The sequence below is a fragment of the Myxine glutinosa genome, chromosome 11, assembly GCF_964187855.1.
Source record: "Myxine glutinosa chromosome 11, kmMyxGlut1.1, whole genome shotgun sequence".
Classification (NCBI taxonomy): domain Eukaryota; kingdom Metazoa; phylum Chordata; class Myxini; order Myxiniformes; family Myxinidae; genus Myxine; species Myxine glutinosa.
Window position 1 is genome coordinate 60,662,211 of NC_136271.1, and position 576,716 is coordinate 61,238,926.

The 576,716-nt window shown below is 44.3% G+C and overlaps 2 protein-coding genes and 1 long non-coding RNA gene across 11 annotated transcripts in view; 1 reads left to right on the top strand and 2 right to left on the bottom strand.

Moving 5' to 3' along the window:
• Positions 1-146,077, bottom strand: part of RASSF1 (Ras association domain family member 1) — a 285,057-nt gene extending 138,980 nt beyond the window's left edge. Inside the window, exon 1 of the mRNA XM_078786708.1 lies at positions 145,578-146,077. Within this exon, the coding sequence (XP_078642834.1) occupies positions 145,578-145,770 (193 nt within the window). The 5' untranslated portion in view covers positions 145,771-146,077. The remainder of the gene's footprint in view (positions 1-145,577) is intronic.
• A 16,738-nt stretch (positions 146,078-162,815) lies between these two features.
• On the bottom strand, positions 162,816-456,621 carry LOC137436716 (FERM domain-containing protein 4A). Of its 8 annotated transcripts, none has more exons than XM_068130724.2 (25): positions 456,297-456,621; positions 355,295-355,360; positions 321,508-321,602; positions 318,383-318,475; positions 315,257-315,341; positions 286,711-286,767; positions 266,071-266,093; positions 262,822-262,905; positions 258,824-258,889; positions 256,240-256,297; positions 233,287-233,373; positions 228,522-228,598; positions 218,595-218,733; positions 212,474-212,615; positions 206,112-206,245; positions 200,221-200,343; positions 192,988-193,086; positions 192,213-192,342; positions 190,706-190,774; positions 189,667-189,919; positions 181,654-181,815; positions 179,767-180,376; positions 173,631-173,814; positions 171,102-171,198; positions 162,816-164,902 (listed from the first exon to the last, which is right to left on the bottom strand). In XM_068130724.2, exons 1-25 carry the CDS (start codon positions 456,498-456,500, stop codon positions 164,776-164,778), a joined length of 3,264 nt encoding a protein of 1,087 aa, XP_067986825.1. In that variant the 5' UTR covers positions 456,501-456,621; the 3' UTR covers positions 162,816-164,775. The 8 variants fall into 8 exon arrangements, with proteins under 8 accessions (XP_067986825.1, XP_067986824.1, XP_067986833.1 ...); XM_068130723.2 differs by having other exon boundaries at positions 171,102-171,201; positions 456,297-456,562; XM_068130732.2 differs by having other exon boundaries at positions 171,102-171,201; positions 456,395-456,427.
• Positions 456,622-480,012: 23,391 nt separating this feature from the next.
• LOC144888302 (uncharacterized) lies at positions 480,013-481,772 on the top strand. 2 transcript variants are annotated; one of them, XR_013620896.1, is made up of 3 exons: positions 480,013-480,643; positions 480,734-481,288; positions 481,509-481,772. It is a non-coding gene; the product is annotated as an uncharacterized LOC144888302 (long non-coding RNA). The 2 variants fall into 2 exon arrangements; XR_013620895.1 differs by having other exon boundaries at positions 480,036-480,886; positions 481,165-481,288.
• The last annotated feature ends 94,944 nt before the right edge of the window (positions 481,773-576,716 follow it).

The window sequence follows — 576,716 nt, forward strand, 5'->3', positions numbered from 1 at the left end:
GTTGCAAATTTGTGTGTAATTAGCCGTTTTTTTGTTCGCGCCTCGTGCCAGGCTTCTCCCCCCCCGCCCCGCCCCCCCCCCCCATCAGTGTTTTGTGAATATGGGTTCTTTCCTTCATAGTACAGTGGAACCTTGACTTACGAGTTTAATTCGTTCTGTGACCGAGCTCGTAACTCAATTTGCTCGTTTCTCAAATCAAATTTCCCCATTAAAATGCATTGAAATGCTATTAATCCGTTCCAGCCCGCCAAAAACCACACCAATTTTTTTTTAAATATGCAGTATATATAAAAATATCTCGCGCTTTATATTTCACCTGTATGCAGCATACAAGTTGGCAGGATGGCCTGGACTGGAGGTACGCACACTTGACTCTAAAGTCTAAACTGTCCAGCCTGGGTTTGAATCCCGACCCAGCTATAACCTGTCATGTCGGTGTTTCACAGGCAGGGTGATTCATCAATGTGTGTACCGCTAAACTGGGCGCCCCGTTTGCGTCCCATTAGTTGTTGGATGTTAAGGATCTCACCGTGTCTTCCACAAAGAGAAGGCGAGCTATCGCCGGCACTCTGAACAAGTTGTGGCCTGGCATGCTCTTCTCCTCTGCCATTATATACGTCCTCCTCGGCATCTTTTTCCAGAAGAGCCCTGTCTCGTCACAGTTGAAGATTTGCTGGGGGATGTATCGTTCGGCTTCTATCAGTTCGGCAAAAGTTATAATAAAATCTTCAGCTGCCTTCACATCTGCCTCACCAAGTCGACAACACGCACACCTCGCTCATGTTTTTCGACGATTGCGTGTTTTATATCCAAGCACATCATCCTCTTCTTCTTCTCAGTACTGCCCTTGGCACTCAATTACTTAGGACCCATGGTTAAAACTAAGAAATTTTCCAAAATAACCAACATGCGAAAACAAAACAGCAGCGATATACGGCAGATATGCTTGCACGGCAAGATAACCACGTGACCGGAACCCACCTGGTGGCGGCTGGCGTAAGCTCCAAAATAACCAAAATGCGAAAACAAAACAGCAGCGATATACGGCAGATATGCTTGCACGGCAAGATAACCACGTGACCGGAACCCACCTGGTGGCGGCTGGCATAAGCTCCAAAATAACCAAAATGTGAAAACAAAACAGCAGCGATATACGGCAGATATGCTTGCACGGCAAGATAACCACGTGACCGGAACCCACCTGGTGGCGGCTGGCGTAAGCTCCAAAATAACCAACATGCGAAAACAAAACAGCAGCGATATATGGCAGATATGCTTGCACGGCAAGATAACCACGTGACCGGAACCCACCTGGTGGCGGGTGGCGTAAGCTCGTAACTCAGATCTCGGCTCGCATCTCAAAGCAATAAACCGCCCGAGCGACGGCTCGTATCTCGGAAAACTCGTAAGTTGGTGCACTCGTAAGTCAAGGTTCCACTGTATTTGCTTGTTTCTTTGATTTCTTTTCTCCCCCCTACCTCTCACGAACATCTTACCCTTTGTCCAGCGTTTTGAAAACAGAACAACCAAATAAACAAACAAACAAAAAATTATATATCAATTCTTTCTCTCCTCTCGGACACGTGCTTGTTCGCTCTCCTCCTCGTCTCGACTTGTGCCCCGCCCCCTATATCTCGTTTTTCTTCCACCTCTGCTCCTGATTTCTCAAATCCACGTTCTCACTTAGAGACTTTTCCCAGATTGTTTTTCATGGTTTTGTTTAAATATTATTTAAATATGTTTAAACTGCAGCCGTGATGCTGACGCTGCCCTCCCCCCCCCCCCCCCCCCCCCAGAATTTCCATGTTTTAAACGTTTCCCAGGGTTTACCCTGGATTAGAATAGGTACACCGTATCCCTGCGTGTCATAAGAGACGACTAAGAGGGTTGGCGTCAGGAAGGGCATCCGGCCGTAAAAACATTGCCTCAAAAAGAGAACCATGACAATTACAACTACATATGGGCAGGGTACAGCCCGAAGTGGAGATCAGTTTCTGAGGTTTGGGACATGGAATGTAGGGACAATGACAGGGAGATCAGGAGAAGTGGTGGAAGTATTAGTCAGAAGAAGAGTGGACATATGTTGTGTGCAAGAGACGAGATGGAAGGGAAGTGGTGTGAGAATGGTGAAGGGTAGGCAGGGACAGAAATACAAGTTTATGTGGCTTGCCTGGAGGACATGAATGGTGTTGGTGTCCTGTTTTCTGAGGAGTTTGTAGACAGTGTGGTGACTGTGACGAGAGTGAGTGATAGGTTGATGATGGTGAAAATGATGATTGGAAAGCTCTTGGTGAACGTCATCTCGGGATATGCTCCGCAGGTTGGTCGAAGCGATGAAGAGAAGGACAAGTTCTGGTGTGCGATAGAGAAGCTGATGGAAAACGTGAAAGATGAGCAAGTTGTTGTGGTAGGCGGAGACCTAAATGGACATGTGGGAAGGAGTATGGATGGTTTTGACGGAGTTCATGGGGGTTACGGATATGGTGTGAGAAATGGAGAAGGTGAAAGGATTTTGGAGTTTACTGATGGAGCTGATTTGTTGATTTGTAATACGCAGTTCCAGAAAGAGGATAATAAGCTTGTTACATACACGTCAGGTGGGTCGACGACAACCGTTGACTACCTGATGGTGCGTAGGCGAGATAGGGGGCACCTCCGGGACACAAAGGTGATCCCGGGGGAGGAGGCTGTTTCACAGCACCACTTGGTTGTCTGCGACATAGGGGTGAAAGGTGCGAGGAGAGCTCGGCAGGTGAAGTACCAACCGAGAATGAAGGTGTGGAGGTTGAAAGAGGTGACAGTGAGAGAGGCATTAAAAGAGAGGCTGAGTAGGGTCGAGGCTGATGTGGTTGAGCTTGAAAGTGGTTGAATGTCAATGAAAGCTAGTCTGTTGGGAGCCGTTGGTGAGGTATGTGGATGGACAAATGGACCACGGAGGCACTTGGAAACATGGTGGTGGGATGATGAAGTTGGAAAGAGGATTGACGAGAAGAGGAAGAAGTTCAAGGAGTGGCAGAAGGCGAAGGGTACGGGAGCAGAAACAGCAGAGCATGAAAGTTATAAGACAGCCAGGAAGGCTGCAAAGAAAGAGATAGCAAAGGCGCAGGAGGCATGTAGGAAAATGTTCGGAGAACGCTTGGATTCAGAAGAGGGTCAGAAAGCAGTATTCAGGATTGCAAAGCAGATAGCGAAAGAGAGGTTTGCTGTGATGGAGGTGAGTTGCTTGAAGGATGAAGTGGGACAAATCGTTGTCGACCCAGATGGAATTATAGGAAGATGGAAAAGATATATGGAAATGCTGTTGAATACAGAGAATGAATGGGATGGAAACATAGAGAGTAACCCCGTTTTAGGACCGGCAGAGAAGATAACTGAGAAGGAAGTTGAGGAAGCGATAAAAACAATGAAGGGTAGAAAAGCGGGAGGGCCGACGGGAGTTGTGCGAGATATGTTGAAGGCAGCAGGAAGTTGGGGTGTGAAGAGAATGACAGAGATCTGTAATCTGGTGGTGAAAGAAGGCCGCATTCCAGTGGATTGGGAACTGAGTACCCTCGTCACTCTATACAAGGGGACAGGTGACCCTCTGGAGTGTGGCTCGTACCGAGCGATAAAGTTATTGGAGCATGGAATGAAGGTATTGGAAAGGGTGTTGGAGAGGAGGATAAGGAAGAAAGTGAAGATCGACGAAATGCAGTTTGGATTTATGCCAGGAAGCGGAACGACAGATGCGCTTTTCATTGTGAGGCAGTTGCAGGAGAAGTACATGGAGAAGAGGAAGAGGTTGTTTCTTGGGTTTGTTGATCTGGAGAAAGCATTCGATAGGGTTCCACGCAAAGTATTGACATGGGCATTGAGGAAGTTAGGAGTGGAGGAATGGTTGATCAGAGTAGTGATGGCAATGTACAAAAGAGCATGCACAGCTGTAAGGACGAAGGACGTGAACAGTGGTGAGTTTGAGGTGGAGGTGGGAGTGCATCAGGGGTCGGTACTAAGTCCACTACTATTTGTAGCTGTGATGGAGGTACTGGCTCAGAACGTAAAGGAGGGTTTACCGTGGGAGTTGTTGTATGCAGATGAACTGGTGTTGATTGCGGAAAGTATGGATGGACTGAAGGAAAAGATGAACAAGTGGAAGGAATGTATGGAGACAAAAAGTCTGAAGGTGAATATCGGAAAGACGAAGGTGATGGCAAGTGGTAAAGCATGTGGTGAGGTGGAAAGAACTGGGAAGTGGCCCTGTGCTGTGTGTAGGAAGGGTGTCGGAGTGAACTCCATTCAATGTACAATGTGCGCTGAGTGGGTTCATCAAAAATGTCGTGGTCTGAGAGGGTCATTAACCAGTGTGGCAGCTACATTCACATGTAAGGTGTGCACAGAGGGAGCTGCAGATGGAGGAAATGTTGAGTTGGATCTTGGAGACGGCGTGAAGCTGGAAGGTGTGAAAACATTTTGCTACCTCGGAGACATGCTGAATGGAGAAGGTGGATCAGACTCGGCAACGGTTGCTAGAGTGAGATGTGCATGGAAGAAGTTTCGGGAACTGAGTGGCGTGCTGATGATGAGGGGAGTGTCGTTGAAGCTGAAGGGAAAGGTGTATGCTGCATGTGTGAGAAGTGTTATGATTTATGGGAGCGAGACATGGGTAATGAACGTAGAGCAGCAACGAAGGTTGGAAAGGGTGGAAATGCGAATGGTTCGGTGGATGTGCGGAGTATCGTTGAGAGAGGGGAAGACAAATGATGAATTGCGAAAGATGATGGGAATAGAGCTTGTGATTGATGCTGTGAAGAGGACCAGGTTGAGATGGTTTGGTCATGTGTTGAGGAAGGATGGAAGTGACTGGTTGAGAAGAGTGATGGAAATGAATGTAGAAGGAAGTAGAGGACGGGGAAGACCGAGAAAGACTTGACTAAAGATGGTGGAAGAAGAAATGCGGGCAAGGGGGTTAACAAGGAGAGATGCAGAAAATAGGGCAAAATGGAGAAGATTGTCTTGGGGACCGCAAGGCTAACCCCCGCTCTAGTAGGGAAAATGGCCTTTAAAATGCATGTTGTTGTTGTTGTTGTTGTTGTATGTGACCATGATTAGGTCATGGCCCGTCATGGTCACCTGTCCAACTGACAATCCCATGAGATATGCGAAAAATATATGACCATTAGCAAGCAGGTCATGGCCCATCACGTCACCTGTCCAACTCACAATCCCACGAGATATGCGGAAAGGATATATGACAATAAACGACCCGAAACCAATTACCTTCTTCCTGATTCGTCTATACAGTATGCACACACCGTTAAACAAAATGGCGGCCGTAAGATTGAAATCTGTCTTCAAACCCCCTCACAACCCAAACACCTCAACCAGACATAACACCTTCCTCCCCCTTTATTTCCATTCTTCAAAGCAAAAGGGTAAATTGTTATATCGCCATTACATATTTATTCATTACCTCATGCCATTGATGACAGTCACGGAAAGCGCGATCGAACCAGGAAATGGATGCCCGACAGGTCATTGTAATTATTACCGTTGGTCGGTTGTCTGTCTATCCTGTGTAATCTTTACAGCGTAGCCTCTAGCAAAGCCATCTAGAACAGTGTTTGTCCGTCCGTATGTATGTATGTTCCTTCAAACATATACCAATCAGAGCTGAGGATCTGGTCACGACAGGGTGATGTGATTACGTTTGATGTCATTATGGTGGTATGGTGACTGCCTCTCCACACACCTCCATTTTGATTCAAATTTCGTCCAGGCCGAACATATCGTCAAACCTGTCATGTATCACAATCGCCATGCCCTACCTTTACGTTTTTCATTCAGTGTGAAACAAACAAACCAATTGTTAAAATGATCATCAAATATCGAAAGCATCGACGTTACGGCTCTTGCAACAATACAGTACGTATAGGCCTTAGGCTTTATGCCTCACCTTCGGGCCGCTTCGGAGAAATTAAGCCCAGGTTTCTTAATACAGTAGTGTATCGTTTCAGTCGTATCGTTTTTGTAATCGTAATAATAATAATAATTTAATCCCAATGTCGTGAATACAAAGTTAATGGAATGAAGCGGTGTATGGTTCATGATTCAATGATAAGTGGTGTACGGTACTAACAACCGCGGAAGTAAGGAATTAGCCTCGGTTGTTTGATAGTAATATCATTTTCGAAATAATGATAATGTAACATTAATATTATAGTAAATCTAATCGTAACACTAATCCCTTCATAGTGACTGCAAAGTTACTTTAGGTTAAAATATATCATCTTCTATTTATTAAAGTAGCAGCAGTTTTGGGTCCGTCCGTCACGCTACGTCATTGCGTCTATGACGTCATTACGATGGCAGACTCCAACTACCAACATTTTAGTTCACTGCGGCTCACTACAGGAGTGGCAGGAAGGGTCATTCATCTTTGGGGTATTGTTACGTGGTCCTCCCGGTGACTACCTGGTCTCGGTGACCCCCGGACCGTGAGAGGAACTCCGCCAGAAAGATTTATTATGTATGCGCTTTCGTAACGCAATCAATATGAATTCCAACCAAGAAAAAAACCCCACCAAGGATCCGGAATAATCAATGATATATTCCCCGAGCAATCAACCATCACCAATCAGCAATCAATAGTGCAAAGATGTAAACTCATCTACATTAACTCTAAGATGGCCATCTTATACATTCCTCACGTGAGCCCCACTCCCGACTCCCTCCATGGTCAATGTCTCTCACAATGTCTCCGTACTCCTGTAGTTCGATCTCCGCACGTGGGCGGTTGAACGGACCCTTCCTGACGTGCTTTCACCGGGCACGTCCCGTACCGGGAACAACGGCTGCAGCGCGCACCTCCTGGCCAAGCAAAGCGGGTAATGTAAAGCAGGCAAAGCAACACGTGGCTTGCCCAGCGCGCGCGGCCCCAGGTGCGACCCGTACGCGGCCTTGTAGACGGCGAGGCGAACTGTGCCAGCTGCTTGGTTCCGTGCACGAACCCACAGTGACTTGACGTGTCAAAGGGTAGTTACACGTCCCGGTAACTCCTCTCGCCAGACGGGCTTTGAAACGCCGATTCTCTTACATTGCTCAATCGATCCCGCTCGCGTCCGAGCCTGGCGAGGAAGAAGAAGAATCGTCGCGTCTCCAGGACCTCGTGTCTTTTCTTCTTCCGTTTCCGGTCTCCTTTTCTCAGAAGGGCTCCTGACCCTTTAATCACAACAACCTTTAATCGACGACACATTGATAAGCAAAGCCCGGAATAGTCATTCACATACATTCACATAAATATGTAACAGTATATAGATTACAGTCTTTCTATGGTGCGGTCTCAAGAACATTGGTTCATTTACCAAGTTTCTTGTGAAGAGATCGCCAAGTGGTTTCAGCATTCGAGCAAGCACTCCATTCAAAACCGTTAAGGAATGGCTAGCTGCTTGGTAAAGAGCACACCTCAACCCTTGTGGTCTATCTAGATTACAGTAGATCTTCGCTCAGTTATGTAAGTAAAACTTACCTCACGGATTTCGGGATTCCTCCAAATTTCTTTGTTTCATGTTATAAACAGCATTAACGACTGTTAAAAAAGCTAATGATATGTGTTTGTGGTTTATAATACTGTATATTACAAGCGCGGCTCCGCCACTTTTAGACTTCCGGTCTTGTTAATACGTGATTATGAGCAGAATCATTGTGTTAATAAATAATCGTAAATTATTGATATTCTTCGTAAAGCATCTTGAATACCCATCGAAGTTACAATTGTGGATGGTGGCCGAGCAGCTGTCCAATCAGTCAGGTAACTGTCCATGTGCTGATGGGAAGGGTTGTTGCAGACAGACTATTATATAATTATATATTATATGATATAATTATAATATATTACTAGTACTAGTACTCAACTGCAAAGCCGCAATGAGCCGGTGAAGCCAAAGCCTCTTGCCACTATTTTACCCATCGCTATGGCATCAGTAGGTAAGGTAGTTGGTAGTAGGTCGGTGTAGTAGGTACATGGAGAAGAGCGTACCTGGTAAGACTTGGTAAAAGAAAAGAGCAGACAGTCCTCCCCAATAGCAATACCTACATACAACAAGTGAATCCTCTTGGATTGCGCTGAGGTTCGGGCATGGAATTTCTAGGAGGAAGTATAATTTGTATGCAATGAAAGTACATGTAATATGGGATCGAGTAAGATCGAGTAAGCTTCACCAGTGCGCGTGCGCGAATTTACGTCACGTCGGCAGCGAGAAGGCGTTCTCCAACACGAACCAATCAGGAACTGCCACGCCCACTTATATGATCTCAGAATTCCTGTGACAGGAATTAGCGTTACACTGGCTGGAAGTCATTCGCTAGAGGCGCTTCCTCAGCGCCAATCACCAGTGCGCGTGCGCGAATTTACGTCACGTCGGCAGCGAGAAGGCGTTCCCCAACACGAACCAATCAGGAACTGCCACGCCCACTTATATGATCTCAGAATTCCTGTGACAGGAATTAGCGTTACACTGGCTGGAAGTCAATCGCTAAAGGCGCTTCCTCAGCGCCAATAAATGTCACAAGAAGCTTAAGGAAGTAACTGTACGATGTGCTAGCTTAGGGCCTATTTTAAGAACTATTAACTGGGCTTAATATACGTTTTCACAGTATGTGTGTAGTCTTCTAACTTCAGTCGCTGTCAGGACTGGTTCTCTCCGGGCACTGCGGCTTCCCCAACCAGAAGAAGTTAGTTTGCAGTAAGATCAGTGCCGACAGATCAGACGATAGCGCCGTTTCAACGGCAATGTGTGACTGTCGTTAATCAAACCGTGTCGATGGCGCTGATTGGCTGACCTAAGCTGATCGCTGATTGGTCAGCTCACAAAATTTCACAAATTCAGACCTAAAATGACACCATTTGCATTCTGGATGAGATTAAAATTGATAAAATGTACTTCTTGATTCATTCGGTGAATTCCGTCTCATCTTCGGATATTTCTGGCCGTGAAAAACTATCCCCTACGGCCGCGAGATTTCTAAAAAAATAATTCTTCGTCAATTTTAGAATATTTGACGCCGTTTTCACCCTCCGAAACAGGTGAAGCTTTTTTGAAGTATTTTTTCAAATGCTCAAATCTCATTGGTTCTGGTGTTTGGTGACGATTTTCGTTGAAGATAACGAGGTTGGTCTTAAAGTATTTAAATTACAAATTAGAGGTGCATAAGATTGTGAATCAAACAAAGACGGGTGAAACAAACTCCTATGGAACTTTTTCAAATTTGTTATGCATACTTCCGCATCCGCAAGATGGCGGCCTCCATTGAGCGATTTGGTGCGTCAAAGCTTCGAAATTCTCAAGCCAAGGGATCCAGCATAATCTGTTTTTTCAACATAATATGTACGCGTTCATTGACAACACCGGCTTCGCCGGCTATTATATAAAATAAGCGTATTATTATATAAGCCTATTAAATAAGCGTATTATTATATAAGATACATAACATTTCATTGGTTGAAATATCATTTTAAATCCGACTATGGCGGCCATTTCTGCTGGCATAACGAAGGACCTATCTTCATCGCTTGCTCCTCTTGCTGAGCAGCTAGGCAAGCGCAAGTTGATACGGAACGAATGGCTTAGAAAGCGATAGCAAGCTGCTTGTTAACGGAACACATTGACAGACCCCTGACTTCCCTTCATAGACGATGCATCCTTTCCTGACGTCTTTCCACACAAAACTTCTGCAATTCCCTGTAAACGCATCTTTGTACCTCTTCTCCAAACCTTCGGCTTTTCACTAAATTCCTGAGACCTGGCCCTCATTATCTCCTTGTACTGGAAGTTTATTCTGCCCCCTGCTCTTAACTTCCCTTCTTTTCTTCACCAGTAATACCCGCTGGGGCTGTCCTTCCAGGGAGCAAAATATGGTGTTAAGAATCCCCTCCATTCGGCAGGGATCAGTAGTTAAACTAGTTGCACTATTCAACATGTTCAGGTGAAAATTGCACGTCGTCTCCACAGATTGGGCCGGAATTTTTCAATTATATAATGATCAGACATACCCACATCGGTCTCCAGAGGATTCCTTTATATTGAAATAGCTAGAAGCACCCACTTCCGCTTAAATAGGGAACTGTACACTCCTGGGGATGGGAGTTGTGCCCATGGCGCTACCCTGGGTACCCCCCAACACCTTTACAAGATTTGGTGGAGATTGGCGCAGCCATGTTTTTTTTCCCCCATGATTTTCAGACGTATACAGAGAATTGCCTTATTTTATATAGGAGGACTAGGATGTGTACAACAAACACCACATGCTCTTCTGCCACTGCCTTACAGTCCTGGATCCTCCACAACTGCTGCTTCCTCACTACCAACAAATCCAACTCTGTTCCATGCTGTCCACTGCTGTAAGTAATTGTGTGGCCCTTCTGCTTCTGAAAGGACGAACCAGCTTTGACCATCCCATTCCTCTCCAGCACCTCTCACCTCCTCTATTCCTCATTCCCAACCACATTTACTGACACACTCCGCTTCGCTCGGTTCTGCTTCTCGAACATGAAAACTTCAATATGAAAACTGCCGATATGAAAATCCTATTCAAATTTCAAGTCAATCGGATGAAAATTGAGGATTTTAGAAACTTGAAAAAAGTGGTTGACTTTCGGCCTATGTTTACCTTTTGGCCTATGTTGACCTTTTGGCCTATGTTGATGTCAAAAATAGTTGGTGGTTGAATTCATTTAGCTGATATGAAAATCATATTCAAATTTCAAGTCCATTGGATGAAAATTGAGGATTTTAGAAATTTTAAATTGTTGTTGACCTTTGGCCTATGTTGACCTTATGACCTATGTTGATCTCAAAAATAGTCGGTGGTTGAATTTAGTTAGCTGATATGAAAATCATTCAAATTTCAAGTCAATTGAATGACAATTCAGGATTTTAGAAATTTTAAAAAATTGGTTGACCTTTGGCCTATGTTGACCTTTTGACATTTTGACCTCAAAAATATACAGAATTTTGTCAGACCACGAACTCTACCATTTGGTGAAGTTTTGTGAAGATCGGTTTAAAATTGTGACCTGTAGGCAAGTATAAGTGAGTCGACAGACAAACACACAAACACAAACACAAACACACAAACACAAACACAAACACACAAACACAAACACAAACACACAAACCGGAGTGATCAACATACTTGCAAAAAAAAAAAAAATTGGGCCAAGTAACAAGAAACCGGAGTGAAAACTGAGTACTCCCTTTCAGCGTGCGTCATTTCAGGTCCCCTTCAGTGCCTGGAAATGACGTCATGCAGCGCCTGGAGATGGCATCGGAAAGGAGCGGTGTACAATGACGTCACATTTGTACATGTAGCGTTTTAAACTAGCGCTTCTTGCTGCGAAACACCATATTATCTTCCAGTATCCTTGAAAATTTCTTGAAAAGAGGTGTGATGTGATGGGGGTGAGTTGCTTGAAGGATGAAGTGGGACAAATCGTTGTGGACCCAGATGGAATTAAAGGAAGATGGAAAAGATATATGGAAATGCTGTTGAATACAGAGAATGAATGGGATGGCAACAGAGAGAGTAAACCAGTTTTAGGACCGGCAGGGAAGATAACTGAGAAGGAAGTTGAGGGAAGCAATAAAAGCAATGAAGAGTAGAAAAGCGGGAGGGCCGACGGGATTTGTGGGAGATATGTTGAAGGCAGCAGGAAGTTGGGGTGTGAAGAGAATGACAGAGATCTGTAATCTGGTGGTGAAAGAAGGCCGCATTCCAGTGGATTTGGAACTGAGTACCCTCGTCCCTCTATACAAGGGGAAAGGTGACCCTCTGGAGTGTGGCTCGTACCGAACGATAAAGTTATTGGAGCATGGAATGAAGGTATTGGAAAGGGTGTTGGAGAGGAGGATAAGGAACAAGGTGAATATCGACGAAATGCAGTTTGGATTCATGCTAGGAAGAGGAATGACAGACGCGCTTTTCATTGTGAGACAGTTGCAGGGGAAGTACATGGAGAAGAGGAAGAAGTTGTTTCTTGGGTTTGTTGATCTGGAGAAAGCATTCGATAGGGTTCCACGCTAAGTATTGACATGGGCATTGAGGAAGTTTGAAGTGGAGGAATGGTTGATCAGAGTAGTGAGGGCAATGTACAAAAGAGCGCGCACAGCTGTAAGGACGAAGGACGGGAACAGTGGTGAGTTTGAGGTGAAGGTGGGAGTGCATCAGGGGTCGGTACTAAGGCCACTACTATTTGTAACTGTGATGGAGGTGCTGGCTCAGAACGTAAAGGAGGGTTTACCGTGGGAGTTGTTGTATGCAGATGATCTGGTGTTGATTGCGGAAAGTATGGATGGACTGAAGGAAAAGACGAACAAGTGGAAGGAATGTATGGAGAGAAAAGGTCTGAAGGTGAATATCGGAAAGACGAAGGTGATTGCAAGTGGTAAAGCATGTGGTGAGGTGGAAAGAACTGGGAAGTGGCCATGTGCTGTGTGCAGGAAGGGTGTCGGAGTGAACTCCATTCAATGTACAATGTGCGCTGAGTGGGTTCATCAAATATGTAGCGGTCTGAGAGGGTCATTAACCAGTGTGGCAGCTACATTCAAATGTAAGGTGTGCACAGAGGGAGCTGCAGATGGAGGAAATGTTGAGTTGGATCTTGGAGACGGCGTGAAGCTGGAAGGTGTGAAAACATTTTGCTACCTCGGAGACATGCTGAATGGAGACGGTGGATCAGACTCGGCAACGGTTGCTAGAGTGAGATGTGCATGGAAGAAGTTTCGGGAACTGAGTGGCGTGCTGATGAGGGGAGTGTCGTTGAAGCTGAAGGGAAAGGTGTATGCTGCATGTGTGAGAAGTGTTATGATTTATGGGAGCGAGACATGGGTCATGAATGTAGAGCAGCAACGAAGGCTGGAAAGGGTGGAAATGCGAATGGTTCGGTGGATGTGCGGAGTATCGTTGAGAGAGGGGAAGACAAATGATGAATTGCGAAAGATGATGGGAATAGAGCTTGTGATTGATGCTGTGAATAGGAACAGGTTGAGATGGTTTGGTCATGTGTTGAGAAAGGATGAAAGTGACTGGTTGAGAAGAGTGATGGAAATGAATGTAGAGGGAAGTAGAGGACGGGGAAGACCGAGAAAGACTTGGCTAAAGATGGTGGAAGACGAAATGCGGGCAAGGGGGTTAGCAAGGAGAGATGCAGAAAATAGGGCAAAATGGAGAAGATTGTCATGGGGACCGCAAGGCTACCCGCCGCTCTAGCAGGGAAAATGGCCTTAAAATGCATGTTGTTGTGTTGTTGTATCCTTGAAAAATTCAAATAAAATAACTCCTACCCATCATTTTTGTCAGACCTTTATACAAAAAAATATATATATATATAAAGGTTTTTGTCAGACCTTTATAGTCTGGGTAGTTCACTAGTACAATAAAACCCTGACACTCAAGGGGCTCCGTTCTTGAAAATTACCATGAATCTGCGAATGTCAGGGCATTGTTTCAATGGGAAAAATGGAGGTAGGTTCACGGTGGTTCATGATTCATAAGGGAAATTTTTAAAAGTTTAAGAACATGAATGCACATAAGTACAGTTTCATTAAAAGTGCTTCCAAATAAAAACAACAACAATCCAGTGAACTCCTCTCAAGAGGATGTAGATGAGGGTCCTGATAGTCGTGCACTGAAGGGGATGCAGTGATGGTGCTGATCGTCGTTCACTGAAGTGGATGCAGGTGAGGGTGCTGCAGAGTCGTGCACTGAAGGGGACATAGGTGAGGGTGCTGATGGTGCTGAGGTGGAGGGACCGGAGCGAAACAAATTAGTGGTCGACAGCTGTTTTGCTGAGTGCTGCAGGTTTCTGTGCAGCTCTTTGTACCGCAGCAAAACATCACCCAGCCCCCTCTTGAATCGGAGGTATCGCTCCATCTCTGGGTCGGCATCTTGCAACTTGTCAGCGAATGCCCTCATATCCTTCAGCACCTTAGCCAGGAACGTGCAGGTTAGTTTGGACCTCTCCACTGCACCAGTCGGAAACCTTGCTGAAGGCCTACAACTCCTCCTCAGTTAGCTCCTCCCCATGCGAGGCGATAAGCTCCTCCAATTCTTCAGGCTCCATGTTGTCGAAGCCTTCCCCTTCCATCTCCTGTGCCAACCCGGAAATTTTCCGCCTCTCTTCGGTGTTGTCGGTAAAAACCTCTGAAGTCGTTGACTGTCTGTGGCCATAGATTTTGCAAGCAAGCGTTGATGGTGGAGGCTTTTGCTTCGTCCAGAGAATATTTGATGGCACTGATGCAGTGGACTATGTTGAAGTCCTTACAACATTTCCCAATGCTAAGTTCAGGGTCGATCTCCATTGCCTTCAAGTTGTGAGGGAAGGTGTGGTGGGTACAATAAGATTTGAAAGGGGCAATTATCCCTTGGTCTCGTGGATGGATTAGGGAGGTGGTGTTGCGTGGCTGGAAGACGACCTCAACATTGGGATGGGCCACCTTCAGCTCCTAAGGGTGGCCTGGGACATTGTCCACCAGCAGGAAGACCTTGAAGGAGAGGTTATTTTATGGCAGGTACCTCTTCACGAGTTATGGAACCAATCCATGAAGATGGCAGCTGTTACCCAGGCCTTTTTGTCGGCCCTCCAAAATACGGGCAAGTGTGTTTGTTTTTGGTCTCGAGAGGACACGGGTTCGGGGCACGCACAGTACAGCATCATCGGCTTCATCACCAAGGCCCTTCTTGCCCGGTTGCTCAGTTTGGTCAGTCAGTCAGCCAGCTATAGGAAGAGTCTGGGTCGTTCCATATTTTTTCCATTTCCTAATGATGGAGCTCACTGTGCTCTTGGGAACTTTCAACACTCTATATTCTAGATTTCAACATTCTAGATTCCAGAAATTGTTTTATCCCCTTCCCCAGATCTATGCCTCCTCACAATTATATCTCAGAGTTCTATGGACAGTTCCTTGGACTTCATGGTAGAGTTTCTGCTCTGACATGCACTGTCAACTGTGGGACCTTATATAGAAAGGTGTGTTTCTTCCTAAATTATGACCAATCAATTGAACTCCAATCAAGTTGTATAGACATCTTAAGGATGATCAAGGGAAATTGGATGCACCTGAGCTCAATTTGGAGTGTCATAGCGAAGGGGTTGAATACTTATTGATTCAAGACATTTCAGCTTTTCATTTTTAATAATTGCATATAAAATTCGAAAATAAAAAAATCCACTGACATCATGGGGTATTTTGTGTAGATTAGTGACAAAAAAATTCAACTCAACCCATTTTAAAGTCATTAATTCAATTTACATTTTAAATTAAGAGAAGGGGTGGGTAGGGTGACCATTGTTTGTAGGGAATGGTTTATGCCCACAAAAAACCGCGAGTAGCTGGAGTACAGGGCCACAGAAGTAGAAACAGTTCACATTTTATAAACTGTGGATAGTTAGGCAACATGAATTGCGAATCTGTGAATGTCGGGGTTCATGGTGTGTAGCTACTGTTATGTTTGTGGGGGTAAAAATGAAATACCTCATAGGAAAGTTAGAATAGTGTAGATTAGCATGCTCCGGGTGTTGCGAAGAAGAATAACCCATCTCGATGTATGTAAGTAGGCCATCTGTCCGGGTAAGAGCGTTTGCATGTCGCCATGAGGGGCGTGGCATTGTGTTAAGTAATTCTAGGGCTTAAAGGTTAATTTCCCAGTGTGTAATTTGCCCCTGTGATCTTCCCTCTGTCTTTATTACAATTAAAAAGCCTGCCAAATAACAACTATAACAAATGGACTCATTCGCTCACAACACCGCCAGAGCTAAACATCACCCAGCGCATTTACCGATCGGCACGCAAATCCCGCCTCACGGCCGCCGACGTCATCCGAACATTCCTGAACAGAGATTGGACTCTGCCCCCGACAACTCATGGCATGGAGGCCACACCCTGGCCTTCTTGATTGGTGGAGGTGCAATGGGATGGGATGATTGAGTCATGCTCGATGATTGGAGAGTGTGACGTCAACGTGGACCAATTGAGAGCTGAAGGAAAAAAAGACGCCGTCTCGCCATCTTGGTCTTTTTCTTTCGTCCTGGCGCTCGTTGGAGGTGGTCGCATTTTGTCTTTGTTCTGGTGGTGCATCATTGGCTCGTGTGCGCTTGTGGAAAGAGACTGAACAAGAGAGGTTTGGGGCAGTCGGCAGTGCGAGAAGGACCTCACGTTGGGATGTCGAGGAGCGCGACTGCGCTCCATTTTGTACGTTTCCCACGCGGTGGTTCGAAGTGACGACCAGCCAGCCTTACCAGCCATTTGGGGATGCAAAGCTAAGTGCCGGCCAGCTCGAAACGAAACATTATTTATTTTTACTTTATTTTCCCCCTGTTTGTATACGAGTCTGAGTGGAGACGTCTCAATTAGGAATTTTAGTTTTTAACCTCACCTTTCATTGTTACTTGCATTTATTTTCATTAAATCGGTTATTGTTGCATTTGAATGTTTTGTCTTGTTTCGTTTGTGGGTTCGGATAACGCCTGCGTGTGTTCCCGATTAGATAAGGCTCGGGCCTTCCTGCACACGCCAAAGCCAATCCCGCCAAGGTTCGGAGTTCGGAGTTCGGAGTATAAGCTTGTTTTCGGCCATCCATCAGCTCGGTGATCTTAATCCCCGGTGACGCGACAATACATATAATTTCAAAACACCTGACCACATGTGTGCCTCACTGACCAGGGCTTCAGTTGAAGTACTCAGCATCATCGCAATTCAGCCCTTCAACCTCGATATGGGTCAGCTAAGGTGAGCCAGCATGTGCACATACGTTGCCACATGCAGCAACTACACTTGGATGAATACGTAGACCCACCCTCAGTCAACGAGAACACAAACTACAACAACAAAACAACAGCTCCCACTCCCAGAATCCACAGCATGGGGAAAAAAGCATGGTGGAGCTCCCAACCAACCACCCACCCTGGTAACCTTCACCACTCAACAACAAAAACACACAAAACCACCCACATAACCAACCAACCACCCACCTTTACAATATACCACTCAACAGCAAAACACATGCAAAAACACACACTCATTCAAAAGCACACACACTTATGAGTTTGTGCGTGTATATATATATATATATATATACATATATATATACATATATATATATATATATATATATATATATATGTGTGTGTGTGTGTGTGTGTGTGTGTGTGTGTGTGTGTGTGTGTGTGTGTGTGTGTGTGTGTGTGTGTGTGTGTGTGTGTGTGTGTGTGTGTATAGAAATGAAATGAAATGGAAAATATTTTTAAAAGATATAACTGAAGAAGCCAAAGTACAGCAGTGGCTGGTCGATTCGGCCATTGCATACATGTGGACAGAGAGGGAGCGAGGTGGTAAAAACGTTAGCGTACGTAATAAATAGATGACTATTTCAAGAGTAGGGCTGATTATGAACCGTCCTTCCATAAAGAGCCTCAAATATTCATTTGTGAAAGTCGAAGGTATGCACTGCCCTCTACCGGCCGGCACGTGCAAGTTCAGCAATAGTCCATTTTGAAGGAACACAAAAAGTCCCAAATGCTCTGATTTTTCCTTTTTCATGGCAATGGAGTTTATTTGTTTTACCGTCTAATCAAACAGCTCGCTCCACATTGTGGTGACGATTTCGAGCCCACCCGGCCCGCTGACCGCTAAACACAAACCATTTTCACAGCATTCACTCGTTTACAAGATTAACGAATCGTTTCATTTATCGAGTAGCACCTGATCAATTGACCTTGGCTCACTCAGCATCGCGTCCCTGCAAACACGGGCTCGTTGTGCACGCCCGGAATCCATCAGGAACATCACGGGTGACATTGAACTCTGAGTTCAAAAGTGTAATATCATAGTAAAGTGTCACTGAACGGGATTAGCTGATGCGTGGAAGCACGAAACGCTGAATCAGAGGACAAAGCAGTGAAACTCCAACGCGAACAGTAATAGCATTACCTGTGTGTGTGTGTGTGTGTGTGTGTGTGTGTGTGTGTGTGTGAGCATATGTGTGTGTGTGTGTGTGTGTGTGTGTGTGTGTGTGTGTGTGTGTGTGTGTGTGTGTGTGTGTGTGTGTATGTATGTGTGAGCATATGTGTGTATTATGTATGTGTGTGTATGTGTGTATATATGTGTGTATATGTGTGTGTGTGGGTGTGTGCATGTGTGTGGATGTTTGTGTGTGTGGGTGTGTGCATGTATGTATGTGTATATACAGTGCATTCAGAAAGTATTCAGACCCCTTCACTTTTTTCACATTTTGTTATGTTGCAGCCTTCTGCTGAAATCGTTTAAATTCATTTTTTCCCCCATCAATCTACACTCAATACCCCATAATGACAAAGAGAAAACAGGATTTTAGAAAATTTTGCAAATTTATTAAAAAGAAAAAACTGAAATATCACATTGACATAAGTATTCAGACCCTTTGCTATGACACTTGAAATTTAGCTCAGGTGCCTCCCATTTCTCTTGATCATCTTGGAGATGTTTCTACACCTTGATTGGAGTCCACCTGTGGTAAATTCAATTGATTGGACATGATTTTGAAAGGCACACACCTGTCTATATAAGGTCTCACAGCTGACAATGCATATCAGAGCAAAAACCAAGCGATGAGGTCGAAGGAACTGCCTGCAGAGCTCAGACAGGATTGTGTCGGGGCACAGATCTGGGGAGAAGGTCCTTGGTAATAGACGTGACCAAGAACCCAATGGTCACTGAGCTCCAGAGATCCTGTGTGCAGATGGGAGAAACTTCCAGAAGGACAACCATCACTGCAACACTCCACCGATCTGGGCTTTATGGCGGAGTGGCCAGACGGAAGCCTCTCCTCAGTGAAAGACACATGAAAGCCCACAGAATCTTGTTTCTCACAGTCTGAGAGTCCTTCAGGTGCTTTTTTGCAAACTCCAAGAGGTCTTTCATGTGTCTTTCACTGAGGAGAGGCTTCCGTCTGGCCACTCCGCCATAAAGCCCAGATCGGTGGAGTGTTGCAGTGATGGTTGTCCTTCTGGAAGTTTCTCCCATCTCCACACAGGAGATCTGGAGCTCAGCCAGAATGACCATCGGGTTCTTGGTCACCTCTCTTACGAAGGCCCTTGTCCCCCAATTGCTCAGTTTGGCCGGGCGGCCAGCTCTAGGAAGAGTCCTGGTTGTTCCAAACTTCTTCCATTTAAGAATTATGGAGGCCACTGTGCTCTTGGGAACCTTCAATGCAGCAGAATTTATTTTGTAGGCTTCCCCAGATCTGTGCCTCGACACAATCCTGTCTCTGAGCTCTGCAGGCAGTTCCTTCGACCTCATGGCTTGGTTTTTGCTCTGATATGCATTGTCAGCTGTGAGACCTTATATAGACAGGTGTGTGCCTTTCAAAATCATGTCCAATCAATTGAATTTACCACAGGTGGACTCCAATCAAGGTGTAGAAACATCTCCAAGATGATCAAGAGAAATGGGAGGCACCTGAGCTAAATTTCAAGTGTCATAGCAAAGGGTATGAATACTTATGTCAATGTGATATTTCAGTTTTTTCTTTTTAATAAATTTGCAAAACTTTCTAAAATCCTGTTTTCTCTTTGTCATTATGGGGTATTGAGTGTGGATTGAGGAGGGAAAAAATGCATTTAAGCGATTTCAGCACAAGGCTGCAACATAACAAAATGTGAAAAAAGTGAAGGGGTCTGAATACTTTCTGAATTCACTGTACATGTGTGTGTATGTGTGTGTGTATGTGTGTGTGTTACTATGTTATCTGTAGAGCATAAATACACTGCATGCTCTTAAACTCACATCTTACAATCCAATGTGTTGTGTTTGTTACTACTAAGGATCATTTTAAGGAGGCATTTCACAGATAAAACCCAATTATACTGGGAATGTAATTCAACACTCTGGCCTCCATTTGCACTTCATCCCAATTTTAATGCTCAATGTAGCTTGAATGATTTCCCAATGATTGGATTCCAAAGTGCTAGTCTACAACCACAGTGATTACGTTGATCTTGTCTGGAACTATGCGGACAGGTTGGTATGATATACAATCTTCCCACCTGCCAGGCTTCGCTATAGTAACGTGCTTGTGTATTCATTGATTTAATTTCCCGGTTTACCTGACTGGCAGCTCGGTTCTCCAGATATGGTGAAACTACCTTGGAGACGTGTAGTCTGGGTGGATTCCAGACTTTAATGCAAAATCTCATCTCTGCAGGTATTGTGAACCCTCCTGTCATGGTGCTTTGTGGGTAGCGTGGGGAGTTGCATCAATGACTTTGCTATCATTTTGCAGGGGTGCAATTAGCTCGGTATTGCACCTGTTATGTTACGCTAGTAAGCGTTAAAGATCTGCAATACCCTCTAAAAGGAGTAGGTCATTGCACGCTGGTACCCTGGCGAAATCCCAAATTCCTGCCATAACCCCAGCAAGCCGTTGGAGAGAGCGGCTTGTGCAGGGATGGAAACATTCCCAAATTGCCGTAGTGCCCTGACACTATGTAAAGGAATATTGGACTTTGATGAGAATTTACAAAAATCCCATTTTGTCTCTCTGCATTGTCGATATGACGAGGGTACTGGCACAAAGGATTGGTTTTACCTGCCTATATTGCAGGTATGACAGATCACTTGGGGTTCCTTCCAAAGGGCATGCTGGGAATGGACCAGAAGACAATTTGGGGATCCATTTCCACCAGAAATCAATCTTAAAATCAAATGGCTTAAGTGTCGCACCAATACATCGAGTCTATTCACAATTAGAAAACTTCATTTGTGATCTACTTAAGGTAGGTGCACCTACCACCGCCTTTCCTCCAACCTGCCTATTAATTCAACCAGGGGATGTTAACCCCTATCTGTGAGCATCCACTTGTGGATGTTTAACATCTCACTGTGCTCTTCATAAATAAAAACAGGAGGCCATTCTATGCCGCTCCCATGGTGCATTTCTAATTACATGTGTGTTGGATGTTCATGTAGTATGGTCATTGTGATTTTGAGCCTCTGGGGCATAGAATTTACTGCAAGGTAAGTTCACCTGGAAATATGAAAGAAAATGAGCAGAGCTGGAAGAGTGTGTGTGATGCAATGTTATCAATCAATTTATCAATCGATTTCTCATATAAAGCTTTTCATTTGCAAGTAAAATCTCAAGACATTTTAATAAGAATAATAAAAGTATAAGTTGAGAATTTGTTTTAGTCATTCTTGTTCCATTTCTTCCAAAATGCCTTTATTCATTTACAGTACTTTCACTGGGAAAATGTACAGTCACGTGAAAAAGTAAGTACACCCCATGTAAAGTTTTGACTTTTTCAACATATTTCAACATACAGCTATTTGATCTTCATTTCAACAATATTGATAGATAAAGGTGATATAATATAACAAATATCATGAAACATTTACATTTTGTAGTCCATTGTATCTATCTATAATTCCAGTAATCTCTGTACGTCTGTACGTCTGTTTGTCTGTGACCGCTGTTTCTCGACAACCACGGGTCCGATATACTTTTAACTTGCCAGGTATATTGCTGGGGACCCGAGGATGTGCCTTTTCAAGGTTTCATATTAATCGGACAATTACTTACCGAGCTATGTCCAAAAAACGATTCAACCAATCAGAGAGCAGCGAACGATCGCGTGTGCCGAACGTGGAGGACACACTCTGCCTCGGATGGCACATTTGAGAGCGTATTCATTTATTTCACGTTTGCAAACTATGTTGGCGTTAAACTATGTTTTACAACTAATAAAACCGAATTTGCGATTCATTCGCTTTCCTGCGCGTTTGTGCACGCGATGGCGATTTCTTTACCAAACTCCGGAAGCCGTTCGCTTTGGACCAAACCATTGCATGTAAATAGAGGGGGGGGATTGTCACCGTACTCGCAAGCCGTTCGCTTTGGACCAAACCATTTCATGTAAATAGAGGGGGGGGATATAATTTTAGATATAGATATAGTACGGGCAATGCCCTAGTAATTTAAATAAACATAAATGCAAATTTCGCACGTGGAAAAAGTAAGTACCCCCTTGGCTCTAATAGGTGGTATTGCCCCCTTTGGCAGAAACAACCTCAAGTAGGCGTTTCTTATAACTGTCTACCAGTCTCTGACATCGACTGGGAGAAATTTTTGCCCACTCCTCCATGCAGAATTCTTTCAGCTGTGCGATATTTGAGGGGTTTCTTGCATGCACAGCTCGTTTCAAATCCCACCACAACATCTCGATGGGATTTAGATCTGGGCTTTGACTTGGCCATTCCAGAACCCTCCATTTCTTTCTTTTCAGCCATTCCTTGGTGGATTTACTGGTATGTTTAGGGTCATTGTCATGTTGCAAGGTCCACCTTCGGTTGAGCTTCAACTTTCCGACAGATAGCCTCACATTATCCTCAAGCACCCTCTGGTACAATGAAGAATTCATAGTGGATTCTATGATGGTGAGCTGCCCAGGCCCTGATGCAGCAAAGCTGCCCCAAACCATAATATTTCCACCACCATGCTTTACAGTTGGTAACAGGTTCTTGTGGTCAAATGCTGTCTTTGGTTTTCGCCAAACATGTCTTCTGGTACTGTGGCCAAATAACTCTACCTTTGACTCATCTGTCCAGAGCATATTGTTCCAGAAGTGCTGGTCTTTGCTTCGGTGTTCATTGGTGTTACGAATTCCGGGTTTAAGGGGGTTACAATTCAGGTCATTTCTTATTAATGTATATTCTATTAAAGGTTGTTGTGATTAAAGGGTCAGGAGCCCTTCTGGGAAAAACGAGACCGGAAACGGGATCGTGAAGAAGAGGAGGAGGAGAAGAAAGGGCGGCCATCTTAAGCTTCGAGAGCTCCAACGCGAGCGGAGGCGATCGTTACCTACTTTGGAACGGAGTTGGAAAAGCCCGTCTGGCGAGAGGAGTTACCTGCACGGGGTGATTGATTGCCGGTTACGTGTCAAGGTGGCTTGTGGTCCTGGAAGGAACCAAGCGCCCGGCGCTGTTCGCCTCGACGCCTACGAGGGCGTGTACGGGTCGCACCTTGGGCCTGGCGCGCGAAAGAGATCGGAAGGAGACGGTTGAGAGTTGAGACTGCAGCTCGAGACCGAGCCGCCGAACGTGAAGGACAAGGGAACCGTGCCTCTGTGAACCGAAGTCCGCGCGTCAGGAGAGCACCGGATTACTGCGGAACCTGTGAAGTCGGGTATCCTCGCTGAGGTTGTTGAGTATCCTCACTCCCAGCCCCGGATTGGAATCGGACCTCGATTCCCCGATCACTGGATCGACTCGACGTCACCTGGGAGGCGTGCAGGAATCGGGCATTGCTTCCCCGATCGCTGGATCGACTCGACGTCACCTGGGAGGCGTGCAGAGACATTGGGGCAAGGGCCGTGAGTGTTGCCAACACTGTTGTGGGTTAAGGTGGCGCCACCTATACTATAGATAAGGATTGTATGGAAGTGCTGTAAACGCATTGTGATTCCTGTGCGGGATTTGGGAATATATTGGGGTTTGTTCGTAACCCTTGGTGTGGACTCGTTATTGATTGACTTATTTTCACCCAAGGACCATACATCTTTCTGCCGGGGCTCCCCTCGAGGTTGACCCCGTAACAATTGGCAAACTTTAGTCTTGCCCTGATGTTCTTTCTGGACAGCAAAGGTTTCCTCCTGGCACACCTCCCATGTAGATCAAATTTGTGCAGCCTCTTTCTCATGGTAAACTCGTGCACTTTGACATCAACAGTGGCAAGAGCTACCTGTCGGTCCCGTGATGACATTCTGGGGTTCTTAGAGACTTCTTTCAGCATCTTGCGGTCTGCTCTCGGGCTGAACTTGCTGGGGCGGCCTGGCCTGAACAAGTTGGCAGTTGTTTGGAATCTTCTCCACTTGTAGATGGTCTTCCGGACAGTCGAATGATTGATTTCAAATTGTTTGAAGATCTTTTTAAATCCCTTTCCAGACTCGCAGGCATCTATAACCTTCTTTCTGAAGGCCTCAGAGAGCTCTTTTGATCCAGGCATGGTGACGCCGCACACTTCAACAACAAAGAGCAAACCAAACGAAATGTCTGAGGTTTAAATAAGACAGGTTCCTCCAAGATCTTCTCTGACGACGTTCTAATCATTTACACCTGAGCTGGTGCACCTGATTCTAATTTTAGGTATTTGAAGTAGTGATAAATGTCGGGTAGTACTTTCTTTTTCCACTTGCTAAATTTGCATTTATGTTTATTTAAATTATACAATGGACTACAAAATGTAAATGTTTTATGATATTTGTTATATTATATCACCTTTATTTATCAATATTGTTGAAATGAAGATCAAATAGCTGTATGTTGAAATATGTTGAAAAAGTCAAAACTTTACATGGGGTGTACTTACTTTTTCACATGACTGTAGCTGCACCGGGGGTACTGTATCTGCTCAGACTGGCCTGGCAGGATGATTCATACACCTGCTACTGTTTTTGGCTTACTTTCAATTATTATCATGGCCTTATGGCTCACCTCTCAAATTGAAAGTATGCACAACGATGGTATGCTTACACAATCCAGTCATGAACTACTGCGAAAAACATACCATGGATAACAAGAGGTTGAACTGCTTCGCAATACATGTCCCCTACGGACGTGATATTTCCTAAGTCCAAAAATGGCACAACTCTGGAAAAATTGACTAAATGCCCTGAAACTCGAACTTGTTCTGTAACTTATCATAATAAAGTCATGTACCAAGTTTCAGTTGAATATGTTAAAGGGTATGGGGAAAAAAGTCTGGAAAACCACCGGTGGGATGGACAGGGCAGACTGACAGACAGACGGAGCGCAAACCTATAGTCCCCTCTGCTGAAACCGGTGGGGGACTAACGCAACAAAATGATCTCAAGCAAGCACTCCAATGGAACGGAGTGCTCGGCACCTCTTGAAAATATAAAGCAGTCTTCATCATCATCATCCTCATCACTGGATTTGGGGAAGAAGGTGATCATGTTTGTGCTTGTAATACTGAACTTTCATTTTTGCACATGCTTGAGAATATCAGACTTATGGAAGCAGGAAGCGCTTGGTCCACCAGTGCTTGTCTAATTTGGACTTAAAGTTAAATTCATTTGTCGTCTTGGCTTCAACTACTTCCTGTGGAAGGCTATTGCAGTCATCCACCGCTCTACTGCTAAAAAAGCACTTCCTGGTGTCTAGTCTGTTCCTCCCCTTAAATGACTTCCTTGAGTGACCTCTTGTTGATGTCAAGCTGACCTGAAGAAATTACTGGGATCCTGATCATCGCATGAAGAATCTGGTGCACAGTAATCACATTACCTCCACTCCTATCGTATAGTGTGTAGATTCAGGATCCTCAGCCAATCTTGGTAGGGATGCTGTTCCATTTCTGGAACTATTTCAGTGGTTCTCCTTTGCCCTTTCTCAACTTTATCTGTGTCTATCTTAATCGGAGGTGCCAGAGAGGTCGAACCAATTTCCATATTCTCGGAGTAGTCTGACCAATCTTGAGAACAAAAGTGGCAAGGAAGTCCTGTTCAGGTGACCGAATGTCTTCCTTATGAAGCCAAGTTGGGAGCTGCTGCAACACGTTCGTGGAATATCAATTCCCCGTCCACTAGAACTATCTCCTTATTGATTTTTGGACTTTAACTTGATTCATACTGTTCACCTATTTGTGGTCGTCTCTGCCTGTGTAACACCTTTCAGGCCAGTTGCTGTGGTTAAACCACCTTGTTGGGCACCTTGGTTAAAGGACATGTGCAGTTGCCACGTGTACATTGTCCAAGTCCTCAGTTTGGTCTGTGATTCCAGCTGGGTCGTACAGGTTTGTGTCGTATGCAAATATCTGAACAGTTACTTCCACCATGTGAGGGAGATCATTCATAAAGACAGCAAACAATGCAGGAACAAGTACACTGCCTTGCGGTATACCGCTTGTCACTCTCCATGTAAACAATTCAATTAGTGGTACTCGAGCAAATGCTGTCTGGGCCATAGTTTTCAGTTTTACTCGATCCTCTTGTGACATTAACTTCCCAACCTATTTTATTGTGTTAGCAGTGGCTGGCGAGTATTAGGAAGAGGGAAAGAAAGATAAATAAATGGGGAGTCAGAAGGAGGAGCCCCCTGCCAAGCTTATCTATGCACCTCTCTACCACTGTGCATTTTTGGGGAGGGGATTTGCATGTTTGCAGATCTTGAAGAATTCGGATGAAAAGTACAGTAAAGATTAAAGTATGAAATGCACATTTCAATAATATTATGAGTACTAGCAGGGACTGGTGAAAATTCCATAGAATATAAAGCCCTCAACTCATCCCACCCTCCCTCCCCCCTCACAAACACCAAATCTCAACCTCCACCTCCCAAAACCAATCCTCACCTTCCCCCTCTCAACCCAAAGGTGTCATTCCTCTCCCCACTCCAAGCCTTCAAATCCCCTCCCCACCCATCACGGTCGCTTGTCCAACTCAAAATCACACGAGATATGCAGAAAAAATATGTGAACATGAGCATGTCATGGTCACCTGTCCAACTCACAATCCCACGAAATATGCGGAAGCGATGTGACCATGAGTTGGTTGACTTCCGGTCCCTCGAGCGACGAGGCTTGCTTCGATCTCTCCACGGCATCAAAGTTTGAGTGTTTTCCCGTTCGTTTCTTTGTCAAATTTCCGCTGGGTATTTTGTTGTGTATGTGTTATTGTGTGTTTCTATTTGGTTTTGGTTTTGTAGTTGTTGCAAATTGTGTGTAATTGTGTGCAAAAATGTGTGTGTGTGTAAAGGTGTGAAGTTATTGTGTGCAACTTTGGCTGTTTCTTGGTGTTTATCTTTCATAAATTGATCGTCTGTTTGCCGTGTCGCGAGCAAGGCCTTTGCCGCGTCGCGAACGATTTGAAATCGAAGTTAAGTGATTGTTCCCATTTGTATTTTCGTTAAAACTGTACTTATTTATGGTGTTGTACGTATATTGTGTCCCGACGAAGATTTTTCGGTGCAAATCTTTCATACCTGTATTGAAAATCGTGTTAATTCGTGTCGTGTCTTGAGGCCTTGTACAGTGTGCACTGTACAACCTTGAGGCTTTGTTTTTCTCTCAGTGGTCCGTCGTTTGTGATCCAATAACTTTCGTTCTCTGTATTCCCAGGCTTTTCACCCATAGCCTACTTCCTTGGGTAAATCTCAACTCAAAAAAAAAAAAAAAAAAAAAAAAAAAATTCCTTCTCTGTTCTCATTCGTTTATTCATTCTTATTCGTTCGTTCGTTCTTCGACCACGTGTTTCTCCCCCATTTCCCCAGATAGTTTTCACTCATTAACCTTCAATGTTTACACTTTCCCCTCAAGTTATGTATTCCGTCATATTTTATAACACCTTTTTCTTCTTCTTCTTTAAAAGGCTGCTTTCGACTTGCTCACCAAATCAATTCATCCCAAAAAAAATATCCATCTCCTATAGTGCCTTTTTTCTACATTCCCTAAACTCTCCTGCACTCCATCCTCCATCCAGCGTCCTTAAACGTATTTTTAACTCGAAGGTCACAAGAAACTCATTTTGCAATAAATGTTCGTTTCCCATAAATCGTACACTTTCAAAAATCCAATCTCACCCCTCCCCTCCAAATCTTCCCCATAACCCCTCCCCTCCAAATCTTCCCCATCACCCCTCCCCTCCAAATCTTCCCCATCACCCATCCCTTTCAAATCTCCCCCCTTGCCCCCTCCCTCCTAAACTACCCCCTCACCCTTCCCCGCCAAGACGCCCGCTCGCCCCTCCCCTCCTAGACTCCTGCCTCACCCCTCCCCTCCAAATCTCCCCCATATCCCATCCCTTTCAAATCCCTCCCCTTGTCCCTTCCCTCCCAAACTCCCCCCTCACCCCTCCCCTTCAAATCTCCCCACCCTCATTGCTTCTCAATTTCCCCCCTCTCACTCCCCCTCCTCAAAGCGTCCTCCCCGCTTCTTCCCCCTTCAAACTCTCACCTCCATCTCCCCCAACCTTCTGCCTCGCTCTTCCCCCTCCTCAAATAACACCTCATTGTGGCTCACCCAATCACCATCAAACCTTTTGTCCGCCCCATCCTTCCCTTTCTCCGAGCTATTCTGAAATCTCTGACACACCTTCAACAGCTCTCCCTACCTCTTCCACCTCTTCCACATCTTACCCTACCCCTCCTCCCCCCTGTTCTGTATCTGATGCTCCCCCTTCCTCTTCATTAACGGTATGGACCTCAAACATCCGGGGCCTTCGTTCAAACTTAACTGATCTCTCCATACAGGTTGCTTCTGTCAAACCAGACGTGATCTGCTTAACAGAAACCTTCCTCTTTTATGATGTCTCTGTTTCCATAGTATCTCTCCCGGGCTACTCTCTCCTCCGGTATGATAGACCTGAGCCTCGTCCTGGAGGCGGGGTTGCTATCTTTATCAAAAACTCTCTTCCTCACTCGCCCTGCACTGCACTCTCTCCACCCCACCCCCAGGAATACCTCTGGCTACGGCTTCCCCTTCGCTCCCACCTCTTGTTCATATGTGTGTTGTACCGTCCACCAAACAGTGATGACTCCATCTACATCTCGCTGTCTGATGATATGGACCAACTTCTATCTACTCATCCCAACTCTCTCTTCCTCATATGTGGTGATTTCAACTGTCATCATGCCAGTTGGCTGGGTGTGGGTACCTCTCTCACCAGCCATGGCTCCTCAGCAAAGGACTTCTGCGACTCACTGGGACTGACACAATCTGTCAATTTCCCGACCCGGATCTCAGTCAACGGAACATCTTCTCTTCTGGACTTGGTTATGACTAACTTCCCTGAAAATGTCTGCTGCTCTTCTTCTGCTCCGATCGGATCATCTGATCATGTCCTTGTTAAAGTGGACATCTCTCTGACCATCCTCAGGGAGCCTGCTCAGCGTCGACGAGTCTGGCATTTCACTCAGGCCAACTGGCACGGTCTTCAAGCAGCCATCAATCATCTGGACTGGTCTCCCATCTCTACCTCATCTGACATCAACTCATCCTGGGAATTCTTCCAAAGTAAATTGCTCTCTCTCATGCACAAATTTATCCCATCTCGTCTTCAGTTGTCATACCCTTCCTCCCGTCCATGGTACACGGAATCTTGTGGTGAGGCTGTTGCCCAGAAACAACTTGCCTTCGTCTCCTGGAAAGCAAATCCAACGGAAGGAAATCTCATTTCCTTTCACAAAGCCCGAAACAAGTGTGTGTCCACCCTCAGGAGAGCCAGGAAACAATATCTCTCCGTTCTCAAGACCGAACTCTCTTATCTGTCTCCCTCTTCCAAATCCTGGTGGCATCTGGTCAAATCCGTTTCTGGTGTTTGTTCCCCCTCCATCCCCTCCCTTACCTCAAACGGCTACACAGCTGACTCCGCACGTGAAAATGCTGAATGCCTCAACTCTGTGTTTGCCTCTAAATCTTGTGTCCCAAACCCATCCCTCTCTGTACCCACCATACCCAGTCGTACCCTGCTGCTCCTGGACTCCGTGTCCTTTCCTCCTGACAAGGTGGAAAAGTTTCTGTCAACCCTCGACTCTGACTCTGCAACTGGACCCGACGGCATCAGCCCACGGGTCCTAAAATCCTGCTCTGCTGCTCTATCTCACCCTCTCTCTGTTCTCTTCACCCTCTCTTTTGCTCAAGGTCAACTGCCATCTGCTTGGAAATCAGCCAACATCACCGCTTTGCACAAAAAAGGTGCAAAAACAGATCCTAGCAACTACAGACCAATCAGCCTTCTCCCAATTATCAGCAAAGTCATGGAATCCATCATTGCTTCGGATATGAAATCTTTCCTCTTCTCCAATGGCTTGATCTCTGATCATCAATTTGGTTTCAGACTAGGTCACTCTACTCTGGACATGCTGCTTCTGCTGTCTCAACAATGGATGGAGGTCCTCAATGCCAAACAGGAAATTAGAGCTGTCTCCCTCGACATATCACGTGCCTTCGACACGGTCTGGCACCCCGCTCTGCTCACCAAACTCTCCTCCTTTGGTATCCATGGAAATCTCCATGCATGGCTGGCGGACTTCCTCTCTAGTCGTCGTCAACGTGTGGCCCTGAATGGGTTTCTCTCATCTCCTCTTCCTGTTCAGGCTGGAGTTCCCCAAGGCAGTGTTCTGGGCCCCGTGCTTTTTCTGGTCTTCATCAATGATCTCTCTGACTCTCTCGAAAATCCTCTCTATCTCTTTGCTGATGACTCCACTCTCTGCCGCTCCATTCCTCTTCCCTCAGATCGGCAGTCTGCTGCCTCCTCACTCTCTGAAGACCTGGACAAAATCACAGACTGGTCAAACAAGTGGAACATGTCTTTCAATCCTGACAAATCTCACACTCTTACTATGTCTCTCCGAAAAGATCGACTGGACAACCCTCCCATCTACTTTCTCAACAATCCTCTCCAAGAAGTTCTGTCGCTCAAGATTTTGGGTCTCACTATCTGCCATGATCTTTCTTGGGAAAACCACATTTCCAAGCTGGCCTCCAAAGCCAGTCGCCGACTGGGCATCCTCCGTCGTGCGACGTCCTTCCTCGGCACACCTGAGCTCCTCACCACATACAAGGCTTTCATCCGCAGCTCAATGGAATACTGTTCTCCCCTATGGGCCGGTGCTCCTGCCTCACACCTAGCTCGGCTTCACGCTGTTGAAACCAAAGCTTTCAGAATTATTGGAATCTCCCGCGATGAAGCTATCTCTGAGGGCCTTTCACTCACTCACCGCAGGCAGGTAGGTGGTCTTTCTGTCTTCTACCGACTCCTCTCCGACCTTGCACCCCCAGCTCTCTCTGTGCTCTGTCCCCCAAATATTCCTACAGGTCGCACAAGATCTGCCAGCAACCCTCTGATGGTTAAACTGCCGAAATCTCGGCTCTCTGCTCACCTTCACTCTTTCATGCCTCTTTTCTCCCGCCTCTGGAACAAACTCCCTCACTCCCTTCAATCCCAGTCCTCCCTCCAGGTCTTTAAAACAGCTGTTCACCACCATCTCTTATCTTCCCCCATCCAAAACCTTGATCTTTTCTACCCCTGCTAATTCACCCCAGATCCACCTTGTTTGAAATTCCAACTTCTTTCCTGGAAGTCCTGGCAGTGTCCATATGTTTTATACCTCTTCCACCGCCCCCTTCCCATGCCCCCCCCCCCCAAAGCCCTCGCCCTCTCTCAGATCTCTCGATGTCTCCATGTCTCTCGGTCTCTGCTCTCAAATGTTGTGTTTGTGTCCTTCGCCCTCTCTCCCCATCTTGTCTACCGCTCCCGATGTTATATGTTTTATGTGTCGGTTTGTCTTTCTGTGTGATTAATGTTCGCTCTTTCACGAGCCTCGATCTTGTATACAAAAAAAAAAAAAAAAAAAAAAAAAAAATTAGTCGTTTTTTTTGTTCGCGCCTCGTGCCAGGCTCCCCCCATCAGTGTTTTGTGAATATGGGTTCTTTCCTTCATAGTATTTGCTTGTTTCTTTGATTTCTTTTCTTCCCCCCTACCTCTCACGAACATCTTACCCTTTGTGCAGCGTTTTGAAAACAGAACAACCAAATAAACAAACAAACAAAAAATTCTATATTAATTCTTTCTCTCCTCTCGGACACGTGCTTGTTCGCTCTCCTCCTCGTCTCGACTTGTGCCCCGCCCCCTATATCTCGTTTTTCTTCCACCTCTGCTCCTGCTTTCTCAAACCCACGTTCTCACTTAGAGACTTTTCCCAGATTGTTTTTCATGGTTTTGTTTAAATATTATTTAAATATGTTTAAACCGCAGCCGTGATGCTGACGCTCCCCTCGCCCCCCCCCCCCCCCCCCAGAATTTCCATGTTTTAAACGTTTCCCAGGGTTTACCCTGGATTAGAATAGGTACACCGTATCCCTGCGTGTCATAAGAGACGACTAAGAGGGTTGGCGTCAGGAAGGGCATCCGGCCGTAAAAACATTGCCTCAAAAAGAGAACCATGACAATTACAACTACATATGGGCAGGGTACAGCCCGAAGTGGAGATCAGTTTCTGAGGTTTGGGACATGGAATGTAGGGACAATGACAGGGAGATCAGGAGAAGTGGTGGAAGTATTAGTCAGAAGAAGAGTGGACATATGTTGTGTGCAAGAGACGAGATGGAAGGGAAGTGGTGTGAGAATGGTGAAGGGTAGGCAGGGACAGAAATACAAGTTTATGTGGCTTGCCTGGAGGACATGAATGGTGTTGGTGTCCTGTTTTCTGAGGAGTTTGTAGACAGTGTGGTGAGTGTGACGAGAGTGAGTGATAGGTTGATGATGGTGAAAATGATGATTGGAAAGCTCTTGGTGAACGTCATCTCGGGATATGCTCCGCAGGTTGGTCGAAGCGATGAAGAGAAGGACAAGTTCTGGTGTGCGATAGAGAAGCTGATGGAAAACGTGAAAGATGAGGAAGTTGTTGTGGTAGGCGGAGACCTAAATGGACATGTGGGAAGGAGTATGGATGGTTTTGACGGAGTTCATGGGGGTTACGGATATGGTGTGAGAAATGGAGAAGGTGAAAGGATTTTGGAGTTTGCTGATGGAGCTGATTTGTTGATTTGTAATACGCAGTTCCAGAAAGAGGATAATAAGCTTGTTACATACACGTCAGGTGGGTCGACGACAACCGTTGACTACCTGATGGTGCGTAGGCGAGATAGGGGGCACCTCCGGGACACAAAGGTGATCCCGGGGGAGGAGGCTGTTTCACAGCACCACTTGGTTGTCTGCAACATAGGGGTGAAAGGTGCGAGGAGAGCTCGGCGGGTGAAGTACCAACCGAGAATGAAGGTGTGGAGGTTGAAAGAGGTGACAGTGAGGGAGGCATTAAAAGAGAGGTTGAGTAGGGTCGAGGCTGATGTGGTTGAGCTTGAAAGTGGTTGGATGTCAATGAAAGCCAGTCTGTTGGGAGCCGTTGGTGAGGTATGTGGATGGACAAATGGACCACGGAGGCACTTGGAAACATGGTGGTGGGATGATGAAGTTGGAAAGAGGATTGCCGAGAAGAGGAAGAAGTTCAAGGAGTGGCAGAAGGCGAAGGGTACGGGAGCAGAAACAGCAGAGCATGAAAGTTATAAGACAGCCAGGAAGGCTGCAAAGAAAGAGGTAGCAAAGGCGCAGGAGGCATGTAGGAAAATGTTCGGAGAACGCTTGGATTCAGAAGAGGGTCAGAAAGCAGTATTCAGGATTGCAAAGCAGATAGCGAAAGAGAGGTTTGCTGTGATGGAGGTGAGTTGCTTGAAGGATGAAGTGGGACAAATCGTTGTCGACCCAGATGGAATTATAGGAAGATGGAAAAGCTATATGGAAATGCTGTTGAATACAGAGAATGAATGGGATGGAAACATAGAGACTAACCCCGTTTTAGGACCGGCAGAGAAGATAACTGAGAAGGAAGTTGAGGAAGCGATAAAAACAATGAAGGGTAGAAAAGCGGGAGGGCCGACGGGAGTTGTGTGAGATATGTTGAAGGCAGCAGGAAGTTGGGGTGTGAAGAGAATGACAGAGATCTGTAATCTGGTGGTGAAAGAAGGCCGCATTCCAGTGGATTGGGAACTGAGTACCCTCGTCCCTCTATACAAGGGGACAGGTGACCCTCTGGAGTGTGGCTCGTACCGAGCGATAAAGTTATTGGAGCATGGAATGAAGGTATTGGAAAGGGTGTTGGAGAGGAGGATAAGGAAGAAAGTGAAGATCGACGAAATGCAGTTTGGATTTATGCCAGGAAGAGGAACGACAGATGCGCTTTTCATTGTGAGGCAGTTGCAGGAGAAGTACATGGAGAAGAGGAAGAGGTTGTTTCTTGGGTTTGTTGATCTGGAGAAAGCATTCGATAGGGTTCCACGCAAAGTATTGACATGGGCATTGAGGAAGTTAGGAGTGGAGGAATGGTTGATCAGAGTAGTGATGGCAATGTACAAAAGAGCATGCACAGCTGTAAGGACGAAGGACGTGAACAGTGGTGAGTTTGAGGTGGAGGTGGGAGTGCATCAGGGGTCGGTACTAAGTCCACTACTATTTGTAGCTGTGATGGAGGTACTGGCTCAGAACGTAAAGGAGGGTTTACCGTGGGAGTTGTTGTATGCAGATGAACTGGTGTTGATTGCGGAAAGTATGGATGGACTGAAGGAAAAGATGAACAAGTGGAAGGAATGTATGGAGACAAAAAGTCTGAAGGTGAATATCGGAAAGACGAAGGTGATGGCAAGTGGTAAAGCATGTGGTGAGGTGGAAAGAACTGGGAAGTGGCGCTGTGCTGTGTGTAGGAAGGGTGTCGGAGTGAACTCCATTCAATGTACAATGTGCGCTGAGTGGGTTCATCAAAAATGTCGTGGTCTGAGAGGGTCATTAACCAGTGTGGCAGCTACATTCACATGTAAGGTGTGCACAGAGGGAGCTGCAGATGGAGGAAATGTTGAGTTGGATCTTGGAGACGGCGTGAAGCTGGAAGGTGTGAAAACATTTTGCTACCTCGGAGACATGCTGAATGGAGAAGGTGGATCAGACTCGGCAACGGTTGCTAGAGTGAGATGTGCATGGAAGAAGTTTCGGGAACTGAGTGGCGTGCTGATGATGAGGGGAGTGTCGTTGAAGCTGAAGGGAAAGGTGTATGCTGCATGTGTGAGAAGTGTTATGATTTATGGGAGCGAGACATGGGTAATGAACGTAGAGCAGCAACGAAGGTTGGAAAGGGTGGAAATGCGAATGGTTCGGTGGATGTGCAGAGTATCGTTGAGAGAGGGGAAGACAAATGATGAATTGCGAAAGATGATGGGAATAGAGCTTGTGATTGATGCTGTGAAGAGGACCAGGTTGAGATGGTTTGGTCATGTGTTGAGGAAGGATGAAAGTGACTGGTTGAGAAGAGTGATGGAAATGAATGTAGAAGGAAGTAGAGGACGGGGAAGACCGAGAAAGACTTGACTAAAGATGGTGGAAGAAGAAATGCGGGCAAGGGGGTTAACAAGGAGAGATGCAGAAAATAGGGCAAAATGGAGAAGATTGTCTTGGAGACCGCAAGGCTAACCCCCGCTCTAGTAGGGAAAATGGCCTTTAAAATGCATGTTGTTGTTGTTGTTGTTGTTGTTGTTGTATGTGACCATGATTAGGTCATGGCCCGTCATGGTCACCTGTCCAACTGACAATCCCATGAGATATGCGAAAAATATATGACCATTAGCAAGCAGGTCATGGCCCATCACGTCACCTGTCCAACTCACAATCCCACGAGATATGCGGAAAGGATATATGACAATAAACGACCCGAAACCAATTACCTTCTTCCTGATTCGTCTATACAGTATGCACACACCGTTAAACAACATGGCGGCCGTAAGATTGAAATCTGTCTTCAAACCCCCTCACAACCCAAACACCTCAACCAGACATAACACCTTCCTCCCCCTTTATTTCCATTCTTCAAAGCAAAAGGGTAAATTGTTATATCGCCATTACATATTTATTCATTACCTCATGCCATTGATGACAGTCACGGAAAGCGCGATCGAACCAGGAAATGGATGCCTGACAGGTCATTGTAATTATTACCGTTGGTCGGTTGTCTGTCTATCCTGTGTAATCTTTACAGCGTAGCCTCTAGCAAAGCCATCTAGAACAGTGTTTGTCCGTCCATATGTATGTATGTATGTAGGTATGTATGTATGTTCCTTCAAACATATACCAATCAGAGCTGAGGATCTGGTCACGACAGGGTGATGTGATTACGTTTGATGTCATTATGGTGGTATGGTGACTGCCTCTCCACACACCTCAATTTTGATTCAAATTTCGTCCAGGCCGAACATATCGTCGAACCTGTCATGTATCACAATCGCCATGCCCTACCTTTACGTTTTTCATTCAGTGTGAAACAAACAAACCAATTGTTAAAATGATCATCAAATATCGAAAGCATCGACGTTACGGCTCTTGCAACAATACAGTACGTATAGGCCTTAGGCTTTATGCCTCACCTTCAGGCCGCTTCGGAGAAATTAAGCCCAGGTTTCTTAATACAGTAGTGTATCGTTTCAGTCGTATCGTTTTTGTAATCGTAATAATAATAATAATTTAATCCCAATGTCGTGAATACAAAGTTAATGGAATGAAGCGGTGTATGGTTCATGATTCAATGATAAGTGGTGTAAGGTACTAACAATCGCGGAAGTAAGGAATTAGCCTCGGTTGTTTGATAGTAATATCATTTTCGAAATAATGATAATGTAACATTAATATTATAGTAAATCTAATCGTAACACTAATCCCTTCATAGTGACTGCAAAGTTACTTTAGGTTAAAATATATCATCTTCTATTTATTAAAGTAGCAGCAGTTTTGGGTCCGTCCGTCACGCTACGTCATTGCGTCTATGACGTCATTACGATGACAGACTCCAACTACCAACATTTTAGTTCACTGCGGCTCACTACAGGAGAGGCAGGAAGGGTCATTCATCTTTGGGGTATTGTTACGTGGTCCTCCCGGTGACTACCTGGTCTCGGTGACCCCCGGACCGTGAGAGGAACTTCGCCAGAAAGATTTATTATGTATGCGCTTTCGTAACGCAATCAATATGAATTCCAACCAAGAAAAAAACCCCACACCAAGGATCCGGAATAATCAATGATATATTCCCCGAGCAATCAACCATCAACAATCAGCAATCAATAGTGCAAAGATGTAAACTCATCTACATTAACTCTAAGATGGCCATCTTATACATTCCTCACGTGAGCCCCACTCCCGACCCCCTCCGTGGTCAATGTCTCTCACAATGTCTCCGTACTCCTGTAGTTCGATCTCCGCACGTGGGCGGTTGAACGGACCCTTCCTGACGTGCTTTCACCGGGCACGTCCCGTACCGGGAACAACGGCTGCAGCGTGCACCTCCTGGCCAAGCAAAGCGGGTAATGTAAAGCAGGCAAAGCAACACGCGGCTTGCCCAGCGCGCGCGGCCCCAGGTGCGACCCATACGCGGCCTTGTAGACGGCGAGGCGAACTGTGCCAGCTGCTTGGTTCCGTGCACGAACCCACAGTGACTTGACGTGTCAAAGGGTAGTTACACGTCCCGGTAACTCCTCTCGCTATACGGGCTTTGAAACGCCGATTCTCTTACGTTGCTCAATCGATCCCACTCGCGTCCGAGCTTGGCAAGGAAGAAGAAGAATCGTCACGTCTCCAGGACCTCGTGTCTTTTCTTCTTCCGTTTCCGGTCTCCTTTTCTCAGAAGGGCTCCTGACCCTTTAATCACAACAACCTTTAATCGACTACACATTGATAAGCAAAGCCCGGAATTGTCATTCACATACATTCACATAAATATGTAACACTCCCCCCCTTCAAGAAAGAAAGTTTGAACCCAGCGAAAACTTTCTTTGCCGGCCAACTTGGATAAACAAACCAGATAACTCACCCCCCCCCCCCCAACTCATCAGTTCCCCCCGGGCACAGTCATCACTTAAAAATAAAGCAACAAAATTTCACACGATCCCCGAGATTAATTCCCTCTGGACCAAGTGTCAACCACTTCTAGTTTCTCTTGAATGACGGTTAAGAGGTGGTGACCAAAGCCCCCAAATTTAAACCTCTCTATAGCACTTTTTCGGGAGGCCCAGCGGAATATTCCCTACATGGACCCCTTAAGGAATGTGGAGTTCACGGTTAGTCCGGGGAGGAAAGTTCATTACATGGACGCCTTTAAGAACGTGGAGTTCACGGTTAGTCCGTGTAGGAGCCCCGGCTCGGCGGCTCCCCCGTATATAGTGCTTCAACTTCTCCAGACTCCTAACCGTTACGGTGGGACCCCTTGTCCCAGCCGTTACCTGACTGGCGGTCTCTTTCTCGGCCAGTGCTCTGACATTCATTCTTTCGGGAGGTGCCGTAACTCTGGGAGCCTCCATAGTAATATCGGCTGCTGCCAACCCCAAAACTACTGCCAAGTTGTCCTCTTCTGTAGACCTCTCGATGCCTACAAAAGGCCTTCCCTACTGTTATGGTCCGACCCTCCAAATCCTTACCATTCCAATTCTTCTCTGCCTCCCTGGCGTCTCTTGTGCTTGCAAACGTGACAAAGCCGAACCCTCTTGACCGTTGCGTTTCCCTGTCTTTTACCACCCGCACTTCCACCAGCGGCCCATATCTGTTGAAGACAGAGGTCAGAACTTCTTCCTCTGTGTTGAAGTTCAGTCCCCCTACAAATAACTTGGAACTTTTGTCGCCATCCCGAGCTGGTGGGGTGATATTTTCCCTGCTGTGCTCTTTACCAACCCTCGGGTTACCATAAATTTGCCCCCCGGTCAAATCATTCCCGATAATCACAGATACTCCCTCTACAGGAAGCGTGGCTTGTAAACCGACGGTGACCGGTCCTGACACCAAATCGGATTCCAAATGGATGACATGAAGTGGGGCACTAACACAGCCACCGATCCCTTGTAACCGAACACTATCACCAGTTGCGGTACTCTTTGACAATGGCAAAATGCCTTCAAGCATTAAGGATTGATGGGCTCCTGTGTCCCTCAAAACCCTAACCGGTCTTGGGTTAGTCAAGTCTCCCTTGAGTGAGACCAACCCCTCATAAATAAATGGTTGGTAACTCTTCTGTGGGCGATTTCTTACGTTTGCCATCGCATTCGGAGTTGTACTAGTCGGACTCCGCTCTGGGTCTTCCCTTTTCATGAGGTAACAACTGGACATCAAGTGTCCAGGTTTCTTGCAAAAAGCGCAAGTAGGCCCGGAGGAAAAACTCGTGGTCTGCCTCGGGCCCCCCGAAAAATAAGTTTGTCTTGGGCCCGCAGCCCTCTGATTTCGAACAGGTGGGGTATCCGCGTTGTCCCCATAATCCTCTCGAGGCCGCCGCCATTTATTGTCGTTCTCTGCACCTGCTGTTCCCCACCTCCCCTGCGGAGATCTAGGCGAGGAGTTAGGTTCGTGGACCCCTATCCGGTGTGTTAAGGCATAATCATCTGCCAGGGTGGCTGCGTCCCACAACTTCGGTACTTTCTTTTCCTGCAGGTACACTTTGATGTCCTCGTGGACACACTGTTGAAATTCCTCCACCAGGATCAAGTCACGCAATGTTTCGAAGTCTTTCCCGACTCCTTTTGACTCACACCACCGATCAAACATGTTTTCTTTCACTCTGGCAAACTCCACATGGGTCTCACTCTCCCTCTTCCTGGCATTCCTGAATTTCTGCCGGTAAGCTTCCGGAACCAACTCATAGGCTTTGAGGATGTGCTTCTTCAATACCTCATAATCTGCACATTGGTCCATTGGTAGCGCCGAATAAATCTCTTGAGCTTTTCCCACCAGCACACTTTGTACTAGTATGGTCCAGGCCTCCTCCGGCCAGTTTAACTGTCGAGCCACTTTCTCAAAGTGTGGAAAAAATTTAGCGACTTCCTTTTCACTGAAGGGTGGGACCAGCCTCACATGTCTGCCCACATCCCAGGTGTTCTGGCTAGGTGTCGACCCCGTCAGCAAGGGTGGTCCCTCTCCCCGTTCTCTCATTAACTCCAGCTCCTTGAATTTAATTTCATGCTGAAGCTCCATGTCACGTTCCTTTAATTCCCTTTCCGCTTTTCTCTCCTCTGCTTCGAGGTCCCTTGCAGCTCTCCTCTCCTCTGCTTTTCTTCCTTCTAACCTTTCCTGGAGTTCTCGTTCCACTCTCCTTTCCTCTGCTTGTTTCTCTTCTCTCCTCTCTTCTGCTTTCCTTTCTTCTTCTGCTCTTTCCTTTTCTGCTTTCCTTTCTTCTTCTGCTCTTTCCTTTTCTGCTTTCCTTTCTTCTTCTGCTAACCTTTCCTGGAGTTCTCGTTCCACTCTCCTTTCCTCTGCTTGTTTCTCTTCTCTCCTCTCTTCTGCTTTCCTTTCCTCTTCTTTTAACCTTTCCTGGAGTTCTCGTTCCACTCTCCTTTCCTCTGCTTGTTTCTCTTCTCTCCTCTCTTCTGCTTTCCTTTCTTCTTCTTTGATCCGTTCCTGGCTCCGTAATTGCAACTCCAGTTTCCGGAGCTCAACGTCTTCTGGTTCTTCGGGTAGCCACTGCCAGGCTAACTCGTCCCATGTTCCTAATCCCACCATAGACTGTATCACCGTGGTCTGCAACTCTGCCTTCCTCAAATTAGTTCGGACCTCCAAGTTAAAATGTTTGGCCAATTTCAAGAGGTCCGACTTTAGTAACGCTCGGAATTGTGCCTCACTCGGGGTTACCGCAAAGTTCTGTGCCACAAACGCCATGGTGCCTATCGTTAACACCTGTTAACCTTCACCCAAGACTTTACCCCAATTTCCCCAAAAATTTACCAATTAATACTTAATTAATAAATTTTAATTAATAAAAATATTATTTTATACAATTTTAAATCCCGGACGTAGACCCAATTGCGAATCCGCAAATCGTAATTTGGACGAGCCCCCAATTCTGTTACGTGGTCCTCCCGGTGACTACCTGGTCTCGTTGACCCCCGGACCGTGAGAGGAACTCCGCCAGAAAGATTTATTATGTATGCGCTTTCGTAACGCAATCAATATGAATTCCAACCAAGAAAAAAACCCCACACCAAGGATCCGGAATAATCAATGATATATTCCCCGAGCAATCAACCATCAACAATCAGCAATCAATAGTGCAAAGATGTAAACTCATCTACATTAACTCTAAGATGGCCATCTTATACATTCCTCACGTGAGCCCCACTCCCGACTCCCTCCGTGGTCAATGTCTCTCACAATGTCTCCGTACTCCTGTAGTTCGATCTCCGCACGTGGGCGGTTGAACGGACCCTTCCTGACGTGCTTTCACCGGGCACGTCCCGTACCGGGAACAACGGCTGCAGCGCGCACCTCCTGGCCAAGCAAAGTGGGTAATGTAAAGCAGGCAAAGCAACACGCGGCTTGCCCAGCGCACGCGGCCCCAGGTGCGACCCGTACGCGGCCTTGTAGACGGCGAGGCGAACTGTGCCAGCTGCTTGGTTCCGTGCACGAACCCACAGTGACTTGACGTGTCAAAGGGTAGTTACACGTCCCGGTAACTCCTCTCGCCAGACGGGCTTTGAAACGCCGATTCTCTTACGTTGCTCAATCGATCCCGCTCGCGTCCGAGCCTGGCGAGGAAGAAGAAGAATCGTCGCGTCTCCAGGACCTCGTGTCTTTTTTCTTCCGTTTCCGGTCTCCTTTTCTCAGAAGGGCTCCTGACCCTTTAATCACAACAACCTTTAATCGACGACACATTGATAAGCAAAGCCCGGAATAGTCATTCACATACATTCACATAAATATGTAACAGTATATAGATTACAGTCTCTCTATGGTGGGGTCTCAAGAACCATGGTTCATTTACCAAGTTTCTTGTGAAGAGATCGCCAAGTGGTTTCAGCATTCGAGCAAGCACTCCATTCAAAACCGTTAAGGAATGGCTAGCTGCTTGGTAAAGAGCACACCTCAACCCTTGTGGTCTATCTAGATTACAGTAGATCTTCTCTCAGTTATGTAAGTAAAACTTACCTCACGGATTTCGGGATTCCTCCAAATTTCTTTGTTTCATGTTATAAACAGCATTAACGACTGTTAAAAAAGCTAATGATATGTGTTTGTGGTTTATAATACTGTATATTACAAGCGCGGCTCCGCCACTTTTAGACTTCCGGTCTTGTTAATACGTGATTATGAGCAGAATCATTGTGTTAATAAATAATCGTAAATTATTGATATTCTTCGTAAAGCATCTTGAATACCCATCGAAGTTACAATTGTGGATGGTGGCCGAGCAGCTGTCCAATCAGTCAGGTAACTGTCCATGTGCTGATGGGAAGGGTTGTTGCAGACAGACTATTATATAATTATATATTATATGATATAATTATAATATATTACTAGTACTCGACTGCAAAGCCGCAATGAGCCGGTGAAGCCAAAGCCTCTTGCCACTATTTTACCCATCGCTATGGCATCAGTAGGTAAGGTAGTTGGTAGTAGGTCGGTGTAGTAGGTACCGTACCTGGTAAGACTTGGTAAAAGAAAAGAGCAGACAGTCCTCCCCAATACCTACATACAATAAATGTCACAAGAAGCTTAAGGAAGTAACTGTACGATGTGCTAGCTTAGGGCCTATTTTAAGAACTATTAACTGGGCTTAATATACGTTTTCACAGTATGTGTGTAGTCTTCTAACTTCAGTCGCTGTCAGGGCTGGTTCTCTCCGGGCACTGCGGCTTCCTCCACCAGAAGAAGTTAGCTTGCAGTAAGATCAGTGCCGACAGATCAGACGATAGCGCCGTTTCAACGGCAATGTGTGACTGTCGTTAATCAAACCGTGTCGATGGCGGTGATTGGCTGACCTAAGCTGATCGCTGATTGGTCAGCTCACAAAATTTCACAAATTCAGACCTAAAATGACACCATTTGCATTCTGGATGAGATTAAAATTGATAAAATTAACTTCTTGATTCATTCGGTGAATTCCGTCTCATCTTCGGATATTTCCGGCCGTGAAAAACTATCCCCTACGGCTGCGAGATTTCTAAAAAAATAATTCTTCGTCAATTTTAGAATATTTGACGCCGTTTTCAGCCTCCGAAACGGGTGAAGCTTTTTTGAAGTATTTTTTCAAATGCTCAAATCTCATTGGTTCTAGTGTTTGGTGACGATTTTCGTTGAAGATAACGAGGTTTACTCTAGTAGCTCATGGTGGTTGAGTATGCACTTTATTGTACAGACCTAAACTCTTCAGGAATCCACTAATTGAAGGTCCAGGAACAATATTTGGTTGGTAACACATTTGCCACTGACGGCGAAATAGCTGAAATGGCCATACCCCTTTTTGGGCCACGCCCCCTTTTTTGCCGTGACTGTATCTACAGAACCGTTGGACCTAGGAGGTTGCCCGACCACTCAAAATTTGCGCAATGGCCACATTATGGGGGGTCAGTAATACATTTTCATATCCAAAAGTCAATGGTTTTTAAGATAATTGCCAAAAACCGATTTCAACATGTTACGAACTACAATTGTATGATACCACCAAGGCCACAACATTATATGACACTTATACCTTTTGCATCATCCTATTTTGGAATTTACTTATTTGGATTTCTACACTTTTCGCCTTTACTACAGCCACAAAACGTGACACATTTAATGTTCCTGTCTCTGCAAGTGCACGTTTTGGTACTCATACATGCTCTTGGGCATTTGCATGGAGGAGGCAGGTCATCGGGCCTGCACGATACTGGCAGTATCACTGGTGTTATGCCAACGTCCGTTGCTTCATACCCATACTGGAGTGGATCTGGTTTGGTGACGGCAGGAGTTGGGGCTTGCAACCACATCTTACACTGAAGAAATGCTCGCTTTATGTGTTCTCGTAGCGTTGATGAACAGCACACAAGCTGGTTGAAGTCCAGTTCTTTCTTGGAGTTGTGGTACTGCTCCCATCGATATTCATCGAAAGTGGAACAGTCGGTCTTCTTTAATCCAGACACAAGGAACTTTTCAGCAATGCTTGTTATCTGTGGTGACAGTTCTTCTACACCAAACCCTTCCAGTAGGGAGAGATCGATGGATGCTTTCAGGCCAGACAGCTTTGGACCCACCTTGCTGGTACTGTCGCAACCGCTGAGAGCATGAATGGCTGGGAGACACGACACCAAACCGTTGTCCAGTTGATCAACCAACATGTGGACTGGTACAGTTTTCTTTGTTTTCCGGTTACCAAGCTTCACGTACAGCTTTTGTAGTTGCCAGGTTGTGTTGAAGTGGAAGATGAGGTTGACAAAGACATCTGTGTCAGGCGAGTCGACCAAGACTGATTGAACCCCGTGTTTCACAACACCATCATTAATATGGAACATGATTCTGTCGTCGGCTTCTTCTTGGTTGCTTGAGAGCTCTGCGATCTGTGTTTCAGTGCCAGCTAACAGTTTCCTGCATTCACCCCCATATACTCCTCCAAAGAATATTTCCTTGTCCGACTCGACATTCTGCAGCATCCACTTGAAGACATACTCCTGCAACCGAACTTTGTTCAACATTGAGCTCCAGAACATATCAAGATCGACAGGGAGTTTCTGATTGTCAGACCCAATGGTGATTGTGATTTGTTCTGAGGAACTTCGCTGTGCCCGTTCCATTTGCTTGATTGATGATTTTTGATAAACATCAAAAATAATGTCTATTCTTGTGGACACGGAGCCTGTAGCAAGAATCCTGTTGGAAAGACTCTCAGCCAATTCCCCGAATGTGTGAAGGCCCATCTTTTTCATCGGTAGTTTACGCACAAGTGCCATGAAGTCCACTATTGTCATCTGAGCGTCACTCTTTACATTCCTCGTCTCCTGTGGAAGGCGACTGACAAGTTCCCTGGCTAAGGAGGCTTTATCGGGCTTCTTCAATTTGATGCCATCTTTACATTCAGTGGTGAGGAACTGGGATGTGCTGGTCAATTCATACTTCAGGAGTTCTAGCATGCTGTACCCTCTTTCTCTAGCATAGTCAATGTACCTAACCGTTTCCGCTGCATCCTTTTTCGCCATCGATTTCTTCGCTGTGAACGGAGTAGAAGTACGTTTCACGAAAACAGTCTTGCGGTTGGTAGGGATTGTATCATGTAGGTGCTTCTCCTTATCCTGAAATCTGGTCTCAACAAACTCTTCATAACTCTTCTCACCAATTTCCAGGCATTCAAGTAATCCGTCGACAACCTCCTGGGGAATGTCAGCTCCAGTAGAGATGTTCTGAAGTCTGATTCCAGCGTCGAACGGATTGTTGATGGATTTTATGTAATCCAGAAGGGCCTTTGCACGAACATGGCCAATCTTCGTAGAACTTGGATTGAACTCATGGTGTAGGCTCAGCTCACTGTCATCTTTGTCTCCCAAGTTGCACCATTCCAGCAGCTGTGCCACATGAAGATCTTTCTCATGCTTTAGGAGATTCCATAAGGCTACTGCTTCTTTCTGTCTGGTCATCCCAATGATACCTCCAGCAACCTTGGCGGGTTTATTGTAACACTTCTCGAGTGCCATGTCAAATCCTACTGCACTGCCTTGTCGGGTAGTGTGGTACATCACCCATCCACCATCTGTAAAGCATCTGTAGATACCCGGGAACTTCCTTTGTAGGTCCAGGCAATCTTCAAGGAACAGCGTACCCCATCTGCTATAGTTTGTCCGGCCAAACCCGAAGAACAAAGGCATGCACCTCCGCACAGCTGAAACGACAAAACACCCATGACCGGAATTTCTAGCCATGTCTAGACTCTAGTCTAGACTCTAGACTAAATTCTAGTCTAGACTCTAGTCTAGACTCTAGTCTTGACTCTAGTCTAGACTCTAGTCTAGTCTAGACTCTTCAGGAATCAAGTAATTGAACAATAGGAACAGGAACAGGAACAATTACGAATAATATTGTTGCGAATATGGAATTTGGCCTCCATATCCGCTTGTAAATATTCCCCTATTTCCCCAATACTCCCCAACTATCCCCAATCCCCCATTCCCTAGTCCCATTGTCTGTAAACAACAATCAGTAGAGCCGACCTTCCCCTTTTTCCCCCATTAAATGTCGTGCCCAGGTCCACCGCATCACACGTAGACAACTTTCGGACATCTTGCTAGTTATTCTTAGTCTATGTCAGTTAAGGACTCGTTTCCATTAATTATGACTCTTCGTTGCACCAGAATGTGATTATATGGCACCAGTAGTGAGTTTAGGACCTTTCCCATACCTCCTTCCATCTTCTTCCCCAAACAACAACTACAACTACAACTACAACTACAACTACAACAACAATTACAACAACAACGACGCTGCGCGGGGGGAGTGTGCGTCATCACACCGGCTCGGTTAGCCGCCATTGACAATGCGCGCCGGACCATGCGCTCCATGGGGTTACCACGAAGGGGCTCCTTGTCAGTCCCCCGTCGAGGGCGGAGCCGGTAACCCCCCCCCGCACGCACCCAATGAGAGGCGACGTGCCGATTCCATCTGGGGCGGAGCTAACGAGCCGAGGGCGTGTCACTCCCCGCCGGAGATACGAAGCGACTCACCGGATGTGAGGTCAGATGCGCCCCCAGCCTGGAGAGAGAAGTTGCCACGTACGAGCGCTGAATACCTCCCCGCATCTCTGGACCGGACCGAGTCGATTCTGACCTTTGAGCCCAGGTGCACCTGGAGCCATCGATCCTGCCTTTCCTAGCCATCAAACCCCGTGTGAGTCAGCCTTTTGTCCCGTTTATCTGTCGTCTGTTGGGAATAATATAAGAGTGTGTCTAAGTGCTTATCTTACTATGCTGTCCCTCTTGTAGTTGTAATCTAACCTTCCGTAACAATATAACCTCCTCCGGAGGTCTTGAGAACCGTATCCCTGGTGTCGCGTCATTTTAATCCCAGCCGTGTGTCTTTTCCTTCATTGATCTAGCGTAGCGCGATTAGTCAACGTTCGGGTATAATCGGGTAACTTGTGCAGACGTGGTCATACCAAACCGCTCGGTAAATAACATCTAAGCCACGTCTGTAACAATTGGTGTCGAGGAGTGGAATTCGGACCCGGGACTAAATTTATTAGGCCCAAATTTGTAACAATTAGAATCGATTCGGAGCGCGTTTCCCGCGCGAAATTATAACGGCGAAATTTGATTTTGTTATACGAAAATAAAAACCCGAATTTTGAAAGTCGCACTATGGCGGATCAAGACAGCTGGGGTCCGGTAGGGGAGAGTGAGGCAGGGTCGGTCCAGGACCAAATTGAGGGACGCGAGGAGAGCGAAGCAGCGAGGGTAGCAAACGCACAAAATGGCGCCTCACTGGTCACCGCGCCCGCGACCGTGGCAGCGCCCCCGGTGGATTGGAACTTGTTTTTCATACAAATGAAGGCCCTTATGGCCCAGAATAGCGAACGGTTAGAACAAAAGATGGGGTCCAATAGCGAGAAATTGAGGGAGGACATGGGGTCCAATAGCGAGAAATTGAGGGAGGACATGGGGGCCCAGATCGGAGGGTTAGGGAGTAGAATAGAGGGATTAGACAATAGGTTAGGGGAAATACAGGAGGGGTTAACGGGGGTAGAAAACAGAATGGCCGCTCAAGAGAATCAAATGGAAGGGATGCAAAAGGGGTTAGAGGGGTTAGAAAACAGTATGGAAGGCAAATTGAGGGACATGAGGGACCAAGCGGAAAGGGAAGTTAACCAAATGGGGCAGCAGATAGAGGGGGTCAGAATGGGGGTAGAAACCAAACTGGATGCTCACAGGGAGGAAATGGAGCAGATGAGGGTGGCATCTGGGCAGGAGATGCAAGTGATGGGAGAGGAGATCAGAAGAGGAGTGAGTGAGGAGGTCGGAGGAGTGCGCGAGGAGGTGAGGCACTGTAAGGAGCACATGGAGAAGGAGGTGAGAAAGGGGACTGTAAAGTTACAAGGGGGCATAGAGGACCTGACGCAGGAGGTGGAGCAGCTGACGGTGGGACAGACGGAGTTAGTGGAGCAGGTTCAAAGGAACACTGCGGTATTAGGAGGTTTAAAAGTGACACAGAAAGAACTAAAAGATGACTTGGTAGCGACGAAGAGGGAATGTCAGATGGTACGTGAGGGACTGACAACGAGGTTGGACGAGGTGATAGAGGTAATGGAGACGAAGGACCGGCAGGTGAGGACGCACATGGAAACGGTCAAGGTAGCCATGGAGGACGAGCTGGAGGAGACGTACCGGGGAATAAAAGAGGTGAAGCAGAAACTAGAAGAAGTGGAAGAAGGGATGAGCGAAATTAAGAAGCGACGGAGAGGGGATAAGAAAGAAATAAAAGAGGAGATAAAAGAATTGGTCCAAAGTCTGTGTTCGGATCGTGATGATGTGCTCATTAACCGGATGAGGGATTCGCAGGTGATGGAGGAGAAGCGAAGAGAAAGAGGACCCGGTGTAAGTGGTGACCAATATGGTCGTGCGTATGATGCGCCAGGTGATTTGATAAGCTTGGGGGTCGAGATGGACCCGGGTGTTCGTGAGAGGCCATTGGTGAAGTGTGCGACAGGTCTGGTGTGCGAAAGAGGAGGTGTGCGAGAAAGTCCGACTCTGGGGTGTGTGAGGAAAAAGTGTGTGCCAAGGAGTGAGGGTGCTGGCGAGAATGAGTCGGTCGTAGCGCGTGTGCGAGGGGGCACATGGGAGCGCGGTGTGGTGAGTGTTACAGAGGGTGTGACGGGAGAGTGTGCGCAAGAGTGTGCGCGAGAAAGGTGTGTGACGGACAGGTGCATGGGGAGAGAGTGCGCTGTCAAAGGCAAGGAAGAATGCATGCCTGTGGTGAGTGTTACAGAGGGTGTAACGGGAGAGTGTGCGCGAGAAAGGTGTGTGACGGACAGGTGCATGAGGAATCAGTGCGCTGTCAAGAGTAAGGGTGAGTGCGCTGTCAGGAATGGAGGTGAAAGTAGTGAGAGTGACATGGAGCGTGAGTTAGTTGTGACAGGTGAGCGAGGATGTACACCTGGGATGGAAGGATGCACACCTGGAATGGTAGAGCGTGAGTGGGAATGCACGCTGGAGTTGGTGGTGAGGCACGTGGTTGGGTGTGCGAATGAGAGCACACCTGTGATTGTCACAGAGGAGGTGACCGAGGAGGGGGCGCGAAGAGGTGTATTGGTGAGGTGTGCGACCAACGAATGTGTGCCAAGGTGTTCGGTGGTCAGGTGTGTGACCAAGGCTGTGAGTGGAATGAGGGTACCTGGGTGTGTAAGGAAAGGTACGAGGAGCATGGGCACGGCTGGATGTGTGAGCAAGGAACGGGCTGCGGGGTGTAAGCGTCCAGGTGAAGCATCGACGTTAGACGGGGTAGAGTTTAGAACGACTTATAGCCGAATCGGGCCCTCGGTGCGTGCTGGGCCTCGCTTTGAACGGCCGCGTCCGTGCTCCACTAGGCGGAGCGGGCAGGCCGATAGGAAGGGTCGTTATGGCGACCACGTTTTGTTGAGACGTGCCGGCAGGTCGAGATCGGGACATTGGATGGCTCCACGCCGAGGTGATGCGTGGGATCTCGGCCCGGGTAAGCCCCCGTCCCTGCACCGAGTGCCGGACGCATCCAGCCGCTGGCACAGAACAACCCGCATTCATGGCTTGGCTTTACGAAGCCGGGCTTTGGACAGGGATTGGCGCACCGAGAGGTATTAGTGAGTAGACGGGTGATGGTGATAGTGATAGTAGTGATTTGATACAAAATTTAGAAAAGTGAATAGAATTGGCAGTAAATGGAAAATTTTTGATTGTTGGATTTGGACGAACAAAATTGATAGTGAGAGACCCCCGATGTGGTGGGATGGCAAATCCACCACCCTTCCCATGGTGGGGGCAAAGGAGCAATAGCTTATGGGGTGTATGGCAGTGAAAACTAGCCCGGGTGGGTTAGGATATAACGGTAGGGATCTAGAGAAGATGACAGTAGGTAACGTTAAGGTGAGTTAGTGACTGATACCTGTAGTGGGGACGCAGGTAGATTAGTATGGATGATAATGACGTGGGAGCGCAATAGTTTAAAGGGACGACTGGGAAGCGCAAGTTTCAGAAGGGAGTAGTTAGCTGAGATGATGCCGTGTGTGTGAGGATGGAACAGGTGTGATTGCACAGGTGTGCAACTGGACAGGTGTGTGGAGCAGTGTATGAGTAATGAGTGTTGTGGATCAGCGCGAATGCGCTTGGGGAGAGAAGGGTGCAGGTGGCACCAGGTGTGAGAGCACAGGTGTGCAGGTACAGGTGTGTGGAGAGAGTTGGAGTAAGTGGTACGGAGTGGTGTGCATGGTGCGAAGGTGTGGATGGGGGAAGAGTGGACCCCTTTCACGAGTACCCGGGGCGGGTAGTGTAAGTGTTAGGTAGAGGGTATAGGTAAATTGTGGTTGGATATTGGCATTTGTGGTGCGGTTGCAGAATGGTGTTGTGGATGGGTGCATTAGTGTTGTGGAAATGGCTGGGCGTGTAGCCTGTTAGTGTGTGTAGTTGGTTGGGCACTCCGCCACTGTGAGGATGTCGGCCAGGTGAGGCCGCAGGTGGGCTCTGGGAGCCGGTAGAGTTGTGGATGGGGCCCGAGGATCCGGAGGACGGACCCGGGTAGCCCAGTGCCAGAGAGGGCACCGAGTGGGGAGAGTGCCAGAGGGCCTTCCCCAGGTAGTTAGGTTAGGGTAAGGAGCAGGTAAGCTCGGAGGCAACTGCAGTGGTGGGGGTGTGCAGGTGGGTAGACCCACTGGGAGAGGTACACGCCACAGCCCAGAAATTGTGCGAGGGCACCGGGAGATGAATCGGGGGGAGTGAGACCCCAAATTGAAGAGCACCACAGTTTGGCCAATGGGAATTGGTTTTTAGAACCCATAGTGTAAGAGGGCCAATGGTTTGGCCGGAGAAAGACCCCGGGTAGTGTAAAGTTGTTAAAGTCATTTAGGAGATAGTTAGGATTGATGAACCTGTCGCACCATACGCAGCCACTTACCTGTGGTGATGATGATGACTCCACACCTGTGTTTTCTTTGTTTGTTGCAGGAAATGAAATTGCTGTGTGGATTGTGAGACGCATCACGACGTGGATGAGACATTGGGGTGATTCCATCTCTCCCTCCCTAGGAGGGACTGATGATGAATTGGTAATGGCAAATTATGATGTTGAGTTGGAGATGGCAAATTATGATGTTGAGTTGAAAATGGCAAATTTGATTGGTTAGGAGGGAGAGAAGACGAATTTGGTATATGGGAGGAACGGGGAAGACAGTAGGGATGTTTGTTGATTTGTAAAGTAGATGTTTATGGATAGTGTTGTGTTTTGTGGATACAGTAAGGGGTAAGGGAGGGGCCATGTAGGTTACCTGGTGGGGGGGGGGGGGGAGCGTACGGTAGGAACGTACCTGTCTCACCTGGTTCCCATGTGCCCCCAGTGTGCATTACCTTGCATTGCGTGCACTTTTGCGCCCTTACCACCTTACTCACTTGTCTGCTTCTTTTGTCTCCCACCTCCGAGGATCTGGCTTTGGGGTAGAGAGAGAGGAGAGAGAGTTGCTGGCTTCGCAGTTGTGGGCCTGCACTTTCGCTGCTTGCTGCTTGGATAGATACACCATATGGACCGCAATGTTTGTGGCCACCCACAATGGACCGCAGTTCTTTTGCGGCCAAGCACCACCCATGGATGGACCTATGGGTCAACGTGGCACCTATGCCATACAAGGTGAACCACTAACAGTTGGCCCCCTGACGGCCACAATAAAGAAATGGACGCGGTTGGTGCCTTTCTTTATTTTTTTAAGGAAGTAAGAACACCAAGTGCACCACACGAAGGCAAGACCAGCGGCAGAACATCGGCCGGCTGCGACACCACACAATGATTTATAGACACTTTATTGGTGCACCGGATGGTGCTCACTAGGGTGCATCAAACGCCCCATGATTTTCAAAAAGTTGTTGTATTTTAATGTCTATTCCCTCAAATGTTACACTTGTTGGTAGAAGTATGTATGCAAAAAATAGATGAAATCAGAGGTGGTCCTGGGTGGCCACCGGCCACTTTTATATATTTAGGGCCATTTAGGGCCACAGCTAAACTACTTTACAAGATAATGTAAAATTAACTACAAGATAATGTAAAATTAACCATTATACCTATATACAAAAGTAAAGTCCTACTTTTACTAAATGCCTAATATCAAACAGTTAAAACAACCTTACATGTCAATGTAAAATTAACCAAAATCGTTCTTCATATTACAAAGTTGTAGTACAGTGTTGTAGTATTGTACTTTCATTGATTAAAAGTTTGAAAATGTATTAAGCACAACGCCAATGTCACTACTCCAACTTTGCTCGTTTCTGCAAATTTGGCCTCGCTTTGCGGTCACATTCAACCACTTGAAGAAGATTTTGGAAGTGGTCTTCTCTTCTTGCAGTTGAGACAAAATCAGTTGCGAGCTTTACTGCTCTCTCCGCAGGGTCATTCACAACATTAAGCCCATCCACAATGGACTTGGCTGCCTTGAAGTGCTCATTGTTCTGCCAAGTGTCAACATCCTCTGTTAGGAAGGTCATATCTAGGTGAAGAAGGTTTACTGTAAACCACGAGTCCTCGTTCACAAGATCAGCCAGGGTTGTCGCTTCTGTAATTTTTGGAAATGACGGTTTGCCATATCCAGAACCGTAGCGGTGTTTTGGAGTGCTTGGCATTTCATCTGGTTGTATGGCCAGTAACACATCTGCAAGGGCACGACGATCCTTTTGAGGAATTGCATTGCTGAACAGTGCCAAAACAACCAGTTCTGGGGTTAAATACCACAAATGTCTATCAAAGGCTTTCACAGCGCTGACTGAAATGGTTGAGTTGACAGCTTTATAGTTGAGCAGAGTCTTGTAAAAGCACAAATCAAACCATGGGGCATTTGAAGCAGACTGACATATGAGCCACCAATCACAATAAATATAAACAACAAAAACAACAAACTCCTTCAGTTTTTTCTGTTGATGTTGTGTTGTTACAGTTCCTCGAGGTAGTAGAGAAATTTGCTCTTCAAGTAGGCATATTTTGATGGAATAAAGAATCTTTGACATCCACCTTGCTTTATGCATGGCCCCTGGTCTGTGGAGTGTTCCTTGTTTTGTGACATCATCATCGAGGACTACCTGGCAGAGTTGTGCCATTTCCTTGTAGTCTTCACTACAGTATGAAGCGCTTGTGCGGATTGTGCTTAAAACCTTGTTTTTGCAGGATAAAAGCAGCTGTTGTGCATAGTCATTGTACATGGAAATGTCAATTTTGGTTAAACTTTCATTCTTTGCATGCGATATGCGTTCCCAATTCTTCTGGAATTTTTGGAACAAAGATACTTCTGGAGACTTTGATGCCTCAATTTTGAGAACGTCAAACACATGATCCAGGATTACCTCTCCAACATGATGGCGACATGCACACCACAGAAGAGCACGGTCCAGTTTTGATTGAATGGTAACACAGGCAGCTGTAACGTGTCCAGTGTTTGATGCTGTTGTGTCAAAATATAAGTTGACAACTGATTGTTTGCACTTCCATGAATGTAGATACGTGTAAGTGTGCTCGGCAATGATGTCACCTGATGACCTATCACTTCCAGGAGGATATCTAGCCACCCCCAGTAGCTTTACATCAGTGGCATTCCCAACCAACACTGGCAATCTTTCTTCCTTGACATTCTTGTTTGTGAGCGTTGGTATCTGCTTGCCATCCCAGTGAAGTGTTGCAGCTGTTGGGGCGATCCAATTTTCTTGAATATCTTTGGCGATAGCACTTGTTATTGATCGTCGAGCCTTATCAGCAGTTGAGTACGACTTGGCCACACGACGTGGATCACCTCCTGCCTCTTGAATTACAGCTTTGGTGAGCGCAACCTGTTGAACAGGAGTTATGTTTAGTCGAGTAGCAACAGACACAACTGAATGTCTTTTCAGAATATCATGAGGAATAAAGGCAGATGTACCTGCATATGTTGATCTGTGGTGACTACGCTTCCTTTGAAACTCTGGAATCGCCTCTTCTTCAGTTTCTTCCAAGCTATCTGCAGTCACTATCATCAGAGCATACAGAACTAATTGTCATCTCTTGTACACTGGATGATTCATGACGTTCTCGTCTTGAAGCTTCCGCTAAGAGGCGTTTTTCTTTTCTATGATCTTTATCAACTTTCTTCTTGTCAACACCACCAAATGAGGCTACTCTGTCAGATTTCATTGACTCTAAAAATACTCTATCTTCCTCATTCTTAATGTTTGTCATTGCATCTTTTGTCCATACACCAAAGGTCTTATCAAGACGTTCATTCATGGTTTGCAACTTAGCCAAAGTGCTTGGAGATTCTCGGCGAGAAACAGGTATTTGACGCAATTTGTTATTGTCATTAAGAAGGTCAAGTATTAGTTTGCAGCATTGATGGTCTGAAAGCATAGGAATATTTGCTTTAGTGTAGAATTTTTTCAGCTGGATAAGGACGATGCTGGCAGATTTCCATTTCAGTGGCTGAGTTTGTTTGCCTTCACATATTTCTTTCTGGATGTACCACATCACGCATCGAAGAACCTGCCGGCAAGTTGGGAGGCGGACTCCTGTCAATGTACCATCTGCTTCTGTAAAAACATTGCCAAGACCAAAAATGGCACTTGCTAATCTGGTCTTCTTATCTGCCATCTGAAAGAAAATAAAGGATATTATTAGACTACTAGTATGGGACCCACGATTAGACCTCCGATTTCATTCATGTAAAAATACAAACTAATTATCAAACCATCGTTTTTTGCATAAAATTGTTATATTTGTATTCCTCTCATCAAGACCTTCAATTTGATACCAAACATGACTAGGTTTGGGTGTAAAATAACAAAATCAAACATTTTTACATAGTGCGGCCCCGAAAATGGCCCTAAATATATAAAAGTGGCCGGTGGCCACCCAGGACCACCTCTGATTTCATTTATTTTTTGCATACATACTTCTACCAACAAGTGTAACATTTGAGAGAATAGACATTAAAATCCAAGAACCTAAGGGCGTTTGATGCACCCTAGTGCTCACTGTGTGATGGGGTGGTGCTTGATGCTTGGAAGGGGTGCTCTGCACATTATTAAAGGCCGTAGGCCACAGAGCACTCGTGGGTTGGTGTATCGATGCTAGCATGCGTGCTCTCTCTATGCATAACATCTGCATGTGTTCCTCCAAAAACAGGTCCTGGATCGTAGTGTAAATATCAGCGTAGTCTTGTGTAAATAATGCTCCCTACCGGCTGTATGTTTAGTTTGAGGATTCTTTCCGGATTCGGTTATCCTGTGGGTGTGTTTCTGTGAGGAGAAGGGTGCAACGTCGCAGGGGGACATACTTATTCATTTGTGAATATCTGTAAAACTGTCGCACTCAGGGTAGAGTTAATAGTAGAGGGAACTACATTGCGTGCCACACTAAAGTAGGTAAAAATTTATCGGGTCGGGACGCCCCGAGGGTAGAGAAGGGTGCAATGTTGCGAATATGGAATTTGGCCTCCATATCCGCTTGTAAATATTCCCCTATTTCCCCAATACTCCCCAACTATCCCCAATCCCCCATTCCCTAGTCCCATTGTCTGTAAACAACAATCAGTAGAGCCGACCTTCCCCTTTTTCCCCCATTAAATGTCGTGCCCAGGTCCACCGCATCACACGTAGACAACTTTCGGACATCTTGCTAGTTATTCTTAGTCTATGTCAGTTAAGGACTCGTTTCCATTAATTATGACTCTTCGTTGCACCAGAATGTGATTATATGGCACCAGTAGTGAGTTTAGGACCTTTCCCATACCTCCTTCCATCTTCTTCCCCAAACAACAACTACAACTACAACTACAACTACAACTACAACAACAATTACAACAACAACGACGCTGCGCGGGGGGAGTGTGCGTCATCACACCGGCTCGGTTAGCCGCCATTGACAATGCGCGCTGGACCATGCGCTCCATGGGGTTACCACGAAGGGGCTCCTTGTCAGTCCCCCGTCGAGGGCGGAGCCGGTAACCCCCCCCGCACGCACCCAATGAGAGGCGACGTGCCGATTCCATCTGGGGCGGAGCTAACGAGCCGAGGGCGTGTCACTCCCCGCCGGAGATACGAAGCGACTCACCGGATGTGAGGTCAGATGCGCCCCCAGCCTGGAGAGAGAAGTTGCCACGTACGAGCGCTGAATACCTCCCCGCATCTCTGGACCGGACCGAGTCGATTCTGACCTTTGAGCCCAGGTGCACCTGGAGCCATCGATCCTGCCTTTCCTAGCCATCAAACCCCGTGTGAGTCAGCCTTTTGTCCCGTTTATCTGTCGTCTGTTGGGAATAATATAAGAGTGTGTCTAAGTGCTTATCTTACTATGCTGTCCCTCTTGTAGTTGTAATCTAACCTTCCGTAACAATATAACCTCCTCCGGAGGTCTTGAGAACCGTATCCCTGGTGTCGCGTCATTTTAATCCCAGCCGTGTGTCTTTTCCTTCATTGATCTAGCGTAGCGCGATTAGTCAACGTTCGGGTATAATCGGGTAACTTGTGCAGACGTGGTCATACCAAACCGCTCGGTAAATAACATCTAAGCCACGTCTGTAACAATATTGTAGTTCGTAACATGTTGAAATCGGTTTTTGGCAATTATCTTAAAAACCATTGACTTTTGGATATGAAAATGTATTACTGACCCCCCATAATGTGGCCATTGCGCAAATTTTGAGTGGTCGGGCAACCTCCTAGGTCCAACGGTTCTGTAGATACAGTCACGGCAAAAAGGGGGCGTGGCCCAAAAAGGGGTGTGGCCATTTCAGCTATTTCGCCGTCAGTGGCAAATGTGTTACCAACCAAATATTGTTCCTGGACCTTCAATTAGTGGATTCCTGAAGAGTTTAGGTCTGTACAATAAAGTGCATACTCAACCACCATGAGCTACTCTAGTAGTTGGTCTTAAAGTATTTAAATTACAAATTAGAGGTGCATAAGATTGTGAATCAAACAAAGACGGGTGAAACAAACTCCTATGGAACTTTTTCATATTTGTGATGCATACTTCCGCATCCGCAAGATGGCGGCCTCCATTGAGCGATTTGGTGCGTCAAAGCTTCGAAATTCTCAAGCCAAGGGATCCAGCATAATCTGTTTTTTCAACATATGTACGCGTTCATTGATAACACCGGCTTCGCCGGCTATTATATAAAATAAGCGTATTATTATATAAGCCTATTAAATAAGCGTATTATTATATAAGATACATAACATTTCATTGGTTGAAATATCATTTTAAATCCGACTATGGCGGCCATTTTTGCTGGCATAACGAAGGACCTATCATCATCGCTTGCTCCTCTTGCTGAGCAGCTAGGCAAGCGCAAGTTGATACGGAACGAATGGCTTAGAAAGCGATAGCAAGCTGCTTGTTAACGGAACACATTGACACACCCCTGACTTCCCTTCATAGACGATGCATCCTTTCCTGACGTCTTTCCACACAAAACTTCTGCAATTCCCTGTAAACGCATCTTTGTACCTCTTCTCCAAACCTTCGGCTTTTCACTAAATTCCTGAGACCTGGCCCTCATTATCTCCTTGTACTGGAAGTTTATTCTGCCCCCTGCTCTTAACTTCCCTTCTTTTCTTCACCAGTAATACCCGCTGGGGCTGTCCTTCCAGGGAGCAAAATATGGTGTTAAGAATCCCCTCCATTCGGCAGGGATCAGTAGTTAAACTAGTTGCACTATTCAACATGTTCAGGTGAAAATTGCACGTCGTCTCCACAGATTGGGCCGGAATTTTTCAATTATATAATGATCAGACATACACACATCGGTCTCCAGAGGATTCCTTTATATTGAAATAGCTAGAAGCACCCACTTCCGCTTAAATAGGGAACTGTACACTCCTGGGGATGGGAGTTGTGCCCATGGCGCTACCCTGGGTACCCCCCAACACCTTTACAAGATTTGGTGGAGATTGGCGCAGCCATGTTTTTTTTCCCCCATGATTTTCAGACGTATACAGAGAATTGCCTTATTTTATATAGGAGGACTAGGATGTGTACAACAAACACCACATGCTCTTCTGCCACTGCCTTACAGTCCTGGATCCTCCACAACTGCTGCTTCCTCACTACCAACAAATCCAACTCTGTTCCATGCTGTCCACTGCTGTAAGTAATTGTGTGGCCCTTCTGCTTCTGAAAGGACGAACCAGCTTTGACCATCCCATTCCTCTCCAGCACCTCTCACCTCCTCTATTCCTCATTCCCAACCACATTTACTGACACACTCCGCTTCGCTCGGTTCTGCTTCTCGAACATGAAAACTTCTTCTACGAAACCGCTGATGGGATTGCGACCAAATTTGGCACAAATCATATTTGTTGTGTTGTGACTAAAGTTTGTTCACGGCATTTTAAAGATCGGGGTCTAAGGGGGTCTACCGGGGGTCAAAGTGGGTCCAGATTTGACCCCCCAAAATAGGAATTTACTTTTTCCTCTGAAACTACACACACTATTTCGATGAAACTTTACCACAACCTTCACCACCCGTGTTGTACCAAAGTTTGTTCACGGCATTACGATAAATCGGGGCCGAAGGTCTCCCCCCCCCCACCCCCCCCCCCCCCAACGTAGGTATTTGCTCTTTTCTCTGAAACTACACACACAATTTCATTGAAACCTGACCACGACCTTCATCACCTGTGATGCATCAACGTTTCTTTACGGCATAAACAAAATAGGGGTTTAAGGGGATGTGTGGGGGGTTCAACCCCAAAAATAGGTATGTGCTCTTCTCCGAAACTACACACACAATTTTGATGAAGCTTGATCACCACTTTCATCACCCGTAATGTACCAATGTTTGTTCAAGCATTAGAAAATTTTGGGTCTAAGGAGGTATACGGAGGGGGGGGGGGGGGCTTGTCCCCCAAAATATTTTTTTGTTTTGTTTAAAGTCTTGTGATTACGTTAGTATGATTCTACCTGCTGCCCTGTCTTTTAGAAACCAGTGAAATAGGTTAAAAATACAGTGATACTGTTTACACTACCTTTAGTCAGTGTAGTATACTGCTTTATTCTACCAAGTGAACGCCCAGGGTTATTGCCCCTATTTTTGGCAGTTTTTTGACAGCTATGGCAGGAATTTTGCCATGATGCCAGCGATGGCTCGCCTCCTCTTCGTGATCGCTTTGAAGGACACCGTGGGATCTATAATGTCCACCAAACCATTCCAGCAGATGGGATGCCCAGTTTTACATCCATCAGAGGGACGGCACACACATTGATGAATCACTAATGCACACACATTGATGAATCACTCATGCACACACATTGATGAATCACTCATGCACACACATTGATGAATCACTAATGCACACACATTGATGAATCACTCATGCACACACATTGATGAATCACTCTGCCTGTGAACACACTGGTTTGACAGTTTCTATCTGGGTTGGGATTCAAACCTGGGCTAGATAGCCTAGAATGTGTGGACTTTTAGGCCACCCTGCCAGCCCAAGTCATTGCAAGTCCCTCAATAACAATCAGTGGGATAAGTAGGTTACTAAGAATTTCCCGAAATTAATATTTTAAAACGGGATCTACCACCAATAACCGCACGGTGAGATTTGCATCACAAGTAAACTGGTAGTTGATACTTCATTTCAACTACCATGTTTGTTATAGATCTTCTTTCGTTTCTGCAAGATCAGTTTGATGAAATCTAATAAAGAATGAGCAAATACATGTCAGCGGGGAGGAACTGTTTTTATGATGCATATACTTTGTCTCACAAAGAGCAATTACAAAATGTCTGGGTGCTGCTGGCAAGGTCTGGTGATACTGTGCTCACCTTTAAGTTGTCTGATGTCAGTTTAATTACGCAGGCTTTGAAAAATAATTACAAACCGTAACGCTGGTTCTTCGCAAGCGAAAGATTGCATCATAGGGTACACCGACATCCTTTTGGGTCAGACACAAGACATGCTCTCCTCTTGACATTCGCTACATTCATGGGTGCACCGACATCCTTTTGGGTCAGACACAAGACATGCTCTACATTCATGTGGAGGTTCAAACCGCCGATCACTTTGTAATAAAATAGACTTTTGTGCTTGGAGATTAAAGCCTTGTGAAAGCCTCGTCATCGAAGCCTTTTGACAAATTATTCAAGATATTTCAGGAAATTACATGGACAAAACGATAACAGCACTCGGTAGAGCGCATACCTCCACCTGGTTGGCCTTATCACTCAATGGTGAAGAATCACTTAAAAAATTAAATAATTCTCATATCCAAATCCATATTCAGATCTTCACCAAAATCTAATCGGCTTGTTCTTGTCATCGAACCAACTCATCCACCTAGTTTTGTCACAACTAGTCCACAACTTTTTGAGATATCATGCTATATGTCAGATCTTCACCACAATCGAATAAATTCGTCCTTGTCACATACACAACCTTTCACCAAATTTCTTCTGAATCTGTCCATAACATTTAGATATCGTGCTCACAGACAGACAGATGAAAAAACACTCATAGAGCGAGACTTGGCAAAACAGAACAAAGTAGCATGGCACTCAGTGGAGCATCCTTTTAACCTCAAAAATAATTAGTTGTTGAATTCAGTGACCTGATATGCAAATCGTCTTCAAAGTTTAAGTTAATCGGATGAAAATTGAGATTTTTGGAAATTTGGCCTATGTTGACCTTTTGGCCGATGGTGACCTCAAAAAGAGTTGGTGCTTGGTTTTACTAAGCTGATATGCAAATCCTATTCAGATTTCAAGTCAATCAGATGAAAATTGAGGATTTTAGAAATGTGAAAAAGTGGTTGAACTTTGACCTATGTTGACCTTATGACCTATGTTGATCTCAAAAATAGTGGGTGGTCGAATTCAGTTCGCTGATATGACAATCCTTTTCAAATTTCAAGTCAATCGGATAAAAATTGAGGATGTTAGAAATTTGAAATGGTTGTTGACCTTTGGCCTATGTTAACCTATTGGCCTCTGCTGATCTCAAAAATTGTTGGTGGTTGAATTAAGTTAGCTGATATGAAAATCCTATTCAAATTTCATGTCAATTGGATGAAAATTGAGGATTTTATAAATTTGAAGAAAGTGGCTGACCTTTGGCCTATCTTGACCTTTTGGCCTACGCTGATCTCAAAAATTGTTGGTGGTTGAATTCATTTAGCCGATATGTTAATCCTTTCCAAATTTCAAGTCAATCGGATGAAAATTGAGGATTTTAGAAATTTGAAAAAAGTGGTTGACCTTTGGCCTTTGTTGACCTTTTCACCTTTTGACCTCAAAAATATATAGGATTTTGTCAGACCACGAACTCTACCATTTGGTGAAGTTTTGTGAAGATCGGTTTAAAATTGTGACCTGTAGGCAAGTATAAATGAGTGGACAGACAAACAAACGAGCGCACACGCACACGCACACGCACACGCACACACCCGAGTGATCAACATACTTGCAAAAAAAATAAATGTTTTTTTGCCAAGTAACAAACGGACAGTGTTGAAAACATATAGAGATGGAGGTAAATATAGTTTGATTATTTTAAATTGGTGAAGCCACTTCAATATTTGTTTATGAACTTCCTTCCATCTGTCAAAAATGAAGAAAAACAACCTTCTAACCCACCGTGTTAAATTCTAAAGCTTTCTAAAGTGTAATTTTAATGGATTCTAAAGTCAATTCTAGTGGGTTCTAAAGGGTAATTTTAATGGATTCTAAAGTGCAATTATAGGGGGTTCTAAAGAGTAATTCTAAAGAGTTTGAAAGGGTAATTCTAAAGGGTAATTCTAAAGGGTTTGAAAGGTTAATTCTGACGGGTTCTAAAGAGTAATTCTAGAGGGATATAAGGGGTTCTAAAGGGATATAAAGGGAAATTCTAAAGGGTAATTCTAAAGGGTAATTCTCGAGGGCTCTAAAGAGTAATTCTAGAGGGTTCTAAAGGGTCATTCTAGAGGGCTCTAAAGGGTAATTCTAGAGGGCTCTAAAGGGTAATTCTAGAGGGCTCAAAAGGGTAATTCTAGAGGGCTCTAAAGGGTAATTCTAGAGGGTTCTAAAGGGTTTAAAAGTGTAATTCTGATGGGTCATAAAGTGTAATTCTGATGGGTCCTAAAGTGTAATTGTAAAGGGTAAATCTAATTGGTAATTTTGAAGGAATCTAAAGTGCTCTAAAGGGTAATTCTAAAGGGTTTTAAAGTGTAATTCTAAAGGCTCCTAAAGGTTAATTCTAAGGGATCCTAAAGGGTAATTATAATAGGTTCTAAAGGGTGATCCTAAAGGGTTTGAAAGTTGTCAGCATCTGGAAGTCCTGCAACTTGCATGGATTGCACACATTCTGATAAATAGCACCGCTTCCTTCGGACACGGGTGTGATTTTTAAAATTTAACAAATGCTTTTCCAGACATTTTCTGTGCAAAAGCACGAATTATTCAGGAGAAATCGAGCATTTGTGCAATGTCACAGTTGATATTAAGCATGGTGAGCCTATTCATACCCTCTAGTCCAATAGTTGAACAGTGATAGTCATTTACCTGCTTCAACATGTTGAAGGTGCGTTCACGTGGAGCCACTGATGCAGGCAAACTGACAAAAATACTGAGGCCATCGGCTATGGTGATGGCCAAGCTGCCAAGCTACAGTAGCACTCAACCAATCACCTTTACTTAGCTACCATATTAAGATAATAATGACATTCTCAAACTCTGTGTTGATAGAGTTTGTCACATTTTGGTCCAATAGGGAGGCACATAAAAACAACAAGTTGTGAAGTTAAAAAATACCCCAAAAATAAACAATAGTCTACATTTAAGGCCCCATTTGAGCTTGGGGCCCAAGCCAAATGGTTCTCCTCTCCTGGCTCCACCACTGATCGGCCCAGCGACCACGATGAAGGGAAGGGTTGTAGATAGGACGAATAAAGGTAGTGCTGTAAGATCGCAACAACTGGACATGGGTCAGAGGTTTGCATGCTTATCAGAAAAAGATCTTCAATTTAGGAAGAAAAGGAATATGAAGAGGAAGCTGCCAGGGCACGGGTCCTTTGCAAAGGATAGTGAAAGTAATTGAAGCATTTAATATAACTTTTTAATATCATTAATGAATTAATTATTTACATTACTAAGGAAGGAGCAATGAGGAGTAATGTGATGAAGAGCGAGCAAAGGAAGCAACAACAGGGCAGAATGAGTTGGAGGTTTATTTATGGGTTGGTGGTCGAGAATTTATTTTGTCGCTTTTTTTGAAGATTGTAAAACAAAAAGGACAGGTGGAGGTAAATCATGAGAAGAGGAAGTACCTGTGCAAAGATTTACCCTCTTATAAATTCAGAGGAGACGCTAATTTCGTTGCTGAATCGGCAATCAGGACATTTTAAATCTCACTATATTTCACAAGAATAGGCCTTTGGGCCTGTATCCTGGCAAATTCCCCAATTATCTGCATGGGCCAGCTCCTTCCCCGTCGGTACCCTTTTGGACTTTAAAACCATAGCGGCTTCACGGGGCAAAATAAAATGAACAGCATCCAACTGGAGATCAAAGATTTCTTTGGGGTCTCCTGCATGTGTCCAGGTAATGATTTCAATCTCCTGGGCCTTGTTCTTAGAAATGCCTCGGCAGGAAAATGCCCGAGATGAAACCAACCTCATTTGACTGGAATATGCTCAGTCTTTTGAAATTCTCAATTGGAACTCGTAACTCTCTACTTGCACCATTTTAACAAAAGGTCTCGGTGATTGTAAAGTTGGGGGTGCACCGTTTCATTAATTACTGATATGTCTCGTCAATATCAAGTTTCTCACAATATTTATTTTCTTCCAGGAAATAAAATGCAGAGGAATCCTGTCATTGACAAAACTTCTCAGTACCCGAGGGAGGATTGTGATTATAGTCCGGCAGCGAAGCTAAATATAGCATAACAATTGTGCATTTTGTGAGGAAAGCACCAAATTTGGTACACTAGTAGACTATCATATTGTGAAAAGATCTGGATATTGGGCCATCTCAGATTCAGAGATTAGATTTTTGCAAGATTTGCAGATTTTGCAGATTTGCAAGCTGAGATTGCAACGCCAGGGACGGCCGACTCCTTCCTGCGAGCTGCCCACGTCACCCGCACAAGAGCTCATCAAATCACTGCAGCGGCACTGCACATCCTGCAACACCGTGCGTATGAACGCCACTGTATGGCATATGCTGATGATGCAGAAGACCTGCCTGAGTTCGAAGACTGGTGTCACCAGAGAGGAGAAGACATTCCCAACTTTCAGTACTGGGCAACTGTGCTGGAACTAGAGATGTTGGTACTGGTCCACGTGCGTTCTCTGCGGCAGGCTTCATTCACGATGTACCTTGATGCCCTGACGGAACTGGTCCCATGGTTCCATGCCTTAGACCACACACACTATGCCAGGTGGGTCCCTGTTCACCTGAGGGACATGGTTGCACTCCCAATGAAGCACCCAGATGTAGCCAGAGAATTCAGGGCTGGCAACTTCACTGTACAGAAGACGAAGAAGGTGTTCTCTTTGATCCCAATCGAATCGAAATCTTGCAAAAATCAAATCTCTGAATCTGAGATGGCCCAATATCCAGATCTTTTCATAATATGATAGTCTACTACTGTGCCAAATTTGGTGCTTGTATCACAAAATGCACAATTGTTATGCAAAGTTGCCCCACTATTAACCAGTTGTTGCTAATGTGGTGCTACCTTTCTTTGGAAACTTCTTCTTTTTCTTTACTGGCCACTATTATCCCACCTCCTGGGTTCGGCCGGGGGAAGCTTGGCCCAAGTCTTCACGAACCGGCTGGCAAGGCCTGACATTCGCCGAGTTAGGGCAGGAATTTTGAATTTGGCCATGGTGCCGACGATGCTCGCCTATTCTTTGCTTCTTGGGAAACAAGAAGACAAAAGTATTTTATATGCGTCTATATGAATTTTAGTCCAGTGGAATCCTGACTGACCGTGTTTTGCAGTATATACAACGTTTTATTGCAATTTCTGTAACTCGTATGTATACTGATCTCAAAACAAGAGGGTGCCACTTTGGCACCTTTGGGGAATTTTTTTTATTGCCATTTGAAAAAGGGAACGTTTTCGAGCGATTATCGACATTTTGTCGACTCGTCTAAAATATATTTTTATGAATTAGTAGTACCTATGTCCAAATTAGCTAGACTATTTACAGCCTGTTAACATTTATGACATAGAAATTTATGATAAAATCATCCAGGGGCAGAATAATGCACTTTATATATCACCTTTTGTTGTGAATAGCAAATAATATCGGTTTAACCTAGAATATGCGCCAGTAGATAATAAACAACTTGCATATATACAGACTTGGCATTTAATATGGAATAATTTTTTTTTCTTGACTTGGGTTTACTTTCTTAACTCAGTATATCAATCTGGTGAGTTTCTTTTACACTTTGGTGATTTATTTGTTTGCAAGAACCATGTCACTGATTGTCTGTCGCAGCAAGAAGTCAACAACAGGATGAAATCACAGGTGGCGTGGCAAAATGTACGGACAGGTGCATTTGACGATTGGCTTCACAGTCGGGTATACAAGGGTTGTTGCGTTCTGTATTAGTGGAAAACAACTGCTGCACCTCTCCAAAAGTTATTGCTGCTTCCTCTGGAGATGGTCCGTCAACTCGACAATGCTGTTTGTCATGGAGTGGTGGCTTTACGAAATTACAGCATGAAACAGCGTGCTATTGCTCGGCAGTATGGCATGACTGTTACGTGGTCCTCCCGGTGACTACCTGGTCTCGGTGACCCCCGGACCGTGAGAGGAACTCCGCCAGAAAGATATACTATTTATGCGCTTTCGTAACGCAATCAATATGAATTCCAATCAATAAGACACCCCACACCAAGGATCCGGAACAATCAATGATATATTCCCCCAAGGAATCAACAATCAACAACCATCAACAATCCACAATTAACAATCAATCACCAATATGATTAAGATGGCCATCTTATATATGTGTGTCCCCTTTCCCCACTCCCGGCCCCTTGGGTACTCACGACCCCTTTGGTATCTGTCCCTCACAATGTCTCTGGGCCCCTCCTGACCAAGATGATGGTCGGCTTCTTCGCACACGGGCGGTTGAACGAAGCCCTGGCTGACGTGCTCCCATACGTGCACGTCACGTACCGGGAACAACGGTTGCAGCGCGCACCTCCTGACCAAGATGATGGTCGGCTTCTCCGCACACGGGCGGTTGAACGAACCCCTGGCTGACGTGCTCCCAAACGTGCACGTCACATACCGGGAACAACGGTTGCAGCGCGCACCTCCTTGTCAAGCAATGCGGGCAAAGCAATGCGCGGCTTGTCCAGCGCGCGAGGCCCAAGGTGCGACCCGTACGCGTCCTTGTAAACGGTGAGGCAAACTGTGTAGGACGCTGGGTTCCGTGCACGAACCCACGGCAACTTGATGTGTCAAGGGGTAATTCCTTTCGCCAGATGGGTTTCCCAACGCAGCGTCAGACGCTGCTCGATATCGATACCCTCGCCGAGCTCCGAGGCGAGGAAGAAAAAGAAGATCGTCGCTTCTCCAGGACCTCGTGTCTTTTCCCTTCCGTCTCCGGTCTCCTTTTTCCCAGAAGGGTTCCTGACCCTTTAATCACAACAACCTTTAATCGACTACACATTGATAAGCAAAGACCTGAATAGTAATTCACATGAATTCGTAACACTCCCCCCCTTCAAGAAAGAAAGTTTGAACCCAGCGAAAACTTTCTTTGCCGGCCCACTTGGATAAACAAACCAGATAACTCACACCCCCAAATCATCAGTTCCCCCCGGGCACCATTATCCCTTAAAAATAAAGCAACAAAATTTCACCAAAACCCCTAGATTAATTCACTCTGGACCAAGCGTCAACCACTTCTAGTTTATCTTGAATGACGGTTAAGAGGTGGTGACCAAAGCCCCAAAGTTAAACCTCTCGATAGCACTTTTTCGGGAGGCCCAGCTGAGTATTCCCTACATGGACGCCTTAAGGAATGTGGAGTTCACGGTTAGTCCGGGGAGGAAAGTTCATTATATGGACGCCTTTAAGAACGTGGAGTTCACGGTTAGTCCGTGCAGGAAAGTTCACTACCTGGACGCCTTTAAGAACGTGGCGTTCACGGTTAGTCCCTGTAGGAGCCCCGGCTCGGCGGCTCCCCCGTATCTAGTGCTTCAACTTCTCCAGACTCCTAACAGTTACGGTGGGACCCCTTGTCCCAGCCGTTACTTGACTGGCGGTCTCCTTCTCGGCCAGTGCTCTGACATTCATTCTTTCGGGAGGTGCCGTAACTCTGGGAGCCTCCATAGTAATATCGGCTGCTGCCAACCCCAAAACTACCGCCAAGGTGTCCTCTTCTGTAGACCTCTCGACGTCTACGAAATGCCTTCACTACTGTTATGGTCCGACCCTCCAAATCCTTACCATTCCAATTCTTCTCTGCCTCCCTGGCGTCTCTTGTGCTTGCAAACGTGACAAAGCCGAACCCTCTTGACCGTTGTGTTTCCCTGTCTTTTACCACCCGCACTTCCACCAGCGGCCCATATCTGTTGAAGACAGAGGTCAGAACTTCTTCCTCTGTGTTGAAGTTCAGTCCCCCTACAAATAACTTGGAACTTGTGTCGCCATTCCGAGCTGGGGTGGTGTTATTTCCCCTGCGGGGCTCTTTATCCCCCCTCGGGTTACCATAAATTTGCCCCCCGGCCAAATCATTCCCGATAATCACAGATACTCCCTCTACAGGAAGCGTGGCTTGTAAACCGACGGTGACCGGTCCTGACACCAAATCGGATTCCAAATGGATGACATGAAGTGGGGCACTAACACAGCCACCGATCCCTTGTAACCGAACACTATCACCAGTTGCGGTACTCTTTGACAATGGCAAAATGCCTTCAAGCATTAAGGATTGATGGGCTCCTGTGTCCCTCAAAACCCTAACCGGTCTTGGGTTAGTCAAGTCTCCCTCGAGGGAGACAAACCCCTCATAGATAAATGGTTGGTAACTCTTCTGTGGGCGATTTCTTACGCTTGCCATCGCATTCGGAGTGGTAATAGTCAGACTCCGCTCTGGGTTTTCCCTTTTCATGAGGTAACAACTGGACATCAAGTGTCCAGGTTTTTGCAAAAGGCGCAAGTCGGCCCGGAGGAAAAACTTGTGGTCTGCCTCGGGCCCCCCGGGAAATAAGTTTGTCTTGGGCCCGTAGCCCCCTGATTTCGAACAGTTCGGGTATCAGCGTTGTCCCCATATTAATCTCGAGGCCGCCACCATGTATTGTCGTTCTCCGCACCTGCTGTTCCACACCTCCCCTGCGGAGATCTAGGCGAGGAGTTAGGTTCGTGGACCCCTATCCGGTGTGTTAAGGCATAATCATCTGCCATGGTGGCTGCGTCCCACAACTTCGGTACTTTCTTTTCCTGCAGGTACACTTTGATGTCCTCGTGGACACACTGTTGAAATTCCTCCACGAGCATCAGGTCACGCAATGCTTCGAAGTCGTTCCCGACTCCTTTTGACTCACACCACCGATCAAACATGTTTTCTTTCACTCTAGCAAACTCCACATGGGTCTCACTCTCCCTCTTCCTGGCATTTCTGAATTTTTGCCGGTAAGCTTCCGGAACCAACTCATAGGCTTTGAGGATGTGCTTCTTCAATACCTCATAATCTGCACATTGGTCCATTGGTAGCGCCGAATAAATCTCTTGAGCTTTTCCCACCAGCACACTTTGCACTAGTATGGTCCAGGCCTCCTCCGGCCAGTTTAACTGTCGAGCCACTTTCTCAAAGTGTGGAAAAAATTTAGCGACTTCCTTTTCACTGAAGGGTGGAACCAGCCTCACATGTCTGCCCACATCCCAGGTGTTCTGGCTAGGTGTCGACCCCGTCAGCAAGGGTGGTCCCTCTCCCCGTTCTCTCATTAACTCCAGCTCCTTGAATTTAATTTCTTGCTGAAGCTCCATGTCACGTTCCTTTAATTCCCTTTCCGCTTTTCTCTCCTCTGCTTCGAGGTCCCTTGCAGCTCTCCTCTCCTCTGCTTTTCTTCCTTCTAACCTTTCCTGGAGTTCTCGTTCCACTCTCCTTTCCTCTGCTTGTTTCTCTTCTCTCCTCTCTTCTGCTCTCCTTTCTTCTTCTGCTCTTTCCTTTTCTGCTTTCCTTTCTTCTTCTTTTAACCTTTCCTGGAGTTCTCGTTCCACTCTCCTTTCCTCTGCTTGTTTCTCTTCTCTCCTCTCTTCTGCTTTCCTTTCTTCTTCTTTAATCCGTTCCTGGCTCCGTAATTGCAACTCCAGTTTCCGGAGCTCAACGTCTTCTGGTTCTTCGGGTAGCCACTGCCAGGCGAACTCGTCCCATGTTCCTAATCCCACCATAGACTGTATCACCGTGGTCTGCAACTCTGCCTTCCTCAAATTAGTTCGGACCTCCAAGTTAAAATGTTTGGCCAATTTCAAGAGGTCCGCTTTTAGTAACGCTCGGAACTGTGCCTCACTAGGTGTTACCGCAAAGTTCTGTGCAACAAACGCCATGGTGACTATCGTTAACACCTGTTAACCTTCACCCAAGACTTTACCACAATTTCTCAAAAATTTACCTATTAATAATTAATTAATTAATTTTAATTAATAAAAACTATTATTTTATTATGTAATACAATTTTAAATCCCGGACGTAGACCCAATTGCGAATCCGCAAATCGTAATTTGGACGAGCCCCCAATTCTGTTACGTGGTCCTCCCGGTGACTACCTGGTCTCGGTGACCCCCGGACCGTGAGAGGAACTCCGCCAGAAAGATATACTATTTATGCGCTTTCGTAACGCAATCAATATGAATTCCAATCAATAAGACACCCCACACCAAGGATCCGGAACAATCAATGATATATTCCCCCAAGGAATCAACAATCAACAACCATCAACAATCCACAATTAACAATCAATCTGTGGGCGATTGTCTCTCCGAAAAGATCGACTGGACAACCCTCCCATCTACTTTCTCAACAATCCTCTCCAAGAAGTTCTGTCGCTCAAGCTTTTGGGTCTCACCATCTGCCATGATCTTTCTTGGGAAAACCACATTTCCAAGCTGGCCTCCAAAGCCAGTCGCCGACTGGGCATCCTCCGTCGTGCGAAGTCCTTCCTAGGCACACCTGAGCTCCTCACCACATACAAGGCTTTCATCCGCAGCTCAATGGAATACTGTTCTCCCCTATGGGCTGGTGCTCCTGCCTCACACCTGGCTCGGCTTCACGCTGTTGAATCCAAAGCTTTCAGAATCATTGGAATCTCCCGCGATGAAGCTATCTCTGAGGGCCTTTCACTCACTCACCGCAGGCAGGTAGGTGGTCTTTCTGTCTTCTACCGACTCCTCTCCGGCCTTGCTCCCCCAGCTCTCTCTGTGCTCTGTCCCCCAAATATTCCTACAGGTCGCACAAGATCTGCCAGCCACCCTCTGATGGTTAAACTGCCGAAATCTCGGCTCTCTGCTCACCTTCACTCTTTCATTCCTCTTTTCTCCCGCCTCTGGAACAAACTCCCACACTCACTTCAATCACACTCCTCCCTCCAGGTCTTCAAAACAGCTGTTCACCACCATCTCTTATCTTCCCCCATCCAAAACCTTGATCTTTTCTACCCCCACTAATTCACCCCAGATCCACCTTGTTTGAAATTCCAACTTCTTTCCTGGAAGTCTTGGCAGTGTCCATATGTTTTATACCTCTCCCACCCCCCCCCCTTCCCATGCCTCCCCCCCAAAGCCCTCTCCCTCCCACAGTTCTCTCGATGTCTCCATGTCTCTCGGTCCCTGCTCTCAAATGTTGTGTTTGTGTCCTTCCCCCTCTCTCCCCATCTTGTCTACCGCTCCCGATGTTATTTGTTTTGTGTGTCTGTTTGTCTTTCTGTGTGATTAATGTTTGCTCTTTCACGAGCCTCGATCTTGTATACAAAAAAATAAAATAAAAAAAAATAAAAAAATCACCAATATGATTAAGATGGCCATCTTATATATGTGTGTCCCCTTTCCCCACTCCCGACCCCTTGGGTACTCACGACCCCTTTGGTCTCTGTCCCTCACAATGTCTATGGGCCCCTCCTGACCAAGATGATGGTCGGCTTCTTCGCACACGGGCGGTTGAACGAACCCCTGGCTGACGTGCTCCCAAACGTGCACGTCACGTACCGGGAACAACGGTTGCAGCGTGCACCTCCTGACCAAGATGATGGTCGGCTTCTCCGCACACGGGCAGTTGAACGAACCCCTGGCTGACGTGCTCCCAAACGTGCACGTCACGTACCGGGAACAAAGGTTGCAGCGCGCACCTCCTTGTCAAGCAACGCGGGCAAAGCAACGCGCGGCTTGTCCAGCGCGCGAGGCCCAAGGTGCGACCCGTACGCATCCTTGTAGATGGTGAGGCGAACTGTGTAGGACGCTGGGTTCCGTGCACGAACCCACGGCAACTTGATGTGTCAAGGGGTAATTCCTTTCGCCAAATGGGTTTCCCAACGCAGCGTCAGACGCTGCTCGATATCGATACCCTCGCCGAGCTCCGAGGCGAGGAAGAAAAAGATCGTCGCTTCTCCAGGACCTCGTGTCTTTTCCCTTCCGTTTCCAGTCTCCTTTTTCCCAGAAGGGCTCCTGACCCTTTAATCACAACAACCTTTAATCGACTACACATTGATAAGCAAAGACCTGAATAGTAATTCACATGAATTCGTAACAATGACTCAAGGTCAAGTGTTAAAGATCCTGAAACGAAATGCTCAGAGGGGTGTCCCTACTCCAATACCGAGGCCAGGACGTCCCCGCAGAACCACAAGGAGGGATGATCGCCAGCTGCACTGGTTAGTCCGCAATGGCCGTACCAAGTCAGCTAATCGGCTTAGGGCTGAGTGGCAACAACTGACAAATGTGCCTGTATCCAGAAGGCGGGTCAACCAACGACTGGTTCAAGCAAGCTATCGTGCCAGGCATCCCCTGAGAAAGCCACGCCTGACCAGACAACACTGCCAGCGCCGATTGCAGTGGGCCAGAGAGCACCGTCAATGGCAGCCAGGACACTAGAATCATGTGACCTTCAGTGACGAGTCTAGATTTCTGGTCTATCGTCAAGATGGCCGCGTCCGAGTGCACAGACAAGTGCATGAAGCCTACAACAAAGATTGTATAGTGCCAAGAGTCCAAGCTGGAGGTGGTGGGGTGACCGTTTTGGCTGCTTTTCATGCAGGGGGCAAAACTGACCTGGTTGTTCTGAATGGAAACCTGAACCAGTTCAAGTACAGGGCCATTCTGGAAGAAACATTGCTTCCATTTGCTCATGCAGCCTTTCGAGGAAACTTTATCTTCCAAGATGACAATGCACGGCCTCATCGTGCTCGCATGATGCAACCCTTTCTTGCTGACCGTGGTGTAGAGCATATGGAGTGGCCTGCCATGTCCTCGGATATGAATCTGATCGAGAACTTGTGGGCAGAATTAACGCGTCAAATCGACCACTTGGACCAGCAGCCGAACTCTGTGCGTGAATTGCAGCATGGTATTGTAGCTGCATGGCAAGCGATTCCTGTCCAAACCTTGGCAAACTCGTGAACAGCATTCCTCAACGTGTACGTGCTCTCCTGAATGCTCGTGGGGGTTACACGAAGTACTGAACTGTAATTTTACTGTTGGTAATCCCAGTCGTAATTTAACTTTTGTTTTTGTTAAAAAAAATTTTGGCTAATGTGCAAAATAAAGAGATACTTCTGGAAAACGCACAGAAGTTTAACACAGTACTGTCCATGAATTGAGTTCGATATCAGTTTACATCACTTTCAAGTATCAATTTATTTGTTTCGAAACGTCAAATGTGGTTTTTGTTTCTTTTAAAGGTCACATTAACAAAATCTAGAATAATTTCAACATAATTCCAATGAACTTTTGGTTCTAAGACATCTTGAAAAGTAAGTTCACCCCCACAAAAAAAATATTCCATATTAAATGCCAAGTCTGTATTTACTTTCCATATATATTTCAGATGCTTAATTCATGGTACACCCATGATGACAATTGGTGAAAATACATAGATTACAGACACATTGAAATAAACATGAATGTATACTCCTGTAACATAAAATGCAATAGTTTATATGTGATAATTTTGAACCATTTGTTGTTTTGACCATATCATATATTTATTCTTCTGTCTCTTTCTTATTCCAGACTGACTTGAAACATGCATCCAATGAAGCAGAGGGGTGTCTCTTCAACTGTGGAAAATCAAAAGAAAATCATCTCTGCCAAGCCCCAGCGCCTGCGTACTATCATAGACAGTAGCAAAATCCGTGGTGATGGGTTGCATGTAGAACTAGAGCATAGACTAGCTGATGATCCTAACACTGCACTCTTATGTCACAAAAGTTGTGTTTCGACATATACGTCAAAGACCCACATCAAAAGATTTGTGGAGGCAAATAGCAACGAAAGCAGTGGAACACCCCCTCCAAAAAACAACACGTCGATCAGAAATTGCCCAGTTTGATTTCTTGAAACACTGCTTATTTTGTGGTGAGGTGTGTGAACCAGCCCCCGACCCACGTCATCCTCATAGATGGAAACCCCCAATGCCAGTGCAGAACTGCTGAAAGGGGGCCTGGCATGAAGAGCTTCAAAGATTCCATTCTGGAAGTATGTTCCATTCGAGAGGATGAAATTGCCCAGCAGGTGAGGATACGGGTGCAAGGAGCTGTCAGCCACCTTCATGCAGCAGATGCACAGTACCACAAGGAGTGCATGACAAAGTTCATGGGTCCGAGAGGTAGGATGTAGGCACATCGGAAGTCGGAGCATCACACAAATGAATGTGCAGATCCTACCTTTGTAGAGGTCATCCATTAACTCAGCAATGACCCAACATCATCTGGAACTCTGTTGAAGTATACAACCTATATGTATCTCTTCAGGGAATTCAGCTGAAACGACGCACATTGATTGAACATCTTTCAACACATTTTGGGTCAGACCTTGTAGTCCTCTCCGGAGTTGGGGTTGCAAGCATTCTTGTGTTCCAGAGCAAAGCTTCTCATCTCCTCAAGATAATACCCGATGATGATGACCAAGATGATTTGGACATCCGCAAAGTCGTAGCAAGAATAACAAAGGAGACAAAACAACGTGTTCCTGACTTGAACAGTTATGCGACAGAAATAAGTGCTGACATCATTCGTGATGATTGTAGTCCGACCTTGCTTCATTTCCTCTCACAGATTTCACCAAAATTAGGAGACACCTTGCATGCTCCCTTCTCATCGGCAACGTCATCAACAGCACCGTGAATCATCGAGCAACAACCTTGCAGGTATCTCTAGGTCTTTTGATGAAGGACAAGAGCCTGATTGACAAGTGTTATGGTTTCGGAATCACCTGCTCTTATGACGAGGTGATAAGGTTCAAGGCTTCTGCTGCCCAGGCTGCATCCCAGAAAATCAACCTTCGGGGGGTATTCGACAATGAGACCGGTCTCGTGAAGCTGTGGCTGACAACTTCGATGCCACCATATCTTCTCCTAATGGCTTGAGATCAACACATTGTCTTGCCCTTCTCCTCACCCAGGTCCGAACAGATGAGAGTCTTTCATCAGCTGGAAATGAAAAGATTCGGCGTATCAAGAAAGAAGAGATGAAAAATGAAGCATCTCCAGCAATCCCATTCCAGCGCTATACTGGACCAAGGAAACCCCCAATGCCAGTGCAAGAAGCAACACAAACAGTACCATCTCTCAAGATGCTTGCTTCTCAGCAGATATCACTGGCAAGGGCAAGAGCTGTTGATTATGACTTCCTGCAAAAGGTCATCCGGGAGAAAGACTTACCAGAGTACAACGGCTTTAACACCCGGGCCTCACGAGAACAAGGACAGTCCATTCATCCAGCGATCAAAGCCATCTATTTGCCGTTGATTGACATGGTTCCATCAGAACCGGATACCATCGTGACAGCGATGAACGAAGCACAGAAACTGACTCTTAGTACAGGCCAAGCCTTCACGTTATTCACCAACGATCAGCAGCTCTATCGTGTTGCTGTACATGTGCTGTGGGTATACCCAGAGAAGGTCCCGAATTTCATTCCATGCCTGGGTGGCATGCATATGTTAATGAGCTTCGTCGGTGCTGTGGGGACTCTCATGTGCAACAGTGGCTTGGAAGAAATCTTGCAATCTGCCATCGGAGGAGTCCCAAAAATGCTGCCCGGAAAAAAGTTCCCACAAAATGTCCGAGTGTTGCGAATGGTGGTGGAAGAGTTGTTGAGAGAGACATTGTCAAACGATGAGGATCAAGACGACCCAATGGAGCGACTGGACACCCAAGCAGCACTCAGCACAACAACAAAACTTTGGGTCGACAATCTGATCAAGCTACTGCTCATCATGATGATTTTCGTACGGGCAGAATGTGAAGGGGACTGGCCTTTGCACATGTGGGCAGTTCAACAGATGATCCCCTACTTCTTTGCTTCTGGACATACAAACTATGCCAGGTATGGGCTCTACTACCTGCGGTCTATGGAGCGACTTCCTGATGACATCTTGGAGGACTTATTTCGGGGACAACATGTCATGCGTCACTCCTGTGGGCTATGGAATGGAATATGGTCAGACATGTTCATCGAAACTACCTTTATGCGGTATGGTAAAGGCCCGGGTGGACTAATGGGGATCACACTGAAACCAGCCACTGTGACGAGATGGGCACTGAGCCTGCACATCTGCAGCACACTGCTGAAAGGCTTGTCGCTGATGACAGAACAGGGAGGTCAGGATGCTGTGACGAGCCGCAAAGAAGAGAATCCAGGCAGAATAGCCAAAGATGCCGAGGACAGATGTAAAATCCAAACCAAGTTGAGCGCTTCGATTGATCCACTGAAACCTGAAAGCCATCCTGATTGTCTTGTCAATATCGTGACAGGACAGATCGCCTCCGATAAGTGAATGTAGGAGAATCACTCGTCATTGGCAACAAACAGATGCAGGAATTTGAATCTACTTGGCCAGAGGGTTCCACAGTGTTATTCCGAACAAAGTTGTTACGATGGCTGTGAGCAAGAAGCACATAAAAGTGGATGGTTTGCCTGTCTATGAAACTGAGCTCATATACACAAGGGTGATGTGCCTCCAACAGTCCAGGGAAATAGACGTGAAGGATGTACTGTCGTACGAACTGTCACCAGTCCCTTCCTCAATGTTTGAAGATAATGGTGACATGAGGATCACGACAACAAAATCCACACTCAAGAAAAAACTACAAGTTGAACGATCGAGTAGACTAGTATGTACTATGTAGTCCACAGGTAACAATCATTGACTAGCCGAAACCCGTGGAACATCCACGGAAGGGAGGATGTGGTGTATGGATAGAGTGTACCATTATGGATGGCATAGGGGATTTGCTTGTCCGAGTAAGAGTTAGGAAGAAAGATGAGAATGAAGAGTGCGTATATGAACAACGTATTTATTGCAATCTACTTAAATGACAACGCTACGATATACTTTTGAAAAATGAATGGATTCGTAATAGGAATCGGCATAGCACCACTCTGGGATTGTCCACTCAGTGGACGGCTTGCTGTCGCCTTCGCCTGTCCAATCAGCGGACGGCTTGCTTCGCCTTCACCCAGCAGACGCCAATACGATGGCGTCGTAAGATGGCGTCGTATCGGCAGTTAATCGGATGCTTTTGGGCCCCAACGTCGGCTAATTCAGATTTTTCGAGTATGCGTGTACGTGATAAACAAAGAGCGCGGTTCGTAGATCGTAAATCCATTAGTGCCGTGGGCATCGGGTCACTGGGTGCGGCGTAAAAGGGATAACAAAGTCGAGTCCTTACGCTATTATTATATAGATGGTTGTGCACTACTATGGGTTGTACAGTGGCCAGCCAGCGGAACAGTACAAGACTCAAATATTACGATGTTTATGTGTGGAAAAATGTATATTGTGTTCGAAAGAAGGGTATATTGGTTCAAAGTTTAATGAAAATAACACAATATCATATAGTATAGGTCAAATAAACGTGTTGTGTGCACAGTACTTGTGTGTGTTCAATATTGGAGGATTTAATACTGTCCGAAAAGTAGGCATATTTTGATTAACGATTCAGTTTTTAAAATGTGTATAAAAAAATTTCCCCAAGGATGTGACTTTGGCACCCTCTTGATTTATTATCAGTAGATATCAAACACCTATAAACAACAATAAAACATTGTATATACCCAAAAACACACCTCAGCCCAATATCATACTTTTTCCACTGGACTATTTGATTTGGCTTGGCGGTTAGGGTGCCGGCTTGGGATCCTAGGATCCTGGGTTCGAATCCCGGTCGATCGCTGAATTAACGCCAGGGGGGTTGACTCAGCCTGTCATCCTTCCGAGGTCGGCAAATTGAGTACCAGCTTACTGGGATGAATGATCACGGTGTGTACCCCGATTTAGAATAGGCACACTCTATCCCTGCGCATCGTAAGAGCATGACCAAGGGTTGGCGTCAGGAAGGGCATCCGGCCATAAAAACATTGCCTCAAACAGGGAACCATGAATTGTCATGGGGCTCGCAAGGCTAACCCCTGCTCTAGCGGGGAAAAATGGCCTTAAAACGATCATTCATTCATTCATTCTATATGAATTTGATCAGTTTCGAAAATCAAGTCTTTGCTTCCTTTTTTCTGAAGTTATCTTGCGGAAAAGAATATTTCGATTTTTTTTTCTAAACTGATTATATATTGACCACTCATTTTTGCCTCTTCAGATATACATAGGGCTGCCGAAGCAGTTTCTTGGTTATTGGGCACAATCCTGGATGGGTCACCACTCCGCCACAGGACAACTGAACGGCTCATTCATCCCAGTAACCTCGTACTCATTTTGCTGACCTCAGGAAGGATGACAGGCTGAGTCAACCCACCTGGTGTTAGTCAACATATATATATATATATATATATATATATATATATATATATATATATATATATATATATATATATATATATAACTGACATCAAAAACCATTGGCATTTCTCAGACTGTCTGCAGGCCAGATGACCTTGAAGTGTAGACACTCACTGCTGAACTGTCTAGTCTGGGTTTGAATCTCTATCCAGTTCTAAACTGTGATACTGGTGTTTTGCAAGCAAGGCGAGGCCTCAACGCATGTGCCATCCATTAATCCACCCATCCATCCATCTGAACTGCCATCCGATGGAACTTAAACTGGGCATCCCATCTGCCAGCATCAGTTGGGAGATGTTATAGTCCTTCGCGAAGAGTTGGTGAGCTATCGTCCACACCATGAAGTAATTAAAAATTCCTACTTTAACCCACAAGGAGCACTGCACCAGCGGCACAGCTGCACCACCAGCAAATCATGCTATCCACAGTCATGTGCTGCATAAGAACATCAATGATGACCTTTTGTCAAAGTTATGCAAGTGAAACTCATCACCATACTCATTTGAAAAAACGTTTTCGCATCTTCTATGAACAAGTCAGATTTGTTTTAACTATATGCCCTTCCACCATCTGGAATCGCCTCCCTGAGTCTGTCCTTTGTCGTTCTCCTCTAGTCTTTTACAATGGCATCCCACTACCATCTCATGATAGACCCCAACATGAACCACAATCTTGCTATTTCTTCATGAGCAGCTTTCTCTGACAACACTTCTTTGTGTGGCTGTGTATTCTCTGACAGCATTTCCTCCTTTTCACTGTCACTGCGCACACACCCATCAATTCTTCATTACGCAGCCCTTCCATTCGCCACGGCCTTTGAAATAAAAAGCAACCTTATGCAAGTAAAAAACAACGATTTGATGCATATCAGGATGTGAAAACACTTAGTTATTGACCTCTCAACGCTGAAAGGTCCACAGTTGAGAAATTCATTCTTAAATTATAGACCTGGAAGTGCTCAAATCATAATCACCAAAATGGTGGAATTGGTAATTGTGGTGGATCAAAAGATATTTCTCTTCTTTAACTTCCACCTTTGGTTTGGCTCAATCCTGTGAATGCTGCTTCTCCTGTTGTGAAATGCTTGAATACAAATATCGACCCACTTCTCCCCCTCTTTTCCTATGCTTTTTAGATATCATTCCCTTTCTTTACTTCCTTTCAAACGACCCGCCACACGAGCAAAACTTTTGCAAGTTCAGCAATACATGTCGTTGTATTCTGCACACAACCCCTTGACCCTTTTCACATTTTGTTGTGTTACATTCAGAATTTGAAATGTAATAAATTGAGATTTTTTTGGAACCAACACATAATACCACATAATATCAGTTTTTTATTTATTTAATTTTTTACAAAAAATAAATAAATGATAAGCTGAAATGTCTTGAGTCAATAGGGAATTCAACCCCTTTGCTATAACACACAAAAATGAGTTCAGGTACATCCAATTCCCTTTGATTATCCTTGAGATGCCTCTTCAACTTGATTTGAGTTCACCTGTGGCCAATTCAAATGATTGGACATGACTTAGAAAGAAACACACCTTTCTATATAAGGTCCCACAGTTGACAGTGCATGTCAGAGGAGAATCTCTAACATGAGGTCCAAGGAACTGTACGTAGAACTCTGATATGTAATTATGAGGAGGCATAGATGTGGGGAAGAGTATAAAACAATTTATAGAGTGTTTAAAGTTCCCAAGAGCACAGTGAGCACCACCATTAGGAAATTGAAAGAATAAGGAACTACCCAGACTCTTCCTAGAGCTGGCTGAATAACTGACTGACTGACCAAACTGAGCAACCGGGCATGAAGGACCTTGGTCAGGAGGTGACCCAATGACCATTCTGACAGAACAACAGAGTTCCTTGGCTGAGATGGGAGAACCTGCCAGAAGGACAACAGTTTCTGCAGCACTTCACAAATTTAGGCCTTATGGGAGAATGGCCAGGTGGAAGCCACCCCTGAGAAAAAGGCACATGACAGCATGTCTGGAGTTTGCAAAATGGCATGTGAAAGACTGAGAGCACGAGCAAAATATTATATGGTCTGATGAGACGAAAATTGAACTCTTCGGCCTGAATGCAAAGCACTATGTCTGGCGGAAACCGAGCACAGCTCATCACCTATCTAACATAATCCCTACCGTGAATAGTGGTGGCAGCATCATTCCATGGGGATGCTTTCCAGTAGCAGGGATTGGGAGACTTGTAAGGACAGAAGGAACAATTAATGGAGCCAAATACAAGCAAATCCTTGAGGAGAACCTCCTTCAGAGTGCAAAAGACCTTAAACTGTGGCAAAGATTTACATTCCAACAGGATAATGATCCCAGGCATACAAACAAAGCAACACTGGAATGGCTTCAGAACAAGAATGTGAAAGTCCTTGAGTGGCCCAGCCAAAGCCCAGACTTGAATCCCATTGAGAATCTGTGGACAGACTTGAAGATTGCTGTTCACCGACGTTCCCCATCCAACTTGACAGAACTTGAGTAAATCTTCAAGGAAGAATGGGAGAAACTCCTGAAATTAAATATGCAAAAGTGATAGGCATACCCAAGAAAACTCAAATCTGTATTCGCTGCCAAATGATCTTCTACAAAGTATTGACTCAGGGGGTTGAATACTTATGTAAATTAGATATGTCTGCGTTTCATATTTAATTATTTTGTAAAAACTTCTAAAAAAAAATCCACTTTGCCATTATGAGGTATTGTGTGTAGACCAGTGACCAAACAAAAATCTCAAATTAATCCATTTTAAATTCAGGCTGCAACACAACAAAATGTGAAAAAAGTCAAGCGGTGTGAATACTTTCTGGAGGCAATGTACATTTTAAAGCTAAATAATATCCAGAGACTTTATTAATTTGACTTCTGTTATTGATTTCTTAGATATGGAAAAGATGAATGGTCCCCTGATGAATTTGTTTGTCTCTGCGGACTGTGAACTGGTGCCTCCTAGGACAATGTCCCGTAGCTATAATCTTCTAATTTGTGTACACGGATGTCTGCTTGGACAGCCTCTTTACCACCTTACTGACATCATCAATTTCCAAAAACAGTCTTTCCCATGGTATACAAGTTACAAATGCATTGTTTTATGAACAAGCAATAATCAGAAGTTTGCAACCATTTTGAATGAAAAATTTAACACTGCTAATTGGGAGGGGATTCTTTTCTTAACTAATTAAGCAGTCGGGTAAACAGTTATTTATAACCCCCAAACAACAGTTAGTTGTGTACCTATTGTCACACCGGAGGCTCCCCAATGTGATATGCCTGGGCGCCAGGATCTTTGATCCTGCGAACAGCCAAAAGGTGATAAGCTAAACTGCGCTCAAATAACAATTAACTGACACTCGAATTCACCTCCTCTCACCCATATAAGGGTTTATTTTCAATAAATGATGAAGATACAGGACAAAGAGGTGGATGAGACATGAATGGAATAAACCAAGTGACATGACAGACACGTACAGGAATATGCAAACTTGTATACAGCAACAATGATAAATAAATAAACAATCCTAACGGTGCCATACACCACACTGACTAACAGAGGAGAAGCAGACGAGGACTTTAGCAGGCACAAAGCTGGTGGCGGCTGCAGGCCGGCACACAGGCAAAGTGTGGCTTGGGACCAGAAGGGTGATATGCACTGGGGGTGAGGGATTGAGAGGTGACGTCCACGTCTCCAGAGAGCAGTCCTCTCTGTCTTGACGATGAAGGGGAGAGCGAGAGAGCAGAGCGAGAGAGCAGAGCGAGAGAGCAGAGCGGAGAGAGCGAGAGAGACTTTTACTTTTGTGTGCTTTTATTATAAAAGTATCAAAACACACACGGAAAAACACCACAAATTTTTACATTTAAAGAAAGTTGTACAAGCAAAAAGGATGTATATACATATATATGTGGACATTGAGCATAAGTAAAATTTACAAAAACAAACAACACCTCATCTGTAAAAAAAATCGTCGTTCACACTGCCGAAACTTATCCAGGCCGACACTATTCCTTCAAAGCAAAAGACCACATTTTCATCTCTGCCACTCAATTTGATCTTCCTAGTTTTACAAATTGCAAGTTCAACAATTCTGCACAGAAAATTCAAGAAAGGGACCGCTGTCTTGCTCTTGGTGCTCCTTTCAATGCCATACACAAAAATTGTAACAGAAAAAACAAACTTAAATTTATAAAATAACTGTTGGAGGAAACAAAAAGGGGTACCAATCTCCTACATTCCATGAAAGCATACATTTTCAGCCTCTTCACAAAAAGGACAAACATTCTGTACAGAGGGATCAAACTTATTAAGTAAGTATTTGGTGACCAGGGCCTGATGAACTAATCTCCAATTTAAGTCTCCGGTTCGACCTAAAGTTGGAGACCTATACATCTCTTTCCACACTGGAGATAGGAACGAACTAGCCGGAATGATCTCCTCCCACCGATTTTTTAAAGGTTTTGTGAAACCCGGTATAAGCACCTCTTGGCATATCCCATAAATAACTTTTTTTCCCATCACAAGACACAGTTTTTTTTTTTGAAGTGATTTGGAGCTCGGAGAAGTAGAGACGAGAGTCCACCACTTCATCTGCCCCAGTCCACCCGATATTTAATTCCCTGAAAGTTTTAATCACAACTCTCAAAACTTTGTCCACCATTCTAGATGACCGAACTCCCTCTTTTGATGTGAGAGAACCGGTGGATAACCATCCATTTAGGGAAGGCTTCATCAGGTCTCGCACTCTGTTTATTCCATTACTGGTGAAGCAATGCAATGACCTGGAGGTTGAAATTTCAGGGAATAGAGGATTCAGAACCAATGGCTCATGCATATATTTTTTGGCATCGTAGGACACCTCTAATCGTTGTATTCCAAGGACTTGCCAGGCATTCAAAAGGCTCTGATGAAACTCGGGTAGCAGAGTCGTGTTGACATGCTGCAGGTCCATGAGGACGAGCTCTCGGTCATACTTCAACCCATCTGCTTCCTGCAGCCAAGCATTTGTGAGAGGCCACCACAGGACACACTCACCATACAATAAACGCTTTATCGTCAACATGCGGAAAGCCATTATCCAACTCAGGACATGTATCAAGCTTTGGCCACATGCATTTCGGGGTCTGCACACCACGTCTGGTCCAAGCCAATGGTGGCCTCCCCAGAAAAACTGAGTTAGAACCCTCTGAATGCCTGTGACCAAGTATCTAGGAGGTTGGAGGGGGATAACTTTATGCCAAATAAATGGAACCACCAGGTTATTTATTATTGTAACCCTTGCCTTAAGCGATAGAAGGTGGTGCAACCGTTTCCATCTAGCCAGTTTCTGCTGAATTATTTCCAAGAAACCCTCCCAATTTTGTTGTTCATATGCTTGGACTCCTTGAAATAACCCTAAATATTTAAACCCCTCTTTATTCCACTGCATTCCTCCTGGTAACACAGGCAGAGCTGAGGAAGGCAGACTGGGACCCACCCATAAGGCAACACTTTTGTTCCAATTTACTTTTGCCGTGGAAGTGAGCTCAAACTGGGACAGACATCGAGAGACCTCACCCACATCATTTTGGCTGGAAACAGCAACACAAATGTCATCCGCATAAGCTGAAGTAACCATTTTGTAGTTTTTTTGTTAAGGAGACTCCTTCCACCGAGTTGCGGGGCAAAGCTAGTGAAGGTTCGACCGAGAGACTGTAGAGCATACCTGAAAGCGGGCAGCCCTGATGGATGCCTCGCTGAAAGGGAAAAGGGCGACATAAGCTGTTGTTTACCTTCAACAGACAGGATGCATTTTCATACAACAACTTAACATAGGAAACAAAATTTTGTCCAAAACCAGCTCTCCTTAGTACAGCAAACAAAAAAGAATGGTCAACACTGTCAAAAGCTTTTTCTTGATCGAAAAGAACCAAACCAAAACCATGAGATGTTGTACGACCGAGACTAATCAAGGCTCTCACCAAAAAAAATGTTATCGTAAATAGAACGCTCTGGAACACAATAAGACTGATCAATATCAATCAAAAGGGGGATGACTTCCTTTGGACGTATCGCGAGCGCCTTCGACAATATTTTATAGTCCGTATTTAGGAGTGCCACAGGCCGCCATTTTGTGACGTCTTGCAAGTTCCCTTTTTTTGGAAGTAGACACAAAACTGACCTCCAGAAACTTAATGGCAATTCACCTCAGTGTTCAACGCTATCATGAAAGATGTCAAGTAGAGTAGGGCCTAGAATGTCCCAAAAGGCCTTGTAAAAAATTCAACTGGGAGGCCGTTAAGTCCAGGGGCTTTCCCATCTTGGATTCCTTTAAGAGCAGTAGTAAGTTCTCCGAGAGAGATGCCAGGCTCCAGTTGTTGTTGCTGGTCTTTAGACAGATATGGGAGCAGTTCAAACATCCCGTTTCTGTTTTCCTGGTTCACCGTTCTCAAGGCAAACAGCTTTGAATAAGAGTTTCGTAATTCATTCTTGATGTCACTTTGAGACGACAGAAGCGCACCCGCAGAAGAGCGCAAAGCATGAATTTGTTGAGGGATCTTGGCTGTCTTTTCCAAATTGCAAAAGTCTTTGTTTGGTTTGTCAAGTTGGATATTGTCCATTTGCAGTCGGACGAAAGCTCCAGATGCACGCTGTTTCACCATTTCAGCCAGTAGTGTTCTTTTCTCTGACAACTGCTGGACATTTTCGTTGGACATTCCAGATTTCTGCTCATAATAAAGTATATCGTTTTTAAGGCAGATATCACACCGAGTGCGTTACATGTATTATAATGGCAGTATTGCTGGAAAAAAACACTTAATTTGGGATTTTGTGCAATCCCACCATTGCCTTAAATTTAGGAAGGAAAACTTTTGCATTTCACATTCTTTCCATACCATTCTGAATGCTTCTTTGAAATGCTCACTTTGTAAAAGTTTGACATTGAAAGTCCAATATGCACTTCTGCAAACGTGATGAGGTAAGCCACATACAACAACGACCATGTGATGATCAGAAAAACCAGATGGCCTAAATATAAGAATTCTTGACAAGATTTACCTTATCATGGTTAACATAAATTCTATCCAAACGAGCCATTGTCAAAAGATTTCTTGCGGCACAAACCCACGTGTACTGCCGGATGTCCGGGTTCTGTACCCGCCACACATCCACAAGTTGAAATTTTTTAATGAGCTGTGCCAAAGGCCTTGCACTCGGTGGATGAGGCTCAGGAGTGTTTCTGTCAAGTTGTGGGTTGAGGGTACAGTTGTAGTCTCCCCCCAGACAAACCAACATAGACAGGTCAATAGTGCTTAAAAAACCTGCTAACTTGTGAAGAAAAGCACTTCTTGCAGAGTTAGCACGAGGGCAATATACATTAGTCGTGCAAATCTTTTGATTACCACTGACAAACTCCACAGATAGTAAATGGCCCTTGCAAATTTCCCTACATCTGATCTCCAACGGCTGGAGTCTAGGATGTAACATGACTGCCACACCAGCCTTGGCATCAACGAAAGCACTGGAGAAAAAGTGACAACTTTTAAAGATTTTACGCCACTCAACCTCAGAAGACTGATTTGCGTGCGTCTCTTGTAACATCAGCACATCAATTTTTTCATTCTGAAAAATTTGAAACACCTGGAGGCGACGCACACAACTGCAACCACCGTTGATGTTTAAGGATGCTACTTTCATCTCCATTCTGTTAACTATTCATGAAGTTCCTTACCCGCTCGAGTTACACATTTTCTTAGCCTCTGGAATTGAGGTTCTGACATGTTAACCTGATAAGGTTCACGAATCATGTTCTTTGCAGTCAAAATAAAATCATCCAGATTCGGAAAGTAGTCTTTGATTTTTACATTTCTTTTCCTGAACGTTTCATCAAGGAACTTAATAACATTTTCTTGAGAAACCATGGTGATGGTGTTGTCATCACCCGCCTCACTCTCTTGAGCACTTAAAGCACTAAAGAGCGGAGTAGAAGAGGTTTCCTCAGAATCAAGTGATTCATCTTGATCTGCTCCTTTTCCTACTATTTGTTGAACACTTAGTTTTGGAAACAGCAATTCTACAGGGTCCAGGACCTCCGTGCTCTTTGCAGACCCTTCCAAATTTACCATATCCCCTGTGGCTATGAGTATGTCCCCCACCTCATCATCCCTTTCATTTTTATCTGTCAGGGAAGGGTTAACGTTATCCTCACAGTCACAGGGACTTTCCCCTTTATCTATTTTTTCCTCACTAGCAGATCCAGCCGCTAACTCGTCTGAGCGAGTTTGGTTATCAGGACAATGACTTACCACATCCTGAGAGGATCGACTATTTTCCGGGTCATGCTCAATGTCGGTAAGTGGTGCAAGCGCATCCTCCTCACGTACACACACTTCTGGTACCATCTCCGTTACCGCCAAGGAGTTTCTGGTGTAGGCCTCACCCTGGAGGTCCTGCGAACCTGACACGATCTGAATCTTATTTTGTTTTTCTTTGGAATCACAGAATTCATCACTTGAACGCTTCTGACCTTTATTCCTGGTGTCCGCTACCGATACTTCCATGATATCGTGCGCACTGTCATGTACAGTGGACGAAATGGGCGAGGGTTCAACCACTTTCATTCCCACCTTAGGTGGAGGGGCGGGGTTAGTCACCTCACGTTCTAAATCTAACACTTCCCTTCTCCCCCCCCCCCCCCCCCCCCGGTCGGGGTGGTCGGGTCTGGTGCTTCGCTTACCGCAGTCGGTTGGGTCTTGGGTGGGTGGGTTACACACTCGATCCACCTCCTCCCCGTCAGTGTGCGGTGAAGAGGATTCGCTCCTCACCAATCCTCCGCTTTCCTGCAGTGTAACGGCATTGGGACAGGCACTCCTCACATGCCCGTAAGCGCCACACCCGAAACACATCATAGCCTCTGAGGAGGCATACATTTTGTATTCAAGGCCGTTGATTTTCACACTCAACACGACATGAGCGTTTTCACATTTGCAGGCAGTATCATGTACACCACTCTCTTGAAGGACATGACATGTTTGAATCGATCGCAAACATTTCGCATCGGCACCATCGAAATCCTCGATACGACCTCACCAACAACAACACAACATGCATTTTAAGGCCATGTTCCCTGCTAGAGCGGGGGTTAGCCTTGCGGTCCCCATGACAATCTTCTCCATTTTGCCCTATTTTCTGCATCTCTCCTTGTTAACCCCCTTGCCCGCATTTCTTCTTCCACCATCTTTAGCCAAGTCTTTCTCGGTCTTCCCCATCCTCTACTTCCTTCTACATTAACTTCCATCGCTCTTCTCAACCAGTCACTTTCATCCTTCCTCAACACATGACCAAACCATCTCAACCTGTTCCACTTCACAGCATCAATCACGGGCAATATTCCCATCATCTTTCGCAATTCATCATTTGTCTTCCTCTCTCTCAACGATACTCCGCACATCCATCGAACCATTCGCATTTCCACCCTTTCCAGCCTTCGTTGCTGCTCTACGTTCATTACCCATGTCTCGCTCCCATAAATCATAACACTTCTCACACATGCAGCATACACCTTTCCCTTCAGCTTCAGCGACACTCTCCTCCTCATCAGCACGCCACTCAGTTCCCGAAACTTCATCCATGCACATCTCACTCGAGCAACCGTTGGCGAGTCTGATCCACCTTCTCCATTCAGCATGTCTCCGAGGTAGCAAAATGTTTTCACACCTTCCAGCTTCACGCCGTCTCCAAGATCCAACTCAACATTTCCTCCATCTGCAGCTCCCTCTGTGCACACCTTACATTTGAATGTAGCTGCCACACTGGTTAATGACCCTCTCAGACCACTACATTTTTGATGAACCCACTCAGCACACATTGTACATTGAATGGAGTTCACTCCGACACCCTTCTTGCACACAGCACACGGCCACTTCCCAGTTCTTTCCACCTCACCACATGCTTTACCACTTGCCATCACCTTTGTCTTTCCGATATTCACCTTCAGACCTTTTGTCTCCATACATTCCTTCCACTTGTTCATCTTTTCCTTCAGTCCATCCATACTTTCCACAATCAACACCAGATCATCTGCATACAACAACTCCCATGGTAAACCCTCCTTTACGGTCTGAGCCAGCACCTCCATCACAGCTACAAATAGTAGTGGACTTAGTACCGACCCCTGATGCACTCCCACCTTCACCTCAAACTCACCACTGTTCCCGTCCTTCGTCCTTACAGCTGTGCGTGCTCTTTTGTACATTGCCATCACTACTCTGATCAACCATTCCTCCACTCCTAACTTCCTCAATGCCCATGTCAATACTTTGCGTGGAACCCTATCAAATGCTTTCTCCAGATCAACAAACCCAAAAAACAACTTCTTCCTCTTATCCATGTACTTCTCCTGCAACTGCCTCACAATGAAAAGCGCATCTGTCGTTCCTCTTCCTGGCATAAATCCAAACTGCATTTCGTCGATCTTCACTTTCTTCCTTATCCTCCTCTCCAACACCCTTTCCAATACCTTCATTCCTTGCTCCAATAACTTTATCGCTCGGTACGAGCCACACTCCAGAGGGTCACCTTTCTCCTTGTATAGAGGGATGAGGGTACTCGGTTCCCAATCCACTGGAATGCGGCCTTCTTTCACCACCAGATTACAGATCTCTGTCATTCTCTTCACACCCCAACTTCCTGCTGCCTTCAACATATCTCCCACAACTCCCGTCGGCCCTCCCGCTTTTCCACTCTTCATTGCTTTTATCGCTTCCTCAACTTCCTTCTCAGTTATCTTCTCTGCCGGTCCTAAACCTGGGTTACTCTCTATGTTGCCATCCCATTCATTCTCTGTATTCAACAGCATTTCCATATATCTTTTCCATCTTCCTTTAATTCCATCTGGGTCGACAACGATTTTTCCCACTTCATCCTTCAAGCAACTCACCCCCATCACATCACACCTCTCTTTCGCTATCTGCTTTGCAATCCTGAATACTGCTTTCTGACCCTCTTCCGAATCCAAGCGTTCTCCGAACATTTTCCTACATGCCTCCTGCGCCTTTGCTACCTCTTTCTTTGCAGCCTTCCTGGCTGCCTTATAACTTTCATGCTCTGCTGTTTCTGCTCCCGTACCCTTCGCCTTCTGCCACTCTTTGAACTTCTTCCTCTTCTCGTCAATCCTCTTTCCACTGTGTTCAAACCCATGAACATTTCAGCAATCAATACGATGCTGAAATGATGTAATTTAATTAAACGTGGTAGGTGGGCAACACCGCAAAGCATACCTCTTTTAAGGTGTGTTCAAACCCATGAACATTTCAGCAATCAATACGATGCTGAAATGATGTAATTTAATTCAACGTGGTAGGTGGGCAACACCGCAAAGCATACCTCTTTTAAGGTGTGTTCAAACCCATGAACATTTCAGCAATCAATACGATGCTGAAATGATGTAATTTAATTCAACGTGGTCGGTGGGCAACACCGCAAAGCATACCTCTTTTAAGGTGTGTTCAAACCCATGAACATTTCAGCAATCAATACGATGCTGAAATGATGTAATTTAATTCAACGTGGTAGGTGGGCAACACCGCAAAGCATACCTCTTTTAAGGTGTGTTCAAACCCATGAACATTTCAGCAATCAATACGATGCTGAAATGATGTAATTTAATTAAACGTGGTAGGTGGGCAACACCGCAAAGCATACCTCTTTTAAGGTGTGTTCAAACCCATGAACATTTCAGCAATCAATACGATGCTGAAATGATGTAATTTAATGAGTAATTTAATGAGTAATTTAATGAGTAATTTAATGAATAATTTAAGGTGTAATTTAATTGTGTAATATGGTCGACCTTGGGTTTGTTTGGGTTTTGTTGTTTATTTTTGTGGGTGTGTATTTTGGATATATTTTCACGACTAATTCCAGTTAACATCCTGCAAAATTTGCTCGTTTTCTGGCCGAGTCGAAATTGCGTTGAGTTCCTATGGCATGCGCCATTAAAAGCGCTGTGTAATGGTTGAGCTCCCTTTATTTCGTTTTGGTCACGCGGATGAGCCGACAAAATGACGAATGCTGCGGCTGGAGCAGTGGAAGCGATTTTTTAATTGTTCAATGATTATTCGATATTGTTATGACTTATTGTCAATAGGTATACTAAGTGGCCATGAGGTAGCCTGTTGCTATGTACAGTTTTATTCTATTGTTGATTATACCACATAGCTGTGGTGATAAAGGAAATATTCGTTTTAAATAGATGATTATGATAGGACCATGACTATAAAATCATGATGATTATTATGAATGATATCATAGGGTTCAAATGCAGAATGATTGCATGAACTTGGGAAAGAACTTTCAAGCCCTATGGGATAAATTGGGTGTTACAAGCGATGGAGTTTCAAAATTTAGCATGATTGAAGGAATTTTACAGTCTTATTTCAGGAGTTTTACGAAATTTATATTGCCAAGAGATTTTGGGTACTATTAAAAGAAAAATGATGAGATATTTTTCCCAATGAACTTTAATATCTGCCATCCATTTTGGCTGTCTCACGAATGAAGGATGAGTTGCCTTTAGTGGTTGCAAAGAAAATTTGTGGAGACCAGGCATAATGGGGAAATATGTCAGATATGACCCTAGGACAGGACGGTGATTCATCAATTGACATGAGGTATGAACCAGAGGTGACGACCGATGAGATTCGATCTCAGTCAATGGATGGACCTGTCCTGACATCATTGGGGAAAGGGCTTATGCAAGGAGTCATCCAAAATGATTAATTTGATTTATTGATGAATATTGATGAATTAATTGAAATTGAATAATTGATTGAATTGTTGATTGATTGAATCTAATTGATTGAATTTAATTGAATAAATTTAACTGGATAAATTGAATTGAATAAATTAAATTGAATATATTGATCGTTTGATTGATGAAAATGCGGTCTCAAGAAAGAAGCTTTAATATCTTTGTGAGATATTATCAATGTGAAGACAACCTTGGAAAATTGAGCAAGGTGGTGAGTTTATATATAGATATATATGTGCGGTTACCATTGTATGATTTCCCCTTCAACAGAGCGGACACCTGAGGATTCACCCATTTCATACTGACCCTCTGGCTCATCTGCAAATACTGATCTGTGAGATTGGATTGTGCAAAAGCCACAGGTGAGAGAGATTCTCTGGAAATCACCGGTTGAACAGGTGGAGAGATCCTTCCTGGAGGTACGAGAGAAGTTTTGAGGAACAAACTACAACACATCCAACGCTACTTTGATAAAAGGCAAAATGAGAAATGGAGCCTGCAAGAATACACAAGGACAACCAGAGATTCCACAAAAAGGTACTTGTACACATCATATATACGACCGTTATGGTGCCGAAGCTATAAGGCAGGTCGAGAATTGGTATTTGTGGACAAAGGGACATGATGAGGAGTTTCCAAGAGAGGGTACATTTGAGCGAAGTCGATTGGAAAGATTGGAACAAAGATTGAAAGCCAGAGAGAGACAGAATCTAACGGTAGACTGGCTTGCATTCCATCTTTGGGATGGTGAATCCAGACAACGGGAACAGCAAGAACGGATAACGGATCTAGAACTTAAAATAAAAAGGATACAGGATACAGTGGAGGAGACAAATGCACAACTGCCCTCGAAATTAGGAATGAAAGGGACAGTTGTCCCATCTGATTTCCAGTTGTCTCCCCAAAAAGGACGGTACAGAGAATTTTTTCGTGTTTCGGGAGATAACGAGAGATTGCAGTGGCAACTCAGGGATGTAGAGATGCAGCCCAGCAATACAAGTGCACAGGTGCACAGACCAGGCAACGACAGAAACCGGTGTTTCAAGTGTGGACGGATGGGACATTGGAAAAGAGGATGTCCGTATACCAAAAGGAAGACAAGTTCATAGGGTAAACCAAGATCAAGGGTACCAGGGCTGACCGATACCTCAGACAATGATTAGGCCTTCATTGCGACAAATCCCAAATGACGATTGGCCTCAACAAATTAGATTACTGGACAAACATGAATAACTGTCGATGATTCTTGGGTCTGAAAAGTTTTCGGAGCAAGAATTATTCATTTTTTCTTTTGCTTGTAAGCAAATTAGTAATTAATTGATCAAATGCCGAAATTGGATCTTTTATGTTGGGCACAAAATTTTAAATTTACAAAGTTGGAACAATTGCTTTGCAAATTTTTGAAACCAAGTGACAAGAGTCACATGATGATCAGGTGGGAATTTCGGACTAGTGTTCCGCATGATTGATAGGTCAGTGGTCGACTGACATGCAAATGGGTGTGTAGTCAAATTTGGATAAATTATGGTGGGAACTGAAAGGGTAATTTCAATGTGACATCATAGGGGTTTTCTAAAAAATAAACTTTTTGGTCCATTTGCGTATTAGCATTTATAAAATTGAAGGACAAATTTTATGAAAATGAAATAAAACTGACACCCAACCTGATCTGTAAATAATGGTTCCAACGCAAACAAATATGCATAATGCATGCATGTGTGTGTGTTTTGTGTATCAATGTTTGTGTTTGTTGTTTTGTTTTTGTGTATCAATCTTACAAGATTGTTGACACCGACAGTGTGCCTTGTCTGAAAAATAGATAGTTCCATGGGGAAGGGATCGCATATCGAGAGAATTCATAAATAAATAAATAAATAAATATAAAAAAATAGAAATATAATTTGATTATGAAAATTATCACTTTTGTCAAGGGAGATGGAGAATAAAGATTTGATTTGCTGAGTTATGAGCAGCTATTCATTAATAAAAAAAAAATTGGAAGTAATCTTGGGATTCCATTGTGATCGAATTTATATGAGAATCAAAGCTATTTATGGATATGAGCTTCATAAAAATGTGGGTGTACAAAATTAGCCAAATTTTGGAGAGGTCTTACACTGACTTCCCAGAGTACTCTGCTCATGGATTTTTATATATATAAACTTGAATTTTATCAGCATATAAATTGTGCTGTATGTATGGATGTGGTTTAGGCATAGATGATATGGGAAAATAGTAAAGAAAATTTTGCTGGTTTGAACTATTGTGGGTTTTCAGTTCTGTAGTTCAAACAAAGTCACTGGTTAACAGATGAGAAAGGATAGTAAATAAATTATTTGATGCTGGGCAAATTAAGTACGATATTACTAAGACTTATGAGAGCTATTGTTCTTCCTTACAGCAGTGGAAAATTATTGGAAAAAATTAGATCCAACATAATGAATCTATAAAAGAATGTGATAGGGATAATATCCTCAATTTGTACTAATTATTTGATTGTGGGTAAAGGAATTAATTTATCGTAGTGGATTGTTAACAGCAGCCTGAAAATGTCCTGAGAGTGTGCATCCATGTAATCAGAAATCCCAGATTTGTTTTTACAAACAACATTTTGGTAGAGGTCTTGTGTGGACGAGCACTTCCTTGGTAGATAAAGAACGGTACTGCATGCTGGCAGCCACTTTTGCGGCCAGCTAGGCCAAACAAATTGAGAGGAAATTGAAGTTAAATACGTAAGTTACACGTGGCTATTTGTAAAAAGGAAATTTGTTGAGATGGGAAACATTTTTCGAAGGTTTATTAAAGTGTTATAATATGACATGTGGCAAGGCAAACTATTGGATGGGAAAATTAGATCTGGCTATAGAATACATTTATTGACCCCTTGAAGTTAATTCTTCGAATCATTGTTTCACTGGCATTTTTTGTTCAAATTGGAAATAGTTTGGTAGAGCTTTGGTTAAAACCTTTGGTTGCGGTATCTTGGAACGAAATGATAAACCATAGGAGATTGATAAGAATAGAAACAAATATGGACCCAAAATAGAAAGTTGGATTCATGCCTCTCATTGCAAGCAAGCACATGGGGCTAAGGTGGACGATCCCACAGAAAATGAGGCTGCACCTAGCAGCCCAGCAGAACATTCAGTGGCAGATAAATGATAGTCGTGATTTACAGTCATTTGAATTACATTTTAACACCCCTTGCATTGATAAACATTACATTTTCAACATGTGATATTCCTACTTGGGATAGTGACATTTAGTTGCCTACATGACATACAATTACCTGCTGATATTAATACAACATGAGTGAAAAATGTATCACAACTACACTCATGATCAGGGGATTGAGTTCAACCCCGGGAGATAGGGGGATCAGGGTAAGACAAATAATCTGATTTATGTTACATACTAAGGGATTTTCTTTATTTACCTTTTAGGAAGCTTGTTAGTTTGGTATATAATGTTGAATGTCATCGACATATAATTATGTCATAGGTATGAATATATACAAGGAGTAGCAGACTTGTTTGTTGGTTTAGTAGTTATATTGGCAATTGTTTTAGTGGTGGCTTGCTTGAAAGCCTTAGTGACGGTGTGTTTGAATAAGGTAACCAACAACACGATGATAACGCATGAAGTGACAAATGAGGAAAGAAATGTGGAACCAGAAAAGGAAGACTTTTATGGCGACATAAATACTGAGATTAAAAGATTAAATCAAGTCATGTTGCAAATGAATACAGTAGAATTAAGATAATGACATAACGACAATGTTATGAGTTGTGTCAATCACAATATCAGTGAACTAATATCACCACGAGTGACACACTGTTAGAGAAAAAAAAAGGGGAAAAGAAAAAGTGGAGAGGAATTATGGTAATAATACATTATGCTTAATTTGTTGGTTTGGGAAAAAATTTTGTTTGGAATTAGATATTCCTGTTTGTGATTGTAATCATATACAATTTATTTTTCTTAGAGTAGTGCTAAAATACCTGCACAAGATAATTTTTGAACTATATTAACCTGAAAGCAATTGTGGATGCTATTCTTAGTTTAGTAGTAATATACATACCTGATTGAATATTATTTGTGTGACGCATATAAATGAATATAACTTTTTGAATGTTGTACGGGAAAACAACAAATTGTTGAATGTGAAACTGTCGGAAGATATACATGATTATGCTGATTTCATGGTAAGATGTACCCTATCTGATTCAGTGTGTGTGGAAAGCAGATTCAGATGTGACTGAGCATAAGGATAAGACGAGATCACATTTGAAGGGGGTGCTAACGGAATTGGGAAGAAGTTCGAGAAAGAAAATTTGTGGCTAAAAAATGAAGTTAAACGTGGCATACACCCTCTTTCTCAAAGAATGATGAAGACATTCTCCCGTGTAACTTGGAGATGGATGCTTACCTTCACCAAGGAAATTTATGTGACCATTTGCCTGGATCACACTGCAACATATGAAAGAAAGGCGATCACTTACTCTTGTTCGAAGGCTTCGAACATTCATCACATCAGAAGTTGCAGGACAACGACATTTTACCCGCAACCTCTGTGAAATGCGGGGACATATGTTATTACTTCACCAACTTCCGGGGAGCCAGCATGGAGCTGCAAACCAATGGCTGTGCCTTTTTACAACAGCTGTGCGCGATTCTGCGGGCCACTCCTGGTATGGACCATGGATGACCTGAACACCATGGTCCCAACATCATTGTGGATGCATCCGGCATCCCTGTTCCACATCTTGCTGGCCAATCAACGTCACACCAATACTTGCTGCCCACTCACAATGAGGGAGGAGGCAAGTCGACTACAACTGGGTGAAGGCCTTGTTCAGGAATTACTATGGTTTACAGCAAAAAGTGGCAAGAATGCTACAAGGAGAGCAGGGTCAGTCTATGACTCCGCAATGTTACCACAACAGCGAAATCCTACACGAAGTAGTGCAGGAGCTATGAAGACATTAGGAGAAAATGTTTCATACCTGGATTCAAACACAAGTGATCAGCCCTTCCTTTCAAACAAAGTCAACATTTGTGTGGAGGCAAACGTTTTTGCCAGATGGTGCAGATGCTTTACAAAACTTGAAAATGAAGTGAAATTGTTGTATCTTGGTGATGGTGAAGTGTTGTTTTGAAAAGATATTTGTGATGCAAATGCAATAGATTGAACAATATGGAAGGAGCCATGACCAACGAAATGTTTTGTGATTCTTGCAGGATGACGGTGTATGCCTAAGGGAATTTGATTACCAAAGTTATGATTATTTACTTATACTTGTAATGATGTTTACTTGTAGTGATTGATTATTTACTTATACTTGTAATGATGTTTACTTGCAGTGATTGATTATTTACTTATATACACAAAGAATTAAGTTAAGCACCCCCCCCGTTTTTTTACAACCTCGCACATTACAAGTTTGTTGTCGTCAAAACAGTGTAATATACCCATGATATTGCTATATTTTCTGGAGAAGTGATATTATGGTCACATAAAAACATAACAATCATGCCGTTTTCAATATTTTATTCTGAATAATTTAAGGTGAAATTTTTTGGGAATTTTAGGCATATTTTCACCTCAATTTAAGTATGGAGCTATAGGTCCATCACGGACAGTGTGGATGACGTTTATGTTTTCTAACGTACAGTCATTGTTCTGAGAAGACCTCTAGCGATCTTTGCGTCAATAACGTGTGTAGGACCCACGTGATCGGATCACTGACTCAACCAATCACTTTTTTTCACTTTGATCACTCAATTTCATCAATGGATAATTGCTAATGTCATACCAATCATTATTTGATCTCACATACCTTAGAATATATGCCAATGTATACATATACACAAAGAATATATATTAGGGGGTGCTTACCTTAATTCGTTGTGTAGGGGTGCTTAACTTAATTCTTTGTGTATACTTGTAATGATGTTTACTTGTAGTGATTGATTGTTTAATTATATTGATGTTTAGATTAATGGTTAATATAAACAAAAACAAAAAGATGAGGGAATTGTGGAAGTGTAACTCAGTGTAACTTATTGATTGGCACTGGTAACTCATTGATTAAGACTGGTAATGAAGCAGATAGACGATTTCGTAAATGAATGCCAAGAATGTGCATGAACATGGTAATCTCTTGTCCACCTGGTCACAGCCCCAGGCTGGAGCACCCCCCTATCGTTTGGTAAATGGAACTCGCAGCAGGAGGGGAGCGAGCTGGTGCCAGGACTCGGTGCATGCATGACCTCGGGGCATTAGCGGAGAAGGGATTAGCGCGACAAGGCCCATAAAAACCAGAGCAAACTATGAGTCAAGAGACTTGTCACCAGAAGCTCTGACCTACGGAACGGAACGGAACCCTGTGAACAGCGCTGAGAGAGAGCACTCATCCTCAGAAGCCCTGCACGACGGAATGAACGCGTACCACGAGTTCGGCGCTGCAGCCGAACAAGAAGGACTATGCGGATAGAGTTAACCTGGTCCATTGAGTTAAACGATATTATTTGGTAATGGAATGAAGTGAATAACCAGTTAATAATAAAGTCATGACCTTTTGTAAAACCTGTTTCCGACCATTGGCGTCTTGAGTCTCACCCCACCACTTCCACTACACCAACCTCAACATCCCACTACCATGTTTCCGAGTGCCTCGGTGGTCCTTTTGTCCATCCACATACCTCACCAACGGCTCCCAACAGACTAGCTTTCATTGACATCCAACCACTTTCAAGCTCAACCACATCATCCTCGACCCTACTCAGCCTCTCTTTTAATGCCTCCCTTACTGTCACCTCTTTCAACCTCCACACCTTCATTCTCGGTTGGTACTTCACCCGCCGAGCTCTCCTCGCACCTTTCGCCCTTATGTCGCAGACAACCAAGTGGTGCTGTGAAACAGCCTCCTCCCCCGGGATCACCTTTGTGTCCCGGAGGTGCCCCCTATCTCACCGACGCACCATCAGGTAGTCAACGGTTGTTGTCGACCCACCTGACGTGTATGTAACAAGCTTATTGTCCTCTTTCTGGAACTGAGTATTACAAATCAACAAATAAGCTCCATCAGCAAACTCCAAAATCCTTTCACCTTCTCCATTTCTCACACCATATCCGTAACCCCCATGAACTCCCTCAAAACCATCCATACTCCTTCCCACATGTCCATTCAGGTCTCCTCCCACCACAACAACTTCCTCATCTTTCACGTTTTCCATCAGCTTCTCTATCGCACACCAGAACTTGTCCTTCTCTTCATCGCTTCGACCAACCTGCGGAGCATATCCCGAGATGACGTTCACCAAGAGCTTTCCAATCATCATTTTCACCATCATCAACCTATCACTCACTCTAGTCACACTCACCACACTGTCTACAAACTCCTCAGAAAACAGGACACCAACACCATTCACGCCCTCTGGGCACCCTTGCCACACAAACTTGTATTTCTGTCCCTGCCTACCCTTCACCATTCTCGATACGATCTCACCGAACTTGCTTAATTGTTCACGTAAATCCTCATTTCTAATAAATGGTGGGATGTTACTGACGGTCATCTTTACCGTCGGGGCTTGTAAAGCGAACACAGAGAGGAACGTGTTCGGTTCAATGAACAAGCCTTGTTCGACTACACTCGCTACCATGTGCTCCTCGGACAAAAATACGACGAATTTCTTATTCATACGAGAGGCAGCGCGGATACTGTGGGCACCAACTGTAAAGTATCTCGACAAACTGCGATCAATTGTCGTACGCGTTTATTCACTCTGCCGATCAAGGCCCGATTCACAGCAGCGCCATCCGAGGTCTGGCGTAGGGATACAACCCGGTCCCGGTGTAGGGATACAACGGTGAATATTTGCACTGCATACATGACATCCTCCCCTTCAAGTCCAAAATTACCACGAGCAATACACGTGCTAGATTTCCAGAATTGACATTTCAAAAGCAACATTTCCAAAACATGTGAAAATATGTGTGCAAACGGTTATGAGAATAATGAAAATACGTGAAAATAGAACATGCGTCAACGTAAAAAAAAACATCTTCAAAGATTCAACCGGTCGGGTGCTTTTCTCTCACGCATTGAGCGTCGCGGTGTACCAGTGGATACAAAGTCCGAGGTGATTCCTTTGGGTCGCAGTGTACCAGTGGATACAGAGTCCGAGGTGATTCCTTTTGTCTCCACGAAGGGTGTAGCGTTTGCAGAGGTTTTCGGGGCATCCGAGCTGGCTGGAGCAGCCACGACGATCTCCGGCAGTGGCGGGTCGAAGTGTTGTCCTGACTGACGATGCTACAGGCTCCATCGACTCACAGTGATGGTAGGTTATGTGGTCCTGATGTCGACGAATTTCGCGGCCGTCCTGCAGGCGAATCACACAGGACAGTGGACCTGGCTTCTCGATGATGTCCCCCGGTAGCCACGTCGCACCTGCACCAATATTTCGGGCAAACACTGGATCTCCAATGTTGATACATCGACTGTTGGACGTCTTATCGTGCACCAACTTTTGATTAAGCTGGCTCTGATAAACATTTGATGATATGTCTGGTTTGAGATTGTCAAGTGTCGATCTCAAGTGTCATTTCGTCAATAACTCAGACGGAGCTGCACCGGTTGTTGATTGTGGCGTGATACGGTATTTGAACAGGAGACGAGACAGCTTTGTTTCCAGGGTTCCCTCCTGAAGTTTCTGCAATCCGGATTAGATGATTCCTACGGATCGTTCGGCCAAGCCATTTGAAGCCTGGTGATGTGGGCTGACAAACTTATGTTTGATGCCGTTCCGACGTGTGAACTTGGAAAACTCGGTACTGGAAAAACACGAACCGTTATCACTCACGATCATCCTGGGCAGACCATGAGTGGCGAAACAGCGTCTGAGTCTTTCGATGACAATGGCTGACATAGTACCACGCGTCACATAGGCATCAATCCATTTTGTGTGCGCGTCCGTAATTATTAGAATCATGCTGCCGTTAATAGGCCCGGCATAATCGAGATGTAGGCGATGCCACGGTTCGCTGGGCCATTCCCAGGGATGCAGTGGCGCTTTCGCAGGTGTATTCCGGGTGCTCTGGCAGGGGTAACAATGTCGAACATGATGTTCGATATCAGCATCAAGATTCGGCCACCACACATAGTTTCTGGCGAGTGACTTCATCTTCACAATCCCGGGGTGACAGTCATGGATTTCATACATGACCCTGGAACGCAGATTTTTCGGGATCACGACACGACATCCCCAGAGTAGGCAACCATTTTCCACGCTGAGTTCGTTTTTACGTGCTTTAAAAGCCACAAAATCTGGGTCACCCTCAGGTAGCAAATGCCATCCAAGCTGTACAGCCTGGACAGTTCTGGACAGAACGGGGTCTCGTCGAGTATGAGTGCGGATCTGGCCGGAATCGACAGCACAATCTTCCAGATGATCCATCAGTGCGATAATGGATCCTGGTGTAGGCGAATCATCAACGGATTCTGGAAGGGGTAACCGACTCATGGCATCTGCATTTGTGATAGACGAACCGGGCTTATAACATATGGTGTAGTCATAAGCAGCGAGAAACAGGGACCAGCGGATGATCCTGGGCAGTAGTGTGTCAGATGTCGCCTTAGTTGGACCAAACAGACTGCTCAGCGGCTTGTGATCAGTGCGAATCGTGAAATGATGTCCAAGAAGGTACTGGCGAAATTTGCCGATGCCGAAAACGATTCCCAATCCTTCCTTGTCAAGTTGGGAATAGTTTTTCTCTGCCGGGGACAACGTTCTGGATGCAAATGCAACCGGTCTTTCCGTACCGTCAGGCATCACGTGTGATAATACACTCCCCACTCCATACCGACAGGCATCGCATGTCAGCACAAGATCCTTTTCTGGATCAAAATGAACGAGAACATTGGACGATTTGAGCAGATCCTTAGAGGTCTGGAATGCTGATTGTTCAGTAAACCCCCAGCTCCAGGAGACTCCTTTCCTCAAAAGCCGATAAAGGGGGCCCAAAACGTCGGTCACATTCGGGATGTAACGACCATAGAACTGAAGCAAACCGAGGTATGACTTCAATTCGGTCACATCTCGTGGAGCAGGAGCATCCTTGACAGCTCGGACTTTCTCATCTGTCGGGTGTAGACCCTCGGCATCAATCGTATGACCCAGGTACGTGACTGATGGCACCATAAACTTGCACTTGTCTCGACGCAAACCTAGGCCGGAGTCCGAAATCTTCTTCAGAACTCTCTCCAGGTTCTGTAGATGTTCCGCGTCCGTACGACCAGTAACCAGAATATCATCCTGGTAACAAACGACGTTGCGTTCGGCGGCAAACAAACTGTCCATGACACGCTGATAAATTCCAGGTGCAGATTTCACTCCAAAACTAAGTCGGTGGTACCTGTACAACCCACGATGCGTGTTGATGGTAAGATACTGTTTCGAATTCTCGTCCAAGTAAAGCTGTAGATAGGCGGATTTGAGATCGAGTTTCGTAAAAGTCTTGCCTCCCGTGAGACGAGCATAGAGGTCTTCGATCCTCGGGATTGGATATTTATCCAATGATGAACACCTGTTCACGGTCATTTTATAATCTCCACATATGCGGATGGACTGGTCCGATTTTATGACCAGAATGATGGGCGCCGCCCATTCGGCATACTGGATTTGCTTGATGATCCCCAGATTTTCAAGATGATCCAGTTCCTTGTTAATCCGCTCACGCAGGGCGAAAGGGACTGGGCGAGCCCTGCAAAATATAGGATTGGCATCCTGGTCAACCCTGAGTTTAGCCGTATGTCCTTTCAAGGTTCCAAGCTCATCCTTGAAGACATCCGGGTACGTATCCAGCACATTTTTGAGTGTGTATGCTGCGGTAGGAGAAACGTTGGCTGCCCGGAGTTGATGAATGCTTTCCCACTTCAGTCGAATTATGCTCAACCAGTTCCTGCCGAGTACGGAAGGGCCCTTTCCAGGAATGACGATCAGGGGTAGGTGAAACTCACGGTTATCGTAGCCCACCGTGACGTCACATGTACCGCAGGGAACAATCTTCTCACCTGTATAGGTGGAGAGTCCATAGGTAGTAGGTTTCAGATGGGGTCGGTCAGCATCCATTGTGCTTTGCACGCGTGGGTTCGGATCCCATCCTCTTCGCCATGTAAAGTATCTCGACAAACTGCGATCAATTGTCGTACGCGTTTATTCACTCTGCCGATCAAGGCCCGATTCACAGCAGCGCCATCCGAGGTCTGGCGTAGGGATACAACCCGGTCCCGGTGTAGGGATACAACGGTGAATATTTGCACTGCATACATGACACCAACGATGTTTCCAATGGCGGAAAGCACATCGTTAATTTCCACCTCGTTGGGAGGAACACAAACTAGCCCGTGTTTACGAGTTAGCGATTCGTAAGTATCAATGCGGAAACGTTCGCCCGCCATTCTAACTCGACCAAAGACATGTTCGTAACCGAGAACCAAGAAAACCCAGTGTTTGTCGAACACCAACAAACAGATCAGCTATACCTTAAAGCCATTGAACACAGCCACAGAGTGAAGAAAAGTCCTCCCCCCGGCGGCCATACTAGACCGCCGGCTTAGGACCCTCTCAACACCGGACTGTGCGCTCTCTCTCTCTCTCTCTCTCCCTCGAAGACAAAGGTACAGAAAGGATGAAAACAAAACGCCAAAGCACACAGGATGGAAAAGGAGAGGGAGTGGTCGGGCAGGAGAAGAGAAAAACACACAAAGGACTCACCACAACACAGAGCAGTTGCTCACAGCCGCCATGATGCCACACCCAAATCGCAACAGCCGGCAGGGGGCAAGAGAGAGGAGAGAAGAGAAGAGAAGAGAAGAGCCAAAAGTAAACTTGAGAAAGAAGAGAGACGTTTCTCTCTTGAAGTCAAAGGTCTGACTAGCATGTGCAAGTGTTAACCTGCAGCTAGAGGGGGCATTAGAGCCATGCAACTCTTGTACCTGCAAGGGATTTGAGACAACGAGAGGCCCAACATGACCGATCGTGGTCCACAAACTTTCGAGACATGACCCCCAAGGGTAGAGAGGGGGTGGGGTCTCACTTTGCCAGACAAAACATTTCTACTTGTGAGGGGTGATAAACATAGCACAAAGGGAATACTCCATCTCAAGTAAAGAAAGCATTGTCACGTAATTATTGGATTAAAAAACCGTTTTTCCCTGATGTTTAACTGGACAGGACCATTACAGAATTAGGCGGTGTGGTTAGTAGCGAAAGCAGATTAAGTGGAATAATAACTACATTGAATGTATAGAGATGCAACAAAAACTAGAACGGCACTCGGTAGAGCACATACCTCCGCCAGGCTGGACAGTTTATGGTTTCTATCCTACTGATCAGCCGAATCTGGATTCGGACCTGAAACAAAATCGAATAGGCTTGTTGTTGTCACCTAACCAGATTGTCCACCCCGTGTCCACATCTTTCTTAACTATGTTATAAATCGCTGTTATAAATCGCTGTTATACAGGGCGTATCAAAAAAAAGGTAATCCGAATTCAAGGGGTTAATATGCAAAGGTTATTTAGTTTGACAATTTACATGTGGTTTACCAATTATGAGGAGATCCTCAGCTTTCCATTGATGCCTTTCATGCATCATTGCTGTCACACAAGACCGAGTACGTGTTCATTGAAAATGACAAGTTCAAATCGCATTTTTACAAGTTTGGCTAATCGATGCAAGACAGTTTTAAATGGATGCATTACTTGTCGACTGCCAAGTTGATTATGTAAAATTGTTAAGCTGGTCTGGTAATCGTCGGTTGCGTCATCCTTTGTTTAAGATGGGTATTTAAGATGGGTATTTAAGATGGGTATTTAAGATGGGCCTCCAGTGTATGGGTTTAGAGACAGTCTGAGTCATTGAAAAGATGGTTCAACTTACGACTGAACAGCGGACCTTCGTGGTTACAACCTTTCACCAAACTGGAAGTTTGCAGCGAACTTGTGATGCGTTCAGGGAACATTTCCCAGAACGGGAGCCTCCAGCAGCCAAACAATCTGGGCGAATGTTATAAAATACCAAGAGCATGGCACTAGCCTCAACCGCAACAAGGAGAATTCTAGTAGGAGGCGCACTGGGCAATCGGAAATGAACATTGCAGCAGTAAGGCAGAAAGTTTTGGAGCATCCTAGGGATACCAGCACAAGACGAAATGGGACGGGATTGCCTTTGGCAACATTCAACCGAATCACAAGACTGGACCTCCACAAACATCCATATCGGATTCACATCCGGCATCAACTTACACCAGGGGATTTTGCCAGGAGGCTGGTGCTTGCCAGATGGTCGATAGCACGTTGCGAAGCAGATGTCAATTTCCTGCGGTATCTTGTCATCGGCGATGAAGCTGCTTTCGCCATGGATGGCAAGGTCAATACCCATAATGTTCTTGAATATGCACCGACAGGACAACCCCCGGAATTTAATTTTGACACCAACATGTATCGACAAAAGTGGACTATTTGGTTGAGATTTTGTGGAGGTGGTCAGGTGATCGGACCATTTTTCTTTCAAAGGAATGTCAATGGTAACAGGTATCTGATGATCAATGATTACGTTTTACCGCAGCTGGAGGAGAACTTTGAGTGACAGGTTCGTGGTGTCTTCAGATATCTCTGGTGGGCCCAAGATGGCGTCCCAGCACATCGTCTTATCGCTGTCCGAGATCGACTGAGGGAACTCTTTGGAGACCGAGTCATCGCCCTCAACCATGCAGTGGAATGGCCGCCAAGATCACCTGACCTCACACCATGTGATTATTTCCTTTGGGGACATTTAAAGAACAAGGTGTTCGTAACTCCTCCCCGTGATCTTGACGAATTGCAGGGCCGTATTCGACATGAAGTGGATGCTTTGCGCAATGACCCGGCTTTGGTGAGATGAGCAGTTCAGGGCATGCTCCGCCGCTGTGAGCTTTGTGTTGAAAGGGGAGGTGGACATGTTGAAGGTGTGGGTGCATAAAGGCCAATCATTCCTGAGAAAAGTTCACATCTGACGTTCATTTTGCACCAACTATCCTGACTTGCATGGATTAGCCAAACTTGTAAAAATGTGATTTGAACTTGTCATTTTCAATGAACATGTACTCGGTCATGTGTGACAGCAATGATGCACGGAAGGTATCAATGGAAAGCTGAGGATCTCCTCTTAATTAGTAAACGACATGTAAATTGTCAAAATTAATAAACTTTGCATATTAACCCCTTGAATTCGGATTACCTTTTTTTTGATACAGCCTGTATATCTCTCAAAGATGAAGAATCACTTAGAAAATTAAATAATTCTCGTGTCCGAATCCATATTCAGATCGTCAACAAAATCTAATCGATTTGGTCTCGTCACACACCCAACCTGTCCACGAAGTTTCCTCCAAATCCGTCCATATCTGCCCTTTCCAACCACTACCTGGAGCACTACCCAGTACACCTTTACCAAGAGAATTTGCATCGCTCCACCTTCAGAAGCCTTGGGGTGTGTTCCATTACCAAACAGCTTGTAGAGTGCTCACCAAAGTGCCTTAAGCACTCAAGCAGACACTCCAATGAAACAGTTGATAAGGAATGGCTGGCTTGGAAAGCGATAGCAATCTGATTGGTAATGGAACACACCCCTTGTGAAGGGGGCAATGAAGTCACAGCAACCTTTGCCTTATGACCGATAGTCCTCTTTGCAAGTTTAGTTGGTTGAGATTGCAAAACTAATGACTGAATACATCGACTTTAGACAGACAGATGTCAAAATGAGTATTTAGTGTTATGGGAGATTGACAGGGCTCACAGGGGCTCCACTGGGCCACGATTGAGTTTTACATGGGGCCCCCAAATGACTAACGCCGCCTGTGCCTGCGGTGAGTCCCGTGATTTGCCCACTGCTTGTGGGTGGTGCCATCTTCCGGTCTCCCAATAAAAAAGTCTTTCATCCATTTCCAGCGTTCTACAGCCGACCTTGCATGATTGGTCCATTGAAGGTCAAAGCGCTTCTGTGGCTTCTTTTTGTGGTCACAAGTCCTCACCTGGCCCTGCCCACCAACAGGAGGTTTTTCCACATACAATCTTATCCCTAGTTATACTGTCTATAAATTATATATGCTGCCTCCTTAGCGTCACATGGACTATGGACCCCACCCCTGCAGCCTCCTTCCATGTATGTTCCTAATATGTCTGAAAACATTTGTTAAATCTCACAATTTGGCAGAAGCCATTTTCTGATATTTTCATTATTATAATAGTAAAATAAACAACAACCTCAAAATCAGTCTCAAAATCTACTTGAAAAGGTTTACAGCCGTGACGAGGCTTTACATAATGACAACACACAGAGGACTCATAGTCCATTTGAACTGAGGCCCCATGGTCTTTTTTCTCATTAGTATTATAGAAGATTGTAAGCCTTCAATTGTTGAGGGTTTGGGTTTACATTTCCAATCAATTTCCCGTAATTTGATTTCAAAACCTGATACTACTTCTTCACCTTTAAAAGCTGCCAGATCAACTTTGTGAGGCTCTGAAATGAAAGCAATCAAAAGGCTTAATACTCTAAATACAAAATACTCTAATGCAAAATAATAAAATACGCAAATAATAATAGTACGAGATGAAGAAGAGTAGAGCAAAGCAGGACAAAATTCCCCTGTTGGGAAATGTGGTGCAAGAAGACGCCTTCACCACCCCCAAAAAACAGACCGTCATTGGTGCTGGTTATATATTCATCATTGGTGCAGGTTATATATTCATCATTGGTGCTGGTTATATATTCATCATTGGTGCTGGTTATATATTCATCATTGGTGTGGGTTATATATTCATCATTGGTGATGGTTATATATTCATCATTGGTGCTGGCTATATATTCATCATTGGTGCTGGCTATATATTCATTACTAGCCGAAACCCGTGGAACATCCACGGAAGGGAGGATGTGGTGTATGGATAGAGTGTACCATTATGGATGGCATAGGGGATTTGCTTGTCCGAGTAAGAGTTAGGAAGAAAGATGGGAATGAAGAGTGCGTATATGAACAACGTATTTATTGCAATCTACTTAAATGACAACGCTACGATATACTTTTGAAAAATGAATGGATTCGTAATAGGAATCAGCATAGCACCACTCTGGGATTGTCCACTCAGTGGATGGCTTGCTGTCACCTTTGCCTGTCCAATCAGCGGACGGCTTGCTTCACCTTCACCCAGCAGACGCCAATACGATGGCGTCATAAGATGGCGTCGTATCGGCAGTTAATCGGATGCTTTTGGGCCCCAACATCGGCTAATTCAGATTTTTCGAGTTTGCCTGTACGTGATAAACAAAGAGCGCGGTTCGTAGATTGTAAATCCATTAGTGCCGTGGGCATCCGGTCACTGAGTGCGGCGTAAAAGGGATAACAAAGTCGAGTCCTTACGCTATTATTATATAGACTAGCCGAAACCCGTGGAACATCCACGGAAGGGAGGATGTGGTGTATGGATAGAGTGTACCATTATGGATGGCATAGGGGATTTGCTTGTCCGAGTAAGAGTTAGGAAGAAAGATGAGAATGAAGAGTGCATATATGAACAACGATCGCCGACACCGGCACAAATGCATGCTCTGGATTGTCCACTCAGTGGACGGCTTGCTTTCTCCTTCGCCTGTCCAATCAGTGGACGGCTTGCTTTTGCCTTCGCCCAGCAGACGCCAATACGATGGCGTCGTAAGATGGCGTCGTATCGGTAGTTAATCGGATGCTTTTGGGCCCCAACGTCGGCTAATTCAGATTTTTCGAGTATGGCTGTACGTGATAAACAAAGAGCGCGGTTCGTAGATCGTAAATCCATTAGTGCCGTGGGCATCGGGTCACTGGGTGCGGCATAAAAGGGATAACAAAGTCGAGTCCTTATGCTATTATTATATAGATTGGTGCTGGTTATATATTCATCATTGGTGCTGGTTATATATTCATCATTGGTGCTGGTTATATATTCATCATTGGTGCTGGTTATATATTCATCATTGGTGCTGGTTATATATTCATCATTGGTGCTGGTTATATATTCATCATTGGTGCTGGTTATATATTCATCATTGGTGCTTGTTATATATTCATCATTGGTGCTGGTTTTATATCATTGGTGCTGGTTATATATTCATCATTTGTGCTGGTTATATATTCATCATTGGTGCTCTTTATATATTCATCATTGGTGCTGGTTATATATTCATCATTGGTGCTGGTTTTACATCATTGGTGCTGGTTTTATATCATTGGTGCTGGTTATATATTCATCATTTGTGCTGGTTATATATTCATCATTTGTGCTGGTTATATATTTATCATTGGTGCTCTTTATATATTCATCATTGGTGCTGGCTATATATTCATCATTGGTGCTGGTTATATATTCATCATTGGTGCTGGTTATATATTCATCATTTGTGCTGGCTATATATTCATCATTGGTGCTGGTTATATAGTGTTGCGGTTTTGAGTTTTGTACAGTCAGTATAATAAAGGTTAAAATTTCCCCCTCATAGTTAGTCACACAAGCAAGATGTAGCCTCGCGATAGTGTAGTTATTTCTTCGTATTTGTGAGCTTAGTCCTTTTCCTATGTTAGTTCTGCGTTGAGTAGAGTCAGGAGAATATGTCCTACTTCTACAGACTATCCAGCCTCCCGAGCCTAATGCCCTTTGCGCTGACTTTGGTTCATTTTGGGCGAATTAACATGAGGCAGGCCTAGGAGGGCCGGGGCGGAGCCGAATGAGGGGCGGCAGAGGAGCTGACGGTAGGCACGAGCCGCCAATCAGGGCTCAGAGGTTGTGGCGGCAGCACTGCGTCACAGGGCGTGGTTGGAGGGTTCGAGAGGGTTCCAGAAGGTTCAGGGGCAGATCTATATAACCCATTGCGCAAAGCCCCCAAGAGGACTCTCGCTGATGAGCAAAAGGACTTGAGGATCAGAGAGGACTCGCTGATGAGAGGAGGACTCGTGCGCACTGACCAACCAGGAGGAAACGTTGACGAGCAGGAGTTGAGAGCGTCAAAGAACTGTGAGAGATACGCGGGTGAAAAAAGACGCGCATGAACTGGAATACGCGCTGTTATAAGTGACGCTCGGTTGAGCTGGAGGCCGATCCGCATACAGTGCATTAAGTCGCGCGAGTGATAACGGCTGTGTAATCACCAGCCGCGCTGAGAGACGCGCATTCTCCTTATACCTCATCGGCTGCCTTTGTTCGGGAGACACGCTACGAGGTTCCTTCCACCGCCTGCTGCCATCTTCGCGGGACGTGCTGGGACCGTGGGGAGCTGGACCGTGGAGAGCGTTCCTGGACGACCACGTCGACGCGTCTGGCTGGGACATCAATCCATCTGAAATTCCCTGTGTGAGTGTGACGGGCCCGAGTCCGGGGGATAAGATAAGACTGACTAAGTGCTGCTCTGTGTCTCTGCATCTCGATCACTATAAATACGTGTGGGAATAATTAAACCTGTGTTCTTCCTTTTCCATTCAATCGTTCCTGTGGTTTCCTCATTGGCTAAGCATGGTACGAATAGAACTGCTCGAATGGGGTTCCACTACCTAAACTGCACGGACCACATTGTACTCAATCCGCTCGGCGTACCCAAACCACACGTGGCTCGTGTGAGGCTTGCTTCCTTGCTTCCGTGGCGGCGCAGGGATTTAGGTACGAGCGAGACTTGTTCCCGAAACCCTACTTTGCGTTTTCCCGGAAGGGGCGTTTCAGCTCTCGGTTCCGCCAAGCCCAGAAAGAACAAGGGGATTAATCCCCCCTTGGTAAGGGGAAGAAGGGCGGCAGAGAACCATAACAATATATTCATAATTGGTGCTGGTTATATATTCATCATTGGTGCTGGTTATATATTCATCATTGGTGCTGGTTATATATTCATCATTGGTGCTGGCTATATATTCATCATTGGTGCTGGTTATATATTCATCATTGGTGCTGGTTATATATTCATCATTGGTGATGGCTATATATTCATCATTGGTGCTGGTTATATATTCATCATTGGTGCTGGTTATATATTCATCATTGGTGCTCGTTATATATTCATCATTGGTGCTGGCTATATATTCATCATTGGTGCTGGTTATATATATTCATGATTGGTGATGGTTATATATTCATCATTGGTGCTGGTTATATATTCATCATTGGTGCTGGTTATATATTCATCATTGGTGCTGGTTCTATATTCATCATTGGTGCTGGTTATACATTCATCATTTGTGTTGGTTATACATTCATCATTGGTGCTGGTTATATATTCATCATTGGTGCTGGTTATATATTCATCATTTGTGCTGGTTATATATCATTGGTGCTGGTTATATATTCATCATTGGTGCTGGTTATATATTCATCATTGGTGCTGGTTATATATTCATCATTGGTGCTGGTTATACATTCATCATTGGTGCTGGCTATATATTCATCATTGGTGCTGGTTATACATTCATCATTGGTGCTGGTTATACATTCATCATTGGTGCTGGTTATATATTCATCATTGGTGCTGGTTATACATTCATCATTGGTGCTGGTTATACATTCATCATTGGTGCTGGCTATATATTCATCATTGGTGCTGGTTATATATTCATCATTGGTGCTGGTTATACATTCATCATTGGTGCTGGTTATATATTCATCATTGGTGCTGGTTATACATTCATCATTGGTGCTGGTTATATATTCATCATTGGTGCTGGTTATATATTCATCATTGGCGCTGGTTATATATTCATCAATGGTGCTGGTTATATATTCATCATTGGTGCTGGTTATATATTCATCATTGGCGCTGGTTATATATTCATCATTGGTGCTGGTTATATATCATAGGTGCTGGTTATATATCATGGTGCTGGTTATATATTCATCATTGCTGCTGGTTATATATTCATCATTGCTGCTGGTTATATATTCATCATTGGTGCTGGTTATATATTCATCATTGGTGCTGGTTATATATTCATCATTGGTGCTGGTTATATATTCATCATTGGTGCTGGTTATATATTCATCATTGGTGCTGGTTATATATTCATCATTGGTGCTGGTTATATATTCATCATTGGTGCTGGTTATATATTCATCATTGGTGCTGGCTATACATTCATCATTGGTGCTGGCTATACATTCATCATTGGTGCTGGTTATACATTCATCATTGGTGCTGGTTATACATTCATCATTGGTGCTGGTTATATATTCATCATTGGTGCTGGTTATCGATTCATCATTGGTGCTGGTTATATATTCATCATTGGTGCTGGCTATATATTCATCATTGGTGCTGGTTATATATTCATCATTGGTGCTGGCTATATATTCATCATTGGTGCTGGTTATATATTCATCATTGGTGCTGGTTATATATTCATCATTGGTGCTGGTTATATATTCATCATTGGTGCTGGTTATATATTCATCATTGGTGCTGGTTATATATTCATCATTGGTGCTGGTTATATATTAATCATTGGTGCTGGTTATATATTCATCATTGGTGCTGGCTATTGTTACGGAGTCCCCCCCCCCCACCCCCCCCCTTACCTCTGGTCTCGATAGACCTCCGAACCCCGAGAGGGTCCCCGGCAGAAAGATGTGTTATCCTTGGTTGAAATCCAGCAAATAATGAAACCCTCAATGGAACCAGCAAATGAATCAGTCAAATCAATAATGCAACCACACCAGGTTATAAACAAATAATAATATATTATAAATCACACACAAAGAGCCATACAACAATGGGGGCAATCACCCCTATTTTCAAATCTTACGACAATATCCTTATCAAGCCCCTTAACCCCAAACTCACGGCACCTCCCCAATGTCTCTGCACCTCTCCAAGGCGAAGTCCCAATGTCTCTGTGCGCTCCCGCGATCGGGGAGTCAAGGCCCGATGGTCAATTGAGGCGTAGGCGAGCAAGACGATCCCAAGGTCACATTGTTCAGCACCCAGCAACACCGTGGTGGAAAGGAACCTCACAAAGATGCGCTCTGACGTACACGTTGCGGTTCAATCCGCGAGCCTCCGTATAATTCTCACGTGCCCTTTCTGGCAGAGCCGTCCCCGGCAAACCACCGGGGAATAATGCCCAACCGACACGACCAAAACCGGTTCACTTCCGGTTGCTCGTGTGGCGAAGATGGCGGACGGCTTTCCCTCGAACCTGGGCTTTGAGGCCAGGATCCTCCGGAACCTCAATGAGGATACCCGATGACACAGGCTCCACGCACTCCGGCGATAACTCTTATCGCCCAAACTTCCCTTCAAGGACGCAAAGTTCACTCGCACTGTACGTCGAACGCTCGGTCCAGAGCTTCAACAACGTCTGTTCACGATCTCCTACTGCCTCTTTCTTCCTCGCTCCACCTCTTCCGGTCACGATCCGGATTTCCGGCCACATTTTACCAGGAGCGCTTTTAAATCTTTTAACTATAATAACCCTTTCCCTTCAACCACAATCACCAGAATACTTCGAACCAACAACAATAATCATAACCACCATCATTAGGGCCGAATCCGTAACACTATATATTCATCATTGGTGCTGGTTATATATTCATCATTGGTGCTGGTTATATATTCATCATTGGTGCTGGTTATATATTCATCATTGGTGCTGGCTATATATTCAGTATTTTGAACATCTGAATCAGAGGGTTATCTCACTTGCAAAAGAGCAGGTAGCAGGCAACTTCAAATGTTCAATATATTTGACAGGCATGTTTGACCCACCATTTCCAACAGGTGTATGTTGTCCCCACCCTCGTGCATAAGGTTGTTTATTCTGTTTGAAGAAGGTGTATGTGCTACATTTTAAAAGGAATATTCTTACCTTGCATTGAAAAAGTGCTATGTTAATTCATTTTTCTTGGAAGGGTTGTAAGGAGCAGTTTTTGTGACCGAGTGACTGTAGTTTGGAAAAGGGAGTGGAATGTGACAACCGGATGGATTTGTTGCTGAACAACCATTTACCCCATATTTTCCCAGAGCTTGTGCCGTCTCGAGAAATGCGACCACACCCATGAGCCAACCTCGTCTGGCCTCACCCTTTTTTGGAGGATGATAATTATGGAGCCAGTCAGATACTGGGAAAGCAGAGACTGGAAGATTTGTCAGTGCGAGGTCAACAATAAGGTTACACTGTCTTGTATGAAGCATTCCGCCCGGAGGTTGAAGTTTTCACTTGACTTGAAGAAGAATGTTAACAATGAAAAACAACCTTACCTAGCTGCATTCCAGAATCTGGATTTAAAAGATTACCGGTATGAAGAATCTAGATTTTTAATGGAAATGCAAATACCAGAAGTTAAGAAGTTGTATTTTCGCGATTGTTAGGTATCAGATGCATATAAGATTTTACCTTGATGGATATCACATTGTATCTAAATGAGTATTAAATTTTCTCTATGGACTGAAACAAAGGGTTGCTATTGATAACATCATGTTTGGAGATTAAAGAAATGGTACACGAGTGGACAAGTGGCAGAAGAGGAAAGGATATGGGCCTATCACTTTGCAATCGCAGACAGTTCTGTTGTCTCTCTGTCTTCTCCCACCTCTCCTTCCTGGTCTTGCACCCTTTGGTACTTCCGTGTTTTGTCCACCCCCCTGCCCTCCAAGTTTCTGCAAGGCAAACGTGGTCCACCATCAACCCCTTTCTGGTGAAACTCCTTAAGTCCAGGATCACTGGGCCCCTCCACACATTCAATTATTTTTATGGCGTAGCCCAAAGGGCAAAGCAGTCTCGAACATCGTTTTTCCGTCTGCATGTAGGTCCCCTCAAACATACACCAATCAGAGCTGAGGATCTGGTCACATGACAGGGTGATGTGATTACGTCTGATGTCATTACGGAGTGCAACGGCCGATTCCACACTCTGGCATTTTGATTCCAATGTCGTTCAGGCCGAACATATCATCGAACCTGTGATTTTTTTTTTTTCCTGTATACAGGATCGAGGCTCGTTGAAGAGCTAGCGCATCAAACACATACTGTATTAGCACATAAAACACATAAAAACATAAACGGACACGTAAAACAATAAGGGGAGGGGGAGACAAGATGGGGAGAGAGAGGGAAGCACACAAGCACAACAACAGAGAACAGGGACATCGGGAGATCTGTTCGAAGGGAGAGGGCTTGGGGAGGCGGGGGGGGGGGGGGGAGGGAAGGGGTACACAGTATAAAACAAATTGACACTACAAGGAATTTCAAGACTGAAGTCGGGGATTGAAAGATGTGGATTGGGGGTGTATTAACGGGGGTAGAGAAGATTAAGGATTTAGATAGGGGAAGATAAGAGATGGTGGTGAACAGCTGTTTTAAAGACCTGGAGGGAGGAGTGGGATTGAAGAGAGGCAGGAGAAAAGAGCAATCAAAGCATGAAGGTGAGCAGAAGGTCTTGATTTTGGCAGTTACACCAGAAGAGGGTTTCTGTCAGAACTTGTGCATCCTGTAGGAATATTTGGGGTGCAGAGCACAGACAGAGCAGGGGGAGCAAGGCCGGACAGGAGTCGGTAGAAGACAGAAAGACCACCAACCTAACCTGCCTGCTGTTAGGTTGGTGGTTTACGTCGCTGTTAACACTGACTTCCGATCTTGTTTTTGTTCTTCCCTGTGGAACCATCTTACACATTCTCTTCACTCCCATTGTTCCCTCCAGGTCTTCAAGACAGCTGTTCGCCACCATCTCAGATCATCCCCAATCTAAAACCATTATCTTTTATACCCTCATTAACCCACCTCACCAAATCCCTCCTCCTTCCAAATTTCCAGTTTTCCCTCCTGAGAGTTTCCTTCTGTATCCATCTTGTCCAACCTATGCATCCTCTCCTGTCCCCATTGCTCCTCACACCCATTGTGTGTCTAAGTCTGCCTCTATCTTGGCCTTCAACTCTACTGTTGGTGTTTCCCCCTCTCTCTGCTGTTCATTTTGTCCTGTTGCTTCCTCATACGCTCAGTGTACGAGTACTAGCTCGTCTACGAGCCTTGACTATGTATACAAAAAAGAGAGTGAGAGTTAGTCAGTAGCAGGAGTGGGTATGGAAGAAAACACAAAAGGATGGTGGGCAGCACTCCAGAAGGACTGCATGGAGCCATACAACACAACAGATATGGAGTTGGTTCTATCGACAAAAGAAAGATGAAGCAATGAAAACAGTGATTTTTATTTATTTATTTGTATGCAGTCTGGGTTGTTTAGGTGCATCATTTTTTTCTGGGGGTGTGGTTGTGCAACTGATGCAATGCCCCCTTACCAGTTAGCTGGTACTCATTTTGCTGACCTCAGAAGGATGATAGGATGAGTTGACCCACCTAGTGTTAATTCAACAGCATGACAGAGACTTGAACTCAATAGCCCTAGGATCTTAAGTCAGCCACCTCAACCGTTAAGCGAACACCAGGCTTAAGATAGTGAAGAAGAGATAGTGATGAAGAGATAGTGATGAAGAGATAGTGATGAAGAGATAGTGATGAAGCAACAGAGGTGAGCTTTCAGATAAGAATTGTGGAGGGTAACCAGTTGTAGGATTTTGGAGGAATGTTTGTGACATGAGCTGGCTGGGGAAAGATGGGGTGATGAGAGGAGAGGAAGAACTAGGTTGGACGTAAACTACGTAAGGTGTATAAAACACCTTGTGAGGCCACCAACCTGCCTTTGCAGAGTGAGAAGCAGGCCTTGGGACTCCAAATACGACTGGGATATGCCAATGACATGGAAAGCATTGGACTCGATCTACTTCTGGGGAGTAAGAGGAGAAGCAGCTGCGGCAGCCCAGAGCATGGATCCATACTCCATACTCTAAGGATACTGTTGCTTCAGAGGGTCCGTTAAAGTGAGTACTCCGAGCCGGAGGTTGAATACCTCCACGAACCATCAAAACGATGTTGAATTCCCTATACTATTCAGACTGACAATTACCATTTACATTCCACCAAGGATCCCCCAAATGCCAGTCGAAACTGGCAGTGGTCGTGCGGGAAAGCAAAAGGCAGGAGGACATTTCTTACAGTTAAAAGAGTCTATTTACAATGTATAAGGACATATAAGGTTGTAGACATAACTTAACAAACTAGGCAGTTGACAGACACAGATATGGATGGGAGGTGGTTGGGGGGTGGGGAGGAAGCGGCGTGGCACAAGGCGAAGTCTGCCACGACCCAGTGCAAGCTGGTGTAGCACAAGGTGCAGCTCGGGGTGGAAGAATGGCGACGAGGAGGAACAAAGGAGAGTGGGCTATGTTGTCTCCACCGAAACGAAATGATGTTCTGCCAGGCGCATGCACAGACATTACTCCTGGCTCTGGGGGGTTGCTTGTGTACATCTCTCTTCTACGGCCAAACTTTTGATTTTCCTGTTCTATATGTTGAGACCCTTGGGAAAAATCTGGGTAACACTCCCAGATCAAGTACGTTTTTTCTGCACACCCCAATACGTGATTATGACTTGAGGCCAATTCGCCGAAATAGCAAAATTCAGTTTTCATGGAATAATTCAAGAGTAGGCAGCTTTAGATTCAAATGTAACATTTATTTATCATGTTTAGACATAACTAACACATTTTTAGCATGGTTCAATACTATAAACTGTCTTTTTTAGAAAAAAAACCCCGTCATTTAGCTTCTTTTTCTCCAAAAATCACTTTCAGTTTGAAAGGCGCTCAAAATCCGATCACCTCTCATACACCCAATTATGTAGATAAAGCAACCAAAATTTGTCAGAAGCTTCCTTATGAAGCCCTTTAATAGGGATAAACATGGGTTTCTTTGTGGCTTATCAGTCTTTCACATTTTATATTTTCAGCATATGGTCCTACCTTGCCGATTTTTACAGCCGTACAAACGTAACTAATATCCATTTTTTGTTTTTCAGGCGTGGCCGCTGACGATGGAGTCTGTTACTCTCTCAGGACCGCCCGAAGACAGTTCGTTTGATGCGACTAACTGCATCATCTGCCAGAAAAGCGCGGGGGATAAAACTGTGAGCACAACTAATGGTTGCAAAAGGATACGAGAAGCAAGTTACATCCACAATGATCAAGTTTCCAAACGGCTTAAGCTGGTTAAAGGAGATGGGTTTGTTTATCATGTGACCAATGACTGTTACAAAAAATACACCATGACTTCAGTTCTCAATAGGAAAAGGAAGAGTCTCGCTGTATGCCAAGACCTGTCCCGTTCTGAGCAGGAAGAAGATAGAAGTACTCGTTCTAAGGCCGTCCGACATCCACCGAATACAGAGACGTCCACAACAGCCTTACGTCAAGTGAAGTGTATTATCTGTGACAGTAAATCACACAAACAACAGTACACGAAATATCGCATTAGTGAATCAGGCCGTGCTTCAGCCTTTCTGGCTGCGACAAACTTCTTTCAAGATGATGTGTTCACCCGAACGTGCGACCTTCAAGATGCGCATTCTGTGTTTGGAGCAGATCTGTACTACCACAGGGACTGCATGACTAAATACTTGTATAAGTATGACTCTCGTGATAAAGCTTCCATACCAAAAGTGTCTGAGAAACAGCTTGCTTGGAATCAGGTTGTTAAAGAGTTAGAGCAAGGCCTAAAAGAAGGGAGGGGTTATGAACTTAGTGCTATCAGAGACTCTTTGAACAATATTGATGACAAATGTAACTTTCGTAATAGAGATGTAAAAGTTTTCTTGTTGAACACTTTTGGTAATGAGATTGATTTTACATATCCCAGTTCGTTCAAAAAATCAATGATGGTATTCAGTGTTCCAAAGAAAGTGTTAGCTGAGCGCATTCGTTCCCTTGATCCTGTTCAGGTATGCGCTGGTGTGATTAGGAAGGCTCTAGATGAGTATGATTTTGGCCTTGACGATAGCTTTTGTGATGCGCATGATCTAAAGCATTCCTTGAGCGAGATGAATATCCCTGAACCTGTACTACGTTTTTTCAGTCATTTGTACAATTTCAATCCTGACACATATGCAAAAGCAGCCGAAGCTGTCATGACAGAAAGTGATGAACCAGTTGATGAGGATGAAGAAGAAGATGATGACTACGATACCGGTAGCAAGCCATCAGGTAACAGCCTCTCCACACAGCGTTGCAGAAAGATACAATCTGTCTTCCAAGTCATGTACTATATCCATCACTGCGGTAGAAAGAGAACTCCAATGCATATTATGAATGCGGAATCAGTTCATGGTCTTGGGCGTGGTGGCAAAATTGTAACTACAGTTCTAAACCACGGAGGACTAGCAATCAGCTACCCGGAGCTGCGTAGGTACCAACATGACCTTGCCACGTTTACAGCACAGCACAACAACGATCGCGTTTCACTGCCGTCACACTTTGATCCTGGGCAATTCACCTCCGGTGCAATTGACAACTGGGACCATGAGGGGGCAAATGTATCTGAACATGACACTGTGACTGTTCTCTACCAAGACAAACCCCCGTCGTCGACCAGTAAACCAAAGATTTCTGACACGCAGGTCACACATGGTCCACAGTCATTCAGTTTAATATTAAAATGCCAGGTACTGTCCGACTTTCACAAGCCTGCACGCCGTGCTGACATCCCAGCAACTTACAAAGTGGCCGAACTGCCTTACACTTCCTCCGAAGCCGATGCAGCAAAACTGAAGGATATTTCTTGGTCCCTCGCACGCTTGAACGTCATGCATGATGAAGTGTCCATCTACCCCGAGTCACAAACAATGCCATCTTGGAGTGCTAGCAACTCTGTTTGGACGGAGGAGGCCATCCCATTAAAGAATCTTGCATTTGTGCCTGTTCTGCCACATCCAGTTACAGAGTACGCGACAGTTTATACGGCTATGAAGAACTTTATGGACATTGGTTCTCAGCTGACTCAAAATGAGATACCAATGTATTGTGATGAAGGTGTTTATTGCATCGTCCGTGATATACAACTGCTGAGACCAGAGGAATTCAGGACCCTGGTTCCATGCCTGGGAACGTTTCACTTAGTGAAAACTGTTTTGAAATGTATTGGCAAACTCCTGGATGGAAGTGGCGCGGACATCACATGGTTGCAGGCTGGTGTTTTTGGTCCAACTGTCATCGAGAATTCTGTTCTACATGGAGGTCACTACAGCCGCTGTCTTGAGGGTATGCAGCTCCTTGCTGAAGCCTTTGAACGCCTCCAGTACAAAGAATTCTTCTCCGAGAAAGGCATCGACCAATATACACATGAGCTTGCCATCCTGACGAACCTCCAGTCTAGTGTCAAGGAGAAATGCATCACAGATAGTCAGAAGTATATGGTTCAGTTTGCTGATGCATCAAAAACGTTGGTCGAAGATTTGAACAGATTCATCCAAACACGGTCTGATACCAATGAAAACTTCAAGTTCTGGACTCAGTTCTTGCAAATGATGGATATTGTCCGTGATCTGTTGAGAGCTGATCGTGAAGGGATTTGGGAACTGCATCTTGACGCTGTCCAGCGTGCATTGAACCTGTTTGCGGCATTCGATTCGACCAACTACTTGCGATGGTGTTCTCTCTACCTTGAAGACATGCGACGTCTACCTGAGACTGCACCATCAGTTCATGAACAATTTGCCAAAGGCAATTTTTCAATCAGAGAGATACCCGGCCGATTCACCGCTGTTGGAGGAGACCAGAAATTAGAGCTAAGCATTAACCTTTCATCTAAGTGCAGCGATGGAGTCATTGGACATGCAAAGCAAAAACAGTATGTCGCCCAGTGGGACCTAATATACCATGAAATGATGGCAGTGAAGAACCTACATCGGCAATACAGTGATGTGATTGACAGGACACATGAGACTTACAGCCACCACGAATCATCTCAAGCCACAACGAACCGCAAAGAAGGACATATTCAGGAGATGATGAGATTCATTGAAGAGAAGGGGTCCCCTCTGTCTCTAGACGCTTCCAAAACACTACAAAACTTTGTAACAAAAGAGGTTATGTCCGATGATATAAAAACTGACATGCTCAATGCCTTTTCAAAAGGAAAAGAGAAGTACCTGAAATTCAGAAAGGAAAGGTTTGTCACCAAGACTGAACGAATAAGCAGTACCATTCACCGCACAAACTTGAAGACGATGAAAACTCTTCGAAAGAAGCCACAGAAGACTACCAAGACGACAGTGAAGGAGATGAACATCGCTGAGAGAAACATAGAAATAGCTCGGGAGCGTGGCCTCACCACTGATGATCTCTTAAAGTACGATGTTGTTCCCTCCCCAGTGTTGTTTGATGATGCAGGAATGATGACTAAACCAGCAAAGAGCCAGCTACTGAAGGAGTTGGAGACGCACCTAAAACCGGAAGAATTTACATATAGTCATCGGAAAGACGCATCATTTGTAGTTGACATCATGGCCACAATCCGAAAGGTTAATGTTACGAAACTCTCCAAATTCAATGACCTTCTATCAAATTTCATGTCATTTTCGGCCATATATCATCGGTTTGGGCGGACTGACTATGTCTTTGACATGTATTCTGATGACCCATCAGTGAAGGACAGCGAGAGGAAAAGGCGAAGTGACACTCTACCCATCGAATATACTTCAATAGAGCCATCAACACCACTACCTAAGGATATGAACACATTCTGGCCTTCCAACAACAACAAACTTCTCCTTGAAAAACTGATGTACAGCCATGTTCGTTCAAATATTGCAAATACCGGTCAGTACCCAACTGTACTCGGACAGGTGACCAGAGAACGAGGATTGGAAATGTATGAAAATGCACAACGGAGATGAGAGCGCACTGGTACACCTTCAATCCACATTTGAAGAGGCGGATCTTCGCATACTCCTTCATGTTTTGGACGCGCTCAAAGAAGGACACAAAATATGTGTTGTCATCTCCAATGATACTGATGTAGTTGTTGCCTTGCTCCACCACATGCCTGTCTTTCTCCAACATGACCTAGAGGAGCTGTGGGTACGAGCTGGAGTTGGAGATAGCACTCGGTATGTGCCCCTTCATACCTTGTTCGAGCGCATCGGATGTCAACTCTGTGCTGTTCTTCCTGCCGTACACAGTCTTACAGGATGTGATATCACTAGCAAAGTTGGGACCAAGAAAGCCGCCTTGAATGCCGAGCCAGAAAAGTTATTGAAGCACTTTGGAGGGTTGCCGACCCTTTCTCAGCCTTTGATCAAGAATGCAGAATCCTACTTGGTCAAAGTACTGAAACCAAAAAGCGATGCGAAGAAATTTTCGAACTTGCGTGCGGAGATCTTCCATCATGTCAAAGGGAGTTCTCATCACAACCTGCCACCAACCAGCCAAGGTCTCCTGCCACATATGAAGCGTAGCTTTTTCAATGCCTACAATATCATGCATGCTTTGGAGCTTCATCAAGATTCTGAAAATGTGATCGCACTTAAGCCAGAGGATTGTGGTTATACGCATGACAAGGAACAGCTGATACCTGAGACAACGTGGAAAACTCTAGAATCACATTGGACAGTTGTCTGTTCATGCACTAAGTGTGCCAGGTCAACATGCCCCTGTAGGACCGCCATAGTCAAATGTGTAAATTTTTGTCATTGCAAAAAGGCTTCCCCTGATGCCTGCAAGAATCCTGTCGCTTGATAAAGAGTACATGTATTGAAGTTGCACGGGTGGTAAATGGTGGTAATTGACAGCACGCGCTTCCTTGTTATGACAGTTATATTGGGTTTGTGGACATGTTATGATTTTAATTCATGAATCCTTAAGCTATGTAAGTGTAATAGTTTTGCTTAAGCTGAATTTTGAGCGAAATTTAGTCAACATCATTGCCAGGAGGTGTTTGGCGGCCATTTTGAAATTATGCAAATTAGGTATATTCAAAAGGGGTTGATTATGGTTCCAATGAATAGCTTGCTATCAAAAACCCATACATAGACACCAAAATCAGCCGAATATCACACTTACTTCTAAAGTTAGACCAATTTAACCAATTTTGGTTTATACCGCTTTTTGGGGTAGGGGTAACCTTTGTTAACATTTGACCCCACTGTCACTATACAATATAATGAATCATAAATATGATGCATGGAATTATTAAAGGGCTTCATAAGGAAGCTTCTGACAAATTTTGGTTGCTTTATCGACATAATTGGGTGTATGAGAGGTGATCGGATTTTGAGCGCCTTTCAAACTGAAAGTGATTTTTGGAGAAAAAAAAAGCTAAATGACGTGTTTTTTTCCTAAAAAAGACAGTTTATAGTATTGAACCATGCTAAAAATGTGTTAGTTATGTCTAAACATGATAAATAAATGTTACATTTGAATCTAAAGCTGCCTACTCTTGAATTATTCCATGAAAACTGAATTTTGCTATTTCGGCTAATTGGCCTCAAGTCATAATCACGTATTGGGGTGTGCAGAAAAAACGTACTTGATCTGGGAGTGTTACCCAGATTTTTTCCAAGGGTCTCAACATATAGAACAGGAAAATCAAAAGTTTTGCCGTAGAAGAGAGATGTACACAAGCAACCCCCCAGAGCCTATACTACATGGCCTTCATCACCTCCGGGACGGTCTGTCATGCATGGCGGTTCCCGTCACTGGCTGCCCGCTGCTGTGTGAGTACCACCTTACAGACTGCCCCGCAGGGTACTGGCCTGCAGGGCAGCCCCTCACAAAAGTATTTCACTCCTCTCTGGGACCCGACAGCTCACTCAACCGTGGCCCATTGTCTTCTGGCCAAATGGTCCGTGATGATCGTTCATTTACTGCCCAGAATGCTTTTTTTTTTCTTTTTTTTGTATACAAGATCCAGGCTCGTGAAAGAGCTAAGATTAATCACACAAAAAGTCAAACCGACACATAAAACACAAAATAAGGGGAGCGGTAGACAAGATGAGGAGAGAGGAGGAAGGACACAAACACAACATTTGAGAGCAGGGACATCGAGAGATCTGTGTGAGGGAGAGGGCTTGGGGGGAGGTGGGAGAGGTATAAAACATATGGACACTGCAAGGACTTCCAGGAAAGAAGTTGGAATTTTAAAAAAGTGTATCTGGGTGAATTAGCGGGGGTAGAAAAGATCAAGGTTTTGGATGGGGGAAGATAAGAGATGGTGGTGAACAGCTGTTTTAAAGATCTGGAGGGAGGAGTGGATTGAAGGGAGTGGGGGAGTTTGTTCCAGAGGTGGGAGAAAAGGGGAATGAAAGAGTGAAGGTGAGCAGTGAGCCTAGATTTCGGCAGTTTAACCATAAGAGGGTTGCTGGCAGATCTTGTGCGACCTGTAGGAATATTAGGGGGACAGAGCACAGAGAGAGCTGAGGGAGCAAGGCCTGAGAGGAGTCGGTAGAAGAAAGAAAGACCACCAACCTGCCTGTGGTGAGTGAGTGAAAGGCCCTCGGAGTTAGCTTTATCGCAGGAGATTCCAATGATTCTGAAAGCTTTGGTTTCAACAGCATGAAGCCGAGGTAAGTGTGAGGAAGGAGCACCGACCCAGAGGGGGGAACAGTATTCCATTGAGCTGCGGATGAAAGCCTCGTTTGTGGTGAGGAGCTCAGGTGTGCCAAGGAAGGACTTCGCACGACGGAGGATGGCCAGTCGGTGACTAGCATTGGAGGACAGCTTGGAAATGTGTTTTTTCCCAAGAAAGATCATGGCAGATAGTGAGACCCAAAAGCTTGAGCGACAGAACTTATTGGAGAGGATTGTTGAGAAAGTAGATGGGAGGGTTTTCCAGTCGGTCTTTTCGGAGAGACTTAGTAAGAGTGGGTGATTTGTCAGGATTGAAAGACATGTTCCACTTGTTTGACCAGTCTGTGATTTTGTCCAGGTCTGCAGAGAGTGACGAGGCTGCAGACTGCCGATCTGAGGGATGAGGAATGGAGCAGCAGAGAGTGGAGTGAGCAGCAAAGAGATAGAGAGGATTTTCCAGAGAGTTGGAGAGATCATTGATGAAGACCAGAAAAAGCACAGGGCCCAGAACACGACCTTGGGGAACTCCAGCCAGAACAGAGAGGGAGATGAGAGAAATCCATTCAGGGCCACACATTGACTACGACCAGAGAGGAAGTCTGCAAGCCATACGTGGAGATTTCCATGGATACCATAGAAGGAGAGTTTGGTGAGCAGAGCTGGGTGCCAGACCGTATCTAAGGCACGTGATATGTCAAGGGAGACAGCTCTGATTTCCTATTTGGCATTGAAGACCTCCATCCATTGTTGAGACAGCAGAAGCAACATGTCCAGAGTAGAATGACCTGGTCTGAATCCAAATTGATGATCGGAGATCAAGCCATTAGAGAAGAGGAAGGATTTGATATCCGAAGCAATGATGGATTCCATGACTTTGCTGATAATTGGGAGCAGGCTGATTGGTCTGTAGTTGCAAGGATCTGTTTTTGCACCTTTTTTGTGTATAGCGGGAATGTTTGCTGATTTCCAAGATGCTGGCAGATGACCTTGAGCAAAAGAGACGGTGAAAAGAACAGAGAGACGGTGAGATTCCTCAATGCCAAACAGGAAATTAGAGCCGTCTCCCTCGATATATCACGTGCCTTCGATGCGGTCTGGCACCCTGCTCTGCTCACCAACCCTCCTCCTTTGGTATCCATGGAAATCTCCACGCATGGCTGGCGGACTTCCTCTCTAGTCATACTCAACGTGTGGCCCTGAATGGGTTTCTCTCATCTCCTCTTCCTGTTCAGGCTGGAGTTCCCCAAGGCAGTGTTCTGGGCCCTGTACTTTTTCTGGTCTTCACCAATGATCTCTCTGACTCTCTTGAAAATCCTCTCTATCTCTTTGCTGATGACTCCACTCTCTGCCGCTCCATTCCTCATCCCTCAGATCGGCAGTCTGCAGCCTCCTCACTCTCTGCAGACCTGGACAAAATCACAGACTGGGCAAACAAGTGGAACATGTCTTTCAATCCTGACAAATCTCTCACTCTTACGATGTCTCTCCAAAAAGACCGACTGGACACCCCTCCCATCTACTTTCTGAATAATCCTCTCCAAGAAGTTCTGTCACTCAAGCTTTTGGGTCTCACTATCTGCCATGATCTTTCCTGGGAAAACCACATTTCCAAGCTGGCCTCCAAAGCCAGTCGCCGACTGGACATCCTCCATCGTGCGAAGTCCTTCCTTGGCACACCTGAGCTCCTCACCACATCCAAGGCTTTCATCTGCAGCTCAATGGAGTACTGCTCTCCCCTCTGGGCTGGTGCTCCTGCCTCACACCTAGCTTGTCTTCACGCTGTTGAAACCAAAGCGTTCAGAATCATTGGAATCTCCCACGATGACGCTATCTCCGAGGGCCTTTCACTTACTCACCGCAGGCAGGTTGGTGGTCTTTCCGTCTTCTACCGACTCCTCTCCGGGCTTGCCCCCCCCCAGCCCTCTCTGGGCTCTGTCCCCCAAATATTCCTACAGGTCGCACAAGATCTGCCTGCAACCCTCTTATGGTTAAACTGCCAAAATTAAGACTTTCTGCTCACCTTCACTCCTTCATTCCTCTTTTCTCCCACCTCTGGAACAAACTCCCTCACTCTCTTCAATCCCACTCCACCCTCCAGGTCTTTAAAACAGCTGTTCACCACCATCTCTTATCCTCCCCTATCCAAAACCTTGATCTTTTCTACCCCCGCTAATTTCGGTCCCCTTGTGTTTTATACTTCTCCCACCCCCCCCCCCCCCTCCTTTCCACGCCTCCTGCCCCAAAGCCCTCTCCCTCCCACACTTCTCCCTGCTCTCAAATGTTGTGGTTGTGTGCTTCCCCTTCTCTCCCCATCTTGTCTTCCGCTCCCTCTTTTTGTATATTTTGTTTGTCTGGTTGATTTGTTTGTGAAATAAATGTTAGCTCTTTCACGAGCCTCGATTCAGTATACAAAAAAAAACAAAAAAAAAAAAACACACCCAAATCCACTTTTTTGAGGGGCCGACTTCTTTCCTGGAAGTCCTTGGTGTCCTTGCGTTTTATACCTATCCTGCCTCCCCCCAGGCCCTCTCCCTTCCACACATCTCCCGATGTCCCTGCTCTCAAATGTTGTGTTTGTGCGCTTCCTCCCCTTCTCTCCCCCTCTTGTCGACCGCTCCCCTTTTTATATACTTTGTTTGCTTGATTTTTTTTGTTTGATAAATGTTAGCTCTTTCACGAGCCTCGACCCTGTATACAAAAAAAAGAAAAAAAGATAGAGCCGCAGAGCAGGATTTTAGGACTCGTGGGCTGATGCCGTCTGGTCCAGTTGCAGAATCAGAGTCGAGGTTTGACAAAACCTCTCCACCTTGTCAGGAGAGAAGGACACAGAGTCCAGCAGCAGTTGGGTTCGACTGGGTAAGGGTGCCTTCACATACACGGATTATTCTTACGAGTCCTTACGGATCGTCAACTCGTAGTCAATCGCAAGCATCCGTAAATAACGGAAGATGATTTTTGACATGTCAAAAGTTGTTGCGAGTTGTGACGAGTTATCTACGGATACCAGCGAGTTATTTACGGATGCTTGTGATTGACTACGAGTTGGCGATCCGTAAGGACTCGTAAGAATAATCCGTGTATGTGAAGGTTGCATTAGGTGGGAACAGAGAGAGATGGGTTTGGGACACAAGATTTTGAGGCAAACACAGAGTTGAGGCATTCGGCTTTGTCACGTGCGGAGTTAGCTGTGTAGCCATTTGAGGTAAGGGAGGGGATGGAGGGGGAACAAACACCAGAAACGGATTTCTGGGTGCCTTTGTGCCCAGTGCTCTACCTGGCCCTGCTTGAACAGGAGGTTCTGCACAACACAACCATACCCTAGTCTGCTCTATTGCTTCCAATCACTGCCTCCTTGGTGCATTTTTTTTTTACCATAAAACTTACCTTTGACAGATACCTAATACAAGATAAATTCTGGTCCATCAAAGACAGGTTGTTGCAGATTGTACAGCCCAAGCACTGTTGGGAATGCAACTCTTCCAGGCGTTGACTGGAGAAATGCACAGCAGAGTTAAAACCCGATCCCAGTGGATGTACAGAATCATAGTTTGGGATTGTCCTTCATTGAATGTCACGTTCCAGGTTACTGACCAATGACTTATTTTTTCCTCACCTGGAGAGATGGATGCTGCCTATCATAATTGAGGCGCACTGTTCCGCACAGGGTGGAGTCATCCGCAAAATTGTACAGAGAGTTGTGGAGGAAGTTATAATTCTCTTCAATCGAGGCTTTCACGTTATAATCGAGTTATATTTTCAGTTATAATCGTTAATCTCAATTTTCAGTTATAATCGAGGCTTTCACGAGCCTCGATTCAGTATACAAAAAAAAAAAAAAAAAAGTGGAGAGGTCATATAATTAGACTAAGAACCAGTCCTAACATGTTGCCTTGCAGGATGGCAGACTCAAGAGATGAATCTCAGGACAGAATGCCACAATCAAGGGTAAATTAAATACCAGGTAAATTGATGGACAAAGATTAAGCCGCTGTCACACCTTGACGTTTTAGCCAGCGTATGCCGACGTATGAAAAATTTGGCGAATACGCTGGCACACGTCGAATACGTTATGGGTAAGTTTTGTATACGTTAAGAGCACGCTGAAGCACGCTGGCATACGTCGTAGTACGCCGAGCTCGTCGACAAATTTTGTGCATGCACAAAATTTGTCGACGTATGCCAGCGTAACAATTTTGATACGTCGGCATACGCTGGCTAAATCGTCAAGGTGTGACAGGGGCTTTAGCTCTCATACGAGCCTCGACAACGTATACAAAATTTTAAAAAATTAAAAACAAAGTGCTCTTCCACCAGTATCTATGTTGTTCACTTTTTTACATCTGATTCTGGAATACAACCATATGAGGGTGTCATTGTCGACATTCCTTTTTAAGTTAAGTGTAAAATGCAACCTGCAGGTTGAGTGTTGCATACAGACAGTGTAACCTTATTTCTGATTTCACAGCACTGATAAGATGAGTACATAATAATTTTGGGACATGCCCGATGGCACCAAGTACCCACGTTTAGAGTAACAAGATAGTTTGTATAGGGTGTTTCAAAAGTCTTGGTACTATTTGGATTGTGTCTGGTGAACATTATTAATTGTAATTATTATTTATTTCAAGTTATGTTCTAGGAGGTTGGGATATTGTCTCCACCACGTTTAATTTGTCTCGAGTGAATACAGGGTGTTCCAAAAAGACTCGGACAACTTTGGCTGTTAATATATTTAGAACCACAAATGATACAACGATACCCTTTGGTTTATATGACAGGAAGCTCATAAAGTTTTGTGCACACCATCAATACACTTCAATGTGAGCTCAGTTTGTCACACGCAGGACATCAAGGTGGTACACAAGTTCTTGCTATGTTTGGCTCAGCATGTTTGTGTCCACCATTGCGCATGCAGCTGTGATCCGAGAATGAAGATCCTGCAGATTTGCCACCTTGGTGTTGTAGACAACATCTCAGACAAATCCCCACAGAAAAAAAATCAATGGGAGTTATGTCTGCTGATCGGTGGGGGCCAGGAGGTTCGTCTGTCTTGGCCAATCCAGTAACCTATAAATTTTTCATTCAGGATGGCTTGAAAGACTAAGGCCCAATGAGGGGAAGTGCCTTCCTGTTGAAAAATGATATCGTGTTGCAGGTCTCCAATCTGTGGAAAGTTGAATCCTTCTAACATGTTCATGTAAATTGTTGAGGTCACTGTATCCTCCTCCAAAGAAAAGCGGACTCACCAAGCAGTCATGGAGAAGGCCACACCACACATTGACCTTTGGGCTGTCATGTACAAATGTATGTGTTCAATGACCACGTGGGGTTTTCAGAGCACCAGATCCTCACATTGTGCCGGTTGACCATCCCCAATACATGAAATCAAGCTTCGTCTGTAAACTTGACCTTTTTTCAGGTAATCTTTGTCATCCTCTATGCAACCGAGCATTTCCAAGGCAAACACCTTGTGTTTAGGTCCGTCATTTGGTTTGAGTTTCTGCAGAATCTGAACCTTGTAGGTATACAGCTTCAGTCTTTCATGCAAAATCAGAGCATTTCCAAGGCAAACACCTTGTGTTTAGGTCCGTCATTTGGTTTGAGTTTCTGCAGAATCTGAACCTTGAAGGTATACAGCTTCAGTCTTTCATGCAAAATCCTGTGTACAGTGTTGGTTTGTAGTCCCAGTTCTCTGGATGCGCCATCGCATTGATTTTCTGGGAATTTGTTGAAATGATTCACACACCCGTTCAACATCTGCTGCACTTGTGCTTAGTCGATCGGTACTTTTCTGTTTCTGACAACTTCCAGTCTCCTCAAACCCCTTGTCCTACTCTCTGATACTAGTCCATGATGGCTGATTCATTCCATACCTTGTACGGAAAATATGCTGAACTTGCGAGTTAGATCTCGTCTCGATGAACCATTCGATCTGACACGCAACGTACTGAGGTTTCTCCTGTGGAATCGCCATTTTATTTTGCAATAAACCACCAGACCTGAAAACAAATAAAAATGTATGAGTTTCTGTATCATATAAAAGGTATTGTTGTTTCATTTGTGGTACTAAATATATCAACCAAAGTTGTCCAAGTCTTTTTGGAACAAACTGTATGCCATACACAGTTCAACAAAAAAAAAATGGTAGAAAGGTACTTTGAGACAAAATCTGTGATCAACATTTAACAATCAGTGGCTTTATCGAAAATATTTCAAATTGACAGACCCATCTAGCAAAAACCATATCCGATACAAAGTCAAGAAGTTAAACAAAGAAGGCACTGTTCACAATCTTAACTAGAACGGCACTCAGTAGAGAGCATACCTCTGCGAAGCTGAACAGTTTATGTTTTGTATCCCACTGATAGGCCGGATCTGCATCTGACATGAAACAAAATCAAATCGGTTTGTTATTGTCACCTAACCAACCCATCCAACTAGATTTGTCAGAACTAGTCCATAACTTTTTGAAACGTCATGCTTAGTATCGTTTTTGGCTCTATCTCAATGGTGAAGAATCACTTAAAATTCCTACATCCAGATCCTGATCTGGATCTTCACCAAAATCGAATCAATTCGTCCTTGCCACACACCCAACGTTTCCACCAAGTTTCATTTGAATCCGTCCATAACTTTTTGAAATATCCTGCTCACAGACAAACAGACAGGCAGACAAACAGACAAACAGGGGTGAAAACAACCTCCATCCACCTTTTGTGGCGGACGTGATAAATCAGGAGAAAGAAGCCTGGGCGTTTAGAAGAGAACATTGAGGTGGTGAGACAATCTGTCACTCAAAGTCCAAGCGGATCCTCTCGCCGTTGCTCACAAGAGCTTGGTCTTTCACACACTACTGTATTTCGGATCCTGAGGCAGGACATGAAACGTTATCTGTACAAAGTGCAGCTCAATCACTCTCTCACAGACACTGACAAGACAGAGAAGTTTGGTGACCGGGTAATGCCCTTCATGACCCCGTTTCCCTATTCCCCAGACCTAAACTTGCTGGACTTGTTTCTGTGGGGTGACATGAAGGCCAACATTTAGTGACAACAATAGTAACATCCAGCAGCTCAGCAGAGCTTTTTCTCCTCCACTCCTCTGCCAAGGTCTGAGACAGGGACATTAAAATGAGCTCCGTCTGACCGACCATCTCTCCATGTACTTTTTGTGTTTGCAATATTTCCAAAACCGTTGAACATTTAGCTGATATTACAGATTCTCATATTGCTCTCATATTCCTCATACCACCCAAAAGGGATGGGATATGGAGTATCAGCTCCTTGTTAATTTTGTATTCCTTTTCAAAATGAAATATTGAAATAGTATCAAGATTTTTGAAACAACCTGCACCTTAAAATGAATATTTTATACAATTATTGGTCCAATATTAGACTTTCCACAAATTATTTTCTCAACTGACAACAAATATCAGTGCCCACTTATGCCATGAAAACAGTTTAAAAAAAAAAGTGGTTGGGGAAGAGTTGGACCGCAGCCTCATCCACCGGACAAGAATACTCGTGGACAATGGACAACAACTGTCCAATATGGAATTGGAATCCTGGGTTCCGAACATCACGAATCAGGGGGTTCAGATGAGAATGTGAAATCTGTAAACCAACACAAAAATGATATTCTTCGCCCTTCAATCACGATATTAATGTATCATCAATCACATTCCCAAATGACAGCATTTTGTGGGAAACCAAAACACAGAAGACCTTTCTCATTCATCACCTTTTCAAATCCTATTATTTCCAGGACAAGGACGTTACTTGTTCAGATATTGAACATATTTTAGCCCCCATTGGACTTTGTCTAAAATGGGGCCTTATGGATTTGGTCTCGGCCATAGCTCGCTCGGAGTGTATGGACCGATTTTGTTCATACTTAGCAAAAAGACAATACATGAGTATACATATGCAGAAGGTTTGTTTTCTCATCCGAACAAATATGGCCGACTGACGGTCTTTAACTCTATACAGCAAAATTACTAAAACCACAGTGGGGCTTTGACATTTTTTATCCTTTTCTTCTGGTTCTTTCAAAGATTATAAATCTGGTTTGTCTGTTTTTGTTTTCTATTTCATTTTTGTCCATTTATAGATGGGTTGGGATTAGGTGGCTCAAAGCATTGGGTGCATGGTACGGTGTGGGGTTTATGCATTAGTTTATTTATTTTGTGTTTTAATAGTCCGACATGATATGACAGTTGCCTTTGAGTTGTCCGGTCTCTGTTCAATTCGCCACCTGACTATAAATCTGTCCAATTGATGTTTCATAAGCCAGCGAGCCATTTTGACCACCGGAAGTGCACGCGCGGTCGCCCAGCGAGCCATTTTGACCACCGGAAGTGCACGCGCGGTCGCCCAGCGAGCCATTTTGACCACCGGAAGTGCACGCGCGGTCGCCCCGCAACCCATTTTGACCACCGGAAGTGCACGCGCGGTCGCCCCGCAACCCATTTTGACCACCGGAAGTGCACGCGCGGTCGCCCAGCAACCCATTTTGACCACCGGAAGTGCACGCGCGGTCGCCCAGCAACCAAAGTCCAAAAAGTGCACAACTCTGAAAAATAGATTTGAATTTTTTGAAGTTTTTTTGAAATTTTCTTTATGAAATAAATTGACGAAACGCCCTAAAACTTCAACATGTTCTGTAACTTATCATAACAAAGCCATGTACCAAGTTTCAGTTGAATATGTTGAAGGGTCAGGGGGAAAAGTCTGGGGACGGACAGACAGACGGAGAGCAAACCTATAGTCACCTCTGGTGAAAGTGATACGAGACTAACAAAAACATTTGATAGAGATCTGGAAAGGCAAACTCCACATTGTTAATTTGCTAAATCGTGGAACACAAACCACCACAAATGGCACTTCCATATTGCCTATGTTTACAATGATGTAACTTTCACCAAACAGGAAGAAAGAAGCATTCCCAGCAGCCAAATGTGTAAGCAAATAACCGGTTCTACAAAGTTTATTTTAAAAGGTTTACACTAATAATAAAAAAACAGAAGTCGTTAGTATGAGGCAGTCAAAAGGAAAAAGAACACATTACATGATTATTCGTTTTTTGGTGGCCAACCAACATGCGCACCATCTCCGAATGACTGGAGAAGACATGTACTCGAGAGGTTTTTTTTGATCACAGGGTTTCGGCTCATGGAGGACCTAAAGGAAAGCAGGTTCACAATGTGCCACAGGGTTTTTGGAGATGGACAATGGACATACACAATAAGGAAAGGAGGAGTGATGCGTAAACGAGTAACATTGGCCTGGAGAGGAGAATAATGGGGAACAAGCAATGTGTGTAGAAGAGATCATGCATGAGTGCATGAGGAAATGATGGGCGAAGGCTGATGAGACAATGGACAGAGGGAGATGATTCCACAATCAGGATAATGAACGGACAAATGGATCCAGGTGGGAAATGAGTCAGGATTTAGGGAAGGTTTGCAGATGAGGGTTTGCGCAGATGCGAAATGAATGATTTTACAATTTACATGAATGGCATGATGAAGATATACAACAAGTTTTTGCTGTGTCCTGGAGTGGGGTTCAACAAGTTCATGAGAAATTCTGATAGAGGGAAACACTAAAGGAGCCATGTGGCCAAAGAGCAAACTTGCGAGCAGAGCACATGACATCAATGAACAAATAAACCCATTATTGACGTAAAACAAGTTTCCACAAAGCTTTTGGTATCAACACCGAGTATAATTTTCAACAAAAGGTGCTTTCTCATGAGAACCATACTGCGTAACTTAACGCAAGAGCCCGAACACGCATGAAACCCTAAACAAAAATGACATTAAAAACTAGAATGGCACACGGGAGGGAGAATACCTCCTCCAGGCTGAACTTTCCCACTGATTGGCTGGATCTGGACCCGGATCTTAACCAAAATCGAATCGGCTTGTTCTTGTCACCTAACCAACTCATCCACTTATTTTGTCATAACTCGTCCACAACGTTTTGAGACATGATATATATCGATTTTAACCCTATTACTCAATGGTGAAGAATCACTAAAAATTTATCGTATCCGGATCTTCACCAAAATTGAATCGATTCGTCCTTGTCACACACTCAACCTGTCCACCAAGTTTCGTCTGAATCTGTCCACAACTTTTTGAGATATCACAAACAGACAAACAGGGATGAATACATAACCCCCATCCACCTTTGGGGGTGGAGCTAACTAAAGAGTTCATAGCACACCTTACCCTGCACGGTCTTGATAAAAAGGACATGATAAGGGCGTTTTCAACTTTTGTGTCTTCGAGCACGATTTATATTAGCTTTGTTCATGAATTATGAATAACGCACGATGGCAAACATTCCAAGTCAATGGGTCAAACCTAACAGTCCAGAGCCGAATCTGATGCCAACTCTTCTCAGAGAAACTGATAAGTTGGGGACGATCTTTGAGAATAAAGATGTACTTAAACAAACAGATACTTTGGATGACGTCAGCGTTGGTTGCATCGCTGGGCACCACCATTTTGTCTGAATCTCATTGTTACTAAACCCTCCGAGCACGTGACAAATTTGATTGGTAGAGGTGACGTAAAATTTTGCCCAAGTACAAGTAACATGGAGGTTTTTTTTTTTTTAGCTCACCTGGAACGAAGTTCAGGGGACCTTATGCGATGGCCCGTCGTCCGTCCGTCAGTCCGTCAGTCCGTAAACACTTGCAACTTATTCTCCGAAACTGCTGAAGGGATTGTGACCAAACTTGGCACAAATTATATTTGTTATGTTGTGGGTAAAGTTTTTTGTTCACGGCATAAAAAAAAAAAATCAGGGTCTATGGGGTTTACCGGGGTCAACATGGATCCAGGTTTGACCCCCCAAAATAGGAATTTGCTTTTTCCTCAGAAATTACACACACTATTTGGATGAAACATGACCACAACCTTCATCATCCTTGCTGTACCAACGTTTGTTCACGGCACTAAGAAAATCGAAGTGTAAGTAAGTGCGTCCAGGTTTCACCCCCAAAATAGGTATTTGCTTTGTTCTCCGAAACTACACAAACAATTTCTATGAATTTCACCACCCTTGAGGTATCAAAGTTTGTTCACGGCATTTTAAAAAATCTGACCCTTTGGGGATCCATGGGGGGGGAGGGGGATACCCCCCAAAATAGGTATTTGCTTTCTTCTCAGAAACTACACACGCAATTTCGATGAAACTTCACTACAGCCTTCATCGCCCGTGATGTACCAATATTTGTTCAAGTCATTCGAAAAAATGGGGTCTGAGGAGGTATATGGGGTTGGGACGGAGGGAGGAGGGTTGCCCCCAAAATAGGTATTTTTTTGTTTGTTTGTTTAAAATCTTATGATTATGTTAGTACGATTCTACATGCTGCCCTGTCTTCTAGCAACCATTGAAATTGGTTTAAAATACCTTTAGTCATTGCAGTATACTGTTTACTCGATCAGGTGAGCGCCAGGGGTATTGTCCCTATGTTTTTGAAATGTGAACAAGACAGTTTGTGTTCTACAGGGTTCAAATAAATAATTCAATTGATGCAAAATAAAAGTTTTAAATGTTGTAGGAAAAATTTATACATATATATATATCGGAAGTTTACCACCGTTGATGGACCCCCTTTTAGACATTAAATGAGTTATTCATGCCTGTTTGTGGCCTTCATTACATTCCCTCAAACTAAGTTTACTGTTTGCAATGATTTTCAATTTTCTTGAATGCAATTCTGACAGACAGAAGCAATTGCTTTACTGTGAGTGTGCATGCTCAGTCGGAACGAGACTCCGTCCAATTTACCAAATTCAGAGCCAAAATACTGCTCAACTGCAGGTTCACGTTCCAATTCATATTTGAACTCAATTGCTCAACATGTACTGTACATCTCAATTAAAGTTATTCCTCGATCATTGCCTGACATCTATCTGTCAGACAGACAGAGGGAACAAATTGCTTAACCCCGTTATGCACTACGCACGTGGTGTACGTGCGTGTGTGTGTGTGTGTGTGTGTGTGTGTGTGTGTGTGTGTGTGTGTGTGTGTACGGATGGCCCCCTCTATTCATGGGGGATACGTTCCTGGAAAATCCGCGATTAGCAGATTGGGGAGGATAGTGGCGGATCGTGGGGCATTGTTTCAATGGAAAAAGGGGGCAAAGGTTTCCGAGTCGTGAAAATCCACGAATAGAGAGGACCACACCGTGAATGGCGAGGCAAAATTTGCGAATGGTGAGGCAAATCCCAAGAATGTCGACAATAATCCGCGAAGGTCGACAAAAGCCCCAGAAATGGAGAAACAAATCCTGCGAATGTATGCCCCGGCATTGTTTAAATGGGGAAAAGGTGGATAGGTTATAGGTTCCCAGCGGTTCCCGATTCACAGAGGAAAATTTTTAAAGTTTAAAATGTTTCCGACCGCAAATGCACATGATTACAGTTTCACCAAAAAAACAAACAAAAAAAAAACACCAGGTCCCATTTCTAATTTAATAAAGGAATGTGCTTACAGTTTATTAAAAGTGCTTAACCATACCGTACAGTGAAAGTAAAAAAAACACAACACCATCATGTACCGTTTAAAAGTTTTCTTTTACAAACACACGCAACTTTCAAATGATGATGATGATGGTGATGTATTAAAATCCCATGAATTCCTCGAACTTTCAGGGTGACCCAAATTATGGTGCAGCAAAATCGTGCACTAAGGGAGAGCCAGGAGAGCCAGGAGAGGTAGGAGAAGGTGAGGACGCTGGTGAGAATGCTGAGAGGAAGGCAGAAGCGGTTGTTAATGGTCTTGGTGTATTTTTTGTTGTTGTTTTTTTTTGCATACAAGATCGAGGCTCGTATAAGAGCTAATATTAATCACAAAAAAAATAAACGGACACACAAAACATACAATAAAGGGAGGGGGAGACAAGATGGGGAGAGACAGGGAAGCACACAAGTACAACAGCAGAGAACAGGGACAACGGGAGATATGTTGGAGGGAAAGGGCTTGGGGGAGGAGGCATGGGAAGGGGGGGGGGGGGGTATAAAACACATGGACACTGCTAGGACTTCCAGGAAAGAAGTCGGTATTTCAGAAAAGTGGATCTGGGCTTGAATTAACGGGGTTGGAAAAGATCAAGGTTTTGAATGGGGGAAGATAAGACATGGTGGTGAACAGCTGTTTTGACGACCTGGAGGAAGGAGTGGGATTGAAGAGAGTGACGGGGTTTGTTCCAGAGGTGGGAGTAAAGAGGAGTGAAAGAGTGAAGCTGAGTAGAGAGTCTTGATTTTGGCAATTTCACCAGAAGAGGGTTGCTGGCAGATCTTGTGCAACCTGTAGGAGTACTTGGGGGACAGAGCACAGACAGAGCTGGGGGAGCCAGGCCGGATAGGAGTCGGTAGAAGACAGAAAGACCACCTGACTGTGGTGAGTGAGTGAAAGGCCCTCACAAGCAGCTTCATCGCGGGAGATTCCAATGATTATGAAAGCTTTGGTTTCAACAGTGTGAAGCCAAGCTAGGTGTGAAGAAGGAGCACCAGCCCAGAGGAGAGAGCAGTATTCCATTGAGCTGGGGATGAAAGCCTTGTATGTGGTGAGGAGCTCAGGTGTGCCAAGAAAGGACTTCGCACGACGGAGGATGCCCAATCGGCGACTGGCTTTGGAGGCCAGCTTGGAAATGTGGTTTTCCAAGGAAAGATCATGGCAGATAGTGAGACCCAAAAGCTTCTTTTCGGAGAGACATAGCAAGAGTGTGAGATTTGTCAGGATTGAAAGATATGTTCCACTTGTTTGACCAGTCTGTGATTTTGTCCATGTCTGCAGAGAGTGAGGAGGCTGCAGACTGCCGATCTGAGGGATGAGGAATGGAGTGACAGAGAGAGGAGTCATCAGCATAGAGATAGAGAGGATTTTCCAGAGAGTCGGAGAGAACATTGATGAAGACCAGAAAAAGCACAGGGGCCAGAACACTGCTTTGGGGAACTGCAGCCTGAACAGGAAGGGGAGATGAGAGAAATCCATTCCGGGCCACACGTTGACTGTGACCAGAGAGGAAGTCCGCAAGCCATGCGTGGAGATTTCCATGGATACTATAGGAGGAGAGTTTGGTGAGCAGAGCAGGGTGCCAGACCATATCGAAGGCACGTGCTATGTCAAGGGAGACAGCTCGGATTTCCTGTTTGGCATTGAGGACCTCCATCCATCGTTGAGACAGCAGAAGCAGCATGTCCAGAGTAGGGTGACCTGGTCTGAAACCAAATTGATGATCAGAGATCAAGCCATTGGAGAAGAGGAAGGATTTGATATCCGAAGCAATGATGGACTCCATGACTTTGCTGATATTTGGGAGAAGGCTGATTGGTCTGTAGTTGCAAGGATTTGTTTTTGCACCTTTTTTGTAAAGTGGTAATGTTGGCCGATTTCCAAACTGATGGCAGATGATGAGCAAAAGAGAGGGTGAAGAGAATAGAAAGAGGGTGTGAAAGTGCGGCAGATCAGGATTTTAGTACCCGTGGGCTGATGCTGTCTGGTCCAGTTGCAGAATCAGAGTCGAGGTTTAACAGAAACTTCTCCACCTTGTCAGGAGAGAAGGACACAGAGTCCAGGAGTAGCTGGGTTCGACTGGGTAGGGTGGGTACAGCGAGAGATGGGTTTGGGACACAGGATTTTAAGGCAAACACAGAGTTGAGGCATTCGGCTTTGTCACGTGCGGTGTCAACTGTGTAGCCATTTGAGGTAAGGGAGGGGATGGTGGGGGAATAAACACCATTAAAATATTTGACCAGATGCCACCAGGTTTTGGAGGAAGGAGACATATTTGAGAGTTCAGTCTTGAGAGTAGAGAGATAGTGCATCCTGGCTCTCCTGAGGGTAGACCCACACTTGTTCCGAGCTTGGTGGAAGGAACTGAGATTGCCTTCAGTTGGATTAGCCTTTCAAGGGGCAAAGGCAAGTTGTTTCAGGGCAACTCCCTCACCATGGACAGGAGGAAGGGTATGACAACTGAAGACGAGATGGGATAAATCTGTGCATGAGAGAAAGCAGTTTACTTTGGAAAAATTCCAAAGAAGAGTTGATGTCAGAGGCAGTAGAGATGGGAGACCAGTCCAGATGATTGATGGCTGCTTGAAGACCGTGCCAGTCGGCCTGAGTGAAATGCCAGACTCGTTGACGCTGAGGAGGCTCTCTGAGAATGGCCAGAGAGATGTCCACTTTAACAAGCACATGATCAGAAGAACCGATTGGAGCAGAAGAAGAGCAGCAGACATTTGCAGGGAAGTTCGTCATATCCAAGTCTAGAAGAGAAGATGCTCCGTTGACTGAGATCCAGGTCAGGAAATTGACAGATTGTGTCAGTCCCAATGAGTCGCAGAAGTCCTTTGCTGAGATGCCATGGCTGGTGTGAGAGGTACCCACACCCAGCCAGCTGGCATGGTGACAGTTGAAGTCGCCGCATATGAGGAAAAGAGAGTTGGGATGAGTGGATAGAAGTTGATCCATATTGTCAGACAGCGAAATGTAAATGGAGTCATCACTGTTTTGAGGACGGTACAAAACACATATTAACAAAAGCTGGGAGCGGAGAGGAAGCCGTAGCCAGAGGTACTCCTGGGGGTGGGGTGGAGAGAGGACAGTGCAAGGAGAGTGAGGAAGTGAGTTTTTGATAAAGATAGCAACCCCACCTCCAGGATGAGGCTCAGTTAGGTCTATCATACCGGTGGAGGGAGTAACCAAGTATAGATGTCAAGGAATCAGCGACAACTTGAAGGAGGAAAGTTTCTGTTGAGCAGATTACGTCTGGTTTGTCAGAAGCAACCTGTATGGAGAGATCAATCAGGTTTGAGTGAAGGCCCAGGATGTTTGAGGTCCATACCGTTAAGGAAGAGGGAGGAGGAGCATTGGGTGCAGGACAGGACAGGGGAGGGGTCGGGTAAGATGAAGGGTAAGAAGGGGAGGTAGGGAGAGCTGTTGATAGTGTGTCAGAGATTGCAGAAGAGTTAGGAGAAAGGGAAGGATGAGGAGGACAAAAGGTTTGATGGTGATGGGATGAGGTACAGTGGGGGATTGTTTGAGGGAGGGCAGAGCAAAGTATAAGGTTGGAGGAGGTAGATGTATGAGATAGAAGGGAGACAAAGTGGGGAGGAGGCAGCTTTGTGGAGGAGGGGGAAGGGGGGCGAATTGGAGAACGATGGTTGGGGGGGGGGGGAGATTTGAAGGGGAGGGGTTGGGAGGGAGTTTTTAAGGGGAGGGTGGAGGGAGGAGATTTGAAGGGGAGGGACAAGGGGGGATATTTGGAGGGAAGGGGTGAGGGGGGAGTTTAGGAGGGGAGGGGTGAGGGGGGAGTTTAGAAAGTGGATGATTAATGAAAAACGAACATTTATTACAAACTGGGTTTATTTTTAAAAATATCCGACGTCATCTGGGGTGCTTCGCCAATCAGCAAGTCTCTTACCAGTCCTTTCCATCAATCAAAACCCCGACCAATCACTGCCCTTCTGGGCGTGGGCTCGCAGATCTTTCGTCCTTTTTGCTTCCAATGTCGGGGTAAATTAGCACTAGTGATTCATCTGGGTTTCCGGTGGCTTTTTAATTAGTGAGCTTAATGAGGAGTCGATTGTGTGGCCTGGTTATGTGTATGGTGTGGTGCCAAAAAGGACATCGGAATAAAGTACAGAGGGAACGACATACAGGGGATAAATTCCCCATAATCCCTGAGCTAATTAACATACCCAACTCCTCCGATGGGGACGAAGATACACTTAATCCGAACACACGGAGCTACCGGATCCATGCTTATGGTACATAGAGGTGGTTCTTCTTCTTCTAATCTATGCACTCTACCTGGTCTATGGTATCACTACCCCCTACAAACGTAACACAGCCCCCCCACCCACTGGAATCGTAGCTCCCGCAAGGTTCATTGCAGGCGCTACCATCTCAGTCTTAACCCTTACCGACTAACACTTAATTCGCCTATGAAATAAATCAGGAGGGCTGTGGGAAGTGAGCCATAGCTACTTACCTATTCTCCTTATCGTTCTACCCCCTTAAGCAATAATTCACATTTCAAATATTTACAATCGTTAGAATCCTCGTTCCTAACTCCTGGGGAGGAAGAGAAAAACAGAAACACACAAAAACCTATGTTGGGAGCAGGGCTGAAGAAATGGGTAATGGGGAGCTGCCTGACAGATTGCCCAACATTTCGATGCAGCTCTTTTTATGGGGGCAGCACATCATCCAAGCCCCTCTTGAACTTAATGTACCTCTCCACGACTTGGTCAGCGTCTTGCACCCTGTCCGCAAGCGCCCGCATGTCCTGCAGCAACTTGCCCAGGAACTGGACTGTGAGGTTGGACCTCGGCACCTCTTCCTCATTACTGCGCCCTCCTCCTCCTCAGAAACCTTTGGAATGGCCTCCAACTCCACCTTGGTGAGCAGGTTTAGGGAACCGTTCAGCACACCAGCAGAGTTTATGGGGGGGGAGGGAGGGCGGCGTGTTGCAGGGGGTGGGGGGGAATCCTTTCCATATGGACATTCCGGACATGGGTGACCACCCTCGTACTCGATACAGCGCTCGCTGAAACTTTCTCACGAATCGCCTTCTCCTTCTTCCATATGTAGCAAAGGGTGGATTCGTGTTCCTATTTGACATCCCTGCCAACAGAGGCTGCACTCTCTCTTCTCGAAAGCCAGTCAAGCAGCTTCACTTTCTGGCTCAGGTATATCACCTTCTTCTGCCTCTTGGTAGTCGACGCATCTCCGGCACTGGTCTTGCACTTGGGAGCCATGACTGAATGATGAGCAGAGCGAGTCAAAAACACAGGTCAACGCAACGAGATGATAACAATGATCGAGATAGTGGACACAATCTGTTTGTGTAGGATTGCGAGCATTGTGGGTAGCTGCGGGAGGTACTCTGCCCATTGTTTGCGGGGAATTTTATCGGATGATGCCATATTGAGCCTATCTGCTAATTTCAATAATAGATTTAATGAAGCATTTGCATTTCTATAACTCGTGGAGTTTGACATGTTTTTTGTCGCTGATGGAACATCCCCTGAAGCGTTTTCATTGTCTAAGATCTGTGATGATGTTTTACCGTAAATTGTAAACTGTAATCAATTTAATGAAGCGTCGTTAGCATTCTATAATTCGCGGAGTTGACTTGTTTACACATCTGGTGGGATATCCCGCAAAGCTCGCTTATAGTGCGGCTAAAGTTCGCGGCTGCGAAAGCCATGAACACAGCAGAGAATGCACAGTATAGGCATGTCATGATCACGGGTTGTATAAGATGTTTTTTTTGCGTAGTAGATCCACCTGCTTTTTCCATGGCTGGTGAAAGATTGGTTTTATAAATGTGTGAAGCTGGCGGATCGTGAAATTTGTTTTTGCGCCACTGAAAAACCGTGAATTCACGGAACACGGCCGCAAATCAAAAAAAAAAAAAACACGAATATGCGCGACACTTTTCTGCAAATAGAGAAACATGTCGCATTTTATCAACCGCAAATACGCGGATTCCACGAATAGTGGAACCACGAATAGCGGGGTCTGACTGCATATGTATGTGTATACATGTGTGTATACATGCGTGTTTTTTTGTCCCGCATATTCAAAATTTGTCAATTTTTTGTCAAAATAAAGTGTCCCGCATATTCGTATACGTGTGTGTGTGGGTATACATTTGTGTATGTATATGTGTGTACAGGTGTGTATATGTGTGAGTATCAGTGTATATTTGTGTGTGTACATGTGTATGTATGCGTGTGTGTATATCTGTGTGTATACATTTATGGATATGTGTGTGTTTCAGTGTATAATGTGTGTGTATACGTTTGTATATGTGTGTATGCACGTGTGGATACGTCTGTGTATCAGTGTATGCGTGCGTGTATACAGTCGTGGCCAAAAATATTGGCACACTTGCACTTTTTAAAAATAATGCACCATTTATTCCAGAAAATTGTTGAAATTAAAAACTATTTTGGTATCCACAAATGTATTTATTTAGTTTACAGTGGAACAAAACAGAAAAAGCTGAAAAAATACTAAATCTTAGCTCATTCCACCCAGAAATCCTAAAAAGGCCCGGGCAATATTATTGGCACCTTTTAGAAGTTGGAAGAAATAATTAGATTTCAAAAAGGCGATTGTCCTTTACTTTGGAATTGAACTCACCTATAGTGAGTTGCAGGAGCCTGCAATATAAAAATCACTCAATAAACCAGTTTGAATGGAGAAAAGGAGTCATTCTGCTGGTTTGTGTCACTGTGTGTACCACAATAAGCATGGAGAAAAGAAAGAAAACCAGAGATTTGTTTGAGGAGGTCAGACACACGATTGTAGCCAAGCATGGACAATCTCAAGGCGACAAGTCCATCTCCAGAGACCTTGATGTTCCTGTGTCCACCATACACAATGTTATCAGGAAGTTTAAGGCCCATGACACTGTAGCCAACCTCCCTGGACATGGACGCAAGAGAAAACTTGATCGAATATTGCAGCAAAGGATTGTTGGAATGGTGGAGAAAGCACCTCAATCAACTGCCAAACAGATTCAAGCTGTCCTTCAGACACAAGGTACAACAGTTTCAACTTGCACCATCAGTCGCCAACTCAATGAAAGGGGGTTCTATGGTAGGAGACCAAGGAGGACCCCACTGCCGAGAGAGAGACATAAAGCCTGACTGGAGTTTGCCAAAACACACGTGAACAAGCCAAAATCCTTCTGATAGAATGCCCTGTGGACAGATGAGACCAAATTAAAGCTTTTTTGTGAAGCACATTATCTCTATGTTTACAGAAAACAAAATGAAGCCTTCAAAGAAAAGAACACCTTCCCTACAGTCAAACATGGAGGAGGTTCAGTGATTTCTTGGGGTTTCTGTGCTTCCTCTGGCACTGGGTGCCTTGAATGTGTGTATGGAACCATGAAATCCAGGAGATTACCGAGGCATTTTGGAGCGCAATGTTCAACCCAGTGTTAGAAACCCGGGTCTCCGTTGAAGGTCATGGGTCTTGCAACAGGATAATGACCCCAAACACATTTCAAAAAGCACCCAGGAATGGTTCAAGACAAAACGCAGGACTGTTCTGAAGTGGCCAGCAATGAGTCCAGATCTAAATCCCATTGAACACCTGTGGGGAGATCTGAAAACAGGGAGAAGGCACCCTTCAAATCTGGGGGAACTGGAGCAGTTTCCCCTGGAAGAGTGGGCCAAACTGCCCGTTAGAGAGGTGTAGGAATCTGATCCATGGCTATAGGAAGTGCTTGACTACAGTTATTTTGCCCAAAGGCTGCGCTACCAAATATTAAGTCGAGGTCAGAAGATAATTTTGTCAATGCCATTTGTTTTTATTTTCTGATTTAAAAGGATATGTTAAGTTCTGAATCAAAAACAAAGGTTCTGTAATATTAACAGTGAAATAAAGAATTGTGGAGAACAAATACTTTTATCAGTTTCAACTAATTTTTAAAGAAAATTGCGAGTTTCTTGAAAAAAGTGCAAGGGTGCCAATATTTTTGGCCACGACTGTATGTGTATACATATATGTATAACTTGTGTGTATATGTGTATGTATACAAGTTTGTATACGTGTGTGTATCAGTGTACACGTGTGTGTAAACATATGCACCCGGTGGTATCAAAACGTCGTATCCATAAAACCGCAAGCCTCAATATTGTCGTCCTTGCAGTTATGTGACTTTGGAAAAGCAGGAAGAAGTGGCAGCTGCAGTCAATTTGTATGTTGTTCATGAGCACATCGACATGCCCTGCATTCACATTTGTACTCAAGGGAAACTCAGGAGGTTTGTTTACAAGGAAAACAGAGTATGTTCGGCTTGGCGGAAAAAGTTTCCAGTGCTTTTTGAATGGGACAAAAGCATAAAGCCATTAGGGTTCAAAATTTATAGCTCTTGGAGTGTTTCCATCTGGGAGAAATGCTGTAGGCACATCACGTGAAAGTAAAGCTGGCTTCACTGGAAGGAAGAACATCAAAATCCAACAACCCTGGCATGAGTATTCAAATCATTTTCATATTAACGTCATTTTCACCAATTTCACCAATGATAATCGGAGTTTACACATCATAAAGTGTGCCGTCACTCGGATGAATTTAAGCCGTGCGTCCCATATGCAAGCACAAATTGGCGTACGTTAAATATCCCACGGTGTAATTCGTGAAGAGTAGGCGGGTTATCACCGGCACCCAGAAACAAATTACAAATTCCGGCCCTAACCTACAGGGGGCACTGCATCAACGTCCAGTATTAATGATGCAACCAGCCGGATCGGACAGAATTTTTTTTTTTTTTTACATTCTAATGCACAGTTTGTTGAGAGATGTGTTAGTAAATTGGTCATCAAGTCTGTGGTCTACCATTCAAAATCCAGGATGCTTGTTGAGCTGTGAAGTTACAGTTCATTTGTTCTCAGCATCCTTGCATTTCACGGTCTCCTTTAAGCTTTAACCCATAAAGGCAGAGACACACAGGTCGACCGGCCACGACCACATATGGTCATTAAAAATTAATTCAAAAAATTAATGTGCAAATATTGGCCCCTCTATAAATAGTATCAGAATTTCTGGGCTACCAACTATGAAATTCAGCATTTTATGGGTTAAGGGATTATTTTCACCAGTTTTGTTGAAGCAATTTTTGACCAATCGCTGTTGAAATTTAGCTCTGACACGAGCCTCGACTTTGTATTTAAAAAAATGAAATAAATAAATGAATGAATGAATGGAACCGCCTTAAGAGGCCATTTTCCCCACAGGTTGGCCTTTTTCGGGCACCATGGTCCCCTTTTTGAAGCAATGTTTTATGGCCGGATGCCTTTCCTGCCACCAACCCTGTTAGTCGCCGCTTGCGACACACAGGGAATTACCAGTGAACTGGTACTCAATTTGCCGACCTCGGAAGGATGACAGGCTGAATCAACCCCCCTGGTGTTAATTCAGCAGTTGACCGGGATTCGAACCCAGGATCCTAGGTTCCCACGCCGGCACCCTAACCGCTAAGCCAACACCAGGCTTTTCACATTCGGCATCAAGTCTGGTGTTGGCTTAATGGTTAAAGTGGCTGGCTTAATATCTTAGGGTCTTGAGTTTTGAGGCCCTGTCGTGCTGTTGAATTAACACCAGGAGGATTGACTCAGCCTGCCATCCTTCCGAGGTCTGCAAAACGAGTACCAGCTCACTGGTAACAGGGGGCACTGCATCAGCGGCACAGCTGCAGTGCAAATCCATGTGACAATTGCACACCTTCCCCTTTGGATGATGGTTTGCAGTTAATACCCTGTGGAGCAATCTTCCTTTACATTATACAGGTATATGGATATTTTAGCAAACCACTTGTGCCGTGCGTACGTAATAAATTTATTCCCCTTGAAGTTGTTCAAAGAACGATCGTCAGAAATAAAAAGCAAAAAAAAACATTGGGAAAGCCCTCGTTAATACGAAAATCACGTGTTATTCTCCAAAACGATTTCACTGCAACTGAGAGCACAGGTGAGTTCTACCTGCTGAGATCATCAAGGTGACTCATACTTTTGTCTCATGGTAGAACCCCACGTTATTAAAGCTGCACATCTCCGAATCCGACGAGGTAACAACCAAACACAAGTCGCATGTACACGGCGGTGCGAACTGGGAAGAGCAAGTTTGAAAGTGTGCAAGGTGTTTATGAAGAAGAAGAAGAGTACAGGGTGTGTATCGGTTGCAACGCTCGTAATGCCGAAACTCACTCCTGCATCGGAGGCCCGGCTTGAAGATGCCCCAGATGACCTGTCCGCAGAGGTCGCAAAAGTTTTGACTGCTGCAGTCGCGGAAATCGTGTCCCTCGCCACGCTCCGTCCGCAGTCTCGGGTCCGCGTCGCTATGCTCGAAGATGGTCTTCACGTGCCGGTGGGCGATGCCCTTGCGACGCCGCAGCGGCATCAGGGCTGCTCCAAGTCGGGACTGCGGCTGCAGCGCTTGATCCACCACCTGCGGAACCCTCCGCTGGTTCGCAAAGGTGCGGGTTACGCAGGTGGGTGATTATCTCAAGAATCCGGACGAGTCCGGGAAAAGTCCTCAATGATCCGGGAAAAGTCCTCAATGGTCCGGGAAAAGTCCTCAATGGTCCGGGAAAAGTCCTCAATGGTCCGGGAAAAGTCCTCAATGGTCCGGGAACACGCGCGTGTGCGCGACTGTCGAGAGCGGGTCGGGGCGCATCGTCCCTAGAGCACCTGCAACCCGGTACGGTACGTCGTGCACGTGGGCGCGCCTGCAGGTACATGTTGACCACGCCCACTCACTCAGCTCGTTCCACGCTCAGGGGGTGGAGACGCTTTTCACATCCACGGACGAATATATTTGGCGAGCAAAGCAGATATCGCATTCCAACAGCTGCGCGTCTGGGACAAAGAATGCGGTGAGACCTCAATCACCATTAAACTCGAGTTGCTGGCAGGTAAAGGTCTCTGGATCTCCACACCGCTCTCAGCGATTCATCGGATGATCTCCGGCCACAAAGTATCGCTGTGGACCCACTGTTTGGAGAGATTGTGGGATTGAAGGGTCGAAACCTCGATGAAGAAGGATTCCCGGGTGACGAAGGGATTCTTCGGATATTTGTACCTTTTTCTCGAATTGCAGGTTAATTGCTGGGGACGCAAACCCACAACAAGCATCGCACTGGGTGGGTTGCCTTTGCCTTCCCAGTGGTCGTCAGGACAGGAATGTGTAATTTGTTCAGGGTTTCGGCTATTACTCTCCTATTGTTCACGAATGACACCGGGTGGTCTTTAATATCCACCGACTAGTTGTCCTGTAGTGCCAGTAGTCGAACTAGTCAAACTAGTCAAACAACACACGTCATTTTGACACACAAAACATGCGAGCACGAGATGTTACTCTGAAGTACAAACTATCCACATGAAGGCTAAACCTAGTTTTACATCATTTATAACCATGCCTGATATTGTTCTATATAACTATACCAATTGTGCAGTAATGTATTTTTTTTTAAGCCTGGGAGGATCGTGTGAAGATGGATATCAGAAAGGTGGAGGTGTTGTGAACGGAGAACAGCAGCAGCTCAGAACACCAGTCGGCCTCACCATGTATATATATATATATATATGAAATTATCTACCATATAAAACACTGTGTGTGTGTGTGTGTGTGTGTGTGTGTGTGTGTGTGTGTGTGTGTGTGTGTGTGTGTGTGTGTGTGTGTGTGTGTGTGTGTGTGTGTGTGTGTGTGTGTGTGTGTGTCCCTTCATAAGGCTGGGTTTTAAAGGCTTTGAGTAGTGCTTTCGGAGGGATTTGAGTGGGGGGTTTTAAGGGGAAATCTTTGAACACGACTGTGTCAACCGGTTAAAAGACCTAAAAGACTCTGAGGAACCAAAATACCCCAAGGACACTGAAGACCCCGAAAACCCAATGGACCCCAAACACCTAAAATACCCTGTAGACTGTTATAGACACAAAATACCATGAAGACCCCAAGGACCCAGAAGACCCCAAGGACTCTGAAGACCCCAAGGACCCAGAAGACCCCAAGGACTTTGAAGACCCAAAATACCCTGAAGAGCCAATGGGCCGCAAACACCCAAAATACCATGAAGACCCCGAAGACACAACAACAACAACAACAACAGGCATTTTAAGGCCATTTTCCCTGCTAGAGCAGGGGATAGCCTTGCTGTCCCCATGACAATCTTCTCCATTTTGCCCTATTTTCTGCATCTCCCCTTGTTAACCCCCTTGCCCGCATTTCTTCTTCCACCATCTTTAGCCAAGTCTTTCTCGGTCTTCCCCGTCCTCTACTTCCTTCTACATTCATTTCCATCACTCTTCTCAACCAGTCACTTTCATCCCTCCTCAACACATGACCAAACCATCTCAACCTGTTCCTCTTCACAGCATCAATCACAGGCTCTATTCCCATCATCTTTCGCAATTCATCATTTGTCTTCCTCTCTCTCAACGACACTCCACACATCCACCGAACCATTCACATTTCCACCCCAAAGAGACTGAAGACTGTTAAAGACCCAAAATACTCCAAAGACCCAAAATACTCCAAATACCCAAAATACTCCAAAGACCCAAAATACACCAAAGACCCATAAACATCCTGAGGGCCCAAAATACCCCAAAGACCCTGAAGACTGTTAAACACCCAAAAGACCCTGAGACCCAAAATACCCTGAAGACCCAAAATACCCCAAATACCCTTAAATAACCTAAAGACCCCAAGGAGCCAAATGACCAAGAGGACTTAAAAGACCGACAAGTCCCTGAACACACAAAATACCCCAAAGACACCAAGACCCTGAAAGATCCAAAAGACCACAAAATTCCCCAAAGACCAATAAAGACCCTGAATACCCAAAAGACCCATAAAGACCCCAAATACCCTAAAATACCACAAATACCCTGAAGACACAAAAGACTCTGAAGACTGTTAAAGACCCAAACAACCACAAAGACCCAAAATACTACAAAGACCCAAAATACCCCAAAGACCGAAAGGATCGAAAAGACCCAGAAGACCGAAAAGACCCCAAAAGACCCAAAATATCCAAAAGACCCTTAATGACCAAAAGACCCCAAAAACCCCGAAGACCAAAAAGATTTAAAAGACCCAGAAGTTCACCACCATCTCTTATCTTCCCCCATCCAAAACCTAGATTTTTTTCTACCCCTGCTAATTCACCCCAGATCCACTTTTTTGAAATGCCAACTTCTTTCCTGGCAGTCCTTGTAGTGTCCATGTGTTTTATACTTCTCCTACCACCCCCCCCCCCTCCTTCCCACGCCTCCTCCCCCAAGCCCTCTCCCTCCCACAGATCTCCCGATGTCCCTGCTCTCAAATGTTGTGTTTGTGTGCTTACCCCTCTCTCCCCATCTTGTCTGCCGCTCCCCTTATTATATGTTTTATGTGTCTGTTTGATTTTCTGTGTGATTAATGTTAGCTCTTTCACGATCCTCCATCTTGTATACAAAAAAAGGACCGAAAGGACTCCAAAATACCCCATAGACCCTTAAAGACCCCAAAGACCCAAACAATCCAAAAGACCAAAAAGACCCCAGAGCCCCTTAAAGACCCAGTGGACCCCAAATTACCCCGAAGACACAAAATACCCCGAAGACCCTGAAATACCCCAAATATCCAGATCGAGGACCCAAACTACTCGAATAATTCGATAGACCTAGAGGACCCAAAAGACTCAAATTACCCAAAAGACAACGACGATGGACAGACAGACGGAGAGCAAACCTATAGTCACCTTCGTTGAAACTGGTTGGGGACTAAAAAGGGATGTCTGTGAGAGGATAAGCAGGAATGGTAGGTTGTATGGGTATAGATGGGTAATTATATACCCGCATCATAATTGTGATGACTCTCAGAGGGTCTCTTCAAAAGGTGAATGTGCTGTCGGTGTTTGTTCATTCCTCACCTTACAATCGTGGTGCCATCCCCACCCCTCCCACCACCAAGTTGATAAGCTTAGATTGAATTGATACAGGGTATATGTGCAGGCTGCCATGCATCTACTATCTTTGAGTTGGCATCTTTGTGTTCTCTTCTGAGCACCTGGATCACCATGTGCCGATTCGTCCATCACTTACAGTGTCCGTTGTACTTCATGTAAATGTACAATGTTGTCTCTGACATCCTTGCCCTATAGATAGTGTATATATGCAAGTTTCTCCAAGATCCTTAGACACTGGATGAAGATAATAAAATAAAGTCTGTATGGAAATTATACCAAACTTGATTGCTGGAGGTATCCAACACATAAAATGGCACAACGGTCTTCGGGGTAAACTGGAAATGAAAACTAATGACAAGGATCTTCAAGCAGGCAGTGAACCTCCACCTCGTGCAATCCCCTATCTTGTCGCATGATTTTTTTCTACCCCCATAAAACCAACCCTATTAATTGTGAGTTTAAACATTTCCTCCTCTTCTCTCTTTCTCTTTCTTCCTTTCCTGTTCGTTCGTTCATTGCTGGTTGTGCCCCCATCGTTGCCCTGCTTCCCCAATGTCTGTTTAACCTTGCTCCTCTTCTCTCTTTCTCTTTACTTTACTTTACTCTCTTTACTTTACTTTACTTTACTAACTGTTTTACTTCTCTCTTACTCTTGTACACGGTGGGTCATAAGTCCCAGCACACGGTTTTAGCTGCTTATACAAGATTTGTTTATACCATCTACCAGGGTGAGCCATAAGCCCCAGGAGTAATAACACATTGCAGTAATACATAATAACAGGAGTAATAATAACATATTATAGTAATACAATTACAATACCTCCATAGACATTGAGAGCACCCGTATGACGTCCGCCGCCGGTTGTCACGCCGCCGTAATGAGTTGTCAACCTGTTTTCATGATCTGCATCTGACAATTCACAAATGGCGGGTGATTTACACGGTTTAAGGTGTAGATCTTCTTACATTGTGCGACGTAACAATGAATAGAAAGAACCCAACTCTGCAGAACGTTTCTGTAATTACTTTTTTTGCACATCTGAAAACGAATGTTTTAATGTTTTAAATTCCCAAATCAGGAATTTTTGGTCGTCCACTGCACTTCCTATCGAGTACACTTCCAATCTGAAATACCTTTTCCCCCCAAAGATGAAGATTTTATTTTGAAGGTGCTGGCATTCCAAAACTCTCCTCATAGTCTTCTTGCACCTGTTTCATCGTCTTCTTTGTGTTTCTCCTCTCGTGGCACCACACCTCTGCTACCAGCCTCTTGTCCACTGTAAAATTACTGGTGTCTGCCATCTTGGTTTAATGTATTATTTGGATTATCAGAAAAAAAACTAAACAGTATAACTACAGACGTGGCCAAAAACATTGGCACCCTTGCACTTTTTTTCCAATAATGCTCCATTTCTTCCAGAAAATTGTTGAAATTAAAAAATATTTTGGTATCTACAAATTTATTTCTTTGGTTTTCAGTGGAAGAACAGAAAAAAAGCTGAAAAAATTCACTAAATCTCAGCTTATTCCACACAGAAATCCTAAAATGGCCTGGACAATATTATTGGCACCTTTTAGAAGTTGTTAGAAATAATTAGATTTCAAGCAGGTGATTCTCCTTTACCTTGGAATTGAACTCACCAATAGTGAGTTGCAGGTGCCTGCAATATCAATCAGTTTGAATGGAGAAACAGTCATTCTGCTGTTTTGTGTCACTGTCTGTACCACAATGAACATGGAGAAAAGAAAGAAAACCAGAGAATTGTCTGAGGAGGTCAGAGACAAAATTGTAGCCAAACATGGACAATCTCAAGGCTACAAGTCCATCTCCAAAGACCTTGATGTCCCTGTGTCCGCCGTATGCAATGGTATCAGGAAGTTTAAGGCCCATGGCACTGTAGCCAACCTCCCTGGACGTACCTGCAAGAGAAAACTTGATCAAAGATTGCAGCGAAGGATTGTTCGAATGGTGGAGAAAGCACCTCGATCAACTGCCAAACAGATTCAAGCTGACCTTCAAACACAAGGTACGACAGTTTCAGCTCGCACCATCCATCACCAACTTAATGAAAGGGGGTTCTATGGTAGGAGCCCACTGCTGAGAGAGAGACAGAACAAAGCCTGACTGGAGTTTGCCTAAACACACCTGAACAAGCCAAAATCCTTCTGGGAGAATGTCCTGTGGACAGATGAGACCAAATTGGAGGTTTTTTTGGTAAATAACTATCTCTGTTTACAGAAAACAAAATGAAGCCTTCAACGAAAAGAACAACTTTCCTACAGTGAAACATGGAGGTGGTTCAGTGATGTTTTGGGGTTGCTGTGCTGCCTCTGGCACTGAATGCCCTGAATGTGTGCATGGCATCATGAAATCAGGAGATTACCATGGCATTTTGGAGCGCAATGTCCAACTCAGTGTTAGAAAGCTGGGTCTCCGTCGAAGGTCATGAATCTTGCAGCAGGACAACGACCCCAAACACACTTCAAAAAGCACCCAGGAATGGTTCAGGACAAAATGCTAGACTGTTCTGAAGTGTCCAGCAATGAGTCCAGATCTAAATCCCATTGAACACCTGTGGGGAGATCTGAAAACAGAAGTTGGGAGAAGGCACCCTTCAAATCTGGGAGAACTGGAGCAGTTTTCACAATAAGAGTGGGACAAACTGCCAGTAGAGAGGTGGAGGAAGCTCATTCATGGCTATAGGAAGTGCTTGACTGCAGTTATTTTGTCCAAAGTGCTACAAAATATTAAGTCTCGGGTGTCAATAATTTTGTCAATGCCATTTGTTTTTATTTTCTGATTTAAAAGGATATATTAAGTTCTGAATCAAAAACAAAGGTTCTGTAATATTAACAGTGAAATAAAGGATTGTGGAGAACAAATACTTTTGTCAATTTCAACTTATTTTTCGAGAAAATTGTGAGTTATTTTTTAAAATGCAAGGGTGCCAATATTTTTGGCCACAACTGTACATGGTATGAAGAAATCTTGCATAAAGAGCTAAAACGATGCCCTGGGACTGCTGACTCACTCTGTACTATAGGGAGAAAGAGGAAGAGGAAGAGGAGGGTTACGTTTCCACAACATCAATCACAGACTTGCAGGGAATTCTAGGAAACCCATATTGCAAAAATAGTTTCGGTTCCAGTTGAGCAGGTAGGGATGGATCCGTATCCCACCTGTCACAGTGGCGCCCGGGCACGAGGTGGAGTCGACCGCAAAGCGGTGCCGATGATTCTCCAGGAAAGCAGAGAGGTCGTTTATGTAGATTACAGATCACATTTATCCCAGGAAGTCACCTTGGGGAATGCCAGCGTTTCGACGTAAAGCAGAAATTATTATGGCGACCAATTTTATTTCGCTTTATCTCGTCCGCTTCGCTTTACCTTTTTATTATCACTGCCGCTCGGCAATATTTGCCCTCGTTACATTCATCACATACCCCAACCACACCCTTCTCCTCTCTCCAAGCCGAAATCTTTCCTCTTATCCTTAACTGCATCCTCTTTTTTTTCTTTCTTTTTTACAAGACAATGATGATAAATTAAGAGGTTATGGATCTTACTGTTCCTCTGAAAGAGCTGCTCTGCCGTTCATCTTCGTGCGGAGGGCAAAGGAATACCATCGCACATCTTCTGATGAAGAAAACACTGATGCTGGAACGTTAGGCCTAGCTCGGACTGGTCTTCAAGACTATTATATTATTCATCGATTCTGCCTCTACCAGATGACAAATTCCGACGACAACGAAATATGTTCTCCTTTAGGATTTCTGGCTTTGGGGGTCGTTGTAATGGTCTTTCCTCTGACAAATGTGCCCTCTCTGGACGGTCACCCAGTCACATGACCATGTGGTTCATCAAGTCGTTGTATCATCGAGTTTTGTTGTCCTGGAGTAGAATCTGGATGCAGTATTTCTAATCACTTTCATCCAAGCACTCGGTGTACTATTGGTCGCACAGATGAGCACCGCTGATGATGGATAACCCTGAAGACACGAGATTTACATCTTAAGTCATTGAGGTAATAAAGCATGTCAGGTGCTGGAACCAAAACATCTCAAATGGTCCTGATGTGCTGCAGCTTTTATCACTTTCACTTTGAAATGCTGAACTTTCTTGAGGGATACAGATCTCGCGATGTCCCTGTTTCCTGCTGTTGTTGTGCTTCCCTCCCTCTCTCCCCCTCTTCCCTCCCGCTCCCTTATTGTATGCTCTGTGAGCTCCTACACGAGCCTCGACTTAGTATACAAAACAAAATACTTGCAAAGGTACCCGGCGTTGCTGGCAACGCAGAGTCGCTTCGCTAATGGGAAGAGCGAGAGAAAGAGAGGAGACAGAGAGAGAGAGAGAGAGAGAGAGAGAGAGAGAGAGAGAGAGAGAGAGAGAGAGAGAGAGAAAGAAAGGGGTGGGGGGGGGGGGAGATAGAGGAAGGGGGAGAGAGAGAGGAGGGAGGGAGGGAGGGGGAGGGTGGGGGAAGGAAGAGTGAGGAAGACAGGGGGGAGGGGTATGGGTTGGGATGACACAGAGGGGAGTGGGATGGGTAGCAAAGAAAATCTATCTATAATTCCAGTAATCTCTGTGTGTATGTATGTATGTATGTATGTATGTATGTATGTATGTATGTATGTCTGTGACCGCTGTTTCTCGACAACCACGGGTCCGATATACTTTAAACTTGCCAGGTATATTGCTGGGGACCCGAGGATGTGCCTTTTCAAGGTTTCATATTAATCGGACAAGTAGTTACCGAGCTATGTCCAAAAAACGATTCAACCAATCAGAGAGCAGCGAGCTATCATGTGTGCCGAACGTGGCGAACAGACTCTGCCTCGGACGGCACATTTGAGAGCGTATTCATTTATTTCACGTTGGCAAACTATGTTGCCGTTAAACTATGTTTTAAAACTAATTACGTGCACGCTATGGCGATTTCTTTACCAAACTCCGCAAGCCGTTCGCTTTGGACCAAACCATTTCATGTAAATAGAGGGGGGGGGGATTGTCACCGTACTCGCAAGCCGTTCGCTTTGGACCAAACCATTTCATGTAAATAGAGGGGGGGGATTGTCACCGTACTCGCAAGCCGTTCGCTTTGGACCAAACCATTTCATGTAAATAGAGGGGGGGGGGGGGGGGGATATAATTTTAGATATATATATAGTACGGGCATGCCCTAGTGCAGGGGTCAGGAACCTTTTTGACTGGGAGAGCCATAAAAGCCAAATATTTCTAAATATATTTCATTGAGAGCCATATAGTATTTTTAACGTATAATAAATTAAATATGTCTTACTTTTAATGCGACTTCTGGTGCTGCATGGTTTTGCTGATGGCCTTGTAGTCTGGTTCATACGTGGTGAGGTTGAGCTTCATGCAGGCGTTGAGGCTTCCATCAGTTAAACGTGAGCGTAGGTTGGTCTTAATGTTCCTCATATGCGAGAATGACTGCTCACATGCATATGTAGAGCCAAACATGGTCAATACGGCAATACTCACACGCTGCATTGTGTGGTATGTCACAGGAAGCTCGTTCCAAGTTTTAAGAATCAGCTGGTCTTCAGGTTGAAGATTTTTCATTTCTGTCCACTTGTGTTCCCTCGCCAGCTCTGCTCACTGTCGCGCAAGACTTTCCAACTCTCCATTAAGTGACTTGAACTTACTCATCCACATGTCTGATGCCTTCAGGTCAGCAACTTCCAGCTCAAAGTCTCCGATAGAGACCCCGGGGATGCATGTCAGGTCGATTTTGTCCACTGCACACTCATGTGGATGAGTGATGAACTTGAAAAGACCAGTGCGTGCACGAAATTCTCCAAAACGTGCTTTGAATGACTGCAGGAGATTGGACGTAAAGCCAGCTAGCTGCTGGAGATCCAGATGTTGAGTGGAGTCACTTGCTAAGCATGCATCTCTAAATTGTTGCAGTCTTTCAAAGTGCAGAAGACGACCTGTTTCAATGTCCCTGAGAAAGACTTCCAGCTTGCTTTCAAATGCAAACACTGCTTGTTGAAGGGATGAGATTGTATTTCCAATACCTTGCATTTTCACATTGAGCTGGTTCAGATGGCCAGTTATGTCCACGAGATAGTGAAACTGCAGGAGCCAGTCAGTGTTGTCTAGCTCAGGATGCTTGACGCCTTTCATTTCAAGAAAAGTCTGGATTTCACTCAGGCAAGCTGCAAAACGGCTGAGCACCTTCCCCCTTGACAACCAACGCACGTTGCTGTGTAAAAGCAGACCGGGATAATGATTCCCAACTTCTTCTAACAGAGCTTTAAACTGGCGATCATTTAAAGCTCGGGCAACAATAAAGTTGACCACTCGAATGACCAGCGACATCACCTCACCAAGCTCCTGGCCACACGTCTGAGCGCAAAGCGCCTCCTGGTGCAGGATGCAATGAAAACTTAGGATGACTCTCTTTTCATGTTCACGGAGAAGCGCTACAAATCCTTTGGTCTTCCCCAACATACAGGGTGCACCATCAGTACAGACAGAAATAAGTTTATCCATCGGTAGTTTTTTTTCTTTAGCAAACTCCATGAAAGACGTGAATAAATCCTCTCCTCTTGTTGTCCCTTTCATTGGCAAAACAGCCAAGCTTTCCTCACGCAGTGTGTCACCTGCAGCATACCTGGCAATTATACTGCACTGAGATAGATGGCTAACGTCTGTTGACTCATCTAACGCGAGAGAAAAGTATGTCCCGGCGTTTATGTCCTTAATTTGTGTTTCCTCGACTTGATTTGCCATCATGATGCTACGATCGTGCACAGTTCTTGCTGACAGGGGCATGTCTTTTATTCGTTTGATTATCTTGTCTTTATTTGGGAAGTCATCAAACAGTTCATTGGCCACATCAAGCATGAATGTTTTGGCATACTCGCCATCTGTGAATGGCTTTCCATTCCTTACTATTGCCAAAGCACCCGCAAAGCTAGCGGAATTCCCGTCACCTTGCTTGGTCCACACACGTAGTTGCTGCTGACTCGCCTGCACTCTCCGCTGTAGCTCCTCGCATGCCCTTTTCCTGCTGTCCCCCGCTGGATATTTCGATGCAAATGAAGCATGGTGCGTATCGAAGTGCCGCTTTATATTTGACCGTTTCATCGATGCAATTTTATCATTGCATATTAGACATACCGCAGATCCTGCTCTCTCACCAAATGCAAATTCCTCTGTCCACGCAGCCTGGAATGCACGGTAATCATCGTCTTTTTTTCTTTTCGCCATCTTTTCCGTTACAAGGGTTGAAGCGGATAAACTAGTTGGCTATCTGATAAAATTGATTTCTTCACCTTTACAATGACGCGGACATGCTCGCGAGCCATTGGTTCCCGACCCGACCCACGGGTGACCCGTGACCCGTGAAATTTATCTTCAAAACTAATTTCTGTTTACTTTAAAATGACACAGTATTATTAAGAAATATCACAAGTATTTTAAAATCAGTTCCAAACTGATTTTTTTTTTTTTTTTTTTTTCAACTCAAAATTGTCTGGGAGCCATATGCCGTCACCGGAAGAGCCATCCATATATGGCTCGCGAGCCATAGGTTCCCGACCGCTGCCCTAGTGTGTTGAAAAGTTGGCATTGAATTATGAGTTGTCATGGTTGTCACAGTCATAGTTGTCATAGTTGAGGCCCCTCACGTATGGAGAATACAGTCAGAGGGGAAGAGGGAAATTCTGCCATTTTTTTCTTACTACATAATAAATAGATGGTATCGTGTTCTGACTGACAGGTTTTCAAAAACAATTAATAAAAATTAACTTTCTCCCTTTAAAAATCGTGTGAATGAATGCAGCTCCTTTTCTCACCTGTGTTGCAAGTACAGCCACCTGAAAAGGTGGTGTATAATCAGAAATACTGCTTGATAGGGCAATATATTACTGTTATGCCGTATTAATAAAATGGAAATGTTGAAAAAAGTATTAAATCTTATTGATATGAGAAGCGGGACTGAATGAGACTCACCATTATTATAAGTGAAGAAGAAGATGGAGGAAATGTTTTTGTTTTAATGTAAATTTAAAGCAGCCCATCTATCCTCACCTTACTGAACTATATCATACTGCTTGCAGATTGCATCCGATTGATAAAAAAATATGGCGATCAGAATTGATGGCTACGGCGTATAATTCCCCTACAGGGCAATTGTTGATGGAGCGGATGCACGGACGGACGCACATATGCAGGCACGCAGACGAAGCTCCTTTTATATTATAGATAGATGACAACACATTGCAGTGGGACTATCAACAGTTAAATAAGGGGCTGCAAATGTGGTAGACCTCCGTAAGCAAATGTGGTAGGCCTCTGTAAGCAAATGTGGTAGGCCTCTGTAAGCAAATGTGGTAAACCTCTAACCAAATGTGGTAGACCTCCGTAAGCAAATGTGGTAGGCCTCTGTAACCAAATGTGGTAGGCCTCTGTAAGCAAATGTGAACCTCTAAGCAAATGTGGTAGACCTCTAAGCAAATGTGGTAGACCTCTAAGCAAATGTGGTAGACCTCTGTAAGCAAATGTGGTAGACCTCTGTAAGCAAATGTGGTAGACCTCTAAACAAATGTGGTATACCTCTGTAAGCAATGTGGTATACCTCTGTAAGCAAATGTGGTAGACCTCTGTAAGCAAATGTGGTAGACCTATTGAGCCCCACCATTTTTTCCTTAAATGCCACAATTGTTGTGCCATATGCCTTGTTTCCTCTAACATCGATGTTTCAAACCCTTTCCCTCGTAATCAACCACCACAACTTCTCCATAAATCGCCAAGTTGCTCTAGCTGTTGAAGAGAGATGTTTGCAATGGCTACCTTTTACCGCACACATCAAAGCCAGGTATTGGACTAACGGTTAAGGTGGCTGGCTTGAGATCTTAGGGTCTTGAGTTTGAGCCCCTGTCATGCTGTTAGATAACACCAGGCCGGTTGACTCAGCCCGACAGCATTCCGAGGTCGACAAAATGAGTACTAGCTTCCTGGTAACAGGGGGCACTGCATCAGCAGCACAGCTATGCTTCCAGAAGTGATGCAACCAGCAGCCATAGGCTGCATAAGAAACAACAACTCCATACATTGGTGGATTACAATAAGTCTTCTTCTCTCATCTCATACACAGCATGTGGCTGCTGACAGTATCATTGTTTGGGTGCACATCTGTGCCGCTGATGCAGTGCCCCTCTATATGTTATAGGGCAGGAATTTGGGGGAATTCGGCCAGGGTGGTCATTATAAGGGTCATGATAAGTCATCGGGCATATTTATCAGTTACATATCTATCCTGTTCGCAGAAAAGTGAATTCTTACAAACTGTCTCTGTAAGGCTCACTCGGCTACACCTGCATAGGTTTGGGGGTAGAGGAGTATCAGCCAAAACACAAATGATGTCCAGGTTCCTCTTCATGACTCCATCTTTGTTTTTTGCTTATCCAGGTTCCTCCTGATGACTAGATTTTTGTTTTTTGACTCCATATTTGTTTTTTGCTTGTCCAGGTTCCACCTGATGACTCAATCTTTGTTTTTTGACTCCATCTATGTTTTTTGCTAATCCATGTTCCTCCTGATGACTCCATCTTTGTTTTTTGCTCATCCAGGTTCCTCTTCATGACTCCATCTTTGTTTTTTGACTCCATCTTTGTTTTTTGCTTATCCAGGTTCCTCCTGATGACTAGATTTTTGTTTTTTGACTCCATATTTGTTTTTTGCTTGTCCAGGTTCCGCCTGATGACTCAATCTTTGTTTTTTGACTCCATATTTGTTTTTTGCTTGTCCAGGTTCCTCCTGATGACTCCATCTTTGTTTTTTGCTTATCCAGGTTCCTCCTGATGACTCAATCTTTGTTTTTTGATAATCCATGTTCCTCCTGATGACTCCATCTTTGTTTTTTTCTTGTCCAGGTTCCTCCTGATGATTCAATCTTTGTTTTTTGCTTATCCAGGTTCCTCCTGATGACTCCATCTTTGTTTTTTGCTTATCCAGGTTCCTCCTGATGACTCCATATTTGTTTTTTGCTTATCCAGGTTCCTCCTGATGACTCCATCGTTGTTTTTTGACTCCATCTATGTTTTTTGCTAATCCATGTTCCTCCTGATGACTCCATCTTTGTTTTTTGCTCATCCAGGTTACTCCTGATGATTCAATCTTTGTTTTTTGCTTATCCAGGTTCCTCCTGATGACTCCATATTTATTTTTTGCTTGTCCACGTTCCTTCTGATGGCTCCATCTTTGTTTTTTGACTCCATCTATGTTTTTTGCTAATCCATGTTCCTCCTGATGACTCCATCTTTGTTTTTTGCTCATCCAGGTTACTCTTGATGATTCAATCTTTGTTTTTTTGCTTATCCAGGTTCCTCCTGATGACTCCATCTTTATTTTTTGCTTGTCCACGTTCCTTCTGATGACTCCATCTTTGTTTTTTGCTTATCCAGGTTCCTCCTGATGGCTCCATCTTTGTTTTTTGCTTATCCAGGTTCCTCCTGAGGACTCCATCTTTGTTTTTTGCTTATCCAGGTTCCTCCTGATGACCCCATCTTTGTTTTTTGCTTGTCCAGGTTCCTCCTGATGACTCCATCTTTGTTTTTTGCTTGTCCAGGTTCCTCCTGATGACTCCATCTTTGCTCTTTGCTTATCCAGGTTCCTCCTGATGACTCCATCTTTGTTTTTTGCTTATCCAGGTTCCTCCTGATGACTCCATCTTTGTTTTTTGCTTATCCAGGTTTTCTCCTGATGAATCCATCTTTGTTTTTTGCTTATTCAGTTTCCTCCTGATAACTCCAACTTTGCTCTTGGCTTATCCAGGTTTTCTCCTGATGACTCCATCTTTGTTTTTTGCTTATCCAGGTTCCTCCTGATGACTCAATCTTTGTTTTTTGACTCCATCTTTGTTTTTTTACTCCATCTATGTTTTTTGCTAATCCATGTTCCTCCTGATGACTCCATCTTTGTTTTTTGCTTATCCAGGTTCCTCCTGATGACTCCATCTTTGCTCTTTGCTTATCCAGGTTCCTCCTGATGACTCCATCTTTGTTTGTTTGCTTATTCAGGTTCCTCCTGATGACTCCATCTTTGTTTTTTGCTTATTCAGTTTCCTCCTGATGACTCCATCTTTGCTCTTTGCTTATCCAGGTTCCTCCTGATGACTTCATCTTTGTTTATTTGCTTATTCAGGTTCCTCCTGATGACTCCATCTTTGCTCTTTGCTTATCCAGGTTCCTCCTGATGACTTCATCTTTGCTCTTTGCTTATCCTGATGACTCCATCTTTGCTCTTTGCTTATCCAGGTTCCTCCTGATGACTTCATCTTTGTTTATTTGCTTATTCAGGTTCCTCCTGATGACTCCATCTTTGCTCTTTGCTTATTCAGGTTCCTCCTGATGACTCCATCTTTGCTCTTTGCTTATCCAGTTTCCTCCTGATGACTCCATCTTTGCTCTTTGCTTATCCTGATGACTCCATCTTTGCTCTTTGCTCTTTGCTGATCCAGGTTCCTCCTGATGACTTCATCTTTGTTTGTTTGCTTATTCAGGTTCCTCCTGATGACTCCATCTTTGCTCTTTGCTTATCCAGGTTCCTCCTGATGACTCCATCTTTGTTTGTTTGCTTATTCAGGTTCCTCCTGATGACTCCATCTTTGTTTTTTGCTTATTCAGTTTCCTCCTGATGACTCCATCTTTGCTCTTTGCTTATCCAGGTTCCTCCTGATGACTTCATCTTTGTTTATTTGCTTATTCAGGTTCCTCCTGATGACTTCATCTTTGTTTGTTTGCTTATTCAGGTTCCTCCTGATGACTCCATCTTTGCTCTTTGCTTATCCAGGTTCCTCCTGATGACTCCATCTTTGTTTGTTTGCTTATTCAGGTTCCTCCTGATGACTCCATCTTTGTTTTTTGCTTATTCAGTTTCCTCCTGATGACTCCATCTTTGCTCTTTGCTTATTCAGTTTCCTCCTGATGACTCCATCTTTGCTCTTTGCTTATCCAGGTTCCTCCTGATGACTCCATCTTTGCTCTTTGCTCTTTGCTGATCCAGGTTCCTCCTGATGACTTCATCTTTGTTTGTTTGCTTATTCAGGTTCCTCCTGATGACTCCATCTTTGCTCTTTGCTTATCCAGGTTCCTCCTGATGACTCCATCTTTGTTTGTTTGCTTATTCAGGTTCCTCCTGATGACTCCATCTTTGTTTTTTGCTTATTCAGTTTCCTCCTGATGACTCCATCTTTGCTCTTTGCTTATTCAGTTTCCTCCTGATGACTCCATCTTTGCTCTTTGCTTATCCAGGTTCCTCCTGATGACTCCATCTTTGCTCTTTGCTCTTTGCTGATCCAGGTTCCTCCTGATGACTTCATCTTTGTTTTTTGCTTATTCAGTTTCCTCCTGATGACTCCATCTTTGCTCTTTGCTTATTCAGGTTCCTCCTGATGACTCCATCTTTGTTTTTTGCTTATTCAGTTTCCTCCTGATGACTCCATCTTTGCTCTTTGCTTATCCAGGTTCCTCCTGATGACTTCATCTTTGTTTGTTTGCTTATTCAGGTTCCTCCTGATGACTTCATCTTTGTTTGTTTGCTTATTCAGGTTCCTCCTGATGACTCCATCTTTGCTCTTTGCTTATCCAGGTTCCTCCTGATGACTCCATCATTGTTTTTTGCTTATTCAGTTTCCTCCTGATGACTCCATCTTTGCTCTTTGCTTATCCTGATGACTCCATCTTTGCTCTTTGCTCTTTGCTGATCCAGGTTCCTCCTGATGACTTCATCTTTGTTTTTTGCTTATTCAGTTTCCTCCTGATGACTCCATCTTTGCTCTTTGCTTATTCAGGTTCCTCCTGATGACTCCATCTTTGCTCTTTGCTTATTCAGGTTCCTCCTGATGACTCCATCTTTGTTTTTTGCTTATTCAGTTTCCTCCTGATGACTCCATCTTTGCTCTTTGCTTATTCAGGTTCCTCTTGATGACTCCATCTTTGCTCTTTGCTTATTCAGGTTCCTCCTGATGACTTCATCTTTGTTTTTTGCTTATTCAGTTTCCTCCTGATGACTTCATCTTTGTTTTTTGCTTATTCAGTTTCCTCCTGATGACTCCATCTTTGCTCTTTGCTTATTCAGTTTCCTCCTGATGACTCCATCTTTGTTTTTTGCTTATTCAGTTTCCTCCTGATGACTCCATCTTTGCTCTTTGCTTATCCAGGTTCCTCCTGATGACTTCATCTTTGTTTGTTTGCTTATTCAGGTTCCTCCTGACGATTCCAAATGTAGTATTTGGTCCTTCCTTTGATTAATGCAAACGAATGGTTCACCCAGCTTAACGTCCATCAAAAATGAGGGTACGGTGATGCAAAATCCTGTGTGCGAAACACAAGCGGAACAGTTTATAATCAGGCCGGATGTATAATCAAGGCCCATAGAGGTTAAAGGTGAGTGTGCCACCTCCGCACCATTTACTTCGGGACAATAAAATAAACTCGCACGATACACGAAACTTTTTTGCAGGACAATGTCCTTGGTGTGTCTCTCTTTAATGCTCGTCGATTTTACCACCAATCAGCAACACACATGTAGCATCATTTGTATTAAGATATTTACAGTCAACAAAGTGACACATACAGAAATGTAAACTTTGCAAAAGTGTACGCACCTGCTATCTGCAACACAACATTACGGAGTCGTATCTAAAACTTCCAAAATACCGACGCGTTTATAAAAAAACATGGCATTCATATCCCAAAGGTACAATGAGGAGTGTTTGTATTAAGAACCAGCTTAAAATAATTATTTTTTTTTGTCACGAAATTGTTACATATTATAACCTGTAAAGGCATATTGTGATAAAATGTTATATACAAAGTGTACAAAATTAAATTTTTACATTGTAAGTTTGCGTTGTATCTTTTTGAGCCCCCAAACATGGATACCGTAGTAACGTTATATTCGCTATAACACTGCCAGCGCTGTTTTCCGGTGGATGGGACACAAATTTTTTTTTTACACAAAAAGGTAACTTCATTTAGATTTGGAGATCAAAACACTTATTGCCTTAAATACGGTTTTGCGTTTGTTTTTTAAAGAAAACTTTTATTATTGAAAAAATAATAATTGGAAAACGACAAAAAGTACGCAGGTTATGGAAAAAAGGATGTTTTGGGTCAGAGTGTTAATAAATAAGTAAATCCACCGACTCACCTGGCCTTGTGGAGGAGCGCAGTCATTGTAGCGCGTTGCGGCGCATTATTTATTTATTTATTTTCTCTCTCTCTCTCTCTCTCTCTCTCTCTCTCTCTCTCTCTCTCTCTCTACCACCGAGGGACACAATGGCAAACGCACAAAGCACTCTGGACGGAAAAATGGAGCAAAAACAGTCTTCAAAACACCTCCAGCAGTCTCCTTTGGATACAGACGTAATCCACAATCCCGATTAATTACGAAGTTTCAATTCACGACACCGAGGTTTCAAAAAACCGTGGCGAGGACGTTGCGATTTATGGGCGGATGGGAAGACGACATAGCAGAGAGCTCTAGCAAACATGTATCGATCATGCAGACTATTGTTTTACTAAATATGGACTGCTTTTCCACTAAGAACGAGCTCTTCCGGTCTTTTTTTTTTTTAGCAACAACTAATCCCAGAGTGCTGTCCCTGCATCAGCAGTCGAATGGCGGACGAGTCTCATCACCCAGCAACTAATGGGAAGCGTCTTTGGTTCGGTAGATTTCATTGTTTGGTGGTGATAAAAACAATTAAACTTGGTTAGTGTAAAAAGCAGTCGATGATAGACTTGAAGTCAATTGCAATTCTGCTCGGCTTGTCGTTCCGCAAGTATCGTTCCATCCTTGTAATTGACCTCAGGCCTGGTCTATGTTATGCAAGACAATAGCTTGTATGATATATATATATAAGCTAATATTTGTGGTTCACAATATTATAGAGTATGATGCGGAAAGATAACCCAAGATAATACCCCTTCTCCGCATTCTTCCTCCAACACCTCCTTAATTATTGTTGGCTATATGTTCAGTTACCAGAGGCTGTCTCTCACCACACTTTACTCGACGATGGCAACTACCACCACTTCCTCCATATGGTGTGTTAAGTGCTAGATGAAAATATGTTACGTAAAAATTTGATCAATATGTGTTCCCACTGCTTCCCAATAGTCACGAAAATCAATTATAAATCCTGATTTCAATCAACCTTTCATCTTCGACTGGGAAAATGAAACACGTTCTCATGAATGACCTTAGTGGGTAATCAGTCCAGGTATGTTTCAAAATTTCCATTCTCATACTGGGCTCTGCCCAGCTTTTCATCAGTTTCAAAACAAACAAAAGTGAAATATTTCCGCACATAAAAGCACCAGAGTTTTCCGTCCGCCTTCTATCGCTGCATTGGAGTTCTGCCGAGTTCCGTGTCTGAAAGTCTGAAGCATCGGATGGGCCTTGAGCAGGTCTCGGTGTGTCCATCATGTGAGACGTGCGGTGCTGGGCAACTCCTCGCCATGCCAGGCCAGCACAGAAGGACCCAAAGGTTGGCTTGAGTAGTTTGCCTGGTTCTTGTACATGCCTGGGTACAGTAGTCTGGGGTAATACCTACAACGATAAAAGTGAGGGAGTGGTGGAGGTGGTGGTGATGGCGGTGTGGGTGAAAAGGGGGAGATAGAGAAGGGGTTTTACTTTAAGATCCAGACAATATTTGATGAAATATAATTTGTTTCAATCCTTCCTGGTTGTCATCATTCAGGAATAAGGACCAAAATGACGCCGCAGGATCTTGGCAAAGGGTGGGGATTACGGTGGCTGTTTCATTTAAGCTCTGACAAAAGTGAACCTCAACAACTTTAAATATGTTTAGACACAAAGGACTTCAATATTCCCCACATCTCAAGGGCTGCTTCCCCATACAGAGCCGAGAAGTGCTATGCAACAATTTATTATTTATTTTATTATTATTATTATTTGTATGCCAAGTATAATTACAGGTGTAATTTATCAGAAAGAGTTATCGACTGCTGGAAGAGGACACTGCCAGCAGAGGGCAGCAGAAACCACAACGTATAAGCTCCATGGTCGAGCATGGCCTTGGATCAAGATTCTAAAAGGAAGGATGTCATTTATCTTGGCCGTAAAATATCCATTTATCAACTTTTAATGGACAAAGATCATTGTTTTTATTGTCTGATGGTGAAAACTGACACTGACCTTCATATTGCTTCATTCTTATATTCTCTTTTACTACCGGATCGCTAGTCACCAGCACCTGTCCTGATTGCGTCACATAGCATAAGCTTAAAGACATGGGGTGATGTCTCAAGTCATATCTTCTTTAGACAGTGTGGTACCCATTTATTCTTTCGAAGATCTCAGTCTGTGCCATTTTTTTAGGTCATTTCATCTCGATTCTTAAAGAGATGAACATGTAAAATGGGTCGTGATGGCCGGATGTCTGTCCGTCCGTCCGTTAACTTTTTGATATTTTTTCTACTCCTCCCTTATTACCCCGGCTGATTGTTCTGAAACTTGACACATTAATACAAGACGGTGGCCCGCACAATCACACAGGCTTTGAATGTTTGATATCGGATCATTGGGAGTTCCCAGGTGGGGTTACCTCGTGAAACTTCGGATCCCAACTTGTCACCACAATCGATTGCTCTGAAACCCTTCTACTCATGGTCTTCAGGATCGCTTAGTGTTTCAAGTCTTTCAAAACAACTCAGGGGTTTCCCAGGGGGGTTCCTACAAATCAGCAGAGGTCTGAACTACAACCTCAAGCAATGATTGTCAGCCCACTCAGAGCTATTTATTCTTATACAAACTCTTGAAATAGCGGACTTATACAAACTTAAAAATTAAATAAATCTCGTATCCGAATCCATATTCAGATCTTCACCAAAATCGAATCGATTAGTCCTTGTCACACACACAACCTGTGCACCAAGTTACGTCCAAATCCGTCCGTAACTTTTTGAGATATCCTGCTATGTATCGTTTTTGGCCTTAACTCTCAATGGTGAAGAATCACTGAAAAAATTCTAGTAGCTGAATCCGAATCCGGATCTTCACCAAAGTCTCATCATTTCGTCCGTGTCACATATGCGACATCTCTACCAAATTTCGTCCGAATCTATCCATAAATTTTTGAGATATCTTCTTCACAGGCAGACAAACAAACTAGAAATCGGTCAGAGACCGAGGACTTGCTTGAATGTACTTTTTTATTGACCTTGCGTTTGACCTTTCAAGGTCACTCAAGGTCAAACGTCATGGTGCCAAATGAAATGTCCTATGTGACTTCCTATATGTCAGTAACAGTAAGTGTCTGCATATCTATTCTACTTTTAGAGTTATAGTGGTTTGAAATATATATTTTAATGAAAACTCGACCCCCCTGACCTTTGACCTTTACCGATTTTCAAAACGAAGCATTTTTAAGCATTTTTTCAAGACAGATTTTATTTTGCTTTTTATTTTGTTTATTTTGCTTATTATTTTGTTTTGCTTTTGTTAAGGCATTTGTGTTAAAACAAATATGGTGGCCGAAACACGTGACCGATGACGTCATTATTTGTTTTCTAAACTAATTTATTCCTAGATTATGCTCAAGAAATTTCATCTTGATCAGATGAAGTTTTATACTTGTCGAATTATGACGTCATAATGGAGGCACCTATTACATCATCATTAACATATTTTATTCCCCATTTAGAGTTCTTTACAATGAGCTATGTCTCAATTTTTTCTATTCAGCACTTTCGGAGATATAGAGGTGCAAAGTTTTTGGTTTTTCCAAGATGGCGGCGAACCACATGACCAATGACGTCATCATTATTTGTTTTCGAAACTAATTTATTCCTAGATTATGCTCAAGAAATTTCATCTTGATCGGATGAAATTTTGTACTTGTCGAATTATGATGTCATAATGGAGGCACCTATGACATCATCATTAACATATTTTATTCCCCATGGAGAGTTCTTTACAATGAGCCATGCCTCAATTCTTTCTATTCAGCACTTTCGGAGATATAGAGGTGCAAAGTTTTTCGGTTTTTCCAAGATGGTGGCTGAACCACGTGACCGATGACATCATCATTATTTGTTTTCTAAACTAATTTATTCCTAGATTATGCTCAAGAAATTTCATCTTGATTGGATGAAGTTTTGTACTTGTCAAATTATTGAATTATGACGTCATAATGGAGGCCTTGGGCCTAGAGAGTTAAAAATTGGGCACAGTCTATTCCAGGGCAAGACAAATATGTGTGTAAAGTTTGGCGATTCTACGTGCAACGATGTAGACGTAGTACTGCACACAAACAGACAGACAGACAGACCAACCAACCAATATACTTGCCAGATTTTTTTCCGGCAAGTAACAAACAGACAGGTTGGGGGTGAAAACATAACCTCCATCCACCTTTGGTGGTGGAGGTAAAAACTTGCAGTGTAGTTTCATCACAGGCCTATAAGGTGCAGGAATGTTTGGAATCGGCCTTGTGTGGTCCTACAAGCAGGAATCAAAAAAAACTTGCAGAATAGTTTAATCACAGGCCTATGGGTGCAGCAATGTTTGGAATCGGCCTTGTGCGGGCCTACAAGCAGGATCGATCTTTCACTTGCCTCCTCTAGCTATCGTGACCATCATCTGCTGTCGGAGTAGAAGAATCATCCTGAGCAGATGAGGAAAGATTGTCCTGGCTGGCAAGCCATGAGAGCGCAAGCAGAAAAGGAAAGGCAGGAGAAAGCAAGCAGGGTTAGCAGATCAACAACCAACATGAGCATGATTGCTTGGAAGGAAATAGGTTAGTGCTACCCGACATCAATCAAATGGATAAAAGGATTTAAGAACTGTGAACTGAGAAAGTGCATCAGTAAAATTCCAAAGATTGCATCGGCATGCACTTCCGGAGCTGAGAAAGGTGCAAAAAGGCATGAATGGAAAAGAAGGAAAGGTAACTTCCCTTAGCATTGAATATTTACAATGTGTGGGTTTTAAATGGAAAGTTTCATTGTGTAAGAATTGAATCCTACTAATATCCTATTACCATTTCACAAGTTCTTGGTTGCATCCTCGCGATGCTAAAAGTTGAGATGAAGTGGCAAATTCATTGCAATCGTCTCTGGAAGTATTTTTACAGGTACACATGCACCTGCCAAAATTTGTATTAACTGAACTGGCATTCTGGAACCGCGAGGCAGAAACAACTGGAACCGCGAACCGCGAACTGGAACCGCGAACTGGAACCGCGAGGCAGAAACAACAAACACACGCGGTTCCTTTGCTGTCGCTTGACCGTACGTGCAAAGAAAAATTAAAACTTTCATCGTTCCTTCGGTCTTCGCTCTCGTCCTTCAGGGATATGGAATGTTCAGGTTTTGGGTTGGCCTTCTGAGCCTAGAAAACACTTCCTGCTTTTTTACTACTGGTACAAGAATTCTCTCTAAGGAGGTACCTACCGGTACTGTAATGTCCCCATGTCGATTGAATATATAGCATTAAAAATAAAAAGCAAAGTCCATTAAGAGTTTCCCAGGTTGATGATAAAGTAAAGTGTGTAACCCACAGGGCTCAAAGTGTTTCCGTTAAAAGATACTTTCCTGCTAAATAGGTTATTCCAATTTTATGGTAACAATGGGATGAATCTTTGGTCATCCTTTCTTCTTCATCATTGAGTCTTCATCAAAACACCTTCCTATTCGAACACCTCTTAGTTAAGGACATGAGGAAAGGTTATATGTCTCAAGGCCTACCAAAGCAGAGTGAATAGTTGATGACGTGTTTCGTCAAACTCTCACTGATTATCTTACTATAATTCACCAAATGTCTGTCTGTCCGTCCGTTCCCAAGTACCGCAAAAACGGCTGAACCGATCGCAACGAAATTTTGGGTGGGTAATCCTGGAACCCCTGGAGTAAAATAGGCTAGGTTTTTCTAAAAATAGGTTTTTAAAAACCTAAACCTAAAATAGGTTTTTAATAGGTTTCTAGGTTTCTATTAACCTAATAATAGGTTAATAGGTTTAATAAAATAGGTTTCTAAAAAAACCTAAAATAGGTTTTTAATAGGTTTCTAGGTTTCTATTAACCTAATAATAGGTTAATAGGTTTAATAAAATAGGTTTCTAAAAAAACCTAAAATAGGTTTTTCCATTTTTTTTCCAATTTTCCAATTTTCCCAATTTCCAATTTTCCAGTTTTTCCAAACACGATGGAATTATCTGGAATAATATTTACCGATATGAAGAGTGATGTGGCTTTTATTGAAATTCTACAAATACTGTTTAGATTTTGATGATTTGCGTGTGATATTATTTAACGGATGTTCAGATAAATCGTTTGAAATAAAAAAAAGCTTTCAATTTCTGATATTTTGCCTTTTCATTTGGGCCTCACAATTGAAGCCCCGCCCATAGGGCGGGTACCGTTGCTAGTGATAATGATTTAGAAAAAGTGTCAAACTTCAGGAAATGCCTTTTTGTGATTTTCCACTTATTTACTTCAATGGTTTCCGGCATTTTTTTTCTTGGGGCGGGGTAGAGTGAAGGGGAATTAAAGGGGCTTTTAAATTCGCTACAAATCGACTGTTTGTCTCCGATGAAGACAAATACTCCCGAAACAGTGCCATAGCAGGTGTTGCTAAACAACAAGATCCATGTGAACATTGTACACTTCCCTTTTTGAGAGGTGGTCCATGGTAACGACCTTTGGAGACATCAATGTTAACATCAAGACACAATCTATACATTCAAATGTAGACATTTTACAGATAGTGCTTAAAGAAAATTGCAATGAATTTTGACCAATGGTTAAAAATATCAACATCATCATTGAAGAAAAAGAAGAAGAACCAGAACCACGTTTAAAGGCCATTTTTCCCTGCAAAGCAGGGGTTGGTCCTTTTTCGGGCACCATGGTCCCCTTTTTGAAGCAATGTTTTACAGCCGGATGCCCTTCCTGCCACCAACACTGTTAGTCGCCTCTTGCGACACACTGGGAATTACCAGTGAACTGGTGCTCAATTTGCCGACCTCAGGGGGATGACAGGCTGAGTCAACCACCGTAGCGTTAATTCAGCGATCAACCAGGATTCGAACCCAGGATCCTATGATCCCAAGCCAGCACCCTAACCGCTAAGCCAACACCAGGCTTAACATCGTCATTGAAGACAATCTAAAAATGGATTATCGATACTATAAAATAAATGTCTGTCTGTGTGTCTGTCCGTGTTCTGTTTGTGTGTGTTGCCATTTTTCTCCGAGATGGCCAAACAAATCTTCAAACTTTCTGAGATGTATTAGTGAGTGCCTTGGAGTGTTTTAGGCAAAAATAATTATTTGAAAAAAAAGGTTGGATTTCTTAAAAGTTACTCTGTAGTGCCCAAGCCTTTGTGGCTAAGTGAAAGGTAATAGTAAATTATCCCTGACCTCATTCCTTAATGGGTGTAGGGAAGTGTTTTAGGCCAGAAAAAAACAACAAAATTCGATTTCTTCAAAATGCCAACAGCGGGTCATTGCAACAACAATGGGCAACAACAATCTGCTTGATAGTAGTATTACATGTACAGTATAAAAATATGAGTGAGACAAATGCTTCTGGACACTACAATGGGGAGATGTTGATGAACATGGCGGTGATATGTCCATGAATGTGGCAATGCGGATTTGTCTCTCCACATCGCAATGAGTACACGCTTATTGAAATATCAATGAGGGAATGTTAAATAATGCAGTAATGAGGTGATGTATATTAATGTACCAATACGTTAGATGCCATTGCAGGCCAAATTCTACCTAGAATGTTGATGTTGATGGACTAGTAGTCCGGGCTGGCTCATCTCACATGACTCTGCGTAAGCAGACAGCATGTTCTGTCTGTTGCTTCCTCCACCTACTGACACAAAGATGTTGGTAAAGCACATTGCTTGTTACTCCATTGCTCCCCTGCAGTGGGTAAAAGGGTGGTTAAAATGGTGTGCACAACATGTATCAATGATTGAAAAGCTGGGAGGTTTCCCTATTCTATTTCATTGCGAGGTGGGTGTACTTGGCTAGAATGTCCACTCTGAGTCTGGGAGGTCGGCGGTTTAAACCCCGGGCCAAGCCATGCCAGTCAAAGACTTAAATAAAAATACTGCATGCTGCTTCCTTGCTCGCAACTCAGTATTTAGAAAAGATAGAGCATGGTCAAACAACCATAGGTTGGCAACCATTGCAATGGATTGATGGGTCTAATGGCCTCCCCCGACATTGAAGTTCCTTGCAAGGTGCTGCCAAAACAGCCCTCAATAAAGGCAGGAATTGAGAATTTGGCCAGGTTCCAGTCACGATACCTGCTCGTGCAGCAGGATACGGGGGCTTGCAATCACTTATGTGTCTGTCCGGGCTGTAACTTTTTACCATTTGAGCTTTTGTCATAAATTTTTAACAAAGCTTTATTATGAGAACATGGAGAAAACAAATTAATAATTTGGTCAAAAGGTCAAAGGTCAGCGTAACATAAAATCTTCAATTTTCATGCATTTGACCTGAAATTTTAAGAGGTTGAATATTGGGTCACTAAATTAGTTCACCAATCAAAAGCTAAAAACCGATGGTTTTTTAAGGTCAAAGGTCAAGGTTGCATAAAGTCGTCAATTTTCATCCGATTGATCTGGAACTTTAAGAATTTGCATATTTGGTCACTGAATTGGTTAATCAACCAATAGATAGAAGCTGATCATTTTTTTTTTAAAGATAAAAACGTCAAGGTTGCATAAAATAGTCAATTTTCATCTGATTGGCATGAAATTTTAAGAATTTGCATATTCGGTCACAGAAATGGTTCACCAATCAAAAGCTACACGGCCGATAGATTTTATTTTTACATTAATAGGTCAAAAGGTCAAGGTTGTCTGTGTCTCGATCCTAATTATCTCGATCCAGCACCATCGTCAAGTTGTCTTCTACACTCACCGATGATTGTTTTCATTCTAGCTAACATTCCCCTTTGTGCATTTACAACTTCAGCTATCTACAATTATTGTTGTTTATCAATGGTTGTTGTTTATCAATGGTTGTTGTTTATCAATGGTTGTTAGTTTATGCATCAATCATCTACCTACATTCTTCTGCCCAATTGTGCTATCTGTCTCTCAGTGTCCCTATTTATTCCTTTGACGATCTGTCTGTTTGCACTCTACCTGATAGTCTGTCTCTCTATACTTATTCTGGTTCCTTCTGATGACTCCAGTGTAGTTTCTGGTCTTCCGTTTGATTATGTTTGCACCACATCCTGATGCTGTGTGGATTCTGCTTCCCCGCTGATGGACCTCTGGTAGCTTGTAACTGTTGCTGGGTTTTTGCCTGAGGAAGAAATACTGAAATATATATATCTGGGTTCTTTCCAACATCTTTGTTCCTTTCACATTTTTTCCTACTTTTTCCATATTTCTCTTTATTCAATTTAATTATTGCTTTATTTTTATTTAATCACTTTTACTCTTTATTTATCTTTCCTTATCTATCTGTTGAAGGAAAAGTGAATTCTTGCAGAAATTTTTCTGGAAGGCCCACTTGGCTGCGCTTGGGTGGGTTTGAGGGTAGAGGAGTAGCGGCTGAAACCAAAATCCTATCTGCTTCCTCCTGATGACTCTATCTTTGTGCTTTGGGTTCCTCTTGACGACTCCAGTGTAGTTTCTGGTCTTCCGTTTGATTATGATTATACCACATCCTGATGCTGTGTGGATTCTGCTTCCCCGCTGATGGACCTCTGGTAGCTTGTAACTGTTCCTGCGTTTTTGCCCGAGGAAGAACTGCTGAAATCTATCTATCTGGGTTCTTTCCAACATCTTTGTTCCTTTCACATTTTTTCCTACTTTTTCCACATTTCTCTTTATTCATTGTAATTATTGCTTTATTTTTTTAAAATCACTTTTACTCTTTATTCGTATTTCCTTATCTATCTGTTGAAGGAGAAGTGAATTCTTGCAGAAATTTTTCTGGAAGGCTCACTTGGTTGCGCTTGGATGGGATTGAGGGTAGAGGAGTAGCGGCTGAAACCCAAATCCTATCTGGTTCCACCTGATGACTCCATCTTTGTGCTTTGGGTTCCTCTTGATGACTCCAATGCAGCATCTTACCTATCTCTGCTCTCACCCTCTTGCATCAGCACTTATGTTACATATTGTGGAGTTTCCTATCTTCTTTGGGAAGAGTTGTGCTAGATTTTAAGAATCCACTTGATGAGAATTCACAAGTTACCTGATAAAGAGCCAATAACTTTACCAGACATTGATTTAAGAATTTTGGCGAAAAAGCTATATGAAAGCATTGGGTCCCTACCAACGTGAGCAACTGCGACCCAGTCAGAAGCAGGTGACTGCTGAGGACTGTTACCATCGTGCCACTCCGTCTCAGTCCAGCCATGGGAGAGGCGCCGATGGGAATTTCGCTCATACCACGATCGCAGGTGGTCAATGGTTGAAGGCGGTGTTTGTACTAAGTCTTGACAGCAACCACGTACGACCTGTACCCAATGTAGCAAGACACACCATACTGAGCAGCATCCTTACAACAATAATACTTATCAGGGCAAGCATTCGGTGTGAGATTGCACATTTACTCCTGGATCTCACTCCAAGAGTGAGACATCAAATGCGGAAATTCAGTAAACAGAAACAAATAAGTCACACCTTGCTTTTACGAGATACATCAGTTGTTGTTGAAACTTTAAAAAAATGACCACTAAGGTTACAAATTGAAAATAAAGGTGTGATTTGTGGATTGTCTTTATGCTCGGCTTTGCTTGTTGTGTGGGTTTTGCAATGAAGTGAAGAGGATGGGAGTGCTTCATTTTAATACAGGAATCAAGGCTTATGGAAAAGTGGAATCGAGGGCATAAGGGTGAACAGACATAACGTGCGGCTAATCAGAAACAGCATAATAATGTATGGCTGCATCAAAGGTAATGCAGGTAAAAAGGGAACAGGGTATCAGTGCTATAACAAAACCTGGAGGTAGAAACGGAATGAACCACGTGGTGGTTGTGGCCTGCAAACTTGGTTCTGTATGTAGCTCGAGACAGAGCCAACTAATAGCAAGCCCAAAATAGAGCTGGTAAAACTCTGCAAGGCCACCAAGTTCCATGAGATGAGCAAGAACCAGACCTAAAACTCATCTTCCCGTCCGGAAATGCCAGTGACATGGAGGAGCTCACACCTTCGGATCTCTATGCATGCAAGAGGGCAAAAACAGAAGAACAACTTCCCAGGGATATCCACATCCCGTGACACTTTGAATGAATGCCAATGCACACCTTTATAAGCTGAGGATAGTAGAGTAAGAATTTGGTCTTGCAGAGAATTCTGGGACAGCGTCCAGCTTTGGAGGTGGACTTGGAGATAACTGCCAAAGAAAGGTTAGAGCTTATGTCCAGGCTTACTTCTCCCGGGGGGTGTAGACAATAAATTAGGGAATTGCCAGGCGATCCTTATGTCGGGATAAAGCGAGATTCTGGGTATTTCCTGCATTAAAGGACATGTTCCACGATATGAACCTTTGCTTGTTCTATCTAAGTCAGCCTGCCTGGCACACGGGTGAAGTACTATCTTGCATGCAACGGACTCTTCTGCAAAGTAATACATCAGTTTTCCAGTGATGGAGAGGTCATTGATGTGCAATAAACAGAGCAGGTTTGACCCAGAATGCCAACTTATAGAGGCAATTTTTGGGAGAGAATTCCATTTAAAGCAACCCACTGTTTGCAAATGCATAAGGAATTCCTATTTGTTAGCTTTTCCAGTGTGTTCACAATTCCTTCGTTTCCTTCTCCGCTCCATCTGTCAGGACTAATTATACTGCCTGTTTGCTCCTTGCCAAATCCCTATTCCTTGTTTGCCTGTTTCCCTCTGCTCTATTGTTGAGGTGTTAGCCTCTCACCTCTCTGTCATTCAGCTCTTCCATAAGCCCCAATTTCTAAATAAAATAATTATACAAAATCTGATAGCGAGTCAAGGAGGGGACCCAAGATAACATAATATATAATCCAGAGAGCCAGATATAATCAAATGGATCATGAGAGATATCCAGTTTGATATCCATGATCTCTTCTTTGAGATTTGTGGCATCTATCCATTGTTCACATAGAAGAAGCAGCATGACCAGAGTGATATGGCCTGGATGGAAGCTATAACAATCATCAGAGATCAGAAAGTTGGATTCCAGATGAGTCTTATGGTCCGCTGAAATGATCAATGACATTTACGCTTACAAATGGGAAAATACTGACTGGTCTATATAATGGGTTTGTGTCAATCTTCATTGGTGGACAAGCCGAACAACTAATTAAATCAACAGAACGTTGATTGAGGTACAGTATGCAAACTGCCATATGGGAAGCATGGACAAGCTGACGTTCCAGTCGTTAACCCTTCATTGGAGCAAAAGAGCTCAGTTTCTTCCTGCTTCATACACGCAGTTAACGAACTTTGATCAATGTTAATTTACATCACAAGATTATTTCGAAAAGAGCAAAGAAAAAGCAGAAGACATAGCAGATTAACAGGGGTTGAACATTAAAAGCTCCATATTGTCAGTTGAAGTCACCACAGATTAGGAAAGGAGATCTGGTGTAGAATAGGATGGAGTCAAAGTTGGCTGCGAGCACCTTGTACCTAGGCTTAGGCTTAGGCCTGCAGTTGACAGAATGGTTGGACAATGTTTGGGAGAGGTTGTGCTTATTTTTCCTGTGTAGTTGATTTGTGTGTTCGGGTGTGCACCTTGTATGATCTAACGAATGATTGTTTTATTTAGATATTTATTTATTTAACTATCAATGGACGATACACACGCACTACAGGCCTGTATCAATGTGGCCGTATCGAGGTGAATTGCCCAAAACTACCGATGCAATGGGTGCAGAGCCTGATGGGACCCAGGGCCATGAAATCACCAGGAGATATTCTAACAGAAGAATGAAACTGCTGTTTCTCATAGTCATAAATCAACTTAAAAACAGAAAAAAGCAGAAGAGTTTCATTGGGGAAGGAGATCTGCTCAGGTTTAGATTAGTCAAATAAGCAAAGGCCTGACTTTTTGACCACAGAGTGGTCTTCAACTGGGAATATGATATTCGAATGGAACAAAATGGTTGGATGAGCCTTGTTTGCTTTACCAGCAGAGGGCGGGAGCGACCGGGAATGACTTGAACGTTTAATTGCTGAGAAATCGCTGATGCGAAGTACGATCAAATTATATGACCCAACAATGTGCTACACAAAAAGTAATTAGACAGCAAAAGCAAATGTGTCTTCGATATTAATTGTACCAGCAACTCCATTATTATGCAATTTGCCAAACCGTTAGTCGAGCGACTGATTCGAGATTTGATGAATTTCAAATCGACTCTTTTCAAATAAAATTTCAAATCTATTTGTAGCAACAGTAGAAATATGGTTTCTACGATGATTTTATGTTCGTGATTAATTGCATATAAGCTGTAAATGCTGCAATTTGTGTATAATGACTTTATGTCATACCCCCACATGCAAGTGTTAGTTTTAGAAGAATTTAGAATATCAGTAATACTCCCACCCCCCATCCCCCCCTTAAGAGTCTTGCCGTGTGACAGACAGGCAATATATACATATATATATATATATATATATATATATATATATATATATATATATATATATATATATATATATATACACAGTCACGTGAAAAAGTAAGTACACCCCATGTAAAGTTTTGACTTTTTCAACATATTTCAACATACAGCTATTTGATCTTCATTTCAACAATATTGACAGATAAAGGTGATATAATATAACAAATATCATGAAACATTTACATTTTGTAGTCCATTGTATAATTTAAATAAACATAAATGCAAATTTTGCATGTGGAAAAAGTAATTACACCCTTGGCTCCATTAGGTGGTATTGCCCCCTTTGGCAGAAACAACGTCAAGTAGGTGTTTCTTATAACTGTCTACCAGTCTCTGACATCGACTGGGAGAAATTTTTGCCAACTCCTCCATGCAGAATTATTTCAGCTGTACGATGTTTGAGGGGTTTCTTGCATGCACAGCTCGTTTCAAATCCCCCCACAACATCTCGATGGGATTTAGATCCGGGCTTTGTCTTGACCATTCCAGAACCCTCCATTTCTTTCTTTTCAGCCATTCCTTGGTGGATTTACTGGTACTAGGGCATGCCCGTACTATATATATATATCTAAAATTATATCCCCCCCCTCTATTTACATGAAATGGTTTGGTCCATTCGCAAAGCCAAAGCGAACGGCTTGCGAGTACGGTGACAATCCCCCCCCCCCCTCTATTTACATGAAATGGTTTGGTCCATTCGCAAAGCCAAAGCGAACGGCTTGCGAGTACGGTAGAACCCCCCCTCTATTTACATGAAATGGTTTGGTCCATTCGCAAAGCCAAAGCGAACGGCGAACGGCTAAATCGCCATAGCTCGGTAGCTCGCTGCTCTCTGATTGGTCGAATCGTTTTTTGGACATAGCTCGGTAACTACTTGTCCGATTAATATGAAACCTTGAAAAGGCACATCCTCGGGTCCCCAGCAATATACCTGGCAAGTTTCAAGTATATCGGACCGGTAGTTGTCGAGAAACAGCGGTCGCATACACACAGAGATTACTGGAATTATAGATAGATGTTTAGGGTCATTGTCATGTTGCAAGGTCAACCTTCGGTTGAGCTTCAACTTTCTGACAGATGGTCTCACATTATCATCAAGCAACCTTTTTTTTTTTTTTTGTATACTGAATCGAGGCTCGTGAAAGAGCTGAGACCTGTGCTGAGACCTGTTTCCGGGCAGAGGTACACTCTGGTACAATGAAGAATTCATAGTGGATTCTATGATGGTGAGCTGCCCAGGCCCTGATGCAGCAAAGCTGCCCCAAACAATAATATTTCCACCACCATGCTTTACAGTTGGTATCAGGTTCTTGTGGTCAAATGCTGTCTTTGGTTTTCGCCAAACATGTCTTCTGGTACTGTGGCCAAATAGCTCTACCTTTGACATCTGTTCAGAGCACATTGTTCCAGAAGTGTTGGTCTTTGCCTCCGTGTTCATTGGCAAACTTTAGTCTTGCCCTGATGTTCTTTCTGGACAGCAAAGGTTTCCTCCTGGCACACCTCCCATGTAGATCAAATTTGTGCAGCCTCTTTCTAATGGTAGACTCGTGCACTTTGACATCAACAGTGGCAAGAGCTACCTGTAGGTCCCGTGATGACATTCTGGGGTTCTTAGAGACTTCTTTCAGCATCTTGCGGTCTGCTCTCGGGCTGAACTTGCTGGGGCGGCCTGGCCTGAACAAGTTGGCAGTTGTTTGGAATCTTCTCCACTTGTAGATGATCCTCTGGACAGTCGAATGATTGATTTCTAATTGTTTGGAGATCTTTTTAAATCCCATCCCAGACTCGTAGGCATCTAAAACCTTCTTTCTGAAGGCCTCAGAGAGCTCTTTTGATCTGGGCATGGTGACGCCACACACTTCAACAACAATGAGCAAACCAAACTAAATGTCTGAGGTTTAAATAAGACAGGTTCTTCCAAGATCCTCTCCAACGATGTTCTAATCATTTGCTCCTGAGCTGGTGCACCTGATTCTAATTTTAGGTGTTTGAAGTAGTGATAAATGTAGAGGTGTACTTTCTTTTTCCACATGCGAAATTTGCATTGATGTTTATTTAAATTATACAATGGACTACAAAATGTAAATGTTTCATGATATTTGTTATATTATATCACCTTTATCTATCAATATTGTTGAAATGAAGATCAAATAGCTGTATGTTGAAATATGTTGAAAAAGTCAAAGCTTTACATGGGGTGTAATTACTTTTTCACGTGACTGTACCTTCGTTTAGAAACATAGGAGGGCCAATTTTGAAGATGATAATGCTCGTGCATTTTATATAAAACTAGAATGGCACTCTTCTTCATCGCGACGTCGACCGATATGCCTCCGCTCACATTATTACATCATTATACATACTTGTACCAAGTTTGATTTATATCCCTTTGGCTGTTCTCAAGTATCACATTTTTACCTCACATTACCTCTGACCTCTGACCTTTGCCCTTTGATGGCAAAATCTAATCAGTTTGTCTTTTCATCATAATATATAGTTGTACCACATTTGGTCAAAATCCCATCACTGGTTCAAAAGTTAGAACAGTAACGGAATTTTTACCGAACATGACCTCTGACCTTTAACCTCGTGACACCAAAATCGAATCCGTTCATCTTTGCGTCATTATAGATACCTGTACCAAGTTTCACTTAGATTCCTGCAGCCGATTTTAATTTATCATGGACTGAGGGATTCATAGATGGATGAATAATCCGAAATCATAATGCTTCCAGTGACTTCTGAGGTGGAGGCATAAAAATGATAATATGCAAAGTAAAAGTTGTTTTTTTCACTTGGGTAGTGTACCTGTGAGCGAGACTGTGTCATGGAAGGCTTTCCAGAACCCTCAGGTCGCATCCTTTCTCGATAGAGTCCACCAGCCGTATAGGAATGTGAGGCTCGCACTTGGGCCTTCACACAATAATGGCCTTCCTTGTCGCTCTCCAGGCTTCGTACCACACTCTGTGGCATGTCTGCACGATCCGTGTACAATGGGTATTCCTTCACACGGTACTGCGAAGCGAGTGGTGGCTGTCGGTACAGGCCGGCTGCAGCCCGTCGCCCATTGACACCCGGCGCAACCTCTCCAGTCGTGTCTGCTGCAAGACTTTCTGCTGAACGATGCCTCTGAAGGTTTGCAGCCAAGGCGCTTGTAGCTCCAAGTTCTGCAAAGGTCTGGCCTGGTCTGGCTCTCGCACCAAAGCCTCCAGGTTCAGAACCGCTTGACTGGCTGGCACTGGATGAATGGTCATCCATCGGAAAGTCTGAAACGTCGCTGCCCATGCCGTGTGGCAAGCCAGGTCCGAGGCCCACATTGTCGGAAATTAAGGCCTGACTTTGAGACTCCAGGCTGCAACTTCGCTGGCGCAAGTGGAGTGCAGATGGCTGGCAGGGACTTGGGCTCAGATCAAACGACCTATTGAGGGTAACACATAGATTACTCGAGCAATGTATCTGCATCACAGAAATAAAATAAAACCTTTCTGACAAACAAAGAAGAATCCATTGTTAACTAGAACGGCACTCGGTAGAGCACATAGCTACACCAGGCTGAACAGTTTATGTTTTGTATCCACTGATAGGCCGGATCTGGATTCGGACATGAACCAAAATCGAATCGGCTTGTTCTTGTCACCGAAGCAGCTCGTCCACCAAGTTTAGTCATAACTCTTCAATAACTTTTTAAAATATCATGTTGCATATCACTTTTCGCTCGATCTCTCAATGGTGAAGAATTAATTAAAAAATAAATAATTTTCGTATCCGAATCCATATTCAGATCTTCACCAAAATTGAATCGATTAGTCCTTGTCAGACACCCGACCTCTCCACCAAGTTTCGTCCAAATCCATTCATAACCTTTTGAGATATGCTGCTATGTATCATTTTTGGCCCGATCACTCAATGGTGAAGAATCACTTAAAAGATTCTACTAGCCGGATCCGAATGTGGATCTTCACCAAAATTGAAGCAGTTCTTCCTCATCACACACACAACGTCTTCACCAAGTTTCGGCCAAATCCGTCCACAACTTTTTGAGATATCTTGTTCACAAACAGACAGACAGACAGGGGTGAAAACATAACCTCCATCCACCTTTGGTAGCGAAGGTAAATATTCAGGTCGCAAATTATATCGACATTCAATAGATCGACTCAGAAAACAAATGGCTACTGTTGCAGTCAATGTCAAGGCTCATAAGTGCTTTGGCCACCATTGACAATCCAGAAAGATGAATGTGCAATGGAGGGCACACATATGCAACGGTATATACCTTTTTGATGGTGGGAATGGATGGTTTACAAATCTCATTCAAGATCAGCACACTGCATTGGAAATTGTTCAGCTGTTCAAAACAGCAAATTATCAGAGAGATCTTGGTGACAGCGTTGAGGACGAGCTTCTAAAAAGTAAAAATTAGGAAAGTGTTTGCTCTAGATTTAGTCCGTATCGATGATTTTCCCATGGATCATACATGTACGCCACCACTTATAAACAAAAGTCTGTCTTTGGATGAATTTACAGCCAAGTCCTTGCCCGTGAGTAAGTTTTAAACATGAGCCTGATTGGGGCATTTACCAGTCTGTGACAAAACTTGTCAATTTTTGTAATCGCAGCCGTGATAGTAAATTGTAAAATGACATCAATTTTGTTAATTTCTGCCCTGATAATTAATTGTAGAATTCGACATACCCCCTGTGCTGACCACGTGCCACGCTGCGTAGGCGCATGTCTGGTGTTGAAGGCACACTGCACGAGTCCCAGCGTAGTCCTGAATGAACCGGACTGCACTGCAGTGAGGCCGAACCCTGCGACCTGCTGCTCGTGCTCTGACTCGCGGAGTCTCTCGAGGGGCTGAGGCAATCACAGGATGAGGAACAGGATTAATAATAAAATCGGTAAAAACATGACAATTACTTAATGCTTCATTTTCTATTTGAAATTAATAGAGTAAAATAAAATGTGGTAGAATTTTTTAAAACTAATTATACGTTCTAAGACATTGCAATTTAAAGCATGAAAAACTCCCGTATCTTGGACAATCTCGTTTTGAGAAAATTTTTAATGCCTCATATACAGTTTTTACACATAGGAACATGCATATATACACATATATATATATATATATATATATATATATATATATATATATATATATATCAAAGTCAAATTTGTTACCCTCGCCAGAGGAGAGGGTATTGCATTTGGGTCCATTTGTCTGTCTGTCTGTTTGTTTATCCGCACAGAATAAATATGCTTTTCTCTGCAACCGTTGGTCCGATTGACAGGACCTTTTCACCATCGGTACACCTCCTCCTGTCGAATTTTTAAAATCATAATTATGATGTCACAGGTCATGTGGTATGGGCGCCATCTTGGAAAAATCGAAAAACTTTGCACGTCTATATCTCCGAAAGCGCTGCATAGAAAAAATTGAGACATGGCTCATTGTAAAGAACCCTCCATGTGGAATAACATATGTTAATAATGATGTCATAGGTGCCTCCATTATGACGTCATAATTCGACAAGTACAAAACTTCATCCGATCAAGATGAAATTTCTTGAGCGTCATATAGGGATAAATTGGTAGACAAAAAAAAATAAAATAATGACGTCATCGGTCATGTGGTTCACCCACCATATTTTTACCCTCGCCATAGGAGAGGATATTGCATTTGGGTCCGTTTGTTTGTTTGTTTGTTTGTGTGTCCACACAGAATGAGTATGCTTTTCTCTGTATAATTGTTTAATGATAATTATGACGTCATAGGTCACACGGCATGGATGCGATATTTGAAAAATCACGAAACCTTTCACCTCTATAATCTCTGAAACCACTCCATGGGAAAAATGACATATGGCTCATTGTCATGTACTCTTCACAGGGAGCAACATATATGTATTATAATGTCATCAGTGTCTTCATTATAAAGTCATAATTTGACAAGTAGAACGCTTGATCTGATCAGTTTGAAATTTATTGTACATTGTCTACACAAAAATTGTATGGGAGAATGAAATTAATGACATCATCGGTCATGTGGTTTGATAGCCATATTGGATTGAACATAAATCTATGTCATCAATCGACCACACAAACACAGCAGCTAATAAACACCAGACAAACTACAAATACGTCCTGGCGAGGGTCTGTAATCTCAGATTGTTCTTCTTGTTATTGCTATATACTCAAGAAATGTGGATTTTAGATCAAAAGACGAATTAGTCAGGTTCACTATGTCAATAAATTATATTTCGTTCAAAATCATGGTAGATTAGCAAACCTATACATTTTTGGAAAGGTTATAGCATAAGGAAACTAAAAATCAATGTTTATATTTGGAGAGATACCTGTATGGCGGCCATTTTTGATTTTCAAAATGGCCACTGTAAAATACATATTTTGTTCTATTTCTGCCTCTAATTACCCTAAAAACTTTAAAAAATATACTAAACCTATATTTTCAGGGACAAGGAATCCAATGAAAGTATCAAATTAGTGCTATGGGGAATGGTAAGACACGAATCAAAGGTTTTGAATTGCAAAATACTGTCTTTATATTCGAGATAAGTTGCATAATCAAATACATGTTATCATTTTGTACAGGCAGTTAATAACATCAAAATGTGTCACAATAATTCATATCACCAAACATACACAGGCAGTCAGCAAAATCATATATACACATGCAGTCAGTATAACGTCACATCTACACAGGCAGTCAATGACAAAATATACACAGGCAGTCAATGGCATCAAACATACACGATTACAGAATATGCCATTTAGAGTTCGTCATCACTGTGCTGTGTGTCGTATCCGACAATATAGTCCGCATCGTTTTCACAGTCCGTTCCACACAAGCAAAGGTCGGTCAAATTGATTGGCAAATCGAATTGGTCGAATGGTCGATCGAATCAAATTCGATGAATCGAATCGAATCGAATCGATCGAATTGGTCGAATGGTCGAATGGTCGATCGAAACGATTGGTCGAATGGTCGAATTGGTCGAATGGTCGAATTGGTCGAATGGAATTGGTCGATTGGTCGAATTGGTCGAATCGAATTGGTCGGAATTGGCAAATGTAAACATTGATTTTCAGATTTTCCATGTAATAACGTTTCCAAAAATGTATAGGTTTGCTAATCTACCATGATTTTGAACGAAAAAACATAGTGAACCTGATTAAATATGACGCAAGAGCACACACAGTCGGTCAGATTTTATGTATTGGTATTTCTATGTATGTATATTTTACCATTGTAGAACAATAGTACTTTTTTATGTTCAGTCCCCCCACCTCTGTACTTGGCAAATTCTAATTTGGCATTTCTATTTTTGGTGCTGATGAGAGGATTGCATCTTGTGGTGTAGCCTTTGTAATTCTGCTGTTGAAGTCTTCTGCGAATGGTAGATTGTGATACTTTCACCCCTGCACTTTGTAGGTTGTTGGTGATGTCACTGACAATTGCTTCAGGGTTATTCTTCAGAGCTCTGATGATTTTTCTGTCATCAACTGCAGTTGTCTTCCTAGGCTGATCTGGCCATTTTCGATTGATAAGTACACTGGAGTTTTCTTTATTTTTGAAGATAATCCAAATTGTTGCAGTTGCTATGCCCAATTTTTGTGCTATGCTTATAATTGAATTGTTCTGTTCTTTCAGCTTAAAAATTTCTTGCTTTTATTTCATCGAAAAGAAGGCCTTGAAACAGTTGCTATACTGGAGCTGTTTAGCTGGGCTTTAATTTCCGGTGCTGTAAGACGTCTGTTGCGCAGATTGGTGTCTCAGATTACTTGTCCTGCGATTCTGTTGTGATTCTTGGTCGACCAGAATGTTTTCTATCCGCATTTTTCCCAGTTTTGTTATGTCGTTTAATGGCACAAGCAACTGCATTTACTGACACGGGGAATTTTTTTTTTCAATTTGTCTCAAGCATTGGCCTTCATTTCTCAAAGTTACAATTGCCTGTCTTTTTTCTGGTGTTAGCTGAGCTTTAGCACCCATGTTCATGTAATCTGAAACACAAAACACTCATTAGATTGTATGGCTGGCCTTTCTGTAAACATTTTTTGCAACGCCTGGCAATAATAGACATTGCACGTGATGAAGAAACTAAGCACAAACATTCATTCCACACAGAGCTGATTATTTGCAAACAGTTTTTGCTCCTGAGATGAAACGTTAATTAAATTAACTTCACGTTTCAGTTTGGATTTAGTATTGCACTTTTCGACCGATTCCCAAAACTTACTTTAAACCAACATTTCGCACAATAAAGATTTTTTTTTTTTTTTTTTTTTTTTTTTTTGTATACAAGATCGAGGCTCGTGAAAGAGCGAACATTAATCACACAGAAAGACAAACAGACACATAAAACAAATAACATCGGGAGCGGTAGACAAGATGGGGAGAGAGGGGGAAGGACACAAAACAACATTTGAGAGCAGGGACCGAGAGACATGGAGACATCGAGAGATCTGTGGGAGGGAGAGGGCTTTGGGGGGGAGGCATTGAAAAAAAATATGCATTGAAACACAATATATTTATCAGTAGATAAGCAGATATATCTTTGGTCAGAGTTTTGTTCACATCTTGTGTTCATTTTGCACATTAAACAGTAAAATATCAAAAAATGTTGGGTGCACCGAAAGTTTTGACTGGTGCTGTATATACTCGTGTATATAAATAAATATATATATATATATATATATATATATATCTATATATATATATATATATATATATATATATATTTAGTCATGTGAAAAAGTAAGTACACCCCATGTAAAGTCTTGACTTTTTCAACATATTTCAACATACAGCTATTTGATCTTCATTTCAACAATATTGATAGATAAAGGTGATATAATATAACAAATATCATGAAACATTTACATTTTGTAGTCCATTGTATAATTTAAATAAATATAAATGCAAATTTCGCATGTGGAAAAAGTAAGTACACCCCTACATTTATCATTACTTCAAATACCTAAAATTAGAATCAGGTGCACCAGCTCAGGTGCAAATGATAAGAACATCGTTGGAGAGGATCTTGGAGGAACCTGTCTTATTTAAACCTCAGACATTTAGTTTGGTTTGCTCTTTGTTGTTGAAGTGTGCGGCGTCACCATGCCTAGATTAAAAGAGCTCTCTGAGGCCTTCAGAAAGAAGGTTATAGATGCCGACAAGTCTGGGAAGGGATTTAAAAATATCTCCAAACAATTTGAAATCAATCATTCGACTGTCCGGAAGATCATCTACAAGTGGAGAAGATTCCAAACAACTGCCAACTTGTTCAGGCCAGGCCACCCCAGCAAGTTCAGCCTGACAGCAGACCGCAAGATGCTGAAAGAAGTCCCTAAGAACCCCAGAATGTCATCACGGGACCTACAGGTAGCTCTTGCTACTGTTGATGTCAAAGTGCACGAGTCTACCATTAGAAAGAGGCTGCACAAATTTGATCTACATGGGAGGTGTGCCAGGAGGAAACCGTTGCTGTCCAGAAAGAACATCAGGGCAAGACTAAAGTTTGCCAATGAACACCTAGGCAAAGACCAGCACTTCTGGAACAATGTGCTCTGGACAGATGAGTCAAAGGTAGAGCTATTTGGCCACAGTACCAGAAGACATGTTTGGCGAAAACAAAAGACAGCATTTGACCACAAGAACCTGATACAAACTGCAAAGCATGGTGGTGGAAATATTATGGCTTGGGGCGGCTTTGCTGTATCAGGGCCTGGGCAGCTCACCATCATATAATCCACGATGAATTCTTCATTGTACCAGAGGGTGCTTGAGGATAATGTGAGGCCATCTGTCGGAAAGTTGAAGCTCAACCGAAGCGGAAAGTTGAAGCTCAACCGAAGGTGGACCTTGCAACATGACAATGACCCTAAACATACCAGTAAATCCACCAAGGAATGGCTGAAAAGAAAGAAATGGAGGGTTCTGGAATGGCCAAGTCAAAGCCCGGATCTGAATCCCATCTAGATTTTGTGGGGGGATTTGAAACAAGCTGTGCATGCAAGAAACCGCTCAAACATCGCACAGATGAAAGAATTCTGCATGGAGGATGGGCAAAAATTTCTCCCAGTCGATGTCAGAGACTGGTAGACAGTTATAAGAAACGCCCACTTGAGGTTGTTTCTGCCAAAGGGGGCAATACCACCTATTAGAACCAAGGGTGTACTTACTTTTTCCACATGCGAAATTTGCATTTATATTTATTTAAATTATACAATGGACTACAAAATGTAAATGTTTCATGATATTTGTTATATTATATCACCTTTATCTATCAATATTGTTGAAATGAAGATCAAATAGCTGTATGTTGAAATATGTTGAAAAAGTCAAAACTTTACATGGGGTGTACTTACTTTTTCACGTGACTGTATATATATATATATATACATACATACATACATACATACATACATACATACAATCATACATACATATATATATATATATATATATATATATATATATATATATATATATATATGTATGTATGTTTGTGGGGGTAGGCATGAAAGGAAAGTAGGAATGTGCAGGTTTTAGTATGGACTATGTGACGCGAAGAAGGAGAAGCCCATCTTGATGTACATAAGCAGTGTAAATGTTCAGGTTAAGAGTGTTTGCATGTTGCCATAAGGAGGGTGGTTTTGTGCTAATTAATTATAGGGATTATGGTTAATAATCTCCAGTATATATTGCCTCCCTGTGATTTGTCGCCAATGTTTTTATAAAACTCAGCCAGCCAGGCGATGGGCTCCATTAGCCAACCACCCCACCATGGCCGACAGAAACAGCATTTGCTGATCGACAAGAGAACCCCACCCCCGAACATTCCTGAAGGACGGCTCGGCTCTGCCTCGGAGAACCGGAATTGACAGGCAACACACCGAGCTTCGTCATTGGGCATCAAGAATGGCCGTGAGGCCATGCCCCTGAATGACGATTGGTTGGGACGATTGGACAGTGCTGGGTGATTGGTCAAAATAATGACGTCATTGGGATGCTCTGAAAAAAAGTAACAGGAGACGACATTTTCTCTTTGTTTTTTTGGCTGGCGTTCGTTGGAGGCGGTTGCATTCTGTTTTTTGTGATGGCTTTCGAGAGAATGGCTGCGTTTGCCTTTTGCTCTTGTCCTGGTCTTGATCGCGGCGGTTGCTTGGTTGTTTGGGTGGGAGGACGACGGGCGCTCGTCTATGTGCGCCGGAGAGATAAATGGAGCCTTGTTAGCGAAGGAGGGCCGCCTGGTGGATTACCTCACGGTCGGGGTGCTACAAAAAAGCGACTCCGTGTCATTTGTGCGTTTCCCACGCGGTGGTTCGAGGTGACGACCAACAAGCCCTGCGTTGCGACCAGAGCTAAGTGGCTGCACGACCAACATTATTTTTATTTTCTTTTATCATTCCCTTGTCTGTATATGAGTCGGAGAGGAGGATCCTCAACCTAGGAATTTTAGTTTTCCTCACCTTTCATTGTCTTTTACATTACTGTAAATAAATCTATATTTGTTGAATTTTACCTGTGTGTCTTGTTTCGTTTCCTTGTTCTGTGGGTTTGGATGAAACCTGTGTGTTCCCGATCAGATAAGACTTCGGGCCTTTTCCCGAACGTGCCAAAGACAATCATATATATATATATATATATATATATATATATATATATATAATATATCTACACACACACATTATACATTATATGAACTAGCGCTTTGGTTGAATAATAATAATAATAAAGTGATCTGATGCAATGCCCTCTGCTGGTTAGGGGAGGAATTTGGCCATGGTGCCGTCGATAGCTGGCTGACTCTATTTGTCCTCTGCATTTGGGGTGGTATTCGTAATAGATCTGTGCAATGTGAAAGCTAAATATTAAACTGTTTTTGAAATATCGTGGACACAAGGCAAGTTACCGAGATAGTTGCCATGTCAACATAATTCAGCCAATCACAGCCATGACATAATCAGGTTGAGATTATGTCATGAGGAATAGATATGTGTAATATTAACGCTAAATATTGGTTTATGAAATATCGCGTACACAAAAGTACATGGACAGATGATCGGTCAGTCGATCGGATAGAGATCATTCCAATGTCCCTTGTCACCGACCTTGTCGGAGGGGCGGGAGACATAAATGTTCACTATAAAGAACAACATCATCGAGGAGGATATACCAAAAATGAATAATAATCTATGGCCAAGCCAATCAAACTTAGTGTATTCACGCAGAAGGGTTAGGCCGAAGTAAACGCAAAGTTTCTACAGCTGTGGTCTGTGTGAACACAAATGTGTATGTCAAAGCTTCAGAGGAGTGTCCAAGACCATGGATTCGTAGTACTGAGCAAGCAGGTGTAAAAATATGTCATTGGGTAGGATTAGGGGTTTTTTGAGGGGGGGGGGGCGGGATGGGGCACCTGTAATCATGTGATGTACCCTCACGCATTTTAGTATGTCTGCTACCTGCCACACGGCCATATTAAATAAATTCATATGAACACCAAAACGTTACAAATGAATGGTATATTTGTGGGAAATAGTATGGATTCTTTACTATGGATTATGTGTGTGAACACAACTTCATATTAACTTTTATGATTAATAAAGATTTATCCAGAATTGTTTAACCAAACATTTGGCTCATTATTCTCAATCAAAGACCTATGCCTGCTTCCTTCTCACCTGGACAACGCATGCCGCAGCGCAACCTTGTGCGGTTGATCGAAGGCCTCGTCTAGTGCCACCTCAGCCCAGTTGCGGCCTCTCGATGCAGAAGCCCCTGCGACCATAGGTTCGCGCGGATCTCCTCGAAGTGAGCGAAGGCGTCTCAAGCCTTCGAGTGAGCGGGGTGGGCATGGCCGTAGGATCGACGTAGGTGGCATGAGACGTTGTGGGCTGAGAAGCGACGACAAAAGGCTACTGCGTGGAGAATCCTCTGTGGACGGAAAAATGAAGTGGTTTTGCAAAAGTACTTAATTTATTTAATTCTGCCTCCACATCCCATAAGGTCAACCTGTGCCATTGCTACTGGCTTACGTGCCATCAAATACAGAAGCACCACATCCAGGAAAGCTATCTTGGCCTTTAGATGAAACATTTAAAAAACAAAACCCTGATATTTATGAGTATAGTCCAACAAATTATATATTCACTCAGTACGCTTAAAATAGGCTATGGAGTCAATATTTAAACAGGTAAATCGGATTCTTACATCCTGTTCAGTTTAGCTACAATGGGGGTAAGAGCTTTGAATTCTGGTACCAATATAGCTGTTCAGCTCATTTCCTCCAATGAGTGTCCAAAATGCCACTTGATTGTGGTTTAACCCCAATCAAGCTGAGGATCATTTATATATTTTCTTTTCCTGTTATTTTCAAAGTATTTATTTATTTATTTTTAATCCTTATGATTTATGAACTGGACTCAGCTCACTTTTCATGGCAAAGCCAAATGAAGAAAAAAAGTTTGTTTATTATGGCCTATAATAATTATAATGATTCATTTATAATGCTTCAATCATAATAGTGTAATAACAATTATAATATTTAAAATCCACTTATTTGCTGAGTTTTTGGAGCCCCAGTCTCGCGGACAAGCGTCACACGTGACAGTGTTGTGTTAAGCAATTTTTTTGTGCTCATGGAATTATACATTAAATTGCATGATGAAGGTGCAATGATTATTATTTTATGCTTTCAGCCACAATACTGTGAAGCCGTACCATCGTTCAGCATGGTGGCCTCTGCCAGAGAGCTGCCGTCTGACTGCACGTCCGAGTGGAAATTTTCATCTGCAACACATGCAGAGATAACTCACTTTGGATGTGTCTTTACCTCTCACCGAATTTTTTTTTTTTTCAAAACGGTCATCAAAATTTGTTATAACTTCCGGTTTGAAGGAACTAGTTTGTTCTTTCTTTTTTTGTGGTTGCAATTGTTGTTCAAACTCTCTCTGGTGCTTGTTAGATTACACAATGTGTGTATTGTCGTCCTTAAGAATAGTCAGCAAACTTGAGTGATCTGTTGGTGGCCCACATGATGGCAGTGTGGAAGTTGCGGTCAAAATCATTCATCTTCTTTCTTCGGGGGAAATTCTCATTCAGCTTTGGGGCCAATTTTGTAATATATACGTAATGATGGAGAAAGATTTTCCCCGCATTTCCCCCTTTAAGCCCGCAGCCACCTCCGTCCTGTATATCCCTCTCTTGATCTTAATCCAATATATGTACAACTTCCGTTCCCTTATCTGCCCCTTTTCCCCCACTTTCCATCTATTTCTTCCCTCCTTTCTATTTCTCAATTTCCTTATTTTCAATTCACTCATCATCCCCACTCCAAACCCGACTTTTTTTTTTTTTTTTTGTAATTCAGTCGGACCCCACTATTCGCGGTTCCGCTATTCGCAGGTTCCGCGTATTCGCAGTTGATAAAATGCGACCTGTTCCTCTATTCGCGGAAAAGTGTCCCACAAATTTGCGGGTTTTTTTCTATTCACGGCCATGTTCCGTGAATTTGCGGTTTTTGAGGGGCACAAAATTTTTGTTTTTCATGGCCCGCTAGCTTGATACATTTATAAAACCGATCTTTCAGCAGCCATGCACAAAGTAGCTGGACATACACACAAAAACATCTTCTACGAGCCACGAGCAGGACCTGCTTCTACATTCGCTGCCGTGCGCTCCACGTTTTCATCGACCTTCACGGATTATCGTTGACATTCTCAGGAATTGCCTCGACATTTGCGGGTTTGTCTCGCCATTTCCAGCATTTTCATCGATTATCGTCGACATTCTCGGGATTTGCCTCGACATTTGCGGGACTGTCGCTGACATTCGCGGGTTTTGTCTCGCCATTTCTGGCATTTTCATCGACCTTCGCGGATTATCGTCGACATTCTCAGGATTTGCCTCGACATTTGCGGGATTTTCATCGACCTTTGTGGATTATCGTCGACATTCTCGGGATTTCCCTCACCATTTGCGGATTTTGCCTCGCTATTAGTGGTTTGTTCCTTTCTATTCGCAGATTTTCGCGACTCGGGAACCAATCCTCCCTTTTTCCATTGAAACAATGCCCCGCCATTTGCGGTTTCCCAATTCGCGGCATTTCTCAGGAACGTATCCCCCGCTAATAGCGGTGTCCAACGGCACGTATATGTCACATTTCTTCACCCTGAAGCCATTTCTCAGTGAAGGTGAAGCAAAAACCAAACAAGTCTCCAGAACTCACCCTCACACATGTGTGAAGTTCTTTTCGTGGGTTCCTGGCCAGCGCGAAGGCGGTAGGCATTAATGGCAGATTCAATGTCTTGCAGCTTCTTGAGGGCATTGAGGTAGGATGTTTTTCGCTGCTTTCTAACCTGTTGGGTCGTCGTTAAATTGCAAGGCAATTACAATAGTTTAGCCAACAACATTCCACCCCATCCACCACTAGTACACAGAGAAATCTTCAGCCTGACACCATCCTCCAAAAACATGAACGTGTTCCAGGACTTAGAAAGTCTGTTTACTGACTGCAGTTCAAGGGATTCAATCTGCCGGCAAATATTGAACCAATTCAGGAAATTACAGGGGGAAATAAGGGAGGGAACAGAGAAGTGAGTGAGCAACCATCAAGCAATATGGCTGATAGCATGATTTGTATTGTGAGCATGGAAGGCAGTTTGATTGTAAAGGGCAGTGCTGAAGAATAAATCCCAAACAGTTTGATTGCATTAAGTGATGACACAGCAGAAAATATAAGCATGAGCTTAATAATCGTCCGTAAATCACAACACAAAATAGCTCGAGGCATTTACATTTTTAATGCAATAAACATTTTAGATGAATGATTCAGCAGAATTATGGGCTGCATGAAGCCATCACTGTAGTTAAAGAATAATAAATTGATGAAAGACTAATTGTGCGGAAACGGCATGAGGGAAGGAGGCTCGAGACCAATCATTGCAAGATATTGCTGGGCACGCTGAGAGTTGGCAACAAGATGCCAATGGCCGACCCATTACCTTCTTGCCGATGCTGCAGTCACTTGCAAGTCTCTTGGCAGCTTCTGTGATTTGGGATTGTATGGCAAAGTCTCGCTCCAGACGTTCCAGCTCTGCCTCCTGGTGAAAATGAGATGACAAAGCATCAGGAGTTTCATCCTGAAATATATTTTTTTTTTTATAGCAACCTGCGTATATTGCCAGTTGGGAGAGGCCTCGTGGGTGTAAGTCTGGGAGATGCTTGACTGCCAGTTTTGTCCATATGTTACAAGATTGATTTTTTATGGCTCGTGTGACGGTGATATATGTGAGAATAAAGTAACTGCAGTTTCACCAATGACAAATATATCGTCTACATGAAAATCAATCATACAGATACACATCTGACTGCAGTGGCCTGAGCTAAGGCATGTTCGTGGCCTCGGAATACCATTTTTGTGTTCCCTTTCACTCAAACAAAATAAACCCAATCATGTCCGTCCTATGTGAATATATTATGTAACATTACTTTACCATCTACTATAAATGGGTGAGGTGTGTGTGTGTGTGTGTGTGTGTGTGTGTGTGTGTGTGTGTGTGTGTGTGTGTGTGTGTGTTTGAGGCATGCTTTTTGTGTGTATTAATTACGTCCGTCTATAAATTAATTATGTACCATTGAAATGTACCTTCTAACTCTTTAGACTGCTAAGACCCATTCGACCTTTGAAGACCCCAAAGATCCTTAAGACCCCAGAGACCCCCAAAGACTCAGAGGACTAAAAAGTCCCCGAGGACCCAAACGTTCCCGAAGACTCAAAAGTCACCAAGGACCCAAACGACCGAAAAGTTCATGAGGACCCAAAATACCCCAAAGACCCAAAAGCCCCTGATGATCCAAAAGATCCAGATCACCCAAAAGACTCACAGGACCCAAAATATTCTGAAGACCCAAACAAATGCCCCAAAAGACCCCAAAAGACCCTGAAGACCCAAAAGTCCTCAACAAACCAAAAGACCCAAAAGTCGCCGGGAACCCTAAATAATCTTGAGGACCCAAAGACCCCCCCCCCCCCCCCCGCCACCGGAGTCCGGAAGGCAGGTATGCTACCAATACCAACCGGTGAAGACCAATGTAAATTTGGTCCAATAGACCAACGGCCCCCTAGTCTCTGAAACGAAGTTGTTTTGGATTTATGCCTTTATATGTTTTGGATTTTTTGAATTATGATTATTGAAATGGCAAAGTATAATTGTGTGATAAAACGAAATCACTCTTTAACATGCCTAGTGGCTTACCCACCTACAATCAAATGAGTAATGACTTTCCCATTTTGCTACTGGTATTAAGCTTGGCTTTTTGCCTGAAACACTTTGGCTTTTGAATCAACGTTTAATTAATGACTTCCTTAGAGAAAGCAGCTGCTAAAGTTGTCGAAGTTATAACTCGTAATTATAGATTTGCCCCATTTCACATGTTGGCCAGTGAGAGGGCACAATACTTTAGTGAGTGTACAAGCATGCACTCCATTTGATTTTAATAAAAAACATACTCCAAAACAATTTGGGCTGGCAGGATAGTCTAGAGTATGTGTCCTCTCAAGTGAGCTTTCTATAGCCTGGATTTGAATATCGCCACCATGGTGTTTTGCAGGCAGTGGGAGGCATCAATGTGCGTGTACCGTCCGTCCCTCAGATTTTTTTTATTTTTATTTTTATTTTTATTTTTTGTATACAAGATCGAGGCTCGTGAAAGAGCGAAGCGATGGACATTGATATGGACATTGATATGGGCATCCGTCTCCTGGCATTAGTTGCTGGATGTTAAACATCACATTGTCTCATTTATGAAGAGTAAGGAAACTATTACCAGCACCCTGGCCAAATGACAAATTCCTGCTCTAACCACAGAAACGCTCACAGCAGTTGATCCGACCCGCAGCCACGTGCTGCATACAAATGAACAAACAAACAAGAAACATGTCGTGCATTGCACGAAACTTGCAAAATCCATGAAATAAGTTGTTGACCTTTGGCTAATGTTAACTTTTTGGCCTAAGTTGACCTCAAAAATAATTTGTGGCTGAATTCAGTGATCTGATATGCAAATCCTGTTCACATTTCAAGTCAATCGGATGAAATTTGAGGATTTTAGGAACTTCACTGGAGCTGTTGACCTTTGGCCTATATTGACATTTTGGCCTATGATGACCTGAAAAATAATTGATGGTTGAATTGAGTGACCTCATATGCAAATCCTCTTCAAATTTCAAGTCAATCGGATGAACATTGAGGATTTTAGAAATTGGACAAGGTTGTTGAGCTTTGACCTATGTTGACCTTTTGACCTTCTGACCTCAAAATCAATAGGATTCTTCCTTATGACCAACTCTACCATTTGGTGAGGTTGAGCAAATATGGGATTAAAATTGTGGCATGTAGGCGATTGACATACAAACAGACAGACAAACGCACAAGACCAATCAATATACTTGAAAAATCTTCAATTGCAAATTAATGGTTGAAACTAGAACGGCACTTTGTATGGAGCATACCTCCACCTGGTTGGCCCTATCTCCCAATGGTGAATAATCACTTTTAAAATTCTACTAGCCGGATCAGGAACCGGATCTTCACCAAAATCTAATCATTTCGTCCTTGTCACATATGCTACATCTCTGCCAAATTTCGTCCGAATCCGTCCACAACTTTTTGAGATATTTTATTCACAAACGGACAAACAGACAGACAGACAGATTTTATTCACAAATGGACAAACAGACAGACAGACAGGGGTGAAAACATAACCTCCATCCACCTTTGGTGACAGAGGTAATAATCTTTCTCTTTGACACAAATAGGCAGAGACACTTTTTTTTTTTTGTGATTGATGTTAGCTCTTACACGAGCCTCGATCTTGTACACACACACACACACACACACACACACACACACACACAAAATAGGTAGAGGTGTATTCTCACGTTAATCAAAGGAGCTGAATGATATGTCACTGAGAGTGTACTCTTCCTTGAGCTGCCTCATCTAGAATCGATTTTCATCGTGACTACATAGTCATCCTGGTACTTAACCAGCAGGGCGTTGCTACAACGAGTATGCCCGTCTTTTAGGAGGTTGTTAAGATCAAGTGTTCCATCTGCTATCATGTGCTGATGGACGTTTAACATCCCACATCGGATTTTGATATTCAGCCTATTGTGAGCCACCACCAGTGCCGAATCCCAAACTCCTGTCGTAATTTGCAAGAACACTACATTCGCAGCACGGCTCTGGCCCAGTAATGAAGAATATCCGTCCAATACGCATTTCATAGGATATAATCATATTCAAAATATAATGGGGTTTGCATTACATTAAAAAAAAAAAACCTTACAGAAAAGAAAGTGGGAAAAAAATTCCACACATCTGCAAACATAGAAGGTGCATTTTCTAAATCTAAAATCAAGATAAAACACCTCTCAGTGTTGCGGATTGCTACCTTCATGAAAGCCGCAGAAAGAAACAAAGAAAAATCAATCTGAGCTCTGTATCAACCAATTGTGTTTCAATCCCAAGTGGAATAAATAATAATGCCAACAATTCTGAGGATTACTTAGAAAAGCAATATCAGAGGCAAAAAGCTATAATCCGCTTAAAATTGGAAGCCTGCCGTACCTGTCATATAAGGGCAAAAGTAACAAACATTACTGGCAGATAATGCCACAAAGAATGATGTTAGTTTAGCTAATGAAAACACCTGAAGGTGAACATTTCAGTGCCACTGGATTAAAATTATACCATGGCCTGCATGTCGGCATCACGGTAACCTTTGCGGTGATGAATTGGTGGTCCAACAATCCCAGGCGATAAAAGAGAACAGCACGCAAGGTCTTTCGCCGGAGCATAACAAGATAGGCAAGGTTATGATAAGAGTATCCCCACCGCTTTGAGGAGTCAAATAGTTTCTGGTCACTGCAAGAAAATGGAAATAAATTCGTCGTTTGAACTACACGCAAGAATTTCCATCCTTCACGTAGGAAGGCAATAACCTCAAGGGGAAGACTTTCAATTGTGCCATTTGTGGAATCGTGAGCTTCTTGCAAATAACACATGTTGGCTGGTAGTTGTAGCAGTTGTGCAATTTAAAATTCACTTTGCTCTAACTATTGTGGATAGACTTGGCACATCAATCACCATTAATCGTGAGGCCGGGGGTGGCGGCAGATGGAAAACTAGATGGAGAAAGTAAATGAAAGTGTTTTTAAAGGAATTGAGGAAAAAAATTGCTCATAAAGTGTAAAGAGGATTTCATTTGCCATCAGTCAGTGAAGTCACTTGTAAAAGCTATCAATAATTATATAATGAAACCACAAAGTAGTGTTGCCACCACCAGCCTCTCTTTTGTCCTCCAATGTCTTTTAAAAAATCAGTCTGATCAAAGTGGACATAAAGTTTGCAGCCTACAGCTAGGCCCAAAAAAGCCATTGGCAATTGGGATTTTTGAGGTAAGGTTGGACATATATAACCTTGATGCCTTTACCACCTGGTGGACCGAAGATGGACTTAGGAGTGCGGACAGGTCTGGCCTGGGTTTGTTCCGTTATCAAGTGGCTTGCTATCGCTTGCCAAGCCAGCTGTTCCATATGAAGCCACTTGTGAGTGGAGTAAACGATCAGGGAGGTGCTTGGCGAGCAATCCGCTTGCTAACGGAATACGTCCACTTATGTTGGCAAAATGGCCACTGTAGTTTGATGCAAAACTATCGGTGGCTATTTCTTCAATTCTACTGTCACAGTGGATGAAATTGAAAATTTCAGTTTATACTTTTATCACTACTTCTACTTTTCATTCGAATTCTTTCGGATCTAAAAACATTCAAAACCTCTCCACCCTCCTCCCGAAAATCCACAGTGGCATGTCCGTAGGTAAGCTTGAGCGGGGTCTCCTCCATCTGACTCCCTATTTCTTTATCTTTCTTTCCCTCTTCCATGTACTCTACAGCCGCTGCTAACACAATAAATTTGTTTGGAGAAGTTGTTGTCTCAAGAGGATAGAGTAAAACTGAAAATGACCGTTCGGACAGTATTCCTACGTTCGAATACTGTTCGGATGTATTCGTTTAGGTATCGCGATACCTTTTTTCACATGGAGACCTCCATGTTGTTAAACAGTGCCGAACACTTAGTTCTGTTGGACAGAGCGAGATAGAGAAGAGACAGAGACGAGAGGGAAAGGGCAGGTCCATGGGGACCGATCGGCTCTCTGACCGTGACAGTGCTGCCCTGACGAATCCGGGGAGCAGGGAAAAATGGGGAAGATTTGGCTGTGGACTTGCTTTTGGGGGTACAACCACCATGAGGGGGCATCCCCGATAGTTGTAATGGAATAGTTGACACGATACGAGAACCACTTAATTGCACAAAGTGTATGAAAACATGGAGATAATATTCCCGTGTATGTCCTTAACAGTGAATACAACAGACATATGTTCTTTGTGATCAAAGATTTAGAGGTAAGAAAAGTTTTACAAATCTGCTATATTTTAAGGAAGGAAAGTAGAGTGCCATTCTTCTTCTTCTTCTTTCATGTGCAACACAAGACTGCTTTTGCTTTTTTCCTACTGGCACTGCATCATTGGCTAGTCTAGTGGGTGCAGCAGTGCCACAGATGCAATGCCCCCTGTAGGTTAGGGCAGGAATTTGGAATTTTGTTCTAGTGCTGGTGACAGCTTGCCTACTCTTGCATTCTCACTTCTGCGCTGTCCAGCCTGGTTTTGAATCTCGGCCCAGCTACAACCTGTCATTCCGATGTCTGCAGGCAGAGAGATTCATCAATGTGCATGCCATCCCTTGAATGGACATTAAACTGGGTGTCCTGTCTGCCAGCATTAGATGGTGGACGTTAAATATCTCATGGTGTCCTATGCAAAGAATAGGTGAACTATCACCGGCTCCCTGAACAAATTCATAATTCCTGCCCTAATCTACAGCGGGCTCACCCTCAGTGGCACAGCCACACCTCCTTCAGCCAAATATGCTACTTGCAACTGTGTGCTGCATAGGAGAGATGAAGAAGAACAAGTAGAGCTACATTCACAGTACACTGCCACAATGCCAAATAAATAAATAACATACTCTCCAGCGCACGACATTGCCGAGGCACCTTCGGTGCCAGGCGATGCCGCCGTGCAGCACGTGGAGACGGATTTGGGAGGGAGAGGTGTACAATAAATTGCTTGATTCATTAATTAATTGCGTAATTAAAATAAATAAATAATAATGGTAAAATAATTTCTTAATCAGTTGGCTCATAGCATATCTAAACTACCACTGTTTCATCCGAATGTGTAACCTTTTGGAAATCAATGAATTAATCGAAAAATGAAACAATTAATCAATTAATTGATTAATCAATAAATCAAATATAACTTTTTTGCCAAAGCACTTGTTCACTATTGTACCCAAATTTCAGCTTCTTAGCTCAAAGGATGGCTGAGATATCGCCCATACAAACAAACAAACAAACAAACAGAGTGAAAACTGAGTAGTCCCTTTTGGAGCGCGTCATTGCCGGGACCCCTTCGGCAAGAATAGGTGTGGTATCAGTGACACCCTGAATGAATTCATAATTCCTGCCCTAATCTACAGGGGGCTCTGCCTCAGTGGCACAGCCACACCAACTTCAATCAAAGATGCTACTCACAACTGTGTGCTGCACACCAAAGAAGAAGAAGAAGCAGAAGAAGAAGAAGCGTCCAAAGTCAAACCAGTAGAGCATCAACTCCCAGATAATGCACTGATTTATCTTTGTCTCTTGTTGTGTTAACAAATATTGTTGCGTTAGGGCATGGCAGGGAAGTTGAGTCTAGACTCTAGAGGTAGCCACTGAGCTGTCTAACCTGGGTTAAAATCCTGACCTAACTGTAAACTGTCATCCTGGAATTTCGCAGGCGGGGTGAGGGATCAATCTGTATGCCATCCTCGGATGGACGTTAAACGGGGTGTTCCATCTGCCAGCAGTAGTTGGTGGACGTTAAAGATCCCATAATGTCCTTCATGACCAGTCAAGTCGTCACTGCTAACCTTACCAAATGATAAATTCCTGCCCTGGTTGCCGGTAAGGCAATGGAAAAGCATCCAGCATAACTCTTGCTAAGAAACTGTTTCAGCACAGCATCAACACTCTACAAATAGTGTGCTATATCTAACCATATACCAATATACACTCACGGAGTCACACGCACACATGCATGCACACTCATATAAGATCGTTATATACCTCGCCAAGAAGCATCAGCTTTTGTTCATCAAGCTTGAAAGATGTACCAATACGTCGTCGGACCAAAGGAGCTTTCTCACCAGCAGACAAGGGGTATTCTCTTGGTAAGACACCAGTGAGGTCCTGTAAGGTGCACAATGTAAGGTGTAAAAATGTATCTTTTCTTATCAAAAAGTTACAAACTTTATATCAATGAATTGTGTTGATGAAATGCTTGCAAATAAGATTTGCAAAGCTGTTTTATCGAGCTCTTCCCTACGGGACATCAAGTCTGATGCCAATCACCACCAAATTGTCTCTCCCATTTCCACTACTGAGCTTTTATACACCCACTGATACCTTGTTCTCACCTTTGCCCTACAACGCTTGTGCTGTGGTGCATCAATTTATTATTGGCTCACTATTTTTTCCCTTTGCCCAATTTTGTGTGTTGATCCATTGCCCCCTGTCGTTCTGTTCTACCACGAGCCCCATTCTCTGAATAATAAGAAAAGATCAACAAAAAAGAAACTCCTGTGTCAACTTTACCAGAAGCCTCTGAGACTCGAGAATATTCCATTGTTCTTACAAACCTAAACAGTCTGGATGGGAATAAAAATTGACCAAGCAAGAATAGGTTTCAAGAAAAACACTGAAATTTATGAGATCATTAAAGTAATGTTCACAATGTGGGTCAACCAATTACACCTGCTCAAAAAACACCAAAAATCCATAGACCCTGGACGACAATCACGGAATTAAAAATTCATAACCTAGAAAGCATCTGAAAATGCAAATCCCATCCGCGTCCGTTTGTATTCAGATGTCGTCTTCTTTTTTCCACATGCTCCAAATAATGAAAACAGTTAAAAGAAATACAAAACAATTACAGATACATTAAAAGTACACCACCCCCATGCCAAATAAATAAATATCCTCCAGTGCGGTATTTCCATGCAGCACATAGAGACGGTATTGGGAAGGAGAGAGGTGTACAATAATTGATTGATTAATTGCGTAATTAAAATCGATAAATAATAATCGGAAAATAATTTCTTAATCAATTGGCTAATAGTGTTTCATGAACCACCATGTGTTCACACACTTTATGCAAGCTGTAACTTTTTGAAAATTAATTAGTCAAAAATTAAATAATTAATTGATTAATCAATAAATAATAAATAGATTAATTGATTACTCAATAAATCAAAAATATCCTTTATAGCCACATCACTTGGTCACTGTCATGTCCAAATATCAGCTTCTTAGCTCAAAAGGTTCCTGAGATGTTGCCCAGATGAGAAAGGACATAAATCAGTACTTAATTAATCGATAATAAGTAAGTAACTCATCAATTAATTGATTATCAAAAAACAAAAAAATACGATATTTGCCAAAGGACGTGCTCACTATTGTGCCGAAATTTCAGCTTCCTAGCTCAAAGGATGGCTGAGATATCGCCCGGACAAACAAGAAAACAAACAAACGACTGGAGTGAAAACTGAGTACTCCCTTTCAGCACGTGTCATTGCCTGGCCCCCTTCGGTGCCTGGCGATGACGTCATGCAACGTCTGGAGATAGCATAGGAAAGGAGCGGTGTTCAAAAAAAACAAATGAAAATTGATGATTTTATGCAGCCTTGATCTTTGAGCTTTAGATCTAAAAAAAAACTAAAAAAAACGTTTCTAGCTTTTCATTGGTGAACCAATTCAGTGACCCAACATGCAAATCATTTAAATTTCAGGTCAATAGGGTGAAAATTAGCAATTTTACACAACCTTGACCTTTGTTGATCGAGAAAAAACAGTCAGCTTCTATATTTTGATTGGTGAACCAATTCAGTAACCCAATATGCAAATTCTTAAAATTTCAGGTCAATCAGATGAAATTCACGATTTTATGAGATGCTGACCTTTGACCTTTTGACAAAATTATTAATTTGCCTTCTCTGTATTATCACAATAAAGATTTGGTGAAAATTTGATGAAAAAACTCAAATGGTAAAAAGTTACGGCCCACACACGCGCACGCACACACACACACACACACACACACACACACACACACACACACACACACTACACACACACACACTACACACACACACACACACACACACACACACACACACACACACACACACACACACACAAACAAATACACACACACCAAAACACACACACACACACACACACACACACACACACACAGAAGTGATTACAATACCCCAGCAGGTGACAGGCTATTGTTTTGGAATATTTTGCAACGCAGAATCACAGCATTGTAAATGACAAACAACCAGTGACTCCAACATTGATGAGCAATTACAATTCTTGGCACGTCATAATCCCCAAAGTTCATTCACTAAATGCTGCGTACGTGGCTAAGGAGCAAAAACAGTAAAGGGATCAAAGTAAATTCAAACAAAACTACCAACGTGAGTCACTTAGAGGCAAGGATTTGAACCAGCACTACTACCACTACTACTAAAGATGCAGTAGTATTGTGGGTTCAAATGCTGCTGGAGACAGCACTATTAATAATGGGAACTCTTCGCTCATGAAACCACAATTAGTCACTGGGGGATTTGATTGCTACCCTCTGATGCTCACTATTGATCAATATGCCGTTTGATTAGAGACAATGGTCTGCTAATACTTGAGTACCAGTTAACTGGTAATTCCCTGTGTGTCGCAAAAGGAAGGGCATCCGCACATTGCTTCAAAAAGGGGTCCACATTGCCCGAAAAAGGCCAACCCCTGCTCTCCGGGCTAAACGGCCTCTAAAGGTGGTTCTTCTTCTTCTTCCTCAGATGCTCAATAAAACCCAGCAAGTTACTAATGTAGTTTGAGGAAAGGGTAATCCACCTGGTCTGGTAAACACGTAATTCCAGTCCACTCATTCTCAATAAAACCCAGCTAGCTCACTAATGACATTCGAGGAAAAGGTACGGTAATCTGCCGAGGGGAAACGTGATGGGTGCCCACACTTCATGGTTGACTGAAATTAATTAAGTTTTAAGTTGCGGTGGAAGGTAAAGCAGTGTCTGCACAGAAGGAGTACTGCCAACCTGCTCCTACATGTTGTTGTGTTTATAAGGAGGAGACAAGTGTGTACATGCATGTGTATATCCCCAGTAAACATGAGCCAGAGTGAGCTGTTTTTGTCTGGTTCATCTGTGTTCTTTATCAAACCAAATCTTGGTTTTCATAGCCGCAGTGTCTCCAGAGAACAAAGCATGCGTTGAGTGAGTCAGCACGGCTGTCACAGTTTCATATGCTGGCAGAGACAGAGTTTGCTGCAGGACATGATTCAATAAGAGAAATATGTCTGTGGGAAGAACTGATATCAATCATAATGTGTCATATAATTTTGTTGGAATTTTGTCCCCAAGGTGAAGTGTGATATTATTATTTGTAGGGGAAATGGGGAGTAAGTGCAGGGAAGAGAGTGGGGGGCAGGAGGTGGGTGGGGATTGCATCATTGTTGGGACATTTAATTTACCTATTAAATATGAATAAAACGGTTCTACCAAATATGATTTGTGGTTAACAAGATATGTTCCTCTCAAAGTTGCTTGTGGGCAGTGACATCAATGGTAGCCGAGATTGAAAATATACAGGCGTGGCCAAATATATTGGCACCCTTGCACTTTTTTCAAATAATGCACAATTTCTTCCAGAAAACTGTTGAAATTAAAAAAATATTTTGGTATCCACATATATATTTATTTGGTTTGCAGTGGAACAAAACAAGAAAAAGCTGAAAAAAATACTAAATCTTAGCTTATTCCACACAGAAATCCTAAAATGGCCTGCACAATATTATTGGCACCTTTTCGAAGTTGTTAGAAATAATTAGATTTCAAGCAGGTTATTCTCCTTTACCTTGGAATTGAACTCACCTGCGGTGAATTGCAGGTGCCTGCAATATAAAAATCACTCAATAAACCAGTTTGAATCGAGAAAAGGAGTCATTCTGCTGTTTTGTGTCACTGTGTGTACCACAATGAGCATGGAGAAAAGAAAGAAAACCAGAGAATTGTCTGAGGAGGTCAGACACAAGATTGTAGCCAAGCATTGACAATCTCAAGGCTACAGGTCCATCTCCACAGACCTTGATGTTCCTGTGTCCACTGTACGCAATGTTATCAGGAAGTTTAAGGCCCATGGCACTGTAGCCAACCTTCCTGGATGTGGCCGCAAGACAAAACTTGCTCGAAGATTGCAGCGAAGGATTGTTCGAATGGTGGAGAAAGCACCTCGATCTACTGCCAAACAGATTCAAGCTGACCTTCAGACACAGGTTACAACAGTTCCAACTTGCACCATCCGTCACCAACTCAATGAAAGGAGGTTCTATGGTAGGGGACTCAGGAGGACCCCACTGCTGAGAAAGCCCTGCTGAAGTTTTCCAAAACACACCTGAACAAGCCAAAATCCTTCCAGGAGAATGTCCTGTGGACAGATGAGACCAAATTAGAGCTATTTGGTAAAGCACATCATCTCTATGTTTACAGAAAACAAAATGATGCCTTCAAAGAAAAGTACACCTTCCCTACAGTCAAACATGGAAGTGGTTCAGTGATGTTTTGGGGTTGCTGTGCTGCCTCTGGCCCTGGTTGCCTTGAATGTGTGCATGGCATCATTAACTCAGGAGATTACCAAGGCATTTTGGAGCACAATGTCCAACTCATTGTTAGAATGCTGGGACTACGTCGAAGGTCATGAATCTTGCAGCAGGACAACGACCCCAAACACACTTCAAAAAGCACCCAGGAATGGTTCAGGACAAAATGCTAGACTGTTCTGAAGTGTCCAGCAATGAGTCCAGATCTAAATCCCATTGAACACCTGTGGGGAGATCTGAAAACAGAAGTTGGGAGAAGGCACCCTTCAAATCTGGGAGAACTGGAGCAGTTTTCACAAGAAGAGTGGGTCAAACTGCCAGTAGAGAGGTGTAGGAAGCTCATTCATGGCTATAGGAAGCGCTTGACTGCAGTTATTTTGTCCAAAGGCTGTGCTACCAAATATTAAGTCTCACGTATCAATAATTTTGTCAATGCCATTTATTTTTATTTTCTGATTTAAAAGGATATATAAAGTTCTGAATCAAAAACAAAAGTTCTGTAATATTAACAGTGAAATAAAGAATAGTGGAGAACAAATACTTTTGTCAGTTTCAACTAATTTTTAGACAAAATTGTGAGTTATTTGAAAAAAGTGCAAGGGTGCCAATATTTTTAGCCACGACTGTAGATACACGGCCACTGAGAACGTAATAGGTTCACTAACTCTGAAAACGCTGGTTCTCATTATCAACAATGTAGAGATGAAGACACTGGACTGGGAGGATAGTTCAGACTACAAACACTGGGCTGGGAGGATGGTCTAGACAAGAGACACTGGGCTGGGAGGATGGTCTAGACTAGACACTGGGCTGGGAGGATAGTCGAGACTCGAGACAACCAATCTGTTGCGATTCAGAAATGTAAAATTATTAATTCCTAACATCATTCATTCCCTTTCTTCTCTGGTCCTAATTTGTTTCAAAACATTTTATCAATTGCTATCAATTCCTTCATCATTTTTTGTTTTCTTCCATTGATTATTTCATTCACTCTCATTCCCTGGTCTTTCATTAAAGTCATGTGTGTTAAATTTGTAAATGTAAGAAGCGATTGACTAATTCATTATGGTTGCCCACACAGGTCGTTGTTCAACACGATTTCTTATCGTGTGGTATCGTGAAGGCTGAGCAAATTATTTTCAGAGGTTTAATTTCAAACAAACAAAATGGTGGCTTTCTTACAAATGAGCTATACAGGCAGATGTTATGATTCACATCATCAGGTTTGAAGCTGTTCATGCATCATCTTATCGAGAGAAAGTGCGACAGGCAGCAGTCTCACCGCTTCACGCAGGCACAACTGCTTCAACTCTTGCAGCCGCAACCTCAGAGTTTCCTCGAGCGCCTCTTTCCGAATCATTAATGCATTCATGAGGTCCTTCTTCGCCTCCTGACTCAACTCCGACTCCTGCGAACCTGCATCACGGAGTCATTCCCCAAAGCGCAAGTGCAAGTCAAAATCAATCCACATCTTAACAAAGCGATGTGAAACATGCCACGCACAGGTGTGTTTTGGATGGAGAAGCAACCTGCCTGTGATGGGCCAACAGTGATTTTCTACTATCTCATCATAAATGATAGAGTTTTGTGAGTCGGTTACTGGAAGGCAAAGTTGTAGGTAAGAATGGCTTGAATTATAATTTGCGAATGGAAAAAAAAAATGCAATGCTCCTATTGGTGGCATCTGGGATATGCTTTGTAGGGTTTTGCAAGAGTCCTATGAGTGTTTTAAATAAAACTGATGTTTGCAAATCCTTTCTTGCTATAAAAACAAGACCGATAGTCTAACAACGGCATAGTCGGGCTTGTTTGATACTTCAGTTGTTGAATAGGATGGTACGACCTGGGTGAGGCGGGGGGATACCAGTTAGCTTAAAGTACCTGTATTTAATTTTGTCAATAAATTCCACATTCCTGTGCCACCTTCAGTTGAACGCCAGTCATTGGTAGCTGGTTCGTGAAGGACTTGGACAAAAAATGAACCTGGTCTGAATGTTGCTATATCCAGTCAATGGCGAAACTGCAAATGGGGAATCCGCGAATGTCACGGATGGAAACCCTTACGTCATTTCCTCATTCTGCTTTCAATTAAATATCTCTATATTTTCATTCCAAACAGCATCATTCATCATTCCGATCGCAAATTAATACTATACTAGCAACGGTACCCGCCCTACGAGCAGGGCTTCAATTGGGAGGCCCAAATGAAAGGGCAAAATATCAGAAATTGAAGGCTTTTTTATTTTAAACGATTTATATAAACATCCGTTAAATCATATCACACGCAAATCATCAAAATCTAAACAGTATTTGTAGAATTTCAATAAAAGCCACATCACTGTTCATATCGGTAAATATTATTCCATTGTGTATGGAAAAACTGGAAAATTGGAAAATAAATTGAAAAACCAATATAGCCAATTTTACTCCAGGTGGTTTGGAAAAACTGGAAAATTGGAAAATTGGAAAAATTGGAAATATGGAAAAATTGGAAAATTGGGGAAAATATGGAAAATTGGTGAAAAATTGGAAAAACAATACAGCCTATTTCACTCCACGGGGTTTGGAAAAACTGGAAAATTGGATAAATGGAAAAATTGTAAATTGGAAAAATTGGAAAATTCGGGAAAATTTTGGAAAAACAATATAGGCTATTTTACTCCAGGGGGTCCCAGGATTACCCACCCAAAATTTCGTTGCGATCGGTTCAGCCGTTTTTGCGGTACCTGGGAATGGACGGACGGACAGACATTTGGTGAATTATAGTAAGACTAGCGGGGTCACCCGTGGGAATCCCACGGGCATGGATGTGTGTGACATTTCGACATATTGAGTTAGATGCTGCACATTCATTTTTACAAAATGGTTACTGGCAAGTCATCAGATCCAGAAATGGTGTAATGAACACAATTAATTTATTTCACATAATATGTGACCCCTCACTCCTTTCCACCTGACACTCTCCTGTCTCCACCTGACACTCTCCTCTCTCCACCGAGCACTCCTCTCCTCTCCAATCCCTCACATTCCTCTCCTTTCCAATCCCTCACCTCTCCAATCCCTCACACTCCTCTCCTCTCCAATCCCTCACACGCCTCTCCAATCGCGCCTCACACTCCTCTCCAATCGCGCCTCACACTCCTCTCCAATCGCGCCTCACACTCATCTCCAATCGTGCCTCACACTCCCCTCCAATCACTCCTCTCCAATCGCGCCTCACACTCCTCTCCAATCGTGCCTCACACTCCTCTCCAATCGCGCCTCACACTCCTCTCCAATCGCGCCTCACACTCCTCTCCAATCGCGCCTCACACTCCTCTCCAATCGTGCCTCACACTCCTCTCCAATCGCGCCTCACACTCCTCTCCAATCGTGCCTCACACACCTCTCCAATCGCGCCTCACACTCCTCTCCAATCGTGCCTCACACTCCTCTCCAATCGCACCTCACACTCCTCTCCAATCGCACCTCACACTCCTCTCCAATCGCTCCTCACTTGCCTCTCCAATCGCTCCTCACTCGCCTCTCCAATCGCTCCTCACTCGCCTCTCCAATCGCTCCTCACTCGCCTCTCCAATCGCTCCTCACTCGCCTCTCCAATCGCTCCTCACTCGCCTCTCCAATCGCTCCTCACTCGCCTCTCCAATCGCTCCTCACTCGCCTCTCCAATCGCTCCTCACTCGCCTCTCCAATCGCTCCTCACTCGCCTCTCCAATCGCTCCTCACTCGCCTCTCCAATCGGCTTTCCCCGTCTCGTTTCTCTCGTTTTTCTCCCGTCTCGTTCTTTTTCTTGCTCCAAATCGGCCCGTCTCGCCCGTCGGCCCGTCGGAATCAGAAATCGGCCCGTCTTGCTTTCGTGCTTGCGCGTAAATAAATTGTGTTCATTACACCATTTCTGGATCTGATGACTTGCCAGTAACCATTTTGTAAAAATTAATGTGCAGCATCGAACTCAATATGTCGAAATGTCACACACATCCATGCCCGTGGGATTCCCACGGGTGACCCCGCAAGTTTGCATTGACGTTCGTCGATGGACTCGTTCGCCCGTCTCATTCGTTTTCTTGCTACATCCTATTCAAGTCTGCACTCTTCATCGATCGTCTCATTCATTTTGGAAATAGAAGTTTCCACGCAGCGCATGAATTGTCACGATCCTCAAGAGGAATTTGTCTCGTAATCATCAAATGATAAATGGCAAGTAAATTATATTGTGGAAAATTAAAGATTTCAAATGAACCTATTTAAAGTGTATGCGCACATAACTAATAAAAAAAAACGAAGAAATATCTCTCGGTAATTTCCTGAAACATATTTTACTTCCGGATAATAATGTTGAATGAAATAAAAACGAAGAAATATATGTCGGCATCATTGTTGACGTTTTTGTGACGACTGTCATCAAACGAAAAAGTAATATATCTTAACGGAAAAGCAAAAGCGAATTTTTAATATATATCGACACGTTGCCGTCGGTGTCATGTTGGGCGGTGTATGATACAGCATGACGCGATTTTTAAAAATATATCTCTGCATTTTCCCGCGTGTGTGGAATGTTCTCAATTATTGCTGACACCGAGTCTAAAACCATCGATAAAAATGAAATCATATGGTGAGTTAGATTGGAGATAAAGGCGTGAGAGAGACTCAATGGCCTTGAAGTTACAGGCCTTTGAGAATTCATTTCGTTCTATAAACGGCAACTTTCATCGGATTTTCTTCCTGGTTTTTTTCAACCGAGTCTAAAACTATGTTAGCGACTGTGAAAAATGAAATGATATATCGAATTTTTAATATATATCGATACGTTGCCGTCGGTGTCATGTTGGGCGGTGTATGATACACCATGACGCGATTTTTAAAATATATCTCTGCATTTTCCCGCGTGTGTGGAATGTTCTCAATTATTGCTGACACCGAGTCTAAAACCATCGATAAAAATGAAATCATATGGTGAGTTAGATTGGAGATAAAGGCGTGAGAGAGACTCAATGGCCTTGAAGTTACAGGCGTTTGAGAATTCATTTCGTTCTATAAAGGGCAACTTTCATTGGATTTTCTTTCCGTTTTTTTTCAACCGAGTCTAAAACTATGTTAGCGACTGTGAAAAATGAAATGATATATCGAATTTGATTTGAAATCAAACTGGGAGAGAGAGCAAGACACCACGGGCCTACAAAACAGGCCTCAAAGCTTTGCGAGTTAATAAAATGGTGGATATTTTTTGTTTATAATTATATGAAGCCACTCCCAGAATGGGTGGAGCTATGGGTGGAGATACTCTGCAAACCGAGTAAGCCACACCCCGGATAGACGCCCAACAGACAGACAGACAGACAGACAGAATCATCTACGGCTATTATAATATACAGACTTGGCATTTAATATGGAATTTTTTTTTCTTTCTTGACTTGGGTTTCCTTTCTGAACTCAGTATATCAATCTGGTGAGTTTCTTTTACGCTTCGGTGATTTCTTTGTTAAAAGAACCATGTCACTGATTGTCTGTCGCAGCAAGAAGTCAATAACAGGATTATATCACAGGTGGCGTGACAAAATGTACGGACAGGTATATTTGACGATTGGCTTCACAATCAGGTATATAAGGGTTGTTGCGTTCTGTATTAGTGGAAAACAACTGCTGCACGTCTACAAAAGTTATTGCCGCTTCCTCTGGAGATGGTCCGTCAACTCGACAATGCTGTTTGTCATGGAGTGGTGGCTTTACGAAATTCCGGCATGAAACAGCGTGCTATTGCTCGGCAGTATGGCATCACTCAAGGTCAGGTGACAAAGATCCCGAAACGAAATGCTCAGAGGGGTGTCCCTACTCCAATATCGAGGCCAGGACGTCCCCGCAGAACCACAAGGAGGGATGATCGCCAGCTGCACCGGTTAGTCTGCAATGGCCGTACCAAGTCAGCTAATCAGCTTAGGGCTGAGTGGCAGCAACTGACAAATGTGCCTGTATCCAGAAGGCTAGTCAACCAACGACTGGTTCAAGCAGGCTATCATGCCAGGCATCCCCTGAGAAAGCCACGTCTGACAAGACAACACCGCCAGCGCCGATTGCAGTGGGTCAGAGAGCACCGTCAATGACAGCCAGGACACTGGAATCACATGATCTTCAGTGACGAGTCTTGATTTCTGGTCTATCGTCAGGATGGCCATGTCCGAGTGTGCAGACAAGTGCATGAAGCCTACAACGAAGATTGTATAGTGCCAAGAGTCCAAGCTGGAGGTGGTGGGGAAACCGTTTGGGATGCTTTTCATGCAGGGGGCAAAACTGACCTGGTTGTTCTGAATGGAAACCTGAACCAGTTCAAGTACAGGGCCATTCTGGAAGAAACATTGCTTCCATTTGCTCGTGCAGCCTTTCGAGGAAACTTTGTCTTCCAAGATGACAATGCATGGCCTCATCGTGCTCGCATGATCCAACACTTTCTTGCTGACCGTGGTGTAGAGCATATGGAGTGGCCTGCCATGTCCCCGGATATGAATCCGATAGATAACTTGTGGGCAGAATTAACGCATCAAATCGACAACTTGGACCAGCAGCCTACCTCTGTGCGTGAATTGCAGCAGGCTATTGTCACTGCATGGCAAGCGATTCCTGTCCAAACCTTGGCAAATCTTGTGAACAGCATTCCTCAACGTGTACGTGCCCTCCTGAATGCTCGTGGGGGTTGCACGACGTACTGAACTGTAATTTTACTGTCCGTAATCCCAGTCGTAATTTAACCTTTGTTTTTGTTAAAAAAAAATTTGGGTAATGTGCAAAATAAAGAAATACTTCTGGAAAACGTACAGAAGTTTAACACAGTACTGTCCGTGAATTGAGTTCAATATCAGTTTACATCACTTTCAAGGATCAATTTATTTGCTTCGAAATGTCAAATGTGGTTTTTGTTTCTTTTAAAGGTCACATTAACAAAATCGAGGATTATTTCAACATAATTCCAATGAACTTTTGGTTCGAAGTCAACTTGAAAAGTAAGTTCACCCCCATAAAAAAAATATTCCATATTAAATACCAAGTCTGTAGATTATTAATATATCAAAATACAATTTTAAATCACGGTTGTGTTAAGATATTATCAAACCAGTGAAGCGTTATCATCTGCTCACTTCCGGATTCGGGAGCAAGATCTGTGTCGATCGCATTTCAGAATCATAATTGTATTGAGGAATTTCTGAAATCTCCCAACTACCTTACGACACCTGCTGGAACCCCAAAACGCTCCACAGAAGGTTATTATATTTCCTTTTAGTAAAATATGCAACTGTAATGGTTACTAAACGCTGCCCTCCTGTCATGTGACCAGGTACTCAGCTCTGATTGGTGGATGTTTGCGAGGGACATACATACATACACCGGACGGACAGACAATGCTGTTCCTCCAGACGGCATTGCCCTTCGGGCGACGCCTTAAAAAAAAAAAAGAAGGCAACACATGATTTAAATAACTATTACCATTGAAGGCTAAGTTGAACAACCCACATTTTCACAACGCAAGCAAATTCAACGATGTTGTGCAAAGGTAATATTTATGTTCAATTAAAAATTCCGATCCAGCAAGGTTGTTGACATCGAGAATGAAATAATCGGCCGGTGATGAGTAACGGTCAAAAAACACTTGCATACCGGAAGAAAAAAGGCTGCCATCGCTTCCACTGATGAGTTTGCTCTCGCTGCCCATGCTGCCCATTCCAGATGTTCCGAGAGAGCCCAGCTCCGTGAGGTCAATGGCGATCTCGCTCAGACTTCGTGCCACGGGGATCTTCGACTGCACCACAGGTGAAACGGATTTTTTCCCCTCTTTAACTAAAGCGCAAGCCCTGGCACATAAACCTTTATCAAAGGCCTGTGGTCTGCAATACGGAATGCTGTGCAAAGGGTATCAAAAGCATATTTCAAAATCACTAGAAGTGAATAATTTAACGCGCACCTTTCAGGTAAAGGCCGTGTACAACCCATAAGCAAAAGTAAGGTCCACTATAAAAACCAGGCAAGTATTGCTGTGATCAATGGATGAAATTAACACCATTTTGATCTAGCTATGTTGACAGCACTGGGAAGCGAAGGGAAGTTGACGTTCCAGGTGATAACCTTTTGGTGGAGAAAAATAAAAAGTAAATTGCTATATTATTGTGAAGGATTTGATATTCTTGCTTCCAACGGTGGTTAGCACACACCCATCAAAATTCTGTTGATTCCATCCATTGTTCAACTTGCCTGTAGATGCAGCTTGACACTTGTCTTCACAAACAACACCAGTCTTTCATTCTACGTTGCTATGATCAGGGTTACGAAGATTGCATGGACTTTACGTTGTCGATCTTAACCAAATATTGGAATTTCAACATCACCTCAAAATATCATTTCATTTATTATTAGCCCCCGTTGGACTTAGTCCAAAATGGGGGCTTATGGATTTGGTCTCGTTCCTCCATCATGTGTGTGTGTGTGTGTGTGTGTGTGTGTACGTCCCCAACCATATCTCGGAGATGTCTCTCAATTTTGTTCATACTTGGCGCAAAGACAATACATGACGGTATACCATATGCAAATTATTTTGTTTCACGTTGCGATCAAATATGGCCGTCTGGCGGCCATTTTATTTGTAAAAACAAACAAACCGATATTGATCACGTCCTCAACCATTTCTCGGACATGCATTTACTGATCTTGTTCAAATTTGGCACACAGATAATGAATGATGGGTTACATATGCCCGTAATTTTTTTTGATATCAGATCCAAGATGGCCGACTGGTGGCCATTTTGTTACTTAAACTTGTCCCCATCCAGGTTTCGGACATGCATGGACCAATTTTTTTTCAAACTTGGCACAAAGACAATACATGAGTATATATATGCAGAAGATTTTATTTTGTCATCTGACCAAAGATGGCCGACTGACAACCTTTAACTCCGTACAGCAAAATTACTAAAACCACGGTGGGGGATATGACATTTTATGTCTTTTTCTTCTTGTGTTGATTTGAATTTGCTTGTGCAGCACTCAATTTGACCAATGTTCTTCACATGATTGTGTTACCAGACTTGTTACCAGCACAATGGTTAAAGCGTCTGCTCTGAGTCTGGTAGTTCCGTGGTTGGAACCCTGGGCGAGTCATACCAAAAAAATATATTATGTGCTGCTTGCTTAATGCAAAGCATTAAAAAGATAGAGCATGAACAAACAACCATGGGTTGGCAATTGTCGATGGCACAGGCTTTGATGGGCCTAACGGCCTCCTCCCGCATTGAATTTCCTTGGAAGGGAACTCGTGTTATTATTAGGACAGGAGGAAAATTGAAGTAGAGTAGATATTCCCATAAAAGCACAAATTCACATGCAAAAGTCAGCAAATTACCTCAACCACCAATCACATCTCATCAAGCATATTAAAACATAGTTTCTTAAACTCCATCTGCGAGTGTGTTTCGTCAGGTTAGAATTGACATAAAAGAAATAAAAGCACCAAACACATTTCTTAGAATGTTACTTCAGTGCCTACAGAAAGTCTGCACCCCTTTCAAATGCTTCACTTTCTCTTGCCTTATAGGCTGGAAATAAATTGCATTAAATCACACTTTTTCCACCTTTATTTATACATCGTAACCCACAACTTCCAAGTGAAAAACAAATCCTACAAAATTTCAGAAAATTAATAAAAAATACAAAACTAGATTATCTTGGTTGGATAAGTGTCGACCCCCCTGAGTTAATACTTGGTGGAAGCACCTTTGACAGCAATTACAGCTGTGAGTCTGCTGGGATAGGTCTCTACCAACTTTGCGCACCTTGATTGGGCAATATTTGCCCATTCTTCTGTACAAAACTGTTCAAGCTCAGTCAAATTGTGTGGGGAGCATTGATGGACAGCAATCTTCAAGTCATGCCACAGATTTTCGATTGTATTTAGGTCAGGGCTCTAATTGGGCCACCCAAGGACATTTATCTGTTTGTTCCTTAACCACTCCAGTGTAGCTTTGGATTTGTGCTTCGGGCCCTTGTCATGCTGAAAGGTGAACTTCCGTCCAAATTTAAGCTTTCTTGCAGAGGGCAGCAGGTTTACCTTCAGGATTTTTCTGTATTTTGCTTTATCCATTTTCCCTTCTATCCTGACAAGGCCCCAGTCCCTGCTGATGAGAAACATCCCCATAACATGATGCTGCCACCACCATGCTTCACAGTAGGGGATTGTGTTCTTTGCCTGATGTGCTGTGTTGGGTTTGCCCCAAACGTAATGTTTTGCATTTAGGCCAAAAAGTTCCATCTTGGTTTCGTCAGATTACAAAACGTTTTGCCCCATGGCTTCAGAATCTCTGAAGTGTTTTCTACATACCTCAAACCGGACTCAAGGTGGATTTTTTGAGTATTGGTTTCCTTCTTGCCACCCTACCATAGAGGCCATACATGTGGAGTGCTTGGTATATTGTTGTCACATGCATCAGTCTTTGCCATAAAGGCCTGTAGCTGTTTTACTGTTGCCATTGGCCTCTTGGTGGCCTCTCTGATCAGTCGCTTTGCTTTGCCATCCAGTTTGGAGGGACGGCCTGATCTAGGCAAGGTCTTGGTGGTAACATACACCTTCCAGTTCTTAATGATTGACTTGACTGTGCTCCGAGGGATACTCAAGGCCTTTGAAATATTTTTAGACCCATCCTCTGATCTGTGCCTTTCCACATCTTTATCCCGGAGGTCTTTTGAGAAGTTCTCATGGTTCAGTCTTTGCTGTTAAATGCACCACACAGCAGAGAAAACCTACAGGAACAGCTGATTTTATCTTGAAATAATCAGAACCACTACTATTTAATACAGGTGGAGGCCAATTAACTTGTTGTGTAATTTTGAAGGTGATTGGAGACACCTGAGCTAATTTACAATTGTTTTTATAAGCGGGGTGGACACTTCTCAAACTTTTTACTTTGTATTTTTAATTAATATTCTGAAATTTGTAGTATTTGTTTTTCACTTGGAAGTTGTGGGTTACGATGTGTAAATTAAGGTGGAAAAGGTCTGATTTAATGCAATTTAATTTCAGGCTATAAGCAACAAAAGGTGAAAATTTTGAAAGGGGGTGTAGACTTTCTACGGGTACTGTGCATCTCCATCAAAACGCAGTCGATTCCTCGAGATCTGTCCAATATTTCCTGCGATTTTGAATCACTTGGATTTCATGAAACTGATTCGCAAAAATGCACAGCCAGCTCCACACTGGGTGGTCCAAGTGCTGTACCACGAATAATATATCAAGTACAAGCACACCCAAAGGGTGCTACGGTCACGCACTCTATCATTGCAAAAATGTGATTGTGTGACTCTATTCCCCATGTCGTGCAGACATAGATATTGCCTCCGTGGCAATCAAACTGTAGCCATGTTGGTGTAAGCTGTGCAGTAAAAAAATAAAATAAAAAGTAATCAATCTAAGATGTACACCACAAGTCAGGGAAGCTTGCAGTCATTGGATTTTACTTTAACATTGAAAATGCGGATTGCAGCTGGAACCATAGACACGTCTGTTGTAAATGATTCCCACATCAAAAAGGCTTATGCACAACTTTAGGTTTTCAAGTTGGAGGATCCACAACTTGCAAACTTGCATCCAGGGTTGCATATGAATTAATGACATTAAATTACCTATGCAAGCTAATTCAATATTTGAGGCTACTCGTGGGAACACCGTGAGGACATTCAAAGTTGTTTGGATTTAATAAAAATATTAAATGATTATACGAGTAAACTGCATTTATGCAACATCACAAGAGCGCAAGTGGACTGTGGATGATGGATGGGCCTCCTCACACCACCAGGCACATAAGGCTGCCGAAGCAGTTTCATTCGCTCGGGGGTACAATCCTGGACGAGTCCTCACTCCGACAAAGAATATACAACTGGCTCGATTTTCCCAACACGCTGCTGTTCATTTTGCCGACTTTGGAAGGATGACAGGCTGAGTCGACCCTCCTGATGTTATTTTGGCAAGGCTGCGAATACCACTTAGAACCTTAAGACCCCAAGCCAACTGCCATAATTGTTACGCCACCACCAAGCATCACCACCACAGCCACCACCGCCATGTGCACTACACATTAAAAGTTTTTTTTATATATACAGTACCTACCGTACATCTATATACTAATAAAATAGCCGTGTGTCTGTGTGTATGTGTGTTAATCAGTGGCATAGTTCCACGATGACAGCTATACACTTTAAACCTTGTACACACCCTAAAGGACACCAGGGTGTGCACCTGGGTAGGATTTTATAATCTCGGTTTAAAAAAAATTAATTGCTTGCCTTTTCCCCATCACTGATTTATTTTTGCTAACTATGATAACTTGACATACATATTGTCATGTCCCTGGGGTTAAGACCCCTGGGTGATGGATGACCGAAACGAGCTTTAACTCTGAGGGATATGCCCGAACTTGGCGGGATTATTTTTGGCGCGCGCGGGGCAGGGACTGAAGCCTTACCTCATAGGACGGCCGACACTGGGTTAATCCGTACCCACAAACAAAGAAACGAAACAAGACAAGAAAAGTAAAATTCAACAAATAATCATTAAATGAAAATAAATACAAAGACAATAAAAATGTTGAGGTAAAAACTAATAGTAATAGGCTAAGATGAGGGACCCTCCCCGCGGACTCAATTGCAGACGCAGGGAGAAATAAAAGAAAATATATTGTGTTATGTCGGCCGGCACTCAGCTCCGGCCTCAATGAGGGCTTGGTGGGCATCACAGGTCTGATCAGTCAGCAAAATGGCCACGCGTCAACCTGCTCAAGATGGCGCCGAGCCGCGCTTTCGCTGTGCCATGAATGTGAAGCAATTCGGGCCGGTGGTCCGCTCGCACTCTCCACTTTGTCCGAAATGCTGCGAGCTCCACGAACCACCGGCAACGTGCCCTCCTCACGATCAAAGTTTGCCACACCACTCCTTCTCTGCACCAGGTCCACACAGGCTCCGAACTCGCTCCACTAGCGCACACGAACCAAAATGCAATGGCCTTTCATGCAAGTCAGAACAGAGAGAAAATATGACCACCTCCAACGAACACCAGGACCAGAAGAAGAGAGCAAAAGGCAAACGCAGCCGTCCTCATTGAAAGCCAGCACAAAAGAGACCAAGATGGCGAGACTGCATCTCTTTCCTCTCCCAGCTCTCAAATGTTCCACGCTGATGTCACACTCTGTCCAATCACCAAGCTCTGTTCATCACTCCATCACGCCTCCACCAATCATCAAGGCAATGGCGTGGCCTGCTCGTTACGAGTCATCGGGGGCAGACTCTAATCGATGTTTGGGAATCTTCGGATGACGTCGGGATTTACTTGTCGATCGGAAAATGCTGTTTCTGTTGGCCCTGGCGGCGTTGTGAGCGAATGAGTCTATTGCCTGGCCAGCTGAGTTTTATAAGAACATTAGGGAAAAATCATAGGGAGGCAAGCACGTACAGGGGAATTTTAACCCGAAGCCCTGTAATTAATTATCACAATACCACCCTCCTTATGGCGACATGCAAACACTCTTAACCTGAACATTTATCCTGCTTATGTACATCGAGATGGGTTTCTTCTTCTTCGCGACACACGGTCCATACTAAACGATACATTTCTGAATTTCCTAAGGTATTTTTTCACCTACCCCCCACCAACGTAACAATATTTACAGCTATATATACACGACTAATGTGAATAGTGAAGACCAAAACTTCAACACATCAAGCAGACTCCTAAATGCCTCACCTTGCTCTGCTTTCTGTCCAGGTAGAACTGATGCTGCCCAATAGCCATCACCCAGATTGACTTGATGAGGGCAGAAGTCGCATACCAGGTGTGAATTGTGATACCACTCTGTCCAAATGTACGTCTGCTCACTGACAACCTGAGCACAGGGAGGCGGACAAACGGTAAATGAAACTAAATCACATTAATTTGAAGATTACTCCTTATCATCAGCATTATCATCATCATCATCAAGAAACTACAACTATAATATAATAATAAGAGGGAGAACTGCTTTGCAATACATGTCCCCTACCGATGTGATATTTTCTAAGTCCAAAAAGGGCATATGTCTGTGAAAAATTGACGAAATGCCCTGAAACTCGAACTTGTTCTGTACCTTATTGTAATAGAGCCATACACAAAGTTTCAGTTGAATATGGTAAAAGATATGGGAAACTATATATAAGCTTTCAAGCTAATATGGCTGCCAAACCACGTGACATATGACATCAAAAATGTACACTCAGCATACATATGGATAGGGGATCACGTTTGTGAAGTTTCGTGTTGATCAGAAATGGTTCGTTTTTCTATCCAATATGGCTGCAGTAGAAAGGACACATGTGACCTATGTGTCTTAAATTTAATTTTTCCCATTAAAAAAAAAAAAAATTGAAAAAAGTTTTCTATTTTTTCCATTTAGCGGTTCTGAGAAATATTTTTTGATTATTTGCATTTAAACCAACATGGCTGCCATACCACATGACCTATGATGTCACAATTATCATAAAAACATTCTGCATGAATGTCACTCCTACCCTGACAGTTTCGTCGCAATCGGACATGTGGTTGCTAAGGAAAAACGAAGTTTAGCCGGTACGGACGAACAATCCAAAAACATAATGCCTCCGGCCACCTTCGGGGGCAGAGGCATAAAAAGTCTGGAAAAACATAGGTTGTACAGATGGACGGACAGACGGGCAGAGAGCAAAACTATAGTCCTCTCCAGTGAAACCAGTATGTCACTAATGATAATAATCTATATAATAATAGCGTAAGGACTCGACTTTGTTATCCCTTTTACGCCGCACCCAGTGACCCGATACCCACGGCACTAATGGATTTACGATCTACGAACCTCGCTCTTTGTTTATCACGTACAGCCATACTCGAAAAATCGGAATTAGCCGACGGTGGGGCCCAAAAGCATCCGATTAACTACCGATACGACGCCATCTTACGACGCCATCGTATTGGCGTCTGCTGGGCGAAGGTGAAAGCAAGCCGTCCACTGAGTGGACAATCCAGAGCATGCATTTGTGCCGGTGTCGGCGATCGTTGTTCATATACGCACTCTTCATTCTCATCTTTCTTCCTAACTCTTACTCGGACAAGCAAATCCCCTATGCCATCCATAATGGTACACTGTATTCATACACCACATCCTCCCTTCGTGGATGTTCCACAGGTTTCGGCTAGTAATAATTAATAACACTATCATCATCAAATATATTATCGTGCACAGCACCATCACAATGCATCATAGTAACTCTTATCAATATGACCATCATGACCAGTATCAAAAACCCTGTAACACGCAATTAGCACCTTTACCACTGCAACCACAAAATACATCATCAGGATTATTTCTACCTTTCCACAACCCCAATCACCATCAATCAAAAGCACATCAACCCAATCAGTTACCACATCATCAGCAACATTACCTCTGGGTAAATGACATAACGTTCCTTTGTGTGCAAGGCAATTGAAAAACTCTTTAATGATCCTTGTCATTGGTGTGGTGTTTATGCACCCGTTACGGTCACAGTGTGAGTTGTTGTTTAATGTGCTCCTCCTGGGTGAATTCAATCAAATACAATTTGGTCCTAACGGGCATACCGCTGACTCATGGAATCGGAAGCCTCCCATTTATATAATAACTGGAAAATATTCTGAAAGTAAATAAATTTTTTCAAAGAAGGCTGAGGATTAATTTTCTTTTTTTTTATCGCAACTTGGACCTTGAAAATTTAAATAATACAAGGAATGCAAAACACAGCAAAAAAACCCAAAAAGTTTGAGGAGTTAATTTTAAAAGGCCAATTATTTTTTTTGTATACAAGATATGGACAATAAATCAATGAAGAAGTTAAATATATAATTATTATAATATCTCTGTTTTTAACCATTTTACAAAGAAATCGTTTCACCATACAAGGATATAACCAACATTTTATTATTCCAAGTACGATGGGCCTGAAATTAAATCAGGACAGAAAATTTCACATAAACGGTGATTAAACAATGTTCCACTTTTAATCATAAACCACTTCGTGAATATTCACTGCTCTGGTGAGATTTTTTGAACGATGTTTTACAAAGCAACGCATCCTTCATATTCCAATTGTAGGGGAGAGAGGTGGCAATATGGGCCCAATAATAGCTTTCCTTAATCAAACCTTTCTTGGGCCTAATTGCCTTCGTCAGGACATTTCTCATTATTTAACACCGTCATCCTGATGAATAACTGAACCCAAATGAAAGCACCGAGAAATGCAGAGCCCGTCCGCGTCCACTTTGTACAGTACTCGAAATAAAATTGACAAAAACAACAGCTAAATACAAGTGTGTGTATGTATATGTATATATATTTGTACATTGTATTGTATGTTCTCCATATTCTCATAATAAAGGTTTCTTGAATATTTCATGACAAAAGCTCAATTAGTTAAAATAAAGTTATGGCCTGGATAGACACACTCAAGGTCAACAGTGAGTAAATAAACACTGCAACCAGATGAATAAGTGCTTGCCGTGCTATCATTATGTGCCATTATCATTATCAGTTACCTAATCCTAAGAGGTGGACATTATGGATGAGCTCAATTTGATACGAGTCTAAAAGATCCATCTCTATTTCCAAGTGGAGGGAGGGTGAAAAGAGGAGGAGGGGTGAGGTGAGAGTAGATGGGTGAGTTGAGAGTAGATGGGTGGGTTGAGAGTGGAGGGATGAAGTGAGTGGGGAGGGGTGAGATGAGAGAAGAGGGCCAGTGATGTGAGAGGGAAAGGGGAGCAGAGAGAGGAGGGGAGAAGAGTGGACGAGGGGAGGGGTGAGTGGATGGAGGAAGAGTGGGGAGGGCAAGAGGGGAAAGGCGAGAGTGAAATGCGGGAGAGGGGTAAAGTAGAAAGGGGAGAGGGGAGAGTTGAGGAAAGGGGGGAGAGAGGAGTGGTGGGGGGGAGGGAGGGGAAGGGAGTGGAGAGAGAGAAAGGGGGATGGTGGAAGGGCCCATTTCACGCTGAACTCTGTCACCAATTGATGTTACCCTGTGGAAATCTTTGTCAACAGTCACAAAAAGTTCCCTCCCCTCCAGAACACAGACACACCCACTAGACTGCCATTCCTTATGAAGGAACCTCATCATTATTATGTGTGCAGCCTGTGGCTGTGAGGTGAGAGCAGAGGACCAGTGAGGTGAGAGGTGAGGGCCAGTGAGGTGAGAGTGGAGGACCAGTGAGGTGAGGGCTAGTGAGGTGAAAGGTGAGGGCCAGTGAGGTGAGAGTGGAGGACCAATGAGGTGATAGGGGAGGGGAGGGCCAGTGAGGTGAGAGTGGAGGACCAGTGATGTGAGAGGTGAGGGCCAGTGAGGTGAGAGTGGAGGACCAGTGAGGTGAGGGCTAGTGAGGTGAAAGGTGAGGGCCAGTGAGGTGAGAGTGGAGGACCAATGAGGTGATAGGGGAGGGGAGGGCCAGTGAGGTGAGAGTGGAGGACCAGTGAGGTGAAAGGGGAGGGCCATTGAGGTGAGTGTGGAGGACCAGTGAGGCGAAAGGTGAGGGCCAGTGAGGCGAGAGGTGAGGCGAGAGGTGAGGCGAGAGGTGAGGGCCAGTGAGGTGAGAGGTGAGGGCCAGTCAGGCAAGAGGTGAGGCAAGTGAGGCGAGAGCCAGTGAGGAGAGAGTGGAGGGAAGAGGGGAGGGGGAGTGGAGAGAGGAGGGGGAGTGGTAGGGGAGAAGAGTGGAAGAGGGGAGGAGAGAATGGAGGAGTGAGGAGGTATAGTGCACGACGGAGGGGAGAGAGGATGGGAGGAGATTGTGTTCAGTCATGTGTAGTTTGTAATAACAATTTTCTTATTCAAACTTTAAGGTTATCAAAAAAAGTTACAGAAGAAGCCGTGAACACATTTCATCATTTTCCCTGCTGATAAATAAGCAATTTTCGGGGAGGAGGGTGGGGCTCCATGTAATCGGCTTTCCCTCTAGCAACCCCGGAACTCGTCTCCAAGGCATTAAAATGAAGCTTATAGTTACGATGACTTTGCCCTTTCACATTTTGACACAAATTTTAATTATTCTCTCCATATTCTCATAATATCATAAGGGGGGTTGACTCAGCCTGTCATCCTTCTGAGGTCGGCAAATTGAGTACCAGTTCACTGGTAATTCCCTGTGAGTCGCAAGAGGCGAATAATAGGGTTAGCGGCAGGAAGGTGCATCCGGCCATAAAACATTGCTTCAAAAAGGGGACCACGGTGCCCGAAAAAGGCCAACCCCTGTTCTGCAGGGAAAAATGCCTCTAAAGGTGGTTCATATTCTCATAATAATGGTTGTTGAACATTTCACACACACACACACACACACACACACACACACACACACACACACACACACACACACACAAGCATGCGCAGACACACACACACACAAACACACACACAAATACACACACACAAACACACAGGGACACACACACACACAGGGACACACACAAACACACACACACACAGGGACACACACACACACACACACACAAACACACAGGGACACACACACACACACACAAACACACAGGGACACACACACACACACACACACACACACACACACACACACAAGCATGCGCAGACACACACACACACAAACACACACACAAATACACACATACACACACACAAACACACAGGGACACACACACACACAGGAACACACACACAGGGACACACACACACACACACAAACACACAGGGACACACACACACACACACACACACACACATACGCTCACATATACACACACACACACAAACACACACACAGGCACACACGCACACACACACACACACACACACACACACACACACACACACACACGGGTTAATAAAATGAAAAACCCAAAGATTTAAAGTATATTTCTATTATTTATATATTCTTGAAGTATTTTTTTATGTTCCTAATTAAACAAGCATTCTGAGTATTGCGCTGCAATACATGTCCCCTACCGGCAGTCTGTCGTCCGGAAAACTGTTGGGGAAATTACCAAAGGTTACCCACAGGTTCTGAATCGTTCCCAATCACTAATTACCTCAGGACGGGCTCACCTGTGATTCGCACTCGGGACTTCGATTTATACACCTTGCACACAGGTCAGCAGAAGCACGAGAAAATAAGTTGTTGATAAAGAACCTTTCGAGTCGCTAAATATCAGTAATTTGTTATATTTTCCGGTTCACGATCAATGATCGATGTGTATATATATATGTTGCCCGGCTTGGCTCCGCCCCTCCCGAAAGCGCGCGCTGTGTCGCGCTTTTGACGTTCGTGAGACGAGGCTGAGGAGAACTCTAGAATAAAGAAGAGATATCCACTTTTTTAAATATTTTCGTTTAATTAACGATATCTGCCAAACCACGTGCCCTATCGCAAATTCCAAAAGGACATTTTAGTAGATTGACATGCTGAACAGATCTGTGAAGTTTCCCCTCGATTGGATCACAAATGTGGGTGGAGCTAGGTTTTAAAGGTTCATGCTTAAAAACGTCATAACTCTGAAACCATGTGACGCATGACGTCATGCTCTTTGACTTTTTTGTTCGTCATGGGTATGCGATTCTGCCAGCAATGTTTGGCCTCGATATGTTCAGCCATTGCAGAGAAAAAGGGTTTTTCGTGTTTTCATGAAAAACAATATGGCGGCCGAACCACGTGACCTGTGACGTCATAATTACCATTAAAATATTCTACAGATCGAGGCCCCCCCTACGGTGAAAACTTGATCTCAATTGGTCCAATTATTGCAGAGACAAGTACAAAAAGTTTTAATTAAAACAAAAGCCGCGTCGATGTTACACAATGCCTAGATGCAGCTGTGCCTATAACGTCGATGTTATAGGCACAGGACATTCCTATTGATTCGATTACTTGATGTTATTTTTGTGCAAAGTGAAAAGATATCTCGGCAATTTCCCGTGTGTGACGACGAATTTTTAATATATCTCGGCATTTTCCCGTCTGTTATTTCAGGCGGTGTATGACTGACCATGCTGCGATTTAAAAATATATATATCTCGGCAAATTTCCCGTGTGTGGCGACACGTGAACGAAGCTATGCTCCTCTCTCCACATTATTGTGACGACGTATAAATTAAATATTTCATCGTAACGATTGTCATAAAATGGACGAATTTTTAATATATCTCGGCATTTTCCCGTCTGTTATTTCGGGCGGTGTATGACTAACCATGCCGCGATTTAAACAAAATATATATATCTCGGCATTTTCCCGTCTGTTATTTCGGGCGGTGTATGACTGACTATGCCGTGATTTAAAAAATATATATCTCAATGGACTTGAAGTTACAGGCCTTTGAGAATTCATTTCGTTCTATAAAGGGCAACTTTCATTGGATTTTCTTCCCGTTTTTTTTCAACCGAGTCTAAAACTATGTTAGCGACTGTGAAAAATGAAATGATATATCGAATTTGATTTGAAATAAAACTGTGTGAGAGAGGAAGACACCACAGGCCTACAAAACAGGCCTCAAAGCTATGCGAGTTAATAAAATGGTGGATATTTGTTTATATGAAGCCTCTCCCAAAATGGGTGGAGCTATGGTTCCCAGAATGGGTGGAGCTTTGAGGTTTTGTCTTCTCTGCAAGAACAAGAACAAGAAGAAGAACAACAACAACAACAGCAGAAGGCACTCTATTAGCAGCGTCTGCGACGCGGCTAAAAATCATTTTTAAAGGAAATTAAAACTTAGAATGGCACTGAGTTAAGGATCATCAGAATTATCAGAATTCCCAAAGTTCAAAGTGCCATAACTTTGTCAAAAAAGATCGAAACGTCGTGAAGTTCGAACTTGATCTGTAACTTATCATGAGGAAACCATGTGCTAAGTTTTAAATCATTAGCATTAAGCGTTTAGAAAAAAAAGTACGGAAAGCTGTTCTTTGCGTGACAGACTGACGGACGGACAGACTGACAGACTGACGGACTGACAGACGGACAGACAGAGGGACGGCATGCAAACCTATAGTCCCCTCCGGTGTACACCGGTATGGGACTAATAAGATGGAACAAAAGATGTACTGTATATTTCTCTGCTCCACATCATAAATGCCCTACCCCATAATTAGTCATAATCATAATAAATTAATATTAATATTGAATGAATATATGAATGAAAATGGCCTTAAAACGATCATTCATTCATATATTCATTCAATATTAATATTAATTTATTATGATTATGACTAATTATGGGGTAAGGCATTTATGATGTGGAGCAGAGAAATATACAGTACATCTTTTGTTCCATCTTATTAGTCCCCTACCGGTGTACACCGGAGGGGACTATAGGTTTGCATGCCGTCCCTCTGTCTGTCCGTCTGTCAGTCCGTCAGTCCGTCAGTCTGTCAGTCTGTCAGTCTGTCCGTCCATCAGTCCGTCACGCAAAGAACAGCTTTCCAGATTTTTTTTTCTAAACTCTTAATGCTAATGATTTAACACTTGGCACATGGTTTCCTCATGATAAGTTACAGATCAAGTTCGAACTTCACGACGTTTCGATCTTTTTTGACAAAGTTATGGCACTTTGAACTTTGGGAATTCTGATAATTCTTAACTCAGTGCCATTTTAAGTAATAATTCTAATATAATAATTATATAATAATAATAATAATAATAATAATAATTAATAATAATAATAATAATAATTATTATATAATAATAATTCTAAGTAATATTAATATTTATTAATAAATTAATCATAATTAATGCCATAATTAATCAAATATTTTTCTATGTAAGCACTTGTCTTCGAGATGTCAAATATGGATTGTATTCCTGATACGACTATAAACTGACGATTGGTGCTTTGTAGTTGTTTCATCACAAAGTGCACCATCCTTCAGAAGGATGTTAAGCTGAGTGTCTCAACTGCTAGTATTAGTTGGTGGAAGTAAAATATTCTGGGGTGTTTTTCACAAAGAGTAAGTAAGTTATCACCGGGACCCTAAACACTCACTTTCACTCAAACATCAGGCCTGGCTCAGTTCATGAAAAACATGGGCCAAAAACTTTCCTGGGCCGACTATCATGACCTCATAATGAAGGCACCGATGACATCATCATGAATATATGCTGTTTACCATCGGAAGTACTTAACAATGAGCCAGGTTGATGTTGCATTTTTTTCCATGGAGCGGTTTCGGAGATATAGAGGTGCAAAGTTTTTCCGTTTTTCCAAGATGGCACCTGTACCATGTAACCTATGACGTCATAATAATCAATAAAAATTCTACAGGAGGAAGCGCTCCTCGGGTGAAAATTTTGTGTAAATCAGACCAACAGTTGCAGAGAAAAGCATGCTCACGTTCTGTGCGGACAAACATACAGACAAACAAGTGGACGCAAATTCAATACAGTACCCTCTCCTCTGGAGAGGGGAAAAACTTGGTAACTGAATACACTCAAACTGCTGGAGTTTGCTCCATTGCCAATCAGCTTCAACGAAATTCAACAAAGCAAGCGCTCCAACAACATGATTGAAATGGAACGCTAGGTAAGCGATAGCAAGCTCATTACCCTGCGCTCGCGAAGCGAAAAGCGGGGTTAAGCATTCCTATGCATATGTGTGCCGTGTGCCGTCTGCATTTTAAAAATTCATTTTCTCGCCAACCGTTGGTCCGATTGACATGAAATTTTCACCACAGGAGCGCCTCCTCATGTAGAATATTTTAATTATAATCATGATGTCATAGGTCATGTGGTACAGGCGCCATCTTGAAAAAACCGAAAAATGTTGCACCTCTATATCTCCAAAACTGCTCTATGGAAATTTTTTTAACATGGGTTATTGTAAATAACTCCATATGGGGAATAGGTGTTGTTGACGATGACGTCATTGGTGCCATAATTATGACGTCATAATTCGACAGGGACAACGCTTAGTCTGATCAGTTTGAAATTAATTGAGCGTGATCTATGCAACAATTATATTAGAGAATATACATTTATGATGTCATCGCTCACGTGGTCTGGCAGCCATATTGGATCAAAGAAAAAAGAAACGTTCAAAAACAGAAGAGTTGGCCCACACCAAGTTGACTGCGCAGGGTAAGTATTCTATGAATACCATCTAGTTGGTAATGGAACACCTTAACATTTAATTTTGTTTTCCAAGACGGAAAAAGGTAATAAAACATTTTCGTCCGGATTCGCCAGGATTTTTTGCAGTCGAGTCTAAAGCAACATTGGATGAGCGAGTGCGAAAATAGCACGGAGTGAGTGAGTCCTATTAATCACAATACAATTGAGGGTTCTGAAACATCACTCGTGATACCTTATCCCACCACCACCGGGAGCAGCGCTACACGATGCCGAGGCAAACACATGTATGTTGGGAAAAACTGACCAGTTAATGTACCTATAGCTAGTTAGTGCATGATTTATTAGCTAATTGTAATATTTGATGGAATCCATATGTATTAATGCATTTTCATGCCTTCAGATTTTTTTGGGGAGGTTTTACGCCTAAATATTTTTGTGCCCAAGGCCCCCCAAAAAATCTTAATCCACCTCTGGCCGACACCATACGAACATAGGAGTAATTGAGGCTCTTAAAGAAGAAGTAGTAGTAGTGCACACACATAGAGTGAGAATAAACATACTTTCGTGGATCATGCACTTCAATCGAGAACTTCTTCTCACGGAAGTACAAGTTTTCTAGTTGTCTCCACTGGAACACCTGGAGGGAAGGCAGCCATTTAGTGTATACGTGTCACACAGCGAGGTATGTATGAAATATACATTGTGCTTCAAAAACCCCTCACATGTCCACAACCCAAATTTCCAATACATTACATTTTATTTAAAAAAAGAAGGCAGATTGTAAATGTCAATAAAATCCTAGTTTGCAAGACAAACTTAATGGCTGTAAACTGACATGGAAAAACCAAACGACGGATTGAAGCAAGATAAGAATGCGCTAAAATGAATTCCTTCCTGCTCAGAGCTATTTTTTAAATCTCATAACAACAGAAAAAGCGTGACTTAATAAACTAGAAGATCACTTCCGCCAAGCTCAGCAGGTTGTCTTATATCCCAATGATAGGCCGGGATCTGAATTCGGACCTGAACCAAAATCTAATCGGATTGTTCCTGCCACCTCAGCAACTCATCCACCTCGTTTTGTCATAAGCCATCCACAACTTTTTGAAATGTAATGGTATTTACCGTTTGTTTGTTTTTTCTCCAAAATTGAATCGATTCTTCCTTTGTCACAAACACAATCTGTCGAGCAAGTTTCGTCCAAATCTGCCAAAAACTTTTTGAGATATCCTGCTATATGTTGGTTTTAACCCGATCTCACAATGGTGAAGAATCACTTTTTAAAAAATTGTCATATCCGAATCCATATTCAGATCTTCACCAAAATCGTAACAGGGTGTCCTCGTCAGACACCCAACCGGTCCACCAAGTTTCGTCCAAATCCGTCGACAACTTTTTGAGATATCCTGCTATGTATCGTTTTTGGCCCTATCCCCCAATTGTGAAGAATCACTCATAAATTAAATAATTCTCATATCCGAATCCATATTCAGATCTTCACCAAAATCGAATCGATTAGTCCTTGTCACACACACAACATGTCCACCAAATGTCGTCCAAAGTTGTCCATAACTTTTTTGAATGTCATGTTATGTATAGTTTTTGGCCCTATCAATCAATGGGGAGGCGTTACTTGAATTTTAATTTTTTTTGATCCAGCTCCAGATCGTCACCAAAATCTCATCATTTTGTGTCCTTGTCACACACCCAACCTGTCCACCAAATTTCGTCCAAAGTTGTCCATAACCTTTTGAGATATCCTGTTCACAAACAAAAAGACAAAACAAATGACAGGGGTGAAAACATAACCTCCCTCTACCATCGGTGGTGGAGGGAACAATCGTCATTTTGTACAAAACTCATAGTAAACATATCAACGTATAAAGGTAATCATCTATTCAATAAACGGTGCATTTTCAGATTATTGGTTCAAATTACTCTCGAGACATGATGTGTTAAGCACATTAGAGAAGTGTTGAGGTAAGGCCGAGTGGTACAATTTGTCACGGTCTTCACTCACAATCTGTATCACTCAGTGAGAAAGGAAAGTCAGACGGTCATTCATGACTGAAGGTAGGGCCGACATTCCAAACATTCTGCTCAGGTAGAGGAACAGCCGAAGGCTAAATTAACCTTTTATTGTGCTGAAAGGACAAGACATTAGATATGAAGGTCGGTGCCAAATCACACTGTCGATAAAAAGTTGTTACTTGCGAAAATCGAAGATTTTTTTTTCAAATATATTGTTTGATCTTGTGTGTTATTGTTTCAAATTTTTTGTTTTCCATTTTCAAATTTTCAAATTCAAATTTTTTCAAAAAGAAGATTTTTCAAGTCCGTTTGTCTGTTTGTCTTTCTGTTTGTATTTCAATCGCATACAGGTCACAATTAAACCGACCATTACAAAACTTCACCAAATAGTGGATTTGGCTGGCCATAGGGAAGAATCCGATTCATTTTGAGGTCAAAAGGTCAACATAGGCCAAAGGTCCACAACTTTGTCAAATTTCTGAAATCATCAATTTTCATCTGATTGACTTGAAATTTGAAGAGGGTTTGCATATCAGATCACTACATTCAACCACCCATTACTTTTGAAGTCGACACAGGCCAAAGGTCAACAACTTATTTGACGGATTTTGCAAGTATCATGCTACTATGCACGACATATTTATTGTTTATTTATTTATTTGTTCAAATTTTCTCTTGCTTTCTCTCATGTCTAGACACGTTGTGATGACAGCAGGTGATGGCTTAACTTTCCAGTGTTTGAGAAGCTCTGTCTATCCTTCCCGATCCCCTATCCCTCCATCCCCCAACTCCCCCTTCCTTCAAATTAACCCTCCAGCTGCTGCATGGACATCCCCCCTGGTGCTGTGTCTGAGCAACTCATTAACACGCATGGCAGGAATGGGAGCAAAGTCAATGGGACGAACCTTGTCTACATGACTAGGCATCGACAGATGAGGATTAATCAGCATATCCTAACAACATATTATCATGTTTTTGTCTTTGTGCTTAGAAGTGCGTGTAAGCGTTGTTCAGAGACGATGAACCCAGGAACATGCAAATAGCTATAGGCCATTGTGAATTATAAGTGACAAAGACAGAATCAGACGTCAATGAATGCCAAGGTTTGTTAAAGCTCTTGATTACAGAAGAGATTAGAGGATCAGGCCGTTTGCCACTAATAATTTAAACAGATTAGTGAGAAGGTTTGGTTCTGGCAAACACTCTGGGGAAAACATTTGCACCACAAACAACAATTGGAAAGGCTGATAGCCTGAGACAACTGTCTTCTGTTGAAGGGTACCTTCATGCATTGGACGCTTTGTTTGATGGGATAATCAAAAGCTGTTTTTGTAATGCAGAAGACAGGTGGATGACTTAAAATCTCAAAATTATAGTTGAAACCAGAAGGGCACTCAGTAGAGAGCATACCTCCACAAAGCAGAACAGTTTACGTTTTCTATGCACTGATAGGCCGGATCTGGATTCGGATCTGAACCAAAAGGTAATCGACTTGTTCTTGTCACATACCCAACTCTTCCACCAGGTTTTGTCATAATTCGTCCACAACTTTTTGTGATATCCTGTTACATCTTGTTTTTGGCCCTATTACTCAATGGTGAAGAATCACTGAAAAAAATTCTCAGATCCAGATCGAGATCCGGATCTTCACCAAAATAGAATAATTTCATCCTTGTCACACACCAAACCTCTCCACAAAGGTTCGTCCGAATCTGTCCACAACCTTTTGAGATATCCCGTTCACAAACAAACAAACAAACATAAGACGTCATGCGTAGCACGATACTTGCAAAATCCGCCCCCCCCCCCAAAAAAAGTTTTCCATTGATACAGCAAATTGTTCATTTCATGAAGATTAAAATTTACAATCTTGATCAAAGCTCGGGTGAACAGGATGAAAAGTGACGATTTTTCAGATGAAAAATGATGATTTTGGAAGGTTGACCTTGAGTTGACCTTTGACCTTTTGGCCTCAAAAATAGTTGTTTTCCCTATTTAGTGACTCAATGTGCAAATGCTGTTCAATTTTCAAGTCAATCGGATGAAAATTGAGGATATTAAAAATTTGGCCTATATTGACCTTTTGGCCGATGTTGACCTCAAAAATAGATGGTGGTTGAATTCAGTGACCATATATATAAATCCTCTTAGATGTTCAAGTCAATCAAATGAAAATTGGTGATTTTAGAAATTTGGCCTATGTTGACCTTTTGGCCTGTGTTTACCAAAAATATAATACGTGGTTGAATTCAGTGACCAGATATGCAAGTCCTCTTCAAATTTCAAGTCAATCGGATGAAAATTGAGGATTTTAGGAATTTAGCAAAGTTGGTGACCTTTGGCCTATGTTGACCTTTTGACCTATTGACCCAAAAACAATAGGCTTCTTGCTTTTTCCCCTTCTCTACCATTTGGTGAAGTTTCGTGAAGATCGGTTGAAAATTGTGACCTGTAGGCCGGTGACAAACAGACAGACAAACAGACAGACAGAACCACAAACACAACCAACCAATATACTTGAAAAATCTTCGATTTTGCAAGTAATAAACAGACAGACAGGGGTGAAAACATAAGCTCCATCCGCTTTTGGTTGCGGAGGTAAAAAGGCAGAGAAATGGCAATGCTGATGGCAAGGCAAACTAATATATAAAATTATTATTATTTGGTATGCAGCCTGTGGCTGCTGGTTGTATCATTTCTGGTAGTGCAGCTGTGTCACTGATGCAGTGCCCCCTGTTTCCAGTAAGTTGGTACTCATTTTGCGGACCTCGGAATGATGACAGACTGAAACAACCTAATTGATGTTATTTAACAGCACGACAGGGGCTCAAACTCATGACCCTAATATATTAAGCCAGTCGCCTTAACCGTTAAGCCAATGTATCAAATAGCAATTGAAAAGAGAGATTTATCACAAGAAATAGAAATTTAAGAGAATACCTGTAGTTTTAAATTTGCTCCCCAATGGTTTAATAACAGTGGAACACATATAACATACACACAATACTTGAAGGTAGTGAGAGATAAATTAAGAATGATTGCAACAGAAAGAATGATGATGAGCTAAGGAAAAAGAGATATATAACAACAATCATAATAAAAACAAGAATAGCAGAAACTGCAACATAAAGGGTTTAAATATAAGAATAATAAAATTTTATTTTAATTAATCACTTAAATTAAATTAAAATCACCTAAATTAAATTAAAATCAACTAAATTAAATTAAATATTAAATTAAAAATTAAAATAAAAAATGTGGGGGATTAAAGGGAATAAAAGGACAGCTTCATACCTGTCGTGGTTTCAGCTTGTCTTGGAAATCGTATTGCAAGATACCCTTACTGCTGAGACCCAACCACCATGGTAATCCCTTCTTGTCCTGTAGTGCAGACAAAGGGAGTGAATGGGTGAGCTGTGATCCTGTCCATGTACATTCCCCGAGTGTCCGAATGCTGGCCTACTGAGCAGATTATACCTGCCTCATTGCTCCACTAAAAACCACACCTTGTCAATCTGCTTGGCCATGCATATACACCTGCATGAATCATACCCACTTAGACTGATAAAATCAACCCAACTGCTTTCATACTCCACTTAGGATGCATTGCAGACATGAGGCCAATGTTCAAAAACAACAATTTTAAAGTACAATTTGAGATTTGAGCCAATCTTTTCAGAACACAAAAGATACAAACACCCAATTAATTGTTATTGTATATATGTACTAGCAGAAGTACCCGGCATTACCGGGCGGGGGAGAGGAGGGGAGGGGGGAGGGTAGGGGAGGGGAACGGGGGGGAGGGGAGAAGAGGGGGGGAGGGGAGAAGAGGGGGAGGGGGAGGGGGAGAGGAGAGAAGAGGGGGAGGGGGAGAGGGGAGAAGAGGGGGAGGGGGAGGGGGAGAGGGGAGAAGAGGGGGGGATGGGGAGGGGGGTGGGAGGGGGGAGGGGGGAGGGGGGAGGGGGAGGGGCGGGGGGAGGGGGGAGGGGAAGGGGGGAGGGGGAGGGGAAGGGGGAGGGGGAGGGAAGGGGGGGGGGGAGGGGAAGGGGGGAGGGGGAGGGGAAGGGGGAGGGGGGGAGGGGGAGGGTGGAGGTGGGAGAGGAGGGGGTGGGGGAGGGGAGGGGAGAAGGGGAGGGGGGGGAGGGGAGAAGGGGAGGGCGGTAGGATGGATGGGGGGAGGGGAGGGGAGGGGAGGGGGGAGGGGGGGGAGTCAAGTCGGAAGTCATTGTCGTCAATTGAATGTCGCATTTATTTTTTATTCCCTGTCAAATGGCATTGGTCCCGCATTCCGACATCGGAAGTCGGAAGTCATTGTCGTCAAATAAATGTTTCACTCTCTGTCACATGCCGTTGGTCCCATGTCAATCAGATGAAGTTGAAAAATTACGTTACAAAGTTTCTCCTGGACGTACTGATTCCGAATATGAAGTTGAAAAATTAACGTTCCGAAATACGCTGATGACGTCATAATTTTAAAACGCGAAGTTTTTAAATTTTAAGGTGTGCTGTCGGTGCTCTGAGACGTACTGATTCCGAATATGCTTGGTTTTGCTCTTGCGATGAGTAGTTCTCGAGTTATAAGAGGACAAACAAACAAACATACTTTACTGCTATATATATATATATATATATATATATATATATATATATATATATAATATATATATCTATATCTATATATATATAATAATAATATATATATTATATATATATATATATATATTATATACATATATATATGTATGTATGTATGTATATATGTATATATATATATATATATATATATATATATATACTATATATATATATATATATATATATATGCAGACTTGGCATTTAATAATGGAATATTTTTTTGTGAGGGTGAACTAACTTTTCAAGATGACTTAGAACAAAAGTTCATTGGAATTATGTTGAAATTATTCTAGATTTTGTTAATGTGACCTTTAAAAGAATCAAAAACCACATTTGACATTTCGAAGCAAATAAATTGATCCTTGAAAGTGATGTAAACTGATATCGAACTCAATTCACGGACAGTACTGTGTTAAACTTCTGTACGTTTTCCAGAAGTATTTCTTTCTTTTTGCACATTAGCCAATTTGTTTTTTTTTTACAAAAACAAAAGTTAAATTACGACTGGGATTACGGACAGTAAAATTACAGTTCAGTACGTCGTGCAACCCCACGAGCATTCAGGAGAGAACGTACACGTTGAGGCATGGTGTTCACGAGATTTGCCAATGTTTGGACAGGAATCGCCTGCCATGCAGTGACAATAGCCTGCTGCAATTCACGCACAGAGGTTGGCTGCTGGTCCAAGTTGTCGATTTGACACGTTAATTCTGCCCACAAGTTCTCTATCGGATTAATATCCGGGGATATGGCAGGCCACTCCATATGCTCCACACCATGGTCAGCAAGAAAGTGTTGGATCATGCGAGCATGATGAGGCCGTGCATTGTCATCTTGGAAGACAAAGTTTCCTCGAAAGGCTGCACGAGCAAATGGAAGCAATGTTTCTTCCAGAATGGCCCTGTACTTGAACTGGTTCAGGTTTCCATTCAGAACAACCAGGTCAGTTTTTCCCCCTGCATGAAAAGCAGCCCAAACGGTCACCGCACCACCTCCAGCTTGGACTCTTGGCACTATACAATCTTCGTTGTAGGCTTCATGCACTTGTCTGCGCACTCGGATGCGGCCATCTTGACGATAGACCAGAAATCTGGACTCGTCACTGAAGTTCACGTGATTGCAGTGTCCTGGCTGCCATTGACGGTGCTCTCTGGCCCACTGCAATCGGCACTGGCGGTGTTGTCTGGTCAGGCATGGCTTTCTCAGGGGATGCCTGGCATGATAGCCTGCTTGAACCAGTCGTTGGTTGACTAGCCTTCTGGATACAGGCACATTTGTCAGTTGCTGCCACTCAGCCCTAAGCTGATTAGCTGACTTGGTACGGCCATTGCGGACTAACCGGTGCAGCTGGCGATCATCCCTCCTTGTGGTTCTGCGGGGACGTCCTGGCCTCGGTATTGGAGTAAGGACACCCCTCTGAGCATTTCGTTTCAGGATCTTTGACACCTGACCTTGAGTGATGCCATACTCCCGAGCAATAGCACGCTGTTTCAAGCCGGAATTTCGTAAAGCCACCACTCCATGACAAACAGCATTGTCGAGTTGACGGACCATCTCCAGAGGAAGCGGCAATAACGTTTGTAGACATGCAGCAGTTGTTTTCCACTAATACAGAACGCAACAACCCTTATATACCCGATTGTGAAGCCAATCGTCAAATGTACCTGTCCGTACATTTTGTCAAGCCACCTGTGATATAATCCTTTTATTGACTTCTTGCTGTGACAGACAATCAGTGACATGGTTCTTTTGACATAAGAATCACCGAAGCATAAAAGAAACTCACCAGATTGATATACTGAGTTCAGAAAGTAAACCTAAGTCAAGAAAAAAAAAAATTCCATATTAAATGCCAAGTCTGTATATATATTGTTACGGACCGCGGATAAGATGTTGTGTTTGCCGAGCGGATGGCCCCGCGGCCGTACAGTTACCCCGACTAACCCGATTCCCGAACGTTGGCCGGATCGCGCCACAGATATTCAATAGGGAAAAGACTAAGGCGACACGGATGTGAAGAAGAAGCAGACAAAAAGGTTGGAAATACGAATATAATTTATTTGCTATTTACAGGCTCAAAATAACCAAGGAAGAAGGAAAGATAAGAAAATAATTTACAGAAGATATTAGACACAGTGCAACGCTAGCTTATACAAACTTAATTAACCCAAGGACAGAACAAACAAAACAAACTCACGTACACAAGAAGGATGGAGAGGCAGGAGGTGGATGGCTGGAGGGAGAGGAAGGTCCACTGGTACTGCCGCACGATCGGCGCGTTTGACCGCCGCCGTTCCTTCGCGGCCCTGCTCCGGAACTGCCGTCAAGGCCCCACGCTGCTGTCGTTGCTGCTGTGGCTGCGGCTGCTCTGGGGACGTCGCGTGCTTTGCCAGGACTCGTCTGGTCCAACCACACAACTGAACAACGTGCTAGCTTCTTGCCCAACTCTCTTGCTTGGTCCAACTTTGGCGAGCAAGGCGACGAATAGCAGGCTTTGTGCTTCCCTGGACGATCTCTCTCAGTACCTTGCGCGCACGCTTTTTATAGCGCCTCCGGCAATCAAGCCGCCGGCCTTTTTGGACACGCCCCTCGGTGTGCTCACCTCGGTCCTGGTTGGTCGCGCAACCCTCTGGCTCCGCCCTTGATGACAACGGGTGGGCACGCCCATCTTCCCTGACCCGAGCACATGTTCAATGGTGGTTTTGGAGGGGATGTAATTGGCAATCGAGGCTTGGCAATGATGAAAGGGGAAAGTGAAAGGAATCTACTCTATTTCACTTGGTGCAATGGAGTGTCATCTTAATGGGAGACAAGGCCTTACCCTAATACACATAATAAAGATATAACTATTGTTACGTGGTCCCCTCAGTGCATACCAGGTCTCGGTGACCCCCGGACCGTGAGAGGACCTTCGCCAGCAAATAGTATTATATAGGCGCATTCGCCACGCAATCCATAGGAATTTCACCCAGGAGACAACTGATGTGCAAGTATATATTTCCAATGGTAATGATACCAAACACTTTCAAAGACACAACCAGGCACAATCAATATTACAACCATGTGAACTCATCTACACAAACTCTAAGATGGCCATCTTAATCTTATACATTCCTCACGTGAGCCCCACTCCTGACTCCCTCCGTGGTCAATGTCTCTTCTCTCCGCACACGGGCGGTTGGACGAACCCCGGGCGGACGTGCTCCCAACGTGCAGTCTCGTACTGGGGCCGCGGCTGCAGCGCACCTCCTTGCCAAGCCACGGGGCAAACCCAGCGCGGCGTCCAACGTGCGCGAGGCCCCAAGTGCGACCCTTACGCGTCCTTGTAGACGGGCAAAACCCAGCGCGGCTTCCGACGCGAGTGAGGCCCAACGTGCGGACCCGTACGCGTCTTGGTAGACGGGGCAAAACCCAGCGCGGCTTCCGACGCGAGCGAGGCCCAACGTGCGGACCCGTACGCGTCTTTGTAGACGGGGCAAACTGTCCCGGACGCTTGGTTTCGTGCACGAACTCACGGTGACTGGACGTGTCAAAAGGTATTTACCGCCCAGGTAACTCCTCTCGCCAGACGTTTCGAAACGGCGCGTTTTCCACGCAGCGCAAGGTCGCTTCCACCTTTTGTCGGAGCGGGGCGAGGAAGAAGAAACCTCCTTCTTTTCCTCGTGTTTTTTCCTTCCCCGTTTCCGGTCACTTCCGTTTCCGGCCACTTCCGTTTCCTGCCACTCTTTCAGAAGGGCTCCTGACCCTCCAACCACAACAACTACCCAACAACTTAATATACTACACCCGGAAGCAAAGACCTGCATGGTAATTCACATTCATTCACATAAATATGTAACACTCCCCCCCTTCAAGAAAGAAAGTTTGAACCCAGCGAAAACTTTCTTTGCCGGCCAATTTGAAGAAACAAACCCAAATAACTCAACCCCCCCCCCCCCCCCCCAGATTAACTCAATCTGGACAAAGCGTCCGCCACGACATTGTCCCGGCCCCGTACATGTTCAATTTCCAAGTTGAACCCCTGCAAAGCCAAACTCCATCTCATCAACCTCTGATTTTTATTTTTCATTCTTTGAATGAAGGTTAAGGGGTTGTGATCCGTAAAGACCTTTATGGGAAAGGACGTGCTTCCTAAATACACCTCATAATGTTGAAGCCCTAGCAGGAGAGCCAGGGTCTCTTTCTCTACGGTGGCATAATTTGCCTGATGTTTATTGAACTTTTTGGAGTAGTAGCACACGGGGTGGTCCACCCCATCCTCATCTTCCTGTAACAAGACCGCTCCAGCCCCCACATCGCTTGCATCTACGGCCAACTTGAAGGGTGCCTGAAAGTCCGGAGCGGTTAGGACCGGAGAGCTCATTAGTATCGCTTTGACATGGGCAAAGGCCGCCTGACATTTGCCATCCCAAACGAATGGGGTCTCCTTTCTCAACAAACTCGTTAACGGGGCTACCACATCCGAAAAATTCTTACAGAACCGCCGGTACCACCCCGCCATACCTAAGAATCTCATCAGCTCTTTCTTCCCCTTTGGGACTTGGAAGCGATCGATCGCTTCTACCTTGGCGGTCACTGGTTGTACTTGACCCTGCCCTACTACATGGCCGAGGAACACTACCTGTGCTCTTACAAATTCACTCTTGGCTAAGTTGATGGTCAGACCTGCCTCGGACATCGTCTGAAAAAATGCGTGGATTTGCTTAATGTGGTCTTCCATGGTCATGGTGTGGATGATTACATCATCCAGATATGCCTCCACCCCCTCCAAGTCTGCAATGAGCCTATTAATCAGTCGTTGAAATGTAGCCGGCCCGTTCTTCAACCCAAAAGGGAGGACCTTGTACTGATATAACCCATTCGGAGTGACCAAAGCTGAGATTTCTTTGGCTCTATCGGTAAGAGGGATCTGCCAATACCCTTTCAGCAAGTCAAATTTGGTAACAAATTTAGCTGGGCCTATTCGATCAATACAGTCGTCAATCCTCGGGAGCGGATAGGAGTCGGTCTTGGTCACTGCATTCACCCGTTTTAAATCTGTACAACACCGGAAGCTGCCATCGGGTTTCGGCACCAACACACATGGGGAGCTCCATTCACTGTTGCTTGGTTCGATGATGTCATTGTCCAACATATATTGCATCTCCTTCCGAAGGTACTCCATCTTCACCGGGTTCATCCGATAGGGGTGTTGCTTCACTGGAGTGGCCTCCCCCACCTCGATATCATGATATACTAAGTCCGTACGACCAGGTACATCTGTGAACAAATGTTTAAATTCGAACATTAGGCTGGACAGTTGTCCTTGCTGTTCCCTTGTTAAATGACCTAACTTCTCATCCAAATGACTCAACACTTCGGTGTTCGTCAATTTGGGGCAGGCCTGGTCATCCAAGTTATCAAACTTCACACCGGCGTTTCCGTCCATTGTCACCGGTACGACCAGTGAGACAGGAACTACGTCTTCCACCGGGTTCCTCTCATGATATTTCTTCAGTCGGTTGACATGACACAACTGTCGCTTTTTTCGTCGGTCGGGAGTGGTCACCACGTAGTCGGTCTCATTCACCCTCTCCTCCACTGCATAAGGACCGAAATATCTAGCCTGGAGGGGCTGACCTGGAACGGGCAGCAATACTAACACCCGGTCCTGAGGACTGAAATTCCTTATCTGCGAGGTCTTGTCATGTCTCTCCTTCATTTTCCCCTGGGCCCTTCTCAAGTTCCGTCGTGCCACCTCACACGCCTTTGTCAATCGGTTTTTTACTGTGGACACATACTCCACCATCGGTGTCCGGGACTCCTGTAGTAACCACTGTTCTTTCACCAATTTCAACGGTCCCCGCACTGCGTGTCCAAACACCAGTTCAAACGGACTGAATCCCAAGGAATCCTGCACGGACTCCCTCGCCGCAAACAACAATAGGGGTATCCCTTCATCCCAATCCTTGGCACATTCCCAACAATACGTTCGGATCATATTCTTTAAAGTCTGGTGAAACCTTTCCAGGGCCCCTTGGCTCTCGGGATGGTAGGCACTGGATCTTACTTGTTCCACCCCCAACAGGTGTACCACTTGCTGGAACAGTGTGGACATGAAATTGGACCCCTGATCCGATTGGATGATCTTAGGTAGACCAACCCAAGTGAAAAATTTAATCAAGGCCTTTGCAATAACTGCCGCCGTTATTTTCCTCAGAGGCACTGCCTCGGGGAACCTGGTGGACGCACACATGATGGTCAGTAAGTATTGATGTCCAGCTTTGGTTTTGGGTAAAGGGCCCACACAGTCCACAATGACTCGGCTGAATGGCTCTTCAAAAGCTGGAATTGGCTTTAACGGGGCGGGTGGGATTTTTTGATTCGGCTTTCCCACCAGCTGACAAGAATGGCAGGACTTGCAGAACTCCGCCACATCCCGTCGCAGTCCCGGCCAGAAAAAATGTACCAATATCCTGTCACAGGTCTTGTTCACTCCCAGGTGCCCCGCCCAAGGGGTCTCATGTGCCAAACTCAAGATCTCCTTCCGGTACAGCGGTGGCACCACAATCTGATAGTGAACTTTCCACTCATCGTCTGCGGGCACCTCCGGGGGCCTCCATTTCCTCATTAGGGTTTCCCCCTTCATGAAATACCCCACAGGTATCTTCGTAGCCTCTTCTTCCGTAACGGCTTTCTCAATTAACCTCTGGATCTCCGAGTCTTCGTGTTGTTCTTCCACTAGCCTCCTTCGGACCAGCGCGGTTTGCTCCACTTCGTTCTCCTCGGTCCCCGACGGACACTCCACGTCCCTTTGCGTTCCAGACGCTACCATTTCTCGAGATTCCTGGGAATCCCTCCCCTGGTTATTTCCCTTTTCCGAGTTGTTTTCCCGTACCTCTAAGGGTTCCAACTCCCCCTCTCTTTCTTCCTCCTTCTCCTCCGCGTGCTTTCTACCCATAGCCCGAGTCACTGCACAGGATGGAAAGATACCCGGAATCTCCATCTCTAACCGAGTGGTGTTATTTTCCTTACTGGGCTTGTCCACCATTATTGGATTACCCGAAACTCGCCCCCCGGCCAAATCATTCCCAATAATAAAAGAGATTCCCTCCACAGGAAGGGTGGCTTGTAAGCCTACGGTGACCAGCCCGGATACCAACTCAGAACTCAACTGGATGACATGAAGCGGAGCTTTAACATAGCCCCCGACCCCCTGTAAAAGCACACTAACCCCGGTTGCCGTCTTCTCCGACAATGGCAAAATGCCCTCCAGCATCAACGATTGGTGGGCTCCTGTGTCCCTCAATACCCTAATTGGCTTCTGGTTCCTCGGGTCGCCATCCAGCGACACGAACCCCTCTGAAATGAAATGTTTGTAGCCCTCCTGAACAAGGTTCTCCCGGGACGCCGTACCTTTGACAGGGGAATCTTCCCCCAGCTCTGCTCTCCAAGAATGATTTCTCACACTTGCCAGTGCATTCGGAGTCGCACTAGACTGATTCCGTTCCGGGTTCTCCCTTTTCCGGAGGTAACATTGGGACATCAAGTGTCCAGTTTTATGGCAAAAAGCACAAGTAGGCCCGGGGGAGAACCTCGGGGTCGGCCTTGAGCCCCCCGAAAAATAAGTTTGTCTTGGGCCCGTAGCCCTCGGATTTCTAATCGTTGGGGTATCATAGTTGTCCCCATAATCATCTCGAGGCCGCCGCCATGTAAGGTCGTTCTCCGCACCGGGTGTTCCATAACTCCCCTGCTGAAGTCTAGGCGAGGAGTTAGGTTTGTGGACCCCTATTCGGTGGGTTAAGGCATAATCATCTGCCATGGTGGCTGCGTCCCACAACTTTGGTACCTTCTTTTCCTGCAGGTACACTTTGATGTCCTCGTGGACACACTGCTGGAATTCCTCCACCAGGATCAAGTCCCGCAATGTCTCGAAGTCTTTCCCGACTCCTTTTGACTCACACCACCGATCAAACATGTTTTCTTTCACTCTGGCAAACTCCACATGGGTCTCACTCTCCCTCTTCCTGGCATTCCTGAATTTTTGCCTGTAAGCTTCCGGAACCAACTCATAGGCCTTGAGGATGTGCTTCTTCAGTACCTCATAATCTGCACATTGGTCCATTGGTAGCGCCGAATAAATTTCCTGAGCTTTCCCCACCAGCACACTTTGTACGAGTATGGTCCAGGCCTCCTCCGGCCAGTTTAATTGTCGAGCCACTTTCTCAAAGTGTGGGAAGAATTTCGCGACTTCCTTTTCACTGAACGGTGGAACCAGCCTCACATGTCTGCCCACATCCCAGGTTTTCTGGTTAGGTGTCGACCCCGTCAGCAAGGGTGGTGCCTCTCCCCGTTCTCTCATTAACTCCAGCTCCTTGAATTTGATTTCTTGCTGAAGCTCCATGTCACGTCCCTTTAATTCCCTTTCCGCTTTTCTCTCCTCTGCTTCGAGTTCCCTTGTTTTCATCCTTTCTTCTGCTTGTTTCTCTTCTCTCCTCTCCTCTGCTTTCCTTTCTTCTTCTGCTCTTTCCTTTTCTGCTTTCCTTTCTTCTTCTGCTAACCTTTCCTGGAGTTCTCGTTCCACTCTCCTTTCCTCTGCTTGTTTCTCTTCTCTCCTCTCTTCTGCTTTCCTTTCTTCTTCTTTTAACCTTTCCTGGAGTTCTCGTTCCACTCTCCTTTCCTCTGCTTGCTTCTCTTCTCTCCTCGCTTCTGCTTTCCTTTCTTCTTCTTTTAACCTTTCCTGGAGTTCTCGTTCCACTCTCCTTTCCTCTGCTTGCTTCTCTTCTCTTCTCTCTTCTGCTTTCCTTTCTTCTTCTTTGATCCGTTCCTGGCTCCGTAATTGCAACTCCAGTTTCCGGAGCTCCACGTCTTCTGGTTCTTCGGGTAGCCACTCCCAGGCTAACTCGTCCCATGTTCCTAATCCCACCATAGATTGTATCACCGTGGCCTGCAACTCTGCCTTCCTCAAATTAGTTCGGACCTCCAAGTTAAAATGTTTGGCCAATTTCAAGAGATCCGACTTTAGCAACGCTCGGAACTGTGCCTCACTCGGGGTTACCCCAAAGTTCTGTGCCACAAACGCCATGGTGCCTATCGTTAACACCTGTTAACCTTCACCCCAAGACTTTCCCCAATTTCTCAAAAAAAAATATTACCAATTAATAATTAATTAATAAATTTTAATTACCAAAAATATTATTATTTTATTATTTTATACACTTTTAGATCCCGGACGTAGACCCAATTGCGAAACCGCAAATCGTAATTTGGACGAGCCCCCAATTCTGTTACGTGGTCCCCTCAGTGCATACCAGGTCTCGGTGACCCCCGGACCGTGAGAGGACCTTCGCCAGCAAATAGTATTATATAGGCGCATTCGCCACGCAATCCATAGGAATTTCACCCAGGAGACAACTGATGTGCAAGTATATATTTCCAATGGTAATGATACCAAACACTTTCAAAGACACAACCAGGCACAATCAATATTACAACCATGTGAACTCATCTACACAAACTCTAAGATGGCCATCTTAATCTTATACATTCCTCACGTGAGCCCCACTCCTGACTCCCTCCGTGGTCAATGTCTCTTCTCTCCGCACACGGGCGGTTGGACGAACCCCGGGCGGACGTGCTCCCAACGTGCAGTCTCGTACTGGGGCCGCGGCTGCAGCGCACCTCCTTGCCAAGCCACGGGGCAAACCCAGCGCGGCGTCCAACGTGCGCGAGGCCCCAAGTGCGACCCTTACGCGTCCTTGTAGACGGGCAAAACCCAGCGCGGCTTCCGACGCGAGTGAGGCCCAACGTGCGGACCCGTACGCGTCTTGGTAGACGGGGCAAAACCCAGCGCGGCTTCCGACGCGAGCGAGGCCCAACGTGCGGACCCGTACGCGTCTTTGTAGACGGGGCAAACTGTCCCGGACGCTTGGTTTCGTGCACGAACTCACGGTGACTGGACGTGTCAAAAGGTATTTACCGCCCAGGTAACTCCTCTCGCCAGACGTTTCGAAACGGCGCGTTTTCCACGCAGCGCAAGGTCGCTTCCACCTTTTGTCGGAGCGGGGCGAGGAAGAAGAAACCTCCTACTTTTCCTCGTGTTTTTTCCTTCCCCGTTTCCGGTCACTTCCGTTTCCGGCCACTTCCGTTTCCTGCCACTCTTTCAGAAGGGCTCCTGACCCTCCAACCACAACAACTACCCAACAACTTAATATACTACACCCGGAAGCAAAGACCTGCATGGTAATTCACATTCATTCACATAAATATGTAACACTATCAACCAGGGGGAAATCTATGATTGGCTGACGTGTATGCTTTATGGACTAATTATGGGACGCCCTTTGACCTTTACACAACACTGGAGGCAGGAGGGTCCAGAATCAAGCAATATTAATAAAACACACAATAAAAAAAAATACAATCCTCATGTCCATAACACTGCACCCTCCTCCTCTTAGGCACGTTCCGGGCCTATAACTTTAACTTATTGTGACACGTAGGTGTAGTTCCCTCTACATTTAACCTGACCCTGAGTGCGACAGTTTTAAAACATAAATAAATGTCCCGCTGCTCCATTGCACCCTACCTAACAGACTCACGCCCACAGCTAACCGAATTGCGGAATGGTCTTCAAACTATACACTGACGGTGGGTAGCATTATTTACAATGGCTCTGCTTTTATTTACAAAACTAACCCAGGACCTGTGATTGTTCTTTCTGGGGGGGGGAGACAGTCTGCTCTGCATCGACGCACCATGAAAGCACCCAAAACGCACAAAAACACCCTCAAGCACCAATCGGTGCACAGTCATCATTGTTCATCAAAAAAATAAAAACAACAACCCCTCACCCTGCAGGTGGTCTCTTGCTCTTCGGCTCCCCCTGCTGGCTATTTGCTATTTTCCTGATGTTGTCATCTTCATTGCTGGCGGCCTATTTGTATTAAAATAAAATGCACCCAACGTGTCCATTGTCATTTATTTATGGCCCACAGGGCCGACTAGTGTGGTTCACCTGTGGGGCATCAGTGCCCTGTGGCCAAGGTAGGCCAGCAAGATTTCGGGCCTTCATGGCCGGTTCCAGCAGAGGGGCCATGCCCCAACCCATGGGGTCCATAAGTGGTGCTCGGCCACAGACATGTGGTCCATAATGTGGTGCATCGATGCAGACAGCTGGTTCTGGGAGTTCCGGGCGCACAATGGCGGACTCACGCGCGCTCCCCTCGGCGCCCAGTGGCGCACAGGTCCTCATGTGGGAGACAAAGGGGGGACAGACAGATGAGCGAGGGGTAAGGTCACAAGGGTACACATCAAACAAGGCAATGCAAGGCGAAGTGCGTACGGAGAGCGAAGTGAGAAAGCTCGTCCCTACCGTACGTCACCCCCCCTGTCACCTGCTCTACCCTTGCCCTTACCCCATATGTACAAAATCTACACATTACAAATTCGTCGCTACTGTCACGTCTTCCCCATATTTCTTCGATTCCAAATTCGTCACCACAATCCCTCCAACCAAAATTTGCCATCACCCAATTCATCATCAATCCTCATAAGGAGGAAGAGATGGAACATCAAGCACAATGTCACACCCACGTCATGATGCGTCTCACATTCCAAACATTTGCATCAAAAATAATAAAATAACCATGGCATGGTGTGGAGGTACGTCATCCCAGGTGAGTGGATGCAGATGGTGCGAGGAGACTTCAATCCTAACTATTCTCTAAATGACTTTAATACACTTTACACTACCCGGGGTCTTTCCCTGCCAATCCATTGGCCAACTATAGGTTCTAAAAACCAATTCCCATTGACCAAACTGTGGTGCTTCTCAATTTGGGGTCTCACTCCCCCGATTCATCTCCCGGTGCCCTTGCACAATTTCCGGGCTGGGTCGTGTAGCTCTCCCAGCAGGTCTACCCACCTGCACACCTCCACCACTGCAGTTGCCACCCGAGCTTACCTGCTCCTTACCTAACCTATCTAACTGGGGAAGGCCCCTCCTGGCTCTGTCACCCCACTCGGTGCCCTCTGGCACTGGGCTACCCGGGTCCGTCCTCCGGATCCTCGGGCCCCATCCACAACAACTCTACTGGCTCCCAGAGCCCACCTGCGGCCTCACCTGGCCGACATCCTCACAGTGGTGGAGTGCCCAAACCAACTACACACACTAACAGGCTACACGCCCAGCCATTTCCACAACACTAATGCACCCATCCAAACACCATTCTTTCACCCGCACCACAGATGCCAATATCCAACCACAATTTACCTATACCCTCTACCTAACACTTACACTACCCTCCCCGGGTATTCGTGATGGGGGTCCATCCTTCCCCCATTCACACCTTCGCACCATCCACTCCACTCCATAGTTTCCACCATACTCACTCCACGACCATCCATTCCAATACTCCATATATTCCACACTCCATGTATTCCACACTCCATGTATTTCACACAACCATTCTCCATACACCTGTTGTTGCACACCTGTGCAATCTTACCTGGTGCCACCTGCACCCTCCTTCCTCCCTGGACCATTTGGTCAACACAACATGCAATCACCATCACTCCCTCATACACTGCTCCATCCACCTGTTCAGTTGCACACCTGCGCAATCACACCTGTTCACCATACACACGGCATCATCTAATCTACCTGGTGCCCTGCTAACTTAGTGCTCCCCGTCTTCCCTTTAAACTAAGCACATACCACGTCATTATCATCCACACTAATCTACCTGCGTCCCCACTACAGGTATCATTGTCACTAACTAATCTTAACGTTACCTATTGTCATCTTCTCTAGATCCCTACACATTATCCAAACCCTCCCGGGCTAGTTTTCACTGCCATAAACCCCATAAATCTAGTGCTCCTTTGCCCCTGCTGTGAGAGATGGCAGAGTTGCCATCCCATCACATCGGGTATCTTCCACTATCAATTTTGCACACTCAAATTCAACAAATCAAAAATTTGCCAATCATCTGCCAATCCTCACTCTGCCAATCATCAAATTTTGTTTTTCTAATTTCGGGGCCTAAACACTATCCTCATCATCACGTCTACTCACTAGAGCCTCTCGGTGCGCCAATTCACTTCTAAAGCTCGGCTTCGTAAAGCCGAGCAATGAATTCGGGTGGTTTGGTCGCCTGTAGTTGGATCCGTCCGGCATTCACGACTTTGGGGAGGAGGCATGCTCGGGCCGAGGTTCCATGCATCATCGCGGCTCGGTACCTTGCGGTCCCGGGCCCGATGGCTGAGGCTCGCCCGGTCGGAACCCCATCCCCACCAGGGGGCACCGTTCCGCCCCCTCCCACTCGCCCTTGAACCGGACCGGTCGCCTCGCCCGACAAGGCCCGGACTCGACCGTGCGGGGCGGGGCCAAGCCTGAATCGGCAACGACGCTTCGAAGAGAAGCGACGCAGCATCGATCTGCACCGGGCCTGGCATCCAACAAAGCACACCGCGCCCCGAGTGCTCGCATCGGCTATCCGTCGCCCTAAACGCTGCCCCATTCAACGTCGATGCTTTACTCGCATGCCCACACGCACACGCGACCCTTTTGACACTCACAAAACCCGGCGTTCCAACGCCGTCCGTACATTCCACCAACGCACTCCCTGTTACACACTACACCTCTCGCGCACACTCGCCGTTCGCACACTCCCTTAACACACCTCGTGCACCGTCTTGCGCACTCTCCCTCGGTACGTACTCCGTACCACTCACCATGGGCGTGCACCCTTGCATCCACCCACAACCGCGCTCAGATGGGCTCTCCCACACCCGCGCCACGACCAACTCAGGTGTGCTTCCTCGCACACGTTCCACCACCACCTTACTCTCCGTGTCACACTCCGTACACCCCGACGTGCATTCTCGCTCGCACTCGGTATCACACTCGCGCTTCGTAACACGCTCACCCCTTGACGCACACTTTTTTTTCACACGCGTGCTATTTCCACTCACACCGGACCCTTCACCAACGCCCGGGTGCCATATTGACCCCAATCGCGCGACTATTCTCTTCGCGCCAAACTCCCTTTTACAAAATCTCCCGGCACCACATGCAGCCCGTCTCACCTTCGGGGTTCTTCTTCCTCCCTGCACCAACACCTGCAAATCTTTATAAGGATTAAGCACAGCATCGTGATGTGAGCACGCACTTTGAGCATAATCCATTTCTCCCTGCAATTCCCGGGCTACCTCCGTCGTCTCTTCAATTTTAATTATACCCACTACTGCTTTTTCTTTATTCCCCTCGATGACCGCTGGCTTTAATAAAACCCCCTCTTCTACCTCTCCGCTTCCCTTACCTCATATGCGACTCTGTCCCTTGCCATTTCCTCAGTTATTTCTTTAATTTGGTCCCCCAAGCGCTCACTGTTAGCCCTCGCTTCTTCCCTCATTGCCCCCATTTTGTCCATAAGGGCCCCCATTTGCAGCAAAAAAAGGTTCGAATCCACCAGCGGCGCTGCTACGGTCGCGGGCGCGGTCGCCGTAGCCATGTGCGAGGCGCCATTTTGCGCGCCCGTAACCTCGTGCGCGAGAGTGCCACTTTGCGCGCCTGAAACCTCCTCAACCACCTCCTCATTGCCTTCCTCCACATACATTTCCCCTAGGTCCTGGGTCGATTCTACCCCGTCTATCTCTCCCACCGACATCCCGTCGCCTTGACCAGCCATGGCGCGATTTCAAAATTCGGGTTTTTCTTTAAAACAACACAAATTTTGGCAGCTCGTAATTTTGAGCGCGTTAAGCGCGCTTTGGGTCCGACCCCGCTCCCGACACCAATTGTTACGGCCAATAGTACAATTGGTGTTCCAAAATTTGGGCTAAATAAATTTAGTCCCAGGTCCGAATCCGACACTCCTGACACCAATTGTTACGGACCGCGGATAAGATGTTGTGTTTGCCGAGCGGATGGCCCCGCGGCCGTACAGTTACCCCGACTAACCCGATTCCCGAACGTTGGCCGGATCGCGCCACAGATATTCAATAGGGAAAAGACTAAGGCGACACGGATGTGAAGAAGAAGCAGACAAAAAGGTTGGAAATACGAATATAATTTATTTGCTATTTACAGGCTCAAAATAACCAAGGAAGAAGGAAAGATAAGAAAATAATTTACAGAAGATATTAGACACAGTGCAACGCTAGCTTATACAAACTTAATTAACCCAAGGACAGAACAAACAAAACAAACTCACGTACACAAGAAGGATGGAGAGGCAGGAGGTGGATGGCTGGAGGGAGAGGAAGGTCCACTGGTACCGCCGCACGATCGGCGCGTTTGACCGCCGCCGTTCCTTCGCGGCCCTGCTCCGGAACTGCCGTCAAGGCCCCACGCTGCTGTCGTTGCTGCTGTGGCTGCGGCTGCTCTGGGGACGTCGCGTGCTTTGCCAGGACTCGTCTGGTCCAACCACACAACTGAACAACGTGCTAGCTTCTTGCCCAACTCTCTTGCTTGGTCCAACTTTGGCGAGCAAGGCGACGAATAGCAGGCTTTGTGCTTCCCTGGACGATCTCTCTCAGTACCTTGCGCGCACGCTTTTTATAGCGCCTCCGGCGATCAAGCCGCCGGCCTTTTTGGACACGACCCTCGGTGTGCTCACCTCGGCCCTGGTTGGTCGCGCAACCCTCTGGCTCCGCCCTTGATGACAACGGGCGGGCACGCCCATCTTCCCTGACCGGAGCACATGTTCAATGGTGGTTTTGGAGGGGATGTAATTGGCAATCGAGGCTTGGCAATGATGAAAGGGGAAAGTGAAAGGAATCTACTCTATTTCACTTGGTGCAATGGAGTGTCATCTTAATGGGAGACAAGGCCTTACCCTAATACACATAATAAAGATATAACTAACAACCAGGGGGAAATCTATGATTGGCTGACGTGTATGCTTTATGGACTAATTATGGGACGGCCTTTGACCTTTACACAACACTGGAGGCAGGAGGGTCCAGAATCAAGCAATATTAATAAAACACACAATAAAAAAAAATACAATCCTCATATCCATAACAATATATATGTATATATATATATATATATATACTAGCTTGGCTCGGCTCGCTACGCTCGCCTCACCAAGCGTCGGTACTGAGGAACGGGCTTATTTTAGCTGAGGATAATGATTGTACCTGAGTTGCTGTGTTGTCATGATTTTCACCAATCATAATACAAACAATTACTTTGCACAAATGTATTTGTTGTGTTTGTGATATTACATTTTTATAGGCAAATTAGGTTGAAGATTTAGGTTGAATGGTTTTTTTTCAAGAAAGAACCCCTCTGCACATACATCGGGGAGGGGTAGGTGCAGACTGGAAGTTTGGGACGATTACACCTCACCACCACGTAATTCAAACCCCTCACCACCACGTAATTCAAAACACCTCACCACCACGTAATTCAAAATACCTCACCACCACGTGATTCAAAACCACCACAACGTTATTAAAAACACTTCACAACCACGGAAACAAAAGTTTGTGGGAGTCGTTAAGTGAGAACACAGACACTGCCCAGATGTGTAGATATATAGATAAATGACTGCACCCTCGTTGCCGTTTTGTCATGGTTTAAACCAATCATAATTCAAACAATTATTTTGCACAAATGTATTTGTAATATACGTGATATCACATTTTATAAACAATTGAAGTTGAAAAAAAAAAATCCCAAAAAAATTCCCCCCCCCAAAAAAAAAAATTGGAATTTTTTTTTTTTTAAATACCCTTAGGACATACCGACGGGAGAGATATGTGCATTCCAGAAGTTTGGTACGATTTCACAAAAGTTTGAGAAAGTAGTTCAGTGACAACACAGGACAGGACAGACGCTGCACAGATATATATATAGATATACAGTATATAGATATATATATATATATACTAGCTTGGCTCGGCTCGCGACGCTCGCCTCACTAAGCGTCGTTACTGAGGAACGGGCTTATTTTAGCTGAGGATAATGACTGTACCTCAGTTGCTGTGTTGTCATGATTTACACCAATCATAATACAAACAATTACTTTGCACAAATGTATTTGTTGTGTTTGTGATATTACATTTTTATAGGCAATTTAGGTTGAAGATTTCGGTTGAATGTTTTTTTTTCAAGAAAGAACCCCTCAGCACATACATAGGGGAGGGGTAGGTGCAGACTGGAAGTTTGGGACGATTACACCTCACCACCACGTAATGCAAAACACCTCACCACCAAGTAATTCAAAACACCTCACCACCAAGTAATTCAAAACACCTCACCACCAAGTAATTCAAAACACCTCACCACCAAGTAATTCAAAACACCTCACCACGAAGTAATTTAAAACACCTCACCACCGAGTAATTCAAAACACCTCACCACCAAGTAATTTAAAACACCTCACCACCAAGTAATTCAAAACACCTCACCACCACGTAATTTAAAACACCTCACCACCAAGTAATTCAAAACACCTCACCACCAAGTAATTTAAAACACCTCACCACCGAGTAATTCAAAACACCTCACCACCAAGTAATTTAAAACACCTCACCACCAAGTAATTCAAAACACCTCACCACCACGTAATTTAAAACACCTCACCACCAAGTAATTCAAAACACCTCACCACCAAGTAATTTAAAACACCTCACCACCACGTAATTCAAAACACCTCACCACCAAGTAATTTAAAACACCTCACAGCCATAAAACACGTAATGAAAACACCTCACCACCACAAAATTAAAAACACCTCACCACCACGAAATTGAAAACACCTCACAGCCATCAAACACGTAATAAAAACACCTCACAGCCATAAAACACGTAATAAAAACACCCCACAGTCATAAAACACGTAATAAAAACACCTCACCACCACAAAATTAAAAACACCTCACAGCCATCAAACACGTAATAAAAACACCTCACAGCGATAAAACACGTAATAAAAATACCTCACCACCACGAAATAAAAAACACCTCACAGCCATAAAACACGTAATAAAAACACCTCACAGCCATAAAACACGTAATAAAAACACCTCACAGCCATAAAACACGTAATATAAAAACACCTCACAGCCATAAAACACGTAATAAAAACACCTCACAGCCATAAAACACGTAATAAAAACACCTCACAGCCATAAAACACGTAATATAAAAACACCTCACAGCCATAAAACACGTAATAAAAACACCTCACAGCCATAAAACACGTAATAAAAACACCTCACAGCCATAAAACACGTAATAAAAACACATCACAGCCATAAAACACGTAATAAAAACACCTCACAGCCATAAAACACGTAATAAAAACACCTCACAGCCATAAAACACGTAATATAAAAACACCTCACAGCCATAAAACACGTAATAAAAACACATCACAGCCATAAAACACGTAATAAAAACACCTCACAGCCATAAAACACGTAATAAAAACACCTCGCCACCACAAAATTAAAAACACATCACCACCACGAAATTAAAAACACCTCACAGCCATCAAACACGAAATAAAAACACATCGCAGCCATAAAACACATAATAAAAACACCTCACAGCCGTAAAACACGTAATAAAAACACCTCACAGCCACAAAATTAAAAACACCTCAGCACCAAGTAATTCAATACACCTCACCACCACGTAATTCAAAACACCTCACCACCACATAATTAAAAACACCTCACCACCACGTAATTATAAATACCTCACCACCACGTAATTCAAAACACCTCATCACCAACTAATTCAAAACACCTCACCACCACATAATTAAAAACACCTCACCACCACATCTATCTATAATTCCAGTAATCTCTGTGTGTGTGTGTGTGTGTGTCTGTGTGTGTGTATGCGACCGCTGTTTCTCGACAACCACGGGTCCGATATACTTGAAACTTGCCAGGTATATTGCTGGGGACCCGAGGATGTGCCTTTTCAAGGTTTTAAATTAATCGGACAAGTAGTTACCGAGCTATGTCCAAAAAACGATTCAACCAATCAGAGAGCAGCGAGTTATCACGTGTGCCGAACGTGGCGAACAGACTCTGCCTCGGACGGCACATTTGAGAGCGTATTCATTTATTTCACGTTGGCAAACTATGTTGCCGCTATGTTGGCGTTAAACTATGTTTTAAAACTAATTAAAACTAATTTGCGATTCTTTCGCTTTCCTGCGCGTTTGTGCACGCTATGGCGATTTCTTTACCAAACTCCGCAAGCCGTTCGCTTTGGACCAAACCATTTCATGTAAATAGAGGGGGGGGGGGGGGGGATTGTCACCGTACTCGCAAGCCGTTCGCTTTGGACCAAACCATTTCATGTAAATAGAGGGGGGGGATATAATTTTAGATATAGATATAGTACGGGCATGCCCTAGTAATTATAAATACCTCACCACCACGTAATTCACAACACCTCACCACCATGTGATTTAAAAACACCTCACCACCATGTGATTTAAAAACACCTCACCACCACGTGATTCAAAACCACCACAACCTTATTAAAAACACTTCACAACCATGGAAACAAAAGTTTGAGGGAGTCGTTTAGTGACAACACAGACACTGCCCAGATGTGTAGATATATAGATAAATGACTGTACCCGAGTTGCCGTTTTGTCATGGTTTAAACGTCATAATCCAAACAATTATTTTGCACAAATGTATTTGTAATATACGTGATATAACATTTTATAAACAACTGAAGTTGAAAATTAAGTTGAAAAAAACAAATTCCTAAAAAAATTCCCCAAAAAAAATTGTAAAATTTTTCAAAAAACATACCCTTAGGACATACCGACGGGAGAGATATGTGCAAACCAGAAGTTTGGTACGATTTCATAAAAGTTTGTGAAAGTAGTTCAGTGACAACACAGGACAGGACAGACGCTGCACAGATATGTATATACATATATATATATATATATATGTATATATATATATATATATATATATATATATATATATATATATATATATATATATATATATACAGTATATATAATAATAATAATAATAATTCATTTATTTTGTATAGCGCTTTTCCAGAAGCCCAAAGGCGCTTTGACAGAGTGGCAAACATAATGCATAACAATACATGAAAACAACAATTGCAAAAAGACAAGAATCAATAGGGAAATATTTAAAGCAAAAGGAGGGAGAAGGAGAAGAGATAGTCAGGGGTTAAATGCTGTGGATTGAATGTTGAATGCAGTGTTGAACAGGTGGGTCTTTAGTGATGTTTTGAATGTGGTGAGTGAGGAGGAGTCTCTGATGGTGTGAGGTAGTGAGTTCCAGAGGGTGGGAGCAGCGATGGAGAAGGCCCTGTCCCCCCAGGATCTGAATTTGGTCCGGATGGAGGGGGTCAGGAGGTTGGTACTAGCAGAGCGGAGGTTGCGGGTGGGAGTGTGTCTGGAGAGGAGGTCAGCCAGGTAGGATGGGGCCAGGTTATGGAGGGCTTTGTATGTCAAGAGGAGGGGGTAGGCGATGCCTTATTCCAAGTATTAAAAAATATTTAAAAAATAATTCTGACGTACTGGCTCAATGGCCTAATGGATAAAGCATCAGACTCTCAATCTGGGGATTGTGGGTTGGAATCCCATCTGGGTTGAATATTTTTCCCCTTACTTTTTCAAGTCTTTTATATTGTCTTGAATAAAATCTTGCACGATCAACAAATGCATTTTGTTTGTATTTAAAATGTATCTTGTGAAAAATGCCAGGAGCATAGAAAAAGGCACCTTTATATGGGATGTGCCATGTGGCAAATTATAGAAAAGATTGGACATTCAAGGGTAAAATGGCAGGGGCATAGAAAAGGCCCCTTTATATAAGGGTATGTTCAATGTGGCAAAGTATAGAAAAGAAGGGACATTCCATAGCGTGTAGAAAATGTCAAACAATAGAAAAGAAGGGACATTCAAAAAATCTCGTGTGCATGCTGAACTACCCTTGTGTTCTTAGAAGGAACCAAGTAATGCTCTAGAAAAGTTCATATAACCCTACATCTGGAAAATAAAATATATTTACTTCTTCATGCAGCTGTATGAATCAAATTGGCGCCCCTTTTTATGAACTTTTCTAGAGCATTACTTGGTTCCTTGTAAGAACAGAAGGGTAGTCCAGCATGCACATGAGATTTTTTGAATGCCCCTTATTTTTTTATTGTTTGGCATTTTCTACAAGCTATGGAATGTCCCTTCTTTTCTATACACTGCAACATGGCACATACCATTATATAAAGGAGCCTTTTGTATGCCCCTGGCATGTTACCCAAGAATGCCTTTGCCCTCCATTCCTGAAATGCTTCCGGTGCATCTGTGCATATGTGCATGATACTGTGGTTTTAAACCAATTAGCCATTTGGTGTGAAAAATGTTCCCATCAGCGAATATCTCCGTGCCCGGCCTCCCACAGGTGTTGATAAAAAGAACATCAAAAATTGCACATCCAGCACCCTTTGAAAGTAGTTGCCTCTCTCACCTGCCCATTACTTTGCATCTCTTCGATTCACCTTTCGTAAGCATTTCAAATGGGCTCCATTGGACCAGCCTGGCATATAACTGGCCCATTTAAGAGTAAATGTAAGACTATTCAGTACTCAAAAGGAAAACTCACCTTGACAGGATAATAATGGACTCCGTAGCTTGGCAGTGTTTCAACCACGCTCATATAACTGTACAGACAGCGGGAAGTTGAAAAATTGCAAACGATTATTACAGCAAGGTCATGCGAATTGTATAACTGCATATAATAATGACATGCTTGTAGAACTACGTAATAATATTAATATACACACAATATAGGTATCCAGACGTACAGTTGCATATACTCATATATCAGGACACACATACGTGTATTGTCTCCCGTAATGAGTTATTGCAGGTAAATGCACACTCAGAGATGTAAATTCATACACAGTGATGTCAAGGTAAAAATATTTCTGCTGAATGCAAAAAAATATGTGAACGTTCCATCATACACCACCCGACGAAGGGTTTTTAAAGCGTGCTTTGTAACAAGATGGCTCTTAACTTGGCAACATTTGAACTACGTAGATGTAACTGTAGCAGATATACGACACAAAGGAAAGGGTTTTATATTGGAGAATGCAAACATCTTGAATGCGCTGCCATTTTGATTTGGTGACTGCAACGATGCTCCGCATTCTCTGATGGAATTCCTAATGCTCAGTTGAAATAGGGATGCAGGTCGAAAATCCCATAGAAACCAATCGAGACCAATTGGAAATCACGGTTTCTATTGGTTTCTACAGGAACCAGTAGAGTTTCCAGTAAAAACTGAACCAGATTCGGTTGAAATCAATAAAAACTATTAGATGCAACTGGTCTGAAAACCCATGGAAACCAATAGGAACCTTTAAGTTCAGCTGGTCCTGTAAAATCCATTAGAGTTAACTGGTCTGAAAAGCCATAAACCAAACAAAATACTTTAATTATATTTTGTTATAAACAAACGCAAAACACACAGTTCCATGTAGAATTGAGTTATCGCCATGTTCTTTATTACAGAGTTTTCCTGTGGAGTCTTTGTTGTATATGGCAATGCAAGTTGCGGACCTGATGTTGTACAAGTTATTCACAAAACGGCAGGACATTTATGGCAGCTAGTCGATTAACTGGTTCCATATCTGGAACTGGTCTTTTACTGGTCCAATTGACCTATTGGTATTCTCAATAAACATATGTCCTCTCAGATAGCTCAGATGGCAGGGCAATGGTACAGTTCACCAGAGGACTTGGGTTTGATTCCTGGTCTAGGCTCGTAATTTTCCCACATATGTCGATTGATTATTCACAATCCTGTCCATTTATATATTGGTATTATATTGGTCTCTTACTGGTCCCATGAACCTATTGGTATTCCATTGGATTTTACTGGTCCCATTGACCTACTGGTATTTTGTTGGTATTTTCTACCGGTCCGGTGTTCACTTTCCTTAATGAAACCAATAGATCCTACTAGTCCAATTTCCTACGGGATTTTATGGGATTTGGCCACATGTATCCAATTTCCTATGGGATTTGGCCACATGTGTCCAATTTCCTATGGGATTTTATGGGATTTGGCCACATGTATCCAATTTCCTACGGGATTTTATGGGATTTGGCCACATGTATCCAATTTCCTACGGGATTTTATGGGATTTGGCCACATGTGTCCAATTTCCATGTGCCATGTGTCCAATTTCCTATGGGATTTTATGGGATTTGGCCACATGTGTCCAATTTCCATGTGCCATGTGTCCAATTTCCTACGGGATTTTATGGGATTTGGCCACATGTGTCCAATTTCCATGTGCCATGTGTCCAATTTCCTATGGGATTTTATGGGATTTGACCACATGTGTCCAATTTCCATGTGCCATGTGTCCAATTTCCTACGGGATTTTATGGGATTTGGCCACATGTGTCCAATTTCCATGTACGGTGTACAATTTCCTATGGGATTTTATGGGATTTGGCCACATGTGTCCAATTTCCTATGGGATTTTATGGGATTTGGCCCATTGGTTTCCTTTGGGATTTTCGACCTGGGGATGATTGAGACAGTTTTGTGTTTGGACATTTGAATACCAATGATAGGCATGACTCATATGAGACATCGCCCAATATTTCTGAAAATTTTCACTGGAAGGATGGGGAATGCTGCTGAGACTCAAATAATCTACAGGTGCAGATAATTCCATGCAAACTCTTTGAAGAAGACTCAGTGGCGTAATGGTTTGAGTGTCCGCTCTGAGTCTTAGACGTGAGTGGTTCGACCCCCAGCCAAGTCATAGTAATAGACTTTAAAATGGTACGAGCTCCTTCCTTGCTCGACGCTCAGCATTTAGAAAGGATAGAGCACAGATAAACAACCATAGCAGAGGATTGTTGGGCCTAATTGACTTCCCCTGCATTGAAGTTGATTGTAGGGAACTCCTATTTAATGTGAAAGTACATTTTGGAACATGAAGATGAATAGATCATCAAGATAAAACTGCCATCATTTACAGTTTTATAATACAGTAAATCATGCTCATTTTACAATGATAAGTCATGATAACAAGCATAACACAAGCACTGAAATTGAGTAAAATTGGAAATCCCAGGTCATCTGATGAACCCACCAGTTTAGGTCAATGGTTACCGAAAAGGAATCAACTCAATAAAATACATAATCGTAAAGAATGGCTTACTTTACGATTGCTTGACCTCTTGTCTGGCCCTTCAGCTTCTTGTATTGTTCGATCACCCTCTCTTCACTGCATTAAGAACAAGAACAGAGAGAATAATAACAATAGTAATAATAATAATACTAAGAAACAAAATCACCATCATCAAATGCAAGGCCTCTTCTTGCTCTCGCATTGCAGACATGTCGCTCACCGCTCTAATGTTTACCGCCTCTCCTCTGGCCTAGCTTCAGCTACTTCCTCAGCCTCTAGCCCTCCCCAGCTCCTCCAGGACACATGTGGTCGCTCAGTAACTGGCACCTGTTTAAATTCCCAAAATACAGGCTTTCCGCCCATCTCCACCCCTTTGTTCATTTTTTTCCTCTCGACTGCAAAGTTGACTTCCACTGACAGGGCAATCACACTCTATCCCTCCAGGGCCTTAAAAGCAGGTGGTGCACCACCGTCTCATGTCATCCCGGACATCCTCGGCCACAACCTTTTATACCCTCATTTACCCTACCAAACTAAACCCTCTTGCAGGTTACTCTGTTTCTACTTTTCCTGTTTGTTCATTTTCTTGCTTGTTTTGTTCAACTGTTGCCCCTCTGCTTCTTTCTCAAAGCCTTTTACCCTCGGACGCCTCACTCTTCCATGAGCCTCGATCTTGGATTAAAAAAAAAATGCCTGTACTGTTGAATGATAAGTCAAAATCAATAAATACAACTCATTCATTACCAAACGTCTACTTTGTATTTTACAGGTGAAAGCACTTGGCAGGTGAGGAAATATCTCGTGAGGTTGTGATTTTCAAACTGCAACAAGGAGCAGTTACAGAGACCGACGAGTCCAAACTGTGAAACACTCCTTTTTCAACACGTTGTTCACATGTGCAGTTAAGTCACTGACAGTTTTCTCACCAAACACTCTTTCGAGGACAAAATGTCTAATCTTGGGGTATTTAAGTTTTTAAATCAGTCAAAAATTTTGGCTCACATCACCGTAGTCTTATCCTGTAATGGGGATAGACTCGGATAAAAATGCATTCCTGTGTTCATACTCTTACATCAATCACTTAAAGTCAACTTAATTATACTTGTGGTGTTAAAGACATTCACTACTATTACTGCTACTTATTTAATGGACACAATTGATTCCACATTCTTGAGGGGTCAGCGAAAGGAAGTTTGACCTATCTTTCACGAACCGGCTGGCGAGGCCCGATGTTCGACTGGAACCAATTTCGGCAGTCGAGAATCGAACCCTGGCTAAACCTGCTGAACTTATTTTAAATAAAGTGGAAGCACTAATCTAAATAAAAACATAAGAGTACAGCTATATTATGACCTTACTCGTTCAGGAAAATAAAAAGTTATTTGGGTAAACAAACATAATTGTACAACTAAAAAAAACAACACCCAAATTATTAACATTGGACACCTAATTAGCATCGGGAAAGCTATAATATTGCTACAGATTTGGTCTCGGCCTAGGGGGTAAAACAGAGGACACATCAGAATAGTTATTTCATAGTACATGTTAGCACAAGTATGGTGTAGCTCTCGGGAATTATAAAAACTGTCGATGACGTGTTTAGAAAGACATTGTCTCCCCTGTCCCATTGTCTGTAATCTATGCCCCGCCTTCTCCCCCTTACATTGTTGAGCCTTCCTCGTGGTTTTTATGTCCTTGTATGGAGTTTCTTCCTTAGCTAAAAGCCAATCACTGCGGCAAACGAGCACGATCATTGGTCAACCCGAGGGCACGATACACGCCAAGAGCATGCCCATATATGGACATCTGGCAGACTCAATTCCATGGAACGGGCTAGTAAGCAAGCCCATAAATCACCACATGCCTGTGGTGTGGAATTTTCCTCACTTGCCAGCCAATGGGCACACACCATCAACAATAATCGGTCAAGCTGCATCGGCCAATGGGAGCGTGCCACAGACGGTTCGTTCAGTACCACAGCACGTAATATGCGTGCGTTGTAGCCCTTTTGTGGTGGTCCTGCTTTTCTTCTTCTGTCCCAGGGCCTAGTTGGATGGCTGCTAGCTGCAGTTTCGTGTTAGAGAGTCCTGCATGTTTGGGTTATTGGCACAAGTCGAAGTTCGTTGAGGAGCTGGTGCACCTGGAACGTGATTGGCACCAGCATGAAAGATGCGGAGAGGAACAAGCCCCACACAGTCCGTTGCACTCCCGGACAAGAAACCATACCGCTGCACTCCCAGACAAGGAACCATACCGCATGCAGGAGCATTGCTACAAAAAACAGGTTTATCCATGTGTTGTCATTTCTTTTCTATGTACCATGACCCCAACCATCCCACCCTTTCCCCCCTTCCCCCCTGAGTGAAAGAGATTAAGGCATATGTGTTGTTAAGGTCGTCATAGTGAAAGAGACAATATGCATTGTTTCAGTTATTTATTAGTCTGTGATCGCCACTGTGCGGCCGTGTTCTTCTTCCTTTCTTCCTGTAATAAATCCTCATTTTTGATGAGAACTTGTGCAGTGATCATAAGCTGTAGTGGGGCGGCTTAGCCCAAATATTCAAAAGAATTGTGCATTTTGTGATACAAGCACCAAATTTGGCACAAATGTACATTAATATGTTGCGAACATTTTCAGATATTGGGCCACTTGAAATTCCGTCATTTTTTTTTTCAAATTTTTTCAAATTTCGTAATTTCAAATTTTTCGGGTGACACCGTCACAATTTCGGTCTTCGAGGCCGGCCGATAGGCAAAGTGTGACCGGAAGGGACGAGGTTCTCCTGACCACGTGGCCCTCGATCTGGGAAGCGAGAGGCGTTCCATTAGTGGACGCGCCCCTCACGCCCGACTTTTGGGCGGCCCCGGCAGGCCGTTTGTTTTGACGTTCCGTGACAGGCCCCGCACCCCCACCTCCGGGCCGACCGGAAGCTTGTGCTGAGTACATCATACCTGAACAACTCAGTGAGGCAGAACACAGCAGTGCACACCAGGGTGACCCCTTCAGTGCATAAACCAATTAACCTGTCCACTGCAGGGCATATAGAAATGAAGTTATTTTCTGCATATAATAATAATATAAGTTCAGTTCTATATAACAATTTCTGTTATCACCACTACCACTACAACTACCACTACTACAAGCTTTGTCTGGAATTTTGTGGACTAACAGACAAACAGACATACAGACAAGCTGGGATCAAAACATTACCTCCTTCCACCATTGAGTGTAGAGGTAAACATCATGGAAATTATATCATGCCCTAGATTTAATTCATGCTTACCCGTGTATTTGCTTTACTGGTTCACAAGGTCTTTTGCATACATGTAATTCAGACTCTCGTCTTCATTGCTGACCACACAATGTTCGCAACATATTAATGTACATTTGTGCCAAATTTGGTGCTTGTATCACAAAATGCACAATTCTTTTGAATATTTGGGCTAAGCCGCCCCACTATATCGGCCGGCCTCGAAGACCGAAATTGTGACGGTGTCACCCGAAAAATTTGAAATTACGAAATTTGAAAAAATTTGAAAAAAAAATTACGGAATTTCAAGTGGCCCAATATCTGAAAATGTTCGCAACATATTAATGTACATTTGTGCCAAATTTGGTGCTTGTATCACAAAATGCACAACAGGTTTGCTATGCTGCTACACTACTGGCTCCACAGCACTCGGCATGAATTTGGTAAATGACCTGGTAAACATGCAGATTGGGTATACGCATCACTGCAAACATGTCTGGATGCTTCACATAACACCAATGAGCTTTATTAGACTATCCTGTCGACATCCCGACATCACCGTGTTTAGAGATGACAATTCACGCTAAATTATCCCAGTGGATGCAGAGACCTTTTCATTCCATACTGACCGGGTGCTGATGACGGCAGTGACAATGTCATTAACTTGTGTATTTTTGAAAAGCAACCAGAATGAATGGTGATAGCAAAGGATTATTTGAAACAGAGTTGCAAACATATTTTTCGTGGGTTTTGAAAACTACTGCACTTTAACCTCACCAGTAGCTCAGAGAGGGGTGTTCCTTGAGAACGTGCGTAGGCAGTGGAGGTAAATTCTTCAGCTCAGATTTGGCAGATTCATCACTGTCAAGGTAACATTCAAGAGGAAGAAAAGAGCACCGTATTGTAGAATCTGTGAAGCAGGGAATGGAAATCTTTGCTACCTCAAAAGAAATATCAAGATGCTTGATCCCTGAAAGATGTAGGGATTACACATGAAGGAGCCCTTTTTGATTCACTCAACAATTCAAAATTGAAGATATTAAACAATGTACATGTGTTCATTGGAGATACTGCTCACAAGAGATTTTATGATGGCAATAAACTTCGCTTGTAACTACGTTCGCAATTAATTCCAACAATGAATAACAAAGACAAGTAAAGAAGTACACATGCACACACACACACACACACACACACACACACACACACACACACACACACACACACACACACACACACACACACACACACACACACACACACACACACCGGAGGTGAATCGGTAAGGTCTCTTTTCCAACTCATGAAACCCACCCACGTGTGGAGGTAGCAGTCAACAACAGCAACTTTCATGCACACACATACACACATATACGTGCACACACTCATATGTACACACACACACACACACACACACACACACACACACACACACACACACATATATATATATATATATATATATATATATATATATATATATATATACATATATATATATATATGAATATATACATATATATATATATATATACATATATATATATATATATATACATATATATATATATATATATATATACATATATATAATATTTTATATAAAATATGTTATGTTTAAGCTATTTGCGGTTTGTTCCTCGACATTCGCGGATTTTCATGATTCGGGAACCAATCACCCCGTTTTTCCATTGACACAATGCCCCTCTATTTGCGGTTCCCCAGTTAACGGCATTTGCCATGAACGTATCCCCCGTGAATAGCTGGGTCGTACTGTATATTTATATGTGTGTGTGTGTGTGTGTGTGTGTGTGTGTTGAACATTTTTAAATGTCACACTATAGATTTCCTAACAAGGCTACTGCAGTTGTTAATTTTAATTGGCGTTATATCATTAACATTTTATGCAGTTAACATTCACAAGAAAAGGAAAAAGGACGAGAACAAGAAACAGTCACAAATTATTTTAATTCAAAGACTGAACAATCAAGTTTTAACACAAACCCAACCTGCTGTTAAACATGGAAACCTTTCGGTGGCCTTGAAGTGATCAGACTGGTGGAGAGGACAGGGTTAATTTACGGAAGCATTTCGCTTCCCTTTCTTCTCTGGCTGTTGCATTTCTCACATCTTTGTGGAAAATTCTCCCACCCTTTCCTGACTATATGGTTTGTCCATGGTTCCAAAGGAAATGGAAACTACCACTACCATGTCTGCAGTAGGTTTGTGAAACCATTGACTAACCTCATGAAATACACAGAAGTAATGGGAATGAAAGATCTGTGATAGATTTCTCATGTTTGCGGATTAGGTTTGAAGTTCCCCTTCCTATGAAGTTTCCCTAGCTCCCCCAGCTCTGTCTGTGCTCTGTCCGCCAAATATTGCTACAGGTCGCACAAGATCTGCCTGGAACCCTCCTATGGTTAAACTGCCAAAATCTAGGCTCTCTGCTCACCTTCACTCCTTCATTCCTCTTTTCTCCCGCTTCTGGAACAAAGTCCCTCACTCTCTTCAATCCCACTCCTCCCTCCAGGTCTTTAAAACAGCTGTTCACCACCATCTCTTATCTTCCCCCATCCAAAACCTTGATCTTTTCTACCCCCGTTAATTCACCCCAGATCCACTATTTTGAAATACCGACTTCTTTCCTGGAAGTCCTAGCAGTGTCCATGTGTTTGTTTGTTTTTTTACCTCTCCCACCTCCCCCTTCCCATACCTCCTCCCCGCAATCCCTCTCCCTCCCACAGATCTCCCGATGTCCCTGCTCTCAAATGTTGTACTTGTGTGCTTCCCTCTTCCTCCCCATCATGTCTCCCGCTCACTTTATCAAATGTTTTATGTGTCAGTTTGTCTTTTTGTGATCAATGTTAGCTCTTACACGAGCCTCGGTCTTGTATCCCCCCCCCCAAAAAAAAAAACCTACTGAGATAGCAAAGATGCAATGATTCGTCAAGTTTCCGTGACGAGACAACGCAGCCATTCTCAACGCAGAGTGCTTCAGCAACAGGTATAGGTTGTATGAATGGAGGATAAACTCTCTCTTTGTTTAATCCACAAATATCAATTTCAGTGTCATTTCATTACCCTATGATATTGTTCCCATTATTTCCTCATCTAGATAAGATGTGGGTAATTGGCTAATGTTCGAGTCTTGTGTTAAGGCCTGATTCCTCACTAAACAATCTGTTCTGCAGACTGGAGGATTGGAAAGGCCTGAGAAATTGCGTTGCATGTGCTGCCTGTGTCAGCAAAACGGTGGAAAGTTTCCCCCCCCCCCCCCCTAACGAAGGCATCACATTCCTTGGATTCGGTTGAATCAGTGCTTTGAGTAGAACCAGATGGGTCTGCAGTGATTCAGGTGGAAAGGACAGAGAGCGCAGCGGAAAACGTCTTCATGGAAAATGAAAGGCAGACTGTTCAAAATCTGTTTTTGCCTCCAACTCCATTCGACATAAAATAAAGAGAATAAATTCATCCGAAAAATCACAAGTGTATAATAATCTACAATATTGTCTCAAATAGTGCTGTGAGAATGTCATGTTGGGGGAAATTGTTCAAGCAATGAAGAGATAGCAAGAAAAAGAAGAGTGAATCATTATGTGAGAGACAACAGCAGATGGATATTAGGGTTAGGGTTAGGGTTAGGGTTAGGGTTAGGGTTAGGGCCAAGAGGCAGAAAACGAAGGAAAGAAAATGCAGAAGAGCCGCCATTTTAAGTTCCAAAACGAACACACTAATCCACAGGGAGGTCGGAAGATGCACTCTGGCCTCCTGCAAATCAATTATTCAGCCATGTTTAATGCTTGTGGAAATAGGTGCAAGGATTTCAATGGCTACTGACTGGGCGTAAAGACACCCTTGAGGAAGATTCAGTGCGGTACGAAGAAAGTCTGATCTGCTTGCCGGAGGAGCTACGGGCGCATAAGCTATGTAAGGCCCAAAATTCCCAGCAGCTAGTTTGTACAACAAGCCACAGGCCCCGGGCAACGCGAGGTATTTTAGAAGATCAACGATCAGATTTCTTACCTCGTGGAGTCCCCAGCAGCCTCCTAAAGGGAAGGATGAGAAAAGGCCGTTTAGCAACAATGCGACATGACTCAAACTTTTATGTAAAAATAAATAATGAATCATACCTTACAGTTTACGAACTTTGACCAGACGTAACAAATATAGGTTGTTACCTCCGCCACCAAAGGTGGATGGATGTTATGTTTTCACACTTGTCTGTCTGTCTGTCTGTCCGTTTGTGAACAAAATATCTCAAAAAGTTGTGGACGGATTTGGACGAAAATTGGCAGACATGTAGCGTATGTGACAAGGACGAAATGATTAGATTTTGGTGAAGATCCGTCTCCGGCTACAATAACTTTTTAAGTAATTCTTCACCATTGGGAGATAGGGCCAAAACGATACATAGCAGGACATCTCAAAAAGTTATGGACGGATTTGGACGAAACTTGTTGGACAGGTTGTGTGTGTGACAAGGAAGAATCAATTCAATTTTGGTGAAGATCCGGATCCGGATCCAGCTCGTAGAACTTTTTAAGTGATTCTTCACCATTGGTAGATAGGGCCAAAAACTATACATAGCAGGATATCTCAAAAGGTTATGGACGGATTTGGACGAAACTTGTTGGACAGGTTGTGTGTGTGACAAGGAAGAATCAATTCAATTTTGGTGAAGATCCGGATCCGGCTACTATAACTTTTTAAGTGATTCTTCACCATTGGGAGATAGGGCCAAAACGATACATAGCAGGATATCTCAAAAAGTTATTAATGGATTTGGACGAAACTTGTTGGACAGGTTGGGTGTGTGACAAGGACGATTCGATTTGATTTTGGTGAAGATCCGGATCCGGATCCAGCTAGTAGAATTTTTTAAGTGATTCTTCACCATTGAGTGATATAGCCAACCAGGTGGAGGTATGCTCTCTACTGAGTGCCGTTCGAGTTGGATAATGAAAATATTTTTGACCTCATTCTCAGTTAATTACACCCATAAAAGTGAAAGCTGACCAGTCGTGTGACGTGGCATGTAGTTATTGTTTCCAAACTGGCAACTCAAAGGGTGAAGGCAACACTTATTGTTTTTGAAGTTTGTGGTTTTAAAAGTAGCCAAGTTGTTGAACATTTTTTGGAGAATAGCAAAAAGGCAAGAGTTATTTATTAAATACATTTGGACCCTTCCATTAGTATGCTCATCACCACATATTAGGTAACAGTTGGTGAAACATAAATCGCTATGATAACTAAAACGTATCTCATTCTTCGACAGACAATAGCACATGATCACAATGTACTCTGCAATGGTAGATCATAGGTTCCCAACCTCAGGTTGTGACCCAAATTGGGGTCGGTCGGTACGCAGGGGTGTGTTTACCGAGTATGACTGTGTTGGTGACCTCTGGCATCTCCATCATGGGTGACACACCCTGGCAGTTCACTACAGTGATGAGGCTACACTAATGAATCTACATTAGTTCTTCAATGATTTACATGAGGATATGTCGCTATCGCTGATATGTGATATGTGTCGCTGAGGTCTATCAGTACGCTATCGAAACAATTTGATAAATATTTATTTGTGGAGCTTTGTTCATCACCCCATTTGAGAATTATTACCTATCTATATAACAATAGCGTAAGGACTCGACTTTGTTATCCCTTTTACGCCGCACCCAGTGACCCGATGCCCACGGCACTAATGGATTTACGATCTACGAACCTCGCTCTTTGTTTATCACGTACAGCCATACTCGAAAAATCTGAATTAGCCGACGTTGGGGCCCAAAAGCATCCGATTAACTGCCGATACGACGCCATCTTACGACGCCATCGTATTGGCGTCTGCTGGGCGAAGGCGAAGCAAGCCGTCCGCTGATTGGACAGGCGAAGGCGAAAGCAAGCCGTCCACTGAGTGGACAATCCAGAGCATGCATTTGTGCCGGTGTCGGCGATCGTTGTTCATATACGCACTCTTCATTCTCATCTTTCTTCCTAACTCTTACTCGGACAAGCAAATCCCCTATGCCATCAATAATGGTACACTCTATCCATACACCACATCCTCCCTTCCGTGGATGTTCCACGGGTTTCGGCTAGTATTCACTATTTCTTAATTCAATTTGTTATTACCGTTCTTGACTTATAAAGGAAAGCATTGGTCGTCACGGTCCGGGTTGAAGCCCTTGCCTCTGATTTTGAAAATGACAAATCTCAGTTTACCATAAAAACCCAAATTTTTGAAGATGGGCTTCACTGACATGAGGGATCATCCTGGGTTAGTTTGCCCACAGTGTCTGCGATGTATGCAGGTTTTGGTGAATGAATCTTTAAAGGAAAACAAGTTGAAGTGGCATCTCAACACTGTTCATCCAAATTTTGTCGATTAACCACTGAGTTTCTGGAAGGATAATTCAGGGACTGTTTCGTAGGGAAAAGTTACAAAGGCATCGTTTGAGGTCGCCTGAAGAATGCATGTTGCAAGACGCCTCGCAATAACTTGCGAAGCCAGTGGCCCTTGCCATGGTCAGGACTGTCTGTGGGGATGAGATTACCAAGCAAGCTTGACTTGGTCCAGCTTTCTGAAAACAGCATCAAATGACGAATTGACCGCAAGTCACAAGATATTCTCGAACAAGATGTCCATGGACTGAAACAAGAAGGAAGATTTGCGATTCAGATTGATGAATCTGTGAATATTGAGGAGTGCCGTTCTAGTTGGATATGAACTCTCAGCTCACGGTATTTATACGGTACAAAACACATAACGACATTTTTGAAGAATTCCTGTTCTGTGAGCCACTTAGAAACATCCCCCAACTGGTCAAGACATTTTTGAAATGGTCAGTGTTTTTATTTTCAAGCAGAAAAACCTTTAACGGATGGATAGCTACGCTGTTTGTACGGATGGAGCTCTAGGCATGATGGGAAGCCGAGTTGACATCACTCATTGCTTCTTGCATAATTGAGATAACTTGGCAACACATGAGATACAACCAGAGCTTCACTTGGTTCTGAAGGAAACTATCCAAATTGTGAACTTCATCAAGGGATGGGCACTGAATTCTCGACTGTTCCATGTTATGTGCGAAGAAATCGGATTGGAGCACCAGCACTTGCTCTATCACTTTGAAGTCCGCTGGCTTTCTCGTGGCAAATCCTTTCGTCGGTTATGTTGCTGAGGATGTAGATGTAATTTTTTCTGGGTGAAGAAAACTTCGCTCGTTCATATTCAGATTTTATCATAAGCTTGAGGGTCAGGAAGTCCTCGTGGTGACAAATTTGGGGTCGCAGCAAAAAAAAGTTGGAACCATACATAGAGTATACATATTGGACCTCACAGACAGAAAAGAGAGAAAACGATGTGTTGAGCAAAACATAGCCAAGACCGCCTGCCTTGATATTAGGAGAGAGAGAATCAACACACGTTCACAGTTTTAAAAAATCCATTTATCTCGCAACTTCACAAATGGAATAGATAAGATTTACCCTTATAAATCTTTTTTTATGACATCGAATGGGATTCTCATCTGACTTCTATCGGATCTAATGGGAATATACCAGATTTTTGTGCTTTAATAGTTTGCCTCGAAGAACAAACAGAGTACTTTCACACAAAGTGGGCACATTCCTGGGAGAAACATTCTTGGGATGAAGATTGTGTTTCACTGGTTGTAGGCTCTCTCTGCACTCTCTCTCTCTCTCTCTCTCCACTCTATCTCTCTCTCCACTCTATCTTACTCTCTCTCTCCACTATCTCTCTCTCCACTCTCTCTCTCTCCACTCTCTCTCCCTCTCCACTCTCTCCCTCTCCACTCTCTCCCTCCCTCTCCACTCTCTCCCTCCCTCTCCACTCTCTCCCTCTCCACTCTCTCCCTCCCTCTCCACTCTCTCCCTCTCCACTCTCTCCCTCCCTCTCCACTCTCTCCCTCCCTCTCCACTCTCTCCCTCCCTCTCCACTCTCTCCCTCCCTCTCCACTCTCTCTCTCTCCCTCCTCTCTCTCTCTCCCTCCTCTCTCTCTCTCCCTCCACTCTCTCTCTCCACTCTCTCTCTCTCTCTCCACTCTCGCTCCACTCTCTCTCTCTCTCTTTCTCCACTTTCTCTCCCTCCACTCTCTCTCTCTGCTCTCTCTGCTCTCTCTCTCGCCGCTCTCTTTTTCCACTCTTTCCACTAACTCTCTCTCTGCCATCTCTCACACTCTCTTCCCACTGCCCTCCCTCTCTCTTCCTCTGTTTCCTCTCCCACTCTCCTCCCTCTCCCTCTCTCCTCCCTCTCCCTCTCTCCCACTCTCCTCCCTCTCTCACACTCCCCTCCCTCTCTCCCTCCCTCAATCCCCTCCCTCTCTCTCTCAATCCCCTCCCTCTCTCTCAATCCCCTCCTTCTATTTCCTCTCCCTCTCTCTCTCACTCCCCTCCCTCTGTCTCTCCCTCTCCTCTTTGTCCCCCCCCCCCATCTCTGATGGAAGTAACTACCTTCCTGGCTTAAACAAGGTGTTCACCACCATCTCAGATCACCCCTCATCCACAACCATAATTGTTTTTTTTTACCCTAATTCATTATCCTCCCCAAATCCACCTCTTTCCAAGTTTCCAGTTTTTCCTTCCTCACATTTTGTGACTGTATCCATCTTGGTCACCCTCTTTGTCCCCCTGTTTCCCACATTCCATACTTCTGTGAGTCTCCCTCTTTTTCTCCCTCAACCATATTGTTGGTGTGTATTCCCCTCTCTTTCCACTGTTCCTTTTGTTCTGTTACGTTCTGATCCATTCTGTTCTTACTCCTCCACGAGCTTAGACTTTGCACACACACACACACACACACACACACACACACACACAAATTTATCTCTCTCTCCCCCATTACTATCTGTCTCCCCCCTTCCCCTCCCCCCCCCCCCAATTTTTCTTTCTTTCCCGCATCACTCTCCCCATCTCTTTCCCTCTCTTTCTCTCTCTAACTTAGTCTCCTTCTTTCTCACTCCGCATTTTCATTTGACTTCTCGGTGGTAGTTAGTGAAGAAATGCCAGCAATAACTCACCTATCTTTAATTGCATGCAGGACACCGTGGAATAACATCCACCAACGAATACTACAGACAACAATTTCAGATGCGAGGCCCCGCCATCTCCTTACACAAAGAACTACAGGTTAAATCAAGGGAAGGCAAACAACAGAACAATGCAACCACCCGACAAAAGCCATTTTGAAGGCAATCCGTTACACGTTTGCTCGAGACAAAAGAGACGACACCTCAATGACGGATTACTGGGATAGGTGACAGGCAAGCACCGATGTCCGATGCTAATGTGAAAACGTGAAAACGAGTAACAAGGGCCTGGATGGGAATATAATGGAGAAGAAAAAGCAGCATATGGTATGTAGAAGACATTGCGAATGTGTCGACAGTCAAACGATCTAATACAGCATGCAACAAGGTCATGGCGAAAAGCATGATGGTTCCTGCAGTCTATCTACCAATAGTAAGTGAATAAAGATGTCACCCTCTGTAGATTAAAAATAAAAACAAAAACTTCAAAAAGCAATGTTAGTTCATCCTGTTGTAATCCCAACTTTCCGAAGGAAGAAGACTCAAGAAATAAGGTTCAGGAGAAGACCACTCCTTTTACATCTTCAGATATGCACATGGCTGCCAAAGCAGTTTCTTTGCTATTCGGCACAATCCTGGATGGGTCGCCACTCCGATACAGGATACTCAAATGGCTCATTCTTCCCAGTAAGCTGATACGCATTTTGACGACCCCGGAAGGATGATCAGGCTGAGTCCACCCCACCTGGTGTTAATATCAACAGAATGACAGGGGCTTGAAACTCAGGACCCTGAGATCTCAAGCCAGCCACCTTTACCATTAAGCCAACACCAGGCTAGGAGATGAGGGAAGGAGCTTCAGCTTGGAAATCAGCCAACATTACCGCTGTACACAAAAAAATGTGCAACAACAGATCCTTGCAACCACAGACCAATCAGCCTGCTCCCAATAATCAGCAAGGTCATGGAATCCATCATCGCTTCTGACATCAAAACCTTTCTCTTCTCCAATGGCTTGATCTCTGATCATCAATTTGGATTCAGACCAGGTCACTCTACTCTGGATATGCTGCTTCTGCTGTCTCAACAATGGATGGAGGTCCTTAATATCAAACAGGAAATTAACGCTGTCTCCCCTGACATATCACGTGCCTTCGATACGGTCTGGCACCTCGCTCTGCTCACCAAACTCTCCTCCTATGATATCCATGGAAATCTTCACGCATGGCTTGTGGACGTCCTCTCTGATCATAGTCAACGTGTGGCCCTGGATGGGTTTCCCTCATCTCCCCTTCCAGTTCAGGCTGGAGTTCCCCAAGGCCGTGTTCTGGGCCCTGTGCTTTTTCTGGTCTTCATCAATGATCTCTCCTACTCTCTGGAAAATCCTCTCTATCTCTTTGCTGATGACTCCACTCTCTGCCGCTCCATACCTCATCCCACAGATCGGCAGTCCACAGCCTCCCCACTCTCTGCAGACATGGACAAAATCACAGACTGGTCAAACAAGTGGAACATGTCTTTCAATCCTGACAAATCTCACTCTCTCACTATGTCTCTTCGAAAAGACCGACTGGACAACCCTCCCATATACTTTCTCAACAATCCTCTCCAAGAAGTTATGTCACTCAATCTTTTGGGTCTCACTATCTGCCATGATCTTTCCTGGGAAAAACACATTTCCAAGCTGGCCTCCAAAGCCAGTTGCCGACTGGGCATCCTCCGTCGTGCGAAGTCCTTCCTCGGCACACCTGAGCTCCTCACCACATACAAGGCTTTCATCCGCAGCTCAATGGAATACTGTTCCCCCCTCTGGGCCGGTGCTCGTGGCTTACACCTCACTCGGCTTCACGCTGTTCAAAGCAAAGCTTTCAGAATCATTGGAATCTCCCGCGATGAAGCTAACTCCGAGGGCCTTTCACTCACTCACTCACTCACTGCAGGCAGGTTGGTGGTCTTTCTGTCTTCTACCGACTCCTCTCTGTCCTAGACCCCCAGCCCTGTCTGTGCTCTGTCCCCCAAGTTCACCTACAGGTCGTACAAGATCTGCCTGCAACCCTCTTCTGGTGAAACTGCCAAAATCAAGACTCTCTGCTCACCTTCACTCCTTCATCCCTCTTTTCTCCCGCCTCTGGAACAAACTCCCTCACTCTCTTCAATCCCACTCCTCCCTCCAGGTCTTCAAAACAGCTGTTCACCACCATCTCTTATCTTCCGCCATCCAAAACCTTGATCTTTTCTACCCCTGTTAATTAACCCCAGATCCACTTTTCTGAAATACCGATTTCTTTCCTGAAATTCCTAGCAGGGTCCATGTGTTTTTTTTCCTCTCCCACCCCACCCCCCTTCCCATGCCTCCTCTCTCCAAGCCCTCTCCCTCCCACAGATCTCCCGATGTCCCTGCTCTCAAATGTCGTACTTGTGTGCTTCCCCCTCTCTCCCCATCTTGTCTCCCGCTCCCTTTATTTCGTCTTATGTGTCCGTTTGTTTTTTGTTTTGTTTTTGTCATTAATGTTAGCTCTTACACGAGCCTCGATCTTGTATACAAAAAAAACAAAAAAACACAAAAACTCGTATTAATTCCCAAATGAGTATTGCAAATCAAATTTGTGGTTCTGCCAAAGGAAGACGCATTTGAAAACCAAATACTCCATTATCTTCATGTGCCAAATGACGTGATGAAGTAACAGATGAGTGTCACCATCAAAATTCCACGAGACAATTTTCGCTCATCCTGATGGGTCATCCATCGAAGGACTTCGTTCCATCACTGTTTTCACAACTGGAACTCCTCCGACTCTTCCCCGAATGTAACAACAGTAATTTGTAACTAAATTGAAGATTTATTGCAAACCATTAGAGAAGGTCAAAAGCAATCTAAAAATCCCGTTTTAGTTGAGATAAATGATCTGGAGAATCAATTGGACTTGGAGGCAGACATTGGGAAGATAATTCTGAGGCATTCAAATGGAACCGCTAAACATTCTGCAAATTGCCAATTATATGTGGATATGTCCACCTCTTTGCCAGAGTTAGGGAAATTATTGAAGGGAAGAGATCACAGGAAGTTCAATAAATCATTGTGTGTTCAAGTAAACAGTGAACAAAAAAAACAACAGGTTCATAATAACCGCAGTTTAAACTCCATCGAAAAGCACTTGGTAGAGCGCATACCTACACCAGGTTGAACTGCTTATGCTTTGTATCCCATTGATAGGCCGGATCTGGATCCGGATGTGAACCAAAATCGAATAGGCTTGTTCTTGTAGCCTAATCAATTCATCCACCGAGTTTTGTAATAACTCGGCCACAACTTTTTGAGATATTATGTTATATATCGTTTATGACCCGATCACTGGTGAAGAATGAATGGAATGAATGAATGGTGAAGAATCCCTTAAAAATTGTGATATCCAGATATTTACAAACATTTAATCAATTGGTCCTTGGCACACACCCAACCTGTCCGCCCAATTCCGTGTGAATCAGTCCATATTTTTTGATATTATGGTCACAGACAGACAGACAGACAGGGGTGGAAATATAACTTCCATCCGCCTTAGGTGGCGGAGGTAAAAATGGGATAAAAATTTCTGGATAAAATTCAGAGAGCAAACCCCCAAAAACCAAAGGGGAGAGGACACGCACAAAAACACACAAACACATTTACAATAACAGCCCATTTTTTCAGCCATGAGGGAATTTCACAAAAGCAGGTCTTATATTCCAATGGAGTATATTTGGGCAGGAATTTAGAATTTATCCATGGGTGCCGGTGATAACTTGCCTGCGAGTATTCTTTCAGAATGACAGGGTGGTATATTATACCTCCATCTACTTGTGCTAGAAGATATATAAAATATATTTCTGGTACATGGTCTAAGGCAGATTCAGTGCTGCCAAATCACAGCAGAGGATTACACTGAGGGTTTGGCATTGCCTTCCCAGTGGAATGTCACAGCAGGAATTAAGGCATTTCGTCAGAGAGCTAGTAATAACTCGCCTATTCATCGTAAAGGGCATCGTGGGATCTTTAATGTCCACCAACTAATGTCAACCGATGGGACACCTTGCTTCATGTCCATCGAGGAATAACAAACACGATTAAGCTCACGGTGGGATGATGAACGTCCATCAACATGTGCTAGAAGGTGAAACACCCAGCCTAATGTCCACTCCAAGAACAGCACACACATTTATGCATCATGGGAAACACCAGGAAGTTTATAGCTGGTTCGATATTCAAACCCAGGCAAGACAGCTCAGAGGAAAGGGTGTATGTATGTTACGAGCTGTCTACTCGTATATATACCACAACATATTGTTGCGAATATGGAATTTGGCCTCCATATCCGCTTGTAAATATTCCCCTATTTTCTCCAATACTCCCCAACTTTCCCCGATCCCCCATTCCCTAGTCCCATTGCATGTAAATAACAATCAGTAGAGCCGACCTTCCCCTTATTCCCCCATTAAATGTCGTGCCCAGGTCCACCGCACCACACGTAGACAACTTTCGGACATCTTCCTAGTTATTCTTATTCTATGTCAGTTAAGGCCTCGTCTCCATTAATTATGACTCTTCGTTGCACCAGAATGTGATTATATGGCATCAGTAGTGAGTTTAGGACCTTTCCCATACCTCCTTCCATCTTCTTCCCCAACAATTACAACAACAACAGAGGAGATGGCGGCGGAGCGGGGGAGGATGCGTCCTCACACCGGCTCGATTAGCGCCATAGACCATGCGCTCCACGGGGTTACCACGAAGGGGCTCCTTGTCAGCTCCTCGTCAAGGGCGGAGCCTGGTAAACCCCCCGCACGCACCCAATGAGAAGCAACGTGCCGATTCCACGAGGCGGAGCTAACGAGCCGAGGGCGTGTCACTCCCCGCCGGATATACGCGGCCCCGCGCCGGATGTGACGTGAGATGCGCACCCAGCTTGGAGAAGGAAAGCCACCTGCGAGCGCTGAGTCAGATGCGCACCCAGCTTGGAGAAGGAAAGCCACCTGCGAGCGCTGAGTCAGATGCGCCCCCAGCTTGAGCAGACAAGACGCCATCCGAGCGCTGCGACCTCCCCGCATCTCTGGACCGGACCGAGTCGATTCTGACCTTTGAGCCCAGGTGCACCTGGAGCCATCGCTACCCGCCTGTCCTTTCCATCAATCCCCGTGTGAGTCAGCCTTGTCCCGTTTACCTGTCGTCTGTCCGGGGTTAATATAAGAGTGTGTCTAAGTGCTTGTCTTTCTATGCTGTCCCTCTTGTAGTTGTAATCTAACCTTCCGCCTTAATATAACCTCCTCCGGAGGTCTTGAGAACTGAACCCCTGGTGTCGTATTGTGTTATTGTAATCCAGCCGGGTGTCTTCTTTTTCTTATTGAGCCAGCATAGCGCGACTAGTCAACGTTCGGGCACAATCGGGTAACTTGTGCAGACGTGGTCATACCAATAAACCGCTCGGTAAATAACATCCAAGCCACGTCTGTAACAATTGGTGTCGAGGAGTGGAATTCGAACCCGGGACTAAATTTATTAGGCCCAAATTGGTAACAAGTAGAATCGATTCGGAGCGCGTTTCCCGCGCGAAATTATAACGGCGAAATTTGAATTTGTTTTACGAAAATAAAATAAAAAACCGAATTTTGAAAGTCGCGCTATGGCGGATCAAGACGGCTGGGGTCCGGTAGGGGAGAGTGAAGCAGGGTCGGTCCAGGACCAAATTGAGGGACATGAGGGACATGAGGAGAGCGAAACAGCGAGGGTAGCAGGCACGCAAAATGGCGCCTCGCAAGAGCGCGCGGTAGCCGAGCCCGCTGTATCACCGGGCTTTAACATGCAGCCGATTGACATACAGGCCCTCATTGCGCAGCTACAGGCAGCTGTACAGATGAGTATGGGGAGCCAGATTGAGCGATTGGGTGAGCGGTTGGGGAACCGGATGGATGCTCAGAGTGAGCAATTGGGGGTAATGGGGAACCGGATGGATGCTCAGAGTGAGCAAATGAGGGTTGATAGTGGGCGAATGGAGGGCCAAATGGGGGTAATGGGAAACCAAATGGGGGTAATGAGGGACGAAGCGAGGGGTACCAGTGAGAAGTTAGACAATAATTTTGAGGGGTTAGACAACGGGATAAAAGAAGTGAAAAATGGGTTAACGGGGGTAGAAAACAGAATGGCCGCTCAAGAGAATCAAATGGAAGGGATGCAAAAGGGGTTAGAGGGGGTAGAAAATAGAATGGCTGCCCAGGAGAATCAGATAGAGGGAGTGAAAAATGGGTTAGAGGGGTTAGAAAACAGTATGGAAGGCAAATTGAGGGACATGAGGGACCAAGCGGAAAGGGAAGTTAAACAAATGGAGCAGCAGATAGAGGGGGTCAGAATGGGGGTAGAAACCAAACTGGATGCTCACAGGGAGGAAATGGAGCAGATGAGGGTGGCATCTGGGCAGGAGATGCAAGTGATGGGAGAGGAGATCAGAAGAGGAGTGAGTGAGGAGGTCGGAGGAGTGCGCGAGGAGGTGAGGCACTGTGAGGAGCACATGGAGAAGGAGGTGAGAAAGGGGACTGTAAAGTTACAAGGGGGCATAGAGGACCTGACGCAGGAGGTGGAGCAGCTGACGGTGGGACAAACGGAGTTAGTGGAGCAGGTTCAAAGGAACACTGCGGTATTAGGAGGGTTGAAAGCGACACAAAACGACATAAAAAACGACTTGATAGCGACAAAGAGGGAATGTCAGATGGTACGTGAGGGACTGACAACGAGGTTGGACGAGGTGATAGAGGTAATGGAGACGAAGGACCGGCAGGTGAGGACGCACCTGGAAACGGTCAAGGTAGCCTTAGAGGATGAGCTTGAGGAGACGTACCGGGGAATAAAAGAGGTGAAGCACAAATTAGAAGAAGTGGAAGAAGGGATGAGCGAAATTAAGAAGCGACGGAGAGGGGATAAGAAAGAGATAAAAGAGGAGATAAAAGAATTGGTCCAAAGTCTGTGTTTGGATCGTGATGATGTGCTCATTAACCGGATGAGGGATTCGCAGGTGATGGAGGAGAAGCGAAGAGAAAGAGGACCCGGTGTAAGTGGTGACCAATATGGTCGTGCGTATGATGCGCCAGGGGATTTAATAAGCTTGGGGGTCGAAATAGACCCGGGTGTTCGTGAGAGGCCACTGGTGAAGTGTGTGACAGGTCTGGTGTGCGAAAGAGGAGGTGTGCGAGAAAGTCCGACTCTGGGGTGTGTGAGGAAAAAGTGCATGCCAAGGAGTGAGGGTGTTGGCGAGAATGAGTCGGTCGTAGCGCGTGTGCGAGGGAGCACATGGAAGCGTGCTGTGGTGAGTGTTACAGAGGGTGTGACGGGAGAGTGTGCGCGAGGAAGGTGTGTGACGGACAGGTGCATGGGGAAAGAGTGCGCTGTCAAAGGCAAGGAAGAATGCACACCTGTGGTGAGTGTTACAGAGGGTGTAACTGGAGAGTGTGCGCGAGAAAGGTGTGTGACGGACAGGTGCATGGGGAAAGAGTGCGCTGTCAGAAGTAAGGAAGAGTGTCCACCTGTGGTGAGTGTTACAGAGGGTGTAACGGGAGAGTGTGCGCGAGAAAGGTGTGTGACGGACAGGTGCATGGGGAAAGAGTGCGCTGTCAGAAGTAAGGAAGAGTGTCCACCTGTGGTGAGTGTTACAGAGGGTGTAACGGGAGAGTGTGCGCGAGAAAGGTGTGTGACGGACAGGTGCATGAGGAAAGAGTGCGCTGTCAAGAGTAAGGGTGAGTGCGCTGTCAGGAATGGAGGTGAAAGTAGTGAGAGTGACATGGAGCGTGAGTTAGTTGTGACAGGTGAGCGAGGATGTACACCTGGGATGGAAGGATGCACACCTGGAATGGTAGAGCGTGAGTGGGAATGCACGCTGGAATTGGTGGTGAGGCACGTGGTTGGGTGTGCGAATGAGGGCACACCTGTGATTGTCACAGAGGAGGTGACCGAGGAGGGGGTGCGAAGCGGTGTATTGGTGAGGTGTGCGACCAACGAATGTGTGCCAAAGTGTTCGGTGGTCAGGTGTGTGACCAAGGCTGTGAGTGGAATGAGGGTACCTGGGTGTGTAAGGAAGGGTACGAGGAGCATGGGCACAGCTGGATGTGTGAGCAAGGAACGGGCTGCGGGGTGTAAGCATGCAGGTGAAGCATCGACATTAAACGGGTTAGAGGTTAGGTCGACTTTTAGCCGAATCGGGCCCTCGGTGCGTGCTGGGCCTCGCTTTGAACGGCCGCGTCCTTGCTCCACTAGGCGGAGCGGGCGGCCCGATAGAAAGGGTCGTCATGGCGACCACTTTTTGTTGAGGCATTCCGGCAGGTCGAGATCGGGACATTGGGTGGCTCCACGCCGAGGTGATGCGTGGGATCTCGGCCCGGGTAAGCCCCCGTCCCTGCCCCGAATGCCGGACGCATCCAGCCGCCGGCACAAAACAACCAGCATCCATTGCTTGGCTTTACGAAGCCGGGCTTTGGACAGGGATTGGCGCACCGAGAGGTATTAGTGAGTCGACTGGGTGATGAGGTTAGTGTTTTGGACCCAAAATTAGAGAAAAACAAAATTTGATGATTGGCAAAGGATTGGCAGTAGTGATTGGCAGATGATGGGCAGTGATTGGCAAATTTTTAATTTGTTGAAATTTGATGTGCAAAATTGGTAGTGAGAGACCCCCGATGTGGTGGGATGGCAAATCCACCATCCCTCACAGGTGGGGCAAAGGAGCAATAGCTTATGGGGTGTATGGCAGTGAAAACTAGCCCGGGTGGGTTAGGATATTGTGTGTAGGGATCTAGAGAAGATGACCTTAGGTAACGTTAAGGTTAGTTAGTGACTGATACCTGTAGTGGGGACGCAGGTAGATTAGTGTGGATGATAATGACGAGGGAGCGCAATAGTTTAAAGGGACGACTGGGAAGCGCAAGTTTCAGAAGGGAGTAGTTAGCTGAGATGATGCCGTGTGTGTGAGGATGGAACAGGTGTGATTGCACAGGTGTGCAATTGGACAGGTGTGTGGAGCAGTGTATGAGTAGTGAGTGTGTGGATCAGCGCGAATGCGCTTGGGGAGAGAAGGGTGCAGGCGGCACCAAGAATGAGAGCACAGGTGTGCAAGTACAGGTGTGTGGAGAGAGTTGGAGTGAGTGGTACGGAGTGGTGTGCATGGTGCGAAGGTGTGAATGGGGGAAGAGTGGACCCCCATCACGGATACCCGGGGCGGGTAGTGTAAGTGTTAGGTAGAGGGTACAGGTAAATTGTGGTTGGATATTGGCATCTGTGGTGCGTTGCAGAATGGTGTTGTGAATGGGTGCATTAGTGTTGTGGAAATGGCTGGGCGTGTAGCCTGTTAGTGTGTGTAGTTGGTTGGGCACTCCACCACTGTGAGGATGTCGGCCAGGTGAGGCCGCAGGTGGGCTCTGGGAGCCGGTAGTTGTGAGTGGGTGCCTGAGGATCCCGGGTGTGGATCGGGCAGCCCAGTGCCAGAGAGGGCACGGAGTGGGGAGAGAGCCAGAGGGCCTTCCCCTGGTAGTTAGGTTAGGGTAAGGAGCAGGTAAGCTCGGAGGCAACTGCAGTGGTGGAGGTGTGCAGGTGGGTAGACCCACTGGGAGAGGTACACGTCGCAGCCCAGAAATTGTACGAGGGCACCGGGAGATGAATCGGGGGAGTGAGACCCCAAATTGAAGAGCACCACAGTTTGGCCAATGGGAATTGGTTTTTAGAACCCATAGTGTAAGAGGGCCAATGGTTTGGCCGGAGAAAGACCCCGGGTAGTGTAAAGTTGTTAAAGTCATTTAGGAAATAGTTAGGATTGATGAACCTGTCGCACCATACGCAGCCACTTACCTGTGGTGATGATGATGACTCCACACCTGTGTTTTCTTTGTTTGTAGCAGGAAATGAGATTGCTGTGGATTTGTGAGACGCATCACGACGTGGATGAGACATTGGGGTGATTCCATCTCTCCCTCCCTAGGAGGGACTGATGATGAATTGGTGATGGCAAATTTTGATGTTCAGTTGAAAATGGCAAATTTGATTGGTTAGGAGGGAGAGAAGACGAATTTGGTTTATGGGAGGAACGGGGAAGACAGTAGGGATGTTTGTTGATTTGTAAAGTAGATGTTTATGGGTAGTGTTGTGTTGTGTGGATACAGTAAGGGGTAAGGGAGGGGCCATGTAGGTTACCTGGTGGGGGGGGGGGGGGGGCGTACGATAGGAACGTACCTGTCTCACCTGGTTCCCATGTGCCCCCAGTGTGCATCACCTTACCTTGCGTGCACTTTTGCGCCCTTACCACCTTACTCACTTGTTTCTTCTTTTGTCTCCCACCTCCGAGGATCTGGCTTTGGGGTAGAGAGAGAGGAGAGAGAGGTGCTGGCTGCGCAGTTGTGGGCCTGCACTTTCGCTGTTTGCTGCCGGGATCGATACACCATATGGACCGCAATGTTTGTGGCCACCCACAATGGACCGCAGTTCGTTTGCGGCCAAGCACCACCCGGGGATGGACCTATGGATCAACGTGGCACCTATGCCATACAGGTGAACCACTAATAGTTAACACCACCAAGTGCACCACAAGAAGAGCAAGAGACACCTGCAGGGTTAGGGGTTGTCGAATTTATTTTTAATCATTGAACAATGGTGACTGCACCGATTGGTGGTGGGGTGGTGCTTTTGATGCTGGGAAAGGGTGCTCTGCACGTTATTAAAGGCCGTCGGCCACAGAGCACTCGTGGGTTGGTGTATCGATGTTGGCAAGCGCGCTCTCTCTATGCATAACATCTGCATGTGTTCCTCCAAAGACAGGTCCTGGATCGTAGTGTAGATATCAGCGTAATCTTGTAAATAATGCTCCCTACCGGCTGTATGTTTAGTTTGAGAATTCTTTCCGGATTCGGTTATCCTGTGGGTGTGTTTCTGTGAGGAGAAGGGTGCAACGTCGCAGGGGGACATATTTACTCATTTGTGAATATCTGTAAAACTGTCGCACTCAGGGTAGAGTTAATAGTAGAGGGAACTACATTGCGTGCCACACTAAAGTAGGTAAAAATTTATCGGGTCGGGACGCCCCGAGGGTAGAGAAGGGTGCAATGTTGCGAATATGGAATTTGGCCTCCATATCCGCTTGTAAATATTCCCCTATTTTCTCCAATACTCCCCAACTTTCCCCGATCCCCCATTCCCTAGTCCCATTGCATGTAAATAACAATCAGTAGAGCCGACCTTCCCCTTATTCCCCCATTAAATGTCGTGCCCAGGTCCACCGCACCACACGTAGACAACTTTCGGACATCTTCCTAGTTATTCTTATTCTATGTCAGTTAAGGCCTCGTCTCCATTAATTATGACTCTTCGTTGCACCAGAATGTGATTATATGGCATCAGTAGTGAGTTTAGGACCTTTCCCATACCTCCTTCCATCTTCTTCCCCAACAATTACAACAACAACAGAGGAGATGGCGGCGGAGCGGGGGAGGATGCGTCCTCACACCGGCTCGATTAGCGCCATAGACCATGCGCTCCACGGGGTTACCACGAAGGGGCTCCTTGTCAGCTCCTCGTCAAGGGCGGAGCCTGGTAAACCCCCCGCACGCACCCAATGAGAAGCAACGTGCCGATTCCACGAGGCGGAGCTAACGAGCCGAGGGCGTGTCACTCCCCGCCGGATATACGCGGCCCCGCGCCGGATGTGACGTGAGATGCGCACCCAGCTTGGAGAAGGAAAGCCACCTGCGAGCGCTGAGTCAGATGCGCACCCAGCTTGGAGAAGGAAAGCCACCTGCGAGCGCTGAGTCAGATGCGCCCCCAGCTTGAGCAGACAAGACGCCATCCGAGCGCTGTGACCTCCCCGCATCTCTGGACCGGACCGAGTCGATTCTGACCTTTGAGCCCAGGTGCACCTGGAGCCATCGCTACCCGCCTGTCCTTTCCATCAATCCCCGTGTGAGTCAGCCTTGTCCCGTTTACCTGTCGTCTGTCCGGGGTTAATATAAGAGTGTGTCTAAGTGCTTGTCTTTCTATGCTGTCCCTCTTGTAGTTGTAATCTAACCTTCCGCCTTAATATAACCTCCTCCGGAGGTCTTGAGAACTGAACCCCTGGTGTCGTATTGTGTTATTGTAATCCAGCCGGGTGTCTTCTTTTTCTTATTGAGCCAGCATAGCGCGACTAGTCAACGTTCGGGCACAATCGGGTAACTTGTGCAGACGTGGTCATACCAATAAACCGCTCGGTAAATAACATCCAAGCCACGTCTGTAACAATATATATACACAGTCACGTGAAAAAGTAAGTACACCTCATGTAAAGTTTTGACTTTTTCAACATATTTCAACATACAGCTATTTGATCTTCATTTCAACAATATTGATAGATAAAGGTGATATAATATAACAAATATCATGAAACATTTACATTTTGTAGTCCATTGTATAATTTAAATAAACATCAATGCAAATTTCGCATGTGGAAAAAGTAAGTACACCCTTGCCTCTAATAGGTGGTATTGCCCCCTTTGGCAGAAACAACCTCAAGTAGGCGTTTCTTATAACTGTCTACCAGTCTCTGACATCGACTGCGAGAAATTTTTGCCCACTCCTCCATGCAGAATTCTTTCAGCTGTGCGATGTTTGAGGGGTTTCTTGCATGCATAGCTCGTTTCAAATCCCCCCACAACATCTCGATGGGATTTAGATCCGGGCTTTGACTTGGCCATTCCAGAACCCTCCATTTCTTTATTTTCAGCCATTCCTTGGTGGATTTACTGGTATGTTTAGGGTCATTGTCATGTTGCAAGGTCCACCTTCAGTTGAGCTTCAACTTTCCGACAGATGGCCTCACATTATCCTCAAGCACCCTCTGGAACAATGAAGAATTCATAGTGGATTCTAGGTTGGTGAGCTGCCCAGGCCCTGATGCAGCAAAGCCGCCCCAAACCATAATATTTCCCCCACCATGCTTTGCAATTGGTATCAGGTTCTTGTGGTCAAATGCTGTCTTTGGTTTTCGCCAAACATGTCTTCTGGTACTGTGGCCAAATAGCTCTACCTTTGACACATCTGTCCAGAGCACATTGTTCCAGAAGTGGTGGTCTTTGCCTCGGTGTTCATTGGCAAACTTTAGTCTTGCCCTGATGTTCTTTCTGGACAGCAAAGGTTTCCTCCTGGCACACCTCCCATGTAGATCAAATTTGTGCAGCCTCTTTCTAATGGTAGACTCGTGCACTTTGACATCAACAGTGGCAAGAGCTACCTGTAGGTCCCGTGATGACATTCTGGGGTTCTTAGAGACTTCTTTCAGCATCTTGCGGTCTGCTCTCAGGGTGAACTTGCTGGGGCGGCCTGGCCTGAACAAGTTGGCAGTTGTTTGGAATCTTCTCCACTTGCAGATGATCTTCCGGACAGTCGAATGATTGATTTCAAATTGTTTGGAGATCTTTTTAAATCCCTTCCCAGACTCGTAGACATCTACAACCTTCTTTCTGAAGGCCTCAGAGAGCTCTTTTGATCTAGGCACGGTGACGCCGCACACTTCAACAACAAAGAGCAAACCAAACGAAATGTCTGAGGTTTAAATAAGACAGGTTCCTCCAAGATCCTCTCTAACGATGTTCTAATCATTTGCACCTGAGCTGGTGCACCTGATTCTAATTTTAGGTATTTGAAGTAGTGATAAATGTAGGGGTGTACTTACTTTTTCCACATGCGAAATTTGCATTTATGTTTATTTAAATTACTAGGGCATTGCCCGTACTATATCTACTAGGGCATTGCCCGTACTATATCTATATCTAAAATTATATCCCCCCCCCCTCTATTTACATGAAATGGTTTGGTCCAAAGCGAACGGCTTGCGAGTACGGTGACAATCCCCCCCCTCTATTTACATGCAATGGTTTGGTCCAAAGCGAACGGCTTCCGGAGTTTGGTAAAGAAATCGCCATCGCGTGCACAAACGCGCAGGAAAGCGAATGAATCGCAAATTCGGTTTTATTAGTTTTAAAACATAGTTTAACGCCAACATAGTTTGCAAACGTGAAATAAATGAATACGCTCTCAAATGTGCCATCCGAGGCAGAGTGTGTCCTCCACGTTCGGCACACGCGATCGTTCGCTGCTCTCTGATTGGTTGAATCGTTTTTTGGACATAGCTCGGTAAGTAATTGTCCGATTAATATGAAACCTTGAAAAGGCACATCCTCGGGTCCCCAGCAATATACCTGGCAAGTTAAAATTATATCGGACCCGTGGTTGTCGAGAAACAGCGGTCACAGACAAACGTACAAACGTACAAACAGAGATTACTGGAATTATAGATAGATACAATGGACTACAAAATGTAAATGTTTCATGATATTTGTTATATTATATCACCTTTATCTGTCAATATTGTTGAAATGAAGATCAAATAGCTGTATGTTGAAATATGTTGAAAAAGTCAAAACTTTACATGGGGTGTACTTACTTTTTCACGTGACTGTATATATATGTATATATACACACACACACATGTATCTATCTATAATTCCAGTAATCTCTGTCTGTACGTTTGTTTGTCTGTGACCGCTGTTTCTCGACAACCACGGGTCCGATATACTTTTAACTTGCCAGGTATATTGCTGGGGACCCGAGGATGTGCCTTTTCAAGGTTTCATATTAATCGGACAATTACTTACCGAGCTATGTCCAAAAAACGATTCAACCAATCAGAGAGCAGCGAACGATCGCGTGTGCCGGCGTTGCGAATGGACCAAACCATTCCATGTAAATAGAGGGGGGGGGGGGGGTTCTGTGGTCGTTGCGAATGGACGAAACCATTTCATGTAAATAGAGGGGGGGGGGATTGTCACTGTACTCGCAAGCCGTTCGCCGTTCGCTTTGGCGTTGCGAATGGACCAAACCATTTCATGTAAATAGAGGGGGGGGGATATAATTTTAGATAGATATATAGTACGGGCATATATATAGTACGGGCATGCCCTAGTATTAACAATTCACACTTGGCAAGCATGACTGGTATGCCAAGAGTCATAATACGAGTTGACGGAGACCGAGGTAAGATATCTATAGGCTGGCGGCAGGTGGATAGCTTAGTGGAGCGTGCACTCACCTGCAAGCCGTCAAGTTATGTGTTCAAGTTTCGACCCATCTTTAACATGTCACCCTGAAATGCAGGGTGGTTGAAATGCAGGGAAAACACTTGTGTGCCTTATGTCGGATAGACATTAATCTGGATGACCCATGTGCCAGTAATGGTCATTGGTGGATGTTAAACATCGCACGATGAATTTTCTAAGAGGAGGCGAGTTATCTCCGGCACCCTGAACAAGTCACAAATTCCCTCATCTTTAGTCAAACATCAGGCCTGGCTAACCACTTAATGAAAGAGTCGGACCAAAAAAACGGACCTCACAAGACGTTTCGGTTCCCCAGTAGTCACAAAAAGAAGATGGGAAGAAATGGTCTGTTAAAGTAGTGTAGTAATATATATATATATATATATATATATATATATATATATATATATATATATATATATATATATATATAGATCAAAATATCCAACTTAAAGTAAAGACATTCAAAATAGAAGGCGTTACATACCTGGAGAACATATGCAGCAAGTTCAAAAGCTGTCTCGCTGTCCAACTCAAACCGGCCCTGCAGACAGAGATGTGAGAGCTGTTTCCCCAATATTGTAGTATCCGCCTTCTAAACAACCAACCAGAACATGGGGATGATGGTAGGAATTTGACGTTTGATAAACTTCCAATCAGCAAAGGGCAGACAGCATGCACAGCACCAACATGAGTGAGGGAACAGAGTAAAATGACTAATGTTTGCTCATTCTGATTCACTGCAAGATCCCGAGCCAATGGCTTTCACAGTAAAGAAGCATTCCTCCTTCCCGCCCTCACCCCTCCACTTCGAGCCAAACACTTAGTCGTGGCACAGTCTAGTTTATTAAACTCCTCAAGATGGTCCTCACGATGACCTCGAAGCAAGTTATTTCCTGCTTGAATTGCTCAAATGCCATTTTGGTATTAGCCTTTTAAATGCTCTTCAGAAAAATGGACTGAGAATAAAAATCATGATAAGATATTCCTTTAGTTTAGCTACTTTTGTATCACATGGTCTGAAAATATCACAAAAGCAGAAACAAGGAAATCACAAGATCAATGTCTTTTCCAGAAGTTTGGGCCATTGAAATGAACCGACGTACGGAGCACAGGCCAAAGAAGAATTTTTGTGGATCTTGGGGGACTTGGGGGAGGAGGGGGGCGGAATAAAGATATATGGGAAGATCTCTGGTGAGGGAATAATAACAGGGCTAATGGAGTCTAGGTTTTTAAAAGTACAGTAGTCTCTGCCTTAAGACCACTTAACCTCAGTTGAAAGTGAGAACGAGAAAAGCCACTCCACAAAGCCATTTCTCATAAAAATGAGAAAAGAACAGATAAAATACATGAAAACTCAACGGCACATCTTTTATAGGGGGAAAAAAGCCCATAAATTGCCAGAAAAAAATCAATAACCCCTAGGACAATGTTTGCATGGGCAATGGCAAACGACTTACACAGAAAAATACAAACAATTAAACTTGCACAAACAATCGGCATTTAAAGAGTCCTTGATATGCGAGACACGTAATGAATATGCGGCGGATAATAAGGATCAAATGGAAATATTATATTGTGCAGGAAAAAATTCTCCCATTTGTTCATTTGTTGGAGATGTCTGGCAAGGAATATAGATGGAGGCATTACAAGTCTGCATTCACTCAACTTTGCAATACTCATCAATTGTGTGTAAGCGAACCCTGTTCCTTGGAAATAACCCTTTATGGCCTTGTGCGTGTTTGTATAAGAAGCAGTTTTTTTTATGGAAAAGGAAATTAAAGTGTAAATGAAATTTGATGAGCAATTCCAGGCACCACTATTATGAAGATGCCAACAACATATTATGACTCCAAAAGTGGCAGAACATTGACCCCGCCCTTCCCGCAGACTCCACCGGCACCGCCAGCTTCACCACCACTTTCCTACTCCTTTATTTTTGCCTCAAGTGAACCACTTCCCTTACTTTCCTCCTCCTCCTCATCAAGATTTCCCAATATTGTATCCCTTTACCACCCATATTTCTCGAAAGAACACATAATCATCGTGGTTTGCCCTTCCTAGCCAAAAAATTCTGGTCCCTTGTGAACAACTCCTGCCTACATGAATTTGTTCATAGTGTCGGAGCTGCCACTCAGACAACAAGCAGACCCTGAGATAGAAAGTGGTGTAATCTGATCTCAAGTGATGTCCAAGAAGACCAGACATGCTACCCCAGTTTTAGAAAGGAATTTGTAATTTGTTCAATGTGTCATGTACTCTTCACAAAAGACACGGTGGGATATTTAATGACCAGAGAGTGATACTGGTAGATGTGTGCGAAACCCCAGGATGGTAGTTTGTAGCTACGTCGGGATTCAAACCCAGGCCGGACAGCTCGGAGGCGAGTGTGCATACACACATCTCCTTCCAGCACATTTCACATTATACATTAGATACATTTTATCTTCCAGCTCGTGCAAAGATACAACACCTTAAATTCAAGGAAAATTTATCCTTTTGAAAAATGAACTCGAAACACCATTCTTGGATGAAATCTCGTCACGAGCTGTGAAAACTCTTTTATTGTAATATAACCCGGTTATAAAACACAGAGCTGCTATCTGGGGATGAAATATAGACTCACCACCGAGGTTTGGAATCCATGCAGGAATCATTACATTGAAAAACGACAGAAAAGAACCGACTTTGATGGATGCAAGTGCCACATGTAAGAAAGAAATAAAGAGATGCATAAAGAAGCAGAGGTGAGAATAAACGAAGAATTAAACGTTTGACAAAATGACTTCCGGTCTTGGAAGACTAATATTAGTTCTCCATCTAAGGCAGAGGTTCCCACAAACATTTTTGCTGTGCCCCTAACCCCCACTCTCAATAAAGTCCAACATAAAAGAAAGCTTGATGTCTCAGTGAGTCAAACAAACCTGTGCGTAGAACAAAACATGAGGAACTAGCACGGGCTACCCGGCGCTGCACGGCTGGGTGAACTTTTGCCAGCAGTCGTTTCAGGATGTGTTGGACATTGAAAAGCTATGGAGGAGTTATTGGCCTCATGGTAGTTTCCTTTTGCCTGTGGGCCGGCGGCAGCACTGCCTGACCCACAATCCCAATATACACTTTATAGTGCCCTTTGGTGGACTCAAAATGGACGTCATTGCCAAAGTGCGGTAGTTTTAAACCTTGCTCAGATTCTGAAATATCTACACCAAAAATCTGGGCCCTCCAGATGCTACAGTTCGGCCATGAAAGAATAACGCACAAACAAATGCGCAAACACTCAAAAGTATTTATAAGATTTGGGGTTTCTTTTTGGACAACTGTTAATCGGTATCTACATTCAAGTGGCTTCAGTACTTATTCTTGATGTGTGTAAGTGAATTACAAATCCAGAGGCAAACTGAGCAAGTATTCCCACATATTTTTGGAAAAATTTCGGAAACTTTTCAAATTGAGAGCGAGAAATGATGTAAATGCAAGATTCTAAAATTTTCGCTCAAAACAGGCTCCAGCAATCAAAAGGAAGTCCTTCAGACTCTCACAACTCTTGACCTTTGCTACAAAGGCATCTGCAAACAGACTTAAAACCTGCAGTCAAAACCTCGCACTCCTGACAAATTTGACACGCTCACTCTGACTCTACGAAAGGACCGTCTGGCAACCCCCTCCTACCAATCGAATTTCCAAACAATCCTCTTGAGTAAGTTCAGTCACTCAAAATCTTGGGTTTCACTTTCAGTCATGACCATTCTGGGCAAACCACATGTAAAAGTTGGCCTCCAAAGCCAGCCGCCGACTGGCCATCTTTCGTCATACAAAGTTCTTCCTTGGCACACGTGAACTCCTATCCACCTACAAGGCCTTCATTCGCAGCTTGACGGAGCACTGATCTCTCCTCTGGGCTGGCTCTTAGCCCTCACATCTTGCTCAGATTTATGTCGTGGAAACCAAGGCCTTGAAGATCATTGGAATCTCCCGAGACGAAGCTGAGTCTACAGGCCTATCACTTTCACATCGCAGACAGGTTGGTGGTGTCTTTGTCTCCCACCGCCTCCTTTCTGATCTTATCCTCTCTGCTCTTGCCATGCTTTGTCCCCCTACAGGTTTCTGCTTGGTGCACGTGGTCCGCTATCAACCCCCTTCTGGTGAAACTCCCAAATCCAGAATCAATTCTCATGCCCACTCGTTCATTCCACTTTTTCCCTGCTTATAGACCGATCTTCCACATTCCCTTCAATCTCATTCTTCCTTCTAGATCTTCAAGACAACTGTTTACCACCATCTGAGATCGTCTCCAATCCAAAACCATGATCTCTTCGGCCCAATCAACTCCCCCCAAGCCCATCTTTTTCCGTGTTTACATTTTTTTTCTTCCTGAGAATCTTGTTCGTCCCGTCTTCATTTTCCCCACATCCCTTGTTTTTCCAAGTCTCCCTCCATTTTGTCCATCAACCCTGACGTTAGTGTGCTCCCCCCTCTCCGTCTACTGTGCCTATATTATATTACATCATGATCCATTCCATGTTCCTGCTCCTCCATGAGCCTCGACAATATCCAAACACAAATATATAATTTACCTGTCTTTTGGCTATTTTTTCCCAGAATTTCATGTTATGCTGGGGCAAATGATCTGACAGAACATGTTATGCTTTCCTTACCATTACACATGCATGTTATGCTATCTTTACCTTTGAGGCCCAACATTTATCAGTGCTTGAAGTCTGCTTTCAGGGCATCGCTACATCATCTTGCAATACGAAGCTGCCCCAGAGAAAAAAAATTTGGGTTAATCTCTAAATCATTGACATATCCATTCTGCTCGATGCGATTCAGGTCAGTCACTTATGGGTCTAAAGTTTTGAACTCCTCTGCATTTGCGTCTGTTGGAACAGAAAGGCAAAATAATAGGCCCTCTTTCTCCCCAGTGAGCTGGTGTGTGTTCGATTGGTGCAGTCAGTACTATTTATACATTTGGAGCTCGAAATATAACTTTGCCACCACTCTTCAAATTGATGCACCTCGACGTCTCCTGCCTCATCAGTAATTCAGCGGATAACTGTTTTGTCAGATAATGGGATGGCATCCTAACTGGTGAACAACTTTCCTTCCACATATTACCAACACAATTTAAATCTCTGCTGGCAGCCCAAAACTTTCACCAATCACATGACATTTGGCACTTCGTACTGTTTGTGATGAGACAGCAGAGGTTGCTCAATGAGCCGAGGCAGGGGCGACCATGTATTCTTCGGATGCTTTCAACTGTCCTTCCAGTTTAAAGAGGTTTCATTCGAAAAAGGGGAAAAAACTCTCATGGTTTATCTATGAGGGCAGAATGGTTGGTCTCCAAGTGGCGTTTTGGTTTGCTTTATTTCACACTAGCCTGAGAAATAACTTCCGCACAAACAACAGACTTGTAAAATATTGTGATCAGAACCAGTCAATGTTGGGTTAATGTTACCAGACTCGGTGGTGTAATGGTTAGAGTGTCTGCTCCGAGTCTGGGAGGTTCAACCCCCAGCCGAATGATACCAAAAACTACAAAACGGTACGTGATGCTTCCTTGCTTGACGTTCCGCATTTAAAATGATAAGAGCATGGACTGGACAATCCCCGTAGGTTGGCATCCTTGAGACGGAGGAAATTCGTCTTTGCAGGAAATTTCACGGTGACTGCATTGAGAAAGGCGGCGCCATTATTTTGGCGTCGCTAGATACCCAGAGTGCCCCGGGAAGTGATGGCGCTTCCGCCAAGTCTTATACAATCTCATAATATTGTTGCGAATATGGAATTTGGCCTCCATATCCGCTTGCAAATATTCCCCTATTTCCCCAATACTCCCCAACTATCCCCAATCCCCCATTCCCTAGTCCCATTGCCTGTAAATAACACTCTGTAGAACCGACCTTCCCCTTTTTCCCCCATTAAATGTCGTGCCCAGGTCCACCGCATCTCACGTAGACAACTTTCGGACATCTTGCTAGTTATTCTTAGTCTATGTCAGTTAAGGACTCGTTTCCATTAATTCTGACTCTTCGTTGCACCAGAATGTGATTATATGGCACCAGTAGTGAGTTTAGGACCTTCCCATACCTCCTCCCATCTTCTTCCCCAAACAACAACAACAACAACAACAACAACTACAACTACAAACAACAACTACAACAACGGCGCTGCGCGGGGGAGTGTGCGTCCTCACACCGGCTCGGTTAGCCGCCATTGACGATGCGCTCCGGCGGGGTTACCACGAAGGGGCTCCTTGTCAGCCCCTCGTCAAGGGCGGAGCCGGTAACCCCCCCCCGCACGCACCCAATGAGAAGCAACGTGCCGATTCCAGCTGGGGCGGAGCTAACGAGCCGAGGGCGTGTCACTCCCCGCCGGATATACGCGGCCACGTACCGGACGTGACGTCAGATGCGCCCCCAGCTTGGAGAAAGAACGTCGCCTTCCGAGCGCTGTGACCTCCCTGCATCTCTAGACCGGACCGGGTCGATCCTGCCCTGAGCCCAGGTGCACCTGGAGCCATCGATACCCGCCTTTCCTTGCCATCAATCCCCGTGTGAGTCAGCCTTGTCCCGTTTATCTGTCGTCTGTTGGGGTTAATATAAGTGTGTCTAAGTGCCTGTCTTTCTATGATGTCCCGCTTGTAGTTGTAATCTAACCTTCCGCCTTAATATAACCTCCTCCGGAGGTCTTGAGAACTGAACCCTTGGTGTCGTGTCATTGTAATCCAGCCGTGTGTCTTTTCCTTCAATTGATCTAGCGTAGCGCGATTAGTCAACGTTCGAGTATAATCGGGTAACTTGTGCAGACGTGGTCATACCAAACCGCTCGGTAAACTAACATCCACAACCGCGTCTGTAACAATATTAAACAGTCTCAGACAAAGTCTTATAGTTATATGGCACTGTGTTTGTCTCATGCAAGTCATGTCTTGTGTCTCGTGTAACCGTTTGTATGTCCATGCGTGATAGGTGGGTGTGTGTGTGTGTGTGTGTGTGTGTGTGTGTGTGTGTGTGTCAGCTCCACTACGAACCTTAGATGTGAATCGCAAGTCCAAAAAGAAGGTTCTAGTAAAGTGGAATGGAAGAATATATTTGTGGTGTTTATTCCTCTTGAAAGCTAAAGTGGTGTCTGGTTAGGTAGTATTAATAATTATACATGTCCCCTACCAAGCTTCAGTTCAGTATGTTAAAGGGTAAGGGGAAAAAGTCTGGAAAATTTTGCACGAGGAAACGCATCCGTTTATTTATAATAATAATAATAATTCATTTATTTTGTATAGCGCTTTTCATGAAGCCCAAAGGCGCTTTGACAGAGTGGCAAACATAATGCATAACAATACATGAAAACAACAATTGCAAAAAGACAAGAATCAATAGGGAAATATTTAAAGCAAAAGGAGGGAGAAGGAGAAGATATAGTCAGGGGTTAAATGCTGTGGGTTGAATGTTGAATACAGTGTTGAACAGGTGGGTCTTTAGTGATGTTTTGAATGTGGTGAGTGAGGAGGAGTCTCTGATGGTGTGAGGTAGTGAGTTCCAGAGGGTGGGAGCAGCGATGGAGAAGGCCCTGTCCCCCCAGGATCTGAATTTGGTCCGGATGGAGGGGGTCAGGAGGTTGGTACCAGCAGAGCGGAGGTTGCGGGTGGGAGTGTGTCTGGAGAGGAGGTCAGCCAGGTAGGATGGGGCCAGGTTATGGAGGGCTTTGTATGTCAAGAGGAGGATTTTGTACTGGATTCTCTGGGGGATGGGGAGCCAGTGAAGCTTGTAAAGGACGGGGGTGATGTGGTCACGGGTCCGGGAATGGGTGAGTAGACGGGCAGCGGAGTTCTGAATGTATTGGAGTTTATTGGTGATTTTTGAGGGTGAACCATAGAGGAGGCTATTGCAGTAGTCCAGACGGGAGGTGATGAAGGCGTGGATGAGGGTTTCTGCAGCCGTGGAGGAGAGGGATGAGCGGAGACGGGCAATGTTTTTCAGGTGAAAGAAGGCTGACTTTGTGATCTGTTTAGTGTATTTGTCGAAGGAAAGGGTTTGGTCAAAGATGACGCCAAGATTCCGGATGTGAGGGGAGGTGGATACTGGGATACCGTCGATGTTGAGGGCAAAGTTATGGGTGGATTTTGTGAGCGTTTTTGGGCCAATGATGATTATTTCAGATTTATCACTGTTAAGCTTGAGGAAGTTGATTTGAAGCCAGGATTTTATTTCAGTGATGCAGTTTGTCAGGATAGAGTGGGTGGCGGTGGAGACGGACTTGGTGGAGATGAAAAGCTGGATGTCATCGGCGAAGCAGTGGAATTGGAGACCATGACGGCGGATTAAGTGACCGAGCAGGGACAGGTAAAGGATGAAGAGGAGGGGGCCAAGAACTGAACCTTGGGGGACACCTTGGGGGAGGGGAGCAGTGGGGGATTTGCAGTTATTGATGGAGATGAACTGGCATCTGTCAGAGAGGTATGATTTAATCCAAGAGAGGGCAGTGCCGGTAACGTTAAAGGTGGATTCAAGTCGGGTGAGGAGGATAGTGTGATCGATGGTGTCAAAGGCAGCGCTGAGGTCGAGGAGGACGAGAATGTTGAGGTTGCCAGCGTCAGAGGAGAGGAGAAGGTCGTTGGTGATTTTGAGGAGAGCAGTTTCAGTACTGTGGTTGGACCGGAATCCGGATTGGAATGTTTCATACAGGTTATTGGCAGAGAGGTGATGTTTGAGTTGAGTGGCTACAGCGCGTTCCAAAACTTTTGACAGAAAGGGTAGGTTGGAGATGGGTCTGAAGTTGTTTAGGGTGTCAGGGTTTAGACCAGGTTTTTTTAGAATGGGGGTAACAGCAGCAATTTTGAGGGAAGGTGGGACGATGCCTGTAGACAGGGAGGAGTTTATTGTTGCAATGATAAGTGGAGAGAGAGCAGGGAGGGAGGCCTTGACAAAGCTGGAGGGGATGGGGTCAAGAGTGCAGGTGGCAGTTTTCATTCCTATGAGGAGTTCAGAGAGGTCAGTAGGGGAGATTGGGGAGAACCGAGACAGGGGATGGCAGGACAAGGGGGGGGCAGGTGGTTGGAGGGGGAGCGGGTGCGGCGGTGGTCAAGCTGTTGTAGATGTTGTCAATTTTGCGTTGGAAGAAAGAGAGGAAGGAGATGCAGTTGTCTACTGTGAATGACTGGGTGGTGGTGTTCAGGGGGCGGAGGAGTTTGTTTATTGTCGAGAAGAGTGCTTTTGGGTTTCCGGAGCCAGAGTGGATAATTTGAGAGTAGTAGGCAGAGCGGGCGCGGGAGAGGGCATCTTTGTAGTGTTGTAGGTGGTCCTTGTAGGCTTGGGAGTGAACTGTGAGACCCGTTTTATTGCGGAGTCTTTCAAGTTGGCGAGCACGAGTTTTCATCAGGTGGAGTTCAGGGGTAAACCAGGGAGCAGAATGGGTGAAAGAAACTGTTTTGGTTTTTACAGGCGCAAGCTGGTCAAGGCAGGAGGAGAGAGTGTGGTTGTAGTAGTCAGTGAGGTCGGAAGGGGTGTGGAGGTCAATGAAAGGAGAAGTGGACATTTTTTCAGAGAGGGTGGATGAGAATGAGGTAGGTGAAAGAGCGTTTAGCTTACGGAAGTTGATTGTGCGATAATGCCTTGGTGCTGGGGTGGGGATGTTGATGGTCAGAGTGATGGCTAAGTGGTCAGAGAGGGTGAGGTCGGAGCCATAGAGATGGTGCAAATTTAATCCAGTGGAGCAGACAAGATCCAAAATGTGACCACGGATATGGGTAGGAAAGTCGACATGTTGAGTGAGGTTAAAGCAGGTGAGTAAATCAGTGAAGTCAGTGGTTATTGTGGAGTCAGTGGAGTCCATGTGGATATTGAAATCACCAAGGAGGAGGATTGAGGGGGAGAGGGAACATAGCTGGGTCAGAAAGTAGGAGAAGTCAGACAGGAATGATGGGTGTGGTTTGGGAGGGCGGTAGACGACAGCCATGACTGACTGCGTGCGACCAGAGAGTTTTAAAGCCAGGTGTTCAAATGATGGAGCAGATGAGATGGAGATGAGGTTGGTCTTGATGTCTTGACGGTGGATAACGGCAATTCCACCACCTTGGCCCTCCGAGCGTGGTTTATTGACGTAGGAATATCCATTGGGTGTGGTGAGGTTGAGCGTGTAGTAGTCCAGAGGTTGTTGCCAGGTTTCGGTGAGACAGAGAAAGTCCAGTTTGTTATCCAGGATGTATTCGTTCAGGATGAGGCATTTGTTGTTGAGGGACCGGGTGTTGAACAGGGTGAGCTTGATGTTGTTTTGAACAGCAGGGATGAATTCAGGTGATTTAGCCAGGGTTCGTAGGCAGGAGGTGCGATCGTGTGCGTTGCTGTGACCAGGTGCGCTGGGACGAAGAGTGAGAGTGCGCTGAGCCGACCAGAGGACGGGGATGGAGTGACCTGATTGCAAATAAACAAACTTTCGACCGGAGCCACGGTGAATGTACCTGGGTCGTCGGAGGAGTCCATTTGATTTGATGGCAGAGATGCATGATGGGGTGGAGCGGGTATTGAGCAGAAGAAGCCTTGCGGCGGAGTACCTCAGAGCCATGCCAGGCAGGAGCGAAGGGACGAGTACGAGGCCAAGGTCGAGGAGGCAAAGCGGCAAACGCAGCGGCAAACGACTGCAGCCGCTAATCAAGACCACAGCGGCAAACAGCCACCGCCGCAAACAACGGGAGCGGGCCTGAGGAAACAGTGGAGGAGCCGGGCAGGCGAAGCCAGGAGCAGAGCCGGGACCGAGCAGAGGGCAGACCCAACGGTGAATAATATGCGAATTCGTATTTGGGCGGTGTATAATGCCGTGCTCGGTGCCAAAAATAATAAAAATAACCCGATATACATCGACGAAGCAAAACACATGCGTACGGCTTATGAGCATATATATTATATCATGGTTATATACCTGGGATCATTCCAATTGCACCTGGCCATGGAATAACACTCAGACCGAAGGCCTGAGGTCTGCCGATCTGTGCTGCTTCATTTGGGGTGGAGTCAGGCCAGCTCTCCAGCCAATGGGTGTAAATCAGTGGGGTGGAGTCAGGCCAGCTCTCTAGCCAATGGGTGCATATCAGTGGGGTGGAGTCACGCCAGCTGAAAACGGATCCATCTATAACAAGTGATGTTTTCTAAGTTCAAAAGGGCAAAATTCCATGACAAATTGATGAAATGCTCCGAAACACAAACTTGTTCTGAAACTTATATTAATACAGCCATACAACAAGTTTGAGTTGAATATGTTAAAGGGTATGGAAGAAAAGTGCAGAAACCCACAGGTGGGACGGATGGACAGATGGAGAGCAAACATATAGTCCCCTCCAGGTAGAGGACTGTGGGAGCTGTGCTCGCACGATAAAGCCAGACAAAATGGACGACACAGGAACGAAGTTTCACCGAGCTATTTATTTAGCTCAAAACCAAAGAACTCAAAAGCACACTGAATCTGCCCCTCGAACGGGCGGCAATTTATATCGCAAACTGAACACACAAAAGCCACGCCTTTCAGGCGGGGCGTGGTATGCAAAATAGGTAAGTCACGCCTCTCGTCGGGGCGTGGTATGCAAGGCAGGTGTTCGCATGAGAAAGGCAAGTCTGGACATGCCCGGGCGAGTCCGGACACGTGACCGCTCGCCTGTTGCGTCATCGGCCGGTGCACGGTAATTGTGTCATGCTTCCGGTAACCGCTACATGCGCCCCCCCAGAATTAACCTGCACCGGGAGAGTCAGTTTGAGGGGGGTCCTGATGACCCGGCCGAAACGACCCCTGGCGATTCGTGTGGGGGTGGTAGGTGGCGTGGCGGTGGATGGTCGGGCGGGGGGCTTGTTGACGGGGCACGGCCCCGTCGTGGAGGAAGGGCCAACCGTGGAGGTTGGTCGAGGTCCAAATGGGCCGGCTTGAGGCGGTCCACGGAGATGCGGTCTGACTTGCCGCCGATGAATGACTTGTCGTCCCTCTTCAGGACCCGGAAAGGTCCATCGTACGGTGGCCGGAGTGGTCCCCGGTGTGCGTCGTGCTGGATAAAAACGTACTCCGCAGTGCGAAGTGCTGGGGGGACGTGGGGTTGGGGGCAGCCGTGGTGGGACGTGGGCACGGGGGCAAATCTCCGGCGGCCTCCTGGAGGTCCGAGCGTTGGCGAGCCGCGGACCAGGGGCCGGTGGCGTCAGGGATGAATTCGCCCGGCACGCGCAGTGGCTGGCCGTAGACCAGCTCGGCAGTGGAAGCCTGGAGGTACTCTTTCGGGGCCGTTCGGAGGCCCAATAGGACCCATGGGAGCCTGTCGGCCCAACCGTCGTCCTGGAGGCTGGCTCTGAGAGCGGCCTTCATCGAGCGGTGGAACCGCTCGCACGAGCCGTTGGCTTGGGGGCGGTAGGCCGTGGTGCAGTGAAGCTTGACCCCATGGCCTGGGCGACCGTGCCCCAAAGCTCGGAGGTGAATTGCGGACCTCTGTCGGAGGAGATGTCCGAGGGCGCGCCGAAACGGGCAAATCCAAGTGCCAATGAAGGCCTGCGCCACGTCGGCGGATGTTGTTGATGCCAGCGGGATGGCCTCCGGCCACCTGGTGGTCCTGTCGACCATCGTGAGGAGGTGGGTGAAGCCACGCGAGCAGGGAAGGGGTCCCACCAGGTCCACATTGACATGGTCGAAGCGCCGCGCGGGCACGTCGAATGGTGCCAACGGGGCCTGGGTGTGTCGGTGGACCTTCCCGCGCTGGCAGGCGACACAGGCATTGGCCCAGTCGCGGACGTCCTCACGGAGCCCGTGCCAGACGAACTTTGCTGCCATGAGCTTCTGTGATGCTTTCCGGCCCAGGTGGGAAAGGCCATGGAGGGCGTCAAAAATGTGCCGCTGACATCCGGTGGGCACGATGGGGCGAGGTTGGCCCAGGGAAACGTCACACAGGAGAACTGTGCCTGTGTCCTCGAAGGGGACGTCGGCCAACCGCAGGCCTGTGTCCGCTGTCCGGAGGGCTTGCACCGCGGGGTCGGCGGTCTGGTCGGCCGCCATGCGGGCGAAGTCCACACCCAGGTGGACGGCGTTCGCCCCGGACCGGGAGAGGCAATCGGCCACAGCGTTGTCCTTGCCCACATGCCGGATGTCCGTCGTAAATTCGGACATGGCGGAAAGGTGGCGCTGCTGGCGGGCCGACCACGGCTCCGTAACCTTGGCCATAGTGAAAACCAGGGGTTTGTGGTCCACAAACGCCGTGAACGGGCGGCCCTCCAAAAGATGGCGGAAATGGTGAACAGCCAGGTAAAGGCCGAGGAGCTCGCGGTCGAAAGCGCTATACTTGCGCTCGTTAGGGCGAAGCTGCCGGCTGAAGAAGGCCAGTGGTTGCCAAGCCCCGTTCACCCACTGTTCATGCACGTCACCCACTGCGTAGTCGGAATCGTCCGTGCTGAGGGCGATGGGTGCGTCGAGCCCCGGGTGCGCCAGCATGGTCGCGTTGGTGAGGGCCAGCTGAGCGCCCGTGAACGCCGCATCCATCTCTGTGGTCCAGGCGATGTCGTGCTTGGCCGGCTTGCCCCGGAGGGCTTCGTACAGGGGGCGCATGAGTTGGGCGGCGCGAGGCATGAACCGGTGGTAGAAATTTACCATCCCCAAAAATTCCTGTAGGGCCTTGATGGAGCGGGGGCGCGGGAAAATTGTGACTGCCTCCACCTTGGTAGGCAGCGGGACAGCCCCGCGCTTCTTGATGCGGTGCCCCAGGAAGTCGACGGCCGTTACGCCAAACTGGCATTTCGCTGGGTTGATGATGAGGCCATGCTGGCCGAGGCGCTCGAAAAGCATGCGCAGGTGGACGAGGTGCTCCGCCCGGGAAGTGCTGGCAATGAGAATGTCATCCAGGTAGATGAACAGAAAGGTGAGATCGCGCAGCACACTGTCCATCAGCCGCTGGAAGGCCAAGGCCGCGTTCTTAAGGCCGAACGGCATTCGGAGGAACTCGAAGAGGCCAAAAGGTGTAATTACAGCCGTCTTCGGAACGTCGGCCGGCCGGACAGGTACCTGGTGGTAGCCCCAAATAAGGTCGACCTTGGAGAAGATCACCCGCCCCGCCAAACGGGCGGAAAAGTCCTGTATGTGTGGTATTGGGTACCTGCCGGCGGTGGTGGCGTCGTCGAGGCGGCGGTAATCGCCGCATGGTCGTCATCCGCCACCCAGTTTGGGCACGATGTGCAGAGGTGAGGCCCACGCACTAATCGAGCGCCGCACAATGCCCAATCGCTCCAGCGCGTCGAAATCCGCCTTTGCCACGGCGAGTTTAGCCGGGTCAAGGCAGCGAGCCCTGGCGTAGACCGGTGGACCTGTGGTCGGGATGTGGTGTTCGACGCCATGCTTGACGGCGACGGCCGAAAACGTCGGCTGTTTGCGGGCGGGAAACTCGGTGAGTAGGCGGGTGAACTCGTCCATGGCCGGGAGCGCGCAGGCTAGCTTGGTCGGAGCGGAGCCGCTCAATGAGCAAGCGAGCGAGCTGAAGGTCTCCGCGTTGATGAGCCGACGCCGTTTGACGTCGACCAAAAGCCAAATGCGCACAAAGAAAATCTGCACCCAGCAAGGCCATGGGCACGTTTGCCGTGATGAAGTCCCACCTGAAGCGCTGGCCCCCGAAGCAGAATGTGACGCTGCGCAAACCGAAGGTGCGGATGGAGGAACCATTTGCGGCGACCAAGGCGGGGCCGCATAGGGCGGCCTGTTTGTCCTGCACCGAGGCGGGTATCACGCTCAGCTGAGCGCCGGTGTCACACAACAAACGCCACCCGGCCTCCGTGTCCATGATAAACAGAAGGCTGCCTGAATGGCCGACGCTCATGGCAGGCAGCGAGCGCCGGCCTGGTCGTTTCCCGACCTGCCGAAAGTGCACGGTGGGTGGCACATTCTGGCCTTCTGCCCAAACCTGGCGTGGTAATAGCACATGGTCCGCTCTGGTGGAGGCTCCGGCGGTCGCGTCGGGTTCGGTCGAGGGGGCGTCGCGGCGGCCACTGCCGTCAGTGGCGCGGACTCGGCCGGTGGAGGCGCCCGTCGTGGCGCGGGCATTGCCTCGGTCGGCCCAGGGTCCCAGGCGGCCGCTCCGACATGTCGCCTGGCCGAGAAAAATTTATCAGCCTCCTTGGCCAGGGCGCGAGGGTCCGTGATGGGTGAATTAGCCAAAGCTAACCATACCTGCCCGGGTAGCCGCTTGAGGAACAGCTCGCGGAAGAAGAAGTCCGGGCTGTGGTCACTGAGAAGAGAAAGCATGTGGTCCATGCTTTCGGATGGACGGGCCTCGCCCAGCTCCGGGAGATGTAGTAGTTGTCGTGCGCGTTCGGTCTCCGTGAGTCCAAATGCACCGAGGAGTAGGCCTTTGAGCGCGCCGTATTTGTCGGCGTTCGGCGGGTGTTGGAGGAAGCTCAGGACCCGGGCAGCTGAGGAGGCGGTGAGCGCAGAGACCACATGGTGGTAGCGCGACGTGTCCTCCGTAATTTTCCGCAGGGCGAATTGAGAAACCGCTTGAGCAAACCAAACGGCCGCGTGCGACTCCCAGAAGCCCGGGAGCTTCAAAGCTGCAGCTGACTCCATCGCCGTGTTCTTAGAAAGGGGTCACCAATTGTGGGAGCTGTGCTCCCACGATAAAGCCAGACAAAATGGACGACACAGGAACGAAGTTTCACCGAGCTATTTATTTAGCTCAAAACCAAAGAACTCAAAAGCACACTGAATCCGCCCCTCGAACGGGCGGCAATTTATAGCGCAAACTGAACACACAAAAGCCACGCCTCTCAGGTGGGGCGTGGTATGCAAAATAGGTAAGTCACGCCTCTCGTCGGGGCGTGGTATGCAAGGCAGGTGTTCGCCCGAGAAAGGCAAGTCTGGACACGCCCGGGCGAGTCCGGACACGTGACCGCACGCCGGTTGTGTCATCGTTCGGTGCACGGTAATTGTGTCATGCTTCCGGTAACCGCTACAGGACTATAAAGTATAATATAACCACAAAGTCAGAAGCAGCTTTTTTGCACATCACGGTAACACGATTGCTTTTCTTAAAGGGACTGGACCAGTACAGTACGTGTTTACAGGGTATACAGTACAGTGTTACACTCGTGGGTGTAACACTGTACTGTATACCCCGTGGGTGGATTGTTTAATGATGGGACACTCATGGGGCTGGGCTTGCAATGACGAGAAGCTGTGATCGTTGAGGTGTACCTTATGTGAAATTCCGGGCCGGCTGTGAAACCAGATTTGCTCTTTTCTTTCTTCCTTCCCTTTCGACTTTATTTTAATTTTTTTGTGAAAAGAAAAACAAAGATATTCCTTATCGACCTTCTCCCTCCCACCAGAGCTCTACATAATTGAATAGAGAAAGAACCTTTGGAAAGAAAGAAAGAAGAGGAGAGGGAGGAGGAAGAAGAGCGTGTCGAGTCGGTGGAAAAAGGGTGAGAACGTACGCCGGACGCGCGGTTCAGGTTTTGACGAGAAACCCAGCCTGTGTGAGCTTTTTGAGGCTTCGATTAATATCCCTGAGGGCTGCCTGTTGGAGGCACAGTCGGTGCCGGAGAGATTGGGGTGGTGGAGGATTTTCTCGACGCACGTGAGATCGTGAGGAAAACGTGGGAGAGGAAGCAGAAGCTTTTGCTCCTCGTCAAGTTTCGTCTGAGCCGGCCGGAGGCAAAGTGCGGCTTCAGAGTCTTGCAGAAACTGCCCTGGGCAAGTCGTTCGTGGAGTTTGGGGACACTCACTGAGAGAGTAGAGTAGAGTAGAGTAGAGTGGAGTGGAGGTGCCACCCTCAGGACATGTGGTTGGGGCGAGGCAACCAGGACGCCATCTGAAACAGGCCTGAATTCCCCTCCCCTCCCGGTTTTATTTTTGGTTCACGAGTTATCAAGTGACCACTGTGTGTGTGTGTGTGTGTGTGTGTGTGTGTGTGTGTGTGTGTGTGTGTGTGTGTGTGTGTGTGTGTGTGTGTGTGTGTGTGTGTGTGTGTGTGTCCGTGTCCGTCCGCAGTATAACTACCCGATATATTCCGATCTTGATTAAACTTGGGTGGGAGGTTGATATCATGATCTAGTTGTGTCCTGCCTAGAGTGGGCGTATTGCGCCCATTGTGGGTGGAGGCACGCCCAAAAAAGATGTCTTTTTAGGGGGTAATCGACTTCAAGCTACATCCTCTCCGAGGGGTTTGGTGAAATCTGACAAGGGCTTCGGTATTTGGTTCGGCCAATGTCATGTGTCGAGCCCCACGGAGCTCGATTTTTCATTTTCGCTTCAAGGTCACAAGGTCACGAAATTTAGAAAAGTCGATTTTTGATGGTTTTATTACATTGTTCGCTTCCTGATAGGGTGAAATGTCGTACATGATCTTATATTATCACATACATCATGAATATCACAAGTTTTCCAACAAATTTCAGAATCTTTGACCTTTGAAGGTCACAAAGGTCAAATTTTCAAAGTTGTCGGAATCTAACCGAATTTTCGGTATTGTGTAGCTAACTAACCTCATAACTAATTATGCATTATTTTCTATCTCATTTCAAGGTCAGTAACCTTCGTTTTGGCATTTCAAGGTCACAAAGGTCAAATTTTCAAAGTTGTCGGAATCGAACCAAATTTTTGGTATTGTGTCTTAAAGTCCGGGCCTGTTTCGGTTATAGTCCGTCCTTTGTCATTGAATACCGCTCGCTCGTGAACCATCATCGTCTCCTGACTTGTACCTTTTATTCGTCCCCTACCGGTGTACACCATAGGGGACTATAGGTTTGCACTCCGTCCCTCCGTCTGTCAGTCCGTCGGTCCGTCAGTCCGTCAGTCCGTCACGCAAAGAACAGCTTTCCGGACTTTTTTCCTAAACTCTTAATGCTAATGATTTCAAACTTGGTACATGGTGTCGTCATGATAAGTTACAGATCAAGTTCGAACTTCATGACGTTTCGATCATTTTTGACAAAGTTATGGCACTTTGAACTTTGGGAATTTCCCCAACAGTTTTCTGGACTATAATTTGGAGTGCGGTAAGTCATAATACTGTCTTCTATGACAGTGCTACCCAATGCCGGTAGGGGACATGTATTGCAGCGCAATACTCAGAATGCTTGTTTTCTTTATATCCTGGTGAATATTTCTGTGTTATTTTGCTACCTTCTCCCGGTGTGTACCCTGGTTAGAATAGGTACACCGTATCCCTGCGTGTCGTAAGAGACGACTAAGAGGGTTGGCGTCAGGAAGGGCATCCGGCCGTAAAAACATTGCCTCAAAAAGAGAACCATGACAATTACAACTACATATGGGCAGGGTACAGCCCAAAGTGGAGATCGGTTTTTGAGGTTTGGGACATGGAATGTGGGGACAATGACAGGGAGATCAGGAGAAGTGGAGGAAGTATTGGTCAGAAGAAGAGTGGACATATGTTGTGTGCAAGAGACGAGATGGAAGGGAAGTGGTTTGAGAATGGTGAAGGGTAGGCAGGGACAGAAATACAAGTTTGTGTGGCAAGGGTGTCTGAAAGGCGTGAATGGTGTTGGTGTCCTGTTTTCTGAGAAGTTTGTAGACAGTGTGGTGAGTGTGACGAGAGTGAGTGAGAGGTTGATGATGGTGAAAATGATGATTGGAAAACTCTTGGTGAACGTCATCTCGGGATATGCTCCGCAGGTTGGTCGGAGCGATGAAGAGAAGGACAAGTTCTGGTGTGCGATAGAGAAGCTGATGGAAAACGTGAAAGATGAGGAAGTTGTTGTGGTAGGAGGAGACCTAAATGGACATGTGGGAAGGAGTATGGACGGTTTTGAGGGAGTTCCTGGGGGTTACGGATATGGTGTGAGAAATGGAGAAGGTGAAAGGATTTTGGAGTTTGCCCGATGGAGCTGATTTGTTGATTTGTAATACTCAGTTCCAGAAAGAGGATAAGACGCTTGTTACATACACGTCAGGTGGGTCGACGACAACCATTGACTACCTGATGGTGTGGTGAGTAGGCGAGATAGGGGGTGATCCCGGGGGAGGAGGCTGTTTCACACTTGGTAGACTGCGACATAAGGGTGAAAGGTGCGAGGAGAGCTCGGCGGGTGAAGTACCAACCGAGAATGAAGGTGTGGAGGTTGAAAGAGGTGACAGTAAGGGAGGCATTAAAAGAGAGGCTGAGTTCAGTAGAGGATGATGTGGTTGAGCTTGAACGTGGTTGGATGTCAATGAAAGATAGTCTGTTGGGAGCCGTTGGTAAGGTATGTGGATGGACAAAAGGTCCACCGGGGGATGAGGAAGTTGGAAAGAGGATTGACGAGAAGAGGAAGAAGTTCAAGGAGTGGCAGAAGGCAAAGGGTACGGGAGCAGAAAAAGCAGAGCATGAAAGTTATAAGGCAGCCAAGAAGGCTGCAAAGAAAGAGGTAGCAAAGGCGCAGGAGGCATGTAGGAAAATGTTCGGAGAACGCTTGGATTCGGAAGAGGGTCAGAGAGCGGTATTCAGGATTGCAAAGCAGATAGCGAAAGAGAGGTGTGATGTGATGGGGGTGAGTTGCTTGAAGGATGAAGTGGGACAAATCGTTGTGGACCCAGATGGAATTAAAGGAAGATGGAAAAGATATATGGAAATGCTGTTGAAAACAGAATGAATGGGATGGCAACATAGAGAGTAACCCAGTTTTAGGACCGGCCGAGAAGATAACTGAGAAGGAAGTTGAGGAAGCGATAAAAGCAATGAAGAGCAGAAAAGCGGGAGGGCTGACGGGAGTTGTGGGAGATATGTTGAAGGCAGCAGGAAGTTGGGGTGTGAAGAGAATGACAGAGATCTGTAATCTGGTGGTGAAAGAAGGCCACATTCCAGTGAGTTGGGAACTGAGTACCCTCGTCCCTCTATACAAGGGGAAAGGTGACCCTCTGGAGTGTGGCTCGTACGATAAAGTTATTGTTATTGGAGTTATTGGATATATGTTATTGGATAAAGTTATTGGAGCATGGAATGAAGGTATTGGAAAGGATGTTGGAGAGGAGGATAAGGAAGAAGGCGAAGATCGACGAAATGCAGTTTGGATTTATGCCAGGAAGAGGAATGACAGACGCGCTCTTTATTGTGAGGCAGTTGCAGGAGAAGTACATGGAGAAGAGGAAGAAGTTGTTTCTTGGGTTTGTTGATCTGGAGAAAGCATTCGAAAGGGTTCCACGTGAAGTATTGACATGGGCATTGAGGAAGTTGGGAGTGGAGGAATGGTTGATCAGAGTAGTGATGGCAATGTACAAAAGAGCATGCACCGGCTGCACCGCTATAAGGACAAAGGACGGGAACAGTGGTGAGTTTGAGGTGAAGGTGGGAGTGCATCAGGGGTCGGTACTAAGTCCACTCTATTTGTAGCTGTGATGGAGGTGCTGACTCAGAACGTAAAGGAGGTTTTACCGTGGGAGTTGTTGTATGCAGATGACCTGGTGTTGTTTGAGGAAAGTATGGATGGACTGAAGGAAAATATGAACAAGTGGAAGGAATGTATGGAGACAAAACGTCTGAAGGTGAATATAGGAAAGACTAAGGTGATGGCAAGTGGTAAAGCATGTGGTGAGGTGGAAAGAACTGGGAAGTGGCCATGTGCTGTGTGCAGGAAGGCTGTCGGAGTGAACTCCATTCAATGTACAATGTGTGCTGAGTGGGTTCATCAAAAATGTAGTGGTCTGAGAGGGTCATTAACCAGTGTGGCAGCTACATTCAAATGTAAGGTGTGCACAGAGGTAACTGCAGATGGAGGAAATGTTGAGTTGGATCTTGGAGACGGGGTGAAGCTGGAAGGTGTGAAAACATTTTGCTACCTCAGAGACATGCTGAATGGAGAAGGTGGATCAGACTCGGCAACGGTTGCTCGAGTGAGATGTGCATGGAAGAAGTTTCGGGAACTGAATGGCGTGCTGACGAGGAGGGGAGTGTCGTTGAAGCTGAAGGGAAAGGTGTATGCTGCATGTGTGAGAAGTGTTGTGATTTATGGGAGCGAGACATGGGTAATGAACGTAGAGCAGCAACGAAGGCTGGAAAGGGTGGAAATGCGAATGGTTCGGTGGATGTGCGGAGTATCGTTGAGAGAGAGGAAGACAAATGATGAATTGCGAAAGATGATGGGAATAGAGCCTGTGATTGATGCTGTGAAGAGGGACAGGTTGAGATGGTTTGGTCATGTGTTGAGGAAGGATGAAAGTGACTGGTTGAGAAGAGTGATGGAAATGAATGTAGAAGGAAGTAGAGGACGGGGAAGACCGAGAAAGTCTTGGCTAAAGATGGTGGAAGAAGAAATGCGGGCAAGGGGGTTAACAAGGAGAGATGCAGAAAATAGGGCAAAATGGAGAAGATTGTCATGGGGATCGCAAGGCTAGTTGTTTCATCCACTCTAGCAGGGAAAATGGCCTTAAAATGCATGTTGTGCTGTTGTTGTATTTTGCTACCTTCTCCCTCCCCTTTGGGATTAGCTCGGCGCAGGGGTTCTTAACCTTTTTCCCTACTTGGGTGGGAGGTTGATATCATGATCTCGTTGTGTCCTGCCTAGAGTGGGCGTATTGCGCCCATTGTGGACGGAGCCACACCCGAAAAAGATGTCTTTTTAGGGGGTAATCGAGTTTAAGCTACATCTTCTTGAAGAAGATGCAAAATAACTTGAAAAAGAACTTGCAAAAATAACGTGGTTGAATAACTTGCAAAACACCAAGTAGTTCTCGCACCCCTGTCCCCACTGTCATGAAAGAATAATAAAATTATCATGGCTATCAATAACGGATTCATCATGGTTTTAAATTTATTTATATTTTACAAATTTACATATTTGGCAACTAAATGATTCATTACAATACCAAGATAACTTCAAATTAGTAAAGATTTTTATTCCATTTGCTCGTACTTTGCATGGTGTGTTGCAAGAAATTGTGCTTGTGCACCAAGCTCAGTGACTTCGTTGCTGTTGTTTGTTCTCTATGATGTTATGGAACTTCGGCGTCTTGGAACTGAGTGCTATTCGCATGTCGTGCTGAGGATCCAACCGATTTCTGCACTTTGTTTCGATATGAAGCACACGAAAATCCTGTTTCACACAGATACGTGGTCGCAAAAGGCACCAGCACAGCGATAGCCTTCCTAGTTAGTACGGGAAATGTTTCCAGCTGAGACGCCCAAAAGTGCTCCAGATGACCCTCGGTGAACTCCATTTGGATTCCATGGTTGCTGCTCAAATCGATGAGATCTTCTTTGACGTCACTGTCATCATCAATATCCTCCAAATTTATCCGGAAAGGGTGCCTGATCCAGTTATCACACGCTTGCAGCTCTGCACACAAGAAGTAACCATGGAATGAAGTTTGCAGCATTTGAAGATGTTCAATAATAGTTGAAACAAAGCCAGGTTGCAAGGAAGCATCCCCAGTGACTGTTCCTTCAAGGGATGAAAAATTCACCAGATTTCCCTTCGTTACACGCCTAATCTATAAAACAAGTTTTTCTTTGAATGCAACCGGCTTCTCGCTTGCAGTCACAATGGTGAGCCCCTTTCCCTGCAGAGAGCGATTGAGCTCATTGAGTGCTGTGAACACATCAGCCAAATAGGCAAGCATCTGAACAAACTCAGGAGAATCAAAATATTCAGCTATGTCTTGTCGCTGTTCACGGAGAAACTGCTGAATTCAAAAGCCTAGGTCACACATAGGCGGATATTTTGGTGACTACTGGCGACTGCCGGCGATCAAGATTTTTCGGCGACTACTGGCGATTTCGGGTGGTCAAATATGGTCAGGCGGTAGTATGGCGACTGCAGGCGGCCACATTGCGACTGCATTGCGACGACGCCCCGAGTGGGATGGCGACTGTTGAAGATCGACGACGACTGCATTGCGGATGCACGGCGGCAGCATGGCGACAGTCTGGCTGCTAGATTACGACCGATGGCGGATCGCGGCGATTGCATTGGGGCCGGGTGGCGGTTTACTCCGACGTCCGCAAGACTGCAATAAGACCGCCGGCGATTGGAGACGATTCACACAACTTTTTAAATCTTTATTTCTCTATTTTACATTTCACTTTATTCATTTCAATGATGTATGACATGAAGCATAAAGATTTTTGATGTACAATAAGAAAGTTAATAAAGATGTATCATTGTAATGTAACAATCAAACTTTTCTGCAGGGAGAGAGAATGGAAATAAAGTCCAACAAATTATTTCCACTGGTCCCAAGTCCCATAAATAAAGTTTCCAAAGGACCAAAGTCACAAAAATAAAGTTCCCAAAAGTCCCAAGTCCAAACAATAAAGCCATATCCTTGTCGGCACCACAGGACCTCACTCCACGGAGACCCTCACACCATCCTGTCTTGCCATGGAATCGTGGTATGTTGTAATGCAGTCGCCAGGCAGTCGTATCTCTGTCGCCAATGGCCGTAACTCGGCCGCCACTAGTCCTACTGCTGTCGTCGTCAGTCTCCCATAGCCGCAGGGGAGACGTGGCAGTTCTTCCGTACTCGATATGCAGCCGCAACAGTGTCGGCCCATAGTCGGGAAGATGCCGCAGGAAGGCCGTATGGCATTCGCATCTCTGCCATGCTAGCTGGTGGGGCGATTGCGGAAGACCATGAGCGACTGGGTTGCGGCCGCTTTACGCTCTTATTACGGATACCGAAGACAGCATGGCGGTTCCATCACGACAGCATGGCGTTTTTTTTTCGATTGCGACTGAGCGTGCCATTTTTAAACATTAAAAAATATATTTGGCCCCTTTGCGGCTCTTGCCGACTGCAGCCGACCTGGGGAGGATAACCATGACTACAGGCGACTGTCCATTACGGTTTCATTACGATTGTCGGCGGGTGGTGGCGATTTTTTCAGTCGCCAGTAGTCGCCGACAAATCCGCCTATGTGTGACCTAGGCTAAACACACAGGATAATACACGATCACGTGATAACCATCTCACTTCTGTGTGATCCAAAAGCACAGTATGTTCTTGACCCATTTCTTCGAAAAACAACTGAAACAGTCGATGGTTCAAAGCTCGACCACGAATCATGTTCACTATTTTCACACAAACATCCAAAGTCTTCCTCAGGTTTGGAGGCAATGCTTTTGCTACAAGTTCATGCCGGTGAAGAAAGCAGTGGGTCATCTTCACGTCTGGAATTTCTTTTCTGATTAGTGCAGCAAAGCCTGAACGGTTGCCCAACATGACTGGTGCTCCATCAGTACATATCGAACCAATCATGTTGAGATCGAGTTGGTGTTTTGTGAAGAATTCTTTTATCATATTGAACACATCTACAGCTTGCGTAGTTGCATTCAGTGACTGACAGAAGAGAAAATTTTCTTCAACTTCTTTGTCCTTTACGTACCGAACCACTACCAGTAGCTGACAGCAGTTTGACACATCTGTTGTTTCATCCACTTGGAGGCTAATCTTCACTGGACTAGCCTTAATATCTGCGACAATCTGTTACAGAATATCTCGACTCATGTCGATGATTCGGTTATGTATCACATCATTTGATAAAGGTACTTGTTGCAGTTTTTTCTCTGCCTCCTTGCCGAGAATAATCTTTGCTATTTCAAGGGCACACGGCTTTATCAGTTCCTCGCCAGTTGTATGAGGTTTCTTTGACTTAGCAACCTGGTATGCAACTTGATAAGAGGCAAGCAACATAGGTTTCTCTGTTGGTGAAAATCCATACGTTGGCAAAGTGCCGGCATGATCAAACCTAGCTCCTTTGGCTTTTAATGTTGTGATGTCGTTCCCTGCATCCCTGCCGCCATGTTTGCTCTGGAAATGTTCATTGAGCTTTGATGGTTTCAAATTTGAGTTTGAAAACATGACTGCACAGGAAGCACTGTGGGCATTGTGTACCATCCTTCTCCGTAATACACGTGAAGCCATATTGAACATAGTCATCGTTCCACCTTCGTTTTTTGGACATCCTGAAGTCTAACCAAGAAAAAAAACAAAAACGATGTGGCATTAATATTGACTACTAGCAGAAGTCGGGGTAGTCGGGGTAGAGGGGGGGGGGGGGGGGGGAGAGGAGGGGTTGGGGAATGGGAGGGGGGAGGCAGGAGAGGAAGGGGTTCAGATATATGCTGGTGGGTGAATGTGGCTCACGTTTCTGAGGTAAGTGTGATGCTGATCATGAAGACGAAGAGGCCGTACTACCAAATTCGTACACTTCCGGAACTCCAAAAAAACGATCTTTTTTTTTTCAAAATGTTTTTTTTTTTTTGGCCTAAAACACTCCCAGGCACTCACTGATGAACCTCTGAAAGTTTGACGAATATCCGATCAGCCATCAGCTAGCAGCTCAGGCTGGGAGGGAGGAGGAGAAGCCGATCAGGAAGAAGAAGAAGCCGTACTACCAACTTCGTACACTTCCGGAATTGTTTGATTTATTTGTGTTCAAATGTTTGGTGATTGTTTTGTTTTTATTAATGCGAATGTGTACTTGTATATAACTGATATTAATTTTTAAAAGCTTAGGCACTATCGAGCGATTTTTTTTTTTTTTTTTTTTTTTTTTAACTCCAAAAAAAACGATGGTTTTTTCGAAAAAAATTTCCTTTTCTTTGTTTTTTGCCTAAAACACTCCCAGTTACTCACTGATGAACCTCTGAAAGTTTGACGAAGATCCATTCAGCCATCTCTGAGAAAAATGGCGACACACAGACACACACACACAGACAGACATCTGTCTTATATAGTAGATAATAATTAATTAATATATTAATAATAATAATAATCTATAAATTATATATATACGATAATATAATTATTATTATATTATTAATAATACAATAATTAATTAATATTGGTATATTAAAACCAAGAAACGGTATATAGCCAAACCAAGTTTACATACTTAAAAACCATCACAGGAGATCTCACTACAGTGCACGTCAACACTCCGACTCGCAGGCCAGTCTACACCCCACGCTGGAACTACAGGAAATGACTCCAATACCTTTTTGCCGACTATTTATACATGAATCCGCCACCACGATAACTCCACCCCATCGCCAACAAGCACATACATGTATTCGCCTCTTATCTCTCGTTCTCCTTTGCACGCTACAAAACGTAATATACCCACTCTATTACATCAGCTCTTGTTTCAGAGCATAATATTTATTTATGTGGTCAATTGCATCATAAAAGTGACAAAATTAATATAATTTTTCTCCACATCCAAAAGATCAACCATGTTTGAGTACAACATACTCGCACCCCGAACAGACCTGTCTCGCACCCCTGGTTAAGAACCCCTGAGCTAGGGATACCGGGTGGGTCGTTTAATTGTCTTGTCTGTTTTGTCTTGGCGCCCGTCTGTCCTTTCATTCCTTGAACTTTGTCGCTGCATATCAGCGGGATTTCTTTTCCTTACGATTTATCTTTTCCTGGGTGTTGTACCCTGTGTTTTCTTTCTTGATTCTGAGTAAAGGATTTGTATTTATTCCCCTGTTTTGAATTTGCATTGCATATCTTGATTGGCATACTGTGTTTCATTTTTTTTGAGGGGATGGGGGGTCTGGGAGGGAGGGGTGTAAAATTGCATCTGTATTTGGATGGTAGCTTCGCTCGGCCACTTTTGACTGCTCATACGGCGCGAGCCCGCCCATGGGGAACGTATTGGTCTCCCGAGCACATCGATTAGGATCTTCGGAGCAATAGGCAGTACCCCAAGCCCTTCACGCAGGGGCCAGGTCGTAACAACAGTACATGTTTTAGGGTTTATAGTACAGTACATGTTTACAGGGCTTATGGTACAGTACATGTTTACAGGGTTTATAGTACAGTATATGTTTACAGGGTTTATGGTACAGTACATGTTTACAGGGTTTATAGTACAGTACATGTTTTAGGGTTTATAGTACAGTTGATGTTTACAGGGCTTATGGTACAGTAATTTTTACAGGGTTATAGTGCAGTACATGTTTATATGGTTTATAGTACAGTACATGTTTAGGGTTTATAGTACAGTACATGTGTTAGGGTTTATAGTACAGTAAGGTACATGCGTTTAGGGTTGTTAGTACAGTACATGTTTACAGGGTTTATAGTACAGTACATGTTTTAGGGTTTGTAGTACAGTACAGTACATGTTTCAGGGTTGATAATACAGTACGTGTATGTTTACAGGGTTTATGGTACAGTACATGCTTACAGGGTTTATGGTACAGTACATGGGTATAAAGGTGAGGCAGGGTGTCCCCCACATAATCTTGATCTTTCGTTCTATCTACTGCACATTTTTTATTGGAGATACCGTGCTGTACCATCAGCCAAATAACCCCCTGGCATGGATATTTTGAAATTTTTACACGAACTTGGAAAGGTAAACAGGAATTTGGGATAAACAAAGGAGGATAGTGGAGAAGGCATCTTGTGCCACCTTTACCAACAAGGACATATGGTCACACCTTCCACGAATTATACATAATTGGAAATCTAATCTGACATGGTCATTTCATGTCATGGCTGAAATTATAACAAAGATGTCAAGTTTCTTATTAATATTTTTACGCCTCCACAGGCAAAGGCCGAAGACATTATTACGTTTCGATTTTAAAACGCCATTTATATTCAACATGTATGCATGCCCGCAGACGTCTTGTTCACTGAATATTATATTCTCATAACAGCACACCTGCAGTATGATCTTCAGAGTGTGTGTGTGTGTGTGTGTGTGTGTGTGTGTGTGTGTGTGTGTGTGTGTGTGTGTGTGTGTGTGTGTGTGTGTGTGTGTGTGTGCGTGCGTGCGTGCGTGCGTGCGTGCGGTCGGTCGGTCGGTCTGTCTGTCCACTCTCTCTTCGATAAAGGATTGCGATTCATGGGCGATTCATTCAACATTGATTGCGGTTCATTCAACATTTATGGGCTAAGTTGTGAAGTTGTTTTATTCTCAGTTTTGTTCCAAGGGCTCTTTTTAGGATCGTCACTGAGCCCTGGACAGCCTCCAACTGTAGTTCGTTTGCGGTAATGTTCCCAGGGATGGTCTGTAGGACATGTGTGCGTGGATGTGTGTGTCTTCTACTATTCCCAGATTTAGTTGGATTAGTCAAAGCGATATAAATGTACGGTATGGTTTAGGAAGTACTCAGTGTCCAAAGCAATGAATACCAAGGAGATATTCTGTTTATTGCATCTGTCAGAAGCACAGAGGCCGCAGCTGAACTGGCCTAATGTCCTGATGCATATAAACTGCAGCTGATGAATGAGAGCTGACATGTGCATAGATAATACACAACAACGACCAAGCCCTCACTTCCACGTCTTTTATGTTTGAATATGGGCCTTCTCCAATTTGTCTTATTTATCCTTCGGAATCACATACATTCATAATTTTGGCAAATCACTGCAGTTGGGCCTTTCAATGTGTTTTTATTTTTATTTTTTTGTATACAAGATCGATGCTCGTGTAAGAGCTAACATTAATCACATAAATACAAACTGACACCGAAAACACAAGATAAAGGGAGCAGGAGACAAGATGGGGAGAGAAAAGGAAGCACACAAGTACAACAGCAGAGAACAGGGACATCGGGAGATCTGTGGGAGGGAGAGGGCTTGGGGGGAGGAGGCGTGGGAAGAAGGGTGAGGGTGAGGGAAGGGTGTTAGAATAAAAAATACAAAGGATGATAAATACAAAGGATCCACTATGTCGAATAGTCTGGGTCTTGTTCACCACACAGGATTAACAAATACAGTGAGACTGCCACAATCTGGAGGTCATAAGATCAGGCATTGTGACGTCATAATCATGAAAGTGATTTGCACGACACAACCAGTGTTCTGCACACACAACACTACAGAACTTTTCCCAGGCTGTTCAAAGCAACAGAAATCTTTGAGGTAAATAACAGGAGAAAAGAGAACTAAGAGAGAAGGACTGTCCTACAGATATATAGAGGAAGGGAGGGAGCAATAATTATTAAATCTATAAAACTTTATACGTACAGTACCGTTGCTATGATCAACCATGGACAGAATAAGCAAGATGTAATGTTATGTTTATGTTGTGAAGCCTTTATATATGTATATATCATAACCGGAGGCAGATGTACCTTAGACACACAGTGTTTCGCATTGAGAAAGAAGAGCTCCACCGTGGTATTTTCACGCAGGCAGGCCACGCTTTCGATGTAAAATCTGCAAGGCCGAGCAAAACCGCAACAATTAAAATTCTTCATAACCGTGCAATTATCTCTTGGCATAAATTGCATAGACAAAACGGGAGGTGCAGTTTACCGATTCAAGGTAAGACGTTTTTGGAGTAGTTATCCCTTAACTTACAGCTATTGTTGCTATGGTAATTCTTTAGATGGTTATTACAGTGACCCAGAGTAACCCCTGACACCAGCTGGTTTAAATGTACAATTAACCATCACACAAGCACAATTGGTTTGTTTCTCATCTTTACATGCAATCGTGGATGTACAATGGGGTGGTCCACAGATATATGTAATATTTAATACTATTAAAAATCCATGCTCCACAAGGCTGCCCTTGTTCCTATGTTTACAAAGATCATATGAACCAAATATGAGATCAATTGGAACTTATTTAGAGGTTGCTCAAAAAATAACATTTTTAATTTATCCTGTTTTTTTCAGATGGCAGAAACTCGCAGCTCTTCCACAGTTTGGTTGCTGGGCAAGTCTGAAAAGGAAATAATATGTGGGGGACGACCAACCAAAGGACACACATTGCAGAAAATGGTGTACCATCACACACAAGAACACCATACAGTTTGTGAAAGTGCCAAACTTAGTGTACATGCTGTGTGTGCATACTGGGAGAAAGCACGAATTCCAGTGCAGAGAGTAGATTACTGTGAGCACCAACTTTTGAAGTTGTATGATGCCTACAAACAGGTAAAGAAAAATAGAACCAAGACATTTGAAAACTATAGAGTGAAGGAGCAGATGTTCAAAGATGATCTTCAATCCCTCTTCGATATCTCACCAAATGATGCGCTTGAGAAAATGACGAATGAAGAAGACAAAGCATTCCTTATCATGCACCGTGAGGATCCCTCAACTTCACGGATGGGATCTGTGGACAACACTCTGGCAGTGAAGGAGAACAGAAAGCGTATCAGGCTTGAGAATGAAGATAAAAGAAAGAAGAAATATGCTGCTGAGACTCTAACAGCAATGCAATCTGTTCCATCAACATCGGCTGTGGTTGATGATGATGAGTCTGAGATTCAAAGCTCCGATTCAGGGGACAATGAATTCAAACTCCAAAGTCCATCTTCTGCCAAACAGGTGAAAAAGGCTCCCATCAAGGTGATCACTCCAGCAATAGTGGCACCTCTGGACAGAGTAAATCTCTCAGATCGGCGTGCTATGTTTGTGGCCAGTGCTTCTGCACAATCTCTTGGTCATACCATTGAAGACGAGTGCAAGCCAACAATAATAAATAATTTGAGTAATTGAAAATAGATAATTATCTATGAATTGATGTATGATGCTAAAAATTCTGTATATTATTATTCATTAAAATTTGTCAACATTTTGAGCAACCTCTAAATATTGTCCAATCAAGCTCAAATTTTCACCACAAACTGCTTTCTTCAATAGGAATAGGGGCAGGCTTGTGGAGAAATGAAAATCAAATCTTCACATTTTTGGACCACCCTAATGTACAAGTTACATTTTCTGCCGCCTTTCGTAAACCCAGCGTTATATTGTTATATGCAACACTTGCGCCATTTATCTGTGCTACCTAGTGCAAGTGTCATGACATACATGTTGACATGCACGTGTTTTTCATTTTTCAATGTAACTCCGACAAGTTGGTGCAGAGGCGGCGTGTTTAGCTTTGACCTCTCTAAAGTCTGGGTTTGCTACCCGACCCGACCATAAACTGTCAGATTTGAGCATTTCTGCCAGGGCCTTGCATCACCCTCAGATGGACGGACCTTAAACCGGGTGACCCGTATGCTGGCATTGGTGGATGAAAGTTGACAACACTGGAAACGTTTTGGGAAGAGGAGACAGGTTTTGCGAAGAGGAGGCAGGTTTAGCGAAGAGGAGGAAGGTTTAGCGAAGAGGAGGAAGGTTTAGCGAAGAGGAGGAAGGTTTAGCGAAAGGAGGAAGGTTTTGCAAAGAGGAGGCCACCAGCCCAAACAAATTGCAGACTCCTGCCACTTTCAGTCGAATGTCGACTGAAGGTGGCAGGTTCATCAAGTAGTTAATGAACCAGCCGGTTCATCAAGTAGTTGGGCCAAACGTCTCCCTTGATCAAACCTCAGAAGAAGGTGGGAATAGTTGGGCTGCTAAAGAACAAGAGGTAGTAGACGAGTCATCGTAGAAGTAGCAGTAGTTTCTCTATTCAGTTATCACTCCAGTATACGACAAGCAATGCCATGTGCATTGTGGGAGTTATGAGTGCTGTATAACAGCAGTCGGCGCTATTACACTCAACAGAAGCAGTCTGGCGAACTACACAAAGTCATTCATATTCACAGATGTTAGTCTGCACGATTATAACAAGCATAAAACTTTTCAAACATTGTGTTAGAGCAGGGTCATTAGTGACTTTTTGAACGTTAAACTATGGGTAAAGTAACCACATTTTTCTGATGCTTTTGCGGTCCTAAAACGCCTCCACTCATTCGTAGAATGAATTATGAATGCACAGAGCATATCGCACTTCGTCAGACTCGACACAATTCAAATGCAAGTGTTTCTTTTGTCTAGATCTCCAAGTTTTATTTATCCATAAGCTTCCCCCTTATCGCTGTAGCGTTCAGTTAGTTGAGTTATGTGTTTTTACTGATAGAGCGTCCCAGGTTAACTCTGACTGTTGACCTTCAACCCCTCCATCAAGGTCTTTTCAAATAAATGTTCAGTTCAATTTGCTCTTCTAACACCCACAATGGGTCGGGTTGAATTTACGAGGTGCACATGATGATGAAAACCAGCAGAAAATTTCAAGCCATATAAAACCTCTGCTCATTCCAATTGGAGTGTCAAATCAATGGAGCCAATACAGCACTGACCAGAAAAGGAGCTCCCATGCAAGATAACGAATTTCACAATGTGTTACTAAATCCCCACTATGCACTGCCCACTCCTCGTGCTCCTCTTCGCCCGCTCCACTCCACGCAAGCTAAACATCCCTGTGGATATGGCTTCAGGAAGCCTGCTCCTCCAACGTGACATTTGACCCGCAGGGCTTACTTGACAGTGAAGTGCAAGACGATGGGACGTGACTTCTTTGGAAAATCGTGCTCCAGGACCCTGCGATCCAACTGGAGCCAAGTGTAGTATCCCCTGGAGGTGAGAGAACAATGAACACGGCCCAGCTGCAGACATGTCTGTTCTTTACAGGGGAACAAAAGAAAACCACGAAGGCCCTGTAGCACGCAAACGATTTGAGTGTTTAACCCCCAGCCAGCTCTCCATTGGTATTGGGTCGTGAGCCCCAAAGCTCTTTTACGCTCAAAATTGATGACTGCATGTTCTACATCATACAAACCACCTCAATAATGGAAGCCATTTTTGCTGCTATAATCTTTCCTTAATTTTGCCTTGATTTCATTCGTAAATATCGGTGGATGGAGGTTATGTTATCACCCTTGTCTGTTTGTTTGTCTTTGAGCAGGATATCTCAAAAGGTTGTGGTCGGATTCAGACGAGATTTGGTGGACAGGTTGGGTGTGTGACAACGACGAAATGGTTAGATTTTGGGGAAGATCCAGATCCGCATCCGGATATCAACATTGGCCTAAGGTCAACCATTTTCCTCAAATTTCTAAAATCCTCAATTTTCATCCCATTGACTTGAATTCTGAATAGGATTTGCATATCAGCTTACTGAAACAAGCCACCAACTATTTTTGAGATCAGCGTCGGCCAACAGATCAACATAGGCCAAAAGCCAACAACCATTTCAAATTTCTAAAATCCTCAATTTTCATCCGATTGATTTGGAATTTGAATGGGATTTTCAAATCAGCTTACTGAATTGAATCACCAACTATTTTTGAGATCAAAAGGTCAACATAGGCCTAAGGTCAACCAATTTTCCCGGATTTCTAATATCCTCAATTTTCATCCGATTGACTTGAAATCTGAATAGTATTTTCATATCGGCTTACTGAAACCAACCACCAACAATTTTTGAGGTCAATATCGGCCAAAAGGTCAACATAGGCCAAATTTCTAAAATTGACAATTTTCATCTGATTAACTTAATTTAAAGAAGATTTGCATATCAGCTCACATAATTCAACCACCAATTATTTGTGAGGTCAAAAGGATGCTCGACCGAGTGCCATTCTACTTTGTTCTCTTTTGTCAAGTGTCGCTCTATGAGTGATTTTTCATTTGTCTGTCTGTTTGTCCGCACAGAACGTGAGTAGGCTTTTCTCTGCAACCGTTGGTCCAACTGCCAATTAATTTTCACCATCGGAGCGCCTCATGTAGAATTATTTACGATAATTATGACGTCATAGGTCACGTGGTATGGACGCCATCTCAGAAAATCGACAAATTTTGCACCTCTACATCTCCAAAACGGCTCCATGAATTTTTTTAAATCATGGCTCATCGCCAAGTCCTTCCCTTGAGCAACAACAAATATTCATGAAGTCATCCGTGCCTTCATTATGACATCATAAGTAGCCATGTAGAACGCTTGATCCAATTAGTTTGAAATTTCCTGAGCGTGATCTACACAAAAATTGTATGTGAGAATTCAATTGATGACATCATCAGTCACGTGGTTCGGCAGCCATATTGGTTCGAACATAAATCAGTCATTAATAAACTACACAAATACAGGAACTAATAAATGCCACAAACACGTACTGGAGAAGGACTGCAATATCTGATTGCTCTTTCTTGCTCACCTATGCACTTAATCTGCTGTATTATCCTACAAAATTGTTGTAGGTATAAAGATTATTGGTATTCCTACACAGCAACCACACTGCAAGGCCAATTCACTCATTATGGTCGACTTTTATTCCCTTCCCTTGTAGGTCTTTCTGAATGACTAAGGGGCCTTACACTTAACTCCAGTACCTTAAGTTTTAAAGAAAAAGGCATTTTCAAATACAAATCCAATGATTAAGTAGAACGGCACTCGGTAGAGCGTATACCTCCGCCAGGCTGAACAGTCTTTGATTTGTATCCCCCTGATAGGCCGGATCTGGATTCGGACCTGAACCAAAATCTAATCGGCTTGATCTTGTTACCTAACCAACTCGTCCACCTAGTTTTGTCGTAACTAGTCCACAACTTTTTGAAATATCATGTTATATATCGCTTTTCACCCGATCTCTCAATGGTGAAGAATCACTTAAAATATTATACTAGCCGAATCCGGATCTTCACCAAAATCTAATCATTTCCTCCTTGTCACATACGCGACATGTCTGCCAAATTTCGTCCGAATCCATCCACAACTTTTTGAGATGTCTTGTTCACAGACAAACAGAGAGACAGACAGACAGACAGTGGCGGAGGCTGTAATTGGCGGAGGCTGTAATTAAGGCTGTTAATCAAAGTGTTATAATGCGTCCTATGGTATTTCCATTAATCCTACAATGCTTTGGACAAATTGCAATCCACACCAACAGCTCGTGAAAATATGGCTTCTGGCTGTGGTTTATGTGATGCAAAATGAAGAGGAACATGGAATAATCTTTTTGGTTAGAGTTCAAATAAAGCTCATAATTGCCTGACTAAAGGAATATGAACACATTCTCGCCGTTCCTTGATGATGATGCAACCGAACAATGCCCCGGGTGAGCTTTTTAATCAAATCCTTATTTCATCGCCCGATCTTCCGCCTTAAAATTCCAATCACATTTTCCATGGAGGAACTAATAACTTGTATGCTTGGTGTAATTTGTAAAATAAATTTATCAGAGCATTTCTCTGCTGTCTTCATGAAGAATTAGCCCGTATTTTGCCCCCATATTTATTTTGCTGTTGGAAACTTTTGTAGGATTGACTGGGGGGTTAAATGACAATGAGAGGCAATTTCTTGCATGGAATGTATCGGTGATTTTACAAGTGTCGTAGGCCTCACACCACCATATACAAATGTCCGTGCGTTTCCGATGCCAGTCGTTAGGCAATGCAAGCAATTAATTCCGACGCGAATGGAATGGCCAGGCACTCGAGAGCAGTGGTAGATAAATGTGGGAAGAAGAAAAAAAAAGGGATATAAATAACGTACGTAGGAATGTTTTAGAATCGGCCAGAGAAAAGGGCGACCTGCGAGGTGGAATGCAGTGACGTACGAGAAGAATGAAACGGTGAAGCGAATAAGGAGACAATATTCCACGACTCACGTCTCGTCCACGAATGCCAGTCCAAAGAACTCCTTCTCTTTAAGGTTGAAGTGAGATGCCACCATGTCCAGAAGTTCCTTTGCCAGCAGCTTGGGCTGTGGGAAGCAAGGAGTGATAAAGTGATAGATGCAAGGAGAAGCTAATTTTGCGCATAGCCTTGAAAATGAGGAAAAACAATGTTATTGTCTCTTCTCAATTCATATAATAGGTTGGCTAAAACCTCGGCTTATCAAAAACATTTGGGAAGAACTTTCAAAGTGTGTGATCTTGAGGAGCATTCCGAAATCCGTTCCACCATCCCACGTCATCTCCTTCTGTCCCTCATAGTGTCGCTCGTCTTGCGTTTCTCCTTCAAGGAAACCTCTTTCGGCACAATATGCAGGGATATATATATATATATATATATATATATATATATATATATATATATATATATATATATATATATATATATATATATGTATATATATATATGTATATATATATACTGTATATATATATATATATATATATGTATATATATACTGTATATATATATATATATATATATATATATATATATATGTATATATATATACTGTATATATATATATATATATATATGTATATATATACTGTATATATATATATATATATATATATATATATATATATATATATATATATATATATATATATATGTATATATATGTATATATATACTGTATATATATATATATATATATATATATATATATATATATATATGTATATATATACTGTATGTATATATATATATATATATATATATATATATATATATATATATATATATATCCCTGCATATTGAAAAAAAAGAGGCCATCACGAGGCGAGCAGGATGTCCTGCATATTGTGCCGAAAGAGGCACAATAATAAAAATCTATATATGTATATATATCTCTGCATATTGTGCCAAACCAAGTGGCAGCATTTTATATATATATATATATATATATATATATATATATATATATATATATATATATATATATATATAAATCCCTGCACACTGCGCCGAAAGAGGTACAATAAAAAAAATATATATATATATATATATAATTCATTTTTGGTAGACTGTTTGGAGCTCCAATGTGAGCATTGAGCGAATGACGTCTAGGGTCCGGGTTATTAGTTGACACCCCATAGCGCAAGTTTTCCTCATTATAGACTTACTTGCATGGAAGCTTGTTACATGCGTTTAGTTGAAGTAACGCGACATTATATCAGAGTATAATCCAAAAGTTTGTGCCCTTATATACAATAATCTTAGCTCTTTCACGAGCCTCGATCTTGTATACAAAAAAAAAAAAAAAAATATGGATCTTACAATGGTGGAGCATGAGGTGTCACCAAATTTTAATAATCACAGAGTCACCTGTAGGGGATTGACAGACAGAACCTCAGACCAGACCAACCAATGTACTTGTGAATGTCCGATTTCACAATCAGCAAACGGGGGTGAAAACATAACCTCGGTCCACCTTCCGAGGCTCAGTTAACTATTAAACACCAATAAAACTGACATTGTCACTCATATTGTTACTCATACTCATACTCATTCACACTTGGGATAATGAGTCTAATTTTGAATACAGTCAAACCTTGACATCTGCATGTTCACGGTCTGCGATTTCGCGTATCTGTGCTTAACTTTATGCCTATCTGGGATGCCTATCTGGGATGGCTATCTGGGATGGCTATCTGGGATGGCTATCTGGGATGCCTATCTGGGATGCCTATCTGGGATGCCTATCTGGTATGCCTATCTGGTATGCCTATCTGGAATGCCTATCTGGAATGCCTATCTGGGATGCCTATCGGGGAGGGCTATCTGGGATGGCTATCTGGGATGGCTATCGGGGATGCCTATCTGGGATGCCTATCTGGGATGGCTATCTGGGATGGCTATCTGCGATGCCTATCTGGGATGCCTACCTGGGATGCCTATCTGGGATGGCTTTCGGGGAGGGCAATCTGGGATGCATATCTGGGATGCATATCTGGGATGCCTATCTGGGATGCCTATCTGGGATGCCTATCTGGGTGGCTATCTGGGATGCCTATCTGGGATGCCTATCTGGGATGCCTATCTGGGATGCCTATCGGGGAGGGCAATCTGGGATGGCTATCTGGGATGCCTATCTGGGATGCATATCTGGGATGCCTATCTGGGATGCCTATCTGGGATGCCTATCGGGGAGGGCTATCGGGGAGGGCTATCGGGGAGGGCTATCGGGGAGGGCTATCGGGGAGGGCTATCGGGGAGGGCTATCGGGGAGGGCTATCTGGGATGCCTATCTGGGATGCCTATCGGCGAGGGCTATCGGGGAGGGCCATCGGATGGCTATCGGGGATGCCTATCGGGGAGGGCCATCGGGGATGCCTATCTGGGATGCCTATCGGCGAGGGCTATCGGGGAGGGCTATCTGGGATGTGTATCTCGGATGCCTATCGGGGAGGGCCATCGGATGGCTATCGGGGATGCCATCGACGAGACCAGCAACCGCTGCAACACCACTCCACACACAACAAAACATTATGGAAGACTGCGTGGTCCTGTCTCCATGAAGGCAATATCAAATCATAGTAGATGTGAGGGAACTATGGATGGCTCCTGGGAGATCGATCTGTACATGTACCCGAAGCAGAAAAACCTTCTTATTGATGGTATATGTTACCTATTTGATCTTGTTTTACTCAATTGTTTTTTTTTCTATTCAAATGTCTTATTTTAAATTTATTAGTGATTTTTGTACTTAAATGTTGTGGGGCTGGAACTATCTGTACCTCATTGACTTACATGTTAGAAACTGTTCGCCATTTGTAATTTCACCATTCGCGGAGGCTTACAGGTATGTAACCCCGCGGATGGCAATGTTTCACTGTAGATGCAATGAAAACACAAGGTATAATCACTCACAATCAATTTCGTACCAAATACTCAGCCGCCAACAAAATTGTGGTCTCAACGTTTTTGAGATGCCAAGGGATATATATAATTGGGAGATTAAATCAGACGCGGACGTAGCTTCAGGACGGTCGATCTTTAATTTTCGACAAGCTTTCGACCAACTTATGTCTTCTTCTTAGTCGTCCCCAAGTTCAGCGGAAGTCGTATATATATATAGTCACATATATATATATATATAGTCACATATATAGTCACATTACGTCACATAGGGCGACGGTTTCGTCACATAGGGCGAAACCAGGTCGGTAACTGAGTTTTTCATGCACTTATGACAGTATCTGAACTAAGATCAAAATTATGCTCTGTCGGAGGGTTCTCCTGAGAGCCTGACAGGCAGAGCGTACGTACATGGCGGTGACGTCATTATATGCGCTCATTAAAAGCTGGAGAACTGAAATTATATTTGGACTGAAAAAAAAATATATATATATATTTAAATTATTGGAGAACTGGATCTAAATTGTGATGAGGACATTTGATATGTCATTGATATTATTACCAGCCACAATTTTCATGCGCAATTTTCAATGTGTCTATGACGTCACTGTCCCAATAAATACACGGGGGTGGGAGGGAGGCGGAGCAATGGGGAAAAAACCATTGTTACCATAGCATCGTATGTCTTCTTTGTACAGTCAGCAAGTGATGGAGGAGCTATGGGCCATAAATTTCATCATCACCTTCCGTGTTTATCACGGCATCTGCTTTGCACACATCCATCCTAACCATCCTGCACTCCCGGAATCCTTCTGGCCGAATCAAAGCCTCCGTAATTGGATACATCCCAAAAGACAGACACATCATAAGGCGAGCATTATCATTAACTTCACAAGGTTACTGTGGGCGATTGTGTAATTATTAATAATCATTTATGATTGTGTAATTATGAACTTGCCACGTTTACAAAGCTGCCTTGTTGTGGTGGAATAAGATTTATGATGAAACATCTCTTCTTATTTTTAAGCAGCAACAATTATTCCACGTTCTTTTGGGGTTGGCCGGGAGAGATTTTTGGGCGCAAGTCTTATACAAACCGGCTGGCCAGGCCGGACGTTCGACTAAAGTAGTTAGGGCAGGAATTTTGGAAATTGGCAGGAATTTAGGAATTTATTCATGGTGCCGGCGGTAGGTCACTTACTCAAAAATGAAGTACTCCTTGGGATCCTTAATGTCCATCAACTAATGCTGGCACATGGGACGCCAGTTGAACGTCCATCGGATGGGGCGGCACCCACATTTATCAATCATCCTGACTGCTGAACACTAGGATGACAGTTTTTAACTGGGCCGAGATCCTAACCCACGCTAGACTAGAGACGTACATCCAGGGCAGTGGTTCTGAACCTTTTTCGGTGTACCCCATGGAGGTGTCACGTACCCCCTCTCAATGATGACTCGGTCATTCTTATCCTATACTATGCCAAACATCTTCTCTTTCACTGCCTCAAATCTAAATGTATCTCATGTACCCCCTGGAAGTCCATGGACCCCCAGTTGAGATGCTCTCCGGCCTATTTCATCCTGCGAGCCAAATTATGATGAAACACCAATAGTCCTATATTTTGTGACACTCTATTAACCCCACTGCATGTGTGCTTCTTGAAGAAGACCAAAGGGGTTCAATATCTGTTCCCACGCTGTGCCACATTGCAGCCATTGTGTAACAAATTCAAATTCATTGTCATAATAACTACAGCATAATTTCAATATCCTTTTGTGAGAAGTTAAATGATCAATTAAAAGACCAAATTCAACATTGGAGTTATTATAATAGCTTCTGCTTCCTTAACTTTCCTTGTGGCATCAAAAATCGGGTTAATTTTTTTTTATTGAAGTCATATCCATTTAAATTTGCTGTATTGCTCATTTCTGCCACAATCTGTAATTTCTTGTTTTTTTTTATACAAGATCGAGGCTCGTGTAAGAGCTAACATTAATGACAAAAAAAAACAGACACATAAAACAAAATAAAGGGAGCGGTAGACCAGATGGGGAAAGGGGGAAGCACTGAAGTACAACATTTGAGAGCAGGGACATCGGGAGATCTGTGGGAGGGAGAGGGCTTGGAGGCAGGAGGCGTGGGAATGGGGATTGAGGTAAAAAAAAAACACATGGAAGCTTTTTGTAATGATAAACAAAATTATGCAGTCTTTCCATTAATCTGTACACTCTGTAATCATCATACAAAAATATGCAATTTGGTGTCTGTTTGTCTTTCTGATGATTTTTGACCCCTTGGTTGCATGTTGAGGTGTATATCTTTATTAAGATAGCTTTATCATGGCGTTTTTCTAGAGCCACTTCTAAAAACAAAAGTAATAACAACGTTGATGATAAAAGCATATTATTAATGTTGTTACAAAACAATATTAATAGCAATAATATCCCGTCTCCCCAGGGGGGTTTTCCTCCCTGAACAAACGCCTTGTTAACATGCATAAATAGCTTATCGTGCTGTTTTCGTGAAACCAACGGCCTCTACCAGAAGTAAAAATATTATAAACCACAAACACAAATTTACCTTTTTGATTACCACAAGTTTGATTACCTTTTAAAACAGTCACTAATGCTGTTTAACAATAAACTAAAAGAAATTTGGAGGAATCCCAACATATGAGAGGCAATCTATGCTTATCACGTCAATGATCACATCTGATTGTAGATCTACTGTTGTCTATATACCCCACAACGGTTAATAACATGACCCTTCCTGCTGCTCAAAATAATCACTGAAAAAAATAAATAATTTCTCATATCCGAATCCATATTCAGATCTTCACCAAAATCTAATATGTTAGTCCTTGTCACACACACAACCTGTCCACCAAGTTTCGTCCAAATCCATCAAAAAACTTTTTGAGATATCCTGCTATGTATCGTTTTTGGCCCTATCTCCCAATGGTGAAGAATCACTTAAAATTCTACTAGCCGGATCCGAATCCGGATATTCACCAAAATCTAATCTTTTCGTCGGTGTCACATACGAAAAATTATCTGCCAAATTTCGTCCGAATCCATCCACAAGTTTTTGATATGTCTTGTTCACAAACAGACAGACAGACAGACAAGGGTGAAAACATAACCTCCATCCACCTTTGGTGGCAGAGGCAATAACAATACAAGTTATAATAGCATAATATTAAAGTTATTACAAACAATATCCCCCCTCCCCAAGGGGTTTTGAGAATTGTGATATTGTCCCCTCACCTCCCTCCTGACACACTCATGGAAGTACATTTTATTATCGGGAATTTAGAATTGGTGAGGCACTGTCTGATCTTTTCAATGACCTGATCCAACATAAAATAAGCATTCTGAGTATTGCGCTGCAATACATGTCCCGCACCGGCAGTCTGTAGTCCGGAAAACTGTGTGAATTATATAATTACCAACTCACAGTCTGAGGTAACTCGGCTAAAAATTATCCGATGTGCACCAAATAAAGTTCATGAATGGTTGCACAGACCCCTACTTCTCACTAAAAGGGGAAAAATAATGTAAATCAGAGTTAAAATAAGCCCGCAAGGTCGCTCCATGGAGTAGCCTGCACGTATTGCACTGTGTGAATTATATAATTACCAACTCACGGTCTGAGGTAACTCGGCTAAAACATATCCGATTTGCAGCAAATAAAGTTCATGAATGGTTGCACAGACCCCTACCTCTCACAAAAAGAGGAAACAATGTAAATTGGAGTTAAAATAAGCCCGCAAGGTCGCTCCGTGGAGTAGCCTGCACGTATTGCACTGTGTGAATTATATAATTACCAACTCACGGTCTGAGGTAACTCGGCTAAAAATTATCCGATTTGCACCAAGTAAAGTTCGTGAATGGTTGCATAGACCCCTACTTCTCACTAAAAGGGGAAAAAGAATGTAAATTGGAGTTAAAACAAGGAATATTAACAGCTTTGACTTACCGCACTCCAAATTATAGTCCGGAAAACTGTTCGGGAAATTACCAAAGTTCAAAGTGTCATAACTTTGTCAAAAATGATCGAAACATTGTGAAGTTCGAACTTGATCTGTAACTTATCATGAGTAAACCATGTATCAAGTTATAAATCATTAGCATTAAGAGTTTAGAAAAAAAGTCCGGAAAGCTGTTCTTTGCGTGACGGACTGACGGACTGCAAACATATAGTCCCCTCCAGTGTACACCGGTAGGGGACTAATGAGCCCGCAAGGTCGCTCCGTGGAGCAGCCTGCACGTATTGCACTGTGTGAATTATATAATTACCAACTCACGGTCTGAGGTAACTCGGCTAAAACATATCCGATTTGCAGCAAATAAAGTTCATGAATGGTTGCACAGACCCCTACTTCTCACTAAAAGTGGAAACAATGTAAATTGGAGTTAAAACAAGGAATATTAACAGCTTTGACTTACCGCACTCCAAATTATAGTCCGGAAAACTGTTGGGGAAATTACCAAAGTTCAAAGCGCCATAACTTTGTCAAAAATGATCGAAACGTCATGAAGTTCGAACTTGATCTGTAACTTATCATGAGGAAACCATGTACCAAGTTTGAAATCATTCGCATTAAGAGTTTAGAAAAAAAGTCCGGAAAGCTGTTCTTTGCGTGACGGACTGACTGACTGACTGACTGACTGACAGACGGAGGGATGTAATGCAAACCTATAGTCCCCTCCGGTGTACACCAGTAGGGGACTAATAACAAGCATTCTGAGTATTGTGCTGCAATACATGTCCCCTACCGGCAGTCTGTCGTCCGGAAAACTGTTGGGGAAATTACCAAAGTTCAAAGTGCCATAACTTTGTCAAAAATGATCGAAACGTCGTGAAGTTCGAACTTGATCTGTAACTTATCATGAGGAAACCATGTACCAAGTTTGAAATCATTCGCATTAAGAGTTTAGAAAAAAAAAAGTCTGGAAAGCTGTTCTTTGCGTGACGGACGGACTGACTGACAGACGGACAGACGGAGTGCAAACCGATAGTCCCTTCCGGTGTACACCGGTAGGGAACTAATAAGGATAATAACATGACTCCCCCTGCCGCTCCCTTAGTGAGCGGGTATACCTGTATGAGTCAATTAGTCAATCCCGCTATAAGTCAATTATTGTATTGTGAAGAATGTAGATGGCTTTGTACACTAATTTATATCAAGGTAGAAAATGTGAAGAAGGATCCATTTGTTTCTCGTGTGATGCACAACTTTGTTCATTCCGTCACGATACTATACTCTTAATTTGAGAACAAGCTTTTCATTGAGCTATAATAATAATGGATCACTCAAATGTACCATCAGCTTGACCATCGATGCTGTCGAAGCACTTCCTAGGTTATGCTGAGTGGTTTATCATTGCTATCCCAGCAGTTAGTCATGGCAGGAATCTGTAATTTTGCCAGAGTCCCGGAGATAACTCGCACAGTCTTCAATAAAGGCACCAGAGATAAGATCATTAAGGTCGATCACCAACCGGTGCTGGCAGACGGGTCCTCCAGCCTGATGTTTTCGGCAGGCCATTGCCTTACATTATTACATCATCACGGTGGACATTGAAGATCTTGGAGTGTCTTTTAGGCGAGTGAAGAGTACGCGAGTCATCGCCGACACCCTGCCCAAATTTCAAAAATTCCTACCCGAAGCAACATCAGAACATTACTCGGTAGAGAGCATACCTCCGCCAGGCTGAACAGTTCACGTTTCGCATCCACGGATAGGCCAGATCTGGATCCGCACCTGAACCAAAATCGAATCAGCTTGTTCCTGTCACCTGACCAACTCATCCACCTTAGTTTTGTTACAATCCGTCCACACTTCTTTGAAATATCATGCTATATATCGTTTTCGGCCCTATCACTCAATGGTGAAGAATCACTTAAATAATTAAAAAATTCTCGTTTCCAGATCCGTATTCAGATCTTCACCAAAAGCTAATTGATTCTTCCTTGTCACACACCCAACCTGTCCAACAAGTGTTGTCTGAATCCGTCCATAACTTTTTGAAATATCCCGCTATATATTGGTTTTCGCCCTATCACCCAATAGTGAGGAATCACGTGAACAAATTCTTGGATCCGGATTCGAATCTTCACCAAAATTGAATCAATTCGTACTTGTCACACACCCAACCTGTCCACCAAGTTTCGTCGGAATCCATCCACAACTTTTTTGAGATATCGTGCTATATATCGTTTTAGCCCTATCTTTCAATAGTGAAGAACCACTTTAAAAACTGTATTATCCGGATCCGGATCTTCACCAAAATCGAATAATTTCCTCCTTGTGAAATACCTAACGTCTCCAACCAAATTTCGTCCGAATCCGTAAATCACTTTTTGAGATATCCTGTTCACAGAAAAACAAACAGACAAACAGACATGGGTGAAAATGTAACCTCCGTCCACATTCTGTAGAGGAGGTAATAATCCATATCAAAAAACCAACTATTCTTAATTGCGAAAATGGATACCGATCTGGGGACGTGGGAATATTGTTAAATAATTTGTATCAAATTGCCCCAGCCACGTCCTATACCCTTGTTTCTCCTTGGTGATAATAATTGCAGTGACGCCTCCAGCTTTCTGCTGAGCTTAAATTTACTATTATTACAAATCGTTTAAATGTTATTTTTTAAAGTGAAGCTGCACAGCTCGATTCAAAAATTGAAATGGAGACATTATGAAAAGTATTTTGAAAGCAATTTCAAAAACCTTATCGTCTCAATAAAGTGATGTGTGTGAGTTGATGTTAAAATGATTGATGCAATCAGTGGGACCACACAGGTGCTATCGACATGAGGCCCACCCTTTCAGTATCACTTGCAGAATGTTCAGTGGACAAGGGCAATGGGGTCATGTACAGGAGTATGCTTGGTATCCTGTCGTATACCTTCCCATTTATTCAGCAATATGAGCCAAGAGCTGCTAAAATATACTGTGTTGATTACATTGTATGACGGCTTAATCAAAAAGCTACTGACATCACAATCCTTCTGATTGACCAAATTGAGGTGGATAGCCACGATCACAAATACCTTATAATAGTCTGAAAAACAAACAAAACATTATATATGACAAATACATGGGCCTTCTTTTCTTTGTAGATATGATGCACTAAAATGTGATTCAAGGATGTGCCTTAAAAGGGATCTCCACCATTTTGAAGTTAATCTATCTACTTGGGAGAGGTTCATCTGACTATCCATGCTGTTACCCCCATTCTAAAAAAACCTGGTCTAAACCCTGACACCCTAAACAACTTCAGACCCATCTCCAACCTACCCTTTCTGTCAAAAGTTTTGGAACGCGCTGTAGCCACTCAACTCAAACATCATCTCTCTGCCAATAACTTGTATGAAACATTCCAATCCGGATTCCGCTCCAACCACAGTACTGAAACTGCTCTCCTCAAAATCACCAACGACCTTCTCCTCTCCTCTGACGCTGGCAACCTCAACATTCTCGTCCTCCTCGACCTCAGCGCTGCCTTTGACACCATCGATCACACTATCCTCCTCACCCGACTTGAATCCACCTTTAACGTCACCGGCACTGCCCTCTCTTGGATTAAATCATACCTCTCTGACAGATGCCAGTTCATCTCCATCAATAACTGCAAATCCCCCACTGCTCCCCTCCCCCAAGGTGTCCCCCAAGGTTCAGTTCTTGGCCCCCTCCTCTTCATCCTTTACCTGTCCCCGCTCGGTCACTTAATCCGCCGTCATGGTCTCCAATTCCACTGCTTCGCCGATGACATCCAGCTTTTCATCTCCACCAAGTCCGTCTCCACCGACACCCACTCTATCCTGACAAACTGCATCACTGAAATAAAATCCTGGCTTCAAATCAACTTCCTCAAGCTTAACTGTGATAAATCTGAAATAATCATCATTGGCCCAAAAACGCTCACAAAATCCACCCATAACTTTGCCCTCAACATCGACGGTATCCCAGTATCCACCTCCCCTCACATCCGGAATCTTGGCGTCATCTTTGACCAAACCCTTTCCTTCGACAAATACACTAAACAGATCACAAAGTCAGCCTTCTTTCACCTGAAAAACATTGCCCGTCTCCGCTCATCCCTCTCCTCCACGGCTGCAGAAACCCTCATCCACGCCTTCATCACCTCCCGTCTGGACTACTGCAATAGCCTCCTCTATGGTTCACCCTCAAAAATCACCAATAAACTCCAATACATTCAGAACTCCGCTGCCCGTCTACTCACTCATTCCCGGACCCGTGACCACATCACCCCCGTCCTTTACAAGCTTCACTGGCTCCCCATCCCCCAGAGAATCCAGTACAAAATCCTCCTCTTGACATACAAAGCCCTCCATAACCTGGCCCCATCCTACCTGGCTGACCTCCTCTCCAGACACACTCCCACCCGCAACCTCCGCTCTGCTGGTACCAACCTCCTGACCCCCTCCATCCGGACCAAATTCAGATCCTGGGGGGACAGGGCCTTCTCCATCGCTGCTCCCACCCTCTGGAACTCACTACCTCACACCATCAGAGACTCCTCACTCACCACATTCAAAACATCACTAAAGACCCACCTGTTCAACGCTGCATTCAACATTCAACCCACAGCATTTAACCCCTGACTATCTCTTCTCCTTCTCCCTCCTTTTGCTTTAAATATTTCCCTATTGATTCTTGTCTTGTCTTTTTGATTCTTGTCTTATATATATGCCGTATATCGCTGCTGTTTGTTTTCTTGATTCTTGTCTTTTTGCAATTGTTGTTTTCATGTATTGTTATGCATTATGTTTTCCACTCTGTCAAAGCGCCTTTGGGCTTCTGGAAAAGCGCTATACAAAATAAATGAATTATTATTATTATTATCCCTATACGTTTACGTATTACCCACACCGAGGTATGTAGCTAACAAACCAGATGTTGTTCAGGGAAAAAGATAGCCAAAAGAGATGGTAGAAACATCCCCAAATAATGTAACAGACCCCCCCCCCCCCAACACATGCACACACACACACACACACACACACACACACACACACACACACACACCTATTTTAAATATAGTGACAACTAGGAGAAAGACAAAAGAGTAGGGAAACATAAGAAAAAGAGTTGGACAGATTGGGGATAGACAAAGAAGGATCACTGGAATGGCTAAGAAGAGGTCAGCTCAACTGGGACAGAGAACGAATCATTATATCAATGCTCAAGACCAAGGACAAATTGAGAAACAAATGGCTGTAAAAAGATGGCAGGACTGAGTCAATTGAACAAGTGTAGGTTCTGCAAGGTAGAAACAGAAAGCATGAGTTACCTCCTCTCGGGATGCAAAAATGTAATGTCAGAGCAGCTGTACACCCAAAGGCACAACATGGTATGTAGAGTAATCCACTGGCACATCTGCAGAAATTTTAACATCCCAGCTCCACAAAACTCATAGAAACATGAACCAAAATCAATCATTGAAAACAAGGATATAATGCTCATGTATGACCTGCTGATACATCCAGTATGAACATAGAAAACAAAGCACTGCGGCCGGACATAGTGCTCAGGAACAAAAAGGAAAAGACAGCATTGCTGATTGAGATATCAGTACCCAGCGATATTGGTCTAAATAATACAGGAATGAAGAAAATGATGAAATACCAGGACCTCAAAAATGAAGTGAAAGGATCATGGAAGCTGTAGAGCGCCGAAATGGGACCAATGATAAATAATTGGGGCAACGGGAATGATAAAGAAGAACCTCACAGAGATCTTAAAATCCAACCCTGGAAATATTACGACAAGCAAACTATAGCTGGAGGCTGTACGGGGCTCAGTGACGATCATGAAAATAGACTTTGGAACAAAACTCTTGAGAAAAACAAAAGTTCACCACTTACCCATAAATCACAATCCTTCACCGAAACGAGGGTGGATGCTTTGAGGCCTGAGAGGACTCCATTCCACCCTTTAAAACCCAAATTATGGAGATAACAACCAATGACACACACACACACACACACACACACACACACACACACACACACACACACACACACACACACACACACACGTCTTTACAGCCACACAATAGATATTCCCTCAACACTGAATAATCATTCTTTGTGGATGGAGGTACTGCATATCGATCGCACTTTGTTTATAGCCACTGATATTATACATACAAACAAAAGTCTGCAATCCTCCTCAACAGTACAATCTTTAACAGCGATCTCGACTATTTAACGTCTTTGGATCATTTATGTTTCTTCGAAAAGGGTGATTTTGAATATTTTACGGTAAATTATTTTGATCGAGTGTGTTCGGATGATCTCGACTGCGCAACTGTTTTTAGTTTTGGTTGTTCCACTGAGAATAATCCCTCCTATAAAATTGTGGATTATTTTGGTTGTTCTCCAAGGGTGTTTGACCCTTTTACCGAAAATTATTTTGGGTGGATTCTGTTAGCATGATCTCGACTATTTAACTGAGGATTATTTCAGGTGCACGACCACTGCTAGAATACTGATGTGGATGCAACTTCCACCTGCTGAGAAAATGCCCCTCAAATCATGTTGAGATTTGACTTCAAGATGAGTCTGTCAGCACTTGGAAAATCCAGGGGGAAAAAAAATATTTTAAATTATTCCAAAGCAATTTTTCGTACTATCGCAAAATCACAGTTGCTAAATGTGAAAAAATAATTCTTATCTGGGGTAGTGATCCTATTTGACACTCTTCGTAAAATCAAATGTATAATCAATGATTCAGATGCATTCTGTCCTTATATCATTAATTATACCTTCTCACTTCTCATCTCATTTAATGTTATGTGAGAAACTCCATGGTGGCAGGTGAGTCACACATTGCATGAAACCATCTAGATTCTAGATGATCCATGTACAAGGGAAGAAGGGAGAATAAATTTAGAAAAACCAAGGAGGTGATACTCCAGGTCCCCCAGTCTTTTTGGTGGTATGGGGAATATATCTGTGTCAAAAGAAAGCTAAATGTTGAAGGTTTTTGAAATATCACTGCACAAGCCAAGTTACCAAGATTGTTCCCATGGCAACATCATTCACAGCTGTGATCTAAACAGGTTGATATAATGTTATAAATAATTATAGATATCTACAATATGAAAGCGAAATGTTCAACGGTTTTTCAAATATCTCGTATACAAAAGTAAATGGATGGATGATCAGTCGGTCGGACAGAGCTCATTTTAATGTCCTCAGTCGTCGATCTTGTCAGAGGGGAGGAGGCTAATAAGGTATTTAGAAAGAGTAGGAAGATGTCTGTTGTCTGCTCTGAAAGATTATTTTCCAAAGTTGAGGATACCTGTTCCGGAATTGTGTTTTAATAGTTTTTTGTTAATTGGTGATGTTAATTTGTTACCCTTGCCAGAGGAGAGGGTATTATATGTGAGTCCGTTTGTCTGTCTGTTTGTTACTTGCGAAAATCGAAGATTGGTTGGTCTTGTTACCTTCGCAAAAGCGGAAGGTTATGTTTTGATCGCTGTGTATTTATTTGTATGTCTGTGTGTGTGTGTGTGTGTATGTTATTCGCATAACTCAAAAAGTATTCAACCGATTCGCATGAAATTTGGTGGGATGATAGGTTATTATCCGGGAACCATTTGATTAGATTTTGGAATCGATCGGGTCAAAGGTCAAGGTCAAGGTCATGAAAAGGTCAAAATCGTCTTTTTACCATAGCGCGGTCAATTTGTGTCCAATTTGTATGAAACTAATGCCAAAATGTTCAGAATTCAATGCCCAATCTTGTGATATGCGACATGACACTCTGACGTCATAACCCTTGTTAGCGGTTGGGGGCCAAAGTTCAGGGGGGTCACGCCCTTGCAAAATGTGCGGTTTTTTTAAAATCATAACGCGGTCAATTCGGATCCAAATTGGATGAAAGTAGATGTGTCATTCTTATGTGTCATGATGTTTTCGACTGTTGGTGCAATTTGAAGAGATGAAAAACAGAACATATATATATATATGCATATTTTACAGTTGTAAGGATGCATGTAATAAACTTGGATTAGCAGCCGTAAACATGGTTCTTTCCGTGCAAATCAACGGGACTATGGCACAGTGACAACGAATCAGCGCCGAGATCTTGTAGTCATCGAGTGTCATTCCCTCGAATCTTGCTACACAGATCTTGTAGTCTTTTATTTTGGCAACAAAAGTAGCTGCGGCGAAGGTATGCGCTCTACCGAGTGCCCGTTCTAGTTCGTTATTGTGTATATCTGTTTGTCTGTCTGTATGTCAGTCGCCTACAGGTCACAATTTTCAACCAATCGTCACGAAACTTCACCAAATGTTAGAGTTGGTCATACGTAAGAAACCTATTGTTTTTGGGGTCAAAACGTCAATAGGTCAACATCGGCCAAAGGTCACCCACCAACTTTGTCAAATTTCTAAAATCCTCAATTTTCATCCGATTGACTTGTAATTTGAAAAGGATTTGCATCTCTGGTCGCTGAATTCAACCATCAACTATTATTGAGGTCAACATCGGCCAAATTTATAAAATCCTCAATTTTCATCTGATTGACTTGAAATTTGAAAAGATTTGCATCTCTGGTCACTGAATTCAACCATCAACTATGTTTGAGGTCAACATAGCCGAAAAGGTCAGCATAGGCCAAAAGGTCAACATAGGCCAAATTTCTAAAATCCTCAATTTTTATCCAATTGACTTGAAATTTTAAGAAGATTTGCATATCTGGTCACTGACTTCAACCCCCAACTATTTTTGAGGTCAACATAGGCCAAAAGGTCAACATAGGCCAAAAGGTCAACATAGGCCAAATTTCTAAAATCCTCAATTTTTATCCGATTGACTTGAAATTTTAAGAAGATTTGCAGATCTGGTCACTGAATTCACCCACCAAGTATTTTTGAGGTCAAAATAGGCCAAAAGGTCAACATAGGCCAAAAGGTGAACGTAGGCCAAGTTTCTAAAATCCTCAATTTTCATCCAATTGACTTGAAATTTGAAGAGGATTTGCATATCTGGTCACTGAATTTAACCCCAACTCTTTTTGAGGGCAACGTAGGCCAAAAGGTCAACATAGGCCAAATTTCTAAAATCCTCAATTTTTATCCGATTAACTTGAAATTTGAAGAGGATTTGCATATCTGGTCACTGAATTCAACCCCCAACTAGTTTTAGGTAAACATAGGCCAAATTTCTAAAATCCTGAATTTTTATCTGATTGACTTGAAAGTTTAAGAGGATTTGCATACCGGGTCACTGAATTCAACCACCAATTATTTTTGAGATCATCATAGGACAACTTATTTTAGGGATTTAGATTGGCTATGCATGACATTTTTCTTGTTTGTTTGTCTGTCTGTCTGTTTGGCCGCACAGAATAAATATGATTTTCTCTGCAACCATTGGTACGATTGACAGGAAATTTTCACCATAGGTGCACCTCCTCCTGTATAATTTTTAAAATGATAATTAGGACGTCATAGCTCACGTTGCATGGGCGCCATCTTGGAAAAACTGAAAAACTTTGCACCTCTACGTCTTCAAAAGCAGTGCATAGAAAAAATTGAGATGTGGCTCATTGTAAAGAACTCTCCATGGGGAATAACATATGTTAATGATGATGTCATAGGTGCCTCTATTATGACGTCATAATTCGACAAGTACAAAACTTCATCCGATCAAGATGAAATTTCTTGAGCAACATCTGGGGATAAATTGGAGAAAAAAAAAGATGTCATTGGTCACGTGGTTCAGCCGCCATAATTGTTTTAACACAAAAACCTTAACTACTAAAAACACGTCCTGGTGAGGGTCTGCAACCTCTGATTACTCTTTCTTTTTGATGTAATGTATTTGAGCATCACATTAAGTGCCTCTGCATATGTTTTTGTGGTGGGTTCATGTCATTGTCCAAGGTGCATGCTCTTGTGCACATTGTTCCAATTTATTATCATCTTTCTTACCATTCCTACTTTTATTGTTCATTCTCCTGATTTTTATCCTGCTGCCCAGGGCCCAATTGCCATATTACGTTGCCATTTTCCCTCCAATACCATGCTATTCTCTGAACCTCGATATTATTTTAAAAACCACCTTCAGAGGCCATTTTTCCCCGCAAAGCGGGGGTTGGCCTTTTTCGGGAACCGTGGTTGTTGTTGTTTTTTGGTCCCCTTTTTGAAGCAATGTTTTACGGCCGGATGCCCTTCCTGACGCCAACCCTTTTTCCCGCCTTTAACGACAAACAGGGAATTACCAGTGAACTGGTACTCAATTAGCCGACCTCGGAAGGATGACAGGCTGAGTCAACCCCCCTGGCGTTAATTCAGCGATCGACCAGGATTCGAACCCAGGATCCTAGGATCCTAAGCCGGCACCCTAGCCGCTAGCCCAACACCAGGGCTTCTCAACACCAGGGCAACACCAGGGCTCGATATTGTAGAAACAAAATGGAAGGAGTGTGGAAAAAAGGAAGGAGAAATATGAAATTGGAAAAGGAGAGAGATGGGAATAATGAAGAATTGGTGGTAAAAAAGAAGAAAATTCTGCCTTTTTGTGGATATGTGGACATCTCCTAAACAAAGAAAAGGATATCTCTCAACTAAGAGAATGACTGTAATCACAACTAAGCACCTTAGAAACTGAGCATCAATGCTGCTTCAACAGAACATTAGCAGTAATAAGGAAAGAATTGCATTGGTTCAATGAATATGAGAAATGAAATATTGATCACATCTCTGCAGGTCAAACTCTTAACCCAAGATGAAGGCCTGCAGCATTTAATTTTCATGCGGATTGAAAAAAATACGCTCAATGAAATATTGATGAGCTTCAATATCAGAGTCGAAATTATACTCAAGTCAGGCCACAAGCATCGGCGATTGCACATTCAGGATTCAGAGTGATATGTAATCTCAGTGTGGTTTAACATTTGATATCTTTGCAGCTATATTTAATGTTTCTTGAGAGGGGAATGCAAGACCAATCGCACCAGTGCACCTTGCATGGAACTGTTAGCCAATTTAAGGGGAAGGGCCTTTTCAATAAGAGGGCAAAAGTACAATTCACAAATCCAATTTTTGGTTATTTGAGGGGAGTTGTTTTTGCACTCGTGATAAATAATGCAATATATAGCTCACACTCGGCTAGGTGTGTTAGGTCACACTCGGCTAGGTCACACTTTTGAGAGGTGCGATACAATAACCATAATAAGTGGGTCAAAATAAAGCAAAAACATTTTCTTTTACAATTTGTGGAAGCAAATCATTGTGTTTGGTGGAGTTTTCCCCACAAGCAGCTGCTTCATTTATTGCCATTGATATGTAGCTCTTCAATTTCTATATCTGTTTCTTCTCTCCAAGGTTTATAGCTGATGGCACACTTTTCCGATATAGCTTGGAGGCACCTCTCACGCAAAGCAGATGAGTGGAGGATAGATGATGTTGCAACCTCAGCATGACCATCTTTTCCACAACAACAGGGCTAGACATTAAGGAATGCACACTCAATGAGCTTTTCAGCATGTTTCCCCAATGCTACGTTGAATATCCACTCCTTAAGGTATCAGCGGGACTCCGTTTAATGGTGGAGCATTCAAAGCAACTTTAACTCGAGTTAATTTGAAAGAGCAAACCATAAGGTTTGGTCCTCTCATTTGTCAGGAATAAAGTTAAAGGATAACATGGGCCTTTGTCTTTTTTTTTATGTTGAAGGCTCCAGTCACAGACTATATTGTCCTCATTGAGGCCAGGCCTTAAATAAAAGAGAAGGAAAGTGTATGATGAAAAGTGTATGATCTTTGTTTGCAAGAAAGAGAGATTGAAGCCAGCCAGGTAGCTGTAGATTGAGTAAGACAGAAAGTAAGACCAGCAATCTTGACACGGAGAGTGCAAGATGGTTCCGGGCTCCACTTTAACACTCCTAAGTCAGGATGGTAGTACCACCCTGGGCGGTTGCTTTCTACAACCTACTCCCTAAAAAACTGATCCAACCATATGGGTATTTTTTAGGAGACATCTCCTTACTGGATGGAAATTGGCTCCCGAAGGGAGCTCATCTGCCCTTTAACAGGTATTGTTTTTAGTCCTGCAGGGTGTCATAGTCTCCCTCCTCCCCATTGGCAAGCCAGTGAGGGTAGTCCGTTGAGTCGCCGACTACCCAACCATGCGGCAGGTAGGTTACATGTTCCCAGTGGCAGTCAAAACACCGACCTGACTAAAAAGTCTACCTCCACGCTAAAGTTTGACACAGTATTTTATACATCAGCATACGATTGTAAACTGGCATTCCAAGGCAGGGTCATGAATAACTTGTGAGATGATTCCCCCGAAGCGTAGGAGCAATGGCTGAACAAGTTGGGTCTTCAGGCTGCGTTTCCACGAGCTCGGCAAAAAGCACAGTCGAATCGAATGCAAATCAATCGAACATAACGATGGCATACCTTGCCAACAAGACGGTGTGTTTTATCCCACTAACCCACCAATGGGCCTATTGGGCATACGGAAGTGTGGAGAATAAATCTCACCTCGTAATTGCGCAGCTCTCCAAATTACAATCAGCACTCAGAGGTAAGGTCTTCTGAGCATCATTACAAGCAAAAATAATGCGCTTCGAAAACGCTGTACCTGCTCGTTGAATATTTTAAATTCTACTCGGAAATGTTGCAGCTTAAGAAAATAGCAAAGCCAATAAAACATCAGATGTGAGCCAATTTGGTCAAACATTTAACAACTTTTCTTTAAAATATCACTGGAAAGTGTCTTTGTGTTTTGATTCTTGACACGTATTCTACCCTTCACATGCAGCAATTGCCTTTAGCTCAAAACATCAGTTAGTGTTCATTAACTTCCTGGCAAACTCTTTTACCAACATAAAGAAAAGATTTAATTAATAAGTGTCCACCCAAGAATCTGAAGCCTTGGTAAACGATGGTGTGAAACAAAGATAATATGGAAAGTCCAGCTTTTAAAAATTCTTATTTTTCTTCCTATTGTGGCATGCAACATAAAATTTTCTGGGGGAGGACCACCACATTCCCCACCCCCGTTTGGCACTATGACCTGGTGCTTTAACTCTTCCTCCACCATCTTGAAATTCCTGGATCCAGCCCTGCCACGGAAAGGTCAGATGTGGACCTGAACCAAAATCAAATCAGCTGGTTCTTGTCACTTACCCAACTCATCCACCAAGTGTTGTCACAAGTCATCCACAACTTTTTAAAACATTATGCTCCAAATCGTTTTTGACCCTTTCACTCAATGGTTATGAATCACTTAGAAGTTTAAAAAAATTATTGTACCCAGATCCGTATTCGGATATTCACCAAAATCGAATAGATTAGTCATTGTCCCACAGTAGTTTTTCTTTGTATGAATATGTCCATAACTTTTTGAGATATCTAAATATCTATAAAGCTCAGTTGACTTTTTGCTCCACCAAATAACAGCGAAACGGAGTTGAGTAAAAGGGTGAAAATTCTACAGATGCTGTGATAAATAGCTACCTCCGTCGGTTTGAATGTTTGAAAGAGAATAGACGTCTGGATCAATTTTTGAATTAAATTTAAATCCCGATTTATATCTTACTATAATTCACCAAATGTCCGTCCATCTGTCTGTCTGTCTGTCTGTTCGAAGGTACCATAAAAACTGCTGAACTGATCGCAACGATATTTTGGGTGGGTAATCCTGGGATCTCCAGGAGTAAAATAGGCTATTTAGTTTTCCCAATTTCAGCTTTGGTCTCCAGCATTCTCAGGTTGGAATCCCGCATAACATTCGCGTTCACATAACGTTCATTGTTCTCATTGTGACGATGTTGCTTTCCTGGGTGCTGCGCAATCGGTGCAGCCGTTTGCGCGGCACCCGGGAAAGCAACATGTCTCCATCGATCGCTAACTGTCTCCATCGATCTTGCAAAGGCCGTAACAGCTATCGGCTCAAAATCCTTTTAACTGTCGATTTGGTACAGTTACACGTATAGGGAATTTGGTACACGTATCTGAAACCAAAGCATTCAGAATCATTGGAATCTCCCGCGATGAAGCTAACTCCAAGGGCCTCTCACTCACTCACCGCAGGCAGGTTGGTGGTCTTTCCGTCTTCTACCGACTCCTCTCTGGCCTTGCCCCCCCAGCTCTCTCTGGCCTCTGTCCCGCAAATATTCCTTCAGGTCGCACAAGATCTGCCTGCAACCCTCTTATGGTTAAACTGCCAAAATCAAGACTCTCTGCTCACCTTCACTCCTTCAGTCCTCTTTTCTCCCGCCTCTGGAACAAACTCCCTCACTCTCTTCAATCCCACTCCACCCTCCAGGTCTTTAAAACAGCTGTTCACCACCATCTCTTATGTTCCCCCATCCAAAACCTTGATCTTTTCTACCCCCGCTAATTTCACCCCAATTCCACTTTTTTGAAATACCAACTTCTGTCCCGGAAGTCCTTGGTGTCCTTGTGTTTTATACTTCTCCCTCCCCCCCCCCCCCCTTACCACGCCTCCTCCCCCCAAGCCCTCTCCCTTCCACACATCTCCCTGCTCTCAAATGTTGTGTTTGTGTGCTTCCCCTTCTCTCCCCATCTTGTCTTCCGCTCCCTCTTTTAATATATTTTGTTTGTCTGGTTGATTTGTTTGTGAAGTAAATGTTAGCTCTTTCACGAGCCTCGACTCAGTATACAAAAAAACAAAAACAAATCACAACAGCACATCCCAATTTAGTGTATGTTATTATGTTTGGGTTCAAAAACAGAAGAACAATGAATGTCTTATTTTTTCTCCAATAAATGTAGGATGAGCTTAACAGCAGGAATACTTATAAGTGGTAAGGTATCAGTTTGAATCAGTTTGGGTTGAATAAAGACATCGGTTCGAGTTGAATTAAGCCCTTCCTGAATGTGGAATATAAAGCTCTCAACATTATTGACATCTCCCACAAATAAATCACAGGCCGAAGCATAAGGCCTATTGCTCTCACAATCAAAGAGAGTAGTCGCCTTTTTTTCTTAAACCCACTCTCCTCCAGTGTAGCTCCCTCTGCTCTCTCAGGTCTCCAAGCCTCCTAGACACCTAGACACCTCCAAGTTCAAGTTGCACAGGTTCTTTCAGTCACCCCCTCCTGGTTCAAATCCCAAAATCAAAGCTTTCCACACAACTCCACTCTTTTCACCTGTTCCTGAAACTACCTTCTCAGGACGTTCAATCCCAATATTTGCACCAACGGCATTGAGATACATCATTGATACATTTCGATGAACTTGTGAAACCCCAATCCTTATGGCTGGGTTAGTTTCCCAATAATTATGGATGGGATGACTTGTATTACCCCCACTGGGAGTGACGCTATATGATACACATTTACATAGAGAGAATTTGGGTCCCCTCTCCACCTTGAACACTCGAGATGAATTGTTTTACCACCTAAAACCAGCCTGTGCACACCGAGTACAACCAATCGTTTTCAACTCATTCTGCTCCAGTGGTTCAAGGGTGCATATAAGTCCAACAAACACGAAAAGAGAACATCTTAAATTATATATACGTATACAGTGCCTTAAGTATTCACACCCCTTGACTTTTTCACATTTTGGTTTTACAGCCTGAATTTAAAATGGATTAAACTGAGATTTTTTTGGTCACTGATCTACACACAATACCTCATAATGTCAAAGTGAAAACATGTTTTTGGAAATGTTTAAACTTTAAAGAATAATGAAAAATGCAATACAGAAATATCTTATTTGCATTACTATTCAACCCCTATGAGTCAATACTTCATTGAAGCACCTTTGGCAGAGATTACAACTTCGAGTCTTCTTGAGTATGTTTGAATCAGCTTTGCACATCCAGATTTGGGGAGTTTCTCCGATTCTTCCTTGCAGATGTTACAGATTCGTCACTTCCGTTGTTGTGGTTTTCATCCACTGTAAACATTTTTGATTCCATGTACTATTATTGTTGTCATTTAAGGGAAATAGATATTACTATTTTCAAAAGGTAAACAAGTTAATGTTTTAAATGAAACCGGAACCGGACGACGACGAAGAGGAAGAGGAGGAAGAAAAGGCGGAGCGAGTGAGTCGGAGAAGAAGCCTAGCTGCTTCGAGGTCTGGAGCGAACGATTGGCGAACGAGAGTCACGAGTGAACTTTGGGTTTCCCTGGAAAGGGATTCCTGCGACAGAGTTATTATCGCTGTGACAGATCAACCTGCGTGTCAGGTTTTGCGGTTGATTCCGAGGAGAATCATCGTAGTGCCGTTACGCCTCGAGAACGGGCCGTTGGCCATTTTGACTCACGCGCTTTGTGCTTCGCTCAAGGTTTTTCACCGCTTCAACCATTTTCACCGCATTCAGACGTTAATCTGGTGTGTGTGTGTGTGTGTGTGTGTGTGTGTGTGTGTGTGTGTGTGTGTGTGTGTGTGTGTGTGTGTGTGTGTGTGTGTGTGTGTGTGTGTGTGTGTGTGTGTGTGTATGAAAGAGAGGGATAGAATTGTAAGGAACAAAAAGGAAAAAACGAGATGTGTGTGTAACGTGGCTTTTGGAGTGGGAAATCTGCGGTTCGCCGATTGAGAGCCGTCAAACGTCCATACCTAAAGGTGTGATTTCCCCGTCGCTTCTCAAGGACACCTTCGCCCATCTTTGGCAGTGTCACTGTCAACCCAACGGGATTCTGGTTTCGATACGACATCGTACGGACAATCACTGGAGTGGATCGACTTTGGCTTGATGCCGGAATATGACTTTGGCTTGATGCGGGAATAGAGACATTGGGAATGTTCTTTTTTTCGCTCACTTGGAGCACAGTGAGTTTTATTGTACGAACCTGATGGTACCATCATAGGAAATCTATATTGGTTGTACAATTGATTACTATTGTTTTTGTGTTGTTATTCTTGTGTGACCTTAATACAATATTTGTTTGTTGGTAACAATTGGTGTGGTTTCACCATTGTTCTTTGACGCAGAATAACACATCTTTCTGCCGTGACTCCTCTCGGGGCTCGGAGGAACACCGAGACCAGGGGGTTTGGGGAGGATCACGTAACAGAAATTGGGGGCTCGTCTTTGCTAAGAGAAATTGGGAGCTCGTCTTTGCTAAGAGAAATTGGGGGCTCGTCTTTGCTGATTAAATTCCCTAACATCCTCGTCCAGGATTAAATTCCCTAGCACTCTCCCGGGATAGAATTCCCTAGGATTCCCAAAATTTCCAAATTTGGAATTTTTCTAACATTCCCAAATTTTTCAAAAAAAAAAATTGAAATTTTTTTGTTAACAGGTGCTAACTAATAGTCACCATGGTGTTTGACACAGAAAAGTTTGCGGCGTCCCCTAATGAGGCACAGTTCCAAGCGTTAAAAAGATCGGAACTCTTGATATTGGCCAAACATTGCAACTTGGAGGTCTGAGTTAATATGAGGAAAGCAGAGATGCAGACATTGGTGGTAGAATCTCTGGTGGGACAAGGAACATGGAAAGAGGTAGCCTTGGATTGGTTACACGAGGAAAAAGAAAATGTGGAGCTCCAGAAAATGGAGATGCAACTGCAGAGCCAGGAAAGGTTAAAAGCAGAGGAAAGGAGAGCTGAAAAAGAACTCGAGGAAAGAAGAGCAGAGGAAAGAGCAGAGGAAAGGAGAGCTGCAAAAGAACTCGAGGAAAGAAGAGCAGAGGAAAGATCAGAGGAAAGGAGAGCTGAAGAAGAAATAAGAGCAGAGGAAAGAGCAGAGGAAAGGAGAGCCGAAAGGGAGTTAAAGGAACGTGACATGGAGTATCAGAAGGAACTTAAACTCAAGGAGCTGGAATTAATGGGAGAACGGAGAGAAGTAGTATCCATGCCGGCTAGTTCGACAACTAGTCAGAACACTTGGGATGTTGGCAGGCATGTGAGGCTAATTCCACCCTTCAATGAAAAGGAGGGAGCCAAGTTTTTTTTACACTTTGAGAAAGTGGCTCAAATGCTAAAATGGCCTGTGGGGTCCTGGACTATGTTAGTGCAAAGTGTTCTGGTGGGTAAAGCTCAAGATATCTATTCGGCTTTACTGATTGACCAATGTGCAGATTATGAGATAGTGAAGAAAACCATTCTCAAAGCCTATGAATTGGTCCCTGAAGCTTACCGGCCAAAAAAATTCAGGAACGCCAGGAAGAGGGAGAGTGAGACCGATGTGGAGTTTGCCAGAATGAAGGAAACCATGTTTGATCGGTGGTGTGACTCAAAGGGGATTGGGAAAGAATTCAACCTGTTGCGACAATTGATCTTGGTGGAGGAATTCAAACAGTGTGTGCACGCGGACATTAAAGTATCTGGATGAAAAGAAAGTACCAGAGTTGTATGAGGCAGCAACCGTGGCAGATGACTATGCCTTGACACACAGGATGGGGTTCCACAAACCTAACTTCCCGCCTAGAGTTAGCCAGAGGAGTTATGGTAAATCAGGTGCTGAGAACAAATATTCATGGAGGCGGCCTAGAGATGACTATGGGGACAAATCTGATACCACGAATTTTAGGGATCAGAAGACTACAGTTCCAAGACAGACTTATCTTCTGGGGGGCCTGAGGCAGACCACGAGTATTTCCTCCGGGCCTACATGCGCTTTTTGCAAGAAACCTGTGCATTTGATGTCCCAATGTTACGCCCTGAAAAGGAAAAATCAGGAGCGGAGTCAAACTAGTGCAACTCCGAATGCATTGGCAAATGCGAGAAATCGTCCTTGGAGGACAGTGCCGTGTGAAGGTTCCCATGCCAAAGTTACGGCATCACAGAACGACCTTGTTCAAGAGGGGTACAAACCTTTTATTTCAGAGGGGTTTGTGTCACTGGATGGAGACTTAAGGCACCAGAGACCTGTTAGTGTATTGAGGGACACAGGAGCACATCAATCTTTGATGCTTGAGGGCATTTTGCCATTGTCAGAGAAGACGGCAACTGGTGTTCATGTTCTTTTACAGGGGGTTGGTGGCTATGTTAAAGCTCCACTTCATGTCATCCATTTGAAGTCTGATTTGGTGTCAGGACCGGTCACCATAGGTTTACAAGCCACTCTTCCTGTAAAGGGAATCTCTTTTGTTATCGGGAATGATTTGGCCGGTGGTCGAGTTTCTGGTAATCCGATGTTTGTTGAAAAGCCTAGTATGGAAAATAACACTGCACAGTTAGAGCAGAAGATTCCGGGTATCTTTCCATCTTGTGCCGCGACTCGTGCTATGGGTCGGAAGCGCTCTGAAGAGAAGGAGAAGGTACTGACTCCATGCTTTGCACAGTCACTTATTGTCGAGTACCCTGAAACTAAGTGTCAGCACACACAAGTCATGGATGGAGGCAATGTTGGCAAGCTCTTTGTAGGTGGACTGAACTTTGACACAAGTGAAGATGTTCTGGACTCTATCTTTAGCAAATATGGACCACTCTTGGAAGTGCTGCTGATAAAAGACAGGGAGACGCAAAAGTCGAGAGGGTTTGGCTTTGTCACGTTTGAAAACACAAAGGACGCCAAAGATGCAGAACAGGATTTGAATGGCAAGGATTTGGATGGTCGGACCATAACAGTAGAGAAGGCAGGCCATGGGCGTCAAGGGGGCTACAGAGGAGGAAAACGAGGTAGTTTCAGGTGTGGCTATGGCTCCCGGGGTGGGAGTCGTAGTTTTGGTGGCGGCCGCAGTCGTGATTACTACGGAGGCTCCCAGCAGCAGCAGCACACTTTTGGCAACTCTCGACGGGATGAATATTATGGTGGTAGCCGAGATGGGGACCGCTACTCACGTGACTACAGCACCCGACGCTACAACCGTGATTATGATTTTTATGATCACGAGAAGAGTTGGAAGCACTGAGTGCTCAGGAGCAGCCGAGCCAAGATTCCGACACGGATTAACCCGTGAACTCCACGTTCCTAAATGCATCCATGCAGTGAATACTTCCAGGCCTCACCCCCCCAACCACCATGAAACCTGGCTCTCAGCTCGGCCTCCTTCAAAAAGTGCTATAGATTTGCTTTGCTTTGGATTTTGGATCACAACCCTTAACCTTCATTCAAAAAATGAAAAATAAAAATCAGAGGTTGATGAGATGGAGTTTGGCTTTGCAGGAGTTCAACTTGGAAATTGAGCACGTAAAGGGCAGGAACAATGTCGTTGCTGATGCTTTGTCCAGAGTGAACTAACTTTGGAAATTTCTGTAGGTTGTTTGGAAGTTTTGTTGCTTTATTTTGGGGAATATTAATTATTGTTGCTCACGTGAATTGATAATTTGGGTGTGAGTTTTACTTTTGTTTGTTAAAAGAGTTTTTGCCTGCAAAGAAAGTTTTCACTATGTTCAAACTTTCTTTTTTGAGGGGGGGAAGTGTTACGGATTCGTCACTTCCGTTGTTGTGGTTTTCGTCCACTGTAAACATTTTTGATTCCATGTACTATTATTGTTGTCGTTTAAGGGAAATAGATATTACTATTTTCAAAAGGTAAAAAAGTTAATGTTTTAAATGAAACCGGAACCGGACGACGATGAAGAGGAAGAGGAGGAAGAAAAGGCGGAGCGAGTGAGTCGGAGAAGAAGCCTAGCTACTTCGAGGTCTGGAGCGAACGATTGGCGAACGAGAGTCACAAGTGAACTTTGGGTTTCCCAGGAAAGGGATTCCTGTGACAGAGTTGTTATCGCTGTGACAGATCAACCTGCGTGTCAGGTTTTGCGGTTGATCCCAAGGAGAATCATCGTAGTGCCGTTACGCCTCGAGAACGGGCCGTCGGCCATTTTGACTCGCGCGCTTTGCGCTTCGCTCGAGGTTTTTCACCGCTTCAACCATTTTCACCGCATTCAGACGTTAGTGTGTGTGTGTGTGTGTGTGTGTGTGTGTGTGTGTGTGTGTGTGTGTGTGTGTGTGTGTGTGTGTGTTACGTGGCTTTTGGAGTGGGAAATCTGCGGTTCGCCGATTGAGAGCCGTCAAACGTCCATACCTAAAGGTGTGATTTCCCCGTCGCTTCTCGAGGACACCTTCACCCATCTTTGGCAGTGTCACTGTCAACCCAACGGGATTCTGGTCTCGATACGACATCGTACGGACGATCACTGGAGTGGATCGACTTTGGCTTGATGCCGGAATACTACTTTGGCTTGATGCCGGAATACGACTTTGGCTTGATGCGGGAATAGAGACATTGGGAATGTTCTCTTTTCGCTCACTTGGAGCACAGTGAGTTTTATTGTACGAACCTGATGGTACCATCATAGGAAATATATATTGGTTGTACAATTGATTACTATTGTTTTTGTGTTGTTATTCTTGTGTGACCTTAATACAATATTTGTTTGTTGGTAACAATTGGTGTGGTTTCACCATTGATCTTTGACACAGAATAACACATCTTTCTGCCGTGACTCCTCTCGGGGCTCGGAGGTACACCATGACCAGGTGGTTTGGGGAGGAGCACGTAACACAGATTTGGTCAAGCTCTGTCAAGTTGGATGGGGAGCGTCAGTGAACAGCAATCTTCAAGTCTTTCGACACATTCTCAATGGGATTCAAGTCTGGGCTTTCACAGGCCACTCAAGAACTTTCAAGTTCTTGTTCTGAAGCCATTCCAGTGTTGCTTTGGCTGTATGCTTGGGGTCATTATCCTGTTGGAGCGTAAATCTTTGCTGCCGTCTCAGGTCTTTTGCACTCTGAAGCAGGTTCTCCTCAAGGATTTGCCTGTATTTGGCTCCATTAATTATTCCCTCCATCCTTATGTCTCTCAGTCGCTGCTGCCGACAAAACATCCCCATAGCATGATGCTGCCTCAACCATGCTCCTCAGTCGGGATGGTGTTAGTTGGGTGATGAACTGTGTGCAGTTTCAGCCAGATGTAGTGCTTTGCATTCAGGCTAAAGAGCTCAATTTTCATCTCATCAGACCACATCATCTTTTGCCTCATGCTCTCAGTCTTTCAACGTGCCTTCTTGCAAACTCCAGGCATGCTGTCATGTGCATTTTTCTCATGAGTAGATTCCGTCTGGCCATGCTCTCATAAAACCTTGATTAGTGAAGTGCTGCAGAGACTGTTGTTCTTCCGGCAGGTTCTCCCATCTCAGCCAAGGAACTCTGTGTAAGAATGGTCATTGGGTTCTAGGTCACCTCCCTGACCAAGGCCCTTCTTTCCCAGTTGCTCACTTGAGTCGGATGGCTTGCTATAGGAAGAGTCTGGGTAGTTCCACATTATTTCCATTTTCTAATGATGGAGCTCACTGTTTTGCTCTTGGGAACTTTAAATCTCTAGAAATTGTTTTATACCCTTCCCCAGATCTATGCCTCCTCACACTTTTATCTCGGAGTGCTACGAACAGTTCATTGGACATCCTGGTAAAGTTTCTGCTCTGGCATGCACCATCAACTTTGGGACATTATATGGAGGGTGTGTTTCTTTACGATCTGATTACGGTATACAAGAACGATTTGATTCAATTTTGGTAAAAATCTGAATATGGATTCGGATACGAGAATTATTTAATTTTCCAAGTGATTCTTCACCATTGGGAGATAGGGCCAAAAACTATACATAGCAGGATATCTCAAAAAGTTATGGATGGATTTGGACGAAACTTGTTTGACAGGTCGTGTGTGTGACAAGGAAGAATCTCTTCCATTTTAGTGAAGATTCGGATCTGGATCCAGCTAGTATAATTTTTTAAGTGATTCTTCACCATTGAGTGATAGGGTCAACCAGGCAGAGGTATGCTCTCTACTGAGTGCCGTTCTCGTTCAGAGTGCTTTGATTCAACCAGGAATAATGTTTTTCTTAAGTGGCTGATTATCAAGTTTGTATAGTATGCCTTTAAGAGCAAATATACATGAATCACCCCCCCCCCCCCCTAAATATACACAATATAATTAATAATATTCTGTAAGGTGTGCAGGACTGCAGGTGTACATATGGAGATCCTATTCAATGTTTTTTTTTTAGTGAAATAGTTGCACTCGTACTTGCAACTTTCCCAAAACCTGTTTTCCCCATTTTAGGTCGATGTGAGAGTGTCTCGATGGGCACATTCATCAGCTGGGCCACAAAAAAAGTCGAGCAGTATGGGCTATGACGACAATTTCCCTTGTAAAGTCACTTTGATCCTACTACTTTACCTAAGTTGTGAAATGAATGACAACTACTGCACTTCCGATACATACATACATACATTTTTTAAATTACTAGTAGGGTGTGACTCTCACTCACACTTTGTACGGAATGTGTGTAGATAACCTTAACATTACACCATTCCCCCTGAGAGCAAGTGCAGGTTCAGTGGTGAACATGCGATGTTAACTCTGACACTCGGGCAGAGTTTCAAGATGTCCCAGAGCGCTTAATTTGGGTTGAAGTGGGGTCTCTGGGCCACTGAACATTATAAACATTGTTATCCTTGAATCAATAATTCCTTACAGAAGCAGTGTGGGAAAGGTGCAATGTTTTGCTGGTACATTTGAAGGACCTCAACACAGATCACATCAAAGCTGGGAGTGCAGAGTTGTCCATAATACTCGTATCATGATAATATCATAAATATAGTATGTACCGACCTACTGATGTGGAACATTATATGGTACCTTTGGAAAAAGTTGACCATTGTGTGCCGATACTCTAACTTTCAATTTCGTACGATGACTACCTCTGAAAAGGGTAATGGCAAACAACCTAGTGTATAATTAGGTAAACCAACCAACACACACGCACGCACACACACACACACACACACACACACACACACACACACACACACACACACACACACCGCCCCATGGCTTGATGGGCTTTGCTGAATCTAACCCATAGAGGACACGCACGTGCGCACATGTTGGGGGTGGGGGGAGGCAGAGGAGGGGGAGGGCCAGAGATTTGGTGCACCCGAGTAGAAGGGGGGCCTGAGATATGGCGGACCCGAGTGGAAGGGGGGCCTGAGATTTGATGGACCCGAGTGGAAGGGGGGGCCTGAGAATGGGAGGACCCGAGTGGAAGGGGGGCCTGAGATTTGATGGACCCTTGTGGAAGGGGGGCCTGAGATTTGGTGGACCCTTGTGGAAGGGGGGGCCTGAGATTTGATGGACCCGAGTGGAAGGGGGGCCTGAGATATGATGCACCCGAGTGGAAGAGGGGCCTGAGATTTGATGGACCCGAGTGGAAGGGGGGGGCCTGAGATTTGATGGACCCGATTGGAAGGGGGGCCTGATATTTAGCGGACCCTTGTGGAAGGGGGGCCTGAGATTTGATGGACCCGAGTTAAGGGGGGCTTGAGAAAGATGAGGACTGGTGACAGTAATACACACACACACACACACACACACACACTCCTTTGTGCCGTCATATATTTTAAAAATAGGCAATGGGTCAAATGGTGCACTGCTTCACTCGGTCGGTACATTTGTTTCACTCCAGGAAAAAAACAGAGAGCTACAGTAACGTGAAAAAGTAAGTACACCCCATGTAAAGTTTTGACTTTTTCAACATATTTTAACATACAGCTATTTGATCTTCATTTCAACAATATTGATAGATAAAGGTGATATAATATAACAAATATCATGAAACATTTCCATTTTGTAGTCCATTGTATAATTTAAATAAACATAAATGCAAATTTCGCATGTGGAAAAAGTAAGTACAACCTAATAGGTGGTATTGCCCCCTTTGGCAGAAACAACCTCAAGTAGGCGTTTCTTATAACTGTCTACCAGTCTCTGACATCGACTGGGAGAAATTTTTGCCCACTCCATGCAGAATTCTTTCAGCTGTGCGATGTTTGAGGGGTTTCTTGCATGCACAGCTCGTTTCAAATCCCCCCACAACATCTCGATGGGATTTAGATCCGGGCTTTGACTTGGCCATTCCAGAACCCTCCATTTCTTTCTTTTCAGCCATTCCTTGGGGGATTTACTGGTATGTTTAGGGTCATTGTCATGTTGCAAGGTCCACCTTCGGTTGAGCTTCAACTTTCCGACAGATGGCCTCACATTATCCTCAAGCACCCTCTGGTACAATGAAGAATTCATCGTGGATTCTATGATCCTGAGCTGCCCAGGCCCTGATACAGCAAAGCTGCCCCAAACCATAATATTTCCACCACCATGCTTTACAGTTGGTATCAGGTTCTTGTGGTCAAATGCTGTCTTTGGTTTTCGTCAAACATGTCTTCTGGTACTGTGGCCAAATAGCTCTACCTTTGACTCATCTGTCCAGAGCACATTGTTCCAGAAGTGCTGGTCTTTGCCAAGGTGTTCATTGGCAAACTTTAGTCTTGCCCTGATGTTCTTTTTGGACAGCAAAGGTTTCTTCCTGGCACACCTCCCATGTAGATCAAATTTGTGCAGCCTCTTTATAATGGTAGACTCGTGCACTTTGACATCAACAATGGCAAGAGCTACCTGTAGGTCCCGTGATGACATTCTGGGGGTTCTTAGAGACTTCTTTCAGCATCTTGCGGTCTGCTCTCGGGCTGAACTTGCTGGGGCGGCCTGGCCTGAACAAGTTGGCAGTTGTTTGGAATCTTCTCTACTTGTAGGTGATCTTCCGGACAGTCGAATGATTGATTTCAAATTGTTTGGAGATCTTTTTAAATCCCTTCCCAGACTCGTAGGCATCTATAACCTTCTTTCTGAAGGTCTCAGAGAGCTCTTTTGATCTAGGCATGGTGACGCCGCACACTTCAAAAACAAAGAGCAAACCAAACTAAATGTCTGAGGTTTATATAAGACAGGTTCCTCCAAGATCCTCTCTAACGATGTTCTAATCAGTTGCACCTGAGCTGGTGCACCTGATTCTAATTTTAGGTATTTGAAGTAGTGATAAATGTAGGGGTGTACTTACTTTTTCCACATGCGAAATTTACATTTATGTTTATTTAAATTATACAATGGACTACAAAATGTAAATGTTTCATGATATTTGTTGTATTATATCACCTTTATCTATCAATATTGTTGAAATGAAGATCAAATAGCTGTATGTTGAAATATGTTGAAAAAGTCAAAACTTTACATGGGGTGTACTTACTTTTTCACGTGACTGTATACTGGAAGTGACTTCACAAATGATGAAACATTGGGCTCCTATACAGCTCCGCAACAGGACCACCTTTATAGCTACCTGCTCTGGTGAAACTACCTGTCAGCAAAGAGAACTCGGTTTGCAAAATAAGTACCATCGGAGATCCCTCCCACAGCAGATGCAGCATGGTGACGTACAAAAAACAAACAAACTCATCGACAGCTTCAACAATGACCAGGATCGCAACAAATCGACAAGCACAATAAATGTCAGAAGTGGTACAACCTGCACTGGTAGGTGTATTCCATTCAGGGGAAAGATTTATTATGTACATAAAATGGCAGAATTCCTCCATCTCCCTCTTCTCCTATAAGCGTCTCCTGCAAACATTCTTTCCCTTCTTTCATATACAACTCTCACAATCAAATTTCCATCCTTCACTGTCTTATTTTCCCTTTCCCCACCCGTTATAACCCCCAAAGCAGTATATGGCTCCTTATAAACCTGCCAGTGCCTATATTTGACTTTGAATGTAATAATAATAATAATTCATTTATTTTGTATAGCGCTTTTCCAGAAGCCCAAAGGCGCTGAATGTAGTGTCAAGTTAACCATCCAAGTAACTGCCAAATAAACTCGGAATCAATAAACCAACAAAGAAGAAAATGAACCTTTTTTGGATTCATTTCGTTCTTTTTTAATCGGCCACGTGCAACATGGAAATCTTTCATCCAATGCCAATTCAAAAAGGGTATTTGACAATATTTGTACATGGTAGGTATTCATAATGAATGTGTATGCGAACCAATGTGCCAGTGATTCGGTTTGCATCCCAACCACAATATTCACCTGGACCAGCAGCTCCAGCAGTCTTCCATCGAGCAGATGCACATGACACCTCCGACCTTCAGTCATCTGTTAGATGTAAACAAGAAAAGGATGGAGGGTCAGGTATAGAAATGCAGCTTGTTTGACAACATAAAAGGTGAGAGTATAGAGCAGAGTTGCACAGGCATTTGAAGACTATTCATTTCAGCAAACTGATGTTGGCAAGGTTATAGTGAAGATTTGTTACACTGTGGAACGTGGAGCCTGGATTCGACAGGAAGGGGCAATGTTATCACACTTGCCTTTGAGCAGTATCATCAGGGTTCACATCTCCACCTGACAATAATCTGTCGGATTGGTACTCAACAGGCAAAGTCATCAATGAATGTGACGTCTATCGGATCGACGTTACGCCGGGTGTCCTGTCTCCTGGCATTATCTGGTGCCTCTTTATCAGCAGGACTCTAAACAACTTCCTGCAACCCCCTCTATCCCCCAGCCACCCCCCCATCCCCACCCTGCAAGTTTGTGTTTTGGCATTGTACCACCCATTTCAAATCGCAAACCAAAGTTGGCCCAGACATTCGCCTAATACTTGTGCTGATCCTGGTGACCAAATGACACTGCCTGTCTCGGACCATGGACACCTCAAAGCATGGCTGGGATAAGTAACAACAACAACAGGTGGAAGCTTACACTAAATCAGTGTGTCCTTTACTGTTATCGAAGCTATCGCTTCTTGCATAACATGCTGTTTACACAAAGAAGGCAAGTAACTTACACATTTCCCAAAAAAATCCATACTTGAAATAAAAGTAATCACAACGGCCATTCACAACGTAATAATAATACGAATAAAAATGTTAATCTTACTATAATTCACCAAATGTCCGTCCGTCTGTTCGAAGGTACCGCAAAAACGGCTCAACCGATGGCAACGATATTTTGGGTGGGTATTCCTGGGACCCCTGGGAGTAAAATAGGCTATGTTGTTTTTCCAATTTTTGCAGTTTTTCCAAACACGATGGAATAATATTTACCGATATGAACAGTGATGTGGCTTTTGTTGAAATTCTACAAATACTGTTTATTCTACATACCAAGAGAGAGTAGATCGACTCCTGACAAACTCTTCCTATATAAACGTGCAGCTTCGAAGTAACATGGCAGCGTGTGCAAAGCGACTGAGAAACAGGTATAGCGGCCGCTTCCGTGTTACAGATTCGGCGCGCACTCTTCACACATAAACGTGCGACTGAGAAAGACGTGTAGCGGCCATTTCCGTTTTGCAGAATTCAATCTTTTTTCAAAATGGGCGCCATGTACTGTTTAGATTTTGATGATTTGCGTTTGATATGATTCAACGGATGTTTATATGAATCGTTTAAAATAAAATAAAAAGCCTTCAATTTCTGATATTTTGCCTTTTCATTTGGGCCTCCCAATTGAAGCCCTGCCCAGAGGGCGGGTACCGTTGCTAGTAACACAAATAAGAACTATAACAATGTGACTGTGTCGACAATATGCCTCCGCGTAGTCCCACAATGGGTAGATGTAATCACTCTGCATATGTATGGGTAGGGTATCGCGTTTGTGAAGTTTTGTGTTGATCGGCTAAGGTTAGTTTTTCTATCCAAGACGGCTGCCAAACCACGTGACCCATGACATCATCATTTTCAAAATATATGCAACAGTGCTGTTAGATGATATTTGCAAAATTTCGCATCAATAGGGTGAGCGGTTTCAGAGATATAATTATTTAATATTTTCCTTCAATCCAATATGGCTGCCAAACCATGTGACCTATGATGTCATTAATTTTATATTTCAGTACAAATGGGTCATAGATCATGTGCATGCTATTTCAGATTTTTAGGATAAGGAATTCAACTAACATTTTTGGCTGGTATACCACTTAACCGATGATGTCATCATTATCCTTTTGATCCCCATTGGGAGTACTTGACAATGTGCGAAGTTTCAAATTTTTCCATTCAGCGGTTTCCGAGAAATAATTATTTGCGTTTAATCCAAGATGGCTGCCATACCACGTGACCTATGACATCACAATGATCATAAAAATATTCTGTATGGGTGTCACTCCTACCCTGAAAGTTTTTTCTCAATCGGGCATATGGTTGCTGAGAAAAACGAGGTTTAGCCCTTACGGACGTACGGACGGACAACCCGAAAACATAATGCCTCCGGAAACTTTGTCGCGGAGGCATAAAAACGCTAGAGAGAGAAATTAAAGCTGTCTTGTTTTATTTGGAACATCATTCTCATCCCTGTGCATGAAATAAAGATATCCCTGAGAGAGATGCTAAATTTGTATTCTATTTCTGCTGCACACAGCACAGGAAATCCTGCCTTCGTGTAGTGAGGAAATTTGAATCAGTGCCGGGCAGGAGTCGCAGCACAGTGCAGTTCAAATCTGAATTGCAAGGATGCTTTGGAGGTGGTCGGGGAGGAAAAAGCAGCTGCGTGAGCAAAAACGAAGCGGCAACGACGTGATATCTTTCAGCCAATAGTTTCAGACCATCATTTGTCCAAAGACATGCATGCATCACACATGTTCCATGCTCAAGCCAGAAATTAGTCCCATGTGCTCTAAGTAAGTGAGTTTGCTCCCTCCGTTGTTGGTCTGAGAAACAAATGCCACAACATTCAAATAAACATTGAAGTATTAAAGCTTTCTTCGATGGAATTGCAAATGTAGACATGGATCACCAATATATATATATATATATATATATGTATATATATATATATATATAATTATATATATATATATAATTATATATATATATATATAATTATATATATATATATATAATTATATATATATATATATATATATATACATATGAAGAATTATATTAATGTATACACTACCGGTGAAAAGTTTTAGAACACCTCAATTTTTCCAGTTTTTATTGAAATTTACGCAGTTTAATGTCTCAATGTACTCTGAAATTAAGCATGGAACAAATAAACAATTGGAGATAAAAAAAAAAGAAATCATAGAATCATTTTGTTTAACAAAATTTAATTAAAATTTTTGACTCAGCAAAGTAGCCGCCTTTTGCAGATATAACGGCTGAACACACTCGTGGCATTCTTTCTACAATGGAAATCAAATATTGTTCGGGAAGTTCTTCCCAACTCTGTTGCAGAAGTTCCCACAAGTGTGTTGCACTTGTAGGTTGCATTGCTTTCACCCTCTGTCCAGTTCATCTCAAACCAGCTTTATGGGGTTTAAGTCTGGAGACTGTGCTGGCCATGCCATGATTTGAAGCCTACTATCTTGTTCTTTTCCTCGAAGGTCCAGATCACGGCGAGGTCACGTCTTTTCGAAGCTGTTCCATGCGCTCACGCTTTCGAAGCTAAGTGATCCTTCTCAATTGTGTTTTTGTCGAGACTGTATCTATCTTTCGGTGTATGTACCTATAGCGTATCTTTTGGCAAATTTTCGGTGCTAATTTTTCGTACATGTATACACAATCGTCGGTTAATGCGTATCGAGTATTCTGCGGCCTAGTACTCGTAGGCTTGGCTACCGTACCGTCTCCGACCTTGTGGTTTTGTTTTTCTCTCAGCGATTCGTCGAATGCGCTGCAATTATTTTCGTTCTCTGGTTCGTCCCAGTCGTTCACCCCATACCTCCTTGTTTAATATCTCTACTCAAAAAAAAAAAAAACCCCCAAAAATATTTCCTTCCCAGGTGTTATTCGTTTATTTGTTGTTCTTTTTTGTTCGTTCATTCTTCGTTCGCGATCACGTGATTAGAAATGTATAATCTCTCCTGTGAACAACTATTTTCTCTCATATATTATAACACAGTTTTCTTCTTTTCCTACAAAAGGATGCTTTCGTCTTGCTCACCAAATCTATTCATTCCAAAAAATATATATAATACCATCTCTTACAGTTCCTCCTTTCTACATTCCCTAAACTATCCAGAACTCCATCCCTCCTTCAGTGTCCTCAAACATATTTTTGACTCGAAGGTCTCAAACTCATTTTGCAAAAAATGTTCGTTTCCCATGAATCGTACACTTTTCAAAATCCAATCTCACCCCTCGCCTCCAAATCCTCCCCATCACCCATCCCTTTCAAATCTCCCCCTTGCCCCTTCCCTCCCCTCCCTCCTAAACTCCCCCCACACCCCTCCCCTCCGAGACTCTCCCTCGCTCCTCCCCACCTAGACTCCCCTCTCACCCCTCCTCCTCAAAGCATCCTCCCTGCTTCTTCCCCCTTCCAACTTTCACCTTCATCTCCCCCAACCTTCTGCCTCGCTCTTCCTCCTCCTCAAATAACACCTCACTGTGCCTCACCCAATCTCCATCAAACCTTTTGTCTGCCCCATTCTTCCCTTTCTCCAAGCTATTCTGGAATCTCTGAAATCTCTGACACACCTTCAACAGCTCTCCCTACCTCTTCCTCCTCTTCCACATCTTACCCTACCCCTCCCCCCCCCCCCCCTGTTCTGGACCCGATGCTCCCCCTTCCTCTTCATTAACGGTATGGACCTCAAACATCCGGGGCCTTCGCTCAAACTTGACTGATCTCTCCATACAGGTTGCTTCTGACAAACCAGATGTGATCTGCTTAACAGAAACTTTCCTCCTTCATGATGTCTCTGATGCCTTGGTATCTCTCCCAGGTTACTCCCTCTTCCGGTATGATAGACCTGAGCCTCGTCCTGGAGGTGGGGTTGCTATCTTTATAAAAAACTCTCTTCCTCACTCGCCATCCACTGCCCTCTCTCCACCTCACCCCCAGGAATACCTTTGGCTACGGCTTCCCCTTCGCTCCCACCTTTTGTTCATATGTGTGTTGTACCGTCCACCAAACAGCGATGACTCCATCTACATCTCGCTGTCTGATAATATGGACCAACTTCTATCTACCCATCCCAACTCTCTCTTCCTCATATGTGGTGATTTCAATTGTCACCACGCCAGTTGGCTGGGTGTGGGTACCTCTCTCACCAGCCATGGCTCTTCAGCAAAGGACTTCTGCGACTCACTGGGACTGACACAATCTGTCAATTTCCCGACCCGCATCTCAGTCAACGGAGCATCTTCTCTTCTGGATTTGGTTATGACAAACTTCCCTGAAAATGTATGCTGCTCTTCTTCTGCTCCAATCGGCTCATCTGATCATGTGCTTGTCAAAGTGGACATCTCTCTGACCATTCTCAGAGAGCCTCCTCAGCGTCGAGGAGTCTGGCATTTCACTCAGGCCAACTGGCACGGTCTTCAAGCAGCCATCAATCATCTGGACTGGTCTCCCATCTCTACCGCCTCTGACATCAACTCATCCTGGGAATTCTTTCAAAGTAAATTGCTCTCCCATGCACAGATTTATCCCATCTCGTCTTCAGTTGTCATACCCTTCCTCCCGTCCATGGTACACGGAATCTTGTGGTGAGGCTGTTGCCCTGAAACAACTTGCTTTTGTCTCCTGGAAAGCAAATCCAACGGAAGGAAATCTCATTTCCTTTCACAAAGCCCGAAACAAGTGTGTGTCCACCCTCAGGAGAGCCAGGAAACAATATCTCACCGTTCTCAAGACCGAACTCTCTTATCTGTCTCCCTCTTCCAAATCCTGGTGGCGTCTGGTCAAATCTGTTTCTGGTGTTTGTTCCCCCTCCATCCCCTCCCTCACCTCAAACGGCTTAACGGCTGACTCCGCACGTGAAAAAGCTGAATGCCTCAACTCTGTGTTTGCCTCTAAATCTTGTGTCCCAAACCCATCCCTCTCTGTACCCACCGTACCCAGTCGTACCCAGCTGCTCCTGGACTCTGTGCCCTTTCCTCCTGACAAGGTGGAAAAGTTTCTGTCAACCCTCGACTCTGATTCTGCAACTGGTCCTGACGGCATCAGCCCACGGGTCCTAAAATCATGTGCTTCCGCTCTTTCACTCCCTCTTTCTGTTCTCTTCACCCTCTCCTTTGCTCAAGGTCATCTGCCATCTGCTTGGAAATCAGCCAACATCACCGCTTTGCACAAAAAAGGTGCAAAAACAGATCCCAGCAACTACAGACCAATCAGCCTTCTCCCAATTATCAGCAAAGTCATGGAATCCATCATTGCTTCAGATATGAAATCTTTCCTCTTCTCCAATGGCTTGATCTCTGATCATCAATTTGGTTTCAGACCTGGTCACTCTACTCTGGACATGCTGCTTCTGCTTTCTCAACAATGGATGGAGGTCCTCAACGCCAAACAGGAAATTAGAGCCGTCTCCCTTGACATTTCACGTGCCTTCGATACGGTCTGGCACCCTGCTCTGCTCACCAAACTCTCCTCCTTTGGTATCCATGGAAATCTCCACGCATGGCTGGCGGACTTCCTCTCTGGTCGTAGTCAACGTGTGGCCCTGAATGGGTTTCTCTCATCTCCTCTTCCTGTTCAGGCTGGAGTTCCCCAAGGTAGTGTTCTGGGCCCTGTGCTTTTTCTGGTCTTCATCAATGATCTCTCTGACTCTCTTGAAAATCCTCTCTATCTCTTTGCTGACGACTCTACTCTCTGTCGCTCCATTCCTCATCCCTCAGATCGGCAGTCTGCAGCCTCCTCACTCTCTGCAGACCTGGACAAAATCACAGACTGGGAAAACAAATGGAACATGTCTTTCAATCCTGATAAATCTCACACTCTTACGATGTCTCTCCGAAAAGACCGACTGGAAAACCCTCCCATCCACATTCTGAATAATCCTCTCCAAGAAGTTCTGTCACTCAAGCTTTTGGGCCTCACTATTTGCCATGATCTTTCCTGGGAAAACCACATTTCAAATCTGGCCTCCAAAGCCAGTCGCCGACTGGGCATCCTCCGTCATGCGAAGTCCTTCCTTGGCACACCTGAGCTCCTCACCACATACAAGGCTTTCATCTGCAGCTTTATGGAATACTACTCTCCCCTCTGGTCTGGTGCTCCTGCCTCACACCTAGCCCGTCTTCATGCTGTTGAAACCAAAGCGTTCAGAATCATTGGAATCTCCCGCGATGAAGCTAACTCCAAGGGCCTTTCACTCACTCACCGCAGGCAGGTTGGTGGTCTTTCCGTCTTCTACTGACTCCTCTCTGGCCTTGCCCCCCCAGCCCTCTCTGGGCTCTGTCCCCCAAATATTCCTACAGGTCGCACAAGATCTGCCTGCAACCCTCTTATGGTTAAACTGCCAAAATCAAGACTTTCTGCTCACCTTCACTCCCTCATTCCTCTTTTCTCCCGCCTCTGGAACAAACTCCCTCACTCTCTTCAATCCCACTCCACCCTCCAGGTCTTTAAAACAGCTGTTCACCACCATCTCTTATCCTCCCCCATCCAAAACCTTGATATTTTCTACCCCCGCTAATTTCGGTCCCCTTGTGTTTTATACTTCTCCCACCCCCCCCCCCCCCCTTCCCACGCCTCCTGCCCCCAAGCCCTCTCCCTCCCACACTTCTCCCTGCTCTCAAATGTTGTGGTTGTGTGCTTCCCCTTCTCTCCCCATCTTGTCTTCCGCTCCCTCTTTTTGTATATTTTGTTTGTCTGGTTGATTTGTTTGTGAAATAAATGTTAGCTCTTTCACGAGCCTCGATTCAGTATACAAAAAAAAAGAAAAACAAAAGGTAGTTTTGACATAGCCTGGAGGTGTGTTTAGGGTCATTATCTTGCTGTAGGATGAACCCCTGACCAACTAGCTGTATACCAGAGGGTATTGCATGGCGCTGCAAAATGCTGTGGTAGCCCTTTTGGTTCAGGGTGCCAGGCACTCTGTGCAAGTCACCGACTCTGGATCCAGCAAAAGAGTCCCAGACCATCACGCTTCCTCCTCCATGTTTGACAGTTGGTGTCACACACTGAGGAACCATCCTTTCGCCTACTCGACGGCGTACAAAAACCCTGCGTGATGAACCAAAGATTTCAAATTTTTATTCATCGGTCCATAAGACCTCCTTCCAGTCTTCGGTAGTCCACTGGCGGTGCTTCATGGCCCAGGCAATCCTCTTTTTCTTATTTTGCCATCTTAGCAATGGCTTTCTTACTGCCACTCGACCTGTAAAACCTGCAACTCGAAGTCTTCTCTTCACAGTTGAAACTGAGACTTGCTTACTTCGACCAGTGTTATGCTGTGCTTGAAGCTATTGTCCTGTGACCCGCCTACCACACAAGCTGTTGACTCTCAGAAACTTGTCTTCTGATTCTGTTGTGGCTTTGGGTCTGCCAGACCTCTTCCTGTCAGAGTTTCCTCCAGTTTCCAATATACTACTTCCTGCAGTGCAATACTTTCCAAGTAATGCTTCAGTGGGTGTAATAACAGTCTGTTCCAATACTGCTTTTATTCAGACAGGGGGTTTGTAATCAAGTAATCAGCAGAGGTTGGGACACCTGCAGGAATTGTTTGCATCAACTTTCAAGGCTGAATTGACCTACATTGCTGCAGAACAGCTGTAAGTTGTTAACCCATTACTTGTTCCCTGAAGGCCTTTTATTACAATATAACTGTACAATTTACATTATTTTCTCGTTTTTGCTAACCTAAACTTTTTAAAACCTCGAGCAGTTTACTGCCCCCGGTGTGTACCCCGGTTTAGAATAGGTACACCGTATCCCTGTGTGTCGTAAGAGGCGACTAAAAGGGTTGGCGGCAGGAAGGGCATCCGGCCATAAAAACATTGCCTCAAAAAGAGGACCATGACAATTACAACTACATATTGGGCAGGGTACAGCCCGAAGTACCCCATTGGGGACCCCACTCCCTCTCGTCAAAACTCAAGGTGGGGAACCCGATCGAAGCAAGGGTGGAAATCACTCCATTTAGGACGACGAAACGTCTGATGCCCGACGTGGAGATCGGTTTCTGAGGTTTGGGACATGGAATGTAGGGACAGTGACAGGGAGTCAGGAGAAGTGGTGGAAGTATTGGTCAGAAGAAGAGTGGACATATGTTGTGTGCAGGAGACGAGATGGAAGGGAAGTGGTGTGAGAATGGTGAAGGGTAGGCAGGGACAGAAATACAAGTTTGTGTGGCAAGGGTGCCCAGAAGGCGTGAATGGTGTTGGTGTCCTGTTTTCTGAGGAGTTTGTAGACAGTGTGGTGAGTGTGACTAGAGTGAGTGAAAGGTGGATGATGGTGAAAATGATGATTGGAAAGCTCTTGGTGAAAGTCATCTATATGGCATTCGTGGCATTCATATGCTCCGCAGGTTGGTCGGAGCGATGAAGAGAAGGACAAGTTATGGTGTGCGATAGAGAAGCTGATGGAAAACGTGAAAGCTGAGGAAATTGTTGTGGTAGGAGGAGACCTAAATGGACATGTGAGAATGAGTATGGACGGTTTTGAAGGAGTTAATGGGGGTTACGGATATGGTGTGAGAAATGGAGAAGGTGAAGGGATTTTGGAGTTTGCTGATGGAGCTGATTTGTTGATTTGTAATGCTCAGTTCCAGAAAGAGGATAATAAGCTTGTTACATACACGTCAGGTGGGTCGACGACAACCGTTGACGACCTGCTGGTGCGTAGGCGAGATAGGGGAACCTCCGGGACACAAAGGTGATCCCGGGGGAGGAGGCTGTTTCACAGCACCACTTGGTTGTCTGTGACATAAGGGTGAAAGGTGTGAGGAGAGCTCGGCGGGTGAAGTACCAACCGAGAATGAAGGTGTGGAGGTTGAAAGAGGTGACAGTGAGGGAGGCATTAAAAGAGAGGCTGAGTATGGTCGAGGCTGATGTGGTTGAGCTTGAAAGTGGTTGGATGTCAATGAAAGATAGTCTGTTGGGAGCCGTTGGTGAGGTATGTGGATGGACAAAAGGACCACCGAGGCACTCGGAAACATGGTGGTGGGATGATGAAGTTGGAAAGAAGATTGACGAGAAGAGGAAGAAGTTCAAGGAGTGGCCGAAAGCGAAGGGTATGGGGGCAGAAAAGGCAGAGCATGAAAGCTCTGATTTATGGGAGTGAGACATGGGTAATGAACGTAGAGCAGCAACGAAGGCTGGAAAGGGTGGAAATGCGAATGGTTCGGTGGATGTGTGGAGTGTCGTTGAGAGAGAGGAAGACAAATGATGAATTGCTAAAGATGATGGGAATAGAGCCTGTGATGGATGCTGTGAAGAGAAACAGGTTGAGATGGTTTGGTCATGTGTTGAGGAAGGATGAAAGTGACTGGTTGAGAAGAGTGATGGAAATGAATGTAGAAGGAAGTAGAGGACGGGGAAGACCGAGAAAGACTTGGCTGAAGATGGTCGAAGTTGAAATGCGGGCAAAGGGGTTAACAAGGAGAGATGCAGAAAATGTGGCAAAATGGAGAAGATTGTCATGGGGACCGCAGGGCTAACCCCCGCTCTAGCATGGAAAATGGCCTTAAAATGCCTGTTGTTGTTTGAGCAGTTTACTGCTTACCTTTGCACCATTCCAGGTTATTCACTGGACTTGAATTGCTTAAATTTCAATAAAAACTGGAAAAATTGAGGTGTTCTAAAACTTTTCACCGGTGGTGTGTGTGTATATATATATATATATATATATATATATATATATATATATATATATATATATATATATATATATATATATATATATATATATGTATATATATAGCAACATCATTTGCTCTCGCTTGGAGGAAAACAATCCTGTTTCTCCTGCATCTGCTGTTTCCAAGGATTGCTCCCTGGGCACAAGAGTGCAATAAATGGGACCGGCATTTGAAATACAAATTGGTGCCATGGAGAAATAGCAGAGAGGGGGAAAAAACGTCTTTGGTCGATTCAAAAGCGTACTGGTGGTTCGCATTGGTTTTCATGGCTTCGTAAATATGCATCCTCGTTTCGCACGAAAACATACACTGCCTTAGGGTGGCGAGGAACATGAACACAATGACGGCATGCGCAAGGTATGCAGACAACAACAAAAAATACTTTAAAGGAAACAAACTTCCAGGGTTGGAATGCAATAATTGTCCAGTAACAATAGACTCTACTGCAAGAAGCATCTACTTCACATATTTCCATTCCTAACTTTAAAAACCTTTATTACTATCAGTCATTATTATTGTTGTGAGCATTATTTATTAATTAATAAACCCTATGTCTAATAATCGGGCTGACAGGATAGCTCAGAGGTACTCTATTCACCTCTAAACTGTCTAGCAAGGCTTTGATTCCCAACAGGGATAGAATTAGACTACAACATAAAATCCTGGTGCATCACAGGCAGGCAATGCCATCAAAGAGCACACCGCCAATCTGGAGAGGACGTAACCCAGAGAGAGAGAGACAGAGACACACAGGGAGGCAGAGAGAGACAGGGATACATAGAGAGAGACAGGGATACATAGACACAGACAGAGACACACATGGACGCAGAGAGGGACAGAGATACAGAGAGAAATAGAGAGAGAGAGAGAGAGAGAGAGACACACACAGGGAGGGAGAGAGAGAGAGAGAGAGAGAGAGAGAGAGAGAGACACAGGGAGGCAGAGAGAGAGAGAGAGAGAGAGAGAGAGAGGAGAGAGAGAGAGAGAGAGAGAGAGACACATACACACAGGGAGGCAGAGAGAGAGAGAGAGAGAGAGAGACACACAGGGAGGCAGAGAGAGACAGGGATACATAGTAGAGAAACAGAGACACACATGGAGGCAGATAGAAGGAGACAGAGACACACAGGGAGGCAGAGAGAGGGAGACAGACACACAGGGAGGTGGAGAGAGGGAGACAGACACACAGGGAGGTGGAGAAAGGGAGACAGAGACACACAGGGAGGCAGAGAGAGGGAGACAGACACACAGGGAGGTGGAGAGAGGGAGACAGAGACACACAGGGAGGCAGAGAGAGGGAGACAGAGACACACAGGGAGGCAGAGATAGACAGAGCACTCACCTCTTGTTGAGAACACCATAATTGCATAACGTCCAATAGTCGGGTAAGTGTAACATTTCTGCCTGATCTAACTGCTAATTCCGTGTTTGATATACAAAATAGAAAAATACAAATGTGTTCAAAACTCTGACCTCGCAGAGCACCCATGTTTAATTACACCTGTTGCCGGTTGCAGTGTGGCGTACTGACACACTCTGCTTCCACACCTGTGGTGTGGTCTTAAGCAGCCGGCACAGCCTGCACAAGGAAGGCCTGAAACCAAAGTGAATGCATGCACTGTACATTGCGGCCTCTGTCTCGCAGTGCTCCGAGCCTTCGAGATCCTCAGTAAAATTGGCCAGGCCGTCGCTGTGACGTTCCTAATCCAGGGAGAATTCCAACCTTAATGAACGTTTGTGCAAGCTGTCACCAATCCCAAATGCAAGCTTACAAAATTAGTTTGCTCCCCGTTAGCATTGCTCGTTAGATATGGCTGCCAGAGCCTTTGAACAAATTTACAAAGGCCTCACCCATAATTAACCTAGGAAAGCAAGGGTGCAGCGCAAAGGCAAAGAAAGAGATTCGAGGGATTCTCTGTGCTGCTGTTTGCGAAAGGTATTACGCAGTTGCTGAATGCTAACACAACTTGTCAAATGCGAGCGAATCAGTATTATAGCAGCAAACACAAAGACAAACACAAGCAAACTGATTGCCAAGGTTATTTCTACAGAGGCAAACCGTATTAGAAACACAAAATGATGATATGGCCTCCCACACCTTTCGAGGAGGCACCTGGCATGTCATGATAAGAGCAGCAAAAAAAAAAACAACAAACAAGAATCGTGACATCATATTTTGCATGATATAAAGATTGTGTTTATATTATTTGGTTTAGGCCCATCTTCATGACGAGGAAAACAACTGGATTCATGAATATCAATTTCATTTTTGCTTAAAATGCCGTTCAGTGTAACCAATTGCTCCCACTTTCCCTCAAGGAAGAAACACAATAAGCTGCTTCTAGAGTTTCAGAACAGAGTCACCTTCAAGTGGAAAAGGTCAAACCTGAGCATATCTGTGCCTATTACATGATGCATTGCAACTACTAGAGGGCACTCCCGCCCTCCGAGCCCTCTGGGTGGGCGCAGCCTCCTCGGTTAATGTCCTGCGGCACAGTCTTTGGAAATTGTAAGATACAGGAATATGATTTGTAATATGATTTCTGCCTGATCTCAGATCACCAATTTGGTTTCAGACCAGGTCGCTCCACCTTGGACCTGCTGCTTCTAGTCGCCCAACGATGGATGTCGCTGGAGGATGGAGTGTCGCCCAACAATGGACGGAGGTCCTCAATGTCAGACATGAGATCAGGGATGTCTCTCTGGACATATCTCGTGCTTTTGATACAATCTACCATCCTGCCTTGCTCTCTAAACTCTCTGCCTATGACATCCAAGCCCAACTCAACACATGGCTTACTGACTTCCTCTACTCCTGTAGCCTACGTGTGGCACTCAATGGAATCCTTTCATCTTCTCTCCCTGTCAAGGCTGGAATGCCCTGAGGTGGAGTTCTGATTCCAGTCCTATTCCTGATCTTCACAAATGATCTCTCTGAATCTCTGTAAAATCCCCTTTATCTATGTGCTCATGACTGCACCCTCCACCATGACATCCTTCAGACAGGCCAGCAGCAGCCTCTTCAGACCTTGAAAAAAATCACAAGCTGGCCAAACACTTGCAATGTCTTTCAGTCCTGGCAAATCTCACAATCCCACTCTCTCTCTCTCTCTCTCCGAAAGTACAGTCTGGCAAACCGTCCTGTCTATTTTCTTCTTAACAATTCTCTTGAGGAGGTTCAGTCATTCAAACTCCTGGATTTCACTATCAGCCGTGATCTTTCTCGGACAAATCAAATTTCAAAGTAGGCCTCAAAAGCCAGCCGCCGACTGGGTCCTTCCTTGGCACACCTGAACTTATATCCACTTACAAGGTCCTCGTCTGCAGCTTGATCGAGCACTGATCTCCCCTCTAGGATGACTCCACTTCCTCACATATTTCTCAGCTTGTCGCCAGGGAAACCAAGGCCTACAAGAATATTGGAACCTTCCACGATGAAACTGAGTCTACAGGCCTATCACTTCGCCATAATAAGCATGACGGTAGTTTCTCTGTTTTCTACCACCTCCTTTTTGGCCTTGCGCCCTCTGCTCTTTTCACACTTTGTCCCCCTCCGCCCCTCACGGGTTTCTGCAGGGCTCACATTTTCCACCATCAACCCCTTCTGGTGAAGCTACCACCTAAATGGAGGATCACTGCTCACCTTCCCTCCTCCGTTCCTCTTTTTTCCCACCTGTGGCCCCAACTTCCACATTCTCTTCAATCCCACTCCTTCCTCCAGGTTTTCAAGACAGCTGTTCACCACCATCTCAGATCATCCCCAATCCAAAACCATGATCTTTTCTCCCCTCATTAACCCACCCCAATCCCTCCACCATACAAATTTCCAGTTTTCCCTGCTTGGAGTTTCCTTCTTTATCCATCTTGCCCACCCCATGCATCATTTTTTCCACCCCATGGATCCTCTCCTGCCCCTCATTCCTCCCCGCACGCTTTGTTTGTCCAGGTCTCCCTCTATCCTGGCCTTCTACTCTGCTGTTGGTGTTTCTCCTCCCCCCTACCTTCTCACTCTCTCTCTCTCTGTTGTTCCTTTTGCTTAGTGTTATGTCCTGTTCTGTTCATTGTACTAGCTCTTCCATGAGCCTCGACTATGTATACAAAAAAAAAGTAAAAAACAAAACAAAGAAAATCCAAATATGGCGCTATTTCCATCACATCAATTATGGATTTTCGGTGAAATCCACATTTGCTCTATAACACAATTATACTCGTAGTAAGAAGATTTCATCCTTCACTTAAATTAACTTCACATGTGACATGATTGAGCAGAAATTCTGTTCAACCACCAAGCTGTCTCAATCACTCTTCAGCTTTTCACAACTTCATGTCCACTGGGAAGGTGACCATCACCTAACCTCACGTCTCAAGACCCACAATGATTTCCGGCTATAAAAGCTTTAGGAACCTGAGAGCCAAATGTGTCAATATAACAAGTAAAGAATAAGAAGAACAAGAACACATCTTGCTGTCAAATGTCACAAAATTTAAGATACACACCAAAATATTAGGAAGCTGAGTTGAAGTGCCACCATGTTAAAATGTATATAACTTCTGACAACAACGTAACGCACAATCTTGCAAATCCATTCTGATCATGCACCTGCATTACCGCTTTACACAAAAAATGTGCAAAAACAGATCCTTGCAACTACAGACCAATCAGCCTGCTCCCAATTATTAGCAAAGTCATGGAATCCATCATTGTTTCGGATATCAAATCCTTCCTGTTCTCCAATGTCTTGATCTTGCATCATCAATTTGGATTCAGACCAGGTCATTCTACTCTGAACATGCTGCTTCTGCTGTCTCAACAATGGATGGAGGTCCTCAATGCCAAACAGGAAATCAGAGCTGTCTGCCTTGCCATATCACGTGCCTTCGATTCGGTCTGGCACCCAGCTCTGCTCACCAAACTCTCCTCCTCTGGTATCCCTGGAAACCTCCACGCATGGCTTGCGGACTTCCTCACCGGCACTGAATGGATTTCTCTCATCTCCCCTTCCTGTTCAGGCTGGAGTTCCTCAAGGCAGTGTTCTGGGCCGTGCGCTTTTTCTGGTCTTCGTAAATGATCTTTCTGACTCTGGAAAACCCTATCTATCTCTTTGCTGATGACTCCACTCTCTGCTGCTCCATACCTCATCCCACAGATCGGCAGTCTGCAGCCTCCTCACTCTCCGCAGACCTGGACAAAATCACAGACTGGTCAAACAAATGGAACATGTCTTTCGATCCTGACAAATCTCACACTCTCACTACTTCTCTCTGAAAAGACCATCTGGACAACCCTCACATCTACTTTCTCAACAATGCTCTCAAAGAAGTTCTGTCACTCAAGCTTTTGGGTCTCTCTATCTGCCATGATCTTTCTTGGGAAAACCACATTTCCAAGCTGGCCTCCAAAGCCAGTCGCCGACTGGGCATCTTCCGTCGTGTGAAGTCCTTCCTTGGCACACCTTAGCTCCTCACCGCATACAAAGCTTTCTTCCGCAGCTTGATGGAGTACTGCTCTCCTCTCTGGGCTGGTGCTCCAGCTTCACACCTCGCTCGGCTTCACACTGTAGAAACCAAAGTTTTCAGAATCATTGGTATCTCCCATGATGAAGCTGATTCCGAGGGCCTTTCACTCGCTCACTGCAGGCAGGTTGGTGGTCTTTCTGTCTTCTGTAGACTCCTCTCTGACCTAGCTCCCGCAGCTGTGTCTGTGCTCTGTCCCCCAGATATCCTTTCAGGTCACACAAGATCTGCCAGAAACCCTCTACTGGTGAAACTGCCAAAATCAAGACGCTCTGCTCACCTTCAATCTTTCATTTCTCTTTTCTCCCGCCTCTGGTTACAAACTCCCTCACTCTCTTCAACCCCACTCCTCGCTCCAGGTCTTTAAAACAGCTGTTCACCACCATCTCATATCTTCTCCCATCCAAAACCTTGATCTTTTCTACCCCTGTTAATTCACCCCAGAGCCACCTTTTTGAAATACTGACTTCTTTCATGGAAGTCCTAGCAGTGTCCATTTTTTATACCTCTCGCAACCCCCTTCTCCCGCCCCTCCCCCCAAGCCCTCTCCATCCCACAGATCTCCTAACGTCTCTGTTCTCTACCGTTGTGCTTGTGTGCTTCCCTCTCTCCCCCCCCCCCCCCCCCCTCTTGTCTCCCGCTCCCTTTATTATGTTTCATGTGTCCATTTATGTTTTATGTGATTAATGTTAGCCCTTACACAAGCCTCGATCTAGTATACAAAAAAACAAAAAAGCGTCCGTCCATCCGTTCCTGCTGTCGTAGAAAAATAAAAATGGTACCCTTGGAAAGTTCATGATTGATCTACTTGGTTGGAGAGCTAATTATTGATTCATTTGGAACAATTTTTAACTGGTGAAGCTGTTTCAATATTTGGCTTTGTCCTTCTTTCCTTCCATCCATAAAAAAACGAAGAAGAATAACCTTTATACCCCACTGTATTTAATTCTAAAGGGTTCTAAGGGGTAATTCTAAAGGGTAATTCTACAGGGTTCTAAAGGGTAATTCGGGGTTTTAAATGCTAATTCTAAAGGGTAATTCTAAAGGGTAAATCTAAAGGGTAATTCTACGGGGTTTTAAAGGGTAATTCTAAAGGGTAATTCTACAGGATTCTAAAGGGTAATTCTAAAGGATAATTCTACGGGGTTTTAAAGGGTAATTCTAAAGGGTAATTCTAAAGGGTTATAGTAGGTTCTAAAGGGTAATTATAAATGGCAATTCTACAGGGTTCTAAAGGGTAATTGTACAGTGTTCTAAAGGGTAATTTTAAAGGGTAATTCTAAAGGGTTCTAAAGGGGAAATTTAATGGGTTCTAAAGGGTAATTATAAAGGTTAATTTTAAAGGGTAATTCTACAGAGTTCTGAAGGGTAATTCTAAAGTGTAATTATAAAAAAAAAATAACCACCTTTAGAGGCAATCATGGAAAACAATGAAGTAATCCCTGGCTCAGGTACAACCTAATTATCCCATTGAGTATAGAAAACAAAGGATTGTGACCAGATATCATATGTGGGTTCAAAAAAAGAAGGCAATCTCGGTCGATCGCCGAATTAATGCCAGGGGGGTTGACTCAGCCTGTCATCCTTCCGAGGTCGGCTAATTGAGTACCAGTTCACTGGTAATTCCCTGTTTGTCGTTGAAGGCGGCAAAAAGGGTTGGCGTCAGGAAGGGCATCCGGCCGTAAAACATTGCTTCAAAAAGGGGACCAAAAAACAACAACTACCACGGTCCCCGAAAAGGCCAACCCCCGCTTTGTGGGGAAAAATGGCCTCTAAACGGTCATGCTTTTGGGTCTCACTATCTGCCATGATCTTTCCTGGGAAAACCACATTTCCAAGCTGGCCTCCAAAGCCAGTTGCCGACTGGGCATCCTCCGTCGTGCGAAGTCCTTCCTTGGCATACCTGAGCTCCTCACCACATACATGGCTTTCATCACCACATACTTTCAATGGAATACTGCTCTCCACTCTGGGCCGGTGCTCCTGCCTCACACCTGGCTCGGCTTCACGCTGTTGAAACCAAAGCTTTCAGAATCATTGGAATCTCCCACGATGAAATTCCACGATGATTTCATCGATGAAATTCCACGATGATTTCATCGATGAAATTCCACGATGAAATTCCACGATGAAATTCCAAATTCCACGGTGGTTTAGAGGCCATTTTTCCCCGCAAGCGGGGGTTGGCCTTTTTCGGGAACCGTGGTTGTTGTTGTTTTTCGGTCCCCTTTTTGAAGCAATGTTTTACAGCCGGATGCCCTTCCTGACGCCAACCCTTTTTGCCGCCTTTAACGACAAACAGGGAATTACCAGTGAAACTGGTCCTCAATTAGCCGACCTCGGAAGGATGACAGGTTGAGTCAACCCCCCTGGCGTTAATTCAGCGATCGACCGGGATTCGAACCCAGGATCCTCGGATCCTAAGCTGACACCCTAGCCGCTAGCCCAACACCAGGGTTTAATTCTAAAGTGTAATTCTAAAGGGAAATTTAATGGGTTCTAAAGGGTAATTCTAAAGGGTTCTAAAGGGGAAATTTAATGGGTGCTAAAGGGTAATTATAAAGGATAATTCTAAAGGGTAATTCTACAGAGTTCTGAAGGGTAATTCTAAAGGGTTCTAAAGGATAATTATAAAGGGTTTCATTCGTTTCTCGGTTTTGCCTATTTCATATTAAAAATGACAAACTGCACCGCTTCCTTCCTACACGGGTGACATTTTCTTTGGTTCGTTCAATCATGATGATAACCATTTTAAAAGCCCTCTTTCCAGGATTGAAGAATAAGTGGGAATGGGAGCTTAATGCAGGGGTTCCACGGGCAACATTTATTATTCTATGACAGCAGGAACCCATTAAAAGCACATGGAAGGAGCTCACAAACAACATCAACAACAACAACAACAACTATGTGTTGTCAAATATCCTTCTTTCCCATGTTTCACTTCATTTTACATCCTCATTGAAATTCACAGATAGACATGCAATATGTTTGTGAAGTACAGCATGCTGACTTTTAATGAAACGCATCAGCGAAGCGACGTGTCGGCGCACGCCCAGAGTGCTGCTGATACACAAATAAATGAATGTGAAACATAAGTTTTAACCGAGGCAAGTTCCAAGAACGACCTCTCCGCCATGTCTTTCAAAGAATCACCTCACAAATCTACAGATCAGGTTCTAGCAATAACGGCGGCCCTCTGCAAGAAGATTCTTGGCACGACCATCCACCATGATCTGGTCTGGACCGATCACATTTTAAGGCTGTACTCTCCGGCCAATGATAAATTTGTGCATCTTCCACCAGGCCAAGTTCAACCTTAGAACTGCCTCGTTGCTCAGGAAAGAAAAGGCCTTCACCTCCATCAATAAGGAGTATGGATTTGGCTGTGAACTGGTCCACAGGCTTCTGACTTCGTAATCATTGGAATCTTCCCCATGAATCCATTGTACAAGCCCTGCCTTATCCACACTTGCTTGGGGCCTATCTATCCTATACAATTTTCTCAAAGTCCTGCCCTCAACCCTGCTCTCTATTACTCATCACCTTCTCACCCCACTAGGTTAAACATGTGAAGCAGATAACACTTTCATTGTTTCTCTCTGCCGATCCAGGCTCTCTGCCCCACTTTATTTTGTCCTCCTTTCTTACTTTTGGAACAACGTGCACAAATGGAGTTTAATTTGGTCTTTCTTACAGGCTTTCAATCACCCACCCATTGACACATTGCCAAACCTTGCATCTGTCCTTGTTATGTTTTACAAGGTGTGACTGTTATTTGTCAGGATACATAATATCCAACATTTGTCTGCTTTATTTTCAGCTGCTGTGAAACTCCCACAACCATTAAATTTCCTGCTCCTCCATGAGTCATGTCCCACATAAAATAAAATAAATAATGTGCATGTGCATGGATTGGGAGTCCGCAGTCACTTTTGGTCAAAGAAGACAAATAAAATGCTATCCGGCAAAACGTCAATTCCTATTCGTGTCTGGAAACTGAAATTTCCACCGAGCATTCCGGATGAGAATAGAACTACCAATGACCATTCATGGTGTACATTAACCCCACCCCTCTTCTTGCAAGCAGCAGATCTACCCAGCCAGCATGTCCAGCTGGGGCCCATATGAGTCCTATGTGGGCTAACTTGTGGGTCCCAAGTGTGTTCTCCCATGTAGGCCCCAGCTGGATTTGTCCATAGGCTCCACCCGGGGGCCAACTGGGTTACCCACGTGGGCAGTGCATGGGCTTTTCGTGGGCTACCCCACATAGGCTGGACATGGGATTTGCATGGATTATACATGGATTTTTCCTGGGCCTCCGGTGAATGTAAATGAGGTGTAAATCAATCCTGCATTAGCTACATCACATCTGCTTTACAGTCAGTTTGTTTGAAGTTATCTTAAAGAACATAAGGAACTCATTAATCCAATATTTTCACAAAGCTCTGCCCACTACTGACAAGGACCACCATGAAAAGTTTTAGGATGGACAGGTTGTCCACAACATCCGATAACATTTCATCACGGGAGAATGATGGTGCAAGGTGACGAAGGACACGACATATGCTGGATTGTCGAAACAGTGATGTTCCAAAAGCAAATTTAATCAGTTCCGAAGGCAGGCTGATTTTGGACTGACTTCATAAAGGGCACCTGTGGGCAAGGTGGAGTACCTGTCAGCCCCCCTTACCAGTTAACGGTCCACAGCCATGCGGTTTAAATGGCAGATGGCTTTGCACATCTGGTGGATGACAGTCCGGTCGACTCCAACAGCACGGGCGGAAGAGGGTGAATTCCCCAAAAGCCAGCAGAGAGACGGAGAGGAGTGGCAACCCCGTCTATACGACACACTTACCCGTGTGTACCAGCCATAGAAAGGCAATATGATGTCATCATGCCGTCATAGTCCGAGGAGACTCGACATCATCACAAAGGTAATTTCTTCCTTAATATCTATTAGGACTCCTGCATCACACTTACAACTTCTCAACATGCTGCAGATTACGATTCTGGCTATCAATGATGTGATTGAAAAGCGACGAAAAGAAGTCTTCTGCCATGTCTTTTCTGCTATCGAACACCACAACTCTAATTCTTTCAGCCATTTACTGATCTTCATATTCTTCATTCATCCTTCCTCACATTTGGATATACTGTACTGTACTGACAATTAAAGAATGGACCAAACTGAGTGGTGGAACGGTAGAGCTTCCGCATTGAGTCTGCGGAGGTCCCTGATCCGAACCCCGGCCAAGTCATACCAAAGAATGTCAAAATGGTAATTGTTGCTTCCTTGCTTAATTCTCTGAATTAAAAAAAGGATAAGAGCACGGACAAACAACCGTAGGTTTTCAACCATTGAGTAGGCTTCATGGACCTAATGGCATCCTCCAGCATTGAAGTTCCGTGTACATCGAGCAATCCATTCTTGGATAGTCCAAGTAACAAAGCTGAGCTAAGCATGCCCTGCGGAATCATGAAATACATGTTTAGGCAAGTCCTGCACCTACCTACACACATCATTAGACTTCCTTCATTTGTGTGTGATACACTGGGTGAATCATTGTTTATTTTGTTTGGAGCGGTTTTGGATGACAAGGGAAGGGAGGAGGGGAGGGGAGGTTCATTTGGACCTTCAAACATCACATGGACCCACTTCTATCAAACTTCCTGCTTATCCCACTCTCCCTCTATATTACATCCTATCTGTTGACTCGCATCTCTGTATCTATCAAATCACAATTTCTTTGTGTCCGTAAGATTTGTGGCTCACCGAAGTCTCAGTCTCCTCAATATTCCTATCCTTAGTATCCATTGCCTTTTCTCTCTTTTGCAACAGACTTGTCCATACATTACTTGCAGCAGCACATTAGAACGAGGAGACCAGTGTACTTGAAAATAAACTACGAGGACAGCAGGCAATTTAAAGATCAATATAGGGCGTGTATGGGATTTGAACCTTGGATCCCAGCATCATGAGCATAATCCTCAGGTGGGAATGTCAAAGAGGCCGACTCAATCTAACCTTAATTGTTTACGTTTGGTGAAATGTTCCCAGCCACTTGGTTATCGCTACCACAGTTGACATTTTTTGCTGTAACTTATTTTTGTTTTCATTGCATTGTATTTACTTAGTTATTGCACCGGTGATAACATGCTTGTTGGCCTAATGGTTGGGGCGGTGGGCTTGGGATCCTAAAGTCCTGAGTTCGAATCCCGTTCAGCTGTTGAATTCATACCAGGTGGGGGGTTGACTCAGCCTGTTCATCCTTCCGAGGTCAGCGAAATGAGTAACCAGGGTACTGGGTTCCTCCCTCAAAGGGGTTGGTGGCAGGATTTGCACTCTGGCCGCCATAATAAAACACCTCATTCCATAGCACGTACAGTGGTGTGTGTCGGGATGGTGTCCAACGATGCAGCAATGTGCTGATCAAGCGTACGCTCCTATATATGTATATACTAGCTTGGTGAGGCGAGCGTCGAAACTGAGGAATGGGCTTATTTTAGCTGAGGCTAATGACTGTACCTGAGTTGCTGTGTTGTCATGATTTACACCAATCATAATACAAACAATTACTTTGCACAAATGTATTTGTTGTGTTTGTGATATTACATTTTTATAGGCAATTTAGGTTGAAGATTTCGGTTGAATGTTTTTTTTTCAAGAAAGAACCCCTCAGCACATACATAGGGGAGGGGTAGGTGCAGACTGGAAGTTTGGAACGATTACACCTCACCACCACGTAAATCAACACCTCACCACCAAGTAATTCAAAACACCACACCACCACGTAAATCAACACCTCACCACCAAGTAATTCAAAACACCACACCACCACGTAATTCAAAACACCTCACCACCACGCAATTCAAAACACCACACCACCAAGTAATTCAAAACACCTCACTACCAAGTAATTCAAAACACCTCACCACCATAAAACACGTAATAAAAACACCTCACCACCACGTAATTCAAAACACCTCACCACCACGCAATTCAAAACACCTCACCACCAAGTAATTCAAAACACCTCACCACCAAGTAATTCAAAACACCTCACCACCACGCAATTCAAAACACCACACCACCAAGTAATTCAAAACACCTCACTACCATAAAACACGTAATAAAAACACCTCACCACCAAGTAATTCAAAACACCTCACCACCACGCAATTCAAAACACCACACCACCAAGTAATTCAAAACACCTCACTACCAAGTAATTCAAAACACCTCACCACCATAAAACACGTAATAAAAACACCTCACCACCACGTAATTCAAAACACCTCACCACCACGCAATTCAAAACACCTCACCACCAAGTAATTCAAAACACCTCACCACCAAGTAATTCAAAACACCTCACCACCATAAAACACGTAATAAAAACACCTCACCACCACGTAATTCAAAACACCTCACCACCACGCAATTCAAAACACCACACCACCAAGTAATTCAAAACACCTCACCACCAAGTAATTCAAAACACCTCACCACCACGCAATTCAAAACACCACACCACCAAGTAATTCAAAACACCTCACCACCAAGTAATTCAAAACACCTCACTACCAAGCAATTCAAAACACCTCACCACCATAAAACACGTAATAAAAACACCTCACCACCACGTAATTCAAAACACCTCACCACCACGCAATTCAAAACACCACACCACCAAGTAATTCAAAACACCTCACCACCAAGTAATTCAAAACACCTCACCACCACGCAATTCAAAACACCACACCACCAAGTAATTCAAAACACCTCACCACCAAGTAATTCAAAACACCTCACTACCAAGCAATTCAAAACACCTCACCACCATAAAACACGTAATAAAAACACCTCACCACCACGAAATTAAAAACACCTCACCACCACGAAATTGAAAACACCTCACAGCCATCAAGCACTTAATAACAACACCTCACCACCACGAAATTGAAAACACCTCACAGCCATCAAGCACGTAATAACAACACCTCACCACCACGAAATTGAAAACACCTCACAGCCATCAAGCACGTAATAACAACACCGCACCACCACGAAATTGAAAACACCTCACAGCCATCAAGCACGTAATAACAACGCCTCACCACCACGAAATTGAAAACACCTCACAGCCATCAAGCACGTAATAACAACGCCTCACCACCACGAAATTGAAAACACCTCACAGCCATCAAGCACGTAATAACAACACCGCACCACCACGAAATTGAAAACACCTCACAGCCATCAAGCACGTAATAACAACGCCTCACCACCACGAAATTGAAAACACCTCACAGCCATCAAGCACGTAATAACAACGCCTCACCACCACGAAATTGAAAACACCTCACAGCCATCAAGCACGTAATAACAACACCTCACAGCCATAAAACACGTAATAAAAACACCGCACCACAACGAAATTAAAAACACCTCACAGCCATAAAACACGTAATAAAAACACCTCACAGCCACGAAATTAAAAACACCTCACCACCACGTCATTTAAAAACACCTCACCATCAGGTAATTCAAAACACCTCATCACCAACTAATTCAAAACACCTCACCACCACATAATTAAAAACACCTCACCACCACGTAATTATAAATACCTCACCACCACGTAATTCAAAACACCTCACCACCACGTAATTATAAATACCTCACCACCACGTAATTCAAAACACCTCACCACCACGTAATTCTAAATACCTCACCACCACGTAATTCAAAACACCTCACCACCATGTGATTTAAAAACACCTCATCACAATGTGATATTAAAACACCTCACCACCATGTCATTTAAAAACACCTCACCACCACATAATTCAAAATACCTCACCACCACGTGATTCAAAACCACCACAACATTATTAAAAACACTTCACAACCACGGAAACAAAAGTTTGTGGGAGTCGTTAAGTGACGACACAGACACTGCCCAGATGTGTAGATATATAGGTAAATGACTGTACCCGAGTTGCCGTTTTGTTATGGTTTAAACCAATCATAATTCAAACAATTATTTTGCACAAATGTATTTGTAATATACGTGATATCACATTTTATAAACAATTGAAGTTGAAAACTTTAGTTTAAAAAAAAAAAATTCCCCAAAAAATTACAAAATTTTTTTTACAAACAATACCCTTAGGACATACCGACGGGAGAGATATGTGCACACCAGAAGTTTGGTACGATTTCACAAAAGTTTGAGAAAGTAGTTCAGTGAAAACACAACACAGGACAGGACAGATGCTGCACAAATATATATATATACAGTATATAGATATATATAGATATATATTGATATATATATTGATATATATATTGATATATATATATATATATATATATATATATATATATATATATATATATATATATATATATATACATACATACACATATATATTGTTGCGGTTTTGAGTTTTGGTAACAGTTTGTATAATAAAGGTTAAATTTTCCCCTCATAGTTAGTCACACAAACAACATGTAGCCTCGCGATAGAGTAGTTATCTCTTAGTATTTGTGAGCTTAGTCCTTTTCCTATGTTAGTTCTGCGTTGAGTAGAGTAAGGAGAATAGGTCCTACTCCTACTTCCATTGACTGATCCCGCCTCCCTAGCCTCATGCCTCTTTGCGCTGCCTTTGATTCTCTTGGTGCGAATTAACACGAGGCAAGCCTAGGAGGGTCGGGCGGGACCGAATGAGGGCGGCAGAGGAGCTGACGGTAAGCGCGAGCCGCCAATCAGGGCTCGGAGGGTGTGGCGGCAGCACTGCGTCACAGGGCATGGTTGGAAGGTTCGAGAAGGTTCGGGGCGTATCAATATAAGCCGTTGCGCAAAGCCACCAGCAGTTGGCACCCGAGCAAGACTCGCGAGCAGTAAGTGAAGAGCGCATGAGCAGAGGAGTTCAAGCAGCAATCAAGTTACGAGGACTGAGTTGGCATTGAGTGGAGGAAGATGCGCATGAACCAGGATACGCGCTCATATGAAAGCGATGCTCGGTTGAGCTTGAAGCCGAGCCGTGATAGTGCATTGAGTTACGCGAGTGATAACGCGCTGTGTAACCGCCAGCTGCGCTGAGAGATGCGTACGTTTTCCTTCCTACCTCATCGGCTGCCTTTTGTTCAGGAGGTGCGCTACAAGGATCCTGCCACCGCCTGCATGCCTTCTTCACGGGACGTGCTGGGACCGTGGAGAGCCAGACTGGGGCATTCCTGGATGACCAAGTCGGCGCGTTTGGCCTGCACATCATCCTGCCTGCAATTCCCTGTGTGAGTGTGATGGGCCCGAGTCTGGGTGGTTAAGAATAAGACTGTTTAAGTGCTGCTCTGTGTCTCTGCGTCTACCGATCATTGTACATACGTGTGGGAATAATGATTAAACCTGTGTTCTTCCCTCCATTCGATCGTTCACGTGATTTCCTCATTGGCTAAGCGTGGTACGAGTAGAATCGCTCGGATCGGGTTCCACTACTAGAAAACTGCATGGACCACGTGGTACTCAATCCGCTCGGTGTACCCAAATCACACGTGGCTCGTGTGAGGCTTGCTTCCCCGCTTCCGTGGCGGCGCAGGGATTTAGGTACGAGCGAGACTTGGTCCCGAAACCCTACCTTGCATTTGCCCGGAAGAAGCGTTTCAAGTCTCTCGGTTCCGCCAAGCCCAGAAAGAACAAGGGGCTTAAGCCCCCCTTGGTAAGGGTAAGAAGGGCGGCAGAAAACCGTAACAATATATATATATATATATATATATATATATATATATATATATATATATATATATATATATATATATATATACATATATATACATATATATATATACAGTCACGTGAAAAAGTAAGTACACCCCATGTAGTGGAGTGGCTTATGGAAATGATCGTGACACGCTGGCCCAAAGCACTAAATTTGGCACAGTTATACTTTAGGACCATACAAAACTTTTGAGAGGGGGCTGCCCGATTTTCGAGGCCCAGGTCAAGGTCAGGTCAAGGTCAAAGGTCAAATTATGTGTTTGTCACGTTTTTGCCATATCCAGCTCATAGCTGTCATAGAAACATTATCTCAGTGTCTAAATAATCATTTTTAAGGACAAGGAATCCATTTGTATTATGGAAAATATCCTCAGGTGCTGCCATATTGTATTTCAAGGTCAGGTGAAGGTCAAAGGTCAAATTATGTGTTGGTCATTTTTGCATCGGTGTTTTTGACGTACATCGATACGCTGAGGGAGGATACTGGATTGGCCAGTACAGAGGAGGTCGCGGCCTGCATGACTTATGCTTCACAATTTCCGCGACAGAGACACAGTCCTGTGCATGGCAGTCCTGCGTTCCTGCACGTGCAATTCTTTGAACAAGTGAGTGTCGCCTTACATCCGCACTTGAGTAGTTCTCTACAACTAAGAGCAGCAGCTGACAGGGTTGTCCAGGTTGGACGCCACCCGGTATCTGCTTTGGTCCACCCAAAGCCATCTGGATTTGGTGCAGCTAGGATGGGCTTCAGACTCTCTCTCCAAATGCTGGCTTGGTACAGGCATCGATTTACATGCTGGAGCAGTGCGTTCTGAGTTGGAGGAAGCTTCTCCATCATCTTCACTCTCCTTGGGAATAGCTCCTGTCGAAGGTCATTCACATTGACATGTGGGGTTGTGTTGTCGTACATGATACAGGTAAACCGCTCGATCACATTGAATGCTGGAGATGTAATCACCTGTGGAACAAACGCAGTCAGGGACGTAATGGTGAGTCCTTCTGTGGCTGTCGGGTAAGCTTTCCATGCCTTCCAAGCTGACTTTTTGCCTTTACCACTGAATTGGGATGTTACATCAGAGCCAGAGAATGCATGGAAAAACGGCAGAGCACGAGCTTTGTCTTCCCCAAGTTCCTGGCAGATTGAGTTGACATGGTAATAGCGGAAGTGTTTACCAGTACCAAAGCCAACCCATAGTTGCATACCTGGATGGTGCTGCACAAGATCATGAAACACTCCCACCAGAATCACAATCACGTCTGTGTCTACGGTTCTGATGAGAACAGTAGTCGCCCCTTCCCTTAGGGCATCGTTTACATGAAGACATATTCTACTGTCTGCTTCTTCGTGATCACTCTCTCCCATTGTGATGTTAGCCTGATTCGATTGGACTCGTGGACCAGATGTAATGTAAACCTGTTTGGTAAGCGCGGATAGTCGTGTTTGACTACGTCCTCCGTCAGCAGTGCGAAAAGCTCCTCCTTGTTGGTAGGACCCTGTAGAAAGCCAGCGAAGTTACTTGGTAACTTCGTATTGCGGGATACCTTTCTACGTAATCCTTTCCCTAGTTTCTCTCGAGTTGTGGCTTTGAGGCTGTTGGGTCGGTAAGTGTCCCAAACGATGTCCATCCTGGAACAGCCTTGAAGTTGCCTTTCTATCCAGGGGATGAAGATATTGTCACTGTATTCGCCAAACGTAGAAGTGTTTTCTTGTGGCAGGGCATGTACAATGGCAGGACCATCAACCACTTTGGCGTCAAAATAGGTGGGTGTTTCTGGCTGGACACTTGCATCAATGCAATGAAATAGCTCTGATTTATTGCTTGGTAGTCGGTTAGGTTATATATAAAGTTTTTTAGGTTATATATAAGCTGGATATTGCAAAAACATGACAGACACATAATTTGACGTTTGACCTTGACCTGACCTTGACCTGGGCCTCTAAAATCGGGCAGCCCCCTCTCAAAAGTTTTGTATGGTCCTAAATGTTACGTGGTCCTCCCGGTGACTACCTGGTCTCGGTGACCCCCGGACCGTGAGAGGAACTCCGCCAGAAAGATCTATTATTTATACGCTTTCGTAACGCAATCCATATGAATTCCAGTCAATAAGAAACCCCCACACCAAGGATCCAGAGTAATCAATAATATATTCCCCCAAGGAATCAACAATCAACAACCATCAACAATCCACAATCAACAATCAATCACCAATGTGATTACGATGGCCATCTTATATATGTGTGTGTCCCCTTTCCCCACTCCTGACCCCTTGGGTACTCACGACCCCTTTTGTCTCTGTCCCTCACAATGTCTCTGGGCCCCTCCTGACCAAGATGATGGTCGGCTTCTCCGCACACGGGCGGTTGAACGGACCCTTCCTGACGTGCTTTCACCGGGCACGTCCCGTACCGGGAACAACGGCTGCAGCGCGCACCTCCTGGCCAAGCAAAGCGGGTAATGTAAAGCAGGCAAAGCCACACGCGGCTTGCCCAGCGCGCGCGGCCCAAGGTGCGACCCGTACGCGGCCTTGTAGACGGCGAGGCGAACTGTGCCAGCTACTTGGTTCCGTGCACGAACCCACAGTGACTTGACGTGTCAAAGGGTAGTTACACGTCCCGGTAACTCCTCTCGCCAGACGGGCTTTGAAACGCCGATTCTCTTACGTTGCTCAATCGATACCGCTCGCCTCCGAGCTCGGCCAGGAAGAAGAAGAATCGTCGCGTCTCTAGGACCTCGTGTCTTTTCTTCTTCCGTTTCCGGTCTCCTTTTTCTCAGAAGGGCTCCTGACCCTTTAATCACAACAACCTTTAATCGACTACACATTGATAAGCAAAGCCCGGAATAGTAATTCACATACATTCACATAAATATGTAACACTAAAGTAGAACTGTGCCAAATTTGGTCCTTTGGGCCAGTGTGTCACGATATCACTTAAATTTGGACTTTAGCCACCCCACTAATGGAAAGTTTTGACTTTTTCAACATATGTCAACATACAGCTATTTGATCTTCATTTCAACAATATTGATGGATAAAGGTGATACAATATAACAAATATCATGAAACATTTACATTTTGTAGTCCATTGTATAATTTAAATAAACATAAATGCAAATTTCGCATGTGGAAAAAGTAAGTACACCCTTGCCTCTAATAGGTGGTATTGCCCCCCTTGGCAGAAACAACCTCAAGTAGGCGTTTCTTATAACTGTCTACCAGTCTCTGACAAAGACTGGGAGAAATTTTTGCCCACTCCTCCATGCACAATTCTTTCAGCTGTGCGATGTTTGAGGGGTTTCTTGCATGCACAGCTCGTTTCAAATCCCCCCACAACATCTCGATGGGATTTAGATCAGGGCTTTGACTTGGCCATTCCAGAACCCTCCATTTCTTTATTTTCAGCCATTCCTTAGTGGATTTACTGGTATATTTAGGGTCATTGTCATGTTGCAAGGTCCACCTTCGGTTGAGCTTCAACTTTCCGACAGATGGCCTCACATTATCCTCAAGCACCCTCTGGTACAATGAAGAATTCATAGTGGATTCTATGATGGTGAGCTGCTCAGGCCCTGATGCAGCAAAGCTGCCCCAAACCATAATATTTCCACCACCATGCTTTACAGTTGGTATCAGGTTCTTGTGGTCAAATGCTGTCTTTGGTTTTCGCCAAACATGTCTTCTGGTACTGTGGCTAAATAGCTCTACCTTTGACTCATCTGTCCAGAGCACATTGTTCCAGAAGTGCTGGTCTTTGCCTTGGTGTCCATTGGCAAACTTTAGTCTTGCCCTAATGTTCTTTCTGGACAGCAAAGGTTTCCTCCTGGCACACCTCCCATGTAGATCAAATTTGTGCAGCCTCTTTCTAATGGTAGACTCGTGCACTTTGACATCAACAATGGCAAGAGCTACCTGTAGATCCCGTGATGACATTCTGGGGGTTCTTCGAGACTTCTTTCAGCATATTGCGGTCTGCTCTCGGGCTGAACTTGCTGGGGCGGCCTGGCCTGAACAAGTTGGCAGTTGTTTGGAATCTTCTCCACTTGTAGATGATCTTCCGGACAGTCGAATGATTGATTTCAAATTGTTTGAAGATCTTTTTTAATCCCTTCCCAGACTCGTAGGCATCTATAACCTTCTTTCTGAAGGCCTCAGAGAGCTCTTTTGATCCAGGCATGGTGACGCCGCACACTTCAACAACAAAGAGCAAACCAAACTAAATGTCTGAGGTTTAAAAAAGACAGGTTCCTCCAAGATCCTCTCTAACGATGTTCTAATCATTTGCACCTGAGCTGGTGCACCTGATTATAATTTTAGGTATTTCAAGTCGTGATAAATGTAGGCGTGTACTTACTTTTTCGACATGCGAAATTTGCATTTATGTTTATTTAAATTATACAATGAACTACAAAATGTAAATGTTTCATGATATTTGTTATATTTTATCACCTTTATCTATCAATATTGTTGAAATGAAGATTAAATAGCTGTATGTTGAAATATGTTGAAAAAGTCCAAATTTACATGTGGTGTACTTACTTTTTCACGTGACTGTATATATATATATATATGTATGTATATATATATATATGTATGTATATATATATATATATGTATGTATATATATATATATGTATGTATATATATATATATGTATGTATATATATATATATATATGTATGTATATATATATATATATGTATATATATATATATAGTATATATGTATGTATATATATATGTATGTATATGTATATATATATATATATATATATATATATATATTATATATATATATATATATATATATATATATATATATATATAAAACATGCTGCCAACTCTGTGTGTAAGGTTACACACTGGCTAGGCTGAAGTTGAAAGCACTCCTGAAATGAAATATGAAGACAAAGTCACACGAGAAATAAAACTCAGCGTGAAAGATTTGCCATGAACACTCGGCTTAATTCACACACAACAACAATGGATTGGTGTCACAACAATGAACTCTCTTTGTCCATGAGCTGCCACATTCTAAGGAAATCTGTGCACTGTGGACAAAAAGAGCCAACATTAAGAAAAAGAGGTGGTGATGTTACGTACTCAGACCGCTGAGCAGGAAACAACAGGTGCTTCACTTGAAGAATTAAACATCAATTTTGTTATTGTGGGATTAGATTTTCTGCGTTACCAGGTTTCAAAATCTGTTTCTTCGCTGAAATATAATGAGAAGGAAAGGTGAGCTGACAGGTTTAATGAACGGTTTACAGCTTATGACACGTGGCGGTGAGAAGCAAGATCCAATCTGGCACACTTCTCCTGCCCTTTGTGTCCTCTACTGCCAGGCACAGGTGTGTGCCGGTGTGTTCACCAAAAGGCTTTCCCATAAGAGCACAGCAACCAATTAACTAGCACAGTGCCATGCGCGTGTGGGAATATGAGCACGCAGATGGCTGCATTGAGTCAAGGCCACTTATATCATTGCTTTGTGTTTCAGGTCAGACCTGAAACACAAACAATATTTAGATTTGAAAACTTTATTATTTCAAATATGAATAAGCAGCAGCAGCCGCAAGCAGCAGAAGTTGGGTAACGGAAGGGTACTCCTCCATGATATTACCATATGCTATAATACAGAGTGTGCATGCACAATGTACATGGCGGTGTACTGTGTGTGATGTATTCTGAGCTGAGAGAGTGAAGAGATGTGGAGACTGCTTAACAGGAAATATTACTCTGGTGCAGTACAAAAAGGCAAGCAGTCAATGCTTTGTGTGTGTGTGTGTGTGTGTGTATATATTGTTACGGACACGACTTATTAGGATGTTATGATGGGCCGAGCGGAATGGCCGCCGTGTTCGCACAGTTTACCCGATTACACTCGAACGTTGGCCGAATCGCGCTATGCTAAATCAATGAAGGAAAGGACACAACGGCTGGGATTAAGGCAACGACACAAGGGGTACAGTTCTCAAGACCTCCGGAGGAGGATATAATATTGGTTATGCAGAACGGTTAGATTACATGGCAAGAGGTAAAGCACAGCAAGATGGGCACTTAGACACAGTCTTATCTTAATTCCCGACAGACCACAGACAAACGGGACAAGACTGACTTACACGGGGATTGATGGCAGGGGAGGGCAGGCAGTCGATAGCTCAAGGTGCACCTTGGCTCAGGGGCAGAATCGACCCGGTCCGGTCCAGAGAGGCGGGGAGGTATTTCTCAGCGCTAGGAGGTGGCGTCCTTTCTTCTCCAAGCTGAGGCGCATCTGACGTCACCTCCGTCTTCCTGCGCATGTCCAGCGGGGAGTGACACGCCCTCGGCTCGTTAGCTCCGCCCCAGATGGAATCGGTCCGCCGCTTCTTATTGGGTGCGGGGGGTTACCGGGCTCCGCCCTTGACGAGGAGCTGACAGTGAGCCCCTGCGTGGTAACCCCGTCGGAGCACATGTTCAATGGCGGCTAACCAAGCCGGAGTGAGGACGCACACTCCCCGCGCCGCCGCCGCGCCGCTGTTGTTGTTGTTGGTGTTGTTGTTCCATGAGGAAGAGATGCGGGGAGGTATTGGGAGGTCCTAAACTTACTAACGGTGCCATACAATCACATTCTGGTGCAACGAAGAGTCAGAATTAATGGAAACGAGTCCTTAACTGACATAGACTAAGAATAACTAGCAAGATGTCCTATAGTTGTCTACGTGAGATGCGGTGAACCTGGGCACGACATTTAATGGGGGAAAAAGGGGAAGGTCGGGGCTACAGAGTGTTGTTTACAGACAATGGGACTAGGGAATGGGGGATTGGGGATAGTTGGGGAGTATTGGGGAAATAGGGGAATATTTACAAGCGGATATGGATGGAGGCCAAATCCCATATCGGCAACATTGCACCCTTCTCTACCTCGGGGCGTCCCGACCCGATAAATTTTTACCTACGTTAGTGTGGCACTCAGATGTAGTTCCCTCTACTATTAACTCGACCCTGAGTGCGACAGTTTTACAGATGTTCACAAATGAGTAAATATGTCCCCCTGCGACGTTGCACCCTTCTCCTCACAGAAACACACCCACAGGATAACCGAATCGCGGAAAGAATCCTCAAACTAAACATACAGCCGGTAGGGAGCATTATTTACACAAGACTACACTGATATTTACACTACGATCCAGGACCTGTTTTTGGAGGAACACATGCAGATGTTATGCATAGAGAGAGCATGCATGCCAGCATCGATACACCAACCCACGAGTGCTCTGTGGCCTTACGGCCTTTAATAATGTGCAGAGCACCCCATCCAAGCACCAAAAGCACCACCCCATAACACAGTCAGCACCATCCGGTGCACCAATAAAGTGTTCGATAGTCACCGGTGGTGTCGCAGCCGGCCGATGTTCTGCCGCTGGTCTTGCCTTCATGTGGTGTACTTGGCCTTCTGGCTTCTTTAAAAATAAAGAAAGGCGCCAACCGCGTCCATTTCTAAATTGTGGCCGTCAGGGGCCAACTATTAGTGGTTCACCTGTATGGCATAGGTGCCACGTTGACCCATAGGTCCATCAACGGGTGGTGCTTGCCCGCAAAAGAACTGCGGTCCATGGTGGGCGGCCACAAAAATTGCGGTCCATATGGTGTATCGATCCAGGCAGCAAGCAGCGAAAGTACAGGCCCACAACTGCGGAGCCAGCACCTCTCTCTCCTCTCTCTCTGCCCCAAAGCCAGATCCTCCGAGGTGGGAGACAAAAAAAAAGAAGACAAGTGAGTAAGGTGGTAAGGGCGCAAAAGTGCACGCAATATTAGGTAATGCACACTAGGGGCACATGGGAACCAGGTGAGACAGGTATGTTCCTACCGTACGCCCCCCCCCCCCACCAGGTAACCTACATTGCCCCTCCCTTACCCCTTACTGTATCCACAAAACACAACACTACCCATAAACATCTACTTTACAAATCAACAAACGTCCCTACTGTCTTCCCCGTTCCTCCCATAAACCAAATTCGTCTTCTCTCCCTCCTAACCAATCAAATTTGCTATTTCCAACTCTCATCAAAATTTGCCATCTCCAACTCAACATCAAAATTTGCCATCACCAATTCATCATCAGTCCCTCCTAAGGAGGGAGAGATGGAATCACCCCAATGTCTCATCCACGTCGTGATGCGTCTCACCAATCCACACAGCAATTCTCATTTCCTGCACACAGAACAAAGAAAACACAGGTGTGGAGTCATCATCATCACCACAGGTAAGTGGCTGCGTATGGTGCGACAGGTTCATCAATCCTAACTATTTCCTAAATGACTTTAACAACTTTACATTACCCGGGGTCTTTCCCTGCCAATCCATTGGCCAGCTTACCCTATGGGTTCTAAAAACCAATTCCCATTGACCCATCTGTGGTGCCTCTCAATTTGGGGTCTCACTCCCCCGATTCATCTCCCGGTGCCTTCGCACAATTTCTGGGCTGTGACGTGTAGCTCTCCCAGCAGGTCTACCCACCTGCACACCTCCACCACTGTAGTTGCCACCCGAGCTTACCTGCTCCTCACCCTAACCTAACTAACTGGGGAAGGCCCTCTCCTGGCTCTGTCACCCCCTGGTGCCCTCTGGCACTGGGCTACCCGGGTCCGTCCTCCGGATCCTCGGGCCCCATCCACAACTACCGGCTCCCAGAGCCCACCTGCGGCCTCACCTGGCCGACATCCTCACAGTGGTGGAGTGCCCAAACCAACTACACACACTAACAGGCTACACGCCCAGCCATTAACACTAATGCACTCATCCACAATACCATTCTGCAACCGCACCACAAATGCCAATATCCAACCACAATTTACCTATACCCTCTACCTAACACTTACTCTACCCGCCCCGGGTATCCGTGATGGGGGTCCACTCTTCCCCCATTCACACCTTCGCACCATGCACACCACTCCGTACCACTTACTCCAACTCTCTCCACACCACTCATTCTCTGCTCCATATATTCCACACACCTGTACTTGCACACCTGTGCTCTCACACCTGGTGCCACCTGCACCCTTCTCTCCCCAAGCGCATTCGCGCTGATCCACAACACTCACTACTCATCCACTGCTCCACACACCCGTCCAGTTCTCACACAGCATCATCTCATCTAACTACTCCCCTCTGAAACTTGCGCTTCCCAGTCGTCCCTTTAAACTATTGCGCTCCCTCGTCATTATTATCCACTCTAATCTACCTGCATCCCCACTACAGGTATCCTTGTCACTAACTAACCTTAACGTTACCTAATGTCATCTTCGCTAGATCCCTATCAATATCCTAACCCACCCGGGCTAGTTTTCACTGCCATACACCCCATAAGCTATAGCGCATTTGCCCCCACCATGGGAAGGGTGGCAGGGATGCCACCCTTACCCACCGGGCCCATCGCTCACTACCAATTTTGCACATCAAATTTCAACAAATCAAAAATTTGCCATTCACTACCCATCATCTGCCAATCATTACTGCCAATCCTTTGCCAATCATCAAATTTTGTTTTTTTCTAATTTTGGGTCCAAAACACTAACCTCATCACACAGTCTACTCACTAATGCCTCTCGGTGCGCCAATTCCTGTCCAAAGCCCGGCTTCGTAAAGCCGAGCAATGAATGCGGGTTGTTTGGTGCCAGCGGCTGGATACGTCCCGCATTCGGTGCAGGGAAGGAGGTTTACCCGGGCCGAGATCCCACGCACCATCTCGGCACGGAGCCATCCCATGGCCCGATCTCGACCTGCCGGAATGCCTCAACAAAAAGTGGTCGCCATGACGACCCTTCCTATCGGGCTGCCCGCTCCGCCTAGCGGAGCATGGACGCGGCCGTTCCAAGCGAGGCACAGCGTGGATCGCGTACGGCGGTTCTTTCGAAACCGCCGTGGTTCGGATCCCCGCTGGTCCTCGCGGCACGCGAAGCTGCCCGACGCGCACCGAGGGCCCGATTCGGCTATAAGTCGTTCTAAACTCTAACCCGGTTACCGTCGATGCTTCACCTGGATGCTTACAAGCATACGCTACCCCTTTCTTGCTCATACCTCCAGCTGTTCCCATGCTCCTCGTCGTACCTTTTCTTACACACCTCGGTACACTCATTCCGCTCACCGACTTGGTCACACACCTGACCACCGAACACCTTGGCACACATTCGTCGCTCGCACACCTCACCAACACACCTCTTCGCACCCCCTCCTCGGTCACCTCCTCTGTGACAATCACAGGTGTGCTCTCACTCGCACACCCAACCACGTGCCTCACTACCAATTCCAGCGTGCATTCCCACTCACGCTCTACCATTCCAGGTGTGCATCCTTCCATTCCAGGTGTACATCCTCGCTCACCTGTCACAACTAACTCACGCTCCTTGTCACTCTCACTACTCTCACCTCCATTCTTGACAGCGCCCTCTTTCCTCATGCACCTGTCCGTTACACACCTTTCTCGCGCACACTCTTGCGCACATTCTCCCGTTACACCCTCTGTAACACTCACCACAGGCGTGCATTCTCCCTTACTCTTGACAGCATGCGCTTCCCCCATGCACCCGTCCGTTACACGCCTTTCTCGCGCATCCTCTTGCGCACACTTTTTCGTTACTTCCTCCGTAACACTCACCACACCGCGCTTCCCTGTGCTCCCTCGCACACGCGCTTCGACCAACTCGCTCCTGACGGCACACTCACTCCTCGGCGTGCACTTTTTCCTCACACACCCCATGGTCGGACATTCTCGCACACCTCTTTTTTCGCAAACCAGACCTGTCGCACACTTCACCAACGGCCTCTCACGAACACCCGGGTCCATCTCGACCCCCAAGCTTCTTAAATCCCCTGGCGCATCATACGCACGACCATATTGGTCACTACTTACACCGGGTCCTCTTCCTCTTCGCTTCTCCTCCATCACCTGCGAATCCCTCATCCGGTTAATGAGCACATCATCACGATCCGAACACAGACTTTGGACCAATTCTTTTACCTCCTCTTTTATCTCTTTCTTATCCTCTCTCCGTCGCTTCTTAATTTCGCTCACCCCTTCTTCCACTTCTTCTAATTTCTGTTTCACCTCCTTCATCTCCTCGTGCGCCCCTTTAAGTTCTTCCTCTAACTCCACTTTATTTTTTTCTATGTGCTCCCGCACCTCCCGCTCTTTAACCTCCATCACCTCTACCACCTTGTTCATTTTCCTCGTCAGGTCCTCATGTACCGTCTGACACTCTTTTTTAATTACCCACTACGTCCTTTTTCATCTCCTTCTGTGTCGATTTTAAACCCTCTATTACTGCTGTGTTCTTCTTTACCTGTCCCCCAACTCATTTTGTCCCACTGTCAGTTGTTCTACTCCCAGCGTCAACTCCTCTATACCACCTTGCAATTTTACAGTCCCCTTTCTCACCTCCTTCTCCATGCGCTCCTTACAGTGCCTCACCTCCTCGCGCACTCCTCCGACCTCCTCACTCACACCTCTTCTGATCTCCTCTCCCATCACTTGCATCTCCTGCCCAGATGCCACCCTCATCTGCTCCATTTCCTCCCTGTGAGCATCCAGTTTGGTTTCTACCCCCATTCTGACCCCCTCTATCTGCTGCCCCATTTGTTTAACTTCCCTTTCCGCTTGGTCCCTCATGTCCCTCAATTTGCCTTCCATACTGTTTTCTAACCACATTTCCAAGCTGGCCTCCAAAGCCAGTCGCCGACTGGGCATCCTCCGTCGTGCGAAGTCCTTCCTCGGCACACCTGAGCTCCTCACCACATACAAGGCTTTCATCCGCAGCTCAATGGAATACTGTTCTCCCCTATGGGCCGGTGCTCCTGCCTCACACCTAGCTCGGCTTCACGCTGTTGAAACCAAAGCTTTCAGAATTATTGGAATCTCCCGCGATGAAGCTATCTCTGAGGGCCTTTCACTCACTCACCGCAGGCAGGTAGGTGGTCTTTCTGTCTTCTACCGACTCCTCTCCGGCCTTGCACCCCCAGCTCTCTCTGTGCTCTGTCCCCCAAATATTCCTACAGGTCGCACAAGATCTGCCAGCAACCCTCTGATGGTTAAACTGCCGAAATCTCGGCTCTCCGCTCACCTTCACTCTTTCATTCCTCTTTTCTCCCGCCTCTGGAACAAACTCCCTCACTCCCTTCAATCCCACTCCTCCCTCCAGGTCTTTAAAACAGCTGTTCACCACCATCTCTTATCTTCCCCCATCCAAAACCTTGATCTTTTCTACCCCCGCTAATTCACCCCAGATCCACCTTGTTTGAAATTCCAACTTCTTTCCTGGAAGTCCTGGCAGTGTCCATATGTTTTATACCTCTCCCACTGCCCCCTTCCCACGCCCCCCCCCTCCCCCCAAAGCCCTCGCCCTCTCTCAGATCTCTCGATGTCTCCATGTCTCTCGGTCCCTGCTCTCAAATGTTGTGTTTGTGTCCTTCCCCCTCTCTCCCCATCTTGTCTACCGCTCCCTATGTTATATGTTTTATGTGTCGGTTTGTCTTTCTGTGTGATTAATGTTCGCTCTTTCACGAGCCTCGATATTGTATACAAAAAAAAAAAAAAAAAAAAAAAAAAAAAAAAAAAAAAAAAAAAAAAAAAAAAAAAAAAAAAAAAAAAAAAAAAAAAAAAAAAAAAAAAAAAAAAAAAAAAAAAAAAAAAAAAAAAAAAAAAAAAAAAAAAAAAAAAAAAAAAAAAAAAAAAAAAAAAAAAAAAAAAAAAAAAAACCCCTCTAACCCCTTTTTTTGCATCCCTTCCATTTGATTCTCTTGAGCGGCCATTCTGTTTTCTACCCCCATTAACCCCTCCTGTATTTCCCCTAATCTATTGTCTAATCCCTCTATTCTACTCCCTAACCCTCCGATCTGGGCCCCCATCCTTTGTTCTAACCGTTGGCTATTGGCCCCCATGTCCTCCCTCAATTTCTCGCTATTGGACCCCATTTCGCCCCCCATGACCCCCAATTCGTCCCTCATTGCCCCCATACTGTTTTTCATTTCTTCATTATTCTTGTCCATAAGGGCCTTCATTTGCATTAAAAAAAGGTTCAAATCCACCGGTGGCGCTACGACGGTCGCGGGCGCGGTCGCCGTGGCCATGTGCGAGGCGCCATTTTGCGCGCCCGTAACCTCGTGCGCGACGACGCTATTTTGCGAGCCTGCCACCCTCACTGCTTCGCTCTCCTCTTGTCCCTCAATTTGGTCCTGGATCGAACCTGCCTCACTCTCCTCTACCGGAACCCAGCCGTCTTGATCTGCCATAGCGCGACTTTCAAAATTCGGGTTTTTATTTTTGTAAAACACAATCAAATTTCGCCGTTATAATTTCGAGCGCGTGAAACGCGCTCCGGGTCCAATCTCACTCCTCGACACCAATTGTTACAGTACTAACACAATTGGTGTCCAAAATTTGGGCCTAACAAATTTAGTCCCAGGTCCGAATCCAACTCCTGACAACCAATTGTTACGGACACGACTTATTAGGATGTTATGATGGGCCGAGCGGAATGGCCGCCGTGTTCGCACAGTTTACCCGATTACACTCGAACGTTGGCCGAATCGCGCTATGCTAAATCAATGAAGGAAAGGACACAACGGCTGGGATTAAGGCAACGACACAAGGGGTACAGTTCTCAAGACCTCCGGAGGAGGATATAATATTGGTTATGCAGAACGGTTAGATTACACGGCAAGAGGTAAAGCACAGCAAGATGGGCACTTAGACACAGTCTTATCTTATTCCCGACAGACCACAGACAAACGGGACAAGACTGACTTACACGGGGATTGATGGCAGGGGAGGGCAGGCAGTCGATAGCTCAAGGTGCACCTTGGCTCAGGGGCAGAATCGACCCGGTCCGGTCCAGAGAGGCGGGGAGGTATTTCTCAGCGCTAGGAGGTGGCGTCCTTTCTTCTCCAAGCTGAGGCGCATCTGACGTCACCTCCGTCTTCCTGCGCATGTCCAGCGGGGAGTGACACGCCCTCGGCTCGTTAGCTCCGCCCCAGATGGAATCGGTCCGCCGCTTCTTATTGGGTGCGGGGGGTTACCGGGCTCCGCCCTTGACGAGGAGCTGACAGTGAGCCCCTGCGTGGTAACCCCGTCGGAGCACATGTTCAATGGCGGCTAACCAAGCCGGAGTGAGGACGCACACTCCCCGCGCCGCCGCCGCGCCGCTGTTGTTGTTGTTGTTGGTGTTGTTGTTCCTAAATGAATGAGGAAGAGATGCGGGGAGGTATTGGGAGGTCCTAAACTTACTAACGGTGCCATACAATCACATTCTGGTGCAACGAAGAGTCAGAATTAATGGAAACGAATCCTTAACTGACATAGACTAAGAATAACTAGCAAGATGTCCTATAGTTGTCTACGTGAGATGCGGTGAACCTGGGCACGACATTTAATGGGGGAAAAAGGGGAAGGTCGCGGCTACAGAGTGTTGTTTACAGACAATGGGACTAGGGAATGGGGGATTGGGGATAGTTGGGGAGTATTGGGGAAATAGGGGAATATTTACAAGCGGATATGGATGGAGGCCAAATCCCATATCCGCAACAATATATATATATATATATATATATATATATATATATATATATATATATATATATATATATATATATATATATATATATATATATACATAGGACAGCACACACATTGGTGAAACACCAGGATGACAGTTTATATCTGGAGTGAGATTTAAACACAGATGAGACAGCTTAGAGGCGAGTGTGCATAACTCGAGGCCACCCTGTCACCTCCCTATATATGTTTGTATGTTTGCTGCTCTGTAACGGCCACTATAATCCCACCCTGTGGGGTTGGCCGGAGGAAGCTTGGCCCAAGTCTTTCACGAACCGGCTGACCAGGCCTGACAATCGCCGAGTTAGGGCAGGAATTTGGAATTTTGCCATGGTGCCGGCAATACTCGCCCACTCTTTGCGAAGGACACCATGGGATCTTTAACGTCCACCAGCCCATGCTGGCAGATGGGACTCTCAGTTTAATGTCCATCCGAGGGACATTGATGAATCACCCTGCCTGTGAAACACCAAACTGACAGTTTATAGTTGGGTCTGGACTCGAACCCTGGATAAGCAACTTAAAGGCGAGTGTGCGTACCTCTAGGCCATCCTGTCATATATATGTGTGTATGTATATATATATATATATACAATGCATTCAGAAAGTATTCAGACCCCTTCACTTTTTTCACATTTTGTTATGTTGCAGCCTTATGCTGAAATCGTTTAAATCCATTTTTTCCCTCATCAATCTACACTCAATACCCAATAATGACAAAGAGAAAACAGGATATTAGAAAGTTTTGCAAATTTTTAATAATAATAATAATAATAATTCATTTATTTTGTATAGCGCTTTTCCAGAAGCCCAAAGGCGCTTTGACAGAGTGGAAAACATAATGCATAACAATACATGAAAACAACAATTGCAAAAAGACAAGAATCAAGAAAACAAACAGCAGCGATATACGGCATATATATAAGACAAGAATCAAAAAGACAAGACAAGAATCAATAGGGAAATATTTAAAGCAAAAGGAGGGAGAAGGAGAAGAGATAGTCAGGGGTTAAATGCTGTGGGTTGAATGTTGAATGCAGCGTTGAACAGGTGGGTCTTTAGTGATGTTTTGAATGTGGTGAGTGAGGAGGAGTCTCTGATGGTGTGAGGTAGTGAGTTCCAGAGGGTGGGAGCAGCGATGGAGAAGGCCCTGTCCCCCCAGGATCTGAATTTGGTCCGGATGGAGGGGGTCAGGAGGTTGGTACCAGCAGAGCGGAGGTTGCGGGTGGGAGTGTGTCTGGAGAGGAGGTCAGCCAGGTAGGATGGGGCCAGGTTATGGAGGGCTTTGTATGTCAAGAGGAGGATTTTGTACTGGATTCTCTGGGGGATGGGGAGCCAGTGAAGCTTGTAAAGGACGGGGGTGATGTGGTCACGGGTCCGGGAATGAGTGAGTAGACGGGCACATTGCCAGACGGGCTTTTAAAAAGAAAAAACTGAAATATCACATTGCCATAAGTATTCAGACCCTTAACTCAGTACTTAGTTGAAGCACCTTTGGCAGCGATTACTGTCTCGAGTCTTCTTGGGTATGACGCGAATAGCTTTGCACACCTGGATTTGGGGATTTTCTGCCATTCTCTCAAGCTCTGTCAGGTTGGATGGGGACCGTCGGTGGACAGCTATTTTCAGGTCGCTCCCGAGATGTTCGATTGGGTTCAGGTCAGGGCTCTGGCTGGGCCACTCAAGGATCTTCACAGAGTTGTCCGTAAGCCACTCCTGCGTTGTCCTGGCTGTGTGCTAAGGGTCATTGTCCTGTTGGAAGGTGAACCTTCGGCCCAGTCTGAGGTCCTGAGTGCTCTGTTTCAGGTTTTCATTAAGGATATCTCTGTACTTTACTCCGTTCATTGTTCCCTCAACCCTGACCAGTCCCCCTGTCCCTGCTGCTGAAAAACACCCCCACAGCATGATGCTGCCACCACTATGCCTCACCATTGGGATGGTATTGGGCAGGTGATGAGCGGTGCCTGGTTTCCTCCAGACATGACGCTTAGAATTGAGGCCAAACAGTTCAAACTTGGTTTCATCAGACCACAGAATCTTGTTTCTCACAGTCTGAGAGTCCTTTAGGTTGTTGTTTGCAAACTCCAAGCGGGCTTTAATGAGTCCTTCACGAAGGAGAGGCTTCCGTCTGGCCACTCTGCATAAAGCCCAGATCGGTGGAGTGTTGCAGTGATGGTTGTCCTTCTGGAAGTTTCTCCCATCTCCACACAGGATCTGTGGAGCTAGGCCAAAGCGACCATCGGGTTCTTGGTCACCTCTCTTACCAAGGCCCCTCTCCCCCGATTGCTCAGTTTGGCCGGGCGGCCAGATCTAGGGAGAGTCCTGGTTGTTCCAAACTTCCTCCATTTAAGAATTATGGAGGCCACTGTGCTCTTGGGAACCTTCAATGCAGCAGAATTTTTTTTTGTAGGATTCCCCAGATCTGTGCCTCGACACAATCCTGTCTCTGAGCTCAGCAGGCAGTTCCTTCGACCTCGTGGCTTGGTTTTTGCTCTGATATGCATTGTCAGCTGTGAGACCTTATATAGACAGGTGTGTGCCTTTCCAAATAATATCCAATCAATTGAATTTACCACAGGTGGACTCCAATCAAGGTGGAGAAACATCTCAAAGATGATCAAGAGAAATGGGAGGCACCTGAGCTAAGTTTCAAGTGTCATAGCAAAGGGTCTGAATACTTATGTCAATGTGATGTTTCAGTTTTTTATTTTTAATAAATTTGCAAAACTTTCTAAAATCCTGTTTTCTCTTTGTCATTATGGGGTATTGAGGGTAGATTGATGATGGAGAAATTGAATTTAAACGATTTCAGCATGAGGCTGCAAAATAACAAAATCTGAAAAAAGTGAACGGATCTGAATACTTTCTGAATGCACTGTATGGACATATATATATATATATATATATACATATATATACATATATATATATATACATATATATACATATATACATATATATACATATATATATACATACATATATACAGACTTGGCATTAAATATGGAATATTTTTTTGTGGGGGGTGAACTTACTTTTCAAGATGTCTTAGAACCAAAAGTTCATTGGAATTATGTTGAAACTATTCTAGATTTTGTTAATGTGCCCTTTAAAAGAAACAAAAACCACATTTGACATTTCGAAACAAATAAATTGATCCTTGAAAGTGATGTAAACTGATATTGAACTCAATTCATGGACAGTACTGTGTTAAACTTCTGTACGTTTTCCAGTATTATCTCTTTATTTTGCACATTAGCCACATTTTTTTTTAACAAAAACAAAAGTGAAATTACGACTGGGATTACGGACAGTAAAATTACAGTTCAGTACTTCGTGTAACCCCCACGAGCATTCAGGAGAGCACGTACACTTTGCGGCATGCTGTTCATGAGATTTGCTAAGGTTTGGACAGGAATCGCTTGCCATGCAGTGACAATAGCCTGCTGAAATTCACGCACAGAGGCAGGCTGCTGGTCCAAGTGGTCGATTTGACGCGTTCATTCTGCCCACAAGTTCTCTATCGGATTCATATCCGGATACATGCCAGGCCACTCCATATTCTCTACACCACGGTCAGCAAGAAAGTGTTGGATTATGCGAGCATGATGAGGCCGTGCATTGTCATCTTGGAAGACAAAGTTTCCTCGAAAGGCTGCACGAGCAAATGGAAGCAATGTTTCTTCCAGAATGGCCCTGTACTTGAACTGGTTCAGGTTTCCATTCAGAACAACCAGGTCAGTTTTTCCCCCTGCATGAAAAGCAGCCCAAATGGTCACCCCACCACTTCCAGCTTGGACTCTTGGCACAATACAATCTTTATTGTAGGCTTCATGCACTTGTCTGCGCACTCGGACGCGGCCGTCTTGACGATAGACCAGAAATCTAGACTCGTCACTGAAGATCACGTGATTCCTGTGTCCTGGCTGCCATTGACAGTGCTCTCTGGCCCACTGCAATCGGCGCTGGTGGTGTTGTCTAGTCAGGCGTGGCTTTCTCAGGGGACGCCTGGCACGATAGCCAGCTTGAACCAGTCGTTGGTTGACTAGCCTTCTGGATACAGGCACATTTGTCAGTTGCTGCCACTCAGCCCTAAGCCGATTAGCTGACTTGGTACGGCCATTGCGGACTAACCGGTGCAGCTGGCGATCATCCCCCCTTGTGGTTCTGCGGGGACGTCCTGGCCTCGGTATTGGAATAGGGACACCCCTCTGAGCATTTCCTTTCAGGATCTTTGACACCTGACCTTGAGTGATGCCATACTGCCGAGCAATAGCACGTTGTTTCATGCCATAATTTCGCAAAGCCACCACTCCATGAGAAACAGCATTGTCGAGTTGACGGACCATCTCCAGAGGAAGCGGCAATAACTTTTGGAGACGTGCAGCAGTTGTTTTCCACTAATACAGAACGCAACAACCCTTGTATACCCGACTGTGAAGCCAATCATCAAATGCACCTGTCCGTACATTTTGCCATGCCACCTGTGATATAATCCTGTTGTTGACTTCTTGCTGCGACAGACAATCAGTGACATGATTCTTTTCACAAATAAATCACCAAAGTGTAAAAGAAACTCACCAGATTGATATACTGGGTTAAGAAAGTAAACCCAAGTCAAGAAAAAAAAATATTCCATATTAAATGCCAAGTCTGTATATATATTGTTGCGGTTTTGAGAACCCCTCAATTGTAAATACTTGTAAATAATTCTTGTAAATAATTCTCTTCATTTAATAAGGTCGCACCCATAGTTAGTCCACAAGCAACACGTAGGACACCATAAGACTTTAGTTATTTCCTTAATATGTGTTTCAGATAAGGCTGTGTTCCCAATAGTTGAATCTGCGTTGTATTAATTAAATAAGATAGGTCCTTTTCAATTCCATTCATTTTGCGGCTTGACTCTCTCCAAATTGCCCCCTTTGGCAGAAACAACATCAAGTAGGCGTTTCTTATAACTGTCTACCAGTCTCTGACATTGACTGGGAGAAATTTTTGCCCACTCCTCCATGCAGAATTCTTTCAGCTGTGCGATGTTTGAGGGGGTTGTTGCATGCACAGCTCGTTTCAAATCCCCCCACAACATCTCGATGGGATTTAGATCCGGGCTTTGACTTGGCCATTCCAGAACCCTCCATTTCTTTCTTTTCAGCCATTCCTTGGTGGATTTACTGGTATGTTTAGGGTCATTGTCATGTTGCAAGGTCCACCTTTGGTTGAGCTTCAACACTCCGACAGATGACCTCACATTATCCTCAAGCACACTCTGGTACAATGAAGAATTCATAGTGGATTCTATGATGGTGAGCTGCCCAGGCCCTTATGCAGCAAACTGCCCCAAACCATAATATTTCCACCACCATGCTTTACAGTTGGTATCAGGTTCTTGTAGGCAAATTCTGTCTTCTGGTACTGTGGCCAAATAGCTCTACCTTTGACTCATCTCTCCAGAGCACATTGTTCCAGAAGTGCTGGTCTTTGCCTTAGTGTTCATTGGCAAACTTTAGTCTTGCCCTGATGTTCTTTCTGGACAGCAACGGTTTCCTCCTGGCACACCTCCCATGTACATCAAATTTGTGCAGCCTCTTTCTAATGGTAGACTCGTGCACTTTAACATCAACAGTGGCAAGAGCTACCTGGAGGTTCCGTGATGACATTCTGGGGTTCTTAGAGACTTCTTTCAGCATCTTGCGGTCTGCTCTCGGGCTGAACTTGCTGGGGCGGCCTGGCCTGAACAAGTTGGCAGTTCTTTGGAATCTTCTCCACTTGTAGATGATCTTCCGGACAGTTGAATGATTGATTTCAAATTGTTTGGAGATCTTTTTAAATCCCTTCCCAGACTCGTAGGCATCTATAACCTTCTTTCTGAAGGCCTCAGAGAGCTCTTTTGATCTAGGCATGGTGACGCCGCACACTTCAACAACAAAGAGCAAACCAAACGAAATGTCTGAGGTTTAAATAAGACAGGTTCCTCCAAGATCCTCTCTAACGATGTTCTAATCATTTGCACCTGAGCTGGTGCACCTGATTCTAATTTTAGGTACTTGAAGTAGTGATAAATGTCGGGGTGTACTTACTTTTTACACATGCAAAATTTGCATTTATGTTTATTTAAATTATACAATGGACTACAAAATGTAAATGTTTCATGATATTTGTTATATTATATCACCTTTATCTATCAATATTGTTGAAATGAAGATCAAATAGCTGTATGTTGAAATATGTTGAAAAAGTCAAAACTTTACATGGGGTGTACTTACTTTTTCACGTGACTGTATATACATATACATATACATAAATACAATATATATCCATAGTATATATTTGCCGGATTTCAGTGAACAATTGTATCAGTAAAACTATTTTAGTGACTCAATTTCCATGAATAATATCTGTTTTATGTAGCCTCATAAAGTAAAATTTTAAATTAAACATCAAGTAAGACCTGATGTTGGTGATACTATGGTGCAAACGAGACAACAGGTTGCAGCAATTTGTTCAGCAGCATTGCAAAACAGTGCCATTACCATCGCTGCAATTATGATAAAAGTGGCACAAGATCAAGCAGCAATTATGGGATGTTGTTTGGTGGGAAAAACCAAGAAATGTCACAAAAGTACACCCTCCTGATGAGGAAGCAAAAGGATCCTGTTGTTTAAGGGCATAACCGAGCCAGGTTCAACCTATGTGGCTGTAGTATGCCCCAACCAGACCTCAGTAGGCGTGCACTTCCCATGAGGGTCACAGCAAACACTGTGCAAACAATGTAAAGCATCAGAAATAGCTCTTCTAGGTTTGTACAATACAGTGTGTGCTATGCACACACACATTTGCTTTGGAAATGATATTTCAACAGCTAGATACATGTGGGCATTCTTCAAACCTGGGAATCTGTCAAAATTACGACATTCAATTTGTTCTTGGAATGAGATAATTACTACAGTATACGATAGTTTTAAGATGTGCCCAAAATTGTAACGCTACATTAAAAAAACCACACACACACATACACACACACACACACACACACACACACACACACACACATATATATATATATATATATATATATTGTTGCGGTTTTAGAACCCACACATTTGTAAATAATAATCACTTGTAAATATGACAGTAAAGGTTAAAGGTCGCACCCCTAGTTAGTCCACAGCAACACGTAGGCCACCTTAGAAATTGCAGTTATTTCCTTATTATGTGTTAGTTAAGGCCGTGTTCCCAATCGTTGAATCTGCGTTGCATCAATCAAATAAGGAGTTGGCCCTTTTGTCCATTTTGCCAATCTCTTTCTCCCAATTCTATTACGCGCCTTGCCAGCAGCGTTCGTGCCTCAGCGCTCGCTCAAGCACCGCCCATGACCATGCGGTCGGCTCGAGGAAGAAGGGGGCGGAGCGCCAAGGACAAGGTGTGGCCCTGTCAACCAGCCATCAAAGGCGGAGCCGGTAAGCCCCTACCAGCCAACCAGGGCTGAGGTGAGCTCACTGGCGGGCGTGGTTTCGAAGCGCGCGGAGTGATCTGAAAGCGCGTTATATAAGCGCGAGCGGCAAGCCCTTTTACGGACTGCGCAGGGGACCGTCGTTATTGAAGGACTGGAGGATATACACGCTTTGCAAATGGACTCCTTTCGAAAGAACTGCGTACAACGGACTCGTTGGGAGAGAGGGCTGATAACGAACTTGTGGGTGTAGGCGCGTATTGAAAGGACTGGTCCAAGAGCGCACATTTGCGAAGGACTTCCCCCCCGCCATATGTAAGGTCTGGTCACGTGCCAACGATACGCAGAGCTGCCTGCCAGGTTTTGCCTGCGGAACCGGAGCCTGGATCATCTACCTGGACCTTCCACACTACCCACTACAATCCCATGGGTGTGTGTACGTTTCTCTGGGGTGTTAAGTTAAGACTGTATAGTTTGCCTGCCCTGTGTCCTGCTTCTTCTTCTTCTTCCTGTACATTCTTTCCTTTCCTCTCCTTCTTTATTGTAAATAAATCACCTTGTTATTTCTTGGTTTTTCTCTAATCCGATCGCCTCCGTCCTTTCTTTCCATTGAGTACCTGTGGCACGATTTCGGAACCGCTATAATCAGGTTAGTCTTTGTTAATGGCCTGAGTCGCGGCTCGCTTCGCTCGGCGTGTCCACTAATGCTGCGGCTCGGGTGGGAGTTATCTCCTTGCTTTACAGCCCGTGGTAGTACTTAGGCACTAAGACTAATTCAGGTTATAACCCTACTTACCACTGACCGGAAGGAACGTTATAACTTCCCGAGAACTCGGGATGGCCAGCTTAAAAGACAAGGGGATTAACCCCCCCCCCCCCCCGCCTTGATAAGGGGAGAGCCAACCCCCGAATCCGCAACAATATATATATATATATATATATATATATATATATATATATATATATATATAACACAGTTTGTGTGTGTGTGTGTGTGTGTGTGTGTGTGTGTGTGTAATGCTACCGATAGACTCCGAAACGGAGAGGCTCACGTGCTTGATATTTGGCATAGACATGGCCATTGAGCCTGGGACGAACATGGCCGAGACCATATTTGACGAGATCCATATTTTTTATTCATATTTACCTCAGCGCATTTCAGCGAAGTACCCGCTAATCTCAGCCAGTGCCAGAGCAGCTCGCTGATTCGCTCAGAGCGATCACGTGATGTTCCATCCCGTCACACGTCACACGTTTGCACGTAATTTAGGGCGAAAAGTGATTGCGTTTTTTCACCTTTATGCGATCGTGTTTTGTGTCGATTTTGTGCGATATGAATGAAATTTTAATTCATATTTCGTGTTTACGAATTCGAATACGAAGGATTTCCCCTTTCCCCTTTCGATTTCGAATACGAGCTTGAGTCGAGAGGGCGAATGTACGGGTTGGGAATGTATGGGTCTCCCTTCCCCCGCCCGGCAATGCCGGGTACTGGAGGGCGTGGGTCACAGGATCGGTGAGTCTCCAAAATCCGCTTCGTGCTCTTGCGAAGATGCAGGACGATGTCGCGATTGTTGTGCTGCTCTCCGACCATGAGAACTGCAACGTCATTGTTGACTGGCCCTCCCCTTCCCTCCCCCTTCCCTCCCCCTTCCCCCTCCCCCGTCTGTCCTCCGCCTCCCTTCCCCCTCCGCCCTCCCCCTCCCTCCCCCCTCCACCCTACCCCTTCCCCTTCTCCCCTCCCCCCTCCCCCTACTCCTCCCCCCTCCCCCTACTCCTCCCCCCTCCCCCTCCCCCCTCCCCCTACTCCTCCCCCCTCCCCCTCCCTTTTCCCCTCCCCCCTCTCCTTTCCCCCTCCCCCTCCCCCCTCTCCCCCTCCCCCCTCCCCCTCCCCCCTCCCCACCCTCCCCCCCTATATATATATATATACCCCAATGCTATTCCAGCCAAAGAAAGCTGCATAAAACAACCATCAAGTACTGCACAAGTAAGGCCTTTGCTGTTTCAAACTCTACCTGGGTTCCACAGCAGCTGCAGATATTCACAAGTAGCACATAGATGAGAAACCCAATGGTACACACCCCGTCAGCGTTTAGAAAGTAGAAACCATCATGGCATCCGTCATCCCCTAGAACTCGATATATATATTTTTTCATTCCAAACAGCATAACTCCAATCACAGATTAAATAGCGTTAATATAAAAAATAAACTTTTAACAACATTCGTGACATAAACAAATATTTTAATCCTGATGGGAAGTTCCATATGGTTGGGTGAATACAATTACGAATTCAAAATCGTAATATCAATTTCAATCATCAATTGATACTTCAACAAAACGATTAACACGATTAACGTTTAACGATTTAACATTACGATTGAATGACGGTTTTATTGGGATATTATTAAACCCGCGTATTGCCGTAATCTGTCCACTTCCGCATTCGCGGCAGGTTCATAATTCTCATCAAAATCGAAACAGTATTTGGAGAATTTAAATAAAAGCCACATCACTGTTCATATCAGTAAATATTATTCCATTGTGTGGAAAAATTGGAAAATTGGAAAAACAATACAGCCTATTTTACTCCCAAGGGGTCCCAGGAATACCCACCCAAAATATCGTTGCGATCGGTTCAGCCGTTTTTGCGGTACCTTCGAAGGGACAGATGGACATTTGGTGAATTATAGTAAGATAATTGCAAAAACAATTCAAACAGCACACACACACACACACACACACACACACACACACACACACACACACACACACACACACACACACACACACACACATAGTCACGTGAAAAAGTAAGTACACCCCATGTAAAGTTTTGACTTTTTCAACATATTTCAACATACAGCTATTTGATCTTCATTTCAACAATATTGATAGATAAAGGTGATATAATATAACAAATATCATGAAACATTTACATTTTGTAGTCCATTGTATAATTTAAATAAACACAAATGCAAATTTCACATGTGGAAAAAGTAAGTACACCCTTGGGTCTAATAGGTAGTATTGCCCCCTTTGGCAGAAACAACCTCAAGTAGGCGTTTCTTATAACTGTCTACCAGTCTCTGACATCGACTGGGAGAAATTTTTGCCAACTCCTCCATGCAGAATTCTTTCAGCTGTGCGATGTTTGAGGGGTTTCTTGCATGCACAGCTTGTTTCAAATCCCCCCACAACATCTCGATGGGATTTAGATCCGGGCTTTGACTTGGCCATTCCAGAACCCTCCATTTCTTTCTTTTCAGCCATTCCTTGGTGGATTTACTGGTATGTTTTGGGTCATTGTCATGTTGCAAGGGCCACCTTCGGTTGAGCTTCAACTTTCCGACAGATGGCCTCGAATTATCCTCAAGCACCCTCTGGTACAATGAAGAATTCAAAGTGGATTATATGATGGTGAGCTGCCCAGGCCCTGATGCAGCAAAGCTGCCCCAAACCATAATATTTCCACCAACATGCGTTACAGTTGGTATGAGGTTCTTGTGGTCAAATGCTGTCTTTGGTTTTCGCCAAACATGTCTTCTGGTACTGTGGCCAAATAGCTCTACCTTGATTCATCTGTCCAGAGCACATTGTTCCAGAAGTGCTGGTCTTTGCCTCAGTGTTCATTGGCAAACTTTAGTCTTGCCCTGATGTTCTTTCTGGACAGCAAAGGTTTCCTCCTGGCACACCTCCCATGTAAATTAAATTTGTGCAGTCTCTTTCTCATGGTAGACTCGTGCACTTTGACATCAACAGTGGCAAGAGCTCCCTGTAGGTCCCGTGATGACATTCTGGGGTCCTTCGAGACTTCTTTCAGCATCTTGCGGTCTGCTCTCAGGCTGAACTTGCTGGGGCGGCCTGGCCTGAACAAGTTGGCAGTTGTTTGGAATCTTCTCCACGTGTGGATGATCTTCCGGACAGTCGAATGATTGATTTCAAATTGTTTGGAGATCTTTTTAAATCCCTTCCCAGACTCGTAAGCATCTATAACCTTCTTTCTGAAGGCCTCAGAGAGCTATTTTGATCTCGGCATGGTGACGCCGCAGACTTCAACAACAAAGAGCAAACCAAACTAAATGTCTGAGGTTTAAATAAGACAGGTTCCTCCAAGATCCTCTCTGAAGATGTTCTAATCATTTGCACCTGAGCTGGTGCACCTGATTCAAATTTTAGGTATTTGAAGTAGTGATAAATGTTGGGGTGTACTTACTTTTTCCACAGGTGAAATTTGCATTTATGTTTATTTAAATGATACAATGGACTACAAAATGTAAATGTTTCATGATATTCGTTTTATTATATCACCTTTATCTTTCAATATTGGTGAAATGAAGATAAAATAGCTGTATGTTGAAATATGTTGAAAAAGTCAAAACTTTACATGGGGTGTACTTACTTTTTCACGTGACTGTATATGTATGTATATATATATATATATATGTATTTTACATACATATATGAATGTTTGTGTGTATATATATATCTACATACGTACAAGAAATATCCCTCATCCCAGTATGATTAGAAAAGATGCATCGCTTCACCAAATTTATTATTTATATTCACAAGAGGGTACAGTAGCCGAGATTAATAGACAGACTGAAAGACAAATATGCACACTCAGATGAACATGAGGGTAAGAGCTTGGCTCATCTGAAGTTTAACCTTCAATCCAAATCCCAAATGAAGTATTCTAAACAGCTTTTGGTACTGAAATTCCCAACCAACCAGATCCTTTCCCTGCTATAAGCCCACCAGCACAGGAAACCAAGCAGGAATCAGGCGATGACAGCTCGGCACTCCTCACCTCCTCAACCCCTCGAAAGACCGAAAATTCACCAAGTAGGCTGGGTGTGCGGACAGCACCAATGATAAATCCCCTTCGGGTCACAGGCTCATGGCGATGGCGATGGCGCACACACGTCTGTTGAGATGCGGTGACAAAGGGCGCCGTCCGAATGGCAGCGCGACGCAGCTTCGTGCTCGGGAGGGGATGAACTGAAGGCTCCGTTCATGAAAGCCACGTTTGCTCCGCCCTTCAATCCCCAAGCAGGAAACCCATGTGTTTTGACGCTTGTACAATGGTAGGAAATTGGGGATTAAATCACATCGTTGGTAGAAATCACAATTCTAAAAATCCAACATGTATATGTATATATGTATGTATATATGTATATATATATATATATATATATATATATATATATATATATATATATATATATATATATATATATATATACATACACACACACACAGACACACACACACACACACACACACACACACACACACACACACACACACCTGATTGAGTCTTCAGTTGAAGTCCTGATAGCATCATCATGTTTTTACCCATCAACCTCGATTTAAGGTCGAAGTCAGTCAAATTGTCCAATTTGACGAGGTGAAATTGATAAGGAGTAACTAAATGATGTATGTGTGTGTGTATGTATATATATATATATATATATATATATATATATATATATATATATATATATATATATATATATATATATATATATTCCAGTAATCTCTGTGTGTATGTTTGTATGTTTGTATGTTTGTATGTTTGTATGTTTGTATGTTTGTATGTTTGTATGTTTGTATGTTTGTATGTCTGTATGTCTGTGACCGCTGTTTCTCGACAACCACGGGTCCGATATACTTGAAACTTGCCAGGTATATTGCTGGGGACCCGAGGATGTGCCTTTTCAAGGTTTCATATTAATCGGAGAAGTAGTTACCGAGCTATGTCCAAAAAACGATTCAACCAATCAGAGAGCAGCGAGCTATCACGTGTGCCGAACGTGGCGAACAGACTCTGCCTCGGACGGCACATTTGAGAGCGTATTCATTTATTTCACGTTGGAAAACTATGTTGCCGTTAAACTATGTTTTAAAACTAATTAAAACGAATTTGCGATTCATCGTAACTGCGATTTGCGACCTTCCGGACAGTGAAGACTGCACTTCCGGCAGCCAATCACAGAACGCGTTATTGCGTAGGCGTGGCCGATGTGAGAGCGAGCCGAGCCGAGCGCGTGCGCCATTACGGTTCGTAATTCGATTTCTTCCGGAGAAAATAATAATTTCTCGATTTCTTATGCGCATTATTTCTCCCAATTCAGTCAGAGCGAAGGGCGGAAGCGAAGAGCGTTGTTTTTTTTGTTTACGGGCGTACGGGCGTACGGGCGGGGTAGAGCGTACGGGTAGCGTTATTTTTTTTTTTTGGCAAGGAACGGGCACCCACGTACGGGCATGCCCTAGTATATATATATTTAATAGTGAGTGAAGTCCCGAGTTGAGTCAGAATTTTTCACACTAGTCCCACGCAGGAATTTAATTCCTCTTTATTAAAAAAACTAAATATATATATATATATATGCAATGTGTATAAAAAAAAAGGTAATCCGAATTCAAGGGGTTAATATGCAAAGGTTATTTATTTTGACAATTTACATGTGGTTTACTAATGAAGAGGAGATCGTCATCTTTCCATTGATACCTTCCATGCATCATTGCTGTCACACATGACCGAGTACATGTTCATTGAAAATGACAAGTTCAAATCGCATTTTTTGAAGTTTCTTTCAAAGATATATAGATATATTTTTCAAATACCATGTATATATATATATATATATATATATATTTATATATATATATTGTTACAGACGCGGGTTTTAGATGTTATATTGACCGAGCGGTGGTGTATTTAACCGCGTCCGAACAGTTACTCCCCGATTAAAACCCGATTCCACCCGACGTTGACCAGATCGCCCCACAGATATTCAATCGGGAAATCTCTAAAGCGACCGAAAGAGAATGAAAAAGAAGAAGAAGAAGAATACGGAGGAAGAACAGATTTTATTATACACACACAAGCAATGGATGGAAGAAGCAGTAACACAGCGAATCGTTAACTTACACTATTCATTTCTACTTAGCCCCAAGACAAACGAGCAGGACAGGACGTTCACACTTACACAGGGGATAATGCAGGCAGGTAAGGCTTGAGATGGATTGCTTGAGAGGGAGGCAAGGTCGGGAGGCCGCAGTTCACAATTCCTCGCGGTTTTGGCGGGAAACCCTCCGTCGTGTCTCCACTGCGGTAGACGTTACGCGCTGGTTCGGCACACCTGCTCCTCTTCTTGGGGTGGGGCCGTCTCCCTCCTTTCAGTGCGTCTCTCCAAAGCTGGTCTCCTTGCCGAGCACCTCTCCTCTTTTGCTCGGAGCGTTTCGCATCTCACCGCTCCTTTTTGGTGCAGCCTCTTTGCTCCTCTCCCAGGGTCATCTCTTAAAGCAGTCCCTTACAGTCGCTTTTATCACCTCCAGCGAAATCAAGCCGCCGGCTCCGAGGGCACGCCTACCGGGTCGCTCACCGCAGTGTTGATTGGCTGTTAGGGCCGGTTCACTCCTTCCCTCTTATGATGAGGTGGAGACACGCCTTTCTTCCCCAACCCTACCTCGTGGCCAATGGTGGTTTGAAGAAAACCGGCCAAAATGCGGAAGGCAATTGGAAGGGAGGTTTTGGGGAAATTGGAAGGGCCTACGCTTATTTTGTTTGATACAATGCAAAGTCAATTTAGTGGGAAACACATACTTAGCCTACATGGAATAAGGAAATACACTATTTAAAAGATATATCGTGACCTGCGTGTAAGTTTCATGGAATTAACTAGGACGCCGACTGCGACCATTATTTACATTAACAGGGTGTTACCGTACTTTTGTAACGTTCACATTGTAACGTTTCCACATTCGTTACACGGCACCCTCCTTTCTTCAGGCCCGTACTCGGGCCTATTAAACTTAACTTAGTGTGACACGTAGGTGTAATTCCCTCTACAATTAACCTGATCCTGAGTGTGACAATCTTAAAACACAAATAAGTATGTCCCCCTATTGCATTGCATCCTGTCTAACAGACTCAAGCCCACAGCTAACCGAATTACGGAATTATTCTCAAACTATACATTTACGGTGGGGAGCATTATTTACAATGACGTGATTTCTTATTTACAACGCAACCCAGGACCTGTGTTTTTTTTTTCTTTTTTTTTTCTTTTTAGGGAACAAGAGAAAGAAATTCCTGTTGGGAGGGAGGAGACAGCACGCATTGCATCGATGCACCAGTACCAATGCCACCAAAGCACCCAAAAGCACCAAACACCACAAAGCACCACAAAGCACCCAAAAGCACCATCCAGTCACCATGGTTCATAATAAACACAACAAAACAACTGGTGGTGGTCTTCTCCTTCTCTGCTGGGCCGATGTTCTTCCCGACGTCTTCTGGCTTCATGCGGCCTAGTTGGAAATAATAAAAAGCACAACTTGTGTCCATTTTTATTTAGGGCCTCAGGGGCCAACTAAGGGTGGTCCACCTGTTTGGCATAGGTGCCACCTTACCGAGGTCCGCAAGCAAGATTCCCTGGCCACTATGGCCGGTCTCCAACAGAGGTGCCCTGCCCCAGAACCTGGGGTCCATCAAGCGGTACTTGGCCGCAGAACAGCGGTCCATAAAGTGGTACATCAACGCAATGCATGCTGGTTCTGGGAATCTCGGGCGCACAATGGCCACCTCACGCACGCTCCCATCGGCACCCAATGGCGCACAGGTCATGTGGGAGACAAAAGAAAGACAATTGAGCGAGGGGTAAGGTCACAAGGGTACACGTCAATAAGGCAATGCAAGGTGAAATGCGTACGGAGGGCGAAGTGAGAAAGCTCGTCCCTACCGTACGTCACCCCCCTGTCACCTACCCTACCCTTACCCCATATGTACAAAAATCTACCCATTTACAAATTCGTCACTACTGTCACGTCTTCCCCATATTTCCCCTATACCAAATTCGTCTCCACAATCCCTTTACTTCAAAATTTGCCATCACCAATTCATCATCAATCCTCATAAGGAGGGAGAGATGGAATTACGCACAATGTCACACCCACGTCATGATGCGTCTCACAATCCAAACATTTGCATCATAAAAAATAATCAAAACATGGCATGGTGTGGAGTACCTGTCACCTCAGGTGAGTGGATGCAGATGGTGCGAGGAGATCCTTCATCCCAACTATTTTCTAAATGACTTTAACACACTTTACACTACCCGGGGTCTCTCCCTGCCAATCCATTGGCCAATTTACACTATGGGTTCTAATAACCAATTCCCATTGACCAACTGTGGTGCTTCTCAATTTGGGGTCTCACTCCCCCGATTCATCTCCCGGTGCTCTAGCACAATTTCTGGGCTGCGACGTGTACCTCTCCCAGCAGGTCTACCCACCTGCACACCTCCACCACTGTAGTTGCCACCCGAGCTTACCTAGCTCCTCACCCTAACCTAACTAACTGGGGACAGCCCCTCTCCTGGCTCTGTCACCCCATGGTGCCCTCTGGCACTGGGCTACCCGGGTCCGTCCTCCGGATCCTCGGGCCCCATCCACAACAACTACTACCGGCTCCCAGAGCCCACCTGCGGCCTCACCTGGCCGACATCCTCACAGTGGTGGAGTGCCCAAACCAACTACACACACTAACAGGCTACACGCCCAGCCATTTCCACAACACCAATGCACCCATCCACATACCATTCTGTCACCCGCACCACAGATGCCAATATCCAACCACAATTTACCTGTACCCTCTACCTAACACTTACACTACCCGCCCCGGGTATCCGTGATGGGGGTCCACTCTTCCCCCATTCACACCTTCGCACCATCCACTCCACTCCACAATTTCCACCATTCTCACTCCACGACCATCCATTCCACTACTCCAGATATTCCACACTACCATTTATTCCACACAGCCACATACACTTGTTGTTGCACACCTGTGCCCTCACACCTGGTGCCACCTGCACCCTCCTTTCTTCCTGGACCATTTGGTCAACACAACACGCAATCACCACTACTCCCTCATACACTGCTCCACACACCTGTTCAGTTGCACACCTGTGCAATCACACCTGTTCCATTCTCACCTGTTCAATCCTCACACACACGGCATCATCTCAGCTAACTACTCCCCTCTGAAACTTGCGCTTCCCAGTCGTCCCTTTAAACTATTGCGCTCCCACGTCATTATAATCCACACTAATCTACCTGCGTCCCCACTACAGGTATCAGTCACTAACTAAACTTAACGTTACCTAATGTCATCTTCGCTAGGGCCCTATCAATATCCTAACCCACCCGGGCTAGTTTTCACTGCCATACACCCCATAAGCTATTGCGCATTTGCCCCACTCTGTGAGGGATGGTGGATTTGCCATCCCACCACATCGGGGGTCTCTCCACTATCAATTTTGTTCGTCCAAATTCCAACCAATTCAAAAATTTTCCATTTACTGCCAATTCTATTCACTTTTCTAAATTTCGGATCAAAACACTATCACTATCACGATCACCATCATCACAGTCCGCTATATCCTAGCCTCGGTGCGTCATGACATCATTAAACTCGGCTTCGTAAAGCCGAGCAATGAATTCGGGTGGTTTGGTTGCCTGCAGGTTGAATCCGTCCGGCTTTCGGTTCAAGGGAGGTGGTTTGGTTGGACCGAGGCTCCACGCACCACCTCGGCGCGGCACCTTGCGGTCCCGGGCCCGATGGCTCAATCTCCCCCGGTCGGAACCCCGTCCCCACGAGGGGGCACCGTTCCGCCTCCTCCCACTCGCCCTTGAACCGGACCGGTCGCCTCGCCCGGCAAAGCCCGGACTCGACCGTGCGGGGCGGGGCCAAGCCCGAATCGGCAACGACGCTTCGAAGAGAAGCGACGCAGCATCGATCCGCGCCGGGCCTCGCACCCAACCAAGCACCCCCTCGCACCGAGTGCTCGCATCGGCTATCCGTCCCTCTAACCACTAAACCGGTTACCATCGGTGCTTTACTTGCATGCTTACAAGCATACGCTACCCCTTTCACCCTCACAAAACCTGGCGTTCCAACGCCGTCCGTACATTCCACCAACGCTCTCCCTGTTACACACCACACCTCTCGCGCACACTTTGGTGCACACCTCTCCTCCGTAACACTCACCATGGGCGTGCACTCTTGCATCCACCCACTAACGCGCTCACATGGGCTCTCCCACACCCGCGCCATGACCAACTCAGGTGTGCTTCCTCGCACACGTTCCACCACCACCTTACTCTCCGTGTCACACTTCGTACACCCCGACGTGCATTCTCGCTCGCACTCGGTTTCACACTCGCGGCTCCGATGTGCCCTCTCGCACCTGCGCCATCACCAACTCACTATTCGTGTCACACTCCGTACACCCCGACGTGCATTCTCGCTCGCACTCGGTTTCACACTCGCGCTCCGATGTGCCCTCTTGCACCTGCGCCATCACCAACTCACTATTCGTGTCACACTCCGTACACCCCGACGTGCATTCTCGCTCGCACACGGTTTCACACTCGCGCTCCGATGTGCCCTCTCGCACCTGCGCCATCACCAACTCACTATTCGTGTCACTCTCCGTACACCCCGACGTGCATTCTCGCTCGCACTCGGTTTCACACTCGCGCTCCGATGTGCCCTCTCGCAACCTGCGCCATCACCAACTCACTATTCGTGTCGCTCTCCGTACACCCCGACGTGCATTCTCGCTCGCACTCGGTTTCACACTCGCGCTCCGATGTGCCCTCTCGCACCTGCGCCATCACCAACTCACTATTCGTGTCACACTCCGTACACCCCGACGTGCATTCTCGCTCGCACTCGGTTTCACTCCCACACTTTATAACACACCCACTCGCCGACGCACACTTTTTCCTCCCACGCGTGCCATTTCCACTCACACGGGACCCTTCACCAATGCCCGGATGCTTCCTCGATCCCAAGCGCGCGAAAATTCTTTTGTCGCTAAACATCCTCCTGCAAAATCTACCCGCACAATATACAGCACGACTCACCTGGGGGATCCTTTTCTCCACGCGAACCTGCAAACTTCCATTCGGGTTAAGCACAGCATCGTGATGTGAGCAGGGACTTTGTACATAATCCATTTCTCCCTGCAATTCCCGGGCTACCTCCGTCATCTCTTCAATTTTAATTCCCAGCACTGCTTTTTCTTTATTCACCTCGGCGACCGTTGGCTTTAATAAAACACCCTCCTCTACCTCAGCGGTCGCCGGCTTTTCCAAACCCCGTGTCGCGATTTCTACCCCCGTCATTGTACCCGTGCTTTTCTCAACTTCGTTCAACCGGCGCTTTTCGACCCGCGTTACTTCCTCGTGCACCCCTGGGACCCTTTCGCCCAACTTGCGGTCTCTGTCCCTCTGCTCCCTTTCCTCCCTATCGGCCCTCATTCCGTTCGTTGTTGCTTCAATTTGGTTTCCCAATTCGTTCGTTATTGCTTCAATTTGGTTTCCCCATTCTTTCGTTATTCGCTCATTATCAGCCCTCATTCTGTTTTCTATTCGTTCCATAATGTCGTTTTCTCTCTGCATTTCCACCATGAATTGGGCCATGAAGGCTCGCATGTACCCTGGCATCTCTGGCTCGGCTGCCGCGACCACGAGCGCGGCTAAATTTGGTGCCGCAATAACCATGTGCGCGAGAGCGCCATTTTGTGCACCTGATACCCCCTCAACCACACCTTCTTTACTCTCCTCCACCATTTTCCCCACTTCTTCCCTGGGGTCCTGGGTCGATTCTACCCCGTCTATCTCTCCCACCGACATCCGATCGCCTTGATTGTCCATGGCGCGATCTCAAATTTCGGGTTTTGCTTTAAAACAACACAAATTTCCAGCAGCTCCAAATTTTGACCAAATGTTTTTCTAGATGTTTTTTAAAAAATTTGGTTCGGGCCTCGAATCTCACTCCTGACACCAATTGTTACAGACGCGGGTTTTAGATGCTATATTGACCGAGCGGTGCTGTATTTAACCGCGTCCGAACAGTTACTCCCCGATTAAAACCCGATTCCACCCGACGTTGACCAGATCGCCCCACAGATATTCAATCGGGAAATCTCTAAAGCGACCGAAAGAGAATGAAAAAGAAGAAGAAGAAGAATACGGAGGAAGAACAGATTTTATTATACACACACAAGCAATGGATGGAAGAAGCAGTAACACAGCGAATCGTTAACTTACACTATTCATTTTTACTTAGCCCCAAGACAAACGAGCAGGACAGGACGTTCACACTTACACAGGGGATAATGCAGGCAGGTAAGGCTTGAGATGGATTGCTTGAGAGGGAGGCAAGGTCGGGAGGCCGCAGTTCGCAATTCCTCGCAGTTTTGGCGGGAAACCCTCCGTCGTGTCTCCACTGCGGTAGACGTTACGCGCTGGTTCGGCACACCTGCTCCTCTTCTTGGGGTGGGGCCGTCTCCCTCCTTTCAGCGCGTCTCTCCAAAGCTGGTCTCCTTGCCGAGCACCTCTCCTCTTTTGCTCGGAGCGTTTCGCATCTCACCGCTCCTTTTTGGTGCAGCCTCTTTGCTCCTCTCCCAGGGTCATCTCTTAAAGCAGTCCCTTACAGTCGCTTTTATCACCTCCAGCGAAATCAAGCCACCGGCTCCGAGGGCACGCCTACCGGGTCGCTCACCGCGGTGTTGATTGGCTGTTAGGGCCGGTTCACTCCTTCCCTCTTATGACGAGGTGGAGACACGCCTTTCTTCCCCAACCCTACCTCGTGGCCAATGGTGGTTTGAAGAAAACCGGCCAAAATGCGGAAGACAATTGGAAGGGAGGTTTTGGGGAAATTGGAAGGGCCTACGCTTATTTTGTTTGATACAATGCAAAGTCAATTTAGTGGGAAACACATACTTAGCCTACATGGAATAAGGAAATACACTATTTAAAAGATATATCGTGACCTGCGTGTAAGTTTCATGGAATTAACTAGGACGCCGACTGCGACCATTATTTACATTAACAGGGTGTTACCGTACTTTTGTAACGTTCACATTGTAACGTTTCCACATTCGTTACAATATTGTTACGGACCGCGGATAAGATGTTGGTTTTGCCGAGCGGAGGCCCCGCGGCCCTAACAGTTACCCCGACTAACCCGATTCCCGAACGTTGGCCGGATCGCGCCACAGATATTCAATATGGAAAAGACAAAAGCGACATGGATGTGAAGAAGAAGAAGAAGACGAAAAAAAGGTTGGAAATACTACTAAATTTATTCCTATTATGTACACGCTCAAAGTAACCAAGGAAGAAGGAAAGATAAGAAAATAATTTACAAAAGATATTAGACACAGTGCAACGCTAGCTTATACAAGCTTAATTAAATACCCATGGACAAGACACACAGAACAAACTCACGTACACAAAAGGATGGAAAGGCAGGAGGTGGATGGCTGGAGGGAAAGGAAGGTCCAATGGTACTGCAGCACGATCGGCGCGTTTAACAGCCGCCGTTCCTTCGCGGCCCTGCTCCGGAACTGCCGTCAAGGCCCCAAGCTGCTATCATTGCTGCTGTGGCTGCGGCTGCTCTGTGGACGTCGCGTGCTTTGCCAGGACTCGTCTGGTCCAACCACACAACTGAACAACGTGCTTGCTTCTTGCCCAACTCTCTTGCTTGGTCCAACTTTGGCGAGCAAGGCGACGAATAGCAGGCTTTGTGCTTCCCTGGATGATCTCTTTTCAGTACCTTGCGCGCGCGCTTTTTATAGCGCCTCCGGCGATCAAGCCGCCGGCCTTTAGGACACGCCCATCGGTGTGCTCACCTCGGCCCTGGTTGGTCACGCGACCCTCTGGCTCCGCCCTTGATGACGACGGGCGGGCACGGCCTTCTTCCCCAACCCGAGCACATGTTCAATGGTGGTTTTGGAGGGGATGTAATTGGCAATCGAGGCTTGGCAATGATGAAAGGGGAAAGTGAAAGGAATCTACTCTATTTCACTTGGTGCAATGGAGTGTCATCTTAATGGAAGACAAGGCCTTACCCTAATACACATAATAAAGATATAACGATCAACCAGGGGGAAATCTATGATTGGCTAACGTGTATGCTTTATGGAATTAACTACGGGAATGCCCTTTGACCTTTATACAACACTGGAGGCAGGAGGGTCCAGAATAAAGCAATATTGCCCAACAATTTACGATACAATACAACACAATAAAAAAACATAATCCTCAAATCCGCAACAATATATATATATATAATTATATATATATATATATATATATATATATATATATATATATATATATATATCTATATATATATATCTATATATATATATATATATATATATATATATATATATATATATATATATATATATATATATATATATATATATATATATATATAGAAACAGGCTTGGCATTTAATATGGAATTTTTTTTTTCTGGGGGTGAACTTACTTTTCAAAATGTCTTAGAACCAAAAGTTCATTGGAATTATGTTGAAATTATTCTACATTTTGTTAATGTGACCTTTAAAAGAAACAACAACCACATTTGACATTTCGAAACAAATAAATTGATCCTTGAAAGTGATGTAAACTGATATCGAACTCAATTCATGGACAGTACTGTGTTAAACTTCTGTACGTTTTCCAGAAGTATCTCTTTATTTTGCGCATTAGCCAATTTTTTTTTGAACAAAAACAAAAGTTAAATTACGACTGGGATTACGGACAGTAAAATTACAGTTCAGTACTTCGTGTAACCCCCACGAGCATTCAGGAGAGCACGCACACGTTGAGGCATGCTGTTCACGAGATTTGCCAAGGTTTGGACAGGAATCGCTTGCCATGCAGTGACAATACCCTGCTGCAATTCACGCACAGAGGTCGGCTGCTGGTCCAAGTGGTCGATTTGACGTGTTAATTCTGCCCACAAGTTCTCTATCGGATTCATATCCGGGGACATGGCAGGCCACTCCATATGCTCTACACCAGGGTCAGCAAGAAAGTGTTGGATCATGCGAGCACGATGAGGCCGTGCATTGTCATCTTGGAAGACAAAGTTTCCTCGAAAGGCTGCACGAGCAAATGGAAGCAATGTTTCTTCCAGAATGACCCTGTACTTGAACTGGTTCAGGTTTCCATTCAGAACAACCAGGTCAGTTTGCCCCCTGCATGAAAAGCAGCCCAATCGGTCACCCCACCACCTCCAGCTTGGACTCTTGGCACTATACAATCATTGTTGTAGGCTTCATGCACTTGTCTGCGCACTCGGACGCGGCCATCTTGACGATAGACCAGAAATCTAGACTTGTCACTGAGGATCACGTGATTCCAGTGTCCTGGCTGCCATTGACGGTGCTCTCTGGCCCACTGCAATCGGCATTGGCGGTGTTGGCTGGTAAGGTGTGGCTTTGTCAGGGGACGCCTGGCACGATAGCCTGCTTGAACCAGTCGTTGGTTGACTAGCCTTCTGGATAGAGGCACATTTGTCAGTTGCTGCCACTCAGCCCTAACCTGATTGGCTGACTTGGTTCGGCCATTGCGGAATAACCGGTACAGCTGGCGATTATCACTCCTTGTGGTTCTGCGGGGACGTCCTGGCCTCGGTATTGGAGTAGGGACACCCCTCTGAGCATTTCGTTTCAGGATCTTTGACACCTGACCTTGAGTGATGCCATACTGCCGAGCAATAGCACGCTGTTTCATGCCGTAATTTCGTAAAGCCACCACTCCATGACAAACAGCATTGTCGCGTTGACGGACCATTTCCAGAGGAAGCGGCAATAACTTTTGGAGACGTGCAGCAGTTGTTTTCCACTAATACAGGACGCAACAACCCTTGTATATCCGACTGTGAAGCCAATCATCAAATGCACCTGTCCGTACATTTTGCCACGCCACCTGTGATATAATCCTGTTGCTGAGTTCTTGCTGCAACAGACAATCAGTGACATGGTTCTTTTAACAAATAAATCACAAAAGTGTGAAAGAAACTCACCAGATTGATATACTGAGTTAAGAAAATAAACCCAAGTCAAGGAAAAAAAAAAATTCCATATTAAATGCCAAGTCTGTATATATATATATATATATATATATATATATATAACACAGTTTGTGTGTGTGTGTGTGTGTGTATTGTTACCGATAGACTCCTAAATGGAGAGGCTCACATACTTGATATTTGGCACAAACATGGCCATTGAGCCTGGGAAGAACATGGCCGACCTAAAAATTTATTTCATAATATTTTTTTACCATATTTTTACCTCAGCGCATTTCAGCGAGGAATATTATGACCGGAATGGCAGAGCAGCGCGCTGATTCGCTCAGAGCGATCACGTGATGTTCCTTGCCGCCATTAACTCAGTTACGAGTTCGCACGTATTTCAGAGCGAAAAGCGATTGCGTGTTTTCACATTTCAGCGAGGAACATTGCCATTCACACCACATAGGTTTTTTTTTCTTTCATCTTTAGATCCATATTTTTTGCCATAATGTAGCGCATTATGGCGCTCTCGAGCTCGAATTAGCCAATCACCTGGGAGCATGAGGCCACGTTGGCCACGCCCACGACACGATGCAGAGTTGCAATCGATCGCTCAGAGCGATCACGTGATGTTCCTTGCCGCGCGATTGGGTTTTTTCACATTTCAGCGAGGAACATTGCCATTCACACCACATAGGTTTTTTTTTCTTTCATCTTTCGATCCATATTTTTTTTCAGCGAGGAATATTATACACGGAATCTGAATCGGTGGGGAGTGGGACCGGCATTTAACCCCTCCCCCTACCCCTACCCCTACCCCTCCCACCCCTCTCCACTCCCATCCCTCCCCCTCCCCCCTCTCCTCCCCCCTTCCCCTCCCCCTCTCCCCTCCCCCCTTCCCCTCCCCCTCTCCCCTCTCCTCCCCTCCCCCCTTCCCCTCCCCCTCTCCCCTCTCCTCCCCTCCCCCCCTCCCCCTCCCCCTCCCCCCTCTCCTCCCCTCCCCCCTCCCCCCCCTCACGTTTATACATGGAATGCCGGGCAGAGCAGCGCACTGATTCGACGATTCGTTGTGTTTTCACTGATCTACTCCATCAAACTTTTGTGAAATCCTACCAAACTTCTGGTATGCACCTACCTCTCCCGTGTGTATGTCCTAAAGGTATTTCTTTTGAAAAAAAAATTCCAATATATATTTTATATCGTGAATATATATATATAATCGTGAATTTTTTTTTGCAACTTAAGTCTTCAATTCCAATTGTTAAAAAAATATAATATCACGTATATTACAAATCCATTTGTGCAAAATAATATGTTTGAATTATGATTGGTGTAAACCATGACAACACACAGTAACTCAGGTACAGTCATCCATCTACATGTCTAGTGTCTACATATCTGGGCAGTGTCTGTGTTGTCAATGAACTACTCCCTGAAGCTTTTGTTTCCGTGATTATGAAGTGTTTTTAATAACGTGTTGGTGGTTTTGAATTACGTGGTGGTGAGGTGTTTTTAAATCACGTGGTGGTGAGGTGTTTTGAATTACGTGGTGGTGAGATGTTTTGAATCACTTGGTGGTGAGGTGTTTTAAATTAGGTGGGGGTGAGGTGTTTTAAATTACATGGGGGTGAGGTGTTTTAAATTACTTGGTGGTGAGGTGTTTTAAATAAGGTGGGGTTAGGTGTTTTAAATTATGTGGTGGTGAGGTGTTTTACATGATGTGGTGGTGAGGTGTAATTGTCCCAAACTTCCAGTCTGCACCTACCCCTCCCCTATGCATGTGCTTGGGGGTTCATTTTTGAATTGTTTTTTTTTTCAACCTAAATCTTCAACGTAAATGGCTTATAAAAATGTAATATCACAAACACGACAAATAAAATTGTGCAAAATAATTGTTTGTATTATGATTGGTGTAAATCAGGACAACACAGCAACTCAGGAACAGTAATTATCCTCAGCTAAAATAAGCCCATTCCTCTGTAACGACGCGTGGTGAGGTGAGCCAATCTAGTGTATATATATATATATATATATATATATATATATTTAATGCCGAGCTAGCTCGACGCAGTAAGTAAGTAAGTATATATATATATATCAGTCACTATGCGACCTTCATATCATCAGTGGAGAACCGCCAGCAAGGTGTCCCAACAGCTGGCTCCAGCATGGGACACCTTGCTGGCGGTTCTCCACTGATGATATGAAGGTCGCATAGTGACTGATATAAAAACCGAAAGGTTCACAGAGTTACTTGTGTATGGAAGCCTCACTGCGTTGCCCTGATGAAGCCCAAACAAGGGCGAAACCAGGTTGGTAACTGTGAGTTTTGCATGCACTTGTGACAGTATCTGAATTTATAATCCGTAATGACGCACTGCTAGATGGTTCCTCTGGAGCTTTGCAGGCAATGCGGACATGCATGGCGATGACGTCATGTTGTCCGCTCATTAGGTTGGAGAACCAGATTACAGATACCATATATATATATATAATATATATATATATATATATATATATATATATATATATATATATATATATATATATATACATATACATAAATATATATTGTTGCGGATATGAGGACTGTATTTTTTTTATTGTGTGCTTTATTATTATTATTGTTTATTCTGCGCCTCCTGCCTCCGGAGTTGTGTAAAGATAAAAAGGGCGTCTCGGTAGTTATTCCATAAACACCACATTGCAGGACCCGATAAAACCCTTGTTCAGTAGCTTATATCTTATTATGTGTCTTAGGGTAAGGCTGTGTCTCCCATTAATTGAAATACTCCATTGCACCGAGTGAAATAAGAATAGGTCCCCTTTCATTTCATCTCAATGGCCAACTGCATTTTGGGCGGTTTTCTTCAACCACCATTGACCACGAGGCAGGGTCGGAGAAGAAGGGCGTGTCTCCACCTCGTCATAGAGGGGAGGAGTGAGCCAGCCCCGAACAACCAACCGAGCACGAGGGTTTTGGTTTGAGAGGGCGGAGGAAGAGCGTTTGGGGGAGGTTCGCAAAGGTTGAGGGGCGGGGCCTATATAACCCGCTGCGGGGCGTTCCCGAAGCAGTTGAGACAAGGAGGGAGGAGACAAGAGCTGGGTCGTCAGAGAGTTGCGCTTTTACTGAGTCCAAAGAAAGAGCTGGGTCGTCAGAGAGTTGCGCTTTTACTGAGTCCAAAGAAAGAGCTGGGTCATCAGAGAGTTGCGCTTTTACTGAGTCCAAAGAAAGAGCTGGGTCGTCAGAGAGTTGCGCTTTTACTGAGTCCAAAGAAAGAGCTGGGCCACCAGAGCAGATGCGCTTTTACTGAGACAAGCAGCTCCGACCCGTGACTCCGCGCACATGACAGGCTCGGTGGCATCAGCGGCCGTCGAGGTCCAGCCCGACGTCCCGTGCAGGATCAAGCTCCAGCCAGCTCCGTGCCGTCCTCCCCCCCCCCAGCCACACACCTCCTTCCAGCAATCCACTCTGCAATTCCCCGCGTGAGTCAGTGTCTTTGTTTGTTCTGTCCTGGGTAGTAAGTAAGCCTGTTAGATAAGCTAGTATTTTCCCTGTGTCTCTAAAAGCTTCTGTATATTATTTTATTATCTTTCCTTCTCCTTGGTTACTTTGAGCCTGTAAATAGTAATAAATAGTAATTGTATTTCAAACCTTTCTTTGCCTTCGTCTTCCCTTTCTTCACATCCGTGTCGTCTTAGTCTTTTCCCGATTGAATAGTGGTGGCGCGATACGGCCAACGTTTGGGTTGAATCGGGTTTTAGTCGGGGAATAACTGTTCGGCCGCGGTTACACCACCGCTCGGTCAAAATAACATCTAATCCGCGGTCCGTAACAATATATATATATATATATATACATATATATATATATATATATATATATACATATACACACACAAGTCAGGAGACGACGATGGTTCACGAGCGAGCAGTATTCAATGACAAAGGACGGACTACAACTGAAACAGGCCTGGACTGGGGGTTCGGGGGCACACGTGGCAGGTGTCGGCCCCCGACATGCGGTGTACATGCCTATTTACAAAAGGCCCCAATGCACTGCGTGCGCAGGCCTTTAAGAGCCAGCTGTACGTAATTGTGTGTGGTGCTGGCCCAGAAATGTCAAAACGAAGGTTACTGACCTTGAAATGAGATAGAAAATAATGTATAATCAGTTATGGGGTTAGTTAGCTACACAATACCGAAAATTCGGTTCGATTCCGACAACTTTGTAAATTTGACCTTTGTGACCTTCAAAGGTCAAAGGTCGAATATTCTGAAATTTTTTGGAAAACTTATATTTCATGATGTATCTGGTAATATAAGATCATGTACGACATTTCACCCTATCAGGAAGCGAACGATGTAATAAAACCATAAAAAATCGACTTTTCTAAATTTTGTGACTGTGACCTTGACCTTGGGGCGAAAATGAATAATTGAGCTCCGTGGGGCTAGACACATGATATTGGCCTAACCAAGTACCGAAACCCCTGTCAGATTACACCAACTCCCTCGGAGAAGATGTAGCTTGAACTCGATTACCCCCTAAAAAGACATCTTTTTGGGGCGTGGCTCCGCCCACAATGGGCGCAATACGCCCATACGTCCACTCTAGGCAGGACACAACTAGATCATGATATCAACCTCCCACCCAAATTTCATCAAGATCGGATGATATCATCGGGTAGTTATGCTGCGGACAGGCAGACACACAGACACACAGACAGACACCCATGACGAATATAGTGGTCATTCTGTTTGATAACTCCTGAACCAATTATTTCGCCAGTATCTCCGAAGATAATGTTGCTGCAAGAGAAATGGCTCAGACCAAACAGAATGCAGAATTACTTGAATAACTCTTTCCCTGCCTTTGGATTCAACCATGTGCTTTACTTTCCTTTGCTGGCTTAACAGGTCATGTCAACTTGCAAAAGGATAGGCCAGAAGCACCTGCCCTCACTTTAAGACTGACCTCTAAATTCCAGTGAAATATATGTAAACAGTGCAAAACCAGATTTTCTTGATTGAAAATTATCTTTATCAATCAGATTTGAGATCACAGATACACTTTGCATTCTTTCTGTGTGGGATAGACATACAATGTGGGATAGGCATGGGCAGACACAGACCATTATCAGCTTCATGTGTAAGTAAATCAAAGTAACACTTTGGTCAGCAGGATAATTCTGTCATCAGCAACACCATCCTCTACCTGTGCCAGTGTAAATTTCATCAAGATTGTTTTCATTGTGCTTTGCAGTGGGAATTTCAACCTGATGCGTTTGTGGATCCAGAAGTTACACAAAACAATGATGAAATGAATTCTTAGCAACAGTCTTGAAATGTGAGTTCACAAATTTGAATTACAGTAACCCTACTTGGTTGACGATGCGCAAACATGACACTATGTACACAACAAATATGTGTACATTCCAATGGTGTTACCACCAGGAAAGCCTTTTAATTAATTCCTCCTTCCATAATGAGCTTTAACGTCCACAATTATTCCCACCTCGTAGGGTTGACCGGGAAAACTGTTTTGCAATCGAGTTCTTGAATCACTTATACGAGTACTATGCTACTGACATATGGACTTTTTTAATGTACCATATTGTCTTTGCGTATGGAACTCGTTTTTCCTGCTTTTTGTACACCTCTCCTTTCCTATTCGATCTCCAGGTGCTGCATGACGTCATCACCTGGCACCATAAGGGGGCTCGGCAATGACGTGCGCTGAAAGGGAGTACTCAGTTTTCTTTCTTGCTTGTTTGTTTGTCCGGGCGATATCTCAGCCATCCTTTGAGCTCGGAAGTGGAAATTTGGGCACAATAGTGAGCATGTGCTTTGGCAAAAATGTTATTTTTTAAATCATCAATTAATTGATTAATTACTTAATTATTATCGATTTATTAATTATTTATTTCTTTTATTTATCATCTGGGCGATATCTCAGGCACCTTTTGAGCTAGGAAGCTGATATTCAGACACGACAATGTTCAAGTGATTTGGCTATAAAGGATATTTTTGATTTATTAATTAATCGATTAATTATTTATTTATTCATTAATTAATCAATTATTTATTAATTGTTTTCCCAATTAATTAATCATTTAATTATTTTTTCAAAAAGTTACAGCTTCGGATGAAGCACTGGTGGTTTCGGCATGCTATTAGCCAATTGATTAAGAAATTAATTATTTTACGATTTTTTTTTATTATACAATTAATCGATCAATTATTGTATGCCTCTCCCTCCCAAAACCTCTCCTCCCTCCCTCTCCTCCCTCTCCTCTCTCTCCCTATCCCTCTCTCTCCCTCCCAAAACCTCTCCTCCCTCCCAAAAATGCCTGGTGTTGGCTTAGCGGCTAGGGTGCCAGCTTAGGATCCTAGGATCCTGGGTTTGAATCCCGGTCGATCGCTGAATTAACGCCAGGGGGGTTGACTCAGCCTGTCATCCTTCCGAGGTCGAGCTAATTGAGTACCAGTTCACTGGTAATTCCCTGTTTGTCGTAAAAGGCGACAAACAGGGTTGGCGGCAGGAAGGGCATCCGGCCGTAAAACATTGCTTCAAAAAGGGGACCAACAACAACCACGGTGCCCGAAAAAGGCCAACCCCCGCTTTGCGGGGAAAAATGGCCTCTAAAGGTGTTTTTTTTTCTTTTTTTTTCTCCCTCCCAAAACCGTCTCTACGTGCTGCACGGCGACATCGCCGGGCGCTGGAGGATATGTTATTTATTTATTTGGTATTGGGGCAGTGTAATTTGAATGTATCTGTACTTGTTTTCCATTTATTCTTTGATCTATACTGATCATCTAATTTTGTTTCATTTTATTTTCGGCAATCAAAGATTTTGGCATTTTGGCTCCCTTGTGTTTTTGGTTTTATTCAGCTTTAACCTTTAATGGCCTTTATGTGCATAAGCTTTATTATTTACCATATTATGTATTGGTGATGAAGCCTTAAAGTTATCCACGACTTGTAGTCATACTGACAATGGACTCGATCAATTTAAGGTTATGAAGCCTTTGTTTACCACTGGGTGGAGGTGCGGCTGAGGTTTCGAGCAATAGCCCTTCCTTATTCTGTTCTGATGAAGTGCTAACACTCAATGAATGACAGCTCATTTCTTATGGCGTTTAACATGCTTAACTTATCAACTCTTCATTCATGTCCAACAATGCAGATCAACAAAACCCTTCACAGTGACCAGGGATCTGTGTTCACCCAGATGATCATTATAAGAACTATACACATGCAAAAAAGTTAAGCATGCCTAGAAAATAATACTGTTGTGAAAAAATATATTGAATCAAATTCAATTATTCTTTCAAATATAAATGAAAGAACCATCCAAGTAGATGCTTTATTTTCCATTCATCACTAGGTCCAGGCAATTTTGCACACCCAGTGCCTGCAGCACTGGAAGAAGTATCAACTTGAAAAAAACACTTTCACCTGGTCAAGGTTTGGAAAAGGTAACAATATCATTGTATACTTTAATTGGCCCATGCAAGACTTGAAGTCCAAATATGGCAAATTATTTGGATCAATAGTCCTACCGTGAAAATGGACCTCAACTTGGCTTCCATTGGACAGCTAACAGTCAGTTAGTCCACAACAAACCAACAACGTTAAAGACAGGCCTCAAATCTTTGTGATCTCTAACAGAGAAAATGTTGCTCTGATCAGGATTGTCAGACGTATTCCTTTTTACACAAACACAGTGTTCTGGCACGAATATAATCTTCCTCATAGTGTATCCACGAGAGCGCTCCGGAACCGGCTTCGTGCTGCATCTTACAAAGCCAGGAGACCGATATTACGCCCTCTTATAACCCCAGAACATCAAGCCGCCTGCTTGGCGTTGTGCCAGGCATGTCAACACTGTAAACTTACATCCTGGAAGAAGATTCATTGCTCTGATGAAAGCAGATTTCTCCTGCATACGACTGATGATAGAACTCTGCTTTGGGAGCAACATAATACAGCCCATACACCTTTTAATACCATAGAACCATAGAGCCAAAGAGCAAACCATAGAACCATAACCTTTTGGTGGCAGATCCGTTATGAGATGGGACTTCCTGTTGCAATTGCAAACTTGATCTTGTTACTGTTCAGGTTAATGTGACAGTCGAAAAGTACTGTACAGATGTTTTGGATCGTGTTTTTGTTCCGCATTTTGACAACTACCGGTACCCACTTCTCACCCGTGTTCATGGATGGCAATGCCAAACCCCCACTATTCTCAAAACAATGCCATCACAACTTTACCCTGACTGGCAATGTTGATTTTTAGCCAATAGAGCATAGCGAATGAGTTGGCATCACAAGAAAATGGAGCGAGTCGATTACTGTTACTGCAAGAATTGCACAAGAAATCACAATGGTGGACGGAATGTTTGTGCCATGTTCAAACAGACTTACGCTGGCCTACAATAATCCATGGTCCCAGATGGATTAAACTAGTCTTAAATGTTGATTTAGGCCTACTCACCCACATCTCATGTCTCAAAACTTCGGATTTGTCTGCAGTAACTTTTTTGTGTGAGTATGCCTTAATATTCCTTAAGTTGATATAACTTTTTGCAAATACGAGTGGATGACCCTGACATACTGCACTTTCCATGTCGTGATTCATGATAATGCCTCGTTAAGATTTCTTCTCCCGAGTAGTTCTTTCTCCCACTGGTAAAAGACGGATGTCATTGTGAGAAGTTGATAAGAAACAGATGACTGTATATGACGACTGGTCGTCGCACAGAAACTATGCTGTCGACAGTAGCCTCACTTAGATAATAGAACAAGACCGTTCATCCATGGTTTTGATCAAGACACACAAAAATGGAGACCTTTTGAACAATCCCAAGGGAATTGATGAACTTCCTGGAGATGTACAAGTCTTTAGACTCGCGAAATTGAGTGTTCTTACCACCCAGCCTCCCTTATCTTCTTCAACATAATATCTGTTATCACTTTCACCACTGTTTCTTATCACATCATTCGACGTTGTTTCTCATTCACGAGCTGTGTTCATTCACAAGCAAGGAATGTGCTCCAAAGATTTCCACAGCCTGGTTAAGTTTCCTTCCCCTCCCAAATATTTCTTGAATATTCCCAAGCTGTACTGCATGCAAAACCGCAGTGTCAAAGCCTACATTAGAGTTCTGCGACAAACTTTGTTGAGAGCTTACATTGCTGTCATCCCATCAAGTTCTTGTTGTATGGCTTACGCAGCTTGCATTTATCATCATATCCACTTGATGACGCAGAATTATCAAATGACTCCTTATTCAGGAGCCATAACAAGGTTGAAGAGATGCAGATGCGGAGCTGTGAATATTTGTGCTTACGTCACAACAAGCATATCATCACAGCACAACCTATTAATTCAGCTTTATAACAAGCAATGATGGTGAAGAATGAGTTATGCTGATGACACAGGAGGACATCATGATCATCCAAACAACGTGGCCAGGCAATAAATACAGAAAGAGTTGATTACAGCAATGATGAACAATGAGGTAAGGATACAATGGCTGATCAGTACTTTGTAGCCGATTTGAAAGTTAACCTATTTGAGAGATTATTGATGAAGACCAGAAAAAGCACAGGGCCCAGAACACTGCCTTGGGGAACTCCAGCCAGAACAGGAAGGGGAGATGAGAGAAATCAATTCAGGGCCACACGTTGACCATGACCAGAGAGGAAGTCCGCAAGCCATGCGTGGAGATTTCCATGGAAATGATAGGAGGAGAGTTTGGTGAGCAGAGCAGGGTGCCAGACCGTATCGAAGGCACGTGATATGTCGAGGGAGACAGCGCTGATTTCCTGTTTGGCATTGAGGACCTCCATCCATTGTTGAGACAGCAGAAGCAGCATGTCCAGAGTAGAGTGACCTGGTCTGAAACCAAATTGATGATCAGATATCAAGCCATTGGAGAAGAGGAAGGATTTGATATCCGAAGAAATGATGGATTCCATAACCTTGCTGATTAATTGGGAGCAAGCTGATTGGTCTATAGTTGCAAGGATCTGTTTTTGCACATTTTTAATGTAAAGCGGTATTGTTGGCTGATTTCCAAGCTGATGGCAGGTGACCATGAACAAAAGAGAGGGTGAAGAGAACAGAGAGAGGCTGTGAAAGAGCGGCAGAGCAGGATTTTTGGACCCGTGGGCTGATGCCGTCTGGTCCAGTTGCAGAATCAGAATCGAGGATTGACAGAAACCTCTCCACCTTGTCAGGAGAGAAGGACACAGAGTCCAGGAGCAGCTGGGTTCGACTGGGTAAGGTGGGTACAGAGAGGGAAGGGTTTGGGACACAAGATTTAGAGGCAAACACAGAGTTGAGGCATTCAGCTTTTTCACGTGTGGAGTCAGCTGTGTAGCCGTTTGAGGTAAGGGAGGGGACAGAGCGGGAACAAACACCAGAAACAGATTTGACCAGATGCCACCAGGATTTGGAAGAGGGAGACAGGTTTGAGAGTTCAGTCTTGAGAAAGGAGAGATATTGTTTCCTGGCTCTCCTGAGGGTAGACCCACACTTGTTCCGAGCTTTGTGAAAGGAAATGAGATTTCCTTCCTTCCATTGGATTTGCCTTCCAGGAGGCGAAGGCAAGTTGTTTCAGGGCAACTGCCTCACCACAAGATTCCATGTACCATGGGCGGGAGGAAGGGTATGACAAATGAAGACGAGATGGGATAAATCTGTGCATGAGAGAGAGCAGTTTGCTTTGTAAGAATTCTCAGGAAGAATTGATGTCAGAGGCAGTAGAGATGGGAGACCAATCCATATGATTTATGGCTCCTTGAAGACCGTGCCAATCAGCCTGAGTGAAATGCCAGACTCGTCGGCGTTGAGGAGGCTCTCTGAGAATGGCCAGAGAGATGTCTACTTTAATAAGCATATGGTCAGAAGAACCGATTGGAGCAGAATAAGAACAGCAGACATTTGCAGGGAAGTTTGTCATAACAAATTCAAGAAGATAAGATGGAATCGTAATGGCGTAATTCAGCCATTGTAATTCGACGGTTTCCCTTAGCATGCACTCAACTCCTGCAACCATTTCTGGTGTGTCAGCTGTGTGAGGCCGGCCCGAGTGAACAGCGTCTGCCACACTGAACACTCCACTTTTAAACTTCCTGTCCCAGTCGTACACCTGCTGCAGCGATAAACATATGTCATCATATTTCATCTACATTCTGTGATGGATTTCACTGGGATTCACATCCTCACTTCCCAAGAAACAGATGACAAAACGTTATTCATCCCTGATGCATGCTTCTAAGGCAGCCGCCATCTTGGAACTGCTCTATTGACGTCATACGCTCAATGTTGCCAGAACTAAAACAGGCAAAACACGACTCTTACCCATAGATATAACATATGTCGTCTACAACAACACACAGTGGCGTAGTGTTGGGGGGAGTGTGGGGGAGGGCAAAGGGTGTGACCGCAACAGACGTGAAGTGGATGGGGCACCAAATGACACCCTCAAAAAAAACGTTTTCATGCTCCATTTGGTTGTATTGTATATAAATTATAATACAACGAACTCGTGAGATCACGAGAAGCAACTTTCAGAACCACGTTTTACTGTGTAAACTCTGGATTCACTTTTTACAAATTCCTATTTCTTTCACCTCACAGTAAATAAATCCGTGTTATGGTGTTGCTGCCTTCTGCGTCGATCTCGTATTTTGTATAATGAGGTTTCATATGCACTCGGTAGCATGGAGATCGCCCATTGGCCCAAGGGAGAGAGGGGTGCGACTGTTGGACGTTTGTTATGTAATTACGTCGATCATATCTAGATATCTCACTGTGTATGCTCCAATCAGCGACGGCCAGGATCACGTGTCAAATGAGTTCTTTAATTTCCTTACCTTCCTCCGCTGCTCTGTGTCCTCAGCTCGTCTCGAGGCCATATAAATACCATACCTTGCTGCATGCATGTCTGATGTAGTTTTTGTTAACGGACTTGTAGAACACCTGCCTGCTCTACTGCTTCAGCACTAATATACCTTTCACCAAACCCAGGTCTGTTTGGATCAGGGCAGGGATAATCGGTTCGTTTTATTATTGCCAAATGGTACGAATATTATTATTGTAGTTAACATTAATAGTATTAAGAAATGATTTGTTACAATGTTATCATTGTTTTTGTTATATATTACCTCCGCCATCAAAGGTGGATGGAGGTTATGTTTTCACCCCTGTCTGTCTGTCTGTCTGTCTGTCTGTTTGTCTGTCTGTTTGTTTGTCTGTCTGTCTGTTTGTCTGTCTGTTTGTTTGTCTGTCTGTCTGTCCGTTTGTGAACAAAATATCTCAAAAAGTTATGGACGGATTCGGACGAACTTTGGCAGAGATGTGGCGTATGTGACAAGGACGAAATTATTAGATTTTGGTGAAGATCCTGATTCGGATCCGGCTACTAGAATTTTTGAAGTGATTCTTCACCATTGAGTGATATGGCCAACCAGGCGGAGGGATGCTCTCTACCGAGTGCCGTCTAGTTTTGTAATAGGAATGTCTTGCCATCGAAGGACCTATTAAACTGCTCTATACACCTTAACATGGCACGTGTTTGGAAACAGAGGAATTCTTTGTACCGGTAGTTAATAAGCCTAATCATCGAAGGAGATCATAACTAAATCTCTTCTCATTTTCAACAGGTTCCAGGGCTCTGCTGCTGAACCCGCTGGGGAAGCTTAGAGCTCTTTCACATGGCCCCTCAATAGGAATTTCTGACTGTCAGTGCCTGCAGGGGGCGCTCTATTTGACCTTCGCCGCAGGCGCCACAAACCATCACAATGCCACTGACTACACACATTACATTCTCGAATTTATATCTCCATTTTAAGGTTGCTTATTGACTGGCCCTCGTTTATATATATATATATATATATATATATATATATATATACAGTGGTACCTCGGCTTACGAGTGCCCCAACGTACGAGTTTTTCGGGATACGAGCCGTCGCTCGGGCGGTTTGTTGCTTTGGGATACGAGCCGAGATCCGATGTACGAGCTCAAAAAATTTATTTTTTTGAATTTTCCGGTTGTGGCTTCCGGTTGAGGTCACGTGGTTATCTTGCCGTGAAAGCATCTCTGCTTGGATATAAAACACGCAATCGTCGAAATACATGAGCGAGGAATCTCCTTGCTCCAGCCGGTGACGTCATCGGCGGGGATCCCCGCCTCCAGAGTGGCTGGTCACGTGACCGCCAAAGCGTGTCGCGCGTGCGGGTATAATGAGCTACACCTGTGGATCACGTGACCACGGAAGCACGCCTCGCTTGAGAGGCATGGCTTTCGGTTTGCGTTTTGCTTTATAAGGCGCGATAAATGGGCTTTTGAGTGTTAGCGGTTCATGGCGTTGACGGTCAAAAACCCATTACATCAATTTTACCAGGCACTGTACAGTAAGTACAGTGGACACCAAATGCACGGTGGAAGGCTAGAAGTAGAAGATCGTCCAAGACAAGTGAGAATAAGCCATACTTTGGAGATGACGTCATTCGCTGGTCCGATAACCAAAGATGTGGTATAAAAAACCAGGTGAGCTAACAATGCAGCAATGAAGGAATTCGGCCAAGGCACCGGCACACAACGACCTACCTACATCGAAAGACTCAATGCCAATGGTGACAGAAGCCAAGACGGCCGGCTTAAACACCGCCGAAAGACCACGGTGTACCAACTTACGATGCAGAACATCTTGCACTTAATATGATGACAACAGGTGCCATCCTCTGACGTACCATTACAGGTACAGGTACAGTACACGTGAGCACAGAGCAAAAGTTCACTGAAACCGAGATTAAGAAAAAAGAAAAAACACCTCGTGGTCCGTGCTCGATATCCGAGTTTCAATCTTTTCAAACACATGATGCTCTCGGTCACGGTATCTCCTGCGAGCTGCTTCTCCTTCAACCACACAAACAACAACTTCTCCATATCTTCATGGATAGAGGTCCAGTTTATTTCTTTACATTCTCTTGTATTATGTACAGTATATACGAGGTCGTGCTTGTTTATACATTATTTGTTATTTATAAAGTACATTTTTGTTATTTAAAAGCACCTAACAAAAAAAATTGGTGTTTTTTTTTTGAGGCTGGAACGGATTAATAGCATTTCAATGCATTTGAATGGGAAAATTTGCTTTGACTTACGAGCGATTTGGCTTACGAGCTCCGTCACGGAACGGATTAAACTCGTAAGCCGAGGTACCACTGTATATATATATATATATATATATATATATATATATATATATATATATATATATATATATATATATATTTATATATATATATATATATAAATAATTTCAAAACACACCTCCGGGTCCTCAGTCGAGGTCCTCAGCATCATCCCGTTTCGGCCCTTCAACCTCAATACAGTCAGCTAAGGTGGGCCAGCAGGGGCACATCACCTCCACATGCAGCAGCAACACCAGGATGTGTACATATCCCCACCCCCAGCCAGTGAGAACACAGACTACAACAATAAAACCGCCTCCACTCCCAGACTCTACAGCCCCTCATCCACTCACTCGCACACCAAAAAAATAAAATAAACCGACCATCTACCCTTACAACAAGCACCACTCAAACAAAAACACATTCATGCAAAACCACACCCACTCCTGCAACACACACATATACACACACACACACACACACACACACACACACACACACACACACACACACATTTCTCTTCTGTGCTCAATCACTACCCCTTCAGGCTGAAATGAACCACCACCGTCAACCTCAGCCGACACCGTTCGACGTGCCTCCATAAACTTCCTCCATATCCAAAGTGAGCCTTTCAAGGTAACCTGGGCCACACATCCTCCTTCTTTCTGACTTACTTTTTCCACATGCGAAATTTCCATTTATGTTTATTTAAATTATACAATGGACTACAAAATGTTAATGTTTCAAGATATTTGTTATATTATATCACCTTTATCTATCAATATTGTTGAAATGAAGATCAAATAGCTGTATGTTGAAATACGTTGAAAAAGTCAAAACTTTACATGGGGTGTACTTACTTTTTCACGTGACTGTATATACACATATACACATGCATATATACACATACAAACACACATATATGAAGACCCTTTATTGTTGCCCTATATGCTGACTGATGCTGTGGTTTTCAGTGTGTCAGCTGACACTGCATTATATCGTGGACAGTTCTGTGATTTTTTTTTTTTTACAGACTGCAACTGAGCTGGATTTTCCATTCAATGTCTTTGCAAGTTGCATTTATATTGCCCAAAGATTACCACATACATGTCTTTTCAACTTTACTCAACAATTCTGTGTTGTCTTAAACTCTCACAAAAATAAAACTGACATTCTGCACAGAAGGCCATTTCGTTTAAATTTCTTCCTGTCACATTTATTTCCATATCCTCCCTTTACCTTGTTTCCTAATGAACACACATTTTCCTTGAATCGCAAACACAACCACTTTTCACAATTCCTTTTCAAAACTTGTCCTGGATTCTTGCTGAATAAACAATGTCAAGCAACCTACAGTCACGTGAAAAAGTAAGTACACCCCATGTAAAGTTTTGACTTTTTCAACATATTTCAACATACCGCTATTTGATCTTCATTTCAACAATATTGATAGATAAAGGTGATATAATATAACAAATATCATGAAACATTTACATTTTGTAGTTGTTACGGATTCGTCACTTCCGTTGTGGGGGTTTGCATCCACTGTAAATATTTCTGATTCCATGCACTATTATTGTTTTCAAAAGGTTTATTGTCCATGAACTGTTTTCAAAAGGTAAAAAAGTTAATGTTAAAAGAAACAGGAAACCGGATCGGGAACCGGACGACGAAGAGGAAGAGGAGAGAAAAGGGCGGAGCGAGGGAGTCGGACAAGAAAGCCGAGTTGCTCCGTGTTCGGAATCGAACATTGGCGAGCAAGAGTGACTAGCGAACTTTCGGGTTTCCGGGAAAGGAATTCCTGCGACAGAGTTGTCATCGCTGTGACCAATCAACCTGCGTGTCAGGTTTTTCGCGGTGGATTCCGAGGAGCATTATCGCTGGGCCGTTACGTCTCAAGAGCGGGTCGTCGGCCATTTTGACTCACGCAGGACTTGTGCTTCGCTCGTGGTTTCGTCTCTTTTCGACCATTTTCACCGCATTCAGACGTCGATCTGGGGCGTGTGTGTGATGTGGCTTTTTGAAGGTTACTTCGTCCATACCCGAGGGTGTGATCTCTCAGTCACCTGTAGGGCACCTTTGTATTTCCCAGTCGCCTTGAGGGCGCCTTTGTACAGCTTCGGCGGTGTGACTGTACTTGCCATCCGCACGGGATTCTGGTCTCGATTGGACATCGTTCTGGCGATCGCTGGAGCGAATCAACTTCATCTTGAAGCCGGGAATAAGAGACATTGGGGAATGTTCTTGTTTCACTCACTTGGAGCACAGTGAGTTATATATTACAAAACTGATGGTACCATCATAGGACATATTGATTGTACTTTTGAATACTATTGTTGTTATACTGTTATTCTTGTGTGATCTTAATACAATATTTGTTTGTGAGTAACAATTTGGGTGGCTTCTCCGTTGATCTTTGACACAGAATAAATTTTTTCTGCCGTGACTCCTCTCGGGGCTCGGAGGTACACCGTGACCAGGGGGTCGGGGAGGAGCATGCAACAGTAATCCATTGTATAATTTAAATAAACATAAATGCAAATTTCGCATGTGGAAAAAGTAAGTACACCCCTACATTTATCATTACTTCCAATACCTAAAATTAGAATCAGGTGCACCAGCTCAGGTGTAAATGATTAGAACATCGTTAGAGAGGATCTTGGAGGAACCTGTCTTATTTAAACCTCAGACATTTAGTTGGTTTGCTCTTTGTTTTTTGAAGTGTGCGGCGTCACCATGCCTAGATCAAAAGAGCTCTCTGTGGCCTTTAGAAAGAAGGTTATAGATGCCTACAAGGCTGGGAAGGGATTTAAAAAGATCTCCAAACAATTTAAAATCAATCATTCGACTGTCCGGGAGATCATCTACAAGTGGAGAAGATTCCAAACAACTGCCAACTTGTTCAGGCCAGGCCACCCTAGCAAGATCAGCCAGAGAGCAGACCGCAAGATGCTGACAGAAGTCTCTAAGAACCCCAGAATGTCATCACGTGACCTACAGGTAGCTCTTGTCACTGTTGATGTCAAAGTGCACAAGTCTACCATTCGAAAGAGGCTGCACAAATTTGATCTGCATGGGAGGTGTGCTTGGAGGAAACCTTTGTGGGTCCAGAAAGAACATCAGGGCAAGACTAAAGTTTGCCAATGAACACCGAGGCAAAGACCAGCACTTCTGGAACAATGTGCTCTGGACAGATGAGTTAAAGGTAGAGCTATTTGGCCACAGTACCAGAAGACATGTTTGGCAAAAACCGAAGACAGCATTTGACTACAAGAACCTGATACCAACTGTAAAGCATGGTGGTGGAAATATTATGGTTTGGGGCAGCTTTGCTGCATCAGGGCCTGGGCAGCTCACCATCATAGAATCCACTATGAATTCTTCATTGTACCAGTGGGTGCTTGAGGATAATGTGAGGCCATCTGTCAGAAAGTTTAAGCTCAACCGAAGGTGGACCTTGCAACATGACAATGACCCTAAACATACAAGTAAATCCACCAAGCAATGGCTGAAAAGAAAGAAATGGAGGGTTCTGGAATGGCCAAGTCAAAGCCCGGATCTAAATCCCATCGAGATGTTGTGGGGTGATTTGAAATGAGCTGTGGATGCAAGAAACCCCTCAAACATCGCACAGCTGAAAGAATTCTGCATGGAGGAGTGGGCAAAAATTTCTCTCAGTCGATGACAGAGACTGGTAGACAGTTATAAGAAACGCCTACTTGAGGTTGTTTCTGCCAAAGGGGGCAATACCACCTATTAGAGCCAAGGGTGTACTTACTTTTTCCACATGCGAAATTTGCATTTATGTTTATTTAATTTATACAATGGACTACAAAATGTAAATGTTTCATGATATTTGTTATATTATATCACCTTTATCTATCAATATTGTTGAAATGAAGATCAAATAGCTGTATGTTGAAATATGTTGAAAAAGTCAAAACATTACATGGGGTGTACTTACTTTTTCACATGACTGTATATTCCGATCACAGGCCCTTAATGGTCAGTACCATTGCTGTATCCAGAATGACCATTGTGAATTCAAATACACAGGTCAATCGATGCAATTTACAATGCATCATTTCCAATCTTTGAGCTGAAAGGAAAGATTAGAAGTAGCCTTATCACCTTTGAGCTGTCTCATCTGGGTATGATTCTCAATCTGGCAAAAAATGTTAGCCTGATGCTTTGCAGGAAGTTCGATGAATAAGTTCACTGTCCTTTGTAGGACATTAAACAGGATGTCCCGCCTACTAGTATTCACTGGTGGATGTAAAAGTTCACGCACTACTATTAGTAAACAATTCATGAAAAGGTTCATGAGCCATTGTTTGCCCACAACCTTTACAAATCCATACCCTAACTTACTGCTACGTCTGCAAGTTTCCACCTCAATGATGTTCTTAATACAAGAGATGGTATGAAAGCAAATCACAAGGAAATGCAAGTAAATATAAATGTAGGAAAAGGTGATTCCGGCTATTTAGCCTGCACTCAACCTCCACTCCACAATATATCGCAACGCACAAAGCACCGCATACGTCAGTTTTTACAAGTACGTACAATGAACCGCACTAAAGATCAGAATCAATGGGATCTCCCGCGAAGAAGCTAACTCCGAGGGCCTTTCACTCACTCACCGTAGGCAGGTTGGTGGTCTTTCTGTCTTCTACCGACTCCTATCCGGCCTTGCTCCCCCAGCTCTGTCTGTGCTCTCTCCCCAAAATATTCCTCCAGGTCGCACAAGACCTGCCTGCAACCCTCTTATGGTTAAACTGCCAAAATCTAGGCTCTCTGCTCACCTTCACTCTTTCATTCCCTTTTTCTCCCGCCTCTGGAACAATCTCCCCCACTCCCTTCAATCCCACTCCTCCTTTCAGGTCTTTAAAACAGCTGTTCACCACCATCTCTTATCTTCCCCCATCCAAAACCTTGATCTTTTCTACGCCCGTTAATTCACCCCAAATCCACTTTTTTGAAATTCCGACTTCTGTCCTGGAAGTCCTGGCAAGGTCAATGTTTTATACCTCACTCACTTCCCCCCCCCCCCCCCCCCCCTTCGCATGCCTCCTCCCCCCAAGCCCTCTCCCTCCCACAGATCTCCCGATGTCCCTGCTCTCAAATGTTGTACTTGTGTGCTTCCCTCTCTCCTTATCTTGTCTACCGCTCCCTTTATCTTATGTTTTATGTGTCAGTTTGTCTTTTTGTGATTAATGTTAGCTCTTACATGAGTCTCGATCCTGTATACAAAAAAAACAAAGATGAAAAAATACTTGTAAAAAGTCAAGTTGCCCTCTGTGCGACAAAATATGATACAATAAAAATTGAGATTGAAAAAGGGGGTCAAAAGGTTAACACATCGGCTGACAAATGAACGGAAAATTTCCGCAATACACACATATATCCAACGCCATCCAGAAACCAAATTATAAGGCCAACAAAACGTGATCCTACCTGCCTAAATGGCCAAGCAATTTGTGTGTTTTTACCTTGATATCAATCACATTTTAGAGTTATCGATTGTTATTGCCTCAACTTCAAAAAGTATTCAAAAAGTTTCAAAATTAAAAACATGACCGCATTTCCAATGGCATCAGCAAACTCACCTCCTGCTGGGAAAAAGGTATGACTGGCTTTAAACTACAAAGAAAGGACCAGCCATGTGAGGGTCCCAGAACAATTTCTCCATCATTGGGGGAAGAAGGGGGAATTCAAACTTGAAAACTTGAAAAAAAATTGAAAACAACTTGAAAAAAAAAAGTAGAGTTACATTGATCTTTGCACGACATCTACTTTGCACATCTAAAAGTAGAGCTACTTTGCACTATATACTCCATCGCACGACATCACTGGGGGGCCTTCGGCACCTGGAGATGCCGCCATGCAGTACATGGAGATGGAATGGGGAGGGGGAGGAGTACAATGATTAATTGATTAATTGAGTCATGAAAATAAATAAATAATAACCATAAAATAATTTAATTTCTTCATCAATTGACTAATAGCATACCTGAACCACCACTGTTTCATCCGAATGTGTAACTTTTTGAAAATTAAGTAATTAATCGAAAATAATTAAGTAATTAATTGATTACTTGATTAAGCAATAAATCAAAAATACCAGTTATAGCCACATCACTTGGTCTTTGTCATATCCAAATATCAGCTTCCTGGCTCAAAAGGTGCCTGAGATATTTCCCGGATGAGAAAGAAAATAAAAAAATTACTTAATAAATCGATAATAATTAAGTAATTTATCAATTAATTGCGTAATCAAAAAATAAAAATAATGTTTTTGCCAAAGCACTTACTCACTATTGTTCCCAAATTTCAGCTTCCGAGCTCAAATATCACCCAGACAAACAAACAAACAAGAAAAAAAGAAAACAAAAAAACGGATTGAAAACTGAGTACTTCCTTTCAAAGTGCATCATGCATCGCCTGGAGATGGAATAGGAAAGGCGCTGTGCAATAGTTTTGAATGATTGTCTTTCTTCTTCTGCTTCTTCGACTTCCCCTCTCTCTCTCTTTTGTTCCTTTCACAGCATCATCTTTGTTCCTTTCACATTTCTTTCTACTTTTTCATATTTTTCTCTATTCATTATAATTCTTGCTTCTACTTTGTTTCTCTTTCTTTATCTATCCGTCTTGGGAGAAGTGAATTCTTGTAGAAAATTTTCTGGAAGGTTCACTTGGCTGCGCCTGGATGGGTTTGAGGACTAGCAGCTGAAACCGGAATTCCTATCCAGGTTCCTCCTGTTGCCTCCATCTTTGCTCTCTACTTCTTCTGGTTCCTCCTGATGACTCCATCTTTGCTCTCTACTTCTTATGGTTCCTCCTGATGACTCCATCTTTGCTCTCTACTTCTTATGGTTCCTCCTGATGACTCCATCTTTGCTCTCTACTTCTTATGGTTCCTCCTGATGACTCCATCTTTGCTCTCTACTTCTTATGGTTCCTCCTGATGACTCCATCTTTGCTTTTTATTTCTTATGTTTCCTCCTGATGACTCCATCTTTGCTTTTTATTTCTTATGTTTCCTCCTGATGACTCTATCTTTGCTCTCTACTTATTATGTTTCCTCCTGATGACTCCATCTTTGCTCTCTACTTATGGTTCCTCCTGATGACTCCATCTTTGCTCTCTACTTCTTATGTTTCCTCCTGATGACTCCATCTTTGCTCTCTACTTCTTATGGTTCCTCCTGATGACTCCATCTTCGCTCTCTACGTCTTATGTTTCCTTCTGATGACTCCATCTTTGCTCTCTACTTCTTATGGTTCCTCCTGATGACTCCATCTTTGCTCTCTTCTTCTTATGGTTCCTCCTGATGACTCCATCTTCGCTCTCTACTTCTTATGGTTCCTCCTGATGACTCCATCTTCGCTCTCTACTTCTTATGGTTCCTCCTGATGACTCCATCTTCGCTCTCTACTTCTTATGGTTCCTCCTGGTGACTCCATCTTCGCTCTCTACTTCTTATGGTTCCTTCTGATAACTCCAATGCACTATTTGGTTTTCCATTACATTTGTTTTTTTTTGTTTTTCTCTCTCTCTCTCTCTCTCTCTCTCTCTCTCGCTCTTTCTCTCTCTCTCTCTCTCTCTCTCTCTCTCTCCTCTCCCTCTCCCTCTCCCTCTCTCTCTCCCTCTCTCTCCCTCCCTCTCTCCCCCTCTTTCTCTCCCCTTCTCTCTCTCCCCCCCCTCTCTTTCCCTTTCTCAATTTTTCACTTAATTTAATCAAACGCTTAATTTGCTCTTGATGTGTTCATAGCTCTTGCGTGAGCATTTCCTTTAAAATTGTTTGTGGTTTCTGTTTGTGTCCTCACCTTTGGTTGGTAAAATTTTTATACTTGCTGGTTTCTTTTGAATATCCTTTGTTCTTTTTTGGTGTGTTTATGATCCTTATACAATGTTTCTTTGAACTCGTTGCTTGGTTTAACACTGCTTTGTGGAATGGTTTTATACTTTTATAATAAAAGGATACAAAAGTCAAAAGTCAGTCAGTCAGTCAGAGTCTCTCTCTCTCTCTCTCTCTCTCTCTCTCTCTCTCTCTCTCTCTCTCTCTCTCTCTCTCTCTCTCTCTCTCTCTCTCTCTCTCTCTCTCTCCTCCCACTTTGCACAGCTGCCGCTCGCTTAGCACGCATGTGCGATTGCCAGGTCTGTTGCTCAGTCACTGGCGGTACGTGCTGTGTCTCGTGTTGCTTTTTTCCTTTCTTCCTACCTTTTGGTCCTTTCTGCTGTCCGAGTGTCGGTGTCCCTTTCTATCGTCTTGTCGACTGAGCGAGAGAGGGAGAGACAGCGCGGTTAAAGTTATCCGCTTTAGGTGGTTAACGGGATTTATTTATTTACTTCCCAGTTATTGTTGTTGTTGTTTATTTTTTTTGCATTTATTTAGGCTTTATAAACCTTTGTACCATTTATTGGTTATTTTTTTTCGTTTAGTTACTTCAAATGGCTAGCAAGAATAGTCGAAGTAATGCCGGTCGTGACGCCGATGAGGGGTTAACAGATGAACACGGCATGTGTTTTGTCCCACCGGAAGATGTCTCGCTGGAGGAGACGCTCCTCGCAATCGGAGAATTGATCGGTTGTGAGAACATACGGGCAGCGTCCCGAATGCACCACAAGGTGGTTGTTTTCGTTTCACGTGTCCATTTCGCACGCATCGTCGTGCAGAACGGACTCACCTTGGGCAATGACCAGTTTGTTCCGGTTTCGCCATGGAACACTCCGGCCTCGAAGGTAATACTATCAAACGTTCTACCGACGCTGTCTAATGAGGAAATTCTTCAGAAGCTCGGTCAGTACGGTACTGTGGTGTCGAGAAATATCCAAGCCTCCATTCGCACCACAGACGGGAAGCTTAAGCATATCGAAACGTTTAGACGGTTTTGTTATGTTGTTTTGAAGGATGGTTTGACGCAATTGAATGTCTCTCTCGTTTTTAAGTCGTCAAAACGTGAGCACAGGATTTTTGCGGCAACGGAGAGGTTGATTTGTTACGGGTGTGGTGTACATGGACACACTCGGCAGTATTGTCCTGATGGGGAGAAAACGTATGCCACAGCAGCCGGACCACCTCCCCCCGTGACCACTATGGATGATTCTATAGATGTTTCGCCTTCAGTGTGGGAATCTACATCGGACCATCAAGGTACGGCTAAGAGTGGTGCTGATGAGACCCATACGGATGTGCTTTGTATAAGCGATGAGTCATCCAGTACAGCTGGCCATCGTGCAACCGATGAGTCAGCAAATGTAAGGGAGAAGCCTCTACCTGTAGAGGGAATGATTTGTGAGGAGCAGCAGATTGTAGATGCGGCGTTTCGGAAAAATTTGAAACGGTCACTTGTAAGTGCGAGGAATGAGGACAAAGGTGTTAAAGTGTTGGTGGTGCAGACAGGAAGCAGTTTAAACGATTCAGACAGTCCTTCACATGAAGATCAGCAAGGTGGTGAAACTATGGCTGACATGATACCACCTGCTCAGGATGAAGGGGAACTTTTTCCTGAAGGTTGTAAATCAACCTGCGAAACCGAACAGCCTACTGATGACCATATCAATTCTAATGGGGAATGCAAAATACCCATTACTACTAATAACGACTCCTCCCCCCCCCCATTGCAATGATGCATGAGGATGAAGAGGATGAAGAACCTAAGGTAGATGGGGATGGAACAGGTGTTTCTGTACAGGTTCAGGAGGAACTCGTTACTAGCGTCATGGAGGGAATTCTAACTACAGAGACACTGATCGGCCATGAGGAACCAGTGGCAATGGTTGACAGGGCTCCCCCCCCCCCCCCCCCTCAGGAGGAAGAGCAGCCTTTGGAGATCTCAAAAGAAAATATTGTCAGATTTTTTAAGGAAACTTTCAGACAAAGGCATGTACGAATTAAGGATCATTTTCCTCATATCCAGGCCTTCCTTGCAGCCGCAAAACCTTTGCTGCAAAGGAGTGAGCATGTGGAAATCTCCGAACCTGAATTTCAGCGGCTGAGGAAATCCATCACGAAGGCAAACAAGGAATTAATTGAGGAAGAGGACTTCACCCCCTAGAAGAATCAACCATGGAACTAAATGTTGTATCCTTAAATATAAATGGGGGTCGTGCCCCCTTACGGAGGGTGCAAACCATTCAAGCGGTTGGAAAAGAAAAGGCTGACATTATTCTCTTACAAGAGACCCACGCTACTAGTGCTCAAGTAGCCGATTGGGGGAAACTTTTTAAAGGGCAATGGTGGCTAAGTGGGTTCCCTACACCTCGGGCCGGTGTTGCCATTTGCCTAAGTCACAAGATTTGTGCTCAACAGGTTTCATTTAAAGAAATCTATAAAGGGCATTTGATCTCCGTAGATTTTCTTTATAATACCCAAAAGATTATCGTAGTGAATGTTTATGCACCGTGTGACCCAATGGAGAGGAAAATTTTTCTTTTCCACTCTGCGGGATTTTGTAAAAACTCTGGACCCAACAGCCTTTATCTGTATCGCGGGAGATTTTAATTGCACAATTTGTCCGTCAATTGATAGGAATGGTCATGAGCCTCATGTTGCCTCTATGGAAGCTCTAGAGGACACCATCAACATCTTTCGGTTTAAGGATGTGTGGAGATCACAACACCCACTCTCTAGTCTAGTAGGAAGACTAGGTCCCCCTGCACCCCCCGGAGATTTACTTCTAATCAGTGTTTCTAGATTGGAAAAAATGTGTAGAAAATGACTAGCTATGCCCCAAGCTGAAATAATGTCCCACATACCATTTTTATGCAAATTACTGCTGCCATTATCAAAAAAAGACTAGGTCCCCCTGCACCCACCCGGAGATATACTTCTAATCAGTGTTTCTAGATTGGAAAAAATGTGTAGAAAATGACTAGCTATGGCCCCAAGCTGACAAAATGTCCCACATACCATTTTTATGCAAATTACCTGCTGCCATTATCAAAAAAAGACTAGGTCCCCCTGCACCCCCCGGAGATATACTTCTAATCAGTGTTTATAGATTGGAAAAAATGTGTAGAAAATGACTAGCTATGGCCCCAAGCTGAAAAAATGTCCCACATACCATTTTTTATGCAAATTACTGCTGCCATTATCAAAAAAAGACTAGGTCCCCCTGCACCCCCCGGAGATATACTGAAACTGGCAGTGACTGGTGATTGAAATGCGGTGCCTTTTTGTGTTTCAGGTCGAGGTACGTGAACTCCCCACGATCTACAGCAACCAGGAAGAGACTGATACCAGGGTGGTTCTGTACCTCCATCATGCTGCTACCATCGGATACAAGAACGCTGTAGTCAGAACACCGGACACAGACATCCTCCTGATCCTGCTCCACCATGCCCACAACATCAAGCTGACGGTGTACCTGGATACAGGGTCAGGGAAGCATCGCCAACTTGTCAACGTCTCTGAGCTGGCAGAATCCCTGGGAGAGGACTACTGTGCCACTCTCCTGGGGTACTATGTGTTCAGCGGAGAAGACTGCACCAGTGCCTTCAAAGGGAAGGGAAAAGTCGGGCCCTTGAAAAAGCTGGAGAAGAATCCCAGGTTTCACAGGGCATTCGGTGAATTTCACAGGGTATTTAGAAAAATAAAACTTTGTGTTAACGTCTGTGTAGACGGACCTTAATATGAGTCTATTATTTCGTAAAACTGTGATTATTTTGTAAATAAAGCACTAATTAGCATACTAGTATACCATAGACACATGTAATCATGTTATGAATAGTTCTATCATGATCTATGCCCTTCAAAACATGGGTCTAGACACCTTCATTTTTCAATTATCTGCAATATTGGCTGAGATATGTCAAAAATCGTTTTTTTTGATAATGGCAGCAGTAATTTGCATAAAAATGGTATGTGGGACATTGTTTCAGCTTGGGGCCATAGCTAGTCATTTTCTACACATTTTTTCCAATCTAGAAACACTGGTTAGAAGTATATCTCCGGGGGGGTGCAGGGGGACCTAGTCTTTTTTTGATAATGGCAGCAGTAATTTGCATAAAAATGGTATGTGGGACATTTTTTCAGCTTGGGGCCATAGCTAGTCATTTTCTACACATTGTTTCCAATCTAGAAACACTGATTAGAAGTATATCTCCGGGGGGTGCAGGGGGACCTAGTCTTCCTACTAGACTACTCACGCTGTTATACATGGTGTAGATGCAATGATGGTATTATGTCAATGGCAAGGCTGGACAGATTCTATGTGAACAAGCCAATGTTGAATGTGGTGTCTGTCCAAAATTTTACCAACTGGATTCACAGACCACAGTTTAATCTCAATGTCCTTTAAGTTACCCTTTCCACCCGGTGGTAGTGCTTACTGGTCTTTGAATACTCGTCTCTTACATGACAAGGAATTTAATGAGGCCTTTCACGTCGTGTGGGAGAAAATTCGCTCCTCCAGACCTGAGTATGATAGTCTCCGGCTGTGGTGGGACATTGCAAAATCCCAAATTAAGAATTTCTGTCAACAATATAGTGCATACACCACCAAAATCCAATCAATATCAATCGATCAGTTAAAATCTGAAATTATATCGTTAGAACAGAATGTTGACGAGGTTGGGAGAGGTGCACGTGACCAACTAATATGGGCAAAGAAAGCAGTGCTGGAGGAAGCGGTACGGCAACGGGCGATGGGTGCCTTGGTCCGAATGCGAATGAGCTATTTAACTCTGGACATGCCAAACAAAGAGTTCTTTAAGTTAGAGTCTTCCCTCAAAAGGTCACAACAAATTCATACTTTACTCACTCCCAATGGGTTGCTGGTGACCTCTCAGCAGGCGATCAGGTGTACTCTGAAAGGGTTCTATTCTAACTTGTATTCTCCTCAGAACGTGGACAATGAGGTGATACGAGAGTTAACTGCTGGGCTTCCGAGTGTCGAGGAGGATGAGCGATGCATGCTCGATTCCCCAATTTCGGCTGATGAACTTGAAGCAGCTGTGCGGAGCCTGAAAGATGGGAAAGCTTCTGGAATAGATGGCCTGCCCACAGAATTCTACAAGACCTTCTGGGCCCTTGTGGGACCTGACTTATTCGATGTACTCGATGAAAGCATACGTGTCGGAGAACTTCCAATGTCTTGTAGACGAGCAGTCGTTTGTTTGCTACCAAAAGCTGGGAATCTTCAACTGGTTGATAACTGGCGACCTGTCTCCTCATTGTGTGTTGATTACAAGATTTTCTCTAAAGTACTTGCTAATCGTATGAAGACTGTGATCAGTTCAGTTATACACCCGGACCAGACCTACTGTGTGCCTGGAAAATCTATTTATGATAATATTTTTTTGGTTGTACCTGCGTACAACCTTTGGTATTATTTCATGCAATAAGTTCCTGCGTGACGATTTTGGGTTGCTGTTTCTTGATCAAACTAAGGCCTTCGATCGTGTTGACCACAAGTACCTTTTTTCTGTCCTGAAAGGAATGGGGTTTGGTGAAACTTTCACCTCTTATGTGAAACTCCTGTATACTAATACTCAATGTATGATGAAGATCAACAATAGGTTATGCTCTCCCTTTCCTTTCCAACGGGGTATTCGCCAAGGTTGCCCCCTCTCTGGGCTTTTATATATAGTCGCCCTTGAACCACTCCTTCGGTCTATTAGACAGCAAATACCTCAGGGAATGAGAAGTATAGAAGGAGCAGAATTTGTGCAGACGGCTTATGCTGATGATGTCTGTGTTTTGATTAGAAGCTCCAATGATGTCTCTGCTTTACAACGTTGTATGCGAGATTTCTCTGCAGCCTCTTCCGGTGGGATCAATTGGAATAAAAGTACAACATTATGGTGTGGCAAAGGCAATCTCTCTTGTGTATCACCACCCTCACTCCCACACAACCTGGTCTGGAGAACGGACGGGGTTAAATATCTTGGAGTGCATATCGGTAATCGTGAAACAGAAATGAAAAATTGGGAAGGAGTGTTGGAGCAAATTATGCACAGATTGAAAGCATGGGAAGGACTGCTGAGGTCCATCTCCTATCGAGGCCGTACCCTTGTCATAAACAATCTGGTTGCAACAAAATTATGGCACAGAATTATTGCTTTACAGCCATCAAACCAACTAATTATGGCTACTCAGCGAATGCTAGTAAACTTCTTTTGGAGTGGCTACCATTGGCTGAGGCCTGAGATATTGTACTACCCCCGGAAGGAAGGTGGCCAGGGCATTGTTGATATCTCTGGTCGGGTTGTGGCCTTTCGGCTGCAGTCTCTGCAGAGACTACTGTTCGCTGAACAGCTGCCCTGGCGGCCCTTTGCATTTTTTCTGTTACAACAGGCTGGTAGACTGAGATATAATCGGCAGCTTCTTTTGATAGACCTCGAGCATATAAATTTTGCCTCTCTTCCGAGATTCTATCAGAGTTTATTGGACACTTGGAAAAGGTTTGACGTCCACCGCTTCCTTGAGGGCTATAATTGTCGAATGTTCCTTCAAGAACCCCTTTTCTTCAATAACTTTTTTCCTGGTATCCCTCATAGCCATGCCCTGATTAAAATATTTATCCAAGGAGGGATTAACAAAGTATGTGATCTGAGAGATTCATCTGGAGTTAAGTGGAAACCTGCTGGTTTGGTGGCAACCTCAGTTGGATCTCGGTCTGTCCGACTTGTAGACCAAGTTGTACGTATAGTCATTAGAAAATTTAGACAGCTAAACATCGGCTGGGAAGGTGTTGGTAACATTGAGGACTTTCGGTTAGGTTTCCCTGAAATCAAAGTGCTCCTTTCGTCTTCTCTTCAGCCGGAGATTGAACATACCCCCCCTTTTCATCTTGTAACTAAGATTGGAATCCGTGATCTCTCTCGACAAAATAAGAATGTACCCCTCTCTGGGAGAACACGAGTAGCTTTGTGGTCAGAGCGGTTAGGGTTGGGGTCTCCCTCTACCCCCCTTTGGCCTCACATGTACACCTTACCAATACATGGTGTGTTAGCGGACATACAATGGAGGTTAGCACACTGGGCGCTTCCCTCCAATATTTTTGTCCACCGTATTAACAGCTCACTGCCGGAAACTTGTCCTTTCTGTGACCAGAAGGAGGATTTGTTTCATGCTTATGTACAGTGTCGTAGACTGACATCGCTTTTCTTGTTCCTTGAATATCTTTTTCACCAATTGTCCTTCCCTTTCAATATGCATATGTTTATATTTGGTGTGTCTTTCAGGCCCACATGTAGAGATGTGGGTGTTCTTCTCAATTTTTTGGTTGCTGTTGCAAAATATGCGATATATAAATCTCGGAAAATTAAAATAGATAACGGCTATGGCTCTGATGCTATTTCTATTTTTAAAGGGTTTGTCTCAACACGACTCAAGCTAGAATTTGATTTCTTTGTCAGTAATGGAAACGTCCAACTTTTTGAGAGAAAGTGGTGTATTGGCAATGTTCTGTGCTCAGTCGATGATTCAAAAGTGGTAATTACTTTATAATTCCTGATTGATTTGACTTTTTTTCTTTGGAACTGATTGCTTGTATATATGTTTCTTCCTGTGTCCTTGAATACATTTCTCTCTCTCTCTCTCTCTTAGTTTTTCGCTTAATTTGCTCTTGATGTATTTATAGCTCTTGCATGAGCATTTCCTTTAAAATTGGTTGTGGTTTTGTTTGTGTCTTCCCCTTTGGTTTGTAAAATATATTTTTTTTGTATATTTGCTGGTTTCTTTTAAATACCCTTTGCTCTTTTTGTGGTGTCTTCATGATCCTTATGCAATTTCTTTAAACTGGTTGCTGTGTTTTTTTTTACAACTGCTTCGTGAAATGTGTTTTTTTTACAACTGCTTGTGAAATGGCTTTACATTGTTTATAATAAAAGGACACAAAAGTCAAAGTCTCTCTCTCTCACTCTCACTCTCACTCTCACTCTCACTCTCTCTCACTCTCTCACTCTCTCACTCTCTTGATCACTGTTTCATATAGCAGGTAGTGTCCATTAAAAATGTCTCTTAAAAAAAATCATCCTTATGGCTGAGACTTGTCTAATTCCTGTCCATCACCGACCTCACCAACTGTTGTTGAATATAACTCTAACAATCATTTTGATATATTAAAAGAGATTCTATATGTTTATAAGATCTTCACGGTATTGTTATTTAGCATCACAAACGCCACTGTATTTTATAAACATTTTCACCAAACAAATTCTGCCAGCCCTGGAACCAATCTTGTCACGCAATACACTGAACTGTGACATGCAATTATATCCTTTCTATGAAACAACAACCAGAAGTGAAAGTAATATTCCAGGTGCAGCCTCGCCATTACATTTGACATCTCAAAAAAAATCCCCGTTCATAAATCACTCATCGACATATGACCGCCATTTTTCTTGACTTTTCTTGAGTTGGAGACAATTGTATTCTCATGTTTTTCGCCTGTGCTGCACTATTCATACACAGGGTGAATGAGAGTTGAGCTCAGCTCAGTCTCGATGCCAAGCGAGTGAAAACCAACACATTCTTTCGCTTCTCAGGGGCATTCAAGACTTTTGAAATGAATCCTGAAATGGCCATCCAAAGCCACGGGTCCCAGACCATGTGTAGACTTGAGTAAGCAAGACGTAGATGGCGACGAGACTCAGAATGCGACCTGGCAGGAGAGCAGGAAATGCTGCGAGCCTGTGAGAGCCACATCTATGCGAACCAGATGGTCCAATTCATGAATTTGCCCGACAGCTGAGGCTTTTTGGAAACCCGACATAACACATCGGAGCCATTCAAGCTCACTCGGTTATGTCAAATTCCAAAATCGGATTCGTCTGTAGCACTTACAAAATCAAGTGGGCTTTGGCTCACCTTCACAGGTTTGCACATTTACTTTAAGAAATATTACTTCGTTATGTGTGGACCATAACAAATCTTCAAACGGAAACATGAAGCAAAAGTGTAAATAACTTTACTTTATTGAAAGTTGTATTCCACAACTTTACAGAAAATTGCATCAACATCTATGGAAGTTTTATCCCTGTAAACTAGAAGAAATAACAGTTAAGAAAATAAAGGTTGCTGAATTGTGGTAAATGATAAAAGTATGCATAGTTGAGTTGGCAGGATGGCCTAGATGTACACACACTCACCTCTAAACTGTCCAGCCTGCTTCTAATATCATCCCAACTATAAACTATCATCCTGGTGAATCAACAATGTCTTTCCCTCCGATGGATGTCAAACTGGGTGTCCCCCGCCTGCCGGCATTAGTTGGTGGACTTTAAAGATCCCCCAGTGTCCTTCACAAAGAGGTGAGCTTTCACTGATAATATGGCCAAATTACAAATTCATGAAACTACTTAGTTGAATGCCAGTCAGGCCTAGCTAGCTGGTTCGTGAAAGACTTGGGCCAAAAACTCTTGATAGCCAACTCCACAAGAATGTGGAAATAATTGTGGCTGTGAAAAAGAATAATAAGAAGACTAAAAGGAAAGAGTTTCAATGTATGTTAAATGTAATTATTGATCCATGATATATGACTTGTATGTATTCCATGCAGAGCATCAATTAACCATTTTTTTCTCAACAAGTTGAATTCCTTGGTACCATAGGAATTCCATTTCTCACTTGCCCTATCAATTAAAAAAAAGAAACATTTTGTTATGTACAAGCTCGTCCCTCACCTCATCAACTTGCTCAATATCTGTGGCTAACAATCAAATCTATGAAACTGCTCCACATAGTTCATCAATGACTTATAGACACAGCTTCATGGAGTACATCTCGTTCAATGGTGCAAAAGGTCCAGTAATTGATGCAGGATTCTTTCCAAAATACTTGTGAATCTAAAACCTTGGGAATCAAATTTTTAAGTTCAAACTTTTAATTTCAAACTCTTCAAAATTCATATCCAAACACTGTCTCATACCCTCATCTAAAACATTGCTCACCTCACTCCCACAGTAAAGAACATGACAATGCCTCAAGTTACATGGATAAGTCGAAGCTGTTAATTATCTTCAGTAAGTTAGAACAAGATATTCCCATGTAGTGGGGTGGCTTAGCCCAAATATTCAAAAGAATTGTGCATTTTGTGAAACAAGCACCAAATTTGGCACAAATGTACATTAATATGTTGCGAACATTTTCAGATATTGGGCCACTTGAAATTCCGTAATTTTTTTTTTCAAATTTTTTCAAATTTCGTAATTTCAAATTTTTCGGGTGACACCGTCACAATTTCGGTCTTCGAGGCCGGCCGATAGGCAAAGTGTGACCGGAAGGGACGAGGTTCTCCTGACCACGTGGCCCTCGATCTGGGAAGCGAGAGGCGTTCCATTAGTGGACGCGCCCCTCACGCCCGACTTTTGGGCGGCCCCGGCAGGCCGTTTGTTTTGACGTTCCGTGACAGGCCCCGCACCCCCACCTCCGGGCCGACCGGAAGCTTGTGCTGAGTACATCATACCTGAACAACTCAGTGAGGCAGAACACAGCAGTGCACACCAGGGTGACCCCTTCAGTGCATAAACCAATTAACCTGTCCACTGCAGGGCATATAGAAATGAAGTTATTTTCTGCATATAATAATAATATAAGTTCAGTTCTATATAACAATTTCTGTTATCACCACTACCACTACAACTACCACTACTACAAGCTTTGTCTGGAATTTTGTGGACTAACAGACAAACAGACATACAGACAAGCTGGGATCAAAACATTACCTCCTTCCACCATTGAGTGTAGAGGTAAACATCATGGAAATTATATCATGCCCTAGATTTAATTCATGCTTACCCGTCGTGTATTTGCTTCACTGGTTCACAAGGTCTTTTGCATACATGTAATTCAGACTCTCGTCTTCATTGCTGACCACACAATGTTCGCAACATATTAATGTACATTTGTGCCAAATTTGGTGCTTGTATCACAAAATGCACAATTCTTTTGAATATTTGGGCTAAGCCGCCCCACTATATCGGCCGGCCTCGAAGACCGAAATTGTGACGGTGTCACCCGAAAAATTTGAAATTACGAAATTTGAAAAAATTTGAAAAAAAAAATTACGGAATTTCAAGTGGCCCAATATCTGAAAATGTTCGCAACATATTAATGTACATTTGTGCCAAATTTGGTGCTTGTATCACAAAATGCACAACAGGTTTGCTATGCTGCTACACTAATGTAGTACGTGTCCAAGGAAAGATAAAACCAACCATTAAATAAGTAAAGCAATGCGACTGTGTCGCCAATATGCCTCCGCGTAGTCCTCACCCATGACAATGGGTAGATGCCCTTATTCACTGTCCTAAAAATAAACACGGTTGGTTTAAATCCCTTCAGCTGTTTTGAAGTATCCCATTTTTACCACAGACAGGTTTCACATCGATCGATGAAGCGTTTTCGGAGAAGCGATTTTTTAAAAATATATATATATCGGCTTTCAAGCTAATGTGGTTGCCAAACTACATGACATATGACATTACAAATGTACACTCTGCATATGTATGGGTAGGGGATCACGTTTGTGAAGTTTCGTGTTGATCAGAAAAGGTTCGTTTTTCTATCCAAGATGGCTGCTAAAGCACGTGACTTACGAATGTCATCTTCATTTTCAAACGATATGCAACAATGGTGTTAGATGACATTTGTAAAATTTGGCATTAATAGGGGAAGTGGTTTCAGAGATATAATTTTTTGATATTTTCCCCTCAAACCAATATGGCTGTCAAACCATGTGACCTATGCTGTCATAAATTTAATATTCCAATATAAATGGGCCATATATCATGTGCATGCAATTTCAGATTTTTAGGATAAGGCATTAGATCAAAACATTTATGGCTGGTATACCACTTTACTGATGTCATCATTATCATGCTTTTGTGCCGCATTGGGAGTACTTGACAATGTGCCAAGTTTCAAATTTTTCCATTCAGCAGTTTCCGAGAAATCTTTTTTTAATTATTTGCGTTTGATCCAAGATGGCTGCCATTCCACGTGATCTATGATGTCACAATTATCATCAAAACTTTCTGCATGGGTGTCACTCCTACCCTGAAAGTTTCATCTCAATCGGACATACGGTTGCTGAGAAAAACAAGGTTTATGCCGTATGGACGGATGGACGTACGGATGGACGGACAGACAACCCCAAAACATGATGCCTCCGACCACCTTCGGGGGCGAAGCCTTAAAAAACATTCCCCTCTTGTATATTTTCGTTTTGTGGAGAGGAAGTGTACAAAACAATCGAATATAAATTAACAACAGATTTTTCCTCTCCAACAATGTGAAACCAGACAGACACTCCTACGCAAGCGAAGAAGCAAGGCCTGACCGGGAATAGTAAAATCAGCTTCTTATGAAGATTGATGCAAAATGATTGCAGGCGGTCACTTTGAAGTTCTCTAAGAAACATCGGGGCTGAACAGAGTCAACGGAGTTGATTCCCCAGGTGTGCAAAATGAAGACCAAATGAGCACAGTTGAGCAAACAACTTGTAAAACAAGGAAAGGCGAGCGAGAGGCAGATTTGTCGATTGGTGTTGCAGAGTTGAAATGGGAAAGATTGTACAAAATGCAGATAAATCAAGGTAAGAGTTAATTATTTCAAAAGTCAATCCACTTTTTTGCATTAAATACAAATGCTGTTGTTTGTGTTATCAATAAATATCACAAAATTATACCAATATTATCAATAAAAGCTCACTGTATGTTTACATGTCTGTTCCACCTGGATAATTGTTAGTCTTGAATATCCATGTAATCCAAACTGTTGATCGTCTTAAGTCGTCTCCCTGAATCCAAGTTGTCATGTTTATTATTTTACCGATCATCCTGAATCCTGAATGATCATTATTATTGCTGTTTTTTCTTTATTGTTACAGTTTGTTGCATCTAGACATTTTAAATTACTCATTGGTTTCATGATTTCACATGAAATTGTGCACAGACACACACACACACACACACACACACACACACACACACACACACACACACACACACACACACACACACACACACACACACTATGAGTGGCAACAAAGCACCCAATCAATTGGCTTAAATATCAATTCACCTGAGTGAGACAATACCTTGTAAGTGTCTCCGAGGCCACACCAGAGGCAAAGCAGTGTATTGCAGCTCCTGCGTTGACATGAACAGCCCGGTGGTAGAAGGTACGAGATCTCACCTCGGGTCACCGCTCTTTGGTTGTACCTCTGGCGAGGCCAAGAAGTAACAAGACTCATCGCTTCAGGTGTCGAATTTGATCGCTTCGGGGTATTCATCATGCTCATCCAGCAAGATCTGATCCAAAATGTGTAAATGGTCTGGTCTCCAGAAAAAAAAAGCGAAGCTCCAGCCCGGACCTGGAAAGGGGCCACAGCCCTCAGCACAAACGTGGCTCTCTTCCTCCTCCCACAAGGGCGTTTTGATGGTCGACTCGTGACGAGGCCCAACAGAGGGGCTTCAGTGGTCTCCCCGCTTCACAGAACCGCTCTTGTGCAAAGCATTACCTTGAAAGGTGTCACCTTCGATTCTAATGAGCACAGACAGAACTTTGTGCAAAAGCAGGCCCCATCGGTCCATTCCTCGGACAGGAGGCTAAGTGGGAATGAAAGTAAAATGCGAGGAAAGTGTAACATTTGGAATATTTTGTGCATTTCCTCCCGGGTACGTTTTGCCCAATCCTTTTTTGGGGATGTACCATTTCAAACTCCGGTAAAGATTTACCGTTACACGATCCATCCTTGGAGCCCCTCCTGCCCACGCAAACCACATTCTGACCCTGCAGTCCTTCATCCACACCCATGTTCCATGCCAAAGGTCGACAGCACCTGAGTTATGACTACAAATGGCTGCTCTGTGTGGAAAAAGCAACAACAAATATTTATCACAAACTCAAGATATTTACTGTGAGCAGAAAACGATTAAAACAGTAATCGACTGATGTTTGACGTTCCTGTTCAAACGAGGAAGCACTTGGCTCGAAAACGAGAGCTCTGCGACAAGGCTAGGCCTACAGCAGACGTCACCAAATGCTTCCTGAAAATGGAACGGCGTGTTCAAAAAGATCATCTCATCGTACAATCGAAGGAAAAACAAATGATACGTCAGCCTTTCAGGGCAGGATGTTCACTCGGGCGAATCAGAGGTGATGCATCGATGGCAGACGGTGTATAAGCACCCACTAACCATGATTGTTTACTCGGCTAAGAGGGGATGAAAGTTTGGGTAAATGAAACCATTTTATGTTCGTACACGCTCGTGGTTTCAAACAGATTGCTCCCACTTTACCTGTACTCTCATATCTGATATCATTATTTTAAAAGTGTTGTCAATATTAACTCAATAAAAAAGAAACTTTGTGGAAACTGAGGTCCATTGGGACTCTTCCAGCAGTTATTCTTGACCAATGACATCACGCGCCAATGTGTTGTTAATGATTTTAAGTGGCAACGACGTCATGATGCATTGTAAGTGCAAAAAAAAGACATTTTGTTTTTATTTGCTTCAGACAACGTCGGACAATTCCAATTCCCAATAATAACTGCTAAAGCGATGTCCCAATGCACACACCAGTTGTCTTGCATCACAAGATGCGTGTCTGTTCTACCTCCACACGTCGGTCTCTTGTATTCCGACAGATTCACGGAGGCTAAAAGAGTGACAAAGTATCCTTTCAACCACTGTTGCCCTCGCCATATTTCAAATGATGAACAGTCTGAAACATTATCCTGACAATCGATTTCATCTTCATAATCAAGTGGTGGAAATCAAATGAAATATTGAAATCTGCTTTTTCTCAATATGCCATTGCAGCAGAATCAAACAAAAGTAGTGTTGTGTTGTGTTGTGTTGTGTTGTGGTTAGTGTTGTGTGTGTATGGGTGTGTATGTGTGTGTATGAATGATCTGGTGTGTTTTGTTGGTGAGTGGTGAAGGGTATAAAGGTGGGTGTTTGAGTGTTCCACCATGTTTGTTTGGTGCTGTGGATTCTGGATGTGGAGGTGTTGTTGTTGTTCGCACTGGCTGGGGGTGGGGGTATGTACGCGTCCAGGTGCAGTTGCTGCATTGGATGTGTATGTGCCCCTGCTGGCCCACCTTACCTGACCGTATCGAGGTTGAAGGGCCGAAACGGGATGATGCTGAGGACCTCGACTGAGGACCCTGTCAGTGTGGCACACTTGTGACCAGGTGTGTTTTGAACTTATATATATATATATGTATATACATACATACACACATACGTACATACGTATACATTATTACCCTCGCCAGAGGAGAGGGTATTGCATTTGTCAGTTTGTTTGTTTGTCCGCACAGAATAAATATGATTTTTTCTGCAACCGTTGGTCCGATTGACAGGAAATTTTCGCCATAGGTGCAACTCCACCTGTATAACTTTTTAATTATAATTATGATGTCATAGGTCACGTGGTTCGGCCGCCATCTTGGAAAAATCGAAAAATTTTGCACCTCTATATCTCGGAAAGCGCTGAATAGAAAAAATGGAGACACGGCTAATTGTAAAGAACTCTCCATGGGGAATAAAATATGTTAATGATGATGTCATCGGTGCCTCCATTATGACGTCATAATTCGACAAGTACAAAACTTCATCCGATCAAGATGAAATTTCTTGAGCATAATCTAGGAATAAATTAGTTTAGAAAACGAATAATGATGACGTCATCGGTCACGTGGTTCGGCCGCCATATTTGTTTTAACACAAAAGCCTTAAAAACCACTGAAAATACATCCTGGCGAGGGTTTGCAATCTCCGATTGCTCTTTTTCTTGTTTCTTTTATTTTTCAGACGCATTTGCGGTTTTTACGTAAATTTTCATTGATATTTTTATTTCACAGTTTATATTTAGAGCAGTTACAATTTTCAAGTGCTATAGATACCAATTTAGGTTTTTTTTTTATAGATGCATTTACAGTTTTTTATGTAAATTTTCGTTTCTGGACACATTTTCTGTTTTATTTAAGGACAATATTGTCATGTTCATTTCACATTGTCATGTTTATAGTTATAGAAATTACAATTTTAAATGCTACATATTGATTGAGCGTTTTTTTTTTAAAGTATGCGTTTACATTTTTAAAATGTGAATTTTAATTTATGGACGCTTTCCGACAGTTCTGTGTCGCCCCCCCCCCCCCTCCCCTCCAAACAGTTCTGTGAGTTCTGCTTCGATGTCCATGGGCACGCCAAATTTCAGCTTTCTATGACACCCGGAAGGTACTGAACATTAAAATTAGTTAGTGGTTAGAAAGAGCTTTACATATTTTATATATATATATATGTGTGTGTGAGTCTTTACTATAAGAGAGACATCTGTCTGTCTGCCTGACTGTCTGAATGTGTGTGATTCGCTGTTTTTTCTCAGAGACGGCCAAACGGATCTTCGTCAAACTTTCAGAGATTCATCAGTGAGTGCTGGGAGGTGTTCTAACCAAAATAAGTTTTGAAATAAAAAAAGAGAAGTTGGGTTTTTTTGGATTTATTTTTAAATCACTCTTGAGTGCCTAAGTCTTTGTAGCAACATAAAAGGTAATATTAAATGATCCCGACCACATTCATTAGTAGGTGCATGAAAGTGTCTAGGCCCCCACAAGAAATAGGAAAAAACAATTTGATTTCTTCAAAATGCCAACAGGATTAGAATAGCACCGGGCAGCGCAGGGTTCCGCTGCTAGTTATATATGTATCCATATGTATATACATGAATTAAATCTCCGAGCTTGGTGAAGCAGCAAGATACAGATGGCGTCCCATATTAGCTATTGCTGCATGATCTGTGGGCAACAATGGTCGGCCACCACATGAGCACATTGTCTGTACCATGTTGTGCACCAGCTAGGAAGTGGAGGCCAGAAACAGCTCCTCTGAGACGAGCGACATGGTATTGAACATCATGTGCATGTTGAATGTCATGTCACCTTTGGGTCAGAAGGGCCATCCCGTGGGTTGTTATCTCCATATGCGGGTTTTAAGAGGTGGGACTGAGTTCTCCCAGAACTCAAAATCTCCACCTCATTTTTTTGCTTAAGATCATTCTTCATGAACCAGATTGTGAAACTTCATTCCCATAGGTTTGTTCCAAGGGCTCTTTTAAGGTCATCATCATTTTTCCAAGATCATCCCCAGTGTGTGTTTGTGTGTATGTGCGATGGTTCTGGAATGATGTATTTCCAAACAAGTGGATTGACAGACGTGTACCAATTGCTTGGCCATCCCGTTCGCCTGACCTGTCCTCAATGGACTTCAATTTACAGAGCTATATAAAGCTGTTGTTTACTTATCAAAAACACATTCTTTGGATGAATTTATGGTTACGAACACAAATGGCATTCAGGAAATTACTCAGCAGCAACTGGTCAATGGTTTCAACAAGTTGGAAAATTGGATAAAAAAAAAATGTTTGTACACTGTCTAGGCTCATGGAAGAGCTAGGAAATAGAACAGATCAGGACACAACATATCAAAGGGAACAGAAGGAGAAAGGGGAAACACCAACAGCAGGGTGGAGGGAGAAAGTCGATGGAGATGTACAAACAAGTGATGCAGGTAATGATGAGGGGTATGGGAAATGCAAGGGGTGGATAAGATGGATACATAAACAACATTTTGGGAGGGATGGGGGTGGTTTAACGAGGGTAGAAAAGATCATGGGTTTGGATGGGGGATGACTTGACATGGTGGGGAACAGCTGTCTTGAAGACCTGGAGGAAAGAATGAGATTGAAGATATTATGGAAGGTGGTTCCAGAGGCAGGAAAAGAGAGGAATAAATGAGTGGAGGTGAACAGTGGTTCTGGATGTGACAGTTTCACTAGGAGGTGATTGATAGTAGTCCGCATGTGTCCTGCAGATACCTGAGGGGGCCAAAGCATGGAGAGGGCAGAGGGTGCAAGACCAGAAATGAGGCGGAACAATACAGAGAGACCACTGACCGATCAGCGATGGTGAAGTGATAGGACCATAGACTCAGCTTCATCGTGATAGATTCCAAAGATCTTGAACGCTTTGGTTTCCACGGCATCAAGCTGAGTAAGATGTGAAGCAGGGGAGCCGAGATGGGGTAGCAGTACTTCATGATGCTGTGAATGAAAGCCTTGTAGGAAGATAGGAGCTCAGGTGTGCCAATGAATGACGCAGGATGCCCAATTGGCGTCTGGCTTTGGAGTCTAACTTTGAAATGCGGCTTGCCCAAGACAGGTCATGACTGAGAGTGAGACCCAAGAGTTTGAGTAACAAAACTTCTTTGAGACGGTGGGGAACGTATATGGGAGGTTTTGCAGTATGGTCCTATTGGAGAGAGAGAGAAAGCGAGTGGATTTCTTAGGATTGAAAGACATATTCCAAGTGTTTGACCAGATTGTGATTTTGTCAAGGTCTGAAGAGAGGGAAGATGTTGCTGCCTTTTGGTCAGAAAGATGAGGGATGTCACAGCAGAGAGTGGAGTCATCAGAAAAGAGATAAAGAGGCTTTTCCAGAGAGTCAGAGAGATCATTGATGAAGATTAGGAATAGGATGGGGCCAAGAACACTGCCTTGGGGCACTCCAGCCCTAGATTGGGGGTACATTGGATTGACCAATTTATTACGAAAGATGATGGCCCTGTTGAAGCCTAAAAAATTGACCTGTAATTGAGTAAAACCTTCATGAATTCCATGTATGCTTTCATGGGCCATTTGTAGTTTGTTTCTATCATGTTGTATATCAAAAGTTATAAAGGTTCTGGGAGGGCAATGGTAAACCATCCAGTACAACCCTTGCCAAGAAACTGCATTGACTGCACTGACCCTCTGTAAATAGAGTATGGCACAGGTTTATACTGGTATATGTACATACATACACATACAGTGTATATATATATATATATATATATAATATATATATATATATATATATATATATATATATATATATATATATATATATAATATATATATATATTTATTTATTTATTTATACACACACATATGTATTGCAAGATTGCAAAACTATGCCTGAACTGAAATCTCTTTAATTTCTATCAGCTAATTGCTCAATTACCCTTGTATTCCATTCATTAAAATTTCATTATAAATTGTCGATGATTGATGAATGCCTTTTCTTTTTGCATTTGTTTTAAAATAACTCAAACCTGTGGTTCACAATTTCACCAGGACATATGCAAATTAGGCTAAAATATTTAAGGATAAATTTACAATTTGACCAAATTGGCAAAAAACATTAATAAAAGCATTTGCTTGTCCACACTGTGACCATGCTCTGGATTCAACTCTGAGCTGTTCAGCTTTCATAAATCTGTGGACGACTCATGAAAAAACTACGTGGATGAGCTGGTTAGGTGACAAGAACAAACCGATTAGATTTTGGCTCAGGTCCGGATCCAGATCTGGTCTATCTATCAGTCGGATACAAAACGTAAACTGTCAATACCTTCGGACCCCACTATTCACGGAGGATACGTTCCTGGGAAATTCTGCGAATTACGAAACCGCAAATGAGGGGGCATTGTTTCAATGGAAAAAGGGGGGGATTGGTTCCGAATCGTGAAAATCCGCGAATAGCAAGGAACAAACCGCAAATGGCGAGGCAAAATCCCCAAATGTTGAGGCAAATCCCACGAATGTCGGTGATAATCCACGAATGTCGACGAAAATCCACGAATGCATGCTGTGCCATTGTTTCAATGGGGAAAAGGGAGACATATATTTGCACTAATAGATACTGTGGAGTGTTTCCATTTTGTACAGTAACTTGCAGGGATGATGTGTTATGCAGCTGGTGGAATATCCCATGAAACATTGTTTACCTGTGAACGGCGGCGGGATATCACGTGAAGCTGTTCACAGTGTGAATTGTGGGATATCCCGCAAAATATTTTTTATGGCCAGGGGTTTGGGTCTACTATGAGGGGGTTACCTTCCTTTCCCTCCTGAACGTACCGGACCTGAGGCTGCCATGCACGAATACCTTTGTACTTTGGCAGATTGTGAATCAAAACTATGAACGCCAATATTATTGGTCCATCGCGTGATAGCAGGGTCCAATTGTCTGACAACGCTTATCTGTACCATGTGACGGTTCCAATCGGGGAATGTACCTGTCTCCGGCGGGTGTACCACTTTTGTTCCTGTATTAACGTTACCCGGTTTTAGAATTATTACCTGTTAATTACTTATTTAGTTCATTTAGTTAAGAATTATTACCTGTTATTAAGTTTAGAATTATTACCCGGTTTAGAATTTAGAATTAATTAAATTATTACGTTACCCTGTATTAGGTTAACAAACCCGGTGTGTACCCCGGTTTAGAATAGGTACACTGTATCCCTGTGTGTCATGAGAGGCGACTAAAAGGGTTGGCATCAGGAAAGGCATCCAGCCATAAAACATTGCCTCAAAAAAAGGGAACCATGACAATTATGGAAATCTGAGCAGCCGAACAACCGTTGGTACCCGCTGGGAAGATGCTAATTACTCCTGAACACCAAAATTGTTACGGTCGCGGATAATGGCGGACAAATGAAAGCAAGGACATTCGCAGACAGTTGGAAAGGAAATGTTTAACGATTCGATTTATTTACAAATATGTACAGTGCATCTTATCGGAAGGAAAGAAAAAGGGACAACAGGCAGAAACTTAGATTAATCTACGCCTTATGACAATTACTACAAATAAACACAACAAGGGCGCCCAGCACACATTCATGGGGGAGGGGAGGGGGAAAACGAACGTCAGGATCCTGCTACCATATGGTTACAATGTTACCCGATGCTTTTCCTCATGACGACCTTTGGCTTGATGTCGCCACCGAGCACCCTGAGCGAATAAAGGCGATCCCCAGCACGAACTTGAGCAGGTAAAGGCGATCCTCAGCACAAACACGAAGAGGCAAAGGCGATCCTCAGCATGAACTTGAGCAGGTAAAGGCGATCCTCAGCACAAACCTGAGCAGGTAAAGGCGATCCCCTCAGCACAAACTTGAGCAGGTAAAAAGCGTCGGGAACTCGGCAGAGTGAATGCGCCGGGAACCGTGCAGGTAAGAGTGCCAGGGACACGTGGGAGAGCAAGCACGTTGTGATCTCATGCAGAAGGTCCGATGACCATGTGCAGAGTGCAACCGGCAGGCAGGGATCAGGCATGTGCAGAGAGAACAAAGTCCCAGGCCTTTCTGTCAGCAGAGAGCGTCACACAGGCACGTGCAGAGTGAAACCGACAGGCAGAGAGCAGGTACGTGCAGAGACCTGAGAAAGGGTCCCACCAAGAGAGAGAGAGGCACGTGTGCAAGGCTTTTTGGCAGGCCCTGACAAATATGGGGTCGTTTTAGGGTGTTTTTCCGGGCTGCCAATTGGTGGAGTTTGTCACCCTGCCCCCACAAGTCTCGAAGGGACTTTTACCTGGTACTTGGATGGTGTGTCTTTGAGCCTCCATGCTTTGCCTGGCAAATTATCCCCTTATGAGTGGAGAGCCTGTCTTTCCCCTCCCCAATGCATAACGACATAATAACCCATATAAGGAGAAGGGACTAAAATAATGTTCTGCTATGAAATAACTATTCTAAGGGACCTGTATGGTGGTTTCCATTACTTCTTAGCGGTTTCCCAAAACCGCAACACATTGTTTACCTAGTGAACGGTGGAATATCATGTGAAGCTGTTCACAGTGTGAACGGCGGGATATCCTATGAAACATTATTTACCTGTGAACGGTGGCGGGATATCACGTGAAGCTGTTCACAGTGTGAATGATGGGATATCCCACGAAAACCATGAAAACGCAAAGCACACAGTAGCGAATGCAGGAACAGGCTCGCCTTTACATGCTCGCCGCTCGTAGAAGATTTTTTTTTTTGCATATGTCCAGGCTCTGCTTTATGCATAACTGGTGAAAGTTGGGTTTTGTAAATATGTCAAGCTCGTGGCTCATGAAATTTTATTTTTTTTGCACCCCGAAAAACCGCGAATTCCTGGCACACGGCCGCAAATGGAAAAACAACCGCGAATTTGTGGGTCACTTTTCCGTGAATAGAGAAACAGGTCAAACAGGCCACCGCGAACACGTGGGCGAATAGCGGAACCCCGCGAATGGCGGGGTCCGACTGTGTGTGTATATCTATATATATATATATAATTATAAAAAAAAATTCTGATTATCTAGCAGGTTTTCAGGCTGAAAAAATACTTTAATAGATTTGCTGATTCAAAACAGTCAACTAATAGAATATCTTGCTATATAATATATATGGTATAGTACAATGATTGTTTCAGTTTTATTTGATGTGAAGGCAATTGATTGATGTGAAATACATTTGGTTTCATTGGCAATTATGAGGTGTAATGATATAAACGCAATATTGACCGAACTGTGATATCTTACAGTCCTATTCTCATCACTGATGTGACAGACTGACGTCAAAAGCTAAACTTCAAACTTTCTCAATGTGCATTTTTCAAACATTACAAGCGTTCCCATCAATAAAGCTTACATAAACATTTTTAGTTGGAAACTTGTCAACAGTCTTTGAGCCTAGTTAACAATTGATTCCACTATCATAATAAACAACATTCTTTAGATACATTATCCGCATCCAGAATAGCGTTCCCACAGCCATTGGCATACCCTAACTCACTCTCACCCTTGTACTCCTGCCTCCGTGTCCATCTGCATAATCTCTTATTGTTGTGCATGGCACATCTTGTTGTGAAGACCGTAGAGCGCTTTAAAAAAAAAGCTCCTTTACAATAAATTTCAACAAATGGAGGAGTCATAATTAGGCCCAACAAGCCTGTGCAATGATTACCAACCTATTGTTCTTTGCCCATGCTCTATCCTTTTTACACACTTTTATTTAACTTCACTGAGCTTTGTTTGTTTGTCCCGTTTCAAATCTTTGAGCCGTTCATTTTCTAGGATCCATACATCCAACAGAGCTGAAATTTGGCCCACAATCCTCTTTTCTGGTACATTTTCATCTATCAAAATTTAATTTCAATTTTTTGTTTTTTTAATAAAAAAAAGGTTTAAAACTTAAAAATAAAATAAAAGTGTGTTGCCCTAAAACATGTTTTTTTGTTTACTTGTTAAATGCTGAAAATTGAGCAAGGAATCAGCACATGCCATTTTAAAAGTCTTTTTGTATGACTCGGGCAGGATTCGAACCACCAGACCCAGACTCAGAGCAGACACTCTAAACATTTTGCCAGAGTCTGGTTTAAAGAGAGATTCTCTGCATCTGTAAAGATTATTTGAGTATCTTGGTTTTAAGAAATGCTGATTCCCCCTGCAAGTAAAGTACTTTCTATAAATCATCAGGATTATTTCATAAGCTTCAGACTTCATAAGTCCGTACTAAACAGTTCAGATGGAGACTTGCCAGAGGGACAGAAAACACGACATTGGTGGTGAGGATTATTGTAAAGAAGTTCTGTGAATGACAAATTCAACTCTGTATCACAATTGTGACGGTCTTGAAAACATGGCCGTGTATTCAATTCCCATATCTGCGGAAGGCGGTTCCCATATAGCAATATTATGAGTACATAATGTAGCGTTGCAAAATGGGAGGCATTGCCTTTGCTTGGAATGGGAAAAAAAACTTTGAAAAAAAACGGACCTTGGGCAGTCTGGCCAAAACTGCCGATTAACTTGGCAGAAAGTATGCAATTTAAAAAAGTGTGCACTAAGGATGTCCACCTTCATTATTGCTCTTCAACACAGTTGGAGAAGAGATAATGAAAGAGGTGAAATGCAAATACTAGATTGCTTGGAAGAAGAAGTGTAGGGAATTGTGAATGCAAGAAGGAATTTATGGAACATCAGTTTTACAGATGACCTGGTACTTCTTGCAAATTCACAACAGGAAATGATTGAACTGTTGGAACTCATGATATAGGAATTTGAAGTAAATGCACAAAAATAAAATGTTAACAAGGCACGTGTTCGGTCGGTCGGCATTGAAGATGATGTCCAAGCAAATGGAAGAAGGTGGGCACTTTCAAATATCTGCAAACTTGGTCAACAATAATCAGATAGCACTGATGACAACAAAGTGAGGATTGATAGAGGATAAATGGTCATCGTGATATTGGTTTTGACAGAAATATTTGACGGGGGTATCAACCATAGACTGAAAAAGCGATTAGTGAGGTCCCTGGTACGGAGGGCATTGGCACACCTCAGGGCCTCCGTTAGGTGCCCAGTGTGCCCGTGGCCACAGGCGGCCCTCATAGAAAGTGGCCCCCCACATCAGCTTGCAATTTTTTCAAAGCATCTCGAAAGTCCAGTCATGCAATATAGATGTTTTCAATAATGTGTTTGACCTCGAGCTTAAGCCCCTGAATACTTCTGCTGGCTGGAGGAATTGCTTTACATTCGAACAAATAATTCACTGCCAATTCAAGGCTGAAGCTGAATTTTTTTGGGGGGTTATTTTGGTTTTTTGGCTTAAACCTCTAATTTATTGTCAATAATTATTTCTAGAATTCACAGTACTTTCTCCAGCTGGCGGAAGTACTTGCAAGACATCACTTTTATGTGTAATTAATTTTAAAATATATATGTATTCTTCACCTGAAGATCTGTCATTATTTGATTCGTCCTCTGATAGTGTATGTTCTTCGAGATTGCTTTAGGTTTGTTGGACTTCATGGTTGATTCACTGTGAATCATGTCGTCACGTGTTTGTTCTTCACTACCGTTCGTGTTTGACGCTGGTGCCACCTTTTCAGTTCATCAATGTTGTAATGCATACAGTTCTGCCAAGGCCTCCACTAGGTATAAGGGTGCCACCCTGCAAAATATTGTGTGTTGGAGGAATTGTTTCAAATGCAGCTTTCCTATTAGAAAATATCATCACAGTGAAAGAGACTGAAATGCTCAGGTCGAAGTATAAAGACCTACAGATGTAAACACAGCCATAGTACTACCTGCGGACTGTTGTGAATGAAACTTGTTTTAGTCATTACAAGGGTTGTGGTGAAGAACCTACAGAAACAAGCTGATATTCCTGGTGGCTTTAGATAATTTGATCTGCAAAATATGTTATCTTAGGCATTGTGCCCATTCTGTGAAACATTCTGGATGCCAAATGACTCACACCATGTGTAATACCCATCAAAAGCTCATAATATATATATATATAAGAACACCGACACCAATGAACACCGAGGCAAAGCTCTGCTGGTACCAACCTCCTGACCCCCCCCCCCCTCCCCATCCGGACCAAATTCAGATCCTGGGGGGACAGGGCCTTCTCCATCGCTGCTCCCACCCTCTGGAACTCACTACCTCACACCATCAGAGACTCCTCCTCACTCACCACATTCAAAACATCACTCAAAACCCACCTGTTCAACACTGCATTCAACATTTAACCCACAGCATCTAACCCCTGACTATCTCCTCTCCTTCTCCCTCCTTTGTGCTTTGAATATTTCCCTATTGATTCTTCTTTTTTTGCAATTGTTTTTATGTTTTGCTATGCATTATGTTTTGCACTCTGTCAAAGCGTCTTTGGGCTTCCTGAAAAGCGCTATCTATCTATAATTCCAGTAATCTCTGTACGTCTGTACGTTTGTACGTCTGTTTGTCTGTGACCGCTGTTTCTCGACAACCACGGGTCCGATATACTTTTAACTTGCCAGGTATATTGCTGGGGACCCGAGGATGTGCCTTTTCAAGGTTTCATATTAATCGGACAATTACTTACCGAGCTATGTCCAAAAAACGATTCAACCAATCAGAGAGCAGCGAACGATCGCGTGTGCCGAACGTGGAGGACACACTCTGCCTCGGATGGCACATTTGAGAGCGTATTCATTTATTTCACGTTTGCAAACTATGTTGGCGTTAAACTATGTTTTAAAACTAATAAAACCGAATTTGCGATTCATTCGCTTTCCTGCGCGTTTGTGCACGCGATGGCGATTTCTTTACCAAACTCCGGAAGCCGTTCGCTTTGGACCAAACCATTGCATGTAAATAGAGGGGGGGGGATTGTCACCGTACTCGCAAGCCGTTCGCTTTGGACCAAACCATTTCATGTAAATAGAGGGGGGGGGGATATAATTTTAGATATAGATATAGTACGGGCAATGCCCTAGTATAAAATAAATGCATTATTATATATATATATATATATATATATATATATATATATATATATATATATATATATATATATATATATATATATATATATATATATATATATATATATATAGTATATATATTCCGTTGAACTTGGGGCCGACGCAGAAGAAGACCTTTGTTGGTCGAAAGCTTGTCAAATCAAAGATCGAAGTCCTGAAGCTACGTCCGCGTCTGATTTTATCTCCCGATTATTTATTCAATGCAAATGAGACGCCCTGCTCGTACTGTGGAGTTTCTACTATTTCTCACAGTTATATATATATATATATATTGTTGCGAATATGGAATTTGGCCTCCATATCCGCTTGTAAATATTCCCCTATTTTTTCCAATACTCCCCAACTTTCCCCAGTCCCCCATTCCCTAGTCCCATTGTCTGTAAACAACACCCATTAGAGCCGATCTTCCCCTTCATTCCCCCATTAAATGTCGTGCCCAGGTCCCCCGCACCACACGTAGACAATTATAGGACATCTTGCTAGTTATTCTTAATCTATGTCAGTTAAGGACTTGTTTCCATTAATTATGACTCTTCGTTGCACCAGAATGTGATTATATGGCACCTGTTAGGAAGTTTAGGACCTCCCCATACCTCTCCGCATCTCTTCCCCATGAAGAAGCGCCAACTACAACAACAACAACAAAAGAGGGGGGCGGCGCGGTGACGGCATGGGGAGTGGGCGTCCTCCTTCCGGCTCGGTTAGCCGCCATTGACCACGCGCTCCACGGGGTTACCACGAAGGGGCTCCCTGTCGGCCCCTCGTCAAGGGCGGAGCCGGTAACCCCCGCACCCAATGAGAAGCCATGAGCCGATGCCATCTGGGGCGGCGCTAACGAGCCGAGGGCGTGTCACTCCCCGCCGGATATACGCGGCCCCGCGCCGGACGTGACGTGAGATGCGCCCCGAGCTTGGAAGGACAAGACGCCACCCTCCCGAGCGCTGAGCGACCTCCCCGGCATCTCCACCAAAGTCGCGACCCACGAGCGCTGAGCGACCTCCCCGCATCTGCTGGACACCCCCGTACGTGATTCTGTCCCTGAGCCAGGTGCACCTGAGCCATCGACTGCCGTTTTCCTTGCCATCAAATCCCGTGTGAGTCAGCGTTGTCCCGTTTATCTGTGGTCTGTCTAGGGTTAATATAAGAGTGTGTCTAAGTGCCTGTCTTCCTATGATGTCCCTCTCGTCCCTGTAATCTAACCTTTTTCCGTACGAATATACTTGAAAATCGAAACCCTGGTGTCGTATTGTGTCATTATAGCCCAGCCGGGTGTCTTCTCTTTCTTATTGAGCCAGCATAGCGCGATTAGTCAACCCCGGGTGCAATCGGGGTAACTTGTACGGATACGGCGGCCATCCCGCTCGGCCCACCATACCATCAAAGTCGTATCTGTAACAATTGGTGTCGAGGAGTGAGATTCGGACCCGGGACTAAATTAGTTAGGCCCAAATTTTGGGAGGGAAAATCGATCCGGAGCGCGTACTGCGCTCGACAAAATCGATCCGGAGCGCGTACGGCGCTCGACAAAATCGATCCGGAGCGCGGGTACTGCGCTCGACGAAAGTATAACGGCGAAATTTCGAATTTGTTTTACGAAACTCGAATTTTGAAAGTCGCGCTATGGCGGATCAAGACGGCTGGGGTCCGGTAGGGGAGAGTGAAGCAGGGTCGGTCCAGGACCAAATTGAGACACGTGAGGAGAGCGAAACAGCGGGGGTAGCAGACGCGCGAAATGGCGCCTCGCACATAGCTACGTGGGCCGCACCCGCTGCACAAGTGGGAGGGATGGCCCAGATGCAGGTCCTCATGGAGCAATTTATGGCGCAAATGCAGGCGTCCCTCAAACTGCAGAGTAACCAATTGGGGGTAATGGGGAACCGGATGGATGCTCAGGGTGAGCGATTGGAGGGCCAAATGGGGGTAATGGGAAACCAAATGGGGGTAATGAGGGACGAAGCGAGGGGTACCAGTGAGGGGTTAGACAATAATTTTGAGGAGTTAGACAAGAAATTTGGGAAGTTAGACAATAATTTTGAGGGGTTAGACAACGGGATAAAAGAAGTGAAAAATGGGTTAATGGGGGTAGAAAATAGAATGGCTGCCCAGGAGAATCAGATAGAGGGAGTGAAAAATGGGTTAGAGGGGTTAGAAAACAGTATGGAAGGCAAATTGAGGGACATGAGGGACCAAGCGGAAAGGGAAGTTAAACAAATGGAGCAGCAGATAGAGGGGGTCAGAATGGGGGTAGAAACCAAACTGGATGCTCACAGGGAGGAAATGGAGCAGATGAGGGTGGCATCTGGGCAGGAGATGCAAGTGATGGGAGAGGAGATCAGGAGAGGAGTGAGTGAGGAGGTCGGAGGAGTGCGCGAGGAGGTGAGGCACTGTAAGGAGCACATGGAGAAAGAGGTGAGAAAGGGGACTGTAAAGTTACAAGGGGGCATAGAGGTCCTGACGCAGGAGGTGGAACAGCTGACGGAGGGACAAAAAGGACTAACGGAGCAGGTTCAAAGGAACACTGCGGTATTAGGAGGGTTGAAAGCGACACAAAACGACATAAAAGACGACTTGATAGCGACGAAGAGGGAATGTCAGATGGTACGTGAGGGACTGACAACGAGGTTGGACGAGGTGGTAGAGGTAATGGAGACGAAGGACCGGCAGGTGAGGACGCACATGGAAACGGTCAAGGTAGCCTTGGAGGACGAGCTTGAGGAGACGTACCGGGGAATAAAAGAGGTGAAGCACAAATTAGAAGAAGTGGAAGAAGGGATGAGCGAAATTAAGAAGCGACGGAGAGGGGATAAGAAAGAAATAAAAGAGGAGATAAAAGAATTGGTCCAAAGTCTGTGTTTGGATCGTGATGACGTGCTCATTAACCGGATGAGGGATTCGCAGGTGATGGAGGAGAAGCGAAGAGGAAGAGGACCCGGTGTAAGTGGTGACCAATATGGTCGTGCGTATGATGCGCCAGGGGATTTAATAAGCTTGGGGGTCGAGATAGACCCGGGTGTTCGTGAGAGGCCGTTGGTGAAGTGTGCGACAGGTCTGGTGTGCGAAAAAGGAGGTGTGCAAGAAAGTCCGACTCTGGGGTGTGTGAGGAAAAAGTGCGTGCCAAGGAGTAGTGAGGGTGCTGGCGAGAGTGAGTCGGTCGTAGCGCGTGTGCGAGGGAGCACATGGAAGCGCGGTGTGGTAAGTGTTACAGAGGGTGTGACGGGAGAGTGTGCGCGAGAAAGGTGTGTGACGGACAGGTGCATGAGGAAAGAGTGCGCTGTCAGAAGTAAGGAAGAGTGTCCACCTGTGGTGAGTGTTACAGAGGGTGTAACGGGAGAGTGTGCGCGAGAAAGGTGTGTGACGGACAGGTGCATGGGGAAAGAGTGCGCTGTCAAAGGCAAGGAAGAATGCACACCTGTGGTGAGTGTTACAGAGGGTGTAACGGGAGAGTGTGCGCGAGAAAGGTGTGTAACGGACAGGTGCATGGGGAAAGAGTGCGCTGTCAAGAGTAAGGGTGAGTGCGCTGTCAGGAATGGAGGTGAAAGTAGTGAGAGTGACATGGAGCGTGAGTTAGTTGTGACAGGTGAGCGAGGATGTACACCTGGGATGGAAGGATGCACACCTGGAATGGTAGAGCGTGAGTGGGAATGCACGCTGGAGTTGGTGGTGAGGCACGTGGTTGGGTGTGCGAATGAGGGCACACCTGTGATTGTCACAGAGGAGGTGACCGAGGAGGGGGCGCGAAGCGGTGTATTGGTGAGGTGTGCGACCAACGAATGTGTGCCAAAGTGTTCGGTGGTCAGGTGTGTGACCAAGGCTGTGAGTGGAATGGGTGTACCTGGGTGCGTAAGGAAAGGTAGCATGGGCACGGCTGGATGTGTGAGCAAGGAACGGGCTTCGGGATGTAAGCATGCAGGTGAAGCATCGACATTAAACGGGGTAGAGTTTAGAACGACTTATAGCCGAATCGGGCCCTCGGTGCGTGCTGGGCCTCGCTTTGAACGTCCGTGCTCCACTAGGCGGAGCGGCCGGCCCGATAGAAAGAGTCGTCATGGCGACCACTTTTTGTTGAGGAATTCCGGCAGGTCGAGATCGGGACATTGGATGGCTCCGTGCCGAGAAGGTGCGTGGGATCTCGGGCCGGGTAAACCTCCTGCCCTGCACCGAAGGCAGGATGCAGCCAGCCACTGGCACAGAACAACCAGCATCCATTGCTTGGCTTTACGAAGCCGGGCTTTGGACAGGGATTGGCGCACCGAGAGGTATTAGTGAGTCGACTGGGTGATGAGGTTAGTGTTCTGGACCCAAAATTAGAGAAAAACAAAATTTGATGATTGGCAAGGGATTGGCAGTAGTGATTGGCAGATGATGGGCAGTGATTGGCAAATTTTTGATTTGTTGAAATTTGATGTGCAAAATTGGTAGTGAGAGACCCCCGATGTGGTGGGATGGCAAATCCGCCACCTTTCCCAGGTGGGGCAAAGGAGCTATAGTTTATGGGGTGTATGGCAGTGAAAACTAGCCCGGGTGGGTTAGGTTATATTGTAGGGATCTAGAAGAGATTGACATTAGGTAACGTTAAGTTTAGTTAGTGACTGATACCTGTAGTGGGGACGCAGGTAGATTAGTATGGATTATAATGACGTGGGAGCGCAATAGTTAAAAGGGACGACTGGGAAGCGCAAGTTTCAGAAGGGAGTAGTTAGCTGAGATGATGCCGTGTGTGTGTGAGAATTGAACAGGTGTGATTGCACAGGTGTGCAACTGGACAGGTGTGTGGAGCAGTGTATGAGTAGTGAGTGTGTGGATCAGCGCGAATGCGCTTGGGGAGAGAAGGGTGCAGGTGGCACCAGGTGTGAGAGCACAGGTGTGCAAGTACAGGTGTGTGGAGAGAGTTGGAGTAAGTGGTACGGAGTGGTGTGCATGGTGCGAAGGTGTGAATGGGGGAAGAGTGGACCCCCATCACGGATACCCGGGGCGGGTAGTGTAAGTGTTAGGTAGAGGGTACAGGTAAATTGTGGTTGGATATTGGCATCTGTGGTGCGGTTGCAGAATGGTGTTGTGAATGGGTGCATTAGTGTTGTGGAAATGGCTGGGCGTGTAGCCTGTTAGTGTGTGTAGTGGTTGGGCACTCCACCACTGTGAGGATGTCGGCCAGGTGAGGCCGCAGGTGGGCTCTGGGAGCCGGTAGTTGTGAGTGGGTGCCTGAGGATCCCGGGTGTGGATCGGGCAGCCCAGTGCCAGAGAGGGCACGGAGTGGGGAGAGAGCCAGAGGGCCTTCCCCTGGTAGTTAGGTTAGGGCAAGGAGCAGGTAAGCTCGGAGGCAACTGCAGTGGTGGAGGTGTGCAGGTGGGTAGACCCACTGGGAGAGGTACACGCCGCAGCCCAGAAATTGTGCGAGGGCACCGGGAGATGAATCGGGGGAGTGAGACCCCAAATTGAAGAGCACCACAGTTTGGCCAATGGGAATTGGTTTTTAGAACCCATAGTGTAAGAGGGCCAATGGTTTGGCCGGAGAGAGACCCCGGGTAGTGTAAAGTTGTTAAAGTCATTTAGGAGATAGTTAGGATTGATGAACCTGTCGCACCATACGCAGCCACTTACCTGTGGTGATGATGATGACTCCACACCTGTGTTTTCTTTGTTTGTGTTGCAGAAATGAGAATTGCTGTTGGATTTGTGAGACGCATCACGACGTGGATGAGACATTGGGGTGATTCCATCTCTCCCTCCCTAGGAGGGACTGATGATGAATTGGTGATGGCAAATTTTGATGTTGAGTTGGAAATGGCAAATTTTGATGAGAGTTGAAAATGGCAAATTTGAGTGGTTAGGAGGGAGAGAAGACGAATTTGGTATATGGGAGGAACGGGGAAGACAGTAGGGATGTTTGTTGATTTGTAAAGTAGATGTTTATGAGTAGTGTAGTGTTGTGTTGATACAGTAAGGGGTAAGGGAGGGGCCATGTAGGTTACCTGGTGGGGGGGGCGTACGGTAGGAACGTACCTGTCTCACCTGGTTCCCATGTGCCCCCAGTGTGCATCACCTTGCATTGCGTGCACTTTTGCGCCCTTACCACCTTGCTCACTTGTCTTGTTTTTGTCTCCCACCTCCGAGGATCTGGCTTTGGGGTAGAGAGAGAGGAGAGAGAGGTGCTGGCGACGCAGTTGTGGGCCTGCACTTTCGCTGCTTGCTGCCGGGATCGATACACCATATGGACCGCAATGTTTGTGGCCACCCACGATGGACCGCAGTTCGTTTGCGGCCAAGCACCACCCGGGGATGGACCTATGGGTCAACGTGGCACCTATGCCATACAGGTGAACCACTTTTAAGTAACACCAAGTGCACCACAAGAAGAGCAAGAGACACCTGCAGGGTTAGGGGTTGTCGCATTTATTTTTAATCATTGAACAATGGTGACTGCACCGATTGGTGGTGGGGTGGTGCTTTTGATGCTCGGAAAGGGTGCTCTGCACGTTATTAAAGGCCGTCGGCCACAGAGCACTCGTGGGTTGGTGTATCGATGTTGGCAAGCGCGCTCTCTCTCTATGCATAACATCTGCATGTGTTCCTCCAAAAACAGGTCCTGGATCGTAGTGTAAATAGCAGCGTAGTCTTGTAAATAATGCTCCCTACCGGCTGTATGTTTAGTTTGAGGATTCTTTCCGGATTCGGTTATCCTGTGGGTGTGTTTCTGAGAGGAGAAGGGTGCAACGTCGCAGGGGGACATATTTACTCATTTGTGAATATCTGTAAAACTGTCGCACTCAGGGTAGAGTTAATAGTAGAGGGAACTACATTGCGTGCCACACTAAAGTAGGTAAAAATTTATCGGGTCGGGACGCCCCGAGGGTAGAGAAGGGTGCAATGTTGCGAATATGGAATTTGGCCTCCATATCCGCTTGTAAATATTCCCCTATTTTTTCCAATACTCCCCAACTTTCCCCAGTCCCCCATTCCCTAGTCCCATTGTCTGTAAACAACACCCATTAGAGCCGATCTTCCCCTTCATTCCCCCATTAAATGTCGTGCCCAGGTCCCCCGCACCACACGTAGACAATTATAGGACATCTTGCTAGTTATTCTTAATCTATGTCAGTTAAGGACTTGTTTCCATTAATTATGACTCTTCGTTGCACCAGAATGTGATTATATGGCACCTGTTAGGAAGTTTAGGACCTCCCCATACCTCTCCGCATCTCTTCCCCATGAAGAAGCGCCAACTACAACAACAACAACAAAAGAGGGGGGCGGCGCGGTGACGGCATGGGGAGTGGGCGTCCTCCTTCCGGCTCGGTTAGCCGCCATTGACCACGCGCTCCACGGGGTTACCACGAAGGGGCTCCCTGTCGGCCCCTCGTCAAGGGCGGAGCCGGTAACCCCCGCACCCAATGAGAAGCCATGAGCCGATGCCATCTGGGGCGGCGCTAACGAGCCGAGGGCGTGTCACTCCCCGCCGGATATACGCGGCCCCGCGCCGGACGTGACGTGAGATGCGCCCCGAGCTTGGAAGGACAAGACGCCACCCTCCCGAGCGCTGAGCGACCTCCCCGGCATCTCCACCAAAGTCGCGACCCACGAGCGCTGAGCGACCTCCCCGCATCTGCTGGACACCACCGTACGTGATTCTGTCCCTGAGCCAGGTGCACCTGAGCCATCGACTGCCGTTTTCCTTGCCATCAAATCCCGTGTGAGTCAGCGTTGTCCCGTTTATCTGTGGTCTGTCTAGGGTTAATATAAGAGTGTGTCTAAGTGCCTGTCTTCCTATGATGTCCCTCTCGTCCCTGTAATCTAACCTTTTTCCGTACGAATATACTTGAAAATCGAAACCCTGGTGTCGTATTGTGTCATTATAGCCCAGCCGGGTGTCTTCTCTTTCTTATTGAGCCAGCATAGCGCGATTAGTCAACCCCGGGTGCAATCGGGGTAACTTGTACGGATACGGCGGCCATCCCGCTCGGCCCACCATACCATCAAAGTCGTATCTGTAACAATATATATATATATATATATACGTCACAGCGTGTGTTCATTAGGCTGGAGAACTTAAATTATAATCTGATTGGTTACTCCCAGCTGCATTCAGGTGACTATATTCAGGATCCCAAGCCCTCCACACTAACCATTAAGCCAACACTAGGTTTTGTGTGGTTGGAGGCAGTCCAACCCCTTGTTTGAAGAGTCCTTAATCAAAGTTTTAATTACTAGGGCATGCCCGTACTATATCTATATCTAAAATTATATCCCCCCCTCTATTTTCATGAAATGGTTTGGTTCATGAAATGTTTTGGTCCATTCGCAACGCCAAAGCGAACGGCGAACGCTTTACATGAAATGGTTTGGTTCATGAAATGTTTTGGTTCATTCGCAACGCCAAAGCGAACGGCGAACGGCTTGCGAGTACAGTGACAATCCCCCCCCCCCTCTATTTACATGAAATGGTTTTAATTAGTTGTAAAACATAGTTTAACACCAACATAGCGCCAACATAGTTTGCCAACGTGAAATAAATGAATACGCTCTCAAATGTGCCGTCCGAGGCAGAGTGTGTTCGCCACGTTCGGCACACGCGATAGCTCGCTGCTCTCCGATTGGTTGAATCGTTTTTTGGACATAGCTCGGTAAGTAATTGTCCGATTAATAGGAAACCTTGAAAAGGCACATCCTCGGGTCCCCAGCAATATACCTGGCAAGTTTAAAGTATATCGGACCCGTGGTTGTCGAGAAACAGCGGTCACAGACAAACAAACAAACACACAGAGATTACTGGAATTATAGATAGACTAGGGCATTGCCCGTACGTGGGTGCCCGTTCCGTGGCCAAAAAAAAAAAAAAAACGCTACCCGTACGCTCTACCCCGCCCGTACGCCCGTAAACAAAAAAAACAACGCTCTTCGCTTCCGCCCTTCGCTCTGACTGAATTGGGAGAAATAATGCGCATAAGAAATCGAATTACGTACCGTAATGGCGGTCAGCTCGTAACGCGCTCAGCTCCGCTCGTCTCACATCGGCCACGCCTACGCAACAAAGCGTTCTGTGATTGGCTGCCGGAAGATAAGTCGTCACTGTCCGGAAGTTCGCAAATCGCAGTTACGATGAATCGTTTTAATTTAATCGCAGTTTGAATTCGTTTTAAAACATAGTTTAACGGCAACATAGTTTTCCAACGTGAAATAAATGAATACGCTGTCAAATGTGCCGTCCGAGGCAGAGTCTGATCGCCACGTTCGGCACACGTGATAGCTCGCTGCTCTCTGATTGGTTGAAGCGTTTTTTGGACATAGCTCGGTAAGTACTTGTCCGATTAATTACAAACCTTGAAAAGGCACATCCTCGGGTCCCCAGCAATATACCTGGCAAGTTTAAAGTATATCGGACCCGTGGTTGTCGAGAAACAGCGGTCACAGACACACAGACACACAGACACACAGACACACAGAGATTGCTGGAATTATAGATAGATATATGATCTGGGGGGCATGTACCAACCCCTCCCTCTCCCCTCCCCCCCCCCCCATCACATATCACCCCCTATGGTATTACATTCTACCTTTCCGAAGCGTCATTGTCGGCTATAAAACTCAACCAATATGTCGGATAAATATGTGAGGGACATACATACATACGGAGAGACAAATGCTGTAAACACAGGATCCAAACATCTACACCATAAAAAAATTGTTTGTTTAATCACGAATTTTCCAGTTCTAAAATCCTCTCTGCGAGTTTGAAGAAGAAATGAATGAATGAATGAATGAATGGTTTATTCACACAGCAGTTTGAACGGAAACATTTATTATTCTATGACAGTAGAAACCCTTTAGTTTAGAAGGACACGGAACAAGCATACAAAATTATATATACAGTGGTGATATTTTGCGAAGCAATAGAAAAATATATAAAACTACACAGAAAACCCTACAAACAACAACAACAATCACGTTAACAATCAAGTGTTATAAAAGATCCTTATTTTCACGTGTTTTACTTCATACAAAAACAAACACGTGTTTGTTTTTGCTTCACACTGAATGAAAAATGTAAAGGTAAAGCATGCAGATTGTGATACATGACATGACAGGTTCAAATATATGTCCGGCCTGAACGGCATAGGAATCAAAATGGCGGTGTGTGGAATCAGCCATCTTACCGCCGTAATGACGTCAAATCACCCCTGTCATGTGACACATCCTCATTTCTGATTGGTGTTCGTTTCAGGGCACATATATGCATACATACATACATACATACATACATAGTGATACATACATACATACATACATACATACATACATACATAGTGATACATACATACATACATACATACATACATACATACATAGTGATACATACATACATACATACAAGTAGTGTAATAATGTTGCTTCTGGGACACCTCCGTTTAACATGGGAAATCCCTATCTAATGTCATTTACCCCCTTGTCTTTTTCAAAAATCATAAACACCTCTATTTCTCCCACCCTCATCTTTATGAACCTTTTGTCTGTAGTACCTATCCTTAATGTTGTTCATTAGACCACTCAAACACTACAAATATTTGTTTTCTCTTATAGACCTATCATCCTTCTTCTACATATCATCTGGCAGATTAATCTTTGACCCATTCACTTCCATATTGACCCTAAAGACCTCTATTTCTCTCACCCTGTTCTTTACGAACCTTCTAACCTTTTGACATGTTATCCTTATTCATTAGACCACTTAAACACCTGTGATCCTTCTGACCTCATGGACCTTTTAACCTTTTACTCTTAATATCATCTGGTGAATATAACCCACTCAAACAACGACCCTACAAATATTTGTTTATGTGTGGGAAATAATTTAATTCTCCTACAACTCTCCTCACCGTCTCATCCAACTCACCGGTATTTAAATTAATTCTCTTATTTGTTTTGTGAACTTTTTTACCAGTTGCCTTTTCAATTATACTTATTTGATATTTTTTACATTCATTTTGTTTTCCATTTATATACCACTCGAACCTTTTCTAATTAATAGCTCACTGTTGAGAAATGACGTTGTTTCACTTGGATAACTTCCAAGGAATTCTCTTTGTCTTGTTTCCTGTTTTTCACAAACACACGCCCTCAGTTTCCAAAAGCTGACAAGCACTTCAGTTCCCCGAAATACATTTTGTTCATTATAAAAAGAGAGGTCTCCGAATGGGACATTTAAACATTGTGAACGAAGATGAGCTTGTCTTATTCCAGTCTTTCCTCTGATGAAGAATACTCGCCAGGACATTGGTAAGTTCATTTGGTATTAAACACTGTTAATGAGAGCTTTGTATGTGATTAATTATACAACTAATAATTTATTTTTCCTATTCATTGCAGCAATTCAAATATTGTAAATATCCTGGCAGAATTTCAAGTTGTTTCTCAAGAGTTCCACAACGAACTGAATACGGGTTTGAATAACCTACCTCCGAGATGGTGGGCTCAGAATGAATTCAATGTTTCACCGTTCTTAGAAAATTCACGTGAAAGGTATGATAGAAAATAAAAAACGAGAGGTGTGTGCATGTGTGTGTGCATGTGTGTGTGTGTATGTGTATGTGTGTGCATGTGTGTCTGTGATTAAAATAGAGAGATCGAATTGTGAGGAACAGAAATGAAAAAATGAGATTGTGTGTGTGTGTGTGTGTGTGTGTGTATGTGTGTGTGTGTGTATGTGTGTGTGTATGTGTGTGTGTATGTGTGTGTGTGTGTGTGATGTTTTGTCAAGCTTACTTCAGCATAGTAATTTCTCCTTATTTTGTTTGCAGCCTCGAAGACCAAAGCTTGGAGTGGGACGATTTTGGACTCCATAGGAATGGTTATTTCCTACCAACCTGTGAACCTCTACATTTTCAACTCAACGATCTTGACGCTAAGCTGGATTTTTTCGAGGTAAGCATGTGTGTACGTGTGTGTGGTTCACCGTTTATAATAGGTACACCATATCCCTGCGCATCGTAAGAGGTGATTCAGGGTTGGTGTCAGGAAGGGCATCCGACCCTATATTAATAATAATAATAATAATACATTTATTTTGTATAGCGCTTTTCAAGACGCTTTGACATGGAACATAAATATGAAATAAATATCTCTCCCCTCTTGTCTTTAATAGAAAGAGATTCAAAACCTGAAGACATCTGCTGAACCAACCTTTGACTTGTGCTGGGAAGAAATTGATGACTTATGCTGGGGAGAAGTTGAATGTATACCTCAAGAAAAATGTTTTAATAATATAAAGATTTTAATGTTTTCAATATTTATATATATTTGTTTTGTTTACAATTATTTAATTATTAATTACAAAAAGAGAATAAAGGAGGGAACGGGGAGGTGCACCCCTGCCAAAGACCCTTCACCCCCCTCATCCCACCCCTCCCCTCCCCTTGTGTGTGTGGGGAAGGTGGGGGTGGGATGAGGGGGGTGAAGGGTCAAGGGTGGGGGTGCACGGAGGGTGGGGGATGATGGGTGTGGTCTGTGTGGGCGGGGTCTGTGTGGGCGGGGTCTGTGTGGGCGGGGTCTGTGTGGGCGTGGTCTGTGTGGGTGTGGCTTATGATTTTAATTTATTTAAATTTTTTTTTATTACCACTAATTAAATTAGCTAATCTGGGTGGGGTGAATAGAAATGTTGTTTAATGAATTATTAGCTTTGTTTTTTGTAATTCTTGCGAGTAAAATGAACCCAAGATTTCTTCTCGATTTATATCATTTAATTTGTAGGTCCAAGGGACTGTATCCATTACATCAACGATTATAAATAATTCATTAGTCCATTTTTGTGTATAACCTTTCTCAAAATGGCTTTTCCATTTGTATATCCTTACAATATCACCAACTTTGAACTTGGGCTTTCTCAAATTAATCTCCTTTTCATATTCTAATTTTGTAAATGTTTCTGATGGTTTTGATTTTGTTGATGAATGAACTGTATTGTTGTAATCATCTACAATATCCTGAATTAAATACACCCATTTTTGAGAACCGAGTTGTGTGAATTTTTTATATAATTTCTCTTTCAAAGTACGATTAAAACGCTCAATAACAACTGCCTTTCCTTCATTAAAGGTGCTGTATAATTTAATACCCTTCCCCTTAAGAAATTTCATGAATATTTTGTTATAGAACTCTGTTCCCTCATCAGTCCATAACTTCTTTGGTTTCCTTTTATCCCGATCAAATATTAGCTTAAAGGCTAACATTAAAGTATCACCCCTTTTATTTTTTAAAGGGACAACCCAGGCAAATCTACTCCTCAAATCAATAACGGTTAAAGCATACCTGTATCCCCTGTCATTATTCAATTCAATTAAATCAGCGGACCATATGTGGTCAGTGTATTTAGAATAAACCTTCCTTCTTTTAAACTTTGTGATTATAGGTTTGTGTAATTCTTCAGCCAAAAGCTCCTCAGTCTTGATGGCATCATTAGAGCCTAATAGTTTTTTGAGGAATAACCAAGACCAAGTTTCAATTTAGCATTTATCAAATTTCTCACAATAAACCTATCAACTTTCTCTCTCAACGTTGGATTTTGTATCAAAGACAAATTATACAACATTTCGCTGTCGGCTTTATGTTTTTCAGTCAACGTAGTGGTTTTCCCATAAGCAATATCATGCTTCATACACACTTCGTCAACCCTATTTGTAGGTTTAGACCAAGGTTTAGGATTGTCAGCCTCATCTAATCTTTTATCCAAGTTTGTTCCTGGACCACAGAAAGAATACCCTGGAAGGTGTAATTCCCCTGGAATTCCAGTTGTTGTAAATTTACTTCCTGACAGAAACTTTTGTATGTCTCCTCCTCTTTTAGGAGAGATGAATTGGCACTTTTTAGAGCCACATACTTGACATATTCCTTTTTGATAAACTCTATTATTTTTAGCTTTAACATAAGAGATATTTTTAGATTTAGTTTTCTTTTTACATTTGAGACAATAACTCATATTTATTTATCAGAAAAATTCCGACAGAGTATCAAAACCTTTTTGGTTTTCAACATATACATTTCAATCTTTATTTTTAAAACATAAAGAATCCTAAGGAATGCCTTCACTCTCTCCTCCATTTATTTACAAATAAAAACTAACTAAAGTCAATGACACCAACATCATCAATCACATAATCTTTTCCTTCTTCTTCTTCTTCTTCTTCACCACTTTCTCGTTTAAATCTCTGAAATTGAAGACATTGACGTTCTTATTTTTGAAACCATTATCTTCATAAGAGTTGTTAATTCTTTAATTTCCTCTTCGGTGCGTTGAGATTGATTTATTTGCTTTAATACACTCAATCTTTTATGAATCTCAGTGATTTCCATCTTTTTATATTTTTCCTCCCTCTCTCTTTGCTCCCTCTCCTCCTCCTCCATTTTCTCCCTCTCCTCCTTCTCCTTTTTCTCCCTTTTCTCCCTTTCCTCCTTCTCCCTTTTCTCCCTTTCCTCCTTCTCCTTTTTCTCCCTTTCCTCCTTCTCCTTTTTCTCCCTCTCCTCCTTCTCCTCCTTTTTCTCCCTCTCCTCCTTCTCCTCCCTCTCCCTTTCCTCCTTCTCCTTTTTCTCTCTTTCCTCCTTCTCTTCTTCAACTCCTTCCTCATCCCTTGCTACCCTTGAGTTTGAACCCCAAAGAATATTATACATATACTCATCTGGATTTTGAGATATTCTTGTATCTATAATTATTTTTCTCATAATAGGATACCAATAAGATTTGTTGACGATTTCTAAAAGAGTTTTATATTTCATAACTTTGAGAAGTTCATTTTTATTTAATATTTTAAACAAGTCTCTATTTGTGGGTTTAACAATATCAGTATAAGGCCAGTTTTTTATGACAAAATTCCCATGTATATGCTCCAAATCATAAGGTATGTAATACCGAGCACCCTTTTCTTGTAGGTATCCTTGAATACAAAAATTATAATTCTCTTGTAGTCTTCTTCCTGCCATTTATGTATCAGAAATATATGTGAGATTAATATTATGACAGGTAATACCACCCCATCTTCCCACTACCAAATCGGTTTGTATTCCTCGGCTTTCTATCCTTATCTCATTACCTTCCTTCTTTGTCATGCGAACCATCGCTATACTATCATATATTTTTATTTTCTTAAAATCACGTATTTGTTGTTTACTAATTGTACTTCCACATAAATCCTTATCTTCACCAAGTGGATAATATTCTTCTTTACGAGACTGATTTAAATCATGTAGGTCTTCTATGTTTATTGAAAAAGACCAATTATACCCTAAATCAGGCATATCATACCCCCATTTATTAATTCGCATATTAACTAAATGTCCTTCTTTATAAAATTTAATTGTAAGCAGGTAGTTAAATTCAATGAGGAAAGGTGTATGGTCAGTATAACCAGGTGTTGTGGTTGTAAATTTTACTTGTTTCACAAAACGTGCTGTTTTCTTTAAAGATATATATTGTGATAAATCACTGAATCTAATCAAGTCATTCGCATCTGTAGGGTTTGGATAATTGATTAATTTATAAGTATTCTTCATATTAATATTTTTACTTACACTATATTTTTGTCGTTCAGCCTGTGCCTTTGTATAATAATTTGATAAATCAATATCCTGAGAGGATTTTCCAAAGATAGAACCATCTTTTCCAACATAGGTCATTTATATTAGATAAAAAATGATATCATAAAAATTTTCATTATTGTTGAGTTGAAATAATACATATAAACATAATTGGCCACAACATTTAGAATTAATTTCTTGAACTTGGAATGTTTGATAAACACCATTCTGTAAGAATTGTATTACTTCAACAGGTGGTGGCATACCATAACTATCAAAATAATATTTATCCTGACTATTATGAATACAAACCCAATGAGAACCATTCTGTGTGTCTAAATTCATAATAATATTCTTTGTATTCTTATTTATATGTGTTAATTCATCTCTCATACAAATAACCACATTATCAATTTTTAGTGTTTTACAATACTTAGCTAGTTCTATATTTGACGTTGTATTCTTTCCAAATTGTTTAAACCATTTATCCATTTATTTATGAGAAAGATACAATCCATTACCCCGTTTAGTTAGTTTAACACCCGCTTGAGCGATAGAGGAAAGCATATCTCCAACCAACAATCTAGCTTTATCAGGTAGACTTTCAAGTTTTTGAGCAAAATCTACAATTACACCACTTCCACTAATTTGTTTCTCCAACTCCTTGTTATGTCTTTCCAATTCTTTTTGAGCTTTTAGTTGTGCCTTCCTTTCGTTAGCAGTTTTTACCGCTGCTGAAATACCACCAGTCAATGCTCCCGCCGCACTTAAACCAGCAAATAAAGGAATTAGAAACGGGAGAAATCCTCCTCTTGACTCGTCTATTGAATATTTCTTTAACATAGGTTTCGTCATTTTAATTTTAAGTGATCCAACATCATTTAGTGTTTTTACTTGTGTGTGTGTGAGTAAAACATCAATTCTTACAGCTCCTTTTCTTTGAATTGTATTAACATTAATAATACAAGGCTTTTGATTTTGAATACAAGATGTTAATTTATTAAGATTGATTTGATTAACATATACCCCAACCATTTATTTATGAGAAAAAACCTATGTGATATTAATCATAACACCATTATCTGTATTAATCTGTAATTCTGTTTCCTCCAAAAGCAAACAATATGCATTAACCTCTTCACTCTCCCCTCTTTCAATGTATAGAGAAGTATCCACTCGATTAGACTTTATAGTTTCCTTTTGAGAACTCAGGTCAATTGCGTAGATTGTATAAAGTTTTTGAAACACAACCATATCCAAAATAGGATCATTATTACCATTACTTTCACACACCTTTTGGTAGGACTTGTAGGCTTCCGCATAATCATTTTTTTCCCAATCAATTTCCAATCTATCTCGCGGATAAAATGTGCCATCAAGAGAAACCCGAAGTTGTTTCACCTTTGCATTATCACTCAGGGCATTATTCTTATTAGTACCGTCCTCTCCATCTGGTTTTTTAAAAATGAGCCAGAGGTATCGTGGCTTTCCTTGAAGAACACCTAAATTCCAAGTGTAGGTAGTGTGTTCCAGTTTAACGTGTTGACATCTTCTTTTAAGGTATGATACATTTAGCGGTTTCTTTGAGTTAAGTCTTCTATTTAACATCTCTTCCGTTTTAAGATTAGGAGTATATTCACTGATATACCAACACAAATCATTAATAACAAATTTATTATTTTCTCCAAAAGCATTTTCATCCCCAAAAAGCAATCTATTTACATTATCATTCCTTTGTAGTTGAAATCTAATTTTAAGCCCATACAAAACTTTATCATAATCACAAAATCCAAATATACCTTTCAGAGGTACTGCTACGGTAAAACTATTCTCAGCTTTTGCGTCATCATTATACATTGACTTCCTTTGACTATAACCAGGGTCTGCGTTTGTACCCGTTGACATATCAGGAATAAAACCCTCAACAGCTCCCTTACCCATTCTATCACTAAACGAATATAGTGTAAATTTCATCATTTCAGATGTAGCAGAGACATAATCAACCGCTTCAACCTCTTGTGTTCCAATATACAGGCGGACACTGTCAAACATTTTCCAGAAGAAATCATTTACGAGTGTAGCATTAGTATTATTCGCAGCCTTAGTGAATTTAAATTTACACAGCAAGAAACTATCAGCTATATTCAAGTAAGTTTGTTGATTATTTATTTCAAAACTTTTTGTTCCGTTTGAATTCCAGTCTGTTCCTGTTATAGCATTTACCTTAAAATAGTCTTCCTTTTTAGTGGAGTTTGAAATGATAATCGTATCATCCAAATCATAGATACTATCAATCGCTTCCATACTTGTATTTATATAGCATTAAAATTGTTGAAACCCTGACCCAAGTATTTTAATGATTTTTTGTCGTTCTTGTGAAGATAGTTGAGTTTTACCTTTTTTTATTTCTTTGATTGCTTGTAATTTATGAGACTCCTTTTGAGCATCTTTTATACTCTTTATAGCACCCGCAACGGAGCCCACGGCAGAAGCAGTTGAACCAATTAGGTCTTTATGTTTAAGGATGGTTGAACCAATACCCATTAGAGTATCAATTATCCCATCTCCTTTATTTCGAAATTGATGACCTACACCTCGTTGTCTCTTAGGTTTATAGTATCCTCTACCCACATACCTTGTATAGTCTGGTGAAAGGAACATGCCCTCCCCTGTAATTATTTTATATTTTCCCAACTCGTGTTTTCTCACAATAACCATTATTTATTTATTGAAAAACTTCACGTAGGTGAATTCTGATGGATATAATTTCATCATTAAAGGATATCATACGATTATCTTGGTCGGTTATCCTAAAATTTACTCTGTATATGGTTTTTCCTGACACAGGTAAATAGACAAGATTTTTTGGTTCCATATTAAATTTATAACCAATCGGGGTTGAGTATGCACTGAATGAAAATATTGTATTTGTTCTTATTCCATCGTTATAAGCACCATCAATCAAATCACAATGAATTAATACTGAATTTATACCGGAGGATATTTGGATAACATTATCACTGTAAAACGTCCCGTTATTTTCAATCTTTTTTGAAGAGAAACCCAATAGCTCTCTAAACGAATTTTCAATCGTGAAATCAACTTTATAATTATTTTTAAGTTTAATAGTTGATTTTGAAGTGTGTTTTTGAATATCTATTACAATATTTTTTGGTTCATCACCTTTTTCTTTCATAAGGCGAGAGACTTCTGAAGATATTTGAGAAATCTCGTAAGCTCCAGGTGAAACGGTTATAGTTTTATATCCACTTCCTGGATTATAACTAAACTTGTTGTTTTTCTCTGTGATATTAAAAAGGGTATTGTAAGTTTCCATTGACAACAAAGATGCCTCATATGAGGTAAGGGGGTCAAGTTGTAGTGGGTAAGGGAATGAAGCTGTGTAATCGCTCGTTGTGAAATTAAAACTAAGAATTGTGCTTCTCATCTTATTTAATATCTAATAAAATATCTTTGTATTGACATTTATTAATTATTTTCATGTTCATCAACTGATCTAAAATGGCTGAGGATTCATTAAAACAATTGTTGTTTCCAGCCTTCTTACTACCTAACAACAATAATAGCCTATTAACTAATTGTGATGGGTCATTTGGAAGAAAACTAACACCCGAACCAAGCTTACTTAAAGCATCAATAATATGTTTCTCCTTCTCATTCTTCTTACTTTTACCAGCAACAGAAACTCCATAATCAAGTGCATTTAGCAACTCAATATATACCCTATCTTCCTCTCTTTCCATATCAAGTGGTTCCTCAAAATATTTTGAACCGCTGAATCCGGGGTTTGTTAGAAGAAACATTAATCTTGGAGTTAATTTAACATTTGGTTGAGTAGAACTCAAGAACATCAATTCATCATTAAATATCAATACCTTTTCTTCCACAAGATGAAACACTGCTGGTTCTTCTGTTGGAATGAGACCTGCTCTGGTTTTTGAACCCGCCGAATATTCATTGTTTTGAAGAGCTTCCACAACATAATTAGGGGGTTGATTTACCTCCTCAAGTTTCCGAAATAATCCCTCGTCATCATATTCTAATTCACCAAGTTCTTGTTTTGTTATCTGACTAAAATCTTTGAGCATTTGAAGTTTTTTCGGAGTAAATTCTACCGTGGGAACTGTAGGGTGTTGAGTTTTCAAAAGTGGTTTAAAGAATTTCTCTTGTTTTCTTTCAAAGGCTTCTTCACCAGTTAGTTTCTGTCTCCGTTTCTTCTTTATCTCTTCCTGTTGTTTAACAACTTTTGAAACTAATTGTTGATGTTCCTTAAACTTTCTTTCTCTTTCTTCAGTATTCATTTTCTGTATTTATTTATTGAAAAATATCATTTAGTATCTCATCTTGTTTCACAACAATATATTTATATTTTCCAATCGTGTGTTTCATATAATTTTCAAATTCTTTTTTACTACATAACGTAGAGCAATTATCTCTCCAAAAATTATTTACATCTATTGAATTTAACTTAAATAAAATAAAAGTATTGGCATTGTTTCTTATTGAGCGTCGAGGGAGTTGAAAATATGATTGACTAAGATATATACAATTACAAGAAGAATGTCTCCCTCTTGTATAGTAGCTATCCATTACTGTTTGGTTTCTCTCATTAACACAATCATCAAAGATGACAAGGTTCTTTTTTGATTTATCTAAATCTTGAGGTGAAGGTATATCATCCGTATTATCACTGAGAATACAAGTTATGGGTTTCGATTTTGATTTCTGTGTATCACAAAATAATTGTATTATATCATCAATATTATAATCATTTAGTTTGTTTTGAAGTTTAAATAAACCGATAATGTCTTCCTTTTTAAGACACGCATTAAAACCCTGTGAGAGTAGTTGATACTCGGGTTGAAAACTTGACTTTGTAAAAATTATTAAATTATCATAATCTAAAAAATTAGAACCAAGGAGCATCTTTAAAAGTAAACAGGTTTTTCCACATCCGCTTGAACCAACTATTAGACATCTCAATGAATTTGGAATGTTTTTATGGTTATTAAATTTTATCTTATTTTCCCAAACGGGTAAAAAATCATTCATTTATATATTTGGAAAACAAGTTATCCAACTTTTTTTGAGCTATTTGAGAAACTCTATATTTTATCCTGAGTTCGGGTTTAATTTCAAAATAATCCATTATTTTATTTATATAGTATCTTGTATTAACATTTCCATTAAAATTATTTTGAATAATAAATATCATTAAACCCTTATACATTTCCTCAATACAATTAGTCTCTTCCCTTGAAAGAAATGGTGTATTATCATCACAATACTTAACATTCATCTCTCTTATTAATCTTGTAAAGTAATTCATTTTTGGTTCTAATTTAAAAGAGTTATATATTTTTTTATATTTCTTATTATCATTAATTAAAATTAAATCACAGAAAATACATTGTTTATATGAATCCTCATCATTAAGCCCCACTCTATCACAAGCCGGACAATTCTCTAATTTATCATATGGAGAGTCTGGAAATTCTAAATATCCTTCAGAACTTATCATATTTATGTGGTAAATTTTTACTTAAACTAAACGCAAGTTTATTCATTAATAAATACAATGTTTCAAAGCACAAAAGACAAATTTCAATCAATCTCTACTTCGGTGGAAGATATAGAAAAATATGTCAAAGATGTTAAATTGAACAAAGATAAATATGGAAATTTTTGGGTAAAACCAGTTATGGAAAATAACATGAGCCCCTCTATTTCATTTAAAGGAAGAGCTCTAACTATACCTGGAAAGACATCCATTAAAGTAAATCTAACAAAAGTTTCTCCTCTACTCCTGGCAATTTATTCAAAGCTTGAAAAAGTGATTGACCACGATACTTTGAAAAAGAATGATAAGACCATTAATAATTCTAGAGGAGACATTTGTATTTTCTTTAATAATCCAAAGGGTGTAGATCTAAGTAAAATGAATGATGTTAATATTTCTGGTGAAATGTCATTTCGTTCTATGATAGTTAGAGATTATTTAAAGATAACTTTTGATATAAAAATTGTAGAGATTGAATCTGTTAATGAAAGAAAGTATATAGATATTGATGGGAATATTTTTCTTGCTAATTAAATATGAGTCAATACAGCAGTGAAGATTTTACTATTTCATTGAACTCAGACGATAGTGATGATAGTATTTCATTGAACTTGGACGATGGTGATGATAGTATTTCATTGAACACAGATGATAGTTATGATACTAATAGTTTGTGCTCAAATGATAGTTATGAGAGTAGCTTTATTGATGACTCTGAGTATGATTCTGAGTATTCATGTGATAGTTATGACTTAGATGATTCTGAGTGAAAAAGTGTTTTAGTTTAAGCACAGCGATATATATAAAACGGAGCTGTAAAGCTCAAAAGTGTTTTATTTTAAGCACAGTGATATATATAAAACACCACGTTTTCTCACGCTATAAATATGGTTTATTGTGATACTTGCGAGAAGGAAGTAAAATATTATAAACAACATATTCTCACCGCAAAACATACATACAACATTTTAAACAAACTTTCCCCTCTTCCACCTGAAACAAAACACTGTTCTACATGTAATAAAAATATCCTCAAGAAAGGCTTCAAAATACATCTTAAAACAAATCTACATTTATCAAATTTTATCACAACTAAAAACTCTGATGGAGCATTCAAAGGACATATTAAAATAAGAGTCTTTAACTTCAAACCTCCTGAACCAGAGTCTATAGTTGATGCTGTAGAAATAGTTAAACCTGCTGTTCAAACGTTGATTGAAAAAACACTAAAGGAAATGAAACCACTTAAATTTTATATGGGAGTAAAATTAGAAATGACAAAGGATGAAGGAGTTATAGATGCACCATACATGAGAACTGAGCCACACTTTATATCTTCATATCAAGATTTTAAAACATCAGGAGTCTATGATGAACTTATTAAACAAGAGCAAGATGTGGATAATTCAATCGTAGGAAGTGGATTCAATATAGGAAAAATTATTTACATAGACATTCATATTCTTAAATCAGATCCTCTAAAAGCTTCTTCTTACATTGATTTACCCAGTGTTATCAAAAATAGAAAAGCAGTTATCAATATCAAAAATAAAGACAATAAATGTTTTCTCTGGTCTATTTTAGCACACTTACATCCTCCACATTTTCATGATGAAAGAGTATCTCATTATAAAAAATATGAGAATACATTAAATACGAAAGATCTAAAGTTTCCGATGACTTTAAATGATATTCCTAAATTTGAAAAGATGAATAATTTATCAGTTAATGTTTATGGTCTAACAGAAACAAACAACATTCAGGTTTTAAAGCTTTCTGACAATTGTAAACAAACTCATATTAATCTTCTATATTTTAATTCAGACGAAAATTCACATTATACATACATCAAAGATATTGCTAAATTAATAAAACCACAAGTCTGTAAGAGAACAAATAAAATATATATTTGTTTGCGTTGTCTTAACTTCTTCAATTCACAAGAAAGATTAGATAAACATTCAAATTATTGTGGCGAACATAAATCAACGGTAATCAATATGCCTAAAGAAGGCTCAAAGATCACATTCAAAGATGAAAATAAAAAGATCAAACATCCATTTGTTATATATGCTGATTTTGAAAGTATTTTAGAAAAAATTGATACTGCTTCTCAAGATCCAAAAGAATCATACACAAATAAATATCAAAAACATACTCCTTGTGGTTTTTGTTATTATATCAAATCATCCGTTGGTGATAAATATAACAAGTTAGAGATGTATAGAGGCTCAAATACCCCAGAGGAGTTTGTGAAACGACTAGAAAAAGACTGTGTTCGATTAACCAAGATAATGAGAGAAACCAATAAACCAATGTCCTTAACAAGTAAAGAAAAAAGGGAATTTATAAAAAACAATGTCTGTCATATTTGTGAGGAGAAAATTGGTAAAGGTCTAAAGGTTAGAGACCATTGTCATCTCACTGGTAAATATAGAGGTCCGGCTCATCAAAGTTGTAATATTAATTATCAACTCCCCTCTTTCATTCCTGTCTTTCTTCATAACAACGCTCATTATGATACACATCTATTTATCAAGGAACTCTCAAAGACTTCTGGAAGTATCTCAGCAATTCCAAACACGGATCAGAAATACATTTCATTCACAAAAACAATTCACACATCTCCTATTACTCATATCAGATTTCTTGATACATTTAAATTCATGGCAAGTCCATTGGTTAACTTGGTTCAAAATCTAAAAGAGTTTCCATGTCTTTCAGAGTATTTTTTAGATAAAGATTTTCTAACACAAAAGGGAATTTACCCCTATGACTATATGGACTCATTTGAGAGATTCAATGAAACACAACTTCCTTCAAAAGAAAATTTCTATAACAAATTAAATAATAGTCATATATCTGATAAAGATTATGTACACGCACAAAATGTTTGGGAAAAATATAACATCAAGAATCTTGGCGAGTATCACGATTTGTATCTCAAAACTGATGTGCTTTTATTGGCCGATGTATTTGAAGCCTTTAGATCTGTTTGTCGCACTGGATATGGATTGGATCCTGCTCACTACTACACAGCACCTGGATTGGCCTGGAGTGCGATGTTGAAAATGACAAAACAAGATTTGGATTTGATAACCGATGTTGATATGCTTTTGATGATTGAAAAGGCAAAAAGAGGTGGAATTTCACAAGTCTGCTCGAGTAGATACGCAAAAGCAAATAACAAATATCTTCCAAATTATGATCCAACGAAAGAGAGTTCTTACTTGATGTACTATGACGCGAACAACCTGTATGGCTGGGCAATGTCTCAGGCTCTTCCTTATGGAAAACTTAGATGGGTAAAGGAAAAAGACTACAAAAACGTTTTACAAGATGTATGTATCTCTACACAAAAAGAATTGGATGAAGAAAAAGTTGGTTATTATTTTGAAATTGATTTAAAATATCCAGAGGAACTCCATAACCTACACAAAGATCTCCCATTTGCTTGTGAGAAAGCAAGTCCAAAGAAAGAATGGTTGAGTGATTATCAACGATCGTTTGATATAGGTGAATCAACAGAAAAATTACTTACTACATTATATAACAAGAAAAATTATGTTCTACACCAAAGAAATTTGCGACAATATTTATCAAAAGGTCTAAGAGTAGAGAAGATCCATAGGGTTCTAAAGTTCAATCAAAGTCATTGGTTAAAGGGGTACATTGATTTTAATACACAAAGAAGAACAGAGTCAAAAACAGATTTTGAGAAAGACTTTTATAAATTGATGAATAATGCGGTCTTTGGTAAGACTATGGAGAATGTGAGGAAAAGACAAAATATCAGACTATCAACATCTTGGGAACAAGCATCAAAATTAATTAATAGACCGAGTTTTACTCGAGCTGAGGTCTTTACTGAGAACTTTTGTGCGATCCATTTGATTAAAGAGAGTATTGAAATGAACAAACCTATTTATATTGGAACAACAATTCTTGATTTATCAAAGTCATTAATGTATGATTACTTTTATAATAACTTGAGGAAGAAATATCAAAATGATGTTAATCTACTTTATATGGATACAGATAGTTTTATTTTGAAAATTAATACCAACGATGTTTATTCAGACATGAAAAGAGACATTAATATCTATGACACGAGTAATTACAGTCCAGAGAGTGAGTTGTTCTCTTCTAAAAATAAAAAGGTGATTGGAAAGTTCAAGGATGAATTAGGAGGAAATGTTATGAGTGAATTTGTGGGATTGAGGTCAAAGGCTTATGCTTATAAATACATTGTGAATAACGTTGAAAAGACTGATAAGAAGTTAAAAGGTGTAAAGAAAAATGTTATTAAAGAAACAATAAACTTTAAGGATTATTATAACTGTTTAACAACAAAGAAAGAAGAGTTTAGAAAGATTAATGGAATAAGAAGTTATAAACATCAATTATATTCAGAAGAGATAAATAAGAAAGCATTGGGGGCTTTTGATGATAAGAGGTTTATTTTAGAAAATGGAATTGATAGTCTCCCTTATGGTTATATAAGTATATAAGTGATAAGATATATATATAAGTGATAAGATATATATAAGTGATAAGATATATATAAGTGATAAGTTAAAAAGGGGGGGGGGGTTGGGGATTTTAACGGGCTACCGCCGCCTTTTTTACTATTATATAAATGATAGAACCAAGTATCAACCAGACTAAAGAGTGGAGGTGTAATCAACCTTGGTATATAAATGGAAAACATAATGAATGTGAAAAATATCAAATAGGTATAATTGAAAAGGCAACTGGTAAAAAAGTTCACAAAACAAATAAGAGAATTAATTTAAATACCGGTGAATTGGGTAAAAAAGATGGAAATATTTTTGAGTGGACGGAAAACTTTGATGGTTGTCAGGAAAATATATACTTTAATTTAAAAATGGTATGTGGCACTGGAGGCGCTCAAGCAAGAACATTGAGGGAGGTTTACCATTTTATCTTAGCTCAGTTAAAATATCTTAATAAAGAACCAAACTCAAACATATTTTTTGTTAATATATTAGATGGTGAAGAGAGTTGTAGGAGAATTAAATTATTTCCCACGCATAAACAAATATTTGTAGGGTCGTTGTTTGAGTGGGTTATATTCACCAGATGATATTAAGAGTAAAAGGTTAAAAGGTCCATGAGGTCAGAAGGATCACAGGTGTTTAAGTGGTCTAATGAATAAGGATAACATGTCAAAAGGTTAGAAGGTTCGTAAAGAACAGGGTGAGAGAAATAGAGGTCTTTAGGGTCAATATGGAAGTGAATGGGTCAAAGATTAATCTGCCAGATGATATGTAGAAGAAGGATGATAGGTCTATAAGAGAAAACAAATATTTGTAGTGTTTGAGTGGTCTAATGAACAACATTAAGGATAGGTACTACAGACAAAAGGTTCATAAAGATGAGGGTGGGAGAAATAGAGGTGTTTATGATTTTTGAAAAAGACAAGGGGGTAAATGACATTAGATAGGGATTTCCCATGTTAAACGGAGGTGTCCCAGAAGCAACATTATTACACTACTCATACATACATAGTGATACATACATACATACATACATACATACATACATACATACATACATAATGAAAGTGATTAATTTTGAGCATGTACGCTTCATGGCATACGTCACATCCTGGTTGAAACATTAGCCTTCTCCCATGCGCCTTCTCCCATACGTTACATCCGGCATGTTCGAAACGCTGCCGCCATTTCGTCGTTGAGCGCATGGATTGATCATCGTCAGGAAAACGGGAGATTTAATTGTTTGCTGACGTGAGATTCAAACGGATCGACCAGCATTCTCATTTTGCTCTGTACCCTGGTCAGACAGATGGTTCTTTCATTACCTGCATATTCGAATACAGCAAGTATCAACCTTCAACCACCATCCTGTGTCTTGCTTAATTCTTCCCGCGTCACATTATGGTGTCAGAAGTAGTATATGCAACAACACCCCATGTCTGTGTGGCAACCAGTATGAGCCACGTCCCCGGAGAAGACTGATGATCAGACGGACCATCGAGGTGCTACGATAATTTTTGGAGTGAACTGATTCCTCCTGATAAATTGGAGATTCTGGACCTTTAGCTTGTTGTTGGTTGCGTGATTGAACCTTGTTAAGTATACGCTGAATATTGTACTCCTGAAATTGGATAAATTCCTTCTAAGCTGGTGAGAGAAATCTACATTATCTGCCTGTGTTGAATTTATATATATATATAATTTGTTGAATTTGCAATTGTTCTGTACTATTAGTGATTTGATTTTCCCCCACTGTATATTTTATACTTGTCATTGTTGTTTCATAATGGCGACCCCAGAGGAATTGGAAGCTGCTATTGCTAGGTTAAAGGAAGAGTTAAGTAGAGAAAGACGGAAGTCCGCAGAAGCAGAAAAAGATGCGTCGGATGCAATCGCAGAGAATCGCAACCTCGTCCGAGAGCTTCGGGACAAAGACGAGCAAAGACCACCAATGCCAGCCTCAAGTGCAGGTTCAACTTCATCTGAAGAACGCTTAGTATTTGTGTCGTCTTCACGCAAATTGGAGCGTTTCAGTGACAAACCTGAAAAGTCGAGTGACCTTACAATACAGGAATGGGTGTCCGATGTTCGTTCTGAGCTGGCCACTCTGAATTTAAACAACAAACAGCAAGTCGCTTTTATACTGGACCATTAACTGAAAAAGCTCGACAGGAAATTATTGGAAGGGGAGAGGATTTAGTTGAAGATCCTGAGGAAATATTGGGAGTTCTTTTGAAAGTCTTTGGCGATGGTAACACCCTATCACAACTCCAAGAACAGTTTTTCGCATACCGACAAGGGGCTAATGAAGACCTTCTGACATCTTTCTTTTTTTCTTTTTTTTGTATACAAGATCGAGGCTCGTGAAAGAGCTAACATTAATCACACAGAAAGACAAACCGACACATAAAACATATAATATGGGGAGCGGCAGACAAGATGGGGCGAGAAGGGGGAGGAACACAAACACAACATCTGAGAGCAGGGACATCGAGAGATCTGTGGAAGGGAGAGGGCTTTGGGGGGGGATGCATGGGAAGGGGGGGTGGGAGAGGTATAAAACATATGGACACTGCCGGGACTTCCAGGAAAGAAGATGGAATTTCAAACAAGGTGCATCTGGGGTGAATTAGTGGGGGTAGAAAAGATCAAGGTTTTGGATGGGGAAAGATAAGAGATGGTGGTGAACCACTGTTTTAAAGACCTGGAGGGAGGAGTGGGATTGAAGGGAGTGTGGGAGTTTGATTCAGAGGCGGGAGAAAAGAGGAATGAAAGAGTGAAGGTGAGCAGAGAGCCGAGATTTCGGCAGTTTAACCATCAGAGGGTTGCTGGCAGATCTTGTGCGACCTGTAGGAATATTTGGGGTACAAAGCACAGAGAGAGCTGGGGGAGCAAGGCCGGAGAGGAGTCGGTAGAAGAGAGAAAGACCACCTACCTGTCTGTGGTGAGTGAGTGAAAGGCCCTCGGAGATAGCTTCATCATGGGAGATTCCAATGATTCTGAAAGCTTTGGTTTCAACAACGTGAAGCCGAGCTAGGTGTGAGGCAGGAGCACCGGCCCATAGGGGAGAACAGTATTCCATTGAGCTGCGGATGAAAGCCTTGTATGTGGTGAGGAGCTCAGGTAGGCCGAGGAAGGACTTCACACGACGGAGGATGCCCAGTCCGCGACTGGCTTTGGAGGCCAGCTTGGAAATGTGGTTTTCCCAAGAAAGATCTTGGCAGATAGTGAGACCCAAAAGCTTGAGCAACAGAACTTCTTGGAGAGGATTGTTGAGAAAGTAGATGGGAGGGTTGTCCCGTCGATCTTTTCGGAGAGACATAGTAAGAGTGTGAGATTTGTCAGGATTGAGACATGTTCCACTTGTTTGACCAGTCTGTGATTTTGTCCAGGTCTTCAGAGAGTGAGGAGGCTGCAGACTGCCGATCTGAGGGAAGAGGCATGGAGCGGCAGAGAGTGGAGTCATCAGCAAAGAGATAGAGAGGATTTTCCAGAGAGTCGGAGAGATCATTGACAAAGACCATAAAAAGCACAGGGCCCAGAAAACTGCCTTGGGGAACTCCAGCCTGAACAGGAAGGGGAGATGAGAGAAATCCATTCAGGGCCACACGTTGTCTACGACCAGAGAGGAAGTCCTCAAGCCATGCATGGAGATTTCCATGGATACCATAGAAGGAGAGTTTGGTGAGCAGAGCTGGGTGCCAGACCATATCGAAGGCACGTGATATGTCAAGGGAGACAGCTCTGATAATCCTGTTTGGCATTGAGGACCTCCATTCATTGTTGAGACAGCAGAAGCAACATGTCAAGAGTAGAATGACCTGGTCTGAATCCAAATTGATGATCGGAGATCAAGCCATTGGAGAAGAGGAAAGATTTGATATCCGAAGCAATGATGGATTCCATGACTTTGCTGATAATTGGGAGCAGGCTGATTGGTCTGTAGTTGCAAGGATCTGTTTTTGCACCTTTTTTGTGTGAAGCGGTAATGTTTGCTGATTTCCAGGATGCTGGCAGATGACCTTGAGCAAAAGAGAGGGTGAAAAGAACAGAGATAATGCCTGTTGTTGTTGTTGTGTTTTGTTGCCCCTTTGGCAGAAACAACCTCAAGTAGGCGTTTCTTATAACTGTCTGCCAGTCTCTGACATCGACTGGGAGGAATTTTTGCCCACTCCTCCGAACAAAATTATTTCAGCTGTGCGATGTTTGAGGGGTTTCTTGCATGCACAGCTCGTTTCAAATCCCCCCCGCAACATCTCGATGGGATTTAGATCCGGGCTTTGACTTGGCCATTCCTTACTTACTTACTTACTGCGTCCAGCTAGCTCTGGCCATTTCAGAACCCTCCATTTCTTTCTTTTCAGCCATTGCTTGGTGGATTTACTGGTATGTTTAGGGTCATTGTCATGTTGCAAGGTCCACCTTCGGTTGAGCTTCAACTTTCCAACAGATGGCATCACATTATCCTCAAGCACATCTGGTACAATGAAGAATTAATAGTGGATTCTATGATGGTGAACTGCCCAGGCCGTGATGCAGCAAAGCTGCCCCAAACCATAATATTTCCACCACCATGCTTTACAGTTGGTATCAGGTTCTTGTGGTCAAATGCTGTCTTTGGTTTTCGCCAAACATGTCTTCTGGTACTCCGGCCAAATAGCTCTACCTTTGACTCATCTGTCCAGAGCACATTGTTCCAGAAGTGCCGGTCTTTGCCGAGGTGTCCATTGGCAAACTTTAGTCTTGCCCTGATGTTCTTTCTGGACAGCAAAGGTTTCCTCCTGGCACACCTCCCATGTAGATCAAATTTGTGCAGCCTCTTTCTAATGGTAGACTCGTGCACTTTAACATCAACAGTGGCAAGAGCTACCTGGAGGTCCCGTGATGACATTCCAGGGGTTCTTAGAGACTTCTTTCAGCATCTTGCGGTCTGCTCTCGGGCTGAACTTGCTGGGGCGGCCTGGCCTGAACAAGTTGGCAGTTGTTTGGAATCTTCTCCACTTGTAGATGATCTTCCGGACAGTCGAATGATTGATTTCAAATTGTTAGGAGATCTTTTTAAATCCCTTCCCAGACTCGTAGGCATCTATAACCTTCTTTCTGAAGGCCTCAGAGAGCTCTTTTCATCTAGGCATGGTGACGCTGCACACTTCAACAACAAAGAGCAAACCAAACTAAATGTCTGAGGTTTAAATAAGACAGGTTACTCCAAGATCCTCTCTAACGATGTTCTAATCATTTGCACCTGAGCTGGTGCACCTGATTCTAATTTTAGGTATTTGAAGTAGTGATAAATGTCGGGGTGTACTTACTTTTTCCACATGCTAAATTTGCATTTATGTTTATTTAAATTACACAATGGACTACAAAATGTAAATGTTTCATGATATTTGTTATATTATATCACCTTTATTTGTCAATATTGTTGAAATGAAGATCAAATAGCTGCATGTTGAAATATGTTGAAAAGGTCAAAACTTTACATGGGGTGTACTGACTTATTCACGTGACTGTACATACATACACTGTTCTAGATGGCTTTGCCCTATGGGCTACGCCGTAAAAAGCAGAAAACGGAAGCCTGGCGTGGCTGATATAATTAATAGTGTATCGAGTCGGCAGTTGAATTGTTGTTTAGAATATATTTACTCCAATGATGATAAAACTTTAAAAGCTAAGGTAATTATTCTCTGTGTAACCTATAAATTGTCTCAGCAATTATTAATTATTGGACAAAGAACCAAGTTCGTATTTATGAAAACCTGTTCCGACAGGTATTTTAAATCTTCCAGGACATGTTGACCTTTGTTAGTGTAAATTGCAAATTGACTGGAGTTCGAAAAAAGAGAGAAACTGTGTGTGTGTGTGTGTGTGTGTGTGTGTGTGTGTGTGTGTGCGTGTGACGCACCAAAAAAGTGATTGAACACATGGCATTATAGATAGTCAGGTCTTTTTGTGCAAAGGTCATTATGACAATTATGTCTCATATAGGAGACAGCAATGCTATATATCACAACTATCATTTGTATGAAATTTGTATATTCACTGTCCGTGCTGCTAATACAGAGCCCATTGGTTCACCAGCTTCGTTATTGCAGCACACAAGCCTTTCTTTGAATTGGCTCAGTGCATTGTCCAAGGCCACATTTAGCCCAGGAGCATTAGGTTAGGACCTAGAAGAAATTAGTGGAAAGCTGATTTTTTGCACAGAGCTTCAGAATACCATGTGGATGCCCACAATATAAAGTCCCACGAGTCCCACCTTGTGGCATTTTCAAAATTCAAGATGGCCACCGGTTGGATGGAAAATACATAAATATGGATAACTTCAGCCTAGAACCTCATAAAAGTGTACTTTTCGTGGCTAAATATATGTTTTAGCACACTAGGATTTTAATAGAATATATTTCAGTGACCTCAGATAATGATATGTAGATATAATCCAAGATGGCTGACAAAATTGCCGCTGCTGTAATGCAAAAAAACATCAGAATCATGATAAGTTTAATTTGCTATTATTTTATTTAATGCAAAATGTTTCACATTGTGACCACAAGGCCTGCAAGAGGTAAACAACACATGGGGATTTGACATTTAATTACAATACGACACAAAAGCAGGCCAACTCTTTGATCCCAGTCATCCCAACCTGATTCTAGTGTTTTGGACAGTACCGTGTTAACTGAATGTCACTTTTCTTATTCCTGACTTAAACACTGTTATCACTCTCTAAATCAATGTCCCGAGAGTTTTTGCAATTATGGCCATTACAAACAGTACACAAGACACAAACATTACAAACAATCAAGATTACCGTGATTTTAATGTTTTTTGCATTACGGCGGCGGCCATTTTGTCGGCCATCTTGGATTATCTCTGCATATCATTATCTGAGGTCACTGAAAGATATTCTATTGAAATCCTAGGATGCTAAAATATATATTTAGACATAAAAAGTATACTTTTATGAGGTTCTAGGCTGAAGTTATTGCAATTTATGCATTTTCCGTCTAACCGGCGGACATCTTGAATTTTGAAAATGCCACAAGGTGGGACTCGTGGGACTTTGTACTGTAGGTATCCACATGACATTCTGGAGCTCTGTGCAAAAAATCAGCTTTCTACTAATTTCTTCTAGGCTTCCCCTTCATTTTTGGCTAATGCTCCTGGGCTAATTGTCCTCATCGAATAGATTCATGTAAATACGACCCAGGGGAATAAGTTTTGCATCAGCTGAGCAGATCAACACAGGGATGTGCACTGTATGAGTCCAAAAAGAAGAATTCTGCACTGGCATAATTAAGCTAGTGGTCTCAGTCAATTGACAAGAACACAAAGTCTGGCACACCTGATTATAATCAACAAAATGAGGTGAAATGAGAAATATGAGACATGCTCTACCTTTGTAAAATAGATGCGTATTCGGGTATCATGGAACAGTAGGGTAATGTGAAACAGCTCAGCATTTCATGGAGAGTATGGCATGCATCCATGCGGAAACTGCTGAACCCCCTTTCAAAAAAAATAAGCCAGATGGCCTAGTTGGCAAAAGGCGGTGATGTCATGGTGTGAGTTGGTGAAGCTAGAGGGAAGAATACTTAGAGTGCAACATGTGGACAATCCTCATTTCCTAATCTACCATATAAAACACAATGCCAGTTTGTGTGTTTGTACAGATGTCTGTCCTCTTTCATAAGGGTAGGTTTTAAATACCAATCTTTAGGCAGGAATGTGTGTTCGCTATAGTCTATTTTTGAGGATAAAACAAACTCGAAAAACATTATGCCATAAAAGATCAATGGTGTATCTTCTATTGGAATTGTAGATGGCGGTTTGCATCCAAGCTTGAAGGGTGGTGTACAGAAGCGTTTAAAAAAAAAAAAACACGAAGAAAAAGACATCAAATGTCATAGCCCCACCGTGGTTTTAGTAATTTTGCTATACGGAGTTAAAGGCTGTCAGTTGGCCATCTCTTTTGTCGGATGACAAAATAAAATCTGCATATGTACACTCATGTGATGTCTTTGTGCCAAGTTTGGAAGAAAATCGGTCCATGCATGTCCGAGAAATGGATGGGGAAACATTTAAGTAACAAAATGGCCGCCAGTCGGCCATCTTGGATCTGATCTCGAAAGAAAATGAAGTGCTTCTGCAACCCATCATCTGTGTGCCAAATTTGAATAAGATTGGTAAATGTATATCTGAGAAATAGTTGAGGACGAGTTCATCATCGGGTTTTTTACAACTAAAATGGCCACCAGTCGACCATCTTTGATCGCATCGTGAAACAGTAAGTATGTGCATATGCATACTGGCATGTGTTGTCTTTGTGCCAAGCATGAACAATTTTGGTGCATTAATCTCTGAGATATGGTTGCGAACACACGGACGGACTGATGGACGAGACCAAATCCATAAGCCCCCGTTTCGGACTAAGTCCAACGGCGGCTAATAATAAATTGGCTTCAATTGAACATTTTTTCTTCACAGACAATTTTTGCTTCACAGACAGTATACGTGGGTGTAATATGTTGAGGAATTTAAAATTTGATAATATTTGCCAATATTTACGAATGTATAATATCAAAGTTGTCTTTATTTCAGATGCAATGTCCTTTTTTGTTGTTTTTGCTGCACATGACGTGGGAAGATCTTACATGTCCTTCAAGTTTGTCAGAACATTACATATACAGACTTGGCATTTAATATGGAATTTTTTTTTTCTTGACTTGGGTTTACTTTCTGAACTCAGTACATCAATCTGGTGAGTTTCTTTTACCCTTCGGTGATGTCTTTGTTGAAAGAACCATGTCACTGATTGTCTTTCGCAACAAGAAGTCAATAACAGGATTATATCACAGGTGGCGTGACACAATGTAAGGACAGGTACATTTGACGATTGGCTTCACAATCGGGTATATAAGGGTTGTTGCATTCTGTATTAGTGGAAAACAACTGCTGCACATCTACAAAAGTTATTGCCGCTTCCTCTGGAGATGGTCTGTCAACTTGACAATGCTGTTTGTCATGGAGTGGTGGCTTTACGAAATTCTGGCATGAAACAGCGTGCTATTGCTCGGCAGTATGGCATCACTCAAGGTCAGGTGTCAAAGATACTGAAACGAAATGCTCAGAGGGGTGTCCCTACTCCAATACCGAGGCCAGGACGTCCACGCAGAACCACAAAGAGAGATGATCGCCAGCTGCACCGGTTAGTCTGCAATGGCCGTACCAAGTCAGCTAATCGGCTTAGGGCTGAGTGGCAGCAACTGACAAATGTGCCTGTATCCAGTAGGCTAGTCAACCAACGACTGGTTCATGCAGGCTATCGTGCCAGGCATCCCCTGAGAAAGCCATGCCTCACCAGACAACACAGCCAGCGCCAATTGCAGTGGGCCAGAGAGCACCGTCAATGGCAGCTAGGACACTGGAATCACGTGACCTTCAGTGATGAGTCTAGATTTCTGGTCTATCGTCAAGATGGCCGTGTCTGAGTGCGCAGACAAGTGCATGAAGCCCACAACGAAGATTGTATAGTGCCAAGAGTCCAAGCTGGAGGTGGTGGGGTGACCGTTTGGGCTGCTTTTCATGCAGGGGGCAAAACTGACCTGGTTGTTCTGAATGGAAACCTGAACCAGTTCAAGTAAAGGGTCATTCTGGAAGAAACATTGCTTCCATTTGCTCGTGCAGCCTTTCGAGGAAACTTTGTCTTCCAAAATGACAATGCACGGCCTCATCATGCTCGCATGATCCAACACTTTCTTGCTGACCGTGGTGTAGAGCATATGGAGTGGCCTGCCATGTCCCCGGATATGAATCCGATAGAGAACTTGTGGGCAGAATTAACGCGTCAAATCGACCACTTGGACCAGCAGCCGACCTCTGTGCGTGAATTGCAGCAGGCTATTGTCACTGCATGGCAAGCGATTCCTGTCCAAACCTTGGCAAATCTCGTGAACAGCATGCCTCGACGTGTACGTGCTCTCCTGAATGCTCGTGGGGGTTACACGAAGCACTGAACTAATTTTACTGCCCGTAATCCCAGTCATAATTTAGCTTTTGTTTTTGTTGAATTTTTTTTTGGCTAATGTGCAAAATAAAGAGATACTTCTGGAAAACGTACAGAAGTTTAACACAGTACTGTCCGTGAATTGAGTTTGATATCAGTTTAGATCACTTTCAAGGATCAATGTATTTGCTTCGAAATGTCAAATGTGGTTTTTGTTTTTTTCAAAGGTCACATTAACAAAATCTAGAATAATTTCAACATAATTCCAATGAACTTTTGGTTCGAAGTCATCTTGAAAAGTAAGTTCACCCCCACAATAAAAAATATTCCATATTAAATGCCAAGTCTGTAGTTTTCCATCTTTTAAAATCCTAACTTAACTACCTCGTCACTTTAATCGGAAATGCCTACACAACCATATGACGTTTAAGTAAAAATGCAAATTATAGGTTGATCACATGTTTACATTGATTACAATTATTCCACATGATTACAATTACAAAGTGACAGCAAGAAATGGGTGAAAGGATCCAATAATATTCAAAACAGGCACAACACTAAAGCAGCAGTTGGTGGAGCGCATACCTCTGCCAGGCTGAACAGTCTACGCTTTGTATCCCACTGATAGGCCAGGATCTGGATCCGGACCTGAACCAAAATCTAATTTTGCTTGTTCTCGTCACCGAACCAACTCATCCACCAAGTTTCGTCCAAATCTGTCAACAACTTTTTAACTTATCCTGCTCACAGACAGACAATCAAACAAGAAATATGTCATGCAGAGCACAATACGTGCGAAATCCATAAAATAAGTTGTTGGCCTATTATTACCTCAAAAATAATTGGTGGTTGGTTGAATTCAGTGACATGGTATGCAAATCCTCTAAAAATCTCAAGTCAAACGGATTAAAATTGAGGATTTTAGAAATTTGGCCTATGTTGACCTTTTGGCCCATGTTGACCTATGAAATACTTGGTGGATGGATTCAGTGACCAGATATGCAAACCCTCTTCAAGTTAATTGGATGAAAATTGAGGATTTTAGAAATTTGACCAATGTTGACCTTTTTTTGGCCTATGTTGACCTTTTGGCCGAGATTGACTTCAAAAATACTTGGTGGTTGAATTTAGTGATCAAATATGCAAATCCTCTTCAAATTTCAAGTCAATCAGATGAAAATTGAGGATTTTAGAAAGTTGTCCTATGTTGATCTTTTGGCCTGTGTTGACCTTAAAAATAGTTGGTGGTTGAATTTAGTGATCAGATATGCAAATCCTCTTCAAATGTCAAGTCAGATGAAAATTGAGGATTTTAGAAATTTGGCCTATGTTGACCTTTTGGCCTCGGTTGAACTCAAAATTACTTGGTGGTTGAATTTAGTTGAACCAAAGACTTTAAAATGGGAAGTGCCTTGCTTGACGCTCAAACTAAAAAAAAAAAAAAAAAAAAAAAAAACAGACAAATAACTATAGGTTGGCAACCACTGCACATGTATAAACCACCGTTTAGAGGCCATTTTTCGCGGGGGTTGGCCTTTTCGGGGACCGTGGTTGTTGTTTTTTGATCCCCTTTTTGAAGCAATGTTTTACGGCCGGATGCCCTTCCTGCCGCCAACCCTGTTTGTCGCCTTTTATGACGCACAGGGAATTACCAGTGAACTGGTACTCAATTAGCCGACCTCGGAAGGATGACAGGCTGAGTCAACCCCCCTGGCGTTAATTCAGCGATCAGACCGAGATTCGAACCCAGGATCCTTGGTCTTTATCCTAAGCCGGCACCCTAACCGCTAAGCCAACACCAGGGTTGCCCAACCAACACCAGGGCCAGGGCCGCTAGCCCAACCACTGCACATGTATGACGGGCCTAATAGCGCCCCCTCCTTTGTTGAAGTTCCTTGTAAGGGATCTCATAATATATAAATAATATATATTGGGTGGATGGATTGGCATCGTTTTATATCCCTTACAAAACAAAGGAAGGACAAAACAAAGGACAAAGGAAGTCAAAGCCACATAACATCTATGACATGCCTTTTTCATAATTACGTAACAAACTAATAAGGGCATTGGGAGAGCAAATGTAAGTAATTTTAATAAAAACAAATTTGCATTTGTCAGTTAGTTAACAAGGTGAACATATTTTTTTTAAACAACTACAATCTGCCAAGATTGTCTTTCCAGTCTGAACCCAGGGAGCTGATAAGCCGAGGTGGTAAGGGTTAAAAAGATGACGTATTTACTGTGGGGTAGTGGGGCCATAGCTGGACACAAAAAGCAAGGGAATGAATGATTGTAAGGAAAAGAGGAGGTGAGGAAACATAGTAACCTTCAGGTAAAAGAGGTGGGTGAGGCCGGGTTGTTGGGGGTAGAAAAGATCATGTGTAGGATTTTGGGGAAACGTGTGAGATGGTGGTGCATGGCTTGCTTGAAACCATGGAGGGAAGAGTGGGATTGAACACTCTCTGGAAGGAAAGAAGAAAGGAAGAGTTGAGGTGTGCAGTGAGCTGGCACATCTGTAGTTTAACAAGGAATGGGTTAGGAGAAGAACACGTACATTGTAGTATAGCGGTTACCGCTGGATGCACACAATCGCCTTGCACCGGCCAGAACACGGCCAGACGCGCCTCTCCCGGGCATGCCCGGACTCACTGTTCCCGGGCACGCCCGAACCTCCCGGGCACGCCCGGTCTCGTCTTTCCCAGGCATGCCCGCTCTCGCCTTTCCAGCGCTCGCCCAGAGCGTCCGGGCATGCCCGCTATCGCCTTTCCAGGGCTCGCCCAGAGCGTCCGGGCATGCCCGCTATCGCCTTTCCAGGGCTCGCCCAGAGCGTCCGGGCATGCCCGCTATCGCCTTTCCAGGGCTCGCCCAGAGCATCCGGGCATGCCCGCTATCGCCTTTCCAGGGCTCGCCCAGAGCGCCCGGGCATGCCCAGCCTCGACTTGCCAGGCCGCAGCCAAACACGCCCGAGCAGGTCCAGACTCGCCTTTCCAAGGCTCGCCCTTGACACCCGGGCATGCCCGGTATAGCTTTTGCCGGGCAAACTTCCCGACATAAATGTGTATATATATTGCTGCCCGATAAACGGGCTTGGGAGAATACCTGAGCTGTTTTGTTTCAATAAAGCAACTCGGACGAATTCCGTCTTTGGTCGCGTCAATTCTTTCGACTCGCGTTGGAGCGCAGTTCCTTCATTGGTGACCTACCGACATGGATACGGCAGTGACGCTTAAACTGCCTACCTTCTGGGAGGCTCACGCGGCTGTTTGGTTCGCTCAGGCGGACTCTCAGTTCGCCCTGCGAGGCATCACCGCGGACGACACCCGCTTCCACCATGTTGTGGCGGCGCTCGGTTCCGCCACCGCGGCCCGCGCCTTGAGCCTCCTCGAGCACCCGCCGGCTGCTGACAAATACGACGCGCTGAAGACACTCCTCCTCGATGCTTTCGCCCTCTCACCGGCAGCACGCGCACGGCGCCTGCTCGCTCTGCCCGAGCTCGGGGACACGCGCCCGTCAGAGCGCATGGACTATATACTCTCGTTGCTCGGTGAGCACTCTCCGGATTTTCTGTTCCGCGAGCTGTTCCTTCGCCAGCTGCCTCACCCAGTACGCCTCGCCCTGGCTGGCACGTTGATCACGGATTCCCGCGCCCTCGCCAGGGAAGCCGATAAGATCTCCTCGGCGGGCCAGCACATCGGCGCGGTTACCTGGAGCCCGCCGCCGTCCGAGGCGACGCCCACGACGCCCGAGCGCCCTGCGCGGTTGGAGGCCGAACTGCCGGTGCAACTGGCGGCTGCCATGCCGCACCGCCCGCTTCCGACACGACGGCCGGGGCCTCCACCTGACCGGGCGTGGTGTTATTACCACGCCAGGTTCGGACACAAGCCTTGGACGTGCCGGCCCCCGTGCACTTTCGGCAGGTCGGGAAACGGCCGGGCCGGCGTTCATTCCCAGCCATGAGCGCCGGCCACTCGGGCAACTTGCTGTTTATTCGGGACAAAGCGTCTGGGCGGCGTTTCCTGTGTGACACCGGCGCCCAACTGAGCGTCATACCCGCCTCCGAGCAGGACAGGCGGGACACCGTTTGCGGCCCCTCTTTGGTCGCTGCTAATGGCTCGGCCATACGCACTTTCGGCCCACGCGTCGTCACCCTCTGCTTCGGCAGCCAGCGTTTTCAATGGACTTTTGTGACCGCCTGCGTCCCCATGGCTTTGCTGGGCGCCGACTTCCTCTGCGCGCACGGGCTGCTGGTCGACGTCAAACGTCGTCGCCTTGTCAACGCCGAGACCTTCAGCTCCCTGGCGTGCACGATGAGCAGCTCCGCGCCGACCGAACTGGCGTGCGCCCTCCCGGCAGCGAACGAGTTCGCTCGCCTGCTCGCGGAATTCCCGGCCCTCACGCGGCCGACGTTTTCGGCCGTCGCGGTGCGGCATGGGATCGAGCACCACATACCCACTACAGGCCCGCCGGTCTACGCCAGGGCCCACCGCCTCGACCCGGCCAAGCTCGCCGTGGTGAAGGCCGAGTTCGACGCGTTGGAGCACCTCGGCATCGTGCGGCGCTCCGATAGCGCGTGGGCCTCGCCACTGCACATCGTGCCAAAGCCGGGGGGTGGATGGCGCCCGTGTGGCGACTACCGCCGTCTCAACGACGCTACCACCCCCGACAGGTACCCGATCCCGCATATTCAGGACTTTTCCGCCCGTTTGGCGGGATGGGTCATCTTTTCGAAAATTGACCTGATACGGGGCTACCACCAGCTACCTGTCCGGGCGGCCGACGTCCCGAAGACGGCCGTCATCACGCCGTTCGGCCTGTTCGAATTTTTGCGGATGCCGTTTGGCCTCAAGAACGTGGCCCAGGCGTTCCAGCGCTTGATGGACGGCGTGCTGCGCAACCTGCCGTTTCTTTTCGTCTATCTGGACGATATCCTCGTCGCCAGCACGTCCCGCGCCGAGCACCTCCTCCACCTCCGAACACTGTTCGGTCGCCTCAGCGAGCACGGCTTAATTGTCAACCCGGTCAAATGCCACTTCGGCGCGACGACCGTTGACTTTTTGGGCCACCGCATCACCAAGACCGGGGCCGTGCCGCTGCCGACCAAGGTCGAGGCCATCACCACGTTCCCGCGTCCCCGTTCCATCAAGGCCCTCCAAGAGTTCCTCGGCATGGTGAATTTTTATCACCGATTCGTGCCCCGCGCTGCTCAGCTCATGCGGCCCCTTTACGAGGCCCTCCGGGGCAAGCCGGCCAAGCATGACATTGTTTGGTCCGCGGCCATGGACGCGGCCTTCGCCAGCGCCAAACGGGCCCTCGCCGACGCAACGCTGCTGGCTCACCCGGTGCTCAACGCGCCCATCGCCCTCACTACGGACGCCTCCAACTACGCGGTGGGCGCCGTCCATGAGCAATGGGTGGACGGGGTTTGGCAGCCACTCGCTTTTTTCAGCCGGCAACTCCGGCCGAACGAGTTAAACTACAGCACGTTCGACCGCGAGCTGCTCAGGCTATTCCTGGCCGTTCGCCATTTCCGACACCTCCTGGCGGGCCGCCCGTTCACGGCTTTCGTCGACCACAAGCCGTTGGTCTACGCAATGGCTAAGGTCACGGAGCCGTGGTCGGCCCACCAGCAGCGCCACCTCTCCGCCGTGTCGGAGTTCACCACGGACATCCGGCACGTCGCCGGCAAAGACAACGCCGTGGCCGACTGTCTTTCTTGGGCCAGCGCGAACGCGGTCCACCTCGGCGTGGACTTCGCGCTCATGGCGGCCGACCAGACCACCGACGCCTCAGTGCAGGCACTCCGTGCGGCGGACACGGGCCTCCGCCTGGCAGACATTCCCTTCGCGGGCACCGTCCTGCTCTGCGACGTCTCCCAGGGCCAGCCTCGCCCCATCGTGCCCGTTTCCTGGCAGCGCCGCATCTTCGCCTCCATCCACGGCCTTTCTCACCCGGGCCGGAAAGCTTCTCAGAAGCTGGTGTCGGCGCGTTTCGTCTGGCATGGCCTTCGACGAAACATCCGCGACTGGGCCAACGCCTGCATGGCCTGCCAGCAGGTCAAGGTCCACCGCCACACCCAGGCCCCGCTGGCACCTTTCGCCGTGCCTGAACGGCGTTTCGACCACGTCCACGTGGACCTGGTGGGTCCCCTGCCCCCCTCGCGGGGGTACACCCACCTGCTCACCATGGTGGACAGGACCACCAGGTGGCCGGAGGCCGTGCCCCTCACCTCCACCACCACCGCCGACGTGGCGCAGGCGTTCATCGCCACCTGGGTCGCGCGCTTCGGCACACCAGTGGACATCTCGTCCGACCGCGGCCCACAGTTCACGTCTGAGCTTTGGGGCGCGGTCGCCCGTTCGTTGGGGGTCACGCTGCACCGCACCACGGCCTACCACCCCCAAGCCAACGGGTTGTGCGAGCGGTTTCACCGCTCCATGAAGGCCGCACTCATGGCCGGCCTTCAGGACGACGGTTGGGCCGACCGGCTGCCGTGGGTCCTTTTGGGCCTTCACACGGCCCCCCAAGGAAGACCTCTAGGCGTCCGCCGCCGAGCTCGTCTACGGCCAGCCGCTCCGCGTCCCGGGCGAATTCGTGCCTGACGCTACCAGTCCCTGGTCCGCCGCTCGCCAGCGCTCGGACCTCCAGGAGGCAGCCCGACGATTTGCCCCCGTGCCGACGTCCCGCCACGGTGGCCCCCAGTCCTACGTCCCCCCGGCGCTTCGCACAGCGGAGTATGTCTTTGTGCGTCATGACGTGCACCGGGGGCCACTCCGGCCGCCGTACGACGGGCCCTTCTGGGTCCTGCGACGGGGCGACAAGTCTTTCATCGTCGACTTCGGCGGCCGGCCGGACCGGATTTCTGTGGACCGCCTCAAACCGGCGCACATGGACGTCGACCGACCACCACGGTTGGCCCTTCCTCCGCGGCGAGGCCGCCCCCCCCGTCCACAGTTCCCCCCGCTCGACCACCCACCACCACGTCGGACCCCTCCCCACGACCCTCCAGGGGTCGCTTCGGCCGGGTCATCCGGACCCCCCTTAAATTGACCCTGCCGGTGCAGGTCGATTCTGGAGGGGCGTGTGTAGCGGTTACCGCTGGATGCACACAATCGCCTTGCACCGGCCAGAACACGGCCAGACGCGCCTCTCCCGGGCATGCCCGGACTCACTGTTTCCGGGCACGCCCGAACCTCCCGGGCACGCCCGGTCTCGTCTTTCCCGGGCATGCCCGCTCTCGCCTTTCCAGGGCTCGCCCAGAGCGTCCGGGCATGCCCGCTATCGCCTTTCCAGGGCTCGCCCAGAGCGTCCGGGCATGCCTGCTATCGCCTTTCCAGGGCTCGCCCAGAGCGTCCGGGCATGCCCGCTATCGCCTTTCCAGGGCTCGCCCAGAGCGTCCGGGCATGCCCGCTATCGCCTTTCCAGGGCTCACCCAGAGCGTCCGGGCATGCCCGCTATCGCCTTTCCAGGGCTCGCCCAGAGCGCCCGGGCACGCCCAGCCTCGACTTGCCAGGCCGCAGCCAAACACGCCCGGGCAGGTCCAGACTCGCCTTTCCAAGCCTCGCCCTTGACACCTGGGCATGCCCGGTATAGCTTTTGCCGGGCAAACTTCCCGACATAAATGTGTATATATATTGCTGCCCGATAAACGGGCTTGGGAGAATACCTGAGCTGTTTTGTTTCAATAAAGCAACTCGGACGAATTCCGTCTTTGGTCGCGTCAATTCTTTCGACTCGCGTTGGAGCGCAGTTCCTTCAACATCATGGAGTCAATATTGAGCCATTTTGTCGGGACTAGAGCTGCTAGATTTAAAATTTGACGACAAATCTTATTCCTTCCTGAGTCAGTAATGAAAACAAGGAGAAATATATATAAAATGTCATAGTCCCTGTGCTTTTAGTAATTTTGCTGTATGGAGTTAAAGGCCGCAAGTCGGCCATTTTTGGTCATATTACAAAATGAAATCTTCTGCATATGTATACTCTCATTTATCATATTTGTACTAAGTTTGAACAACAACGGAACATGCATGGCCGAGAAATGGTTGGGGACATGTTTAAGTAACAAAATGGCAGCAAGTCGGCCATGTTGGATCTGATCTCGAAAATAAATGATATAAATATGTAAATGTCTGCTGTTCTTATTCTGCTCCAATCGGTTCATTTGACCATATGCTTGTTAAAGTGGACATCTCTCTGGCCATTCTTAAAGAGCCTCCTCCGTGTCGATGAGTCTGGCATTTCAATGAGGCCGACTGGCACGGTCTTCAAGCAGCCATCAATCATCTGGACTGGTCTCCCATCTCCACCGCCTCTGATATCAACTCATCCTTGGAATTCTTCCAAAGTAAACTGCTCTCTCTCATGCACAGATTTATCCCATCTCGTCTTCAGTTGTCATACCCTTCCTCCCGTCCATTGTACACTGAATCGTGAGGTGAGGCAGTTGCCCAGAAACAACTTGCCTTCACTTCGTGGAAGGCAAATCCAACTAAAGGAAATCTCCATTCCTTTCACAAAGCCCGGAACAAGTGTGTGTCTACCCTCAGGATAGCCAGGAAACACGATCTCTCCACTGTCAAGACTGAACTCTCAAACCTGTCTCCCTCTTCCAAATCCTGGTGGCATCTGGTCAAATCTGTTTCTGGTGTTTGTTCCCCCTCCATCCCCTCCCTTAACTCAAACGGATACACAGCTGACTCCGCACGTGAAAAAGCTGAATGCCTCGACTCTGTGTTTGCCTCAAAATCTTGTGTCCCAAACCCATCTCTCTCTGTACCTACCTTACCCAGTTACACCCAGCTGCTCCTCGACTCTGTGTCCTTCCCTCCTGACAAGGTGGAATTTCTGTCAAACTTCGACTCTGAGTCTGCAACTGGACCAGACGGCATCAGCCCACAGGTCCTAAAATCCTGCTCTGTCACTCTATCTCACCCTCTCTCTGTTCTCTTAACCCTCTCTTTTGCTCAAGTTCATCTACCATCTGCTTGGAAATCAGCAAACATTACCGCTCGACACAAAAAGGTGCACAAACAGATCCTTGCAACTACAGATCAATCAGCCTGCTCCCAATCATCAGCAAGGACATGGAATACATCATTACGTCTGATATGAAATCCTTCCTCTTCTCCAAATGGCTTGATCTCTGATCATCAATTTGGATTCAGACCAAGTCATTCTACTCTGGACATGCTGCTTCTGCTGCCTTAACAATGGATGGAGGTCCTCAACACCAAACAGGAAATCAGAGCTGTCTCCCTTGACATAACTCGTGCATTTGATGCGGTCTGGCACCCCACCCTGCTCACCAAACTCTCCTCCTATGGTATCCGTGGAAATCTCCACGCATGACTTGCGGACTTCCTCTCCGGTCGCAGTCAACGTGTGGCCCTGAATGGAATTCTCTCATCTCCCCTTCCAGTTCAGGCTGGAGTTCCCCAAGGTAGTGTTCTGGGCCCTGTGCTATTTCTGGTCTTCATCAATGATCTTTCTGACTCTCTGGAAAATCCTCTCTATCTCTTTGCTGATGACTCCACTCGCTGCTGCTCCATACCTCATCCCTCAGATTGGCAGTCAGCAGCCTTTTCACTCTCTGCAGACCTGCACAAAATCACAAACTGGTCAAACAAGTGGAACATGTCTTTCAATCCTGACAAATCTCACACTCTCACTACATCTCATCCAAAACCTTGATCTTTTTTTTACCCCCGTTAATACACCCCAAACCTACCTCTTTCAATCCCCGACTTCCTTCCTGAAATTCCTAGTAGTGTGAATTCGTTGCTCTCTCTCATGCAATTTGTTTTATACCGTGTACCTCTTCCCTCCTCCCTTCCCCCCACTAACCCCCCCCCTCCCCACACACCAGGCTCTCACTTCCACAGATCTCCCGATGTCCCGGTTCTCTACTGTTGTGCTTGTTTGCTTCCCTCTCTCTCCCCATTTGTCACCCCCTGCCTTTATTGTTTTATGTGCCCGTTTATGTTTTTTGCATTTTATGTGCTAATGTGTGTTTAATGTGCTTGCTCTTACATGAGCCTTGTGTACAAAAAAAACAAATAACCCATCATTGGCTATCTGTGTGCCAATTTTGACCAATATCGGTAAATGCATGTCTGAGAAATGGTTGAGGACGTGTTCCATACTGGGTTTTACAACTAAAATGGCAGCCAGTATACCAGTCGGCCAGCTTTGATCAGATCGCAAAATAAAGTGAGATGCACGTGTATGACATCATGGACTTTGCTTGTGCCGAGTTTGAACAAAATGGGACCATGCGTGTCTGAGAAAAGGTTGGCGACACGTTTAACTAACAAAATGGCCACCAGTCGGCCATCTTGGATCAGATCTCGGGAAAAGGTCAGATCTTTCCCCTTTGGGAAAAAAATGACGCGCATATGTATACCATCATGTATTGTCTTTATGCCAAGTAAGAACAAAATCAGTAAATGCATGGCCGAGATATGGTTGCGGCTGCACGGACGGGCGGACAGACCGGCGAGACCCAATCCATAAGCCGCCGTTCTGGATAAGTCAGCCATGTTGGAGCTGAATAATGCCCTTGTTTTTCTCATCTGCAAGTCTGAGTCCGAGTCCAACAAAAAGTGACTCGAATGATATGAGTTCTTCACCTATGGTGATTTGAAGAGGAAAACTGAGTCGTTTCTGTTCTCCTTTTTCTTTTCGCACACTAGTTTGGTTCTAGTTGAAACATAATTAAACAATGATTGGATCAATGCACCAAGATCTGCAATTTTCCATTCAATTTGCACGAGTCATGATGATATAATCACTGTGGATGCATTGTGTGAAGGTAGCTGCATATTACAAGTGTAATAAGCGTTTCCTAGTTTCTGAACTCCAAAGCAATGAGGCTTCCCATGTAAAGCGATAACATGACCAATGACAAAGAGCAGGAGGAAGAAGAATCCCAGACAATTCCTTGGCTCTAGGCTAGCCCAGCGTGGGGGCTGCACGGCTTTGTGTGGTTTCCTAGCAACCATTTTGCAACTGAAGAGCAGGGCACCATTCTGGCTCAGCCCATGTTTTCACAAGAACACATCGGGCAGGTGCAATATGCTTAGGCAAGGAAATGTGTCCACAGCTCATACTAAAAATCTAGTTCAGCATTCCCATCTGAGCATTTGCTTCAAGATGCAGGGATCTGAGGCCCAAATCTCATGTACATTGTTTCTGTCCATTATGAAGTCATGATCCATGTATTCCATATAAGAGTACACCGATGTCTCTTGGACAAGCCTTTAGATAACTAACTGTACAATTTTATAAAATGGATTATCCGACAACTGAAATGTATCATCAACCCAAGAAGTCTGCAGACTACTGTGGATGTGCAAAGGAAGGCAACACTTTGCAGATCATTCCACTTGCTACAAACCACCACCCAAAATGGGGGCATTGTTCAGTGAATTCAATTGTTCAATTCATGTTCAAAATGGGGCATTGTCCAATGGTCACGTGCGTCTGCATACATTGACATCACAATGGTGAGGTGCAGAACAGAAAAGTCAATTGGTATCGATACAAGACAAAGCAAACCAAGCCAGTAGATGGCTGTAAAGATGGCAGCCACTGCCATACTTAGGGTATTGAAGGTAGCAGGGGAGAAAAATCCAGAAAATGTATTTATAGAAACAGAGACCAGTGAAACGGAGAAGGGGAAGAGCAAATGAGCAACGCAAGACTTCCAACGTGCGGAATAGAATTTGTATACCATAAGGCTCGGATTCTATGCTGTGAAGTGACATAATATACAATGTGTCCGAGCATTTTCCATTCCCTTTGCAGCAAAAGGAGATAATATGCTGTGCACTCGTTATTCCAATCACAAGTCTCCCAGCAAGACTGACGCAGCATGCATTGCACCTCCTGTGCACTCGCATTATGAATCTTACACCTTTAATTAACATTAACATACATATACCAATACAGTGAGCCTGCGTGTGTCACCTCGATTTGCAAGTACACAGTTACTGGGCCAAAATAAATAAATAAATAGTTCCTTTGCCCTGTATCGAGCATACTGGAGTTTGAGTAGGTGCAGGTATGCTGCATTGCCCTCACTGATGTTCGTTCTGTTCTAATGGCTGCTCAGCGGATATACTTCCTTACCTTGCGATGGGGAGGCGACCTGTCTGGGAATTGGTCCTTCGCTACGGAATCGCTCTTGAGGAGTAGTGAATGTCCCAATGCTCTGTGCTGAGTATGGATGGGCCTCCACCAACACAAGCACCAATGTCATATAACTTAACACCGATATTGGGTTCTTCCTGAATTACAATGGATCATGTGGTACACCCAAGCACTGCTTAGGTATTATAATAAGGCTTACTTCACACCATGGCAAAGCCGAAGGATCTAAAAGACTTCACAACATGCGTGATGATAGAAATAATTCAGCTGCCATTCAATAAAGCGGCAAAGATGTTCAAGACATTGTCTTAGGTTTGCTTGAGACGCAAACGTGCATCCATTTAACGAATCATGCAACTGTTCCTTGGAGAGAATAAGATCACAGGTGCAACTGAACTGGACATTGGATGCTATTTTCAGACAAGAATCAAATGTTCCATCCACGGTGGTGTTAAGAATACCGAGACATTACTCTTGAACCATTGGATTGAATGTGTCTCCGCCAAAGAATCACATGTCACACTATTTTGATCTGAGGGTAATATATGTGCACGACAGAAAACAATAAGTCATGGATCACGGAAACTACAACAACATATCAGGTCTCTGGAATCCAGGCCTAATGTGAAATCCTCCAGGTAACATTTAGAGGAGTTTCTGACCTGAGAATTATGGCCAACACGTTTTACTGCTGCTCCTGTTTCCAGACATAGATATGATATTCCAGAAAGACAATGCACCAATCTATAATTTAGGTTTTCCATAAAGACAATGCTTCACTCTATAGATTTCATTTTACATAAGGACAATGCTTCACTCTATAGATTTCATTTTACATAAGGACAATGCTTCACTCTATAGATTTCATATTCCATAAGGACAATGCACCAATCTATAATCTAGGTTTTCCATAAAGACAATGCTTCACTCTATAGATTTCATTTTACATAAGGACAATGCTTCACTCTATAGATTTCATATTCCATAAGGACAATGCACCAATCTATAATTTAGGTTTTCCATAAAGACAATGCTTCACTCTATAGATTTCATATTCCATAAGGACAATGCTTCACTCTATAGATTTCATATTCCATAAGGACAATGCTTCACTCTATAGATTTCATTTTACATAAGGACAATGCCACAATTGCCACACTCTATAGATTTCATATTCCATAAGGACAATGCTTCACTCTATATACTTCATATTCCATAAGGACAATGCTGCACTCTATAGATTTCATATTGCATAAGGACAATGCTTCACTCTATAGATTTCATATTCCATAAGGACAATGCACCAATCTATAATTTAGGTTTTCCATAAAGACAATGCTTCACTCTATAGATTTCATATTCCATAAGGACAATGCTTCACTCTATAGATTTCATATTCCATAAGGACAATGCCACAATTGCCACACTCTATAGATTTCATATTCCATAAGGACAATGCTTCACTCTATAGATTTCATATTCCATAAGGACAATGCTTCACTCTATAGATTTCATATTCCATAAGGACAATGCTTCACTCTATAGATTTCATATTCCATAAGGACAATGCCACAATTGCCACATTCTATAGATTTCATATTCCATAAGGACAATGCTTCACTCTATAGATTTCATATTCCATAAGGACAATGCTTCACTCTATAGATTTCATATTCCATAAGGACAATGCTTCACTCGATAGATTTCATATTCCATAAGGACAATGCTTCACTCTATAGATTTCATATTCCATAAGGACAATGCTACTCTATAGATTTCATACTCCATAAGGACAATGCTACAATCTATAGATTTCATTTTACAAAAGGACAATGCTGCAATCTATAGATTTCATTTTACAAAAGGACAATGCTGCAATCTATAGATTTCATATTCCATAGGGACAATGCTGCAATCTATAGATTTCATATTCCATAAGGACAATGCTGCACTCTATAGATTTCATATTCCATAAGGACAATGCTTCACTCTATAGATTTCATTTTACATAAGGACAATGCTTCACTCTATAGATTTCATATTCCATAAGGACAATGCTTCACTCTATAGATTTCATATTCCATAAGGACAATGCCACAATTGCCACACTCTATAGATTTCATATTCCATAAGGACAATGCTTCACTCTATAGATTTCATATTCCATAAGGACAATGCTTCACTCTATAGATTTCATATTCCATAAGGACAATTCTTCACTCTATAGATTTCATATTCCATAAGGACAATGCTTCACTCTATAGATTTCATATTCCATAAGGACAATGCCACAATTGCCACACTCTATAGATTTCATATTCCATAAGGACAATGCTTCACTCTATAGATTTCATATTCCATAAGGACAATGCTTCACTCTATGGATTTCATATTCCATAAGGACAATGCTTCACTCGATAGATTTCATATTCCATAAGGACAATGCTTCACTCTATAGATTTCATATTCCATAAGGACAATGCTACTCTATAGATTTCATACTCCATAAGGACAATGCTACAATCTATAGATTTCATTTTACAAAAGGACAATGCTGCAATCTATAGATTTCGTTTTACAAAAGGACAATGCTGCAATCTATAGATTTCATATTCCATAGGGACAATGCTGCAATCTATAGATTTCATATTCCATAAGGACAATGCTGCACTCTATAGATTTCATATTCCATAAGGACAATGCTGCACTCTATAGATTTCATATTCCATAAGGACAATGCCACACTCTATAGATTTCATATTCCATAAGGACAATGCTTCACTCTATAGATTTCATATTTCATAAGGACAATGCTTCACTCTATAGATTTCATATTCCATAAGGACAATGCTGCACTCCATAGATTTCATATTCCATAAGGACAATGCTTCACTCTATAGATTTCATATTCCATAAGGACAATGCTTCACTCCATAGATTTCATATTCCATAAGGACAATGCTTCACTCTATATATTTCATATTCCATAAGGACAATGCTACACTCTATAGATTTCATATTCCATAAGGACAATGCTTCACTCTATAGATTTCATATTCCATAAGGACAATGCTCCACTCTATAGATTTCATATTCCATAAGGACAATGCTCCACTCTATAGATTTCATATTCCATAAGGACAATGCTTCACTCTATAGATTTCATATTCCATAAGGACAATGCCACATTCTATAGATTTCATATTCCATAAGGACAATGCTACACTCTATAGATTTCATATTCCATAAGGACAATGCTACACTCTATAGATTTCATATTCCATAAGGACAATGCTACATTCTATATATTTAATATTCCAGAAGGACAATACTACAATCCATAGATTTGATATTCCAGAAGACAAGGCTGCAATTTTGTATACTGAATCGAGGCTCGTGAAAGAGCTGACATTTACTTCACAAACAAATCAACCAGACAAACAAAATATATAAAAAGAGGGAGCGGAAGACAAGAGAAGGGGAAGCACACAAACACTTGAGAGCACACAACATTTAAGAGCAGGGAGATGTGTGGGAGGGAGAGGGCTTGGGGGGACGAGGCGTGGGAACGGGGGGGGTGGGGGGGGGGATTGTTGAGACAATTGAGACAATCTGCCGACGTTTTGGTGTTTTGACCCTCTGTGCCGACGCATGCACACCTGTGCCCAAGCATATACAGTGACACACAAACACACACACACACACACACAACCACCACCCCACCGCACACACACAACCACCACCCCACCACACACACACAACCACCACCCCACCACACACACACAACCACCACCCCACCACACACACACACACAACCACCACCCCACCACACATCCACACACAACCACCACGCACCCACACACAACCACCACCCCACCGCACACCCACACAACCACCACCCCACCCCACCACACACACACACACACACACACACACACACACACACACACACACACACACACACACATGCACACACACAACCACCATCCCACCAAACACACATAACTACCACCCCACCACACACATACAACCACCACCACACACACACAACCACCACCCCACCACACACAACCACCACTCCACCACACACACACACAACCACCACCCCATCACACACAGACAACCACCACCCCATCACACACACACACAACCACCATCCCATCACACACACACACACACACACACACACAACCACCACCCCCCCACACACACACACACACACAACCACCACCCCACCACACACACACAACCCCCACCCCACCACACACACACAACCCCCACCCCCACCCCACACACAGACACACACAACCACAACACACACAACCACCCCCAACACACACACACACACACACCGCCACAACAAACACACACAACCACTACCCCACCACACACACACAACCACCACCACACCACACACGCACAACCACCACCCAACCACACACACACAACCACCACCCCACCACACACACACATAGAACCACCACCCCACCACACACACACATACAACCACCATCCAAAACACACACAACCACCACCCAAAACACACTCACACACACACACACACACACACACACACAACCACCACCCAAAACACACACACACACACACAACCACCACACACACACACACACACACACACACACACACCCCCCCCCCCCCCACACACACACACAACCACTACCCCACCACACACACACACACAACCACCACCCCACCACACACACACATACAACCACCACCCAAAACACACTCAACCACCACCCAAAACACACACAACCACCACCCAAAACACACACACACACACATACACACAACCACCACCCTACCACACACACACACATACAACCACCACCCAAAACACACACAACCACCACCCCACCACATACACACATACAACCACCACCCAAGGACATTGATACAATCTACAACAATCTATAGAATTGTTGTTCCATAAGGACAATGCTTCACTCTATAGATTTCATATTCCATAAGGACAATGCTACAATCAATAGATTTCATATTCCAGAAGGACAATAATACAATCCATAGATTTGATATTCCAGACGGACAATGCTACAATCTAGAGATTTCAAATTCCATAAGGACAATGCTTCACTCTGTAGATTTCATATTCCAGAAGGACAATGATTCACTCTATATATTTCATATTCTTGAAGGACAATACTGCAATCCATAGATTTGATATTCCAGAAGGACAATGCTGAAATCTATAGATTTGATATTCCAGAAGGACGATAATAAAATCCATATATTTGATATTCCAGAAGGACAATGCTGCAATCTATGGACTTGTTGTTCCATAAGGACAATGCTGAAATCTATAGATTTTATATTCCATAAGGACAACAATACAATCCATAGATTTGATATTCCAGAAGGACAATGCTACAATTTATGGAATTGTTGTTCCATAAGGACAATGATTTACTCTATAGATTTCATATTCCATAAGGACATTGATACAATCTATAGATTTCATATTCCATAAGGACAATGCTTCACTCTATAGATTTCATATTCCATAAGGACAATGCTTCACTCTATAGATTGCATCTTCCAGAAGGACAATGCGACACTCTATAGATTTCCTATTCCAGAAGGACAATGCAGCAATCTATATATTTCATATTCCATAAGGACAATGCTTCACTCTATAGATTTCATATTCCATAAGGACAATGCTTCATTCTATAGATTTCATATTGCATAAGGACAATGCTACAATCTATATACTTCATATTCCAGAAGGACAATGCTTCACTCTATAGATTCGTTCCTCCATAAGGAAAATGCTACAATCTATATACCTCATATTCCATAAGGACAATGGTGCAATCTATAGATTTAATATTCCATAGGACAATGCTGCAATCCATAGATTTCATATGATATAGGACAATGCTACAATCTATATACTTCATATTTCAGAAGGACAATGCCATAATCTACAAATCTACTCATCATGTACTATATTCCTGTGTGGTCTAAGTATGCCAATGGTCCCTCCATGGTATGGTTGTGGAGAGGAAGAACATTTGAGGACAAGAGGGAAGCACAATAGAATGTTTTATTACACCTGCCATGCAGTCAGTGCCATCCATGTGGGAGAGATGGTGCCATTCCTTCCACTCCAGCTAAACAACAGGCCTCGCAGCTTATGCGCTGACATTTTCTCCACAATGTGCCTCCACAGAGCGTGGGCTACACACTCCGCCTCCCTCTACCCCCTCCCCAAGGTCTTTGCTGTGTGAAAATTCTCAAGGGATAAGCAGAATTGCATGGTCGCATGAAAGGGATGTTGTTTGCTACCCATTAAAATGCCAAAAACATTCCCCCCCCCCCCCCCCCCAATCACACCAGATATGTTATGCACACTCTTAGGGCATTGGTCAGTACGGTAGCCCAGAAAGACTTGCTTTACGAAAGCAAAATTAACCCATGAATGCTCAACATCCTAGCTCTGTGGTCTGGGTTCGAGGTACCTTTAATGGGATGATGTATCTGTACCAAACAGCTGCAACACGCAACGTTAAACCGGGATTTCTGCTGACGAGGCAGCATGCAATATTGTACCTTAACATGGATGCAATTAAGGCATCAAGGACACAACTCATTGGCATTCTAGAATTAACTGAAATCCCAGAATTCAAATGCTAAACAAATTCATGTTTTTGGTGGGGAAGGGGAAGCAGGAGGGGGGTGTTTATGGCTTTTGCCTAGGGTTTTTTAATACTGTACTCCAAAAGTAAGGAATATAAAACTTGCGAGGCAGATATTTCAAGAGAAATACAATATATGTCAAGATATCTCAAGCCAAGACCATGATATGAATTGTATACTTTCTCTATTCTATTTCAAATAAAATGGATAAGGTCATTGAGGAGCTGACTCGCACAGTGTGGAAGCTTTCCATAAGGTTAGCAATGAACAAGGATGATAAGAGTTGCTAAGATAAAGGATGGAATGTACCAAAATCACCATGAGATTGTGATTTGGAAGAAATAAAGACAACAACAAGGACATCAGCGAAGCCTGGTTTAGTGAATGTTCAGGAAATACTCCTAAACGTACCTTTTTACCCTGCGCTCGCGAAGCGAAAAGTGGGGTTAAGTGAACGGCAGGTGCGTATGTGTGGCGTGCGTACATGTCTGCATTTAAAAAATTAATTTCCTCAACAAGCGCTGGTCCAATGGACACGAAATTTTGCACCATAGGAGTGTCTCCTCCTGTAGAATTTTTTTATTGATAGTTATGACATCATAGGTCGTGAGGTACAGATGCCATCTTGGAAAAAAGATGCACCTCTATAATCGCCGAAACCACTCAATGGAAAAAATTGAAACATGCTTCATTGTCAAGTACTCCCCATGGGGAATAAGATACGTTAATGATAATGTCATCGGTGCCTTCATTATGACGTCATAATTCGACAAGTACACCTCTTGATCTGATCAATAGGAAAAAAAAATTCCTGCAACTGTTAGTCCGATGAACATGAAATTTTCACCATAGGAGCGCCTCCTCCTGTAGAATTTCTTTATGATAAATATGACATCATAGGTCACGTGGTTCAGGCACCATCTTGGAAAAACCGAAAAAAGGTGCACCTCTATATCTCCAAAACCGCTCCATGGGAAAAAATTGAAACATGGCTCATTGTAAAGAACTCCATATTCGGTAATAGGTGTTGTTAACGATGATGTCATTGGTGCTTTAATTATGACGTCATAATTCAACAAGTACAACGCTTAGGCTGATTAGTTTGAAATGTAATGAGTGTGATCTACGCAACAATTATATTGAAGATTGTAAATTTATGACGTAATTGGTCACGTGGACTGGTAAGCCATATTGTATCAAAGAAAAAAACCCTGAAAAAAACCAGAAGAGTTGGCTCGCACCAAATCCTTCTCAAGATATCATGGGGCGGGGGTAAGTATTTTACAAATACCATCTAGTTTATTACAGTGGCTTCGACTAATGGAGGAGATTGCATACCCATCACATGTACGACATGGTGACAAGGAGACATCACTGAACCTTTGCATGAATTACAAAGACATAAGTAGGTAATGGACAAACTGACCAACTCCATGGTATTATAATCTGGGGTCAAAACAACACATGATCTGCAAGTTCTGATCTGAAAATAAAACAGGAAAATCCAAATAGCTTTCAATACTTTTTCGAAAATTATGAAAAGTTAAGGCAATACTCATGACAGAAGTTCGGAGAGCTCATAATGCAAGAAATGCTTCGAGAGTCGAACCAATCCTGAACAGATTTCCATTCCATTACAGGATAGTCGACTGAAAGTGGCAGGAATTTGTAATTTGTTCATGGAGCCGGCGATTCCTCGCCTACGCTTTGCGAAGGACACCACGGGATCTCTAAGGCCCACCAACTAATGCTAGCACAGAGGATGTCCAGCTTAACGCCCATCTGAGAGACTGCACACACATTGATGAATTGTCCTGCATGACAAACAATCATCAGGATGACAGTTTATAGCTGGGCTGAGATTCAAACCCAGGCTACCTGTAGATTATCCTGCTGGGCTCTTTCAAAAATAGTCAAGATTGTTTGATCAAGCAATAAGATCAAAAGTTCTTCTACAATCAAAATAAAATATAGAATGTAATTCCCAACAGGTGAAGAGATAAATATCACAAATGTTATCCCTTTTCTCGAGTGTGTAGATCATTCATTTAATAATGTCTCGCATACCTCAAATAATAATAATAATCTATTTAATAATAAAAAATAATAAAAATAATAATGTCTCGCATACCTTTTTTTTTTTTTTTTATACCTCAAATAAAAGAACATTTCATTTCACAGACGGTCCATATATATATATATATATATATTCTGATTATTTAAACAGTGACATTGAAAAAAAAAATTGTCGTCAGCTTTTCTTGCATTTCCTTTGGATCTCAAAAATTGGCTACATCGCAGTCTAACCTGCTACAGATGGCAAGCCCTCTGATTCGAGCTTGCAATTCATTGGTAGAAACGACATATCTGCTTTCAAAATGCTACTCAACTTGCTTTATCTACGTTGGAGCTTTTTACCTAATTCGCATCCACTGGAAAATCCATCATGTACGATGAAAAATCCCAGCAGATAGATGAAAGGAGGAAAATGTACAATCTGGATTGTCAAATCTTAGTTTCCATGATATTTGAAAGGCTGGCAGGAAAGCTTCGATATTAGAGGTATGAACACATTCAACATTGAGGGGACTAGCTTGGCTTATACTGTCACCATGGTGACAATCTCGGTCTAGCTATAAACTGTCACCATGGTGTTTCGCATGCAGGGCAAGGCATGAATGTGTGCGCCATCCCTCCAAAGGATGTCAAGCTGGATGACCCATCTGTCAGCTCGAGTCATGGTTGACGTTAAAAATCCCACTGTATTTTACAAAGAGTGGACGAATGATCTCGAGCAGCCTGAATGAATTACAGATTCCTGCTTAAATCAGCTTTAGTCGAACCTCAGGTCTGGTAAGCCAATTCATGAAAGACTCGGACAAAAAACAGGACCGGAGTTTGACCATGAGTTCGACTGTGTATACAAAAAGGTAGGGGCAGCAGCAGCAGTAGAAGTAGTTGTAGTAGTAGTAGTAGTAGTAGTAGTAGTAGTACTCGTGGTAGTAGTAGTTGTAGTAGTAGTAGTTGTTGTAGTAGTCATGGCAGTGGTCGTAGTAGTAGTCGTGATAGTAGTAGTAGTAGTTGTAGTAGTAGTCGTAGTAGTAGTAGTCATGGCAGTGGTCGTAGTAGTACTAGTGATAGTTGTGATAGTAGTAGTAGTAGTAGAAGTAGTAGTAGTAGTCATGGCAGTGGTCGTAGTAGTAGTAGTGATAGTAGTAGTAGTAGTAGTAGTAGTAGTAGTAGTAGTAGTAGTAGTAGTAGTAGTAGTAGTAGTAGTCATGGCAGTGGTAGTAGTGATAGTAGCAGTAGTTGTAGGGTTAGCAAAATCGTAGTAGTAGATGTGGCCAAAGGATAGCAAGGTCCAAAAAAGGTAGTCACCGTTCATATGGTCAAAAGTTCTCTCCAGAGAAAGGAAGCCAATTGGAGAGTGAGACATATCCGCATAATGTATCAAGTCCCTAACAAGGAACACATTTATCATATATTGCCTTTTCCAGAATGGCATATGACTGGTCACGGAATACCAATTTTGACAAAAAAGGTCCTAAAGACCGAGAACGATTTGACAACATTTTTGCCATATTGTTGTAGTCCACACATAACAGAGACACTGAAAGATAGTTTCTCAAGTTCCTCAAGTCTTCCGCCTTGGGGATCAAAGCCAAAGTTGCTTAACGCCAATACAGCGGCATTTGGCCAGGTTCATATGCTTCCTCAATACCACTTATGTCGGTAATCAAGTTCAATCAAATTCCAAGCTTTGTTGTAAAATTCACAACATGAGCCATCCACTCCAGGGGACTTATCAAGCAACAATTGTGCAGGGCAGTTATCAGTTCTTCCAGAGACAATGTTGTCTCTAGTCACTCTCGATCATCTGAGGTAGCCATAAGTAGACTATTCCACAAGGAGCCACAAGCATCATTGTCAACGTTCGTACCCAAGGAAATCTCAGCATAATAGACTCACATTCATTCGTGACCACTCTCCAAATCATTATGCAAAGAGCAAAGATCCAAAGTTCTCTGCCAGACTTTGGATATAGTCCTAAACCGACTCTTGCGCTTTTCCAAAGCTTTGAGATAGTTCAGGCATATTAATCCTCAAAAAGTAACTGCATTCGAGGACATAATACTCCCTTCAAGCCTTCTCAAGATGACACGCTGTCAGGGTGTTCTTCATCTCATATTTGTGCAATTCAGCAGGGATAAGTGTTGTCAAGTGTCGGTCATGATGCAACAATTACTTTTCAAACCTCGCAATCTCCATCCCAAGGGCTTTACTTCACCCAGGTGAGTATTCCTGACATAACAATTTCAGAAGTACTTTCCCTACAACTCACCAGTCAAAGCGAACAAAAATCTCCTATCCTTTTTGTTCAAGCTTGCCAAAATAAAAAATAAAAAGACTGAAAAAGGATTCATCCTGGTCTATGGAAGGAATTGCTCAAGTACATTCATAATACACCACGCCCATGCCAAATAAATAACATATCCTCCAGCACGCAGCATTGCTGGGGTGCTTTCGGCATCCGGAAATGCTGCCTTGCAGCACATAGAGACAGTATTGGGATGGAGAGGTGGACAATAATTGATTAATTGCATAATTAAAATACATAAATAACAAGAAAAAGAGCAATCGGGGATTGCAAACCCTCGCCAGGATGTATTTTCAGTGGTTTTTTAAAGGATTTTGTGTTAAAACAAATATGGCGGTGAAACCATGTGACCAATGACGTCATAATTATTTTTTTCCGAAACGAATTAATTCCTAGATTATGCTGAATAAATTTCATCATGATCGGATGAAGTTTTGTACTTGTCGAATTATGACGTCATAATGGAGGCACCTATGACATCATCATTAACATATTTTATTCCCCATGGAGAGTTCTTTACAATGAGCCATGTTTCAATTTTTTCTATTCAGTGCTTTCGGAGATATAGAGGTGCAAAGTTTTTCGTTTTTTTCCAAGATGGCGGCCGAACCACGTGACCGATGACATCATCATTAATTTTTTTTCTCCACCAGTTTATGCCGGCATGACGCTCAGCAAATTTCATCTTGATCGGATGAAGTTTTGTACTTGTCGAATTATGACGTCATAATGGAGGCACCTATGACATCATCATTAACATATTTTATTCCCCATGTAGAGTTCTTTACAATGAGCCATGTCTCAATTTTTCTATTCAGCACTTTGGTAGATATAGAGGTGCAAATGTTTTCGGTTTTTTCAAGATGGCGACCGAACCACGTGACCTATGACGTCATAATTATCATTAAAAATTCTACAAGTGGAGTTGCACCTATGGTGAAAATTTCATGTCGATCGGACCAACGGTTGCGGAGAAAATCATATTTATTCTGTGCGGACAAACAGACAAACAAACAGATGAAAAATCGGTCAGAGACCGAGGACTTGCCGGAATTTACCTTTTTATCGGCCATTTAGGACAAATATGGCGGCCGAACCACATGGCCGATGACGTCATCATTAACATATTTTATTCCCCATGGAGAGTTCTTTACAATGAGCCATGTCTCAATTTCTTCTGTTCAGCACTTTTGGAGATATAGTGGTGCAAAGTTTTGCCGTTTTTCCAAGATGGCGGCCGAACCACGTGACTGATGAGGTCATCATTAACATATTTTATTCCCCATGGAGAGTTCTTTACAAAGAGCCATGACTCAATTTTTTCTATTCAGCACTTTCGGAGATATGGAGGTGCAAAGTTTTTCGGTTTTTCCAAGATGGCGGCCGAACCACGTGACTGATGACGTCATCATTAACATATTTTATTCCACATGGAGAGTTCTTCACAATGAGCCATGTCTCCATTTTTTCTGTTCAGCACTTTTGGAGATATAGTGGTGCAAAGTTTTTCGGTTTTCCCAAGATGGCGGCCGAACCACGTGACTGATGACGTCATCATTAACATATTTTATTCCCCATGGAGAGTTCTTTACAATGAGCCATGCCTCAATTTTTTCTGTTCAGGACTTTCGGAGATATGGAGGTGCAAAAATTTCCGATTTTTCCAAGATGGCGGCCGAACCACGTGACTGATGACGTCATCATTAACATATTTTATTCCTCATGGAGAGTTCTTTACAATGAGCCATGTATCAATTTTTTCTGTTCAGGACTTTCGGAGATATGGAGGTGCAAAAATTTTCGATTTTTCCCAAGATGGCGGCCGAACCACGTGACCGATGACGTCATCATTAACATATTTTATTCCCCATGGAGAGTTCTTTACAATGAGCCATGTCTCAATTTTTTCTGTTCAGCACTTTGAGATATCGAGGTGCAAAATTTTTCGGGTTTTCCAAGATGGCGGCCGAACCACGTGACCGATGACGTCATCATTTGGGCACAGTATATTAGAGGGCAAGACAAATACGTGTGCAAAGTTTGGTGATTCTACGTGCAACGGTGTAGACGTAGTGCTGCAAACAGACAAACAGACAAACAGACAGACAAACAGACAAACGAACAGATCAACATACTTGCCGGAAAAAATTTTCCGGCAAGTAACAAACAAACGGACTCAAATGCAATACCCTCTCCTCTGGCAAGGGTATTAATCAAAATAAAATAAAATATTAATCAATTAGCTAATGGCACACCTACACCATCAGTGTTTCACCCGAAGCTGTAACTTTTTCAAAATTAACTAAATGAGAAATTAATCGAAAAAAACATACAATTAATTGATTACTTAATTAATCAATGAATAATTAATCGATTAATTGATTAATCAATAAATCAGAAATACCCTTTACAGCCAAATCACTTGGTCATTGTCATGTCCAAATATTTGCTTCCTAGCTCAAACGGTGCCTGAGATATCGCCCAGATGAGAAAGGAAATAAATAAGTGATTAATAAATCTATAATAATAAATTAATTAATTAATTGATCGGTTAATCAAAAAATAAAAATACCGTTTTTTCCAAAGCACATGTTCACTATTGTGCTCAAAGTTCAGCTTCCTGGCTCAAAGGATGGTTGAGATATCACCTGGACAAACAAGGAAACAAACAACTAGAGTGAAAACTGAGTCCTCCCTTTCAGCGTGTGGAATTGTCGGGCCCCCTTTGGTGCCCGGCAATGACGTCATGAAGCGCCTGGAGATGGAATAGGAAAGGAGCGGTGTACAACAAGAAACCGGAGTGAAAACTGAGCGCTCCCTTTCAGAGTGTGTCGTCGCCGGGTCTTCTGTAGAGGGTCACAACAATATTTTGCCGGGTCACAACATCAGTCATCGCCAGGTCATAACAATATTTTGAATTCTGTAAAACACGAATGGGAACATGAATCAGAAGACGAACTTGTAGTAGCAGCAGTAACCCCTACATTGCAGCTTGAGGTCCTGCTTCTTCTTCTTCGTCTGGCACACAGGCGATTAACGCATTTCCTTTTAGTAACACACCAGCAGCAGTCAGTACCCGTTGCTTTGCTGATGTATTTAATCAAAAGACAACATATTGTACTTCACAAATATTCCGCTCTGTTCACTCTATAAGTTGCCTGAGGTCAGCTTCCATCTGCCTGGGGACAGCTAACATCGAATCCGACTCAAAGGTCATCATTGCTCCTTGATCTTCCCAGTCCCCAATGCTCTCCTCGTCGTCACTGTCTGGGATCTCATGGTCTCTCCCCTTTGTTTTGTTTTCTCTGCGAGCCTCACCCTCGATCTCGTTCGTTGCTTAAAACAGGCTTGGCAGAGGCTTTTGGCAACACAGATGAAACTTTCTCCGGTATTACTGGTGCAGTTATTGCCGCCACACTAGACAAAGCTGTAGGAATTGGGGATGCTACTTCCAAGGGAGGATGCTACTTCCAATATGTGTGTATATATATATATTAAAGACTCAAATGACCTAGAGGACCCAAAATAACCCAAAGACCCTGAAGATCCAAAAGACCTCAAAGACCCTTAAAGACCCCGAAGACCAAAAATACCCAAAATACTCAAAATACCCAAAATATCCCAAATACCCTGAAGATATGTATCAACCGAAGAACCGAATACCGAAGATATGAATGAAAAATATGGATCAACCATTCACCCAACGAGACAGCACAAATCAATCCATATGTAGCAAGCCGTATTCTAAGGCAGCAGATTGTTCAAAGCACCTAATTCAGGTATTGCTGACAGCTGTGGATGGTCCTAAACACCCCCCGCCCCCACCACATCATCGAACCACCCCCTCGCCCCCCTGCCCCCCACCCCGCCACACCCTCCAACCACCTCCCACTCCCCCAAAAATGGCACTTTTTAGGACCATTACGCTCGTGCACTTTACGGCTGATTTGTCTGAAGGCAAATCGCTCCACCATTGCACGTAATGAATGATGGTAGTCGCAAGCAAACAGCAGTAATGATGGCTCCTTTGTCTGATCTCTTGGCATAAGGAATGACTCTTTTTTTTTTTAGCTCTTTCTAAAGGTCAGGGAAGGACACTATTAGCTCTGTGCACAATTTTAATCCAGCAGCTCCAACTAAAGTCCAATCCTACAGCAATGCCGACCGATAAAATGTCACTGCGTTCAAACAATCCTCTTACAATGTGACTTGTGTGCTGTGTTCTCGTCTTCGTGTGCGACACACGGCACCGCATTGAGCTGGCTATCCTATAAGCTTGCACCCATGTACTGACAATAATCAGTCACTTTTTGCAAAAAAAATAATATATATATGCATACATTGTGATACACAAAGGTACAATGTCAAGCATTTATTGTCTAATGCGCAAAATAATTTCGCAAAGTCACAGCGCCACCTGAGTTGGTTGAATAAATTACAAATTCCTGCCCAGACAGTGCTGGAAAGGCAATGACAAACCATCCAACAAAACCTTTTCCAACAAAACCCTTCGGCAACATGAAAGCTCTGTAAAAGAGTATTCTGCAGCACATCACTCAACAATGCTTCCAGCAAGTGCACAAATGCAGATTGTTTGATAATAGCTCTCAAACTTGGATCTTCATGTTTACAAGGAAAAGGAACCAGCCCACAAGGCTTTTGCTAAACAATTGTGACAGTCTAATTTCCCTTCTGCTGGAAACACTCTAGCACTGGAGGAATGAATAAAAGTCAAAGGCTCATCATGCTGACATTTTCCTCTGGGTGCTTCTATTTTTTTTTTTTACAAGGTCTATGATCATGGAAGAGCGAGGACATAGACAAATCGGGACACAACATAACAAAAGTAACAGCAGGAGAAAGAGGAAACGCAAAGAGCTGGGCGGAGGGAGAAGGTACACAAAGACAGACGAAGAAGGGATGCAGGTAATGAAGAGGGGTGGGGGGAGAATGATGAGGGGTAGGGGAGAACGATGAGGGCTAGAGGTCAACACAAAGGGTGGATAAGATGTTTACATAAGCAAAATTTTGGTCATTTTGGATGGGGGATGACTTGAGATGGTGGTAAACAGCTGTCTTGAAGACCTGGAGGGAAGAATGAGATTGAAGGAAGTGTGGCAGGTGGTTCTACAGGCGGGAAAAGGGAGGAATGAATGAGTGGAGGTGAGCAGTGTTTCTGAATGTAGGCAGTTTCAATAGGAGGGGGTTGCTGCTATGTACATTAGTTGGAAGGGACGTTGAAGATCCCACGGTATCCTTTGCGAGCAGGTGAGTTATCGCCAGCACCCTGAACAAATTACAGGACTATTGGGAGGGCCACATTGTGCATGCAGAGGATGGTGATTAAAGAGTGAGTTGGATATTGAAACCTGTGGGGTGGCTAATGATGAAGAATGGTCAAATAAGATGCGAGACAAGATTTGATGCCATAGTAGAAGAGGAAACCATTTTTTTCTGGTGTAAAAGAGGAGAAAGCACCATGAATTGGTCTCCTGGTCATCAATGATTCCCATCTGTGTCCAAAAGTGCAAGGTTATATGTGTGAGCTCAGGCCTACAAAACAAAGTGACGTTTCATGAACTTGCATATGCTATTACTGTTTATGTGAAAAGTACATGAAAGGTACGAAGGGAGGATATAAACCATTCGATTATACCTGCATTGTGTTGCTTTCAAAGGCATCTTTGAGACATTGTCTGAGCAATAAAGATGAGCTTTGACAATTAAACTTGCATGATTTCAATAAATGGCAGATGTTTTACATATACCATTGGATGATCTTTTCCTCTCACTATGTTGCATCCGAGTGCCTTTTCCCTATCCCATAATTAGGAAGAAATTTGGAATTTTACCAGAATACTGGCACACAGTGACACTCTTTTCTCAATATAATGTGACTAATTCTAGCAGATAGGACAAGCTGTTCCAGGGTTGTTTGGAGCATCATACAAGATATTTATACAGTACTGTATTTCAAGAAGAGTATAGGCATTGAAAAAAAACCCTGAAAAACTTTAAAAGAAAAATGTGATAATGGAGAGAGAATAAAAGGGAGAGGAGAGTGAATGGAAGTTAGAAACCAAGGTGGTTGGGGATGGTGATGGAGCAGAGTTGGAACAGTAATGGATGTTGGTATCGGAGTAAAAAGAGAGTAGAAATGGATGATAGAGCTGATACTTGGAACCAGGGGCATTCGGGCATACGTGCGCCAACCGAGGGAGGACCTGAGCCATCAAGGGGTCACAAAAAATCCTGTGATAGAAAATAGATAAATAACTAAAAAAATGTTTTTTTAAGTTTTAGGTTTTCAGAAATGGAATGGTTATCTATCTATCTATATATATATATAAAAGAAAGTTTTTGTTTGTTTGTTTGTTTGTCTGCGCAAGCTAATCTCTTGAACGGTGAAAGATAGGAAGAAAGCTCCAATACAAAAAAATGTGGGGACGGGCCCCGGGAAGGTTTTAGGCTAGGTGGCGAGGCCGGTCGAGGCCCACGCACCTCGGCCGGGCTGGGCCCATTTCGCAATTAAAAGGTGAGCTGAATTCTAGGAGCCAATCTTCTACGGTCGCAAGTAAAAGCTGAATTATAGTAGTAAATGCATTCAAAAAGAACTAATAATGTCGGGACGGGCCCCGGGAAAGTTATAGGCTAGGTGACGAGGCCGGTCGAGGCCCACCTCAGCCGGGCTGGGCCCATTTCGCAATTAAAAGCTGAGCTGAATTATAGTAGTCAATTGTTTACGGCCACGAGTAAAAGCTGAATTATTGCAGTAAATTCATTCAAAAAGAACTAATAATGTCGGGACGGGCCCCGGGAAGGTTAAAGGCTAGGTGACGAGGCCGCTTCGGCCGGGCTGGGCCCATTTCGCAATTAAAGTTGAGCTGAATTATAGTAGTCAATCTTCTACGGCCACGAGTAAAAGCTGAATTATAGAAGCAAATTCATTCAAAAATAACTTAAAATGTTGGCACGGGCCCCGGGAAGGTTATAGGCTAGGTGGTGAGGCCGATTGAGGCTGCTTCGGCCGGGCTGGGCCCCTTTCGCAATTAAAAGCTGAATTGAATTATAGTAGTTAATCTTCTACAGCTGCAAGTAAAAGCTGAATTATAGTAGTAAATTCATTCAAAAAGAACCCGGGCAACCCCGGGTGCTTTTGGCTAGTTAACCATAAATGTGCGTTCCAAAAATCTGGGTTTGTATCCTCTTTGTCCAAAAATTTTTAAAACTATCTTCACTCTTATTTTTCATTTATCTTAAAGATAAATCATGTTCCATAGACGAGGGTGCGAATTGACTTGGTCGGTCCGAATGTCCCGCTACTTCTATTTTAGATCATAAGGCTAAAGTGACCACTTGAACATCCCCCAAGTGGCACTCAAAATTTTTATCTAGAGGGCCTAAAGACCCCTTTTGCTCGAGGGCCCAGAATACCATAAGTCTGCCTCTGCTTGGAACACGCCTTTCAATGCAGGAAAATCCGATACTCACTCCATCGCTCTGAAAGGATTGACTTCCAAGCCCCACCACCTCCTTCTCTCCCAGCCTCACCCCACTTATTTGGTCTACCCATGGAACAGGTGCAGTCGCTAGAGTTCCGAGGCCTCACAATCTGTTACAAACTGTGTTTAGCAGACCAGATTGTCAAACTGGTGTCTAAAGAAAGCTGACCCCTCTATTATTGACAGTCCCTTGTCCATTCTGAGCAGCTCAGACGTGAATAAATTGGATAAGGCCTTCATCCAAAGTATAAAGCTGTTAGGAGCACCAAAGTATCAAAAATAAGTCTCAAGCTGGGTCTCCACTCTGGGTTTGGGCAAATGCTTCTCATCTTACCCCTCTGGAGAAAAAGAGTCCAGGGCTGGTTCCTGATCTGACTCAACAATGTCACATTGGTGCTTCACAGGTAGAGAATTGCATCAATAGACATCCCATAGTCCTTTGAAGGTGCCTGCAGTAAGTGCTTACATGAGGATATGGTAAGGCATGAGCTTACATTGTAAAGGACGGCATCAGGTCTGTCCTAAAGAACCTGCTCTGCTGCTCTTTCACTTCCTCTCTCTGCCCTTCTCACCCTGTCATTTGTGCGAGGTCATCTTCCATCTGCTTGGAAATCAGCCAACTTCGCTGCATTACAAAAAATGTAAAAAAAACTGATCCCCTTAACTACAGACCTATCAGCTTACTTCCAATCATGAGCAATGACATGAAATCATTCCTTTTCTCAAACAACCTCATATCAGATAACCAATTTGGTTTCAGACCAGGTCACTCAACCTTGAGCATTTTGCTTCTACTCACCTAACAATGGATGGAGGCCCTCAATGTCAGACATGAAATCAGGTCGTCTCTATGGACATATCTCATGCCTTTGATACAATATGGCATCCAACCTTACTCTCCAAACTCTTTCCCTATGACATCAAAGGCCAACTCCACAAACGTCTAACTGACTGCTCTCTCCTCTACCCCCCCCCCCCCCCCCCAGCCAATGTCTGCCACTCAATGGAATCCTTTAATCTCCTCTCCCTGTAAAGGCTGGAGTGCCCCAAGGCAGTGTTCTGGGCCCAGTCCTATTCCTGATCTTCATAAACGATCTCTCTGACTCTCTGGAAAATTCCCTTTTTATCTATTTGCTGATGACGCCACCCTCTGCTGTGCCATTCCTCATCCTTCATTCAGGCAGGCTGCAGCCTCCTCCCTCTCTCCAAACCTTGATATAATCACAAAGCTAGTCAAACACTTGGAATATGTCTTTCATTCCTGACAAATATCACACTCTCACCATCTCTCTTCGAAAGGACTGCTTGGCAACCTCCCCACTCCCACATCTAATTTCATAATAATTCTCTGAAGGAAGTTCAGTCATTCAAACTCCTGGGTCTTACTACCAGCCACAATCTGTCCTGGGCAAACCACATTTCAAAGTTGGCCGACCAGGGCAGTCACCGATTAGGCATGCTCCATCATAGAAAGTCCTTCCTTGGTACACCTGAACTCATATCCACCTATAAGGCCTTAATCTGCAACTTGATGGAGTACCGCTCTCCCCTCTGGGCTGACTCCGCTGTCTCACACCATGCTCAGTTTGACACCGTGGAAACCAAGGTCTTCAATATCATTGAAATCTCCCACGATTAAGCCGAGTCTCTGGTCCTATCACTTTGCCATCACAGACAGGTTGTTGGTCTCTATGTCTTTTAGCATCTTCCTTCTCAGTTCTCGTCTAGCACCCTCTGCTCCTTCCGTGCTGCTTCCCCTCCCAACAAGTTTCTGCAGGCCACACACGGCCCACCATCAACCTCCTTCTGGCAAAACTACCTAAATCCAGGATCACTGCTCACGTCCACTCATTTGTTCTTTCTTCCCACCTGTGGAACCAACTTTCACATTCTCTTCAATCTCATTCTTCCCCTCCAGGTCTTCAAGACAGCTGTTCACCACCATCTCAGATTTTCCCCAATCGAAAACCCTGATCTTTTCTCCCCTCGTTAACCCCTCCCAACCCCATCCCAATCCCGCTTCCTTCCAAATTTACAGTTATCCCTCCTGGGTCTTCTTCTCTATCCATCTTGTCCACCTCATGTATCCTCTCCTGCCCCCATTCCACCCCACACCCATTGTTTGGCCAGGTCTGTCTCTATCGTGGCCTTCAACTCTGCTCTTGGTGTTTCCCCCTCTCCATACTGTTCCTTTAGGCCTGTTACGTCCTGATCTGTTCAGTGTCCTGACACAAACTCCTACATGAGCCTTGACTATGTAAACAAAAAGTGGATCCCAAAGCAACTTTTACAAAAGTAAGTCATTGTATGGCTGGGTTCCTGGCCAAAGTCCATTGGCTGGGTTCCACCCTAAACATCATACAGCAACTTCCAACACAGAGTAGCAACTGATAGATTCTTTTGTAAATGACAGTTTACAAATCTGTCATTGGATCTGGGGTGAGTAGATATATCTCTGGAAGAATCAACCATATATATATATATACAGTCACGTGAAAAAGGAAGTACACCCCATGTAAAGTTTTGACTTTTTCAACATATTTCAACATACAGCTATTTGATCTTCATTTCAACAATATTGGTAGATAAAGGTGATATTGAAGGAACTGCGCTCCAACGCGAGTCGAAAGAATTGACGCGACCAAAGACGGAATTCGTCCGAGTTGCTTTATTGAAACAAAACAGCTCAGGTATTCTGACAAGCCCGTTTATCGGGCAGCAATATATATACACATTTATGTCGGGAAGTTTGCCCGGCAAAAGCTATACCGGGCATGCCCGGGTGTCAAGGGCGAGCCTTGGAAAGGCGAGTCTGGACCTGCCCGGGCGTGTTTGGCTGAGGCCTGGCAAGTCGAGGCTGGGCGTGCCCGGGCGCTCTGGGCGAGCCCTGGAAAGGCGATAGCGGGCATGCCCGGACGCTCTGGGCGAGCCCTGGAAAGGCGATAGCGGGCATGCCCGGACGCTCTGGGCGAGCCCTGAAAAGGCGATAGCGGGCATGCCCGGACGCTCTGGGCGAGCCCTGGAAAGGCGAGAGCGGGCATGCCCGGGAAAGACGAGACCGGGCGTGCCCGGGAGGTTCGGGCGTGCCCGGGAACAGTGAGTCCGGGCATGCCCGGGAGAGGCGCGTCTGGCCGTGTTCTGGCCGGTGCAAGGCGATTGTGTGCATCCAGCGGTAACCGCTACACACGCCCCTCCAGAATCGACCTGCACCGGCAGGGTCAATTTAAGGGGGGTCCGGATGACCCGGCCGAAGCGACCCCTGGAGGGTCGTGGGGAGGGGTCCGACGTGGTGGTGGGTGGTCGAGCGGGGGGAACTGTGGATGGGGGGCGGCCTCGCCGCGGAGGAAGGGCCAACCGTGGTGGTCGGTCGACGTCCATGTGCGCCGGTTTGAGGCGGTCCACAGAAATCCGGTCCGGCCGGCCGCCGAAGTCGACGATGAAAGACTTGTCGCCCCGTCGCAGGACCCGGAAGGGCCCGTCGTACGGCGGCCGGAGTGGCCCCCGGTGCACGTCATGACGCACAAAGACGTACTCCGCTGTGCGAAGCGCCGGGGGGACGTAGGACTGGGGGCCACCGTGGCGGGACGTCAGCACGGGGCAAATCGTCGGGCAGCCTCCTGGAGGTCCGAGCGCTGGCGAGCGGCGGACCAGGGACTGGTAGCGTCGGGCACGAATTCGCCCGGGACACGGAGCGGCTGGCCGTAGACGAGCTCGGCGGCGGACGCCTGGAGGTCTTCCTTGGGGGCCGTGCGAAGGCCCAAAAGGACCCACGGCAGCCGGTCGGCCCAACCGTCGTCCTGAAGGCCGGCCATGAGTGCGGCCTTCATGGAGCGGTGAAACCGCTCGCACAACCCGTTGGCTTGGGGGTGGTAGGCCGTGGTGCAGTGCAGCGTGACCCCCAACGAACGGGCGACCGCGCCCAAAAGCTCAGACGTGAACTGTGGGCCGCGGTCGGACGAGATGTCCGCTGGTGCGCCGAAGCGCGCGACCCAGGTGGCGATGAACGCCTGCGCCACGTCGGCGGTGGTGGTGGAGGCGAGGGGCACAGCCTCCGGCCACCTGGTGGTCCTGTCCACCATGGTGAGCAGGTGGGTGAACCCCCGCGAGGGGGGCAGGGGACCCACCAGGTCCACGTGGACGTGGTCGAAACGCCGTTCAGGCACGGCGAAAGGTGCCAGCGGGGCCTGGGTGTGGCGGTGGACCTTGACCCGCTGGCAGGCCGTGCAGGCATTGGCCCAGTCGCGGATGTTTCGTCGAAGGCCGTGCCAGACGAAACGCGCTGACACCAGCTTCTAAGAAGCTTTCCGGCCCGGGTGAGAAAGGCCGTGGATGGAGGCGAAGATGCGGCGCTGCCAGGAAACGGGCACGATGGGGCGAGGCTGGCCCTGGGAGACGTCGCAGAGCAGGACGGTGCCCGCGAAGGGAATGTCGGCCAGGCGAGGCCCGTGTCCGCCGCACGGAGTGCCTGCACCGAGGCATCGGTGGTCTGGTCGGCCGCCATGAGCGCGAAGTCCATACCGAGGTGGACTGCGTTCGCGCTGGCCCGAGAAAGACAGTCGGCCACGGCGTTGTCTTTGCCGGCGACGTGCCGGATGTCCGTGGTGAACTCCGACACGGCGGAGAGGTGGCGCTGCTGGCGGGCCGACCACGGCTCCGTGACCTTAGCCATTGCGTAGACCAACGGCTTGTGGTCGACGAAAGCCGTGAACGGGCGGCCCTCCAGGAGGTGTCGGAAATGGCGAACGGCCAGGAATAGCCCGAGCAGCTCGCGGTCGAACGTGCTGTAGTTTAACTCGTTCGGCCGGAGTTGCCGGCTGAAAAAAGCGAGTGGCTGCCAAACCCCATCCACCCATTGCTCATGGACGGCGCCCACCGCGTAGTTGGAGGCGTCCGTAGTGAGGGCGATGGGCGCGTTGAGCACCGGGTGAGCCAGCAGCGTTGCGTCGGCGAGGGCCCGTTTGGCGCTGGCGAAGGCCGCGTCCATGGCCGCAGACCAAACAATGTCATGCTTGGCCGGCTTGCCCCGGAGGGCCTCATAAAGGGGCCGCATGAGCTGAGCAGCGTGGGGCACGAATCGGTGATAAAAATTCACCATGACGAGGAACTCTTGGAGGGCCTTGATGGAACAGGGACGCGGGAACGTGGTGATGGCCTCGACCTTGGTCGGCAGCGGCACGGCCCCGGGCTTGGTGATGCGGTAGCCCAAAAAGTCAACGGTTGTCACGCCGAAGTGGCATTTGACCGGGTTGACAATTAAGCCGTGCTCGCTGAGGCGACCGAACAGTGTTCGGAGGTGGAGGAGGTGCTCGGTGCGGGATGTGCTGGCGACGAGGATATCGTCCAGATAGACGAAAAGAAACGGCAGGTCGCGCAGCACGCCGTCCATCAAGCGCTGGAACGCCTGGGCCGCGTTCTTGAGGCCAAACGGCATCCGCAAAAATTCGAACAGGCCGAACGGCGTGATGACGGCCGTCTTCGGGACGTCGGCCGCCCGGACAGGTACCTGGTGGTAGCCCCGTATCAGGTCAATTTTCGAAAAGATGACCCGTCCCGCCAAATGGGCGGAAAAGTCCTGAATATGCGGGATCGGGGTACCTGTCGGGGGTGGTAGCGTCGTTGAGACGGCGGTAGTCGCCACACGGCCGCCATCCACCCCCCGGCTTTGGCACGATGTGCAGTGGCGAGGCCCATGCGCTATCGGAGCGCCGCACGATGCCGAGGTGCTCCAACGCGTCGAACTCGGCCTTCGCCACGGCGAGCTTGGCCGGGTCGAGGCGGCGGGCCCTGGCGTAGACCGGCGGGCCCGTAGTGGGTATGTGGTGCTCGATCCCATGCCGCACCGCGACGGCCGAAAACGTCGGCCGCGTGAGGGCCGGGAATTCCGCGAGCAGGCGAGCGAACTCGTTCGCTGCCGGGAGGGCGCACGCCAGTTCGGTCAGCGCGGAGCTGCTCATCGTGCAAGCCAGGGAGCTGAAGGTCTCGGCGTTGACAAGGCGACGACATTTGACGTCGACCAGCAGCCCGTGCGCGCAGAGGAAGTCGGCGCCCAGCAAAGCCATGGGGACGCAGGCGGTCACAAAAGTCCATTGAAAACGCTGGCTGCCGAAGCAGAGGGTGACGACGCGTGGGCCGAAAGTGCGTATGGCCGAGCCATTAGCAGCGACCAAAGAGGGGCCGCAAACGGCGTCCCGCCTGTCCTGCTCGGAGGCGGGTATGACGCTCAGTTGGGCGCCGGTGTCACACAGGAAACGCCGCCCAGACGCTTTGTCCCGAATAAACAGCAAGTTGCCCGAGTGGCCGGTGCTCAAGGCTGGGAATGAACGCCGGCCCGGCAGTTTCCCGACCTGCCGAAAGTGCACGGGGGCCGGCACGTCCGAACCTTGTGTCCGAACCTGGCGTGGTAATAACACCACGCCCGGTCAGGTGGAGGCCCCGGCCGTCGTGTCGGAAGCGGGCAGTGTGGCGTGGCGGCTGCCAGTTGCACCGGCAGTTCGGCCTCCAACCGCGCAGGGCGCTCGGGCGTCGTGGGCGTCGCCTCGGACGGCGGCGGGCTCCAGGTAACCGCGCCGATGTGCTGGCCCGGCAAGGAGATCTTATCGGCTTCCCTGGCGAGGGCGCGGGAATCCGTGATCAACGTGCCAGCCAGGGCGAGGCGTACCGGGTGAGGCAGCTGGCGAAGGAACAGCTCGCGGAACAGAAAATCCGGAGAGTGCTCACCGAGCAACGAGAGCATATAGTCCATGCGCTCTGACGGGCGCGTGTCGCCGAGCTCGGGCAGAGCGAGCAGGCGCCGTGCGCGTGCTACCGGTGAGAGGGCGAAAGCGTCGAGGAGGAATGTCTTCAGCACGTCGTATTTGTCAGCAGCCGGCGGGTGCTCGAGGAGGCTCAAGGCGCGGGCCGCGGTGGCGGAACCGAGCGCCGCCACAACATGGTGGAAGCGGGTGTCGTCCGCGGTGATGCCTCGCAGGGCGAACTGAGAGTCCGCCTGAGCGAACCAAACAGCCGCGTGAGCCTCCCAGAAGGTAGGCAGTTTAAGCGTCACTGCCGTATCCATGTCGGTAGGTCACCAATGAAGGAACTGCGCTCCAACGCGAGTCAAAAGAATTGACGCGACCAAAGACGGAATTCGTCCGAGTTGCTTTATTGAAACAAAACAGCTCAGGTATTCTGACAAGCCCGTTTATCGGGCAGCAATATATATACACATTTATGTCGGGAAGTTTGCCCGGCAAAAGCTATACCGGGCATGCCCGGGTGTCAAGGGCGAGCCTTGGAAAGGCGAGTCTGGACCTGCCCGGGCGTGTTTGGCTGCGGCCTGGCAAGTCGAGGCTGGGCGTGCCCGGGCGCTCTGGGCGAGCCCTGGAAAGGCGATAGCGGGCATGCCCGGACGCTCTGGGCGAGCCCTGGAAAGGCGATAGCGGGCATGCCCGGACGCTCTGGGCGAGCCCTGAAAAGGCGATAGCGGGCATGCCCGGACGCTCTGGGCGAGCCCTGGAAAGGCGAGAGCGGGCATGCCCGGGAAAGACGAGACCGGGCGTGCCCGGGAGGTTCGGGCGTGCCCGGGAACAGTGAGTCCGGGCATGCCTGGGAGAGGCGCGTCTGGCCGTGTTCTGGCCGGTGCAAGGCGATTGTGTGCATCCAGCGGTAACCGCTACACACGCCCCTCCAGAATCGACCTGCACCGGCAGGGTCAATTTAAGGGGGGTCCGGATGACCCGGCCGAAGCGACCCCTGGAGGGTCGTGGGGAGGGGTCCGACGTGGTGGTGGGTGGTCGAGCGGGGGGAACTGTGGACGGGGGGCGGCCTCGCCGCGGAGGAAGGGCCAACCGTGGTGGTCGGTCGACGTCCATGTGCGCCGGTTTGAGGCGGTCCACAGAAATCCGGTCCGGCCGGCCGCCGAAGTCGACGATGAAAGACTTGTCGCCCCGTCGCAGGACCCCGAAGGGCCCGTCGTACGGCGGCCGGAGTGGCCCCCGGTGCGCGTCATGACGCACAAAGACGTACTCGGCTGTGCGAAGCGCCGGGGGGACGTAGGACTGGGGGCCACCGTGGCGGGACGTCAGCACGGGGGCAAATCGTCGGGCGGCCTCCTGGAGGTCCGAGCGCTGGCGAGCGGCGGACCAGGGACTGGTAGCGTCGGGCACGAATTCGCCCGGGACGCGGAGCGGCTGGCCGTAGACGAGCTCGGCGGCGGACGCCTGGAGGTCTTCCTTGGGGGCCGTGCGAAGGCCCAAAAGGACCCACGGCAGCCGGTCGGCCCAACCGTCGTCCTGAAGGCCGGCCATGAGTGCGGCCTTCATGGAGCGGTGAAACCGCTCGCACAACCCGTTGGCTTGGGGGTGGTAGGCCGTGGTGCAGTGCAGCGTGACCCCCAACGAATGGGCGACCGCGCCCAAAAGCTCAGACGTGAACTGTGGGCCGCGGTCGGACGAGATGTCCGCTGGTGCGCCGAAGCGCGCGACCCAGGTGGCGATGAACGCCTGCGCCACGTCGGCGGTGGTGGTGGAGGCGAGGGGCACAGCCTCCGGCCACCTGGTGGTCCTGTCCACCATGGTGAGCAGGTGGGTGAACCCCCGCGAGGGGGGCAGGGGACCCACCAGGTCCACGTGGACGTGGTCGAAACGCCGTTCAGGCACGGCGAAAGGTGCCAGCGGGGCCTGGGTGTGGCGGTGGACCTTGACCCGCTGGCAGGCGTGCAGGCATTGGCCCAGTCGCGGATGTTTCGTCGAAGGCCGTGCCAGACGAAACGCGCCGACACCAGCTTCTGAGAAGCTTTCCGGCCCGGGTGAGAAAGGCCGTGGATGGAGGCGAAGATGCGGCGCTGCCAGGAAACGGGCACGATGGGGCGAGGCTGGCCCTGGGAGACGTCGCAGAGCAGGACGGTGCCCGCGAAGGGAATGTCGGCCAGGCGGAGGCCCGTGTCCGCCGCACGGTGTGCCTGCACCGAGGCGTCGGTGGTCTGGTCGGCCGCCATGAGCGCGAAGTCCATGCCGAGGTGGACCGCGTTCGCGCTGGCCCGAGAAAGACAGTCGGCCACGGCGTTGTCTTTGCCGGCGACGTGCCGGATGTCCGTGGTGAACTCCGACACGGCGGAGAGGTGGCGCTGCTGGCGGGCCGACCACGGCTCCGTGACCTTAGCCATTGCGTAGACCAACGGCTTGTGGTCGACGAAAGCCGTGAACGGGCGGCCCTCCAGGAGGTGTCGGAAATGGCGAACGGCCAGGAATAGCCCGAGCAGCTCGCGGTCGAACGTGCTGTAGTTTAACTCGTTCGGCCGGAGTTGCCGGCTGAAAAAAGCGAGTGGCTGCCAAACCCCATCCACCCATTGCTCATGGACGGCGCCCACCGCGTAGTTGGAGGCGTCCGTAGTGAGGGCGATGGGCGCGTTGAGCACCGGGTGAGCCAGCAGCGTTGCGTCGGCGAGGGCCCGTTTGGCGCTGGCGAAGGCCGCGTCCATGGCCGCAGACCAAACAATGTCATGCTTGGCCGGCTTGCCCCGGAGGGCCTCATAAAGGGGCCGCATGAGCTGAGCAGCGCGGGGCACGAATCGGTGATAAAAATTCACCATGACGAGGAACTCTTGGAGGGCCTTGATGGAACAGGGATGCGGAAACGTGGTGATGGCCTCGACCTTGGTCGGCAGCGGCACCGCCCCGGTCTTGGTGATGCGGTAGCCCAAAAAGTCAACGGTTGTCGCGCCGAAGTGGCATTTGACCGGGTTGACAATTAAGCCGTGCTCGCTGAGGCGACCGAACAGTGTTCGGAGGTGGAGGAGGTGCTCGGTGCGGGACGTGCTGGCGACGAGGATATCGTCCAGATAGACGAAAAGAAACGGCAGGTCGCGCAGCACGCCGTCCATCAAGCGCTGGAACGCCTGGGCCGCGTTCTTGAGGCCAAACGGCATCCACAAAAATTCGAACAGGCCGAATGGCGTGATGACGGCCGTCTTCGGGACGTCGGCCGCCCGGACAGGTACCTGGTGGTAGCCCCGTATCAGGTCAATTTTCGAAAAGATGACCCGTCCCGCCAAATGGGCGGAAAAGTCCTGAATATGCGGGATCGGGTACCTGTCGGGGGTGGTAGCGTCGTTGAGATGGCGGTAGTCGCCACACGGCCGCCATCCACCCCCCGGCTTTGGCACGATGTGCAGTGGCGAGGCCCATGCGCTATCGGAGCGCCGTACGATGCCGAGGTGCTCCAATGCGTCGAACTCGGCCTTCGCCACGGCGAGCTTGGCCGGGTCGAGGCGGCGGGCCCTGGCGTAGACCGGCGGGCCCGTAGTGGGTATGTGGTGCTCAATCCCATGCCGCACCGCGACGGCCGAAAACGTCGGCCGCGTGAGGGCCGGGAATTCCGCGAGCAGGCGAGCGAACTCGTTCGCTGCCGGGAGGGCGCACGCCAGTTCGGTCGGCGCGGAGCTGCTCATCGTGCACGCCAGGGAGCTGAAGGTCTCGGCGTTGACAAGGCGACGACATTTGACGTCGACCAGCAGCCCGTGCGCGCAGAGGAAGTCGGCGCCCAGCAAAGCCATGGGGACGCAGGCGGTCACAAAAGTCCATTGAAAACGCTGGCTGCCGAAGCAGAGGGTGACGACGCGTGTGCCGAAAGTGCGTATGGCCGAGCCATTAGCAGCGACCAAAGAGGGGCCGCAAACGGCGTCCCGCCTGTCCTGCTCGGAGGCGGGTATGACGCTCAGTTGGGCGCCGGTGTCACACAGGAAACGCCGCCCAGACGCTTTGTCCCGAATAAACAGCAAGTTGCCCGAGTGGCCGGCGCTCAAGGCTGGGAATGAACGCCGGCCCGGCCGTTTCCCGACCTGCCGAAAGTGCACGGGGGCCGGCACGTCCGAGCCTTGTGTCCGAACCTGGCGTGGTAATAACACCACGCCCGGTCAGGTGGAGGCCCCGGCCGTCGTGTCGGAAGCGGGCGGTGTGGCGTGGCGGCCGCCAGTTGCACCGGCAGTTCGGCCTCCAACCGCGCAGGGCGCTCGGGCGTCGTGGGCGTCGCCTCGGACGGCGGCGGGCTCCAGGTAACCGCGCCGATGTGCTGGCCCGCCAAGGAGATCTTATCGGCTTCCCTGGCGAGGGCGCAGGAATCCGTGATCAACGTGCCAGCCAGGGCGAGGCGTACCGGGTGAGGCAGCTGGCGAAGGAACAGCTCGCGGAACAGAAAATCCGGAGAGTGCTCACCGAGCAATGAGAGCATATAGTCCATGCGCTCTGACGGGCGCGTGTCGCCGAGCTCGGGCAGAGCGAGCAGGCGCCGTGCGCGTGCTGCCGGTGAGAGGGCGAAAGCGTCGAGGAGGAATGTCTTCAGCACGTCGTATTTGTCAGCAGCCGGCGGGTGCTCGAGGAGGCTCAAGGCGCGGGCCGCGGTGGCGGAACCGAGCGCCGCCACAACATGGTGGAAGCGGGTGTCATCCGCGGTGATGCCTCGCAGGGTGAACTGAGAGTCCGCCTGAGCGAACCAAACAGCCGCGTGAGCCTCCCAGAAGGTCGGCAGTTTAAGCCTCTCTGCCGTATCCATGTCGGTAGGTCACCAATGAAGGAACTGCGCTCCAACGCGAGTCGAAAGAATTGACGCGACCAAAGACGGAATTCGTCCGAGTTGCTTTATTGAAACAAAACAGCTCAGGTATTCTGACAAGCCCGTTTATCGGGCAGCAATATATATACACATTTATGTCGGGAAGTTTGCCCGGCAAAAGCTATACCGGGCATGCCCGGGTGTCAAGGGCGAGCCTTGGAAAGGCGAGTCTGGACCTGCCCAGGCGTGTTTGGCTGCGGCCTGGCAAGTCGAGGCTGGGCGTGCCCGGGCGCTCTGGGTGAGCCCTGGAAAGGCGATAGCGGGCATGCCCGGACGCTCTGGGCGAGCCCTGGAAAGGCGATAGCGGGCATGCCCAGACGCTCTGGGCGAGCCCTGAAAAGGCGATAGCGGGCATGCCCGGACGCTCTGGGCGAGCCCTGGAAAGGCGAGAGCGGGCATGCCCGGGAAAGACGAGACCGGGCGTGCCCGGGAGGTTCGGGCGTGCCCGGGAACAGTGAGTCCGGGCATGCCCCGGGAGAGGCGCGTCTGGCCGTGTTCTGGCCGGTGCAAGGCGATTGTGTGCATCCAGCGGTAACCGCTACAATATAATATAACAAATATCATGAAACATTTACATTTTGTAGTCCATTGTATAATTTAAATGAACATAAATGCAAATTTTGCATGTGGAAAAAGTAAGGACACCCCCACATTTATCACTACTTCAAAGACCTAAAATTAGAATCAGGGGCACCAGCTGAGGTGCAAATGATTAGAACATCGTTAGAGAGGATCTTGGAGGAACCTGTCTTATTTAAACCTCAGACATTTAGTTTGGTTTGCTCTTTGTTGTTGAAGTGTGCGGCGTCACCATGCCTCGATCAAAAGAGCTCTCTGAGGCCTTCATAAAGAAGGTTATAGATGCCTACTAGTCTGGGAAGGGATTTAAAAAGACCTCCAAACAATTTGAAATCAATCATTCGACTGTCCGGAAGATCATCTCCAAGTGGAGAAGATTCCAAACAACTGCCAACTTGTTCAGGCCAGGCCGCCCCAGCAAGTTCAGCCCGAGAGCAGACCGCAAGATGCTGAACGAAGTCTCCAAGAACCCCAGAATGTCATCACGGGACCTACAGGTAGCTCTTGCCACTGTTGATGTCAAAGTGCACGAGTCTAGCATTAGAAAGAGGCTGCACAAATTTGATCTACATGGGAGGTGTGCCAGGAGGAAACCGTTGCTGTCCAGAAAGAACATCAGGGCAAGACTAAGGTTTGCCAATGAACACCGAGGCAAAGACCAGCACTTCTGCAACAATGTGCTCTGGACTGATGAGTTAAAGGTAGAGCTATTTGGCCACAGTACCAGAAGACATGTTTGGTGAAAATCAAAGACAGCATTTGACCACAAGAACCTGATACCAACTGCAAAGCATGGTGGTGGAAATATTGTGGTTTGGGGCAGCTTTCCTGCATCAGGGCCTGCGCAGCTCACCGTCATAGAATACACTATGAATACTTCATTGTACCAGAGGGTGCTTGAGGATAATGTGAGGCCATTTGTCGGAAAGTTGAAGCTCAACCGAAGGTGGACCTTGCAACATGCAACATGACAATGACCCTAAACATGGCAGTAAATCCATCAAGGAATGGCTGAAAAGAAAGAAATGGAGAGTTCTGGAATGGCCAAGTCAAAGCCCGGATCTAAATCCCATTGAGATGTTGTGGGGGGATTTTAAACGAGCTGTGCATGCAAGAAACCCCTCAAACATCGCACAGCTGAAAGAATTCTGCATGGAGGAGTGGGCAAAAATTTCTCCCAGTCGATGTCAGAGACTGGTAGACAGTTATAAGAAACGCCCACTTGAGGCTGTTTCTACCAAAGGGGGCAATACCACCTATTAGAGCCAAGGGTGTACTTACTTTTCCACATGCGAAATTTGCATTTATGTTTATTTAAATTATACAATGGACCACAAAATGTAAATGTTTCATGATATTTGCTATATTATATCACCTTTATCTATCAATATTGTTGAAATGAATATCAAATAGCTGTATGTTGAAATACGTTGAAAAAGTCAAAACTTTACATGGGGTGTACTTACTTTTTCATGTGACTGTATATATATATATATGGTTGCTTCTCACTTCTCAGTCATGGACACATGCATGGCTTGTCATAAGGACTCCAATGGTGCTACTGGTTTACGATACAAAAAAGACACTCAAAAGAACTTTACCTTCCAACAACGACCAGCACTGGCAAACAGGTACTCCGGCTTCATGTCCATCCGATGTATGGCACAGACATTGATGCATTACCCTGCATGTGAAAGACCAGGTTGGCAATTTATAGCTGCGTTGAGACATATTATACAGGTAGTGGACAAAAAATGGAAACTCCTGGGTAAATGAGGAGCACTAAGCAATGGCTTTCACACAGGTGTGGGCAATATGCTAATTAAGGAAATAACATACCAGCATGCTTAGGGTCATGTATAAAAATGCTGCACAGGCCTGGTTGCCAATAATTACGGCTAGCATGGCTGCAAGAGGAGACCCCCAATTACCACATCCACAGAGCATGTGTCGTCGCCCAATGGTTTGATGAGCGTGACACTGACGTTATCCATATGTCATGGCCTTCTCGGTCACCAAATCTGAACCAAATTGAGCATTTGTGAGATATTCTGGAACAACACCTGAGACATTGTTTTCCACCGACATCAAACAGGTGAGTTGATTGACTTCCTGGTGGAAGAATGGTGCCGCATCCCTCCTGCGGAGTTCCAGACGCTGGTCTTCCATCCCTCACCGTCCGACAGGTGATGCCAATTTATATTTCATAGATTAATCTGAAATGATTCTTCTAGATTGCTTTGCCTCTTGTAGAACTTTTAGATTGTGAAAAAGGCAATATTGGTAAACTCAAAGTGAAACGGATAAGTGGCATGTGAATCTGGTATTTTCCCATTAAGCACCAGCAGGTAACTTGACTTAGCAGTCAGAAGCGATCAATAATAATTATTCCCGAATGCTACCCAGGAATCCTTTTCCAACATCTTGTCTTCTACCTGGATTACTAAAGAGAAGCCTGTAATCTTCAAAAGAAACAAACGGTACGACTGTCACACTATGAAAACAATTGGCACAGCAGGGACCTCACTGTGTTCAATATTAATTATAATGATGTTCCACTGTTTACTGCCTCGGGGTAAGTTAGGAATGAGTAAAAATGGCACAAAGAGCAAACACAGCATGATATTTCGACGCCATTTTAAAGATTTCAACCAAAGGAACCATGTGTAACATTCTACCATAACCATATCCCATAAGCAAAGGATAACCTTGTAGACAACAAAGACAACTAGAACAAAACTCGGTAGAGCGCATACCTCCACCAGGCTGATCAGTGTATGTTTAGTATCCCACTGATAGGCCGGATCTGGATTCGGACCTGAACCAAAATCGAATCGGCTTGTTCTTGTCTCTTATCCAACTCATCCACCAAGTTTTGTCATACGTCATCCACAAATTTTTGAAATATCATGCTCTACATCGTTCTTGGCCCTATCACTCAATGGCGAAGAATCACTTTAAAAATCCTTTCATCCGGATCCGATTCGAATCTTCAACAAAATTGAATCAACTCTTCCTTGTCACACACACCCAACCTCTCCACCAAGCTTCGTCCAACTCCGTCCATAACTTTTTGAGATATTCTGTTCCCAAAAAGACAAACAAGCACAGTGGTGAAAACATAACCTCCGTCCACCTTCAGTGGCAGAGGTAACTAGATGGAGGCACAAACGTTACCTACAAATAGACTGACAGGAGAGCACACTGGTACGGAAACATACTTACCTATAAGCCTTCATTAGTTCCTGTTCCAAATGAACCGATTTACAAACTGTCATCTTAGTGCTTTGTGGGCAAGGCATTGCATACTAGAGGAATTGCTGTCAGATGTCCCGGCTACTAGCACCCACTTGTGGACATTAACGATCACACAATATTTCTTGTTCACCGGTATCATATCTTTGCAAGTAACAAAGCAGGGAGTGAGTCTCACACCCCAGTGATCACTACAGGTGCAAACAATTGGAGAAAACAAGTTGTGCACTGCATGTGTCTTTGGCATGATAGTTTCCAGGTGGCAGATCATGTTGTCAGGATTTATTAAAACTTGGTGACTCCAATCATTGCAGTCTGAATCAACAATCTCAAACCATTTTATACAGTACAGAAGTTGCTTTCTCCACATGAACCTTCTCATTTTAAGGATAAATAAAGTACAGCTAAAATTTATGCAATAAAAGAAACCTTAAGAGTTGTTAGCTGCTTTTTCGAAACTATCTGGCATCCACAGTTAAATCATTTTGACTTCCTTACAGTTTATTTTTTTTTGTAATGGACAGTGTGTCATAGGATCAATGATGAACTTGTACATACAGCATATTGCACCAAAGACAAGAACATGAGCAGAAATACAAGGATGTTTTTTAAGATAATGAATAAATCAACACAGTCTTTTCGAATTTTCAACAAAATTTGGATTGAATTGAAAGACATTTTACACGTGTTTGACCAGTTTGTGATTTTCTCCAGGTCTGCAGAGAGTGAGGAGGCTGCAGACTGCCCATCTGAGGGATGAGATATAGAGCGGCAGGGAGTGGTCATCAGCAAAGAGACAGAGAGGATTTTCCATTGATCATTTACGAGATATATTTACGAGAGTCGTAAAGATCATTGATGAATACCAAAAAAGCACAGGGCACAGAACACTGCCTTGAGGCATTCCAGCCTGAACAGGAAGGAGAGATTAGAGAAACCCATTCAGGGCCACATGTTGACTGCGACCAGAGAGGAAGTCGGCAAGGCACGTGTGGAGGTTTCCATAGATACCGTAGGAGGAGAGTTTGCTGAGCAGGGCAGGGTGCCAGACCGTATCGAAGGCACGAGATACATGACATCAAAAAAAGTATGCGGACACCCCTTCTAATTAGTGGATTCGGCTGTTTTGTTTTTACCCACGCCCATTGCTGACAGGTATATAGAATCAAGCACACAGCCATGCAATCTCCATAGACAAACATTGGCAGTAGAATGGGCCATACTGAAGAGCTCAGTGACTTTCAACGTGGCACCGTCATATGATGCCACCTTTCCAACAAGTCAGTTCGTCAAATTTCTGCCCTGCTAGAACTGCCCCGGTCAACTGCAAGTGCTGTTATTGTGAAGTGGAAATGTCTAGGAGCAACAACAGCTCAGTCAGCCACACAAGCTCACAGAGCGGGACCGCCAAGTGCTGTAGTGCGTAGTGCGTAAAAATCGCCTGTCCTCTGTTGCAACACTCACCACAGAGTTCCAAACTGCCTCTGGAGGCAAAATCAGCACAACAACTGTTTGTCAGGAGCTTCATGAATGGATTGCCATGGCCGAGCAGCCGCACACAAGCCTAAGATCAGCATGCGCAATGCCAGACGTCAGTTGGAGTGGTGTAAAACTCGCCGCTATTGGACTCTTGAGCAGTGGACACGTGTTCTCTGGAGTGATGAATCGCACTTCACCATCTGGCAGTCCGACGGATGAATCTGGGTTTGGTGGATGCCAGGAGAATGCTACCTGCCCGAATGCATAGTGCCAACTGTAAAGTTTGGTGGAGGGGGAATAATGGTCTGGGGCTGTTTTTCATGGTTTGGGATAGGCCCCTTAGTTCTAGTGAAGGGAAATCTTAACGCTACAGCATAAAATGACATTCTAGACGATTGTGTGCTTCCAACTTTGTGGCAACAGTTTGGGAAAGGCCCTTTCCTGTTTGAGCATGACAGTGCCCCCCGTGCACAAAGTGAGGTACATACAGAAATGGTTTGTCGGGATCATTGTGGAAGAACCTGACTGGCCTGCACAGAGCCCTGACCTCAACCCCATCGAACACCTTTGGGATTAATTGGAACGCCGACTGCGAGCCAGGCTTAATCGCCCAACATCCGTGCCTGACCTCACTAATGCTCTTGTGGCTGATTGGAAGCAAATCCCCGCAGCAATGTTCCAAGGTCGAGTGGAAAGCCTTCCCAGAAGAGTGGGGGCTGTTATAGCAGCAAATGGAGGACCAACTCCACATTAATGCCCATGATTTTGGAATGAGATGTTCGATGTTCGGGTGTCCACATACTTTTGGTCATGTGGTGTATGTCAATGGAGACAGCTCTGATTTCCTGTTTGGCATTGAGGACCTCCATCAATTGTTAAGACAGCAGAAGCAGCATGTCCAGAGTAGAGTGACCTGGTCTGAATCCAAATTGATGATCCGTGATCAAGCCATTGGAGAAGAGGAATTATTTGATATCAGAAGCGATGATTCCATGACCGTGCCAATGATTGGGAGCAGGCTGATTGGTCTGTAGTTGCAAGGATATGTTTTTGCACATTTTTTGTGTAAAGCAGTAATGTTGGCTGATTTCCAAGCTGATGGCACATGACCTTCAGCAAAAGAGAGGGCGAAGAGAACATAGAGAGGGTGAAATAGAGCGGGAGAGCAGGATTTTAGGACCTGTGGGCTGATGCCTTCTGGTCCAGTTGCAGAATCAGAGTCGAAGTTTGACAGAAACATCTCCATCTTGTCAGGAGAGAAGGACACAGAGTCCAGGAGCAGCTGGGTTCGACTGGGTAAGGTGGGTACAGAGAGAGATGGGTTTGGGACACAAGATTTTGAGGCAAATACAGAGTTGAGGCATTCGACTTTTTAACATGCGGAGTCAGCAGTGTATCCGTTTGAGGTAAGGGAGGGGATGGAGGGGGAACAAACACCAGAAACAGATTTGACCAGATGCCATCAGGATTTGGAGGAGGGAGACAGGTTTGAGAGTTCAGTCTTGAGAGAAGAGAGATCGTGTTCCCTGGCTCTCCTGAGGGTAGACACACACTTGTTCCGAGCTTTGTGAAAGGAACTGAGATTACCTGCCGTTGGATTTGCCTTCCAAGAGGCGAAGGCAAGTCGTTTCAGGGCAACTGCCTCACCACAAGTTTCAGTGTACCATGGACGGGAGGAAGGGTAAGACAACTGAAGACGAGATGGGATAAATCTGTGCATGAGAGAGAGAGAGCAGTTTGCTTTGGAAGAATTCCCAGGATGAGTTGATATCAGAGGCAGTAGAGATGGCAGACCAGTCCAGTTGATTGATGGCTGCTTGAAGACCGTGCCTGTTGGCCTAAGTGAAATGCCAGACTCGTCGACGCTAAGGAGGCTCTGAGAATCGCCAGAGAGATGTCCACTTTAACAGATGAACGGATTCGACCAGAAGAAGAACCTCCTCTGTCCACTCAACCCCCTCATCATTGTTGTTAAAGGTATTATACAATTCATCTCAGAGGGTCTCTGAGGGTCTTCCCTATTTGATTCAATATCAATTATGAATCTGCCCACAGGTGGGTCTGGTTTCAGGCAACTAGTGCATGAAAAGGAGCAGCAGGAAGGGTTATGTTATTAACCTCGCTGGGGCATATAGGTTACAGTAGATATAGGATCCGGCCTCAAGAACGCCACAGATGTATTGTGTTACCAAGTTTCTGCCCTCCCGCTCTCTCTGTGATAATAAACCTTTTGTTCATAACAACCTGTATGTAGTTATTCGAAGTATGGGACTTTGCCATTAAGCGCGACTGAATTGGCTTTCAAGCTCCGGTAACGGTCCGATTGGGAAATTAGTCAGGTTCAGTATGTCCAGATTTAAAGTTTCGTTGGATTTTTTGGGGGATTTGGAAAACTATATATTTTTGGAAACTATATTGTATAGTCAGTCAGAAAACCAATGTTGCTATTTGCACAGACTCCTGTATGGCGGCCATCTTGGATTTTCAAAATTGCCGCCGTAGAACTAATTTTTCTCAATATCTCAGCTTCTAAATAACATAGAGCTTTGATTCTAACGGCTAAACATACATTTTCAAGGGCCCCGAATCCAATGGTAACAAGTTCGATAAGCTAGACATGACCATTGAGCTCCTATGTGGCGGCCATCTTGGATTTTTCAAACTGACCGCCGTAAAATTGATGTTTCTCAATATCTCAGCTTCTAAACAACATAAAGCTTTGATTCTAACGGCTAAACATACATTTTCAAGGGCCCCGAATCCAATGGTAACAAGTTCGATAAGCTAGACATGACCATAGAGCTCCTATGTGGCGGCCATCTTGGATTTTTCAAACTGGCCGCCATAAAATTGATGTTTCTCAGGATCTCATCTTCTAAATAAGACGGAGCTTTGATTTTTCCAAATCCCCCAAAAATTCCAACGAAAATACATAGTGAACCGGACTAAATACACATATGGCGCCGTTCAAAAATTACATAACATTTTTTTTTAGGAATATGCATACAGGCTTCATTAAACATTAATAATAATTTAGCGCTTATCCCAAACCACGCCAATGGAAATGTTACGTAACAAAACCGGATAGTGTATAAATCAGCAGAAGCTTATACAGGCCGAATGTGTTCGGCCCACCAGGAAACAAGATGGCGACCATATAATGTCTCGGCACTATGGTGGGTGGGGTCGAGCGACAGATGTGGGTGTTGTCTGACCAATGGGTGCTCATTTCAAAAATAGTCCCACAACAAGAACAAAAGAAGCTCTTGTACACCTGCGACATGTCGCAGGTAAAAATAGTGATCAATGGCATTAGATAATGACCCATATAGAGAGCTATGAACTTTACTTGATGTTAGGCAAATCAACTCTGCCACTACAGGATTTATTTTGTTCAGCGATTCAAAACTGCCGCTGAAAATTGTTTAATTTGAATGTAGAGCTACTGGGCTAATGGAGAAAATGAAATTGTCTCTTATATTAGCAGAGTAATTGTAAAGTTTTTACAGGTGTGTGCCAGGTGAAGCAGCTTTTTGAGAATGGTGATGGGATATGACTATAAAACTTTGAGAGTATTTTTTTGTTAATTGCAAGCAAAATATATATTGATGACACAGCACTGACTTTTCTACAATGCCTGAACACAGTGACAATTCAACGGAGGATGAAGAATGGTCGGCAAGAAACCGAAAAATAGAGCAGAGAATTTCCATGCGGTACTGATCGTGAAATGTACTACTACCATATGACCAAAAAAGTGCAAGAAAATAGTGATGGGGAACTATAATTGATGAGAGCAGATCTTTGGGATGACCATCTACAGACGTGGCATTTAATATGGAGTATTTTTTTTTTCTTGACTTGTGTTTACTTTCTGAACTCGGTATATCAATCTGGTGAGTTTCTTTTACGCTTCGGTGATTTCTTTGTTAAAAGAACCATGTCACTGATTGTCTGTCGCAGCAAGAAGTCAATAACAGGATTATATCACAGGTGGCGTGACAAAATGTACGGACAGGTACATTTGACGATTGGCTTCACAATCGGGTATATAAGGGTTGTTGCGTTCTGTATTAGTGGAAAACAACTGCTGCATGTCTACAAAAGTTATTGCCGCTTCCCCTGGAGATGGTCCGTCAACTCGACAATGGTGTTTGTCATTTAGTGGTGGCTTTACGAAATTCCGGCATGAAACAGTGTGCTATTGCTCGGCAGTATGGCATCGCTCAAGGTCAGGTGTCAAAGATCCTGAAACGAAATGCTCAGAGGGGTGTCCCTACTCCAATACCGAGGTCAGGACGTCCCCGCAGAACCACAAGGAGGGATGGTCGCCAGCTGCACCGGTTAGTCCGCAATGGCCGTACCAAGTCAGCTAATCGGCTTAGGGCTGAGTGGCAGCAACTGACAAATGTGCCTGTATCCAGAAGGCTAGTTGACCAACGACCGGTTCAAGCAGGCTATCGTGCCAGGCATCCCCTTAGAAAGCCAGGTCTGACCAGACAACACCGCCAGCGCCGATTGCAGTGGGCCAGAGAGCACCGTCAATGGCAGCCAGGACACTGGAATCACGTGATCTTCAGTGACGAGTCTAGTTTCTTGTCTATCGTCAAGATGGCCGCGTCCGAGTGCACAGACAAGTGCATGAAGCCTACAACGAAGGTTGTATAGTGCCAAGAGTCCAAGCTGGAGGTGGTGGGGTGACCATTTGGGCTGCTTTTCATGCAGGGGGCAAAACTGACCTGGTTGTTCTGAATGGAAACCTGAACCAGTTCAAGCACAGGGCCATTCTGGAAGAAACATTGCTTCCATTTGTTCGTGCAGCCTTTCGAGGAAACTTTGTCTTCCAAGATGACAATGCACGGCCTCATCGTGCTCACATGATCCAACACTTTCTTGCTGACCGTGGTGTAGAGCATATGGAGTGGCCTGCCATGTTCCCGGATATGAATCCGATAGAGAACTTGTGGGCAGAATTAACGTGTCAAATCGACAACTTGGACCAGCAGCCTGCCTCTGTGCGTGAATTGCAGCAGGCTATTGTAACTGCATGGCAAACGATTCCTATCCAAACCTTGGCAAATCTCGTGAACAGCATGCCTCAACGTGTACGTGCTCTCCTTAATGCTCGTGGGGGTTACATGAAGTACTGAACTGTAATTTTACTGTCCGTAATCCCAGTTGTAATTTAACTTTTGTTTTTGTTAAAAAAAAATTTGGCTAATGTGCAAAATAAAGAGATACTTCTGGAAAACGCACAGAAGTTTAACACGGTACTGTCCGTGAATTGAGTTCGATATCAGTTTACATCACTTTCAAGGGTCAATTTATTTGCTTCGAAATGTCAAATGTGGTTTTTGTTTCTTTTAAAGGTCACATTAACAAAATCTAGAATAATTTCAACATAATTCCAATGAACTTTTGGTTCTAAGTCATCTTGAAAAGTAAGTGTGTCTGGTTGTGTCTGTGTCTGGGTAAGTCATCTTGACTTCCGCTTCCGGTCTTGCTGGCGAGGTTTCGTTTATTTGCAGCTCTCCATCGAAATCGAAGTTAAGTAATTGTTCCCATTTGTATTTTCGTTGTAACTGTATTTATTTTATGGTGTGTGTACGTATATTGTGTCCCGAGGAAGATTTTCGGTGCAAATCTTTCATACCTGTATAGAAAATCGTGTTAATTCGTGTCGTGTCTTGAGGCCTTGTACAGTGTACAACCGTGAGGCTTTGTTTTTCTCTCAGCGGTCTGTCGTTTGTGCTCCAATAACTTTCGTTCTCTGCTTTTCCCAGGCTTTTCACCCCATAGCCTACTTCCTTGTGTAAATCTCAACTCAAAAAAAAACAAACAAAAAAAAAAAATTTCCTTCTCTGTTCTTATCCTTTGTTCTCATTCGTTTATTCGTTCTTATTTGTTCGTTCGTTCTTCGACCACGTGTTTCTCCCCCATTTCCCCAGATAGTTTTCACTGTTATTGGCGCTGAGGAAGCGCCTCTAGCGATTGACTTCCAGCCAGTGTAACGCTAATTCCTGTCACAGGAATTCTGAGATCATATAAGTGGGCGTGGCAGTTCCTGATTGGTTCGTGTTGGGGGACTTCTGGGAGAGGCTTCATAAACAAATATCCACCATTTTATTAACTCGCATAGCTTTGAGGCCTGCTTAGTTAGGCCCGTGCTGTCTTTCTCCCTCACACAGGTTTATTTCAATTCTAATTCGATATATCATTTCATTTTTAACAGTCGCTAACATAGTGTTAGACTCGGTTGAAAAAATTGCCAAGATATATTTTTTTTAAATCGCTGCACGGTCGGTCATACACCGCCTAAAATAACAGACGGGAAAATGGCGAGATATATTAAAAATTCGTGGCGGACTTTCCAATTCCTTTGCATTAATTAAATAAAATAATTCTGTATACTGATTTTTATTGTCATATTCTTCATTATGCCTATGTACTCTGAAATAATGAGGAATCGGGAATAACAAAAGTGGATATGTCAAATCTTACTCGATCCCATATTACATGTACTTTCATTGCATACAAATTATACTTCCTCCTAGAAATTCCATGCCCGAACCTCAGCGCAATCCAAGAGGATTCACTTGTTAACCTTACAATGTTTACACTTTCCCCTACAAGTTCTGTATTCCGTCGTATATTATAACACCTTTTTCTTCTTCATCTTTAAAAGGCTGCTTTCGACTTGCTCACCAAATCTATTCATCCCCCAAAAAAATTCCATCTCTTATAGTGCCTTTTTTCTACATTCCCTAAACTCTCCTGCACTCCATCCTCCATCCAGCGTCCTTAAACGTATTTTTGACTTGAAGGTCACAAGAAACTCATTTTGCAATAAATGTTCGTTTCCCATTAATCGTACACTTTCTAAAATCCAATCTCACCCCTCCCCTCCAAATATTCCCCATCACCCATCCCTTTCAAATCTCCCCCCTTGCCCCCTCCCTCCTAAACTACCCCCTCACCCCTCCCCTCCAAGACGCCCCCTCGCCCCTCCCCTCCTAGACTCCTCCCTCACCCCTCCCCTCCAATCTCCCCCATATCCCATCCCTTTCAAATCCCTCCCCTTGTCCCTTCCCTCCTAAACTTCCCCCCTCACCCCTCCCCTTCAAATCTCCCCACCCTCATTTCTTCTCAATTTCCCCCCTCTCACTCCTCCTCCTCAAAGCATCCTCCCCGCTTCTTCCCCCTTCCAACTCTCACCTCCATCTCCCCCAACCTTCTGCCTCGCTCTTCTCCCTCCTCAAATAACACCTCATTGTGCCTCACCCAATCACCATCAAACCTTTTGTCCGCCCCATCCTTCCCTTTCTCCGAGCTATTCTGAAATCTCTGACACACCTTCAACAGCTCTCCCTACCTCTTCCACCTCTTCCACATCTTACCCTACCCCTCCTCCCCCCTGTTCTGTATCCGATGCTCCCCCTTCCTCTTCATTAACGGTATGGACCTCAAACACCCGGGGCCTTCCTTCAAACTTAACTGATCTCTCCATACAGGTTGCTTCTGTTAAACCAGACGTGATCTGCTCAACAGAAACTTTCCTCCTTCATGATGTCTCTGATTCCTTAGTATCTCTCCCGGGTTACTCCCTCCTCCGGTATGATAGACCTGAGCCTCGTCCTGGAGGTGGGGTTGCTATCTTTATCAAAAACTCGCTTCCTCATTCGCCCTGCACTGCACTCTCTCCACCTCACCCCCAGGAATACCTCTGGCTACGGCTTCCCCTTCGCTCCCACCTCTTGTTCATATGTGTGTTGTACCGTCCACCAAACAGTGATGACTCCAACTACATCTCGCTGTCTGATAATATGGACCAACTTCTATTTACTCATCCCAACTCTCTCTTCTTCATATGTGGTGATTTCAATTGTCACCATGCCAGTTGGCTGGGTGTGGGTACCTCTCTCACCAGCCATGGCTCCTCAGCAAAGGACTTCGGCGACTCACTGGGACTGACACAATCTGTCAATTTCCCGACCCGGATCTCAGTCAACGGAGCATCTTCTCTTCTGGACTTGGTTATGACTAGCTTCCCTGAAAATGTCTGCTGCTCTTCTTCTGCTCCAATCGGATCATCTGATCATGTGCTTGTCAAAGTGGACATCTCTCTGACCATTCTCAGGGAGCCTGCTCAGCGTCGACGAGTCTGGCATTTCACTCAGGCCAACTGGCACGGTCTTCAAGCAGCCATCAATCATCTGGACTGGTCTCCCATCTCTACCACCTCTGACATCAACTCATTCTGGGAATTCTTCCAAAGTAAATTGCTCTCTCTCATGCACAGATTTATCCCATCTCGTCTTCAGTTGTCATACCCTTCCTCCCATCGATGGTACACGGAATCTTGTGGTGAGGCTGTTGCCCAGAAACAACTTGCCTTCGTCTCCTGGAAAGCAAATCCAACGGAAAGAAATCTCATTTCCTTTCACAAAGCCCGAAACAAGTGTGTGTCCACCCTCAGGCGAGCCAGGAAACAATATCTCTCCATTCTCAAGACCGAACTCTCTTATCTGTCTCCCTCTTCCAAATCCTGGTGGCGTCTGGTCAAATCTGTTTCTGGTGTTTGTTCCGCCTCCATCCCCTCCCTTACCTCAAACGGCTACACAGCTGACTCCGCACGTGAAAAAGCTGAATGCCTCAACTCTGTGTTTGCCTCTAAATCTTGTGTCCCACACCCATCCCTCTCTGTAACCACCATACCCAGTCGTACCCAGCTGCTCCAGGACTCCGTGTCCTTTCCTCCTGACAAGGTGGAAAAGTTTCTGTCAACCCTCGACTCTGATTCTGCAACTGGACCTGACGGCATCAGCCCACGGGTCCTAAAATCCTGTTCTTCCACTCTTTCACTCCCTCTCTCTGTTCTCTTCACTCTCTCTTTTGCTCAAGGTCAACTGCCATCTGCTTGGAAATCAGCCAACATCACCGCTTTGCACAAAAAGGTGCAAAAAGAGATCCTAGCAACTACAGACCAATCAGCCTTCTCCCAATTATCAGCATAGTCATGGAATCCATCATTGCTTCGGATATGAAATCTTTCCGCTTCTCCAATGGCTTGATCTCTGATCATCAATTTGGTTTCAGACCAGGTCACTCTACTCTGGACATGCTGCTTCTGCTGTCTCAACAATGGATGGAGGTCCTCAATGCCAAACAGGAAATTAGAGCTGTCTCCCTCGACATATCACATGCCTTCGATACGGTCTGGCACCCTGCTCTGCTCACCAAACTCTCCTCCTTTGGTATCCATGGAAATCTCCACGCATGGCTGGCGGACTTCCTCTCTAGTCGTAGTCAATGTGTGGCCCTGAATGGGTTTCTCTCATCTCCTCCTCCTGTTCAGGCTGGAGTTCCCCAAGGCAGTGTTCTGGGTCCTGTGCTTTTTCTGGTCTTCATCAATGATCTCTCTGACTCCCTTGAAAATCCTCTCTATCTCTTTGCTGATGACTCCACTCTCTGCCGCTCCATTCCTCATCCCTCAGATCGGCAGTCTGCAGCCTCCTCATTCTCTGCAGACCTGGACAAAATCACAGACTGGGCAAACAAGTGGAACATGTCTTTCAATCCTGACAAATCTCACACTCTTACGATGTCTCTCCGAAAAGACCGACTGGACAACCCTCCCATCTACTTTCTGAATAATCCTCTCCAAGAAGTTCTGTCACTCAAGCTTTTGGGTCTCACTATCTGCCATGATCTTTCCTGGGAAAACCACATTTCCAAGCTGGCCTCCAAAGCCAGTCGCCGACTGGGCATCCTCCGTCGTGCGAAGTCCTTCCTTGGCACACCTGAGCTCCTCATCACATACACGGCTTTCATCCGCAGCTCAATGGAGTACTGCTCTCCCCTCTGGGCTGGTGCTCCTGCCTCACACCTAGCTCGTCTTCACGCTGTTGAAACCAAAGCGTTCAGAATCATTGGAATCTACCGCGATGACGCTATCTCCGAGGGCCTTTCACTTAATCACCGCAGGCAGGTTGGTGGTCTTTCCGTCTTCCACCGACTCCTCTCCGGCCTTGCTCCCCCAGCTCTCTCTGGGCTCTGTCCCCCAAATATTCCTGCAGGTCGCACAAGATCTGCCAGCAACCCTCTTATGGTTAAACTGCCAAAATCAAGACTCTCTGCTCACCGTCACTCCTTCATTCCTCTTTTCTGCCGCCTCTGGAACAAACTCCCTCACTCTCTTCAATCCCACTCCTCCCTCCAGGTCTTTAAAACGGCTGTTCACCACCATCTCTTATCTTCCCCAATCCAAAACCTTGATCTTTTCTAACCCCGCTAATTTCACCCCAAATCCACTTTTTTGAGGTGACTTTTGACTTCTTTCCTGGAAGTCCTTGGCGTCCTTGCGTTTATACCTATCCTGCCTCCCCCCAGGCCCTCTCCCTCCAAAAACATCTCCCGATGTCCATGCTCTCAAATGTTGTGTTTGTGTGCTTCCTCCCCTTCTCTCCCCATCTTGTCGACCGCTCCCCTTTTTATATACTTTGTTTGCTTGTTTGTTTGATTTGTTTGTTTGATAAATGTTAGCTCTTTCACGAGCCTCGACTCTGTTTCCAAAAAAAAAAGAAAAAAAAAAAAAAAGAAGTTCATCCCCACAAAAAACATATTCCATATTAAATGCCAAGTCTGTATATATATATATATATATATATATATATATATATATATATATATATATATATATATATATATATATATATATATATATATATATATATGTGTATATATATATATATATATATATATATATATATATATGTATGTATATATATATATATATATATATATATATATATATATATATATATATATATATATATATATGTATGTATATATATTATATATATATATATATATATATATATATATATATATATATATATATATATATATATATATATACTATGTAAAAGCACAGTGGCATCATAAGTGCTTTCGGGTTGTCAGGTTCAGATGCCAAATAACATGTCTGGAAGAGATAATCTGTGAGTACTGCATCTCCTAAATTGCGTTTGAAGTGGGCAGGTATCTCTCAATTAGAATCAGGTTCGGTGATTTCTCCTGGGTGTCTTACATGTGGAACACACTTTCGATGCATTCGGTGTAACCCTTGCCATCCCCAGGGTTCAAATTCAAGCACAACCGTGCATCGATACATCAAAACTGGGTTGTCACTTAATGCTGCAGTTATCAAAGTTATTTCCTGGCCAGCCAATAGCCAAGATATTTCATCCGCTCGACATGCCTGTGATAAAATGGAGTGACATTCGCTCTTCCATCACAAGAAAGTAAAAAATTGTGCTGGACCTTCAAGGTTGACGAATGAGATACTATATGACCAGGTAATGTGCGATCACGGCGGATTCTGCATTTGCCTCCAAAGAGGTAAATACCAAATAACAGACAACAAAATAAAAAAGTTCTTACCATATGCTGGAGTTAAAATAAATAAAAACTTATAAAATGAAGCTTAATTGCTGGGTCTATTATTTTCACATCACAGACATGTCGGTAATCTCTCTGTCTTTGACTGACTCATTTTTGGTCTTGCGCTCTCTGTTTTTTTTCCTGTGCTGTGCCCTCCCTTTGTTCTCGCATATTTCTGGAGGGGGCACAGAGTCTCTCAGGAACCAACTTCTGGTGAAACCCACAAAATCCACACTCGCACAGCTCACCTGTTGAACGAACTTCCTCAATCTCTTCAATCTCACTCTTTCCCCCTCAGCTTCAAAGCAGCTGTTCACCAGAATCTCAGGTCATCCCTCATCCATAACCATGATCTTTTCTACCACATTAACCCTATCCAAGTCTACCTCTTTCTGGGTTTCCAGGTTTCTGGGGTTTTAAGACGGGTCATTCTTTTGGGATTGCCACTGGTAACATGTAACCCAGTGCTACCTGCTGGATGGTCAGATTGTCGGCGACTAAACAGACACCCCGCACTGGCTTTACGAGTGGGGAAGGTGACTGTGACTCCCTGCCAGGACCAAAAGCGACAACTGACGGATGGGTTCCCTTCAGGAGCCAATGGGCATCCTTTAAGGAGATGGTGTCGACTAAAAAAAACACCGACCCGGATTGGACTGGTTTGTGGCAACTCAGGTAGCCGAGAGGGGTAGTGGTACTTTTGATGTGAGGTGGATGAGGTAGTATTAGCCAACGGCAACGACAAAACTGCACCCGTGGGGAAGAGGAGAGGTACACAGTGGAAGGTGTGTTGGAAGGCATGTTCCTCGTCCAGTGGATGCACTGAAGTGCAATTCTTCCAAAACCACTTTTGTACCATTTTGTGGTATAAGTAGGCACTGATATTTGCTGTCAGTGCTTATTCATAAAAAAAATAATGAAATTGGTTATCCGTTTTTCTCCTTTTCTTTTCTCCAGTTTTCCCTTCAACTTCTGTGATTGAGGGTTGTACCAGTATTCAACTTGTTTCCACCTGTGTCCTACTTCCCCTCCCCTTGCTCTAATTCTTCTCCATGTCCTTTCTTCCTCTAATTGCAAGTCTACCTCTACCCTACTGTTTGTGTCTCCCCCATTCTACCCATCCTTCTCATGTTACTTTCATTCTGTTAGCTCTTGGTACATTATTGGTACCTTCTCCTTCTAGCTCCCTTATCCTCCACTTTCAACTCCTCCAACATTAATTTAGTGTCACATTTTGTAACTCTAATGACGATTATACCACACTCACTAATACAGCAACCCTGGTTTCCATTGACGTCCGATGGAGCTCATGACATCCACAGTCAGATATCATTCAAAAAATAATTATTTATGATAATTTTTGTGAACTTAAGCAATGTTCAATGGAACCACCTTTAGAGGCCATTTTCCCCACCGAGCAGGGATTGACCTTTTTTGAGCAACATTGTCCCCTTTTTGAAGCAATGTTTTATGGACCTTCCTGCTCACCAACCCTGTTGGTCGCCCCTTGCGACACACAGGGAATTACCAGTGAACTGGTACTGAATATTTTGCCGACCTAAGAAGGTGACAGGCTGAGTCAGCCCCCCTGGCGTTAATTCAGTGATCAACCAAGATTCGAACTTCGAACCCAGGATCCTAGGATCCCAAGCCGGCACCCTAACCGCTAAGCCAACACCAGGCTACTCAATGAATACAAGTAAATAATAACAAAATACCAGCTAATTTTAACTACCAATATTGAGTACTTGAAAGAACCTATGCCAATGCGTTCAAGGTGAAGCGCTGTATATTTCAGCGATTTAATTTCCTACCAGAATATTGCAACAATAGTATAAAATCTGAAAGATCCAAGTCCACATTGATGTTGTACAATGTTCGTCCAGGCAGAGGCAGTTTGCATCACACTGGTGTAGCCAGGAAAGATGGAGCATCGAGATGATGTCTCACGACAGCCCGGGCCTCCGACATTCACCCAAAAGCACCTCACCTTGCGGGTTAACAAGTCGTGAGCCTTGCTCGATGCACAGCGAGCACAGTCATCGATTACGGAATGGCCCGATATCGATCGAAGGGAGACAATGCGTCGTGATCTATCGGCGATGGAGGTTGCGTACAGTAAAGTGCCGAGCCAAGGACTTCCAAGTCGGAAGCACAGATGAGGTTTATTTCTGCTTTTTGTCCAAAACTGACACTTTGCTTTCACACCCACACGTGCGAGCTGAGTGAGCACATTGCCAGCTTAATATCTCGGCGAAGCTTGGGGCACAAGACTGAAAAATAATCTTCCTGGCCAGGATAATCCAAAACATTGGCTTTCGGGAAGTTGGAAAGCGCTTTGCTAGAGCAGAAAATCTATTTATGTCACATTGCAGTCATGGATTGCTTATTCTCTCCAATTTACATTTTTATTCAGACCCAACGGAGTTTGCACTAATAATTCTCGCAATGGCATTTTCTGGTGAGAAACATTTTTTTTGATTAAATCATTGAGACCTCGTCTGTACATAGATGATAACATTTTCTGGTAATCCTACCTGCTCCTGGAAAAGAAAAACCGAAATTATTTATATTGCTCTCCTGAGAAATTTCACAAACTTGACCTGATTTTGTATAGTCGGTTATTACAAACAGAATGCCATTCCACGCCTATCTCACAGTAATTAGAACGCGGCCATGTCACAGCAATTAATCACCGCAAAAAAAATGGATGCCACCTCATTATTCCTGCTAGCATGGACATGGGTACTTCGTTTATCACAGCAGGCTTGCGGGATTACACGGGATGTTGAGATGGTGGCTGAACGGAGGAGTGGTGGTGCTAAGGGTGGCCAACAATGGTATAAAATATTCATTGGGAGCCCAAGCGGTACGTGCCCCAAGCAAAGAGTGCACAGCGGACCTCAAAGGAGACACATTACGAGGCAAGCCAGGGCAATGTCGTGACCGTTATTGTTTCAGATGTGGAAAGGAAAGGTGCCGGTAGTGGGGGAGTGATGGTCGCAATGGGATCACAGGTCGGTCAAAACCCATACATTGCCTTACCGTCTCATCGCCCTCAAATTCTCCACCTCCTCTAGACCAATAATGTTCAGCCTCCACCGGGACTTTGGCAAGGCGGCTGGCTCTTAAACTTACGCTACATCTTGGAAGGCCTACAATTATTCTTTAAAAGAAAAAAAAGCCAAAAATAGTCATAGCCGAGTCTCATAGCTTGGGACAAGATCGGGGCAGGCTTTGTGTACCCAGCTGGGAAATCGTGCACAATTGCACAGTTTGTGCAACATTACACTATCGCTGCTCACAAGGATTGCCCAAAGTGAGTCACAGCTCTTCTGTGACCCACAATATTGCCCGAAACAGGTCTGACTCGAGCTCTGCATGTTCCAGTTACTGAGCCAGTTCAAGTTCCTACTTGTGAAACCACTCAGGTCCCGGAAGGGAAGGTGCGCTCACTGTGCAACTGCGTTGAGAAGCGGTTCATTGCACTTGGTGCCTTTGGAAAAAGTGGTCAGACCTGGAGTGCTGTATGGGCCGAGAGAAAGCGTCGACATGGTGATGGCCTCTACAATACAATACAACTCCACCAATGACCCATAGATTGGCAAAATATAAAGGAAATGAAAAGGTCGCCCAAAAGGTTGGATGCTGATCATTTGAAATGGAAGAGAGCTGACATCACCAACCGATTATGAACTGTAGTTTTTGTGAAAACTGAATTTTTCTGCGAAAAATCATGAAAAAGCATAAAGAAAACACTAAACTAGATTGATCACGAAATGTGTTGTCAGAATGACTTCCAACACTTGCTAGATATTCAACAACACAAGCTGATTACATCAGACCGATGGGTGGTTATGGAAAGTTCAAATTCTATTAATTTGATCGATTAATTAATTTCACAACTTCAGATTTCATAGTACTCAACGTTTCTGAGCCCAATCTATATATTCCTACGAGGCGCGAATTTGTTTGAATCTCGATATTCCAAAACGCCGAGAATTCAGTGGCAAATTTCATTGGTCGAGATGGCGTAAAACGGCATAATATTTTGCCCAAGTACTGCTAAACTGGAGGTTTTTGGAAGGGCCAAGAATGTGATTTGTATTCCACAATGCTCAAGTATATAATTCAATTGAAATAAAATAAAGGTTTTCTAGTTTGTGAAAAAAAATTCGTTTTTTGAAAGTTTACCGCTGTTGATGCAGCGTCTTTTAGACCATCTAATTTAACACGTTAAATTAATTATTTGTTCCTGTTGTTTGTGTCCTTTATTACATCCCTAAAACTAAGTTTCCTGTTTGGAATGGCTCTCAATTTTATTTGACAGACAAACTGGAACAATTACCTGACTCCTCTGTGTGCATGCGCACTCGGGACGAGATTCCGTAGAATTTGTTAATGGGTGTTATTCATTGGGAGCCCAAGCGGTACGTGCCCCAAGCAAAGAGTGCACAGCGGACCTCAAAGGAGACACATTACGAGGCAAGCCAGGGCCAAAGCTCAGAGCCAAAGTAACTCAAACTGCAGGTTCATGTTCCGATTCATGTTCCTCGTGTTCTCAAAAAAATCAAATTGCAGTTAAGTGGTTGTTCGATCATAGACTGACATCCGTAGACAGACAAATCGACTGAACCAATTGCTTACCCCCATTTTTGCGCTTCACGTGCCAGATGATGAAAAAACAAGTACTAAGTAAAACCATGACACAGGCAATGTTGATGTTGATATACCATACTATTAATAGAGTGTTGGTGATGCCAAATCAGTTTCTTGGCAAGGCTTATACTGAGTGGTTTGCCATTGCCTTTCCAGCACTGTCTGCGCAGGAATTGGTAATTTATTCAGGGTGACGGAAATAGCTTGCCTACACTGCATGAAGGACACCGTGGGATCTTTATCGTCCATGAAGAAATGCGGACTAACGGTTTGCCTAGCCCAACATCCATCCAATGGACGTCACACACATTGATGCCTCGCGCTGCATGCGAAACACAAGGACGAGAGAAAACACTCACCACCAAAACAACCCACTTAGTCTGGTTAACACAGGCAATACCGCTACTTAATAGACACAAATAAAGCCGCCCATAACAAGAAAAGAGGGACCCTCCACACCATCTCACTGAAGAGAGGGGCGGAGCTTGGACTGCGAATGCGCGTTTCCCCATATTCTGCTCCATTCATCTTGGTGAGGAGAGGGGTGGAGCTCACATAAAACATCAGGTTATATATATATATATATATATATACATACACAGTCGTGACCAAAAATATTGGCACCCTTGCAGTTTTTTCAAATAACTCACACTTTTCTCGAAAAATAAGTTGAAATTGACAAAAGTATTTGGTCTCCACAATCTTTTATTTCACTGTTAATATTACAGAACCTTTGTTTTTGATTCAGAACTTCATATATCCTTTTAAATCAGAAAATAAAAAGAAATGGCATTGACAAAATTATTGACACCTGAGACTTAATATTTGGTAGCACAGCCTTTGGACAAAATAACTGCAGTCAAGTGCTTCCTATAGCCATGAATGACCTTCATACATCTCTCTACTGGCAGTTTGGCCCACTCTTCTTCAAACTGCTCCAGTTCTCCCAGATTTTGAAGGGTGCCTTCTCCAAACTGCTGTTTTCAGATCTCCCCACAGGTGTTCAATGGGATTTAGATCTGGACTCATTGCTGGCCACTTCAGAACAGTCCAGCATTTTGTCCTGAACCATTCATGTGTGCTTTTTGAAGTGTTTTGGGTCATTGTCCTGCTGCAAGACTCCTGACCTTCGACGGAGATCCGGGTTTCTAACACTGGGTTGAACATTGCGCGTCAAAATGCCTCAGTAATCTCATGATTTCATGATGCCATGCACACATTCAAGAAACCCAGTGCCACAGGCAGCAGAGCAATCCCAAAACATCACTGAACCTCATCCATGTTCGACTGTAGGGAAGGTGTTCTTTTGTTTGAAGGCTTCATTTTGTTTTATGTAAACATAGAGATAATGTGCTTTCCAAAAAACCTCTAATTTGGTCTCATCTGTCCACAGGACATTTTCCGAAAAGGATTTTGGCTTGTTCAGGTGTGTTTAGGCAAACTCCAGTCAGGCTTTCTCAGCAGTGGAGTCCTCCTGAGTCTCCTACCATAGAACCCCCTTTCATTGAGTTGGCAACGGAAGGTGCGAATGGAAACTGTCATACTTTGTGTCTGAAGATCAGCTTGAATCTGTTTTGTAGTTGATCAAGGTGCTTTCTCCACCATTCAAACAATCCTTCGCTGCAATCTTTGATCAAGTTTTCTGTTGCGGCCACGTCCAGGGAGCTTGGCTACAGTGCCATGGGCCTTAAATTTCCGGATAACATTGCATATAGTGGACACAGGAACATCGAGGTATCTGCAGATGGACCTGTAGACTTGGGAATGTCCATGATGGCTACAATTTTGCGTTTGACCTCCTCAGACAATTCTCTGGTTTTCTTTATTTTCTCCATGCTCATTGCGGAACACACAGTGACACTAAACAGCATAAAGACTCCTTTTCTTTATTCATACTGGTTGATTGAGTGATTTTTATATTGCAAGCACCTGCAACTCAGCATAGGTGAGTTAAATTCCAAAATAAAGGAGAATCACCTGCTTGAAATCCAATGATTTCTAACAACATTTAAAAGGTGCTAATAATATTGTCCAGGCCATTTAAGAATTCTTTGTGGAATAAGCTAATATTTAGTAATTTTTTCACCTTTTTTTGTTTTGTTCCATTACAAACCAAAAAATACATATGTGGATAGCAAAATATTTTTTAATTACAACAATTTTCTGGAAGAAATGGTGAATTATTTGAAAAAGGTGCAAGGGTGCCAATATTTTTGGCCACGACTATGTATGTGTCAGATCAATATCACAGAAGGAGAAAACATGATTGAAAACTACAACATGCAGATATTCTCATAGTGTCACATTGGCCCTTGTTTCCAAATCATATTGTCACATGCTTGGGTTTTTTAACTCGCACTACTGAGCTCAGCATCCGAAACGTTTTTCTCACATTCCCTGAGGGGTTGTGGCTAGAACTGCTACCCAGGACCTCCGCCTGCTCCTCTACATCTATGCTTTAAACTACTGCAATGGTGGAAATCAGAACATCTGCACAACTTATATAAAACACACCTACTTTAAATGCCAATCACAGGCAATCCCGACTCCCTTTGGCCACAAATCTCACAGAGCCCTGACACAAGATAGTGTCGGATAATAGGCCTAAACCTAAGCATGCAAAATAGCTTCATCCTATCAATTTCTGAAAGCCTCACACAATGACAAATATGGGAATATAAGGGATTGTGGAGAGAACAAACGAATATATTGATAAGCAATGTGAGGGCACAGATAATAATTGGGAGAAAATGATTTAGATTGAGGAAATGAGGCAAATGCATATTCAGCCATGGTGTTTTGACTGACGTGACTGTGTGGGAGCTCCACATGCCCCACTCCATGAGCATCCTGGCTCAAGCGGGCAGCGCTTACAGGCCCATAGGCAAGTGTGCAGAAAGGCATGCTGGCAACATCATCTCTTCAGCAATAAGTAGGGTTGACAGGATGGCCTAAACATATGCACACTCACCTCAGCTGTCTAGTCTGGGTATGAATCCCAGCCCAACTATAAACTGTCATCCCAGTGTTTTACAGGCAGCCGATTCATAAGTGTGTGCCATCCCTCAAGTGGACGTTAAACTGGGTGTCCCATCTGCCAGCATTATAGTTAGTGGATCTTAAAGATCTGACGACGTGCTTCACATGGAGTAGGAGAGGTATCACTAGCACCCTGAGCAAATTAGAAATTCCAGCTCGAACCTAAATGAGGCCCAGCCTGCTTCAGCGGCACAGCTGTGCTCCCAGAAATGATGCAACCAGCAGCCACAGGGTGCATAAAAATATAAGTAAAGAATACAATGAGTGAACAAAAAACAACAACACTTCCTTGATGTCTTGTGCTTTCTGGTTTTCCCACTCTTCTCAGTAACTTATGAGCAGGCTTTCAACTGCCTGGAATTCTTCACTGGACCAACTTATCTCAACCTCCTCTATTTAACTTTAAGGCTTCTCAAAAATTCTGTCTTTCCCTTAATTTTTCTTTCTTAACTTAACTTTCCACCACTTTCTCTTCACACAGAGCCTCCTCAAACCATTAATATGTGCAAAGTGAGAATAGGTCCCTTGCCCCGGCCCTTGAGTAGCGCTATCCCTCTGCGGCACACCACCTGGTGCCTCGGCCCCAGGATGGCAAAACATGTACCCATGGTGGGTATAGACCGAGAAAGACCACGAGTGGGGCCTTGTAATTGGGAGTTATAATGAATAAAGGGTAGGATAATGGGAAATAACAACGGCCTGCGACCTGCCTTTGTGACCCCACTATACTATTTATCTTTGGGACCGAGAACACTAAGAAACAGCACTCAGTTTCACACACATTAACCTGTCACGCTCATTAAATATTCACGAAACTTGTCGCACCTATACAAATCCATCGGGACAACGCCCAACCCACTCTCCGCAGTGAACGCGACAATATTTAATTAAAAAGCTTACAAATAAATTATCACCTTCAAATCTGGAAAACACTTCAGCAAAAAGCAAAATAAAAATGATGAGCATTAAAAACGTTTTGGAGAAATAAAATATGCGCACTTTATTTGATTTATTTCGCCCAGATACTTGTAAAATTAAAGTAACGAAACACTGATAAATCCTCAAAATGACACCCGACTCTATCTGTCTTACATATGCCCGACCAATCACGTGACTTTTTACATTCAAATGAATTAATGGGGCCAATTAACATGATTATTCAAAATGCAGTTGTGCCTTCGAACACACGATTCAGAGTAAAACTGACTTTCACATTTCAGTTTCACTTTCACATACTTTCACTTTGTCTACACATTTCAGTTATAAACGACGAGTCGTGGTGTTGTGTTACGAAGCAATTATTGAATACTCGAGTCAGAGACTCACATGATGACTGAAATCACATATTTACAACTCACCACATCACAATTGGGACTCTGAATGGCCTTCCACTTAACAGGACCCAGGACCTAAAACTTTAGACGAGAGTCTTCAAACCTGCTGCTCAATTCAGTCTATTTTGCCCCGCAAGCTTTATTGAAATTTTAAATGAAATAAACTGAGAAAGATGGATTAAATGAAAGAAAGAATGAATGAAAAATACAATGCTGTGACTCAAGATTCGATCCTTGAAATTCGACTCCAGGTGTAGTGGAGATGCAGGGAGAATAGTTATTATTATAATTCCACTCTCCAGAATTATATGTAAAATATTCCACCGTAAGTCAATCAGTGAATGAGTAAACCCCCAAAAACATTAAATTTAATTTTAAGTTCTGTCCATTTAATGTTTTTCAGAATATCTTTGCCTTTTATACTGCAGGAGTCAGCTGAAAGAAAACCCTCCCTTTTTGGGCGGTGTATAGGAAACAAAGCGCTGCGTCATATACTCCCGAAAGTTTATGTTTTAGCAATGTAAAGGGAGGCATGCTATTGTGAATATGACAGGTTCAACGATGTGTTTGGCCTGAACTGCATGAAAATCAAAATTCCAGTGGGTGGAGTCAGTCTTCCTACGAATGACATAATTGTGGGTGGAGTCAGGCAAGCTGTCTAACCAATGGGCAGAAAGATAGAAACAGATGGACAGAAAACTGCCGCTACTTTAATATATCGATAATAATATTAGAAAGAGCAATCAGAGATTGCAGACCATCACCAGGACTTGTTTTATGTGGTGCATTTGTGGCAACTAAATAGGAGGGTTTACTAAATGAATGGTCATCGATTGCAAATGAAATGTCTAAAGGTCGAAAGCGTCTAAAGGTTGAAAGGTGTAAAGGTCTGAAAAGGTCGAAAGGATCTTAAAGTATATTAAAAGTATAATTAAAATTATATATTAAATATATATAAATATATATTATATAAATATATATATAATATATTATATATAATATATAAATTATATATATAATATATAATATATATATATATATATGTATATAAATATATATATTATATATTTATATATATATTTATATATATTTATATATATTATATATATTATATATTATATATATATATTATATATATTATATTATATATATTATATTATATTATATTATATTATTATATATATATTATATATATATATATATATATATATATATATAATATTATTATATTATATTATATTTATATTATATTTATATTTATATATTATTTTATATTTATATATATATATATATTATTTATATATATATTTATATATTATATTTATATTATTATTATATTATATTATATTATATATATATATTATATTATTATTATATTATATATTATATATATATTATATATATTATTATATATATATATTATATATATATTATATATATTATTATATATATATATTATATTATATATATATATATTATATTATATATATATATATATATTATATATATTATATATATTATATATATAATATTATATATTATATATTATATATTATATATTATATACATTTATATATATTATATAATTATATATATTATTTATATATATTATATTATATATTATATATTATATATATAAATATATATATAATAAATATATAAATAATATAATATAATATATATATTATATATATTATATAATAAAATATATAAATATATATTATATAAAAATAAAAAATATATTAAAATATATTTTAAAAATATATTAAAATATATCTCTTTGCTGACGACTCTACTCTCTGTCGCTCCATTCCTCATCCCTCAGATCGGCAGTCTGCAGCCTCCTCACTCTCTGCAGACCTGGACAAAATCACAGACTGGTCAAACAAGTGGAACATGTCTTTCAATCCTGACAAATCTCACAGTCTTACAATGTCTCTCTGAAAGGACCGACTGGACAACCCTCCCATCTACTTTCTCAACAATCCTCTCCAAGAAGTTCTGTCTCACAAGCTTTTGGGTCTCACTATCTGCCATGATCTTTCTTGGGAAAACCACATTTCCAAGCTGGCCTCCAAAGCTAGTCGCCGACTGGGCATCCTCCGTCGTGCGAAGTCCTTCCTTGGCACACCTGAGCTCCTCACCACATGCAAGGCTTTCATCCGCAGCTCAATGGAATACTGTTCCCCCCTCTGGGCTGGTGCTCCTGCCTCACACCTTGCTCGGCTTCACGCTGTTGAGGCCAAAGCTTTCAGAATCATTGGAATCTCCTGCGATGTAGTCAACTCCGAGGGCCTTTCACTCACTCACCGCAGGCAGGTTGGTGGTCTTTCTGTCTTCTACCGACTCCTCTCCGGCCTTGCTCCCCCAGCTCTCTTTGTGCTCTGTCCCCCCAATATTCCTTCAGGTCGCACAAGACCTGCCTGCAACCCTCTTATGGTTAAACTGCCAAAGTCTAGGCTCTCTGCTCACCTTCACTCTTTCATTCCCCTTTTCTCCCGCCTCTGGAACAAACTCCCCCACTCCCTTCAATCCCACTCCTCCCTCCAGGTCTTTAAAACAGCTGTTCACCACCATCTCTTATCTTCCCCCATCGAAAACCTTGATCTTTTCTACCCCCGGTAATTCACCCCAGAGTCCTTGCAGTGTTCATATGTTTTATTCCTCTCCCACCTCCCCCCAAGTCCTCCCGATGTCCCTGCTCTCAAATGTTGTGTTTGTGTCCTTCCCCCTCTTCCCCCTCTCTTTTGTGTCCTTCCCCCTCTCTCCCCATCTTGTCTGCCGCTCCCCTTGTTTTTTGTGTTTTGTGTGTCGGTTTGTCTTTTTGTGTGATTAATGTTAGCTCTTTCACGAGCCTCGATCTTGTATACCAAAAAAAAAAAAAAAAAAAAAAAAGGGTCTAAAATTCAAAGGGGTCTTAAGTGTCCATAGGGTACTAAAATGTCGAAAAGATGTGAAGGTCTGAATGTCTGAAAATGGTCTAAAGGGTACAAAGGGTTAAATGGTCTAAAGTGCCAAAAGGTCTGAAGGGTCTTAAGAAGTCAAAAAAAGTGTCTAAATGGTCTGAAGTCTAAAACCTTGAAATGTCTAAATGTCACTGGTTGCCTATAATTAGTAAACATAATTAATAGACGTAGTCACTGTCCAATAATAAATAATTAATATATGTACTCACTGTCCAACTCACGTTCTAACAGTATGTAATTAATAGACGTACTCACATTTCAATAGAAATAGAATGCTTTGCAGAATATTGCCAATTGTTGCCATGGCAATATTATGCAAAGCATTCCATTTCTCCACCCAAAGCGTCCTCTACCCCTAATTCCTCCCCACACCCCTTATTTGTCAAAATCTCCCACTATTTTGGTCTTCAAGCCCACTATTGGTGTCCCTCCTCTCTCTACTGTTCCTTTTGTTCTGTTGCGTCCTGATCCGTTCAGTGTTCTTGCTCTTCCATGATGAGTCTTGCCTCTGTATATCAAGCAAAACACCCAGATAAGACAGCTTTAAGTTGATTATGCTAGCTCTGAACCGCCCTGTTGGCCAGGTTAAACATGAATACCATTCATAAATTTGTGAACACATTGGG

What these genes read in the sequence shown, in the direction of transcription:
- LOC137436716 (XM_068130723.2), bottom strand. Translation starts at nt 456,500, where the DNA reads ATGAGCATGATGAATACCCCGAAGCGATCAAATTCGACACCTGAAGCG. An exon ending in ACAAGCTGAAACCACGACAG is followed by an intron (nt 228,599 to 233,286) that starts GTATGAAGCTGT and finishes CCTTCCCTCCAG; the next exon opens with GTGTTCCAGTGGAGACAACT. An exon ending in GAAGTGCATGATCCACGAAA is followed by an intron (nt 218,734 to 228,521) that starts GTATGTTTATTC and finishes CCCTGTGCTCAG; the next exon opens with GTTGTCAGTGAGCAGACGTA.